At 32.5% G+C, this 576,716-nt stretch overlaps 1 protein-coding gene across 6 annotated transcripts; it reads left to right on the top strand.

Moving 5' to 3' along the window:
- The first annotated feature begins 153,116 nt into the window (after positions 1–153,116).
- Positions 153,117–449,445, top strand: EYA4 (EYA transcriptional coactivator and phosphatase 4). Of its 6 annotated transcripts, XM_031964244.1 has the most exons (20): positions 153,117–154,169; positions 189,461–189,562; positions 309,517–309,566; positions 369,490–369,614; positions 370,943–371,011; positions 379,748–379,840; positions 384,805–384,871; positions 386,981–387,123; positions 387,269–387,412; positions 388,837–388,916; positions 390,841–391,006; positions 400,818–400,954; positions 402,478–402,561; positions 429,781–429,870; positions 434,360–434,418; positions 434,522–434,682; positions 436,466–436,580; positions 439,743–439,864; positions 442,611–442,711; positions 445,878–449,445. In XM_031964244.1, exons 2-20 carry the CDS (start codon positions 189,530–189,532, stop codon positions 445,956–445,958), a joined length of 1,920 nt encoding a protein of 639 aa, XP_031820104.1. In that variant the 5' UTR covers positions 153,117–154,169; positions 189,461–189,529; the 3' UTR covers positions 445,959–449,445. The 6 variants fall into 6 exon arrangements, with proteins under 6 accessions (XP_031820104.1, XP_031820100.1, XP_031820102.1 ...); XM_031964240.1 differs by lacking the exons at positions 370,943–371,011; positions 442,611–442,711 and adding an exon at positions 442,750–442,850 and having other exon boundaries at positions 390,841–391,024; XM_031964242.1 differs by lacking the exons at positions 153,117–154,169; positions 370,943–371,011; positions 442,611–442,711 and adding exons at positions 154,489–154,698; positions 442,750–442,850.
- Positions 449,446–576,716: the final 127,271 nt, after the last annotated feature.

The following is a 576,716-nucleotide window of genomic DNA, read 5'->3' as shown; positions in this document are numbered from 1 at the left end:
TCACAACTATATTTATATCCAAAAATGAAATATTATATATTTAAAACAATAGTATCATCATAAGGAATTTTCATTTTTTAATTTTGGATAATATGGTAGCTGAAATAACAGATTTAAAATATCAAAGACTCTTTTATATTCAAATAAAGCAAACATGATGGTCTTAAGACAGGGATCAGATATAAAAGAACAGAGATTATCAGATGCCCAATGAGTATAGTACTGAAGACCTCAGTTTCATCTTTCTAGGTGTCAGTTTCCTCAACTCTAAAGGGAAAGATTGTACTAGCTGACTTTGAAAGAACTTTCTAAGTATTATTTTGTGACCACTAAAGCTAAATCTATAATTCTTTTAAATATATATATATATATATATGCCTGTGTATGTATATGTATAATATATAGCATATAAATTATATATAATATAGCATTATAATATAATGTTTAGCATATATAATATATAGGCAGATATATGTATATGTATATATATGCATATATATATATATATAATATACACTCATAAAAATGGGTACTTAGGAGATGAGGTATAGAATAATAACAACACTATCTATCTCCTATACATCACCTTTTCTATTAAGCAACCTATGCTGTCTCAAATCTGCAAAATACAAACTATTCCTTTTTTATAGCTTTTTATTGACAGAGCATATGGATGGGTAATTTTTCCTTATTGACCTTTGCAAACACTTCTGATCCAACTTTTCCCTTCCTTCCCTCCACCCTCTCCCCATAGATGACAGGAAGTCTCATACATGTTAAACAAGTTAAAGTATAACTTAAATACAATATATGTGTACATATTTATACAGTTCTCTTATTGCACAAGAAAAATCGGATTTAGAAAGGTAAAAATGCAAGCAGTCCACATTCACTTCCCAATGTTCTTTCACTAATGTAGCTGATACTGTTCATCACTGATCAATTGGAATTGAATTGGATCCTCTCATTGCAAAGATAGCCACTTCCATCAGAACTGATCCTCATATAGTATTGTTATTGAAGTGTGTAATGATCTCGTGGTTCTGCTCCTTTCACTTAGTATCAGTTCATGTAAGTCTCTCCAAGCATCTCTGTATGCATCCTGCTGGTCATTTCTTACAGAACAATAATATTCCATAACATTCATGTACCATAATTTACTCATCTGTTGTCCAATTGATGGGTATCCCTTCAATTTCCAGTTTCTAGGCACTACAAAAAGAGCTGCCACAAACATTTTTGCACATACAGGTCTCTTTCCCTTCTTTAAGATCTCTTTGGGATATAAGCCCAGTAGTAGCACTTCTGGATCAAAGGGTATGCACAGTATGATAACTTTTTGAGTATATTTCTAAACTGCTCTCCAGAATGGTTGGATCTGTTCACAACTCCACCAACAATGCATCAGTGTCCCAATTTTCCCACATCCCCTCCAACATTCATCATTATCTTTTCCTGTCATCTTAACCAATCTGACAAGTGTGTAGTAAACCATTCCTTTTTAAAGCATACAATTGCCAAATAATAGTCTTTTTCTCAGACTTTGTCCCCTTAGACATCATCATTTCTTCTGAGATCATCAAAGACCCACTCTCTTCTTGGATATTCTCTTCTTCCTAAATCCCATAATACCAGTCTCTCCTAATTATCCTCCTTATCTTATGTGGTACTTTAATAATCTATAAGTTTTATAAATTTTACTTTTTTAACATTTCTTATACCTGTACTTTTTTTTTCTACTCATAGAACAAACCCTTCCGAGTTTAGGTCCCCATCATATTTGAACTTTCACAATAACCTCCTATTTGCTTGTGCTTGTGTGTTGGGTTGGCATTTATTTCTTCTCCAATCCATCCTCCACACAGATGAAAGAATATTGTCCATGAGAAACAGATCTGACCATGTCATTTTCTTTTTATAAACACGGGACTCTAAGATAAAATATGAATTCTCAGCCTGGTGTTTAAGGCCTCCTACAATGTGGTTCCAATTTATATTTCTAGTATTTCTTCATCTTCTTCTTCATCAACTGCATGTTTCACTCAAATTCTCCTTTTAGCTGGTTGCCATACTTGATTTTGTTATTTCTATTCCATGTATTCTCATGACTCAGATGCATTGATTCTTCATTCCCATTTCTCAGAGTCTGCAGCAACTTTAAAGATTCAGCTCAAATATCACCATTTCCACGAAGCGTTCCAAATCAACAAACAATTCCTAAATACTCAGTAAGTGCAGTATTGGGTGTGGGCTAAGAAAAAAAAATCCCTCAAGAACTTTATATTCTATTTCTACCCAGCCAATCCCTAGTTGTTAGTGCAATTTTCCTTTAAATTATTACTTAAATTATCATATATTTTATTTATATCTCTGTGTAATTACCCTATTACAGCATAAGCTTTTTGAGGAGAATGATGAAGAAAATTTTTTCTATACGCCTTTAGCATCTATTACAGTGTTTTGCATATAGTTAGTGCTTAACATAAGCTTCTCTCCCATTATGTTTGATATAAAATAATTGAAATTTATTGGAGAATTGACCAGTATGAATGAGTAAAAGGTTTATATGATAAAATACAGCAAACCCATACCATTTGACCCAGAAATAACACTGCTAAGCACATATTGCAAAGGGATTAATCAATCCATCAATAATTATTAAATGCCTGCTATGTGCCAGGTACATAGCAAATGTGAATAATAAATAAAAAGAATAGTCTTCACTCAAACATATTTATAGAAACACATTTTTTGTAGTAGCAAACAAATGGAAACAGTTATTTGGAAATAATTTAACAAACTAAAATATGAATGGAATTGAATAGAATGTTATTATACTATTAAAATGACAAAATATCTTTAAAAGGAAGACATAATTTATAGAAACACAGGAAGATTTTTGAAATGATGGATAGTGAGGTAAGCAGTGCTAGGAAAATAAAATGCACAATGACTACAATGATATACATGTAATTCAATCATAATTATAGTGGTTGGTGTGAAAAAGAAAAGATATGATAATGTACTTCTTCTCCCTCTTTGCAGAAGTGAAGACATATGTATGTGGAACACTGCATATATATCAAGGTTTATTGTTGTGATGGGTAGTTTTTCTGAACTACTTTCCCCCCCCCTATATTTTTCTTTTCTTTTTTTTTTTTTTAAACAAGGGATGACTAGGTAGGGAGAGAAAAGGGACAGAGAAGGCAAAAGTAATGTAAAAAAAAAGGTGTTGAGGAAAAAAAATATATATATACATATGTACATACACAGATGTGTGTGCATATGCATGTATAATGTTACCAGAATGCCTTATTACATGATTTTGGTCACAATATAAGCTAAATCAAATAACTTGAAAGCTACTTAAAATCAAATATCATTTATAAAATACCTGCTTAACAAAGTATCATTCAATCCTAGTTTTCTAAAGAGTAGTGAATTTTTAAAATGCTGTTTGTCATTTTTTGTTACAAATAACATTCAAAGAATCCATGCTACTAAGGTGACCCTAGTAAAAGTCTTATGTGACGTCTATTTAATGAATAGATAAGAACTATTAGTAATTATGTTGTCTTAGGTAGGAAGAAGTTTCACCTGATGAGATTCAAAGTATGAATGGCCTTTGTTGTTGTTCAGTCAAGTCCAACTCTTCATCACCCCAGTTAAAGTTTTCTTGACAAAGATACTGGAGCAGTTTGCCATTTCCTTCTCCAACTCATTGTATAGATGAGGAATTGAGTCAAACAGAGTTAAGTGACTTCCCCAAAGTTCAACATCTAGTAAATGTCTAAAGCTGAATTTAAAGGAAAATGAGTCTTCCTAATTCCATGCCCAGCATTCTATATACTAGGCCACTTGGTTATGCATGAAATCTCTTTAGGGTACCCTTTACTTATAGCATAAAGGCTAACTTCATTTTGACTTATTCTCCAAAGATTTCAAATTCAGATTAGTGAAGTTAGATTGAATTGTTTTGTTTTAAATAAATTAATCAATTAAAAAACAAAAATGATTGGATATCCTAGGTAAGTTCAATTTTTCCCTCTTCTATTTAAACAGCTTTTGTTTAGGAACTTTGTCTTGCATTGCACTTTAAATATCAATAAAAATGAAATTCTGTCAAGTTAGGTAAGAAAGTGATAAAGTATTACATAGACAACATTGAGAAAGAAATGGAGAGAGAAGAGGAGAATCTTTTAACACTAAGAATTATGGATTTATTATCCACTTAAAGTAATGGCATCATCATAAGCGAATTCATTTTACAATAGGGACACAATAATAAATGCATACTCATTAGATATAGCACAGAGACCTACAAGTTGACATTTGTTTGTCATTTATTATAAAAGCAATACAAGCTTTGGAGAATATGAATCTAACATGAATTGACCTCAGAATCTACAGGTGGTGTTGCTGTAATGCAGATGTTCATACTGACTTTTCAGCTTATTACATAATGTACCAATGGGAAAAATATTCATTTCAACAGTACGTGGCCAAAGTTATTCACCATAAAATTCTGTCAGATCCCTAGAAAGTCCCTGAAATTTGTCCTTATTTATGCATTAAAGGATTGACAGAAGGCTCTAAGGGAATATTACCATTTTCATTTTTGTCAAAGTTTTTATTTTTTTTTAAGAAAACCTACAGATCTGTGGGTAAGGAAATTTGACCTCACCTAAACTAGGTAGAGTTAACAAAAAATGACAAGTTCATATAATCTTCATGCTCTGAGGATTCTTACTCTGGAGGTGGGTAGGGCAGCATAATAGTGATAGAAGAATCATTTCTCTCCCTTTGGCATTTATTTCTGGGAAAGCCCAAGAGAGCTGTCCATTGAAGACATAAAATGGTTATCCTAAATGAGACAGTCAAGAACATTACTGTGAGCTATTGTTGTGCTCTGTGAGTTTCTGGATTACTTTAAAGCACAAAAAGACTTAAAGATGGAATTGGATTCCAGAGCAAAAAAAAATAGTTTGCTTTAGATAAAGATGATTTTATATTGATATTAACACAGTATAGTGCTGCTACTACTCCCTTCTGGAGCCTCACTTTCCTCATATGTACAAAGTGGATTACGACCCTTGTTTGACTTTCATCGTTGATTTGTTGTGAAAAAAAAGTATTTTCACAGAATTGCAAAAACTCTAAGGTAGTAGGAACTTCAGAAGTCTCTGAAGGAGAACTTTGAGCCAAGACTCAATGAATCATTGAATATGATACAGAGAGGATTCTTTTTTAGGTATTAGTTGCTCCCTTGCCTAGATATTAGAATTTAGCTAATCTTTAGAAACCTTTAACACTCAGATTCTGTGATTTTATGAAAATATTTTTCTTACAAAAGGTCCAGGAAGCAAATAATTGAAAATTGAAAGGATTCTCATCAATTGGAGATTCGCTGAATAAATTGTGGTATATAATTATGATCAAATATTGTTATTCTATAAGAAATGATGAGCAGAATGCTCTCAGAAAAACCTGGAAAGTACTTAATAAGCTCATGCAAAGTGAAATTTATTGTGTACAAAGTAATAGCAGTATTGTAGATGATCCCCTGTGAATGACTTTGCTATTCTCATCAATACTAAGATCCAAGGTTGTTCTGTAGAATCATACCCAAAGAAAGAAGTGATTATGTTTATTTACAGAGAAAAATATAGTTTCTTTAAAAACTTTTATTTTTTTAAGGATTGTTTTTGGAGCGAAAGGGAAGATCTGTATTTTCTTTCACAACATGACTTTTATGGAAATGTTTTGCATAACTTCACATGTGCCTTCTCAATGTGGGAGGGGTGAGGCATTGGATATAAAAATCTGGGACTCAAAAGTTTTAAAAACAAATGTTAAATAATTGTTTTACATGTAACTGGGGAAATTACAATATTAAATAAGTGAACAAAAAATGTTAAACAACAGGTTCATGAGGTAGGAGGTACTAGTCATCACCCACATTGTAAAGATGAGAAAATTGAGTTTTAGAAAAGTGGAGCTTTACATAGCTGGTAAAGTACTCTTTAAATTGACCAAATATTATTCTTTATTATATGCTGACTCGGGACAGAATAATACTAACTTGGAAAAGATAGAAAAAGTAGAAGATCTGAGAGAGAATGTCTCTCTCTCTCTCTCTCTTTCCCAGAATACACTATAGAAACAGTTTCCCCCACCTCCATTCTTCCTTTTACTTCCTATTCTTTGGTCACCTCCTCCACAAACTCTTTACCAATAACCGATGGTATTGTGCTTTATTCCTTCTTGGTATTTGCCCTACTTTCCTCCAGTTTTGGAAATATGAATAAAGATCAAATCAGCTCTGCCCTTGTTTCTGGATGGAGTTTGGCAGCCTACTTCCTCATGGCTCTACCCGGATTCCTGGGCGAAAAAGAGTGTGTCTGTCTGTCTGTCTGTCTGTCTCTCTCTCTCTCTCTCTCCTAGAACTCTGGTATTTCTCCCAATAGAAGGTAAGCATCTTGAGATAATCAAGTATCTTTGCTTTTGTATTTCTATGCCCAGTGCTTAGCTTAGTGCTTGGCATATAAGTGTTTAATAATCCTTTAAAATCATCCCATACTTGATTTGCCTATTGTAATCGAATAAACATAAAAATATTCATGAAACAGTAGAAAACAATGCAAGATATAATATAATAATTGTAACAAATCTGTAAAATAGTAGGCAACAAAATAATGAGTGCAATAGATACAAAGAGAAGGAAAAATGGATCCAAGAAGGCTTTCTTGGATGATATGGTCTTGAAAGAACTGGTAGGATTTTGAGAAGCAGAGACCAAATGGAAAGGCATTTAAAGAGGGCAACAATATGAAAGCAGATACAAAATAAGAAATTAGCATGAGTATAGCTGAGAGAAAATTGACCTGATTAGTAGAATCTTAGTTATGAGATGAGACTTTGAAAGTTTATATATAATATTATATATAATATATTATAAAATATATTTTATAATATATATATATAATTAATATACATATAATATACTGTTAGTGATTTATATTCCTTGTGCTTAAAATAGTATTTGATACATAGTAAATATTTAATAAGTGATTATTTATTCTACTTGGAGTTTGTATAAAATTTGTGTACTTCCTCTATGCACACATAATATTGTATTTTATATTCTAGATATTTATATATATGTCTTATCTCCCTTAATAATTATCGTAAGTTCCTTGAGGCCAAGAAGCACATTTTATTTATTGTTGAATGTACCTCAGAGAGACAACTAGGTAGTGCAGTGAATACATTACTGAATCTGAAGTCAGAAAAACCTGAGTTCAAATCTGGCTTAGACACTAGTTATTTGACCCAGGATAAGTAATTTATTCTTTGTCTGCCTCAGTTTCCTCAACTTTAAAAATAAAGATAATAATAGCCTTCTCCTCAGGATTGTTTAGAGGATGAAATGAGATAATATTTATAAAGAGTTCAGCATAATGCATGATACATAATAAAAACTTAACAAATCTTCCATCCTTTCTATTTTCCTGAGTACTTGACCTCAAAGCTAGTATTTCTTCTAGTTGTTGCTGTTGTTATTTTGTGTGTGTGTGTGTATCTGTTTGTCTGTCTGTCTGTATTTCTGTCTCTTCTGTTAATCCATGATTTTTGGCATTGTATTTTAACTCTTTTGAATCTCAGCATGATTAAATGATTTGTTCCAAAGCAAACATTTAACAGTCTGGGCTTGAACTCAGATCTTTGAATTTGATTGTCTTTCCAGTGTTTGATTTTTTATTTAATTTTATCATTACAATCATGAATAATAATTCTTTAGAAATGAATAATGCTTTGCTACTTTTTAGTGGTTACATACACACTAAATAATAACCTCTAATTGTCTTGGCACACACATGTCTGAACAAAGAATATATAAATATACATTGCATAATGTCATGTGTATTTTGTATGTGAAATTTGCCCTTTTCAGAAATGTCACGTTAACTTGAAATGGAGTCTTATTTTCTGCCATTCAAAGGATTATAACCTTAGAGGTGGAAGGAATCTCAGATATCAGAGAGTCTAATACCTTCATTTTGCAGATGTAGGGAAGAGACTTGGAGATCTGAAATGATTCACCTATAGTCTTCACCAGGTTAATAAAGAGTGGGGGCAGATAGGTAGCACAATGAATCACACACTGGGATTGAAACCAAAACCTCATTTTCATGAATTACAATCCAGTTTTAGACACTTACTAGTTGTGGGACCTTATACAAGTTTCTTAACCTTGTTTGTCTCAATTTCTTCCTCTATAAAACAAGTTGGAAAAAGAAATGACAAATCATTCTTGTATCTTTGCCTAAAAAAACCCAAGTGGGGTCACATAAATAGAACATCATTGAAAAATGACTTAGCAGCAACCACAACAAGTAGTACAAGTAGGATTTGAATTCAGTTTGTTTAATGTCTTGTATTCTCCCTTACTCTCTGTAATTTAGACTAGCAACATCCTCTTTATTATTTGGATGAATTATAGCTGTCATAGCTATATATATAGCTGTCATATAGTGCACAGTTAATAACCAATCAATTTTATTGACTGTACACTGTCTGAGGTACTTAAGATACATAACAGTAGGAAACAGAAAGTGCTATTCTATCTTGACAAAGATCTTACAAATTTAGAGATAATCGAGGCCAATTTATGGACAATGAAACTGTCCACAGAGAGGTTAAATGATTTGTACAATGTCTCACAGGTAATAAATAGATTTGACTAAAAGCTCCAATACCAGTTTCTTAATTCCAGAAACAATGCTTTCTACACTGTTCTTGTATATCAATTTCTAGGTGTCTACTGCTTACTTCCTGAATCTGAAAGACTTTAATGAACTGTCATGGACACAAACTTCCTTGCTTTATTGTTTGTTAAATATTACATAATTATTTTGAAAAAAGAAACTTAAATTCACTTCTGTTGAAACCTCTGAATCCTGCTCTGATAAGAACCCAAGAATCATTTCAATCTCTTATATACTCATTCTCCTTTCATCACAATTTTGCCTTCTTCAATACAATAAATACTTTGTTTTTGGCAGCCAACATCTTGGGTAAACATTGCTCATAAGCATCTTTGGAAAACTGAGATAAAACAAATATTACTAACCCCAAAGATAAATAACACACACAGAGTGAAAATCTGGTTTCTTCACTTGCTATTTCTATCTGTCTATAAAAACTGAGAAGAATGATATTCTGTCAAGTTATGATAATAGAATAGTAGAATAATGATGTAGAAATTATGGGAAGACTAGTAAAGAGAATTCTAAGTTTTTAGTAGTAATTTTTTTAAGGATAATATTATCAGAAATCATACTTGACTATGTGATTAATTAACATCTTTCATCTAAAGTCTCTTCTTACTAATTTCTTTGTTAATGTGATGGATAACTCACACCTAATATTGTTCTCCTAACTACACTTTCCTTCTAAAACCATAGTTAACACTTGATAGCTCATGCTATTTGGATGACAGAATAGAATAACTCATACTGGTTCTACCTTGCTGTCTATACTGGAATATTTCCGAATAGGATTAGGTTGGCAGTTTGCTATTATAGGATAGGGAAAATTCAGAAATGTGTCCCAGAAGAAGTTTGTGTACTGGACTGAGGGAGGTAACAATGAATGAATAAATAAAATGAAGTAAAAACATTAAATGTTCATTAAGTCCTAAGAATTATGACTATGTAAAGTAGTGGGAAAACAAATAGGAAAAAACTGAGACCATCTCTTGTCTCAAAGATCAATTTAGTTAGAACAGAAACCACATTTAGAAGGGTTAAGCTGATCTTTCAATTTGCCTTTCAGGAGAAGTCTGATCTTCTCTCCTTCTAAATTGTTCATTCTCTTCTCAATCTACTCTGACCAAGACCTGAGCCTTGTGTGAGAGGTCTGACCTTGAATTCTCTTTTCTCTCTCACTAGGAGTTGAGAAGACCATTTGCTCTTGGTCTCTGGAAGGCCCCAATAGCCCAGAATAATTATTTATTATAATTATAATTTTGATATATTATTATGTTTGTAAGAATTCCCCTACACTTATTATTTTGATGAATTTCATTTAATGCGTCTATGTCTAAAGCACAACAATATTCTATGAGTTTCAACTGTTCAAATGTATAAAGAGCAAGGTCAAAATATCCCAGGAATCCTAGATGCATCTGACTTAACAAATGGCTGAAACTGGATTTCCTCCTGCCTCCCCCCTTAGTAACAAGCTCAATTCTGATGCATCTTCATGATATGAAGATGACCTTGGATTTCCATAGTCTTTGTCAGCCAAAGGAATACATTGTCCTATGTTGCCAAGATATAAACTTTTCAAGAATAAGACTAGCATTGGATGGCATCCCTTTCATCCACAGATAAGCCAAGCACAATATACAATGACCTATGTCTTAGGGACATAGGTCATCTGCTGATGAATGAAAACTTTGAGAGAAGTGCCATTTAGATCTAAGAATTTGTGACAGAATTGGGCTCAGTCTAAGCCACACTCTTGTTTTGGAAGTCCATATGTCTAAGAGTTTAGAAGAAGGGGAGATACACAGAAAAGACCAAAAATTTAAAGGGGAGGTCAGTCTAAGAAGAGAAAGGGATTAATCTTATTCAACTTAGCCATAGAAGGCAAAACTACTACAGTAACAGCAATAGAGGGGCAGTATTGAAGAGACAGATTTCAGTCATTATAAGGCTAATTTTTATAATAAAAAGAACAGCTAAATGTAAAATGCTCTGCTTCAGGTACTAGCGAGTTCTAAATCACTTGAAATTTTTAGGAAGATATTGGATATTGACTTGTCAATGATGTTATAGAAAGGATTTATTTTTAGAGATGAATTATACTATATGATCTCTGACATTTCCTCCAACTCTGAAACTGTCATTTCCTTCTTTCATAACAACACATAATGTGTACTACCTGCTAAGACTTGAAATGGATTTGTGATCTGGTTTAAAAGAAACAAAAACATCCATACTGGTGAAATCAAAGATTCTTGAAGTATGAAAATATATTGTTTTTTTTTTTAATTTAATAGCCTTTTATTTACAGGATATATGCATGGGTAACTTTACAGCATTAACAATTGCCAAACCTCTTGTTCCAATTTTTCACCTCTTACTCCCCCTCCCCTTCCCCTAGATGGCAGGATGACCAGTAGATGTTAAATATATTAAAATATAAATTAGATACACAATAAGTATACATGACCAAAACGTTATTTGCTGTACAAAAAGAATCAGACTCTGAAATATTGTACAATTAGCTTGTGAAGGAAATCAAAAATGCAGGTGGGCATAAATATAGGGATTGGGAATTCAATGTAATGGTTTTTAGTCATCTCCCAGAGTTCTTTTTCTGGGTATAGCTAGTTCAGTTCATTACTGCTCCATTAGAAATGATTTGGTTGATCTCGTTGCTGAGGATGGCCAGGTCCATCAGAACTGGTCATCATATAGTATTGTTGTTGAAGTATATAATGATCTCCTGGTCCTGCTCATTTCACTCAGCATCAGTTCGTGTAAGTCTCTCCAGGCCTTTCTGAAATCATCCTGTTGGTCATTTCTTACAGAACAGTAATATTCCATAATTTTCATATACCACAATTTATTCAGCCATTCTCCAACTGATGGACATCCATTCAGTTTCCAGTTTCTAGCCACTACAAAAAGGGCTGCCACAAACATTCGTGCACATACAGGTCCCTTTCCCTTCTTTATAATCTCTTTGGGATATAATCCCAGTAGTAACACTGCTGGATCAAAGGGTATGCACAGTTTGATAACTTTTTGAGCATAGTTCCAAACTACTCTCCAAAATGGTTGGATTCGTTCACAACTCCACCAACAATGCATCAATGTCCCAGTTTTCCCACATCCCCTCCAACAATCATCATTATTTTTTCCTGTCATCTTAGCCAATCTGACAGGTGTGTAGTGGTATCTTAGAGTTGTCTTAATTTGCATTTCTCTGATTAATAATGACTTGGAGCATCTTTTCATATGACTAGAAATAGTTTCAATTTCTTCATCTGAGAATTGTCTGTTCATATCCTTTGACCATTTTTCAATTGGAGAATGGCTTGATTTTTTATAAATTAGAGTTAATTCTCTATATATTTTGGAAATGAGGCCTTTATCAGAACCTTTGACTGTAAAAATATTTTCCCAGTTTATTGCTTCCCTTCTAATCTTGTCTGCATTAGTTTTGTTTGTACAAAAACTTTTCAGTTTGGTATAATCGAAATTTTCTATTTTGTGATCAGTAATGATCTCTAGTTCTGCTTTGGTCATAAAGACCTTCCCCTTCCACAGGTCTGAGAGGTAAACTATCCTGTGTTCCTGTAATTTATTAATAATTTCATTCTTTATGCCTAGGTCATGAACCCATTTTGACCTTATCTTCGTGTACGGTGTTAAGTATGGATCAATGCCTAGTTTCTGCCATATTAGTTTCCAATTTTCCCAGCAATTTTTATCAAACAGTAAGTTCTTATCCCAAAAGCTGGGATCTTTGGGTTTGTCAAAGACTAGGTTGCTGTATTTGTTGACTGTTTTATCCCTTGAACCTAATCTATTCCACTGATCAACTAATCTATTCCTTAGCCAATACCAAATAGTTTTGGTAACTGTTGCTCTATAATATAATTTTAGATCTGGTACAGCTAAGCCACCTTCATTTGATTTTTTTTTCATTAATTCCCTTGAAATTCTTGACCTTTTGTTTTTCCATATGAACTTTGTTGTTAGAAAATATATTGTTAACAAGTAATAATAGGCATCATGAGATAGTATATAGAAAGCCAGCTTTATATCCAAGTAGAGTTGGGTTCAAATCCCACCTTTGACACATCCTGGTCAACTCTGAGTAAGTCATTAATCTCTCAGGTATTATAACTCTAAGTTACTAAGACTAAAAACTATTTCCTCTATGGAAATTGCTTTCGCACAGGAAAGCATTAAAGGAGCTTCTGTTCCAGGGAATTCCCTTATTCATTAATCACATATCAAGATAAGTCCAAAAGATTTGGAAAAAAATCTCTTCTTGATGTTAATTATCTATTATTAAATTAATGTGGGGACCCAGAAACACTATGTCTAAAGTTTAAATGTTATGAATATGATATTCAGTGCACTGAAAAAAATGCTTTTGACACAGGTCCTAAACTCCTAAGCCACAAAGATTTACCTTTGTATGTTTTTCAAAATGACTGATATATTGGGCACAATCTCATGTACTCTATAGAACTCTTTTTCTTACACAACTTTAGCTCCCACAAATGTTTAAATTATTGATTCTTGAACAAAGTCCCATATGAATGTCTTTTTTTTTGGGGGGGGAAGTTTTGTAAGGAGGCTTGGAAATAAAAAATGATGAGTGAATGAGTTGGAAATTACTACAGTAATTACACAACTTTGAACTCATCATCATAAATTGTGGATGCTTGTTCAAATGCTTACCACAGTTTCAACAAAGCATACTAATGGGTGCAATCAATCTTAAACTGAAAAGTTCAGGTATTTAAATCAAGCACCAGACCAACCAAAGAAAATATTTGAAATGAGCATAGCTAAATGAGTCAAGTCTCCTTCAGGTAAAGCAGATCCTGTGGGTGGATATCTGGGAGGTAATAGACTATTTCACCAAATTCTGAAATGCTCATTTGAGGTTATTAGTGGTAGGGCAAAACAGAACAGTAAAGTAAGATTATTAGGAAGCAAAAGAAATCTAAAAGTTTTAGTTCAATATGGAGAAAAGTAGGATGTCTATAAATGATGTAGCAGCAGAAAATGGAGTTCTAGATTAGATGAATCTTGGTTTAAGATTTTTTTAAAATAAAAGTTGAAGGAACATTTAAAAAAAAATCTTTCAAGGACACAATGATCTTAAAAATTGACAAGATTAGATAGCTAATGTATAAAAATAATCAAAAATATATTTTGTCCTGCAAGATTCTATTACTAGGTCATAGTCAATCTTGACTGTAAAAATTTCTCATAAAAATCATCATAACATCTTTTACTAATTCTTCCAAGGAAAAAACCTTATAAAATTTGATAATAACCAATCAAATAAGACTAAACTGGATCCTGTTAATCTCTTCTTAGGTTGTTATAAGGCAAATACTGATTACTTGAAAGTGTATTGTTCTGGTTACTTTCTGGAGGTCATTGGACCAGCCTTTGTTTCAGCAGAGTAATCACCATGAGAATAGACAGAGATAAAGTCCAAAAATCTTTATTGTCTCTTTCACAGTCTTGTCTCCTTGCCTGGTGCTCAGCTAGCTTTCTGGAGGCCTTCAGATGGGACTCTTTCAGTGGAGGAATGAAGGAGAGCCACCAGGAGCCTGATCAAAGATGGAATGTCTCTCTGAGTCTGAGGGTTTGCACTCCAGCCTCCAGCCACCACAAAGATAGAAGATGGAATGAATGTCTCAAAGATAGAAGATGGAATGAATGTCTCTTCTTGGCTCTGAGAACCTGAGCTCCCACCTCCAGTCCTCTGTCTTCTCTGAGTCTGACCCTGGCTGAGTTGTCCCAGTTTATATGCTCTATTATAATTACATCATTTATAGTATACTGAGTATAAACTAATCATTATATCACTAGGGAACCATTATTTGTTATAAGATTAAATCAATCATACTGAACTAGAGAAATGTTAATCAACATGCTAAACTAAATAACTATTGTCTTATCAATTCCACTGAATTAATACCTTGTAAGAATCCTTGTTTCAAGTACAGAGTTCTGGCCCATTACATGAAAGAACCTGCCAGAGGTGCAAATTTTAAATCTTGGAGGTGGTTTGCTTAATTAGTCCCACTGAACTTATTGAATCAAATAAAACATATAATTAATATAGCCATTGATTTTTTCAAAAGACAATTTCATACTTAATACTGTATCCAGATACATCATTATATTAAAAAATGGTCTTAACTGTCAAATTATTTTAAAAATGTGTTTGTACTTGTAACCTCTCACCTCTCCACTCTCTCCATCCCCTTGGATTCTGATTTCATCTATGGAAACTACTTTGTCAAAGATGTACTCACAGTTTTCTCTTTAAGTTATCTGAAGTTTTTTGTTTGTTTGTTTGTTTTTGGCACAAATAATTGCTTTCATTTCATGCTCTTCCTTTGCTTTAGAGACATCATATGTTTCTGCATCTATTCTTAACCCTCTAACACATCTGCCTTAGTTGGAGCTTCATTTTTTTTTCTGTAGCTTATGATGCAATAGTCTCACTTCCATTCCATCTTTACAATCTCTTCCTTGATAAACTCATTCACTCTATAAACCACAGCTACAACCTTATGTAGTATATCTGCTAAATGAAACTTATCTTTCTTTTTCCCTTCTGATTTTTTCACCCTTTGATACCTCCATCATATCACTATTTATCTTGAGGTTAATTTTGAAGTTTTCTTTCCCTTCCTTGACAGCATAGTTACAAATGCAAGTGGAACATGGCTAACCTGCTCTGTTTCTCATCTCTTCACCTCACTAGCAAAGGGAAATTGTTATTTTAAACCATTTTTAAATCAGCCTTACTGATTCTAACCATATCCCCAATCTCAAGATATGCTTAAAATGAGAAATCTGACACAGATCACCCACAGGGGTTTGCAGTTGGCAAGGCTTGATGCTCTTTCAAAAAAAGAAATTAAAAAGCCTTTTCTATTCATGACACTGAAAAATTTAGAAAAAGAAAAGGGAAATGCCTTTTGCTAACTCAATCATCTTCTGCTGACAGTAGCACATCCTTTGGGAAAAGAAGTGTATTGGTGCAGTTCCTTTGCCTGTTAGTTCTCAGACTGTGGCTCAAAGACTTATTTTCTTACTTTACCCTTTGCACTCAATGAGCCTGACTTCCCCCCTTTACTCTCTAGTGGCTGCTGGTTGTTCACTCCACTGAACTGTAGCTCTGTACGACAGAGGTGGTGATGGAGGAAACCTAGTTGGCCCCAGCCCTCCACATGTTTGTGTGTTTTTTTTCTTTCTCTCTTGACTTTCATCTGGAATTGCAAATATAAGGAAAATAATTCATAAGGCAAGCCAAATGTCAAACCGATGACCTTAACTTATAGCCAATGTAGCCTCTACTGTGTTGTCTCTCTCAATCCTTCTGAGTCTATATGGTCAACCATTAAATTAAAGGCTGTAGTAGCAAATAGTAGATTCGTAAAAATGTTAGGATTTTAGGAACTAATGACCTTTTTCCTGGTCCACTAAAGACTGTATAACTCTTTGTCCCTTCAGAGAGAGAAGAAGCAACATTTTTCTTTTGGTCACACCCAAAGAGATTGACAAACACTTTCAAGTACAATTAGGATGAGCCAACCAATGATCAAATAATACAAAAGAATTCTGAATTTGGAGGAAAAGGACCTAGGTCCAGATCTTTTCTTTGATACTTGCTACCTGAGTAACCTTAGGTAAATAATTTAAATCCTTTGGCCTTGAGTTACTCATCTCTAAAATTAAAGAATTGGATCAGATCATGTCTGCAGTCCTTTCCTTTATATGAAATTTTGAGGTTGAATTGGGCATGGGAAACTGTTTATACTTATGGAGAAGTTAGCCCTGAAGTACTTCAATCCAAACAAACTTTTTCAAGAGACATTTCAGGAAGTTACAAGAGTTACTGTGACAGCCCCACTGACTCTGTTATTTCAACTAGGACTAATAATAGCACATTGCACATAGCAGGTGCTCAATAAATATTTGGTTGGTGTTGAGTTGTTGATTAATTGCAGAAAATTGTCATCAAGTCCTAAGATGCCATAAAACAGTGCATTTACATATACTTCCCACCTTAGTTCTAAACTTACAAATCTAAACAACCCCTACAATGCTCAAGGAGCTGAGGGGGCCCCAAGGGATCGACATACATGTCACAGGTCCATTTTTGGTCCCTTGTTGGCTTTGCTAATTAAAAAAAGAGATAACTACAAGGAGTTATTAGAACTCTTTAAAATTGTGTTCATATTCATAGTTTCCCTGAAGGAAGATAGCCTGCAGAGAAATAAAAACTTGCCAGGAAAGTGATTTTTCATTAATCTTAACTAGTTGTCTGCTAGAAGCTGACAACTGAACCCAACCATGATGATTCTCATATGAATAGAAAATTTTAAAACCCTATGTTTCTGATATCATGAAAAAAATCATCCAATAACATGAAACTATGAGTTTTATAAAGTGAAATTTGCCCCCATAGCTTTAATTTCTAACACAACCTTATTCATTGGAAAAAAATCTAATCTTGGTAGGAAGAATGACAAGTTGCTCAATGAAAGGCTGATTCTTGAATAAAGACTCCAGTGAACATTTGATTTATATTCTGAGTTCTATCTTTTCCTGTTGTGTCATGCTTGTAGATTGCTTTACAATTGTTTTTATTTGTTGTATGAAGTGTGTCTTTAAATAGAAAAGAATTTTAAACTGGAACAAGTATCTCCAGCTTCATGCATTCCCTGGCAGGATTTTAAAAATATGCTTATCATTTACTTTGCCTTAAATTAGAAGAGATCCATCATAGATCAAGAGTTGGGAGAATACGTCAGAGGCCACCTTGTTCAACTCACTCATTTATAAAATGAACTGAGATCCAAAGAGTTGAAGTAGTTTGTTCAAGATCACATATGTAGTAAGTATGAGAAATGGAATCTGTACCCAGTTTTTCTGAGTTAAGAACCAGTATTCTTTTCAATGAACCAGACTCTCAGACAATTTTTTCAGAGATAAAGTTAGGTGTCCATTTTACCTTTTTCTTCTATTGAATAATTTTCATGTTGTTTTATTTTCTCTTAGGAACTGAGCAAATTAAATTAGGAATATTTGTTGCATGTCAATAATGTAAAATAATGAAACTGATATGAGTGTCTTTTATGATCAAGTATAGAAATTGAATATATTTATGTAGGAAAAATCTACTCTGTACCCTAAAAATCAGTGTTAGGAGGAATTATGTAGACTTCTCAAGAGAAAAACAAATAAAAATCCTTGTTGGCTACCTCTTTAAGCAGGATATTGTATCTATCTATGTGGTGATGGCAATGACTTGACCCTACTCTATGTATATGGACTTGTATTCTCTTTGCATCAGAGAATTTTTCACTTCATTCATCACTGATTGCTTTTTGCTTTTATTAAGTCACATTGTACTTTATTCATTTATATAAACACAAATAATTTGGATACATATTTTGAATAATTTGATTAGAAAATTATTCTTCAAGGGGAAGAAAGGAGATGGATAGAACAGATGTGTTGACCTTCCCTAGAAGAGTTTTGCAGAGTTCTTTCATTTATACTCAACATAATCCTTTTGCTAGTCTAAGCATGTGGGATTACTGAACTCTAATTTTGCTTCATACACTCCAAAAATAGCACCAGAACATAATTTATCAGTGACTTTAAGAAAATTACTTCATGAAAATAAAAAACACACATAAACAAAAGTGATAGTTTCCAACTGCCATCATTATTATTAATTTATAAAAATTACAAAAAAAATAAAATAAAGGTATTATTTACTTTTCAATAGGTGACAATTTATGCTTTGAAAGACTAAAGTCTAAAATGTTTTGATGATAGTATAATTCTAAGTAAGAGATGTTTTGAAGTCAGCAGAATTTTCTGAGTCAAGATAGACTGTGATTTTATTGTATAAATATGAATGTTTTTGTACATGGCTATAATACATGTGTGTAGGAATTATCAATGGAATTTAGAAAAAAGTGAGAATGAAATAATTATATACATGGAATACTTACTTATATAATATGATACAAGTTGTCATTGCAAAAGAGACATTCACTTAATTAGCACTTAATTAAAGGCTGACAATTGAACAAAAATAGAAATTCTCAAATATCTTAATTTTTCTTCCACTGTTATTATAATTCCCCTATTATTATCCTTTTTAAGTGCTTTGGTATGGTGTGATGTTGAATCTTCTTTTAAAGGCTATGTCTGCAGAGTGAAAACTCTGACAGACTCCACCAAGCTGGAAAGTCTTAAAATAAGAATCTGGAGAACCAGATTATTTAACTTCAGAGAAACTTATTATTACAATGTTGGTCAGCTCATGAAGTTTTGTTTGCTTTCTTGTGCTGTTTTTTAGCCACAACCCTTCATGAAGAACTGTTTGCTTAGCAGTAGAATAATTTTGAGTTATTCTGGAGAAATAAATACCCATACTGATTAAATCACATGTCCTTGAAATATTGAGATTGTTGTCGATAGCCATAACAAATTAACTTGCTTACTTGAGAAGTTGTTTTAGTGAAGATACAAATTTGAGTCAATTCAGCAAACATTTATCAAGTGCCTAATACATAAACATACACATGCATATATACGTATCTTTTACATATAGATATATATGCATATACATATACATACATGTATATACTTATACACATATGTATGGTTACTGTGTACACAAATATATACACATATGATGTAGTGCAAGACACTAGGGATAAGAAGTTGAAGAATCACCTGGTCCATGCAATATGAAACAATCCAATAGGAAAGCACATATACTGATAGATATAATACAAAATATAATAATATGATAAAAAGGGCACAAACTATACTATAAGTAATTTGAAGAAAGCAAGAACACTGTCATTGGTAGAGAATGGATGGAAAATTCTGTCAACAGAATTTGGTCTGGAGATCTGGAGATCTGGAGTTCTGACCCAAATTGAACTTTTGAGGAAAAGAAGGGTTTCAACAAGGGAAGATGAAATAGGAGTGGGTTTCAGGCATAGAGACTGACCCATGTGAATGTATAGACACAAAGGAGAGCAGGAAAAAAATCTAGAAGTTCAATTAGACTAGAGCCAAATATCATTAGAACAACAGACTGAAGTCAGATTTTTGGTGAGCCATGAGCATAAGAGTATGAACTCATGTCTTATCTAATAAAGGATGAGCTTATACGTTCAGATTTATAACTAGGGCAACACAATAAGAGATTTATCCGAGGTCACTGAATTTGGACAAGTTATTTTGGTTCTCTTTTGGCTTGATTTACTCACTTGGCAAATGAGAGGACTGGGCTAATTGATCTAGTTTTTTAATTGCTTCAGTTCTTAAATTTCTAGCAATTGCCTTAACAGATAAAAATAAATTTTTAGAGTAACTATATTTTTAAAAAGAACTCTTCATGGAGCATTTTTCCAATTATTTGTAATGTAATTATTCTTTAAAGAAAAATATAAAGAATAAAATTTCTAAGACCCTTAAAACTTGGCAAACATTTAAGCTTCACTTATGTTCTTACTATTTATGGAGGTAGCACAGTGTTGTGGAAATTACAATCAATTCAGAGCAAAAAGATCCTGATTTCTAGACCCAGTTCCATTATTTTCCATTTGCATGTAATTCATATAATCTGTATGAACTTCAAATATATCATCTTCAAAACACTGATAATTGGACCTCCCTTCCCTCAATTTACAAATTTGTTGTATCAAACAAAATGAACAGTTGAAAATTACTAAGAGCCCTAACAATATATGTGGGGGTGTTACTGTAGTAAATGATATATGCTTTAGAATTCATTATACTATGATAAGAATCTATTTGCCATTGAACTCCATTGCTTCTGATTTAGTATATAGAACATTGCCCTTTGCTGACACCCTGATGGTTGGCTATTTTCATATTTTTAAACTCTCCACACGTACTCAAAATACCTGCAGGGGGTATGGAGTGTTAGGAATGGTTCACATCTGCATATGTGTTCAGAACCACCAATCCACTTTTATGGGATTCTTTTAAAACAAAAAGTCATCTTTGTTAGACTCTAGGGGGCCGTTGCTAGCAGCGTGAGGAGTACTTATTGGCCATAAAGTTGTAGAAACTGATCATACTTAATATTCCATGAGAGGAATTAAAATTTCATGTTTAATCTTGGTAAAATAAAGGCTAAATTACATAGCTTTGAGAAAATATCAAGAGAAAAACGTGTGCACATTTCATTCTTGGACTTTAAAGGCCCCACTGAGTAGCCAGTGGCCTTAAAGTATACTTCTGGACATGTAAAATACTATATAAATGTGAATTACTGTCACTATTACTATTAATATAATGGGATCTAACAATTCTAAATTATAATCGTACAGAATACAGTATGGTTTCTGGTTACTAAACAAATAATTAGACTTCATAGAAAAGGTGTTATTTCTAATAGGGTTTATGAATCCAATGAATGCAGGGAAAATAGGGTTTGGATCATAGAAATAAATTCTATAATCCAAAAAAGAAAAGGCAAATTTTCATGTTGCTGAGTCACTGAGTAAAGTTTCCAAGGTTGTCAGGCCACTGCTTAAGTCTCTTGATAGCTATAAAAATTGTAGTTTGCTCCATAGTTCACTGAGTACTTTGGTTTGCCTATGCTAACTCTGTAGTACTGCCTTCTCTACTTTCTACATGCATTCTTCCTGGAGGTGGGGTGTTTTTTATTTTCTGTCTTTCTTTTGAAACAATGATGGGATGATCTGGGACAAAGATGGATTGTGAATTCAAACAGGACCAGGAACAAGAAAAAAGATACTTTGCTACTTTGATATTTCTATGGATTGATGACATCATCTCTCAGTTATGCACTTTTCCTCTGAAATTATATTTGCATTCATTTGACTGTAGCAATGTTGTATTCCAAGAAAATGAAACTTCCTTGAGTTCAGGACTATTCTATTGTTTTTGGTCTTTTTCTTTAGTATCTCATGCTATTTCTTTTATACTTTGGCACAATATACATTATATGAAATGAAATGAATTCTGGAGATTCATTTCATTAGATTGAAGTCCATCCATGCATTCTTACCACATGTGATTCTTTATTCTTGCCTTTATCTTTCCCAAAATTCTCTAGAGATGATCTATTCATTATGTTGAGGTCTCTGAATTTGTATTTTGACTACTTCATGGATATCAATACAACACTTCAACTTTGGATCTGATATTTCTCCAGAAATTTCTCCAGACAATAAAGTAAAAGTGAGCTAAGTCATTTTACACTGATAAAAAAGTAAATATTAGAGCCAAAAAGTTTTCAGAATTGCTCCCACTAATCACTGCCTTTACGTCTATGCATGTGCTATTGAGCAAACTTGGAAAAAAGTTCAAAAGTAATCAGAGCCCAGTACAAATTTTTGTTACAAAACTTTAGCTGGGCCATGGTTAGAGCAATATAATCCATTTATGCCTTCCTACTTAATTCACTAACTCATTCAACACAGTGACTCTTCTAAACTATTTCATTCCTCCTAAAAATTTCCATGGCTTTCCCTCTCTCTCATTTTTGAGACTCTTGTCTCATATGTTACTGATAAAAAATTGAGACCATTTTTTCTTCTCCCCTCTTATGTCATATCACTCATCTGCTTTCTGCCACTGTTTCCTCCTTTATCCTCAACTCAAATGAAGTGGATCTTCTCCCTGTGAAAGCATATCTCTCTATATGCACAAGTGACTCCATTCCAAACCAATTTTTCCAATAGATTCCTCCCTCTACTTATTGGTTGCTTCCCTACACTTGATGATCTTATAAGCTCTACATGAACAACCTATCCATGTGTTATTGGTTACAATGTGGTGGCCAGTTAAGGATTTGGGCTACATTTATAATTTGTTTCATGATATAAGAAATATTATATATTAATATAAGAAAATTTGATAGTTATCCTTCATGTTTGAAGAGGACCAAAATGACATCACTTTGTTGGGGTCAATGTATATTGTGTCCAACTGTGGCTAATCAGACCAATACAAATTTAGAAAGCTCTACCATGGGAAAAGCATGGATAGGAATCTATAAACATTTGGAACAGAGATATCTGTAAATTTGCAAATTTAAATAGCTTTTGACCTAGTATAATTGCTCTTTGCTCATAGATGTGGGCATCGCATCTTGGGTGGTCCTGTGCCAGTATTTCTCATGTCTCATAAATAAATCCACAATTCTTCAGAGAGGCCTTGAGAGTGTCCTTATATCCCTTCTTCTGACTTCTGTGTAAGTACCTGTCTTGTGTGAATTATCTGTATTATTTTAGGCAAATGTATGACTGACATTTGAACAATATAGCAAACTCCTCAGAGTTGTGTTTTTTACCTGTTTCACAGGCATCCAAAAATGAACAATGGCGCTGTAGATTTTCAGTTTAGTCAGTAGCCTAATAATTCTTTTTCAAATACTAAGGCAATTCTGGCAGTGTGTGCATAACCTTGTCATTTATGTGAACACCCTTGGAAAGAATACTGCTAAGGTAAGTGAATTTATCCATAGCATTCAAAATTTATCTATTTGCTATAACTGATAGTTCTACCTATAGATGATGTAGTGCTGGGTGGTGGAGAATCCTTTTTTTTTTTTTTTTGGTGTTAGACTGAATTGAGGACAAATAGAAAATCCATTCATACTCTTTTGTATCTGCATCAACAGCTGTATCAAGTACACAATCTTCTGTAAACAAAAAAATCATGCATCAACTCTCCCTTCATTTGAACTCTTGATTTGTAGTCTTTTCAAATTAAATAATTTGCCAACAGAATGGTACCTGACTTATATGCCATTCTCATCCTTGTGGAAGGCATCTGACAACATCACTGAAAACATCTCATTATTGAAAACATGGAAATAATTACATAGCCTTGTTTCACTCCATTAATGATTAGGGAAGAATGAGGGCATTGTTCTTTTATTCAGAACCCATGCAAGTATGTTATCATGGTATACAATATTAATGAACTTCTCTGGGAAACTAATTTTTGCTATGATATTTCATAAACCCTCAATATAAAAGGCCTTGATCACATAGATGAAAATTGTTAACAGACTTTGGTTCTATTCCAAGTATTTCTTCTGGAGTTGATGGGCAGCAAGAATCATATTGATCATTCCTCAGCCCTTTTTAAAACCACTTTGGCTCTTGGATACATGTCCATCTTCCAAGTGAATGATCAGTTTAGGGAGAACTCCGGTAAGAATCTTGTCAACAATGAATGAGAGAAATAGCCTCCTCCCAGTAACTGTCATTGATGAATCTATTTCCTTTCTTTTATAGAGATTGACAGTGGAGGCATTCTTGAACTCCAAGGGGATAATTTCCTCTGCCATATCAGTGAAAGATTTCAGTGAACTTTTTATGAGCAGTGGACCCCTTGCCTTGCAAACTCAGTTGAAATAGAATCATCACCAGAATAGGATGTCTGCTTGCTGCAGTAATATGGTGAGTGCTAGGTTGGCAGAAGAAGATAATTTTTAGGGCCCCTTTTGTAGCTCCTTCCTCACACCCAGAGGTAAGAAGTGTGGTCCTTTAAAAAGGCTGCTCAGACACCCCAAGCACTGCCAAATCTCACTACTGATTCAGTCCAGTGAAAAAGACGACTCTATGGCTTAGGCCACTTTTGTGCAGGATTGTGACTATAGTTCCTAATGTATCCACACCTTCTACTTTGTTACTGACCTGGATTTGTCACCACAGGACTATGAGGTAGATTTAAAAAATTATATGGGTCATGTCTTTTGATTTGCACATAAATGTGGAAAAATTATATGAAGTTGTTGGCTTCTTTCTCTCTTCTAGAGTTATCAAAGAAGAGTGTAAAGACGAAGTCAAGACAATTGGTAATAGCTCAGGATGCAGTAGATTACATTGGTGTCTTCACTATCTGACCAAGCCAAGCTTAAGATGTTCTACAGTTCCTGCTTTTGTTACCTTCATGTCCATTGAAATAAATTGTTCTCATCCAGCCGTTATTCTGGGGAAAGACACCTTTGGAGGTAGATGCCTTCCTAATGCACCAATGGATTTGATGTCAGTAGATTACCCTAACCCTAGTTTAGCCCATCTGCTGAAATGGTTTACTGGGGTGTGGCAACTACCTATGCTACAGTTTGGTGGTAGGTAGACACCAGAGGTAGAAAGCATCTCTGAAAAGGGATTGGCTATCCTCACACCAGAAATACTAGTCTTAGCTAAACATCCATAAAATCTGATAAATAAATTCTGACATAAATATGGTGAAATATTTGAGTCTAAAATATAAGCTTTCCATTTTCAGGTTGTTAATTAAAGAAGATAATAAATATGATGTAGAAAAAAGGGAGTTGACATTGAATTCAGTAAAATTTCTATTAAAGTCTTGCTTCTCAGATAGTTTATGTGACTGTCAAGTCACTTAAAATCTCACCCCAGGAAACATTCTTAAACTATTTAAGTTATTGAGAAGATAAGTCTCTAAACAGGACTTCCCAACATTGATGAGATACTAGATTTAGTAAAAAATAAATAAATAAGGGATGGAACATTTATCTTTCTTGAGTGGTTAAAAAGGAAGAGTTTTTATATGCTTAATTATTATGGTATGATAATATTAATTATTATAGTATATTCTAGTATTTGGAGATTTTAGAGATCCCCTCCTCCCCAGTTTTATTGATGAGGAAACTAGGAACCAGAAAGATAACATATTTGCCCAATGTTTATTGAGAAGTAAGTAGGACTGACATTTTAACCATGGTTCTCAGCTTCAAAATCTGTGATTCTTTCTAGTACACATGTTGTTTCCTTTCCCCAAAAAGCTTTTTGCAAACTTATATGTTTAGGATTACGTTTAAGAAAAATAATACATCACTTAAAGTAAGTAACAAGCTTATAATGGAAATGGATTTTTAAGATAAAGAAATGGAAAAAATAGTGAATAATACAAAACAGTTCACAGAATGGTATTGGACCTTGATTCATGAAGAAAAGGGTTTGGATGCAGACTCTAACCTCAAAGAGTTTGTAACTAAAAGCTGTAAACAGCTCTTCATCTGTTTCCATTTCTTCATCTGTATAATAGGGATAATAATATTGTTACTATCTACATATCATGTAGAAATCATGAGAAATAAACTTTTCAAATCATAAATCATTATATAAATGGGAGCTATTTTTAGAGTAGACTGTCAGTTTAGATTTTTATTTCTTCAAATAATGATGATAAGAGAGGGAGAAAATGAATATGAGAAAGATACTGAAATTTATAACAGTGAAATTATGTCCTTGTAGATGGCAGACAACACAGTGCTCAATGGAATATGGAAGTACAGACTGATGTTATATTCATCATATCTTGAAAATTAGATAGAGAAGAGAGATTCAAGGATCCAAGAATGGGACTGGCAACACTAGAAGCCATTTCCTCATGCATAGCCCCTTATTCAGTGTATGTGAGTCTCTGTCTCTTTATCTCTTCCTCTCCTCTCTTGTCATCTCTCTGACTGAATTGGATTGGCAGAAGATTTGAATCTGCCAAGAAAGAACAGAAAGGCATACAGATTATTAGGTGTACCTAGAAACCTAAATTGAACTGGTTAAACTTATTTTTCTAGCATGAATTCTTTTTGTTTTACTTCCTTGTTATTTGACTTTTTTGCAACCCTAAATTCCTTCATTTTGTGGAGAGGGGAAACTTCTACCCACCCATCACAGTACAATAAATCTGGATTCTGGCATGCTGTACTCGTCGCTACAATGGTACTGGTTCACTAGGGAGGTAAAATGAGTCATTTTGATTATTTGTGGGAATTTTTCCTTGAAATAAAAAAAAACATTTTCTTGAGTAATTACATGGGAGATGAAGTCTCTTGAAATGGCAGAAGTCAAATTCTGATGTTCTCAAAGGAAGTTTTGAAAAGATAAAAATGTTCAAGTTCATATTTAAAGATCCTACTGTCTAACATAGAACCCTGTTTCTATGAGCTAAGAAATCATAGAAGACCACAGATTAAAAATAAATGAGAAAAAAATTAGGATAAAGTCTCCTTTCAACTGTCATGATTTTTTATCACAGATTCCTAGAAAAATATACACTTGCTTTCATTTTATTCTGCATAATTATGGAAAAAAAGGAATCTTCATACTTCTAAAATCAATCTTTCTTTTCTGAGCATCAAATTGACAAAAATGTAAGCACAAAAAGTTTTGCATATACTTTGTCCAGATGAAGGTAATGGCATTATGCCTAGAGTTAGTATTCATAAAGGAGAATTTAGTAACTTTTTTTGATCTAGTAAACCATCATCAAGAAGAGAAGAATTTAAAAGATATGGGAGTAGTGGTAAGCTTAGAAAACTGGTAACAGGATATGGAGTGTTTGCTTTCAAATCAGGAAAGAGCTTGAAAGATGTTAGGTTTGTTTTCAGTGGCCTGTGTAAAATTAAAGAACGTTCTGATTCTTCCTGGTGTTTTGATGAAATAAAATATAATTATCATTGGTTTCAGACAGTTATCACTCTAGTGAGTGCTGACATTAAATTTTGAAATAGATAGAAATATGGCCATTAATTGGAGGACTAGCCAGAACAGTGTGGTGAGGTGGGAGGATCAACTGGGATCAGGAAATCAACACTTCCATCTTTCTTCACTCTGGATTGGATATTATTTATTGTCATGCCTTGCATTTGCCTTTCTTTAAGGTATTATGTTACATTTTATATATTATATAATGTTTTTATATATTATATATATTTATATTCTATTAAATATTTATTATATACATATAGCATTTTCAGAGTTAGGGAATTTTAGCATAACCCTATTTTTAAAAGTTTTTTTTTATTATTACCAGTGCCTTTTGTATTTACTTCACATTCATTTCTGAACATAGTCCTTTTCTTACCTCTATCCATATCCCTCCTTTTTAACAAAGTTTTAAAAGAAAATGAAAAACAGTTCAGCAAAACAATCAACACATTGACTGCATTTGAAAGCAATTATTTTGTCTAGAACTTTCTCTCTGTGATTCATTTTGTTTACACTACTTTGATGGTACTCAATTCCCACAGACTTCTTTTCTCCTCTTTTACTTGTGTTTACCTGCTCTAACCCAGGTTCCTCAAATTAATTTAAATTGTTCATTTCTCTTTCTCTGTTTGTTTTTGGTTCTTTATGTCTACCCTGCCTGATTTTGGATCATTTCCTTCCACATCTAACTAGCCTGTAGTTCAAAAATTTCCCCACTCTATTAAATAACATTATTTTGTGTCATTGAATAAATGCTTGAGTTGATTTTTGATTCCCTTCATCAAGATGTTTTCATTTGCTCCATTTTCTTATTTTTCTTCCTTTTTAATTTATTCTGAATTCTCTTTCAAAGATAATCCTAACTTAGTTCTTTCATTACTCTATGGAATTTATAAGGTAGTACAGAATTTGAACTTTCTCTTCTATCCATTTTCCATGATTTTGCCTTTGTCAGGCTTTCATCCCTCATTTTTTCCCTTCTGTGCTCATTCTTAGAAATATTAATTCATAAAGAAATCATAGACATATGGTAATAGTTAATCTTTATCCTGAATCAGAGACCTGGTCTTTACCATCATCACTCAACACTCCTATTTCTGATTAAATATCTTCACTACCACTATAAATACTAGCTATTTTGGGGGATTCGTATAGTCCCTCTCTGGAGGTACAATTCTTTCTTGGTGAAGATATTCTCTTGATCTGTGACTTTCTCTTCAAGTAACTTGTTATAAGGCCTTTGTATCTCACCTAAACATATATTCCTGTGATCATGAGAATATCCTGTAATAGCAATATTTAATTTCCCCTTTAAATTCCACCCCATCTTAATTATTCTCTTTCATGACTTTTGTCCTAATCTTTTATGACACCATCCATGTATACCTTTTGAGATTCTAAAAAAAATTACTATCCCTTCTCTACTCATCAACTACAGTAGAGTATATTGAAGAGAGATGAATCTCTTTGGCTCCTTTTCTATATTCACCTGTCTATTTATACAATTTCCCAGTATGCTATCTTCTTCACAAAATGTAACAATTACACAAGAATTTAACTTTTCATCCTTATCTTCTTCTGATTCTTTAAGGTCCCTTTAAACCTTTGACTTCTTAGGTCCCTTTAGTTTCTTATGATCTCTATTGTTATTCTTTGTTTTGCCCTTCTCTTTTTACCCCTTTTCCCTCCTCCCCCATCCAATGCTTCCTTTCTAAAGATCTAAATCATTGTATTTCAATTTAAGGGAACTTTTTTGTTAAATAGATTTTTTTAATATTCATATTTATCATCTTGATCCTCTTCTTCAAAGTGTTTAAAAATCAAATAGTCTATGTGTGTGAACATGTGTATGTACATAAACATACTAAAATGCTTCATAAATCCATCCTTTATGAAAGTTTTATCTTTTTTATTGATGATTAGATACAGTTTTATCAATCATGTTATTAGGTTGTGACTTGAACTCCTTTGATTTTTATAGCATACAAATCTGTTCTTTCCTCTTGTTCCTTGTTTCTATAGAGTAATTCAAAATTAAATTCCTTCACAGTTTAAGGAATTTCTCCATATTTCTTGCTAAATTTTTCTTTGCCATTGAAATTCTGAAATGTAACTACTATGTATTTGGAGTTTTGAAAGAAAAGCATCTCTGGATCTGCTTGCATCCGGTTGCCCTCCCCCTTTAAAAGTTTTTTTTTTTTCTATTACTTCCATCATTCTTCTTTACTTTCTCTTCCTCTTTCTCTTCCTCCTCCTCTGTGCCCTCTTCTTCTTCTCCACCACCATCAAGACCACTACCACAATAAACATAATTAGCATTATCATAATGTGTATTGTTTCACATACTATGCTAAGATAAATATTGTTTGATCCTCACAACATTATCCCTATTTTTAGAGTTGAAATAATTGAGGAAAACAGAAGTTAAATGACTTGAACAAGTTTGCATACCTAGTAAATGTCTAAGGCTGGATTTGGATTTACATTTTTCTGATTTCAGTTCCAGTGTTCTATTATTCTATGTCTCTTTCAATATTATATTCAAGGTATGTAGAGTTTTGCTGTTATTCTATGATCTCTGCTGTGAATCCATAGCTTTCTCTTTTTTATTGAGGATTTTGGTTCATTTTTTTCATAGGATAATGCTAGTTCAATTTTCTATAACTTCTCTTTAAATTTTTACCTTTTTATTTTTTTTTCTTGGTATTTCAGATTATTAACTTTGGAGCTAGCTTTGTACCTGTGCTTTTTCTTTTGGATTTTTTACTTTTAGCTTTATCTTCTATTCTCAGTAAATTCATTTCTGACATTTATTCTCATTCCTGAAGTCTTCCCCTTTACATTCTGCTAAGAATCTTCTCAAGGTTAGATGTGTACAGCTTTTTCTTTTTTTTATTTTGAAAAATAATTTCTTTACAACATTATCCCTTGCACTCATTTCTGTTCCAACTTTTTCCCTCCCTCCCTCCCCCCCCCCCCCCAGATGGCAAGCAGTCCTATACATGTTAAATAGGTCACAGTATATCCTAGATACAATATATGTGTGCAGAACCGAACAGTTCTCTTGTTGCACAGGAAGAATTGAATTCAGAAGGTAAAAATAACCCAGGAAGAAAAAAACAAAAATACAAACAGTCTATAGTCATTTCCCAGCGTTCTTTCTTTGGGTTTAGCTGCTTCTGTCCATAATTGATCAATTGATACTGAGTTAGATCTTCTTTTTGTCGAAGAAATCCACTTCTGTCAGAATACATCCTCATACAGTATCATTGTTGAAGTATATAATGATCTCCTGGTTCTGTTCATTTCACTTAGCATCAGTTCATGCAAATCTCTCCAAGCCTCTCTGTATTCATCTTGCTGGTCATTTCTTACAGAACAGTAATATTCCATAACATTCATATATCACAATTTACCCAGCCATTCTCCAATTGATGGGCATCCATTCATTTTCCAGTTTCTAGCCACTACAAACAAGGCTGCCACAAACATTTTGGCACATACAGGTCCCTGTCCCTTCTTTAGTATCTCTTTGGGATATAAGCCCAGTAGTAACACTGCTAGATCAAAGGGTATGCACAGTTTGATAACTTTTTGGGCATAATTCCAGATTGCTCTCCAGAATGGTTGGTCGTTCACAACTCCACCAACAATGCATCAGTGTCCCAGTTTTCCCACATCCCCTCCAACATTCATCATTATTTTTTCCTGTCATCTTAGCCAATCTGACAGGTATTAGTGGTATCTCAGAGTTGTCTTAATTTGCATTTCTCTGATCGATAGTGATTTGGAACACTTTCATACAAGTGGAAATAGTTTCAATTTCATCATCTGAAAATTGTTCATAGCCTTTGATCATTTATTAATTGGAGAATGGCTTGATTTCTTATAAATTAGAGTCAATTATCTATATATTTTGGAAATGAGGCCTTTATCAGAATCTTTAACTGTGAAAATGTTTTCCCAGTTTGTTGCTTCCCTTCTAATCTTGTTTGCATTAGTTTTGTTTGTACAAAGGCTTTTTAATTTGATATAATCAAAATTTTCTATTTTGTGATCAAAAATGATCTCTAGTTCATCTTTGGTCACAAATTTTTTCCTCCTCCACCAGTCTGAGAGGTAAACTATCCTATGTTCCTCTAATTTATTTATAATCTCGTTCTTTATGCCTAAATCATGGACCCACTTTGATCTTATCTTGGTATACAGTGTTAAGTGTGGGTCCATGCAACATGTTACTTTTCTAAAACATTCTAAAAACATGTATGTTAAAAATAAAAAAACACCAAAATCACTATATATTTTCCAGAAATATAAAATTGATTGTTAAGTGTAATGGACATATTTGAATCATGTTACAGCACTGAGATAAAACTCATGACAGAAAACATTATTTTTATTCTGTAATGAGAATTTAAAATAAAATATTATTTAAAAAAAGAAAATTAGAAACTAATATGGCAGAAACTAGGCATTGACTCATACCTTACACCATTTACCAAGATAATGTCAAAATAGGTTCATGATCTAGGCACAATTTTCAGATGAAGAAATTGAAACCATTTCTAGTCATTTGAAAAAATGCTCTAAATCATTATTGATCAGAGAAATGCAAATTAAGACAACTCTGATACCATTACACACCTGTCAGATTGGTTAAGGGACGGGAAAAGTCGATGATGAATGTTGGAGGGGATGTGGGAAAACTGGGACACATACATTTTTGGTAGAGTTGTGAAGTGATCCAACCATCTGGAGAGCAATTTGGAATTATGTCAAAAAAGTTATCAAACTGCGTCCTCTTTGATCCAGCAGTGTTTCTACTTAATTTATATCCAAAGAGATCTCAAAGGAGAAAAAGGGACCCACATATACAAAAATGTTCATGGCTGCCCTTTTTGTAGTGGCAATTACCTGAAAATTGAGTGGATGCCCATCAATTGGAGAATGATTGAATACATTATGGAATATGAATGTTATAGAATATTATTATTCTGTAAGAAATGATCAGGATTCAGAGCATCCTAGAAAGACTTACATGAACTGATGCTAAGTGAAATGAGCAGAACCATGAGATTATTGTACATGGCAACAACAATAGTATATGATGATCAATTCTGATGGATGTGGTTCTCTTCGACAATGAGATGATTCATACTAGTTCTTGTGATGAAGAAAGCCATCTACATTCAGAGAGAAGACTTTAGAAACTGAGTGTGTTTCACAACAATATTATATTTTCACTCTTTTTCTTAATTTCTTGAATTTTATTTTTTCTCATTTTTTTTCCAATTGTATTTGATTTTTTCTTGTGCATCAAGATAGTTTTATAAATATGCATGTATATATTTGATTTAACACATATTTCTACCATGTTTAACATATATTGGACTGTTCACCATCTAGATCAGAGGATGGGCAAGAGGAGAATTGGAAAACAAGGCTTTGCAAGGGTTAATGTTGAAGAATTATCCATGCATATGTTATGGGAAAAAATGACATTCTGAAGAGCAAAAGGAAGAACAATTTCACTGCAGAGTTAAAAAAAAGGAGTTATTTGAAAAGAGTAAAGCAGATTCACAGAGAGCTCACTAAGAGTTCAGAAAATAAGTTCTTCAGCATTTATGTATCATGATGGAAAGGAATGAATCAAGAATAAAAAATCCTGTGTGATAAAATTCTGCAAGAATAATGTCAGTATTGGTACTAACTGATGCAAAATGAATTGAGCCAAACAGGAAAATTATGCACAAAATCAGCAACATTTTGTGATGATCAAATATGAATGACTCAGCTCTTCTCAAGCAATATAATGATCCAATACAAGTACAAAAGACTCATTAAGGAAAATATTTTCCACATCCAGATAAAGAACTGATGGACTCTGAATGTACACTGAAAAATACTTTTTTCACTCACTTTATTCTTTTTCATTTCTTTCCACCTTTTAAAGTTTTTTTTCCTTTAACAACAGTGACTAATTTGGAAATAAATTCTATGTGATAGCATATGTATAACCTATGTCAGAAACAAACAAACAAATAAATCAAACAAATAAAGTATTTCTTTAGGGATTCAAACATTTTAATTCCTCTAAATGAATTGTTTGACTATTTTCTTTGGTTTTCAGTATTATAATTTGATGGGTACAGTATCATATGTATAAGTTGACATGATATGATAATATTTATTATATTGAAATAGTATCATTAACACATCAGCAATGAATGTCAGTTATTTAAATCTTCACTTCTGTGCTGAGTATTTTAAGTCATATGGAAATATAGAATATTAGCTTTTGATATTTTCTTTATTTGATGGTTATTTTTAATAAAAATTCTCTCATACCTGAAGTGGGATTCCAACTCCAGGCTTCCTCACTACAGGCTCAGTTCTTTCTAGTGCCATATACTCACATTTTCACTCTTTTTCCTCCTCCCTTTATTCTTTGGAAAGCTAGTTGGGTTCTGGGGCAGTTAGGTAGTGCATGGATGAATGCTGGGCCTAGAGGTAGGATGCCATCTTCCTGAATTCAAATTTGGCCTCAGACAATAGCTGTGCAACTTTGTTAACCTAGTTTGCCTCAGTTTCTTCATCTGTAAAATGAACTAGAAAAGGAAATAACAAACCACTCCACTATCTATGTAAAGAAAATAACAAGATGGAGTCAAAAAGAGTCAAACATGACTGAAATGACAGGAAAATAATACTGATAAAGCTGGGTTCCCATCTACTTGGAATATTTTATAATTGCTTTGTTGATGCCAACTGAAATAGCACCATCTAAGAGGGATCTTCAGAGACTTTATCCTTTTTCTCTGAAGGAGTTGATCCTCCTCACTCATTTTTCTAATTCTACCCTGGGCACTGAGTTGCATTGCCAGGCAAGAGAGTGAGTTAGTACAAAGTTACCTAATCCACTCAATTGTGTTTCATATCCCATCCAGTCACCCATCCCAGATATTTTGCCATTTGTTCTGCCACTCTACAGTGTCCTCTCCTACTTCTTATCTCTTATTTTGAAAATAAAAATAACAAAAAAAGTACTCCTGCTTTGGAAAGAATATGACAATTTCTTGCTTGGGGACTCTATTCACTATCCTTGTTATTTTACAAGACCAAAAGACCCTATAAGCCTAAATTTGTTGTCTCTTCTTATTTGAATATAAGTCCTCGAAGTTAAGAACTGTTGTCCTTTTGTATTTCTATATACAGCATCTAGCATGGTATTTAGCACAAAATAGTAACTTAAATATGCATATGTATTTACACATATACATATGTATTTATCATATATTTTAAAATGTCATATTATACAACACATTGTGGTCATTTGTTTATCACATATGTCTTACATGAACATGCATTACATATTATAAATGTGGTATATATGTATACACATATATAAAATATTCAGTGTTTCTTCTTTTACTCATTTTTATGCATTACATTTTTCTATTCTCTTGTATTATGACCAATAGTTGGATTCTCTTCTGACTGGATTTTCTCCCCATTGTTTTCTCTTTGAGTAATTCTCTTCCTCTCACATTCTTTTAAGGAACACATCATCTACTCTGAAAATATATAGAACAGAACAGTGTTACTCCAGTTCTTTCACCTTCTATTCTAGTAGGATGATCAACCCACATTTGGCATATGCATGGTTTTTACTTCACACTGGCAGAAACCCATTCAGCATACTTTCTAAAGGTCACTGGAAAAATTCACCTTTTTCCTCCATATTTCCTAGAAGCAAGATCCTCAGTTCTCTGTGGTTCTTGTTGGACGCTCCTGTGGTTTACTTTCATGACTACTTGCCATGGCAAGCTGCCTGTTTGCTGCTTTTGGTAATCACACAGGGGAGCCAGTCTCTGTGGACTCTTGAATGAGGCATTATTTATAGCTGACTTTCCTGATTTTTTCTTATGAAATGATGCTAGTTTTCTCAGCTGTCTTTGATCTGTATGAACATATTCTTGCCAAAGTCCAAACACAAACAGGAGCTGACCTCAGCTGTTCTTTGTAAGAAAGTCTTAAATAGAAATTGGACTTTCAATCAGTTCTCACCTCACAGAAGCATACTGGAAGACATCACAAAGAATACCTAGTCCACTTGAATAAGAAATCAATTCACAAGCTATTCAACCCCAAGGATTATTTAATTTTTTCTTCAAGTTTTTAGACAAGAAGATTCAATAATTTATGAGTCAATTTTGGATAACTGGGCATTGCAAAATCTTCTTTTATATTAAGCCTGTCTGTTTCTTTGAATTTTCTATTCATTGTTTCTAGTTATTTTCTTCTCTAACCTCAAATAAGACAGAATTAATACCTTTCTATTTGCAATCCTTCAAATAAATGAAAGCATCTATAAGCCCCCTCTTTATTACTCATGTTTCTTCTTCTAAAAGAGATCTTTAATTTCTTCATCTCATCCTCTTCCTTTCCTCTCAACTTATTAGAATTCATATACCTATTACATTTATATATTAACATTGTCATTCAGTCATTTTGACTCATGTCCTCATGGAACATAGCATACATACTTATTAATAATATGCTTATATATTATTCATAAAACTATAGTCTTCTCACTACCCTGACTCAGTATTTTATTTCCCTACTCAAATTACAATACTAACGCACACCCATCATTAAAATTTAAGGAAGAATTGTCTAAACTCACTACCTCTACTTCCCTTCCACTAATTAGACTATTCCCATGAGTACCTTGCAATTGCTTCCCAGTCTTATTCTGTGACAGAAACTATTTTCAAAAGTCATAAATTACCTCATTATGATTAAATCTAAAAGTCCATTTGTATCACTCTCCATTTTCCTTGCCATTTCTGCATCATTTAACACATTTGGCTATTCATTCTTTTCTTGATAATCTTCTCCTTTTTATATTTCTGCTGGTTTTCTACCTATATAAACAGCTATTTTTTCCTGAGTACCTGTCATGAATTTCTATATATCTCCCATATATTTCCATTGTAAAGTTCTACCAAGCTCAAACTCAAAACATAATTTAATTCATATTCTTCATGACATTTCTTTTATTTTTTTATTAAAGCTTTTTATTTACAAAGCATATGCATGGGTAATTTTTCCAACATTGACCCTTATATAACCTTTTGTTGCAAATGATCCCCTTCTTCCCTCCCCCCTCCCCTATCTGGCAGTTAATCCAATACATGTTAAATATGTTGAAATACATGTTAGATCCAATATGTGTATGCATATTTATACAGTTATCTGTTCTTTATAAGAAAGTCTTAAATAGAAATTTGACTTCCAACCAATTCTTACCTCCCAGAAGTGCACTGGAAGACAAGAAAAATCAGATCAAGAGGGAAGAAAAAGAAAAACTGAGAAAGAAAACAAAATGTAAGCAAACAACAGCAGAGAGAGTGATAATGCTATATTGTGTTCCATACTCTGTTCCCATGATTCTCTCTCTGGATGTAGATGGTTCTTTTCATCACTGCACAAATGGAACTAGTTTGAATCATTTTCAATGTTGAAGAGAGCCACATCTGTCAGAATTGATCATCATGTTGCCGTGTATAATGCTCTCCTGATTCTGCTCATTTCACTTAGCAGCAGTTCAATCAGTTCATTTGGGTCTCTCCAAGCCTCTCTGAAATCATCCTGTTGGTTATTTCTTACAGAACAATAGTATTCCATAGTATTCATATACCATAATTTGTTCAGCCATTCTCCAATTGATGGTCATCCACTTCATTTACAGTTTCTTGCCACTACAAAGACAGCTGCCACAAACATTTTGCACATGTGAGTTCCTTTCCCTCATTTAAGATCTCTTTGGGATATAATCCCAGTAGAAACACTGCTGGGTCAAAAAATATGCACATTTTGATAACTTTTTGAGCATAGTTCCAAACTGCTCTCCAGAATGGTTGGATCCATTCACAGTTCCACCAACAATGTATCAGTGAAATGGTTTTCTCACATCCCCTCCAACATTCATTTTTATCTTTCCCTGTCATCTTAGCCAATCTGACAGGTGTGTAGTAATATCTCAGAGTTATCTTAATTTGCATTTCTCTGATCAATAGTGATTTAGAGCATCTTTTCATGTGGCTACAAATAGTTTCAATTTCTTCATCTAAAAATTGATTGTTTATATCATTTGACCATTTATCAGTTGGAGAATGGCTTGAACTATTTATTTATATATTTATTTTTATATCTTTTTAAAAAATAATTATAACTTTTAATTGACAGAATCCATGCCTGGGTAATATTTTTTTTACAACATTATCCCTTGCACTCACTTCTGTTCCGACTTTTCCCCTCCCTCCCTCCACCCCCTCTCCCTGATGGTAAACAGTCCTATATATGTTAAATATGTCACAGTATATCCTAGATACAATATATGTGTGCAGAACTGAACAGTTCTCTTGTTTTACAGGAAGAGTTGGATTCAGAAGGTAAAAATAACCCGGGAAGAAAAAAACTGCAAACAGTTTACATTCATTTCCCAGTGTTCTTTCTTTGGGTGTAGCTGCTTCTGTCCATCATTGATCAATTGAAACTGAGTTAGATCTTCTCTTTGTCAAAGAAATCCACTTCCATCAGAATACATCCTCATATAGTATCGTTGTTGAAATATGTAATGATCTCCTGGTTCTGCTCATTTCACTTAGCATCAGTTCACATAAGTCTCTCCAAGCCTCTCTGTATTCATCCTGTTGGTCATTTCTTACAGAACAATAATATTCCATCACATTCATATACCACAATTTACCCAACCATTCTCCAATTGATAGGCATCCATTCATTTTCCAGTTTCTAGCCACTACAAACAGGGCTGCCACAAACATTTTGGCACATACAGGTCCCTTTCCCTTCTTTATTATCTCTTTGAGATATAAGCCCAGTAGCAGCACAGCTGGATCAAAGGGTATGAACAGTTTGATGACTTTTGGGGCATAATTCCTGATTGCTCTCCAGAATGGTTGGGTTCGTTCACAACTCCACCAAGAATGAATCAGTGTCCCAGTGAAGAGCTGCCTTAAGAGGGAACTTATTCATCAGAGGACTTTAAGTAAAGGTTAAATGACTACTTTTTGAGAATCCAGAAAAGGGATTCTTGGTCATATGTAATGGGCTGAAGCTCTAGAAGCTCTCATTGCACTGAGGTCCCTCTTAGGACAATGCTCTATTAATATATGCTTGGAGAAAGAATTGCCCCTCCCACTCTCAGTGCAAATTGGATGTGTTGTATAGGAGATTGCCTAGATGATTTGGTGGATGGAGTCAGAGGGGCAGAGGCACTGCTGGCCGGATTCATGTCAGGACTGCTCTCACTTCCTATCGCCATTTTTCCCCTTCACCTCCGTAAAGAATAAAGATCAAGGATTTTCCCTTAACCTAAATTCCTGACTCTGGCTGATTTTAAAATATGTGGTCATTAGACTTGGCAAGCAACGTGGGATCCAAGGACCCTACTTTCACTGAAGAAGTCTTCGGTGACCAGGAAATTAGGTGAGTATTTTAATAGACAAACAGGAGACTTACTTTATTAAGGGCTAAATTAGTAACCTTTTCTGGCTGAAATGGGACAGATGTTAGGAAAAGATTCTCCTCCATCTCCACCCCCATCCCTCTTAAGGCAGCTCTTTAAATACTAGAAGATAACTCTGATACCTCCTGAGTCTTTGTTTCTTAAAACTATATATCCCTAGTTTTTGTATGACATGGTCTCAGAGACTTTCACCATCCTAGTTACTCTGCTTAGAATGTTCTCAAGTTTATCATGATTCTTCCTAAAGCACACTGCACCAAGATGAAAACAATATTTCAGATATAATCCTCCCTGGCTGGGACTATCACCTCCCTCTTCCTAAAAACTATTCTTCTCTTCATGTAAGCCAATAATATTAATTGTTTTTTTTGACTGATACATCATTGTATTATCTCAGAACTCTTAAAGACTCTACCTTTTCCCTGTCATCATTTTAATTCAATTAACATTTGTTAAATATTATATACCAATGCTGGGGACACAAATATGAAAAAATAAAATCTCTGTCTCCAAGGAGCTTAAACTTAAATGTGGAAAGATAATACACAAATGGAAGCTCAAAAGTGTGTTGGAGAGAGGGCCACCAGGAAGTACAAGATATATCATGACCTCTGGAGTTTAAACTGAGCAGAGTTATAGATAAAAATAGAAAGTGATATATAGGGTCTAAGACAATTCTTCTGTAAGTGAACATTTTGGGAGGAATTCCTCATCAATTGGAGGGAAGAAGCATGTTGAGAAGGGGTCTAGTATTTGTTGTTGTTTGATCTTTGTTCTCAAAGAGTACAATGGCATCAGGAAAGTGATATTCTGGCATGCAAGTAAATTGGATTAAAGTGAAAGAAGATTGTTTAGTCACCAACCTCACTTTTCCCTCCAAAACCACTTTTGTCCAGTGGCCAGATATAGATCAAGATGAATGGAGATGGTCTTCAATGAGTTGACAATGGGGAAGAAGTAACAGCAAAGAGGTCATTTTCTCTTGAAGTTTAACCTTGCAAGGGAGTAAAGCCGAGTTAAATGGTGTAATGATGAGTTTTCAAATGCTGTTACCAATACATTATAGCAACCAGTCCTATCTTTTTTTTGACCCTCCCCCCCTCCATGTGGCTAAGAAGGAAAAACAAACCCTTATGTTTGTCATTAGTTTTCCTTCCTAGCCTCAAATTGTTCTTAGTTTTAGAATTGTTTATTCTATACTTAGAGTACCTTACCATATTTTATGTAACTATTTTTATATGCTGTTATCATTTCTTGGCAACCTCTATTAATCTAGATTATTAATTATTAATATTAATTAACTAATATTAATTAATATAGAATCAAAGTGGTACTTCAGAAAAAAATCATCCTCCATTATATAACTTTGATTAAAAATTCTCTGCCTGTCTTTTTGAAATCAATTAGATTGATTTCATATGTATTTATGAAACACACACATATATATGTAGATTTATACATACACACAGAGTAAATATAAAAATGAGTAAAAAAAACAAAGTGGTTTGGAAAGGAGGTAGTATCAATCGAAGAAATAGCAAAAGGCTTCCTACAAAAAAGAGTCCTCTGAGCATATTAAAGTTATGATAAAAGGTAGGGAAGGAGTTTACTTCAGACATATATGAAAAAAAAAAGATGTATAGAGAAAAGATTAAATGATTTTATGTGAAAATTATAGAGGACATTTTGCCTATCAGAGTGAAGGAGAATAGTCATAACTGATAAAACTAGAAAAAATAAGTTGGGGCCAGGTTTTCTAGGGCTAAAGAGAAAAATATATATATTGTATTTGAGTCTAGATTAATAAATGGTCACTGAAGTGTATCAGTTAGAGGAGCATGGCATTAAATTTATGTTTAAAGAAAACTATTTTGGCTACACTGTATAAGATAACCTGGAGTTGGAAAATACTTGAGGAACAGAGACAAATGAGGAAGTTGTTGAAATAGTCTAGGTGGAAGCAATAAGGCCTTGAGCTAAATGGTAGCTGTGTGAGAAGAGAAACTTTGATAAGAAAGATATAGCAAAATTTGGCAACTGATTAACCGTATGAGTAATAGGACAGCAGAGAGTGCAATGTGTAATGCCAAAGCTAGCATTCCCATTGATAAAGATGGAAGAGGTCTGTAGTAAGTCAAGCCTGACTAGATGTCTGTATAGCTTTAAGTTTGAGAATAGTTCAGAATGAGATTCTGTCAGAAGATTTTAGAATTACCAATAGTTTATTTATTTATTTAAAAGAAGAAAAGAACACTGATCAAAAAGATACTCAGCTTGAATACAGCTTTGATTCATTTGAGCACCACTCTCCTACATCTTCATTGACCACAATGGTTTACTAATCCATCCTAAGGGAAAAGCTGGAGTTCCTTACAGTTTTTGTTTGATTATTTTGATTTTGATTTTGTTCCTAAGTGACCAAGAAGATTCAACAACCCAAGTTTTGGGGTTTATGTCTCTATATGTGTGTGTATGTCTCTCTGTCTCTACTCTCAGTCTCCGTTTCTGTTTCTAAGTATATATATGTATGTAAATATGTATGTATATGTGTTTATATATATGTATGCATATATGTGTATCTGTATCTTTATATATACATAAATATTCTTTTTACAAAAAATGTTTTATTTTTAATTTATCGAATAAAACAAGCATTTCCTTAACACAGTACAGTAAAAAAAATCAATTCTTCATAAAACTGCAAATCTACTATGTACAACTTGTTATTCCCTTCAAATATACAAAATATTATTATGTAAACTTATTTTTTCCTTTTTTATTTCCTTCTCCTTACCATTTGTGTGCCATTATTACACACAAATAGGTAGGGATAGACACACATTATATCTATCTATATAATATATATATATATATATATACACACACGCATATACACATATGTGTATGTATATATACATATATATGAACACACATGCATGCATATGTATGTATATATACACACATATATAAATATGTAAAATTGTTCTATACATCTATTCATCAGTTGCTTTCTCTGTATGCAGTGTATTTCTTTATATATCTTTTATAATTAATTTGAGCTTTTATAATAATCAAAATAATTTATCCTCTAAAAGTCATTTTAAAAACAATATTGTTTTTCCTACATGCAATGTTCTCTTAGTTCTGTCTATTTCATTCTTCATTATTTAATGCAAATCTTTCCATTTTTCCCCTAAAATCATTGAGCTCATCATTTCTTATAATGTATATAACATATATATATATATAGTATATATATATACATAAATAGACATGCATATACTCACAAGATACATCGCTACACACACGCACACACACATATTTATATACTTAAAACATCATCACATACATTGTAGCATCTGAAGAGAAGCAAAACTTATTAAGATAATATCACTGAGGATGCAGAGAATGCTGTTTTTTTTTTTTTTCGTTTGTTTGTTTGTTTAGTCGGCATGTCATCCAATATTTGCAGAAGTAAGGCTAGGGTTCACAAATGCAGTTTTTAATTTTCCAGTCCTGCTAAAGCAAAATATTTTTATTTTATTTCTGTCTCACATTAAGCAACTGGTTTTTTGTCTGTCTGTGACTGACTTCCACTAATAAAATTTCTCTTTCAGGTTGTATTTAACTCCATTTTATGAAGTATGACCTCAGCCTCTCTCCAAATCTATTACATTTCACTCTTTTGGGGAAACCCTTATGTCTATGCAAATCAAGCCGCAAGCAATTAAAGAAGGCATGACTAGGTAATCATCCAAAAGTTACTCTGACCATATTCACTAATTTAGATATTCCATTTACTATTGGTATCATTAACCCAGATATCATAAATAAAAATATCCAGTGTAATTATGCTTAATGTTAAGGCTTAACATCAGATCCTATTTGAATACATTATGCTGTACATATTTTCTCTGAAAGGTATCATTACTGGCAACATTTGAGGGATTACTGGTCACAAGGCTCAGGATAGCCAGTGTCCTCAGCATAATTTTTAGCACACTACTTCAGACCCCAGAGCTTGTTTATTTAGAAGATTGTGAAATGAAAGGATGACTTGTTTACTGGGTGCAAGAAACCTATGAGCACACATCACATCCTTTGGTCAAGTGTTTATCTTCCAGAGAGAATCCAAATGGGCACTATTATAATTTGATAGCTTGTATAAGTCCTTTGTTAGTCATTAAGGGTAAATAATTTTCAGCAGCTTCCAACCTTATCTGGATTTGAAACCCGCTATTGTCCTGAGTTGAAAAGGTACCTTTTCCTTTTGCTCAATCACTTGAGACCTCCAGTCCCCCACTTCCTACTCATTGTCACAGTTGGTATATAGCACACACTGTTCTAGCAGGCGTCTAAGGCTGGATCAGATTACTGATCACAGAGAAACTCACTTTTAAGCCACTTACCAAATACCAGTGGGAAGAATCTATTCCTGCTTAGACCTGAACGTCAAGCTTTTGAGTCGTCTGATTCTCTAGCCTTCCTAGATTAATTCATATTGATGTGAAATTCCATTCTCCAACAACACACATCCTTCTGCACAAGGGTCTTTAAGCTAGCTGAGGAGGGAGAAAGAGAAAGAGAGAGAGAGAAAAAAAAAGAGAGACAGAGAAAGAGAGAAAGAGAGAGAGAAAGTGAGAGAGTTATATTTATCACTCTAGCATAAAACCTTCAGTTTCCCAGTCTATTCAAGTAGAAAATAAAGATTTAGCTTTTCCCTCCTATTTATGAAAATAATGTTTGTGTGCTTTTTTCCTTGCCCTTATAGACAAAAAATAACGATAAAAAATAACCCTCTCAGAATAACAATGATAAAAGACTTCCCTTAGAACTGCCTTGTTTCCTTATCACTTTTATACAATGTGAGTGAGCTAATGAGTTAAGAGAAGAAGCAGAATAAGAGAATTGTGAAATTCCACCTAAAGAAGATCTTGCCACCAAATATCCAGGATCACATTTTATGCTTTGATATTCTTAGAGATTCACTATGTCTTATAATAAACAATAAAATATCTTACAACATGTAGTGTTTCAAGATCTGTAAAGCTATATAGACATATATGTATGCTGATATACATATGTATATGTATTCATATTCATACAATATATAAATGCACATATAAATATATCTGGAGAATTTCCATGTCTTTAATTTAAATATGTAATATATGTAAATATATAATTGTGTACATATATACTTACATAAGAATATATGTATTATATAATATGTATTATATATGAATAATATTTGATTCTGAGAACAACCTTATGAAATAGGAGCTATTATTTTGCCCATTATACAAATTAATAACTGAGACCAAAATATGTGAAATGACTTGTCCTCATTTGTCTCACTTGTAATTTTTAAATAGCAAGCACAATCAAACTTGCTTCACTCCAGATATAGCATCTTATTCACAATGCTACACTTCCATAATGAACAAGCATTTATTAATCATTTATTATATGTAAACAGACTTAGCAGTATTAAATATTACAAATAAATCAATGGAGAAGTACATGATGGTTATGAGCAGACTGAAGCACGTAAACAAAGAAGAATCTGGAAGAAGAGAAATAAAATATACCAACAAGGAATTGTATGATAACAAGAGAAAGTGGGCTGTTCCATTGTCAAAAATGAAGTACAACAGATAGATAGCCAAAATTCCACTAGCATCCTTGGTCTGTCACAGAAAGCAAGAAAAGCCTCATTTAGCATATTAGGTGGCACCAATGTGGAAAAATTACAAGACTTTTTGTGTGGGCTGGGCAAACAAGCATGTATATGTTGCAATCTTCAACATTATAAGAAACTTTCAAATTATTGTGATCACAAATCCACTTAATTACTTGGATATTCTAATATAAAGAACAATCTGGTAGAACCTGGGGTAGAGGCCTAGTCCTGCATGGAAATTATAGAAAAACATTAGGTTCCCTCTAGGTTGCTAGGTAGGTTGTAGTAGATAGAATGAGAGACATTAACATAACATAGATTTCCAATCTATGTTCAGATTCTGGATCAGACATTACTCACTGTATGATTTTGAGAAGTCACTTAAACTCTGCTTGCTTTAGTGTCTTCATCTGTGAAATGGTGATAATAAAAGCAGGTACTTCTCAATGCTGATATGAAAATCCAATGAGATAATAATTGTAAAGTGCTTAGAACAGTGCCGGGAACACAGTAAGGGCTATAAAAATATGAGCAATTAATAATAATAAGTAAAATTGATATAATAATATCCTCTACTTCACAGGGCTGTTGTGAAACTCAAATAAAATAATATATGTAAAATTTTGTTTTATTTTTTTTTTTGACAAGGAGATAGTAGATAGAGTGTTAGACTTAGAATCAAGAAGACCCGAATCCTGTCTCAGGAATTTCTATATGTGTGATCCTGGGCAGATCTACCTTCTCCTGTCCTCATTTTAGTTATAAAGTACCTACCTTACAGCATTGTTTTAAGTTTTTAGCCATTCACAGTTTTTAAAGCATTCTATAAATTCTACTTAGAATTATCTTAATAGTAATGTTTATGATGAAAAAAATTGTAATATATAATATTATAGAATGACTACAGTATAAATACACAAAACAAAAACCAAAGTAAGTTCTGATAGAGGAAAAAATGTTACATATAGGGACATAAAGAAAGACTTCATGGGCAAGATAGGATTTGATGAATATTTAAAGGATAAGTAGGATTTTAGGCATGGGTGATGGAATCAAGCATTTATTAAGCCCTTGCTATATGCCAGTCACTGTAATAATAGAGTTACTGATCCTCAAAACAATCTTAATAGTCTTCCAACAACTCTGTAAGGTAGGTGTTATTATTAAAACCATGTTAAAATTAAGAAAACTGAGATAGACAAAAGGCCAGAGTCACCCAATTGGTAAGTGGCTGATTTGAACTTTAGGTCTTCTGCTTTCAGGCCCAGTGGGCCACTGTGCCACCTAGCTGCCAATTGAAGGCATCCCAAATATAAAGTTAGTTGCACAGAGAACTAAGCAACCAACTCAAATTCTAAAAAGAAATGTATGTATCTTGGAAATGACATGTTTTTTTAAAGAGAGACTTGATGCAAAGATTTTTCCCTGATAATTCTTCCTTCTAATTCTAATTATATTGATTTTGTGTGTCCAAAATTTTTATATTTTTTATGTTATAATGCTTTAAATACTTTTGATAACGTTATGTAAACAAAATTATTTGTTATAATATAACAAATATAATAAATTATATTTAATTCTAGAGGTAATAGGTAGCCACCAGAGTTGGGGCTCTGAATCTGAAGTCTAAAAGGCTGATCTTTTGAGTTCAAATCAGGCCTCAGACTTACTAACTCTGTGAATCCAGGCAAGTCACTTACCTGTTTGCCTTAGTTCCTTCTCTGTAAAATGAGCTGGAGAAGGAAATGGCAAATCATTCTAGTATCTTTGTCAAGAAAACCCCAAGTGGGGTCACCAACAGTTGGACACAATTAAATAACTAAAATTGATTGAATAGGAGAGTCACAAAATTAGATCATTTTTTAAGAGCTATGTGACTTGCCTTATCATATTTTCTATTTATTGTTTAGCCTTGAGCTCTTCCACATCAATAGATCTGAAAGTCTGAGTAAGATATCAGACCTAAGTCCTATCTCAGATCCTAACTATCTTTGTGATTCTGGGCAAGTCAGGTAACTTTTCTTGTCCTCATTTTAGTCATATAGTACTTACCTCACAGAGTTGTGATGAGGATCCTTGTGTTTCTAATTTGTTTATGATGTCACCATTAAGTCATATATCCATCCATTTAAATTGAAAATCCATTCAAATTTATAATAACAATATATTTACTCTAATTGTGTAAGGGAAAAATGGAGTTCTGAAAAGAATATAAGATACCAATAGTTATATGAAAAAATCCAAATCATTTAAATTAAAGAAATACAAATTAAACCACTCTTTAATTTGTATTAATTACAAATTAATTGTAATTATAATATAATTGATTATCACAGTCATCAAATTTGCAAAATATAGAAAAAGGGAAAAAAGGAATTGTTTCTGGTGTATCAATATATTGGTAAAACTTTAAACTGAGCCATCCATTTTGGAGAGAAAATTAGCACTTCCTCTTTCCCAAGTTGCTCAGCTATGATCCTTTGAGCAACACTATGATCGTATCTATACCCAAAAAGGATCACAAAAGGATTAAAAGTATTCATATTTATCCCCCCCAAAAATTTTTTTGTAATATAGTATATGAACAAAATGCAATACTATTGTGCTAAAAGAAATAATGAAAGCCAAATGAAGACATTAAAGACATTTATATATTCCAAGTCACTATTGGTTAGAGAAACAGAAATTAAGATAACTCTGAGATACAACTTCATACCTCTCAGATTGGCTAGGATGACAGGAAAAGATAATGATAAATTTTGAGGGCATATGGAAAAACTGGGATATTAATGCATCATTAGTAGAATTTTGAAATGATCCAACTGTAGAATAATTTGGCTCTATGCCTAAAGGGCTATAAAACTGTGTATACCTTTTCATCTGGGAATATCACTCCTGACTCTGTACCCCCAAAATCACAAAAGACAGGAAATGATCCCCACAGGGTTATAACAGTTCTTTCTGGAGTGTCAAGGAACTGGAAATTGAGGTGATATCCATCAATTGAGGAATGGCTGAATAAGTTATGGTACTGAAAGTAACGTAATAATATTATTCTGTAAGAAATGATGAGTAGGTCAGTTTCAGAAAAGCCCGGAAAAATTCACATGAACTGATGCTTAGTGAAATGATTAGAATTAGGAAAGCATTGTACAGAGTAATAGCAAGATTATGGGATGATCAACTATGATAGATTTACATTTTCTCATCAATGTAGCGATCCAAGACAATTCCAATGGACAGGATAGAAAACGCCATCTTCATCCAGAAAGAGAACTATGGAGGCTGAATGTGGATTAAAATATAGTATCTTCAACTTTTTGTTTGTTTGTTTGCTTTTTCTCATTTTTCCCCCTTTGTTCTGATTTGTCTTGAATAATATAGCAAATATAGAAATATGTTTGGAAGGATTATTGTATTTAATTTATATGAGCTCGAGGATGGGGAAGGTAGGAAAGGGAAAGAGAAAAATTGGGGAGCACAATTTTACAAAAATGAATGTTGAAAATTATCTTTACATATATTTAGAAAAATAAAATACTATTGAAGGGGGAAAAAACAAATGATAAAAAGGACAGGTTGAGAGAAATCTAGAAAGACCTCCATGAATTGATGCAAAGTAAACTGGGAAGAACTAGAAGAACAATTTATATAATAAGAACATTATAAATAAAGATTTAGAGGTTTGGGAACTTTAATTAATGCAATGACCAATTATGATTTTACAGCACTAATGATGAAGCAAATTACCTATTTCTTAACAAAGATGGAATGGACTAAAGAAAGAGAAAAAGCTTACATTTGCAGAAATAACCAAATTTGCTTGACTGTATTTGTAATAATGGTTTGTTTGTTTTTTTCTCAAGAAATCCGGCTTGGCAAGAAGGGATAAGGTTAGGGTATCAAAAAATAAAAGAAGAAATAGAAAATGAAAGGAAATGGGTAAATGAGATAGCTCTACCCCAAAAAAATTCAGAGAAAAGTCAGAAAACATCAAGACAACTTTGGAAAAAGTTGAATTTATTTCATATTTATTAAACACAGAATAACAAGTTGTAAACAAGAGAGAACTATAAAATCTAACAAATGCAATGAGCAACCACTACTCCATGGAGCTGATGAAACATGCTGCCCCTATCCTGTTAAAGAGAACAAGTACAGAATGTGACATGTATTTTTGGACATGGTTATTTATTGTGGAATTCATTTTGCTTAGCTACACAAATTTATTACAAGAGCTTTCTTTTTTTCTTTTATAATTGAGGAATATTGGATAGTTAGAAAATAAATGCTTATTAATTGAAAAAATATTCTTTAAAATAGAAATGTACAGAAGTTAGAAGTAAGACCATGTAGCAGAGAATATATATGAGAATCAGCATGGTCTTTTAAAATGGCATTAGAAATGCTAAAGCTCATAATAAGGAGTGGTTAGTGAAGGACAAAAAAAATGAATGCAGCATAACTATATTAGGGAAAAAGGGAACTTAGAGAAAAGATTGGACTTCTACTTGCTATAGATAGTGATTACAACTAACAACAGTAAGAAGAACTGCTTAATTTTTTTCTTTATTAAAAAAAAACTTTACACTGAAAAAAAATAGAATACAAATTCCTCACAGATAACTGATAATATTATAAATAAAGAGATAGTAAGAAGACCCCTAACTGCCTTTAATGATTTCAGGTTACATGCACAAGATGAACTTCATCCTTTGGTCTTCAAGAAACTAGCAGATTTGATTGCTCTACCTTTGCTAGTGATATTTGAGAGTTTATAAGCAATGAAAGAAGTTCCACAAGATTGAAGAAGGGCAAATGATGTTATCATTTTTGAAAAAAAAATAATAGAATCTTGAAATTTTATAACAGTCATAAGAAATATATCATTAAATAATTATGGGATATAGTTATTGTGTAATATATATTATGTAGTTATATAGAAATTGTGATTATAAAGAGATAGCATAGCTGGTTTTCCTTCTTATGACTTTTTGTTGATGATTTATTCAAGTAAAATTAGGGAAAGACTAATCTTGTAGTGTGCTTTCTTGAGCCCCCAAATTGGGGTGCCAAAATATACTATGCTTTCTAGACTCCCCACACTGGGGTGCCAAAATATACCATCTGGACTAGCTTTCTGGAAGATCTCAGGACCAGCCTGAGTCCTTGGTCTTAGTGGAAGAGTGATGAAGGCAGGAGATCCAGGAGGATGTCAAAGATGGAGTCTGTTTATTTCAAGTCCCTTCACCCTTTAAATACCTTAGTATGATTACATCGCTATAGCACACTGAGCATGTGCCAACTATAGAACCATTACATCACCAGAGCACACTGCACAAGTGCTAATTATAGTAGCATTACATCACCACAGCAAGTGCTAACTATAAGTACCCTGCTATAGATATGTAAATGCCTCTCTTTTCTGTAAGCATCCCTTGCTTCAAGAAGAACACAGGTGATCGTGCCCTCCTTGACTTCTCAGGAAGGGTGAGAAGAACCAAAAGGAAATGGAGAGTCACATCAGACATTATCAGCAGGTTCCCTCTGGGCTGAAGTATCTTATACCTTATCCAAAGTTCCTCCACTATCTGTGCCCTCTACATAATTTCATATTCTTTTATAATAAATTTTACTAAAGAATTACTCAATAATTATAAATATAGTTTACTTAGATTTCAGCTTCTTACTTCAGATTATCAAAAAATTTTGATAAGTATTTGATATTGTACTCATAGGAAAAGAGATTTGGATTAGATGAAATACAATCAGATTTACATTTTTTTTCCTTGTTTTTTTTTAAATAAATTTTTATTGACAGAACCCTTGCCAGGGTAATTTTTTACAACATTATCCCTTGCAGTCACTTCTGTTCTGATTTTTCCTCTCCCTCCCTCCACCCCCTCCCCCAGATGGCAAGCAGTTTTATACATGTTAAATAGGTTACAGTATATCTTAGATACAATATATGTGTGCAGAACCAAACAGTTTTCTTGTTGCACAGGAAGCATTGGATTCAGAAGGTATAAATAACCCGGGAAGAAAAACAAAAATGCAAGCAGTTTATATTCAATTCCCAGTGTTCTTTCTTTGGGAGTAGCTGCTTCTGTCCATCTAGATTTACAATTGATTAGATGACTAGACTCAAAAAATAGTCGCTAATGATTCAATGTTTATGTTTCCAGTGGCATATTCCAGAGAAGTGTGTTTGGTTTTGTGATAATTAAAATTTTTATTAATGGCTTACATTAATTCATAGATGATATATTCATGCAAATTTGAACAAAGCTGGGAAGCATAGCTTACATACTGCATGATCATGTCTGGGTCAAAGAGGATCTGAAGTGGCTGAAGCTGTACCTAAATTTAATATGATATTCAACAGAAATAAATGTAAAATATTATTTGTTTTTCCATCATTTTAGTTATATCCAAATCTTCATGATTCCATCTGGGTTTTTCCTGACAAAGATATTGGAATGGTTTGCCATTGCCTTCTTCAGTTTATTTCACAGATAAAAGAACTGAAGCAAAGAGGATTAAGTGACTTGCCCAACATCACACAATTAGTAAATATCAGATTGGTTTTGAACTCAGAAAGAGGAGTCTTCCTGACTTCAGGTTTATCATTCTATCCACCATGCCACTTAGCTAAAAAGGGAGTCAAATTCAGAAGTGCACAGTATGAAAGGCATTAACAGAGCTTATAAGAGGGGAAAGTCAAGTTTTTAGTTGTAAATTAACAATGTGAATTAGCAGCTGGAAAAGATAATGTGATATTGGGTTTCTTTAAAAGGGACATAACTGAGAGGATTCTGGGAAGTTGAAAGAATAGGTCAAAAAAGTTTGGCTTTCCGTATTTCCTTTACAGAATAAGAGGGATCATTGACTCAGAGAGAATGTAGAGCAGCAGAAAAAAATCAAAAGTAATACTAAAATAAGACAATCTAAGAATACCACAGGAAAGACCTGAGATCCAGGGACAAAATTTTGATCTGAATGAAATGCAAACACCTCCAAGTCAACTCTGTGGAAACAAGAGACAACGAACCCTGGGGGGCATAGGGGTTTAAGAGGCAGCCCCAGCCTTAGACACTTTACATGCATAGATAATATTTCAGCATTGGCAGTTGCAAATCCTTTTGTTCCAACTTTTTCCTTTCTTCCCCTCACCCCTTCCCCCAGATGGCAGGTTGACCAATACATGTTAAATATGTAAAAGTATAAGTTAAATATAGAATATGTATACATGTCCAAACAGTTATTATGCTGTATAAAAAGAGTTGGACTTTGAAATAGTGTACAATTAATCTGTGTAGGAAATAAAAAATGCAGGCAGACAAAAAGAGAGGGATTGGGAATTCTATGTAGTGGTTCATAGTCATCTCCCACAGTTCTTTCCCTGGGTGTAGCTGCTTCAGTTCATTATTGCTCTATTGGAAGTGATTTGCTTCATCTCATTGTTGAAGTGGGCCACATCCATCAGAATTGATCATCCTATAGTATTGTTGTTGAAGTAAATAATGATCTTCTGGTGCTGCTCATTTCACTCAGCATCAGTTCATGTAAGTCTCTCCAGGCCTTTCTGAAATCATCCTGTTTGTTATTTCTTACAGAAAAATAATATTCCATAATATTCATATACCACAATTTATTCAGCCATTCTCCAATTGATGGGCGTCCACTCAGTTTCCAGTTTCTGGTCATTACAAAGAGGGCTGCCACGAACATTCTTGCACATACAGGCCCCTTTCTCTTCTTTAAAATCTCTTTGGGATATAAGCCCAGTAGTAACACTGCTGGATCAAAGGGCATTATGCACAGTTTGATAGCTTTTTGAGCATAATTCCAAAGTGCTCTCCGGAATGGCTGGATGTATTCACAATTCCACCAACAATGTATCAAAGTCCCAGTTTTCCCACATCCCCTCCAACATTCCACATTATCTTTCTCTGTCATTCTAGCCAATCTGACAGGTGTGTAGTGGTATCTCAGAGTTGTCTTAATTTGCATTTCTCTGATTAAAAATGACTTGGAGCATCTTTTCATATGGCTAGAAATAGTTTCAATTTCTTTATCTGAGAATTGTCTGTTCATATCTTTTGACCATGTATCAATTGGAGAATGGCTTGATTTCTTATAAATTAGAGTCAATTCTCTATATATATTTTGGAAATGAGGCCTTTATCAGAACCTTTGACTGTAAAAATGTTTTCCTAATTTATTGCTTTCCTTCTAATCTTGTCTGCATTAGTTTTGTTTGTACAAAAACTTTTCAACTTGATATAACCAAATTTTTCTATTTTGTCATAAAAAATGATCTCTAGTTCTTCTTTGGTGTTAAATTCTCTCCTCTTCCACAGGTCTGAGAGGTAAACTATCCTATGCTCTTCCAATTTATTGATAATCTCATTCTTTATGCCTAGGTTATAAACCCATTTTGACCTTATCTTGTATGGTGTTAAGTGTGGGTCAATGCCTAGTTTCTGCCATACTAATTTCCAATTTTCCCAGCAGTTTTTGTCAAACAGTGAGTTCTTATCCCAAAAGCTGGTATCTTTGGGTTTGTCAAACACTAGATTATTAAAGTTATTGGCTGTTTTGTCCTTTGAACCTAACCTATTCCATTGTTCAACTAGTCTATTTCTTAGCCAACACCAAATGAATTTGGTAACCGCTACTTTATAATATAATTTTAGATCTGGTACAGCTAGGCCACCTTCATTTGATTTTTTTTTTTCATTAATTCCCTTGAAATTCTTGACCTTTTGTTTTTCCATATGAACTTTGTTGTTATTTTTTCTAGGTCATTAAAATAGTTTTTTGGGAGTATGATTGGTATAGCACTAAATAAATAGATTAGTTTAGGTAGTATTGTCATCTTTATTATATTTGCTCGCCCAATCCAAGAGCATTTAATATTTTTCCAATTGGTTAGATCTGACTTTATTTGTGTGGAAAGAGTTTTGTAGTTTTGCAAATAAAGTTTCTGATTTTCCCTTGGCAGATAGATTCCTAAATATTTTATACTGTCAGTAGTTACTTTAAATGGAATTTCTCTTTGTAACTCTAACTGTTGGATTTTGTTAGTGATATATAAGAATGCTGATGACTTATGTGGGTTTATTTTGTATCCTGCAACCTTGCTAAAGGTGTGGATTATTTCTAATAGCTTTTTAGTAGAATCTCTGGGGTTCTCTAAGTATACCATCATATCATCAGCAAAGAGTGATAATTTGGTTTCCTCATTACCTACTCTAATTCCTTTAATCTCTTTCTCAGCTCTTATTGCCAAAGTTAGCATTTCTAATACAATATTGAATAATAATGGTGTTTCACTCTTAATCTTATTGGGAATGGCTGCAGTTTATCCCCATTACATATGATGCTTACTGCTGGTTTTATATAGATGGTACTGATTATTTTAAGGAAAAATTCATTTATTCCTATACTCTCAACTGTTTTCAATAGGAATGGATGTTGGATTTTATCAAATGCTTTTTCTGCATCTATTGAGATTATCATATGGTTTTTGTTAATTTGGTTATTAATATGGCCAATTATATTGATAGTTTTCCTAATATTGAACCAGCCCTGCATTCCTAGTATAAATCCTACTTGATCATGGTGTATTATCCTGGGAATGATTTTCTGTAGTCTTTTTGCTAATATCTTATTTAAGATTTTAGCATTTAATATCCATTAGGGAGATTGGTCTATAATTTTCTTTCTCTGTTTTCAACCTACCTGGTTTAGGTATCAGTACCATGTCTGTGTCATAAAAGGAATTTGGTAGGACTCCTTCATTCCCTATTTTTTCAAATAGTTTTCCCAAAATTTGGGGCTATTTTTTCTTTAAATGTTTGGTAGAATTCACATGTAAATACATCTGGTCCTGGGGATTTTTTCTTAGGGAGTTGATTAATAGCTTGTTCTATTCTTTTTCTGAAATGGGACTATTCAAGCAATTTACTTCCTCCTCTGTTTTGGGCTTTAATTTCTTTGCCAGTTTACTGCTTTGTTATCAAGGCAGAGCAGTTAGCCTATAGCAGAGTAGTCTCTATAACTTCTCTAGCCACAAAGGTCACTCCCACCCCTGGTCTGCTCTGGAGGCTAGTCTTTCCTATTTCACTGCCTGTGCTGGTCTGTTCCTGCCCCTCAGGACAAACCTGCTCTGGCAATCTTCCAGATTATCTTCAGCTGGTAAATTGTGTGCTTCTAATCTTCATGAATTGTAGCAGTCGCATGCTATTTTTGAGGCTGAATTTAATAGTTGGTTGTGAGGGCATGAGAGGAGTTTAGAAAGTTGCATGTGCCTTCTCTGACATCTTGGTTCCCGCCACACATTTTTCAATGAGAAATATCAAATGGTCCCAAGAACAAAAATATTTCTTAGAAGGACTTAAAAGAGAATTTTAAATAAAAAGATAGATCAAAGAAAATCTGGTGTGGAGGGTAGGGAAGAGCAATCAAAAAAATTTTGAAAAATCAAAAATGTAATAGAGAACCAAAAACTTAAGAAGAAAATAATTCCTTGAAAACAAGAATTGGGCAAAAGGAAATTAATGATATATTAAACAAAGAAATAACAAAACAAAATCAAAAGGATGAAAAATAGACAAAAGAATGTCAAATATTTCATCAGAAAAACAAATAATCTGGAGAACAAATAAAAAGAAATGATATAAGAATTGTTGGAATCCCTTAAAATTATGATAAGAAATGAAATCTTGTTACATTACATTGCATTACAAGCAATTATCAAGAAAAATTGACCCAGAGTTCTAGAACAAGAAGAAAGTGAAGAGATAGGAAAAAATAATCCACTGATCATCTCCTGAAAGAGATTCTAGGAAGAAAACTTATGGGAATAAGGTAGTCAAATTTCAAAGCTCCCACATTAAGGAAAAAATAATGGAATCAACAAGAAAGAGCAATTTAAATATGATGAAGCTAAAATAAGGATTGCACAAGATCTATCAGTTATTATTTTGAAGAACTGTAAATCATGGAATATTATATTTTGTAGAATAAAGAGCTTGGGTCATGACCAAAGATAACTTACCTCGCAAAGTTAAGTATAATTCTGAATGGAAAAAGAATGTATATTTAATGAACTTAAAGACTTTCAGGTTTTTGTGACAAAAATTGCAGAACTTAAAAGAAAATTTGATATATCGTGTCCAGGAGAAATATAATTATTAAGGACCAATTAGAAGGACTCATCATTTGCTTGCCACATTTGGATAATTTGAAAAGAAGATTTGAATTAAACTTAGTGTGACAGGATGATTCTAAAAAAATGTGTAGGGAGAGATAAAAAAGAGTAATTATGTCACACAAATGCACCCTCCCTCCCAAAAAAAATACACAGAAGTTAGTGGGAAGAGGTTGACAGACAGTTTTGAAACCTCATTGTCCTCAAGAATAGATTAAAAAGGGAACAATATTATATATATATATATATATATATATATATATATATATATATATATATTTAAAAGTTTTCTAAATTCAGAAAGAAATAAGACACCAAGAAATGGGGGGGGGGTTGTTGGAATCTTTACAAAGTGTTAAGCCATTAGAGTTGATAGAGACAATAATTGTCTAATTTAGCATGGTTCAATATGATTGATTTGATCTTAGAAGGAGATATTTTAGGCCAGAACTTGAAACAAGGTACTAAGTACAACTGATAGAAATGATGCTTGTGTTCACACCTTTAGAGAGCTCATAGAAGCAAGAAATATTTAAGTACTTATTGGAGTTCACATGTTTGGGAGATTTCAGGGTTTAGAAAGAGATATCTGAATTCACACCTCCCTTGAAGCTCTTAGGGCCAGAGAGCATGCTGGGAGATATCCCACAATCCCACTCATGGAGAAGTAGCATAAATACAGCTCCAGTGAGCCACTCAGAAGAGTTATTTGGGAACATTCCCAGGGGTTGGAGAGGAGCACTCTGCGAGGAAGCCCACAAGCTCTATCTTCGAGCAAGAGAGATTCACTGTATCTTCTACCTTGGTGCTGGCTGGAGTTGGAAGGACAAACCTTTGGATTTGGAGACATTCGGGCGGAGCTCTTAGAACCAAGCAGAGAGATAGGCCTCAGAGCTAACCCGGCTATATTGAAGAACACAATAAAAGATCTGAACTTTTATCACCTGGCTGTGTTTTGGAAAAAGAACACCACATTTTAAAGAACAAAAACACCAATGGGGGAGGGGGGGAGAGGGGTGCAAAGAAAAAGGAGAGATTATTGGATGGGTGAATGGAATAAGGAATAGGAGTACAGTAGAGAAGTGAAGAAGGATAGCAACAGGGTGAGAAGGATAATGAGGGAAAATAAGAAGGAGGAAAATATATAAGTATTGTAGCTTAGAAAGTAAATGGAATTAATTCACCCATAAAATGGATTAAAAATTAATTTTATTTAATTAATTAAAAATTTGAATCAACAATATGTTACTTTCAGGAAAGTAATAAAAATGAGAGATATACACAAACATAGATATCAGAAATAGAATTTATTATTCGAAACAGGGATAATCATAGAGCAAGGATTGGAGGGCAGAGAGAGAGGGGTAAGAGACTGACTTTGTAGCAGGACAAGGAGGAGAGAGGCTGGTGGCTCTGGACTTGAGAATCCAGGATTCTGCTTGGCTGCCTCTTTCACTTCCCCCCTAAAGACCAAGGACTTTGATTTATCCTGACTCTGTCTGACCCTGAAACCCTGAAGCTGACCCTGAAGCAAGCTCGTACTTCACAATCTCAGACAAAGTTAACAATAAAATAGATGTAATCAAAAGAGAAACATGGAAATTACATTATATGTCAGTCATATTAATCAATATTAATTTAGACTAAGATAATTAAATGCTATATGGTTGGAATATTGCTGGGGTATAGAAAATGATGAGCAGGTGATTGAGAAAATGACAATAAAACTTGGATTTATGAAAGAAGATGCTATCCAACTTCAAAGAAATAGAGGACAATTGGAAATAAGAAATATAAAATAAATATATGTATGAATGCATATGGATATATATATGTATGATTATAGATATTTATGATATAGATGTGTATATATATATATATGTAGATAGAGGTATGTATCTACATATATATTCATTTATAATTATGCCAGAGTGGAGGGGGGAAATAAAGAAAGTGCACAGGAGAGAACAAAAGGAAACGAAAGGAAGCAAAAATGGACAGCTCTGAACACAATGTGTAGTGTTTATTATGTAGGCTTTCTTAAAATGGAAATTTATGCTTTGTATTTTGAATCCTTGTTTATGTTCTGCTGTGCTCATGACAATATTTTTGTTTTTATTTAAATTAAAAGGAGGAGTATAATTCCCCAAAATAGAGCTGATAGCTTCACTTTACTTTTCCTTCACTAGAACTTATCTTGAATATGTTATTCAATTCTGGCCACTATGGTTTAAAAAGGTCATTGATAAGTTTAGGAGAAAAATAGGAGAATAATCAACATAGTAAAATGCCTTAAGTCTATGTCATATAAGAAGTAGTTGAAGAAACTAGGAATGTTTAGTCTGAAGAAAAAAAAAAAAGACTTGAGGAGAACATGACAGCTATTTTCTTTTTATATCATCACATTAAAGTCAACTTAAATCTTTATCATCTAAGTATACTCTTTCTAACTGCCCTGACAAAGATATACTTCTTAAGAATTACATATATCATCTTTCCATACAGTAAACAGTTCAAACTTTTTTTCTTCCCTTTTTTACCTGCTTAGGCCTCTTTTGAGTATTTCATGTGATGATCATATTTTCTATTTAGCTCTCATCTTTTCATCAAAAATGATTGAAAATCCTCTATTTGAATTGAATGTCCATTTTTTCCCCTTAAAGATAATGCTTAGTTCTGCTGGGTAGTTGATTATTGGTTGTAGCCGAAGCTCCTTTGCCCTTTGGAATATCATATTCTAAGCCCTGTGAGCCTTAATTTAAAGTGAAGCTGTTAGTTCCTGGATAATTCTGATTCTGGCTCCTCAATATTTGAATTATTTTATTCTGGCTGCTTGCCATACTTTCTATTTGATCTGATAATTCTGGAATTTAGCTACAATATCTCTTAGAGTTTTCATTTTGGGGTGTCAGGAAGTAATCATGGATTCTTTCAATGACTATTTTGCCCTCTGATTACATGATATAAGGGCATTTTTCCTTGATTATTTCTTGAAAGATGTTGTTCAGACTCTTTTTATCATCATGGTTTTCAAATAGTCTAATTATGCTTAAATTGTCTCTCCTGGATCTATTTTCCAGGTCAGTTGTTTTTCCAAGGAGCTATTTTACAGTTTTTTTTTTCATTTTTGGGAGGGTTTGTTTGACTGACTCTTCAAGTCTCATTGAATCATTCACTTCTATATTCCATTTGTCTAATTCTAATTTTTAGTGAATTATTTTCTTCAATTAACATTTTCCCTTTTTTTGCATTTTGCCAATTGTGCTTTTGAAAGAGTTGTTTTGTTCAGTGACTTTTTTTACCCCATTTCATCATTTCTTTTCTTCAAGAAGTTGTTTCTGTTTTCCATTTTGCCAACTTAATTTTTTAAGAAGTTGTTGGCTTCCGTATACATTTTCTCTATTTTGACAAATTTATTTAAAGAGGTGTTTTCCTCAGCCAATTTCTTTGTTTCCTTTTCTAAGCTGTTGGCTCTTTTCTTCAACCTTTCATACTTTTCCTATATAACACTTATTTTTTTTTCCTATTTTTTCTCTCTTTTAAGATTCTTTTTGAATTCTTCCAATATAGCCTGGAGACCAGTTTATGACCGCCTTTGAGGTTTCACTTGAAGGCATTTTGTCTTTGCTGTCTTCTTCTGCGTTTATCTGACATCTATAGTAGATTTCTAAGATCAGAACTTTTTTTTGCTGTTTTGCTCATTTTTAAAAGTTGAGTTCTGCTCCTAGGGCACAGGTGAAATTTTCCCAAGCTCTTTTATGGGGGGACAGGAGTCTCATATTTCCTGTGATGGCCTGGACTGATGCTTCTGCAGACTTTCTCATTGTGCTGGATGGGCCTGGCCAAGACCCAACTGTTATGCTGGGCTTAAGAGGTTCACAATTTGACTTTTGTACTTGCATTGGAAGTTTCGCAGCTGGTCTGCCAATCCACTGGACTTCTGGACCACAACAGAATAACCAATACTGTTGAATTTTGACTAAAGCCTCCCACTAGATTCCCCAATCTGAGCCTCTCAGTGCTGGGCTCTTCCATGCTGCCCAGATGCTGTGTTGCAATTTCCCTTTACCCAATGAGACAGACCTTTTCTGAAGTTATTTCATGGTATCTTAAGCTGCAATATTATTATACTTCGAATATTTGTGGGTTCTGCATGACAGCTATTTTCAAGTGTTTGAAAGGTTACTTTTTGGAAGAGTACTTTTGTTTAGGAATAAAACCAGGAGCAATGGATGGAAACTACAAAAAGGTAAATTGAGGCCAGATGTCAGGAAAAATGTCCTAATGATTAGTTTTTCTGAAGTGAATGTGTTATCTCAGGAAAGGGTGGCTTTTCCCTCCTTGAAGGTTTTCAGACAAAGGCAGGATGACTATCTGTAGGTGTATATATATACACCTACAGATAGTCATACAGATATATATATATATATATATATATATATATATATATATATATATATATAGGGTATTCCTTTCTTGTCTGTGTTGGGCTTGATGACCACTTTCAAATAAAGATTCTGTAATGAGGAGCAACATTTGGGAAGGCTCAAAGGTACAACAGTTCAGGTCACTGAGTATATGGAGGGCAGTAGAATGAGTTTGAGATGGAAAAGAATGGTACTAGTTTGGGGGAGGCCTCAAAAACATGGCTAAGTAGATTATTTAATAAACACTACACTAGCACTTTAAATTGTTATCAGAGAGGTCATGACCAGATATATCCATAAGAAAGATTGTATGATCAATGGCATGGAGAGTAGATTACAGAACTCCAAAAAAAAATAAGTGGGAAGCCATGTTACAAAGTTAATGCAATCATCTAATTAGGTGGTGATGAGGACCTACAGTGGCAGTGCCAACATGAAGAGAAAGGTATCATGGAGATTCAAAACTTAGTCTAAACTGTAGTACTCCAAAATTCAACTTAAAAATAGTGGAAAGTGAATTTAGCACAACAAAACAAAACAAAAACAATCTACTACAATTTTAAAAACAAAAAGCATGCAGCAAGTTCTATTATTTCATTTTCTAATAACTTACCAAAAAAGTTAAAAAAAAAACTTTCCTATGCAGAACTTGCACATATGAATTAAATATACATTTAATGTGCATTTATATTTGAATCAGATAGTATTCATTTCATAAATCTGAACACTAGGTTTGTTCTATTTTAGTGTAACCCCATTCCTTTATAGTCTAAAACAATTTTTTTCCATTTCTCTTCACAATTAAGGATGAAAAAAATTTGTGAATGAATAACAAATAAAAACAGAAGTATTCTCTTTTTGGAATTGGAGTAATGTCCAAAATATGTCTTCAATAATGTTCATATTATAATACTTGAAGAATGTGTGGTTTTATCAGTGTGGGTTCTCCCTCTACCAAGACAAATCATGATCCTTTTTCATGTATAGTCACAGGCTTTGAGTGTTCTTAAAGCTGAAACAATGAAACAAAATTCAGTCTTTGTTGGAGCTCCTGGTAATAAGCTTCTCCTGATCTAACTAGGCTATTTTTTGAAGGACAAACACAGTGCTTCACAGGAGCCACATTTGAAGAATTTCCAGCTTTGAGTTGGCTAGAGCTTAGTTTTACTGGCATATGCTTTTGAGAACTAAGGGTAACCATTACAGCACAATGAAATATTGGGAAAAATATTTCAATGCAAGTTGTCATTCCTGCCAAAATTCTAATAAGGCCTGTTTGAAAAAAAATATGACAAGTAAATTACTTAAGTATTATCAAGTTAAGAGAGAAGAAAGGGACTGACAGATAAATCTCATGGCTTATAGAGCTATTTCAAAACTTTTTGGAAGTTTCTGTGTTGCATGCCTGGATTTTATTCCATTACAAATAGCATTATCAAAGAAACAGTATAAATTTTCCTCTTCAAAGGTGAATCTGGAATTTTGAGTGAAGCCTGAAAAACACATGCTTATAATTTCCATATAATTTAGGATGTGTGATAAGAACACACGGGCTTGTCATCAAAACCTGCTTCTTTCTGAGTTTTCATATGTAACTCGAAATTTATGACATTTTTTTCTGGCTCTGATTCTGTTTCTGTCTTTCTGTCTTTTCCTCTTTCCCTCCTTAATCCCCCCTCCTACCTCTCCCTTCCTTTCCTCCAGTCTTCCCCATGTCCCTACCTAAATTGGTTAAACTGTCTACTTATTAAATGCAAGCTCTGTGTGTAACCACACATTTGGGTGTACACTACCAGGTTGTATCTAACTTCCCCCTTCCCCCTTCCCCTCTAGTTCTTTTTCATTAATTTTTCTAAGTTTGTGGTGTGCCATGATTTGTAATCAGACAAGAGAATATTAGTGTCATAAGTATTTTGGTATTTGAAAGTTATATGAAATCCTTGAATATGTATAATTTTGTAAAGTAATCCAGACCAACTTCATCCTTTTATTCAACTCTGGGTTAATCATTGTCCTTATTTAATAGTGCCCACAATACAGATACTGATGAATTGCACAACCATTTGCACTTAGTCTGGTAAATAGGGCATTTTTTAAATACATTTTTTTTTCTGTATGAATGCCTAGGTCACTCTCTTTTGAGTAAATATGGTTTCTTAGATTCTGTTTGATATTAAGTCAATGAGTATGAAGTTATCCACAAGAAAGCACATTTGTAGAATCTCACTATTGATAGGAAATTACTCTTCATGATATATACTCTGTAAAAAAAAAAAAGATAATGCCCTAGATGATGATATGTCTTTCTTCTTGATCCCTCACTTTTTGTGGATGCATATTGTATTATCGAACAATCTGATATATAGGTATCAAGAAACAAGAACCTCAAGAAACTTTATATGAATTTAGTAAATAGATGGAGCACATATTGTAGGGATAAAGTTTACATAACTATATTTAACTTTAGAATGGAGTACTTTTATGCCTCTGTGCATAAGTGTGTATGTGTGTGTGTGTGTGTATAACAATAAACAATAGTTAGCAAGCTCTTATATTCAAATAAACCCCTTGGTCAATTATATGAAGATGTGATATGTTGCCAAAAATGTGATTTTCCCTCATTTAATAAGCTCTTCAAATGCAGAATCAAAGTTTTTGATTTGAAGAAAGTTAGCTTTGCTATCTACGATAGCCTAGAATTTCATTATTGTTCCATCCCAGCATGTCACCAATTCAATCTAAAAGTTGACTTTTCAGTTTCACTTCCTCTTAAGAGGAAGAAGAGAAGAGGGTGGGGGAAAGACCAGGATAATCTGATAATTTTATCAGAGCTTCATTTCCCCTTCTTAGAGGAAGCAAGACAATTTCTTAGTCATCATGGTGCATCTCTCCAGCAGAATAAAAACTACTTTAATGGGATGGATTGTCTCATATCTATGTTTATATCCCCAGTGCCTTGCATGGAGGAATAGAGAGAGAATAAGCATTTATTAAGCATATTATTCAATTTATTCACATAGGATGTAGAGTGGATTGAGTAAAAATCCAGGAAACTATAACAATATTATAAAGACAAATAATTAAAAAGACTTAAGAACATTGATCAACACACTGACCAGAAATGATCCCAAAGGATATATGACACATGAATAATTGGTATAATCCTGAAACTTTTGTGTGATAATTCCAACTTTTTCAAATCAAGTATTATAAATGGATGTAGAAATTTTACAATTTGTAATTATAAGGAATGTAAGCTTTTTCAGAGCAAAGACCCAGACAAAAATTAATTAGAATTCTTCTACTTTATTATAATACTGATTTAGTGACATTGGTAAAGTCACTTCAGCTCTGGACTTCACTTTCTCTATTTATAAAATGAAGATTAGGTGAATTTGATGACTTTTAACTTCTCTTCCATCCCTAAATTTAAATCCTGTCAAACCTTCCTGTTAGTGATTAAGAACTGAAATCCCATAGAGGTTATTGACTCACCCAATGTCACACAGATAATTAGTGACTGAATAAAGATCCAGATCAAGTCCATCCCTGGGTCTGAATACAGCCTTCTCTGTGCTTCCCTTTATATCCTAAATACTTTATTATTTATGGACCTTTCCATTTCATTGTCACTATCCATTAGTGGTTTAAGACTGCATTTTCAAATTAAGACAACTCTGAGATACCACTACATACTGTCAGATAGGTTAAGATAAAGGGAAAAGATAATGATGAATGTTGAAGGGGATGTGGGGAAACTGGAACAGTGATGTACTGTTGGTGGAGTTGTGAACAGATCCAACCATTCTGGAGAGCAACTGGAACTATACTCAAAAAGTTATAAAACTCTGCATACCCTTTGATCCAACTGTTACTACTGGGTTTATATCCTAAAGAAATATTAAAGAAGGGAAAGGGACCCATATGTGCAAAGATATTTGTGGCAGCCCTTTTGGTAGTAGCTAGAAACTGGAGGTTGAATGGATGCCCACCGATTGAAGAATGGCTAAATAAATTGTGGTATATTAATGTTATGGAATATTGTTGTTCTCTAAGAACATGGCCAGCAGGATGAATACAAAGAGGTTTGGAGAGACATATATGAACTCATGCTAAGTAAAATGAGCTGAACCAGGAGATCGTTACCAAGAAATAACAAAAAGTATAAAGAATGAAAAAATTGAAGAGAATGTGAAAAAAAACAATAAATATGGAAAATAAATCTAGAAGACGAAACAAGAATAATTGGAATACCTAAAAGCTGTGACCAGAAAAGGAATCTTGACACAATAATCCAAGAAATAATCAAAGAAAACTGTCCTGGAGTGATAGAACACAAGCGGAAAGTAGAAATAGAATAGATTTCTACCTCAAAGAGATCCTACAAGGAAAACACATAAGAATGCTATTGCTAAATTTGAAAAACTTCAGATTAAAAATAAAGTTCCACAAGAAAAACAAACAAAAAAATTAGTTTAAATATTCTGGAGCAACAATTAGAATTGTACAGCATTATCAGCAGCTACCATAAAAAAACTATCTCCTAGAATTATATATATATATATATATATATATATATACATACATATATATATACATTCAAAAAAGTATAATATTGAATATTGAATTCATAATATTGAATGGGAACCATTCAATATATCAACCATAATATTGAATGGGAAAAATATGGACATTAAACAAATTCACAGATTTTCAGGATTTTGTGTCAATCAAACTTGAATTCAATAGAAAATGTGACATACAAGAGCCAAGCATCAAATTTCAAGGGACTCAACAAAAACAAATTTTTTTATGTTTTTAGATGGAAATGTAAGCCATATGTCTAAGATTGAAATCAGTAATTGAGTAGCTCAAAAGAAAGATTAGGGTGGAGCTGAGTATGACGTGATTCTAAAAAGCAAAACTGTCTAGGAAAAGGTAAAAATTGCAATTATGCTATATGAATGAGGTGCAGAAGAAGAATCAACACAGAGGCTTAATCAACATAGAGGGGAGAAAGGCTGGTAATTCTAAAAAATTACTAATATCAACAATGAATTAAATAGGAAACAAGATAGATGTTAGATAGATACATAATATATACATACATATACATGTGTATGCATGTGTATATATGTATGCATATTTATGTGTATACATACATTCATATGTACCATGAATATCACCCTTCAAAATTTATAAGGAAATGGGAGGAGAAAGTAAAATAAGGTAGGGTATAGAAGGGTGTGTAAATTAAATGGAGTGGGATAAGAAGTATAGATTAATGGGTTAAGGAGGGCCAGAAAGAATGGGTGAAGAAAATAAAAGTGGGATCCATTCATGGGAAGGTTAAGAAATTAAGGAGTAGAATTAAAAGAATTACCAGGCATGGGAAATATTATTATTAATACCTCACATACACTATAACAAAGATCAGTAGAATTTATTAGAAAAAAAAGTAGAGCTTTTTGATCTCAAAGTAAAACTTAAAGATTTGATCAAGAGGAAAATCAGCTTGTTCATCATTTTGATAGAACAATAATATTCCATTATTTTCATGTGCCACAACTTCATCAGCCATTCCCCAATTGATAGACATCTACTCATTTTCCAATTCTTTGCTACCACAACAAGAGCTGCTGCAAATATTTTTGCACATGTGGGTCTTTTCCCCTCCTTTATGATTTCTTTGTGATACACATCCAGTAATAGTACTGTGGGTCAAAGGGTATGCACAGTTTTATAACCCTTTGGATCTAGTTCCAGATAGCTTTTCAGAATGGTTGGATCATTTCACAACTCTACCAACAATGCATTAGTGACCCAGTTTTCTCACATCCCCTCCAACATTTATCATTATCTTTTCCAATCATCTTAGCCAATCTGAGAGGTGTGAGGTAATACCTCAGAGTTGTTTTAATATGTGTTTCTCTAGTTAATAGTAGAGAGCATTTTTTCAAATAGCTATAAATAACTTTAATTTTTCATCTAAAATTATCTTTTCATATCATTTGACCATTTATCAATTAAGGAATGTCTTGTATTCTTATAAATTTGACAGAGTTCTTTATGCATTTTAGAAATGATAACTTTATTGGAAATTCTGGTTGCAAAGATTTTTTCCCAGATTTTCACTTCCCTTTTAACTTTGTTTCTGTTGGTTTTCTTTGTACAAAACCTTTTTAATTTAATGTAATCAAAGCTGTCCATTTTGCCTTTCATAATGTTTCCAGTTTTTCTTTGTTCATAAATTCCTCCCTTCTCCAAAGATCTGATAGGTAAATTTTCTCTTGCTGTCCTAATTTGTTTATAGTATCATCCTTAATACCCAAATCATGTATCCATTTTGACCTTATTTTGATATAGGGGTGTGAGATGTAGGTTTATGCTGAGTTTCTGGCATATTATGTTTAGTTTTCCCAGCAATTTTTTTTGTCAAATAGTTAGTTCTTATTCTAGAAGCTGGAGTTTGGGGCTTTATCAAATACTAGATTACTTTAGGATTTGATTATTTTGTCATGTGTATCTAATTTATTTCACTGATTCACCACACTATTTCTTTGCCAGTACCAAATGGTTTTAATGTTTGCTGCTTTATAAGGTAATTTTAGATTTAGTATTGCTAAGCCACCATCCTTCATAATTCCTTTAATTTCTTTTTTCTTTTCTTATTGCTAAAAATAACATTTCTAGTACAAAGTTGAATAATACTAGTGACAATGGACTTACTTGTTTCACCCCTGATTTTATTGGGAATGAGTCCAGCTCCTTTCTGTAACAAATAATGCTTGCTGTTGGATTTAATAGATACTGCATATTATTTTAAGGAAACTTCCTTTATCCTCATGCTCTCTGTTTTTTTTTTTTTTAATAGAAATTGGTGTTACATTTTGTTAAAAGATTTTTTTTTGCATCTATTGAAATTATTATATGACTTCTGTTGATTTTGTTATTGATGTGATCTATTATGGTAATAGTTTTCCTGATATTGAACCCAGTCCTGCATTCCTGGTATAAATCTCACTTAGTCATAGTGTATTATCCTGCTGATAAATTACTGTAATCTCTTTGCTAACATTTTATTTAAAATTTTTGCATTAATATTCATTAAGGAGATTGGTTTGTAATTTTCTTTCTCTGTTTTTGGCTCTTCTTTCCTTAGGTATCAGTACCACATGTGTATCATAGAAGAAATTTCACAGGACTCCTTTACCTATTTGAACTAAATAGTTTATATGGTATTAGAATTAATTGTTCTTTAAATGTTTGGTAGAATTCACTTGTGAATCCATCTGGCCCAGGAGATTTTTACTTAAGCAGATCATAAATGGCTTATTCATTTTTTTTTTCAAAAATGAGACTATTTAAGTAATTTATTTCCTTTTCTGTTCATCTGGGCAATTTATTTTTTGTAACTATTCATCCATTTTGGTAAGATTGTCGAATTTGCTGCTATACTGTTGGGCAAAATAGCTCCTAATTATTGCTTTAATTTCTTTTTTCATTGGTAATAAGTTCACCCTTTTCATTTGGATGGTGATTTGGTTTTTTCCTTGCCTTTTCCTAATCAAGTTAAGCAGAAGTTTATGTATTTTGTTGTTTTTTCATAAAACCAAGTCTTAGTTGTATTAATTTGTTTAATAGTTTTTTAGTTTCAATTTTATTACTCTCTCCTTTGAATTTCAGAATGTCTAATTTGGCATTTAACTAGAGGTTTTTAATTTGTTCTTTTTCTAGCTTTTTTAGTTGCATGCTTAATTCATTGATCTCCTCTTTCTCTATTTTATTCATGTAACTATTTTGAGATAGAAAAGTTCGCCTAAGAACTGTTTTGGCTGCATTCCATAGGTTTTGGAATGTTGTCTCATTATTGTCATTTTCTTGGATGAAATTTTGGATTGGTTCTGTGATATGTTGTTTGACCCACTTATTTTTTAGAATCAGATTATTTAATTTTCAATTGCTCTTCATTGAAAATAATTTTTATGGGATTTTGATCTGAAAAGGAAGCATTTACTATTCCTGACTTTCTGCATTTGATTGTGGGTTTTTTATGCCCTAATACACAATTTTTGTGTATGTGCCATGTACTTCCGAGAAAAAGATGTACTCCTTTTTGTCCCTATTCAGTTTTCTCTAGAGGCCTATCTTATCTGTTTTCTAGGATCCTTTTAATCTTCCTAGTTTCTTTTTTGTTTATTTTGTGGTTAGATTTGTCTGATTTTGAAAGGGGAAGATTGAGGTCCCCAACTAGTATTGTTTTGCTGTCTATTTCTTCCTGTAAGTGGCTTAAGGCTACTCTACTGCTTAGTGCATATACATTTAGTATACTTACTACTTCATTGTTTATGGTAGCCTTTATCAAGATGTCCTTTTCTTTCTTATATCTTTTAATAAGATCCATTTTTGCTTTTGCTTTATCTGAGATCAGAATTGCTACCCCTGCTTTTTTTTACTTCAGCTGAAGCATAATAAATTCTTTTCCAGGCTTTTAGCTTTACTCTGTATGTGTCTCTTTAGGTCAAATGTTTTTTCTTGTAAACAACGTATTGTAGGTTTCTGTTTTTAAATCCACTCTGCTATTTGCTTCTCTTTTATGGGAGAGTTCATCCCATTCACATTCACAATTATGGCTACCAGCTTTGTATTTTCCTCCATCCTGTTTTCTCCCCTGTATATACTTTGTTGTCTCTTTCCCACCTTGTCCTTATCATTATTTTTTGATCTACCCTACCCTTATCTTCTATCACCCTTCCTCTTCTCTTACCTTTTATTCTTAGTGTTTCTGCCCTCCTTTCTACCCAGCCCTTCCCTTTTCTTTCCTCCTTTTAAGGAATCTAGGCAGCAAGCAAAGGGGAGCAGAGAGTGTATTCCAGCCAGGCTATGAAAAAATATGGAGATATGAGATGTAATATTATGTGTGAGAAATAGCTAAGAAGGGTAATTTGGCTGGCTAGTAGCAAAGAAAGTGTTAAAGTTGAAGAAGTATTGTTTGATTCAGTTTTTGAAACATTCTAAAAATTACAAAGAAGAGTTTATTTTTCAAAGAGGGAACAGAGAGCAATTGGAGTTTATTGAACAGAAAAGTAATATAGTCAGACCCACACTTTAGGAGGTAGTGAAAGAAGTCTACAAATACTCCTGTTTTCCAAGATTTCCCACATTGAAAGAAGTATGTTTTTAACTGAAATACACTGGGAATAAGTAGATTGAGTTCTAATCTCAATTCTATAATCAATTAGCTCTGTAATTTGGGACCAATCACTAAAACTCTCTCGATCTTAGTATTCTTAATTGTAAAGTGAGAGGCTAGATCACATCTAAGGTTATCAGCTTTAAAATTCGATAAAGTGATAAACATAATTCATGTAAAATATATTCTAGGGTGATTGTTATTGGATATCTATCATTATGAAGTTACAGGGTGATTGAATGATTTTTTTTGAGTGTGCTACTCCTTTACAGATTTTAAGTGCAAAAATTTTAGCAGCCCACTTACCAGGCAGATATTTTTACTTCAAAGGAACTTCATTACCAAATCCCCACATTTAGAGAGTCAGTGATTCTACAGTGCTCCTTTAACTCTGCAGGCTTTCTTGCCATCCATCAAAGCACCCACTTGTCAGTCTGTTTCAACAATTCTGGAGGGAGTAGAGAGGGGAGCATTTTGTTTTCTGTTTATGTTCTGAGATCAGGCTCCAGATGAAGTTAAATTCTATTTTTGATTCACATCCAAACTCATGAGTTAAGAGCAACAGGAAAGGTTTATTGAGATGAAAAAAAACCAAGAAATCATTTGGTTTGGTCTGTGCTTCAGTAAGTCAGACAATCTATAACATGCAGCTTGACATGTACTTAAATTATTGTTATTCAATTATGGATTTCAGGGGTTTGGCATCTTTGTTCTTTATTGTTCTTTCTCTGCGTGTAATATATAATTTATAGCCTTAGCTCCCAGAATATACAAGCCCTTTGCTGGAAGAAAGCAGTTCATCATTGGATCTTGAGGAAACTTGGAGTTTCCAACTGGGTTAGGTCCTCCTTTGGTGCATCAAAATGAGAAATAGGGTTAAAAAAAAAAACCTGTTTGCTTTCAAATGAAACTAATATATTAACATCATGAAGGGGTAACAAAATGGGACAACACACTTTTTAATAGACATTTCTTCAATAAAGCTGTGGTTTATTCATATGTTAGAATTTTATTATCCACCGTGATTTATACTTAACTTTATCTAAAGGCTCATGGTGGCCAACAAATAATTTCTCATTCTTTTTAGCTATTTTTCTTTGAGAACATAACTATATTTTAAAATATGGAAAAGTAATTTATAAGGGAAATGAAAAAAGCTTACATGGAAGATTACATAAAATACATCTGTCTTTTCAAGCCATTAAGATATATAAACAATCTGTTAAAATCCCAAAATGCCAAGGATAAAAACAAAAGTTATGTTAAAAGTTAAAACCTTTTTGAAAACTTGTTCTCCTTTGCTTTAGAAAAGGCAGGATTTTACTTCATTCCATAAAGGAAGATATTGATAGTGCTATGGAAGAAGTACATATCATTTATATATAGATAGATATAGATATATGTTTACATCTATATCTATCTATCTATCTATCTATATATATACACATATATGTATTTATATGTACATATGTGTGCACACAGACATGCATATGTATATAAGTATGTATGCACAAATATGTGTATATATACACATATATATGATTAGAGGTAGTGTTTCCTTAAAGGAGTTAATGATAAAACAACAAAAAAAATGCAAGATAATCCTTTTCCAATGACATATCTTTTTTACTAGAAGTCCAGACTTTTGTTTTGTACGCAAAGATTTTTCTTTTTATGCCATATGAAATTTTAAGATCACCTATGAATTTGGAACCAAAACTTTTACTGCCAAATCTGATCCAATCCGAAAAATCTGTTTTTGTAATACTGCCAGCAATGCACTAACTTTAAAAAGGTAGCCAGACATATTGGCAAAAATATATGTGGTTAATCAACGAAAACTATGTAGCAGTTTGGGAGCAATCAATCAACCTTCAGAAACTTTTAAGCATGAAGTGAGTGACTGTGAAGACATTATGACTTGTTAGGAAAGACTGAAATTAAAAGGCATAAGCAGCTGCTTTTGAATCCATCTCATCCTCCATTTTTTAAGTTTTCAAATGCTTGTCCCTTTACTATAAATTTTATAAGCGCTTGAAAGTAAAGCCCTGGCAAAGTCCTCCAGCTTACAGAGAAAGAACTGGTAATATAGTTGGTAATATGTATTATAAAGATTTGCCAACTAGAACCTATCCAGTTAACTATTGTTTTGTTGACTCTTTCCTGAAATATGGTGGATATTATTTAAAGAGAGAGACTGGACACATGCCATTATAACTTCATTATATGTCTTCTCAAACAAAAGAATTTATCATCTGAAATCACTTAATACTCTTCTGAAATTCACAGTTGCAGTATGCACACTTGCTATCATCTAAGGTCTACCCATGAAGATTTTTTAAGATAAAGACATTTACTCTAAAGATCCTTTCTATCGGAATAAAATTGATAATTTTCCAACTTATTATTACTTCCTCATTCAGAATTCTTGTGAATAAATTCTAATCTCTGGAGGAAATATATATTCTGTTATGTTTACTTGGAAATATTTATTTTCTTTGCAATGTACTTGAAAATATTTTGAATGAAAAATTAGAAACTGAGAATCAATAATGTATACTGGTATTACACATCTTTGGCTAAGTATTAAAACTCAATTGTAAAAGTGAACATTTGAAAAGCAATTACTTTTCCACTTAATTGTTTGGGCCTGAATTCATGTCCTATTGTATCTTAGTAATGACATTAACCACTTACAATCCCCCCCTGCCTCATCATTCTGGGTTCTGTCTGTGGGAGAGTCCCACTATACTAACACTAATAGGGCACATTTCTGTAGTACTTTGAATTTTATAGAATGCTTCCTTATAATTGTGAAATAAATAAAGTACCATGGCCATGGTGTTTCAGACCTTGTTGACACAAATTTATACAACATAACTAGTGATTTGAAGATGATTCTAATCTTATTGGAATTTTCTTGATGCTTGATTGAGTGACATAGTGTTCCATATTATTAATCAAAATCTTTGTTCAGTACTAAGAAAAATAGATTTTGAATTTTAAATCACTTGATATCAATTTAACTGGTATGAAATTTGAACATCCAGGGAACAGAGATAATAAGGTTTGTAAATTTTGAGAGATGGAATTATGGGACATATATTATCCTGGAAGTTATTAGAATCAATTTTAGCCCTTATTTTTCCTTTGTATGTCCCTTGTATCCTTAATTCATTAATAATTTATCAAGTGTCTTTGTGCAAAATATTTGTTTCAATTCAAGAAGCATGCTTTTTCCCATTTTAAGTGTATCCATTTTTACTCATCTTTCTTGTATACTGAAAGTTAGTTGTATTTTTAAAATTAAGTTTGTCATTTTCTTTTGATTATATCAAGTTAAGAAGCTTTTGTACAAACAAAACTAATGCAGACAACCTTAGAAGGGAATCAATAAACTGAGAAAAACATTTTACAGTTAAAGGTTCTGATAAAGGCCTCATTTCCAAAATATATAGATAATTGACTTTAATCTATAAGAAATCAAGCCATTCTCCAAATGATAAATGGTCAAAGGATATGAACAGACAATTTTCAGATGATGAAACTGAAATCCAAATTAAGACAACTCTGAGATACCACTAAACACCTGTCAGATTGGCTAAAATGACAGGAAAAGATAATGACGGATGTTAGAGGGGATATGGGAAAACTGGAACACTGATGCATTGTTGGTGGAGTTGTGAATGGATCCAACCATTCTGGAACACAATTTGGAACTATGCTCAAAAAGTTATCAAACTGTGCATACCCTTTGATCCAGCAGTGTTACTACTGGGTTTATATCCAAAGAGATATTAAAGAAGGGAAAGGGACCTGATATGCAAAAATGTTTATGGCTGCCCTTTTTATAGTAGCTAGAAACTGGAAATTGAATGGATGTCCATCAATTGGAGAATGGCTGAAATAATTACGGTATTTGAGTGCTATGGAATATTATTGTTCTGTAAGAAATAACCAGCAGGATGAATATAGAGAGGTTTGGAGAGACTTACATGAACTGATATTAAGTGAAATGAGCAGTACCAGGAGATCATTATACACTTCAACAACAATACTATATGAGAGTCAATTCTGAAGTGGCTATCTTCAGCAATGAGAGGATCCAAATCAGTTCCAATTGATCTGTAATAAAAGAACATTGGGAAATGAATGTGGACTGCTTGCATTTTTACCTTTCTAAATCTGATTTTTCTTGTGCAACAAGCGAACTGTATAAATATGCACATATATATTGTATTTAAGATATACTTTAAGATGTTTAACATGTCTGAGACTGCCTGACATCTAGGTGAGGTAGGAGGGAAGTAAAGGAAAAGTTGGAACAGAAGTGATTACAAGGAACAATGTTGAAAAATTACCCATGCATATGTTCTGTCAAAACAAAGCTTTAATAATAAAATAATAGGCAAAAAATTGTTTTCATTTTATTAGCTAATTGGCTATTTTGACATACTATAATTGTTAGATTTGTATTTTCTTTCTTTTATTTTATTTTTGTGCTGACTCCTCTCTGTTTTAGTTCCAATTTCTTTTCCACTCTTTTGATATTGATCTAGTACTGCAGGTTCTCTAAACTCTATCTGTTCTATCCTACATTTATTGAATTTACCTAAATTGCTAATTTACTGTTCTTTCTACTTTTCTCCCATCCAAGGCATGTGTATGATTCAAACTTCTCCATTCCCTGTCCCCATATTCTTAGCTTTTAAGACTCTAACTTGACTACTTATACAATATATTAACTGATATAGAAATTCTTAAATTTAACCATTAAATACTTTCTCTCCTTTTCCAAAGACCTGTGGATATATATCCATTAATACTTTTGCTCTTTATTAAAAAATGTGCCTATTATTATATTACTTTCTATAGTATGGAATTAAGGATTTAAAAAAAAAAGATTCTCATATCCTAGGTAGCTTATGACTCCCATTTACCTTTATATTCTCTAAAGTTAGTCACTGGTTTGTATAAAATTCATGTATCCTTTAAAATGGTATTTTATTTCTGTTAAGCCACTTTTATGCTTCTCTATTTTAAAATGTAAATATGTCATTATCTTCTACTTTGGAAAATTTTATTTTTCATGTCCTAAGTTGTCTACTCTATAATTTGTTTGTATTTTTCTGCTTTGACGGCTCAAATTTCTTACTTGATTTCTAGCTTAATATCTTTTTTTGAAGCATAGCTTTAAAATAATTTTTTTGAAACATTCTGGAGCTCCTTGATATTGATTCATGAACTTCTGAAAATCTGTAGAATATTCTTTTTCAATGAGAGTATTTAGTTTATTTAAGTCCATTGCACAGTATTTATTTTATATGTGATGGGTTATTTTTTTCTTCCATATTAATGGATTTTATTGCTATCTTAACTATTTGGAATCTAGTTTTATGCTCAAAGTTTCTCACTTGATTTTTTATGTTGGCACATTTTTCTTCTATTCTTGGTGATATTTTCTGGTGTTCCTTTTTTTTTTTCTCTTTGATACATTCAATCTTCCACCATTATGATGTATACCTTTTCTCCTTTATAGGCATCGAGGTCTAGAGGGTCAAGCTTAAGTTTACACATGTAGTGTCTTGATAACATTCCTGCCTTTTGTAATATGTATAAAAAGAAAGACCCAACCTAGAATTCTATTTGTCCCTTGGTTAGGGACACCTCTTTTTCTCTAGTTCTGTTCTATATTCTTCCTCTATCATTCTTTTCCCAGCACATACATATACATACATACACATACAATCACAATCTCCTTACTTTTTGTGACTGGGCCAAATCTGTGCTTTTTGAGTTTTTGTGGGAATAGGAGCCACTTTTATCTGTAACCTGAAAGCCAAGCCTATGAAATTGTTTGCACTGATCATAGCCAACACAGAGGTAATCCTAAAGTTGGGAAGGATGGATTGGGATTTTAATTTATTTCAGTTCTTTGATGTTTTTTGTCCTTGGAAGATATTTATTATCTTCTTAGCCTGTGAATTTAGCTTTAATCTTCATATATTTGGTATAATTTTCCTTTACCCCACCCTCCCAAGGATTTCAGCTTGTGGAATTATATAGAAAACAACTAGTCTGGCATCTTAATGAACTAATCAAAAACTTCTTTAGTGTGTCATATGACCCTGGACTTACCATTTACTACTTGTATTCATTTGACTAAGTGACTCAGGATTTCAGCTTTGTCCTTTCTAAAATGAAGGACTGGATTGGATGACCTGTAAAATTCTATAGTCAAAGTACTGAATATTATTTTATTCAGAGCACAATTAACAATTTTGGCAATACAATTATTGGGGAGACATTAGAGCTCTCCTCATGGGAGTCAGCAAAGGGGTGATCAGTAGAAATTAAATTTAGTCACAGTTAAATAGGAAGTATTATGCTATAATTTATTAGTTTAACTAATTATTTTGCTAATTAGGGGCTAAACCAAGTTGTTTTCATCTGCAGGATGGCTGCCATAAGCATTCTCTTAGTTTTGATAGTATGGAACAAAGTTCAGGCTGCCCCGTTGCTCTAATGAATAAGTATTGCATGAGATACAAACTTTATTATATAAAACATATTTCTTGTCCATGGAGCTTACTGTGTAGTAGGACTTTAAGACAAATAAAGAAATAATCATACTAAAAAATGAAAAATGAATAAGAAAAGTGACAAACCAACTACTAAATTCATCTATTAGAAGAATCAATCTATTAGAAGAAGCATTTTCTTTAAAAGATGATTGAATATAATTCCTCTGAGAAGAGGAGAAATTTTTTCCCTTTGTTTTTCCTCTTTCTAACAGTTTTGTGCACATGATAGATGTATAAAAGATGTTTGTTAGATGTTTTAACATGAATGAAGAGTAGAAATTCCTCAAATTGATGGAAAAAGCATGAGGCATCATATTTTTGGGTGGTTAAAAGTTTTTTATTATGGAAGAAAACACATGATGTTTCCTTTTCCTATATCACATTGTCCTGTGAAATGAGTCATATCTATAATCTAATTGAACTTCTGTTATCTCTTCTGAGGAGGTATCTCTAAGACTAACTCCATGAATATTGTTAATCTCATTCTACCACATCCTGCTTCTCATTAGAGTAATCCTGTCCCCACCATTCACCATCACCTAGTCCCTCTCAAATTAAATAAAAATAGTTGGCAGTTTATGTTCAAGAATGAGGAAATTCATGGTCGGTTTAGAACCATATAGCCACAAAAAGATTTAGCCTAAATTGCTGAACTTATTTCTTGAATATTGAGAAAAAGTTTTTAGACTATTTGTTTTTCTGACCTTTAAAACCACCTCTGGATTCTTGATAAACATTAAAGAGCCTGAAAAGAGAAGGCTTTTTACTACACACCCCCTTTTGCATGATTTCAAAACTGCTAAAGTATTTTTGCTGTGGCTGTAAAAGGAAATGCTTAGAAAATAAAAAGCACGGGAAACAAAGCTAAGTGGTTTTCTCTCAAAATTTCATATCCACCTGAAGGACATCTCACCTGTGAACAGTACTTATTAAGTTTCTTTCAAGGGAGTGGGACCTATAATTTATGAATGCTGCAGGTGTGAACCAACCTCTGAAGCCTTTTCCAAGGGAATGAAAGAACGTTAATCATTATTCATGGCTGAGATATTCTATTTATTCTGTGGCAGCACAAGAATTCCTTTTTCTCTGTTGAATGCTCAAGACCTACAATTTTATTATTATAGTCAAAGGTTTTGCAACAATGAAAGATTCCCCTTTAGAATTATGTATGTTTAGGTCTGCTCCTTTGGACAAACTGATTGAATTTTTAAAAAAATAGTTTGTAAAATGACCAAAAGAACAGTTGCTTGAAAAAAATGATAAACCATATGTTTTTATTTAAAGAATTACTCATCTTATCCAAAAAGATATATGCATGCCTACTATGACAGGTTAAGTAGCATTAAAATGAACTCTGCCAACTTTTTTTTTGGTTACCCTGGAATTTGATTATTTTGAGTGGGGTACCATGAACTAGCAGAGAGCTCACCAGATTTTATATCAAGAAGAGTTGGGTTCAAATCTCATCTGTGCTATTTATTGGTCATATAACAGGCATAAATTCTTTTGCTAAAAAATGTTGAAGACAAATGGGCCATTGACAAGGGTCTTGCAATCTTTTTTTATTTCGTTTTTGTGAAATGAAGATTTTCACTATATCAGTAAGAAGCAATTTGACCTACATACCAAAATCCAATATGTATTGCACTTTACTTCAGAGTATTCATGATCATAGCACCATACAGGGATTTTATTAAGTAAAATTCATTCTCATTCCATTCCAAAATTTTTGAATCTCAACATCTTCCTACTCAAAAGCTATTTTGTAATATATTTACATATTTGATATCTGAATCAGTATGGTTATGATTACCATTTTTCCTCCTTTTGAAACAGCAGTCAGTGTGAACATTTATGAAGTGAAAACAGACTTTGGATTCTTGATAAAACAAAACTGGAAGTTTCAAAGGGAGAGAACTACCTCATTTTCTTTTAGCACTTAAAAATTTATTGGATTCAAAAAACTTTATAAACAATCATCCATTTCCAAGTGTAATATTTAAAAAGATGATTATTACTGAAATGTTTCCTTCTAGGAAGAGATTTGTCAAGAAAATTTATTCAATAGTTGAGCCAACTAGTGCTGCTCATATAAGATAGCAAATGAAATACTGGCTATGTGAGATATAGTACAGCAGAGTAGATAGAATACTTCTTAGGAATGAAGATAACATAGGTTCATATTCTGCCTCTGATTCAACCTGGTGCTTGTTCCTGCCTTAGTAAGTGACTTAACCTCTCAGGGCCATAAGGAAATTCAAAGAATAAAAAATGCAGAAAAAAATTTTGTCTCTGCTTCAGAACAGAGATTTATCTCTCTGGGTACTTCCTTCACTGAGAAAACCAAAGGTGTAGACAAAAAATTAATAGAATAACTTACTCAATTCTTTGAATTAGCCTATTACTTTACATGCATTTTTTTCCCTACTAAATTGACAGTTCCTTGAGGGAAGAAACATGTTCCACAAAACTGGGTAACAATAGTTTACACTTATCAAATTTACATAAAAGTTTGAGATTTGAAAATGATTTTTTCCACAACCATCTGTGAACTGGGTACCTTTAATTATTTTGTTCCTCATTTTACAGTTCAATCTTGGAGACTTTAAATCACTTAGAGTCACAGGATTTCATTGTAGTAGACCTAAAAGTGGAAGAGCCACCAGTGGCCATTTTATAGATGAGAAAATCAAGGTCCTATGTAGTGAAATGACATCCAGGGTAATATAGATAAACATTAGGGACTAGATTTGAATCTCGGTCCTCTGTGACACTGCTGTTTCATTTAGTAAGTGCCAGAAACAGGGTGCAAATCTAGTTCTCCTGACATGAAATTCTCTGTGCCTTTTACTCCATGATGCTACCTCTCATAATAATGTAACAAAGGTTCCCAACCAGTGTGCTGCCCAGAATACAGAACAAACGTTTATTTAATGAATGTATGAGTGAATGAACATTTTCTCAAATAATTTTAGTTATAAAAATCTTCAGAGTGGTTAGTATAGTCAACATATTTCTACAATATTCAAAATTTTATTCATCTATATTCACTTAGTAAGGTTACAATTTAATAACTAGAAGGCTAAAGTAGGATTCTTTTATTTTCTATGACTTCATGAGGGTTTTTTTTTTTTTTTTTTTTTTTTTTTACAATTTCATCCAAAGACAACCAAAAAAAGAGAATGAAGATGTGCCCAACTATCAGAAAAGTTTCACTATGAAACTAAAATAGAACCACAAATCCAATCTGCGGAGCTTTGGGTAGGAATAAGAACCCACCAATTTTTCCTTTTCCAGAGAGAGAAAAAAAGATTGTTCTGTGGTTCACAAGGCTTTGGGGGGCATGGAAAAATGTTTAGTTGCAGTTGGCTAATGTAAGGAGGTAGCATAAGATTGAAACTAACCTAATCTTGAATTGTTTCAGACTTTGTTTGAAAGACTTCCTACAAATACCAGTCACTATCTGTTTAAGTATGGGGCCCTCTATTAACCCTTATTGTCCTGAAAAATGCTAGAGGCATTGTAATAGCCACAAATGGTTAGAAGAAATTCAATTTTATGAGTCTAAATCATTGAACCTCTAATTCATGGATCATATTGCCAGGGTGAGGCATTTGGCTGATCCTGGCTATCGGGAAAGAAAACCATTTCATATTTTCTAATACTTCAATTAAAAACTTGCAGATATTCCCTTTTGAGGTTTCTTGCTGTAAGAAATATCTTCCCCCACCCCCAACCTATGTAGTAGATAAGCCAAATAGTCAACTTGAATGGATATTACATTTTCATCGAATGAAAACACATTTTAAAATTTTAGATATTTTGTCTTAATGTGCTTCCTCCATTCCAATTCAGAGAGCCAACTTTTGTTACAAAGAATAAAATGAGAAATAAGGATGAAGGTGGGGGTTGAGAGGGGTTGGGGAAATAGTTCAGCAAAAGCAACTAATAATTTAACTGTCTGACTGCATTTGTAGTATTTCATACCCAGAGTTCTCATCTGAAGAAAAGGAAAGGCGTTAACATTTTCATATGTCTTCTTTTGGACCAACTTGATCATTATGATTATACTATGTTCAATCATATTTTTGCTTTATTGACTCATTTACAATTTGCAGTCTCTCTCTCTCTCTCTCTCTCTCTCTCTCTGTATGTATATATATGTATATATAAATATATTCTTTTCTTGATTTAGTTTCACTTAATTTTATATCAGTTCATTTCAGTATTCTCATGCTTCTCTTAATTATTCATATTCATCATGCCTAATGGAATACTAATATTTTCATGTATTTTGTGTGCCACAATTTGTTAAGCAATGTATGAATCAATGATCATCTACTTTATTTTCAATTCTTTTCTCCCACAAAGAAGTGCTGCTAGAAATATTTTGCTGGGTATGATACATTTCTTTCCAACTTTGAATTATGTGTGGTATATGTATAGCAAAAGTACTCCATTTCATATTTATAGGTCCTTACTGATGAATGTCCAAGGCTGTGGGGGACAGTGAGGTGGGAGAAACTTCTATAGAGGCAGGGCTCCCAGAAATCACCCAGTAACTCAATCACCAAACATTAAGAAAAATAGGACTCTGTGGAAACATTTCAGCAAATCAGTTTGTCCCTTCTTCTTGCCATCTGGCATGAACTTTGATTTTACTAGCAATTTCTTTCTCATTGATCCAGAAGGTTCCTAAAATTTTATTTTTGTCCCAAATGCTTCATTTTTATTCCATTCTTATGTTAATAACTAGAAATTGCTTGTCCCTTGTTGGCAATTGTACCATTGTATGAGCCTTGGCTAAGGTCACTTACTGAATATTCTCAGGGCTGTACTAATCTTGACCTACTGCAAGGCTACTACCGGTCTTATAGAACTACATGCATTGCTAAATCCAGTAAAATTCTCATTAGAACATATTGAACACATGTTCTCTTTCACTTGTCCAGGAATTTACTTTCCATTAAAACATACATATGAGAGGTGGGGGGGGGGGAAGGGTAAAGGAGGGAGAGAGACAGAGAGAGAGGAAGGAAGAAAGGGAAGAAGGAAGGAAGAGAGGGAGGGAAGATAGGAGGGAGGAGAGAGGGAGAAGAGAAAAAAAAAAGATTTCCTTATATTACATGATCCTAAGCATCACCAAATCCAAATATAACTGGAATGGAATTTGGAACTCAAAAACCAGTCTAAGTTTCTCCAAATTGTCCGAAGAAACAGAATTGAATAGCTTCCCCACCCACTTTCTCAAAGTGAAGTAGAAATTGCTCTCAAATGCTAGTTATAAACGTGTAATCTGAACTCCAGCCACTCCACAGGGCTGCAGAAGAATTTACGATCTGCTAAATATTTCCTTTGTTCTTCCCAGTGGTAGCCTGCTGCAGCAATTAGAAAGCAACCGGCTCCACATGGAAACTGGCATTTTTCTAAAGAATTGGTGATCACAATTAAAAACCTCAGTGAACAGGATTGGGTCCCCTTGTATAATCTTTGACTTCTGAATTTCTTTCAAATTCCTATTTTCTAAAATGATCTTGCCCCATATTGCTTTCTGCTCTTTAGTTTAGTTTTTATTTATTAATTTGTTTGTTAGGAACTTGACTGAAGACAGCCATTGTAATCTATTATAAATCCATTCTGAGTGATTTATAAAACTATTGTCCATAGACTGATGAATCATTTTAGAAGTTATAGGAAAAGATTGATTGGGTTTTTTTATTTTTATGCTGCTGTCTAAAAAAAATTTGACATTTTTTTTTACTCTCAATGACAGTAAAATTCTAAACTTCCTACAAAAGTAAGATATCCTACCAATACAATCCTTAGTGAGCAATCAACCATTATTAATTATCAGTAGGAGGCAGTATGGTTTCAGTTAAGCAGGATTCAATAAACTGTTATCCTATTTGGTTATGAAATCAGGTTCTGTGGTTAAAAGAGAGTTACATATATACATAAATGCAAAGATATACTAGATTAATAAAATTCATACACAAATTTCATTATGACATGCTACTATTCAAACTCTTTCTATGAATATTCCCATTTCTCATGAAGAAAAAAAATCTAGATTAATTAGTTTGACAGCTTAGGCCCTTCACATCTTATAACTTGTATCTGCAACTTTATTTCACTGACCACTCTTTGTTTATATTATTTATACTGTTTTGTTTTCTATAAAATTATATTTATCAATACTATAGTCCTATACTGTCCTAACTAGGCATTTGTCCTATCATTCAGTGTAATGAAAATGTCCTTCCTCCAAATGTATGCCTAATTGAATACCCACCCAGATCAAAACTCATCATTTCCATTGATTTCTTTCCTAAATCTTTTGACCATAAGTATTATACTTCTTCTTTGAACTCTTATAGCATATCATTCAGCTGTTTCATATGCATTGATAATATATTATTTTCTACCCTATTTAGTTATGCTCACAACTTAACTTCTTTTCTAGATTATAAACTCTGAAACAGGAGGCATGTTACTTATTTTTGTACTACTTAATGATTGGGATATTATGTTGGATTTCAAAACTCTTAATGACATTATAGGCTTTAAATAATTTACAATGGCACTAAGACTTTTGAAACAATCTACATAGGCATTGAATATATACTTCTTGAATTAAATTATGTCACTACTTTTCAAAGAATGTGACTAAAAATCTATTCATCTGTTACTAAAAGGTGAAGTCATTCAGATGTTGGTAAATGACATTCTGTTGATTTCAATCCCTTAAATAAAACCCACAATAGCTAGCATTTATATGATTTTTTAAGCAAAGAACTTTACAAATGTTACCTCATTTTATCATCACAATAACTATGGAGATAGATGCTGTCATTATCAAACAGTTGAGGAAACTGAGGTACAGTGAGATTAAGTGACTTGCCCAGCTAGTTAGATCCTGAGGCAGAATTTGAATTTAGGAATTCCTGATTTCAAGTCCAATGCTCTATGCACTGAACTACCAATATCTCAAAAATATGTAAAATAACAACAATAACAACCACCATCAACTTCATCATCTGGTGTTTTCTATGCTACAATAAACAACACCTAAGGAGTTGGTCTATCACTACATTTATTGTGAATTGATAATGGAAATGGCCAGTAATCTGGAACCAAAACTGAGGAAGAGAGAGTGGGTTGCATGGCCTTTAGAAAATTATATATGTGTGTGTATGTGTGTGTGTGTGTACACACACACACATACACACACACACACACACATATATATATATATATATACATAATTTTAATCACTTCAAGCTTTTTTCTGAAACTAAGGCATGTTTTTAACTCTAATATTCTTCTAATTGTGCTGTTAGTTTCTGAGTCATGGAAAGTTTCAGTTTACATGAACTGAAAGAAAGAATACAAAAAGATACAATGAGAGTTTAGGGAAATTTAAATAGTTGTTATCAAAGAAATGAAAGAACAGGAAAAATTTTGACCAGTAACACAATGAAATATAACAAAGAGATATCCTGAATGCTCTCTTATTCATAATAACATAGAAAAGACAGTGGAGAAGGCCCCCGAATTCAAGGACTGGAGTTCTTGTAGCAAAGTTATGAAGGAACAGAATTAATTAATTCATGGAACCTGGCTCGGATTGATTTCTGTACTTTGGCAAGATTCTGTCTTGTTTTACTGCTCTTTTCAATTGTTTTAATATGGTCATCATTCATATTGTTTTCCTATTTGTACTTAGTTCTCTGTCACTTTGTAGTAATCTTCTAATTTTCCTCTGAATTTCTGCAGTTTTGTTATTTATTCTTTTCTTATCTTCTTTGGACCTTATTTCATTGCTGTAGGGAAATCTTGGTATGTTTGTAGGCACCAATGAAGGAATGATAAATTGAGGGTGGGAGAGATTGAGAAGCATATATGAAATCTCTAAGATTTATTAACCCGAACCTAGTAGACTCTGGGGTCCAGTATATATTTAAAAAATATCCATAAAAAACTACCACTTTAAGAAATCAGAACCCAACTATGCTTTGAAATATGCCATCAGGATTGAAAATTACAATTCTTATTTTGCTCAGCAGTTTCTTATGGTTTAGTACATGAATATATTAAACAAAAATACCACTTCTTATTACCTTTCAGAGGAAACAGGAACTGTCCCAAAACATATTTCAGAATGGAATTATAATGAAAATAAGAGGACAAAAATGAAGAGTATTTCCCTAGAGAGAAGTAAACCACTTAGATATATCAGAAAATAGTTCTGTGTAGATGATTCTGGTTATATATTATTTATATTCTTTTGTTGTATATTTCTGTAGCTATGGTAATGTGTACTTAATTCTGAGAAGACAAAATGCCTTTATATCTTCTCATGATGTCTGGTAAAGGACCTAGAATACAGAGAGCTAAGTATTTTCTGATTAGTTGGATAAGATGCAATGATAGAAAAAAATCTTAACAAAAAAACCTGCTAATATTAACTTTTAACAAAGCAAGCAATAAAATACCAGAACAAAAAGTAAAAATTTTATCTTGAGCCTTTTATCAAGCATATTTATCTTAGTCTTGGGAAAAGAAGAACTAAAGAACTCTGTAACAACTAAGCAAAGAAAACACCTCCACCTCATCTCCTCCTACATTGTCCTGGCATTGTCACCTTTGACCAAATTTTTCTTGCCATCTCTTTTTTCTATTGCTCTGTTTCTCTCCCTCCCCTTTTTATCCTCCTCTCCTCTCCTCTCCTCTGCTCTCCTCTCCTCTCCTCTCCTTTCCTCTCCTCTCCTCTCCTTTCTTCTCCTCTCCTCTCCTCTTCTCTCTATCTCTGTCTCTCTGCTCTCTGTCGCTGTGTCTTTCTATCTTTGTCTCTCTGTCTTTTCCTCTTTCTCTGTCTCTGTCAATGTGTCTGTCTTTCTGCCTCCTTGCATTTCTCTCTATCTCTGTTTCTCTCTCTCTCTCTCTCTCTCTCTCTCTCTCTCTCTCTCTCTCTCTCTCTCTCTCTCTCTCTCTCTCTCCCCCTCTCCCTCTCTCCTTCCCTCCCTCCCTCCTCTCCTCCTCCATCTGTCTTTCAACTTTAATCTTTCTGTCCACTGGGGGATTCCCTATTGACTACGAACATGCCAATGACTCACTCATCATAAAAAAACAAAATAAAACAAAAAACAAAAACCCAATAAGAACAACAAAACCCTCACTTGATTCATTTATATCCACCAGCTACCAATCCATACCTCTCTTCTTTTTTGTAGCTAAACTCCTCCAGAAGGTCTCTAATCAATACCTCTATTTCCTTCCTCTCTTTCACTTAACTCTCCACTCTGGTTTCTGTCCTCATCATTTACCTGAATCTACTTTCTCAAAAATCAGAAGTGATCTCTGAATTACTAAATTGAATGGCCTTTTCATATTCATCCATCTTAACCTTTTCACAATTTTTACAGTTGTCAATAACCGTCTTACCATAGTCTCTCTTTTCTCCCTCAGTATTTATGTTACTTGCTTTCACCTAATCTTTGTCCTACCTATCTGACTTTCTCTTTTCTTGAAAATTCATCCAGCTCACACCCTCTGCTGTAGGTTTTTTTTTTCTTTCACCAAACTCTTTTCTCTTCTGTTTCTACACTGTTTTGTTTGGTGATTTATCAGCTCCCATGGATTCAGCTATCATCTCTATGAAGAGGATTCACAAATATATTTATTTATCCCTAACATCTCTCCTGACTTGTCGACTCAGTAAAAAGAGAATATGTTGTTATGAAGATGGCATTTAATAAATGGTTATTTCATTTTTCCTGAACCTTTACTAACTCTCAATCTCAATGATTTCTTTCTTTATTTCATTTATTAAAATTATTGCTAATCTTTATAATTCAGACAAATATGTTACTATAACTTTAGTTGATCTTTTTTAATAATTTAAAAATATTTAAATGGATGATATAATTATACATACAAAAAGATAAATACAGGAAACTATGGATTTTTAATCATATTCACTCCTATGGCCTCTAACTTTCCTAGCTGTTTTTAACAATTGAATAATGTTTTATTCCATAAGGATCTTAAGTTTTAATTTCTCAGACAATAGTTTTTAGTATTCATCTTCTTTTTTTATCATGTTCTACTCATAATTATCCTCCATTATTTTGCAAGCAAAATATAATTTTTCATAATTATAGTTTTTCCTATTTTGTTACCTGTTAATGATTTATTTTTAAAATAATTGTCCAAATTGTCTTCATTTTCTCCCATATGCACTGTTATAACTTTATTTAACCATGTGAAATAACCTGATTTAGCATTGTATTAAACCTGCAAATTAGTAAATTGACATTTTTACTATATTTGCTTAACTTAAGAATGAATAAGACATATGTCTCTATTTATTTAGGTATTCCTCCATTTCCTTCAAAATAATTTTTAAAAAATTATCTTTATATGGATTCCTAATTCTCTTACCAAGCTATTGTCTACATATGTATTGTGAATATAAATAGATATATATTCTATCATTTTGTTGAATTCTTTCTATTCTTTATTGTAATAATTTTATTATCTAACAAAATTTTATATGTACAAGATTCTACTTTCACCATATTTCTCCCCCATTCCTTTCTTCATATAAAATTATTCCTCATTTTAAAAAAGGAGAAAAAAGAAAAAAAATCAACAATATTAACCCATTGTTGTTTTTGTTGTTAAAACCCATTGAGGATTTTTCTTTAAAAACATTTTTTTCTCCACTACATTTTCAGATGAGGAAACTGAAACTTACTCAGGATCACATAGCTAGTAATTGTCTGATACTAAATCTTTCTGACTCCAGGTTCCATTGATCTATATATTGCACCACTTAGTTGTTTCCCCAAATCAAAATTGAAAAGCATAATATTATAAACAATTTTCCACATTTCTGCATAGGTATATGTGGGAAGGTCTTTACATATTTTAAAGACAAGCCTTTTGAAATTTTTAAACACCCATTTTCTATTATTTAATGGTTATTTTTTTCCATTTACATAATTGTAGTCATAGTATGTATCATGTTCTTGTTTCTGCTTACTTCACTTTGTATCATGTTATCTAAGTCTTTCCAAGCTTCTTTCTATTCATAATGTTTATTTATTTTTAATGAGACTATTATGTAACATTTCCCAATGAATAATCATCTATTTCCAGTTGTTTGCTACTATAAAAATGTGCTGCTATACATACTTTTAAGTTAATGACCTCAATAACTAGCAGTGAAACTTCTGCATTAAAGGGTTTGACATTTGAGTTATTTTTTTCATGATTTTAAATTGTATTCCAGAAATGCATTAATTCACAGTTCCCTATAGCTTGTCTTTTTAGCATAACTCTTTCCATAATCCTTCCAATATTGACTATTTCCAAATTTTATCATATTTGCCAAATTTCTAGTTGTAAAGTAATATGATAGTGTTACATCTCTCTTTTTATTAGTGAACTTCAGCATTCTTTCATATCATTGTTAATAGTTCTTCCTTTTTTTGAGAATTATTTATTCAAATCTTTTGAATATATAATAAAGAATGGCTTTTGATCTTATCAATTTTTATTTATTATTTATAATCTTGGATAACACTTTTCATAAATACTTGATACAAATGCCCTTTTTCATGCAATCACTTTCTTATTTTGATGCATTAATTTTACCCATATGCAGGGTTTTTTATACAATCAAAATTATCTATTTTACCTTCTATATGTATTTTTATTATTCATTTAATTAAGAATTTATCTTTTACCCATAGCTATAGTTATGATCAACTTCTATTTTTTTTTTTTTATGGCAGGAGCATTAACATTTAGTTTGCCTATCTGCTTTGAAGTTACTGTGAAATATGTGTAAATTGTAGCTCTAAATCTAATTTCTATCAGATTAATTTCTAGTTTTCCCAGAAATTATTAGGGAATAGTGAATCACTTAAATGTTGAAATTTATCAAGCTCTGAACAATTAAGTTCTATTATTTCTGTTTTATAATATCTTTGAAGGCATGAAGTATGTCTTCTCATTCCTGTTGTTTTCCTTATGTTATTTCTCTAGCTATTCTAGGAAATTTTTTCTTTGAGATTAATTTCTTATGATTTTATGATCTTCTACAAATTATTCCTTTAGTAGTTTGATTAATCTGTAAATTTACTTTGGTGGTATTGATATTAAGGAAAAAAAATTGGCAAGAATCAACTTATCAGTGAATATTTCTCCATGTATTTAAAGGATTCTTTATTTTAAAGGACTACTTTGTAATTAAATCTATATGTCTTTTATATGTTTTAGTAAATTAACTGTCAAATATTTTATTAATTTGTGCTTATTTCAAAAGGGATATTCTTTGTATTTAATACAAAATTGTGTTCTGAGATTACTCATTTAAGTTGTATTATTAGTTTGAACATTTTATGTTTTTGTAGATCCTCTTTTTTTCTAAAGATTTGTGAACATATTAGTGTAAGGTAATGTTTTAGTAATCATGAACTTTAAACAATTTCTTCTGATTTCATTTTTTTTTCTTTTTCTTTTGTTAGGATTCTTACAAGACGCTAAATCAGTGGAATTGATGAGATAATGATTCTCTAATTTACATGTACTTAGTACTTACTATAATTCCACAAGATTCACACCTTTAAGAGAGCATATATAAGGAGAAGCTATCAGGGCCAAGGAGGACAAGCCCACTAGAGGACAAGCCCACTAGAAGCTTGGAGCCTTAGCCAGGATCCATTTGAGGAGATTCACAAGCCAGAAAAGCAGCTTAAGCTCTCAGAAGGAAGACTACAGAAGGACTCTAAGAAAAACTAGCCAAGCCCCAAGTGAAGGAGATAAAACTTGAAAAGAGACAATAAAGGATTTAGATTTTAACTCCTGGCTGCATTGGAGGTGATTATTGAACTGAAAGGAAGGCTGCTCCCAGAAGCCCCCCAAAAAACCTGCTCCTAGAGAACACACATTTTAGAGAAGAATATTACATTTTGGCGCCCAACATGGGGCCGACATGATCCTGATTTCAGTGGAAAAGTCTCCTCAACCCAGAAATTAGGATGAGTACAACCAGGAAACTTTATTAAAAAACTAAAATAGTATTTCAGCTAAAATGGGACAGATATTTAGAAAACAGCCTTCTTTTCCAATTCAAGGAAAATGTGTAGACATATGAAAAGCCAAGGTTTGATTATAATTTGGGAGCAGATCACTGAACTTTTAGAAATTGTACAGTACACATTTACTTGGGTTTCTTTATGGAAAAAGAATTGTATCTAGAAAGGTGGAAATTAGTAGGAAAGCAACTATGTCAATTATACATGAAAATGGACTTGACTCAATTTCCAAAGACACACTTAATACATACAATTTAATACAACTGGCTTTAGGAAATTATATAAGTTTTAGAATAAAGAAAAAGATGAAAGAGCAAGAGGGGGAGGAGCCAATTAAACTAGGTGAAAAGGATGAAGAATCAGATAAGAATGGAGTTAAGTACAATTTTGAGTGTGACACTTCACAGCAGGAGAAATTAGGTCATTTCACATCCCCTGACCTACTTTTCTCAATTACCCCTTCATGGGTGGAGGGAGGAGGAGGGGGAGAGGCAGTAGCACAAACAGAATTACCTATTAAGCAGCCTATGACAAGATTACAAAAAGTACTGGTTAAAGCAAAAAAAAAAAATGAAGCACAGGATGTATCTGATTTAAAAATAAATGCATACCCTGTGATTGAAGAGGTTGACTCTTCAGGTTCACAAAGGAGAAGATACACTCCTTTTGATTTGGAAAAAAATCAAAAATTTGAAAAAAAGGTTCCACTCTTTTTGTGGCTCCATCGTCTTATGTTAAGATGTTACTAGATAATTTGGCTTATGAAATCTTAACCCCCAGTGATTGGAAATCCATAGCAAGGACATGCTTAGAACTTGGACAAAACTTGTTGTGGCTTTCGGAGTATCATGAATTATGTAGGATTCAAGCCCAATGCAATAGGCAAACAGGAATTAATGTACAAATCACTTTTGGCCAACTAGCCGGTGAAAGTCAGTATGGAGAGAATACAGCATAAATTAATTATCCCATAACAGTGTATGAGCAAATTGCTACTGCTGCAATAAAAGCTTGGGGTTCTCTCCCAGGGAAAGATGAAGGTAAAGCCTTCACAAAAATAGAGTAAGGTCCCAATGAACCTTTTGCAGATTTTGTGGGACGTTTGCAAACAGCTGTCACAAGAACTATTGGAGAAAATGCAGCTATAAGAAGAATGATAAGACAACTGACTAAGGAAAATGCCAATGAGGTTTGCAGAAGAATTATATGGGGACTACACAAAGAAGCTCCTTTAGAGGAGATGATAAGATGCTGTGGCACAATGGACACAAATGCTTATTATACCCAGATTATGATGAACATGGGAAGACAGGGTCCCTCTTGGCAATGTACTTCTAGAGAAACTCATAATGTTTTCAATGTGGAAAAGTTGGACATCTGAGATCCCAGTGTAGGTACAAAGATAGAGTGAGAAGACAGGGTGAGAGAAGACTTAAAACCCTATGTCCAAAATGCCACAAGGGCTTCTACTGGGCCTCAGAATATAGATTGACCCAGGGAAATGAGAGGCAGGGTCCAGCCCCAAAATATCATACAAAAGATAGATAGTGCATGATGGCAGCTGAGTTTACACCCAGAGAGTCTTTAGATGGTGCACTCTGATGTAATCAATCAGCAAAAAAGCAATCAGATGGTAGAAAGGGATTACATGATCAATCAGCAGAAAAGCAATCAGATAGGAGAAAGGGATTACAATTGGAGAGAACACAGGCTTTTTAACCCAACAGGACAGTGTCCAGTGCAAGCAGCTCCAATGTAATTGCCTGGTGATGAGAAGAAATCTAGTAAGTGGTAAATAGAAGAGACTAGATAGGTTAACTGCTTAGGAGAAAGGATTTGCTTGTATTCCTACAGATGGAGAAGGAAACAGGTGGCAACAAGCACCTGAAGAAAGAAAGAAAAAGAGAAAAATCTGGAAACAAAGGAGAAGACCTAAGAACAAAATCTGCAGGAATCATTGGATTCCCTAACACAAGATGAGACTGTTGCAGGACTTGAAAACCAGCAGGAATCATTGGATTCCTTGAGATGAAAAATTGTTGATGAGACTATTGCAGAACTTAAAAGCTTGCAGGAATTACTGGATTCCTGGCACAGGAACTAATGGACAATATATTCCTTTTGGACTATTTCTAGGATTTAGGACTCATTTTGATTCATGTTATTTGTTACATCACTACTCGCCTATGTTATATTGCTGTGTGCTTATGTAATTTATGTAATTATGTGTAATACCTCCCATATTGATGGATTTATGTATACCAGTTTTAAGAGTGAGCCCCTTCAGAAACCTGCTAATCTGATTTGATTTCCCATTTCCTTTGGTGTTTTCATCTCCCTTCCTGAGATATCAGGGAGGGCGTGATCACCTCTTTTTTATGGTGTTTTCACTCCTTTTTTTGAGCAGTCAGGAAAGGCATGATCACCCTCTTTTTGGGGGTTCTCACCTCCTTGAGAAGTCAGGGAGGTCATAACCACCTATGTTTTAAATCAAAAGAAAGCGGGAGATGTTAGGATTCTTACAAGGTGCTAAGTCAGTGGAATTGATGAGATAATGATTCTCTAATTTACATGTACTTAGTGTTTACTATAATTCCACAAAATTCACAGCTTTAAGAGAGCATATATAAGGAGGAGATGTCAGGGCCAAGGAGGACAAGCCCACCAGAAAAGAAGCCCACTAGAAGCTCAGAGTCTCAGCCAGGTTTCAGTTGAGGAGATTCAAAAACCAGAGAAGGCAGCTTAAGCTCTGTGAACCAAGACAGCCTCTAAGAAAAACTAGCTGAGCTCCAAATGAAGGAGATAAAACTTGGAAAGACAATAAAGGATTTGGACTTTAATTTCTGGCTGCATATGGGGTGATTATTTAACTGAAAGGAAGGCTGCTCCCAGAAGCCCCCCAAGAAACCTGCTCCCAGAGAACATCACATTTTAGAGAAGAATATTACACTCTCTAATTTTCTAATTAATATTTCTTTAAATTTCTATTTTTATAATTTCTAATTTTGATGATACAGCTTTATTTACTTCTTTATGTAAATTTAGATTTTTAAAGTTTCAATTTAGCTAATCTTTAATCATTTATTATTTTTTGTCATTATTTTGGTATTCTTATTTGTATTTCCCTTTGTTATTGTATTTGATGTTTTTCCTTTTCTATTTCCTTTTTGTCTCCTTCCCATTCCTTCTTCTTTTTATAGCAGAGAATCAATCATCAATCTTGTAATTTATTGGACTTTTAGAAATATGAATCTGCCTATAGATTTGTTTTGCCTCAGTACCATAGATTTTTACAAATTTTTCATTATTTCTGATGAAAATTCAATCTGTTAAGATTTGTATAATTTCCTCTTTCATCAAACAATTATTTGATAAATTACTTTCCAGTTATCACAGGACCACATCTTTTATTCATTTCATTTATGTTTGTTGGTCATTTTATTGCACTGTAGTTTATTTTTTTTTTACAAATAATGTGTGTAATTCTATTTGATTATATTTTCTTTGTAGCTCACCTTATCAACTTTATATTAAGCAATCTGAATTCTGGAGTTAAATGCATGGTTCTTTGTCATTGAATTTTCTTTATATTTTTGCTAAATCTCATTTGTTGAAATTTCAATCACTATTATTCCTTATTTCTATTTTTTAGAGTTATATATTGACAATGAAGTGGCAGAATATTACACTATTTTTTAAAATCAAATATTTGACTCTAAAAGATGTGTAGCTTTTCTTTCAGAATTTGCTACAGATTTATTTGTTATATATACTCAAGGGGCATAAGCTGTCATTTTTCATAGATCATACAATAATGTCCTTCTTTTCCAGTGGTTTAAATTCATTTTGAATATATTTCAATCTTTTGGATTAAATCTTGTAAAATGTATATTGTTGCAGCATACTTTTTCATTCTTTCTATGAATGTTTTGCATTTTATTGGAGAGTTTAGCCCATCTATATTCATCATTAAATTTTTTGAGTTTTTTTTCCTTCAGTTATTCTTTTGAAGATGAGTAGACACTATTATTTTAAAAAGTACTATTAATCAACATTTAACAGAAAAAATATTTCCAGATACCTTTATTTTATATATTCATTACTACTTTAACTTGGATTTCCTATTTATCAAAAATAGAAGTTTGGCAGAGACACAAGGTAGCAGAGAAAAAAATTGTAATTGCCAAATCTTCCCCAAAACTTCCACTAATAATTACAGAAATCAACAAACAGAAATCTGAGAGGGAAAGTCAAGAAAAAGCCACAATGAGTCTTTTCATAGCCTAGGCACCCTTAGGAAAACAGAGAGATCTGCACACTTGGTGTTAAGGTTGGCTGAGGGCACAGCATAGTAGAATTGGCACCAAGTGCTAATTGTGTCAGGAAACCTAAATGAGGAGAGATTTGAGTTGCAGTGGTTAGTCCAGCACCCAGCATAGTAAGGAAACTAAATATCTGTTCAAAAAGGGATCCAAGGGTACCCTTGGATACTGGAAACAGGATTGGGAGCCACTTGGAAATTCTGTCACCCATTACAATGTTTGGCATCACAATCCCAGGGTAAAGGGAGTGATTTTAGTCATAAGAAAGGTAGGGTCTTCCCTAGGTAAAGACCAGAAAATAAACCATGAGGCCAATGACCAGACTTCTTCCAAGATCACATCACTTTAAAGACATCAAAAACATACAAGCTCCCAGTCAAGCTGTGAAATAAGACATAATAGACAGCAGCTTAGTTAATAGTGAATGTTATAAATATCCAAATTAACTACAAAGGATATATAGAGAAATTATATCTGCATCCAGAGAAAGAACTGGTAAAAGTATATATGAAACAATTTCACACACACACACACACACACACACACACACATATACACATGCACGTTTCCATACATATACATATATATATATACACATACACACACACACACACACACACACACACTTTTTGGTGTCTAATGGTAGACATCTCTAGAATGGGAAGGGGAAAGAGGCAAGGAAAAAAATGGAAAAAAAATCCATAATAATTTTATTGTATATTTGAAAGTAGTAACAAGTTGTTCTTAGTAGATTTGCATTTTATGTACAATCATCTTTTTATTATGCTATATTACAGAAATGTTTCTTTTATTCTTGAAATATATATTAATATTAAAAAAGAGAATAGGGGAGAAAGAAGAAAAAAAGCACTGACAATACAAAAAAGGCAAACACATGGTTCCTGTCCTTAAGAAAAATATGTTAATGGAGGAAATTCTATGCAGGCAAATATGTACACACAATGTATATACAAATGTAAATGGGAAATATAGATATTAGGAATGAGCAGTGGTGGTAATAGTGATAGTTATAGATAAAAGGCCTCTTGTAGTGAGTAGAATTTGAGCTGAATCTTGAAGTCAGCTAGCAAAGCCAGGAGGCAAAGGTAAGGAGAGAGTGCATACTATGCATGAGAGATAGCCAGTGAAAAGAAATGGATTTGGGAGCTGTAGGGATATTAAAAGTAAATGAATAGGTATAAAGTATAATATATTAGAATAATATAAAAAGGTCAAATTGTGAAGGATTTAATAAACCAAATAGAAATTTTGTATCTGATCCTTGAGGTAATAGGCTGCCTGGAGTTTTGAGTAAGAGATAACCTTCTCTTTTAGAACATCCCTTTAGACTGGAATAGAGAGACCTGAAGCAGAGAGACCAACAAGAAGATTATTGTAATAAGCTAAATATGAAGAGATGAAGGCCTGCTGCACAAGGTAGCAATATAATTAGATGAAGGGAACAAATAAAGAGAAATATTGTGAGGAGAGAAATGACAAAACTTCACAATAGACTAGATATGTAGAATAAATATGAATCAGGAGTTGAGAAGAAAACCAAGATTTAAACCTGGTTGACTGGGGGAAAATCATAATAATAACTGTAGGAAGAGTCAGCATTTATATAGTACTTTAAATTTTTCAAAGCAATTTATAAATATTATTTTATTGATCTTTATAACAACTTTGGGAGGTAGATTCTATTATTATCAACATTTTACTCGTGATGAAACTAGGGAACAGACTGGTTAAGTGACTTGTGCAGTCACACAGCTTATAATTGTCTAAGATCAGATTTGAACTAAGGAATCCCTGACTCTCATTCCAACATTTTACTGTACTACCTAGCTGGAATTTAGAAGCTGGGAAAGTTTCAAGAGAAAGATAATGAGTTTTATCTGAGATATGTTGAGTTTGAGACTAGAAGGAATTTAATTTGAGACATCCAAGGGGCATAAGATCAATGGACTTAGCTCTTTTCAACAGTGAGGTGACTCAAGGCAGTTCCAATAGACTTGTGATGGAAAGAGCCATCTGCATCTAAAAAGAGAACTATGGAGACAAAATGTGAAACATTGCAGTCTGAGAAAATTTTTAGATTTGATGCAAGCCAATCCTAACACTCTGATTCTATGATTGGGGAGTCCTAATTCTAGGATTGAGAGGAGTTTTAGGACTAAGGAGCAATAATTCCTATCCAAAAGTGGAAGATGAGAGGTGTTGCTTCAATGATGTTTGAAACAGGGGACAGATTCAGCAAGCAGCTCTACTCTTAGGAATGCAAATTTGCATCTGATGTTACTATTGATTCCATGTTACATAATGGACCTTTAAAATGGTTTAAGCACTGGTTGGAATAGTACATCAGACATAGAAGTCTGGGGATGGGTCTTTGCAATTGGGTTTGTGCACATTACCAATGATGACCCAAGTTCAAGAATATAAAGGACAAGGAAAAGATAGAACTGGCTCTTATCCCACCCAAAAAAAATCCAGTAACAGGGCTTCTCTTCATAAGTTCTATAAGGCCATTTTCTCAAACCATTCTTTCATGTTGTTGTTGCTTTAATTCTTTCCCACTAAAATGCATGTAAGAGAGGCCTTGTACACTTACCTCTATTTGGAATCAGCTATCTGCTTCTCTATTGTAGTGTCAGGTAAGTACTTACTATTTCTTCCCAATTACTTTGTTTATCTTCATATTCTGATCAAGGAAATCTTGGGACTCCTAAGCATGTTTACCTGTGCTCAGCTTATAAAATTGCTTCTGACTTCTATTAAAGCCACATGTGTAACTCCAAGGGCACTAGCCCAGAATCCCACATGGTTAGATTTTAAGAAACTTTTGGTAGTTTGTCTTAAGTAACTATGTCAGGATAAATGGAACCCAAACTGTGAATGCTTAGTGTTTTCATACATGTCAATCTTCTGCACTGTATTGTTTGCACAAAGTAAAACCTTTGAGAGAAATCCAATGTGCCTGCTGCCCCATTGAGTAATTCTCAAATATAGGGGGCTGGTAACATTTAAAAAAAAACTTCAAATTTTATTTTGATGGTTGTTTTTTATATTTTGAAAGAGAATTTGGAATAAATAATATTAAGTTTCTCTTCATAATTTGAAATAACTAAAAACCTTTTTAAAATATATTTTTATTTAGAAGACATTGCATGGAAGATGAATGAATACACTGGTGCCTTTAATTTTTTTTTTGAAAAATCAGTAATATTTTTAAGTCTGTAATTTTTTAGTAAAATGTTTCAAAGAATAGTGGAAATATAAAGAATATGTTAAGGACAAAATCACTTTATTTACTTTTCAAACTGATCTAGCATTTGGGTTAAAGGTTTTTTGGATCCTTAGATTGCAGTTTTGTAATGAACAAATTCAATTCAAGATGGTGCAAAATAAGAACACTGATTCTTGAGCAAAAAGATCTGGGTTCAGATTTTACTGCTGACTTTTTATTTTTGTTGAGTCATTTCAGTAATGCCTGACTCTTCATGACTTCATTTTGGGGTTTTCTTGGTAAAGATACCAGTGTGATTTGCTGTTTTCTTCTCTAATTCATTTTATAGAAGCACAAACTGAGGCAAATAGGGTTAAGGGACTAGTCCAAGGTCATGTAGCAATAAATGAGACTGTTTTCAACTCTTAAAGAGTAATTCTAAGACCAGGGACACCTAGCTGTCCCTACTCTACCTTTTTTTTTTTTTTAATTTAATCTCTCAGATCCTTATTTTATTAACATATGAATTGAGAAAGTTGAACTAAATGGATTCTGAGGTCCCGTCTAGTTTTTAATCTGTGATCTGTGAATCTGAAAAGTTTTTATTAAGGAATTATGATGATGTATTAAGGAATTATGATACAATCATTGTGTTAACAATATGAATGAAAACAGGCACAGCCCACAATAAGGTTACATTCCAGTACACAGATAAGCAAATGCAAAATGTCCTGAATAAATTTACATTAGTAGTTGAATAATAATAATTTCATTTATTAACTACCTAAAAGTCCTTTAAGAAACACTACAAATTCTATTAAAATTCTTTGCTTTGGGTATTTTGATCCATTTACTGGGGGTTGGGGGGAACTGTCATGCTATTATTTATCTGTTAAGAAATGCAACAATGAAATGAAGTAAGAAGAGTGTGTCTTATTTGGACAAACTAGGCGTCAGTAGCTTGTGCCATCAGTCTCTGATTATTTTTATACTTTGTTTGACAGACACTTCTGGAAACGTCTTCTAGTTTTAAGTCGTCAGCACAGCTCCGAGGCAAAGTTCCTTACGTATCTTTAAATACTGTTAAGCTGATTGGCATTTGCTCACCCCCATCTCTATAAGAATCATGGGTCTGACTTGGCAAGAGGTGCCTCCTTCCTTCCTTTTTTTTTTTTTTTTTTTTTTTTTAAAGTTGAGCAGCTGCCTTCTGAATGCAAACCCATCTGGTCTTATTTGAGCAAAAACAAAAAAAACAAAAAAAAACAGGGGGGAGTAAAATTAAAATCAGTTCTCCCTAATTAGGGGAAAATTGTGTGTCAACAATTGAAAGGTCTTTTCCTACTTAAGGGCTGACATTTCTACAAAGAGCTTAATTGCTTGCATGGGCCTAAAGGGTTATGTTCCTTTTTTAAGCTTCATGTGCTCTCAGCCAAATACTCTCTCGGACATGCTGCTGCGAGTGGTTTTTGGATCACCAACAGCTCTTGCTATTTTAGGCTGTGTCACAACTCGAAGTTGTAATTAATGTGGATGATCCTGACAATCATAATTATGACAGGTCTTGCTTTTGATAAGACTATCTTAAGCATCCCTTGCCAAGAGAATCATAAAGCCAGTGCTCAGCATCTGGGGAGGTGTCTAGAGGAAAGCAAGGAAAGTTTTGTGTAAAGGACAAAATCCTCTTCTTAGTTTTAGGTGTTAGAGAATAAGGATTGAATTAATAACTTCATGGTAAAGGACCTCCCTCTACCCATGCAAGTGGGCATTCTAAAAGAGATGACTAGAGCACTGAGTTTGTGAGTCTCAAAGGTGGTAGATGTCAGACTTGGGTTTTGAATTAAAATTTTCCTGGTTACAAAACCATCTCTTTCACCAGCACTGACTCCCTTCATGTTTTTTTTAACCTACAAATTTTAGTAGTTCAACCAAATGTATAATCCTAGTAGATGTTTCAGTTTCATATGTAAAATCTACACATGCAAATATGCACACATGCATGTACATACAAATACTCAGGGATGCACACATGCACACGTTATGTAATTTTTTTTTTCTCTCTCTGAGAAAACCAGTATCACTGGACCTAACTTTTATGTCTGTCAACTTTTTTCTCTTTCCTTTCTTTTTTGCCCCTGCAACTTCTCCTTTCTTTATAAGAAAATATTTGTCAACTGCATGACTGTGAGCAAGTCATTTAACATATTATTTTTAGTTTCTTGTCTTTAAAGTGGGAATATGATAATACCTATCTCAGAGGGTTGTGATTGTTGTTCAGTTGTATCCAACTCTTTTTGACCCCATTTGGGTTTATTTTATTTTATTTTTTGGCAAAAATAATGAAGTATTTAAAAAAATTCCTTCTCCAGAAAAGGAGATTTCTTTACTGATGAGGAAACTGAGGTAAACAGGGTTAAATAACTTGCCCAGGGTGATACAGCTAGTGTCTGATGCTAAATGTGAACTTTAGGCCCAGCACTCTTTCCACAACACAATCTGCCTAAGAAGTTTAAAATGAGATTCAAATTAGGAAATGACTATCAAGTATTTAACAATCATTTAAGGAGAAATGATAAAGACTGGGTCCTCTGATTTAACTGATTTCTTCATTTGAAGGAACACCACTTGTATCTATTTAGGTCAGCACCTCAGCCATTTAACCTTAGAGAATGGCCTAGAGTACTCCTGAAGAAAAAGAGAAAGGGTGAAAGTCTGCAGAAAAATTTGAGTTAAAATGCAATTTTATTAGCTAAGTAACCTTGAACAAATGGCTCAATCTCTGTTTGCCTCAGTTTTCTCAACTGTAAAATAAATTTAAAAACAATCAAACAAACAAATAAATAAGTAGCACCTACCTCCCAGATTTGCTGTGAGGATTAAATGAGATAATATTAAAAAGCTCTTAGTATAGTGCCTGATACATAATAGATATTTAATAAATGCTTATTGCCTTCCTAAGAATTAAGTGACTTGCTTAGAGTACCATATTCAATATGTAAGAGAGGCTAAACTTAAATAACCTTTATAATAATATATAAATATCACTTATTCTTCTTATTTTTTTTTAACTTTCCTAAAGGCTTTTCTCAGACTCTAATGTGAAGAGTCCCTATCACCTACTCAAATGAAGGGGAAAAAATCTAGGGGCCAGCTGAGGTAGAAGTCTTTCAAAATATCAAAGAAAAAAAAAAACAACTGAGTACTAGATACTATCATCTATCTATCTATATATCTGCAAATAGATGTGGATTAATAGAGAGATGATAAATAGATGGTAGATGATGATGATAGATAGTTGATAGATATGTATGCATATGGAAGAGGGAGAGAGATAGACAGAGACAGGGTAGGGGGGAGAGAGAGAGACAGAAAGAGAGGGGGGGTAATATGCCGTTATGAAAAGCACACTAGATTAATAGTTGGGAGACTTGAGTTTCTAGGCCCTTGCCATGGATTCATTGTGAGGCTTCAATTAGGTCATTTCACTTTCCTGGGGCTTATTTTCCTCATCTACAAAATGACAGGATTAGGCTGGATGATCTCTAAAATTGTTTTTAGCTTCAATATTTCTTTTGCTCTAGGATTCTAAATTTGTTAGCTGAAAAGAAAATGACTTTTCAAATGCGATAATATGTATAAAGTGTCCAGCATAGTGCTTGGCACATATTAAGTGATTAATAGATGTTTACATCTTTTTCTTCTCCAAAAAGAGATTTATAGTTCAACTATATTTTATAGTTTATAAATATAAACTATTTTTATTTTTATTTTATAGTTTCATATAGTTTATAATTCAACATTTATCTGTGACCTGGTCCTCTATTTCACAATCCACTCTGTATACAAATATCAATATCATACTGAAAATTCCATTGAGATAATTTAATATTTTATTTAGTTCTGTTGAGTAATGCATTATGAGAATGTTTATGCTTATTTTAGAATAATATTTTTTAATTCCTAGAGGCAATGTTAAAAAAAATTGGCCTCTGATATTAAACTTAAAATTTGAAAAACTGGCTTCCAAAGTGCATGGGTTTAGAATTGATCACTTTTGTTTTGTCCTAATACTTCATTAGATTTTTGCCCTGTGAATCTTAGGGAAATTTGATATGCAAAATGAATGCTTTGAGTAGCTAACTTTTATTCACATGTTATTTTGCTTTAGAAATTAGTCAGCTGTCAATATGGGGAATATCATTGAATTGAGAGGACTGTGTTTTCTCTTCACCTGTTGCTAAGTCAATGTGCGCTCTAGAAAAAGTGACAGTTTCCTAGTGCTTCATAGCCCCATCTATAAAATGTAAACAAAAGATTTTGAAAAAAATCTGACCATGTACAGATTAAGTTTGTCATTACACATTTCTCTAAGCTGATGAAGCGCTAACAGGGAATGGGCACTCTTTTGCAAGTGGTCAGCACTAACTTAAATCTGAGCATTCACAGATAGTGTCAGACTACAGTTCAGTTAGATCAGACCTCTGGAACTATGAGCTATGTGATCAGGTGCCTGACTCTCTCAGATAGTGTCCTGGACACATAGAAAGCTGGACCAGAGGTACTTAGCCTCAATGCATTTCCCCAGTAAGGCGATAGTGGCAGGGTTGCAAGGGCTGGGAGGAAAGTGAATTTGATAATCGGCATCCAATCTTTGGCACAGGCTATTAATCTACCTATAAACTTCAAGGATTGACGATAGTACCTGTTCTTCCCTATCTCACAGGATGTTGTAAATAATTGAAATGATCTATGTGAAATTCCCGGAGCTTCTTGGAAGGAACACATTTAAGGTATTATTTATAAGTGATTATTTGTTTTCTGAGGGTAAAATCATCTGCTTGCTTCTCATTGCATTCAGTGATGTCTTATAATATAGCTGGCTTTATACGGGATTGAAATATGTCTTGACTTCATGACATTAGGCATTAAGAAAATTTAGTAAATTGATCTTACCTTGGACTAGAAAAAATTAAATAAGTGCATAAAACTGTCCAATGTAAATGTTCACCAAATGAAAGTTCTTTAAAATTAATTCCAAGGTAGTTGCTTGGTTTGTTTTTAAATATTTTAAAACACATTGTATACCTTTGTTGTTGTTGAACATATATGTGTCATTTGCTTGTTTTTATTTAGATGAGTTTTTGTGTAATATAGGCCTTAATTTTGAGACACACACACACACATGAAAGCAATCATTTTGATAAATTACTATGTATGTGTATTCTAAGCAAGGAAAGGAATGGAATTCATCTTGCCTCAGATATAGGTCTCTATGAGTAAGCAAAAACCACTTTTTGGGTCCTAATTGCCTTCAAAAACTCATAGAAAAATTCTTTCTTTTGGAAATTTTAAGAACAAACAGTTTATGCAAAACATACATTCTTGAATATGATTAATTTAGAATTCTGAACACTCCAGTGCTTGCCTAGCTCCACTGAACAGAAAAGTTAAATACTGATTTTATGTTCTATATTTTTGACTTTTAATAATCCCTAGAGAACATATCCTAACCCTTTTCATGTTGCAGAATGTACTGTATTTTAGATTCATAGTACTTAAAAAAAAGCTTTAGATAAACTATTTTATGAAAACAAAAGCATTGAAATTTATTGCTTGTGGAAAATTCAAAATGAAGACATTGAAAGTGAACATAGCATATTTATATGGCAAAAATTACTATTTTGTATTGAGGAAAGTATCAGAAAGTAGAATCAAAGGAGAATCTAAATAACCACTCCTTCAAAGTCATTTATTACAACATGATTCAGAAATAAAAAGGTGAAAAGGTCATAGAATTAAAAAAAAAGTTTCCTTGAAGCTTTCTGATACTTAAAAAAAGAAAGAGAATAAAAGCATTCTCTCCATATGTATGCATATAGACATATGTGTGTATATATATAACATGTGAATATATGCACATATATAAAATTTCTCTTTCTTTTGTTTTCAATATTTCTTTCCTTTAAATCTTATTTTCTTCTATGTTTCCTCCAAAGACTACATATAATAAAATCATTTGTTGTCTAAAAGTCTGATCTTGCATGAATCACCCATCTTTGTCAAAATTTTGAGGTTACAAATGTGAGGCTAATTGAGCAATCTGACAAGGTGAATACACATAAGTGCTTTATAATATCCTTAAACACTTGAACTATGGCACATTTAAAACATCAGAATATTCCAGCAAGTGGAACACACTACCCACATCACCCACCCTGTGCTGATAAAGCTCAAAATGTGTTTGTGAATTTCCAAGTTGGGACTGGCAGTGAATGTTGGCCTATTCTTAAATATTTATTTTCAACAGTGCTTACATGATGCCAAAACAATTTGTTGAGAAGTAGAAAACTCATCTAATCAGCTGGTTACTTTGATTACAAAATGCTAAACCATTGGTTTAATTTTTCTTTTCTTCATCAAAATGAATTCTTTCTTTTGGGATCATTATAGAATCTTATGAAATCCAAGAAGAAGAAATAAAACAACTAAAAAGTTTTGAGGAATTATTTTATTTCATTTTGTACATAGTGCATTTCAGGATGTAGTACTTAAACTTTTGCCAATCCTATTTTTAATAGATACTGTCTATTCTTGATTTGTGAGAAAATCTATACTTACCAAACCATAGATTTAGAGTTGGGAAAGTCTTTTGATGTCAACGAGTCTCATCCCCTCATTTTACAAATGAGAAAATGAATGCCAAAGAAGTTAAGAAACTTGCTGATAAGTATCCAAGGCAGAATTCAAACCCAACTCCACATCTAGTTTCAACTTATTATACCACTCTGCCTCTTGTTAAAAGAGAGGTCTTAAAAAAATTTACTGAAGGAAAAAAAATCATAACCACTAAAAAACAACATCCCTTCATCTTTTCTTCTCTATCACAATTTCAGTGGTGAGAATTCTTATATCAAATCTGATACCCCTCCCTCCAAGCCATTGCTGACAATCTATAGACACCAATGTAGACCATTTGATTATGAGTCAGGAGAATTAACTTTCAATGCCAGCTGTAGACCTCAGCAAATACTATGTGACCTGAATATGTTATCTGACTTCTCTGTCCCCTCATTTTTGTAGTATATAAATCACATCAAGATTTCATGGCTTGTGACTCTACCTCTAAATTAGGATTTCACTTTTAAAAGTTTATGATTCCATTGATTCATGGTACTTTCTGTCTAAGTTCTGCAGGTATTATACATCAAAGTTATTCACAAGGTGATGAAGGGTTATTGCTCCAAATATACTCATCTTACTGTGGAATCTCTTGAGTTTTTTTTAGAAGTTTCTGGATTTTTACATAAATATCATAAGGTAAATTCCTTTGTTTTTCTTGCTGAGGCAATTGGGGTTAAATGACTTGTTCAGGGTCACACAGCTAGGAAGTGCCTAAGGTCAGATTTGAACTCAGGTCCTGACTTTGGGGCCAGTACTCTATCCACTGCACCATCTAACTGCCTTCACAAACTGCAATAAAAACACAATTAAAGATAAATTTCCATGAAAACATTTAATTAGGGTTATTAGATTACAAAATACTTAAGAGTCATAATACCTGGGTGGTTTGAATTGTTCTGCCCTTCATGGCCAAAAAAGTAGACTTTGTGTACCTTGCAGTTCTTAATAAGGTCGTCATAAATTTATAGCTAGGAGAAACATTAGAAACCATCTCTCTCAAAATTCTCATTTATAGAGGAGGAAACTAGAAATTTCACTAGGGGTGAAATATATTATGCAAGGTGGTAAAAGGAAGAAATGAGATTTGAACCCACATTTGCTTACACAAAATCTATTTGGTCAAGTTGCTCTTCCATCAGACCCAAATATTATTTTTAAAAACTTTGGAGAAAAGATTTCACTTCTATTGGCCTCAGATTCTTTACCTTTTAAATGAGTGAGTGAGATTATATGACCTCTATAGTTTCTTCCAGATCTAAATCTCTAATTTTAGGCTATCAAAACCTCATCTTTAATATAGGTACTTTCAACAGTGACTCCCATTTGAATCTTCATCTAATCAATGTTCTAGCTGAATCCTATGACAAATACATAACAGATGTACCTAATCCATTTCCCAGAAGTTTCAATATTTGGCTAACTTTTCTGATATGACCTATGTTAAATTAATCTAGTATAAACTATTCAATAAGCTTATAGATTTTGCTATCATAGAGTGCAGAATAATATCTTTTTTCAAAGTGATGTATTTGAAATTACTTATATCTGAAGATAATGATTCTTACTATTAATGCTAATATTTATGTTAATGTGAGGATAAAGACATCTAATTACCCAACACAGAGACTATTTATTACCTTTTTGTTTCCTGCTGAAGTTGCCATTTATAGACTCTGGAATGGTTATGCTGCTCCAGAAAAAGGAGTGACTTATTGAGTAATTTTCCATCATACTATAAAGATAGAAAATAACAAATAACACCCTAATATCCATTTTTGATGAAAATGGGGTAACTGAAATTATGTGTATATTTTCTATAAATTGTAATTTCAGTAACATGTAAGTATAGAACAATGATCTGACCAACAGCATTTAAATGTAAAACTTGAATTATTTAGTATGTAAGACAGCACATAATTCAAATTGGTTGATTCTAGAAGTTGTTCTGTTAACAACTTTTGATCACTTTCTGCTCCCTGTTTAAACTGCTCCCTGGTTCTCCTGTAATGATGACCAGTCTATTGATTTATCATTTATTCTTGCCCTGACTCTCATAATAGCTAGTCATATAGCTTTGGGCCTGATTTCTATTCCAATGGATTAGCCTGATTTTCCTTAGTGCAAATTATTTTGAAGACAAATCAAATGAGGATTCTTATAAACCAAAATAAAGGGAATGATAATAAGTTTAGATTGCTACTAATAAAAATTCATCCATGAAAAATCAGAAAGTGTCCTTAGGTTCCTATAGAGGGGATTTAGATTATTGATGAGAAAGACACCCCTCAAAGATGGTGAAATATTTGGAAGAGGTTCCTGAGGGAAGCTGTGGAATCTCTTTTTTTTTCATGTTTATAGGAATGTGTTCATCTTGATATTATGTAGAAGCTTACAGAGAGGGTGCTTCCTTTTTCAAAAACATTCCAAACTTTTGTTTCTGTGAAAAACAAAATTCAAAACAATTTATACACAATTATTTCAGACACAAGTCATTAATTAATTAACTTTTGTATATAAAGCTTTTTATTTTCAAAATACATGCATAGTTTTTAATATTCACCTTTGCAAAACCTTGCGTTCCATTTTTTTCTCCTTTCTTTCTCTTCCCCTCCCCTAGAGAGCAAGTAGTCCAATATATGTTAAATGTACAATTCTTCTACACATATTTCCACAAATATCATGCTGCACAAGAAAAATTAGATTAAAAAGGAAAAAAGTGAGAAAGAAAACAAACTGCAAGCAAACAATGGCAAAAGTGAATATATTATATTGTCATCCATACTCAATTCTGACAGTCATCTCTCTGAGTGCAGATGGCTCTCTTCACCACAAGATCATTGGAACTGAACTGAATCATCTTGCTGTTGAAAAGAGCCCTGTCCATCAGAATTGATCACTGTATAATCTTATTGTTGTGTACAATATTCTCCTGGTTCTGATCATTTCACTTAGCATCAGTTCATGTAAGTCTCTCTTTGGACCTCTCTGAAATCATTCTGCTGATCATTTCTTACAGAACAATAATATTCCTTAACATTCATATACAGTAACTTAATTAACTTTTTAATGCAGGGAATACCTAACTTTTCTTTTATTTGACTAAACTTCATGAGTAACAGAGAGAAGGAAGGAGGAAATAAGATATGCTCAGAAAGTTAAGTCCTTATTAGGAAAAAGAGGAAATTTGCAGTGGCTTATTCTGTCCCCCTCTCTATCTTCTCTACTTCCAGGAATCTCAACTAACCTCAGTTAGTGAAGTGTGGTAGCAACAGCTAGCTACGAGATCCACCAGATCAGCCTATGAGGATTACCTGTAGCTCATAATCAAGTGGAGAAAGATCTTTGTTCCAATAGAAATCAATATATTTTAATTCTTGCTTATTTGCAAATTGGTCATTTCTACATGTGAACCAAAACATATAAAAATATCTTAGTGAGAAAGTTACAAAGAAGGGAATTGCATAGCCAATAATAAGGGCCAATATGATAATTAAATTTAAATACAAAAGATTGTAAGCTTAGTCTCTTTACTTGTGGAATTTGCATAGGTTTTGATTCCCTTTAGTGGTGCAGTACACCTGGTATAATGAAAATTGCATTCATAAATGACCTTTGACACTTACTGGATTTGTGATTCAACAAATCACTTAACCCCTAGTTACCTTAGTTTTCTCATCTGTAAAGTGGAGGTGATAATAGCATATGTTTCCCAAGTTGTAAGCATCAAATGAGAAAATATCTGTAAAACACTCTGCAAACATAAATGCTAGTTAAAATTATGATTATATGCAGTTGAATTCATTAATAATAAGTTTAGAAAGGTAAAATCATTTTACAATATAATATTTAGAAAATCAAAAGTAGCTAGATAGCTCAGTGGATAAAACAGTGGGTCTAGAGTCAGCTAGATGATACAATGGAGAGAGTGCTGCACTTGGAGCCAGGAAGACTCATTCCTGAGTTCAAATTTGACCTCAAACACATTCTTGCTATGTGATCCTGAGCAAGTAATTTAACCCTATTTGTCTCAATTTCCTCATGGTAAAGTAATATGGAGAAGGAAATGGCAAACCACTCCAATATCTTTATCAAGAAAACCTCAAATGGATTGCTAAAAGTCAAAAAACCCATTAACAATAAGAAATTTTTTGATGATTTTTATTGGCTACCTTTTGATATCATAATCTAGTTTAAATGTGCTTCATATTTTGATATGGTTAAAATTTTGGATCTTTGAAATCACTACTAAATATTACAAGTACCAAGAATGTAATTATTAATATCAATGCTATTGTTTGACATGGTTGGAGACTGGTGAATTCTGTAGTAGGAGAATATTTTACCAGAAATTGTTGATAATGTAAATGTTCTTAAGATATATGACTAGCAATAAAATATGGTGGCATATTCACAAAATGCATGCTTTAATACATGGCTAACAGTTTGACAAATGTCATTTTAAAAAATCAAATATACTAGAATGTCTCTATAATGTTTTTCAGGGAGCTGGAGGTTTTTTGGTGTTATCTGATCCTCTTTGGGCTCATATCCAGGATTTTAAAAAATGAAAAGTATAGGCAGGAAAATGTTAAATGGAGGCATATTGTGATGAATTTTCACTACATATTTGTTTTAAAGGGTTTAACTTAATATATAGCGTAGTGAAACTTTGTTTTTTCATGCATAATGGATTAAAAAATTTAGTCCCTGGAAAACATTACCAGTGAGTTGCACTGAGTAACAAATCCATAAAGCAATACAACCAAGCTTTTTATGGTTTTTTCCCCAGTTCTGTTTATTTTTTCATCACTGTCCTGAGTGGATTTTTAACTTTTAAATAGGTCCCATTTATTCCCAAATAGACATCCTTACTTAGAAGGGAATTTGTAAGAGTACAGATGAAATTTCATTGCCATGCATATGGTCACACCTTGTCAGAACTTGGATCCTAAATTTCACTGCAGTTTTGATATTTGTGTACATTTAAAGTGACATGATTTGGCAAAAGAACAGTATCTCTTTTTTGACTTAGTAGTGCATATAGTGATGACTGACCATGTACTACAAGTTTAAAACAATTTTAAAAAATTGTTTGCTAAAGTGATAAGAACAAAACTCATGTTTTTTCTAACTTCATTTTCAGTTGGCCACTAAGTTCAGCCAATAGGTGAACAAACACTGCGAGCTAGTGTTCTTTATTCAAATGGGTGGGAAGGGCAAGAACAATTTTTAAAAATTGACTCAGATTTTTTTGCAATATTAATCCGTAGCTTCAGAACTAAGTCATTTTGGGGATTTATTTTTATTTTTCTATAAAGTAATAATTAGAATTAGGTTTTACATAGTGATTTAAAATTTGCAAAGTATATTACATATGTTACCTTATTTGATACTCAATCACTCCGGGAGAAAGCTATATTTATCATTCTCATTTCACAGATGAGGAAGCTGAGTTTTAGAAAAATCAATTCCCAAATTCACACAACAAATAAAATATGTGAAGTGGGACTTGAACTATCTACACTGATACCTAGCTGCTTGTTTTTTAACTACATTTTTATTACATTATAACTCTGCGTGTAGCAAAACTAAAATGGAAAATGTGAGCTTTCCCATCCAAAAAGTCAAAATATGTTAACAGGTCAGAAAAGAAAGTTCTAATAGAAATATATCTTAAAGAATACCTTTTTTTTGAGAGATAAGGAGCAGGGGGGAGGAAGTCTTTTTCTATAACTGTCCAATTTCTACCAAAAAAGAGGGTTTAAAAATGTACAAATGACACTTTGTTCTATAGTGATGAATGGCTATAGAAATGCCACTTCTGTATATGGAGCAGGGTAGAAATCTGGGCCTAATTTTTGGTTTTCATTATAATTGTTTTATTTCCCATAGAGTTTAAATGTTTTTTTGGCGGAGGTGGTATTGGTATTTGTATTATTGATATGCTCCAGTTGACTCCAAATTCAACATTTTTTTTTTTACTGTACCATGCTGTAATGTTATTCGACAAAACATTTTAATTCCACCTGAATTTTAAGAAAATTGAATACATACATATATATAGACACACACATACAAAAAAACAAATGAAAAAAACCTGCTATGTTGTTTAACATTTTAGTTAATAACTTAAATAAGTCTGAGATGGTATGCTTCTCAAATTTTTTGATTATACAAAGCTACGAGGGACAGCTCACATAATATATGGCAGTCTGAATAAAAACAATGTTTGAAAACTAATGTAGACAAGATCAGAAGGGAATCAATAAATTGGGAAATCATTTTTACATTTAATGGTTCTGATAAAGTCCTCATTTTTAAAATATATAGAGAACTGACTCAAATTTATAAGAATCCAAGCCATTCTCCAATTGATAAATGGTCAAAGGGTATGAACACAGTTTTCAGATAAAGAAATTAAAAATATTTCTAATCATATGAGAAGGTACTCTAAATCACTATTGATCAGAGAAATGCAAATTAAGACAACTGAGATATCATTACACACCTGTCAGATTGGCTAAGATGACAGGAAAAGACAAGGATAAATATTGGAGGGGATATAGGAAAATGGAACACTAATATGTTGTTGGTGGAGTTGTGAATGCATCCAGCCATTCTGGAGAGCAATTTGGAACTATGTTCAAAGACTTATCAAATTGTGCATAACTTTGACCCAGTAATTTTTTTGGTTTTCATTATAATCGGGCATATATCCCAAAGAAATCTTAAAGGAAAGAAAGGGATCCACATGTGCAAAAATGTTTGTGGCAGCCATTTTCATAGGAGCAAGAAACTGAAAACTGAATGAAGGCCCATCAGTTGGAGAATGGCTAAATAAGTTATGGTATATGAATATTATGGAATATTATTGTTCTATAGGAAATGATCAGAAAGATGATTTTTAGAGAGGTCTGGAGAGACTTACATGAACTGATGCTAAGTGAAATGAGCAGAATCAGGAGATCATTGTACACAATAACATAAATATTATAGAACAATCAATTCTGATGAACATGACTCTTTCTAACAATGAGATGACTGATGCCAGTTCCAATGATCTTGTGATGGAGAGAGGCTTCATCTACACCCAAAAAGAGGACTGTAGGAACTAAATGTGAATCACAATAAACATTCTCACTCTTTTTGTTGTTTGCTTGCATTTTGTTTTCTTACTCGTTTGCTTTCTTTTTTTGATCTGATTTTTCTTGTGCAGCAAGAGAATTGTATGTTTATATGTATTGTATTTAACATATATTTTAACATATTTAATATATATTGAATTGCTTGCCATCTAGGGGAGGGGATGGGGGAAAGAGGAGAAACTATGAAACACAGACTATGCAAGGGTCAATGTTGTTAAATTATCCATGTTTTGAAAATAAAAATCTCTATAAAAAAATAAAACAATGTTTGACAGATTAGAGTGTTAGGCAGAATCTAAGATGGTTTTCAATAGATACTACATTTGAAGTTTTGTACTTAGTATGCCCATTATTTGCCTTTGTCAGGGTAGCTCTAAATTATTGTGTTAAGTTTTTTTAGTTTATGGAATAAAATCAGCATTTCTGTAACATAGTATAATATTTTTTTAAAAAATTGCACATGAAACCAAAAATATATTATGCATAACTTGTTATTCTTTTTAAATATACAATAAAATATCATTTAAATTTATTTTTCTACTCTCCATTAGACTACCATTAGACACACAAAGGTATAGATAGATTTATAGACATATTTATATAATATAAATATATAACTAATAAAATAAAATAACATATAAATGAATAAAATAATAAAATAAATAAAATACAAGAATACAAAAATAAATAAATGATTAAAGTAAATCAATAACAAAGATAATGTGATGCAAATATATTTATAAATCTACATATATATATAGATATATTTGCATATATGTAAAATTATTCTATACATACATCTATTTATCAGTTCTTTCTCTGGAAATGTCCTTAATACTTAATTTACATTTTTATAATAATCAAAATAACTTATTCATTCAAAGTTACTCTTAAAACAATATTTCTGTTACAATGTGTAGTATACAGTATACAATACTCATTTTGCTCTTCATTATTTCATACAAACCTTTCTATGGTTTTCTAAGATGATCAAGTTCTTCATTTCTTATGTCACATTAATATTTCATCATAATCCTACATCACAACTTGTTTAGTCATTGCCAATTGCTGGGAAATCTTGCAATTTCCAGTTTTTTTTTTTCTATTGTGTTCAGTTCTGAGTACCACACTTTAGGAATGACATTGATCAACTAAGGACAATCTAAAGAATAACTGGGCAATTAAGGCCTATGTCATATGAGAACAAGTTTTGAAGGACCAACAAATGAAAAAAAGGTTAAGGTAGTCCAGAATTCAGTACCAGGAGCAATAAGTACATGTTGGAAAGTGACAAATTTAGATTTGATATCAGGAAAAGTTTTCTAACATACAAGAGTTAGTCAGAAGCTAAGTGGCTTCCTCCATATTTAGTGGGTACCCTCTCATTGAATACAAAGTATAGAAGATTAATTGTGGAGTATGATTTAGCAAAGATCCCTTAATGGTATCTTATCTCTAAATTCAGTTATCTTTCATGCCAATATTGCTAATAATTTACAAGTATTACTTAATTTAACTTCATAATTATTCCAACTTATTGAATACTTCCTTTTCCCACATCTTCACTTTAATGGAAACTCTTTTGCCTCAGTTTTTCCCAGAGAACATTTTCTGAAAGTCTTCTGTCTCCTCCTATTCTTTGTAATTTCGGTAATATCTTATATGTGAACTCTTTGTGAGTATAAATTGTTCCATTCATTATATTTGTATTCCTAATATATTTGTATTCTTTACACATAGTAGACACTTAGTAAATGCTTGTTGATTAATTATATTACCTTTATCTATGGACATTCTGTATCCATTCTTCTGTAGGATGCAAATTGACCGAGGGTCTGAGTCATTGTTATGCTTGTATTCCAAACTTCTAATACAATGCTTTGCATTTCCTCTTAATATTTTACTAGTAAGAAAGGTTATTTGGAAAAAAATTAAATAACTTGCTGGGAGGCCCTGACCCAATACCAATGAAAACACTAGAATAGAAAAACAATTTTCCTATCTTATATTCAAATCTCAGTATAACATATTATAGTAAGCTTGTTAGAGAAGTAGACAACTGGGGTTATTATTACTCAAATCAGAGGGCATAGTCCTCTCTGATGTGTGTTGGAAAGATAGAAAATGGTCCAAAAGAAAATTAATTAATTATAAATAGTCTGAAAGAAAAATTGCACTGATGACTAATGTAAAATAATCAATTAAAATAATGTCAAATCAGATGCAGCTGAAATATTTAGGTCATATTTAAAGGTCCATTCTGGGCTTTTGTTGATTGCAAATGGATACCTATTTGCAGGTTCACACAGGACAGTAACATAACAATACATCTAAGTCCTAGAGCCAAGTTATCCCATGAAAGGTAGTCTAATTGTTTCCCAAGAAACATGAGCTGGCTAAACAAATAAACCAGTAACCTGTCTTTACTGTGTATATTCAACCTGCCCAGTTTCATTTGATGATATGTTTCTGTTTTTAAACTGTAAGTAGTCAGGACTTTTCATTTAAAAAAATGTCTGTAGGGAGCAGAAAGGCAGGAATTATTAAAAACCCATGGTCAATTATGTTTTGAGACTGTGCATAGAGATTAAGCAACATTTTTGTTGAAAGACAAAAGCAAAGCCCTTGGTGCCAAGAGGAAATGATCTCTCAGAAAGGAAATGATAGGTTGAATAGCTTTAGTTTACTTTCACCTCTGAGATCTTGGTTTAAAGCCATCTCTGCTATCCCTGACAAAGCAAAGTAAAAGAATGCACTGAGACTAAAAGCTACTGTGAGAAAAGCAGTCTTTGCACAAATTCAAAAAATTTAGTAGCTATATAAAAATAAGATAGAAACAAGTTTTTCTGCAATTTTATGTTTGACTTTTTAAAATCATATATTTTAGGGGGAAAGTTCAAATAATATGGATCAAATCTTGTAGGATATTATTTAACTTGAGGAAACAAAGATTCTTATACTTTTTTTTAAATCAAGAAAGCAGAAATCAAGTCCACTAATTATTACCTACATTTCATAACATTTAATTTATGTCTCAATTTATGTCTTTCTTTCAAATACACATGAAGGAATCCAAAAGAACAAATTCTGGTTAGATTATGGTCCAATTATTTATTTTACTTTAGGGTTTTACAACTTAACATATTTTACAGGCATATTTAAACAAGAGTTTTATACATGACATTGCTGTTCATTCATGAGACCAAATCTATAGTCAAGGCTCTCAATGAAGAAAAGTATTACATTTTCCTATCATTGTAAAGGAAATGGGACTTTACTAAATAGTATTAGGCAACAATAATCAAGTCTAGTAGGTTAGGAGTAGGATTTATTTTAACTCATATTTGCTAACTTTATATGTCAAAATGTTAAAGATGGGTTTCTAACAAGAAAATATGTTAGAAATGTCTGGGTACACACACATACTCACATATATGTCTGTGTGTATAATTACACATGGGGAAACTAAGGAATATGAATAATTTTACTTAGTTGTTTTTTTTTTCTATATGCAACTCTTATGTTTAACACATTTATATATGCACAAAGACATAAATCTCTTTCTCTGTTATAATGGTATAAGAATTGTCCATCTATATTACATAAATATGTGGTTATATAACTTTGTGTATGTGTGTATATGACTATATATTGTAGAGCAAGTGCCAGTCTGCATTTGTAGAAGAAATTTCTCACTAGATATTTCCTATGCTGTTGATGTTATAGAAAGGCATGAAGTAGAAAGAATATAAATATGAATATATAGAGATATATCTGAACATCAATATATACATACATATGTCTGCATATACACACATGTGTATATGTGGTATATATATTTACATGTACATATACACACATACATAGAAAACCAAGAAAATGAACATAATAAATTGTGATAATGAATAATATCAACTAGGGTTGTAATGAGGGATAGTTATCAATTTGGAATTAATATAAGAAACTTAACTCAATTCCTAGATATTTGTGTTAATGTTAATATTTTTTCCCATGAATGAGATGGTGAAGGTAAAATTTATCTAATTCTCTCAACCATATCTCCCTTTAGGCAGGCAAGCTGGTCAAGATGAGGCAAAAAGGCACCCTGAGGGAGAGATACTATATGGCAGACAAATCAAACCAATCTCATCACCTCAAACATTGTCACCACTCAGTCCCTGATGGAGAGTCTTACTCCTAATTCTTGGGGCCCAGCCTATGACAAAAACATAAAATATACTCTATAACATACTGCATTCAAAAGAATATATTTTACCTCAGTAGCAACATTCATCATTCAGCTTACATATTTTTGTCTTTTGTTATTCACAGTATCAAAAAAGAAAAAAAAATTGTACAAAAGTTTTAATACCTTAAAAAAAATCTAAGCCTTTTTAGATTCCCTTTATTAAATTAAAAGAAAGAAGGAGAGCCTGGTTCAGAGCCAAAGCTACATTGAGTTGACATGAACTATCATAACTAAATTGAAAAAAAAATCATGGAATTATAGACTAAAACAGTAGAACTGGAATAGAATATTTATTTTTAACATGCTGCCATGTGTACCACTAGAGTAAAATGGAACAACAATTTGGTTATCAAAACCAGAAGCATCTCCTCACAGAAAGATTCAAAAATGTATTAACCCACAAACATTTTTATTAGTCCAAAGAATTTTCTTAACTCTGTTCTACTTCTAAGAAAACTTTACAGATGGTTTAGGCAACCATAGTAATTCCAAGTACAATGAGTTATATTTTAGTTTTTACAATATTCTTATTTTCTTATTTGGACAAAAATTTATTTGAAACAAAACTAATTCCACAATCATTTCTGAAGTACTTGCCATGTGAAAGGTATATGCAAAAACATTACTAGGATAATTGCAATTTATAATCAAAATCTCTTTGTAAATGATGAAAAAATAGAAAAATTCTATGAAGAATCAATCAATCAATAGGCATTTATTATGTCAGATGCTAAATATTGGCAATCTAACACAAAAGTGAAATGATCCCTACCTTCAAGAGGCTTACATTGTACCAAGAGAAACAGTATCAACATGTAAAAGTCTATATGATACATGAGTAGACTCAAGGTGACCTTGAACCAAAAGGGACCAGCAGCTGAGAGAATCAAAAAAGGCCTCCTGCAGAAGGCATTGTTTGAATGAAATCTTAAAGGAAACCAGAGACTCCTAAGGTCAAAGGTAAAAAGAGAGAACATTGCAGATATTGAGAACAGGAGTCAGAGCAAAAGCAGAGACAGGAATGTTGTTCATGAAAAGTAGCAAGTAGAGTACTAACTGTACATTGTACAGCGGGGGGAAGGGGGTTATGTAAAAAGATGAGAGAGGCAGAAAGAAACCAAGTTGTGAATAGCTTTACATGCTAAATTCAGGACTCTTTAGATGAGCTTGGAGGTCAGAAGGAACCCGTGAAATTCAATTATAGAGAGGTGAGAATTGACATGATCAGATCTGTGATTTTGAATGTGTGGAGGATTGTTTATAGTCAGAGAGTGCCTTCAGCCTAAAAGGCCATTTAAAGGATATTGATAGTAACTAATGATTATAGCTTGATAATTGAGTAATAATTGTAGGAGAAGAAAAGAAGGAGGAATATTCAAAAAATGCCATGAAGATGATAAGATGAATGAATATGGATCTGACACCAAAGTTGTGAACCTGAGTAACTAGAAGCATGGTGATGTCATTAATAGTAACAAGCAAGTTTAGAAAGAGTAATGATATTGGGGGAATGAAGTTTGTTAAGAAAATCCTTCAAATTTAATTAGCATAGTCTTTGATACTCAGAGAAAATGATGTAAAAGTGGACATATGTAAGGATGGCAAAAACAACAACAACAACAACAACATTTCAGTATATGTTTCTAAGGAGTAAGGAATGAGAGATCAAAAGCTTAGCACAGTGCCTAGTAGGTAAATGCTTGTTGATTGATGGATGAAAGGCTTTTTTAGACTACACAGAAGACTTCTAAATAATGAATACTTTCTTTGAGAAAATAGCTCTAATATGTTGGACAGGGAAAGCAGAAAATAATACCATAAAATGAAATAATTAGACTTTAATTAAAAGGAAATGACTCCTTAATGATATGGGAGTTATTCCAAAATTACCTGTATATAATAAAATTTGTTAAAACAAAGTTGGTACAAAAGTAGACATATAAAAGTGAAGAAAACATAATGCGTGCAAGGAGAACAACTCCTGCCTGACCTATTTAAAGTGAATGTTGAAAAAGAAAACTGAAAAATAGATAGAATAATGGACATGGGCATCGATCATCACCATTTCCTAAGGAAATTTTACTAACATAGCTCAATTATCATGATGAGAATAACCACAAAGGTTAAAAACCACTTCAACCAGCATATACTAAGATACAGAGAGAAACACTATGCCTAAGGGTAACCCAAGTTTCTAGTAAATACTCTGTTGTAAATATTGTAGCAAAAGATAAGAGAAGATACCTCATCTGACAGTGGAGTATGAAGGTGGCATGTGGTTGCTGCTCCTGGCAAATTCTCTTGTTTCTGCTCCTTTAACCTATTGATGCCAGAATTTAAGATGTAAGTCACCAGTCAAAAGTGTAAGAAATACGTCTGCTAGTGCGAATGACCTCTGAGAAAGTCATGAACTGGGAAAAAGAGGATTAGGCAAAGGGGTGTCATGATATGGGAAACATTTTTTTTCCCCTTAGCTCATTCTCAGTTTCAACTTCATGGCTCCAAAAAACACAAATCCTTTCTTTAATATTTCTCCCCCATTTCCTTGGGCATGGTGACAGCTATTAGAAGGTTTAATAACATGACTGGGTTTCATATTCCTTTAGTTTAATTTTTTAACTTTGCTTTGCTATAATAGACTTGCTATTTAAAAGTCAGTTATTTTAAGTCCATTGAATGAATGAAACTGGGCAGTGAAGAACAGGGTATTTTAGACTATCAAATGAGAATTGAGAGAAGAGATGAAAGGTTTTTTCTCATATGAATAATTTTGGAATATATTTTAAGTTATATTAGAGTTATACTGAACCTGAACACAGTACCTAATTGTTATAAGCTGAAAGAACTTGAAACAGTAGTCTAGAAGTTTGTAGACTAAGTATCCTCTGGTGAGCATTGATGACACATATATGTGTTTAGTAAAGTCTGTGCATGCCCTCTTTTTGACTATTGGTTTGAATGTAGGGTCCCCTGATACCTGAATTATATACTGTACCTCAACTTATCATTAATTAATTCATTAGTTAAAGTGACAGATTCCTTTTCTGCAGATTATGGAGAGCAAAAAAATGAACTAGATATGGGCTGCTACTGTTTCTGCAAAAGGATAATATATTATATATCTAGGTTATATTTATTGTTACAACTAGAAGAAATAGTGGAGAGTAAAATAAATTTAAAGAAAAGTTAATGTGAGAAACAACAAATCAAAGCATCTCAAGGGCATGGTGGATGAAATTGAGAGATAGCAATTGAACAAAAAAAAAAAAGGAAAATATTTTTACAAGCAAGTCTTTTCAGGATTAGGGACAGTAAAATTGGCACTTTGGGACTCTAAAATGATACCTGAATGTGTAATACTATATGGAAATGACACTGAAAACAACAAAGATCAGAGGACCAGTTAGATTAAATTAGGCATATGCATACATGCAGGGAAGAGAGACAGACAGATGGGGGGAGACTGAGAGAAAGAAAGAGAGAGAGAGAAAGAGAGAGAGAGACAGAGAGACAGAGAAAAAGAGATAGAGAGACAAATAGAGAGGTGTCTAGGGCCAGGGCAACACACTTTTGAGGATATTGTGATAATTAATTCTCAAGATTTCTTGAAAAGTCATGGAAAAAAATCTTAAACTTTATTATTACATATTCAAAATAAGAAAAATCTTGCCAACAATTAATTCATCCCTATTTTTCCTTTCTATAGTTTTAGGTGTTTTTTTTTTAATAAAAGGAATGAATAAACATTTATATAGAGTGTTTTATGTGCCAGGTACTAAGCTAAGTGCTTTATATTTATAAATAGACAGACAGATAATCTACATATATATATATATATATATATATATATATATACACACATATACATATATGTATATAACTACACATACCAATTGCTCCTTACAACAATCCTATGAGGTAATTGTTTTTTCTTTTCAATTCCCATTTTATAGTTAAGGAAATTGAAACAAATAGAAAATAAATGACTTACCTTAGGCTCCACAGCAAGTTAGTATCTGTGGCTAGATTTGAAGTCAGGTCTTCCAGACTTCAGGCCTAGAACTCTGTCTACTAGACCATTAAGGTCTTGAGAAAAAAGAATTGCTTCTATACTCCTGGGGACATTCTTGATAAACATATGAGAAGGGAACCGGAAAGTTTTTGCAAATTATAATCTATATAACCAGGTATGGTGGTATATAATTCCTGTTATTAATGAGGCTAAGGCTAGTTTTGCTAGAAGTTCTGAGATTCATTGTGTTTATACTAAGGTTAGTGACTATTCTTTAAACCTGAGAGTGGGAGAAACAGACCTGGTTGCCTAAGGAGTGGAAAACCAGTACAGATTGGAAACAGAGCAGGGTGAAGTTGCTATGCCAATCAGCCGTGACATTGGGCTCATGAGTACTCATTTCACAAGCAATCTGGGAAAGATAGAGACCCAATTTCTTTAAAACAAAAACATAAAAACCCAAAGATATTCTATCCTTTATGATACAAATAATGTTATTTATATTATATACATATCTTATTATAATACAAATGGACCAAAAGATTCAGAGAAATCAAAATACCATTTTGATTATTATTTGATTATAAAAGTACTTTATTTGGTACAACCAATATTGCCTTAAAGATTCTCTGTGAAGTATCTGCCATATATATTTATCAAAAAATTTCATGATTCCTTGGATTTATTGATATTATGTTGATATTATGATTAAATAAATGATTTAGACATATACAGACATAAATTAGGAAGATGTATATCCATTAATTACCTCCAGATGTTTCTGTCTATAGATGTTATTGTCCTCATTACAGAATATTGAAGTGCACCCAAATAATGACTAAGCTCAAAAGAGTTTGGCTTATCTAGCCACATAGGAAAAAACAATTGGATGAAGAATACATGTTATCTAGATTAAGATATGCAACTGTTGGGCAGTCCATGGTGCTTGTCATATAGATACATATAGATATATCATATAGATGCTGTCATATATATAGCAGACATTGAATATGAACAATGAAGAACAAAGTACAGGACAAAATATGGAAGAAAAGTTATTTGTTCTTTGGAAATTTTATGGTATTTTAAAATATTTGTAAATGTCTTCCTAAAATAAAAATGTTTTTGACACTAGTATTGTTCTGGTGATACTATTCACCAAAAATCAAGAGTACTATCATCTTTGAATTATTGAAAATGTCAAAGGATGGGAATATCAATATATTACTTAACACAAAACTACATCAAAAGTGGCATAAGGTATTTTAATCAAGGAAATATAAAATTGGAAGTGGAGCTATGAAAATAATGATGGAGAACTGGTAAATAGTCTTTGTATGTTCAACTGGAATCCAAACAATGTTAGAAAATCCAAGATTTGCCACATTTGGTGAAATCCACTGTATAGGGGTTTGCGGAGGAAACACATGAGTTATATTGAGTTATACTGGTTGAATGGGTTTATGTGGATTATAATTTATACAGCCCTATGTATCTATAGCTGTATGAGATGTTCAGGGAGGATCAGCATCTCTCTGCTGAGCCCCTTTTAGGGCTGCTCATCTACCTTTTGATGTCCACATCTCACCCAACTCTTGCCTATGGCTCCAACAGGTTTTAGCATAAGCAAAGGCCATACTCTAGTAAAAATTTTCTTGGCATGCTGGCTAAACTACATTAAGGGAAACTAACAGGCCTTAAATCAGTCAGTGAATTAGAGAATCTCTGCATGAAGTCTTTGTGAAGACTTTGCCCAGCACAGTGGGTAGACAAAAACAATATGTTCCAATGGTCATGGCAGCTGAAGCATGTACTGTGTAGCCCTTAAAGTTTTTATAAACATCAAAGATCCCAGGATCAAACACAGCATCCCAGGTCATTGCTAATTGTCTTGGCTTTGTTTTGCCTCTGCATTTCAATACCTCTGGAAGAGAGTGTGAGGCTGACACCTTTGCCAACTCTGTCTCACCTAAATCAAATTTACCCAAGTTAAAACATCACCCACAGTGCCATTAGTCTTCTTTGAAAATGAAGGATGAACTACAAAAGCAACCTATCTATTTATATAACTTATTAGATTGACTATATCAATAAGATCATAAATTTATCAAAGTCTCAATTTGAATTATGAAATCTTAACACTTATGCTCCCCTTGATCCTACTTCATGGTATTATAAGTAAGGAAACTAAGACACTAAGAGATTAAGGATCAGGGTCACATAATAAATTGAAGAGCCAAGAAAAGAACTCAAGTCTGTCTTCTCACTCCTAAACCATCTCTTTTTCTATTATCCTATTCTATCTCCCATATAGAAGGCCAAAATACAGAGAAATCAAGGACATAAAAAGTACTTGATGTTGTCACCATTAAGTTTTTAAAAAAACCTATTTGTTTCAAAGGCTTACATAATGTCAGCAGTTTTGTCATTTATTTGTAGTTATTTCAAATTTATCATCATAAAACCTTTATAAAAGTCTATGTCCTTACACAGTTTCTATTTTTATATTTATACTGTCACATCTTAAATGCTTCATTCATTGGCTGCTTGCTAAATCAACTAGGCAGTCAGTCACACTTAAATAACATCATTTATTTCTCATTGTAATGGATGGTCTTTTATAACATAGACATTGCTCTCGGTTCACTGTCCTCCTTTTGAATTATTAGGCTATCTTACCATCAATAACTGTCAGAAAGAAATAAAGTACTCAGTACAAAATTTCCCCTTGTGATTTAAGAAAAAAGATGGAGAAAAGGAAGCTGTCAAATAGCCTCAAAGGGCCTTAGACGTGAGAAACGGGAAGAAATAAAGCTTGAAACATTTATTCTGGTATTAACATAGACAGGGTTAGAAGCTGGGGGACATGAGAGAAAACAGGTATTGATGGAATTTGAAACTATGATGGAACCAACACATCTTTAGAACTTTGGAGAAATTTGATGAAGCTAAATAGTTTACATGGCATATATCATCTATACCTTTTTGTATTTCATTATATTCTCACTTGGAAAATATAGACTTGTTTCCTGAAATAAAAATATAACACAGAAAAAGCATAGTAGAGATGTCCCTTGTCTGTGCAGTGTTTGGAGATTAATGGATATTTATATTTTACTGCTTTGTTTTCTCTCTGTCTCAATCTCATTCTCACTCTTTCCTCCCCCACCCCACCCGTGTCTGTGAGACTTTTTGCCTGATTTAACACTATCACTGTCATATGATTCCTATGAACTAATATTCACCTAAAAGTGACTTATATAAGCCTACTTTATAGTCAAAGGAAAAACAAAATAGTAATTTGAACTTAAACATTTTAACTATAAGTATTAAATACCCTTGTCTTTGTCTTTATTTGTCCTCTAAAGAGCAATGAAGAGGAACTCTCCCAGCCTCTTTTCCCCAGTACCTTATGTAGAGTTGTTATAATCCTTACTAATTTCACTTAACCTAGAGGGTACTGAGGAAGTTCTCTTGTCATGTGTCTTGTCATGACACTATTTGTCAAAACAGTCCACATTATTCCAAGGGAAGATGAGGGAGTCTACAGACAACCAATCAAATAGTTTACACAAATGGGCTAGGTGCTGTGTAGCTTTAGTGCCTTGTATGACCTTACAATCTATGACTGTACAACTAAGTGCTGAAAAATTTTAGGTGTAGAATAGTAACATGTAGAGGAGCAAGAAATGTTTCATCTAAAGAAAAATAAATTCAAATTCTAAATTCTGAGTGTGAAAAATTATCTTTAAAAGGATATTTATTTTAGTTTATTTAAATTAATACATTAGCACTAAAGAGGATTTTCTTTAAAAATTTTTTTTTGATAATTTAAAATATAATCATTTTAAGTAGGACTTTACTTTGAATATATCTTTAAAGGAAATCTGTCACTAAGCATAAAAAATTCATTCCAAATGACTTCAAATAATTCCAAATATTTATTCCCCAGGGACACCTTTCAGTCTCCAGCTGGGTTCCTGAAGGAGAATGATATTTGAAACCTACAATTAAAGTTACCCAATCCTAGCTAGTACTCTTTAAAAGACTAAAGGGCTTTACAGTACCCTATCAAAGAAGCTCATAACTAACTTATACTGCTTACTGCATGTATAACTAATAAAGTGCTGAAAGTATTCTGGTGGGATTAATTTCTTGACACTGATTTAACATTCCAGGAATAATAATTTGCAGAAGCCAAAACTACATTGTGAAGCAAAATCAGCACATTTAGATAGTAAATTTAGCAGTAAAATGAAATCACCAATAAACTGTCTTATTAGAGATCTGTGGCTTGGAACTTTGAGATATTCTGTAATTATTGAACTTGAGAAATATTATTTACATTTTAAAATAATTCCTTTCAAAGGAATTTTAACAATAATATCAAAGTTGTGAAAGCTTCAAGAGGAGATAGGACTCAGTATAGAGTGACAAACCTTTCTCTCTTTCTAACTTCCATATTTCTATTGTTAGCACTACCAGTCTTATAGTCATGACAATTTGCAGCTTTTGAATAATCATTAGCTTTCCACCTCCCTCACTTTTCAAATCTGATCAGTTGCCAAGTCTTGTTGAGCTTATATATCCACATTCACATTTACTTCTTTTCTCTACTTTTGGCCACTCTTAGTCTTACATCCAACTTACACCCATACCAGTTTAGAATTTTATCTACTTTTGTCTGGACCATTGAAGTAGCTTCCCCATTGGTCTCCTAGTGTGCTGTCCTTACCTCAAAAATCCATTACCCATAAAACTGATAATTGATATTCCTGAAGCATAAATCTGACCATATTATTTCCCATTCAATTCTAGTTTCTCCCTCTTATCTCTAGGATAGCATACAATTTTCTCTATTTAGCTTTTAATAGTCTTTAACAATGTTTGTCTTACCAACCTTTTCAGAAATTACAGGTTTTTCCTTCAAATGTTCTATTGAATATGGAACTTGCCAATCCCCATAAACAACATTCTGTTTCCTGTGCCATTCTATGAGCTATATCTTGTGTCTAGAAGGACACATCTTTATATCTAATTAATAAAAATTCTAGCTTTCTTCAAAGTTCTCCTAAAATGTCAACTTCTATGGTATGTTTATCTTAATTCCATTCCCACCCCCATCCCAGTAACTAATGCCCTATTCTGGAAATTAATTTGCATATATTTTGTATTCAAATTTCTGTGTACATGTGGTTTCCTCCCCAAAAGAATGTAAGCTTCTTAAGGACAGAGACTATTTACTTTCTTTATCTTTGTTTCTCCAATGTATTTAAATAGATGTTTTATAAATGGTTATTGAGATAAATTCTGAATATTATATCCTTAACAAGTCATTTGTCCATAACATGTACATGCAAATCCACTTGGTATAAAGATGCATGTATAAATACAAATACTATGGATATGTGCATAGCAAGCAGCTAGCCACAAGATAAGAGATAATGCTAGTTCTATGACTAGAGTACTTCCCATCAAAGGTAAGACTTCATTATATTATGGGAACTGGATGGCCTAAACTCAGACTGGTTCACAACATGGCATAGCAATTAAGATTGAGTTGGGAGAGAGAAAGAGGCAGTTTTCATATGAAGAGTTCAGATAGAAGCTGGATGACCATCTCTAGCAGATGCTGTTGAAGAATTTCATGAATTTTGTAGGAGACTGGACTAGATCATCTTCAATGACTCTTCCAAATCTAATAGCCTACAATCATAAAAACAGAAAATAATTGTCATCATAATTTTAATCCCTATTACCCAAACCCCGTTCCTATTCCCAACAATAAGCATCCCTTCTTGCTTTTCACAAAACAGTTATAGTCATATTAGCAGACATAAATTATTTTATTTCCTTCCCCCAACCACTGTTGCCCTTAATGCTGATTTAAACTAAATTTTAATAGCATAAAATGCTAAGTAAATGAGGCTATGAGGGTTTCACTCTACCCCCAGGGTGGCAGTATGCATATATTTGAGGTCTTACAAAGATGAAGATCAACACACACTGGATTCATTTAAAAGCAAAAGGATGAGAAAATGATAACTATAAGGGAAACAATGAAGAGATAAGTGAAGACTTGTAAAGGGCTGAAACTATTGGGTTGATGCACTGAGGTTGGGATTGCTCAGTGCTTGAGGCTAACTTCTAATTGGACGATACTCTATGGGCATATGCTTGGTAAATGGTCCTTTCCACTATCCGTACTGGCTCAATGATTGGTGTATAGAGGATTGTAGGAGGGACTAGGAGGTGGAGTAAATCTAGCCAGGGATACACTGTCTGGTAGAAGAGGGAGAAGGTGGGTCATGGAGAATCTGCTTCCATCCTGTTCAATCCTGCATCTAAGACCAAGAATAAAGGTTAAGGACTTTTGCTTATCCTGACTCCGGCTGATTCTGGCATGTCCTGGGTACTAGTGCAGTAGTTACAAAGACTTCTCAATGAATTTTAACAGTGTTTTTGCAAAAGATCAAAAGGAAATAATAGGTCTCTTTACATTCACAAGAAGGAGGAAGCTACCCTGAAAATTAATGGAATCACTGAAGGCCTGATGAAAAACAAAAAAATGGATAATCATAGGAGAAAGTTCTTTCATTTGGTCTTTCCTGAAGAAAAGGGAATCAAATTTGGACAGAAATTTAGAAATTATCTCTTTTGACCAAGAATCTCCTCTGCAACATCTCTATGAATTTATCCACCCTCTCCTTGAAGAACATCCACTATATTCTCAAGGCAGCTTATTGCTTATATGAATACTTCTAATAATTAGTAATTGTCCTTCTACCAAATGAAAAAAAAATTACCTTTCTACAATTACTTCCTTTGCTCCTAGTTCTGCTCTTTGCCACTATATAAAAATAGTTCTAATTCTCATTACATATGACTTCCCTTCAAATATTCAAGACAGCTTACATGTTACCCCTAAATCTTTTCTTCTTATGAAGCCCATTAATTAGCTCAACTCTTCCTTGAGATGCATGTCATAGTTACTAGATCAAAAGATGATAAAAACATGAGACATTTTGTTCTTAAAAAAAAAAGAACTATATGGAGATAAATAAATTGGCTGAGATGACATTTACCGGAATATGTTAAAAGAATCTCAGGTGAAGAGCAGCTAGGTGGCTCAGTGGATAGAGCACCATCCCTGAAGTCAGAAGGACCTGAGTTCAAATCTGGTCTCAGACACTTAACATTTCCTAGCTGTTCCTGGGCAGGTCACTTAATCCTAATTGCCTCAGGGGGGGAAGATAATTTCAGGTGAAATTGCTGAATGGTCACCAAAAATTCATAACAAATAGGTAGGGTACTATTGCTAACAACTTCACTGCTGAGACTATTACTCATAAAAAACATTTTATAAAGATGATAGAATCTATAAGAACTTAACCTTGAATCAAATACAATTTATTTTGGAAGAAGCAATACAATTTTTGCAGGGAGAGGTCATATCTTGCTAAAATATTAGTCTTATTTTAAGGAGGGAAATAATGCATACATAGATTATAGGAAGCCAGATAATCTCTCTATCCACTGCTCCATTTACCTACCCTCCTTCGATATAAAAAAAAGTAAGCATACTTCATTACCTCATCATTTAGTGATTTTGTGGGGGTATATATATCTCCTTTTCTAAAACAGACAATAGCTTCCAGCCAAGATGGTGGCGAGGAGGCACACAGCTGTGTAAGCTTTGCATTTTCTCTCAGAATCCATCTCATTACAAGCCTCTGAATTAATGCTTGACTGAAAAAAAAAACACAAATAGTTACCAAGAGAAGACATCCTTGAGATACGCCAGGAAAGGTCTGTTTTTACTTGAGGGCAGGACGGTTTTAGATCAGGCACAGGCTGAGGGCAGCAACAGCAAGAGTTCGGCAGGCATCTCACAGTAGAGCAGACCGGAGGGGGATGGGGTGTGATCTCAGCTGTCTCTGCGGGGAGAGCTTTGCTACAGGCTTGGATACTTTGCCCTGGCAGCAAGTCAGTTAAAAACATGGGGGTGAAGAATACAACCCCAAACAGCTGGAGTTTCCTGGGACCTGGCCACCCCTCCCTCACAGTGTCTCAGCACGCTCTCAGAGTCTCAGAGCACAGTCCTGCTAGTGCCTCGCTGCTGCCCCCCACAGTCTGTATAGGAAGCTCCATAACACCACTCAGCCCCTCCCCCAAAAAAAGCAGATTCCATTTGGGGATTTTTTCTTTTTTTAAACTTTGCTAGTTTGTCTCTGATTCTTCTCTGACAAAATGAGCAAAAAATTGAAAAGGATCTTAACAACTGACAGCTTTTATAAGGACAGAGAGCAGACTCTAAACCCTGAGGAGAATAAAAGCAGAATATCTCCAGGTGAATCCCCACAAGAGGAGATCATCTGTTCCTCAGCACATATGAATCTCATAGAAGAAATTAAAAAGGCTCTCACAAGAGAGCTAAAAGAAAAATGGGAAAAGGAGAGGGAGGCTTGGCAAGAGAGTCTGGAGAAGTCATCCCACTCATTTCAAGACAGAGTGGATAAAGAAATCAAATCCTTGAAAAATAGGATTAGTGAATTGGCAACAGAAAATGACTCTCTAAAAAACAAAATTGGTGAAATGGGAAAAAATTCCATAGAACAAAATAACACAATTGGACAATTAGAAAAAGGTATAAAAAAGTGAATGAAGAAAATACTTCATTGAAAATCAGAATAGAACAAATGGAATTGAATGACTTGAGGAGACAAGAAGAATCGATCAAGCAAAACCAAAAAAATCAAACAATGGAGAAAAATGTGAAATACCTTCTTGGGAAAACAATAGACCTGGAAAATAGGTTTAGAAGAGACAATCTGAGAATTATTGGACTTCCAGAAAAATATGATGAAAAAAAGAGCCTGGACACTATTTTCCAGGAAATTATCAAAGAGAACTGCCCAGAAGTCATAGAAAAAGAGGGTAAAATGGACATTGAAAGAATTACAATCACCACTGAAAGGGATCCTAAAAACAAAAAAAGAAAAAGGGCCAAAATGCCAGAACCCCAAACGAAGGAAAAATCCCAATGGCTAGAAAACCCAATTAAAAAAAGAGGAGCCAAAAGGATCACCCAGGATCTAGCAGCACCAAAAGGCTAAGGAACCCCGGATGCAACCAAAATAATTTATCTAGCCAGAATGAACATCTTTTCCAGGAAGAAGATGGTTTCAACAAAATAAGTGAATTTCATATTTTTTGATGAAAAACAAATTTAAAAAGAAGTTTGACTATAAATATAGAACCCAAGAGAAACCTAAAAAGGTAAAAAAACTTGGAACTATATTTCTGGAAAGATGTAAAAGAATACATGTATACCTTGTTCTAGAAATTAGAGGTGGAAAGGATATTGTACCAGAAAAAGGGTTTACCACATCCATGAAGAGGCAAAGGAAACCCATTATATCTGAGAGAAAGAATGGAGGGGATGAAATAGTGGGTATTTACTGCCAAGAATTGGCTTTAAGAGAAAAAATTTTAGACATATTCAATTTACGGGTGAAATCCCCATCCTATTGAAAAGTGAGAAAGGAAAAAAAGGGAAGGAATGTTTAAGCAGAAGGGAAAGAAACTGTGGGGAAATGAGTAAGAAGGGAGGAACCCAAGGTGGGAGGAGGGATTAAAAAAGGGAGGGCTGGGAGAAGCAAGTGGTGCTCCAAGAAACTGACGGGAAGAGGGGTGGGGGGAAAGAAGGGAGAAAAGCATAAAAGGGGTTAACAAGAGAAAGTAATACAGAATTGGTAATTTTAACCATAAATGGGAATGGGGAAACTCCCCAAAAGAGGAAGTGGTTAGCAGAATGGATTAAAAAGCCGAATCCTCAAATGTTGTTTACAGGAAACACATCTGAAGCAGAGAATACATGCAGAGTAAAAGGGAAAAGGTTGAGCAAAATCACTATGCTCGGTAACAAAACAGGGTAGCATCCTAATCCAGATCAACAAAACAAAATGGACTAATTAAAAGAGATAAAGGGCACAATCTCATTAAAGGGAGATAGAAATGAACCAAATCAATATTAAAACATATTGCCCCAATGGTGTAGCATCAAATTTTAAAAGAGAAATTAAGAGACTGAAGAAGAAAAGACAGCAAACCATAAAGGGAGATCCAACCTTGACTTTGGAATTAGATAAAACAAATCACAAAATAAATAAGAAAGAAGTCAAAGAGGTAAAAGAAATAGAAAAGAAATATAAAGATTCCCTGGAGAAATGAAATGGAGACAGAAAGGAGTACAATTTTTTCAGCAGTTCATGGAACCTATACAAAATAGACTATAATTAAGACATAAAAACCCAAACTGAAATGCAAGGAGAGATAAAATGCATCCTTTTCAGACCATGATGCAAAAAAAAATTCACCAACAAAAAGCCAGGAGAAAGAGAACAAAAACAATTGGAAACTTAACCTTACTTAAAAGAATGATTGGGTGAAACAGCAAATCATGACATAATAATTCCACCCAAGAAAAAAAAATAATGAGAATCATACCAAAATGTGGGGATGATAAAGGGTAATAAAAATTTCATATCCTAGAGGTTACTTGAAAAATAGAGGAAGAGTTCAAATAAATTGGGCTTGCAACTAAAAAAAAAATGCTAGAAAAGGAACAAATTAAAAAAACCCCCAGTCAAACACCAAACTTGAAATTAAAAAAAATAAAAGGGAGATCAAAAAATTGAAAAAAAAAACATTGAATTAATTAAAAACAAGAGGTGGTTCCTTGAAAACCAACAAAAAAGACAAACCCTTAAAAATCTGATTAAAAAAAAGGAAAGAGGAAAATCAAATTGTTAGTTTTAAAATGAAAAGGGAGAACTAGCACCAACAAGAGGAAATTAGAGCAATAATTAAATTACTTTGCCCAACTTTTTGGGCAATAAATTTGACAACTTAAATGAAAGGAAAAAAAACCTTCAAAAAATAAGTTGCCCAGATTAAAGAGGAAGAAGTAAAATCCAAACAGTCCCATCTTAAAAAAGAAAAGAACAAGCTATTAACCAATCCCAAGAAAAAAACTCCCAGACCAGATGGATTTAAGTGAATTCTACCAAACGTTTTAAAGAACAATTAATCAATGTTAAAAACTATTTGAAAAAATAGGGATTGAAGGAGTCCTACCAAACTCCTTTTATGACACAGAATTTACCGATACCTAAACGGTGATTGAAAACAGAAAAAAAAAATTTAGACCAATCTCCCTTTAATAATATTGATGCTAAAATTTAAATAAATATTGAAAAAGACCAGAAAATCATCCCCAGAATAATACACTATACCGTAGGATTTATATCAGGAAATGCAGGGGCGGTTAAATATTGAAAAACTATTAGCATAATTGACTAATCAAAACCAAACTAAAAAAAACAAATGATCATCTCAATAGATGGAAAAAGCATTTGATAAAATCCAAAATTATTCCAAAAAAACATTGAAAGTATGGAATTGGACTTTTTTCTTAAAATAGTGGGGAGATATATTTAAAACCATAAAGCATATATCAATGGAAAAAACTGGAACCTTTTGTAAGATCTGAGGAAGCAAGGTTCCCATATCACCATTATTTTAAATTGATTAGCACTAGCCCCGCAATAAGAGTAGAGAAAGAGATTAAAGGAATCAGAATAGGCAATGAAGAAACCAAACTATCACCTTCAAGATGATAGATGGTATCTTAGAGAACCCCAGAGATTCTATAAAAAAAGCTATTAGAAATAATTCATAACTTTCAAAGTTGAGGTTATAAGATAAATCCCCATAAATGCTCAGCATTTTGTACATCACCAACAAAACCAACAGCAAAGATACAAAGAAAATTCCATTCAAAAAACTGTTGACAGAAAAATATTTGGGAATCTATCTACCAAAGGAAAGCAGGAATTATAAAAAATTACAAAAAAACTTTCCACACAAATAAACAGATTTAATAATTGAAAAAATATTAAGTGCTCTTGGATACGGGAATATAATAAAGATGAAATTCCCAAACTAATCTATTTATTTAGTGCTGACCAATCAGATTCCAAGAAAATATTTTAAATCTAGAAAAAATAAAAAAAAATTCATATTAATAATAAAAGGTCAGAACTCAAAAGAATTAATGAAAAAAAAAAAAAACAAATGAAGGTGGCCTAGCTATACCTGATCTAAAACTATATTATAAAGCCACCCCAAAACCATTTGGATTGGCTAAGAAATAGATTAGTTGATCAGTGGAACAGGTAGTTCCAAAGAAGAATAGGAATTATAGCAATCAGTGTTTTAAAACCCAAAGATCCTGACTTTTGGGATAAGAATTCATTATTTGACAAAACTGCTGGGATAACTGAAATTGTATGGCAGAATGGATGGACCCCACTTAACACATATACCAAGATGATCAAATGGGTCCATGATTTAGACATAAATAAGAGATTATAAATAAATTGGAGGAAATAGGATAGTTTATCTTTCAGACTTGGGGAGGAGGGAAGAAATTTTAACCAAAGATGAATAAGACCATTATTGATCACAAATAGAAAATTTTGATTACATCAAATTGAAAAGCTTCTGTACAAACAAAACTAATGCAAAAAGATTAGAAGGGGAACAAAAACTGGGAAAACATCTTGACAGTTAAAGGTTCTGATAAAGGCCCATTTCCAAAATATAGAGAATTGACTTTAACTTATAAGAAAAACCAAGTCTTCTCCAATTGACAAATGGTCAAAGGATATGAACAGACAATTTTCAGACAATGAAATTGAAATATTACCACCATATGAAAGAGTGTTCCAAATCAATTAATCAGAGAAATGCAAATTAAGACAATCAGATACCACTACACATTGTCAGATTGGCTAAATGAAGGAAAAAGTAATGATTTTGGAGGGGATGGGGAAAACTGGACACTGATACATTTTATTTGGAGTTGTGAATGAATCCAATCATTTGAGAGTAATTAATTATGCCCAAAAAGTTATCAAACCAACCTTTGACCCGCAGTGCTACTACTGGGTTATACCCCAAGGAGATACTTAAAGAAGGGAAAGGGACCTTTTTGCCAAAATGTTTGTAGCAGCCTGTTTGGGCTAGAAATGAAAAATGAATGGATGCCCATCAATTGAGAATGGTTGGGTAAATTGTAGTAATGAATGTTATGGAATATTATTTTTCTGTAAGAAAAGACCAGCAGAATGAATACAGAGAGGGTTTGGAGAGACTTACATGAACTGATGCTAATGAAATGAGCAGAACCAAAGAGATCATTTATATGTCAACAAAGATATTATGAAGATGTACTCTAATGGAAGTGGATTTTTTGACAAAGAGACCTAATTAGTTTCAATTGATCAATGATAAGAAGAAGCAAAAAAGAAAAACACTGGGAAATGAATGTAAACGTTTGCATTTTTGTTTTTCTTCCCGGTTATTTTTTACCTTCTGAATCCAATTCTCCCTGTGCAACAAGAGAACTGTTTGGTTCTGCACACACATATTGTATCTAGGTTATACTGTGACCTATTTAACATGTATAGGACTGCTTGCCATCTGGGGGAGGGGGTGAAGGGAGGGAGGGAAAAAGCTGGAACAGAAGTGAGTGCAAGGGATAATGTTGTAAAACAATTACCCTGGCATGGGTTCTGTCAATAAAAAGTTATTATAATAAAAAAAATTAAAAAAATAAAACAGAAAATAGCTTCTCTATGACCTTTAGGTTTTTACTAAGCTAAATTTTCAGAAATCCAATGCAATAAAATAAGATGATCAACTTTTGGCAGTTATGAGCTCTCCCAATTTAATTATTCAAATTCTACCTGTACTACTCTTCCACCTGTACTACTGTTTGCATTGGTCAAGTTCCTTAGTATCACTGGGTATCAGTTTCTTCATCTGTAAAAAGAGGACAATTGGAACATAATGATATTCAAAATTGTTTCCAATTCTAAATGTGTGATCCTAAAATCCATATTTGATACATTACTCTGTACAATATGAAATTAGCAAGAATCTTCATATCTATTTAAATATTTCACTTTTTTCACTGATAAAATGTTTATTTCATCTTTTCTCTTTTTATATCTTATTCACTTCACACTAATTATTGCTTAAATATCTCTTCTCCCAAGAGCTTTTCCTAACAAAAATTAAATATGACCAAGGAAAATAAATCAAATGAGTACATTATCCATCTCTACAAATATTTGCTTTATTCCACACCACTAAACAATCATTTCTCTTTCCCAGGAGGTAAGAGTCCATATTTTATGATTGATCTTATTTATTCAACAGTATTTTATATTTCAAAATATATGTAAAGATAGTTTTCAACATTCATTTTTGCAAAACTTTGCATTACTAGTTTTCTGAAGTCATGCTGGCTTTTCTACACAATGCTCAGATCTCCATAATCTTCAATTATTCATCTCCTTTACACTTTTGTGATCATCCTGGTAGTTTTGTTTATTTGATTATACATCAGTTCATACTTTTTCTTTTTTCAATTTTCAATGATTTCTTCATATTTATACTTTTATGCAATAACATGTTATTCTATTTACTAACTACATTTTGTTCAGACATTAACCTTAGGTATCCATTTTGTACACAGTTTTGTTTTAAGTAGTTTATAAAGATTTTTGTATATTACAGGTCATTTCCTTTTGGCTTTGACCTCGCTGGGATATATAATGTAGTGGTATCACTGTCATGGAGTATATGTAGTTTAATGACTTTACAATTGTAATTCTATATTATTTTGCTCAAAAGTTGAGTGACTTGATAGATTTATCAATGCATTCATATGTCTATTATCTCAGAAGCTCTCCAACATTTGACATATTTGATAAAACACAATTACCACAAACTTTAGTAAATACTTTCAAATTTTATTATGTGTAAGCTCATTGAATACCTCATGGACAACTGTCTAATGATAAACTTACACATTTGACAGATATTGAGTGCATTGCCTAACTTCTGAAAGCATATCTAGTTTAGGAAGACCTTCCAGCAAGGCTACTGAGAAACTACATTCATTTTCATTTCACAACAAAGGTTAAACACTTCAGTGGCAATTGTGTAAAAATTTTGTGGACAGCAGTAACTTATACCATGTAAGCTTTGAAAAATGTTGAAAAACAAAAGTATCCTTAATTTAGTTAGATGTTTTGTCTACATGAAAAAAGCAGGATTGATGTTAAATAGTTTTAGAGATTTAAATGGAAAAGTTTGAGAAAATGAAAAACTAAAAAAAAAAAAAATGACTGATCTATGTAATGTGCATTTGATCAGGTATTGTCCCCAAAGTGAAATTTCTATTCCACATCTTAGCTTCCATTGCTAAACTTAGAGAATCAGATCTTTAGCTAATTACTCATGAGATATAATATCACAAAAGTATTGGTCATAAAAAGCAAAGTCTTTCATATAATAATAAACTTCAAAGTCACACCAAGATGAATAAGGAAGTAAGGTAAATTATCTTGTGTTTTGAAATGCAATCCTCAATGAAGTATTGTTTGAAGATTGAGCAAAAATGCATAAACAGTGATGTTATGGATTTCATTTGTGAAATGAATGTGAGCCTTGATGATCAGCTATGTTTGTTAAATGGGAAGGGAAAACTAATTTTAATTGTGAATGTTCATTTGGACACTTATCACAAATGTAAGAGATTAAAACCTTCCATTTAGTTTAAATCTTAAACTTTTTTCCAATAAAATTTAGATAATTGCCCTTAAAAACTACCAATTTTGAAGTATCTAAGCTAAAGAATACAGTGTACAGTTTTAAAACTCCATTGAGAACATTAAGGCTGAACTTCAAAATGAGTTAAGGCTATAGAGCAGGGATGCTTCACCTGTGGTCAAATCAAGCAATTCAAAAAGTCAATACACATTTGTTAAGGACCTACTATGTACCAGATACTATACTAAGCTCTCGGAATACAAAATGGGGGGAGATGGTCTTTGCTTTCAGAGAACTCATAGACAGACAACCCCCCAGTCCCACTCACTCACAAATAGATTTCAGAAGGTCCATTCATGAACTTGGATAGGAAAGAACATCACATTTTAACTTTCACTAATCTGTCACTGAAAATTTGCATATATATTAAAACATATTCACACATTATTATGTGAAGGGGTCCGTAGAATTCACCAGACTGCCAGAGTATATGACATACACAAAAAAGACTTACATACTTTGCCATAGAAGAAAGCTAATAACAAAAAAAAAAAAAAAAAAAAAACAAAAAAAAACCTTTTTTTTTAACAGCTAGAGAAGAGAATTTCAAAAGGATAATCATCAGGAGCTGATGATAATGGATAAAGGATAGAAGGTAGACTTGCTCAATTGTTTCATTTTGTGTTTTTTCCTGTCAAAGCTAATGTGTTTGCCCTGGAAAGGTGAGAAGAGTAAGGATAGGGGAAAGTGGTTTAGAGAAAATTAAATTAAAAATGATTAGATAAATACCTGGTTATTTTGTGTTCAAGTCACAAGATCAATATGAGCTAAACCCAGGGTACTAAAAGAATTACAAAATATATTGAGTGAGCTTTGAAAGAACATGGAGAATTAGAGAAGTTATTTCAGAATTGGACAAGAAAAAATAAAGTGATTTCCCTCCCACCAAAAAAATGATCAGTATATCTACAAACTACAGATGAATAAGACTTTGGTTCCATGCAAAATTCTAAAGTGTATATAATAAAATGGTTAATTTTGTGCATAGACATATATTACTAAGAGGTAAGAAGGCTTCATCATAAAAAAGACACAATAAACTATTTGTTTGGCAGATCAGTGAAATGGTGTATATGAAATGATTTACCTAGATTTTAGCAAAGCTTTGTCAAATGCTATTCTTGTGGAAAAAAATGGAAAGATGTTCAACAATAAATTAGGTGGATTTAGTGCCATAAAATGACTGGATTTATCAAGTAACTATCAATGGTTCAAGATTAATTTGGATAGAGTTTTGAATGGAATGTCCCAGGACTGAGCTTTGCCCTTTGCTATTGAACATTTTATCAAGTTGGAGTTTTATCAACTTTTATCATTTTTATCTTTATGAGTTGGATAGAGGTGCGAATGGCATGCTTATAAAATTTAATAATGAGAAGCTGAAAGGAATAGTTAGTATATTTGATGACAGAATTTGGATTGGCAAAGATCTTGATAGACTAAAATCCAATAAGGATATATATGAAGTCTTTCTCTTGGAGTCAGAAACATCAGCATCACAGGTATAAATTGAGGAAATCATGGAAAGATAATAATTCATTTAGAAAAATAAAAAAAGATTTGAGAAATTTAGTAAATTGAAAGCTCAAATGAATCAGAAGTGCAATTCATCATTCTTCATCAGCCAAGAAAATCAACATAATTTTTTGACCTTATGTATATTGATGTAGAGGTAGCCAGGTGGTACATTGGATAGAGTTCTGAAACTAGAATCAGGAAGACTCATGTTCCTGAATTTAAATATGGCCTTACCTACCTACTAGTTATGTGACCTTGGGTTAAGATATTTAACCTTGTTTGCCTCAGTTTCCTCATCTGTAAAATGTCCTGGAAAAAGAAATTAAAAACTATTCCAGTATCTCTGCCAAGAAAAATCCAAAAATGGGATCATGAAGAGTCAGACCCAATTGAACAACAAGAGTAAAATTGGTCTGAGGAAGTTCTAATTCCTTTGTAGTCTGCCTTAGTTAGATTACATTTGGAGTAGATTTTTAAGTTCTGGTGACTGCACATAGGAAAGTTACTGATAAGTTAGACAAAATTCAGAAAATATCTAGGAGAAACTGACCAGCATGGTGATAAGCCTTAAGTTTATTACATATGAGAAGAAGTTGAAGGAGTTGAAGATTTTTAATTTAGAAAAGAGAAAACATAAGGAAGAATGATTAATAGAGTCAAATATTTGAAGAGTTATCAAGAGAAAGAGAGAACAGATTTCTTCTGGTTAGCCTCAGGAGACAGAACTAGGATGGATGGAAACTGCAAAGTGGAAAATTTGTTTGATATCAGATATGTGTTTGGAGGAAGAGGGAATTTCCTTCTAATAACAATAACAAAAAGAATGAGAATGTTATGTTATAATCCACACTCAGTTCCCACATCTCTGGGTGTGGATGGCTCTCTTCATGACAAGATCATTGGAATTGGCACCAATCATCTCATTGTTGGAAAGATTCAAGTTCATCAGAAGTGATCATTGTATAACATTGATGTTGTCATGTACAATGTTCTCCTGGTTCTGCTCATTTCACTTAGCATCAGTTCATGTAAATCTCTCCAGGTCTCTCTAAAATCATCCTCTTGATCATTTCTCATAGAACAATTATATTCCATAACATTCATATAACATAATTTATTCAGTCATTCTCCAACTGATGGGCAACCACTCAGTTTCCAGTATCTTGCCACTACAAAAAGGGTTGTCACAAACATTTTTGCACATGTGGGTCCCTTTCTTTCCTTTAAGATCTCTTTATGGTATAGGCTCAATACAAACATTACTGCTATGATTAGAAATAATTTTAATTTCATCTGAAAATTGTCTGTTCATATCCTTTGACTTTATCAATTGGAGAATGTCTTGGATTCCTATAAATTTGAGTCAATTTTCTATATATTTTAGAAATGAGGCCATTATCAAAACCCTTAAATGAAAAACTTATTTCCCAATTTATTGCTTCCCATGTGATCTTGTTTGAAATAGTTTTGTTTGTACAAAAACTTTTTAACTTAATATAATCAAAATTATCTCTCTGGTGTTCAATTATGAGTTCCAGTTCTTTTTTTGGACAGTCCATTTTCTACAGATCTGAGAAGTAAACTATCCTATGTTCTGCTAATTTACTTATACTGTCACTCTTTATGTCTAAATCATTAATCCATTTAGATCATATCTTGGTATGTAATGTTAGGTGTAGGTCAGTGCCTAGTTTCTTCCATACCAGTTTCCAATTTTCCCAGCAATTTTTGTCAAATAGTGAATTCTCATCCCAAAAGCTGGGGTCTTTGGGTTTGTCAAACACTAGATTGCTATAATTATTGACTATTTTGTCCTGTGATCCTAAACTATTCCACTGATCAACTACTCTATTTCTTAGCCAGTATCAAGTGGTTTTGATGACTGCTGCTTTTTACTATAGTTTTAGGTCTGGTACAACGAGGCCACCTTCATTAACATTTTTTTTTTCATTAATTCCCTTGAAATTCTTGATCTTTTGTTCTTCTAGATGAACTTTGTTACTATTTTTTCTAGATCTGTAAAGTAATTTTTGGGGAGTTTGATTGGTATGGCACTAAATAAGTAAATTAATTTAGGTAGTATTATGATTTTTTAATATTCGCTCAACCTACTCATGATTACTTGATAATTTTCCAACTGATTAGATCTGTCTTAATTTGTATGGAAAGTGTTTTGTAATTGTGTTCATATAGTTCCTGACTTTCCTTTGGCAGATAGATTCCCAAATATTTTATCCTTTAGACAGTGATTTTTAATGGAATTTCTTTTTGTACCTCTTACTGCTGAACTTCGTTGGTAATATCCAAAAATGCTGATATTTTGTGTGGATTTATTTTGTATTCTGCAACTTTGCTAAAGTTGTGGATTGTTTCTAATAGTTTTTTAATTGATTCTTTAGGGTTCTCCAAGTATACCATCATATCATTTGCAAAGAGTGATAATTTGGCTTCCTCATTACCTACTCTAATTCCTTTAATAAGAGTAATGTTTTTGGTTAATTAAACTAGAGATTCTTACCAGGTCAAATAATGATTTTTTAAAAATCTTTTGGTTAAAACCTTAAATGATCTAGTTTCAGATTATCTTTCTAACTATATCACATAACACTATCCTTCATTCACCAGTCAAAATAGTTTATTAGTTATTCCTCTATTTTGTTTTTCCTGTTTATATGTGATTATAAAGTGTTTTTTTGGCTGAGACAATTGTGGTTAAGTGACTTGCCCAGGGTCACACAGCTAGATGATTATAAAGTCTTGAAAATCAACTTTCCATGCAAAAAAAGTTTCTCCTCCTTTCAGGGCCCAGATTAAGTGCTAAAATTGCATCCAAAATGTTTTCCCTGAATTCTCTCTTCTTTCCACATCCACTTAGAACTAATGTTATCTGCCTCCTCAAATCTTCCTGCTCACATCATATTTGAACTTTTTCTGTGAGGTTTATTAAAATTTATAGTCATACATTTATTTGTCTTAGTCTTCCCACATAGTAAGTCCCTTGAAGGCAAGGCCTGCTCTGTTTTACTTTTGTATCTCTTCACTCACTACAATGCTCACTACAATGTCCTGAAGATAGCATTCAAAAAGTTGAATTGAACAACATTTTGTAAACAAATATCAAAATCATGGAAAAACAAATCAAATAACATAACTATAAACAATATAACATTTTCCATCTTTGGTTGCAGTGAGGAAAAACATTAAAAGTCTGCTTCACAATGAGATGGTTGCTCTAAGAAGCTCAAGATTGAAAAAAAATAGTATTTTTTAATATAGTAGTATTAAAGGTATAGTTGGCACTTCAGGTTTACCATGATTTGCCAGTTGTAACTTGCCACTGAGTTGACAGCCAAACTCTATACATCAAGATTACTAAGAAGGGTGGGTCAATTTCTCTTTATCCCTGACATTTGATATTCATGCTAAGAGCCTCGTTCATCCTGTCTTTATGTGAGGGTAAAGCAATGAATAGCTGATAATATTCTTAAGCATACAATTAAGAAACCAGCTTAATGAATTGGCTTACAGATGTCAGCTTTTAACCAGAAATATGTTAAGAGACTAAGAACAAAGCATCTGTTTCTGTAAATCAATTTGAAAAAGTGCACAAAAAGTCTTGAAAATTATGTTCTCTCTCAATGTCGTATCTATGAGACAATCATATTTTTCAAGCCCTTTTCATCATTAAAAAAAAACTATTTTATAACTATCACAGATTGTCAAAATTGGAAGGGACATCTGAAGGCATTCTAATTTAACTTATACCTGAACAGGGACCTACTTTGTAGTATTCCACTCTGTGATATTCCAGTCTCTGGTTGAAGGCCTTCAGTGATGTAGAACTCAATATATATTGATTAATCTCAGTTCATTTTGAAGAAGCTGTAAGTTTTAGTTTTAGTTTTAGTTTTTCCCCCTTGGAGAAAAAATTTGCATTTACAATATCCTGCAGCATTGTTCCTAGTTCTCCCCTTTGGACCAAGTAAATTAAATTTACTCCCTCATATGTACAACAGCCTTTAAAATATTTGAGGACAGTTATCCTGTCCCATTTAAATTTTCTTTTCATCATCGAGGCTTACCCACTCCCTTTTTCAACTGATTCCTGTTTTATGTGATTTGAAATCTACTCACTATGTCTTCTAAATATACAATAACTTGTCAATGTCCTTCTTAAATTAAATGTCAATGAATTAAAGTGAACCAAACATAGTTATCTAAATGTTTTTAATTCATTTATCCGGATGAGGTCTTTGCAGGGTGATGTACAATTGTATAATCTCAATCATTCTTGATATTACATTTCTATTTGTGTAGCTATTACTGTCTGTCTCATTACTATAAACCTTCACTTAATCATTCAATTTCAATTTCTTCCTCTATAAAATGGAGATAATAATAACACCTAGCTCACAAAATTATTGTGAGTTCTAAATGAGATAGCACATATAAAGAGCTTTCAAAACTTCAAGTATTACATAAATGCCAGCTATTATATTATTTTAGTAAAGTAAGAAGACAAGTACCATTGACCTAGTAATTGACTTGGATTTATATATCTAAAAAGGCTAAGCTACCTGATATTTTAATCTTCGTTATTATAGAAGGAACATCTTTTCCAGATAGTAGTGTGATCTAATAAAAATAAGAAATAAACATTATTTATTAAGCACTTATTAGAATCAAGTACTATACTAAGCATTGGAGATACAGATAGAAATCTTGATAGTCCTTGATCTCAAGAAGCTTATATTCTTATGAGGAAAGAATCATATATAGTGATATCTAGGAAAGGGAATTTTAATTTGGTAAATCAGAAAGATTGTGAGCAACAGTAATAATAATAGCTCATATTTATTGATACTTAAAGACATGCAAGGTGTTTTGTTTTGTTTTGTTTTTTTTTTACAAATATCTCATTTTATCCTCATAACAATCCTAGAAGATGATACTATTATTATTGCAATTTTCTGTCTACTGCCTTTATTTCCTTTACTCTCACTCATTCCTCAAACTTTTACAACCTGGCTTTTGACATTAACACTCAGCTGAAATTGTCATCCCCAAAGTTACTAATGATCATTAGTTGATAAATCTCTAGTCTTTTTTCACTCTTAATTCTTTTCAATCTAATTATTACATTTGAAACTAGAGGCCACCATCTTTTGGATAATCTTTCCCTGTTAAAGTTTTCATGATACTATTCTTTCCTGTCTAATTGACTACAACTTCCTAGTCTCCTTGGATGCTTCATCAGTCTTATTATGCTCTTTCACTTTAGGTGTTCTGCATGCTGCTGTCTTGGCCCCCATTCATTCTCTGCCTACCCCATACTCACTCTCTCAGTAACCTAATGATAATCCCATAGGTTTAACTATTGTCTCTTTTGAGATGACTCATATTTGTATATGTATTCATGCATGTAGAATGTACAGACACATGTGCACATTTGTAACTGTTGCATATGTGTGCTCCCATGTGTATAGGCATATTAATAAATATGCATACTTATGCATGTGTATTGTGTGAATATGTGTGTATGTGTGTATGTGTGCCCATACATCTCTAATCTCTGTTCTTGGTCTTTATTCCTATCTAATCATTTGTATACTGGATATTTCAAAACAGATTTCCTTGAGATTTCAAACTTGGCCTTTTTCAACCCAACTCATTATCTTTCTTCCCAAACCTTTCCAAACTTTCCTATTTGTGTCAAAAGCACCTTCATTCTTTTTGAAACAAAGGTTCATAATGTCCAGTTATCCTAGCTATATTCCTCACTCCTCCTCACATTACATATTCAATTAGTTGCCAAATCTTACCATTTTTCCCTTTACCATATTTCTCATGTTTTTTCCTCCTCTCGTGCACCTAAATTCAAGTGCAGTGCAGGGATTATTATTTTTTAAATTAAATTTAAAAATTCAAATTTGTCAACCATTTATTTTTCCTCCCTCCTAAGAAACTGAGAAAATAAAGAAAAACAAAAATCTTATAACAAATAAACAGTCAAATAAAACAAATTCTGAAAGAAATCATGTTCAAAAATCTGTCTTATTCTGCATATTAAATATCATTTCTCCATTGGAAAGTGGCTAACTTTCATAATTGGTACTCTGAATTCATGACTGATCATTTCATTGATCAGAGTTCTTAAGTTTCTCAAAGTTGTCCATCTTTGCAATGCTGTTACTATATAAATTATTTTCTTCATTCTCTTCAGTTAAAACTTCTTTAGTTCATACAAATCTTCCCAGTTTTCTCTGAAACTATTGCTTTCATCACATTTCTCCTGTTATCCTAGTATAACTAGTATAACTACTAGTATACTAGTATGTGACTACCTTCAGTTATGACAATTTATTTAACCTTTCCTCAATTTTTATCACTTTCTAAATTTCCAATTCTTTGCCTTCAAAAAAGAGTATTTATATTTTTGGGTAATATGAGTCTTCTTTTTGTCATGAACAGTTTAGTTACTTTTGTGGCCCAGTTCCAAATTATTTATCAGAATGGCTGGATTATTTCATATCTCTCAGTATATCAATGTGCCTTTTTTCTACAGTCTCTTCAATATCTATCATTTTGGCTTTTTTTGTCATCTTTGCAATGTTACTGGATGTGAAATACAACTTCAAAAAATTTTTTTAATATGTATTTTCCTGATTATTAGTTGATTTAAAATATTTCTTTATATGGCTATAGAAAACTTAGCTATAGTCTCTTGAAAAATGCCTGCTCATATACTTTGACTATCTAGTAATTGGTGAATGGCTCTTATACTTATATTTGAATCACCTTGATATATATCAGCTTGTAAATGAAAACTGTTAGAAAAACTTGCTGTAAAGATATTTTTTCTCTGTTACCTATATTATTGTAACAAGCTCTTGTTTTCTATACTTCATTTTCCTTAAGTACAGATCTAATCATGTCATCCCGTAATAAAGCAGCTTCAAAGTTTTCCAATTCCTTCTTAGATCAACTATAAGCTCATCTAGTTAGACTTTAAAGCCTTATACAACTTGGTCCTAACAGATTTTTCCATCATCGCTGGACATTATTCCCTTTCCCACACAGTGTAAGGCAGACAAAATGGCCTCCACTTCACACTTGGTACTCCATTTCTCATCTCTGTGCCTTTTTGAATTGGTAGTGCCACATATCTGGAATGTATTCCTCCTTAATTCTTCCTAATTAATTCTTTCCTTCTTTTAAGATGCAGTTAAGACATTATTATATACATGGATTCTTTCCATATAACCTTTACTGCTACTCCCCTCTTTTCCAAATAACTTCCATTTAACATATGCACACATACACATGCACATATGCATGTGTTTATTACACACAAATGCTTATAGATGTACTTGTATATAAATATTTATAGTATGTATAATATGTACATATATTTGAACTTATTCATTATATATATACATATTTATATATATATACACTTTACATGTATACTTTTTTCATGTATATACTTATTGTCTTTCTCTTCTTGAGAATAAAAATTGTTTCAATTGGTATCCTTAGAATAGGATCTGCCCAAAGTAAAACTGTAATCAATCCTTATTAATTTATTAACAGGGCTTATTGATCAATGGATGATATAGGACTTGAGTATGATTTCAAAGACTAAGAAAAGTTTTGGATTGATGACATTGGAAAGAGCAAATTCAGTAGGATCATAAAGGAAATAACCAGACTGCAAGGAGTTAAGTGACGGTGGGAAAATGGAGGGAATGTGAATTACATTTTTTTAAAGAAATTCAGTAATGAAAAGAAAGAGAGGACAGTAGCTGGAGGGGATGGAATGGTTAAAAGAAGGCTTACTATATAAATCTCTTAGAGTGCCAAAATGGCCTATAATCAAATAAACTCGCTAATTGTTCACTAAAATAAATTGGAAAGACTAGACTTCAGAAAGTTTTCATTATAAGGTTGACTGATAATGTATTGGACTATACTTCTGTTCATAAGCATGCAATCCAAGTGGTTTATTGCAATTTAGTAATTTTCCATACATTGACAATGAAAAAGCAAATAAATACCCATGTTAATTAGGTCTGAAGAAATGTATTGAAATGATCAAATCTTTCATCTTTCTAGTTCAAAATCAGAGAATGATAATAATTCCTTTTTAGGGAGAGATAAAATGTGAATTTTGGTTTCTTACTATTTATTTCTAATCTATATTTCCCATGTCAGCCCACTACATTGATTTTGTCTATTTTAGAACTTTTTCAATGAATATTTTTCATTGAGAAAACTTTACATATCTATACTGAGGAGGATAGGACTGGCTGCTGGAGTTTAATGAGAGTTTATATCTTAGATTTCACTTTTACTTTTTTTTTTTTTTTTTTTTTTTGAAATCCAAGGTGGTTACAGATTTAACACAAATCCAAAAGACCAAAAGTGAGATTATGGGACATCTGAAATATTTTTTTTTAAAAGAGGGATAAAATCAATAAAGAAAAATAAATAAGAAAAACTTAGGAAGCAGTTTAGTAATTCAGATTATGAAGAAATATATATATATATATATATATATTAGCCATGAATGTGGAAGCAGCAGGGGTTAAGGACTTGGAAGAATACCCAAAGCATTAGGCTACAAAAAAAGAGGGGAGGGAAAGTCCTATTTTGTTTACTATGTTAATGAGACCACACCTGGAACATGGCATTTAATCTGGGATATCTTTTTACAAGAAATACTGGAAACAGTTCAGAGATAAGCAGAAAGAATGATTAATGTGTTGGATAAATTGAAATGAAGTAAGATTTAAAAGATCTAAATTGTCTGGCTGTTTAACAGATGACTAAAAGTGGGCATGATAATTGTTTATAAATACCTGAAGTTTGAGTATAAACATGGAGAATGAAGAACTATATTGTATGATATAAAAAAGAATTTAACTAGAAAAAAGGAGAAAATTTAAAAGGAAATTTTATGACACTGTCTTCTTAGGAATATATGAATCTACTGTTTATAAATGTTATCAAGAATGAGGAAGTTTATTATAGAAAGTAGAATAGAGGAGAATGATTTAACAGGTCTTTTGTAGATCAAATTTCTTGAGAGTTTCATAAACTAGTAGAGACTCATTTTAGTTTGATTTGCTTTTTCAAAATTATTCCAAAAGTGTGTCAGTATATGAAAGTTTTTTAAAAATAAAATTCAACCTCACAGCAAACAGGATTTAGGGGACTCTTGTTCAATCTTGTTTCAGATCTATTTACTCTGCTTATCTACCCCTACACATTATTGTTTGTAAAGCAACAGATGAGATAAAAAAATTAGTGAATACATTTTACATAGACCTTCAAGAATTTCTCACCCCATTCCCCAAAAAACTTAATGATATTTGATTCAGAATAATTTAAATTCTACTTATTTGTAGGACTATGCACAAGTCCATGATTTTTTTTTCATTTCTTCAAATCGGTATTAGCTAAAATTCATGGAGAGTCTAAGAAGGGAAAATAGGGGATTCTGTTATGCCACTAATCTTATTATTTTTATCAAGTTCCAGCTCACTGTATTTTCTGAATTTTAGCCTAAAATCTGCCCTTATAGAAAGTGGCACTTTCCACTTTAAAGCTGATTTTAAATGAAATTACAACAAAATATTTTGGGTTTGACACTAAAGGAAGCTTTTGCTTCTTCAGTTATATGAAGCTCAATTGTAAAATGAAGTCATGTATATGAAAGGTATGATGGAAAGAAAAAAAAAAACAAATAAACTTTAGACATGGAATAAAGAGACCTGGGTTTTGGTTTTAGCCCTGCCAATAATTTTCTGTTTAAACGTTCAACAAATCACTTCATCTCTCTAGAACCTCAGTTTTTCTCCATCTATAAAAGTAATGGGTCACACTAATAACCTTCAGTTCCATTAAAGACAGCACTAGGAGTCTATGATTCCACTGGATTTAATATAAATAACAAATCCTGTGATATGGCTCCATGTATTCAGATTTGCACTATTTGAATTTACAATTTTATAAAATATGGTCATTGGTTCCACTCCAAAGGAAATTTGCATTGTAAATTTGAATAATGCCACCACATCAGGGTATTCATAGCCCATATTAATCAGAATTTAGGAAGCAATTTAATAATTCAAATACATGAAAAATTACATATGCATTTGGCATGAATGTGAAAACAGTAGGGCTTAATGAGGCTGCTAAATTCTAGATGTCAATATAACAATCCCATCATTGAGAAAAATGTTGGACATAGAGAGGATCTTATATCATTACTTTTCTTCTCCCACACTCACAAGTAATTGGATATTTCTACTTTTTCTTCTTATGTCTAAATTTTTGTACCATCTCATAGTATTGTCTCAAGTTGAAATAAGTGTAAGATTTATATTTAGATTGAATCAGTGCATCTACACTTTCAAAATCTCTAAATTGTTTGTATCTAAGCTAGATTATTTAAAATAAGTGATCAATACCAATACCAATAACAAAGAGTATTGTAAGTAGATCAATCCTAAACAGAATTTATATTGTGATATTATAGAATGTGGGGCATAATGTGTTTTTCTAGTCACATGGGAAAAACATGCTTAAAACATGTTATTCTTCTGGGAAACAGAATTAGTTCACTTTTTTAAAAATACATTTTATAAAAAAAATCTTTTCATTATAAACTTAACAGCAAATATGAATATTCCAATATATAATGAAAAGATGTTACAAACTCTGCTAGAAACTGTGAACTTCTATTACATGCCATTAAAAAATGTACAATAACTTCCAGAAGTGAGAGACTTTAAAAAAAAAAAATTATCTCCAGTGCTTAGTACAATTCCCAATAATGTTTAATGGATATTCTTTTTTCTTTCTTTCTTTCTTTCTTTTTTTTTTTTGCTTTATTCTCTCAACCAATTAATATCCTATCATAATACAAACCACCCTTCATTGCAACAAATAAACATAGTCAAGTAAAAACATTTAACACATTAGTCCTCTTTGAAAATTCATTTCCTGTTCTGCAGCTCTAAGCCACCTTTGCCAAAAAGTGGGAAATCTTTCATCATTAGTCTTTTGACGTTGTGTTTGGCCATTGCACTTATAAGAATTCTTAAATCTTTCAGAGTTATTTTCTTTTACATTGTGGTTGTTAATGTATATATCATCTTGATGGTTCTTCACACGAATTCTGGAGATTCTTATAGGAATCTCCACTATCCCATCTTAGGTTCCGAGAACTTTGGTAAATCTTCCCCTTAAGATATTAAGAGTTCCTGTGAAGATTCAGATTATTTTAATTCATCAGCTAGAGTCTGTACCAGCATACAGGCTCCCATCCTTTCTTCCCCAGATTTTCAAATGAAAATCAATTTTGTCAGTCAGCCTTCAATAGTTTTCAGAAAGGGATATTTACTAAAATCATATATTAAGAATAGTTGATACAAAGCAGTCTCCTAAGTATCTGTGATATATTCTTATAAATATACACAGAATCCAGGGACAAGTGGATTCAAGCTAAGAAAGTACATGAATCAAAGGAATAGCATAGTTCTGGGATGTTGGGAGTCCTCCTTTTCGCCAGTTGATGTGGTGATCAAGAAGATAACCTTAAGCATAATGTAATTTCTTTTCTGGGTTTCTTGTAGAGCCTTAAGTTCAGTATATCTGCCTGAGCTTGGGATTGGGTAGGATGTGCTGATGCTAAGACACTAAATGAGAAGATAAGTCCCAAAACTCTGCAGATCCTTTGATGCTCATGAGATACTGTGAAGAGGGGAAGAAACCCAATATTAAAAATAAATTCATTTTTCCCACCTCAGATTGTTCCTTCTCAGTCCATTTAGATAGAATGCCATAGTCTCTCCAGTTTCTGGAATAGCTTATACTATAGACAATACCAGGAACATAACCAAGTTTCCCTTGCTTGTGCATATCGCATGATTTTTGTGCAATATCACCTCAGTTTGAAGAGCTTTTTGAACTTGCTCAAAAGTTATGATTTATTATTCTGACATTTAGTTTAATTGAAGTGAGTCTGGGAAAAGCAGTCACCTCCTCCTTACATTTTTCTCATATCATTATGCATCAGTTCATATAAATCTTGAAGGATTTTTCTGAATCTGTCAATCATGATTTCCTATGACACAATTTGTTAAATCATTCTCCAGTTAGTAGGCATTAATTCTGTTTTAAATTCTTTGTTACAATAAAAAGAACCACTGTGAATATTATAGCACATGTAACTCCTTTTCTTTTGTCTTTGAACTCTTGGGGATATATATGTCTAATAGTGCTACTATTGGGTCAAAAATATAAATGATTTAGTGAAATTTTAGGTTATAAAATGAATTTTGAGAATGGTTAAACTAATTCATATCTCCATAGACAGGTCAATAATTTCCATCTTGTATCATGTTGGTCAGTCTGGTGATTATAAGGTAGGACCTAAGAATTGTTTTAACTTGAATTCCTCTCATAGATAATATGAGTTGTTTTTTTTTTTTAATATGATTACTGTTACTTTGCATTTTGGGGAAAAGTATTCTATTCATATTATTTGGCCATCCATGGTTCTTGTTCTTATATATTTGAATCAATTCCTCATGTATTATATCTTTATTAGAAATTTGATGCATATGCATTTTCAGTTGCTTTCCTTCTAATTTATCTGCTTTGTTTTATTTGTGCAAAACCTTTTTCAATTTTATATCATTAAAATTGTTAATTTTATCTCTTCTATACATCTCTATTCCATGTTTAGTCAAGAACTGTCTTCTATCTTTAGTTAAGATTTATCTTTTCTCCTTTAATTTGTTTATAGTATGACTTTTTTATATTTAGGCCATGTGGTCCAGTCCTATCCATATTTGTTATTATTTGTTGGAATAGTATCAAAATATATTCTAAATCAGAATTCTGCCACATGCTATCTAGTTTTCAGAGAAGTTTTGATTGAATAGGTTAGTCTTTACCCCAGCAGTAAGTGGTCTTCAGTTTATCAGAAAATTATGTTGCTATGTTTGATTTCCCCAATCTTATTTACCAAAATTCTTGCACTGATAAACTTTCTGTCTTTTAAGCAATATTATATAATTGCTACTTTTTAAAAGAATAATTTGAGATCTGTAACTGAAAGTCCCCTTTTATTCTTATTTTTTAAAGGAAAAAAAATTTAAGATTCTTGATTTTTTTGTTTATTCTTCCAGATGAATTTTCTAATTGTTGTGTCTAGTTCCTACAAAGTAACTCTGTAGTAGTTTGGTGGATATGGCCTTAATCTGCAAATTCATTTAGGTAATATTATTTTTATTGCTATCAGAGCCTAATAATGAGCAATTACTATCCCAAGAATGATTGGTTTCTTTATTTCTATAATGAGTATTTAAAAACTGGAATCATAAAAAACCTGAAGTACAGATCTTATCTTTAAAAAAAATCCATGTTAGTCCAAATAATTTTACCTAGAGTTCTCCCTTAATTTCTTCTACTTTCATATTTTCACACAGGGCTTGAAGTTAAAACTATACTATATTTATTTTGATACTTTAATTAATCTTTAAATTCATTCCTGGAAGTACTTCCTCCAACAATGGACATCACAACTAATCTATGTATATATCCTGTGTGACTGTCAACCACATCTCCCTTTAAATTCTTTTTGAGGTCCATTCAAAACTATATTCTAAAGTAAGAAAATTATAGATTCAATCTTTTGAAAGTTTGTATTTCATTAGTTATGACAATACTTGTGAAATTTATGATTGTTACTCACCTTTAGGGAAACTACCATAAGAATTAGTTTCAACATATTTTAATATTAGCTTAAAATTATTTTCTAATTGCATATTTTCTGTCATTAATTGTGTATCTTGGCTGAATAGATAAATTTTTGCAAACATTTGTTTGGATATAGTTAATATGGCAGAAGTTCCAGTTTAAAATAAGATGGATATTTATAGTGCTGATAACCTGCTAAAAAAAAGCCCACAAAAATAATAGTATGATATATTTTTATTTATAAAATACTTAGGAGAGGATTTTTATCTTCCCCAGATTCTGAATCCTGCTCCTCCCACCCCTTAATTCAAAGGCAATAGCATACTGTAATATTTTACAACAAAATGAGACACAAAGATTAAGGATAACTTGTAGTTGGAATTAGCATATACTTAACATATATAGTTATGGATGCTTTTTGTCTATCATAAATAAAACTTTCATTATATATGAAGAACATAAAGGAAGTCATTTGTTACTATTACTATTAATATCATCCCATATGATTTTGTGGTTTTTTTTAAAAGTACATTAATAGCAATCAATTCAATTTTGATAAGATAATTTATGTTAATGATTATTGGCTCAATCATCAATATTCAGTGACAATATAGAGACATAACTATTACTTCATGCTAAAAGTAGAAAGCAGATTTGAGAGGATTTGGATGTTTTAATAGAACTCAATAACTTCAAATAACAGCATTCTACAATGACAATGAAGAATCTGAGATTAATGTAAGGAGACTTAGTTTAGGGACAATGAGATTAGGAAGTAACAGGAAAGATTTACAACTAACAACCCCAACTAAGTAACCTGGATTTGAATTATCCAGGATGTGCAGAAATGGAGGATAGTTAGTAGAAGAAGATATGTGAGGAAGGGAGATGGAAGAAAGAAATAAAGGAAAATATTAATTAGGAATACACAGAAACATTTCACTTTCTCATAAGTAAAGAAGTAGAATTAATGGAACTTCTAAAAGAAAAAAACTATTTAAAAAACTATAACCTTGCTGCTTATCCTTCTCAACAAATACACAGATGTATTTAATGAAATTTTGTCATTTATACAAGAAAGCTACATACTATTTTTGGAAGGAGGGTCTTTTCTAGACAAACCAATTTCAGCAGTATATTGTACTATGAATTATATGAAACTCATGATAGAATTAGTTATTTTGAAGTTTGAATAAATTTAATTTTGATTTCTAAATTGTGACTCATAGTCTAGGATCACAGCTCTAAAATGAAAGGTTGTATTTTTTTCCTCTTGTTAAAATGTAGTTCAAATGGTCACTGTATTAAGCAATAGCCATGGATTGTGAATAAACCTCTGTAAAAGAAAACATAACTTTTTAAAATCTAGAAAACCAAAACTCTAAAAGGAATATGATGAAGGAAGTTGTATTGCCATTCTTTTAGAAGTCCAAAGAGATGACTATCCAGAGAAGTGGCTTATTAGAGAGAGAAAAAAAAAATCAATGGATTTAGTTTTAGGACCTCAGTTATAATCCCCAATTTGCCTGTTAGTATCTCTGTGATCTTGAGTAAGCTGTTTTCTGGGCCTCAGTTGTCTCATCTAGAAAATGAGGGAGTTTTAGGAGATCACCTTTAAGGTCATTTCCAGTTCTAAATCAATGACTTAGGATCTCATGATTTTCCCCCCACCTCTCCATGGATAGTAGCACCATAAAATTCTGTTTATCTGCAAAACACTACTTGAAGTAACTTATTTAAAATGTTCTAGGGATCTAAGGTAGATGAGTAGTAAGTGTCCTGGTCAGCAATACAATGATATGTAAAGTACAAACAAAACTTATCTTCACACAATGCACCATGTATCTACCATATCATATGTATCTACCATATCATATCTATCATTAATTTTTAAGTTTGATCTTAAAAGGAATGATGATGGTAGTGGGAATATTACAAAATATGTACTTTTTAAAAATTTCTAAACCATGAAAATTGAATAATTATTTTAACACCAATGTTCAGTTTTTTAAAAAGTTGTTCATATAGCTGTCAATAGGTGTTCTTTCATATAGATATATTTAGGTGAGGAAACAATCCTGCTAGTCATAAAGTTTTTCTTTCTGGTCATCAAAGCAAAGAGACTTCTAGTCAACAGGAGGAAAAGTCAGATCTGGGGCATGGCCCAGAACATATATTCATCTAAAACTGTAATTTTAGCTAATATCCACATAAGGAAAGAAAAAATGACAATTTTCAGTAATTTTGCTATTCGTACCACAATTATTAAGCCTAAATATTTGTTTAATGAGGTCCTGGTCCTTGATCCGAAGGGTTAAGACAATTCCTTGGCTTCTATTTTCTTCTTTGTGTGAATGTCAGGAAGATGATAGATGGCTAAATAGATAGAAAGATAGAAAAATGAATGGATGCATGTAGATGAATTTAAATCTACAAATAGTAACTTTCAAGGCAGAAGCTCATCAAAATAAATAATTATGTTTGAAAAGAGATAGGAACATAAATATATTTACTATTTGTCTTATGTGGCTTTGTACAGGCTTTGATAAATTCTATCTATATGTAGATACACACACAGAAGTATCAAGTAAAAACCATTGCTTCAGCAAGATGCTTGTAAAATTATTGAGCTGAGTGAGTAACTCTGGAATTCAATTTTGGCCGTATTGACCTTTGACTTGTGCCCAGGATTCCCATACCTGCCACAGAGCTAAAGTGGCACAATCCCTTCTGGTATAGCACATTCCAAAGCTGGTTACTCCTTCATTTATTCGTGTCACATAGCTATCTGTCAGAGGCTCATGAATAGCATAGGGGTGGCACTTGGGTAGAGAGAGGAGGAGAGTAGCAATAAGGATACCGGGAAAAATCTTCCTGCCAGTTTCTTTTTCCTCCAAGAGGGGAAAAAACCCACCCCTCTTTCCCAAACTCCATTCCCCCAGATTCACGGGAAAAATAGAAACAACTTGGACGGAGGGGAATGGAAGCGAATCCAATAAGTGTGTGTGTGTGTGTGTGTGTGTGTGTGTGTGTGTGTTTGCCTGTGTTTTTGGAAGAGAGAGAAGAGAGGAGGGAGGAAGAGAGAAAGGGAGGGAGGAGGGAAGGGACAGAAGGACGAAGGGAGGAAGAAGGGGACAAAAGAAGAGCTGGAGAGGAGGGGTGAGAGAGGGAGAGGGAGAGAAAGAAGGAGAGGAAGAGAGAGAGAGACAGCGAGCGAGAGCGAGCGAGAGAGAGAGAGAGAAAGAGAGAGAGAGAGAGAGAGAGAGAGAGAGAGAGAGAGAGAGAGAGAGAGAGAGAGAGAGAGAGAGAGAGAGAGAGAGAGAAAACCAGAGAGCGAGAGAGACTGTGTGTTATGGGAGGATCCTGTAGAATTCCTCAAGTAGCAGGTGGGGGAATCGTGGTCCAAAGAGTTCTTCCAATACCGTTGGGAGGGTGTGGGATGGGAGTGTGCTACCTCAGGTAGCAGGAAAGTCTTTGCCAGGGCTAAGAAGAAACTTAGGAGGTAGGTCATAGCCTTGCCACAGCTTACTTCCAAGGTCCCCAACAATAGAGCCCATCGGCTCCCTTGTCCAGCCTGCCACCAATGACTGCGTTCAGCAGTCTGAATTGAAATGCGCAGAATTCAGTCTTGTCCACTTGCTTTCACCCCGTAACCTCCTAAACTACAGCTTGCCGCTCCAATATTTTCTTCGGCTTCATTGTGCCATTGCAACCTCCTCGCCCTGCTGCAACATCGGGAACGGCTTTGGCGGTGGCGGTTGTAGGGGCAGCCTCAGGAGTAGCGGCGGCGACGGCAGCAGTAGCGGCGGCAGCAGCAGCCCCAGCCACTCCTCAGCAAGAGTTGCCTGCTACGGCTCCTAGCCTTCGCACAAGTGCGAAGCAGCTCCTGCGCCCGGGCACGCTCCACTTAGGGTTCCCTAGGGCTTCTTTTAAAACTCAGAAAACACCACCCCCGTCCAGCGCCTCCCCCACCCCAAACGATTAATAGCCCTGGAAACTGGGCAAAGGCCCCCTCTCCTCAGGACAGAACAGTGTTTGACAACTACCAGAGTGGGGGCTTTCTCTAGGCTTTTTTTTCTTTTGTTTTGGAAGTCACTCAAAAGTTTTGGCCCTTTTCCTTTCTTCTTCCCTTTCTGAGCTTAGACGTCTCCTCTCACGGACCCCCACCCTTTCTCCTCTCCCACTTATGTACACTAGTTGTTGGGGTGTGTGTGGATAGGCTAAGGGGATGTCCTGCTTTCACCAAAGGAACAACAGAAAGGGAAAACTTCGACATCCAGAAGGGAGGAGAATAAATAAATAAGTACATACCCATACACTCTATACAAACGGATCAAAGGCTTAAAAAAAAAAAATAAATTGCGGCTGTCGGGGCACCAGCAGGGGTGAGTATCCCATCTTTCTAACTCCCTTAGAAGTCCGGCGAAATTTTGCTTTTTGGGGGTCATTGTTCTTCGTTTGTGATTAGTCCTTAATTCTCTCTGAGGAAATGTGCCCAGCTCAGGCCGAAAGTTGCTGGGGGGAGAGGGGGAGGGACGGGGAGGGCGGCGGGGAGGAGAGAGGGAGAGGCTCAGAGGAGGAGAGAGGAAAAGACCGGGGGAGAGAGAGGGGAGAGGGAAAGAGGAGAGAGAGAGAGAGAGAGAGAGAGAGAGAGAGAGAGAGAGAGAGAGAGAGAGATTGAGAGAGAGAGAGAGAGAGAGAGAGAGAGAGAGAGAGAGAGAGAGATTGGCGAAGATCAGCAAGTTGTAGAGTTGAAGTGGGGGAAAGGGGGTGATGAATGGTGGAGGGGATGGTTCTTGCACTATGTCGGAGCGATCAGCCTGAAACCTGTTTTCCTCGTACCTTGTGGACTTTGAACTCTGGTGTGGGTACCGGGGCTGCTTCTCCCCTGACAAACTTTCTGCTCCACTTCAGGTGATGTCTCTCTCGCTTGCTCTGAATTTTTTTCGTCTCGCCACTTCCCTGGAAATCTTGTTACAGGGGGTCGGGGAAATTCTTTGCGAACTCTAACCTAGGTCCCGGCTGACGATTCATTGTTCCTTCTTCCTTTACTTACTTGTCCTTGACTTCCCTATCCAATAATAATAATGATAATAATAATAAATTCTCCTCGATGACCCTTTGTCAACCCTTTCTCCGTCTGTTTTAAATTTATATTTTGAGAATTCATCTTAACTGTGTGGGAGTAAAGAGGACGATCCATATAATAATGCCTAGAAATGTAGCAATCTTGGGGTCCATTTTTGTATTTGTTGGGGTACACGGTAATAAATCCTGCAGTTTCCTTTTAAACTGGAGTCACGAACAGTTTCCAATGACTTTTATGAGCACGTCCACCACGGTGTTCCGTGTTTAATAATTTTTTATGTGCCGTGGAGCGAACAGCTTGTGGAGTTTGCCAGAATCCGTGAAATTAGCCTAGAGTTGTCAAAAGAATTACACTGGCTCTCTATGGATGCAGTGGAAAGGGTACAGTTTTCCCCTCCCATACCCCAACAAATGCAGCGTGACTACAGAAGAGAAACCGTTCTTGGAAACTAGGTCTTCCGTACTAGTCAAGAGGGATCTATCTCTAAGACGACTTTTTTTTTTTTTTTTTCCCGTGTTGTTTAGTTGTATTTGCAAGTTGACAGTTTGCATGGTTGTTTAATTTGCGCCCTACAGCATCCCAAAATCTTAACTTAGTAGCACTTAAATATTATCCTTTCTTTGTATACAAAACTCAGAACATCTTGGAGTTATTAAGAGAGTTTACTGATGGAATCTCCAGGCGAAGCAGATGGGCAAAACAGTAAGGGAGAGTTTAATTTTTGCAGACAATCACAGAGTGGATTCTCCGTGCGCTTTCCCTACCTCCTTGCCCTAAGAGAAGAAAATTTGTCCTTTACTATGATTGCATCGGTTTGCTTCCATTCATACATTCTTTCTCTGCCTCCTTCCTCACTAAAGTGGAGAAGAAACTCAAACCATTGAATAATACTAATCCGAGGACAGCTAGGGAAGGTGTAGGTTCCCTCTTGTCTGGTGCAGTATAGAAGTGCAGACACATGTGTTTTGGTTTCAAGACAGTTCCACGTGGAGGACCTCTGTGTGCGTGTGTGTTGTGTACTTGATCTGTGAGGAGGTAACTGGATTCTCCGTGTTCAAACCCAGTGGGCTGTTGGCCATTAATTTGCCTCTCTGGCTGTCATTACAGACACTTCCAAAATCTGATACCTAAGAGAACCAACAGGTTAGATTTCACATTAAGGGCTCATACTTAACAGTTTTCTTTTTCCCTTACCTCTCTCTGGCTCGCACCCTGAGATAAATGTAATTGATTGAGAGAAATTTATCTTCAAAGATATGGCACTCTTATTGACAGCAACTGTTTGATTTCTCCATAGGTATCTGTCATTTTCCAGGTCAAACTCCAGCGGGATTTAGGTGGGAGCTTTAATAAAATTTAACACAACAGCGTAATGTCAATACTAGGCTTCTGAAGTTTCATTTGAATTTCGGAGACTGACAATATTAAAGGGCGCTGGTGCTGTTGTTTTTTAACCTCTTCGACTCAGGGGGTCGCTAAAAAAGGATTTTCTCAGAACGCCTGATATTGAACAACAACTACAACAACAACAAAACATTTTTGACTCTTGTGAGACCTCAAGCTCTAAGCGCCAAACACGGATGAGTCAGATAAAAGATAAGGAAAATATGAAATAAATATTTAATATTTGCCATAGACAAATCGAAGGAATAAATGTATTCTTAAGTATTTATGTGTACATTTTAGGTAAAGATTAAATATTCCAAGTAATCGATGGAAAATTAAGCTGTAAGGAAAAAAGCAGTTTTATGCCGGCTGGAATGCCAGAAACAGTGATGTGTATAACTAGAAGACTAATTTTTATTGCAGCAAGAGAAAAAATACAAAAAAAAAAATCACTACTTTAAACTGATTATATACAATAGAAAAGGTTTAAGCCAATTATTTACAGATCAACTATTAGATATTATTGTAGAAGAAAGTTTATTTCAGTTTAGCCTTTCCAACTAATACAATAATGTTAATCTTAAAAAAAAAAAGCTTTTCATTTTTTATTTTACGAAATATTTCATTGTCTAATTAATTGTTTTTAAATATTAACAATTTAAGAGTTTAGAAACATTGATCTTCAAATATTGTTTCAATGCTTAGAGTTTAATAGTATGCAAAATTTATTTTATATACAATGCTTAGAACAAAACTTAAATTAAGTAAATTTTAATTTGATTCTGCCTTTTTATAGAAATGAATTGTATTTGAGACAAAAAAATAATTTATTTTCCTGAAAAGAAATGTTTGCTAGTCATATCAATTATATAATTTTCCTATATTGCAATCTTCAGTCTAACTTGAAGTTAAAACATGCAAAATCCAATATTTTTATAAAGTTAAAGTTTTCATTTTCTGTCATAATTATACTCCTAAAAATGAAGATGTGAAAATCTCATTTTTTAAAGTAATTTCAAGTTCCTCTTTTCCTCAATATGAAAGACCTCTTTTTGTGTGAAAAAATATGTATGTATGTATCTCTATACATATATACATACATACATACATACATACATACACATTTAGGGAGAATTTCTATCTCAGAGAGTTCCCTTTTTACTTATGTTGAGACTTTGGGTGTAAATAAATCGTACACAGCCACTGGAAATACAGTGTCCAGTTTCATGTTTTTAATCTCTGTTGCAAGCTCTAAATGATTGATGCTAAATTCTAAAAATACATTTGTGTGGCTTGGCATTTTATTTTATTTATTTTATGCAGTGGAATTAAATTAACCATATTTCTTAGAAAAGTAAGGGGACATAATAAGCATAACTATTGTTATGAAAGTTGAGTACATTGGATAGTTCACATTCCATCTTTTAAATGATAAAATTAAATGAGATTCACTCATTGAAAACACATACCTTTTATACAAAATTTGAGTAGAAGGGAGATAATCCTTTTCAAGACTTAGTGAAGTGTTAAGTAATTTAAGACTGGAAGTATTTATTATGTTTTTCATTATTTTTTTCTGTTAGGTAAATGAAGGGACATTATGAACTTTGAGTGAAACAGGTCTCCCTTTCTAAGGAGTTTATTCAGCATAGTTCTACATTGCAGCTGCTGATCATATTTCATAGAGCTGCTAAAGCACTTAAAACCTAAAATTAGGTACTGTCTGGTAGTAAATATTTCAGATCACTGCTTTAAGAAATAAATAGAAAAGTGTGCTAACAAAAGTAGAAGACATTTTGAGTGCTGCCTCTAAGAGATGAACAAATATGTTACAACCCTTGCAAGTTCCTCACAAATGGATAGAATATTTCCCTTTCTTAAACTCTTATAATGGCTCTCTAAGAGAATCTTAAACTAATTGTATTAAAAAGCATAGTGAAGGATTTTATTACAATGGTTACAGTTAAAAGAAACTGACACTAGTAAGCACTGGATAAAGTTGCAAAGTTCTCCTGTTGAATCTTTCTCACTGACCTAAGAATTGAAATAATCATTCAGGTGCTTCATATTTTGACCAGTGTGTTATAAATTATCATAAAATGTGGACGATATCTAATTTTAGGAAGTATTGCATTCAGCAGTTAAATATATTTCAAGATGGTAATTTTGAATTTTCATAAATTTAGTTTGTATCTGCAAAGAAAAAATTAAACAAAAATAGCATATTCCATAAGCAGTAATGCAACTTTCAGGTGCTTTTCAAGTATTTTAAAACTTTGATAAAGATATAGGTTATAGATATAATCTGCAGTTGCTGGCACATTGTATATCTATATCTATATCTAGATATGTGGGCATGTATACACACAATGTAACAGTTATCTGAATATATTTCCTATGAAAGAAATACAGTATCATAAATGACTTCTGTTGACATTAGGGGAAAAGGGGTAATGTTGTTCCATTGTAAAATAGAGAGTATTTTAAGTTATCAAAATCACATTTGTACAGGTGGCTACGAACTGTTTTAATGATTTCATTAATGAATCTTACTGTTTCCTTTTATGTCATCAAAAAATGATCATTGATCTTAAAGCCTTGAAACAATTGTATATAGTTAGATATTTGAAACCTTTAGGCTTTTTGTTGACCTTTTTCTCACCCCTGAGATTTCAGTACAGAGTAATATTGAAGACATAAAGCATTTTGCTGCTTCAGACATTCATAATTCTTCTCATATTTAAAATTTTATGATATATTAAATGTGTAATTGACAAACTTAGTGACCTACAAAAGTTGAATTACTTTTGACTGTATTTTTGAGACATGGAAAAAATTCTGTTTTCTTTGGATGAGATATTGAACATTATACTTTAGAAATAGGTTTTTGTTGTGGAGACCTTGGACAAAGGCCAGATATTATTATGTAGTAATGGTTTCAGAGTAGTGCTTTTATTAGGATAATGCAGCAGACCAATTTTGAAGTTTCATGTGTAAAAGCATATATTACTTAAAAGCACATTTCAAACTAAGATATTCACTATCTTTCTCTTTGTTGTTGTTTTGTTCCCTCTAGACACTTTAAGGCTCTATTTTCCTATGATTTCTATATTAGACTTAAAAGTAGAAAAAATAGTTGCTTTGTGAACATCATGACATTTTGCAAATGTTAAGTGGTTTATAAGGTAATGATTTTATTTTCTGATTGCTTTTCTTTTGAATACTAGTTGTGAACTACTTTATTAAATGTTCATTTGATCTTACATAAAGGATGCCTTTAGAGGTCATGACGGATATATATATGTGTGTGTGTGTGTGTGTGTGTGTGTGTGTGTATAATATTGTTATTGTATTATATATATATATACATATATATATATTAGATAATTCATACCCAGCCATTTTAAAGAAAATTTGCCTTTTATAATGTCAAAATGTGGATCTTTGATATTCTTCCCAAAGGAAAATAATGTTATATTTTATACATCATTTAGATATGTTTAAAGAAATAATCCTCAAAAGAAAATAGTAAATACAGTCTCTTTGGCCTTGTGGATTATTTTTAATGAATATCAAAGTTTTTCCAACAATTTCATAATATTTCATTCTATAAATCCAGAGCAAGAACTTTGTGTGTATTTTCCTGTGTTTTTAACATACTATTGCTCCCAAACCAGTAGGAACTGCTAAATAGTTCAAATTATTAGTTTTACTTTTAATTTGCATTAGTGATTTGAATCCCCTATATATGTATTATATATAATATGTAATGTGATTATATATGTACATAATAATAATAATCATGATCATAAGTAGCATTTATATAGTGCCTACTATGTGCTTGGCACATTACTGAGCACTTTACAAATATTAATTCATTCAAACTTCACAACAACTCTGAGAGGTAAGTGCTATTATTATTCCTGTTTTAAAGTTAAAGAAACTGAGCCAAACAGAGCTTAAGTGACTTGCCAAGGTCATACAGGCAAAAAATATCTGAAGTGAGATTTGAACTCCAGTCTACCTTACTCCAAATTCCTAGTTGTATCCACTATGCTACCTCACTGCTTAATGCATATAGGTGAAAAAGAGAGAGAGAAAGACACACACACACACACACACACACACACACACACACAAACAGAGACAATGAGAGAAAGAGATTTATACATATATATGTATGAAATTGTGTATCTTTGTATAGATCATATTTTTCATTCTTGTATTAGCTGACATTTCTCAAAGCTGGTACTCTATTGATTGATGCATGAAGAATTGTTGCTACTTCTTTTTTTGCCTTATTTTCCCTCCATGCAATAGTTCTATAGATATAACTAGAATTAAATTATCAATATGTATAAACTCACATCATGAAGTTTTGGTGAGCTAGGTGACATAGTACATAGAAATCTTGGACTGGAGTTAGGAAGATCTGAATTCAAATTCAGCTTCATTTAATTGCTCTATTTAATTATAGTCACCTAAACTCTGCATGACTTAGTTTCCTCAACTATAAAATTAAGATAATATTAGTTTTTACCTCATGGGGTTTTTTTTTTGATGACCAAATGAAAAAATATTTGGCATTATTTGAAATTTTATATATGAGCTCATATAGAATCCTATGTACTATGTCTTATATAGAATTATCTTTGATTTCCAAGTAAGATTACATATATTTTTAAAAGTTCTTGTTTAAATCCAATATCTATATATTATATTTCACCTCTACTTCTAAATTTCTTTGTGCTTAATTATTTGGTTATTGTTTATTTCATGTGTTGAGTATAATGAAAAGGGAAATAAAATTGTATTGATGTGATACATCTCAGAATTCTTGAGGCATTATACAATGTCAGTTAACTCTTTTTCTACATTTCTCACATTAAAATGAGTTACTACTTTAACCAATATAATCAAAAATCAAACACAATTCCAGTGATCATCTACTCATTTCCCTATAAATATTTTTGAATGCTCTTGATATCCTGAATGAGGATTCACTGAAATGGATAATTCTATCAGATATGTCAATGTTTCTGCATGGCATTTAAGGCTCTCTGATTCTCCCTCCCATTTTATATTTTATCCAAGAGCAGAAAAACTAGATTTATGTTTCTTTTATTTATTTAGTGGAATTAAAAACTACTAGCACCACAATGACAACAATTATTGAGTTCCCCTAGCAAACACATGATCACATAGTAGATGTATAATATATACTTGAGCATTAGATCATTAGATCATTAAACCCCAGAAATGATCAAGTCTAACCCTTCATTTTACAAATGAAGAAATTGTTTCAAGAGAGAAAAAGTGACCTACAATCATAGAATCATAAAATTTTAGAGTTGGTAAGCATTTTACAAATCACATAGACAATCATCTACCACTTAGTTTGCAAAACAGATCTTGAGGAATAAAGCAACTTGTTCAATATTACACTTGATCCTAATTGAGTCATCTTCCCATCATAATATGGTGATATTGCTGACAAGTGTAGAAAAGAGCACTGGTTATGTCTGTTCAGTTTTACTTGAAAACACTATGCAGAACCTTACAAAATGTGTTAACTTTGATTTGCTTGACATAGTTCATATTAACTGTGGTAGGACCAGATAGTTTACTTGGTTACTACCTAGTATAAAAAAATTCAATATTAATTAGGCCCCCAGCATTCATAGAGTACTGTAGTAGATACTGGAATAGATAAGAAATAATATGATCACGTGTATTAGGGAACTGATAGTCTAGTAAGGAGAAATGGCATACTCTTAAGTGACTATAAAATAAAATGATACATCTGTATATATATATAGCATATGAAATCTTATTTAAGATATGTTTGAAGAAAAAAATATTATTGACTCAAGAATTCAGGAAGGCATCATTGAGGAAATGACATTTTATCTGAAGCTTAAATAATGGATTAAATGTCAACAGACAAAGATGGGACAAAGGCAAAACAAAGAGGCCATTCAGAGAAGGAGGTGGGGTAGAACTTCTTGGAAGATCTAGCTTATTAATAATCTATAAGGTCCCTAAAAGGGACTAGGGAATACTAAATACTAGGAAATATTTAAAGTCAAATTTTAGAGATTACCCAATACAATATTCTTATTTTATAGATGAGAGAAGTGACTCTTAGAAAGATAAAAAGCACACAATTAACAAAGTAGTAAGTGATAAAGTTAGAATTCCACCTCCAAGATTCTGCTTCCAAATCTGCTTTCTCCAAAATGATGACAATAATGGTGATGGTGATGGTAATGGTTACTATCGTGTTTTCTCTTCTGTATGACTCTTTATCGCTCCACATTGGGTTTTCTTGGCAAAGATACTGAAGTCATTTCTCATTTTCTTTCCTAACTCATTGCATAGGTGAAGAGACTGAATCAAACAGAACTAAGTGACTTGCCTAGGATCACATAAATAGTAAAAATCTGAGATCATATTTGAACTTAAGAAAAAAAGGCTTTCAAGCCCAGCATTCCAAATACAAGTACCAATTAACTGATGCTGATGATGATAGCTAACATTTATTGAGTTCAAACTTTTCTCAAATGAAAATGTCTAGCAAACTTTGATTATAACTGATTAACTTTATAATTAACTATATGTGTTATTTTTATGTATATAACTATTATAACTAATAACTAATGCTTTATATTTCTCTCCAGACATTTATGATTTATTTATGGCCTACATGAGATATTTAATATACCAGTTGCAAATGTTACCTATACTATCCCTTGGACAAAAATCTAGTAGTATGAGAGTCAGAGTAGGAGGCCAATAGGTAGAAAGAAAGTATTTTCCTCACTTTTGAGGACTATTTTTGTAGCTTACTATGAATTGCCTTGGTATATCTATGAATATACTATGGATGCTTTTGTCAACCTTTATCTTTCAGTTTTAGAACCCATAACTTCTATCTATAATTTTAGAATGGAAAGGAACAAAGTTTTTTTTATAGTCAAGTTCAAGAAGGATGGATAAATTCCTTCCACGGTATCTTTTGCAAGATAGCCTGAACAGCACAGAATGTATTACTTAATATTTAGTTAGTTATGATAAAGCTGTATCTGGAAATATCCAAAGCATGCTTCCATATAAGAAAAATATTTGCATTTTCAGAATCTTATTGCTCTTTACAAATGTATAAATAGCACATTTGACTATCTCTAAATGTTTAATTTAGTATTTTCATCCCAGAACACATATTGAAAGTCATACTGGTATGTTGATAGAAGACACACAAAAAGGTATTTGACAACTGTATAAGATTTCATGTCTGATTACCCTGGGTGGGGAAATGTGGCACGTAGGAAGTAAATCTCTGTTCAGGAAAAAAGCTTGAGTCACCTGAGTTAACTGATCTATTCACAATCCTTTTTCTATTCTCTTGTCTAGGGTATTTCGATGATTCATTTCAAAGAAAGTAGCCATCATCTGTCTTTCACCAAAGGAAAATGTTTATTTTATGGGAACTTTTTTCTTTATTAGTCTGTATTGTGAGAAAGTATGAAGTTCCCTGTAAAACGATATGATATACTTTTTATATTATATTCAGTGTCATATCATATCTTCATTTTTGTAAGTGGAATGTGAAACTTTCTTCTAAACAAGACTTTCATAATTTTCATTTAATGCTTAAAAATGTTTAAGGAATTTTAATAATAATATGATAGCTGTAACATAGCACATCAAGTTTTGTAAAACACTTTATAAATATTAGCTCATTTTTATCCTCACAAAAATCCTGGGATGTGGGTTCTGTTATTATCTCCATTTTCACAGAAGAGGAAACAAAGGCAATGTTTGATACCAGATTTGATCTAAGTTCTTTGTAACTTCTCATCTAGAACACTATTCATTGCACCACCTAGCCACTTCATTGGTATAACATGATGCTCAAAATTTCAAACACAAATTTTCATTTATTATTATTTATTATCTCATTAGAAACTAATTATTGAAAAATTAAACAAAATATTTTTGCATACAGTATTCTTTCTATTATAAAGTGCTATCATTAATCTCCACACATTTTTCAGTTGATGCTTGTCTCTACATTTTCTTTGACAAATAAACATATGACTTATTGTTACTAGAAATAGCTACAGTTATTATTTCTTTGTATTAAAGATGTGCAATAAAATTGTCCCCAAAAAATCTTGGTTCAAAGACTTCCTCAGAAACTTGTAAGTTGTGTGACTCTGGGCAAGTTATAACTCTTAAATTGAGAAAATTGCAACTTTGACCTCCTTCAGTTTCCCAAATGTAAAATGTGGATAAAAATAAAAAAAAAGAGAAAAAATAAATTTACCTGCTAAAGGAATAGCAAGTTGTATATAACAGATTTGCAGTTTCCTGCATAATCTTTTTTTAAAATTATGCTGTTATAGAAATGCTTATTATATTCCATTTATATGCATATATATATATATATTTAAAACACCTCATCAGTGGCTTCCATAGTCACAGATCATAATCTTCTGTTACTTAAAACTACAAATAAATGATGGATTATAAGAAACAATAAATTGTACATCTCCCCTTGTTTCTATCTCATATAACGCTGAAGTAATAATTAGTACTTTAAAAATATGCAATTTTATGAGAGTCTTGACTTTTCTCTGTGGGCTGGCATCCCAGCTCACATCCAATTTAATAGACTACCTATGATAGTTACTGTGGCCAAATTTCATAAACCTGACTCCAATTTGGTGATTTACCTGTCTGGACATTTTTTGACTGGTCATTATATGACAGGTAAAAAGATATAAAGGCCGTCATCAAATCTATACTTGAAACTTTTCCAGTTTGGCTTCAAGTTAACAAAGCATTTGGGAACTCAAGGTCACCTTCATGTCAAGATGAGGCATTAGAGTAGAATTTTAATGGAGGAGTTTCTGTAAACTTAAGAATAAAAGACATATTTCTACTTGAGGTTTTTGATTTTGGTTTCTCATCTGAGTTCCTTAAGAAACAAACTGGTCCCTCCTCAAATGTTTTCTGCTGAGATCATCTTAATGTCAGTGAGAATGTTTTTAATCCCTAGATTTACAGATGTAAGAGGCAGTTCCTTTTACACTGTATTTGTTTGTATCAGTATTTGAAAGTGTGGGGATCATAAATCCCTTATGTGTCTGTTAAATATATATAGTAGACTTCTTAGTGATAGTGAGTGTTCCTTTTTTTTGTTTGTTTGTTTCAGGCCTACTGAGGAAGGAAAAAATTTTGTTTAGTTTCTAGTGGTTTGTTTTTAGGCATTTCCCACAAAAAGAACGGGACCCTTCAAAAACTACTCTAACTTACTCATTTAGCCAAAAAATACTGACTTATACATCCAAAAATAACATGAAATTAAAATTAGTGTTTCAAATAGTTATACAAATTGTGCTCTTTTCTGTATGAATCACTTTGGTGATGTAATTCATGATTTACCTATATTAAGATAGAAGTTGGGCAGCAAATGAGGGCAAGACTATTTTTCTCCTTTGGTTTTTATTTCTTCTCTCTGTCCCTTTGTATATGCTGCCCCCTGTGCCTAGAATGCATTTCCTCCTCACCTCAACTTCCCATTTTCTGAGTTTGGTTCAAAGTTCAGCTCAAGGACCTATCTGAGACTTTTTTTTTTTTTTTTTGATTATCTCATTTGCTACTATCTTCCTTTCAAATTATTTTGTATTTATTTCTATAAACTTTAATATACAGGTTGACTCATTTGATAGAATATAAGGGTTTTAGGAGTACGGACAATTTAATTCTGTCTTTTTATAACCCATGTCTAGCATAGTGCTGGCACAGGGTTGGTGCATAATAGAATAATTTGTATCTCTTCCCCCAGAACCAAGTGTAATGCTTGAACATATTAGGCATTTAATACATATTTATTGAATTGAATTAAACTTCATAGAATCATGCAACTGGAGGAAATATTTGAAAATTAGACTATCTCATATGTAATACCCAAATCTGAATTGGAATAGCTAAGAAGTCAGAATCTGAAGCCCACAGGTATTGTGGATTTGTGATTTTATATATATGTATATATATATATATATATATATACATATATATATATATTTGCTTATAATTGGGGATAGAACACAATTATAATCCATTCTTTCCACTATGTATTGTTTACCCCTAGTTTTGTTGTTTCTAGTGAATGAGAAAAGTCTGGAAATTAATATTTTGATTTATTTCTTTAAATCTTTCTTTACTTCCCTCTCCAAACTTGAACTTTATTGGATATTAAGAAAAAGAGGGGGAAATAATGAGAGTGGATTTCATTTTTGAATGAAAAAACATTGGGCTCTGGCTCTTTTGAAAACACAATCTCAGTCAAAACTCATGATAAATAAGCAGGGATTTTACACCATTGTTTTAAAAATTAAGATAGGAATTTTTTGCCTAGAATAAAATAATTGGGAGTGTCATAAGCAGGGGACAGTCTGACCACAGGTGCCACTGTTCTAGGAAAGTGCCACAGAGATCCTGACCCTTTCTCTGAAAATGTTCCATTGTGATGGAATCTTAGGGATACATACCTGGTGGTATGAGCCAGGCAATGTCCTTTAGCCAAGACTAGGAGGGGAGACATGGGAACAACAGCTGCAGTTAAAAAGCCACCCATCTTTCATCCTCACTTACCCATGCCAGTACCCTGAGAAAATCCTTTATTTGCTTTGTGTTCATTACAGTTCTTTCTAGTTAAATATGAGGAAACTGGGGTTCACAGTGATTCAATAACTTTTTTGAGGTCCCAATTAGTGCATAGCCAAGGCAGGATGGAATTCACATCTTCCCATTTGTAGTCCACTGATCTTTATGTTGAATCAAGTTAAGGAAAAGTTCTTTATATTTGTAATTTGAGTCCTATAACCCACATAATTTATATATATATATATACATATATATAATATATAATTTTTATGACGTGTTTTGAAACAACATACAAAAACATTATTTCCAGTTTTTCTTTCATGTTTTGTTAATAGCAAGGCATTTAACTTGTCTAAGTCTCTATTTTCTTGTCTGTAAAATGAAAAGGAAACTGTGTTTTTTAATCTTTATAAATCATTTTGGTATGCTGTATATGAATTTACTTTGTTGTATTAGAACATATTTATTCTTTTATGAAAAAAATAAATTTTAATAGAATGATTGTTGTATCAGTGGTGTCCAAAGATTTAAGAAATTTAAAGGTCACAGATAATTATAATTATATTTTATTCAGCTCAAAAAATGTTTGGTAGCTATAATATACAAGATTCTGTGATGGCACTGGGGATACAAAACCAAAAAAGGAAAAAAAATCTTCCTTCAAGAATTTTATATTCTTCTCAGAGTATTGTAGAAGGCAGTGGATAAATAGTACACAGATTACACAACCATAAAAAAAAGTGATTTCAAGAAAAAAATAATTATTGTAGGGGATAGAAAAAGCCTCATTAAGAGGATATTGCATGAACTATGTGTACTTTTATATATTTTTTTGTTTATTTCATATTCTTTTAGGGAAGATGACTTCATTTTTATTTGTTTGTTTGGGTTTTTTACTTGTTTTTTAATTTATTTGTTGGATTTTGAGTTCTGAGTTTTTCTACTCACTCCTTCCCAACCAATTATATTTGTGGAACTATGCAAGGTATACTTCCATAAGTCTATTTAAAGGCCTCAATAGTGCTTTTAATCATTCTCTAGCATCTGGATCTTCCAATGCATCTTTTAACTATTTATACATTTATCTTCACTAATCTTCATAGTTGACTTGAATGAATGTTCATGTTATTCATAATAGTTTAGTCATTTACTGTTTTGAACAATGTTGCTGTTACTGTATATAATGTTATCTTGGTTCTGCTCATATCACTCTACATTATTTCCTGCAAGTCTTTCCACTTTTTTTTTTTCTAAAACCAGCCAGTTCATCATTTCTTACAGCACAGTGGCATTCCATCACAAGCATGTACCACAGTTTATTCAGCCATTTCTCAATTGATTGACATACCTTTTCTAATTCTTTGCCATAGCAAAGATAGATGTTATAAATATTTTACAACACGTAGGTTTTTTTCTCCTTTTTCCTTGACCACATTGGGAAGTAAACCTAATAGTGATATTTGTGGCTCAAAGGATATACACAATTTTATATCTTTTTGATCACAATTCCAAATTGCTCTCCAAAATAGTTGGATAAATTCACATTTGCACCACTAATAATTAGTTTCACAGTCTTTTCTGTATACCCTATAATATTTCTAATTTCCTCCTTCTATAATTTTGGCCAATTTGATAGGTATGCGATGGTACCTCAAAGTTGTTTTATTTTGCATTTCTTTAATCAGTAATGATTTAGAACATTTTATATGACTATGTAAATCTTTGATTTCTTCATCAATAAAAATACCAGTAATTAAACCAAGTATAATGCTTGAACATATTCAGCATTTAATACATATTTATTGAACTGAATTAACTTTACAGAATCATGTAACTGGAGGAGATATTTGAAAATTGGACTATCCCATTTGTAATGCCTAAATCTTAGTTGGAATAGTCAGTAAGTCAGAATCTGAAGCCCCCAGATGTTTTAGGGATGTGTTATATTTGTTTGCTTATACTTTGACCATTTATAAATTGGGAAATGATGCTCATTCTTATAAATTTGACTCATTATCTATTTATTTAAGATATGACCTTTATCCAAAAAGATGATAAAATTTACCTCAATTTTCTGACTTCCTTCTAATCTTAGCTACATTGATTTTATTTGTGCAAAAGTTTTCAACTTAATGTAATCAGATATATCCATTTTGCATCTCACAATACTCTCTATTTCTTGTTCATTCACAAATTCTTTTCTTATTTATAAATTTGATAGATAATATGTCCCACTCTTCTCTATTTACTTATAGTGAGCCATGCCTTTAATAATCAGGAATACTGACTATTAAAATTCTTAAGGAACTCAATTTTTTGTACACAAACTTTCAGACTCCAAAGTTCATGGAAATATTTTAGCAAGCCCTTAATTTGGGCCTGGTATGGGGGGGAATGAATCTTTATTTGAACACACTTAAGGTCTTTTGGAATTCTATATATTTTAGTTTGTGCATTTAAAATCATTATTATGAGAAGGAGCCTATAATCATCATTAAACTGTCAGAGGGGTCCATGACATTTTTAAAAAGTAAGAATCTTTGGGCTATAGTGAAGATGCAAAACATTCTAGATGTATAGGACCACAGTGCAAACACATGGCAGCAGGAATTGTATGAACAGGCAATTAGGTCAGTTAGACTTGAAGATAGTGGATAAAGGAGATTTGAAAGTAAAGAATAGTCCTTTAAAAATTCTGTTGATGTCTTTTGTTTTAGCACTAATCATTTCCAGATATACCAACACCTCCTTCTACTTCCTCCCCTACAATGAGCCCTGCCTCATAATAAAGTTTATGATTCTATGATACTCTAAATAAAAAAAATAGCTAAATGAAACTGAGAATCACTATATCTGCCAATATATACAACATTCTGCTTAGTCTCTTATCTTCTACCACAATCACTCATTTATCTCTTCTTGGGGCCAACAAGCCTCATTTCAGTTATTCAATGTTTTACTACATTTTTAGCTATCCAATTACTTTCATAATAAATTTGGCTGATAATAAAAATAATTTTTGTAACTAACATTTCTTTGATTCTTCAGCTTTTATTAACTACATTGCCCTCAAAGAACAAATCTTTAATAAGAATATTCAAGCATATTTCCCTTCACTCAATTTACATTAACAAGGTCAGATTATAAGAAGGCAATATATATTCAGAAAATTCTGATTCTCAGAAAATTATTTTCCTAATATTTCATTTGACTATTGTAAGTTGTTCTTTACTGATTAAAAAAAATAATGTTCCTCTTTTAAATATAAACCCATTTCCATGGCATTGTGAGAATCTGGCTATCATTTTGTGAGTTGTTTTTTCCTTTGAATAATTCTTGTTATTCTAAGGGACTCTACAGGACTTAAGCATGCAAAGCAGAAAATTATATTACTACAGGGAAATTGCTTTGTATCTTTGAGATGGGATTCTCTTGGTAACTTAAGTGCTATATACATATAGACTAGCTGACATTTTCCTCCCAAGAAATTTCATGTATGCAGTTAAAAAAGCTCTTAAATTGATTAAGGATTTGTTATATATTTCCAGAAGCACTCATGAGGACTTTTATGGTTATAAGAGTACTGTGCATTAGAATGCCAGAACCCAAGAAATACGCAAGAGGCTTTCAAAACCATACGAGCCTTCCTCACTGTACCATATGGAGCAGACTGGGGGTGGGGGTGGGAAGTTAGGCAGGCTCTAAGATGGCAATGTTTTAAAAGGCAAGAATATTAACTTATTTATTTTTTCTATGGATATTAATTTTATCACTTTCAAATAGAATGGATGAAATATGTAATTTTATCCCAGGTATAAATGTTAGAACCAATTAATTTCATATTATTTAGAAAAATTTACTATACAAGATACTTTTTTATACATATGATTGTTTCATTATTTGTCTTTTAATCAAGAAAGGCAAAATTGGTTTTGAAAAGATTAATTACAAATGTATCTTACCCTTAGGAGAGAATTACATTGCTTGTAACATAACCTCTTTACAGTTTGAGAAACTATGACACTATAAAGTTAAATATTTCCCCTAAGTTATATAGTAAGACAATAGCTGAGTTGTAAATAAAGTACATTTCAGGTTACTTAAATCTCTGATGTTTCATTAAACTAGTCTTCATTTCCTGCTTCCTCTCTTTTCTCTATTTTTGTTTACATTTCTTTATTATTTATTATTTTGTAATTTCAGGTGATTTTAAAAAGATTCATTCTTTCTTAAAAGTAGTGTTATTTTAAGGCTGAATTTCAATTTCATTATTCATCTCTTTAAAGGAGCTTTTTTCAGCTTTTAATGACTGAACCTGTGAGATTTACAAAATAGGAAACAGCTGTATTATTATATGATTTGACTAATCTAATAGGGATAATTCTTCACCCCCCCCCCCCACCCCAAGAAAAGAATACCGTTACTTGAAATAGCATATACTTATATTTATGACATATTTTTTGGTAGTGACAGACATATTTAATCTGTGAATGCACTAATAATTTTAATCTGTGAATGCTCTAATAATTGGTGATCTCTTTAGCTCCCCTTTCAAAATCTTTCCTCTGTACCATACTAGGTATTAAAATGTAAGGAAATATATAGTTTTAAAGACTGACATTTGAAAGAAAGCATAACATAATGCATGAATCATTGAGTTTCATATTAGAAAGACTTGGTTTCAAATCTTGCTTCAGACCTCTATGAGATTAGGCAAGCCAGTCTTTCTTGTCTTAAATTTGTTGCATCTGTAAAATAGAAATAGCACTAACATTTACCTTTTTAATCGCTGGGGGAATCAAATGAGATAATTTATATAAAACACTTTGTAAACATTTAAAGCAATATATAAATGTTTTCCAGAAACATATGTTGGAACAAAAATAATTATCTCAATAGTTCTCTGTATATATATATATATATATATATATATATATATATATATATATATGTGTGTGTGTGTGTGTGTGTGTGTGTACCATGTTTGAACACATTACATTTATTACTTTATGGAATTCATTTTCATTTTAACTTAAGACTAAAACCTTACTTTATGTGAAAAAAATATGTAGTGTAATAGAAAACTTTTTACTTCAATATCTCTTTCCCAAAGTACTTTTATTTTGTGAATTTTCTCCTCCCTTCAAAGATTCCCTGCATTTAGGAGCTGGAATGTAAGAAAAAAAAGACAAAAAAGACCCAAAATGACATATTCAAAAAATCTTCTCTCTGTACCCTTATAATTAAAGCTGTTAGTGAGGCTATCAAATATTCAGGTACTATAATGACTATATCATTAACAAAAAGTGATATAATCTTTAAGCTTGTTTGTAAGCATGGTTTTGAGTACTTTTGTTTGCGATAGACAAAATATATTATCAGCAAATTAAACCATTAGTTCAAACTTTCCTGAACAACTTTTTAAATGATATATACACACTTTAACCTGTCTACAAAAATCTTTATAAATTCTAAGAAGGTTTATAGAATTAGTGTTAAATCATTGTTTTGGGGTGCCATTAAGATAGAGATAGAGACCTGGTTTAATAAGTTAGATATATCTGTGCTCAAGTCACATTTTTGACATATACTGGTTGTGTGGCTGTGGGTAAACAATTTAACCCCACAGTGACACAGATAATTGTCAAAAAATTATAAATAACAAAAAAAAAAGATACCAATTGGCATTAGTTACAAATCCCAATGTACATGTATTGTGTACATGGGCTTCTTGTATAGTGTTTATCTATCCATTTGTTTAGAGTCTTCCTGGATATATATTTTTGAATATATGTGCAAATCATATGTGTATGTATGTATATATATATATATATATATATATATATATATGTGGACATGTATGTATATGTGTGAGAGAGAGAGAGAGAGAAGAGAGAAAAGAGGGAGGAAAGAGAGAGAGAGAAAGAGAGAGACAGAGAAGAGAGACAGACAAAAGAGAGAGACAGAGAAGAGAGAAAGAGAGAGAGAGAGAGAGACAAACAGAAAGACAAAGAGAGACAGAGATACAGAGAGAAAGAAAGAGACACAGAGAAAGACAGAGAAACAGAGAGACAGAGAAGAGAGAAAGAGAGAGAGAGAGAGAGACAAACAGAAAGACAAAGAGAGACAGAGATACAGAGAGAAAGAAAGAGACACAGAGAAAGACAGAGAAACAGAGAGAAAGAGAGAGAGAAACATAGACAAAGAGACAGAGAAGAGAGACAGACACATAGAGAGAAAGAGAGACAGAGAGAGACAAAGAGACAGAGAGAAAGAGAGAGAGACAGAGAGAAAGACAGAGAGAGAGAGAGAGAGAGAGAGAGAGAGAGAGAGAGAGAGAGAGAGAGAGAGAGATTGTCTTGATGTGGCTCACAGGGAGACAAGAATAGATATCACTAGAATTTCTTTCCACTCTTGGCCAAAAGCTTGACCACTCTGCTATCCTCAAAAAGAGGAGGTACTGAATGAGAATTATATCTACCTCCTTGAATGTTATTAGTTTAGAGAAAATCTACTTTAAGGTTCATTATAGATTTCTTATCACTATTTCTTTAATGGAAAAAAGGCAGATCAAGCTTAGGGTCAACTTGCTTCCACCAAATACTAGTTCCACAATAAATATGATATCAAATAGCAAATAAATGTATTCATCCAGATTAATAATATAACAGAAATCATAGAAAATAAACATATAGATTATATACCAGACAATACAGATTGAGGGAGCTCTCCGAATAGGAATGAGAATATCACAGCTCAATTAAAAGGGAGTACCATTTCTCATCCAAAGAGAAAATTTTTAAGTTTATGGTATAACAATCTGTGGATTAAGACATAATAAAATCTGTCATCTCTCATGCCTCAGTCTTTGTCTCCTTTCAGTGAACTAAAGAGAGGTTGGAATTAGGCATCCTGCTTCTCAAAATTGGAAACCAGGAAAACTCATAATCTCTTTCCTTTCTATCAGTGCTTGCCTTTAATGCATGTGTGGGGCATTGAATAATCAATTTTCACGAATACAAAGAGTCTCATACCAGTGGCCATGGAGGCTCAAGTTACACTCATTTTCTACTATTTTAAATTATAGACATTTATGGCAGTCATGTCTATGATTTATATTATTTCCAGCTTCTAGTGAAGACCATAAGCTGCAATTATAGATTTGTTTCTATGGGAAATTGTGATTCACTTTACAATGTGGCTATGAGAAAAAATATTGGTTTGAAGAGCAGTGTGAATTGTGATTCATTAACTTTTTAAGTTCATTATGTAAATTGAACTTTTGTAATTACTCTCTGTATAGCAACTCTTAAAAGTACCTATATTTTATTTTTCTTAATTATATTCTCTGCTTGAGATGTTACTAAAAGATTAAGAACAGGAAGAAAATAAAAAGTTATAAAGTTATCACAGTTGAAGCTAAGGCTTGTTTTTTTTTAAAGTAAAATATGTAACTCACAGATATAAATAAATACCAATCCAGTAGAACCTGCTTTACAGTGGGGGCCAAAATAGGATAGACCCTTCTCCATTAGAGAGCTATTTATTTTGCTATTAATAATGGAAAAGGGAGACTTTCAGAATATTTACTTTGGGACTCAGAATTTATATTTCTTGCTGTAGTTATATTGCTTTTCAAATATTCAGACTCCTTTTTTCCCTACTGGCCACACAGCTACAATTCAGACCTAAGAAGGAGGAGGACAAAGAATATGAGAAAATACTTTTCTTCTAGTCTACTTTAAAGAGGTACTAAGAAATGGTATACTTTTTCCTACCTTTGAGATTTTAAAATACCCCAGCCTCTAGATGTAAGCTAAAGAAACAGATTGAATTACCCTTTAGGGTTAATGAATGACCTTTGATTTTTTTTCCTTTTGATAAGCTCACAGTAATATATTTTCATAACATCATCCTTATGAGGTCTATGGAACCAAGTTCTATAGCTTCATTTTATAGATGAAGAAACTTGGAGATCTAACATAATCATGTGTATTATTTTGCAGGGTACAGAACTGCTCTGACACTTGACATACACACATGATTCTTTTGTTTTAATAATAGCATATTCATCTGATAAATTGGACTGGATGATTGTATGGAAGGAGAGGAATCTTTGGGGGAGGGGTAAATGATTCAGAGCTACACGTAGAAGGCCACAGAAACTTGGTCTCTCCATTCTCTTTTCTGCTGTTGTTTCCAAGATTCCTTGAAACTATAGACAATTCAATTTTGGAAAATATAAGATCCATCAATGAGAAAGGAAGAACTATGAAGGGTTTAGGGAAAAGGAAAAATTTTTGACTACATAAAAAAACTTAATATCTGAGCTTTTCCCCTTCCTACTTTTGTATTAGCATGTACCTGATCTTTGAATCAAACTCTTAAACACCAGGATTTTTAACTCTTCCCTTCTTAGATTTCTTTCTCCATGGGAAGAGTGTGTATATGTGGCAGGTGGAAGATATTATAGGTCCAGTGCCTCCATGATTTTATAACTTGGTAACTAAACAATGCCCATCCATATTTCATCTAGTTTGTAATTAAGACTAGAGTTTGTGTAAAAGTTTTTTTTCAATTAATTGATTAACAAGTATTTATTGAATAGCTCTATATTGTAATGGGAAAGATGATGAAGCAGGAAAAATATAAGATATATGGATTTTCAGGGAAACATTTTTGAATTAGAGATAGAGCTTAAATCACAAAGTATGGCACAGGGAAAAGTGAAGGAAAGAATCAAGAAGTCTGTCTTTGAAAACCACTTCTACCACTTGTTAGCTGTTTGAAATGGGCAAGTCATTCATTATACTGCTGTGTCATAACTTCTTGATCTGTCAAACAAATATTAGAGTGTTTGTGCTGCTTACTTCACTTCTTTGAGAAAAATGTTTTAGCAAAATCAAAAGTGATGTGTAAATATTACATTATAATTGTAGGATTATGGAAAAGGACAAATATCCTGTTTGGTAGACATTATTAAAATCAATAAGAATATTGGTAGGCATGGAATATATATTCAAAATAAATATGGTATTTTAATAATAGTAAATAACTGTAAATGTTTTAAAATATTAGAGGAAAAGGAGATTTATAGAGCAGTCACAGAAGATGTTAGAGTGGAGCGTAGAAGTTTTCTTAGGTGTTGGGGAGAAGGATGAATATTTCAGGGCAAGGTGAGTTCCATGAAACTGAAAGAAACATGGAAGGGTCTGTGGCAGGATGACGGGACTTGTCTTACTTGAAACATGCAATATTAATTAACAAACATTTCAAGATAGTTAAATTTAAAATTGTTTGGTATCAGCCATAGGTACTTTTGTACATTAGATCAGAGAATGCCATCATTAGTGAAGGCCAATTTAATCAATGAGATGGGGTTTAAGTATATTGAATTGTGGGTAAGATTTAAGTAGATCTGAAAGAAAGAAGACTATATTATAGATGAAGGGAAGTACATGAGAGAAGTCACCAAAGCAGAAAGGAGAAGCAAGATGACAATATTCCTTAAACAGAAAATATATACTAGAATATATGTGGAAATAGGTTTGGATAGATTAGGTAGGAATATGTCTAGAGGGCCTTGGAAGTCTTAGAAAAGTGTTTGTACTTAATGTAAAAATAAATTGGAGGAGCGACTAGGTGGTGCAGTGGATAGAGCACCAGCCCTGAAGTCAGGAAGACCTAAGTTCAAATCTGGCCCCCCTTTGAATCAAACTCTTAAACACCAGGATTTTTAACTCTTCCCTTCTTAGATTTCTTTCTCCATGGGGAGAGTGTGTATATGTGGCAGGTGGAAGATATTATAGGTCCAGTGCCCTTCACTTCCTAGCTGTGTGACCTTAAGAAAGTCACTTAACTCCAATTGCCTCAAAAGAAAAGGACAAAAAAAAAATAAATTGGAACTACTTGAAGATTTTAAAATAATATCATGATATGACAAAAATGTATGTAAGGCAAATTAGTCACATATTAGCATACAAGATAGAACTGAGACTAATAACACATCCGTTATAAGTCCCGTTAGCAGATTGTGACAATATACATATACAGTAATGAGAAGATGTACTAGGAAGATGACTAAGAATGGAAAAATAAGAGTAGATATGAGAAAATGACAAAAGGAAAAATAAAGGAATGGACATTGGCTGGATATAAGGGATACTAACAAAGACCAAGTTAAAGGTAATTCGAAGCTTGGAAATCTTTATGAGTAGAAAAATGATAATGACATTTCTGGGGATAAGCAAGTTAGAAGACGAAGCTGGTTTTGTTTTGTTTTGTTTTGGAGAGATTGTGATTGTAGTGTGGGGTTTGTTGAGTTTGAGATGATGGAAAACATCCAAATGAGAATGTCCACTGGGTAATTATGGATATGAAAATTGGAGCTCAGATGAGAATAAAGATTTGGAAATTATTAAAGACCATGAAAATGGCCTTTCATGAAGGCATGAAAATGGATAAACTCTTTCATGGTGAGAGGGCAAAAAGGGACCAGAAGGCAAAAAACTGAGCCTTGGTGCATATCCAAAGTTAAAGGAATTCAGGGTTCATAAAAAAGATAAAAATGATTTGTCATAAAGTACATATCTTATACATGTTTGGAGGTAGGAGAGAAAACAGTTCAGAACACTTATCTTATAAATTGTCCTAAATGAACAATCCTATAATTGGAAGCATTTCAATAAATTTGTACTTGATAAGTAAAACAATTAACTATCATATTAGTGGACAAGATTTCAATGTATCTTTGAAGGCTGAAGTAGTCAAAAAAACTGAGTAAAATTTAAAAGAAATTAATGGAAGGAAAATAAATTATTTGAATGTGAATGAAATACTAACTAACCATGTCATTAAATTATATGATAATCTTAATTGGCAGCAATTATTTAAAGAAAAATCTTCAGCTTCAGAAACAATAGAATATAGGAATCATATGGTAGTATTTTCATTATGACTGGAAAAATTCTTACAGTCTCTGATTACAAAATACTCATCACATTTTGGCAGCACTTTAAGTACATGATGAGCTGGCTTTAGTATCAGGAAAACCTACATTCATGTACTGTTATAGATATATAGATATACACTGTAATTGTGATCCTGGGTAAGTCACTTAGCCTGTTAGTGCTCTGGGCAATTTTCTAAGATTTAAGGTGCAGAGAAAGTGCCAATTAGCATTGGTAGGGGCAAGTTGCTTCATTTGAGATATTCCTAAATTAATGAAATTACAAATTTAAGTTTCTGTCCCTCTGATTGAGATTCAGTCTAGTGCCACTCAGTCAGTGACTACTCAGGAATGCAAAGTAAAGGAAAAACTGCTGAGTTCAATTCTGAACTCTCAAAATGCAAAGATAGGGAGTTTTCAAGAAGTTTATAGGAAATTGACCTTAAAGAGCATTTAGTCCGACCAATTCATTAGTGGAGATGAAGAAATTAACCCCACAAAGTTGAGCCAAGTAGGAGAGTTAGGATTAGAATCCAGGTCCTCAAGGGGAAGAAACCCAGGACTTTTGACACCTGGTAAAACTATATCTTCAAGATAGAATTAGATGAGTATAGAAATTATAAAAACTGGTTGGACGGATTGATTGAAATAATATCCCCTGAAAAAGCTGGGTGTGAAAGATAATGTTATTTCTCACAATTATAAAAGTTATTATTACATTAGGTCATAAGTGCCTAATTTTCATTTCCAGTAAAGACTGAAAAAGAGGTAATAGAGTGTGAGGAATCTAGGTTAGATAGAAGATCTTCCTGATAGACTTAATGATGGTTAAACAACTGAAGAATGGATTCTCCAAAGAAGAAGGATTTAATTAATAGAATGGTTGCTTATCAACATGTTTGCTGGTAATGTTTTGTTTTAACATTGTTTATCAAAATAAAATTTATTAAGATATAAATGCATCTATTCTTTTTAGAAGTAGGTTTTGAAACTCTTTCTGTTTTACCTATATTCAAAATAACTTAAACTTGTGAATTTGAAAATATATTTATATATGTCTTTATTTGAAGAATCTTACTTAAATTCTGAAAATACATATGCATATAGGTGCAAGTATATACATATGCATAAACATATAAACATGAATATATGTGTGTGGCTATGTGTATACATACATATACATGCATATATATCCTGACTTAATTACATGAAAATTATTAATTGAATTCATAATAAAATTTTAATGTGCTCAAGATTGTCTTAAAAAAAATTCTATCCTGGTCAAGTAACTGAGGAGGGAGATAAGCTGTGAATTCTCCAAGTTATGCCCAGATCTCTAAATTTTCCATAATTCCCATTTATTTTTTAATAATCAGTATAAAGAAAAAAGACAAAAGTAAATATCAAATGAACCCTTACATATGACCCTTCCTTCTCCTTGTCTATATTATGCAATGGAGTGGGATACTAATAATAGCTTTCTAGAATGTACTTCATGATTCCCTTTTGAAGAAAAGGGAGAACTCTCTCCTTGAGGTCTTTCCAGGTTGAATCCTGCTGGAAAAAAGTTTAGTTTAAACAAAAGTAAGATTTACATCTCACTGAGAATCTCATCCATAACATCCCTGACAAATGGTTATCTCACTTCCTATTGACCTCATTAAAAGGGAGCCACTTCTGCCTTTGCATTGTTAAGAATTTTTTTTAATTAATTGAAATCTGCTTTTCTGAAACTTCAATCTACTATTCTCACAAACCAAGGGCATTTTCCTCTCAAGTGATACTTGCTATAATAAGATTATAGTACAACAATAAAAGTGATCAGGTGGATCCTGATGATTATAACAATGACAACAACAATACTAATTGCTAATATTTATAGTATTTATTATATGTCAGGCACTGTACTAAGTGCTTTATAATTGTTTCCTTATTAACCTTTACAATAATCCTGGTATGTAGGTGCCATTTTATAGTGAGAAAACTGAGGGAAAGAGAGGTTAAATAAGTAGCCCAGGGTCACACAGCTAATAAGTATCTGATAATGAATTTTAACTCATGTCTTCCTAAGTTCAGGTATGGCACACTATCCACTGTGTCATCTAGCTACCACCAATTATAATAATATTTGACGTATAATTTAATAGTAACTCTCAGTACTCCAAAGTATAGGACAGTAGGGAATGATGTTTTAATTCTCAGTTATTTAATTGCTATGTGGCCCTAGCCAAGCAACTTGCCCTCTCTAGGTGTCAGTTTCCTATTTGTAAAATTGTTTGATGATATTCTAACTCTTGGTCTGTGTGCTATGTAGTTTTTTTCTTATTCCACTTGTTTTGGTGGTTCCTCCCTAACCAGTAGGATTCTTGCCTTCAAGTTAGGCAAAGATCTAGTTTAAAGATGCAATACAATGTTAGAGAAGGAAGATAATTATCTACATACTTATGTTTATTAGTTTGGACATGCAATGAAGACCCAGTTAGTGCCATCCAGTTCAGGTGCTATCTCCTCTGTGAAATTTTCTGTGATATCTGTACTGCTGAACTCCTCTCCCTTCTTCCTTAGTTTTTTCTTGTATTATGTGTGTGTGTGTGAGAGAGTGAATGAGTGTGTGTGTGTGTGTGTGTGTGTGTGTGTGTGTGTGTGTTTTATTCTCCTTTGTAGTCTGGAAGGTAAGCTTCTTGAGGTCAGGGACTTATTTAAATATATATATATATATAGATATAGATATATAACATATATCTATATATATATAATTTACACTATAGCATACATTGCCTTATACATTGAGATACTTTATAAATGTTTGCTTAACTATTTGATTTCTCACCAATATCTCACTGATCTTTAAAATGTCATTGAATATTGTCTCAAAATACTAACAAACCAAAACGATGCCGTTGACTTCATTGTCAATGCCACATTCACTTTCATTTGATTTTCCTGTAGTGACAGATTTTTGCTGATTCATTCCCATTGCTGCTGTGACTAATGGAATGTAAGATTGCTGGCTGGGATTAGAGATGCAGGGTAGGACTGTGGAACAGAGAAAGCTAACTAATTCACAAGGGCATTCCACTTGACTCTGACTTCATTTGTATATAGCTACTGAAAAACACCAGCCTCAGACTTTGGTGTTACGTAGTATAAGTAGAGACTAAAAACTTCCTTAAGAATTCAACTGTGGAATGATCCCATATTACAAGTTAGTGATTTAATCTCCAACAATTTGCAATGGTTTTGGCAATTTTACTCATAGTTGAAATCTAGCTAATTTGGCATTTGTTGTTGTTTTTTTTTTTCTTTTAAAAAATGTGCTGTTACTCGTTTTGAAGTTTTCTTGTATTTTATTTTGGTTCACTTTTTCTCTTGTGCGGCACAATAATTATATAAATATGTATGTAATATAAGATTTAACATATATTTCTACCATGTTTAACATATATTGGACTACTTGCCATTTAAGGGAGGGAATGGGAGAAGGTGGGGAATTTGAACACAGGGTTTTGTAAGACTAATGTTAATGAATTGCCCACGCATATGTTTTGAAAAGTAAAAAACTTTAATAGAAATTTTAAAAGTTTAAAAATGATTTAGAAATTTAGTTTTATTCCTAATAGACTAGAATGAAACAGAAAACTGACATTACTTATTCTGCTTGTTCCTTTGCTATTCTTTACTTCCTTTTAGAAGTGGAACCCAAATATTATTTCCTACTCTCTGAAGCTTTCTCTGATCTCATAAGTTTGTGGTGATCTTCTTGTACTTGACATACCACTCTGTTTTATAAATACAATAATAGCAGTAGCAAAAATTTAGAACTAGAACTTTTACAGAGTGTTTTGCATATATTTTCTCAACAGTCTTAACAATACTAAAAAATATGTAATGATTAACCCCACTTCAGATAAGGAAACTAAGGCTAAAAAAAGTTAAATGTCTTGCTCTGAATCCCATAAGTACTAAGTACTTAAGGCAATGTCTTAAATCTAGTCTTTCTGATTCCAAGTCGACATTTTTATCTATTGTATCACTTATATCTCTTATATCTCTAATGGTCTTCTAATATAATATTGTATGTATTATCTGTATATTACAACTACTGGTTTTTGTTATTATTCCCTCTTGCAATTGCTTGTAGTGACAATATATGGTATTTCTTCCAGAGCTTGGCAGCAGAACTGTTTAACAGGTGTTTAACAAATATTTTTGGGTTCCCTCATACTTTTTGCATATGTGGAATGAATAAATGAATATTTCCTGAAGAAAGTAATGGAATTATTTCATGATTTAAATATATAAGACAAAAATGGAGCATTAAAAAGAGAGTATTTCTGACCCAGGATATGAAGAGTAAGGATACAAAATTCCATAAGCTATTCTTAAATTCTTAAAGGTACTTTACTTGGGAGTGGCATAAATAGTCAGGTATGTGTTGTTAATAAACACAACTATATATTCATCTTCAAAAATGGTTCCTAGGTTACCATTGGTCTCCAAGGTTAGACACCCTTCTTGGAAAAGACTGGGTAATTTGTCATGTTATGGGGAAGCAAGGTAAATACAATAAAGAATTTCATTGTGCATAAAAACTCAAAATAGGAAATAACAACATTATTAATAATAATAATAAAATAATAGCAATTAGAACTCCACAGGTCATAGGGACTATCTAAGCATAGGAATAACAATAAATTTGATTAGACCACCTGATTCATACAAAGATTAACTAAATTTGTTCAGGCTAAAGAGGAACTAAAAAGAGTCCAGATTTATGATTCTCTGTATTTTTTTTTTAGTATAAGTGCTTTTCAGCAGTTATTCTCTCTCTCTCTCTCTCTCTCTCTCTCTCTCTCTCTCTCTCTCTTCCTCCTTCTCTCTCTCCCTTCTCTCTCTTAATATAACATATAATATATATGTGCATATACATATTATATACACATATACACATACACAGACATAGACATAGGCATAGACTAAAATGAAATAGAAAGTATGATCAAAAAAGTAATTTTCTAGATTGGACATTGTAATGGACATTATATAATTTACAAACCAAGCAATTTTTAGTACCAAGAGACATAAATCTATCTAAGTATCAAGGAATAACTTTCCAAAATTTCAACATGAAAATTCTTATATTGATGTTAAGCTTAGGAGTTTCAGGAGTAATAAAATACTAGAGTATCTAATTTATTTCTTTGTAATTGGGTTTCAAAAATAACTCACTATTTTGTTACTAATGAAAGAACACTTTGGACCCATTGGGAAGTATGAAGCCAGGTCAGGTGCTCCTTTGTATTCATTGTGGCTCCATTTCATAGACACTTTGGCAGTGTTCCTTTGACACTGTCAGGGTACAGAGTCAGGTGCACAGTCAAAGAATGCCTATCTCTGCCTCTCTGAATAGTTGGCTCTAGAATCGGAGATGGGTAATCTTTGCCCTCACCTTTGGCTTTGTTCCTTGGAATTGCTGCCTAATGGTTGGAACCAACAAGTGCCTGACCTAGCTTCCCATCCTCATTAATGAGAATTGAAGGACAGTGGAATTGGGGGAAGGAATAGGGAAGAGGGAGGTAATGTGAGGAAGAAAGACTTTTCTTGGTTTATTTATGACTATACTTGGCAAATAATGGTTAAATGACACTAGCATTTTTTTTTTATAAAATCCCAGTTATCTTCTTTTTAACAGTAGAGTAGATATTTTTAAAAATATATATATTTTTAATTCAGGTGTGCTCAAATGACCTTTCTGATAATCATTATTGTCATTTTTAATAGAAATTACAATTGTAGGCTTTTTAGGAAGGCATCTCATTCCCCAAGGTTACATGGTACCTTTATGTATATGTATATGTATATGTATACAATGTGTAAATACACATATTATGTGTATATAATATGATACATATTATTATATGTTATATTAAGAGAGAAAGAGGAGGGATAGGGAGAAGACGGGAGAGAGAGACACACCAAGAGAGACAGAGACAGAGGGACAGACAGACACGGAGAGAGAGAGGCAGAGACAGAGACAGACAGACAGACACAGAGAGAGAAGGAGGGAGGGAGGGAGGGAGAAGGAGAGAGAGAGAGAGAGAGAGAGAGAGAGAGAGAGAGAGAGAGAGAGAGAGAGAGAGAGAGAGAAGGAGTGAGGGAGACAGAGAAAGGGAGACAGAGAGAGCTTAAATTGGGTTAAAATGACTTTAGTGACTCATGTTCAGCTTGTATCTTATCTTCAGCATAGTGCCTTAAAATAGTCGGTGCTTATTCATTTTTTTTTTAAGTTGAAGCTTTAAATTGAAGTTACACTATTCTAATGTAAGAGAAAAGTACATGGACATTATGATCCATCATGTAAGAAACTCATAAAGTTTAGCAGGAATCATACACACAAGAATACTTGGATTGGAATATTGGATTCAAATTTTTATTCTTCTTTCTACTTACTCCTTAGTCTATTGACCTCTTAATTTGTTTATAAAATGAAAGTGATATCTACATAAGTTCTAAAGTTCTTTCTGTTTCTAAATCTTAAGTAGCATTCCCTATTATAGTACAACTCTTTCTATATAATGTTTATCTTAGAATTATGGTAAAGTGGAAGAGGAATTCTGTTTAATTACTAGGAGACCAGAAGTAATGAAAACCAAGGTCTCAATTCATTTGCAAATCTTTACTAACAATCTCACATCATTTTGGCTTCATGGCTCAACTACTTTTTTCTTGCATGCCTATTTGCCTTCTTCCTTCCTCCAAAATTGTAGTAAATAGGTTAGTGTATCCTATTTTAATTTTATTGTATATATATTTACTCTCCATGTGGCCATAGACAAGTCATTTAAACTCTTAAAAACTCAGTTTCTTCATCTGCAAAATGACTTTAATAAAAGTATTTCCATTACAGCTTTGTGTGAGTTGTCTTATTGGGTCAATAATTCATTTAAAGTAGTTAAATGACTTGGAAAAATCTTAAATAATATATAAAGGTTAGCTATTATTAGTAGTATTATTTATTATTGACATGGATGAACTAATATGAAGTACATTCATTTTGTTGGTAAAGAAAAGATTTGATTTCTATCTTAAAGGTTGAATTTGCCAGAATTACAAATATTTAAATTATGATGTGCTCTTGCCTCTACTCTCTTACCATTCTTAATCCTGAGGATTTTAAGTGAGTTTTATGATGTAAAACAATATTCTGTTTGCAATTAAACTAGGCAGTTTAACTTTGTTCTATAATGTAATATCATTGAACTCAGAATATTTTAGTACATTAACATATTTAGCAGAGAAAAAAAATTGACCACCACAAAATGGTTAAAAAAAAACAACTAAAATTTTAAGGAAAACAATACATAATAACATGGAACACTATTGGAAATTTGGCATAGAATACTGAACTGCTAGTTGAAAAAAAAAACAATTAATCTTTTTTTGTAATCAAATATACACAACCTTTTTTCTGATTAACTCTTCTATTTTAAAAATTATTTATTATACATCATTGCACAGTATATATAACTATAACTATTAATGTTATGATTCATTGTTAATAATAGCTATAATAACTATATAATAATAGTCTTTTTGAAAAGGCATCTTTTGCTTCTCAATGTTATGGGATGCCTTTGTTTGTTTTTAAAATGCATATTTTTTGTATACCATATAGGCATACATGGGAAAAACTTTTCTTTAACATATGTTTAACAACATAAAAATTGTGCATATTGGTGTATTGTGATAAAAAATGCACTTATAATAAGGTCAACTCAGTTGTGAAGGGACTGGGCTTACAGTCAGAAGACTCATCTTTATGAGTTTAAATCTGTCTCAGACACTTACTTGCTACATGACTCTGGGCAAGTTACTTTATTCTGTTTGTCTCAGTTTCCTCAATTGTAAAATGAACTGAAGAAAGAAATGGCAAACCACTCTAGTACTTTTGTAAAAAAAAAATGGAGTTCTGAAGAGCTGATATAACTGAAAAATGACAATAACTATGCATGCTATTGGTGTTATAATTATTAATGGTAATATAATATTGATTAATACTAGCATCAGTAGTAGTAATAGTTGATATTACATAACACTTTAAGGCTTATAGAATGTTCTCTATGCCAAAGCTTTTTAAACTGTGGGATTGTGTTTCAACATAAGGTCACAAAACTGCATGTGAGAATTGCAGTTTATGATTTATTATCAGTAATTGTTTAAATTGTATGTCTAATTTATATGCCTATGTTCCCAAGGTTGCATAAAAATTTGGGAGGCAAAAAAGTCACAGATGAAAAAAAAAGTTTAAGAATCCCTGTTCCAGGTCCCTATAACTTAAATGTAGTAGGACATTTATTGGTATAACTTCATGCATTATTATCAATGGAAATGACTATCTCCAGTTATGATGGGAAAAAATCATTCTCACTTTCATATTTTCTGCTAAATTATGAATGCTCCAAGGTCAGAAAAGAACATAGAAGAATTTGCCAAATAGTCTTTGAATTCCTTGCACAGTTTTATGCTGATTCCTATTTAAAGTGAAGGAAATCAAAATATAGCTTATATAAATTCTAAGGTATTATATGAATTCACATTCTCACAGATGAGTCAGGGCCCCAGAACTGAGCTAGCTAAACCTATTAAGTTCTAGGTCAGGGTCAGCAGTGATTCTCTGACATTGGCCCACCCCCAATTCCGGTACTCCCCCAACTTCAAGATTTTCATTTGAGAATTAGCCAGACAAGTAGTTTTTGCTTCCTTCCCTCCCTCTCTTCCTCCCCCTATTTTCTATCCTTCATTCCTTTGTTCCTTCGTTCCTTCCTGTCTTCCTGCCTTCCTTCCTTCTCTCTTTTTCCTTCCTTCCTTCCTTCCTTCTCTTTTTCCTTCCTTCCTTCCTTCCTTCTTTCCTTCCTTCCTTCCTTCCTTCCTTCCTTCCTTCCTTCCTTCCTTCTTTCCTTCCTTCCTTCCTTCCTTCCTTCCTTCCTTCCTTCCTTCCTTTTCCCTTCCTTCCTTTCTCCCTTTTCCCTTCCTTCCTTTCTCCCTTTTCCCTTCCTTCCTTCCTCCCTTTCCCCTTCCTTCCTTCCTTCTTCCCTTTTCCTTTCCTTCCTTTCTTTTCTCTTTTTAAAAAATCTATTTCTCTCATTGTGGAATGACCAAGAAGTATCCCTTAAGCATGATACATAGTCTCCTACCTGGGTTTTTTATAGAGCTGGAATCCAATCAGTCCTTGGCTCCCAGTGATGCAGACCCTGCCATCATCTTATCTGGAGATATGATTTAGGATAATAATGGGGGAGATGAGAGCCATTCCTATTTAAGGAATTGATTTAAGATTATTTATTGAAAGATGCAGAGGTCAAATGCCTTTCAAAGTTGGTAAGATCTTTCTCTAATCAAAAAGTTAGGAGCACCAGTTGAATTCCATCTTTTGAGCTTCTCCTTTCCACCCTACCCTCATCCCATAAAACCACAACTTGTATCTAGACTTGTCACTGAATAGATCTATTCAATCAGGTTTCCTGGAATTAAGTTCATTGCACAATAAAATAGTTTATATGGGGATCAGTTTCTCTACTTTAAATATATGAAACATATCTCATAGTGCTTTTAATGGAAAGGGAACTCCAACATGAAATATGCCTCATACAATTACATATATATTCTATGGTTCAGACTCAGTGATCTGTTAATTATGCCTGGCTTAACTTTCATTTCTGGTGCTTATTTGCCCCACCATACTGTGTTGCTAAGTCTCAAAGTCTGGGACTTATTAAGGACTACCCAAATATACTTTTAAAAGGAAGAGTATTTTTTTCCAAAGTCTTAGGTTTTGGCCTTGTATCCTTCTCCAATCAAAAGATAGGCTGGTATAGCACTTTAAATATCAAAAACAAGATTAGGGAGTTGAAATTCTTTCATTCTGTAAGTTTTTCTATTAAAAAAGCAAATAAACTTTTGGTTAAAATATTTTCATAAATATCACTCTCCAATTAATATTCAAACTATGCAAACTAGGCCCAGGAATACTATTTTCAAGATGACATTCCTAATTATGATTCCTATCATCAAGATGACTGGATGTTACTCACTAAGAAAATTTAGTATAAATTAGTTCACTTATATACCTAGAACTTCTTGCAATTAGAGTTAAGTGACTTTCCCAGAGTCAGAAAGTGAGTCAGAGTTTGAGGCTTGATTTGAACTCAGGTTCTTCTGACTTTAGGGTCAGTGCTCTTTTCACTGTGCCATTTAACTATTCACATAATCTTTTATGTTAACTATGAATTCTACATTATAGTTTTGGGTTGTTTGGTTTTTTTTTTTTTTTTGGTTTATTTTTCTTTGGTACTTATCCACATACAGCAATTCCAATAGTAAGTAACTTGCCTAAAAGATTTTGATACAATTCAGACTGACTCAAACTATACCTTGCATACAGTTGAAGTGTCACCTCCAACCATATCTTGATCATGAACGACTAGATGTGGATATCCTTCCATAACTTCTGCTCCAAAGATTCTTACAGAAACTTCTAGAAATGATTGCAAATCTTTTTTCTATTACTTATTAAATAATTCTATTAACCTCTTGTTCCAAGGAAGTTTTTTTGTATGACCAGATTTTGCTTTGATGGATTCATTAAAAATTTTTTTGATAGGTTCATTTTTATTGCAAATTACTCATCTCACAATTTTCACCCACAACTGATTGTAAATGGGAAGAAATAATGGATGGTTTGGGATTTCTTTGAACGATGAAGATAAAAGATCTGTTTCTAGTGTATCTGCATGTTATAGTCCCAAAGCTATAGTTTATGAGTTAGCCCACACTGTTTTAGAGGCTTTCCACTAATGCTATCTCTGCAGTCTAAGAGAGGATCTGGAGTTGGGGAAAAAATACTATCCCACAGCCCAGTAAGGGTGTCAAATCAGGAGGAAGATTGGCACAGTCCATCAATGATTTTGTTGATACACAAGAGATAGACAAAAAAAGCAGGTTATTCAAGTAATATTGACATATATAACCCTTCATCATTCCTTGAATTTTGATTTCCTCATCAGTACAATCTTTCTAGCTCTGAGTCATTGTTCCACTAATTGCTTTTCCTTCTCTCGTTTGATTATGTCACTCCATAGAGATATCTTGGTACATACCCATCCTGGGATATTTCAGTTTATATTTGATTCTCTTTGAACTTTGAACTTTTCTTTGAACCTCCCCGCCCCCCCCCCCCCATCTCTTTCCACCTCAGGTGGTAACATTTCCCTACTCAAGAGATTCCCATTGATTGGCAGGTGTGAACCATTTAACTTCTATGGGCTTTAGTTTCTTCATCTATAAAATGACTTCTGAGATTCCACCTAGCTCTAAATACATTGTCATTCCCATTGTTTCTAGTGTCATCAAGAATTTAAATCACTTGGGTTGATTTTCATAATTATTATTTTTTTCAGGTATTGCATTGCATTTAAAAGTTTCTCTATTAACATTTTACATGTTGAGACAAATAGGAAAATTTTAGGAAAGAATTAAGGGTCAGGTTCAGGAAAATAACTTTTTTTTTGTTTCTCTTTTAGAAATTCCATTCTTACTTTAAGGGGAAAGTGACTTCTACTGGAGAGGGAAAAGAAAAGTGATAAAACCACATGGAAGACTCACAGGATTTAAATGAACAATCAGTAAGTCTGAATTATTTTTTTTATTTTTAAAAATTACTATAAATGGGACAAAAAATCTTGCTGATGTCTGTTTTTATCACATCCATATTTTAGTGTATACACATATGTAGATGTCATGATTATAATTAGCAGAATTATTTAATATTGCAGTGCTGTGATCCACATTCTATTTGCCTCCTCTTATGGAAAACTTATTTGAATATTCATTTGTAACTCATAAAATTATAAAGCCTTATTCAAAAGAACAATAAGCATTCAAGAAAATACCATGGCTAATAACTGAATTTTAACATATTAACATTTAACATATTTATCTGTGATCATTACATGTACCATTTTTGGATTATGAAACTTTGAGACAGAACAAGATGGAAGATTACTTATTAGAATGATGATTCAAAAATTGACATCACATTACTTATATAATGATGATTCAAAAAGTTGATAGCTTTTGCTAAATTTCCAGGATCATATTTCAGCTGAGAAGTTTTTTTTTGACAATATATTAGTTTTATTTGTCTAGTAGTTTCTAATTTTCTGCAAAGAAAAATATTCTGATTCCTTGTTCAGCTTGTAATTTTTGCAACAAACTGCTGTTATTTATATTTCCCATTCATCTCCTTTAATTATGTAATAGTTTTGAAGTCTAACACAGAATGTGTAAGCCAGCAACAATTTGCTCTTTGGAATGGTATATTAGGACCTGTGGAAATGTCACTACAACTGCCCCATATCTATGTCTATTCAATGTTACTTTACTAAAATACAGGAGTAGTTGCGCTGTCAGGTACAAAACTTTAATGTTCTTTATTTTGATTTATACAAAGCAATGTAACCTTGGATAATCAGGGATAAATATGAGTCAGAGAATAATTTATAAAGAAATTCTTTCCTTATGCTTGCCTCTAAAAACTATCATAAGATTTCATCAGCTGTGGGGGAAAACTCACTATTTTAAAGATAGTTTGTTCATTCAAATCAAAGCACAAAACAGATTGGAAAAGGACTACATATATATATATATATATATATATATATATATATATATATAGTAATAAAAAATAGATATGTAGCCATAATAACTATATCTTCTATGCGACTACAGTATATAATAGACATGAGGAATTGTCTCTCATGACTAGGATAATTCTGGCAAGGCTTTAGAAATCAGATCTCTATGTGAGGTCACTGGGTTAGCATTCTAGGAGGTTCAATAAAACTAGAAGTATTCATTTGGTATCAGAAATCAGAGCAGACAGTAGTAGTTCAAGTCCAGGGAGTCAGGCAAAGTATAAGAGATCATGTTAGTTTCCAAGAGCCAATTTCAATGCTGTAGTAATATACCCTAGAAAAATGATGTATATTCTGATCTAAGTCAGGATGTCTTTCCTTTGATTTGAAAGGGTAGAGGTGTCTGTTCCTTATGAAATTGTGCTGGTGACCTCTCCCTTATCACTTTAATACTGTCATCTACTTTTCATGTTTTACATAGTATATTACAGAGCTTATTGGAAGGCTGGAAGTTTAATGCATGATTGGATTTCTAACTCAGTTGAGATTAGCAAGATTATGATGGGGCTGCTGTTGATTATTAAAATTGTACAATATTTACATACCTAAATTTCCAATCTTTTATTCTTTGTCTTGAGTATTCACAGATCACATGATGACCATCTTGACCCCCTTCAGAAAGATGAATATGTTTGCTCTTGTCATACAAGTAGTCAAGGATAGAGTACAAAAGAAAATGAATTTTCTGTATTTGGTAGGGTCTTCTAGATATTTTCTTGGCCAATAACATTTCACTTTTTGTGTTAAGCCCCAGAACATTGCAGAGTCTTGTGAGTGAGATTCATAATTAGAAAAAAAGTAGTAGAGTGAGAGAAATTTCTGATAATTTTTAATAGCACTTTGGGGAAGAGTGTTATGTGAAATGTGTCATGCACTTTCAGATTAGGTCAGTATATTATTAGTTTTACTAAATGTTTTAATTTGTTACCAGAGACCTTTCCCAAAGTGGAAGTAACCTATAAATGTTTGTATGAAACATTTTAATAAAACTTTTAAAGTATCATCAATAAAACTCTAAAAAATAAAATAAAGTAAAATAAAATAAACAACTGTTGAAGAGCCCTGGGTAAGTGGATGAAAAAGAAAAGCAGAGTGGAAACATGTTTAAGAAAGGGTCCTTTTTATTTTTCCCAATTACAACAAAATGATGGAAGTTAATATATAAATTGTAATTCATAGTAAGTTTATATGTAATAATGAATACAAAAGATATATGTAACACAATTTATTTAAAATGGTTTCTTTAGTAAAATTCACTAGCACAGTATCATTTATTGGAGATTTTGAGTTAACTTCAAAATACTAAAAATTTACTGTTCTGTATTACAGAATTTCTATTAAAAGATATATGCAAAGAATTAGATTCTAGAGTTAAAATTCCGAGGTGAGATACCAGGTTAAAAAGGACATCATTTCTGCCCCACCTCTCCCAAAGTACTTAGTTTAACCCTCTAGCCATATTTCACTTTCCTGTTAGACTCCTCATCAACTACCATATTTATCTACTACCCATTCCTTTGTAACTAGTTAGAAATGTGGTTAAATTTGCTGTCTCTATAAATTTTCAAACCATAATATTTTTTACCTGGCTACTGTTTTCCTGTATATTGTCTCCTATTTTAATATTCTTGAGGCTAGGATCTCTGAAATTTTGATTTTATTTTACCAACACATACATCAGATCATTTTAAATAAATGCTTTTCAATTAGTTAATTTATTAATTAATTGATCAATTAATAATAAAAAAAAACAATAGTGTAAAATAGTGGTAAATGATAGATCCAGGCAGTACTGTAGGAAAACTGAAGAGAGATATGACATTTTCATTTAGGAGAATCATGGAAATCTTCTTGAAAATGATAGGAAATGGAGCAAATGTTTAAGGAAAAGAAAGATTTTGACAAATCAAAAAGAGGGAGGGAGTATATTTCAGTCATGGAGTCACATGAGGCATTGTATGATTTTAGTATACTTTCTCCCAGAGTTTATGGAAAGAGTTTGTTCATTTGGATTAGACCTAATAACTTAATGATTATAATAGGGAAAAAATTGAGTATACTTTTATTTTAATAGTAAGGAAAACAAAGAAACCTTCTCCATTATGTTTCTGTCTTTATATCTTTAGAATTTATCACAGTGCCTAACACATAATAGATGCTTAATGAATTCTAATTTTTTTTGATACCTGTATTTCTATTTTTTTTTATTTCCAAGAAAAACTGAGTAAAACCTTTGGGCTTTATAGTCTCTAGTTCTTTATTCAGGGAGAGGACACTGTTCTCTTGGGGGACAGTGTGGTACAATATAAAAGGAGTTGACATCAAAAGTTCTGGGCTTGACTACTTCCTCTGTAAGTTGTTACAAAGTCACTTTATCTCTTGGATACACAGTTTCTACATTCATTAAAATGCTGTGGTGGTTGGGAGAGTTAGACTTGATGTTATCTAAAATCCTTTCTGATTATGATTTAAGTTTTTTTGTCTTCTTTACAACCCCTATCGTATCCTTACAATCTGAAACTTATCAAATTGGCTGTTTAGCTCCTCAGGGGCTGCACAGAATTATTTGTGCTATCAAGGATTTACTGCCATTTTCTAAGGGCCTGGAAATCGGGCCCAAAAATAAAGTTTTATTTTATATGGTTTGGGATACTTTTGCATCAATGCATTTGGTAATTCCATAAAAAAGAATGTGTATTTTGGATAAAGATTTGGGAATAGAATTTTACACTCCTGTTTCAATCTTCTTTCCTAGAAACTATAACTAGTTTTAAATTGTTTAGACATAGCCAGTATTTTTAAATACATTTTCATAAAGATTTGGGAAAGAATCTAAATGATCCTGGGTAATATGAATAGATAAATATGATGGATATATGAATGTTTGGCAGCACTTGTTCTTGAAAGTGACACAATAGATCAAAATATAAACTCCCGTACCTGTGCATTAAAAAGTTCAGTGAACATAGCTATTTCTAAATTAAATTTGGTTTGTGTGAAATAAATGTGCTTCATCTTAAGAAAAAATAGATATTCTGAAGTTATAACTAAGTTATAACTTAGAAAAAACATATTACATTATTTTTCTTGATTATTATGTGATTTATGGCAGCATTTAATAATAAGAGATTTATTAATCTCTTGACATCTGCAAGGTACCTTGTAGGCATGGGTGATACAAAGAAAAATAACCCTCTGCCCTCAGGATCTCATTTTTTTATTGGAAGGGTAGGGAGGGAATGTGAGAATATTGGAACATATAAACATGTAAACATAATGCAAAAATATGAAGAGGAAAAGGGAAGGAAAAATCAGACAATATTCTAGGTTACTTGAGAAAGGACAGAATACGAATAAGTAGTGGATCAGGTAAGGCTACTCTGAATTGAATCTTGAAGTAAGAGAGGGATTTTGCAAGACAAACATGAGGAATGAATGGATTTCAGGTGTAGGGAATAGGAGGTCAAATACTGGATATGGAGAAATTCACAGTTTAGTTATATTGAAACAACATAAAGAGAAATAATGAGAAACAAGAAAAGCAACTGTGCCTTTTTTGGGGAAAGGTGTTAAATGCCAACCTATGAAGTTTATATCTTAACCTTGAATCAGGAGAGAGACATTGAAGGCTTTTAAGCATACATGGACAGAATTTTGTCACAACAGGATAATTTTGGCAGCTATTTGGGAACATCGGAGCTGGGAAAGCCATAAGATAACTATTAGCATATTCTCGGTGAGAGCTGATAAAATCATTCCCTGAAGTGAAAGAAATGTACATGCAGAGAAGGGTATGATTCAAGAAATAAAATGGAGATAGAATTAACAGAATTTAGCAACTAACTTAATGGATATAGGATGTTTAGAGTGATAGAAATGAAAGTGTCAAAGATGATTCCCAAGTTATTAATCTAGATGATTAAGAGGGTAATGTTGGCCTCCACAAAAAGAGACATTTACTGGAAAGAGCATGAGGTTTGGAACGAGGATATCTGTATTTGTACTTTAACTCTGGTATGTGATTATGTCACTATGGGCAAGGTACTTTATATCTACCTCATAAGGCTATTATCAAATTTGAAAATGGATTTGAAGAGCTTTACAAGTCTTATGTAAATGGAACCTAGTATTATTATTAGGACAAATGGAAGAAGTTTTAAGGGGAAGATGATTAATTCAGGTTTTGACAGGTTTATTTAAGGTGTCAATGGGATGTGTAGGTGGCAATGTCAAACAAACAACTATAGATGTTGGGGTATGAGAATTTTGGAGAGATATTAGGGTTGGATTATAGATTTTTCAAATGATATAAATAGAGATGATTTTTGAAACCTAGAAAGCAGATGAGATCAGCAAGGAAGAGACTTTCTTTTTTATTTAATAGCCTTTTATTTACAGGTTATATGCATGGGTAACTTTACAGCATTAACAATTGCCAAACCTCTTGTTCCAATTTTTCACCTCTTACCCCCCACCCCCTCCCCTGGATGGCAGGATGACCAGTAGATGTTAAATACATTAAAATATAGATTAGATACACAATACGTATACATGACCAAAATGTTATTTTGCTGTACAAAAAGAATCAGACTCTGAAATATTGTACAATTAGCTTGTGAAGGAAATCAAAAATGCAGGTGGGCATAAATATAGGGATTGAATTCAATGTAATGGTTTTTAGTCATCTCCCAGAGTTCTTTCTCTGGGCGTAGCTGGTTCAGTTCATTACTGCTCCATTGGAAATGATTTGGTTGATCTCGTTGCTGAGGATGGCCAGGTCCATCAGAACTGGTCATCATAGAGTATTGTTGTTGAAGTATATAATGATCTCCTGGTCCTGGAAGAGACTTTTCCAGTGAATGGTGATCCCTTTGGGTCTGTGAAATATATAATGTAACAAGTTCTCAGGAACACACATATAAGGAGAAATTTACACTTAGTTCAGCAAAGATAAAATATGAATACACCTCTGCAGCTTTGGATGGTTTCAATAGTTTTGGGGCTACCAAGTGAGTTTCATGTTTTCTACTCTTAATTTGGGAATATAGGCTTTATCCTATATATTTATTCTAGCCCACCCCCTCCATAACTGTACATCATGTTCTAAACCAAGATTTCTTAAACTTTTTCCACTCATGACTCCTTTTCTCATTAGAAATTTTTACATGACCCCTGATATATAGATATATGAAATAGGTATACAAATCAAAGATTATTGGTCATAAATCATAATTTAATGACCCTTTCATTAAGTCATTAAAACCCATATGGAGTCATCAACCACAGTTTAAGAAACTGGTCTACATTTTTGTATAGTTTTATAGTTTCAAAGTACTTCATTTATCAGATTTTATTCTCATAAAACTGTGAGATCAGTAAAGTTTTATTTATCTTTTTTACACATAGAAAGATTAGGGTTCACAGGTTATGATTTGCTCAAGTTAACAAAACGATCCAGTGTTTCAACCTGAACTTGAACACAGATTTTGGTACATTCAGTTAATTTCATGCTGTCAACTTGTCTATAATAAGTAAACTAACTGCAATACAAGTTGTGCAGATAGAAATATAATCAGTTTCTGTCATGCATGATTGGTCTTGAGAAACTGAAAATACTGAAAAGATAGTTGGCAATTGCTACACTTAGTGAAGGGTTTAGATTATGTGGAAAATATTTTCTATTCAACTTTAGTATAGTAATCCTAATTAAAATAGTATCTTTCCAACTATATACATAACTGGTTTTATAAAATATACATGATAGCTCAATTTGGGATAGTTAAACAAAAAGTATTTTTTTTAAACATTGTGGATCTTGGAGAGAGAAAAATAATGTGGTCTACCTTGGAGAACAAAAGCCATTAGGACATTTCGACCATAGTTTAAAAAAAAAAGAAGAAAAATCTTCAGGCTGAGTAATAATAAATACCTTTGTCTAAGTTATAATAAACCAGTAATTGGAATAGTTTGATACAAAGGATCATAGCTTGGGTCTCTGGCCATATTATGATGTTGTTATAAATTCATGAGGTTAAAAAAAAAAGAATTCTATAACTGCCTTTTGTCTTCATATTGATACAGTTGTCCTCATCTTCCTCAGCATAACCTTTTCTTGTGACAAAGAAAAATAGTAAAGTGAAATCACCCAGTTCTATTGATGATTTATTTTATTACAAGATTTGAAAAGCTTGTAGTTTTTATAGGTAGCTTCAACCGTGGTTACTAATTTCATTGCTGTCAGTATAGAAAAATAGGTCACTGAATAAGGTAGTTATACAGATCCTGAAAACTTGTTCAGTTTTAGGTTTAGTTTTTTAGTGCAAATAGATGCATGAATTCTCACAGACTAAGGATTTTAGCCTATCAACAAATATTTATTGAATTCTCTGTTGCTTTGTTACCATTGGAGGGTCACTCTGCTAGATTCTAGTAGTATGACATGTTTCTTTCTTTGATCAAATTTACAATCTAATTAAGGAAAAAATATAAACAATGAACAGATGAAAACTATATTAGTAATAAGTCACTATTAACAATAATAAAATGTGATTATAGTTCATTAAGGTTTATGATATGTTTTGCATATTAAATTTCATTTGTGATAATAAGTAAAAATATAGTAGTTAAGTAGCAAATACACAATACATAACTAGAGAGTATTAATAAAAGACTGTCAAATGTAAAGATGAGTCAGAAAATCTCTGAGTCAGAAGGACCTTTGAATGTCACTTACTACAGACTAGATCAAAATGGGAACTTCCTCTTTAATGTCCCAATCTCCACTCAAGATCCCTAGTAATTGTGAATTCACGGTTCCTTTTGGCAGCCCATCCTACTACTAGATAGTTCTGTTAGGAAGTTTTTTCCTCATATTCTGCCAAAATTTGTCTGCCTTCCTGTCTTTGACTTCCATTGATTACTACTCCTTTCTCTCTGGGGACAAGTAAATGAGGTTTAATCTCTTTTCCGTATGACTATCCTTCAAATACTTAAGAGTAGTTAGGATGGTTCTTCTTCCCCTCCCCCATTCCCAAACAAATATTCCCTTCTCCAGGCTTCATATTCTCAGTTTATTAAATCCATTCCTGAGTGGTACAGTTTGATGTTTAACATTTTTTTTTTACCCTCCTCTCTTCATAGTATGACTTGACAATGACTTCAGAATTTGGTTCTTTACATGTAAGGCAATACTTTGGCATCAATTCTGATCAGACCAGATTACGATGGAACTCTTAATTTCCTGTTCCAACTATTATGCTTCTATGGATCTACCCCAAACTTAAATTAGTTTATTTTGACTGTCATTTCAATTTGTTGGCTTAGTAAGATTAAAGTACATTAAAACCTGCTGGTATTTTTCACATAAATTATTTTCTAATTCTTTTTTGGCTTTGCTCTATTTATTTTTAAAATGTTTTTAATTTTTAAAGTTTTAATAGCACAGGTGTAAGACTTTATTTTCCAGTTTAAATTTGTATTAGTTTAGGCCTATAATTTTAATAGATCAAGATCTTTCCAGAATTAGATTCTATCATTCATCACACTAACACTCCCACCTATGTCTATGCCATCTAGAGTTGAAATGATGATGATCTTGATGATGATGCTAGTTGATGTTTATATATTTCTTTTAATACCAATCCATTAATCACTAGTTTTTAGGGACTAATTATTTAACCACTTCTGAATCTACATACTCCCTTACTTTCCATCTGTCTATCTAGAAGAAAATATTCAGATGCATTAATAAATATCTGATTGAAGTCCAGGTATGCTCATATCTATCAAATTTCTCATATTTACTATTCTAGCAGTCCTATGATATGACAAAGTAGATGGAATTTTGAACTTTGAGTCAAGAATACATGTTTGAATTCTGCCTTAGATATTTACCATCTATGTGTCTCTTGGTCAAATCAGTTAACTTTTATGAGCTTCAGTTTCTTCATATGGAAGAATGAGGAAAGTAATACCTGTCCTCAAGGAAATAAATACATAAATAACTTTGGTAGCTTTCAAGTGCTATATAAATATAATAGATTATTAGTATGAGAGCTCTTAAGTGTGTGAAGCCTTAATAATTATCCACCAAGTTAGGTTCGTTCCAAGTCAAATTAATTCACAGGTGGAGGAGGAAGGAATTTGTGACCAAAGAAGAACTAGGTCATTATTGATCACAAAATAGAAAATTTTGATTATATTAAGTTAAAAAGCTTTTGTACATCTTTCTGTGCAAAAAGAGAACTATTCTGTTCTGCACACATATATTGTATCTAGGATATACTGTGACATATCTAACATGTATAGGACTGCTTGCCATCTGGGGGAGGGGCTGGAGGGAGGGAGGGGAAAAGTCGGAACAGAAGTGAGTGCAAGGGATAATGTTGTAAAAAATTACCCAGGCATAGGTTCTGTCAATAAAAAGTTATAATTATTAAAAAAAATAAAGTGATAAACCTTCAAAAAATCAAGTTGACTAATACATCATGACATTGAATGTCACTCTACTATATTTAAATAAAATTATTTGCTCAATAAAAAAAAAGCTTTTGTACAAATAAAACTAATGCAGACAGGATTAGAAGGGAAGAAATAAACTGGGAAAACATTTTTACAGCTAAAGGTTCTGATAAAGGCCTCATCTCCAAAATATATAGAGAATTGATGCTAATTTATAAGAAATTGTCATTCTCCAATTGATAAATGGTCAAAGGAGATGAACGGACAATTTTTGGATGAAGAAATTGAAACTATTTCTAGTCATATGAAAAGGTGTTCCAAATCATTGTTGATCAGAGAAATGCAAATTAAGACAACTCTGAGATACCACTACACACTTCAGATTGGCTAAGATGACAGGAAAAGATAATGATGAATGTTGGAGGTATTTGCTGTTTTCTCTGGCCCAGCAAATAGCTACCTCAGGTCAGAGAGGTCATCCAGAGTTTTAGTAACCCTCTCAAGTCCTGCAATACATTCAACAGCAGAATTTAGCCTGTTTTAAAAATGTAGTAGAAGTTAAGAAGAATGTGGATGATGTGCAAGACGATGGGATTTGAAGATTGAGGAGAATAAGGGAGGTTATTCATGCATGATAGGTAATCAGAGAATAATAAAAAAAAATAGACAAGAAGTAAAGAAAAATATTTTCTATTTTACCAAAAAAGTTCATATTATCTGAACCATGAAATAGTTCACTGGCCCTAACAGCTTATCTTTTACCATCAAGCCATTAGAAAAAATAAAAGAGAATATAGTGCCGCTAATTGCCTTTTGGGGAAAGTTCTATGTATCTTTTTTATGTGTTTAAAAGTCTGTCCAAAAAAAGAAGCCTATAAATGTGGACAAAATGATTACATTCCTAATATCAGAATTGGCCTTCCAAAGGTGTAGGTGGCCATTAATGTAGCATTGTAAAGATATCCATTCTGGTACTAGAGCTCATTGTGATGTTAGCAGTTTCATCAGACTGCATAAGGATATAGTCTTCTTTAACAATGCATTTCCCTTCTGAAAATAATTAACTCTTATTATAAATGATCAGATGGATTTCTTACATGATAGGAGAGTTCAGGGTCACAAAAGAATACTGGGCATATGGAAAGCAGGAAGTCCAATGAAAGAGGACAGATAACACATGAAAGATGCTGGGATGGAGTGGGGAAGAGATGAAGAAATTGAAACTATTTCTAGTCATATGAAAAGGTGTTCCAAATCAAGAGTGGGGAAGAGAAACACTACTTCATAATTTTTCTGAAAGCCAATCTTGGAATATTCAGGTTATGTATTCCATTTTTCTTCTAGTTTCTCACACTTTTAGGAAAAAATAAAATTTTAATATTTTTATTTCTATTAAAATTTTTAGTTTATTCTGTTAAATGTGTACTCATCAAAAATATCACATCAAGTAATATAAATTAAACACAAGTATAGATCCCATCAGGACAACCAGATAATCTGTTTTCTTCTATTTCTCATCATTAAACCCAAAAATTCAGAACTGTGTGGTTGTGCTAAACATGTGGTTTTTTTCCCCATACGTAATAACCTATTCAGTCTCATTTCACAAGGTTATATTTAGTTTATGATTATTGAATAGACCCATGTTGAAATTACCTTCAATTTAAAATCTTCTGAATTGAACTTTGAGAAAATCTATATACATATGTACTTTTTTAAGATTTGGGAAACTTAAATCAACCATTTCTAACTCTCACTGAATTGTTGTTCATTTGCAGGAATGTCTGAAATCACTCTTGAGCCAGTGCTAGGCTTAAGAGGCAGCTCAAGCAAGGGTGTTAAGCACTTTTCTTTGTTTGTTTGCTTTTTCTCTTAGTTAGTATTTACTGCTCAATCAGCATTAACAGAAGAAAAATAATTTGGCTGCTAACTTACTAGTTTAGAATTTCAAAGGGCCTCATTAGAGACTGATGTAATTTCATCCTCTGGATCTTTTATATAACAGAGTGCACCTTTAGGTTAAAATTCATTACAACCTAGGATTAAACAATAGATTGAAGCTGAATGGGACTAGGATCCAAAAGTTGTTGTTGTTTTTTAAAGTATTTTTACACACACATATCTTCATTTACCTATCTACCCATCTATTTATTTTTGCAGGGTAAACTACTGCTTTAGAATAGAGCAAAAATATTTTCTGACATCCTGAGTATACCAAGACACATTTTTGTTTTGGATTACAACTTCTTTATTCACTGGAATTTTCCCTGAGGTTTTTCTTAAACTAACTGTCCTATCTCCAAATATTTTATTATTATTGCAGATATTTTCTAAAATATAGATGATCATTAGGTAACTGATTTTTAAATTTTCATTTTAAAAGCCTTGACAAATGCATGGGATTAGAATTTGGGATTAGAATTTGCAGAGTATCTTTTTTTATTTAAAAGTGTGCATTCTTAGGGTAGTTTTTACTTTGCAGTCAAATAATGTATTACTGCCATTTAAATATGAGAAAAGTAGACATAAGAAAAAGTCTAATGCAGATTTTGAGAATAGCAAAGTGCTTTGAAATGTTATTGTAAGAAAGCCTGAAGGAAAGGGACAGGCCATACTTTTCCTTGGTACAAGGTTATATGAGGAGAGAAAACCCACAGTACCAATGCAAATTCATACCTTATCTGCCAATGATACAGTATCCAAACATGTTAATGCAGTATTAAGCTTTAATAATTTAAATATTTTAAAAGTTCAAAGAGTTTTGAGATTTAATTGCTTTTTTTTTTTAAATAGTAAAGAAACTTTGAAAGAAAGCTTGAAACAGTACTAACACTTTGGGGACACCCCAATTTACAGAGCTGCCTAGAATACTGAGAAGTCAAATGATGTGTCGAACGTCACACATTGGATTGGGTCAGGGACAGAACTTGGACCCAAACCTAGACTTAGACCCTTGCTCCAAGACTGCTGCTCAACCCACTAAGTTGTATTTCTCATAATGCAAAAGACTGCTTAGCATGAACCAATGAATTGGCAAGCATTCTTTTATTAAGTGCTTACTACATGCCAGACATTGTACTCGATAGGCATTGGGGATATACAGACAATAGGGAAACAGTTTTATAGAGCTTAAACTTTAAAAGAAGAGACAACTTGAAAAGCTATTAGTATATATAGAATACACAGAACAGACTAACTGGTGGGGTGGTAGCAAAGATATTAGCTGCAGGAGAAACTACTTCATGAGGAGAATGCTCTTTGGGCTGAGGCTTGAAAGAAATCTAAGATCCCAAGATTCAAGAGTATAAAGGAACAAAATAAAGATAGGATTTGTTCTGTGAGGAACAGAAAGATCAGGTTATTTGGGCTATGTTATATGTGATAAGAAATCATGTTTATTAAAACATTGTAAAGTTGTGAAGAGTTTTACATATCAAATAAAGGAGGGTTTTGTTTGTTTTTAGTTGTTGTTGTTTATTTTAAATTTGTATCTTAGAGGAAATAAGGAGTTACTTGAGCTTCCTGGATGTACAATCATACCAGAGCTTTAGGAAAATATTTTAGCTTCTTTATGGAGAAAAGATTAGAAAACTATGAGAGCAGGAAACTACTTAGAAAGCTTTTAACAAGATAGGAAACACAAATGTGGTAGCAAAGATTTACCATTTGGTTAATGTCTAGTGGCTCTTTTCTTTGGAGTCTTTATTTACTCATCTTGATACATTTTATGTTTTTGGTTCCTCAAAACAATATTTTGTTTTGTATTACCTACATTGATTTATAGAAGGGTATTTTTTCCAAATTCACTTTGTGTACTTTTCTTTGTTTATTAAGAGTTCCTTGTGTTAGAATATCCAGACATACATGACAGGCTGATGTTAATTTTCTGCACATAGTATCATCTGTCATTTTTACAGAAGATATTTTTACAGAAGGGTTGTATCTAGAAAGCTATTTCAGCCTCTCATTTTGTAAATTAAAAAGTGAGGCTCAGCAAAATAAAAATGACTTGAATAAGGTCACATAGGTCAGACATAGCCAAGCCAGTAACCATATTGAGTATCTCTAGCTCCAAATCCACTTTTCTTTCTACTATTCCACATTACTTCTAAATTTTTTATTGTTATAGAATCTAAACTCCTTTTGTTTGATCTACCTATTTTTACTGAGCACAGAGTATTCTCTAAAATTAAAATAATAATATTACATTTCTTATCATTAATGCTCATTTTGTATATTTAAAGAGTTTTATTGCTCTGCTTAAGTGAGGAACACATCTTGAAAGGAGATTGGGGTATAATTATTTTTACTTTTACATTTATTATGTTAAAAAAATTAATAGCAATTGATTATCCTTTTTCAATACCATAAAGGTTCTCTCAGATGAATTTCATCAGCTAGCAGAAGAGATGCAAAAATATTAAGGGAATTAGAATGATACATGGCAGTTATACTGTGATTAAATGATATGCATTCATCCAGTGCCATGTTTTCTGTTAGGTGTTTTTCCTTAAAATAGTTGGTGAAGGGACTGTCTTCAATTAGTAAAGCAGGAAGATTCACGATCTATTCCTATTTCTGATACAGCATAGGTTATTTGACCATGACTAATTTAACTCGATCTCAGTGCTCCAGATAACTCCCTAAAACTGTTAATCTAGGGCATCGGAAAGTGTTTCTACACTGATGAAATTATAATTTCCCCCTCCTCTTAATAAAACCACAAAAAAGAAAGGAATAATATGTTTAGCAGTAGTAATAATAATACAGGTGGTAGTAGCAACAGTAGTAACCATATGGAATAATTTATTTATATGCATTATTTTATAATCTCATTTGACCTTCCAAATTGATCTTCTGGGTGGGGATAACAAGTATCACTATCACCATTTTAGGGTGTAGGAGACTAGACTATGACTTTGTCTATAATGGTACTTGGCACATAATAGGTGTTTGCTAAGTTTGATATTTTCTTTATGTTAATATCATATTTATTATATACTATATGTAATACATTGATCTATAACTTATATTTGTTATATGTATGTGTATATACATATATATGCATACCTTATGTCACATGTGTGTATATTTGTGTGTGTCTATCTACACAGACACATAGATGTTCACTCCTCAACAATAGAGATTGTTTCCTTTGTGCCTGGGATATAGTAATTCCCTAATAAATTCTTGTTGTGATTGATACCAATGTATGTTCTCTGCAACTTACACAGTTTTAGGGAGTTTCCTAAAGCACTAAAAATTAATTGATTTGCCCAGGTTCTAATACCAGCATATATCAGAACTGGCATCATGTCAATCTTTAATACCTCCAAAGGAAATATTTGAAAATCAGAATATTCTCCCCCCTTTTTTTTCTGATAGGCCACCAACTTCCCTCAGGGATTTTACACAGTTCATATGAGTATGTAGTATAGTATTTACTATAGTCATATTATAGGAGGTAGGATTCCCACTTAGGGACACACCTTCCTTTAATTGTTACTACCTGACAGCTGCTTCTCCATTGTCCTCTCTTTCCTTCTAAATTACTGAACTGTTGCACTTTCACTGGACTCTTATAATTTATTGCCTTCTTGTTTGCTTCCCCTTTGCTTCAACTCCCTATCACTGCTATTTCATCAGCCTCTATTCCATCAATGGTTCATTGTTTTGCTGCCACTGTCATCCATATCCAATAAGCATCATGATTCCTTTTGCTTTACAGTGCTGCCTACTGTTCCGACTGGTTCTTCTTTACAATGCTATTGCCCTTGTTTTGGCTTTGTTGTCCTAATTCCCCACTGTTACCATTCCTCTTTAAAAGATACTGCAAACTTGTGAATATTATAATTATTTTAAAGTGAAATAGCTGAAGTCTCTCTTGTATATTTCATATATCTAATATGTTGTCAAGTTCTATTCATTCTGCCTTCGTAATTTCTGTTATATGAGTTCTGTTTTCTCTTCTCACATTTGGGTACAATTCCTCATCTTACTCCTAGTTTATTGTAGTAGTCTGCTTCTTCATTTTCCTGCCATGAGACCTCCTCCCTACTCCAATTCAACCTCATTCAGTGGTTGATGATTTTCCTAAAGTACAGATCTGTTTTTGACTGCCTTTTTCCTCATTCAATAAATTCCAGTGGCCCTTTATCATTTTCAGAATCAAATATAAAATCAAATTTGATGTTTTAAACACTTTACAATCTGGCTCCCTAATATGTTTCCACTTTCTATATACCTTACTCACTATACTCTATCATTCAGTGACACTGATCTCTTTGGTGATCTTTGAACAAGATACTATTGTATCTGGCTGGCTGAATGGCTGACATCTATTTCTGGAGCTCTCTTTCCTTTCATCTTCATCTCCTGGTCTTTTTTATTGCTTTTAAATTCCAGGTAAAATCCCATCTTCTACAAGACACTTTTTCAAATCTTTCTTAATGTCATTGGATTCCCTCTGTTGATTATTTCCAGTTTATATGATGTTTACATGTAATTGTTTACATTTTGTCTCCCACATTAGACTGTAAGCTCCTTAAGAGCAGGAGCTGGTTTTTTGCCTTTCTTTGTATTCCTAGGGCTTAGTACAGGGCCCAGCACATAGTAGGTACTTAATAAATGTTTTCTTATAAATATATTTCAGCTCATCCAGGCCAAGAATGCTTTTCATAATTGGGGATTTATGATTTTTCTCCAGGAAAAGTTCTTCTCAAGCCCCTACAGGAATTTAATTCTTGCTTGAATCACTCAAAACCATATATATTTTCTATTCTGAGTCAGTTAATATTGATCATTCCCTCATCTCATCTCTCTCTGTTTATGAATGATGTGCCACCTAAATTGTACTTTCTTTTGAATCTTGAAATTAAGATGGATTAGTCTATTACTTCACTCCCCTTTCTAGTCACCATCTTCTTCTTGGGAGCTGAGTGTGTCATGCAATTATCACTGGCTACTTCCCAAAAACTTAAAAATGAATAGAGGTGAGGCATAGACTATGTATGGTTCATCAAAGCTACTCCCATAACATATGCCCATGACTCTACTCAGAGACTGAAAGTTCTGTTTGGGTCAGTGATGAAGATTCATGTACATGTAGAGTACATGTGTATATATATAAAAAAAATCAGCTTTGAATCAGATTTTTCCATAGGAGAAAAATTAGTAACACAAATACTAGTTTTTAATCTAATTGCTATAACATTTTTAAATTGTCACAAAGAAAACAAAACTAACAGTAATTGTAAACACTAATTGTCATTATAAAAATTGATACTGATTTGCATTTCAAAGAAAAATGAAACAATATACAAAATATAGTCAAATGAAAAGTAATATGATTCTATGAATTGACAATTCAATTTATTATTTTAGAAATGAGTTTTCATCTCCTATAACATATTAAACTTTTTCATTAAACTATCATTAAAAATACAGAGACTTAACCTCAGGAGAGGATAATGAATGAAACTTTTTTTTTAAAAACCTTCATTTTTTTCAAATAGTTTTCAGATTAATGGCTTGGATTGCATTAAATTCTATATAGATAAATGTACATGTGATCAATAACACAAAATCTGCCAAATGCTACAAGGAGAACATTTTAAATGATACAGTAGATACTATTGTCCTTGAGTAAAGTGCTGGATCAAATATGTTGTTCATCTGACTTTTTCCTTATATTCACAAGTACTCCTCAAGGGTAGTTGGAGTTCCTAATTATATTAATACTATATACATTATAGAGAATGGATTTTCAATAATAAATTAAGCATTGATTAATGCCAGAAGATCGAACAGGCCAAAAACCAATGGATTTAAAGTTATGTTAGGAGGCATATATCTGATGTCATTTGGAATTTTTTGGGGTGAATGGATATTTTATTCCTCCTTTCATTTCAATAATCCAATCCACTCAGCATATGTCAAGAATGCAAAACTTTGTGCTAGACTGTGGGATTTTCATGGCAAAACTAAACTAAACATACTCTGATCCTCAAGCAGGTTCCATACTAGTAGAAGAAGAGCAAAACAACTGAGGCACAAGAAACATTTTCCTAAAGAGATAGGATGCAAACTGGGTTTTGATAGACTATAAATATAGGAAAATGCAGAGGTGATGAAGTAGTGAATTCTAAGCTTGAGGAATGCAGTCTTGGAGGCAGTAGAAAATGAATTTGGGTGAGGAGCCTAGTCAGTATAGTTTAAAATGTCAGTATGGCAAGAGGAGTACAATATATATTGCATTTTTTTTTTGCTATTTGGTTTAAAAATTGATTCAAATATCCTGGTTTTAGCAGACATTCTTAGTAAATGTATAGATAGTTGAAGTATGCAACCAATAGTATAGCCTAATTTACCACAGTGTCTGCCACAAAGCAGGTCTCTAATAAATACTTATTGCTGACTTAGGGATAGCTTTGTTATCTTCTTGAACTCAACTATATGGTTTGTTGGTTAGGTGTCCTATCTATAGTCTAATCCCACATCTCACTTTTCCTTCTCTCTTCATTGATAACATAAATAAAAATTCTCCAGTATTTCCTGGTTTCCTTAATCACAATTGTATTTCACCAATGCCTTTCCTCCCCTTCTGTAAATTCTTTTCCTTTTGAATAAAGTAGATAATTGCCAACATATAGTTTTAGTACTAGAAAAACCCATATCCTTTCTAATTATAGCTAAATAAAGGGAAAAAATGTGTTTTTATACATACATATGACCCTGGGCAAGTCACTTTACCCTATTTGCCTCAGTAATAAATGTTCTCTAAATGAACTAGAGATGGAAATAATGCCCGCCAGTATCTTTGCCACAAAAACTACAAATGAGATCAAAAGAGTTGGACATGACAGAAAAAAAAACAAAGTAGTGTAACACACATATTGATAGAGACATATAAGTAAATCTATGTGTATAAACATTTTGTCTATTTAGAAAATGACTGTTTTTAGAGACATTACAAAGTCTAAGTAACAAATGTTATGAAATACAATATATTCTAATTTTAAATAATTGTGTTCAGAATGGACATTTTAATGAATGTAAAAGTCTAATATATAACTCATATGTTTATTTGTATGTAAATATATTTTACAATTGAGGGATCACAACTATTGAATTGATTTTTCTATACTTCCTTGAATAATACCATACACTTAAATTATTCTTGGTACAAAATATATGCATGCACTAAATATATACATATATATATATATATATACATATGTATACATGTATAAACATGCTCTTCAAAAATCTTATTAAAGTTGTATTGGTATAGGTATATCTACATGTAGATATAAATATGGTGATATATCTATCTATAGTGTGGGTGTGTATATATATATATATGTGTGTATATATATATATGTGTGTATATATATATATATACACCTACACATATACATATGTGTGTGTATACATACAATATCCTCAGTCTTAATGAAGCTAAGATTGATAGCTTAATACTACACTAAGGCTTTTGGAAAACTGTCTATGAATATGTATATGTACATATACATATATATACACATATGTGCATATATTTGTGTATAAATGCATACCAATTACCAGTAAGCATCTCCTTAGAGTTGTTTTTGTTTATTTGTTTGATTTGGGTTTCTGGTAAATTAAAATTAGTTGTACTAGATGGGCATCCAGCTCTAAATTCTATAATTATATGACCATCTGAATTAGAGCTTCATTTACATTATTTTAAAAATCATTTGTTTAAAGTCAATTTTCTATCCTTGGTAGATTTATTAACACCTGTCACTTCTATGAATTTCTATCAGTATATTTACATTTCACAATTTTAGCAGGGACCCAACCTAATGGCAATATTTCATACTTGCAAGAAAAATATTAGATCTTATTCAAGTTAATAATTTTCCTTAATAATATAATTATCAACAAGATTTATGGATGAATGTGATAATTGTTCTTTCTTGCTTAATGGTATTTTATATCAATTCTCTGTATTTTAAGGAAAAAACTTTACTCTTAATAGAAAGAAGTGACTGAAGATAGATATTCTCTTTGTAGAGTGCTTTTTCTTTTAGCACACACACCCCCTTTTTTTTTTTTTTTTTTTTTTTTTTTTTTTGCTTATATCTTTATGGTGTTACTTTCAATCACTTATCCAAAATTTATTGTAACCTGGTTACTTTTGGGGGTGATAAATTTTTATAGTGGCTTGTATCATTTTCAAGAGTTGCCTAATTGATTTAAAGGTTTGGAATGGGGTAGGATTATGAGCATATTTTCATGAGGTAGGCCTTTTAAAAGCACTAATGAGCATAATAACTAGGTCATTACTGCATCTGCTCTACTTTCCTTCAGTTTTCTGTACTTTCAAAACGGTGCCAGTACCTATAAAATTAAGAGTAAAGTGTTTGCAGAACTCAGAGGAACATCTTGCTGAGGGCCAATTCCAGCTGGGTTTTGGACTTTTCATAGCATATGTTTCATATTTTAGAGCCTGTGTCACATTTGTAACTGTAATGAAATGGACTTATTTCTGTGTTGTTACACTAACAAAAAATGTATTCCTATGTAGTATGAGTATTTTGGCTATATATAGTGATTGTAGTCTTAGAAGTCTCTTGAAATTGACACTTTCAAATGATCTGGATAATTAAATATTAAATATGTATAATATTGATGATCCTCCAGAAAATGTGTATCCTTAAGGGAAAACAATGATTAATTAATATAATGTTTTGTTTAATATTATGTTTTTAATTTTTTAAAATTTTTATAAAGGTCTTTTGGCAGCTATGTGGTGCAGTGGGTAAAGTTCTAGGTCTGGGATTAGAAACAATTAAACTCAAAGTCAAACTCACATACTTACTAATAGTGTTATCTTGGACAAGTATTTTTACCTCTAACTCTGTTTTCTCAACTGAAAAATTGAAATAAAAATAGCATCAATCTCCCAGAGTTATGTGAGGATCTAATGAAATAGTATTTATATATCACTAATCACAACCTGTCAAACAATCCATGCAGTGACAATAGATTGGGAAATGGTATGGAGAAGGTTGTATGTGTGTGGTAAATCATAATTAAGGTTGTTGATCTTGAGTGTAGTATCAGTCTGGGTGTAATGGCAGGTATGATACTTGGTAGGACAGCTTGATTTTGTTATTGGTGAAAGCTGGGAATTGTCATTGAGTATAGTAGTAGAGTATAGAGAGTTCCTAGTTCCAATATTTTATGTACAATTGTTGTTTATCTTTCATTGTCGAAGAATTCTATAACATCAGGGAGATGAGGCCATGAAATGCAAATGAATTAGATTCAGATGAAGGAGAGCTTTGCAAGGGCACATGCCTCACTTTTCTCTCCAGAGCTATCTGGGACCAGTCGCCAGATATAGATTAGGATGACTAGAGATGGCCTAATTAGTATGAATACTCTTTCTCTCTAAATAGGTCACATTATTTGAATTTGCATTGCATATTCTCATTTTCTGTAATCAATGAGCATATTTTATATATATCATATATATATACACACACACATACAAATGATTATAGCTTCTGAATAGGACAAATTTGAAAACACTTAAAGGGATTCATTATTTTTTCCCCATTGGCACTTTGCTCTCCCTATTTTTTAATTTTTGACTTATGCTTTTAAAATTGACATTTAACATCACTTTTACATGTCTGGCTTTTTCGACACAATTTCTCTTTATGTGAACTTTATACATATTTATCCCATACTGGTGCAATTTTCCTTTTTACCGAAATGGATATCTCAGAGTGAATTCCATTACTTCATCACTTTGTTTTGCCCTCCATCTCTAACTATCCTTTCTTTATTTATTTTTGGTTATTTATTGATTTTATATGTGAGCTTCCCCCCTCCCCCTGCCACCTGGACAAGAATAAAAACACTCCTGCTCTGCTCTGCTTCCCAGCCCTAATAGATGTATCAATCCATCTTTGAGTAGGTGTGATCCTCCTATTAGTTATTGCCATCCATTTTATAAATTTTATATTATATTTTCTTATATATACAAATAGTTATGTGTACCAATAAGACAACAGTTACATATTTTATGTGTATATGTATGTGTCTATATGTATATGTATGTATACACATGCACAGAGAGAACTAAAGAGTAAGACAGAGACAGATGGGGTGGAGTGAAAGAAAGTGAGAGAAATTTAGTCCTTTCTTTCCCTTATAAAACTCTATAGAAGTGATATTCTGAACTCTTAAAGATTGTGAACATTGATTTTTATTATGAATTTTTACAGTATTTTCCCAAGCATAGAAGTTAAATTTATAGGTCTTTAATTTTTAGGTTTATTCTCACTTTTACAATATTGACACTATTGGTGTTTTTTGCTTATATTTGTTTTTTCAGCACTTAGCACATTGCCTAGTACATATAATAAATGCTTAAAGAGTCCTCTCTTTCCTCCCTTCTTGTCTTCTTCCTCCCTTCTTGTCTTCTTCCTCCCTTCTTGTCTTCTTCCTCCCTTCTTGTCTTCTTCCTCCCTTCTTGTCTTCTTCCTCCCTTCTTGTCTTCTTCCTCCCTTCTTGTCTTCCTCCCCCTCTCCTTTCTCCACTACCCTGCTCCTCTTCTTTCTCTACTTCTCTTCTTTCTCGCTTCCTCCCTCCCTCCCTGTCTTCCTCCTTTTCTTTCTGTTTCCCTTCACTCCTATATAGATTTTTATGTACCCGATCTCCTTGAGTTTTCAAAATATATAATCAGTAGTAACAGCTTAAAAATTAATAGTAAACTCCCCTCCCTGATATAAAACTCTAGATAGGCTATCTCTATGAATCACTGGTCTTCCTCTGCTGAAACTTCCTGAAACCAGTTAAGATTGTAGGTACACTTAATAGAAATGGGGAAATTAGAAATAAGAAAGGATAATTATACAAAAAGTAAATGAATTTTCAAGACAATAACAATTTGTTTCGATCCCCAAACTCTTACTTTGAGGATCAACCCCTTAAGCAAAGATAAATAATTAAATATACAGAATCATAAACTTAGAACTAGAAAGAATTTTAGAATTCATTGACTCCAATAGTTTTTTTTTATTTTTTGAGGAAACTGAGGCCCACAGAGAAATTAAATGACTTGTCACCCGAGTTCATATAAGGAAGATTCCAATTCAGATTCTGAGGAACAGAAAAATTTAATGAAATTTCCTGTTATAATAGAAGAATCAAGTTTTTTTGGTACCAAGTAAAAATCTTTTCTAGCTATGCATACATATGCACATGTGCACATGCATTTTAATACACCTACATTTGTATAGTAGATATAAATATCTACCATAATAGATATTAAGGAAAGTAGAAAGATCTATCTTGAATTTTAATGATTTAATTTAAAAGTAGTTGTTGGCTATATACAATGCACTTGTAATGAACCTTAATTTTTAACGATTTTTTTTAATGATCTGTACTTAAAACAATTGTCCAGATGAAGCAGTTTAACTTGAATCTTGGCTATCCCGTTTTTGGGGTTTTTTTTTTTTTTTTTGACTATTCAATCTGTACAACACACATTTTTTTCCTGGCATTTAATCCTGTAAAGATTTAACTGGAAACATTACAACTTAAGTATTTTAATTTGAAAATTAATTTTAAGTGAGTCTCTCCTCATCCATACTCCATAGACCCTACTCTAACAAATTTTAGCTGGAAGATACTATTATCATTACACATTCATTTGGCAGAATAACTGAAATTTAAAATGACTTCCTGTTGTGTTGAATATTAGGAAAAAGAAGCAAGGGGCAAATAGGCCTCTTAGACAACAATCTTTTATTGCTAAAAATAAAAACTGCTGTGGATGAAGTCTAAAGCCTAGAAAACCTGTCATATGACTACAGTCCCTCTTCCCTGTACTTCCCTATACCTTCACCATCCCAGCATGCAGTGTACTTACAGGGATTAAAACAAAGACAAAAGAACAAAACTAACTGCCCTGATCTGGATCAGAATTCCCAAAGACGTTCACAAAAACAGAAACTTGACTTGTAAGAGAGGCGAGAGGGAATCTAGCTCTTTTCATCGTAAGATATCACAGGAAATAGAAATAGTGTTTAAAGAGAAGAATCATGAAATGATTGAAGTACCTAGTGAATTGTGTGATTCTTCTTGATTTTCTTTATGCCTAAATCTGTTAGAATAAAACTCGCAATCTCTCCTCACAGCCCAAATAAAATAGGGTTGTATGTTATATGATTGAATATTTTTACTGAGTATCAGCTTTATGTAGATTTTTTTCCTAAAAGCTTAAGATGCTTTAGGCTAGAAAATCAACTTATGATACTTCTACCAGTAACTTTATGACAATTGCTACGTAATATTATAAAGCAAACCAGAGTAGTTTCTGCACATATTCCTGAATTCATTTTATTTTAATATAGTAACAATTATTAAAATGCATTGGAGATAATTAATACTAAAACTTTCCATAATCCACATCATAGCTAATGTGTGGAAAAGCTAGAAATGTAATCTATAGTATTAAAGAGAGAAGGGAGTAAATTGAAATGGAGTAATGGAGAATCAGGGGACTTGGGCTTGAACCTGTGGTTCTGGTACATGCTGCTAATGTGATCTTGGACATTCCACTTAAACACCTCTCTCCTCTCTTTCTCTCTCCACTGGCCTTGGGCCTCACTTCCCTTATTTGAAAAAATGAGAGTATGGATCAGGATCATGGGTGTCAAATGTACAGCTGGAGGTCCAGGCTAGAATAAAAGTAATTGGGAAATATTTAATAAAATATGTAAAAATATAATAAAAGATAATTAACATCACATTTTAAAACTCACTCAGTGTGTGGCTATAGGGATGCTGTAATGAATAAAAATTCTGAGAGGCAGAGTTTCTTCATAATTAATAATTAATTTATTAATTAGGCTAGCCAGCAATCAATAAATTCATAGTCAATGGTTTTATTTCAGTAACTAGCACACAGTGGAGATCCTGAGAATGTAAAATACCCTTCTGAAAAGGAATGCCTCTGACAAGTGAATATCAACTCTGATGAACATTTAGTGAGGCTGCTAGGAACTTGGCTTGATCATGAGACTCAGGAACCATCAACAATTTGGACAGATGAATCCATCTCCAACTAGACTTGTCTGACTGGGTTTCTCCTTCAAGAGTCGGGACATGAATGGGAGGGGTACAAAAAAGGAGCTCCTTTCCCCAGGATAAGAACTTGTGCAGACTGGATTCTGTCTATACTCTAAACTGAACTTAGGTTTCCTGGTTGTATAGAGTACCTCTCAAGATTAAAGATTATATTCCTTGGGGGCTAAGGGAAATTTCATCAACCAGCCATCTCCTTCACAAATTGACTGGCCTTTTATAGGAGCTAAACCCAGAAAGAAAATAGGAAACAATCCTGGATCACAATTTAATTATTACTTATTCATAAAATAGCATGACAATAATTATTTCCTTCAATACTTAATATACAGATTGGTGGCTCCCCTCTCTGACTTTAAAAACATTGGTCTAGATGGTTTCTAAGATTGCTCTAGATTGAGAGCTGATTTTGCAGAATGAGAGTCTCTCTGTGCAAATGACTTAAACTTTTTGGTCCTCACTTTCCTTATCTGTAAAATGGCAGGGTTGCATGAGATGTCCTTTAAAGTACCTTTCTTAAAACTAAAATTTCCTAATTTATCTTTTTATGTATATATCTTCCTGACTAGATTTTATGTCCTCTGAGGACAAGAACTATTTTAAAAATATATTTCCTATCCTGAGCATAATGCAAGAGATGTTTCTTGTTTTCATTTTTGAAAGTTGTGATGGTGATAACTAATTTTGAATGTTGCAATCTATATGGAATTCTTTTGCATTTCCAGCATACAAATAACTATCTGTTTACCTCTAGAATTAAAACTATTCTTTGCTGAGATGAAGTGTACTGAATATAATAGTGTGCAGCTTAAACTGGCATAGCTGCAGCAGTTTTGTGAAATACAGATTTGTCTGCAGATTTGCCTCTCCATGTCTTTTCTGTTATCTCTTTAATAGCTTCTTCATTAGGTCTTTGCATGTCTGGGTCATCTGCACTCATTGCTTATTTAAGAACCAGATCTGTCCATCATTGATATGATTTGGTAAGTCATAAGCTTTCTGTGAATAAGTTTTTTCATCTGAAAAATAAAAAAGTTGGATCCAATCACACACAACTTGAAGGTCTCTTCTAGTCTTAAGATTCTATAATTCTAAAACAAACATCTTTTTAACTCTTCTTAGTAAGAATTTCCAAAGTTCAACAAGTGCTGCAGTGACTTTGGCCTGAAAGTTGGGGAGGAAGGTTATAGAGATAAAGAGGTTGTGCCTCTTAGCTGGGAAACAATTTTTAACTAAAATTGTCTCTGATAAAGGCCTTATTTTTCAAATATATAGGGAACTGAATTTTATATGCAAGCCATTCTGTAACTGATAAATGATCAAAGGATATTTTTCAGAAATCAAAGCTATCTATAGGCATATGAAGATTTGCTTAAAATCACTTTTTTATTAGATAAATGTAAATTAAAAGAACTCTGATGTGTCACCACAACCTCTCAGATTGCCTCATATGAAAAAAAGAAAGTTGACAAATGTTGGAGAAAATGTGAGACAATTGGGACACTGATGCATTGTTGGTGGAGTTATGAATGACCAACCATTCTGAAGAGTATTTGGGAACTCTGCAAAAGACAATTAAATTGTGGATACTCTTTGATTTAACAATACTCCTAGTAGTTCTCTAACCCAAAGAGATCATAAAAAAGGGAAAGAGGACCTACTTGTACAAAAGTATTCATAGCAACTCTTTTCATGGCAAAATATTGAAAACTTAGGGAATCCCCTCAATTGGAAAATGGCTGAAGAAGCCATGGTATATGAGTATAATAAAATATTATAATAATTATTAAAATTATAATAAAATGCTATTGTGCAGTAAGAAATGAACAAGGATATTACACAAAAATCTGAAAAGATTTGTATAACTGATAAAAAGTGAAATGAGCAGGATCAGGAAAACATTGCATGCAGTTTCAGCAACATTGTGTGATAAATCAAACATACTGATCTGAGACAAGTACAAAGGATTCATGAAGAAAATGCTATCAACATCAAGACAAAGAACTGATGGACTCTGAATACACATAGAAGTACACTTTTTTTAAACTTATTTTGTTCTTTTTCATGTTTTGTTTTCCTTTTGATCTGTTTCTTCTTTCACAACTGTGCCAAATCTGGAAATATATTCTGTATACTAGCATATATGTAACCTACATCAAATTGCTTACCATTTTTAAAAAAGAGAAGGGGAGGGGAAGAGAAAAAATTAGAATTCAAAATCATGTAAAGATGAATGGAAAAATTGTTTTGAAATTGGGGAAAAAGAAATACCATATAACCATATTAGTTCTTTTTGTCAGTTCAATACAAATTAAGTGCCTACCACATATGTTGTACCTTGTTAAATAATTTCTTAGTTTTTAAATTTTTGTTGATACTTTTTATTTTTATATTATATTTATTTGAAAATTTAACATCCTCTTTTCCCTAACCATAAAAAATGAAAACAGGGAAAAACAATTTAGCCAGCAACTGAATCTGACAGTATATGGAATGTTCATGTTTAGTCCCTCAATTCTTCCAAGAACAATGAAAAGTATATTTTCACATATTTTCTTCAGGCCAAACTTGATCATTATAATTATGATTTCTCATTTGGGCATTTTTCCATATTATTTTTTTCCTTTTATGTTGTAATCAATGTGTATGCTATTTTTCTGGTTCTTCATTAGAAATGATGAAAATCGTGCCTCGGTTATTATGTCTTCCCATGCTGTTCTAAATTTTTCTTCTGTGTTTGTTTTAATAAAACCTGTGACATTAGATAATTTAATAGATTTATATTATCATCACTATAGGTGATTGGACAATTGGAAAGTCACTATGCCTCATCTTGTAGGATAATTTTATTGGCCAGCTTTGTTTATTTTCATGTTTAATGGGTCTAACTCTAAGGATGTTCTCTTTTATCCCTCCCTTTCTCTGGGTGATCAATCCACTTTCTTTTCTAGAACCATTCAATCTTAAGCATAGAATCATGGAATGGTAGACCTAGTCAACAATTCAGTGATCCAACTTTCTTATTTTACAAATGCAGAAATTGAGAATTTAATGATTTTCCCAAGTAAGCAGTGTAGGGTGGATTTGAACTTGCATATTTTTACTGAACAGTGGGTGCAATCTTTCCTTTGTGATGTTACTTATGCAATTATTCACGTCATTTTATGAAAATCAGTAAAAATTATTTTCATTGATGATCAAAATATTCAGATTGTGTAGTTTTAATCTTAAATATCTGGCAAAATGTTATAGTTCACCTTTTTTTTTTTTTAACATGTGAAGGCTCTAAACATGTAAAGATTATCTGTGGACAAAGTCAACTGTGTTTTATGGCCCTAAATTAGTTAACTGATCACAGATAGAAACAAATTAAGTGTGAATGATATACTGAGCTTGTAGACTCATGGAACTATTGAGTTAGAATAACTTCAGTTCTTTATATTTATAAAGGAGGAAATTCAGAGCAAGAGAATACAAACTAGTAACTTCTACTAATATAATAAGCTTAGTTTTCTCACTTATAACATCCTTTTATCCCTTCTTGTATGGATTGTTGTCTTCATTTGAGCAGGTTGCTCCCAAATACAAATATTTTCCTCCAAGAGAAAGAAGAATATCTGTCCTCTTCCCACCACTGACTTATTGGGCCCTTAATGTTTTAATTCAAGAGATTTATGAAAACATTGTTCTTAAAACTCTACACTCTTGACATTTTCTAGTATGTGAACACTACAAGATGAAAAGTATTTCATATCTAACTTTCCCCCACTCCCAAGAGAAGGTGCCTGTTTAAATTAGACCATTACATAAGATCAGATTCAGCTGTTTTGTGAGTTCCTTGTCTGTAAGCTCCTCTGAAATTTGGCTCAGCTCCCAAGGCATCCACATTTGACATCACAACACACATGCTGTGAGATTAAAAAACATTATAAGTCATAATTTATGATGTCAGAGTTTTGATAATCAGAGGAAAAGATGCACATGTAAACATATAGGTATACATACATATGAAAATTTGATCTGCAATGGGGAAATGAAAAAAACATTTTAAAATATTTCTTTAGATATTTATATGTTTTCCTGCAATTTTGTTTCTTTTGACATGAAACAGTGAACATTAAAATAATAATGAAGACAATAACTTACAATATTTAAAAGATAAATCAGTTCAATTAAAATTGTTCTTGATTCACAAGAAAAACATAATAATATTTGTAGACTTAAATCTATGTAGAAATGAGAAACATTCCCCTTTTGTTAGATTATTTTCTATAATTATATTTTAAATATTTCTGGATACTCTATAACAATTTTAATCCATTTTTGTAAACAAAGCACAAGAACTTAAACATGACTCATTAACAATCCTATATCATAAAATAACTGGGTTTGACAGGGATCTTCACTAGTACCCTTTAAAAAAAATTAGACATCACATGTATTTAATCCACACTTCCAATAATTTTTAAAAGTAGGGAATGATTTATGTATAAGAAAAACATTTTTATTATTTTTGTAGTAGGGCATTTATTGCATACACAGTAAGTGTTATAACAAAAACAAATATACAATTGGGACATTGTGTTTAAATTATCTTCTGTCATGTACTATATAAGCCCACAATAGATTTAAATATATTTAAGCCACCATCTGGGAAAAAGCAAAAGCTGTTCCAGAGTCTAGTATATGATGAATGTTAGTCCAAGGTTCATTAGTAGTCTCCTAGCACGTCTCCATATCCTGAATCATTTCTTCAATAGTATGAAAGAATTCCAACATCCGTACTATATCCCAAAGGTTTTCAGTATTTTCAATAGATCACAACATTACTTTGGACTTCATAAAGAGCCAAATCAATGAAGTTAAAATTTATTACATTTAGGTTTTCTTGTGGTCTACAGAGATTAAATTTAGTCCTACTACCTCTTCTAAGAATTTCAAAGTCTTGTATATATTGTGCCAAAATCATACTGGAAATGGATATCTTAAAATAAAAACATATCCCTTTATCTTCAATGACTATTGAATTATTTTAATACATATTTTTGAAATTTATCCACAGGCCTTAAAGTGTTTTAGCAATAAGTACATTTTATTTTTATCCCTTTTGCATATGACAGATTCAGAAGGACATAGATTTTAAGATTTTTAAAAAATAAATAGTGGATCAGAGATACTTTCCAAGAATGGCCCCAGGGATGCCAACTGCTCCAACCTCTTAAACTTCTTTCCATAACTCTACATTAAATGTTATGTGTTCCATAACCAAAGAAAAACATCTTCCTCTCCCTTTTCCCTCTTTTCCCTCCTCTCTCCACCATAGATATTGCCACCCAGAGGAGGCTGGGTGGAATAATCCATAGGGTATTGGACTTGGAGTCTGGAAGAATTGAATTTGAATTTGGCCTCAGACAGCATTTACCTATCATGTGATTATTGGCAATGAACTGCTCTTAGCCTCAGTTTCTTCATATGTAAAAATAATGTAACCTGGTTTATATTCTTATTTTGAGAATCAGGTGAGATAATGCTTAATGAATCATATTTTAAATTTTATACTATATAAAAAATTGCTAGTGTTATCATTTTGGGGAGACCTAACAAATATGGTTGTCTCTTTGAGAGAGCAAGCAGTTTCAATAATATGATAAAAACAATATTAACTAAAGAACATATAATATACATATAGGCAATATTATATTTTGAATTTCTGAATCCTTAAGATTTAATTAATTCTCTAACTTCTATTTTCCTCTCTTTAAAAAACAACAACAAAGTTTTCAGGAATTTAAATTAGGACCATTGCCTCTCATATCCAACACTTCAGTTTCTTAGAATTACAAACTTGCAGTATTTTTTCTATGGTGTGGAAAACATGTATCATGGATGGCAAAGGTTTTTGTCAAGGTTTAAAGCACTTACAAAACTTGTCTAATCTAATTGTTTCAATATATAAAATTTTAACTGGAACAGAAGTGGATGATGAACTTTTTGGAAGAGATTTTTTTAAGGTAAATTCTGAGATTTCAATTGACAAAAAGCGTGCTATATTGAGCATTTATAGTTTTTATGTATTTATAATTAACTTCAGTGAAGAAGACATCCCTTTCCCTGTCAACATAAAAACATATCTCTACATGTTGAAGCTATGAAGAGATACTTAAATGACTTTTTATTCCTCTATCTGATTAAAGTAACCCCACAGAACATTGGAGGGTGGTTTTCATTAATTTCCTATTTATCTTAACATGTTGAGTTTCTTACCTCATTAAAAGATTAATAAAACCATTTACCACAATAAGATAATGTGATAACATAAAGGTTTACTTTGAAACCAAATCTCTTTTTCTTGTTTTAAACTTGTGGATCTTTCAGCTTTTTGGCACAGGAAAGGCAAGTGAGGTTAGGCACGTGAAAACACTACAAAATCAAATCCTGTGATAGTTCATGGAACAATTTTGATGGAAGGGTTTTATAGGTTATTTTGGTTACTAAACCATAGGCTGAAATTGGACTAGACTGGAGGGAAAACAGGTATCACTAATAAGAACACAGGTAAATGCATAGGAAAGGAAGTTCAGAATCAACTAATTTGCCTTTATATTTCCTTCCAATTTAAAAATGAGTTTGCTTTACTATCTGCTATTTTTCCCTGTGGGTGCATGTGTGTGTGTGTGTGTGTGTGTGTGTGTGTGTTCATAATAGTAGACATTTCATCACTCAATGAGAAGTTGTATTATTTGGAAAAAAAGGAAGGACAAAGTATAAAGCATATATATAAAAACATAGCACATTGATGTGATTTTGCAGTAAATTGTTTCATAAGGCTTTTTCTAGTAGTTATTAAATCTACAGCAGCAAAAATGGATTGATAGGCAAGGATAGTTGGAGAAGGTAAAAGCATTTAAGTGCTTACTTTGTGCCAGGTATTATACTAAGCTCTTTACAAATAATTGTTGTTATCTAAGTCCCTGTTATTTCTGTCATTTATTTGTAATTTGATCTTCACTTGAAAATAAAATAACTTCACCAACTTTGTAATCACATTTTGTAAGGCTCATAATATAGTTTAAAGTGTTTAGACTTATGATTGGTAAAGCCCAACTTCAAATTCCAGTTCTATCACTTTGGTTTCATGTTTAACCTAGGAAATACAGTTTCCTCATCTGGAAGACAGGAATAATAACTATAATACTTGTCTCATAGTGTTGTAATATTAGAATTAAATGGCAAGATGAAAGTGAGAATCTCTTTCTTTTGCTAGTGGGAACCCTCTCAAACCATTATCCTTTTTTACATTTGTAAAGGGTTTTTCAAATTCTTAAACTATAAATGCTAGCTGCTGTTGCTGCTCTTACTTCTGCTTCTACTTTGTATTTAGGTAGGTTGATTATTACCTTCCTGTATTCCATGGGTATATTTTCCTTTTTTTTTTTGTTTTTTTTCTTATGAAAATTCCTTTTTTTTATTATTTAATACCTTTTATTTACAGGTTATATGTATGGGTAACTTTACAGCATTGACAATTACCAAACCTCTTGTTCCAATTTCTCCCCTCTTTCCCCCACCCCTTCCCCAAGATGGCAAGATGACCAGTGATTTAAATATATTAAAATATAAATTAGATAAAATAAGTTACATGAAAACCGTTATTTTGTGTACAAAAAGAATCAGACTCTGAAATATTGTACAATTAGCCTGTGAAAAATCAAAAATAGGTGGGCAAAAATATGAATTGGGAATTCAATGTAATGGTTCTTAGTCATGTCCCAGGTTCTTTAACGGGTTAGCTGGTTCAGTTCATTCGGCTCCATTGGAAATGTTTGGTTGCTCACATTGCTGGCGATGGCCAAGTCCATCAAATTGGTCATCATATAGTATTTTGTTAGTATAAATGATCTCTTGGCCTGCTTGTTTCCTCAGCATCAGTTCATGTAAGTTCATCCAGGACTTTCTGAAATCATCCTGTTGGTCATTTCTTATAGAACAATAATATCCCATAATATTCATATACCACAATTTATTCAGCCATTCTCCAAATGATGGGCATCCACTCATTTTTCCAGTTTCAGCCACTAAAAAGGGGCTGCCACAAACATTCATGCACATACAGGTTTCTTTCCCTTCTTTATGATCTTTTGGTATAAAGCCCAGTAGTAACACTGCTGGATCAGGGTATGCACAGTTTGATAACTTTTTGGCATAGTTCCAAACTGCTCTCCAGAATGGTTGGATTGTTCCAAACTCCACCAACAATGTATGTGTTCCAGTTTTCCCCAATCCCCTCCAACAATCATCATTTTTTTCCTATCATCTTAGCTAATCTGACAGGTGTGTAGTGGTATTCAGGTTGTCAATTTGCATTTTCTGATTAATAATGATTTGGAACCTCTTTCTATGAGTGGTAATAATTTCAATTTCATCATTGAAAATTGTCTGTTCATATTTTTGACCATTTATCAATTGGAGAATGGCTTGGTTTTTATGAATTAGAGTCAGTTCTCTTATTTTTGGAAATGGGCTTTATCGAACCTTTGACTGTAAAAATATTTTTGTTTTTGCTTCCTTCAATCTTGTCTGCATTGTTTTGTTTGCAAAACTTTTCAGTTTTATAGTCAAAATTTTCTATTTTGTGATCAGTAAGATTCTAGTTCTTCTTGGTCATAAATTCCTTCCTCTTCCATGGTCTGAGGTAAACTCTCCTGTGTTCCTCTAATTTATTTATAATTTCATTCTTTATGCCTGGGTCAGAACCCATTTTGTTTATCTTGGGTTATGGTGTTAAGTGTGGATCAATTCCTAGTTTCTGCCATATTAGTTTCAATTGTCCCAGCAATTTTGTCAAACAGTAAAGTTCTTTCCCAAAGTGGGGTTTTGGGTTTGCAAAACAGATTCTATAGTTGTTGACTGTTTGTCCCTTGAACCTAACCTATTCCATTGATCAACTAATCTTTCCTTGTACCAAATGGTTTTGGTAACGTGCTCTATTTTGAATCTGGTACAGCTAAGCCACCTTCATTTGATTTTTTTTTCAAATTTCCTTGAAATTCTTGACCTTTTTTTTTCCATAGAATTTTGTTGTTATTTTTCTAGGTAATTTAAAATTTTTGGGAATTTTGATTGGTATGCTAAATAAATAGTTAGTTTGGTAATATTGTCATCTTTTTATATTTGCTCGCCCTATCCAAGAGCATTTAATATTTTTCAATTGGTTAGATGACAATTTGTGTGAAAAGTGGTCTGTAATTTTGCTCATAAAGTTTCTGATTTTTCCCTTGGCAGATAGATTCCTAAATATTTTATATTACATTATTTAAATGGAATTTCTCTTTGTAACTCTGACTTTGGATTTTGTTAGTGATATATAAGAATGTGATGACTTTGTGGGTTTTTTTATAAAACCCCTTTTAAAGTTGTGGAATTTCTAATAACTTTTAGTAGAATTCTGGGGTTCTCTAAGTATACCATCATATCATCAGCAAAGAGTATAATTTGGTGTCCTCTTGCCTATTCTTATTCCTTTAATCTCTTTCTCAGCTCTTATTGCCAAATAGCCTTTCTAATACAATATTAAATAGTAATGGTGATAGGCAAACTTTTTCCTCAGATCTTACTGGGAATGGTTACAGTTTGTCCCCATTACATATGATGCTTACTGATGGTTTTAAATAGATGCTGCTGATTATTTTATGGAAAAGTCCCATGGGTATATTTTCATAAAATTCCCATTTCCTGTCATTTAATACACTAATTTTAAGTACTATAATTTCCAAAGATAGATATTTGTTTTATCTTTAATTTACATTTTTGTACAAAAGTTAAAATGAAACATTCAATGAAAATGACTTTTAAATACAGAATTATTGTTATTTGAATATTAAATAAGTACAGACATACAATTCAGATATAAGACTAAAAGTTGGTTATTGATTTTATCTGTTGATTTTAGGACCTCAGTGAATAAGAAATATGTTTGAAGGAGACATTGATCCTTCAATGAATTTGATATTTTACAATTTCTGTGCTTCAAGTCTTTAGGAGAAAAAAAAAACTTGACTAATTCACTGCATCTAGCTGGCCCCAAACTCTGCATGACATACCTCTTCCATGACATCTTGACATCTGACCTCCTTTTGCTCCATCTTCCCACCTGTTACTCTTAACTGGACCTCCAGAAACCCTGACCTCCTGCCTAAAAAAATTTAATCATTTAACTTTGGAACTCTTACCTTAAGGCTGAGCTATTCTCAGTAATGAAGGAGGGAGATTAAATTTAAGTAACCTAGTGCATTAGCTGATCTTACATAATGCTTCATATCAATCCATCCAGGACATCTTGCCATTCATCTGCCATGACACTAAGGTGCATCTTTCCCTTCCTTTTCTGGAAGGTATATGACAATTTCCTTTCCTACAGTTTGAATCATCATGTCTATGTCCATTACTCCCTCACCTGGTTTCCATTTCCTTATATGTAATGCTTGCTTCTTTTAGAATATAAGTTCTTTAAGAGCAGAGGTTTATTCCTAGTGGCAGATAATAAATATTTTATGTTAATTAAGCAATTCATTCATTCCTATATGGATTGAAAACTGATAGAGAGTTGACAGTTATAAAAATTACTTCTCTTTAGACCATAATAATTTCCAATTAGTCAGATACAAAACTGAAAACTAGCTTCATAGTTTGTGAAATGTTATGCGACAAAAATATTGTTATAAAATCATTCTTTATCTTCCTTAATATCTCCATATAATAGATTATTTCTTCTTCTGTCTAGATGGCAAGGTCCTATATGTGTTTCTTCCTTTTGGATTTTTTCTTTGAATGAACCCAGATCTGCCATTGCAGCTCAGATTTCATTTGTCCTGTACAATTACCCAGAGCCATAAATAGGGTGGGGCAACTCGAGCTTTGTCCCAAGACACTGAATTTAGAGGGCACCAAATTTGGAGATCTAACAACACTTAGAGTCTTTCAGCAGCATAGAAACAGCAGAGCTTAGCACCTAGTTAGCAAGAATAGTTATCTAAAATGGAAAGTTCCCAGATAAAGGGCTTGGGTAAACTTCTTCTTTCTCATTTCCATTCTACTCCTGTGTTGCCACTTCTTGTCCCATGTCCCAACACCTATATTAGATGAAGGCTCATTTCTTGCCACTTTCCTCAGATCCAGAAGAAAAAAGAAATCCAGTTGTGGTTTTGCTTACTTACTGACTTAGTTGGCTTTTTTGCTTTCACATCATGATCAAAATACACATTTCTGATATTGTTTCAAAAACTCGACTGGAATTTCTTATGATTTCAAATATCATTATTGTTGTGTTGTTTCATAGTCTTCACAGTCTTGAACTATCTTTAAAGCCATAAACTTCTTACGTATTGAATTATGAAGCTGCATTTAACTTTCTTCTTTACATTGCTCCATACATTTATAAAGCAAGCTGTTGCTGTTGGAGCTCTCCTATTTCCATACTTTTAACATACTTCTGTGAATCTATCATTAATTTTCTAATGAAATGTATAAAGTCTTCAAGCACATGGACTCTCTTTTTTTCCCCCTTCACTCAGTTCTTAGACGGTGTGGTATAGTAGATAGAGAATTGGCTTTGGAGTCAAGAAAAATAGCATTCAAATCCATGTCTGATACATACCAACTGTGTGATATTCGGCTAGTTTTAACCACCATTTCTTCACCACCAGGCTGAGCCCCTCAGGATTGCAGAATTACTGTAATTTCTCTAATATTTAAAGTTCACAGATGTCTGTTTTTTTTGTTTGGCTATCCAATGAATGTTTTGCTTTTTTGACAATCAAATAGGTTCATGTTTTAGGGGATACGCATCTTTCATTCTCATTATATATTGCTGAATGTTGAAGCAAATTTTTGATAGGATGAAGAATAGAAAGGCATAATAAAATGATATTTGAAAAAGAAAGTAGTTATGACTCATTTGGGACTTTTTTTTATTTGAGGACTTAAAAAATTATGTGTGTTTGTTGATAGTGTTGCCCATAGAAAAACCAAAAGTATAAGAATTATATCTATAATCATATGTGGATATACATTTCAATGTTTATATACTTCTACTTTGTATATTAAACAAACTCATTCTAATTTCCCCCTGCTACCAAATTTATTTCTAAATTCCTTTTTACTTCACATTCCTGTTACCCCCATAAATGTGTGTGATCTTAAGGAATATGAATTTTAATTTTATTCTAAACAAAATTAATTTAATTAATACACTTGCTATATAGAAAACAATGAAATGTCACATATACACCCAGTTCTTTGAATGTAGTCTGAATAGTAGAGAAGGCATGGGATTTATAATCTCTTGGATGTCATGCTTATTCTATTTTTTTTTAAATAAACTACTGGATAGTCCAACTCTTCTACATGATTTTAATACTCTGAATTCTAAAACACCAATTTTTCATTCAGAATGCTTGATTTTCATACTTGGAACACTTCTACATAGCTTTTGAGGCATCTTTCCTATATGCCTTTTTCATGGAAACCTTTGAGATATCTTCTCTTAATTATTCAAAACTTATCTTCATCATTATAAAACTTAATATATTCATTTACTTGAATGAACATCTTTAGTATAATATCCTAGAAGTAAAAAAGGGGGGGAAAGGCCTCTTTTATATACAATTAGCATGAAATAACTCATAGCCACAACATTTAGCAATTGCTGGAAAAAAACCGGAACCAAATAAAATTAATACCTGAAATAGGAATCCATGATGAGACATGGGAACCACCCCATTTTCCCACTGATCTAATAAGAGTGAATAATTTTGGGTGGTCCCTACCTTTAAAACACAACTTATACAGAACATTCTATTCAAAACAACATTTTAGCTTTCCCTAGCTAACCTCGGCAAAAGCCATGTGTCTATGCTGAGGGAAAATCCACCCACATGGAAAGAAGCCAGTCTCCTGGAACTTAGTGGAATCCCTGGACAATAAAGATCTGTGATTACTGAGGCGGCACAGAATTTCAGTTTTCAGGCCACTAAATCACACTTGGCCTCCACAGCTGTGTAGTCAGGGGAGTCTGCAGATATTATTCAGGACAGCAACCACAAGGCCTGTTTTTATAGAATATTTTTCCCAGTGTTTTTGGAAACCCATCAAATGTTAATGCTAAGGGTTTTCTGGAAGCACTGAAATTTCTCTCTCTCTCTCGTTCTCTCTCTCTCTCTCTCTCTCTCTCTCTCCGTCTCCCCCCGTCTCTCCATCTCCCTCTGTCTCTCCGCTCCCCCCATCTCTCCCCATCTCTCCGTCTCCCCCCCCATCTCTACGTCTCCCCCCATCTCTGTCTGTCTGTCTGTCTCTCTCTCTCTCTATCTTTCTCTTTAAATAAAGATTTTAGAATTTAGTTTAAAAAGTTAGAGATAATATGATCTTTTATATCAATAAAAGCATTTTGTGAAAATAATTAAAAAGGAAAATATTTTTATGTAATATTTTAATTTTCACTGGAATAAAGTACTGTCACTTTTCTGAAAACTCAGAAAAAAATGTTATTATTCAAAGAGTGATAAGGGGAGAGTGGAGAGAGACAAAGAATCTAAGTGTGTGACATAAGAAAGAATACTAGTTCTGGAATCATATGATCTGGGTCCAAAACAGCACATAGAAAATTATGTGACTCTCATGGAGCCTCATTTTCTTCAACTATAGAATGAAGGGGTTGTACTTTGAGATCTTTTAATGGCCTATGACTCTGTGTTGAAGGATATAAAATAACATGTGAAAACAGAATATATTTGGGGAAGTTGCTACAAATCCATAGGGCTTTGTAATAAGAAATATTTAATTTTAATCTGAGTCAACATGAAAAAAATCAATATATTTGAATTAGGGTGGAAATTTTTAATTAAATACATGTTTTTCCCCTTCTTTTTAAACAAAAGTAGCTTTTATTTCTTAACCGTACTTCCATATTTAGACTTTTGTTCTTAAAAACCTGTTTTCAAGGTTTTTCTGATGGAACTCCACATTGGTATGTATTGGCTACCAGAATGTGGTAACTTAAAAAAGAGGAGGGGGGTGGACATGTAAAGTCAACAGGAACAGAGTGTTTTTAGAAGTGTCAGTGGAAAGGTCTGGCTAACTCAAGCAAGCTGTGAGACTATGCAGTGCACATTCCATAAAGCACTTATGCTTTTCCATAGGGTATCATACAAACCCAAGCAGGGTTCATACAACTCATTTTAGCTGATCTCACTATATATGTAAGCAAATGATTTGTATTTCTGTTGAAGAGACTTTTGCTAATTCTCACCTCTATAAGCTAAAAACCCCTCTAATTCTATTAAAAGCCTGCCAATATTGCAGTTCTCAGCAAATATTTAATACTAGAAAAGATTTTAAAATTCATTGCTTTTTAATTATTGAAAAGGAATCTATAAAAGAATTTGATTATATAAATGCAAATGCATTGATTTGTGTCCTTGAAGTGTCGTAAGATCATACTATCCATCACAATTCAATGATAGTTGTTGCCACATAACTATTTACAAGATAAAATTGTATTGTTACTGGCAGCTAGATGGCACAGTGGATAGAGTATAAGGGCAGAAGTCTGGAAGACTCATCTTCCTGAATTCAGTCTTTCTGAGTTCAAATGTGGTCTCAGACACTTACTAGCTGAGTGACCCTAGGCATGTCACTTAACCCTGTTTGTCTCAGTTTGTCATCTTAAAATAAGCTGAAGAAGGAAATAGCAAATCACTCCAGTATCTCTACCAAAAAACCCTAAATGGAGTCATGAAAGGTCAGACATGATTGAAAAACAACATTGTATTTGTCAAAACAAATACAGAAAGTAGCTTTGCTGCAAAATAGAGCATTTTCTTAAAGGAAATGGTATTAAAGAGGAGTTGCTTATGCGGTTAGATAAACTCCTATATTCACTTGAGGTTTGAGTATTTAACTTAAATTATTTATATATTTAACTTTAACATTGGTATTAGGTTAAATATTCAAATAAAAAATTCAAATATTCAAAATTAAAGACTGATTTACAATGTTAGTTTAATGTGCATTTCAGTATCATCTTTTTTGACACTACTAAACATTTTTTTTTTTGCTTTCTTAATAGTCTTTTTATATATTTAAAATAGGAATGTATATTGAGGCAAAGAAATGGAGTTGTTTTCTTCAAATAAAGAAGGATTAACTTCTACCAACCCTATAGTTCCTTATCACAACCTCCAAAGAGATGTTCAGAACCCTGTTACTCTAAGACCCAGACCTCTCAAAGAAATGTTTCCATGAAATGGATCCCTCCTCAAACAGAGGGGGAAAAAAATGATATTTTTAGAACCACATTGAAATCATGGAAAAGGGGAAGGGATTTATAGGAAACTGATATTCAACCAAATTTGCTGCCATGAAATGAATCCTCAAATTTTATTTACTGAAATAAAATTTTTTTATGAATAAAGTGTCAAACAAAATGAGAATGTTAAGGATGGATTTGATAGACATCATTAGATATATTCCTTTATCATTGAAGTATTATTGTAGTTTAACATTGAATATTCATGTTCAATATTAATATTGAAGTATTGTAATACTTTAATATCTGTAGAATTTCAGTTTTAAAATGGTTAGAACAAATCCTTTTAGTCTTATCCTCACTGTTATATGTGATGACTGTGTTTAGCGCAGTATATTAGAATCAGTAGGAGTCAGAAAAAGGGAAAATGCTTGATCTTTATTCTTTGTGGAGGTGAAGGGGAATGGCAATTCGAAGTGAGAGAAATAGTGACATGAATGCCGCCAGCAATGACTCTGGCTCTCACATTGCACTCACCAAATCGTCTAGGCAATCTTCTTTACAACACATCAAACTTGCACAGAGAGTGGGTGGGGCCATTCTTTCTCCAAGCATATATTAATAGAGTATTGTCCAATTGCTAATAAGGCTCAAATGCTAAGAGGGACCTCAGTGCAACAAGAGCTTCAAGAGCTTCAGCCCATTACAGTTATATTTATTTTTAAGAATACAGTTAAGTATAGTTGTTTTATAGATTTAACTTATTTTCAATGGACATTTGTACTTCTAATAACAGTAGTCACTCATATAGCACTTTACGTATGCAAAGCATATTATTTATTAAGTGGGGATCTGGCCATTGGGACTTTAGTCCTAGGAGTATACAGGTGTGGTGAGCTTGCTTCTAGATCTACAGTATGTCATTGAGAATCCTGGTACTTTGCTTCAGAAGATGCACTAGTACCAACTTATTTCCTGTAAGCTTGATTTTTCAAGCAAAATAAAAAAAAAAAAAAAGAAGATTTTGGTTTGGCTATTGGGTAGGAACTTACTTTGGTAGTACATGGGAAAGGATCTCGTCAGTCAGTCAATCAAACCAATCAATCATTTATATTTATTTTTGTTCATCTATATTTTAGTTGTGTTCAACTACCATTTACCATTGAGCGTTTTTTTGGCAAAGTCAACTACTATACTATACTATATAACTTTGGCAAGTCTAGCTACTATAGTAGCTAGAATAGCATGCCATTTCCTTCTTCAGCTCATTTTACAGATGAAGAAGTGAGGCAAACACAGTTAAGTGACTTGCCCAGGGTACAGTTAATGTGCTTCTGAGACCAGATTTGAACTCATGAAGATGAGTCTTCCTGATTCTGAATGTAGTATGCTATCTATTATGCCACCTAGTTGCCCAAAGTGGATATAGAAAATAATAAAACTAGACATTTCAGACATTTGACAAAGTCAAACTGCTCTTCTATTAAGTTAATAGAAAATTTGTGAGGTGTTGTCAGATCTTGCAATTTACCATTATCTATTCTCCTGTTGTTGATGGTGATGGTTTTTAGAGCCAGGTATTCTGTAAGTTTAATGCATATCTATTATTATTATTGACCAGTAAACTGAGGAAAACAGGGTTGCTCAGAGTCACACATCTAGAAAGTGTTTGAGGCTGGATTTTAACTCGGAAAGATGAGTCTTCCTGACTCCTGCTATGGCGCTCTATCCACTGCATCATCTAGCTGCTAATATTTATTAAGGGCCTACTATATCCATGAGATTGGAATAAAAAATAGAGATTCAAAGAATGTAAAAACAAACAAAAAACAGCCTTTGTTCTCACAGAGCTTTCAGTTTAATGAGGGAAGGAACATGTAATCAACTGTGTATAAACAAGGTAATATATAAAATGAATTGTGGGTAATTAACAAAGCAAAGGAATCAATGCTAAGAGATAAGGAAAAGCTTTTTTTTTTTTTTTTTTTTTTTTTTTTTTTTTTTTTGGTAGAATGTAGGGTTTTAGCAAGAACTTGAGAGAATTTAAAATGGGAATAGAGAACATTTCAGGCATGAGCAGAATTAATGAAAATTCCCGGAGTTGGGAAATAGATAGAGTTTTGGAGGAATAAAAAGAAGCCAGTATCACTGAATCACAGAATATGTGATGGGTTATAAATTATAAGAAGACTATAAAGATTGGAGAGAGGCAATTAATGAAGGGCTTTGAATACCAAGTAGAAGATTTTATATTTGATCCTAGAAGTAGTAGGGAGCTACTGGAGATTAGTGAGTAAGAAGGAAGGGCTGCTGTAGTGCTTAGTTCTGTGAATTAAGAATATCATTTTGAAATCTGAGCAGAAGATAGGCTGGAGTGGAGATTGGCTTGTGGCAGTGAGAACAACCAGCAGATTATTCAATAGCCCAGGCTTGAGGTGATGAAGCCCTGAGGCAAGTTGGCAATGTTTCTTTCTTCCTGGTTACATTTGTTTGAAGAAAATAAACTATTATGAGTCTCCAAGTTATCATAATAACTTAGTGAATTAATACTGGTGATATGCTAGTTCCCTTTTTACATAAGAAGAAAGATAAAAAGAGATTAAGTGATTTGCCTACAGTTGTATAGCTATTAAGTGCCAGAACCAGAATCTGGATCCAAATTCTCCAAATTTAGCACTCTTTTCATTATCCCATATTGCCTAGAGAGGAATATGGACTCTGAGGAAAAAAACCACAATTGATTCCAGCCCTGGTACTTACTAGTTGTGTGAATATGGACAAGCCACTTACCTTTTAGGGTAAACCTTACCTTCTGAGTTTATGGTTGTCTTCAAGATCCTTTCTTATCTTACATAGTCCTTCCTCTCCTAAGCATTCAACATGTTTTGATATTTGATACTTCCAAAAATCTCTGAATGCATAAGTGTATTCATTCCAACCATGACCCTGGCCATTTCTTCAGATCTTAATTTATATGATTGTTGCCCTTACAAATCCATTGTAATATCCTTCTTGTTTTCATATCTCTGATATGTCAATAAAGAGATTAAAGTATCCCACTATTATCTCTAATAATAATGTGAATAACTTATCCTTGCCCTATTCTGAGCATCCTTATCTTCATTCACGTCTAACACTTCAGGCTGTAAGTCATCATTGGTAACATGCTAATCCCTGGTTATGCCTACTATGCATCTTTCACTGCCATTTAGGTTATTTATAATTCAGATAGCAGATAGCATGTTTGTCTTAGACAAGTGCTGTAAATGGATAATGAGCTGGGGCAAGTCTTGAATAGTCGAGGAGATTGGATTGGATTGCACTTGAAAGAGTCCATGATGTTCCTAATGATCCCAAATTTTTGCTTGATAGTGGTACAGAAAAGAACCAATATTATTTAATGTCAGGTTCTTAGTGATTTCATTACTATCAGAACATCTTTTAAAATTAATAAATAGAATATAATTTACATGAAAAGTTATTGTATTGCCTTGTGTCGTTATCATAGACTTGACATATATACTTTAGAAAGCTTTTTCCTATGTGACATGTACACAAATGTACAGGCACATGTGCATGCATTCTAATTTGCACATTACAAGCTTTTATGTTGACTATATCTATTATATGACCATATATAATAGCTTTATGGCAACAATAATATAATGTCATATGTACAACTAAATAGGACAGTGACAGACTTGACTCAGGAAGACCTGTGTTCAAACCTGGTCTAATATATTTGCTATGTGACTGTAAGCAAGTCACTTAACTTTTGTTTGCCTCAGTTTCTCAACTATAAAATGGAAATTATAATAGTGCTTATGTCTCAGGATTGTTGTGAGGAGCAAATGAGATAATTATTGTAACATGATTGAATGAATGAAATGAAAATTGTATAGTTTCTGGCACGCAATAAGTTGATGTTATATAAATGTTAGCTATTATGATGCTTATTATTTTATAATATATATACATATAATATATATTCATAAGATCATAGGAATTATTGAATATAATTTGTTTGTTTTATAGATGAGGAAATAAAGGTACAAGAGGTTAGTAATTCCTAAGAGTCATACAACTAATAAGTTTCTGAGATGAGACAACTCAGTTCTTTATGACTTCAGATCTAGTGCCCAATACATTTATCATTCTAAATAATTAAATATAGTTCCATTTATTCTTGGTAACCAAAAACTTATGCATAGTTTTGTTTTATTTTTTATGAATGTCATAACTTTGTTATATCATATTGACTTCTGATGAGTTTTCCCAGGAATATTATCACCATAATTTAGAGGATTCCCTGTACATAATAAATCTTATGGCATTTTTAATCTTATTTATTGATTCAAAGCCAATAGAGATTTGGAAAAGGCAAATTTTTTTAAATCAAATTAATTTATTTAGATTTCAAATATATAACATCTAACAAAATTTTCTCCAAAATGTTAAATTAACAAAATTTAAGAAATCAAGAGAAAATGAAGAGACAGATATTCAAACAACCCACAAGTGTCTGGGTTTTATCCATTTTATACTTTCCTTTCTAGTGAGATTTTAGTCATTAAGCCTCTCCCTCAGAATCTCCTAAGAATTGCAAGACAACATCCTCATTTCACATCCCAAGATGTTTTTCCCCTTTAAAGTGTTTTATTTTTTCTTCAATTACATGTAAAGATAGTTTTCAATATTAATTTTTGTAAGATTTTGAGTTCCACATTTTCCTCCTTTCTTCCTTTTCCTTCCCTCTCCCTAAGACAGTAAGCAATCTGATATAAGTTATATGTACACAATCTTGTTAAATTAATCATATTATGAAAGAATAATCAGAACAAATGAGAAAAATCACAAGATAGAAAAAGAAACCACAAAAAGTGAAAATAGTATTCTTTGATCTACATTCAAAGTCCATACTTTACCTGGATGTAGTTAGCATTTTTCCATTGGTAGTCTTTTGGAATTGTCTTGGGACTATTATATTATTGACAAGAGCCAAGGCGATCCTAGTTGATCATTCTACAATGTTGCTATACAATGATGTTCTCCTGGTTCTGCTCATTTCACTCAACATAAATTCAGGTAAATCTTTCCAGGTGTTTCTGAACTTTGCCAGCTCATCGTTTCTTATAGAACAATAGTATTCTATTACATTCATATACTGCAATTTGTTTAGCCATTTCCCAGTTAATGGGGATCATCTTGATTTCTAATTTTTTTGCTACCACAAAAAGAGCTGCTATAAATATTTTTGTACATGTGGATCCTTCTCCCTTTTTATGATCTCTTTGGTTTGCAGACCTAGTAGTACATACCAAAATTTATGACATACCCCAAGGTTTGTGGATATATTAGTTTTGAATCCAAAAGAACCAGTCTCATTTATTCAGAAATATGTTTCATTAGGTCTTATTTTCCTTAGTTTTGGCTAAGTTAAAGCCAGTTCACAAACAGAACCTTTCCCTCTACACACACACACACACACACACACACACACACACACACCTCTTTTCAAATATCTAGAAGGTAATAAATTGTCAGTTGTAATTATGATATTTATAACACTAGCATGGGGAGGCCAACTATACAGTAGTGTCTCACACTTCTTGAACAATTTCCTCAGAATACTTCTGAAGAAGTATTGTATGATTTTGTTAAGAGCAATTCCTTAAACTAAGGAATTACAAAAATTCATCAGTTGGCTCTCTATGGGCAGGAATTCAGATAAGCCGAATCAGCTGTTTACTTACCACGTTGCTGCATCAACCAAGCAGTTGGAAGCAAATAGAGGTCATAGTAAAACAGCTCAGATTTATCCTCTGGGCTAGGGATAGAAGCCCAGGAAATTTTTCATTCATCAGAATACTGTTGTTAAATAGACACTAACATGACAGCTTTTTCCTCTCAAACCAGAAATGGTATCAACTGGCAAGATCAGGGCTTCTTAATTTTTTTCCATTTATGACCCCTTTCAGCACAAGATATTTTTATGTGACTTCAACATATATATATATATATATATATATATATATATATATATGTATATATATATATACATATATAATAGGTATACAAATGAAACATTTACTGATAATAAATCATAAAAAAGTTTTAAAAATCCTAAAAAAATCATTAATATACATATAATTTTACCATTTATTGAAGACAAAAGCAAATTTACACACTAATGAGATGGATATGTTTGCTTATCTTTACATAAAAAATTAAATCTTGGAGGGATATTTGATACCTTTTAATTCTGCCAAGTTTTCATGGCCCTCGCATTCAGTTATGTGACCCCATATGGGGTGATGAGCCACAGGTTAATAAACTTTTCTCTAGATTGTATGAAGGGAAAGAGCTATTCTTGGAACTCTTTTACAATTGGATTAGGCCAACAAAAATTTCATATTACCAAAGCTTTTTTTCTTAGCTTCCTACATAGTTCTTTTCCTATTAGAATCTGAGCTTCTTGAGGAAAGAGACATTTTTTTTCTTTGTATCCCCAATACTTAACAGAATTCCTGACACACAATACTGAACTAATAAATGTTTATTGATTGACTTGGTGACTCAGGAAGGGTTTCACTTCCTGCTATATTTTTTTCATTCTTCCAATTTTTCTAATTTGGTTCTTCAGTTTTGTTTTTTTGTTTTTTTTTATAGCTTTTTTATTTACAAAGCATATGCATGGGTAATTTTTTCAACATTGACCCTTGCAAACACTTCTGTTCCAACTTTTCCCCTCTTTCCCTCCACCTCATCCCCTAGATGGCAGGCAGCCTCATACATATTAAACCTGTTAAAGTATATGTTAAATACAATATATGTATATATATAGTTATCTTGCTGCACAAAAAATAATTGAATTTAGAAAGAAGGTAAAAATAACCTGGGAAGAAAAGCAAAAAGGCAAGCAAATAAAAACAGAAAGAGTACAAATGTGATATTGTGGTCCATACTCATTTCCCAGTGTTCTTTCATTGGGTGTAGCTGGTTCTGTTCATCACTGATCAATTGGAACTGATTTGGATCCTCTCATTGCTGAAAATAGCCACTTCCACCAGAATTGATCCTCATATAGTATTGTCGTTGAAATGTGTAATGATCTCCTAGTTTCTATTCATTTCACTTAGCATCAGTTCATGTAAGTCTCTCCAAGCCTCTCTGTATTCATCCTGCTGGTCATTTCTTATAAAACAATAACATTCCATAATATCCATATACTATAATTTGCTCAGCCATTCTCCAATTGGTAGGCATTCCTTCAATTTCCAGTTTCTAGCCACTATGAAAAGGGCTGCCACAAACAGTTTTGCACATACGGGTCCCTTTCCCTTTTTTAATATTTCTTTGGGATATAAGCCCAATAGTAACATTGTTGGATCAAAGGGTATGCACAGTTTGATAACTTTTTGAGCATAGTTCCAAATTGCTCTCCAGAATAGTTGGATCCATTCATAACTCCACCAACAATGCATTAGTGTCCCAGTTTTCCCACATCCCCTCCAACATTCATCATTATCTTTTCCTGTCATCTTAGCCAATCTGACAGGTATGTAGTGGTATCTCAGAGTTGTCTTAATTTGCATTTCCTTGATCAATAATGATTGGGAACACCTTTGCATATGTAGAAATACTTTCAATTTCCTCATCTGAAAATTGTTCATATCCTTTGACCATTTATCAGTTGGAGAATGGCTTGATTTCTTATAAATTAGTCAATCTTTATATATTTTGAAAATGAGGTCTTTATCAGAACCTTTAACTATAAATTATTGCTTTCCTTTTAATCTTGTCTGCATTAGTTTTGTTTTTACAAAAGCTTTTAAACTTGATATACAAAAATTTCTATTTTGTGATCAATAATGATCTCAAGTTCTTTTTTGGTCACAAATTTCTTCCTCTTCCACAAGTCTGAAAGGTAAACTGTCTTCTAATTTATTTATAATCTCATTCTTTTTGCCTAAATCACAAACCCATTTTGATTTTTTTTCTTGGTGTAAAGTGTTTAATGTGGGTTCATGCCTAGTTTCTGCCATACTAATTTCCAGTTTTCCCAGTAGTTTTTTTCAAATAGTGAATTCTTATCCCAAAAGTTGGGATCTTTGGGTTTGTCAATTATTAGATTGCTATCTGTTGACTATTTTGTTCTATGAAGCTAACCTATTCTACTGATCAACTAGTCTATTTCTTAGCCAAAACCAAATGGTTTGGTGACTGTTGCTTTATAATATAGTTTTAGATCAGGTATAGCTAGGGCACCTTCTTGAACTTTTTTCATTAGTTCCCTTGAAATTTTTGACCTTATGTTCTTCCAGATGAATTTTGTTGTTATTTTTTTTCTAGGTCATTAAAATAGTTTCTTGGGAGTGGTTCTTCAGTTTTGAATCTATATCACTTAATCGTGTTCAGTGGCTTAAATTAGATCTTGCTAGAACTCAGAGAATTATTTTTACTTGTGATATAAAAATTCAACTAGTCTCTCCTATGAAGTCCTTGTTTATATTCTCCCACTGATTATATGATTGGTTATTTTGTGAATTTTAATCTCTTGTAACAAAATACTTTACATGCAGATGAACTGAGGCAATGCAATGCCTTGAAGCCTATTTCAAGTCATCATTTTCAAAGTTCCATTTCTAATAATGTCTTTGACGATTATATTTTTATATTCAAATATTAGCAGTTTTAATATTAATCTTGTTTTTGTTCCTTTAAACCGTCAAACTGTTCATGTGCAAAAGAGGAATTATATCAATCATCACAAGGTGATTAATGTTTTTATATATAGTTCACAGTTAATTTTCTGCCCCTTTTACAACTAAACTCTTCACAAGTAAGATGGCAGAGTAAAGCCAGGAAGCTGCTTGAACTCTCCTAGTTTCCCTTGAAAACAACACAAGCCTCTGAACAGAGTCTGACAAAATAAAACCACTCTATAGCTCAAAAAAGATTGGAAAAACTTAAAGGACATTGGGATGAAAAGTGTATTCACCCCAGCTCAGACAGACTCTAGGAAAGCCAGCAAATCAGCAACTAAGATCTTCAGTCTTAGTGGATCAGTACAGGAGCAGATCAGGGGGGCAGCCTTTAATCGTAGCTCATAAGACAAACTGTGAAACCAGGCTTTTTCCTGAAAAGAGCAGGCAAAGCTACCCCCTGAAAACACAAGGGGCCCCTGTGCTCAAAGCAAAGGCTCAGAAGCTCTGCAGGATGCTTGGGATCATATCACCTTTATCCCAGGAGCAGTGTTCAGTTGTAAAATTATAAATAAGAAATGCCAAAAGAAAAGAAAATGAGCAAGAAATACAAAAGAATCTTTACCATAGAAAGCTACTGTGGTGATAGGAAAGATCAAAACACCAATTCAGATAAGGACAAAACATCCATAGAGAAAAACTCAAAAAGTGATATGAATTGGTCTCAAGACTAAAGAGGCTTCTTGAAAGTGCTCATAAAAGATTTTAAAAGGTAAATAAGAGAGGTAAAAGAAAAAAATGAGAAAAGAAATAAGAGATATAAAGAGAGAATTAGCAGCTTAGAAAAGGAAGGGGAAAAAAATTGAAGAAAACAACTCCTTAAAAAATATAATTGGTCAAATGTACTGAAGAAAAACACCACCTTCCAAAGTAAAATTAATCAAGTGGGAAAAGAGATACAAAAGTTAATGTAATTAAATCCCATATTAAAAACTAGAATACGGCAAATGAAAGCTAATGACCTATGCGAAAGAAAGAATCAAGCAAACAAACTGAAAACAATGAAAAAAATCAAATAAAATGTGAAATACTTCACTGGAGAAACAGCCAGCCTGGGAAATAGATTCAGAAGAGACAATTTAAAAATTATTGGCCTACCTGAAGACCATGACCAAAAAAAAGAGCCTGGATAGCATTTTTCAAGATCATTTATTAAGAAAAACTGCTCCAATATTCTAGAAATAGAGAGGGAAATACTCATTGAAAGAATCCATCTTTCACCTTTTGGAAAGAAATCTCACCAGGAAAATCCTAAGAAACATTGTTGCAAAACACCAGAATGCAATCTCAAGGAAAAAATATTGCAATCTGCCAGACAAAAACAATTCAAACATTTAGGAGTAATACCCATGATTACCCAGGATCTAAGAGGGAATAATAAACATTCAGTTGGGCATAATATATCTAATTTTTTAAAAAAGTAGCAGAAGAAGGAGGATAGAAGGGAGAGCAAAAATACTAGGAAAAAATATATCCTCACAATCAAATGGAGAAAGGCAGAAATAGTAAATTCTTCCTTTTCATACTACAGTGCCATAAAAATTATATTCAGTAGAGGGACAGAGAAAGATTGAATAAAAATCAATTGGAAATTAAATCTCATTGTAAAAACGAGTGGGTCAAAACAACAAATCACAGAAACAATATATGATTTCATCCAAGAGAACAATAAGACAACATATCAAAACCTAGGGGATTCAGCCAAAGCAGTTCTAAGTGGAAATTTTATATCTCTAAATAGCCACATGAACAAAATAGGGAAAGAGGAGATCAATGAATTGGGCATTCAATTAAAAAATCTAGAAGAAATGTAAAATTCCCAATTATATAACAAATTAGAAATTCTGAAATTCAGGGAGAGATTATTAAGTTGTTTTCTTACTTTCAATTTTTATTAAATAAAACTAAGATGTATTTTATGAAAAAAAAAACACAATAAAATTTGATCAGAAAAAGGAATGGAAAAAAACCCAAATCACCAGCATTAAAAATAGGAAAAAAAAAAAAAAGAACTTGCCCCATTGAAAAAGAAATTAAAGCAATAATTAGGAGCTATTTTGCTCAACTATATTGCAGCAAATCTGATAATCTAACTGAAACTGATTAATATACACAAAAATATAAATTTCTCAGATTAACAGAAGAAATAAACTATTTAAATAGTCTCATCTTAGACAAAGAAATGTGGTCTTTAGAAATAAGAGAAGAAAATGGAATTGAAGAAATTAGAATAGGTAATGAGGAAATAAAGCCATCACTCTTTGCAGATGATATATTTTGAGAATCCTAGAAAGTCATCTAAAAATCTTCTGGAAACAACCCATAATTTTAGTAAAGTTGCAAGATATGAAATAAACCCATACAAATCATCAACATTTCTATAAATTACTGACAAAGCCCAGGAAGAGATTGAAAGAGAAATTCCATTTGAAATAACTGTAGACAAATAAAATATTTGGGGGCCTACTTGCCACAACAAACACAAGAACTTTGTGAATACAATTGCAAAACACTTATCAAACAAAGGAAGTCAGATCTAAACAATTGGAAAACATATCAATTGCTCATGGGGTAGGTTGAACTAATATAATAATGACAATTCTGTCCAGATTGATCTACTTGTTCAGTTTCATGCCAATCAAACTGCCAAAAATTATTTTATAGAACTAGGAAAAATAACAAAATTCATCTGGAAGAACAAAAGGTCAAGAATATCAAGGGAGTTAATGAAAAACAAAATAAAAAGGATGGTGGTTTAGCAGTACCAAACACCTAAAACTATACTGTCAAAACCATTTGGAACTGGCTAAGAAATAGAGTGATGGATTAGTAGAATAGACACATGACACAGTGATTGAGGCCTATAGTAATCTAGTATTTGATTATTCCAGCTTGGCATAGACCTATATCTCACACCCCATACCAAAATAAAGTCAAAACTGGTATAAGATTTGGGCATACATTAACAAATTAGTTTGAGGCCTATAGTAATCTAGTATTTGATTATTCCAGCTTGGCATAGACCTATATCTCACACCCCATACCAAAATAAAATCAAAATTGGTATAAGATTTGGGCATACATTAACAAATTAGTAGAGCAAGAAATAATTTTCCTATCACATCTTTGGAGAAGGGAATAATTTATGACTAAATAAGAACTAGAGAACATTATAAAAGACAAAATGGACAACTTTGATTATATTAAAACAAAAATGGTTTGCACAAACCCAACTAATAGAAACAAGATTAAAAAGGAAGTACAAAGCTGGGAAAAATCTTTACAGCCAGTGTCTCTCATAAAGGTCTCATTTCTAAAATATATAAAGAACAGTCTCAAATTTAAAAGAATAGTAATCATTCCCAAATTCATAAATGAATTGATTTGAATATGAACATGGATATGAACAGATAACTTTCAGATGATGAAATTAAAGCCATCTAAATCATATGAAAAAATGTTCTAAATCATTTCTGATTGGAGACATGTAAATAAAAACAACTCTTGAGTTACCACCTCACACTTCTCAGATTGGCTAAGATGACAGGAAAAGATAATAATAAATGGTTCAGGGAATGTAGGAAAACTGAAACACTAATAAATTGTTGGCAGAGTTGTGAAATGATCCATCCATTCTGGAGAGCAAACTGGAATTATATCTAAAGGGCTATCATATCATTTGACCCAGTATTGCCACTACTAGGTCCGTATCCCAAGGCTTTCATAAAGAATGGAAAAGACCCACATGTGCAGAAATGTTTGTAGCAGCTTTTTTTTTGTTGTAGCAAAGAATTGGAAAATGAGTTGATGCCCATAAATTGGGAGATGGCTGAAGAAGTTGTGGCAAAGGAAAATAATAGAATATTATTGTTCCATAAAAATGATAAATAAGTTGATTTTCAAAAGACCTGGAAAGATTTACATGAACTGAAGCTGGGAGAAACAGGTAGAATGAGGAATGCATTGTACAAAATAACATAAAGAATGTGTGATGATCAAGCATGAAAGACATGGTTCTTCTCAGTGATTCAGTTTCCAAAACAATCCCAATAGATTTTGTACAGAAAATGTCATCTGTATCCAGGGAAAAAAAGAACAATGGAGATTGAATGTAAATCAGCACATGCTATAAATAAATAAATAAATAGATAATAAATTCTTCACTAGGTATCCAGTCTTCACACACACACACACACACACACACACACACACACACACACACACCATTATTAATGAATAAGTTATCTCTATAAATTGAAAACTTTCTGTTTGCATGCATGTTGTATACCCATAAGCATAGGTTTTGGACCTTAAATTTTATCAATATGCATATGTATATTTTGCCAATATTAAGTATGTATTTGTGTGTATTTTGTGTATGTGTATGAGAGAGAGACAGAGAGAGGCAGGCAGGCAGACACAGAGACATAGAGAGAGAGACATAGAGAGAGAGACATAGAGAGAGAGAGACATAGAGAGAGAGACATAGAGAGAGAGAGACATAGAGAGAGAGAGACATAGAGAGAGAGACATAGAGAGACATAGAGAGAGAGAGACATAGAGAGAGAGAGACACATAGAGAGAGAGAGACACATAGAGAGAGAGAGAGACAGAGAGAGAGAGAGACAGAGAGAGAGAGAGACAGAGAGAGAGAGAGAGACAGAGAGAGAGAGACAGAGAGACACAGAGAGAGAGAGAAAGACAGAGAGAGAGAGACAGAGAGACACAGAGAGAGAGAAAGACAGAGAGAGACAGAGAGAGAGAAAGAGAGAGAAAGACAGAGAGAGACAGAGAGGAGAGAGAGAGAAAGACAGAGAGAGACGAGAGAGAGAGAGAGAGAGACAGAGAGAGAGAGAGAGAGAGAGAGAGAGAGAGAGAGAGAGAGAGAGACAGAGAGAGAGACGAGAGAGAGAGAGAGAGACAGAGAGAGAGAGAGAGAGAGACAGGGACAGAGAGAGAGAGACAGGGACAGAAAGACAGCGAGACACTGAGACAGAAAGACAGCGAGACACTGAGACAGAGAGGCAGCGAGGCAGCGAGGCAGCGAGGCAGCGAGGCAGCGAGGCAGCGAGGCAGCGAGGCAGCGAGGCAGCGAGGCAGCGAGGCAGCGAGGCAGCGAGACACTGAGACAGAAAGAGAGGGGAGGACAGAGACAGAGGAGGGGGACAGCAAAGAGAGCGGGGGCAGAGATAGATGGACGGACACAGAGGTGGGACTTCAACTGAAATTTTCTTGGTTTCAAGTTTGGTTGTCTATCAGCTATACCATGATAATGCTTCTGTGCCTTTTAATTTTTATTTTGGATATATAAATTATATGTATACAATGTATATTTGCACACATATGTATACTTACATATCTGTGTATAGATATATACATACCTATTTGTATAAACATATACTCATATATGTATATATGTACACACAAATGTACATGTATATTTCTGTTTAACATAGTATATATATATATATATATATATATTCATATTTAGCAGATTCTGAGTCCTATTCCATATTTTCTTAACTTACATGATTAGAAAAAGAATTTGAAACATTCAACCTCACAAAAAGTTGAAAAGTCGTAATTGAATCCCTAAACAAACAAAAACTAGCTTATAAGCAGCTTCTATCAAACAATCAAAGAAATCAACCCAATTGCAAATATGTTATATGAAAAAGGGAACCATCATATTAAAACATTTATATAGATGAAGCAGCTAGTTGGCACAGTGGATAGAGCAATGGATATATAGTCAAAAAGACAAATCCAACTCTAGCTTCTGACATTTATTAGCTCGGTGACCCTGGCTAAGTCCATGGTTCTCTCATCTATAAAATAAGAAGTATAATAATAGCTCCTGCCTCTGAGTTGTTGTGAGCATTAAAAGAAACAATAATTATGAAGTTCAGTTCCTGGATACATAGTATTATATGAATATTAGATATTATTATGTAATATGTTTCTTATATCTAAACCAGTGGTTCTCAAAGTATGCTCTAGACTGCAGGGGTCTTCAAACTACCACCACGTACAGCAGCTGAGGATGTTTCTCCCCCTCACCCAGGGCTATGAAGTTTCTTTAGTTAAAGGCCCACAAAACAAAGTTTTTGTTTTTACTATAGTCCGGCTCTCCAACAGTCTGAGGGATACTGAACTGGCGCCCTATTTAAAAAGTTTGAGGACCCCTGGTCTAGAGAATCCTGGGGATCTCCGAAACCCTTTTAGGAGGTCTACAAATTCAAAAATAGTTTTTATTTCCTATATAGTAAATGTCTATAAATATAATCCAGATAAAAACGCTTTGGAGAGATCCTCAATAATTTTTACTAGGATAAAGATACTGAAAACAAAAGTTTGAGAACCACTGATCTAAACCAAGGGGAAATAAAGAAAATTAAACTGGACTAACATTTCTAATGCATGTTAATGCAGTGTGTGTGTGTGTGTGTGTGTGTGTGTAGTTCACTTGTTTTTTAGACATGCCCAACTCTTAGTGATTCTATTTGGTATCACTTGATTGGCCATTTCCTTCTTCAGTGAATTAAAACAGTGGTTAAATCAGTTTCCCAGAGTCACAAAGTTACTAAGTGTCTGAGACTGATTCCAGGTCCAGTGATCTATTCACTGAGCCTTCTAGCTGTCTCTTCTTTGGATATACACATTAGAAAATTTAAATATGTATTCCATACATTATTTCCAGAAATGGCAATTGTTCAAGAAACAAGTAATATGTAGGGTAAGTGGGAAGAGGAATAGCAATACTGGGAGGGAAAAAAAACCCTAAAATAAATATGGAGTTTCTATTTCTAGCCCATCCATCCCTCATCACTCAGAATTACCCTTTTCCTTTGCAGAAGAGAATGTTCATGCCACCTACCTTCCTAATGAGATAAAGAGGAGCCATCTCATCTTTTGTTCTTTAGAGGAGTTCAATTATTTAATAAGTGCAAGTAATTAAGACATTAAGAATTAAAGTGGCTGCATATGGCAGCTCTTGAGACTCTGAAGTAGAAGAAATGTTTCCTAGGTTTCTAAGTTTGAATTTCAACAAAACTGAAAAGGCCATAAAAGACATAATTTTAAAGTTGAGCGGTGATATTTCTTTTTGAATAATTTTGAAATAATTTTGATTTTTTTTTCTTTTTGAGCTGAATCTGTTTCATAAATCCTAGGAATTTGTAGTATTTGATATTATTACAATTACAAATAAAATACATGTAGTATAAGTTAGGGGTGCCAAATGTCTACACTTAAATAGGCCTGTTTTTTTCTTTGACAGCATTAGATCTCTGGGCAATAGAAAGACAATGTTATTTCTTTCTGTTTCATCTTGTTTAATTATTATATTAGCACCAACATAATTGTATTAAAATTGTTTAATAATGGTTATCTTATGGTAGCAAATATAGACTAGAATCAGGGGTCCTCAAACTACGGCCTGCGGCCCAGATGCAGCAGCTGAGGACGATTATCGCCTTCACCCAAAGCTATGAAGTTTCTTTATTTAAAGGCCCACAAAACAAAGTTTTTGTTTTTACTATAGTCTGGCCCTCCAACAGTCTGAGGGACAGTGAACTGGCCCCCTATTTAAAAAGTTTGAGGACCCCTGTGATGATTCAGCTGCTGGTCTATTCAATTCTTCATAGCAAGAAAAACATTTGGTTAAAGGAATAATTTAACAAGAATTTCATTCTTATTTTATATTCTTATCTGAACACAGATATATTTATCTTCCCTAAAAACAAGTTGTACTTATTTTTAAGTACACATTTTAAAAGTAAGTAATAAGAAAACTTGTCTTGGAATTCAATTCATACTGCTCCAGTCTCAGTTCATTTGAGAACAATTTTCACCTGCTGTCATAATGATCATTCTGTAACTTTGTAACTTGGAATATTAAGCCAAAATTTGTGAGTTTTGTTTGGAGCAAGTTAAGTAATTTTACAAGTCTGTCTCCTGGCATGACTTGGAACACATAATTCTTTTCCCTTAAACACATCATTGCACATTGTCTATTGGAAGAAATTTGTTCATTTTACCAGTGTGATTTTTATAATTCTGGAAGGGGATAGAGAATTTTTTTTAATAATTGCCTTCTTCCCTTCATTATGGATAAAGGCAAAATAATCCTTTGAGAGTTACTCTGAATTAATAAAATAATTGAATTGGCAGATTTGTAGGTTCAAATATCCCTAGTTCAGAAGCATCTTTTCTTAAGGAATATGTAATTCTGATTTTCAATTTTGTATTATGAAGTATATATTTGTTTTATAAGTATAACTGCATCAATAAGGAAGCATCTGTATGAAGACAGAAAAATGGAAAGTAGAAATTTTATGTTTCATTAAGAGAGAAGGCCATAAAAATCCATAAAGGTCACAAAAGGTACCCTGGCACTTATAAACAACTGAAGTAGCCTTACATTAATCCAAGGTATGAATTTAAGGCAAATAACATTGTTAACAGATAAGTGATAGATTCTGAATACCATATTGTCTCTTCTTCATAGCAAGAGGTAGCATAGATGTTTGTAATTGTTAATTGCTATATAATCTATAAAATGGCCCAGATCATATTCTGATAATGGTAATCAATGGGTAGAATATGGACAATTAGGAGATTGGTTCCTGGATGCATAGATCCAAGGAGTGTGAATGATATCTTGAGTAAATTCAGAAAATGAAATTAGATTGTTTGTTTATATGAAAACAATATGTGAGTTTATGAGAATATAGGACAAGAATGATTATAGAAAATAATGTGACTGTGTCGATTTTGCTGTTTATAAGTGAGTTCAGGAAGATTTACCTCTAGGGTAGACTTTGATCGAAGAATGTCAAAGTGATGAGAGGTAAGATGATATTGTTGAATTTCCAAAGGATTTAGAGTCAGGTGAACTATGGTTTAAATCACACCTATCTTAATAGCTTTGTCTGGTCTCAGTTTCCTCAAATGTAAAATGAGTAAGTTAGCCTGTTGTCCTCTAAAGTATTCTTCAACTTTAAATCTATGATCTTACATTCCCATCCTACTCAAGTGTTAGGCTATGCTGAGATTGGCTCTTCCTAAATAATCATGCATCTACTTTTCTATTTTTTTACCTCCTCATTAAACTAAATTCTTGAGACAAGGACTAAGTTTTATTTTGCTTTGCTTAATTTTTTTATATTGCCCAGAATCTACGTATTACTTAATCAGTACTTAAATGTATGTTGTGTTGCATTACATTACCTTGCATTCAGTATGCTACATTGTGTTAAATTTTCAAAGCCAGTTAGGAAATTCAAAGCATATTCAGTCCTTTTTTCAGTTCTGTCCGACTCTTTGTGACCCTTTTTCTTCTTGTGACCCTTCTTCTTGGTAAAGATATATGGAGTGGTTTGTCATTTCCTTCTCTAGCACATTTTACTGAACACAAACTAAGACAAACATGGTAAAATGATTTGCCTAGGGTCATACAGTAAGTAAATGCCTGAGGATAGATTTGAACTCAGGAGGATGAATTCTCTTGCCTTTATATCCAGCATTTGATCCACTGTATCACATAACTATTTCATACATGATATAAAGAAAAGCTTTAGATAGGAAGGTTTTCCATATTTGGCATTGCTAGAACTCTTAACAAGAACTCAAGATTCTTGACTGAATCACTGAAGCTAAATTCAAGAGCAATGTGAAGCTATCTACAGAAGATATAAGCCATGAATCTTTTAATTATAGTGAGAGTAATAGAAATTGAAGAAGAAAAGCGCAGAATTGGTGGTACCTTTGTACATTTTATAGGCATTTGAGTATTTGCCACGTGGAAACGTTTTGAATAAATAGAATTTAAATATAATTTCCTTTTAAAGATAAAACAGTGCTATCAACATTTTTCACAACTGCTATTTCACATTGCTATTCTTAGTATTCATCTGTCTTTTTGTTTTAATTCTAATCCTTTCTAGAGATATTACTTAAGGTACTTTATACTCTTCCATTCTAGTTTGATTTTAATAGTAGTCCCCTATATAATTTTTGTATTCTAGTCTTATTGGAATAATGTCTGTCCCCAAATTCATCATTTTGCTTTGTGGCCCATACCTTGAATATATTACCTCCTCTTCTCAGAATCCTTTTCCTTCAAAATACAAAATATTCATAAAATCTTAGAATGTTGGGTCTCAGCCCACTTTAAATACTATTCTATCTATACCTATGTCTAGCAAATGTAGCATAAACATATAATATCCAGAATAATATATTGACATAACTATATACATATGCATTATCTTTCTATCTCTCTGTCATCTAATGTCTTCTCAAGGTAAAGTTATTAAGAGTGGGAATTGCAATTTCTTATCTTTAGCCTCAGGCAGGTGGCATAATGGGAGAGCCTGGAGTCAAGAAGCCTCATATTTGTGAATTCAAATCTGGTCTGTGACACTTACTTGCTATATAGACATGGGCAAGTCATTTAATCCTGTTTGTTTCAGTTTCCTCATCTTTAAAATGAGTTAGAGAAATGACAAATCACTATTGTATTTCTACCAAAAACCCTGGGGTCAGATATAACATGAAACACCTGAATAACAGAAAAATCCCTAGTATTTAACACAGGATCTGCTGTGTACTATATTCTTTTGTTTTTCTTAGGGAGTTCATTGATACTTGCTCAATTTATTTTTCACAAATGAGTCAATTTAAGTATTTTATTTACTCTTCCATGAACCTGGACATTTTTTATTTTTGTAAATATTCATCCATTTGATTTAGATTGTCAGACTTGTTGCCATAGAGTTGGACAAAATATTGTTGCCATAGAGTTGGACAAAATATCTCCTAATTATTTGTTTGACTTCTTTCGTCATTGGTGATAAGTTCCCCCCCTTTGATTTCTGAGGCTGGTGATTTAGTTTTTTTTCTTTTCTTTTCCTTTTTCTGATCAAATTAATCAAAGGTTTATCTATTTTATTAGTTTTTTTTTTTTCCATAAAGCCAACTCTTACTTTTGTTCAATAGTTTTTTTTTTTTAGTTTTGATTTTATTAATCCTTTGAGTTTCACAATTTATAATTTAGTATTTAATTGGAGGGGTTAATTTGTTCTTTTTCTAACTTGTTTAGTTGCATGCCTAATTCATTGATCTCCTCTTTCTCTATTTTGTTCATGTAGCTATTTAGAGATATGAAATTTCCCTTAAGAACTGCTTTGGTTGCAGCCCTAGGTTTTGGTATATTGTCTTAGTATTGTTATTTTCTTGGATGAAATTATAAATCGTTTCAGTGATTTGTTGTTTGACCCACTTGTTCTTTAGAATTAGATTAATTTAACTTCCAATTGGTTTTTAGTCTGTCTTTCCCTGCCCCTTTATTGAATATAATTTTTATTGCATTGTGCATCTGAAAACGCAGCATTTATTATGTCTGCCTTTCTGCATTTAGTTGTCAAGTTTTCATGCCCTAATTACAGGGGTCCTCAACTTTTTAAATAGGGGGCCAGTTCACTGTCCCTCAGACTGTTGGAGGGCCTGACTATAGTAAAAACAAAAACATTGTTTTGTGGGCCTTGTGGGCCTTTCAATAAAGAAACTTCATAGCTCTGGGTAAGGGGGATAATCGTCCTCAGCTGCTGCATCTGGCCCACAGGCCCGAGTTTGAGGACCCCTGTGTAATACATGGTCATTTTTTATGTAGGTGCCAAGTACTGCCAAGAAAAAAAGTATACTCCTTTTTGTCCCTATTCAATTTCCTCTGGAGGTCTATCATATCTAGGTTTTCTAGGATACTGTTAACCTCCCTAGTTTCTTTCTTGTTTATTTTGTGATTAGATTTTTCTGATTCTGAAATGGAAAGGTTAAGGTCCCCCATTAGAAGAGTTTCACTGTCTTTTTTTCTTCCTGAAACTGGCTTAAAATCATCTCTAGGAATTTGCTTGCTCTACAACTTGGTACATGTATTATTACTACTTCATTATTTACTGTACCTTTTATCAAAATGTACTTCCCCTCCTTATCTCTTTTAATAAGATCTATTTTTATTTTTGCTTTATCTGAGATCAGAATTGCTAACTCTACTTTTTTACATCATCTGAAGCACAATAAATTCTGTTCCAGCCTTTTACCCTATTTAGTGTGTCTTTTCTTTTCTTTTCTTTTTTTTTTTGGCTGAGGCAATTGGGGTTAAGTGACTTGCCCAGAGTCACACAGCTGGGACATGTTAAGTGTCTGAGACCAAATTTGAACTCCGGTTCTTTTGAATTCAGGGCTGGTGCTCTATCCACTGCTCCACCTAGCTGCCCCTCAAATGTGTTTCTTGTAAACAACATATTGTAGGATTCTGTTTTTTAACCCACTCTGCTATTTGCTTCTATTTTATGGGACAGTTCATCCCATTCACATTACCAGTTATGATTACCAATTCTGTATTTCTCTCCATCCTATTTTCTCCCCTATATATATCTTTGTTCCTTCTTTCCATCCTGTCCTTAGTCATATGTTTTTTAACCACCCCACCTACAACCTTATTTCCTCTCACCTCTCCCTGGTGTTCTCTTACTAGTGTTTTTTTTTTTTAATCCACTCCACTCACTACCTTATCTTCTATCAGCCCTTCCTCCCTTCTCTTACATTTTTCTCTAGCATTTCTTCCCTCCCTTCTATCCAGCCCTTCCCTTTCCTTTTTTTTCTTTTTCCTACTTTTTTAAAGGGTTAGATGAATTTCTTCACCCAACTGAATGATTTTTATTCCCTCTTAAAGCCAAAATTGATGAGATCAAACTTTGGACAATGCTCATCCCTTTTTCTTATTTCCCTCATTGTATTAGGTCTTTTGTTCCTCTTCTTGTGAAATAATTATTCATTATACCTCCCTTTTCCTCTTTTTTCCTGTACAGACTTTTTCCTACCTCTTAGATCTTTTAATTTGATGTCATCACATCAGAGTCTATTCATAACCACACTCTCAGTTCATATAATGTCCCCCCTTTGTCTGCCCCAGTGCCAGTTTGTAAGAGTTGCAGGTTTGTTTTCCTATCTAGGGATATAAACAATTTAACCTTTAAATGCATATATATTTCTCTATTTACCTTTCTATGGTTCTCTTGAGTGCTGTGTTTGTAGTTCTGTTTTTTTCAATAGAAATGATTGAAAGTCTTTTACTTCATTGAAGATCCATCTGTTCCTTTGAAAGATGATGCTGTCTTGCTAGGTAGTTAATTCTTGGTTGTAACCCCAGGTACTTTGCCTTCCAAAATATTGTATTCCAGGCCCTCTTATCCTTTATTGTAGAAATTGCCAGATCCTGGGTAATCCTGGCTGTTGTTCCCACATATTTGAATTGTTTTGTCTTGCAGCTTGCAGTATTTTTTCCTTGAGATTGTAGTTCTGGAATTTTGCAATAGTATTCCTTGGGGTTTTCCTTGTGGGATTTCTTTCCAGACATGGATTCTTTCAGTATTTCCCTCTCTGTTTCTAGACTATCAGGACATTTATCCCTAATAATCTCTTAAAAAATGCTATCCAAGTTCTTTTTTTGGTCATGGTCTTCAGGTAGGCCAATAATTTTAAAATTGTCTCTTCTGGATCTATTTTCAAGGTTGCTATTTTTCTAATGAGGTATTTGACTTTTTTTTCATTTTTTTCATCCTTTTTAATTTGATTCTTGCTGCCTCACAAGTCATTAGCTTCCATTTGCCATTTTCTAATTTTTAATGTGTAATTTTCTTCAGTTATCTTTTGAAGCTCTTTTTCCATTTGGTTTATTCAATTTTTAAAGGAGCTGTTTTCTCCATTTTTCTCCTTCCTTTTCTAAACTGTTGACTTTCTCATGCATACCTTTCATTTCTTTTCTCATTTTTTCCTTTACCTCTCTTAATTACCTTTTAAAGTTTTTTCTGAGCATTTCTAAGAAGGTTGTTTGGGCTTGAGACCAATTTATCTCACTCTTTGAGATTTCTTCTGTAGATATTCCATCCTCTTCTGAGTTTGTATATTTGTCTGCCCTGTCACAATAGTAGCTTTCTATGATTAAGGTTCTTTTGTGTTTCTTGCTCATTTTCTTTCCTTTTCTTTTGGTATTTCCTCTTTTTTTTAACTTTTGAGGTAGAACTCTGCTCCTGTGGTAAAAGTTGCATTGTACTAAACTTCCTGTGTAGCTCTGAGGTGTTGGCTTTGAGCACAGGACCCCTTGTATTTGGAGGGGGTAGCTTTGCCTGTTCTTTACAGGAAATAGCCTGGTTTCCCAGAGTTTGCTTTCTGAGCTGGAACAGGGAGCTGCCCCTGTGATTTTCTCCTCTCCTGAGCCAGGACTTAAGGTCTTAGTTGCTGATTTGCTGTGATTAAGCCCTTCTCACTGTCTTTCCCAATGTCTGTCTGACCTGGGCTGAATACCCTTTTCATCCCAGTGAGACTGACATTTCTCAAAGTTTTTTTTTTTTTAGTCTATCTTGAGTGAAAAATTTCATTCCATCAGATTCTGTTCAGAGGCTTGGTTTCATGTAGTTTTTGAGGGGAACTGAGAGAGCTCAAGCAGCTTTACTCCACCATCTTGTCTCCACTCCTGCAATTCCTCCCTTTTCCCCCCTATGTAGTATATTCTTAATAAATGTTTATTAAATGAATAAAATCATCATTTCATAGTTGTTTCTATTATTTCTGATATTTTATTTCAATGAATCCTTTGATATATGTTCTCACTGAGAAATTTTTCATTTCAATTTTTTTATTTTCATTTGTTTTTTTCATTTAAAATATGCCCATTAAAATAAATTTACTACACAAGATAAAATAATTTTGATTACTTTTGCATGTAAAATATTTTTATGCATAGAAAATCCATGTAATTTGAATAAGAATTTTGGGTATTCTATTTTGATGCAATCTCCCAAATCAGGAAGGGAACTAGGGTTCAAGAATGCACTGAAAACAAGGAATATTCAAAGTGTAAAATGATTTTTAGTGTGACAGTCCAAGTAAAGGAGACCATAACCTCAAAGACTTCAGAAATGAAGCAGAGGTTGACAATAAACAAAAGTAAAATATTGGACTCAACAATGAATCTGAAACCAATTGTACATTTCTACTGTAAGTATGGCGCTGTTCTGAACAAAAGGAAATTTAGTCTTGTAGGTTCAAATCTTACATGGAATCTTCACTGAGGTGTTCTGATAGTTTGAAATTAAAAATCAGATGGTTTGCTGAAGTTTCCAAAAGGATTTTTGGGAACAGATTGTAAATCTTACTTCTATGCTAAGTAAGACTGTAGAACTTGTAAATATGTGTATGTTTTCTGATCTCCAAAGTTCCTTTTAGTTCTAAAATTCCATGATTCTAAATTATCTATGTAAATTTGAGTCTGCAGAAACTAAGTTGAATTTCTCCCCAAAAACTTGGTTTTCAGAAAACATACACAGTAAAGATGAGGAAAATGGCATATATAATGTATTTAGTATCTCTCAAAAGTATTTAAAATTTACACTATGAAAATTGTAAAAAAAAAAAAAAAAGTTGCATAAACATGAGACAAATGTATTTGTGATAGGGAACTACTTTAGAGAGTATAAACCAAGAACATTAGATTAATAGCTTCAGTATGAATTCCTGTCTTTCAGACTCAAAGCAATTGAATTAATTTATAATTTTAGCACATGATCGAAAAGGTTGAGTATACATTAATTTTTTTGTCATTTGCCAACAATAGTAAGTATTCCACATATTTAAATGTTCTATAAAATATATATTAAATTTATTCTGCTTTGCACCATACACCATGTAGGAATAATAGTTAGGCATTATGGAGAAATATTTAGACTCAATATAAGAAGAAAAACAATATTAACAATTTCTTAGTTATTTGAGCTGTCCAAAAATAGCTCAAATAGTTTTTGAGACTGTTAGGTGGAATGATAGGTAGATTGCCAGAAAGACTGCTATTCCTTAACTACATTATCCTGGGGAAATCTCTTAAACTTTCAGCCTTATTTCTCACATATATTGAGAAGGTTATTGTAAGGATCAAATGAGATAACATATGCAAAGCTCTTTGAGATGTATACGCAGTTATCTATAATTAGTTATTATAAAAATTTAATTAATTTCTCTTTATTAAAAATCTTTAGGTAAGAGGAAAATAACCAGTTGTCAGGATGCTGTAAAGGTATTACTATTTATATATGTTGGACTAGATAAGTAATGAAATTTCTTCTAATAGACTAATGTTTCACATATACCAGAAAACCATAAAAATGTTTGAATCTCATAATATGTAGTACTCTAAAATATCAGGGGACCATAAATTTAGAACTGAAAGGGATAATTTGAGAAACATGGTTGACAACCCCTTGATCTTCAAATTGAGGAAACTAAGGCTCAGATATGCTATTACTTTCACAAGGTTATACATATTATAATGCGTAATAGCTACAACTGAAAATCACATACTCTTGCTCCAAATCCAGTTCTCATTTTGTTATACCATGCTACAAGGGAGCAATTGTTCTGCATAACTCAGCTTCAGAAAGTTTAGGAACAACTTTTTAACATTCTTGTTTTCCATTACATCTAATTATCTGGTAGATACAGTCCATAATTATAGGATTTTGAAGCTATACCTGTTTAAAAATTCCTTCACCTAAATCCCTGACAAGGCTTTTATTAAATAATTTTAATGGTAAAAAGAAAGCTACTTCATAAGGCAGCCTATTTCACTTTATGGTTGGTCCAGTTGTTAGGAATTTTTTGTTTTATATTGAACACAAGTACATCTCTGCAATTTTAGCCATTGCTCTACTGGCTCTAAGAATTGATTCATTTAATGTAAAATTCACTTTGCAAAGTGAAATTTTTTTCACTTGTCATAAAATGTATTTTCTAGTAGTATAAAGGAATGTCCAATTACTCTTTTACTATTTAATAGGATTGATAAGGTAAACATGTGAACATTCACATATTTACCTTATCAGTACTATTAAATTTTAACAGTTTTGACCTCTCCTTTAAATCTTTATTCTTCAAATCAGAGTATTTGTCATCTTTTTTTGTCCGTTGCATATAGAAGTCAACCCATTTCCCATCACAACTTAGTCACTACTTTAACAATTCAGTAATTTGGATATATGTCATATGTATTTTATAGATGCTAAGGGAAGATTTTAAACAGAAAGCAATTATCTCTTCCCTCAAGGATTTCATATTTTGGCTAGAGGCAGAATATATAGACATATTCCTTTCAAAGGAAGACTCTTATCTTGTGTTCTGTAGTAGAGAAAAAAATACTGACTTGAAAATCAGAAGCATAAGTTGTAGCCCTAGTTTTGCCAATTATAATCGTGTAACTTTGGGCAAATCATTTCATCTCCCTCGGACACAGGTTTCTTAACTGCAAAATGGGAATAATACCTGTTCTAACCTACATTAAGGATTTTGTGAAAATCAAGTGAGATTTAATGTATATGAAGGTACTTAGGAAAAAACATAATGGAAGTATAAGGGTAACGAGATAAGAATTACCCCTTAGTGAGTTCAGATTGATATGGTATAAGAGGATTGTTTATGTGTTGCTAGAAACGCTTAGCAGCAATGAATGAATGTAATATTATATTTTGTTTTATATATATGTGTGTGTGTGTTATATTATATCTCTTATGGAGATAGGATTTGAGTCAGCTAATAGATAATCATGAACCACTATAAATATTTTAGCAGGTGGATTCCCTGCTTTCTGTTATGAAAAAGAAACAACAGGAAAACTAAATAATCTAAATATGTAAGGCGAATTCTTTTATTTTATATGCTCATATAATCTTTTTATATGTCAGAACAGGAAATGCTCTTGATCATATATTGTTGTTTTTTATCATCAGCATATCAACTTCAAATACAGAAAAATTCAAATTTAGCATTTCAACCAAGGGTCTTTTTTCACTCCTTACATTTTTAAAAAAATTTCTATGTAAGATTGCCAGCTCTATTTTTAAGGACTGTATTTTTGGGGGATGAAAATGTATTATTGGAGACTCTTTAGAAAAAACTTTGTATGGTACCATTGACTATTTTGTAAATGTGAATCAATAGTAACATTTTCCTTTATATTTCTAAAATATATCACTTCTGTGTATTAATTAATTGGACATTTACACAATAAGTTCACATAATTTGGTTGGCATATTTTGATTGTGTAGCCATGGACAAATCATTTAAATTCTTAGTATCCCTAGATGATTTTGAAGGCCATAAGCTAATGATGAATAAAAGGATTTTCCTACAATGATAAAAATCACATGTTTAGAATGAGACCTACTTCCCCCCCCATTACTAAAGCAGAGAGAGATTTATTTATAGTCAGTCAGTAAACATCAAGCAAGCACTTACTATGTGCCAAATACTATGCTATAAAGTGGGCATGCAAAACAAAACTAAAACATTATCATTGTCCCGAAGGAGCTCTCACCCTAATGGGGGAGGCAATATACAAATAACTATGTTCTTACAAGAATAGGTACATTGAGCAGATGGAAGGTAATTTAAGAAGAAAATTATTTGGGGAAGGAAAAGCCTCCTTCAAAAGCTGGTATTTGAGCTTAGTTTTGAACAGATAAGCTAAGAGGTAGAGATGAGATGGGGAGAGCATTCTAGATAACCAGCACAAAAGCATAAATTTAGGTAATAAAGCATTGCTTGTGAGAAATAGCAAATAGATCTGTGGATCTGGATTGTAGGTCTTTGGTCAGCTTGTAAAAGACTTTAAATAACAAAAGACTTTATATTTGGCCTTTTATGTACTAGAGGGCCATTAAGTTTATTTAGTGTAGAATGTTGAGAATAAGGAACGTAATATGGTCAGATACTTAGGAAACTCATTTTGACAGCTGAGTAGAAGTTGAATTGAAATAGAGAGGGGTAGGGAGACCAATTAGAAGTCTATTTTAATAGTCCAGGTGAGATGAGGAAATAGTTATATGCATGGAAGGTCAGGACCATATAAGAGAGATATTGAGAAAGCAGAAACTGACAGATTTGACAAAAGATTGACTATGTAGGGTAAAAGTAAAGAATTAAGAATAATATTGAGGTTGTGAGCTTGTGTGACTGAGAGTTTGATATCTTCCTTTTGGGAAGAGGAAAGAGAGAAGAAACATTTTTTTTTTTCTTTTCAACACTTTGTGCTTGCTAAGTTGATGGGATTCCTAGTTTAAGATAACCAAAAGATAGTTGGTGATAGAGATTAGGCCTGACTATATAGCAATAGTAACTATTCACATAGAAATTGAAACCATAGGAGTTAATGTGATTACCATTCAAGAAAGTATAAAGGAAGAAGAGGGCCGAAGACAAAGCCTTAGAAGATACCCACCATTAGTAAATATAGAGCATGGACAAAGATCCACCAAGAGACTTAGATGGAACAGTCAGACAAACAGGAAGGGAAATAGGCAAGATATTATCAATTTTTTTTTTCAGAATCTTATCACATAATCTTTGCTATGCTATTTATTATCTCTGTGATTTTAGGAAAGTTGTTAAATCTCTTTGGACCTGCGTATCTTCTAGCTTAGTGACAAACTGAGTTATTTAATCTATTCAAGATTCATATACTTGTACTAGCTACTTTAAATGCTTGTTATAAAGATAAAATAAAATAACACATAAAGTGCCTTATAACCACAAAGTATTATAAAAATGATAGCTATTATTTAAATTCCATTAAAATCCACCTCCACCAATGGAAATGCCAGGATGTTCAAATTATAATTTTAGACAGAGATTCTGATCTTCAAACTTATTTTTTGGATGAAGGATCTTTTAAATAAACTGAATAGTATAATTAAAACTAATTTTTGATGATATTTTTGGAAGACTATAATTATTTTTATGATGGATACTTCATTGCTTGGGAAATATCCCCCTATCCCACATAAATAAAGAAATATCTCTTAAATGTTTTCACCCCTCAGTCTGGTTAAGTGGTTTTAATATTTTTCTTTTGGTGATTTATCAGAGTATGTATCTTGAGCAAAGTGTGGTAGGCTAAGTATGTTTACAACATAAAAGTATGTGGTTTGCTGGCAGGCTCTAACACATGGTGACTCACATTGGTACATAGCAAATTTTTTTTAAACATGCACTACTTTTTGTAAAACTATTCACTATTTGCTTTTAGGCAAAACAAAAATCCTTAAGTTTCCATTTTCATTACTTCATACATTTTATAAGGATTTTGTTATTTCCTTAGATACCAAAGTGTTACCCTGAAAATTGAAAATGATTAATATTTCTCTACATAGTTTTTTAAATAAATATTTCAAACTTAATTATGATATTCTTTTGTTTATAAATACCTACAAAGTGATATAAAATGTGAAATAAGTGCAATTTTTAACTAGTAAATTGATCTTAGTTTGTTAGACAAAATTAAGATGCTGTTTTAAGACAGAAAAAAAGCATATTCATACTTGTCAGTTTGTGAGCTTTAATAAGTGGATTTTCAGTTAAGGGATCAGATATTATATGAAAATGTGATTTGTTAGAAAGATAATTTTATGATAAGGAACAATTCACCTTCTTGTTTCTAGAATGGTAGAAACTATTAAATAATGCACATTCTCAAAGCCAGACTGAAACCTAGCAAATCCCTGTGTCATCATCAGCATTATTTAAAAGATGGCACAAATGGTGACATCTGGGAGCCAATTCATCATTTAATTAAATTATCCTGTAATGAAATCTCCTGTAATGAGATTAATTTTAATTATTAATCAGGAGTTGACATGAGCACAAGGTATCATGAATAATAAATGAAAGGCTTTGTCTGTTCCATTTCTAAGATAGGACCTGTTTTACTGCAACACTGTTTTTTATGAAGCCACTCTAGGTTCTTGCAATGTGATAATCCATGTTGCTGAATTGATTTTCATTTTGAAGTCCATGAAAAAGAAAGATATTGATCAAGAATTTTAATTGATTCTAAATTTAGAATCTGGAAAAAAAATTTACTCAAAGGTTTTATAAGTGAAATAGTACTCTTCTTAAAAGAAAAATTCATGAAGTTATCCAATTTTAGAAAGAAGATTATTTTTCATTGATGGGAGGCAAATTCATTAAGCTAGGAATTAAAATGGTAACTTTAATGGTTTGTGGTATATTTTATGATTAACCTCTGGATTTATTTGTTTTGTAAATTATTATAATTTTTCTTCGAACTTGGCATGGAATAGAAAATTGCTTAACTAATCTAAAATTATTTATATGAGTATATATATGTTTTATAAATAGATGTTATAAGCTTGTTTGATGGATATATATATATATATTTACATATAAAGCAATGTATATCTATATATATCTATATCTATATATATATAGTGAGAGAGAAAACAAACAAATATATCCATATGTATGTATGTGTGCATCAAATAACTTAATAGCAGCTTTTGTTTACTTGGTAGATTAAAAGAAGTTATAAGATGAAAAATATTGTCTTTTAAGCTGGTGTGTGTCCTGAATAAACTTGCCAAAAATTATATATAAATATATATATGTACACACACACAAACACACAGGTATATACATATGTTTTTTTCCTAATGTGAACTGAGGATGAATGCATAACTCAATGCAACATATATCATTTCCTTGATTTTATTATAAAAAGTCAAGGACATCTATGTGTCTCAGTGGATTGAGGGCCAGTCTAGTATAAGGAAGACTCATCTTTCTGAGTTCAAATCAAATCAAACATTTGCTAGCTCTGACCTTGGACAAGTCACCTAACTGTGCCCCAGTTTCTTCATCTATTAAATGAGCTGGACAGGAAATGTAAAAACATTCTGAGATCTTTGTGAACAAAACTCCCAGACTTATTTATTTATTTAGAATTTTTTTTTAAAATTAGGTTAAAAAGGAGATTCTTTACCTAGATTGCTACATATCTTAATCACTGAATGGGTGTGGCATCAGTTAAACCTGTTGAAGATTTTAGCTTAAAAAGGCCAAGATCTCCCACTGCATCCAGAGTCATCTCCAGTGGTCCTGATCTATATTTGGCCATTGGACGCAGATGGCTCTGGAGGGGAAAATGAGGCAGGTAACTTTGCACAGTTTTCCCTTATTTAAATCCAATTGATTTGCACATCATGGCATTGCCTCCCTGATATCATGGTCCTCTTTAAGAATGAAGGACTAATAATAGCCAACAAAATTCCAAATGGTAGCACAAAGAGCAGGACTGAAACAACTGCACAAAAACAACAAAAAGTCACTACTGTACTAAATTTTTCTGCCATTTTCAGTGACATGAATTAGGCCTTTTTTTGTGTGGGGGAGAAGGTACAGTAATTAAGTACCTTCAACCTGCAAAGTCCTATATAAAGTGATGGGGATACAAAGACAGAAAATAACCTAACATTTCAAACAACTTACACTTTAATGGAACTAGGCAACTTGTAGATAAATAAGTATGATGCAAATATTAAAGGTCCACAATAGGGTCTCAGAGCTGAACTCTCCCTATGTATTGTCTTTTGTTACCTCTGAAACTCAACTTAGTCTAAGATTCAGATTACTCTCTTTTAGCTCATTTTCCTGCCACCTCACTGACAACTCCTTCCCAAGAATTTCAGCCATTGTTAACAAGCCATTTGTAACTCATATTAAGAAAAATAAGAATAATTTATAAAAAATGTTAAAGTGCTGTGTTATGCATATATATATATACACAGAACTGCACACACACATATTTATGCCTACAGAGAGACAAGTGCATATATGTGTGTATATTTGTATGTATAGATATTGTCAGCAAGCACTTCCTAGAAATCTAGGGAAATCAAGGATTGAGATTTTTACCCTATCATAGTCCCCATCCTAGGTTAAAATAAGGAAAATGGAAAGTTTGGGGAAATTTTTTTCCATTTAGAAGACCATGGAAGGTTGTGTATCTTTGCTGTTTGCTTTGCTTGACACTAAGAAATAGGAAATCACATGTTTCTCCTGCTAGGGTAGGAATTAGGGATGGAAAGGAATGATAAATTAAATTTCTCTGAGTTTTTCAAGCATAGTTTTCTAGACTCTTACAAACATTATGTCCTTTATCTTTCTAAACTCTCCAGCTTAATCTTAATTTTGGTACTACTTTCCCCTTCTTTTTATCTAGCTAAACAATTCAGCTCATGCAAAGACAAAGAGAGTATCACCCAGAGACTCTTTTCACAACTATACAGACAAACACAGATTATACAAAAAGTATGTCATTGTAAGTGAAGAAAATATCTAGGATAATTACTAAAAGAAAACTGAAGAGGAAAATATGGTGATCAGCCATGCAGTTCAGGAAAAGATCCCTGGAAGAAATAATGTGCAAGATTCTTCAGCTAGGAGGCAGATAGAATAATCTCAGCACAAGGCCATGCTAGGGTGGTAACCATATGATTAAGTAAGCCAATTAATCAAGAATAATTTAGTGCTTACGAAATACCAAGTGCTATGTTAAGTTCTGGGAATAAAAGACAAAAGGATTCTCTCCTCTCAAAGAACTTAGTAGGCGAACAACTATGTGCACCTACGATATGCCCAGAGTAAAATGGAAGCTATCTCAAAGGTAAGGCACTAGAATCAATGAAAGTTGGCGAGAGTGACAAGTCTTTGAGAAGGTAGGATTTTAGCTGAGACTTGAAGAATGTCAGGAATGCCAACAGACAGAAATGGGGGGGTGGAAAAATAGGTGGGTGAAGACATGAGAAATAATAAAAATGTAGAAATCAACAGAATTTGGTAAAGATATGGGAAGAATTAACAGAGTCAAAATGGTTCATTCATGCCTCAATAATCATGTTTAAATGACACTCTTTACAAAGTATTTTTCTCACATCAGTCCTAGAAGATTTGTAAAATGAAGGATGGAGAGAGACTAAGTAAGTTCTTGAAGTTTTAAGTCTGGGTCACTGTTTATATAGTGGAGATATCAGCAGAAAGAAGGAAAATGGAAGTATTAGTATAATTTTTTCCTGTTCAATAAATTTTTAAAAATTATTTGAAATGGAAAATAAAATTCATCAAGTTCTATTGGTTCTTAATACCTATATTTAATGCCAAATATTTCTACAAATGAGTAAGGCTCTGGTACATTCGTATTATTTTGTTGTTGTTCAATCATTTCTGTTATGGCTCCATTTGAGATTTTTTTGGCAAAGATAATGGATTGCCATTTTCTTCTCTAGTTCATTTGACAGATAAGGAAACTGAAGTAAACAGTTTTAAAACACTTGCTCAGGGTCACATAGCTAGTAAGTATCTGACATCAAAATTTAACACAGGAAGATGATCCTGACACTAGAGCAAGTATTCTATCCACTGTGTCATCTAATTGTCACATCAGTGTTATGTACTAGAAAAGTAAAAGGAGAGAACCCACATATAAAATCTGTGTATTCAAATTGGACTTACTGAAGAGCATTCTATATAACTAGCGAGGACTTAACATAACTGGAGACTTGGAATATTGAAATGGCTTTCCAACTTTCCATTATAATACAAAAAGATTTGATCTCCCATGATTTCACCAATTTTCCACAGTTCCCTGAAATTCTATCTCAGTAACTAATGAAGAAGTAAAAGTTATCTGTTAACTCTGCATTTAGATGAACACTTTGGCATCTTTGACCACTATAAATGGTCAAGGCTGAAGGAGGGACAAAAAGTGAGCAAAGGTAGAATAGAAAACCTACTTCATACTGTGGCCCACTTTGCTTTTCTTATAGAGATAAGGTCTTTAGCTAGCCTCTGAGAAATTTTCAGTCTATGCGTCTGTTCCTCTGAAAAGGCCAAGAACTTACAAAATAGTGAATGACAAAACAGTGAAGGGGGATGTCAACTTTCTCTCGTGCTTTGAATCTTTTTTAAATTTAATTTATTTTGAATAAAAGAAATAAAATAAGCATTTCGATGACATTGCAGATCTCTCTTTTTTATTCTACTGTTTCATGTGTAATAATATAGCTTTCTTATGGCCCCTTTTTTTCCTTCTCTCCCCTCTAGAGATGACTATTATTAGACACAATATCATTCTACACTTCTATATATACATTCCTTCTCTGTATAGATGATTCCCTCTTTCATATGTCCTTTGTAATTAATATGAATCTTTACAATAATCAAAATGATTTACAGTCACTCAAAATTGTTTTTAAAACAAGATTGTTGTTACTATCTTGGTTCTTTTCATTGTTTACCTTCATCATTTCATGCAAATCAATGTTTTTAAGATCATCAAGCTCATTATTTCTTATAGCACTTTAGTATTCCATCACTATCATATACCAATCTCCAACTGATAGCCATCCTCACAATTTTTATTTTTTATCATCACAAGGAGAGCTCTTCTAAATATTTTAGACTATAATTATATTCTCTTCCTTCTCCCCTAATTATCTTGGGGACCAGATCTAGAATGTGAGTCATTCCCCAGTTGATAAATGGTCAAAGGATATGGACAGAGACTTTTCCATTAAAGAAATAAAAACAATTTAAAGTCATATGAAAAATGCTCCAAATCATTATTAATTGATAAAATGAATTGACATGAAGCTGAGTTTTACCAACCTTAAAGCTATCTATAAATGCCAGCAAGAATGACTTTCATGATGATGGTGATGATGTAGAATAAGTAGAAGTAATAGTAATTTCTTCCAAGATGACAATCATAATAAATCTATGCTTATCCTCCCCAAAGTTCACTATTGGAGGATCACTTTTCATGCTACATTTTTACTTGCTTACTTTTTCTGGATATTGAGAGAATATCGCCAAAGCAATCAATCTATCTCTTTTTGGGTAATTATAAGCCTTTTGAAGAATAATCATTTTTAATTCTAAAGACACTGGTGTATTCTCTCTCACTGCTGTGTAGCATTTTTTTAAAGAATATTTGATAGTCATTAATACATTCATTAATTGTTGATAAGTCATTTAATTTATGCACAATTATTCATGACCCATTTTGGGTTTGCCTGGCAAAGATACTGGCATGGTTTGCTATTTCCTTCTCTGATTCATTTTACAGATGAAATTGAGACAAATTGGATAATGTGACTCGCTCAAGGACACATAGCTAATAAATATCTGAATCCAGATTTAAACTCAGGAAGAGGAGTCTACCTTCCTTCTGTCCTGACACAATCCACATTCTTTTAAATGAGCTTTTGTTCCTAGGAAAAGTTTGGGATCATTAAAGTAGTTTTGTAATTTGCTGAAGGTGATCCATTCATTGTGCTCTCTGTGATTTCATGGAATTTATAGTATTGTAAGTAAATATAGTAAGTACCCAAATAGGTATTGCATTGTATTGAATTTACACATATGGCTATATAAATTTGCGTCTGTTTATCTGTTTTAAATAATAAATAAAATAAATATAACATTAATATATTATATTTATAATATAATAATATTGTATAGTAATATAATTATATGATATGATATATGATAATAATAAAATTAAAATAATAAATAAAATTAAAATTTAAAAACTGCATTAAAGCTTTTGGGATAATGTGTGTATGTTTGTGTGTGGTGTGTGTGTGTGTGTGTGTGTGTGTGTGTGTGTGTGTGTGTATGTCTGCTAATAGAAGTCCTATGAAGAGTTATATGAAGTTGGAATGGATAGGAATGCCATTACCTAACAGAGGGATCAGAGAAGATCTTTTGGAAAAAATAGCATTTGCGTTAGATTCCATGGATGGATAGGAATTCAACAAATGAAGAGGGAGAGGGAGCACATTTCATGCATAAGGAACAGCATACACAGGGGTTTGAGGTGCTAATGCTTCTGTCAGTGAAGAATATGTTCTCTAATTTTTTCCTCTTCCACTGTTTCTAAAGAGAAATTGGACCCTTTTCAGTCTTTGGTTATAGTTCTCTATGAGATCACGTATTAATTCTGATCCTTATTGTAAATACAAGTAATTGTAGCTCATATAATAGAGTTCATTGAAATTTAGAAAGTTTTGCAAACTTCACAGCACCATGGTGAGGTTGATCATGCAAATATTATTTCCAAACTACAAATCAGGAAACTGAGTCCCAAAGAGATTTAATGATGTTTTTATGGTCACATACCTAAACACCAGAAATGAAATCAAATTATCTCCTGACTTCCGGCATACACAAACTCTGGTGCTACAGCTTGCTGCTATTGATGTGTGTGTGTGTGTGTGTGTGTGTGTGTGTGTGTGTGTGTGTTTCATTTTTCTGGGAAAAGAGGAGAACCATTGAAAGAATATAAATTTATCTACATCATATTGAAACAATACTTTTAGATATCATGAAAGTACAAATTAATTGAATATAACTTGTTAAGCATTATTTTAATTGAATCTTTATTTTGTGGTGATATTAGGTAAAAGATGGTAAGAACTCAAAAATATTAACATTTACAACCTCAAAGGAAATATAAAACAGCTTTCCCAGAAGAACTATTGAAATTCTCTAAAGAAATGACATGAATAGTAAAAAAAAAATTCTACAAGAAATGAGTGATATGGAGAGACTTGGGAAAAGAATCAACAACTAAATAAGAAATAAAAAAAAAAACTTGCCTTTGTAAGTCTTTATTACGTATATATTTTACTATTCTTTTCTTTTTAAATTTTAATTTCCAGATTCTCTCCCTTACTCTTATTCTCCCTTATCCACTGAGGTGAAGGTCAACAATGATATTTTATTGTGTTTATATGTGAAATTATGCAAACATATTTCCATATTTGTCAAATTGAAAGGAAGGAAAAAAGAATAATGTATCAATTTTCACTCAAAGTTCTTCAGTTCTCTTTTTGGAGATGGATAGTATTTTTTCATCATAATTCCTTTAGAGCTGCCAAGATTTTCACATTTTTTACTAAATGATTTTATTCAATTTGCCCCCTTTGTTTCTTTTTTTTGTGTGTTTAAGACAGTGTTTTAAAATTGTTTTTATTCAAATTTAGTATTTTGAGACAATTTAAGCAATTTAAAATGACTGAAATTTGTATTCCCACATTTTAAAATTACATAGTTCATATCTTGTGGCCATTTATCCATGGATAAATTACTTGATAAAACTTTTTATCATCTCTATAGATTGAAGCTGCTAGATTTTTTACTGGATAATTTTGTTATAATAAATTTTTTCAACATGTTTCTTTTTTATAGCTTTTTATCAACAGAACATATGCTTGGGTAATTTTTTCAACATTGTTCCTTGCAATCACTTCTGTTCCAACTTTTCCCTTCCTTCCCTCCACTCCCTCTCCTAGATGGCAGGCAGTTTCATACATGTTAAACATGTTAAGGTATATATTAAATAGAATATATGTGTACATATTTGTACAGTTTTCTTGTTGCATAAGAAAAATCGGATTTAAAAAGGTTAAAAATAATCTGGGAAGAAAAACAAAAATGCAAGCAAACAACAAGAGAAAGAGTGCAAATGCGAAGTTTTGGTCCACACTCATTTCCCAGAGTTCTTTTGCTGGGTGTAGTTGGGTCTGTTCATTACTGATCAATTGGAACTGATTTAGATCCTCCCATTTTTGAAGCTATCCACTTCCATCAGAATTTAGCTTCATATAGTATTGTTGTTGAAGTATATAATGATCTCCTGGTTCTGCTCATTTTTCTTAGCATCAGTTCATGTAAGTCCCTCCAAGTCTCTCTGCATTCATCCTGCTGGTCCTTTATTACAGAACAATGATATTCCACAACATTCATATATCACAATTTACTCAGCCATTCTCCAAATGATGGGCATCCATTCAATTTCCAGGTTCTAGACACTATGAAAAGAGCTGCACAAACATTTTTGCATGTACAGTTCCCTTTCCCTTCTTTAATATCTCTTTGGGATATAAGCCCAGTAACAACACTGTTAGCTTTTTAGTAAAATCTCTGGGGTTCTCTAAGTATACCATCATATCATCTTCAAAGAGTTATAATTTGGTTTCCTCATTACCTACTCTAATTCTTCTAATCTCTTTCTTGACATTTATTGCTGAAGCTAGCATTTCTAATACAATGGTGAATAGCAATGGTAATAGTGGGCAAACTGGGATAGAGAGTGGGCATAGTGGGATAGAGAGTGTTTCACTCCTGATGGTATTGAGAATGATTCCAGTTTATCCCCATTACATATGATGCTTACTGATGATTTTAAATAGATGCTCCTGACTATTTTAAAGAAAAGTCCATTTATTCCTATACTGTCAAGTGTTTTTAATAGGAATAGATGTTGGATTTTACCAAATGCTTTTTCTGCATCTATTGAGATGATCATATGGTTTTTTGTTAATTTGGTTATTGATATAGTCAATTATGCTAACAGTTTTCCTAATATTAAACCAGCCCTGCATTCCTACTTGGTCATATTCCTACTTGGTATATTATCCTGTGAATGATTTTCTGTAATCTGTTTGCTAATATTTTATTTAAGATTTTTGCATCAATATTCATTAAGGATATTGGTCTATAATTTTCTTTCTCTGTTTTCAACCTACCTGATTTAGTTATCAATACCATGTCTGTATCATAAAAGAAATTTGGTAAGATTCCTTCAATCCCCATTTTTTCAAATAGCTTATATAGCATTGGAATTAATTGTTCTTTAAATGTTTGGTAGAATTCACATGTAAATCCATCTGGTTCTGGGGATTTTTTCTTAGAGAGCTGATTAATAGCTTGTTCTATTTCTTTTTCCAAAATGGGACTGTTTAGTCTATTTACTTCTTCCTCTGTTAATCTGGGTAAGCTATATTTTTGAAGGCATTCATCTATTTCATTTAAGTTATCAAATTTAAATTATCAAATTGGCATAAAGTTGGGCAAAGTAACTTCTAATTATTGTTCTAATTTCCTCTTCATTAGTGGCAAGTTCTCCCTTTTCATTTTTAAGACTAACAATTTGATTTTCCTCTTTCCTTTTTCTAATCAAATTTACCAAGGGTTTATCTGTTTCTGTCATTTTTTTCATAGAACCAACTCTTAGTTTTATTTATTAATTCATTTTTTTACTTTCAATTTTATTAATCTCTCCTTTTATTTTTAGAATGGCAAATTTAGTGTTTGACTGGGAATTTTTAATTTGCTCCTTTCTAGCTTTTTTATTTGCAAGCCCAATTCATTGACATTCTCTTTCTCTAATTTATGCAAGTAAGCCTCTAGAAATATAAAATTTCCCCTTATTACTCCTTTGGCTGCATCCCACACATTTTGGTATGATATCTCATTACTGTCGTTTTCTTGGGTGAAATTAATTGTGTCTATGATTTGCTGTTTCACCCAATCATTCTTTAGGATTAGATTTATTTAGTTTCCAATTATTTTTTGGTCCATTTTCCCCTGGCTTTTTATTGAATGCAATTTTCATTGCATTGTGATCTGAAAACTATGCATTTACTATTTCTGCCTTTCTGCATTTGAATTTGAAGTCTTTATGTCCTAATATATGGTCAATTTTTGTATAGGTTCCATGAACTATCAAGAAGAAAATGTACTCCTTTCTGTCTCCATTTAGTTTTCTCCAAAGATCTATCATACCTAACATTTCTAATGTTCTATTTAACTCTTTGATTTCTTTCTTATTTATTTTGTGGTTTGATTTATCTAATTCTGAGAGTGCAAGTTTGATATGTCCCACTATTATAGTTTTGCTGTCTATTGCTTGTTGCAGTTCTCTTAACTTCTTCTTTAAGAATTTAGATGCTACACCACTTGGTGCATATATATTTAATATTGATATTGCCTCATTATTTATGCTATCCTTGAGCAAGATATAGTGCTCTTCCTTAATTCTTTTTAATTAGATCAATTTTTGCTTTTGCTTGATCTGAGATCAAGATGGCTACCACTGCTTTTTTGACTTCACCTGAAGCATAGTAGATTCTGCTCCAGTCTTTTACTTTTCCTCTGAATATATTGCCTTTATTCAAATGTGTTTCCTTTAAACAACAAATTGTAGGATTCTGGCTTTTAATCCAGTCTGCTATCCACCTCCACATTATGGGGGAGTTTACCCCATTCACATTTATGGTTAAAATTACTAATTCTGTATTTCCTGCCATCTTGTTAACCCCAGAGTATGCTTTTCTCCCTTCCTTTCCCCTTATCCCACTCCTCAGTATCAAACTTGTGAGCACCACTTGCCTCACGCAGACCTGCCTCTTTAGGATCCCACCCCCACCTTAGAGTTTCTCCCCTTTTTTTCAACCTTTTCCTTACAATTTCTGTATTCCCTTCTATTTAACTTACTCCTTCCCTATTGACTTTTCCCCTCCCACTTTTCAGTGAGGTGGGAGAAGTTTTTCTGTAAATTGAATATGTCTAATATTTTTCTCTTTGAGCCAATTCTGATAAGTAAGATACATACTATGTTCATCCCCCTCCCTTCTTTCCCTCAGATATAATTGGTTTCCTTTGCCTCTTCATGAGAATTAGTACCTCCACTTTTCCCTTTTTTCTGGTACAATTTCCTTTTCACCTCTAGCTTCTTTTTATATTATAACAGTAAAATCAAATTATACATGTATTTTTTACATGTACTCATAACAGAAATATAGTTCCCAAGATTTCTTTTTACTTTTTTATGTTTATCTTGAGTCCTACATTTGAAGGTCAAGCTTTTTGTTTAGTTCCAGCTTTTTCATCAGAAACAGATGGAATTCACCTATTTCATTAAATGTCCATCTTCTTCCCTGGAAAAGAATGCTAATTTTGGCTGGGTAAGTTATTCTTAGCTGCATAACACGCCTTTTGGAACATCAGATTCCAGGCCATTTGATACTTTAATGTGGATGCTGCTAGATCCTGAATAATCCTTATTGTGGCTCCTCTGTATTTGAATTGTTTTTTCCTAGCTACTTGTAGTTTTTTCCTTGGTCTGATAGTTCTGTAATTTAGCCCCAATATTTCTTGGGGTTTTGATTTTGGGATTTATTTCAGTTGATGATGAATGAATTCTTTCAATGTCTATTTTACCCTCTGTTTCTATAATATCTGGGCAGTTCTCTTTGATGATTTCCTGGAAAATAATGTCTAGGCCCTTTTTTGTTCATCATAATTTTCAGAAGTTCAATAATTCCCAGATTATCTCTCCTAGATCTATTTTCCAGGTCTGTTGTTTTCCCAAGTAGGTTTTTAACATTTTTTTTCAATTTTTTTTCTTTTTTTTTTTTGGTTTTACTTGACTGATTCTTGTCATTCATTTCCATTTATTCAATTCTGATTTTTAATGAATTATTTTCTTTGTTTACTTTTTTATTTCTTTTCGTAATTGTCCAATTGAATTTTGAAATGAGTTGATTTGTTCTGTGGAATTTTTTTCTATTTTGCCAATTTTATTTCTTAGAGAGTTGTTTTCTTTTTCCAGTTCACTAATTCTGTTTTTCGGGGAGTTGATTTCTTTATCCACTGTATCTCTTAATGAGTAGGATGACTTATCCAGACCCTCTTGCCAAGCTTTCCTTTCCTTTCCACAATTTTCTTCTAGCTCTCTTTTAAGAGCCTTTTTATTTTCTTCGATGAGAGCCTTGTGTAGTGGTGACCAGATCATATCCCTCTTTGGGGTTTCATCTAGAAACAATCTGTTTTTAGTCTCCTCAGGGTTTGAAGTCTGCTCTCTATCAGTATAGAAGCTATCTATAATTAGAGGTTGCTTTAACTTTTTGGTCATTTTAACAAAAAAGAAACAAAGGAAACAAACAAAAAAAATCAATTGCAGTTTGCTTTTGGGGCAGTGTGGTATTACCAAGCTTCCTCTACAGACAACAGGAAGTATCAGTGAAGCAGCAGTGGGTCAACAATTGCTGCGCTGTGTCTGTACAGAGATTACACTCTGAGAGTGTGCTGAATCACTCTGAGTATTATGTAGGTGTGGCCAGGTCCCAAGAGACTCTAGCATTTCAGGGTTATAATCCTTACCCCTGTGTTTATAGCTTCTCTGCTGATCCACTGGCTTGCTGTCAGAGCAAAGTAGCTCACACTGTGGTAAAGTTCTCCCCACAAATTTTCCGTGGTCTGAGATCACACCTCACTCCCCTCTGGTCTGCTCAGATTAGCCGCCTTCCATGCTCTTGCTGCCAATTTTCCCGACCCTGTTCCTGATCTAACCATCCCCACCCACAAGCAAAAATAGATCTTGTCTGGCAAATTTCTTTTTTTTTTCTATTTAAAAAGAAGATAATTTTATTTATTTATTTTTTTAGGGTCAAAAAAGCTTCTTTTATTGCCCTAATTTTCTCTTCATTAGTGCAAAACTCACCCTTTTCATTTTTAATATAATTTGATTTTCTTCTTTCTTTTTTTAATTTATTTATTTTTATTCAATAGCCTTTTATTTACAAGTTATATGTATGGGTAACTTTACAGCATTAACAATGGCTAAACCTCTTGTACCAATTTTTCATCTCTTACCCCCCCCCTCCCCCAGATGGCAGGATTACCAGTAGATGTTAAATATATTAAAATATAAATTAGATACACAATAAGTATACATGACCAAACCATTATTTTGCTGTACAAAAAGAATCAGACTCTGAAATATTGTACAATTAGCTTGTTAAAGAAATCAAAAATGCAGGTGGGCATAAATATAGGGATTGGGAATTCAATGTAATGGTTTTAGTCATCTCCCAGAGTTCTTTCTCTGGGTGTAGCTGTTCAGTTCATTACTGGTCCATTGGAAATGATTTGGTTGATCTCATTGCTGAGGATGGCCAGGTCCATCAGAACTGGTCATCATATAGTATTGTTCTTGAAGTATATAATGATTTCCTGGTCCTGCTCATTTCACTCAGCATCAGTTCGTGTAAGTCTCTCCAGGCCTTTCTGAAATCATCCTGTTGGTCATTTCTTACAGAACAATAATATTCCATAATATTCATATACCACAATTTATCCAGCCATTCTCCAACTGATGGGCATCCACTCAGTTTCCAGTTTCTAGCCACTACAAAGAGGGCTGCCACAAACATTCGTGCACATACAGGTCCCTTTCCCTTCTTTATGATCTCTTTGGGATATAAGCCCAGTAGTAACACTGCTGGATCAAAGGGTATGCACAGTTTGATAACTTTTTGAGCATAGTTCCAAACTACTCTCCAGAATGGTTGGATTCATTCACAACTCCACCAACAGTGCATCAATGTCCCAGTTTTCCCGCATCCCCTCCAATAATCATCATTATTTTTTCCTGTCATCTTTGCCACTCTGACAGGTGTGTAATGGTATCATAGAGTTGTCTTAATTTGCATTTCTCTGATTAATAATTGTCTGGCAGATTTCAAGGATATCTTCTGTTGGTAATATTTTGTACTCCCAATATTAATGGTTTTTTTTTTTTCAGTCAAGCACTAATTCCGAGACCTTTCATAAAAGGAGTAGTTTGAAGGAAAGGAAGAGCTTAGTTAGATGCATGTGTCCTTTCTGCCATTTTGTCTCTGTCCAGATTTTTACATTTTTACATTCTTACAACATTGCTGTTTCTGTGCACAATGATCTCCTAGGTATCACTTTAATTTGCATCAGTTCATATGGGTCTAGCTATTTTTTTTCTGAAAACATCCCATTCATCATTTCTTATAGCACCATAGTACCCTCATCAAAATCATATGTCCCAACTTGTTCAGCCATTTCCCAATTAAGGAGCATCATCTCAGTTTCCAATTCTTTGCCACCACAAAAAGAACTGCTCTAAATATTTTTTTTAAAAAATAAATAAGTCTTTTTTCTTTATTTCTTTGTGATATAATACCAATGTAGTGGTATTGGTGGCTTAGGAGAGATGCACAGTTTTATAGCCTTTTGATCAGAGTCCCAGAATGTTTTCTAGAATGGACGAGTTCACTACTTGACCAACAATTCATTAATTTACTTATTTTCCCTCATCTTCTCTAGCATTTGCCATTTTTGATAGATGTGAAACGCTAACATAGAATTATTTTAATTTGTCTTTCTCTAAACAGTAATGATTTACAGCATTTTAATACAACTATAGAGAACTGTGATTTCTTCTTTTGAAAGCTGACTATTGATGTACTTTGAGATTTATCACTTGAGGAATTGGTCTTTTATATTCACTCAGCTTTCTATATATTTAAGAAATAAGGATTTTTAAGAGAAACAGTATAATTTTATTTTTATGTTTCTTTATTATTTGTACTACCTTTATGCAAAATGCAGTTTCCCCAATTATCTCTTTCAACTAAGTTTATTTTCATTTTTACTCTATCTGAGATCATGATTGCCACATTTTCCCTCTTCACTTCAGCTGAAGCACAAGAGACATTGCCCCAATCCAACATTTATCCTTTGTGTGTGTGTGTGTGTCTGTGTGTGTGTCTGTGTGTGTGTGTGTGTGTCTGTGTGTGTGTGTGTGTCTGTGTGTGTGTGTGTGTATCTTTCTGTCCTGCATCTTTCTTTTACATAACATATTCTTGAATTCTAGTTTCCAATCCAATCTGCTATCTACTTCTATTCTATGGATTCTATTCTATTCATCACATTCACCTTTACAATTGTAAAATCTAACTTCATTTCCCTCTATCTCATTTTCTTCTGTTTATCCTTTCTCTCTTTTTTATCCAGTCTCTCCTCAAAAGTCTTTTACTTTTGACCACTACCTCCCTTAATCTTCACTCTCCCTTATCAATCGTCTACCACTCTTCTCTTCCTATTTCCCTACATGTAATATAGGTTTCTATATCCAACTGAGTGTATGTATGTATGTATACATATTTATATGTATCATATATATTTGTATCTTTATATATTAATAATTTTCTCTCTTTAAATAGATTTTGATGAAAAGGAGGTTTATCCATTTCCTAACAACCCCACCCTCCATACATACATTTTCCTCTTCAGTATAAAGGTTTTTTTTTCCTTTTCATGCCTTCCTTATGGGAGAAAACTTGTACCATTCTATCTCCCCTTTCTCTCTTTTCCAAGTGTTTTTTTTCTGCATGTCTATACTTTTTGGGAGGAGATCATCTCAACATAACTACTCATACATATGCTCTTTATGCAAACTCCTTCTAATTGTCCTAATAACAATAATATTCTTAGAAGTAGCATGTATTTTCTTTCCTTATATATATGTAACTAGTTTAACTTTATTGAGTCTCTTATAATTATTCTTTCATCTTAACATTTTTATCCTTCTCTTATGTTTAAATGTCAAGTTTTCTATCTAGTTCTTTTTTCAATCAGGAATATTTATTAAATACTGGTCTTTCCCCTGAAAGATTACACAATTTTTGCTGGGTAGATTTCAATCTCAGATTCTTTGTCTTAGCAGAATTTCATATCCCAAGCCTTCTACTCCTCTAATGTGGAACCTGTTAAATCTTCTGTGATTCTGTCTATGACTCTGATATTTGAAGATCAAGGCAGTATATTCCTGAAGAATGAAATGAGCAGGACTTGAACACTTTATATAACACTGAACCTATCCACAACTTTGAGCTATAAAAATTATGATAAATTCCAAAAAATTGGTGATTAAACATATTATCTACATTTTGCTAGAAGCAGTATGTTTATCACACACACACACATTTGCACATACACACATGCTCACGCACACACACACACACACACTCGCATAGTAAGAGAGAGAGTGAATCAATAAATAATAAAGATTTTTTTTATTTTTGCTTGGGAATGCATTTCTCTCATTTTTTCCAACGTTGAATAAGTATGGGGAAGAGTAAATATATTTCTTCTCATTAAAATATTTTAAATTGTTATTATTTTAGAGTAGGTATGGACCAGTGTTAAAAATGTGAAATGTTGCATATACTTTTAGATGAAATCACTATATTGTTCATTTTACTTGTTTTATTTCATTATAAGAGATCTCTCAGGATCTCTTATAATGCCTGTATCAACTTAGGAATACAGAGAGTAGGAAAAATATATAAATAATTATAATCGATTCTGAAATCATCACATCACAACAATAAAATTTTAAAAATTAAACCCTCTTGACTTTAGTTTTCCTATCTGTAAAATGGGAGGATTAGACTAGATGGCTTCCAAAATTCTTTTTAGTTCTAAGTCTATAAAACTATAACTAAAAAAATAAAAATAAAAATTTGCAGAACATATAGATTGAATGTATATAATGCAGAGTTTGTAAATTTAGGAAATTATTAAATTGTAAATTTTATAAATGGGCTCAGTGATTGATTAAAGCTGATTGAAAAAATAGTGACAATGTCTTTGGATTTAATTTATAGAAGGATTTTGAGGGCAACTTCTGTAAGTTAGTTTATTTATTTACTTGTTGAATATAAACAGTATGAAAATTATCAGGAATAAATATAAAAATCCACTCATGTATATGAATATATAATTCATGCTATGTATAATATTTAGCTTATTTCTATTTTTTTGAAATATCCATATGATTGACCAAATATCTTACTTTTTCTATTTTGTGACTTCTTGGAATTTTTTAAAATAATCATGATAAACATAGATAGTTTGTTTGCTAGCATTTATTACATTTATAAAATACTATTTAATATTTTTACATATAAAATCAAGAAAAATATAAATTGTGAAAATTTGTTGAATCATATATAGAACTGAGTATTCTGTACCTGACTGTGACAGTTAAGAATATATTTTGGGAAGGAAAAAACAATTCTCTCTGACACCATGCAAATTATAAATAAAACATAATCTAAGTTGATACAGTCATATATTATAGTTATGTGGCTTTTATGGTTCTGGTCTCACATTAATTCATTTTGGTTTCTATAGCATTTCAAATGCCTAATAGAGCAGGCTCCCCTTTCAGGATTTCTGGCCCTTAGTCATATGTAAGAGTAGAGAATCAAGTTATTACAGTTGTGCCAACAGTATTTTAATGCATTCCAGTCAAGAATGGTTCATTTCTTTCGATGTGCTCTGTTCAGTTGCAAGATGGTAGTAATAATAAGCTTTCCAGAATGGGATTGTTGTGTTCTTAAGTGGGACCTGGAAATTGTATTAGTAATTGGGATTAACAGCCTCTCCCTTGGATACATTTCCCGGCCACCACATGCCTCATTTGTATGCATTCATAAAGCTAAGTGTTTTTATAACAAGTAGAAATTTCATTTAGTTTTGGTAATTTTCTTTGCAAATTGTGATGCAGTTTTAATCTATCAAATTTATAACCCTCAAAATAAAATCATCTTTAAATATGGGGGGTTGGGACTAGAACAATTCTTTATAAATCAGTAGTCCTTGGAACTAATACATAGTGCTAAGGTTTTCTTTTCTTTTATGTCTTTTTCTTACACCATTCATATTATAACAAATGCTTAAAATATATTTACATCACTGAACATATCTCTTACAATTTCATTTCCTTTGGTGAAAATGTTCTTCCATTTTTGAAATTTTACATCTACCATCCAGAAGTTATTATGCAAGTCAATAAACAGTATTTTAGCCACCTTTGAAAATGGGACTATTTAACTGTTTGGTATAGTTTTTCCTTTTTACCACGTGTTTCTTGTAAAAGAAAATTCATTCATGACTGTGCATGTTTGTATACATATACATGTGTAATATATATATATATATATATATATATATATATATATATATACACACACACATCCACATTTATGCAGGCATTTGACATGTTTGCTTTTTTCCAAGACAGGATATTGATCTACAGATCTATTTCAGTTAGAAATTTTCTGGGGAAAATTTAAATATAGTCACTTAGCAAGATAGTCCTTTATTAAACTTTTGCTTCTCTGGTCAGCCAAATTCAATTATATTTAATAGAAGACAGATACAGTCTGTGTAATTTAACAAAATAACATACTTTTCTAATTTTTTTCAGATCTATACAAGTGTTTAATGTTAATGTATAACTGAGAAATAAAACTCATGCTATTGAGATCACATTCATTTGGAAGAATATATATCTTGAAGAGCTAATGTTATCGTTTGCACGGAAAAATGAAAATTCTGTGCATATCTTTAATTCTATTTGCTTAAAACAATGTCAAATCATTGGACTCACTTCTCTTAAACAACTAAGACTACAAGATATTTTTACTTACATTTTTTTATTTTCTACAGAGCTCTATCATTGCAAATTGAATCCCTCCTCTCTTTCCCCCTTCATTAGTATTTTAGTGCTATATAGGAATTTAAAAAAAAAAAAGCTAACTACTATTTCAGAAAGATCTTTACACTTGATTTGTCATCCTAATGCTCTGGTCAATTCAGCTTTTCATGTGATTTGCTACTTGGTTATTTTAAATATGCTCTGTATTTATATTCTATACAATTTCTTTTTTAAAATAATAATTATTAAAACTATATTCCCCAAAGACACTGAATTAGTATATGTATTTCACTTTAATATGTATGTATTTTGCATGGCAGTGACATAGAAGAGCATAACTTATTTTTAAGAATGTCAGAAATATCTATAAATACCACTTAATTTCTATACCCAAGAGATCATTTTGGGCAAAGTGAATAATTGGCAATTTTTGATTTTGGGTTGAGAAACCTTCCATTGACTCTATCTGACATTACTATGTCATCATTAAATATAAAGCAATAAACAGTTAAGCAATATAGCCTTTAGTTTTTAACAAAAGTAAATAATGTTTCACTTTATTCAGAAAAAAAATTATCTAATTGCTTCTTAATTGTGATCAAGGGGATTGATTTTTATTATGTATATATAAATATATATCTATATATATCTATATATCTATATATATATATCTATATATATATCTATATATATATCTATATATATATCTATATATATATCTATATATATATCTATATATATCTATATATATCTATATATATCTATATATATCTATATATATCTATATATATCTATATATATCTATATATATCTATATATATCTATATATATCTATATATATCTATATATATCTATATAGTACTCCCAAACATATTTATTATATAGGTTAAAATAGCTCTTTCCACAACTGTTCAGTTACTAAATGAATACACTGAGAGAATAAAAGCATAATAGATTTAACGCTAGATCAAACTTTGGTTGAAGTCACAGTCATCATCAGCATCAACAATATTCAATTAGTATTTCTAATTTACACAGCACTGTACTAGGCAATGAAATGCAAAGTGAATAGTCTTTAGAAAGGCATGTTTTGGTTTAAGGTGAAGGGCCCAAGGTTGTACATTGAGAATTGTGGGTTTTACTTCAGGCTCCATCACTTTTTATATGTTGTACTATTTCACCAAAAAATGTCAGTTTTCTCATATGAGGCTAGAGCTAGATAATATAATGTATAGCTCTAAGAAGCTCTCAAAATCATTTCATCTAATATTAATTTTATGGATGAGGAAACTGAGGCTTGTTATGTGAATTAAGAGAATTAATACATGTAAGGATGTTTTAAATTAAATGTATCAGTGGGAAGTTCTCCTTTTGACAACAGCTTCTGATTGAAAAGACTCTTAGTTTTAGCTGTCATTGAAAGAATTCAGTAACTTTTTTTTCTCTCTTGAAAACAAGGAACTTTTACAAGGTCTAAAGAAAATCATTGACTTACAAATGAGGTGGATCTGGGAAGACAGGATTTCTAGATAAGCAAGACAAAAAACTTCCACTGTTTCTCACCAACTATGTAGCTAATGGGACTGATGGCTATAAGCCAACCTTCACTTAAGGGAGAAAAAAAAAATAAAGGGCCCACCATTCAACAAGTAAGAAAGTTAGTGTGGAATGGATAGCATCTAATGAAATTTGATTTTCACCAGTCTCCCCAAGTGATTGAATCAAAAAGTTTTCAACCTGTTTAATTTTGCTGCATGTCTCCTCTCATGGCTAGAGCTAATTTAGAGCTAATTACAAGACTAACTGAATTAGTTCTATAGAATTCATTGTTCAATTTCTTAAGCTTTAAAAATAATAGGAAATCATGGTACAAATTTCTCATTCAAGCTTTTTTATTACCTGAGAAATGTTATTATGGTTAATAATGAATATTAATGTATTCTAATAAATTTAGTGCATTGTTTTTGTAATCCTTAGAGAGGCATTGAATGGAGTTATATGGATATATATGTGTATATGTATATATGCCCATGTATATATATATACTCTTTTCTTTTTTCAAGGGGAATAGCAGAATATGTCATGGGTTTAATTTAGCCCCATTTATTTAAAGAATATCTTCCACATTTTTAAAAAATGTGGACAATTATGTTTCAAAAGCATTTTTTGCATTTTTAGTCTTTTTCCTTAATATCCTAAAAAGTTTCTATTGCTAAAATTAACCATAATTTGATTATTCCTTGCTCTTGATATTGGAGGATGGACTCGCAAATATTTCAATGAATTTTATTTATAGAAATGCCAAATGTACAAATCTGGAGGAAAAACAAAGGCTTTTTATATTCCTTCCTATTCCCTATATTCCTACTTAAAACAGAGCTAATATTTTTATTCTAAATTTTTGAATAAAATTCACAACCAACTATCAGTTCAGATATTCTTTATTTTATATCTTCATAGCTCACTTTTAAAAAATGATTTAAACGTAGACTGATATTTATTTATGTCTCTCTCTTTCAGTTGGTCTGTAAACTGTGATAAAAAATACTAATTTAAATTTTAATCTAAAATTTGTATATTTTAACATGAAAATTAATATTAATTTTATGCTAGTATTTCTATAATGTGGAAATAGATTAGATTCTTAGCATTAGTCTACATAACTATATGAAATAGTATATCCATTTAAGGTTTCATTTATATATATTTCAATGATTTATTTTACATGGAAAAATACATATTTGCAAAGTTTTGAACTAAGAACTTCAAGGTTTCTTTCATCTATAGATTTATGATCCTATGGTCTTTGATTTATACTAATAAAAATATTGATTTATGTTCTTTGATTCAGTTAGTTTTATAGCTGAATGTTAGTATCCAAAAAATACCTGGAAATAAAGGGATGGTTTAAAGAGACAGGGATGAGAGATCAGCATATTTCAGGCATGAACTCTAAAGGAGAATGAACAAACAAAAGAAAACTCTAACAGGACACGATTAAGAAAATGTAATCCAGTTTGGCTGGAAAGTAGAATCAATGAAATGTAGTAATAAAATGAAAGAAGATTAGGTTAAAAATGTAGAAAATGAGAAGGGCATTTGGGGCAAGAATTTAAAGAGACACAAATTAAGCAACTTCTTGAGATACTATTACCTTTCATAATTTTGTCTTATGTCTTATTAGTTGCACTTGTAAGGTTGAAGACTAGGATGAACTAACCTTCTCTGTGTATATGTATGTTTGTATATATAGCATCCTGTAGCTGCTCATACTTTTACATAATTTGCCTTGTGTCCTTGGAGTTCATTTAGTCTTGATGTTCTGAAGTAAACTTGAAGTGGCTAAGTGTAATATTTTAAGTTAATCACTGAACTTAAATTATCTCTCTTTTAAGTAAAACTTTAAATACTCAAGAGAGATGTTAATTTCACAGGATAATTTCTGTCAGCTCTTTTTTATGATTGAAATTGCACCAAATAGTATATTAAGAAATTATATTTTGTCTATTTACTTCATTGATCTTTCCCCCTCTCCTGTGTGTGTGTGTGTGTGTGTGTGTGTGTATAATCCACACAAATTCTTTCCATTGATCTCTGAGCCATATATTCTTATTACCATAACTTTATTGTATATACAAGTAATTTTAAAAATTAAAACAACCCTCTGTGTATTGTCTTTTCCGAGAATATAAGTTTCTTGAGGAATAGGCTATCTTTTTTCTTTTTGTATTTTCTAGCATTTAATGTTCATCCATAGATTAAAAAAAAATTATCCAGTGATTTGTTTTAACAAATATAATAAAAGCAGCTCATGGTCTAGAGTAAGAATAAAATATACACCCATTTTACAAAATGGAGACACAAACTCAGGTTTGGGGATAATAGCAGTGAAGACACACACATATACAAATATACGTGTGTGTGTGTGTGTGTGTGTGTGTGTGTGCATGTATATTGCTTCTATTTTAATTCCTTGCTTTTCTTTTTTTTTTTTTTTTTTATTAGCTCATTCATACAATTAGTTTTGTGACAGTGGGCAAGTCCTTTAATTCCATGTTCACTAATTCTTCACCTTAAGAAAAAAAAAACATTAAAGGAAACAGCAAATGATTCTACTATCTTTGCCAAGAAAATCCTTCACAATCCTAAATTATGATGAGTCAGACAGAACTGAAAAACAATTGAACATAATTTTTTTCTTTTTTTCTAAAATACATTTATTTTATGTTACTCCAGTACTTTCTTAAGCTTTCTCAAAGTATCATCAACAATTTGTCAATTCCAACTAAATTTCATGAAGATTAGTATTTTTGGCACAAATGGAAATCTTCTTATAAACCTATTCTGGAAGCCCTGCTACATTGTGGAGTACTCAATAGAAGCAGCTGAAAAGGTCTTAAAAACATTTACCTAAAACATACTTGTAATCTTGTTATCACATTTCACTCCTCCTAGTGATTTTCTACGTGATTGGTCTTCAAAATATTTAGCTTCCAAAAGTCTTTTAAAAGATCTTCAACATTTGTTATAGATTTATTTGTATTACAAAAATGTAATCAAATATACCTTTTTGAATTATTAATACTTAATTTATATATATTAATAATGAAGTAAATTTCTTACAATTTCTTTGCATTTGCATCCCCATTACTAGGCACAGTATCTGATATATAATAATTGATAGAATACATTAAAGTCACAATAAGTCTTTGATATATGTGTCTCTTAAGATTAAGGTTGAGAATCGTGCCATTTGATTTTTAGTTTCTTTTGATTACATTTTTTGTAACAATCACTTTGTAACCTATGTTTGTGTATATGATTACTAATTCCTAATTAGTCATAGTTTACTTTAAGTAATAAATTCTTATAAGGATGATACATAATGCTTACTGCTTAAGAGCATCTCAAAACTGGAAGGATCCCTAAGAAGTCATGTCATCCAATCAAATCTTGAGCAAGAATCTTCCAGAATTTTAAATAAAGTAAAGGAGGTCTTGATTTGTAGTTATGATTCCTTTTTGTTGTGTTTTGTTTATTCATGGCTCAATTTTTTTCGCCTCACCTTAAGCAAACATTCATGTTGGAGAGGAAGAAAAAGAAAATATAAAGTTATTGTGGCTGCTGCCAGTTTTCTGCAGAAAATGGTGATGAAATATGCGTTGTAGACTTATTTGATGCTTCTTCACCTCGTACTACTTGTTTCTCCAGTACTGTAGTTCATCATGAAGCAATGTCTTTTGTAAATATTTCTGTTGTCCTTTCTCCATAGAAAATGAATATTTACTTTATATTTTTTCTAGTCTAGATTTCATTTTTTACTTTATCAATTGAGAAAACTCCCAATACAGAAACACCCTTCACAGGAGTAGTTCACTAACTAGTATTCCAAGAGTCTCCAAAGCATTAAGGGACTAAGTGACTGTCCATGTTTTGGCAATTAGTACATGTCAGAAGCTGGACAAATGTAAATTTCTCCATTCCCAGTTAGTTGGCAAATCTTATAATTTCTTTATCAGTAACATTATTTTGCACATATTATTTCCTTTCACTCATATATATAGCCACTACTTTGATTCAAGTCCTCATTACCCCTAGTCTAGATTATAGTGATAATTTTCTAATTGATCTCCCTGCCTCAAGTTTATCTTCATTCTACTGTATAGTATACACAGCCACAAAGTGATTTTCCTAAGCAACAGGTCTGAACATATTTCCCACATACTTAAGTAAATTCTAGTGGCTCCCTATTACTTCCAGGATCTAATATTTAATTCCTTTATTTGGCATTTAAAGCTCTTCACAATCAGGTCCCTTCCTACATTTCTAATCTACATTCTATTGCCCTTCTTGCACTATATAATTTAGACTACTAAATTAAGAATTAAGGTACTTCATTGTATTCACAAAGCAACAGCAACTCCCCTTTTCTCATGAGTTTAAGTAAATTTTTCAAATAATTGATGTGAATAAAAAAAAGAATTCATTCCAATAATCCTAATAATGATCTGAAATTGACTCAATGAATAGAATGTTGGCCTTTGTGTTAGGAGGACTTGAGTTCTAATCTGGCCTCAGACACTAGCTAGCTATGTGACCCTAAGGCAAGTCTCTTAATCATCTTTATCTCTATTTCTTAGATGTAAAATGAGCTGGAGAAGGACATGGCAAACCACTGCAGTGTCTTTGCCAAGAAAGTCCCAAATAGGGTCATGGACTTGGATATGACTGTATGGCAAGTATCATAAAAATAACTGACTTAAAAAAAAAGAAAAAAGTCAAATTAGTAATTTTAGCATCTTATAGTAAAAAAAAAAAAAAAGGGAAAAAATGAATAAAATTTAGCTAAGTTGGGATATAAATTACGTGTAAATGTAACTGGTAAATAATGGACAAATGGAGAATTTAAGATTCAGGATGGCCCATATTATCACAAATACTGACTGTGTGAGCCTAGGCACATGATTTAACCTCCAAATGCTCAATCCGATACAAACATTTGGCATATTAAAAGCATTTAACAAATATTTATTGATTCATTCAGTTCACAGTGAATGCTAGCTTAAACTGATAGTTATTTGTTTTTTTTTTCTCCTCATCAGAAGTTCCCTCTACCAATGAAATGTAAATTTAAAATCTTCACTAGAAATAAAAACAAAAATGTGTCCCAGTGAGCTAATGTACACATAGGCATAGCCTTTAATATTAATGATAGTGACAGAGAGCTTTAAAAGTGAAATAAAAGGGATTTAAAAGGAATATTCCTTTCATTCATGCCAGTCAGACAACATTCCTCAACCACTTTCCTTTATATCCACTGAAAAAAATAAATGCCAGACTTCAGTTTCTCTACCATACAATTTAAACTATGAAAATATTTCTATTATTGCTAATATTTTAAATTCATATGCTAAATTTATACTTTAAACTAATGGAAAAATAATATGATAATTGTTATTTTTTTTAATCTTAACTTTGTTTAATCATTTACACAAGATTAAAGTTAAAAACCCAACATAATTATTATTGTTAATAATACTTGCATATATTATGCATACACACATATGCATACATACACACATATCAACATTTATATAGGCCCATGTATATATGTGCATTCATAATTGTTGAGGTGTTTGTCATAACTAGTTCTTTATAACCCCTCATGGGCTTTTCTTGGCAAAGATATTGGAGTGGTTTGCCATTTCCTTCTTCAACTCATTTTAACTATGAAATTTTAACTATGAGAAAACTTGGGGAAATAGGGTTAAATGAATTGTCCAGGATCACACAGCTAGTAAAGAGTTGGAGACAAGATTAGAAATCAGATTTTCTTGATTCCAATCCCTGCATTCTATCCCCTGCATCAATTAGCTACTTTCTATATTCATCTGCATATACCTAAATGCATACATACCCACATATATGGGTTGATGTGGGAAAATTGATGTGTGTATTAACTATACATACATGTAGATAAGTCAATTTGTATATGGGTATCTAAATAAATAAATCTTACTTTTGACCTGAAAGTAGAACTTGAATGTTTTCTCTCTGAGACCTGCTTTTATAAGTATCTAGGTAATTACTGAGGGGAGAGGGAAGAGAAGGAGGGTGAAGGGGAGTGGGTGTGTGTGTGTGTGTGTGTGTGTGTGTGTGTGTAAAGATTTTTTTTGATAGGTATATATCTTCATTTTCTACCTAGCCTTACATTTTTATTTTCAATATCATTTTTTTTTGCCTTGGGAATTATATTGAATACTTCAAAAAAAAATTTTAATGGAAATATGGGAAAAGGTCTATTGTTTAGTCATTTCTGACTCTTTGGGAAGCCTTTATAGGGTTTCTTGGCAGAGATACTGGAGTGGTTTGCTGTTCCTCTCTCCAGTTTCTTTTATAATGAGAAACCAAAACAAACAGGATTAAATGAGTTATCCAAGGTTACATTGCTAGGCGGTATCTAGTAAGAAGCCAGATTTGAACTCATGAAGATCAATCTTATTGATCTCAGGTCCTGCACTCTATCCACTGAGTCACCTAGCTACCCCATTTTTTGTTTTTTGGAATCACTGAAATTTGAAGACAGAATGGTTTAATCTATTTCAGCCCTTTAATTTCTCAAATGAGAAAATTTATAGGAGCATTGTTTCCTTGATTATAAAGAAATCATTTAAATACATTAAAAATTTCCCTTAAATATTTTATAATCTGATGAAACTGAATTATAGCACCTACTGTAACTAGAGGGTGATTTTTTAAAGAACTTCATGGGCTAGAGAAACTGAAGGATTCCATCCCAACCTTACCAGACAGCAGCATTTGATACAAATCTAAACACTTTGGTTTCCAGGTCAGGTTAAAACATTTAAATTGCTTATTTTTCAGTAGCTTTCACAGATTGAGGGAAATACCTTTTTTTTTTTTTTTTTTTTTTTTTGGAAGTGGCTGTATCCCTATTAACAATCATGTCTATAAGAATACATTTATATGGAAAGGAAGTCCTTATCCTCTACTGAAGGTTAATTTATTTTGCAATTAGCATAAAGTAAAAAGTTCCTTCATTGTTTTGTTTGCAGCATCTGATTTAAACTTAGCCATTGTAGCAAGATAAAAATAGAAAATATTTTAAAAACCTTTAGACCCTATGAATGTGATATCTTCCCAATTTTTATATGGCTTCCCCCTGAATATTATCTGAAAAATATAAAATGTTAGAGAGGAGTCAAAAAGATTAAGTTTGACATACATGAACTGATAATGAAGTGAGCAGAACCAAAAGAACACTGTATATGGTAACAATAAGCTTATATGATGATCAAGTGTGATGGATTTAGTTCTTTTCAATAATGAGGTGATTTAAGGGGATTCCAAAAGACTTGTGATGGAAAGAGCCATCCTCATCTAGAGAGAGAACTTTATAGATTGAATGTAGATCAAAGCATAGTATTTTCACCTTTGTTATTGTTTGCTTTTTTTTCTTTCTCACATTTTCCCCCTTTTTGATCTGATTTTTCTTGCACAGCATGATGAATATAGAAATATGTTTAGAAGAATTACACATGTTTTAACTTATATCACATTGCTTGCTCTCTTTGGTGGGTAGGAGAAGGGAGAAAAAAATTCTAATGCAGTTTTGCATGTATCTGGAAGAATAATATTAAAAAAACTAAACAAAAACAAAACAAAACAAAATAAAATTTCTTTCCTTGGAGGGAAAAAAGCCCAATTTTAACCCAAAGAAAACCTTAATCAAATACTAAAACAAACAATATTATTGTTACTTTTTATCAATTTTCTCATTTAACACAACAACAAAAACAAGTTTAAAGTGCTCATTGCAGGCAAAGTATGAGTCATTATAGAATTTATAAGGATATTTAAAATATGGCTTTCCATAGTCTCAAAAACTTTACAAACTAACATAGGCAATAAGGCAAATATAAGAATATAAATACATATTTATATAAATAAATACAAATAAAATACAAGAATATAAAATAGTGATTAGTATTCAAAAATATATAGTAACTAATCACGTTATATTATAGAACAGAATAAATGAGTGTGAATGTTAACTGCTGTTATTAACTATGTTAACTATTCTCTTGGATTTGTACTATTCTCTTGGATTTGTGCTTTATCCTCATTGGAATTTTCTCGTACAGTCCATTTCTTTTGGTTTTTGTTTCACATCTCTTCCTTCATCATCTTGGCCATTTTGATCCATCATTCCAATAATATATTCTCCTCTATCCTTAATTTTTCCATTAAACTTCCTAGTTTCCATCCCAAGAAGCACCTATTATATGAATGACTTTCTTCATCTACCTCCACTGATCTTATTCCCAAGCAATCGGATATAGCCATGATTGTTCTGATAAAATCTGTCATCTCCAGCCTCAATTAAATTTTTTTCTGCAATACAGTAATCCTTTTATTTATCATTTAAAATATTTACTTTTTTTCATGTTCCCCATAGTAGCTATTGTAAATCTTTTCTCAAGCTCCCAAATCAACCTCTAACCTCTGTACCTCAATAATGTCATTTCTTCTTCTCTGCATCTTAATATCATATCTTTTCTCATATATTCTTCCTTCACTGCAGTCTCAGATGATGTCAACAGTGATTCTCCTCCATTGCCAAATTCAAAGTTGTCAGTCTTCATTCTTTTTTATTTCATTCCAATAGTTGGCCCTATTAACCACTTTCTCCTTGATACTCTTGACATCCCTAGTCTCCATGACATCACTCTTTCCAGGGTCTCTTTCTATTTTCAAAAAAAAAATAGTCATTCACTCATTGAACAAATATTTATGAAGTATTCACCTTGATGTTTAATGCCATATTTTCTATTGCTCACAGAACACTACCTCTTGGTGTTCTGCCAACCTCAAATCTGATAAGACCCAAAATGATAATCTTATCCCCAATTACACCTTATCTGTCCTTTTTCTTCATTTTTCTGATGCTATCACTACTATTTTCTTTTTTAAATTTTTTTATTATTATTAAAACTTTTTATTTACAAAGCATATGCATGGGTAATTTTTCCAATATTGACCCTTGCATAATGTTTTGTTCCAAATTTTCCCCTCATTCCCCTCATCCTCTTCCCTAACTGGCAGGTAGTGTAATGCATGTTAAATATGTTGAAATACATGTTGGATCCAATACATGTATATATTTATACAGTTATCTTGTTGCATAAAAAAATTCGGATCAAGAAGGAAGAAAAAGAAAAACTGAGAAAGAAAACAAAATGCAAGCAAATAACAACAGAGAGAGTGAGAATGCAATGTTGTGTTCCACACTCTGTTCCCTCTCTCTCTAGAACCCATCGTTCTCTCTCTAGGTGTAGATGGCTCTCTTCATCACTGAACAAGTAACTGGTTTGAATCATCTCAGTCTTGAAGAGAGCCACATCCATCAGAATTGATCATTGTATAGTTTTGTTGTTGCCATGTATAATGTCTTCTGGTTCTGCTCATTTCACTTAGCATCAGTTCATGTAGGTTTCTCCAAGCCTCTCTGAAATCATCCTGCTGGTCATCCGTATTCCATAGCATTCATATGCCATAATTTATTCAGCCATTCTCCAATTGATAGGCATCCATTCAGTTTCCAGTTTCTAGCCACTACAAAGAAGGCTGCCACAAACATTTTTGCACATGCACATGTGGGTTCCTTTCCTTCCTTTAAGATCTCTTTGGAATATAATCCCAGTAGAAACACTGCTGGATCAAAGGGTATGCACAGTTTGATAACAGTTCCAAACTGCTCTCTAGAATGGTTGTATCACCACTATTTTCAAGTTATATGAATATAGTAGAGCTTTTTACAAAGAATATTTACTTCAAAAGAAAATAAATATACAACCTGATATCCTTAACAATAGGAGGTATAATCACCTTTCCATCTTGTACAATTTCTGTTTCTAGGAAGGGGGGAAGGATTAGACTCATTTTTAGCAGATTTCCTATAGGCATGGTCCCTATTCCAAATCTAAAACCCCTTTCATACTTGAATCTGAGGCATCTTGGCTTCTCCTGCTTCTATGCTGGCCTGGCTGACTGTGCAATACTGGCTTAAAGGTCAGCATGGGTTGAACCCTGGGGTCCGGTGGGTATCATTTTTAGTAGCTGAAATTGAGGATTAACAACACAGAACAGAAACAAACACCACCAGAGCCACCTTTTAGAGTTGGACTAAAAGAGAGATAAACGGGTAAAGCAAATATCTTCCCTTTCATTGGCACAGTTATGGCAATTCTGGTAGTAAATAGGACACCTTGAAAGAACATAACTGAAAGATGGCAGAAAAGAGAATGGATGGTTCAGTCTTGCCACTTTCAGAGATGCAGATGACCAACCAAGGAGCTATCTTTTTTTCCACATTTAGGAGACTTAGCAGGCTCCATGTTAGCTAAATTGGGCAACCTCAAAGGCACTTCAAAATTAGTTTGTTAGACCTAGTCATGTTCTGAAGTCCAACCTACATTTAAAGGTCAAATCCCCAATTTTACTGTTGAATATTTATTTTTCAGCATTTATCCAATCAGTTGTTAGGTCCCATCAAAGATCTCCACTTTCACTGGCACTTAGTTCAAAGCCTCCTTAACCTTTGACTTTATGAATGTCTTACTCTGAACTAGTATGCCTGTTCTTCCTCTTTCGCTGTACCTTGATGGTACTGCCAATTAATCTTCCTAATGCAAAAATCTGAACACTTCATCTAGTTCTTAGTTAAAAAAAAATCTAGTAGTGTCCCATTGCTTACTGGGAAAAAAAGACTTCTAGATTTCAAGATCTTCTATAATCTGATTACTTTCCACCTTTATTTCAAACTAGTTCCTTTTCTTAACCTTTTCTTTCCTTTGCATTTCTATGCTTTTGCATAGTCTTTCAAACTCAGAGCAAACTTTATTAAAATTTCTTTCTTCTTTCAGAGTATTTCAGCACACATTCCTAGATATCCCTTAGGTCTAAGTTCCTATATTTCATTTAAGGTACAGTTAAACTGTTAGCTTCTCCATAAACCTTTGATAGAATCTGTTTCCTGGAAGTATTCCCCCTTCCTGCTATAATCTCATATATCTTTTCCTTTAAGACCTATCAAAGATATTTATTTTTAATCTGTAGTATAAGTTTTTTGTATATATTAATTACTATTCTTTTGATTGTAAGCTCCTTGGGGGCAAATGCTGTATCTTATTTTTCATTTTTATGTCCTTATAAATTGATTTTATTAGGCTCAAAATACCTCTTGTACTACATTGTGGCACTAATGGCCTCTCAAAAAGGATTTACCTATCAATTTGTCCTCATGGGAAAGACCAAGTAGATGAAAAGTAAATGTTGCTTAAATTATGGTATGTGATTGACAAATTTAACAAGTTTTTCATCCAATCAATACATATATTTTGGATAAATACTAAAGATGAACAATTAGTTGGGCTCAAAATTGAATAGAAGAGGAAATATGACTGAAGTTCATGGAAATCAAATTTCTGAAAAAATAAACTTTCATTTTTAACCTATTGCTGTGGCCTGGCAAAAGCTCTTTGGACCCTAATTCTATCATCCAACATATTGACTGATTCTTCCAGATTTATGTCAACCACAAATGTAATAAACATAACATTTATGCACCCATCCAAATCATTAATAAAACTATTAAACAGCACAGGCTCAAGAACACATCCCTGCGGCTTTAATTTGAAGTTTCCTTCCATGTTGATATCAGTTTATTAATCTTGATTTTGTTCACTTTTTATTATTTAGAATAAAATTGAACATTCTTATTATTAACCAAGATTTGGGGGGAATCATCCTTATGACTGCAAGAATCAAATACTTTAAACCAGAAATGATCTTCAAAATGAATTTCCTCATTTTAAACATGAAAAACTGAATCAAGAGAAAGTAAGTGATGACCATAGTCAGGGAATTATTTTGGTCTCAGGACCAGGTTTATTGACTATAGTACAGTGCTTTTCTCATACCACACTGGATTTGAGACTGTTTTTAGGAATCATATACTGATAATAGGAAGGTAGTTAACTTGAAACCATCTGGTTCAGCTTTCTCATTTTATAGGAGTTTGCATAATAATTATCAGAGCCCTTGTAATCTTTATATATAATTTTGTAGACAAAACTTGAGTTTTTCTGTAGCAAAGTCTTCCTGCCTAGTTTTAAGAATGTATGACTATGATATATTATTAGGCATGGATATTTGAACTGGGTCAAAGAAGCCCAGAAAAATTGTAGGTGGTTATGATATGAAATTACTTGTCTTTACTTATTTTCATGTATTTCTTCATACTTCACTTAGACTGCTTTTTTTTAATTCACAGAAAACTATTCTATTTCCCTTTCTTTTCAAATGTGAAAGAAAAAACCTTCATCAATCATCCTTAGCATATTGTTTGAGCTTATATATCCTCATCAGAGTTTTAGGTATGGTTCACTGGGTCTTTATTGTGTTAGGACTGGCCTATATTATGTTTTTTATAAAGGTATCTAGCGCTTTTAATGCCTTTTCTCCTTTAAATAACTGATACCTACTTAAGTGAATGGCCTTTTCAAAACTCTTTTCCTTTGTGGTTTAAAATTGAACAGTGTGCTAAAGAAATAATAACTACTTTTACAATTTTAAATACAAAGAATATATTAGCTGCATTCTTTAGTAACCCTATCACTAAAATATACACAAATAAAAAAATAAAAATTTTCAAAATGATAACATCCATATTCTATATTAAACTTGATGTAGATTTCTATAATCCTAGTATAAAATCATGCTTAATTAACTCTCTGGAGTCAAGCTGCTACCTGTCATTTAAACCTTGAAATGGTGACAAAAACTAGAGCCAAAAATATGCCACAGGTGTAACTTTCACTGTGAACCTTTTTCTGAGCAGCAGAGAATACACATTCTCTGCTTCTGTGGGGAGACAGTGCCATCTTCAGTTACTAAGGCCACCATCACATAGTACAGATCTGCAAAGGTATAGAGTGCTTCAGTACTATTTCAATTCATTGAGTGATTAAGCCTTTAAACTATAGAGATCTCAAGAAAGAGAAATGTGGGCTATTAAACTTAAAAAATATTGTGTTTAAAGTAGATTTTGACAATATAGGTACATATCATAGCAGTTATAATCCCCTCTAAATTTCACATTTTTTTTTAAACCATAAGGTGATATAATGTTATTCCTAACCATAATACTAGAGAAGACTATAATATGGTAGGAACTGGTGAAGCAAGTTGAATAAGTGTTTTGAGAGTTTAACTGAATTTTATTTAAATCTCTCAAAATCATGAAAATAACATTTTTCAAAAAATAATTTGTCTTATGCCAAATCACTTTAAAAAATCAATTCCTTGATCTTAAATAGGATGCAGATGATAAATGTGGAAATACGTTTAGAAGAACTGCACATGTTTAACCTATTGGATTATTTGCGTCTAGAGGAAGAAGGAGATCAGAAGAGAAGGAGAAAAATTTGGAACATAAGGTTTTGCAAGGATGAAGGTTGAAAACTATCTTTGCATATATTTTGAAAAATAAAAAGCTATTATTATAAAAAACAATATGTGTAGTCCTGTATCTTAAATATTGTTCTTGTTATGTATCCCATTTATATTTCTACAGAAATAAATATATCTCTTTTTTGGAGATGATTAAAAATTTGACCTTAACATAAATCTATATAAATGATTATCAAACTAAATTACCATTGAATGCATTTAAACTATATTCTACAATTATCTTACCTGGCAATTTGATAATTATATGAATTAGTTATTTTAAGACCAATTTTTTGCTTATTCAAGCAAAAATACAGATTTTTAAAACTTTTTTTCCTTTAAAACTACATGTAATTTAAATACAGCATGTAAAACTGTAAAGGCTACAACAACAAAAGCATGTCTTAGAGGAAGAGGAATTTTTGTTTTGCTTTTTATTTATTTGTTGGTTTTAGTTACAAAGGAGAATGATTCTTAGAAAAAAATCATGTAATATTTCCCTAATGTGTCTCAAGTCTTTATATTTGTATTGGGATGAAGTTAGGGTCAGAGAGCTTAAAGGAAACAACACTCTTATTTGTATTACACTACAGTGAAACATTTAAACTTTAAAATTAGCTTACTATAGCATTAAAAAATTCAAAAGTATATTCTGTTTTTTTTTTAACCAAATCTGTAATATGCAAACTTAACTATAAGAACAGATATAATACAATCCATAGCAAGTGTGTCACCGTGACAGCAGGCGGGCAGAGACAAGGAGACATGGAACGTGGCTTCATTAAAGGCACCTCCGGGTAAATGCAGCACATTAGATACCCACTGAAAGACAGGAGCTGTTGATGGGGGTGACCTCTGACTGCAAGTCATCTTACTATAAACAGAAGAGTGTGGAAAGCCATTGGTCAGAGCCAACCGTGTTTACTATCCAATTCTCCTCTTAGTTAACCTAAGTAACTACAGTGATCCAGGAGCATGATGACAGTTCACAGAAGAAAAAGGTGTTTTTAAAGTTACCTGTATTGGCCCAAAAGATCAGCTACTGCTCAAACAGCTTTCTAATCCTGACACTACTTCTGATACTTCTGACATTGGATAGTGGAATTTAGTTGGTGTTAAGCTTCACAAAGAACTCTTTTTTCCAAAGGTTGAGTTTGGCAAATTGTGGAATTAATTTCAGCTTCTTGGAGGTGAATGAGGTAAGTTGTGATGGCCTCTTGATTTGAGGCATTGTTGTTCTATTATTAAGCAATATATTGTTCTTGTAAACCTACAAAATCCTATCTTAGGAGGAAAATGAGAACTTTTCTACTTATAATTCATTGTTGGGATTTCTTGTTTTCCTTTTTGTCTCTCTGTATCTCTCTCTTTTTTAGCAGGAAGGTAACAGGATAATATTTATTCGGAAGTTGAACAGGTAGCTCAGAATTCAGAAAATCTTTTATTAACATATCATTTAATTACTACTTTATCTCAATTTTAAAGTTATTTCATAAATTGGCTACCCTATTTTTATTATTGATGAGAAATTCCAAGTTAGCATGAAAGATCAATGGCTAAAATATATATTCAATAAATACTCTTTTTTTAACATGCAGAAGCTTTTCATAATAGATGCATATTTTGGGGAAAATAATTTGTAAAAAAAACTTTTCTTATGATGTTTTGCATTTTTTAAAAATTGTACATAAACCAAGCTAAATTTAATTATCAATCATAATCAATTCTGTGCTAAAAACCTTAAATTCTTAGATAGACTTTTTTCCTATTTATAACAGCATATCTTGGAGTTAAGTAGAAAGATCCAATTTAATTATAGCTTTTCTGTCTATAGAAAGTAATTTTTTACCATGTTTATACTGATCTGAACACAATTTTAAGAATGGATTATGATTTGATATTGACAGATAAATTGTCTTTTATTGGAAAGTTTCTGTTTAATTCAAATACGTTTTAATAAGGATGAGATAAATGAGAAAGGAAGGTACGGACCTCTCCTACTGTATTTAGGGCCATGATGTGAGTTGGCACATAATTACTGGCTCTTAAGTGCCTCTTTCATTCATGACACCTCACAGATGGGCAGTTGAAGGAGAATGTTTTGTTATATTAGTAGGGAAAACACATTTCAGGAGGGAATAAAAACTACCCCCTCTCATTTGCTATCTGTGTAAATTGACTTATGGCTACAGAGTTTCATTGTTTAAGGAACTTGTTTTGAAGAAAGGTATGATAAATTATTACAGCCAATAAGTTCTTCAATTTAGTTTCAAGGGTCTATTGAACAGCAATCAGCAGTATCTAGTTACAAGGTCCTTTTCTTGGATTGCTTTCTACTTTCGAAAGTATAGTAATTACTATACTATAGTATAGTAACTAAAAAATTAGTCATTTTAATGGTATATCCATGTTACTTTGCCCTTTTTGTCTTTGAAATAGTTTATTAGAGCTCTGAAATCTTGTTTCTAACTTTTCTAAAAAAATAAAAAATAACAACTTTTATCATTTCTTTAAAAAAAAAAAAAAAAGAAAACAGATTAGGAGGCCAAAGATAAACCTTTTAGAATTCTTTTTTTTTTTTTTTTTTAAAGATGTTTTACTTCCCTTCCTCTAAATCCTTTGGTTAAAAAAAAAAAAGACCAATAAAACCAAACAGTGATTTATTGATATTGAAACCTTCAAAAGTACATGATATGACTTAATGAGTTAGTAGCTCAAGCCACAGGGGGAGGCTTACTCAATGTATCCAGTGGATGATCTCAAATGTAGCTTTGGGGGAAAATGAAGTGTGCCTGTTGAGAAGGTAACACAGCTGTTGAAAACACACAAAAGCCAAATGATTTTATGATCTTGAATTAAGTTAGCTGTGATGGATTGTCCCTTAAACTACCTTTCTAAAAATCCTTAGATGGAGTTAATCAGAAGTAATAGACATAAAATGAGAGTTTTACCACCCTTTTCTCCCTTTTCTATGCTTGTATGCAAATTCAAGTGATAATTGAAATAAATGTAGGGCACAATATATAGTCTTTCTCTAAATCAGTCTCATTTATATTTATTGGTTTCTTTACTTAATAAAAGTCTTATTATATTAGTTTTCAACTGAAGTTAAACAGTGATGGTACTACCATTTCTTAAACTATATTTCTATGTACAAAATTCTTTGTACAAAGAACTTTAGTTGGTTACAATTATTGGCATATAGTTCTTCAAAAGCAGTCCCAATGCAATTATTTCAGTTCCAATGCAAATTATTTTAAAAATGCAAATATGTAATTGAGCATTCTTCTACTTTCAAATCACTAAAATGTGTTCTTTCAATTCTTTGAATTAAGAATTGCATTTCAGGGCAAATAAACATCCATTAATAAATGCTTTACAAGGAATCATAAAGGCAATAATACAGAATGTGAATGCTAGAACATTATTTCAGATTCATTTCCTATCTTAATATATATTTAAATAGCAACAATAAAAAATCATAAGACTGAAATTCAGTATTTCTAACTGACAGTTCTTTTTCATAGGATGTGGAATTTAATTTTAAAATTAAGTATTATATGTTTGAAATTTTGTATTGAAAGTTACATAAGTACAAGATCAAAATATTCAAATTACTTGAACTTTCTGAAAACAGCAATATTTTTTTTTCTTGACTGGAAGTAGTTGTTCATTATATTTCTCTAGTTGTTTAAGTTTTAGTTATGTAACAAAATCCTAAATATAAATACATGTTTACCAAATAAAATGCTCCACAAAAATGTATTGAAAGCACCTGAGAATTTATTTTTTAAATTAAGGAAGTTTCTAAATGTTCTATAGGAGTTTGGCAGCATTGTAGATAAATGGGGGGGGGGAAATTAAATTCACTGAAAGTATCTTTATGAAAAAAAATCTTAAAATTCAAATTGATTTTAAGCAATGACTTTCATTAAATTTGTGAAAATAGTCATATTGTATACCAGACAAGCTCTGTATTCAATTACAGTTTGAACTGAAAGCTCCACATATCAATTATTCCTTATATTCAAAATGTTACCTCCCCCAAAACATGTTACAAAATGATTGATATTTATGTTTTAAAGCAAATGAGAACTAATCTGTGCCTGTAGCAAAATTCTTTTGAAGTTTTCTGACTATGATGAGCTGGATTATTAGTTAAGTAGTGGAAGTCTGTCTTGGACTATGGCCCTGTTGTGCTTGGCAGGTCATGATAAATGGGGGAATCTTCCGTAACCTTGTGGTCAAAACATTCCAATATCTCAAATGGGGGAGGTGGGGAGAGAAGATATAAAAAACCCCTTGTAGGAGTAGTAGCAGAATTTCTTTATTTTAAAGCCTAAGATAAGTGTATTCTATTTATTTTGTTTGAAACAGAATTTGATAAATTCTTTCTTTGAGAGCCCTAGATTAAGTATAGTTGCAAGGGAATAATTTATAGAAATCTTTTGATAGTGAATTTTTAAATGATTAGATTTCAAAGATATTAAAATAAAAAAAAACATGTTTGACTTTGTTTCACGTGAAAATGCCTATGAGAGTAAGCAATTTAATTAATTGCAATGAATTTTTATTTTACAGTAAGAGTTAAAAAATATTTTACTTAGTACTAGTATAACATTTTACTTTGGCTCACCATAATTGTATGTGAACCATTTTAAGAAGAAAAACCGCCTGCAAAATATATAAGTTGAAGCAAGGATATAATATAGATTGTGAGCTATTGGAAAATTTTAATTTTATACATTTATAATGAATATTTTTTAGATGAATCCTGCTCTTTCATGATTTTACTTTTAGTATAGTACAACCTGGAAATAATACCCTAAAGTGACAATCTAGTCAAATTTCCAAACTTGAAAAAAAAATAAAAAATGAAACACTTTCATATGAGCCTGTAATTCGATCCATCAAGGCATCTTGCAGTTCTTTCTGTGGCATTTTAAGTGCTGTATTACCTCTGATGTAGTCCCTGTTGGGTAATAATGAAAAATACACCCTTGGAAGAAGGTCTGAAATTTTTCTAAATATTTCATACAGCAAATGCATAATTTGAGACAGGTGACAAAGATCTATAGCTTATCAGAGAAATAAATGGACTTCAGTATTCTAATCACTAGCATGGTTTGACTTTCTATTTAATACATATAAATTGCACATAAATAATTAGTACTTTGTTTTAATGTGTAATTATTAGCCAATTACTTTTAAAGCATATTCAACCTTTCAATGAACCTTCACATACTATCATTAATATTGAAGCTATTCTGACAGAAGAAGAATTGTAGTCTATAGTCCTTCCCCAAACTTTGTAAAACCCAATTCCTCCCCAATGTGAGATTCTATATATCCCACCTCCTAAACCAGAAGTTCAGTAATCCTGGGAGTAAAGGCCAGAAATCAAGCAAAGGTGTTGTCCATAACAGCCTCAATATTCTAATCATTTATGTTTAGTATTTTTTCAATGGATTTTATTAAAACTTTATAAAAATCAATCTTAATCTTGATTTTAAGATGAATATGCATTTGAAATGCAACATTTATTTGAATTTTTCAGATATATAGCTCACTTTATTAATTTTTCTAATTGAGAGATAATGGCTAAGTATTTGGAAAACATATGCTTTTTATACCCAGTACAAGAATATTGAGACTAGAAAGAGAGAGTGACAAAAAAAAGAAAAGAAAAATGAAAATTTTCTGACATAAAAAGTATAATTATTAGTTATGGACCTCAAGGAAACAAATAATGTTTCAAATTAGAGACTAAAATTGTGAAAATTACTTTTATGTTATTTAATACTTATATTTTGTGAAACTGACTTGATTAATTGGACTTTTAATTGTAATATTTTAATATCTTAGAGGATTTCTATGGTGTTTGGGGAAATAACATTTTATTTGATAGTTTAACTTTGTAAGATTTTTAATTTGATTTTTACATAAACAAAACAGGATACTATCTTAAAGGGTTTAAGGATATGTTCTGTGTACATAAAAGCATTTCTTTAATATATAGTTGTATTTATACATCTGAACACATTTGGGTGTATAGAGATATATGTTTAGGCACAAATAAACACTGATTTTTAATATCATTGTTATATAACATAATTCTATAAAAGCAGCCCTTCAAATATTTATTCTATTGAATAGTTAATCTATTCAAAGAAATTTTAAGTTTAGATTCAAATTTCTCTATGTCTATAACCATCCATCTATCCATCTATTTATCTATCTAATTAAATTGGAAAAAAGTCTCATCTATGTAATTCATACAAAGCAGTAATTACTCTCCAAATTAAATTAAAGCGCTGCATTTTTCTATTGTTATCTAAATGGTTACTTTAGTATATTGCCTATTAATAAGCAGATTGACAATTTTCAGCAAATTCTTTTGTAGAAATTATGTGTATGATTTTTGATATATAATCTGATTGTACTTGTTGAATTCAGAGATATGTCTGGATTCGTAATCCATATCCTTACTTTAATCTTTATTTATTTACATAAATACACACAAATGTAAAATTCTGAGAATTAGTAGTGAATATCCGAATTTGTTTATTAAACTAGTATACTGGACAAGAGGGAGATAATACTAAAGAGAGAAAATAAATTATTAAAATGTATCAATAATTAACTAGTCTTTTATAAATTGAATTCATCTTACTCAATGAAAAACCTCAATTTTATATTTCTAGAAAACAACTTCTACTTTAATAAAAGGCATTTAATTTAACCAGGAAAAGAGCAATTATCCAATTTGTAGTAAAGAATTAATTTTAAAAATTTGAGTTTTTTAAATAATATATGCTGTAAGATAATAAAAGAAATGGCTAAAGTGATAGGAATCCAGTGTAATAAGGAAACAATATGCATTTATTTGTATTTTTGCAAAAAAAATCACAATAATTTTCTGCAATTTTCCTAAGTATTTTCTGCAGGAATAGTTATGGTTTGGGATATTATTAGACAAAGTTTTTTTTTTTCAACAAACATTGGAAAATAAATAGTAACAGTATTCAATCAAACTCGATTTTCAGATTGTAAACTTGGAAAGATAATGAAATTGACAGATCCATTTCACTGTTGTTCAAATTAATTTTGTATTACTTTATTTACAAAAAATTTCCTAAATAATTGCTGACAATATAACTAAATTACATCTAGTTGTTTCTCTTGAACTGAAGATATAATTCTGCATTTGATTTTTTTTGTCAATCACATAATCACAATATATTTACATTGCACTTCTACCAATTACTATAAACATGTGTGCCACATAAATAGGACATATAGATTATTTTTACAAGATATTTAATAATTAAAGCAACACATTATATGAGACATAATTTTGTGATTGTCGTATGTTGTCATTGAGTAGAAGTAGTTTAATATATGATTGACAATTAATGACTTGGAAATAACATTTCAGCAGGAATACTAATTTTTATTGTTTATCATTATTTCCATTATACCATAGCTTTTAAAATTATTTGTTATTTTCAATGTTGCAGATTTTGTAAATAGTAAGGTTGGCTTTCATCAAACAAACAACAAATGAAACAACACAGTAGAAAGCAAAAAGTTAAATATTGATGTCCAAATTAAAACAAGGACTACTCCATAACAAGTGGTAATGGATTTCAGGATTTTTTTTTGTTTTAAATTAAACCCCAAAATGAAATGAAATTTATTAGAACAAATATAATCTAGATCTAGAAAAGAGGTTAGCTAAAACAAGAAACTCAGATTAGTAAATATGATATTTGCAACTGTCTTTTTCATAGTTTTGTCTTCCTGGATAAATTTCCTTAATGACAAACTCTCATCTCTATTTCTTATGCATGTCCTATAGTAAAAACAAACAAAATGCATGCCTCTTGAATGAATGAGAAATTAGATTGTCACTAAACAAAACTACTTTGGCATAATTCTATGCAGGTAAAGTATAATTCTTTTTGGAAAATATCTGAAGATATTTTGTTTCTTATAAAGGCAGAGATATGTTCTCAATTTTCATTGTCTCTTAGTGGTAGATATTACATATTACTTATTTTTCTCTTGTTACTAAAGCTGTTATTGTGTCTTTATAGATTAAATGAAATTCTGGACATTTATTCATGCAAACAGCCAGTCTAGATAATTCAAATGAGGGAGAAAAGAATACATTTCCCTTGAGGACTTTTGGTATGGAAGCTATGTAGATTATTATTACAATGCTCAATTTTATTCTTAAACTTAAATGTTTAAATAGTTATTTTTTAAGCTTATCACCAAATTTTCCTGAAGTATTTTGCTTCAAGAGTGCAACTAAAATGTATTCTATGTTAAGCAAACTGTTCTTTCTAGGCAAGATGAAGTAAAAACATTGTTCTCTTTCAAGTCTATGACTTGTAACAAGGACCTACCTTCTTTCCCATTTTAATGTCAAGGAATACATGAGAAAATGTTTGTCGAAATCCTACTTGTTCCCATTGTTAACCTTAAATATTTTTAGTGATTTTGATAGGACACAATTCATGTCATGTTTTCCAAAGAAGTCATTTTAATCAATATAAATAATTTTTGTTTAATTAAATATCTGAATATCGCCACATATGGTCTTCTTTTTTGAATATGCACAGGTGCACACTGGAAAACAATGGAATTTTTCCTTTACTGCATTTTGCAAACTACAGATAGGAAGTCTTTGAATATGTATAACATTTTCAGTATATTATATTGTTTTCTGAAGGGTTACAGCAATAGTTTTTGTAATTCCTTTGGCAACTTAGTCACTTTTAATATATGAGGCATCTGGGTGGTACACTGAACTTTGAATCAGGAAGACTTGTGTTCAAATCCTGCCATAGACTCTTACACTCGATCAATCACTTAATCTCTTTTTCAACCTCAGTTTCCTCAATAACACCTGTGTCACAAGGTCATTGTGAAGAGTCAACAATTCCAAAGCACTATATCAAATTTAGTTGTTATTAATTATTATTACTATTATTAATTATTAACATCTCCAACTAAGTCTCACAATATTTTCTACATGGGCTTCAATAATAGGTATAGTATAACAGCTGTTTTTTCTTGCATATCCATCTTATCACTTTTTTGTGTGTGTTCAGTCACTTTTCAGTGATGTGTGACTGTTGCCCCATTCAGGAATTTCTTGGCAAAGATATCAAAGTGGTTTGCCATTTCCTTCTCCAGCTCATTTTACAGATGAAGAAACTGAGGCAAGCAGGGTTAAGTGATTAGCCCAGGATCACATAGCTTGTGACTGAGGTCAGATTTGATTCCAATTCCAGTTCTATCCTCTATACCATCTACCTGCCCACACTGTTGTTTTTCAGTTGTTCCTGTCCAAGTCTTTGTGACTTCATTCAGAGTTTTCTTCACAAAGTGGTTTGCTATTTTCTTCTCTAGTTCTTTTTGCAGAAGACAAACTGAGGCAAATAGGATTAAGTTACTTACCAGGGTCACACAGCTGCTAAGTGGCTGAGGCCAGATTTGAACTCAGGAAGATGCATATTCCTGACTACAAATTAGACATTCTATCCACTGTACCAACTTGCTTTCTTCTTACCACCTTATTTGGTGGTAGTATTTGAAAATCATGGAAGACTTAAGTAGGCAGCTTGTTATAGTAAATATATATATATATATATATATATATATATATATATATATATATATATATATATATAATAAATGGAGTCAGGGGACCTGTACTGGAATAGCACCTCCACTGCCCACTACCTCTGTGACCTTTTATCAGTCACACCTTCTCTGGTTTTAGATTCCTCATCTATAAAATGAGGGTTTTGGACTAGGGGCCCTCTAAAATCCTTTTAAGTCTAAAGTTATGACCCTTTGTTGCTAAGACTTCAGCAAAGTTTAGACATATCGAATTATAGAATACTAGAACTGGATGAGACCTTAGAGATTATCTCATCAGAGAGGTGAAATATCTCATCCAAGACCTCACAGATAGTTAGTGACAGAGCTGGGACTATGTAATCTGTCAAATGAGGGGTTTGGATGAGATTATTCCTAGGTCCTTTCCAGTTCTAACAGTTTATAACTGTGGCTATTCACTATACAATACTCTTTTCTTTCCACTTGGATTAAATGGAACAAACTGAAGTATTTGGATCATTTTTCCTTCATCATACTTGTAATAAACAAACAAAATGGGTTTTAGGGGCTGAATGTTTTGAGTAATTGTGGTTGAAAATGCATAGCCTGAGGAGACTTGAGAATTTTGGCTTTGTGATTTTTTAAATGATTTTGAAATGATTTTCTTTATTTTGCCTGTTATCCAGTTTTTCACTTTTCTCTTAGTATGGTTATGGGTAAATATGCCTCTTTAACAAATGTGTGAGTTTAAAATTGTTCTGAAAAGAATAAGGTGAGAAGAATTATAATCAGCAGATTATTAATGAGATTCTTCAAGGTATTAGATTGAGGTTCTTCTGTCAGTTAAGGGCTTTTCCAGGGAATCTTATTAAAGCTTTGAAACCATAGTAGGAAAGAAGAAAACAAAAACAAAGATTTATTAAACATCTCTTAAAGTACTGTGCTAAATGCTTTAGAAATGTTACCTCGGTTTAGTACACTGAAAATAAAAATAAGCAAAACTAAAATATATTTTGTTTTATACTTGCCACAACCTTAAACTAAAATGCACTTTTCCTTAATTTCATTATGAGGCATCAAGTGTATATGATTCTTATTTTTTTTCACATAAAATAATAGTATAGAACTATTTTTACTTTCCTTGATGTAGCTAACTAGACAGATGACAGTAGAGAATAAAGTACTTCAAAGTTTTCACACAGAAATTCTAAGACTTAGGTTGCCTTCCAGAGGGATTATTATAACACTTAATGCCCCCTTTGTCTCCTTAAAATCAACTTCATAGACATGTGGAAAACATGCAAACAATTAACAAGTATTTTAAAGTAAATACTATGTGCCAAGTATTAAGATAGGTTTTGGAGAAAAAAAGATAAAAATGAAATAGTGACTTATGAAAATGAAGGAGCCTCATTTATTAGAGGAAACTACATGGACTCTTTAAGCATTGTGTTACAGTAGAAGACCATAGGATTCAAAGTGATAAGACCTGTAGCCATTGAGAGCTTAGACAAATGAATGAAATGCTTCAAAGGACTTTTCCAGGTCTAAACATAATTTCCTTTGAGGACAGAGACAGAGGCACACACAAAGAGAAACACAGGGACACGCAGAGAGAGACAGAGAATAAATCCTATTTAAGTCCTATCTTTTAGTATTTTAATAGACTCTGTAATGAAGTATATTGCCATTTTTAAGAAAACTAAAAGTTAAGTTCTAAATTCAGTTGTCAGCTCTGTGAGGACTTTTTATTTCTATTGCATTCCTCATTCTCCAATCCTTACCTCTTACATACTCAGTCTGCGCTCAATTAATAAATTCCTTCTGATCACTGACTTAAAAGTGAAGCAACAAAGAAATATTTTTGAATGAATGAATAGACAAACCATGCATTGTTGAAGGTGTTTTCAAATTCAAGTGACTTACTTATCACTTGATTCTCTATTTACTTTACAAGAATGCCATCTTTTCAATTCAAGATTGAATTATAGTATAAAATCTCAGAACTATTAGGTACCATAAAATAGATCTTACTTGAGCCGGTCCTTTTTGTAGGATATATATTCTCTGCATTCTGCACCAACTCTGACATTAGAAAGGTAGAACAGTCACACACAATTTGGGGAAGCTTTTTTGGACTTTGCTGTTAAAGTTTTCTAGTCATACAGAAATCCAGAATCCAAAATATATAGGCATCTAGGATGCCTATATTTAGAAGAATATTAAATTATATTGTGCCTCTGTCACTTTCTTATAAGATCATAATAGATGTCCCCAACCTTTTTGACAAATGAACTAGAATTCCAAATTTATTTTTGGAGAGTATGTTTTATAAAACCATTATCTAAAAGAAGATATGTATATATAAAAAGCATATGGCTAAGGAGCAGTAATTAGAGTTTGCCAAGAAAAAGGATATTTCCTGTTTCTAATCCCATTTCAATGATACAGTGATTTATTTGGAAAGGGCCAGATAAAAGGTTTAGAAAAATATGGTTAAAAAAAAAAAAAGTCCTGAAAGTCCTTAGATGAATGTCCAGGTGAATATCACCTCTTCTTTTCACCTCAGAGGATGGCCTACTTCTGGCTTATCTCTGAGAATGTGTGCCCTGTCTAGGGTGTCTCATTTGATCTGGAGATGCCACAGTATGCTTGGCCCACATTCCTGTCATAACCAATGCAGAGAGTTTGGAGTTCAGTGTATTTTTTTTTTTAGAACTGTATACATTCTCTCCATTTCCCTGTTCTTTTCCCTATCTTATTATTTTAAAAAATGTGTTTTCCACCCCTATCCCTTGATTTTACAAATTTTGAAGGCTAAAATTAAGGCAGGCACTGAATATCCCTTTAAACGATTTTAATAAATTACATTTAAAATAATTTTTCAAATGGAGATTTCCCTTTTCCTATCTAGTTTAACCTTTAATTAGATACATCTCCATGGACTATCAAGGTTTCTTTTGAATAAAAAAAAGTTACTTTATATATCTATTTATTTTCCCATTATAAACTAACTGTATTATCTGGCAAGTTTCTTTTGAACAGAGAAATGAAGCAACTTTATCATGTTTTGGGTACATTTCTGAAAGGCTATTTGTCAGATTTAGTATGAGAAAAACTGTAATCTACTCTAAGTGCTATCATTATTAACAAGCTGTTTGACCTTAAATCACAAACTTTCTAGACCTCAGTTTCCTCCACTATGAAGTGAGAAAGCTGATACAGTTAAAAGATCATTCATATACCTTCCAGCTCTCACATCCATTATCTCTGTTGTCTTACCACTGTGCAGTATTCAGAAGTGACTCATAAGCTTTTTTTTCTCTCTTGCATTAAGGTATTTTGGTCTTTAGGATGGACTCCAAAGAATAAGACAAAAATCTTGTACTTGAATGCAAGTATATACAGGAAAAAGAAACCCACAGAGTAGTGTGTAATTGACTACAGAATTTTGTCAGAAATGTATATGAATGCTATTTGTCCTTCAATGCCTTTGACAAGGAAAGGGGGAGGGGAGGAAATCCTACTGCCTTCTCTGCATGCTATTGCCGTGAAGCACTCTGAAAAGACTGAAGTTTCCATTTCCAGTGAGGCATAATGCCCTGTCTTCTATATAACTGAAAGATCCAGTGATAACCACTCTGAAGATACAGGAATGGAAAATAACAGAATAAGTGGCAGCTAATGATAATCACAGGGAGGAGATCCTGACAGATTGTCTGGAATGAGTGAGTGTTTAAGAATGCCAGCATAACCAAAAACTTAAGAATTTTTTTGCTATTAAGTTAGTTCCTTTTAAAAAATGGCAGATTTGTATTTTAAAATGTGTATTCAATTAAGAAATGAAGTTGTGAGATTTTTCTCCTTTTGTTAGGGTTAATGATATATCTAATTATGCCTAATATTTTTCTGCATAAATATAATCTTTACATAAACTAAAAGATGTGTGACTTGGCAAATGTTAGCATTTTCCTCAAATTATTTTACATTTATACTAGGTACTTTCATCCTGTAAGTTTAACATTACACAGATTATTGAATTTCCCATCTCTTCCCTGACCATTATCATTCTGGCCACTATTAAAATCTGTAAATTGTGTTAATATTTTGAATCTATTCAAAATGATTCAAATCTCATGATAGGGATAATTGAAACAGCCTCTGGGCTTTCTCCCTCAGGCTTCTCCCCACCTTGATCTGTTCTCTATAAAGTAGCCAACAGTAATTTTCCTTAAAAAAAAAAAATCCAGATCTAAAAAAAAAAAAATCCAGATCTGACCATATCATCTACTCCCTCACCCTGCATCTTGCCCTTTCCCACTCCACCAATATATACTCTTAATAAACTTCAATAGTTATTTCTTGCTTGTAGAAGAAAATAAAAATCATTGCGCATTTAAAGTTTTTCATTATCTGGCCCTTTTTATTTTTGTAGTTGTCCTACATAATGTATCCCTCCATGGACTCCACAATCCAACAATGCTGCTTTTCCACATACAACTTTTCCCATTTCTTATCTCTTTACCTTTGCCTTGACAGGACCTGGAATGTATTTTTTCCCCTTACTTAAGATTCTCCTTGATCCATGGTTTCTGTTAAGACTCATCTCAGGAGTTATCTTCTCCATGAAACCTTTCCTGATCTCCCATGCTATTAATATACTTCTTTCCCCAGCTAGCTTACATTATATATATATATATATATATATATATATATATATATATATATATATATATATTTGATGTAGATTAACATATATGTATATGCCATCTCCCTGATTTGATTGTAAGCTTCTTGAAGGCAGGAACCATTTCCCTGTAGGGTTTAAATCCCAACTACTTAGTCTAGTGTCTGTATAGTAGGTATTTAAGAAATGCTTATTGATTTACATTATAGTCCTTGCTTTTACATTTTTTCCTTGAAATATGTATTTATTTTTGCAATCTCTTAATTAATATGAAAACCATATTATGGCTGATATTTTTGCTGTCATTTGTACTCTCTTCCATTAAAGCTATTGGTATGCTGTGGTTTTGTGTATCCTCCCTTTTTAGAGTCTCTAGAGTAATTGTTACCAACAGAAGACTTTTAGGAAACATTGTTGATGGTAATATAACCTAATTTGTTGCATTCATTTTTATAGGGAACAGAAGTGATCAGAGTTTAGAAAGACAGCAAATGAATTGAATAAATGAGATGTTGCCAGAGTTTGTTTTAAAAATAAACAATATTGATTTTGGAGATTGTGTTTACTAAGCTAATGTTACTTTAATTTTGTGAAAATCGTGCTTTTGTATATTTCAGTTTAAAAACATGTACTTATTATACAAATACATATATACATGCATAAATATGTATACTTTTTTGTTCTTCCTCAGTTGTGTCCAACTCTTGGTGACCCCATTTGTGGGTTTTCTAAGACAAAGAAACTGAAAGTATTTGCCATTTCTTTCTCCAATTCATTTTATAGATGTGAAACTAAGCCAAACAGGACTAAGTGACTTGCCCAGGTTCACACAGCTAGTATGTGTTGTGGGCCAGATTTGAATTCAGAAAGATGAGTCTTCTTACTTTAGCTCTAGCAATAATGCACGTATATACACACCTGGATAATTACAAATATTTTATTATCTTTAGTATATCAAATTGTACCATGGCATGATGGGGACAATTATAGCATTATAGGATCATGGATTTAGTGACGTCTTCAAAGGTCATCCTATCCAACTTTTACATTTAATAAAGAAGAAAAGTCTCAGCCTCATCTTGATTCAAATCCTGTCTTTAATATTTTGAGCTATGAGACCATGAACAAATCACATGAACTCATAGATTCTCAATTTCCTTATCTGTGAAACAGGGATAATGATACCTGTAGAATTTAGGAAGAATCCAATGGAATAAAGCATAGTGAAAGTGTTTTTAGCCTCAAAAAGTACTATGTAAATGCAAGTAATTATTATGAGGCATTTTCAAAATTAGTCATGTATTTGTGTTTTAAGACCTTGAAACAGGGGCAGCTAGTTAGTGCAGTGGATAGAGCACCAGTCCTGAAGTCAGGAGGACCTGAGTTCAAATGTGACCTCAAATACTTAACACTTCCTAGCTGTGTGACCTTGGGGAAGTTACTTAAGCCCAATTGCCTCAGGAAAAAAAAAAGATCTTGAAACATCTGCTCTTCCAAATTGAGTTTAAAAGATCAATTATTAGAATTAATTTCTGTATTAGGGTAGTCTTTTTATCTTGTCCTTGAATATCTTTGTTATTTGACCTCTCTTTTACATACTTACTGAATTTTCACTTGCATTTTTTAATGTTTCATATTTTTTGTTTACATTTTATCCTTCAAACTTAATTAGATTACAAATCCCTTGAGGACAGTCTCAGACCTTTCTATCTTTCTAGTGCCCATTACATTGCACTGGGAAATGACTTCAACTAAGAATATAATATATTGAAATATTTCATCTTGAGAAAGGAATTTTCAAGTCACCTCCTGGCTAATTCTTATATTTCAAGATTATTATGCTCAAAATAATAGCAGCAGCAGAAAATTTCTCTAACAATTTTAAGATTTGCAAGGAACTTTGCATATTATTTCACTTAGGTATTTTACAGTTGAGGAAAGTGAGTCAGAGAACTCAGGCAACTTATTCATGGGCCACACAGTTATTAAATGTCCAGCCTGTGGTTTGGCCTTTGCTTTTCAGATTCCCAAGTTCAGGGTCTTTATCCATCCTGCCATAAAGTCACTTATGATCAAAATAAATTTAGACTTACCTCCATTTTAGATTGTTGTCCAGAAATGAACATTGGTACATATTATTTTATCCTGAGATGTTTTCATTCTTTAACTTTTGCTGGCAATTAACCTTCTCCAAAGCTGAATTTTTGAAGGTTGAAATATAGTCTGCATAAATATACTGCAAATATGTGTGAGAAGTCTGCACTCAGTACCTGAACTTAATTGACATGCTGAGAAAATATATGAAACATATAGTCATCGGATTCAGAAAATGAAAATTAATGTATGAATTATTTAGCTAACACTGCACTTTGCCCCAGAATCTGGTGTTTATTATTGTGAATTTTAGCAGGAAACAGAAGCAGTATCAATTGGGAAAACATTTCTTTACTGGACTGAGAACAGTATGGCTTTCTACTTTCTAAGTGGAGAAACCTGGCTCTTTGGTTTCTTTGTTCCTACTTAGGCTACTCCCAAGCTATTTTAGCTCAACATTTTACATACTAATGGAGTCTAGGGAAGTGCTGTTGGCAGCTGTTCATGGGATAATAATGAAACACACTGTTTAGGACTGCATACTGCTGCTGTAAAATAAGGGAAGTATTTTATAGAGATCAGGGTGAGTTGAGCTATATCCACTTTAAGCATTGTATGTGTGTGAACTGAGAGTGAGGAAGTTGTATTTTCATATGAGAATAACTAGCAATCCCTTTCTCCTCGCAGGTAAAGAAAACGTGCACAGAAACAGATGTTTCAGAGCCTCAGAATTCCAGGTACAGTCCATAGAGGCAAATGTTGAACTGAGGAACTGTGGGGGAAACTAAAAACCCAAAAAAGTTCGTGTGCAGATATAAATCTATCAGGTGACCCATTGTCAGGTTTTTTTTTTTTTTTAAGTTTTATAAATAGGAACTTTTTAGCATAATAAAAAGAATATAATTCAAATAGTAATGAAAGGAACTCAACATTAGACAGGGAAATTTTCAGACCAATACTAAAAATTTGTCACTGCTGCTACTTGAAAGGAAATTAGCATAGTATTGTATATGCAAATAAAAGCGGATATTAGTAGTACTCAACCTCTTCCTGTAAAGATGCTATATATTTTACCTCATTACTAAAAGTTTTAATAACTTTTAAAATATATTTTGAAAGATTAAGTTAAATTACTTTTAAAGTTTTCATTATTTTGCAAACTTTAAAAAAATCAAATTTTACAATCACTGATTTTCTTCAAATATTATTAAATTCCAAAAGAACTAATAAATTTGTAAATTAAGAAATTTAGAATGAGTATAGATAAAGTTGGGATGTGAGGTCTATGAGCATGTGGATTCTATGAAATAGCAATTATGGAACCAAGAGTGAACTAGAGATTAAGTAACTTTCTCTATATTCTTATTTTTTTTAAATAAATGGACCATATGCACTAAATGATGATCTGTTAGGATAAATATATGTATATATATATATATATATATATATATATGTGTATATATATATATATGTAAATATATACACGTATATATAGCACATAAATATACAACACATATAATAGTATATCATAACATATTACATTGCATTGTATTATAACAGTTCTGTAAGTACAGTGTCACATCTATGTGAGGGGAGATATGATTTCATTGATGTTGGAAGTCCCCAGAAAGAAAAGTCCCCCTGCCAGTACAGTAATTGTTCTGTGACATCAAACCATAGAGTCTGACTGAGTCAGTAAAAGAACACAGTGGCTTGCTCAATATCACACAACTAATATATGTCAGAGACTGAACTTGAAGCTAGAGCATTCTGTTTCTAAGGCCAATTATATAATTGTGAAATGTAATCAATCATTTCCTAATTTAGGATTTAATGTAGCCTAATTATGAAAAGTTTCCTACATTAGACATCTATTATAAACCAACTACTTTTTTATGACTATACACTTACTTTTAAAAGACAAATAAGTACCTCTGAGTATTAATTGACCTAAGATAAATAGAATTCTGCATTTATAGAATATTAATTTCCTACTTTATTTAATTTTGAACCTCCCCATTTTAAAATGCTCCATACAATTAGCTGCAGTATGATTGCATTTATTCAATCACTCAACAAAATTTTTGTTAAGTGCTGGGTATACAAAGGTAAAAATAATGCAATTCCTATCCTCAAGGAGCTTACATTCAAGGAAGGGAAACAACATGTGCATAAATTAGAATATTCAAAGTAAATATAAGGTAAATTGAGGAAGAAAAGGCACCAACAGTGAAGATATTGAAAAAGACTTCTGAAAAAGTAGCAAAGAATTCAATGAGACTGATAGGGATGAAAGAGAACACACTTCTGTAATCGGCGATAGCCAGTACAAAAAATTGAAATGGAGTATGATGTCACATGAAAGGCACAAAAAGACCACCACGAATGGATTGTAGTGTATAGGAAGGGAAATAATATATAATAAGAGTGAAAAGATAAATTGGGGCTAGATTGTGAAGAGCTAGAAGATAATAATATTTTATATTAGGTCCTAGGGGCAATAGGATAGCTATTGTCTTAATTCTAAAAGACAGTACGGCTCAGTGAATTAAACAAAAAAAAATTGTTAGTTAGAAGATTCATCCTGTGTCCTTACACTAACTTAGATCCCAATCAGATTGATGATACTTAATTTGTACTCAGTAGGTCCAAATCATTGGGTTGGTTATATCATTCGCAAGCTCTTTGTAAGCACAAAACTGTATTTCCAAATTACAGAAGTGAGACAGCATTCAGAGGCCATCTAGATTAACTCATATCTGACCAGGAAATCCTGCTGTTTAAAAACTTCTAGTTAAGGAGTAATCCCTTCTATTTGAGGATGGCTCTAATTATTAAAAAGTTTTTTTTTTTTTTTTTCCTGACTTGAGAAAACTGCTTCCACCCTTGTCCCTTTCTTATTTTGCCCTCTGGGGTCAGTAGAACAAGTCTAATATCTTTTCTTCAGATATTTTGAAGATAGCCCAATAAGCTAAATTAGTGTTTAAAATTATCTAAATGTTACATCTAGAAAAAGTTTTGGGGATCTTCTAATTCACTCCTTTTTTAGATGAGGAAACTAAGGTCCAGAGAGTATGCGTTGCTTAAACATAGATCTCAAAAACTAATAAGGCCAGAATGAAAACCAAGGTATTCATGCTGCCACTCAGGTATTCTTTCTATTGTAGTATATGTTGAAGTTTTTCAACATACATATTCTAACTAAACACATTTATTATTACTATGTTTATAAAACATTTTCAAGGTTGCCAAACTATTTGTATGTACTTGATCAGATTTGATCCTTAAAATAACCCAGAACATTATTATTGTTGTTCAGTCATTTTTTGAATTGAGTCTGATTCCCTATGAACCCAGTTAGTGCTTTCTTGGCAAAGATACTGGTGTGGTTTGCTATTTCCCTCTCCAGCTCATTTTACGGATGGAAGAAACTGAGAAAAACAGGGGAAGTTACTTGCCTAGGGTCATATAGCTAGTAAGTGTCTGAGGCTAGATTTGAACTCAGGAAAATAAGTCTTCCTGACTCTAGACTTGTGCCCTATCCACTGTACAATTTAGCTGTCCAACAACCCTGGAAACTAAATGTTATTTTAATGTCCATTTTTCAGAAGTCAAATTACTTATCTAAGATCATAAATCATAAGTCTGAAGCAGAAATCAAACCAAGTTTTACCTGACCCTGACTTCAGTATTCTATTCACTGTACCATGGAACTGCCTAGATATATACCTACCTAAATATAATAGAAGGTAACATCAAAAATGTAATCCATAAAATATCCTAGGAATTTTGAAGGAGAAAATATTTTATGGTGGGACGAGTAGGGAAAGCTGCTCATAACTGATGGTACCTGAATGGAATCTTGAAAGAGGGAATTGATTTGGAAAAGTAGGGGAGCGTCTCCAGATCATGAAGATGATAATGATGATGTGATGATGATAAAGATGAAGAGTGGTATTTAATAATCGACTCTACTGATTTATCATTCCAAACAGAAGAATTTTCCTTTTAGAAGGCATGATTTTTTAAATTAAGCAACATAGTTTAAATAAATATTATTTCAACTAATAATGAAATTAATAAATTGCATGATTTCTGGATTTGTAGCCAATCTTAACTAGAGAAAAATCTGTTGATTTAGAAATCTGTTGAATTTAAGATGAAAAGCTAAGGCATGAGGAGGTGGAGTTGTGACTTTATTATACATGTACACAGATACACTCTTTCATATAGAAATAGAAAGATACAAATACACCTAGAAAGTCACATATAAGGAATCATGTTCCACATATGTATACACACACATATAGCAAGAGACACACATTCAGAAATACTAATGTAGCCTGAACCAAATAATTCTATTCTAAATAAGTCTTAAGTGAAAACAGTAAAAACAAAATGAAATATCAGCATAAAATGAATGCTTTAGATACACTGCCTTAAAAAGTAGCGCTTGGATTGGAACCTAAGGCTAATCTCATGCATTTATTTAGCTAGTTTTATAGTGTGTTGGTTTTGGATTTGAAGCTATTAGAATAAATGCAGATGGAAAGTGTTTTTACAGTAGGGAAGTAATTAAATTGGGTGTGGGAACTTTGTCAGGAGAATTCTTGGAGTGACATATGTGTATCAGCAAATTCTTTGTCTTGCTTGGCCTTCATTCCCCTTTTGGAAAGAAACACTTGGGCTACAGATGTGACTGGCACATTGGGATAAGGGGAATTTAGAAACCTATGCAATATAACCAGGGCCAAAAATGTCTTACCAGAAATATTTCTTGTTTATGCATTGAAAGCCAGACATTAGTGGCAATATTTTTTCGGTTACACAAAACTATTTATCTTGATGGATGATTAGCATTAATGGATACACTGTGCTTCACTTAAGAATTGTCATTCTTTAAAAAGTCTTCTGTTCTACTTATTCTTCTGTGGTATTCCCTTGGCCAGAAGACACACAGAGACAGAGAGAGAGAGAGAGAGAGAGAGAGAGAGAGAGAGAGAGATTTTCTTTTAACATTATGATTAGCGCTAAAGAGCTAAATCTAAAAAAAAAAAAAAAAAAAAAAAAAAAAAAAAAAAAAATATATATAATCTGTTTTGTTTCCTGATCAATACCTAACTAAATTTAGGGATAGATGGAGTGAAAATTGAAAAAAAAAAATGCTTTCATCAACCTATACTTGATAACTCTGAATCTATTAATTCTCTAACAAAAGAATCACCAATTCTCATCACTCACCCATCCCCCATTTTCAGGATACCAAAGCCTTTAAAAAACAAAAACAAAAACAAACAAACAAACAAACAAACAAAACACTGTTGGGCTAGAGGAAAGAAAACTGTTTTTTTTTTTTTATTTTGACATTTCTCACACTTTTATTTTATTCTGTTATAATTTTCCCTCCTCAAAAAAGACTGAATTTTTTTTTTATTTTAATGATTTATTATTCATATAGTTTATTAACAAGACTTTTTGCCTGCTTCCTATTTTTTTGGTCAATTCCCTTTCAGCACTTTTACCAGAGAGTGATCAGGGAACAGAAAGGAAATGAAACTCAAATCAATCAATTTTGTTGCATGTTTGGACCATTAGCAAAGCACTGGTGAAGCAGAAAGTCAAAATCATTGGCTGAGATGAGAATTTGAGTTTCTTTGTGGATTTCATCATCAAAAACATGTGTTGAGTGACTTTTGGATATAGTACTATATGAATCATGGTCCTTGCCCTATCCTATAGTGGCATAAAAACAAGACTATCAACAATTACGTATATATATATATATACACACACACACATCATACACACACACAAATTATGGACAGAATGATATAAAGAAAAAATAAAAGATTAAAAAATATTTGAAATATTTATTCTTTTAAAGCTAGAAAAACATGTAATTACTTTATTCTTTTTCTTCCCCTCCTCCATTAACCTGAATAATCGAGGGTTGCCTATACCCTATCTTTCACTCCTTGACAACTTTAATGATTTATCTGAGATCACACATGTTGTTAGTAGCAGAAGCAGAAACAGATCATAGGTCTCCTGCCTTTTTTCTCTAGTTACTTGGCTATTATCAAAAGAAAGACTAAATGAGTAGGATGAGTTCCCCACACTATATATTCCAATTATTTTAGCAGATACTTGGAACTAATTTTGATTTACCAGTTAATTTTAAAATCAGGCACAGAAAGTTAAACTGGCCAATTTCTATGCAAGACCAGAAAAATCATACAACCAAATCACATCATTTTTGCAGTTATGGGTTAATGTTAAGGTATCAAAGATGTATATACATGCAGATTTTCTCTGTGAATAGAAAACATGCTATTCATGTACTGTCTGTATAAATATGGAAAAATCTGATTATTCTTTCTTTGTACATCTCTTACATCTGTCTCCTCTTCACTCATAATTACAACTCAAGACCCTTCTGACTTTTTGCATGGGGCTATAAAACAGCCTTCTAATTAGCCTTTTACCTCCCAATTTTTCAAGTTTGTTCTCTATTTAGTTGCCTTCATAATATTCCTCAGAGCACGTCTGATTATGTCACCCTGCCTTCCCTCCCTCAATCACCCACACAAAGAAATTTGAGTGGATCCCTGTTGCATTTAGAGTAAAATTCAAACTTCTCAGCTTGGCATTGAAATAACTTCACAATCTGGCTCTAGCCTAGCTTTCCAGGCTTGCTGCCCACTCTGCATTCCAACCAAATTTCTGTACTTGTTGTTTTCCCTAGTGCACACACAATATCCTACCCCTTTTCTTCCTTAGATTTTTTTTTGTTTTGTTTTTTTGGCTCATCAGCTGTACAATTTCCCCTTACTGCGGATATTCTGCAATTTTGTCTTGAGGCCTCTTCTCTTATCTCTCTACAGATCATATTTTGGTGATATAATCTGGTACCATTGTTTCAATTTTCATCTTTATTCAGATTGTTATCAGATCTATAAATCAAGTTCAAACTTTGCTATTGAGTATTAGTCCCACATTTATAGCTAAATGTTGGACTGTATGTGCCAGAAACATCTCCAGATTATCTGGTCAGGACTCATTATCTTTGGCCCTAAATCTACTCTTTTCCAAATCTCCATTTTAGTTAAACATAAAACTATTCTCTCAGACTCCTAGGTGTGTAACTTTATTCCACCCATTTAAAAGTAATTTCAGTAAATCTTCCTCAATCCCTCATTCTTCAAACTCCACATTTGGCAATCATTTGCCAAACCTTGCCATTCCTGCTTCCATGATATTTCTTGCCTATGACTCTTTTGCTTTATTTTCTGCCCCATGTGAGTTTAGATACTTATCACATGTTGTCAAAATTACTCAATGACCGTATTCTTCATCATCAAACAAGCTTCTCCTGAAAAGTTCATTTAATGACCAGAGATGCATTTGATCTGTTACATGCAAAACATTGTTTTATTTTCCTTGTAAACTAAGATTACCAGTAGAATCTCCATTTTTTCTGTTGTCTAAGCTTACAACCATAAAATCATAAAATATCAGAAATGGAGTAGACTTACACCTACTCCAATTTGTTCTCCTTCAGGTCTCAACTCATCATCCACATATTCTATAAAGTCATTACTGGCTATTTTAATTCTTGGTCTCTAAATTTGGGCAGCACTTGGAGACTTTTCTATATAATATAACCATATGTTATTCAATTGCTGTTTTTGTATGTGTTAATCTTGTTTCCCCAAGTAGACCATTAGTTAATTGATAGGAGAAGGCATGTTTTATATTTATATGATTCTCACATGTCCTTTTGTGTAGTGTCTCATTGTTCAATTTATCTCCTAACACTTCTTACTCAGCCAGACATTTGAAAGATGCAAACAATGAATTTATATAATCAATCCATTAACTATTTTGCCTATTACTACAATTTATGTGTAACACCCTATTATAATAATTAGTTCATTCAAAGCCTTGGGCAAGCATAATAACATGTAAGAGTCACATAGTTCCTTCTTTCTGAGCTTCATGGAGCTTATTTTATACAAAAAAATTTTTTTCAGATGTCTAGTTAGTAAACTCCTGATATTTAGGTAGAAGTTGGGCTTTCTGACTAACTATATTTTTATCTATATCTATTTTTATCTATCTCTGTGGTTTAAGACAAAATACAATTAATTTAAAATGCTTTAATGACAAAGTACTAGATTAAACACACACATATACATATATGTATATGTGTATATATGCACAACATACACACAAACAATTTGAGGAAAAATTCAACCTTTTCTCAGAACTTTCCCCCATTGTTGGTCTTCTTCTTCAAGTTATATATAGAGCCAATGAGAATCCTTGATATATTCTTTTTCTGCCATAGCTCAGTATTAGCTTTGTTCTTCAGATATGTTATAAAATGACATACTGCTTCAACCTCTTTCAATTTTTCTGTGTCCTAAGATAACTTCTGCTTTTTAAAAAAAAATTTAATAGCTTTTTATTTACATTATTGTATGCATGGGTAATTTTACAGCATTGACAATTGCCAAACCTTTTGTTCCAATTTTTCCCCTCCTTCACCCCACCTCCTCCCCTAGATGGCAGGATGACCAATACATGTTAAATGTATTAGAGGATAAATTAAATACTAAATAAGTATACATGTCCAAACTATTATTTTGCTGTACAAAAAGAATCAGACACTGAAATATTGTACAGTTAGCCTGTGAAGGAAATCAAAAATGCAGGTGGGCAAAATTATAAGGATTGGGAATTTGATGTAATGGTTCTTAGTCATCTCCCAGAGTTCTTTAGCTGAGTATAGTTGGTGTAGTTCATTACTGCTCCATTAGAACTGATTTGGTTTATCTCATTGCTGAAGATGGCCAGGTCCATCAGAATTGATCATCATATAGTATTGTTGTTGAAGTATATAATTATCTCTTGGTACTGCTCATTTCACTCAGCATCAGTTCATGTAAGTCTCTCCAGGCCTTTCTGAAATCATCCTGTGGTCGTTTCTTACAGAACGATAATATTCCATATTATTCATATACCACAATTTATTCAGCCATTCTCCAATTGATGGGCATCTACTCAGTTTCCAGTTTCTGGCCACTACAAAGAAGGCTACCACAAACATTCTTGCACATACAGTCCCTTTCCCTTCTTTAAGATCTCTTTGGGATATAAGCCCAGTAGTAACACTACTGGGTCAAAGGGTATTCACAGTTTGATAACTTTTTGAGTATTAACTCCTGCTTTTTATGAGAAATTCCTTACAGCATGATCAAATTTGTCACATAAAAACTTTGATTCACTTAAGGAAATGTACAGGCTCTGTTCACATTAAAATTTGATTGACTGAAATAATCAAAATATGTTCTTGCCAAACAAAAGAAATTACCTTTCAATAGGTAGAATAATCAATGGAACAATATGTCTTGTTGCTTTCTCTAACGAATATTTATTGCTAATTTTTCCCTATTTCTTATTTTTTCCTCTCATACATGTTAACACTATGATGTTTAAAAAATAAATTTTCTCAAAATTCACTGATGATCTTATTGCCAAATTCAATGACCTTTCCTAAGTTCTTATTTTTCTTTCTCTGTTGCCTTTTTTGGTTATTTTTGTGTGTGAAGCAATTGAGGTTAAGTGACTTCTGTAGAGTCACACAGCAATAAGTGTTACGTGTCTGAGGCCAGATTTGAACTCAGGTTCTGCTGATTTCAGGATCATTGCTCTATCTACTGTGCAATCTAGCTGCCCCTCTCTGTTGTTTTTTACAATTAACCATATTCTCCTAGATATCTGTGGAAATCTCAGTCTGTCACAAGAATTAGTCTACCACCTTAATTTAGCTTATATATGTATGTATGCATAACTCACACATATATACACAAATACTATAATATGATAAAAAAAAAAAGCTATGTATGTGGAATCAGGAGACATAAATTTAAATCCTATGTCTAATACTGATCCTCAATTTGCTCATAATGTTTATCACTGTCTCTCAGGATTATTATAAGCATCAAATAAGGCAGTGAATGTAAAAGTTACTTTATAAGTAGGAATATGATGTATTATTAATGCACTCTTTTAGACTATTAGAAAATTTACATACACTAAGGTGATAAAGCCTTTGATTTGTAAGAGCAAAGTAAATAGCTTAAACCAGGGGAGTCAATTTTGCAAATAGTAAGGAATGATTTGTCTTAGGAATTCTGTGAAAGAAAAAAGTGGATTGTGGTCTGGAGCAATAATGTAGAACTATATGTGGCAACTAGAACTTGACCTTGGCCTTGAAGGTTGATGGATACTTTAACAAGCAAAGATGGAGATATAAGGCATGCTAAGGAAAGGCATGCTAAGGAAATGAGACTAAAAGTTCAGGTAGGAATGAACCAGATATTTTGTGGGGGAAATAAGTAGAGTAGCTAGTTTGGAATAAAAATATCTTGTGGGTCAGCATTAGAAATTCAGCTTAGAGCTAGATTATAAAAAAAAAAAAAAAACTTTGCCAAATTTAAATTGTAAAATTGTGGCACATGAATGTAATCAAATGTCATTTGGGCTGGGAGAAATGATTAGGTGTAATTCTGGGAAGAATGGGAAAACATTTATAAACTGATACAGAATTAAGAAGAACCAAATGAACAAAATACATATAGACTGCAAAGAAAAGAACACTAACCCAGTTGAGATATTGTAATGATCAATCTTTTCCCAGAGAGGAGGTGAGAAAGTAATTCTTTTTTTATTCAAGTGAGGTACAGGATGTTGCATATATTGTTAATTAAAAGATAATAGCTAACATTAATATAGAGCTTACTGTATGCCAGTCACTCTGCTGAGCACTTATCTCGTTTTATCTACAATAATCCTGGGACATAGGTACTATTATTATCCTTAACTTATAGATAAAGAAATTGAGGCAGATAACAATTAAGTTACTTGGCCAGGTTCACACTACTAGGAAGTGTCTAAGGTAAAATTTGAACTTGGCTCTACCTGAACTCCAAACCCAGTATTTTATATGCTATTCCACCTGGTTGTCATTTTACATACTGTCATGATTGTGGTTAGTTTTGTTTAACGGTTTTCTTTGTTTCAAGGAAGAGCCCATTTGTTTCTGGAGTAGGATATGTTGGCATCAGTGTGGTGCAAAGGAGAAGGCATCAAAAAAAAAAACTCACATGAACAAACACATTAATTAAAGAGTCTAGAGTGAAAGTGGAAAACCAGTTAGAAACATAGTGATCTAGGTGTTAAGGGATAATAGCTTAAACTAGGGTTGTATGAATGAGGGTGGAAAGGTTCAAGTAAATTGGAGACCCATTAATTAGGGGGGAAAATTGGCAAGCTTTGTGAAATGGTTGGTGGGACATAGAGACTTGAAAAAGAAGAGTCATGGATGACTCTAATTCTTAAGATTTATCTACAGAGTAATTTGGAGAGTTACCCTAATTTCAAATCTAAATTTTCTGCTCCAGGTGGTATTGTGTGGTTGCCACTTAGTATTAAAGAGCTGTAAAAATCTCATTTGCCTTAGCCATATATACATAGCTCATATATTTTAAATTCCAACATCAGTACAGATTTTGTCTACATAGTGTTTGGAAGAGGAAGTGAGATCAATTTTTAGAAGTTCCTTTTCCCTTTTCAAATAATAAGTACATTTCCTCTAATAAAAATTTCGCACCTATGAAAACTTCTCACTTTGAAAAGCTGTATATGACTCCTTCTAAATCTAAAGTTGTTATTTCCTACTTATTAGCAAACTGTATACCTATTTCCTGCCAATTTGTGTTGCTCCTCAGGTATGAGAAAGCTCAGGATTTCCTCTCATAAAAATAGTTGGTTTCAACTCGCAAGTCTGCAAATAGAGTTATGATTCCTCATCCAAAAAACAACTAGTATTTCCTATAATGGATTATACAATTGTTATGACTTTGGGAGTATAACACAAGATAGTTTTTCTTGGTAATTGTCCGCATTGAGTGAATGTAGTTATACTACCCGAATAGCTAAAATAACAATTGCGTTGAACTGTTAACCTTGAGGATCCATAAAACTCTCAAAATCATCTCTTCCATTTTGCTCTTTTAATTTTGTGTAATCTGAAAATATTTGAGAAACATTTATGCAATACTTATTGTGTTTAAAAAAATGCATTACAGAATTAGATAAAAAAGAAAGGACAGGAAAACAGCATCTACTCTTGAGAAGTTTAAATTCTATGGTGAGAGGTTGATACATGATATACTTAGATAAGTAAATACAAAATTATTTCAAGAGAGCAAAAGCACACTTATGGACAAAGGTGGCACCTAATCTAAGAGGAAGTTGTTAAATAATCGACTGTGATCTGCCTAGTGCTCAAAGTAGTAATCATTTAATTTCTTTTGCAAGTATGAACAGCCCTAGTTAGAAGGCAAGGAATTTCTAAGCCAATATGACAAGAAGTAAAACAAATTGTAGGCAGCTTTGGAAGCTAGTCAGCCACTTACTTCTTGTCATCTGGCTTTCATCTCTATAGTCCTCTGCAAATAGCTCTCTCCATAGGATTCTTCCTATGTCTGTGCAGTTTATTATTGAGAGTGCTTGCCTTTTCATTGACTATTCCCCTAACTGGAATGCTTTGCCTTTGCACCCCTAGCTACTCACTTTTCTGGCTTCTTTCAAGACTCAGCTCAGATCCTATCTTCTGCAAGAAGACTTCTCTGTCCCTCATTGATAATGCCTTCTCTCTGAGATAGTCTTTTATTATACTGTCTGTATCTTGTACATGATGATTTGCATATTATGCCATCTTTAGAATAAGAGTTTCTTAAGATCAAAGAACCTGGTTTTTGTCTGGTTTTGTATCCGTAGTACTTAACAGAGTGTTCTGTACATAGTAAGTGCTTAAGAAATGTTTTTTTTTTTTTTTGACTGGGTGGAAACTTCACTTAGTCTGTAATCTAAAACAATTTAGTCCCTGACAGTAAAAAGAAAAAAGAAAAAAAAAAAAAGAAAAAAATTGAATCGAATCCAATTAACATAAGCAAGTTTACAATCAAATGTGGGAAGACAACTCATAATAGAAAGCAGGAAAGGAGGAAGGAGAGACAGAATACATGAAAGTGTTGTTGCATGGAGCTGAAACCAGGAAGAAATAGGTACAAAGTAGAGTGAGCCCAGAAATCCAATTTCTGCCACCTATAAAAGAAGGCATAGGGAGTAGTTTGATACTCTACCCTCAAGCCCTCTCATCCAGATTAAAGAAAGTAGTGTCAGTCAAGGCTTTATGTAACAGAGTGATGAGATTAGCAATGATGACCTTAATCTGAAAGACATATCTTGTTTTATAGAGTTGAAATCAGGTACAGTAGCAGATACAAATAGGTTTCCAGATCTATTACAAATATTTATCTTTTCACTTCTTCTTGAGAAATATTCTTTATTCTAACCAACAGTGTATAAAAATTAGTAAGTTAGTGAGACTAGCCTAAACTTATCCCTTCTAAATTATAATTCCTCCTTTACCCTCCCTACAATTCTCAATATTATTATAACTCCAACAATATTGACCCCTTCTGATAACAAGGCTTTAAAGATTACCATGGCTAGAGTTAAGTGTCCCAAAAATTATCAGAGGAGTTGATGTAGTTTTAAATATGAATGTAATTGCAGCCTAGGTAGACATAACAAACATTTGATTTCACAGAATGTACACAGGATGTTTATTGCTTTGCACTTAATTATTAAGATTTAATCATTTCAGATAGCCTATAGAATGATCTTTTTTTGCTTTGTAAAAAAAAAGTCTTAGAAGCAAATTCAAACATAATTTCAAAATAACAGGTCTAACAATATTTTCACTATACTACATATACACTACTTAGGAAGAACAAAAAATAAAATACTACCTAAGATAATTTAAATATTCAAAAAATCTGTACATAAAAGGGAAAATATCCTAAAGAAAAAATGGCACAGAAAACTTGGCTATCCAGAATAATTTTTCCTTAGAATTCTAAACAGTTGAAGATTATTTAGATATAATATCTATACATACATATATATATATATATACATACACAATCTGTTCATCCTGTATTGATTTACAATTATAAGTAATATACTTTGATGAGTTTTTTTCATAAAATCCCTAAATTGAGCACCATTTTATAGATATAGCTATAGATTTCTTATATTTTTATTATGCAACATTTTTTCTTGATATATTTATGGATTCTATCATTTCCTCCTTTCTCAGATGAATGTCTGTCTGTCTCTGGGTCTGTGTGTGTGTGTGTGTGTGTGTGTGTGTTATGTGTAGGGAGTATCATTGAGCAGATGGTACATACAATGAATGGGCAGATAAATGGCCATGTTCAGCCCATGAATGATTAGGATAGAAAGGGTGATAGAGGAGATACTAATGTATTTTGATGAGTTCACATGTTCTTTTATAGAATAAAAATTGCTGGGCAAGAAAACCGATCATGGTGCTAATAGAGCCAAATTTCTGGGTTTAATCCATGTATGAGATACTTTGTCTTGCATCAAAAAAATTGTTTAATAGCCATGGATTATCCTATTAATCCAAGTCATCTGTCAAACAAATGTGTGCCCTTGGTTCAAGAGGGACCACAGAAGAGAATGTAGATGGATCTACATATCCCATGAGAACCACAACCCCAATTCAATTTCTCAGTGAAAGCATCACCTAATAATAATAATAATAATAATATATACATATATATATATATACATATATATATATGATGTACACATTCTCTTGATGCCTCAGAGTGGGTGAAGCCCATATTTTAAGGGCTCCCTATCCTTAAGATGAAATAAGAGTGAGATAATCTCAGAATTCTTGCTGTATTCCCCAAAGTTGCTACTAGTCTCCATGCCAAATGAGACAAGCTTTCCAGCTTTTCCTATGCTGCTTCTAAAGAGCATTTCTGGCAGAATCTTGATGGTAAAGCATTCAAATATTCACAGAATTGAGTTTCACATCAGAGAAAATTCTAATTTTAGCCTTTTAAGGGTAAATGCTAAAGTCAGAATTGTCTTTTAAATATTTTGATAACATTGCTACAAAAATTTTGATTATTTTGGAAACATTTTAAATGTTTCATTTATTCCCTTTTTTTTTTCAAAAAAAATTATAGAGCAGTCTTTATTTTAAATTTTAAATAAAGAAAAGTCTTTAGGATTGCTAGATAATCTTGGATAAATTAGGTAGCTAGATGGCACAGTGAACCCTGGGACTAGAGTCAAAAAGACCAAATGCTTATTACATGTGTGTGAAGTCAAGTTACTTAGCCTCTGTCTACCTCATCTTATTCAATGGTAAAATGTAAATAGTGATAGCACTTACCTGTCAGCGATAATAAAATAAGATATATTTATAAGATACTTAACACAGTGCCTAGCACATAACAGATAATAAATGGTTCCTTCATATATATGTACATATACACATATCTGTAGTGGTACAAAGTATTACTATTCAAAGTATTACTATTTACAGAAAGAAAGCTTGAGGATTAGAAAAGTTTACTTATACTCACATGACTATTAAGTCATGAAACTCTACCAGGAACAAGGGTTTTATGAGTCTCTACCTCTAATGCTCTTTCTACTATGGTGCATTTTATTGTCTTGGGAAAGTCTTTGATAACTTTCTCTAGTATAGGTAAATTGTGACAAAACTGACCAAAATTAATTTTTTTAGTTTGCACTTTCATCTGGGATCATTCCTCAAGCATTTATTATGTACTTCATATCCCTACTGCACTAGGTGCTATGTGGATAAGGGTACATCAGAAGTATTAAATGTATTCCTCATTGTTCAGTCTGTATTCAGGTAAATAGCAATGAAAGTTTGGTTTCCATTAGTTTGTAACCTCGACAAAGATAGCTGATTTTTTTGTTTGTTTTCAAATAGAGACTAATAATATTTATTTTTTTGCATTTTAAAGACTTTAGAATTGCATTGTGTAGAGTAGTGGTGGTGGTATTTTTAGAGTGCTTATCCTTTTCCAAAAGGCAAAGGGTATATTCATAAATATTCAATGAACAGAATTGCATTTACCAGGATTTTTACCTGCAGATTCTTCTTTGGTGAAGATGACATATCAGTTTGCATAGTTCTCTCTAAATGATGGAGTATCAAGACAGATTTCAATGTCTACTTATTTAGATAGTCTGGTTTATTCAGCTGCTAGGTTTCTTTTTTTAAATATATTTTCATATTACTTTTCACCAATTGGCTTTTCTGTTTATAATGTCACTCTTAAAGAGTAACACCTACTTAGCCTGACATATGTTTTTTATTTCAAAGTTCTCTTCTAATATTACTCCCTTTTCATGAATGCAATGGGAGCAATATTTAGAGAATTGGGGAAGATTGTGAATTGGTTCATTCTATCATCCCACCAAAAATCTTGTCATTTTGATTGATAAAATGACTGTCTTAAAGAATGAGACCAATTCTAACATGTGAACCCTGATAGGACTTCTTTACCTGAAAGCCAGCACTGAATAAGATTTAACTCAATGGAGTTTTTGCCCCCATTCAGCCCTTCAAAGGAAAAAAAATCTGTGAGTTAAATTTTAAAACATATGGTTCTTTAGCCCAATCATAAAGCCATTAGAAGAAAATAAGTGAACCATGATCAAGATCACCAGTATTATTGATCAAATAATATAATGCATTTAAAGTCCTTCACAAGATATAGATTCCCTTGTAAAGCTAAGACGCTATTGCTATCATTTATAGCATAGGGTTTTATATACCTTTATATTTACCTTCTAGATAAAATTGAACCACAAAAAATTAAATAATGCCAAGGAAGAATTCATTCCTACTGTTTTCCATTCCCTTTTTAAAAAAATAAAGTTCTATTTGTTCTGTATATATGCATTCTGCATTATATTTCATACAGATATGTGTTCTATGATTATTGCAGTCTAATTGGTGCATGAATTGGTTTAGAAATGTAATCTCTATATATCCAATTTCATAAATATCATGTCCAACATGTCTCTTTCTTTCCATCTGTATGTACATATAGATAAATAGATGCACTCATATATATTTCATTACATATTTCCCAATTGCATGTAATTAAAAAATATTTCATTAAAAATTGATTCCAAATTTTCTCTTTCCCTCCAACCAATCCATCCTCCTTGAGAAGGCAAGTAATTTGATATACATTATACATGGAAGTTATGCAAAACATATTAACCATGTTGCAAAAGAAAACAGAGGCAAAACTGGAAGTGGTCAGCTTTTTCTTCATGGGTCATTTTGAACTGATCATTGTCTTAATTGAAGCAGCCAAGTCTTTCACAGTTGATCATCTTAAAATATTACTATTTCTATGATAATATTCTCCTGATTCTGCTCACTTCAATTTGCATGATTTCATATAGATATTCCCAGGTTTTTCTGCCTGCTCATCATTCTTTATAGAACAATTATATACTACAGTTTGTTTAGCCATTCCTCAATGGATAGACATCTCAATTTCCAACTCTTTGCCACCATAAGAAAAAGTTACTGTAACTATTTTTGTACAAAAGTGGTCCTTTCCTTTATTCTTTGATCTCTTTGTGATACATAGAAGTGGTTTTGCTATTGTAAATGTTATGCAAAATTTTATAGCTTTGGGGGCATACTATCTTTTTTTCTTTCTTTTTTTTATTATAGCTTTTTATTTACAAGATATATGCATGGGTAATTTTTCAGTATTGACAATTGCCAAACCTTTTGTTCCAACTTTCCCCTCCTCCCCCCTTCCCCAGATGGCAAGTTGACCAATACATGTTAAATATGTTAAAGTATAAGTTAAATACAATATATGTATACATGTCCAAACAGTTATTTTGCTATACAAAAAGAATCAGACTTTGAAATAGTGTACAATTCGCCTGTGAAAGAAATAAAAAATGCAGGTGGACAAAAATAGAGGGATTGGGAATTCTATGTAGTGGTTCCTAGTCAACTCCCAGAGTTCTTTTGCTGGGTGTAGCTGGTTCAGTTCATTACTACTCTATTAGAAGTGATTTGGTTCATCTCATTGTTGAAGAGGGCCACGTTTTGGGGGCATAATATCAAAATGTTCTTCAGAATGGTTGGCCTAGTTCACAACTCTTCCCACAGTGTATTAATGTAACAGTTTTTTCACAACTCCTCCGACATTGATATTTTTTTTTCTTTTCTGATGTGTGACCCAATCTAAAGGATGTGAAGTGAAATTTGAAAGCTGTTTTGATTGGCATTTCTCTAATCAGTAGTGATTTAGAATTTTTTTATGTGACTATCAATAACTCTGATTTCTTCTCCTGAAAACTGCCTGTTCATATCTTTTGACAATTTATCCACTGGTGAATAGTTCTTATTTTTACAAATTTGGTTCAATTCCCTATATATTTTATCTGAGATACTTGCTATAGATTTTTTTTCCTATTTCCTCTTTCTAATTAGCTTTATTTCTACATAAGCTTTTTTATTTTACATAATTGAAAATATTCATTTTCTGCCATGATTTTCTCTTTTGTTTGATATTAAACTCTTATTTGTGTTCCTAGATTTGACAGGAACAGTTGCCTATACTTCCCTAACTTACTCATGATATTACTCTTTATTTTAATGTCATTATTCTTACTTTATCTTTGTATGGAGTATGAGATGTTAGTCTATGCATAACTTCTGACTAACCACTTTGCACCAAAAACGTTTGTTAGTTGGTGAGTTCTTATCTCCAAACTTTAGATCATGAAATTTTATAAGCACTATATTGCTATGATCATTCACTACTATTTATTTTGTACTTAATCTATTCCAGCCAGGACCAGATTGTTTCAACAATTACTGCTTTGTAATATAATTTGAGATCTGCTACTTCTAGATCACTTTCCTTCACATTTTTTCATTGATTACTTTAATATTCTTTACCTCTTATTCTTCCATATGAATTTTATTATTTTTTCTAACTCTATAAAATACCATTTTTGCTATGCCATTGAATAAATAGATTAACAGGCAGAATTGTCATTTTTATTATATTGGGTTGACCTACCCATGAGCAATTAATATTTTTCCATTTGTTTAAATCTGTATTTTTGTGAAAAGTGTTTTGTAATTGTGTACATATAACCCCTAGGTTTGTTTTGGCAGGTAGAATCCCAGGTATTATATATGTCTGTGATTGTTTTAAATGGAATTTTTCTTTCTATCCCTCCTGCTGGAACTCTTTTGGTAGGATATAGAAATGCTGATGATTAGTGGTTGATTTTATACCCTTTACAACTATAGTTGTTAATTGTTTCAGCTACTTTTTAGAGTTCTCTGAGGATTTTCTATAATTCTCTAAATGTACTATTATTTCATGTGCAAAAATTAATCATTTTGTTTCCTCATTGCCTATTTATTTTCCTTGAATTCCTTTTTCTTATTTTATCACTATAGCTAGAATTTTTAGTACCATATTGAAAAATGGCAGTAAAAATGGACATGTTTACTTCACCCCTGATCTCATCAGAAAAGCCTCTAATTTATGCCCATTAAAATAATGTTTGTTCTTGATTTCATTTAGATATTATTACTATTCTAAGGAAGGTTGCACTGATTCCTATGTTTTTCACTGTTTTTTAATAAGAATGAATGCCATATTTTGTCAAAAGTTTTTTTTTTCCTGAATCTGAGATAAAAATATTATTGTCTTGCCTTTTTATTGATATGGTCAATTATGGTGGTGGTTTTCCTAATACTGAATCAGCCCTGGTATAAATTGCACCTCATCACAGGATATGATTTTTGTGATATGTTGTTTTAATCTCTCAGCTAGCATTTTATCTAAATATTCATTAAGGAAATTGATCACTACTTTTCTTTCTCTGTCTTTGCTCTCTGTTTTAGATATCAGAATCATATTTGTGTCATAAAAGTAAGTTGTAAGTTGATAGGACTCTTTCTTTGCCTGTTTTCCCAAATAGCTTAAAAGTAATATAATAAATTGTTTTTTAGATGTTTGGTAGAATGAATTCATAAATTCCTCTGGTCTTGGGAACTTTTTCTTAGTGTCTTCATTTATGACTTGTTCAATTTCCTTTTTTTTCTAAGATAGAAATATTTAAATATTGTTTTTCTTCTTCTATTAATCTGCATAATCTATATTATTGTAAATATTCATCCCTTTCACTTGGATTATCAGATTAGTTGACATATAATTGGGCAAAGTGACTCCTGATAATTGTTTAATTTCATTTTCATTCATGATATATTCAGCCTTTTCACTTTTAATATTTGTAAGTTTGGTTGCTTCTTTCTGTTTTTTAAGGCAAATTAACCAACGGTTTATTTTTATTATTATTATTCACTCTTGTGTGTGTAATCACTTTCCAGTTTTACTTATTAATTCAATGTTTTTAACGTCCAATTTTGCAATCTCTCTAGATTATTTTCAGCATTTCTATTTTGGTGTTTAATTGGGGGTAGAGGTTAATTGGTCTTTTTTGTTTGTTTCTTTGTTAATTGCATGCCCAATTTTTTGATCTGTTCTTTATTTTATTGAATAATGGTGTATAGGTATAAATCTTCCCATGAATTTTTAAATGTCATCTCATTGTTGCCATTCTCCTTAATGAAATTATTGATTGTTGCTATGGTTTGTTATTTAACTCGCTCATTTTTTAGGATTTAATTATTTAGTTTCCAATAAAGTTTAATTTATATTCCAAGTCTCCATATTAAATGTAATGCTTACTGCATTATGATCTGCAATAGATGCATTTAATATTTTTTCCTTCAGTTGCGCATTTTTATGTCCTATCATATAATTATTTTTTATGAAGGCACCATGTATAGCTGTGAAAAAAGGTATGCCATTTTTCCATTCCTTTTCAGTTTTCTCCAGAATGCTATCATATATACATTTTCTAAAATTTGACTCACCTTACTTCTCTCAATTATTTTATGGTTAGATTTAAATATTTTTGAAAATGGAAAGTTGAAGTTCCCCTCTAGTTAAAAAAAAAAAAAAAAGTCCCACACTGGTTTTACTGTCTGTTTCCTCCTTCAATTGGTGAGAATTTGGATGATATTACATTTGGTGTATATATGTTTAGTATTGACATTATTTCATCGGTTAGTGTTCTCTTTTAGCAAAATGTTTTTCTCTGCTTTGGCTCTTTTACTTAGGTCTATCTTTTGTTTTTACTTTGAGATCATGACCAATATTTTTAAAGTAAAAATTTACTCTTTATAACAAACCATTTAATTTTGCATATAAATGAATTAGTCTTAATAAAGTTATAGTGACAGAATTAAATAATTAGGCTAAACTGGTGATGATTAATGTTTTATTTCTTCCTTTTGAATGGAATCTTAACAATGGGATGCTTATATCATTTTCTATTCATTATTCAGTCTTTTTACTGGATTGAGGTACTAATATGTGGTATAGAAAGTTAAATAAGTTAGTTAAAACAGGTTGATAGAAGCTGCTAAAAAATCAACAGAAGATCCTTTTGTTTTAAATCAAGGATTTGTTTGCTGTGAAAATATTTTCTAATGAGTCACAGAAGAATGTAAATTTCTCAGACTCTTCTCCATCTACTGAAAATCAAAATCTCAGTGGTAATATAGTATTGAATGTTGGCATGTATAAACTCCATTCTATGAAACAAAGATCCTGCTAACTAATGATATCTATAGTATTTTCAGGCTATAAAAACTTAGTGACTCTTTTTTAAGATATTCACTCTTTTCTCCTCTGCTTTCATTGAGAAAAGAAAAATAAGAAGCAATTTTCTCTGATAATTACTATTAGAATCCAAATGGGAAAGTGTTGAATAGTTAGTATACCACCAGTGGGATAAATCACAGAACTTCTTTGGTTTCTTACTTATTTGGAAATTCATAATGTTTCACCATTGTGCAACCATGTTTTTAATTTAAAAATTAATATGATGCCATTAATGACTTGACAGGTCTATAAATTATGAACAGCTAAAAATTGATATGGGATTATTAAGGTAAAATGCAGCTTTCTCAATTTATATGAAGTGTAAGATATAATTAACTAAATATATACATTAAGTACATGTTACATTTATTACCAAAACATAAATTATATGCATTTAAAAACAAAAGCTATAAAATATATCAAAACTGCCTTACCAAGAAATCATTTCATATTAAACTAATAAAGATACTTTAATCCAAAGTAGCCATAATACAATTTAATGAAGGACTATATCATACTTAACACTATAAAATCAAATAAGGTTGTACTGTACACTAAAAAATGTTTTGCAAACTACAGTAGTATATAGATGATGATTATTGCTATTAGTTATTATTATTTTTCATAAAATGCATTAGTGTAATTCTAATTTTTTTGTTAAATCACAATTTTGATTTTACCTTCCTCTTTTATCTTAGCTTTGATGTTTTTTCCCTTTGTTTATTAGTATAAATGCTATTAAAAAAGCCCAGAAAAGAGAGTATAGAGTATACTTTAGGACAGAGTAGGCTTTTAACTTGTGGAGACAGATACATCTAATAAATAGACGAGGTTCATCTAAAGCAATGTGAATATAAAAAGACATTTGGGAATGCCTTCATGAAATGGTCAGACGTAAGACCAGCTCTTGTTGCAACAATGATGTATAACCCTGAAAAGTCATGAGCTTGGAAGTAGGTGAAGAGAAAATTGGAATGAGCAATATTGATGTTAAGAAATTCTCTCTCACAACCTCTTTCTAATTCCACAATATAGCAATCTTAGAGAATATCTAGAGGACAGAGAAGCATATTCCAGTGTTACGGTTCATTTTTCCTATCTTGGCAGATTAAAAAAAAAAAAAGGCAAATTACAAGAAGAGAAATATTAATCCAACAGAGAAGTTAATTAGAAAATTAGCACTTTACTTGAATGAAGTAAATTCCTTCTTGGTGATTTGTGGGGAGCTTTCCTTTTCCTTCAAATCTCAGACAGTGGCTTCATGTAGTAATACTAATTTTTCTTGCATATTAAAAAATCCCCCCAACACATACATATTCTTTTTATTAAAATTGTGAAAATCATTTTTGTCATATTTAATTTCAGCTAAAGTTAACTTATTAACATATTTGTAAAAATACAAAATATTAAGTGTTCATGAAATAAAGTAGATAATAGCTGTCCTTCATTCACTTTAGAAACAGTTAATGAGCATTAATTAAATACCTGTTCCAAGCATCAATCAGTATGCTGTTTTACTTTGGCAACAAGAAAATATGTATTAAGAAGTACATATAAAAAGCTATAAAGATATATATATATATATATATAGATATATATATATATAGATAGAGATATAAAGAAAATAATTGAAACAATGATGGTGCTAGAAATAAGAAAAAATTTGTAAACTTCCTATAGAAAATGGAATTTTAGTTTGTGCCTTTAAGGGAAGCCAGGAAAATAAGTAAGCAGATAGGAGGAGGGAGATTAGCTAAAATACACAAGATATAGGCAGAGAGAAAATGTAAAAGTTGCCTTCCTTAATACTTGGGTACATCCAAAAATTCCTGATGTGAGGAGGGTAGAGGCAATGAGAGGAGTTATACAATTAAAGTGGGCAAGATAGTACAAGTGGCTAAACCTAGATTATGGAAAAGTTTTGAAGACGTCACCCTTATGGTACCTAAAAATACAGGTTTCTCAATTCCTCAACCCATTATTTCCCCTCCCTGTACTCTAGAGTTTTTGATAGTCTTCCTTCCTAGATTGTTATAGGAACTCCATATTGTTGTGATGTCTTGGGGGATGATGATATTGAAGCTATTCCAATAATCTCTAGTGGGAATAATATTAGGAGTTGGGAATTTTTTTCCTCAGCAGTAGTTATACCAGTGTTGTAGTATATACCCTTTCTTAACTTAGCAGATTCAATAGTAATAACAAAGAGAAAAGAAATGGTAGACCATCAGAGTAAATTGTCTTTTTAGGACACCTATTCCACATTATTTGAAACAGTGTATTTCTTTGTGACTTTTGGGGAGCCCTCATTTTACCTGCAATTATAGGTTAGTGATTCCTAGACCTTATATAGTGACAAAAACACCACCCCACTTTACACATAGAACAAATCATATTCTTAAGTCATATTGAATTCTAAATACAATTAAAAATATATTATTTCTTTATATAAAGATGAACAAAACTTGAAAGCATGATGAAAACAATTCATAAAATAAAGTGTATTATAGCTTAACTCAATTCACTACTATTGTATAATAGAGGAGCCAAGGAAAAAATCCTTTGCAATGATAATTATATTGATATAATTATGTGTATATATATATATATACACATAATTATATCTGTTGAATGGGAGTATATACTTTGGAGCAAAATCTTTAAGAAGTTCATGTTAATCCAAGTTTGCCAAGACTTTGCCTTTGAAAATTCTGTTTGGTGAAATTTGTGTGTGATTTTTTTTTTTTTAATGTTGTGCCAGACACAGGAATGAAACAGGCTATTTAGAGCAAATTAGGATCAACTAAGTTCAGTAAACAGAAAGCCAATGCCCTGGGTAGTCTGGTTGTTTTGTTTATTTGTTTGTTTTTATATCTGGATCTTGTTGACAAATTGTTTGTGACTGAGAGCTAGGAGATTAAATGGTATCCTTCTAAATTTGGATGCCTGGATAAAACCCTTATTTAATCTGTGCATCATTGTTTGAAAGCATTGTGTTTTTTGATTGCTTGTTTTTATGTTGATTCTCCCTGCACCAATATAAGACTCTAGTCTTCAATGCCACAATAATTACTTTTAGAGAATTATTAGGGCTGATCCATTGAGGGTTAATTTTAGGAGTTACTGGAGATAATGTCTTTCTGAAAGTAGAAGCATTCTTCTTTAGATGAAAGATAGTCTGTTGAACTTTTTCAACGTAATAGTACCTATAGGGAGATATACTCTGTAGCATTGCTTTCAAAAATCAGAATTACTTCAACATCGGGATAAAGCATTTGAGTTTGAGAGAGTAGTAATAAGAAAGGAAACTATCTTTTACTTATATAGTGGGAGGGGAATAGCAGAATTTATCAGGATACCCCATGCTCTATACATTTTCTCTCAATCTAACTGATATAATCACAGAAAATAAGTGATGGGTAACAAATACAACTAGTATTATAGTTTAAATCAAATATAAAGAAATGTTCATATTTTGTTAACCCATAATATGTAAAGAAGTTCTTCTATCATCTCAGCAAATGCATTTGTTTTGAGTTATTTGTATTTACTGTCTACCTATTAAAGAAAAGGGTTCTGGTGGGTCCTTTGACCTCTAGTTTTAGCACTGATTAATTGGGAAAATATTTAATGAGCATAGTATTTCAAGTGAATATCTTGATATTCCAAGAAAATGTTTTATGGCTGCTTACATAAACCTATTTTTGTGTCTACCAAATTTGAAGTTATTCTACCTCCTAAAGAGTAATATGTTTAGAGATAAATCTTAATATTGATTCACTGACAGTGTGAATTTTCTTTTCATTGTGAACTGTTTTGTGTTATTGATCAAAGGAACTAAGAATATATTGTCCGGAAAAAAAGTCTTGGATGATATGGTAGCTGTATTCAAAAATTCTAAATATTGTTCTGTAGAAGATGATTGAACTGATTTTTGCTTATGCCCAGATGGCAGAACTAGAACAAAGGGGTGGATATTAAAGGGGGAAGAATTTTGGTTAAATATAAAGGAAAACATAGTACTATTGTCTTTTCTTTCTTTTTCTTTCCCTCCTTTCTTTCTTCTTTTCTCCCTTCCTTTATCCTTTCCTTCTTTCCTTCCTTCCATTTTTTTCTTTCTTCCTTGTTTGTTTTCTTACATTCCTTCCTTCCTTTCTTTTCTTTCTTTCTTTCCTATCAGGTTTAAATGACTTGCCCAAAGTCACATAGTTAATAAGTATCTACGGTTGGAATTATACTCAGACCTTTTTGAATCCTGAGCCAGTTCTTTCTCCACTGTATCACCTAACTGGCCTAATAATTATAATTTAAGAAAAAAAGAATGGGTTACATAAGGATAGTGCATTCCCCATAGTTTGAGTTCTTCAGATAGAAGCCATATGACCCCTTGATTAATATATTGTAAAGAGAGTTCATGATTTCTTGCAAAGGTTGTGCTAAATTATAGCTGAAGCTTGGATCCTCCCAACTCTGTTTTCTATGTAGAAAATAAAAAGGGAAATGTTTTTTTCAAACATTCTTTTTTCTAAAATGAAAAGTATTTTAATCAACAAGTAATAATTTCAGTCTTCTAGTTGGTTTGTGATTCCACAGGTATAATAGTCTATCATGGTATCCCTACTCTTAGTTCACTCGTGGCGCCATCATATTTCTATCTAAAATTTCTTATATCTTACTAGGTTTCCCAATCTCAGGTTTTGTTTTTTGTTTTTTGTTTGTGTGTGTGTGTGTGTGTGTGTGTGTGTGTGTGTGTGAAGATCACAGAGTGTTCCTTTTCACTGTTTTCTTTCTTAGAAATTTTAAATGTAGATTAACTATGATATATCACATATACTGACTCAATGAGTCAATCCTTGGAGCCCATCTATTAATGGTATAGGTATAGGTAGAAATATACAAATATACAATATATAAGAACAGCTGTAACTATACATTTTGCCCCTGTATATATAAGTAAAATTCTGATCTTTCTGGATCTCGAGGTTTAGAGCAACTGGACACAGTTGGAATTTTCTTCCTAGAAAACAGATACTAAAGACTAGATTTTGTTAGAAAAGATAATTATAAACAATCTCATCTTTTCTACAAACACAGTGATCCTATCACTACATGATATTCTGCTGTAATTACATTTTATTTTATAGATGTTCCCTATACAAGTAAATATTCATTATAAATGGAAAATATAAATATATTTCCTTTACTATAAAGTTGTTAAAAATGAATTAACTAGGAACATCTAGGTGGCACATTAGATAGAGCACCAACTCTGAAGTCAGGAGGATCTGAGTTCAAATCTGGCCTCAGAGACTTAACACTTCCTAATTGTGTGATACTGGGCAAGTCACTTACCCCCAGTTGCCTCAGCAAAAAAAAAAAGGTAAAAAAACAAAATGAACTAGCTACTTTCACTTTTCAGTCCTTTGGAATTAATTAGGGCATGCATGCGCGCGCTCGCGCGCGCACACACACACACATTAAATAAAGTGAGAATTTTATTCATTATTTCAAGGCTCAAGAAAGTAAAGTAAAAACTAATGGCTTCTTGTAACAAAAATGACCAAGCACATTATGTAAAACAATTTAACATACCTTTTCAATGCAAAGGAACATTTGACTAAGCTAGAGTTTAAACTCACTGTCATCTGAGGAACTGCTGAGTATGATTATTATTCATTATCCACCTCATAAATATTAAATTCCACAGGATCCAGCATGCCTAATTTTGGGGGGAGAAGAATGGAAATTTTAAATCAAGATAAACAATGGAATTGCTTCTCTTGAAAATGTAATTTAAAAAAAAATATGATTTAGGAATAATTGGAAGTAGAATGAAGGGAAGTAGAACCATCTGAATTAATAGAGAGGTTGAATTTTAGATTTTTTAAAAATAAGAAATCCAGTTTTATTCCTTTAAAGTAGAATATAATAACTTACATAAGGGTAGTAAATTTCTTGTTGTTTGAAAGAGAAGCCATATGACCTGATGGCAGTCCTTTCAACTATCAATCTTTTATATGGAGAACATAAAAAGGAATTTTTTTTTCAAAAGTAATTTATTCTAGTAATGATTTTTTAAATTAATTAATTAAAATAAAAATTAAATTAAATTAAAAATTAAACATCAGCAGAGTATTTTCAAGTTAAAGACTCACAAGGCCATCTGCAATGAATAGACATACTTAGTTGTATATACTTTTTGTACTTAGAAATATTTTTTTCATGGCGTACTAAGGTTCTTTTAAAAGTCTATGCTCCTTACTGAGTAAATCGGATTTATTATTTTTGCAACACTTTTAATTTTACTTTCTTCATATATTAATACAATATTTTACTAGCCAATTGAGGCCTAATCATTGCAAAAGCTGATATATTACTTTGAAAAATCAATGAACTTTTTGCTGCATAATAATAATAATAATAATTCTTAGCATTTCTATAGTGTTTTAAGTTTTGTGAAATTTTTATGAATATATCATTTTTTCCTCAAAATAATCTTAGGAGGTAGGTTCTATATTATTTGAATCTTGTAGATGAAGATACTGCAAAGATATCAAGATTAAATGACAGGTCAGGGGCACACATGTGTGTCTGAGGCCAAATTTGAATTGAGTTCTACCTCAATCCAGGTCTAGTTTTCTTTCTACTATGACTCTTAGCTGCTATATTAAAGATGAGCTATATAATAGAATTAAGTTCTGTAGAGAGAATAATAACTGTATTGTTATTGTAAGACCAGGTATGCAATTATGACAAAAATATTAGAAGTAGCAACCCATTGAGCTTAAATTGGATATATTGCTATAAACAACCCTGATTTAATCAGTTCATTTCACCTCATGCCTCCAGCAATTCGGTTTGTCTATTTTAGAACTCCAGTTCCTGGACCTCTAGGGCAGAACCGGATAAGGATGGACTTCCCAGGGCTTACCATAGTCTCTGTGTACATTCCAGGAATATTCTCAGGGCCACAATTTGGATGTGCCCCACTCTCCAGCATGCATGGAAATAGCACACATTACATTTAATATGATTCACTGAATGCTATTTGACCATTGCATTTATTTTATTGAATAGTTACTACTGTGTTTAAGCCAAAAATCTATCCCCTTTTATGTTGAATATAATAAGAAATAATATACAATCCAAGTCCTCAGTAAACATGGTCTAGAAGATTGAAATACATTGTAGGTAAGGGATTTTGTAAAGAATTATGTGTCATACAAGTGGTAAAAACCACACAAATACTGTCATTTCAGAAAATAAAAAATCATGAGAGGTGGCATGACACTAAAAAAAATTTCATGAAGGACTTAGAATTTGAGCCCAACCATAACATAAATTTTCCAGGACAAAAATATTCCACTGCCATGATGGAAAGAAGGGAAAATGACATGAGTAAAGTTGTAGTGGAAGGAATGTGCTCAGTATTTCAGGGAATAATCAATAAATTGGCTAAGTAGTTGGAGTTAATATTGGGATTGTGTACAGGCAGTTTGGGACTAAATTATAGAAGTTATTGAATTGTCAGAGAAAATATACTCCCTCTCTCTTGAGTATTCTAGAATTAAGAATTGAATTAAACATTTACAAATGTGTGTGTATATATACATATATATCTGTGTATGTAATTTTTCCAAAAAAAGTAGTTGACCAAAAACTCTCATGTCACAATTTAGCAATATTTCATTTCGAACCATCTAGATTTTTGGAAAATTCTAAACTTGTCTATCATTTCTATATTATTTCTGTAACATGTTTCTTCATTTTTAACAATTATAGATAAATTTTAGCAATGTTAGAGCAGATGCTATAGTAGATAAAAATTTATTGACACAAAATTTATTAGGCATTTATTAGATATGAATGCTATTTTCCTGATGTGAAAGTAAGTGAACTTATTACTATTATAGTACAGTTTAGTCAACTTAAGTTTTTTATCTATTGGAGCAAATAGCTAAATCACGTTTCCCTTGAAGATGAGCTTTGCACTAAAAGTGTACTATTAACATTTCTTTCTCTGATTTACAATAGATGAGTTTATCAAACTCAAATAGAATTGGGAACCACTAACCTGAAAGCATCTGTGAGAATTGCATATTGTCTTATTTAGAAAACCAAACCATATATATTTCATTTTTATTAATTAATTTTGTTAAATGTTTCCCAAGGGTCATGTTCTGCACCTATCCTGTCCATCTGAATGAACATTTCATCTATGACTATTGTTTGTCTTCAAACAAATTTTTTCCTTTTTCAAAAAGCTCAGTACTTAACTAACAGCAGTTCTTTCCATTTTTAGCTACCTGCCTTCATAGTTGGGGTGTTCAATTGATGATGTTTTCTCATCACATTAATCTCTTCTACTCCTATGACCTACATGTTCACTATCTGAGCCACTGACAGTGGTGTGCAAACTCTTTATCTTGCTATGACACATAACTATGCTGTCTCTATAATTCCAAAGTCTAAAATTTTCTTTTCAGATCATAAGCTCTTGGTATCTCACCTGTCCTTTTTCTAACTTTTACTGTTCTTTATTTTTTCCCGTGACTTCTAGTCTTTCTACTTCTCCTTGTTCTCCCATTCTATCATCTCTGCATTGTCCTGTCTCAATCCTCTATCTCTTACTAGATGAACTTTGTCTAGAACTTTAATGAGAATTTGAGCCTATGATTCATGAATTTTCTAATCTCTATTCTACACCTTCAAATCTCACCATCTTCACCCATTCACCTCAGCTATTCATGTCTATCAGGAAATGTTCACTCCAATTTATAACTTCAGAGTAATCCTTTTTCCCTGCCAAGATCAATCAATCTCTTAATGATTTCAATCTCCTTCTTTCCTTTTTTAACTGGGAACTTGTGCCATTGTTAAGTCATTCTCATATCATTCAATTATTCTTATATTCTCTTTCTCCTGGCTCCTTCAACTAATATTCTTAGATCTCCTTCATCCTTAAATAATCTTTGCTTTATCCTGACATACCTTCAAGTTATTGACCTGTATCTCACTTTCTTTGACTTCCAAGCTTCTGCAGAGAAATGCTTATATTCTCTATATCCACTTTTATTTTTTTAACCACAAACTCACTTCTAAATCCTTTATACTGGGCCTTCCAAAAACAATTTTGTAAGGAAATTATTTTATCTTACGTTATTGACAATCTCTTAAAAGCTAAATCTGAGGACATTTTCTGTCTCTTCATGTACATTGATTGACCTCTTTAACTTCAGTTACTGCCTATGCATTCCCTTGTAATATTGTAATATTGTAATAATTCCTTCTCTAAGTTCTGACTCCTCCTCTATTTCCTGTGGTATCACACATCACATACTCTCCTCTTTTGGGTTTCCTCAAAAATTTTGCCTTTAGTTACATTCATTTGCTTCCATATAATATCTCTCTCTTTGATCTCATCAAATTTCATGAGTATAATTATCATCCCTGTGCAAATGACTCTCTAGTCTAGCCCTAATTCCTCATTGAACTTCAGTCCACTATATCACCTTTTGATTCTTGAATATCACCTCAGTGTCCTTTCAACATTTTCAATTCAGTATGTCCAAAACAGAACTGTTTTTTTTTTCAATTCCCCTATCTAAACTTCTTTATTTGGGGGAAAGTCATCAGTATCCTTCCAGTTAACCAATCAATAATATTTTCCTTTGATGTCCTTAGCCAATCAGTTATTGTTTAATTACTTCTATGTCTCTTAATTCTATTCCCTTATCTCTGGCCACAAGATTACCACTTTATTTAAAATTCTGATCACCTCTCACCTCAACAATTATAATATTTTCTTAACTAGTTTTCTTCTTTATGAAATATATCATCCAAAGAGTCACCAAAATAAATTCCTCTAGATGGTTGACCATATCACTTTTTCACTTACAAAACTTAAATGGCTTTTAATCACTTCTAAGAAAAATTATATCCCTTATACCAACATTTTTTATAATACAATATGATCTCAATCTTACTTTTTAGCTTATATAACATTAATCTCAATAAGAAGTCTATATTCCAAATAAAAATAATGGCTCCCTATTTACTCCAAATAAATATGAAATGGTGGGTAACTTTTAAAACCCTTCATTATATATCTCTTTCCTGATCCCTTACCTCTTCTCTATTCTGACCCAGTGACAATGACTTTCTTAATATTTCCTGAACAAGAAATTCTATCTTCTGACGTGGTATTTTCATTTGCTGTCCTCCACACTTGGGACTCTCTCCCTTTTTATCTCCACCCCTTGGGTTCTATCATTTGTCAGAGGTAATTCCTGGTCTTCCCTAATACTAGCACCTTCCTTCTGAAATTATCTCCTGTTCATCCTGTGTACAACCCATTTCTGGATAGTTTGCATATAATCTCTCCCATTAGACTTGAGATGAGGAAATGTAATATTTTTGTTTGCTTTATGTTCTTGTTGCTTTTTTTTTTTTTTTTTTTGCATCTCTCCATATCAATGCCTGGAACTTAATAAGGCTTTAATAAGAGCTTATAAACTCTGTTTTCCCCAAACTCATCATTATATTTCCCCCTTCCATGAACTTACACAGGCTTGTGTCCCCATGCCTGGAATATACCCTATCTTAATTCTGCCTATATAAATCTTTTTTTTTTTGCCTCAGTCATATTTTATTTTTCCAAATACACATAAAGATAGTTTTCGACATTAATTTTTGTAAGACTTGGTGTTCTAAATTTTTCTCTCTCCTTCACTAACCTTCCCCACAGGAAGACTGCAAGCAATCTGATATAGGTTTAAAATGTGCATTCCTTTTAAATGTATTTACAATATATAAATTTTTAAATACCTTTCAGATTCAGCTCAAGTATTACTTCCATGATGTTTTCCCTGATTCTACTGAGTAGAGAATGCTCTTTCTCTCAATAAATTAGGCTACATTTACATATCCATGCACCAGTTGTATCCTTTAGTAGAATATACACTCCTCAAAAATAGATATAAAACAAACACATGTGTCAATATACATTGTTATTATGCTACTATGTTATATGGATTTTTTGTATTTGGATCTTAGACAAGCTTTCATAATAATAGTGATATTTTCTTTAAATGCTTGAAAAATTTTCCAGCCAGCTATGACATTCATAATCTAGTGCCAGTTAATAGATGAGAAAACTGAGGCCAAAAGCCAGGTTAAGTGATTTGTCCAGTCACAGAGTCAAAAAATATCTAAGACAGGACTTGAGGTCTTTTTTTTTTTTTTTAACTACAAATTTAGCATAATTATCCATTGCTTTATGTAGTTTTGAGCTGCCTTTAGATTGTGATTTGTAGACTGCAGAGAAATTAAAAGCCAAAATAAATGCAATTTAAGTAATTTTCTTCTGACTGATAATATAGGTTTGTGAATCTTGTAAAGTATTGTTAGGTCAGAATATAGAAATTGTAATGGAATAAATCTAAAGGGAATGATTCTGGCCTCTTACACTTTGTGACTATTAGTTTCTTAAATTGGAGTTAATGTCAAATCAGAGGAAGGAGGGAGGGAGGGAAAGAAGGAAAGAAGGAGAGAAAGAAGGAAGGAAGGAAGGAAGGAAAGAAGGAGGTGAGAGAAGTGAGAGAGGTGAGAGAGAGAAGGAAGGAGGGAAGAAGAAGAAAGAAAAAGACTTTTTTTTATGGATACGTATAGTCCTAACAAGGAATTTCTTGTTCACTCCCCATCTTGGCCTCTGGGGGAAAAAAAAAAACTCTTTCTCTGTAGTTTCACATTACATTGGAACATTAGAGAAGAAATTCATGCTGTGAGTCTCCTAACTCTCATAGATAATCTGAAAAGACCCTCCCTGTATCACAGATGAAATATAATAATTAATTTATTCTACTTAAATAATTTTCTTTTGCTAAATGCAATTAACCTGAGACTTTTCAGAACTAGTTTATAAAATCAATGACCTATAAATAAATAAATTTATGCTTTAAATTTTAGAATTGCACTTCCTTTTTAGGGGCAAACAGAGTTTACTAGTGCTTTCCATTTTTTCATGTCACTGATTTTTTATTACACATTGAGTTGACCCTGATTTGTTTTTAATTGCTGAACTGTTTATCATATTATATAGCCTATTTGGTATTTATAAAGTTAGAAATTAAATATGGATGGATTATTGTTGTTTCCTGGTTTTCTCTTGCATTCTTTGGAGACCACTGAAAATGGAATATAAAGCTGAAAGATTAGAGTAAACTCTGATTCATTTATTGAACATAGAAGACTCATATAAGGGTGTATAGCTAAAGCATTTCTATACTGTGTGCATGTGTTTTGTCTCTTATTGAATAAAAATTATTTCTATATGTTCAAGAGTGAAGTTTTAACACAGAATGTATTTCACATTTGGACTATCCTCACAATAACTAGTTCATCATTCCTCTGTATCCTCTTCTATGAAAGGCAATTTTAAGATATAGATGATAAAATGTGGAAGATCTTCATCCATTGACATTAGGCTCCTTGAAAGTTTCCTTAAAGACTTTTGTTAATGGATTTACATTTGACCATAAGTCTTTTATGTGGTTAAATTACAGATGGACATTCTTTAGAGTCTTGTCTTTTTAGTGTCTTGTATATGTTAACTTGTGAAATTATGCACATTATTTTTTCTATTGATAAGTTCTGTATGTACATATGTGTGTGTCTTAAAAGATTTGTAGTTTTAAAAGAAATCAGAAAGCCCTATAATTAGATGTGCATGCACACTTCTTCATGGGTAGCTCTGTGGTAAGTTCAGTCTTAACTGCCAAAGGATATAATGCTATATGACTTAAGTCAGAATATTTGGCAAAGTTCTTGGGGAATTTCAGTGATGTACAGTCAGTTTTAGTGCTGAATAAATTTCTTTCATCTTTAAATGATAAAAAAAAATGGAATCATCATTGTGAACTGGGCTCCTACCTTTTCAAAACCAGACTTCATATCTGGAATTTATTATAAATAAAAATATTTTGGTGGTATTAATCCTGCCCTTAGAGAATATTGCCACATTACAAAGGAAAGTTCCAAATCCCACCCTGCAAGAGTCTAAATTTAAGAAGAACTAGCTAAATTTTTCAGAAGCATATCTATTTAAAAAAAATGCAAGCAAAAACTAATCTACTTCTATGCATCCCATTTCCATTTGATATTTAAGTGTACACCACCAGTTTTTTTTATTATTATTTTAGTAGGTTCTGGAGCTATTAAAACTTGAAAACATATATGCAACATTTAAAAATCAATTCCAACTGAATTTTATATTTTGATTTATTTTATATCTAAGGTAGAAACTTTAAATTATTTCTGTCCCACAGACACATAACAGAGATTTATGATAGAAAAAGTTTGGTAATTTTGCTTCTTTTTAGTTGTATTAAGACCTGCTCTACCAAACTTGTGTATTTTCCCAGTTTTTGGCTGGAAAATTGTATCTAATAAGATTATGGATTGGTAAGCTTTAAAGGGAATCTAGTCAAACCCCTTCATTTTATAGATGTAGAAATGAAGTTCCCTGAAAGATATTTTCTTGTAGATAGTAGTATTATAACTTGGGATTTGAACCCAGATCTTCTGATTATAAATTCCAAACTCTAAATGTCATCCTGTAAGACAATCCATTAAAATATTTTAAAACTCATTTTAAAGATATTAACACAGTGAAGTATATTTTGTCATTTTTATAGCTATGATTTCCCTGAGAGAATCAAATAATTTGGCCAAGTATAATTGACGTCAATGAAAGTTATCCCAATTGAATGTCATCCATTCATTGCCAAGTCTAATTTCAGAGCTGGCATTTTATATTAAACATTATTTAAAAGAGGATTGTGTTAATGTTCTTTTTCAGCTAAACCTGTATGCTAAGACTTCTCCACATTTGATTTTGGCATTTTAAATAGAATGAAAATATATGTTTGTCTAGTCTGGTGATTAAGAGAAAAAAAGAAAATTCATAGTATTAAGGAATGCTACTGAATTTAAAATAATTGGAGGAATATTTGTGTTTGAAAAGGAAGGTTGTATAAAGTAGTGCTCACTTAGCAGATTTAAAAAGCATATTTACTTTGCAAAGCATCAGTTATAGGTAATGTATTATTTTAAATGAGATGATCATAATTTACCTTCAGATGTGTTTTTCTTTGAAGAATTTTTCCATGATTTCTTTTTCAACTGAAATTTTAATTTCTCTCATCAGTCACGAATGTTCTTTCTGCTTAGAAGTTTACATGAAGCTCTAGTTCCCCTTTTATTTGGCTCTAGTTTTGCTTACCTCCTATGGTCTCCTCTACACTCTACTTCAAACATGCTCTAGTCCCCTAGTGGGTCAACTAAATCATTGGCACCAGTGGCTGAATCCTGCTGGTCCTCTTTCCAACCCTTGTGTAATTGTGGGGCAGGTGGAGGGAATTTGGAAGAAGATCAAAGTAATTTTGCCACAACCAGAGGACTGGAATGAATCCCCTGCTATTATAGGTCTCTCTTCCAGTCCTCACCCTTCATCAAAGGGCAAATCAGGTACTATTATTGTCTTTTGATAGGTGACAATATGGAGCACACATTGTGGCTATGTATCATGAATTCCTGTGCGATAATTTTTTTTTAAAAAGTCAAAGAATAAAATTTTGACATTGATGTTCCAACTGGATTTACTAATCCAGTTAGTAAACTGGCACAGAGAAGCATGACATACTGGAAAGAGTAACTTGGTAGTTGTTGAAAAGAGCACTGACAATTAGTGGAAGTTGTTTTAGTCAGAAAGTTTTTGTTTACTAGGTGTTTGATATTTTATGTTATTTATTCTCTCTGAATCTCATTTTCCTTTTTTAGTTGAATGAGAGGATTGGACCAGATAACATCTAAGATCCCTTCTGGCTTTGAAGTACTTCAATTTTTAAATTTTAGTATATCTATGTATGTTTATCCATCATCCACTGATTATCTAACTGCTCATACATACACATATAATCTACTCAGGACAAGAAAGAGTCCTCCCTTGGATAAGTATTTGAACTATAAATATCTGGGAAATTTTAGTTGTGTTGAAATTGACATTAACTGAAGCATGGAAACCTGGAAAAAAATGTTGAAGGTTGGCAACCTTTCTTGGATTGAATAGAAAAAGATGGCTCAGGGGACAGAAAACTTTAAAACATCTCTCTTCTTATATAACTAGCCTCTTGATGTAGTAAAATTTTGATTGTAAGAGCAGATTTTTTGGAATAACTAAAACCAAGAAAAGTTATAAATTATAGTAGAAATGGTATTGTAGATAACTTGATGACTTTTTTTCAAAAACAATGTGCTAATTTATTACATTGGACAACTTCAATTTATAACAAGGTACAGAATGAAAAAAAGTTAATTAGAATTTTATACCATCAGTTTTGCTCTTGTCAGAGGAAGCATATTGGATGATATTCTATTTTGGATGACTGTCTATAAAAAAGAACCACTTATATCTGCTTGGCAAAGGGTAACAGGATGAGTGAAGGATATTAAGGAGAGGCAGAGAGAGTAGGCTGAGATTCTAGGACTTTGAGACTGGTAGCAGAAAACAACTTATTGGAGAAGCCATCCTGATACTATAATCTTATTAAAACTTAGGCAACTGGTATTTATTTTTCCTGTTGTCTTGCCAGAAGCCAGCATAAGGCATCATGCCAACAAAGTCTATGGGGAATGGAGACAGGAAGGGAAGTTCCATGGAGATTGGACTGTTTGTCTTAGTCCTTTTTCTCTCATGGTTAAGTAGCCCCGAGTTTGAATGGAATTAGAGGACCATATGACATTAACTCCTAATGAACAGACGCCCTCCTTGGTACCCAGTTATGGTCTCATGAGATACAAGGTCCATTCTAAATGATTTTAATGACTCCTACAGAGTTTTATGAGATTATGTAATGACCACTTTAGATACAGACAAATAAAATATTTCCCTACATTTTGTATTAGTTATTGGCAGTTCAGCATTTTAGCACCCCAGTGTTTTGACAGGTAATTTGTTTGCTAAAATAAATAAATGCTATGGGGAAAATTTTTTTTCAAATCTTACAAACATATCAAAATTTTATCTTTGACTTTGCTTTTCTGCAAGGTGATTTCAAGTAGATAGACTTTATTGTTTAGATTTGGTTTTTTTCAACTCTTCACACATCCATTTGAGGTTTTCTTAGCAAAGATACTGCAGTGATTTGCTATTTCTTTCTCCAGCTTATTTTTTTTTACCAATAGGAACATTGAAGCAAACAGAATTAAGTGAATTACTTCGGGCCCTATAATTAATATGTTATTGAGGACAAATTTGAAGTCCGGTCTTCTTAACTCCATGCCTGGCATTTTATTCATTTAGGTTATTGGTTATAACTGCTCATTTAGATAATTAGTTATAGTTTGTTTGCAAATAATATTTTTAAATTATTTTTAATATTCTGTGGCTACTTTTTACTGCTGGCCACCAAATAGAGGGATGAAATAGCATCCATAGAAGTGACCATAATCAAGATGTGACAAGATATATCATAATGGTAGACATATGCTTTATATTATCTTTATCACTACTCCCTAATTTAATAAGAGATGATAAAAATATTTGAAATTATAATAATTAGACACCTTACATATTCTGGTACTTTACAGGTTTCAAAGGTATCTATACACACATACACACACACACCCATATATAAGACAAAATTGTTGATCAAGTACTCACCGTAGGTGAACATGAAACAAGATAGATATCTCTGAATTTATGTGGACTTGTCTCAATATTGAGAGTCTTTGTAGAAAACATTCTTTTTTGGCTTATTTTATACCTGCTAAGATTTTCCTGGGCATTTCAAAATGTGTAATATGACTAGATGTCTAGAAGTGTGAGTTAAGAACTATATAAGCATGACATATAATATGTCTAGAAATATTAATTAAGGACTTTACAAGCATAACATTACAAGAATAAGATGGACTCTCTCCCCACTAACCCCATCCATTAGGAATACCACCTGAGAAAGATTGCATGGTAATGCAAAGGACTTGAAAGAATCTATGATAGTAAAAGCTAACTTTTCTTCATTGAGTCTTAGCTTTCATACCAGAGACCTCTATGAAAGAAAAAAAGATTGAGATAATTAAAGTTTTTAAGATTGGGAGGGCATTCCACCTGTAGGGAATGAAGTTAACAAAAGCATAAGAATAAAAAAGCAATCAATAATCATTTCTCAAGCACTTAATTTGTGCCAAATACTATGCTAAGCACTGTGATAAAATTATAAAAGTGGTAAAATAGTCCAATGTGACTATAGTCTAGAGCAGGGCTTCTCAAACTTGTTCCACTTGCAATCCCTTTTTGTCCAAGTAATGTTTTACTTGTTCCTGGTTATATAAGTATATAAAATAAGTACACAAATCAAACATTTGCTAGTAATAACTCATAATTTTGTGACCCCCATATTCAGTTATGAGACCCTATATGGGGTTATGACCTACAATGTAAGAAATCAGGGTCTAGAGAACATAAAGAGGGATGACATGAAGAAATATTGGAAACTTAGAATACGGCTGCTTTAATAAAGACATGCAGAGTTTGGTTGTTCGTAAATCACTTCACTTCAATTTAATAAATAGTTATTAAGCATCCTATGTCCCAGGCACTGTGCTATGTGCAGGGAATACAAATTTTAAAAAGTAAAGACTTCCCTTGTTCTCCAGGAGCTTTTTATCAAGACAGTACACAAAAGAAAACTAAAGATATGTTGGAGTATTAGTGGGGTGGGAAAAGGGGGAGAGGTTATGTTTCATGGAAAAGAAACCAATCCTAAAGCTGAAGGGAAATGACGAGTTACCTAGAAAGTTCTGAGTCCTCTGTAAAGAAAAGTTTGAGAGAGAAATTTGTTTTGTTGTCCACTCTCACCCCCCAACAAAGGGAAGAGGCAATTGAAGAGGTTGAAAAACTGTTGGGTATCAAAAATTAAGATTTTCTACATGGTGATGATATTTAAGGTGATCAGCTTGGTTTAGAAAAGGAATGATATCTTTTGAGTCAGAACCAGAAACCAAATATAACTCTATTCTTAAAAAAAATAGTATTGAACCATTGGGAGCTACTGAAAGCTTTTGAGGAGAGCAATTATAGAACCATTGTCTTTATCTGAGGTAAGGTATGTTGTGAAACAACTTGAGATTTTATTCAGAAGTATAAGACTTATAATTAAATCAGAACCTCTTAATTACCTGAGGAATAGAATTATGAGCAGAAATCATAGTCTATACTCTTTCATCCATTACTGATCTATGGGGAAAGAAATGTTTCAGGTTTTCAGTAGCTAGGGGAGTCTGGGGTTGAATTTCCTTATAGGCATTCCTCACAGTGACTTATCTATTCCCAACCAAATTCTTAGTTTATTTCTCTGATGCTGCAGCCACACAAAGATAAATAGAAATTTCACAGAGTTCTTCACTCCTGCAAGAAATAAAAAACCAGAGCATGTGCCTTGCGGGTGAATACTGAAGTCAAAAGCCACAGGGAACCACATAAATGTTAGACTAAAAGTTAAGGGTTGAATAGATTTCAAGGATCATGAAAGCTACAGTGATTCTGCCAACAGCTTAACCTGTGGACAGGACACACATGATCAGGAAAAAAAAATGCATCTACTTTGACTATTAACATCCACTTCTGAGCTTTCACAAGTTCCTTCGTTACCCCCAACCAAACTCCAAACTACTGAAACTTTCCTCTAGGTCTAGCACTTTCTTGATCATGTAGGATAGATATCTAGTTTTACTCTCCCATTGGCAATTCTTACTGAGAGCATCGTCTTTCATTTGTGCTTACTGACAACAAAAGCACAAAATATACACATCTAATATAGTCTCTGTGGAGAGCATTACTAAAATTCATTATTTAGCCATGACACAAAGGCTTCATCAACCAATAAGTTTTTTTTTAATAAACATTTTCTTTGTGCCCAGCTTTGCTAGGTGCTGTGGACAATAGATAGGAGTTTAATGTTGGGAAAACAGAATTATCTTATAATATAGTGAATATTGCTAAAAATGTGACAAACTATATAAATAATATCTTAGAAGTTACAAATAATAAAACAACATAAGTTAGAGGAAATAGAAGGCTGTCAGAGGAGGAAAAGAACTTGATCTGAGTAAAGTTCAGCTCAGCGATCAAGGAAGTAATAAGAAATTTAAGGAAGAAGAAATAGAAGTTAGAGAAGAACAAAGTTAAGAATAACTGGCATATTCTAGAGATAGTGAAGACTGAAAACCTGAATTAGAGCTTTATGCTAAAAGTAGTCAATTGAATAGGTCTGATAGATCCAGATTATGGTGAACTTTGAAAGGTAAGGAAGGGATTTTGATTTTGATATAGTATCCAGTAGTAGGGAGCTATTCACGGATAATTGTTAACTAGAGAGAGTTATAGGCATTCTAGTTAAGAATATCTAGTTAAGAATAGGAATGTTCATTCCTAGTTAAGTTCATTCCTAGTTAAGAATTTTATATTGGAGGGGGAAAAGACAGGAGACAGAGAATATAACTAGGAGACTACTTCCAAAAAATACATGTAGGAGAAATAAGGCCCTAGATAGAGTAGTAGTATCAAGAATAAAGAAGACAGCTTGAATCAGAGGGACAATGCAAAAGAAGAAATGAAAGAATGTAGTGATGCATTAGCTAAAGGGAATAAAGGAGATGAAAAAGTACATATGCATTAGTATGCATATGAAAATCAAGATCATGGAATCATAGAATTTAAAAGTTGGAAAAGACTTCAAAAATAAATGTCTTTGTAATAGGAAGCTTTTATTTACCCTTAATTCTAGTGCCTTCTTTCTATTATCTCCAATTTATCCTGTACTTACATTTAATATCTACAACATCCTATAACTATGTAATACATAAACATATGTATGTGTTTTGAACATAGCTATTTACATGTTTTCTCACCCATTGAATCATGAATTCCTTCAGAACAAGGATTGTTTTTTGCTTTTCTTTATATCTACTATGCCTGACACAAACAAAATAGACACCAAATAAATGTTATGACTGACTGACTGATATACTGTAGTGGGGATTCCTATTGTCTATCTTATAAATAATCATGTAACATCTCCGTGCAGGGAGGGGGAATATTTTCCCCTCCATAATATCAAGTTTTAATGGGTACTCTTTGAAACTTCTTTCCATTGCTCCTGGTTCTGTTCTTTAAGGTCAAATGAAACTGGGAAAAAAATACACCCAAACAACACACACACACACACACACACACACACACACACGTGTGTGTGTGTGTATTATATATATACATATATATATGGATGCACACACACATGTATATGTATAAATGTGTGTATGCATATATATATATATATATATATATATATATATAATGAAAAAAAAACAGAGACAACTACAGAGAAAAGATACTTTGCTGTTCTTCTATCCTGAATCTTATTGGGATAATTGCCAACTTACCATTTTTCTTTTTAAATAATGGTATTCATAACTGTTTATAGTATTTTAATTATGTAAAGCAAAGGTCAAGTACAGTAGGACTATCCTATATCTATTTATGGGAGAGATTCACGTGATTCAACAAGCTTGACTTTTTTTGGCTACCACATCTAATTGTTGACTAATATTGATCCTGAAGTCCACTGAAATCCCCAATTATTTTGCTGAATAATTGCTCTACAACATTCTCTATTTTACCATTTCCCCCCTCCAATCTTTCCCTTGTGGTGTATATATCCTGCTGTAATATATTCTTCATGCATTTCCTATCTAGCAGAATTCTATTACAATATTTTTTCTATGTCAGTGCCTAGTTGAAAGTCTTCTAGGGTCTTCTTTCAGTAATCTTAATATTTTTGTATGGTGCCTTGCATGTCAGCTAAAACTTACCAGGAAGAAATATAAGACATCTGTGGTATACCAGCAAGTCCTTTTGCATATGTCTATGTGAAGCTCTCTGAGGGTGGAGAGCAGGATTTTCTATATTATTTGATTCCCATTGGACAGGATGTCTCCAAAGTCTAAGTACAGTTCTAAGTTTTAGCAGCATAAAACTATACTTTCACTGGAGAGGCACCCTGTTTATTGTGACAAAATGTTAGAGCTGCAAGAAACTTTAAGATGACTCATTTCACTTACTTTGTTTTTTAGACTGGTAAACAGGCCCACAGAGGAAATTGTTACTCATTTTAATGAGGCTCTCTATAACTACACACATATTCATTTTTATATTGTGCAACAATATTTTGTTTTTCATTTTTATGTGATTCACATAGCTATTAGCAGCAGATCTCATACTAAAATACAGGTTTTCTTGACTCCAAGTTAACCATGTAACATGGTACCTTATACTCAAATAGTTGTTTCCTAATAATTTTTGGATGAATCAAAAAAGATTAGATATGTGTATTGCGTCTTAAACTCTAGTTCAACCAAAATGTTGGTGTTGCACTTATAATATAATCTGACAATTACTTTTTAAAAGACATTAGTATATAAACTTAATTTATTTTATATGAAAGTATTAGTAGCCTCAAATGCTGAAAATGTTCAGAGTGAAATGTGTGAATAAATTAAAGAAAAAAGTAGGGAGAGGTTCAAGAATAAAAAGATTAGAAAACAATAGGAAGGAAATCAATAAGTAAATTTCTCCTAAGATTTCCTCCCAAACCTTATTTTTTTCTCTGCCCTTTTGTCTTTTTCATACTTCTGTTGCCTTAGAAGCTTTCCAAAATTCCAGTTTTCAGCACTTCACTTATTCTGTGTCAGTCTTTTTTCTTCAAAGGTAGCACTGCTGACAGTATTGCATAAAAACACATGCAGGCAAGTAGAAAAGTCTGCTAGCCATGTCATGTCATAAAATCATACAGTTATTAACACAAGCACACAACACTTTTAAATTATAATTAAGTGTATAAAACTATCTCTTCCTGTGCCATCTATATGCTAGGACAGATAAGGCTTTCCCAAAACTTACTCATTTTAATGTATCTCCCTAAAGTATGCAACTATACCTTTTTTCTCTTTTCTTTTATGAATAGTCAACTACTTTATTTTCAGCTCATTTCTACTAGAAAACATGGTGCTATGCATTTTTGGTAGATATTGGGGTCTTTTTGTCTTTGAAATCTTTGGGAGTATATTCAGAAGTGTGCTGATAAAATTTTAACAATTGGCTTTAAAACAAACTTTGATATTTAATTTTCCATATTAACATTTTTCCATCATTTTCTTAAGTCTAGAAAATCAAGAAAGCAACAAACCAAGACCTAATTTGTAGCATTTTTCAAAATACAAGACATAAATATTCACCCTGAAAATCTGCCATTCAAATCTCATGAGTTAATAAGGGCTGGCTCCAGCACAACCTTATTTTTTATGAAATCTAAAATGCTTTCAGGAATGATTAGACCAACCTACAACTTTATCAGCAGGGCATTAGTGTACCTGTGTATCTGTAGAATTTAAAATCGCTTGCAATTTTTAGGAAACATTTTATTTCCAAAGAGTTGTTTGTGAAGAATTAAGATCACCTATCCATTTGCAAATATAATTGATTATTGATAGATGACTATCCTATATTGGTTCATAGTTTTCAAAGGAAATAATATATGCATCAGTGAAGTAATGGATTATTCTCTGAATATTAATTAATTTGTTATATTTATATATGCTCCCTACTAAGGAGCAATCCTGTTTTCTGTAAATTTGTAATGCAGAAAATCATCTTTTCAGAACTAAAAAAATAGCATTTTATTTCATTGAACTTGAAGCTTTCAACTAAAGGAATTTTCAAACCAAAGTACTAATTTGATGAGTGAAACAGAATATTGGAATTCTGTTTTCCATAGCTAAATTGTAAGCACCTTGAGGGAATAAATTTTCCTTTATATTTAGCATCTTTTCATGATTATCACATGTGGTGTTCTCTTCTTTAAAATATAATGGTTCTCTCTGGGAGCAGGTTTCTCGGGGAGGTTTTCTGGAGACAGCCATAGTTTCGTTTCAAAGTAATAATCACTTCAAATACAGCCAGGTGTTAAAAGTTCAGATCTTTTATTGCTTCCTCCAAAATAGCTCGGTTAATTTTCTTGGTGGCCTATCTCAGCAGAGAGAGCTCCCTCCGAATGTCTCCAAATCCAAAGGTTTGTCCTGCAGCCTCCAGCCAGCACAAAGGTGGAAAATGGAAGGAATCTGACTTTGCCTCCGAGAGTGGGCTTCTTCTGAACTGACTGATGTTCCCCTCTCAATCTTTTCAACAGAACTAACTCACCTGAAGCTCTAAGAGCTTCTTTATATATGATTTCCCAAAGGTTGACTCCTCCTCTCAGGGAGGGATTAAGGAAGGTGTGAATTCACAAAGTTACAAAGTTAACTTTGTGAATCTCCCATACTTGTGAACTCCAATGAGTACTTAAATACATTAGTGAGCTAGAGGATTTGCTAAGTACCATGCTAAATTAGGCAACTGACTTACCACTTTGTAAGGATTCCAACAATCACATCTAGGCATTGTGATTTTGTCAGTGAAACAAATACTCTGTCTACCAATGCAGTCTGAGAATTTTTCATGCAATAATAAATGATCTCAGTGAATTACTGTGGCATGCATTAGTCACTTAGATAATAGAAGTGAAATATAATTATCTTATGTCCCTAACATATACAGAACACTCATCAAAGGCAAGAACCATGTCTTGTTTCCATTATATTACCTATATTCCTTGCACATGGTAGGCATTTAATAAATATTTTCTGAATTGCAATGAATAAGGAAAAATTCAATAGTGAAGAATAGATGGAGAATAGATACAATAATAGGAAAGTTACCAGGGCAGCAAAAAGTGATTCCAGCATCATGATCCCTAGGATGATGCAGACTTTAAAACCTTCTTTAAATTTATGTTCATCAAAATTGTATCAACTGAATAATCATTTTTTCTTCTAGGAATATTTCTCCAAATTTAAAATCAAATCAAAGGAAAAATAACATCATGCCATTAAAATTTATTTTAAAGTCATTTTTTCTTAGAGAGCATCTATCCTATGAAGTAAAGTTCATTTATAATTTCCATTAACTCTGTGTATATTGGAATCAAATAAATAATTCCAGGGATCTAAATGTAACTATTCTTCTAATAATTGTTCTTGCAATTAATTGGTAGAAAATTAGACATATGAGGCAAAGAGAGAGTAAAATGACTTGCATAATGTTACATATTAAGTGATGGAGCTGACACTATAACCTAGATCTGGTGAGTCTTTGTCCAGTGTTTCTTACATTATACTCCCTCTCTGGTTACCATAGACTCAGAATTGAATTACAGTCACATTCTTTAATCCACATTTTCCTCATCTATAAAATGATGGGGTTATATGACATTACTTCCATGAGTCCCTCAAACTCTTAAATTATATGAATCTTTTTATATTACACCATTTCAAATTGTGTCTATCTTAGTGGTCATTTAATCCAACCTATAATTTTTCTTTTTCTCTATGATTTTATGAAACCATTGATAACATTTTGTAGTTATATACCCTATTTCTTAGGAGATTTGAACTCATCAGAGATAGCTAAATCCTCTCTTACTTTATAGATACTGGGTTTCTACTTCTAGAAGTCATTTTTGTTCTAGCTTTTCACTCCAGTGATCATTTTCCAAAACAGGGGAAAGAGAAGCAAAATAAGGCTTGAACATCTCTGTTTTCTGTCACTCATCAGTTATTGATTGTGTCCTCCAAACCAGGTGTGCTGCTTGACTGCACTTGACATTACTCCCACCTCTTAGAATCCTTATCTTCCTTCTAATTTTAGTTAATAAAGGTTAAGCTGTCTGTTAACAGGAAAACATGAACTATCATTAATTGTCTTTTCTTCCTTTGAACTGAAATCCCAACTCAGCCACTTTCTACTTGCCCTTATCAAATCATGGCCCCATTCTGGATCTCAATTTCCACATTTGTAAAAATAAGGGAATTGGGATCTTGTCATTTCTCAGCTTCCTGCCAGTGTTGCTTCTAAGATCCTATGATCTTACTATGATCTACTAAATGATATTTAAATTAAAAATACGTATTAATCACATCATAATACCTTGAAAGAAAACAATTGTTTTGCTTCAGAGAATTTGGGACTTTCATTCTTGAAATAACTTTATATGTATTTTTTAACTTTCAATATCTAGTGATAATTCCTCCCTTTCTTCTCTGTGAAATTTATGATGTTCTCATACCCTCTGAGCACAGTCAAGATTTTCTTTTCTCTTTTTCTTTGAATATTTGCTTCTTTATTTTCACATTTCAATTTTCTTCCCTTTTTAAATGGAACATTACATTCTTCCTTCTGCCCCAGAAAGTGGACCTTTTCTCCTTGAGCCTCTTTACTTACTCTTTCAAGAAAGAACAAATTATTCTTTGAACATGGATCGTAGTCATCTGGTGAAAGTAAACAAGCAAGTTCCAAACAGTATAGGCCACTACAAAATTCTCACTGTTCTCAATGCTTTTCTGGAAGTGAGAGTCTCAATATTTCTTTTTTTCCCTAGTAGCTGTCCTGGAGAAGTACTGGACAACTATTTTCCAAAACTTAAAACTTTTAACTTTTTATACTCCTTATATTTTAGCACTTTGTTAAATACTTTAATAGTTAAACTTTTTCTTATTAGCCTGATATACTTTTTTTGTAGCTTCTTTTTCTTAAGGACTAAGCCACCGTGCCTCCATCAGATTGTGTTTTCTTCTTCTTCTGTATTAAATAGCAAGTTGTTGAAATCTCAACTTCCTTTGGTTAAGAGGTATATAATCACTGTACATCCTCCTACTCCCTAACTCCAGTGACAGACCCTAACAAACATATCTTGTTTCTGAATTAGAATCCCTCTAAGGTTCTCATTTCATCTTCTTCAGCTAAATGATTCAGTAAATAGAGCATTGGGACTGAAGTCAAGAAGATCTAAGTTTAAATCTGTCATTGGTCACTTGGAAGAAATATAATAAATCTTTGAAACCTTTGGATTAATCTGAATTATAAGGAAATGGATAGGAATAGAAACTGAATTTATGAATTCACTGCTATAGAGAACTTATAGATGAGGAACTTCCCTCTCTCAATGTAATTTGGTATTTTTTATGCAATTTATGGTCTTTTGGAGTATCTTCGAGCCACTGAAAAGTTAAGAGACATTCCAAGTATGTTTATGTTAGCCAGTATGTTAACAATAGGACACAGATGGTGAAAAATTTGAATAATTAGATGGTATTGTCCAGGCTTCTTTCATCTTCCTCCTCTCCTATGGAGAATAACCAGAGTATATTGGGAAGATATTCTTCCTAAGCACAGTGAAATGTTTTACTCTCTGTGCCTCAAACTTGATTTCAAGAGATCTAGGAAGAACTAGAGATAACCTCTTGTATGAGCTAAATGCTATAATAAAATTATCTGTTTAAAACAGTTTAAGTACAGTATTAGATGGACAGGAATGAAAATGCTTTGTATAGACTAGGAAAAGAGAAGTGCTAAGGGGAAAGATTATTGGGATATGTAAGAATAATGATAATAATGCTTGAATAAGTGATAAAAATGACATAGGCAGAGCCTGGCGTGACACATGAGATTACTGTCAACAAGCTATTGTATAAACATAGAAAATGCTAATATTTCCTATTCCATCACAACTTCTTGTGATTTGTTACTAAGGGTTTAACTCTCATTTGAGAATTATTATTTTAAAGAAATCATTTCAGCTTTCATGTACATTCCTTTATTTAACAAACATTTCCTGAACACCTCAGCTAAATTTTCATTTCTTATAAGAGGCTTTTCTCAGTTGGTCTTGATCTTAGTGCCTTTTCTCTAAGATTAACCCCAGTTCCTTCTTGTCATTCAGTCATTTCAGTCATGTCTAACTCTTTATGAACCAATTTGGGGTTTTCTTGACAAAGATATTGGAGTGAACTAGCAGTTCCTTCTCCAGTTCATTTCACAGATGAGGAAACTGAAACAAATGCTCATTGACTGACTGAATGGTATATTGCTAACTGTAATGATAGAGATGAGATGAGTAGCATAAAAAGAAATCTATGATTTCCTTTTGTTTAGATATATTAAAAAGGAATACCACAGTTTCTCATTTTTAAGTTAAAACAAGAAGAGAAAGGAAAAAGAACTGAGGAATAGGAAAAGAAACAGACACAGAACACACAATACCAAACCTTCATGATTGCTCACAAAATAAACAAGTCCTAAGGCAAGTCTGAATTTTGAACTATAAACCACTGATGCAACCTTATCCATGTGTATAAACTGTAAGAGGTAGGGTTAATCAAGGTGCAAGCCCGTGGAATCTGACAACTAGCTCTCTAACAATCTGATACTCTGACAATTTAATGCAAGATGAGTAGGCCCCTGGTATAGTCCAAGAAGCAGCTGTGCACTGTATGTATACTGTGCCAATATATAACAGCCCCTCTTTTGATTCCTAGTTATTCTCACTTACCATTCACTACTACTATGGCTATGGCTTACCTATCCTGTCCTTCATCTTTATTATTCTATTAAGAAGGGTAAGAATAAGAACTTTTAAAAATGCCATTTTTCCACATCATATTATTTCAGTTCAATTTATTCTCATGCAGTTTTCTTCTGCTTTTGCATAATACAAGATAGCCTTGAAAGAACCAAGATTCTATTACTATTAATTAAGCCTTGACTTTTCAAGTTTATTATATTGATGTATTCATGTTGTATATCCTTGTATTCGGTTAATATCTATGATGTCATTAGTATATGGAGTTCCTGATAGGGAAACTTCTTCAAATAATGCAAACCAGCATTTGGCCTGTAACGTCATCTTAGAAAATTGTCCAGTGCATGAAGAAGTTAAATTACTTGTCAAGGTTTACTGAGCCATCATATGTCAGAATAATTCAGGCCATCTTCCCTAAGGCAGCTCTCTACCCACTCTGTACACATAACATTACCCAGTCTGCCTCAAGTAGCCATATTCCTGGATCCCAGTTTCCTTATGAGATAACATCCTAAGAGGGAAGGCATGTTTAAAAGTTAAGGAAACTTGGTTTAAATATTATCTCTGATATTTACTCTCTCTTTCTCTCTCTCTCTCATAATTATCATCTAGCAATTTGCCAACTACACTATCAACAAACATATATCTTTATCATCTCTTCATCTATATATCCTGTCTGTCTATACTCTTTGTATCCTACCTCTGAAATGACTAACCAGCAAATATTTATATAACATTTTAAGGTTTATAAGATTCTTTACAAGTATAACTACATTTAATCCAAGGAAGTTTGTGATATTTTTATCTCTATTTTGCAGATGAAGAAATTGGAACAGAAAAAGTTGAGGTGACTTATTCAAGGTCACATAATTAGCATCTAAGGTTTTATTGAAACTCAAGTCTTCCTGATGCTGGATTTTTCACTTCGTGTGTGTGTGTGTGTGTGTGTGTGTGTGTGTGTGTATGTGTGTGTGTGTGTGCATACACACACACATATATATACACATGTATATTATTTATACACACACATATATCCACACAAATACACACATATTCTGAACTTGAACCCAGGGACTCATGTAGAAGTCAGGGAGGTGATAAAAATGAAAAGTGATGGCTGACATTTACATAGCCTTTAAGGTTTAACAAATCTCCTTATATGTTATCTTATTTGATCTCCATAGCAATTCCACAATTGCTATTTTTAATTGCTATTGTTATTCCCTTTTTAAAGAAAAGGAAATGGAAGCTCATAAAAATTGGATGACTTATCCAAAGTCATCCAGCGATTAAATGTATTAGATATCACAGGGATCATAATATGATGGTAGAGGGGTAAGGAGTCCTTGCAGGATAACTAGATGTTTTCCTGCCTGAGTCCAGTCCAAGTGAACACATGGAAACTTGAGGCAAACCCAGGCAGGAAATATCTGTGTATGTTCCAAGACAAGTTCCTCTAAGCTTTTACAATAGGATCATAAAAGAGACTACAGATACTATATATCTCTATAGTATTTTTTTGCAGATAAGGAGAGACCCAGGGAAATTAAATGACTTGCCCATCATCACACAGACACAGGATTTAACTATCAATTTTCTGTTTCCAAAACCAATGTTCTTTGTAGGTGACTGTGTCACTTCTTACTCAATCCATTTTAAGTCAGGCTAATGGGATATTGAATAGCTAGGCAGCACATGGAGTGCTGAGCACTTCAAGGGATTCCTCTTCCCGAGTTCAAATCTTCCCTCAGATACTTACTAGCTGTATGACTCTGGGCAAGTCATTGATTTTTTTTTTTTTTTGCCTTAGTTACTTTATCTGGATAATGAGCTGGAGAAGAACATGACAAACTACTCCTGTATCTGTGCTATGAAAAATTCAAATGGGGTCATGAAGAGTCAGAAATGGCTGAACAATGAAAGTAGAATATTAATCTAAATATACAAAGGAATATAAATGTGTCAAATATAATCTCATTTGGAAAAGATTAAACCTCCTGAATCCATGGCCAAACATGATGTTTTCCATCTAGGACACACATATAAAATATCTGTATATTTTTTATTTTGTATGGAGACTTTTAGGAAAAGATTAGGTTTCTTTGATTTTTGTTTGAATTTTAGAATTCTTTTTGTGAATATCAGATCTTCACTCTTTATAATGAAAAGCAACGTAGATGACATGCAACCTTCATAGTTTCTGAAATAATACTGTAAGTATTGAACCATTTTCATATAGCAATGTTTAATTATTGTTTTCCTTCTGAGTATGGCAGCAGCTAGGCTATTAAAAAAAAAAAAAAAGATTGGATGACTATTAAAAAAAACAGCCCAACCAGTTATTGTAAAGGATCAGGACATAATTGGGATAAATTTGATCTTACTCTGAGGGTTCATAAACTCATAGATTGGAGCTTTGAATGAAAAATAAAGAAAATTATCCTTAATTGTGCCCTATTTTACTTGGCCATTGAAAGTTAGTGTCAGGTCAACAGGCATTTGCATTCATACTACAAGTCAGGCATTGTGCTAAGTGAATACAAATATTAGTTTAAAAAAAATATCCTTGAGGAGCTTACATACTAATGGGGGAAGACAGCACTTAAAAGGGAACTGAAAGAAAGAGTGGGGAGAATTTAGACAGTCTAGAGTTGTTATAAGAGGAATAAAGGATTGAGCATGGAATTAGCTGGGATATTTCAAAATAGAGATTTCAAGAGGAATTTACCAATCAAGGCATGGCTGGGCCAGGGAGCAGCTTGGGGAAGGTGGTGGTTTGCAAGGGCAAAGGGATCTTCCAGAGTGAGAAAACTCCTAGAGTGAAGATATTTTCTAGAGTGAGAAGGCTTTTCAAACCTAGAGAAGTTTAGAGAGGTAGGAGCAGAGTTGAGAGGATATTTTGTAATGTAAATGAGATTATTAATAATTGTTCTATTTCTACATAGAAACATTTATTTTTCATAATCCCTTTATTTTGTATTCCTGACATGAAACACACATATGTTGATATGTGTTGTTGCTTTTGAAAAAGGATTTCATGCATTTCCAACATATTCATTTAAAAACAAAAGAAAAATCTAAACTAAATCATGATTTTAATACACCAATCTTTCTTGTATATACTCAGATATAGTCAGGTTCTCTTTTCCTAGGTAGAGCAGTAGATAGAATGCTGGAGCTTGAGTTGGAAAAACCTGAGTTCAAATCCCACATCAGACACTTAATACCTGCATAGATTTCTCTGCTCAGTTTCCTCATTTGTAAATGAAAATAATAATAGTCCCAACTTCCCAGGATTATTGTAAGGATAAAAAAAAAGTTGCCTCATATACATAGCTAATGTAAATTTAGGTACAAGAGTAATATATTTATTTAATAATTTACAACATGAAGCCTGTACTGAAAAGCAGCATTATACTGTTAAAAAAAAAAAAAAAAAGATACTAAATTGAAAATCTGACATTTTGGCCATGGTTTTGGCACTGATTAGCTTTGTGAATTTGTAAAATCATGAGGACATTCATTTTCTTACATATAAATTCATATATATGTATATATATATAAAAGAAAATATTCATTTATATTCATTCATATATATAAATTAAAGGGTTAGGCTGAACAATTTCTAAATTCTCTTCCATCCTTAAATGTTCATAATCTTGTATTTATCTACTCAAAAATTCATATCTACCTGAAATAACTTTGCTATAAGTACAATTTTTGCAATGTTCTAAGACAATCCTTTCTCACTGGTAAATTGTATGCTAAAGAGACTAAATTGTGTTCAAGGCTAAGGAATTCATTAAAGGTTAATTGAATAAAGTCTGACAAAAGTCAGGGAACTTAAACTGAGTCATAAAGAAAGAGTAGTATCAGGATAAGCAGTCAGGGAGGAGACACAGACATTCTATTTCCAAGGAAATAATATGAGTAAAAGCAAAGGAAAAAATGAACATGACATAATCATGGGACAATGAAAGACTAGTTTGACTCAATGTCTTAGAACTCTGGGGAAGATTAAAGCATTACAGCTGACCTAAATCATAGAAAAAATTGAAAGCCAAGCAAACAAATTTAGATGTGATTAAGGTAGGAGACAGGGAAATGAGGACTTTACAACTGGGAAGAATTTATATATATTTATTTTGTTTTGTTTCTTACTATCATGGAATCTTTTAATCTTAGGGATTAAGAAATTGCTACGAAGATAAATGGAAGAAAAACAATGACTTGGAATGAGCTATGAGGTGGAAACTCAATTTTCAGACAGCATACTTTAAGAAAATGGGGAAGGAGGCAAGGTTGGATTGGGGAGACAAGTGAGCCAAGAGAAATTCAAGAACTGGGAAAGACCTCAGAGATCATCCAGTTTAATTGGTCTTCAATTCAAGAATCTTTAAGCATATGTTGAATATTCGTGACAAAAACAAATAAGCAAACCAAAAAATGGTCCCTGATTTCAAGACAAGAATCTCTTTTCCAATATCTAGAATCAGTGTTCAGCTATATTCTGCTCATTGGCCAATTTATTCCCTTCTAATTTAGCCCTTTTTTGAGACCTGATGATAGAGATATGGATATTTAGGTAATTTGTCCTTCCAAATATAAATCTATTTCTTTGCAGCTTCCACACACTGTAGAAAACTTGGGGAGTTCTGCCCTCTGGTGTCAACAAGAACAAATCCAAATCTGTCTAGCCTTACAAAAACTGGAAGGCAATCATATTCTTCTCTTCTACAAATTCCAGTAATTAAGTCCTCTATTCTCCAGCCTCCAAAATTGTGATTCTTTCAGCTGTTTCTGATGTAGTCTTTAGCTTTCTCACTGTTCTGATTATTTTGTTTTCCATACACTACAGTTTATCAATGCCTTAAAAAAGACATTAGAAAATGTGTTTTGTTCAAAATTGAATACAACAGTGGCAGAGAAAATAAGTCATGTTCCTGAAAGAGTTAGATAAGTTGAATGTGAGTAAATTAAAAACTAATTTGGAACATTTTGAGGTATAGGTCACAGAGCAATCAGCCTGCAGTCTGGAATATCTAAATTCAAATACAGCCCTCAGACATTTGCTAGCTATATGACTCTATACAGGTCACTTAACAAACTCTGTCTGCCTTAATTTTCTAATCTATAAAATGGGAATAACAATACCTCCCTCAAAGTATTGTTGGGAGTATTAAATGAGATGCTTGTTTTGCTATTATTGTAGTTTTCATTGTTTTTTATTGTTATTTCCCAATTACATGTAAAAAAATTAAAAATCATTTTTAAACTTTGGAGTTTCAAATACTCTCTCTTGTCCATCTCCAATTATCTTTGCGAAGGAAACATTTTGATTTTGATTTTATATATATATATATATATATATATATACATACACATACATAGGCACATAAAACATTTCCTATTACTCATGTTGAAAAAAAAGACCAAAAAATGTTAAAAATAAAGAATCTTAAAATACATGCTTCTATCTTCATTGGTAGTTCTTTAGTTCTCCTTCTGGATATAGATAGTATTTTTCACCAAGGGTCCTTTGAAATTGTCTTAGATCTTTGGATGAGTTCATATAAATATTCCCAAGTACTTCTGGCAATCATTTCTGAAACCATCCTGCTCAACATTTCTTAAATTTAATAATATTCCATCATGATCATACACCACAACCCCAATGGATCTGCATCCCCTTGATTTCCAATTCTATGCTAACACACACACACACACACACACACACACAAAGTTGTTATAAATATTATTGTGCAAAAATGGTCCTTTTCCTTTTCCTTTGATCTCTTTGGGATACAGACCTACTCTTACCTTTTTTATTTCAGCTGAGGCATTATAAATTCTGCTTATTTTTTTAAAATGTTTATTCTGTGTGTAGCTCTATTTACAGCATGTGTCTTATAAACAAAATGTTGGATTCCAATTTTAATCCATTCTTCTATTTTCTATCCTATTTCCTTCTGTTTGTCCTTCTTTCTCTTTTTTCAAGTTCCTTCTCTAAAGTCTGTTTTGCTTCTGACCACTGCTTTCTTTTACCTATCTTTCCTTTTATTACCTCTTTATTTCTTATCTATCTCCTATTTTCCTGTAGAGTAAAATAGATTAGGACTAACTAATAGTCCTAATGATTAAAAAGTTCTTAGAAAATACATGTTATCACATATTTTAATATATTTAACATGTATTGGACTGCCTGCCATCTAGCGGAGAGGAGTGGGGGGAAGGAGTGGAAAATTTGAAACAGAAGGTTTTGCAAGGGTTAATGCTGAAAAAATTACCCATTCATATGTTTTGTAAATAAAAAGCTATAATAATAATAAAAAAAGAAAATGCATGTTATCTTCCCATATAGAATAGTATATAAATTAACCTTTGTTTCATTGTTTCTTTGTGTCTCATGGAGTCATTGACTTCCAATTTCCCTATTCTAATTTTTAAAAAATTATTTTCTTCAGTGAACTTTTGTACTTTCTTTTTGTTTCCATTTGGCCAGTTCTGTTACTGTTTTTATCTTCATTGGCTAATCCTACCACTGTTTTTTTCATCATGTGGAGCCAGCTTCTTCTCTTTATTTGAGGGATTTAAAAAAAAAAAAGTTATCTTCCTTTTCTGGTTCCTACCTTAAGCTAGTCCATTTTGAATTGCAAATAATGGAAGATATTCAATTCCAGATAAAAGCTTTTATTAGAACATAAAAAATTAAAAATTAAGCATTCCATTTCTAGTTTCTAAGAATAACACAATGATGATTTTTAAAATTTCTATTCATTTTTTTAAAAAAAATAAATAGGTAAATCTCAATCTCTGCCTCTTTTCTTCATCTCTAAAATGGCAATATAAAAAATAAAATAAAATGGCAATAGTATCCATTTCTTAGTATTATTGGGAAAACAAATGAGATGATATTTGTAAAAAAAAAAACACCTTTAAAATGTTAAAGCTCAGTAAAAATACTAGTCAATAATAATGATAAAAACAATAATAATAAATATGAGCTAACAGAATATCTGTCTTTTAAAGAAAAAGAAACAACAACAACCAGAGGATAGGTTACTGTAAATTAAAAGTCTAACACTTCAAAAGCCTTCTATTAACTTAATAGAAGACTAAATTAACTTAGTCAAATATCTGAAACATAAGCAGTTATAATATTTCTCCAGTGGATAGAGCACTGGACTCAGAATCAGGAAGACTCATTTTCATGAGTTCAAATCTAGTCTCAAGTACATATTAATTGTTTTGCCATAAGCAAGTCATTTAACTCTGTTTGCCTCAGTTTCTCATCCATAAAATAAATCAGAGAAGGAAACGGCAAGCTATTTTAGTATCTTTGCTAAGAATCCCCCCCTCAAAAAAAAAAAAAAAGTCATGAATCTAAAATAACTGAACAGCAATAAAATTCTATCTTAATTCAAACTAGTCACTACCTATGTATTGCAAGAGCAAAAGCCCTACACAGTATCCTTTAATGAAAAGATGCCTCATTTGTGAGCATATGAATTATTTGCAGGAAGATTTTCATTCTATTATTTTTCTTCAATTTTCCCTTGATTGACTAGGAAAAAAAACTGTCTCTGTCTCTCTTTCTCTATCTCTTGTCTATCTGTTTCTCATACATGCACATGCACACACACGTACACACACACACACACACACACCTGTTTCCCTCTTAAATAAGAGTACCTGAAAATAATTCTTTTCACTACATTACTAAGTATTTTTTCAGTAAACATAAAAATAAGCCCATTCACTCTAACAAAATTTCTGAATTATTTTCATCAAAGTTAATGAAGTTTAATTCTTCAAGGAGACTTATAATGAGTAGTTATTAGCTTTATAAATTTGTTTGAATACTTAAACTTAAGAACATTATTTGTCTCTACAAAAATGTTAAGTTGGAAAACATAAATTTATGCAATATTTTAAAACTTTATTGGCAGTGAGATTAAAATGTGAACATACAAAGAATCCTCTCACCTTGTATCCTACAGACAATATCAGTCTTTCAGGTTGGCATCTATACTTTGCAGACAGAAGATAGAGAGCAACCCTTTATATAATAATTTCATTTTGTGACTTAAAGCTTAGATCAAATACATACTTGTATACATATTTATGTACATATGCATATATGTATTGCAAAATACCATTAAAATAAAAATTAGATACAAGATATAACATTTTTCCAAAACTTTCTTTGTAACCTTATTTTTTTCATCCGTTCTCAAATCCCCAATCATGTCTCAAGGATGCTACAAATGGGATTAATGTATTACTGACTTTAAACGGTGCCCTCCAGGCAGAAAACACTCTGATAATTAAATCCTTGGGTATTTATGATCCCTCCACTCTTACCTGCCCTTCTTTTGGCTTGGCAGTTGAAAAGATTCCTTAAGCTTCAGCCTGCCTTCCACCTACCAGTACCTAGTAGACATGAGGGAGCCAGTAAGTACCAGGTGGGAGAGTTTTGAATTGCACTCTATACACACTGTGAGTAGATTGGCGGTAATTTTCCATTTGAATATTTATATCAGACTCATTTCATCTTGCTCTTTGGAAATGATATCAGAGCTGGGCTCCTGTTGATTTCAGAGAGGAACTTTGTACTTGGATTAACTCCGTGGTTTATTAAGCCAGATGAGATGTGGACCTGGAGTCCCTATCACAAAGATGCCAGGCTGACTTTAATTTTTTTTCCATAGTAACTATCAAGTATTTTAAGGTCATAAAGAATGAAGTTACAGGGGAGTTCCCAGATCTCTGTTGGCATTGCTTATCATATGAAATATAACACAATCATAACTCTTGCTTCCTGGTGGGTTGGTATGTTAAATGTTTGTATTTGTATTCACACACACTCTCATTGGTGTCTTGTCTTTTCCACATCTTTTTTCACAGAGGTTTTATTTTTGCTTCCTAATGCCAAACACTTATCACAGTGCTCACTCATCACATTTCACACACTGATCCCTACTGGCAGGTGTTAACTTCCTTGCACTTAATGTGAATGGGTTGAATAACCCCATAAAGAGACAGAATGTCTTGGCATATTAAAGAATGGAATACAACATGACTATCTGTGGATGAAACCCATTTGTCAGCAAATTGAATTCTATAAATTTGAGAAGAAGCATGAGTGGGCCTGTCAGTGGGCTTTTTAAAAACATGTCAGGCCAGTACCAGATCAGGAACTTGAATTCACATTTCTTTATTTATTATCTAGAGTGTTATTTTTAATAATAATAATAATAAATTAAAAACCTATGATTTATATAAAAATACATAGAAAGATGTCCATTTTCATCATTATTAAGATGTTTACTGTACTTTATTTCTGCATAAAATATATTACTATGCATCTTTTTTTTTTGTTTTGTTTTTGTAAAGGTTCTAAACATGTTATTAGTAGTATAAAGAGTTCTTTAGTTCTGACTGGTGCTAGTAGGAATTCCCTATTACAGAATACTGATCTTTACATTCATTCAATTAAAAAAATTTGTCCATATTGTGGGGTTTCCTAAAAGATAGGAGTACCAAAAATCTTTTTGGCATAATAGAGAACATAAAATAATTTCATTGGTATGATCCATTTATCTTCTTGCTAGTTAGAGAATTATAATTCTCTGCTTCATCAGCCCAGGTCTGCTTCCCTCAGCTTCTTCTGTGTGAAATGGGGATGATAATAATAACTCTTGGGAAAATGAAAAAACATTTGTAAAAGGCTAATCATTTAAGGATAATGACCAAATAACTAGAGGTGACTGACCCATTTACACAATTTTGTGAACACTGTTTCTTACTGGATGAGCTCTTATCTAGTTCATTTTCATTATCACAAAAAATTGAGAGGAAACTAACAGCCCAAATTCAGTAAAGGAAATTGAAATTAGAGAATCACTGTTGGAACTTCATAGTTTCTTTGAATATTTCAAGACTTAGGAGGATATTCTCTGCCTCAAAAGAGATCACAATTCCTCCCTGGCATGATAGATGATCTCTGAAAGTTGCTGCAGTTGTAAAATTCCTTTCCCTGTTCTGATGTGACACTTTAATCTTAACTAGACTTCATTATAAGTAGAGCTATGAACTTAGTGTCAGCAAGACCTGAGTTACAGGTTTAATTTGTTTCAATGCAATATCCTTCATATACACCAATCCATGCCCTTTAATAATTTGTAGGTTGTGATTTTAGCCTTTATCCAGGATTTAGTGATAACTGATTAATCTTTACCCCATCAGTAGTAGAAGATAATTACCAAGACCATGTTACCATTAGCATTCAAGAAGCAGAGTTACACCAATATGGGAATGAAAAATAAATAGACTTTTGTGATGATGTATGTGTCCCATTTACAGGGCGACTTGCTTCTTTTCATGATAAAACAGGAAGAGGTAATACATTTTGCATATCCTAGGATACATATCTTGCCTTTATGAAATTATTGCCCTTGCCAAGATTCTTCTCTGTCCCTATAGATGAGACACATAAATATGCCCATATACACATATGCATAACACATATATATATACAAACATACATGTTTGCTTCTTTTCAAAGTCCTCCCCTTCTTCCCCATGTAGATTTTGTTCTGATATAGATTATATGCAGGATTAGTACATGAATGATTATGCATTTGTATTTTAAAGACTAAATCACACTTTATCTTTTAGAGGGAGAAAGGGATCTTTTTATGTGTAAAATGAAATTGCAATATTTAACAAAGAAGTGTTATTCTTTTCAATTTGGAGTCAATTTTCCTTATAAAATTGATAAAATTTAACCATACACATTTGGTATTCTAATTTCATTGATATAGAGAAATTTAGGTGAAGAAATTTCCTCTACCACTACAAATCAACAAATATTCTTCAATTTAAAATCTTAGAGAGTTGCCTGGGGCACTGGGAAGTTAAAAGTCTTAAACAACCAACAACCATTATTTCTCACTGACAGAAACTAAACACAGATCTTCATAAATCCACAACATAGCCAACTTATTATCTACTGTTGTACCATGCTGCTTCTCACAGGTCTGGATCAAAAGTGAATTTTTATTTCATTCTTTAAGAATAGAAAGACCTTTCTTATTTAAAATATTTCTAGTATGAGTGGTGGTAAAAAGAAATTATAGTTTGAGCGACATAAGAATATTTAAAAAAATACACTGATTTAAAAAAATTAATTTTAATCAAATTTCAATTTTCATGTAGCTTATTATTCCTGTTCCTAGTAACATTCCCAATAACTAACATAGTAACTGACCACATGTCTCAGTAGAAATAACATGTATAAGTTATTGAAGAATGATTGCTGAGATTTCAACTTTTTACTGTGATGCTTCCTGCTCTAACAGGTCTATGGAAATGCAGGACCTAGCAAGTCCTCACACTCTTGTTGGAAGTAGTGATACTCCTGGTAGCTCCAAACTGGATAAATCTAATCTCAGCAACACATCAGTTACCACAAATGGGACAGGAGGTAAGTATCCTATCCAGAAGTTGGAAAGAATATAAATTTACATGCTTTAGTGTTAGAGGTGCTAATAAATGAGCAAAGATCCTCTTAATTAACACCATATCTCCTTATTATGTACAAATATATATTTAGCAAGTATATGATTTATTATCAGGTCAGCTCTATTTCTATTATTTTATCATCTAAAATTGGAAACATTTAAGGAGAAAAAAGACTGATTCTACTTTTGAGAACAGCATATTGCTAAGGGTTCATGCTTGTTTGTCCTTTTTGTCTCCAAAGTGTTCACTCAAGGATGAGGAAAAGGAGTCTTATACATTGATTTCTGAAGGAATGAACTGATCATGCATTCAAAGCATCAGAGCATGACTTTGAGTTCTGGCTTGAATTTAGTAATTTAAAAATTATTTTAAAAGTTTAAAGTCAAGTACAAAACTACCAAGAAATTGACTTAACTAGTTTTGAAAGTGATGGAAGTGGAAAACATTAAAAACAGGTGTTCAAAATTTTATTTTTAAAGGAAAAAGTTATTTGTTAGTTGTTCAAAATGGAAGTTACATACTTTTTTAGATATATTCTATATTTTTCTATATTCTATTTTTTCTTTAGATATATTTTCTTTATAAATATTTAGATTTATGTTAGAACATGTGTTATAAACAACATATAAATGTTACAATAAATTTGAAATTCAAACTGCTCTGAACAAGAAACTATTAGAAATGATCAGATGTAGATAGTTGTCACAAAACATTTTTTTAATTTAATGATTAGTTATCAGTATATTAAACTATTCTAACTCATGGATGGATACTAGGGGGAAAAACCAGAGTCTACATAGATTCAATTTTCAGATTACTTTCATGTGAAGTTGTGCACATTATGAATGTTTTGAATGAAAAACTTTTCCACTAAACTCTTTGTAACTTAGCTTTTTTTACCTTCTTTATAGACAACCATTCATCGCTCCATATGTGCACATAATTCCAGTTAAAATCAACGAACTTTTATGTTCATATGAGGATAAAAGACTAGGCCATTTAGGGATGACTTTTAGATGAAGTATGTTTGCCTTTAAAACTCAAATCAAGTATAAATATAAGGATTAAAAGATTCAAAACTCTGGGAACTTACTTTCAAGGACAATAATAATCATGTACATATATTTTACTTGAATAAAATAAACCATATAAAATAATATTCATAAAAGGAATACATAAGTTAAAAAACTTGGCTCAAAGTGCAAAAACACTTACATGCATTGAAGATTATTCATAGACACTGAGCAGGCCTTCAAACAATGACCCATTATATACTGTTCCTGTTCTCAGGAGACACCATGACTGTTTTAAATACTGCAGACTGGTTGCTGAGTTGCAATACTCCTTCTTCTGCAACAAGTATGAGAGACCATGGTACACTGCATGTGTGTGTCTGTGTGGGTTTGCCCTTACTGTTTGTGTCCTTGTTCTGTTCTATGGTTTGTGCCACTGCTATATATTTCATTGCTTCTAAAAAAGAAACAGGAAAAATAAATATGCTTTTTGCTTAACAGTTCCCAAATGGTAGGTTATTTTTCTGTCTTACAATTAACATTTGTTAAGTAAAGAGTTTTCAAAATTAAAGGGCCTTCAAAGAGTGACTTTTGGAAATATGCATGCATATGCAGCTAATTGAAATAAGCTACCCAGTTACTAATCAGTTAAAATAAGTGATTTTTTTTTTAAGAGTGGGAGGGAAGAGCATGATTTTAAACTTTAAACATCCCTAATGAAATATTCCAGTCAATTTAGAATGCCAAAAAGCTCCTGAAATACAATAACATTTTTGTTATGAATTATGAAATCTTTCAGGTGCAAACATAATCCATTAATTAGGCTGTGTGGCATGAAAGTCATTGCAATCCTGTCTGAGTCTTTGTGATACCATTTAGAGTTTTCTTGGCAAAGATACTGAGGTGGTTTGCCATTTCCTTTTTCAGCTTAAGTCACACAGCTAATAAGGGCCTGAGGTCAGATTTGAACTCAGGAAAATGACTCCCTGAATATAGGCTTGGTGCTCTGTGTCACCTACCTGTCCAGCACAGATTCATAATGATGCCATCTTTGGGAACTCTGTTGAAAATTGGGGGAAAAAAGAGTTGTATATATTGAGAACTGAGTTACATCAGTATTTGGATTTGACTCAATTTTTGCAGTTAGAATGGGCTTAGTTTTGTCTAGACCTCAGGATAATGTCAGTGATTTCTTAATTAGTTTTTATAGGAGTATTGTAAATTCAATCAATTATATGTTTTTTCTTAGTGTTTTTATTCTCATTAAATTTTTTGCTAAAATAATAATTCTGACTATTTATTGAACAGAATAGCAATAGACCTAGAGGAAGCTTGATGTATTGATCTGAATTGGTACAGAGTTTCCTCAGTGAGAGTCACCTAAAGCAAGGAAATAATGGATTTAGCTAATGAATCATAATAATAATGGGATTTTGCTAATTTTTTGCTATATTCTTATATATGTAATAAGCTAAATTCAGTCTTAAGATAGTTTTTCCTACAGAAATGAGCCATTTAAAGTGTTAATTTAACTTAATTGTTGACCTAGCAATAAGTGAAAGATGATAGAGAGAATATTTCTTTTAAATTACCTGGATTTTTTTTCAATTGTCATAATAAGTTGTATTTCATAATAATCTTAATAATAATAATGTAATTTTCATAATAAGTTGTATTTTGCTAATTTGTCTGGCTGTATCCTATTTTTCAAGTGAGGAATATATTGTTATTCCAATACTCTCTATATTTTAAATTTTCTTAAAATTCTTATAAACAACACTTGTGTTTTTTTTTATTTTTCGATGTAAACAGTCATCAACTCATAGCTGTCAAAGATTATTAACAAAAATTTCAGTTTTCATATATTATAAAAATAATCTTTATCTTAAATATCTATATAACATATACATTTATGAAGAAAAATGCTAAGGATGTATTATACCAAAATTACAATATGAAATCCAAAATATGAAACTTTTTTTATGAAATCTTAATGTTCTATGTATATAATGTCTCCATAAGAGTATGGAACATAAATTTTCCACTTCAGTAAAATATTTCAAGTATTTGTAGTTCTCAAGTTAACATAACTTTTGAATGTGGAAAGCAATGGAAGTAGCATAGTGACACAATAGCTAGAGTTCTGGGTTTGGAGCCATTAAGACCCAAGTTTGAACATAGTCTTAGACAATTACTAACTATGCGAATTCTTTAATCTCTGTTTGTCTAAGTTTCTTCAACTGCAAAATGGGAATAATTATAGCATCTACTTTTGAGAGGTATGGAGTGGATAAGATATTGCAAAGTGTTTAGCAGGGCTTAGCACATAATGCATACTATATAAATGCTAATTAGCATTATTCTTATTGGAAAGGTTAAAATAAGGTGTCTATTGGTAAAGTTTTAGAATATGAATTTAAAATATTTTCGGTAATTTTATTCTATTGCCATTTGAATTGTAAATGTATAAAAATGCCTGATTATACAACTTATAATTCTGTTATGAAAATTGAAAAAAAAATCCATGTAATTTAAAAGAAATACCTTGAGACCAATTCTCTCTATATAATCTTTCACTTATTGCTAGGTCAATAATTAAGTTAAATTAACACTTTAAATAAATCATTTATGTAGGAAAAATACCTTAAGACTGAATTTACTTTATTATGTATATAAAAATATGAATTTCCTCAACCATAGTCATCAAGATATAGCAAAAAAAAATTGAATTACTTTTTAGAAAGTTACTCTTTGTCGATATTTTTTCATTGATGAGTTTTTCTCAAGAATTCAAATATATAGTAGCAATTATTTTCATGAGACAAATTTTTATTTTCCTGTGAGACATTTATTATTTGGGAAAGAGACATATCAAAATTTTACAAAGCCTAAATTTGGATTGGTTTCATACACATTTTTCTGACTTGATTATACATAATCCAAGAGAAATAGACTGCAGTCTATTTTAGCATTCAAGGAGATCTCTTGAATGTATTTTTCCCCACTGGTTGAAAATCATATATTGTACACAGCAGGCTCTTAGATGTTTACTGAATTGAATTCAAATCTAAGAATAGTTGACTCAATGGTATTAAAATTAAAGAAACTCTTAATTCTCTTCCTACAAATGTCACTTATGACTCAAAAATTTTCTCATCATTTCGAATAGTGTGCCAAATTAAAAACTTTGTGGTTACTTTTGGAAATAAATAAATGAATGTGGTATAGATAAATAGATAAAAACATATAAAAATGTATCTTTCAACAAAACATGGTGACTTGGAAAAAAAATAAAACTCTAGGCTCATCCATTTATTAAGACCATTCATAGCATACAGAAATGTTCTTTATGACATTGATTTAGTATTGCATAGTATAACTAACCATTCTGACCCAGCTGTCTCTAGAATCTTCTTCAGAACAAAGAATTCTAGGTTTTACACATTGTGATTTTGTGATATGGAGAGATGTCTAGTGGGAAATTTATATAAGGACTAATCCAATCATTTTGAAATCTCTGTCCAATTTAATCCTTGGTCTCCAGAGATGCAAAACTAAAATGTAAATAAATGAATCCAAATGTAGGATTATAGTACCCAGGACAGGCATTTTTCGAAGATAAAGAAAGTTGTCTTTTCAATTCATTCATCTCAAAAGACAACCTAAGCAGATTGTGATCAAGAAAGAATTACAGGTCTAAAGTAGATTTCAAGGAGGAGGAAGAAATTTAGTAGTTGCTAAGATATAGCAAAACAGACAGATATAATGTAAACTAAGTCTACAGATTTAATAATTGTTCCTTCCTACTATCTCTGATTATATTAAGTAGGTTTGACTAATTCATTCTTATATGATCTAGACTCTCATTCATATTAAGTAATTTGTCATAAATGGGAGATAGTTGACCACAAATGTGGTAGAAATTGACAGCTAAAGTTTTGTATATATTACATTGGTATATACAACCACTTCCCCTCAACTTATAACTTCCTCAGAAATCATGGTGATGAGTTACTTTTTTAATTAATCATTTTCATCATGTAAAAATTTAGCCCCAAAATCACAGTACACAAAATATCAATCTGATGAATTTAGTAACATGATTCTAATAATTTATAACTGGAAAATGTTCCAAATGTAGCATAAGTTAAATAGATTCTATTTCCAGGACTGAAATGTCCAAAACAATGTATATTTAATAAATAAACATATGAAAAATATTAATAAATTGTTTCTTGTTGCTAAACATTAAGTGATAGAGACACAAATTCAAAAAATGATAATCTGAACTAAAGAAACTTACATTCTGATAGAGAGAAAAATCCATATAAAGGGGTGGTGTCCACGGAGCAATATTTTGGTCTCAAGGTTAAAGAGAAGGTAAATGAAGTCATAAGGAGTCATAGGGCATAAACTGATAGACCTTTTCCAAAAACACTGACAGTGCTGATGTGATTATAGTATTTGAATACTTATCAAGCTGTGGAGAAAAAACAAAGAAAGTATACACATTCTGAAAATCTATAGAAAAGGTTGAATGAAAGAAAATTCATAAATATAATTTTGAGTTACCTTTAGTAAAAATGAGTTGTTTAGAAGATTTGTTTTCCTTAAATTACTTTGCTTCTCTATATATTTACAATTAATGAAAAATTATTAGCATTATTTTGTTACCACCTCTTGATACCATAAGTTTAAACCTAATTTGTATTCTATTGTTTTACAAATAATCTAGTTAATGAAGGATAGTACAACTTAATCATTGTCTTTTCCCATTCTCTTTACAAAACAAATTATTTTCCATTATTTTTATGCAGATAATACCCACATCTATAATTCAGCCCTAATCTCTTTGGTGAATTTCAGTTCCACACAACCATCTTTTGGACATTTCAAAATGGATGCCATTTTGGCATTTAAAATTTAATGTGTTCAAAGGAGGTCTCCTTATCTTGCCCTGCAAACACCCTAACCCTTTCCCCAACTTTATTATTATTTATTATTGTTAAGGCCACCACCATTTTTCTAGTCATTGGTACATAGAATCTTAATATCATCCTTAGTTACTCATTAACTTTCTCCTAATATGTCCAATTTGTTGTCAAATCTTGTTGTTCTACCTTTATAACATTTCTGTTACAGGTCCAATCCTCTCCATTCACACAGCTGCTCTCATTGCAGTCTCTCATTACCTCATGCCTGGACTATTATGATACTTTACTCCCTCTCCCTCTCTTCTCCCACCATATATTTTTTGATCTAGATACACTGGCCTAATCGGTGATCTCCATCTGCTATGTGTATAGCACTTGATCCTTCCATTTTATGTTCCTTATATTTGTAGTATTTTCTCCTTCATTTCTAACTACTAGGCTGTTTGGTTTTCTTCAAGATATAGTTCACTGTCTCTTTAAGAGAAATGTTATGCTTTCTTCCTCCTTCCCAAATGAGTTTCTTCTGAGGTTGCCTTATATTTATACAGTTTTTATCTTGTGTGTGTGTGTGTGTGTGTGTGTGTGTGTGTGTGTGTGTATGTGTGTACTTTTTTATATGCTCTCTCTCCCCCATTAGAATATAAGCACCCTGAGAAGAAGTATCACACTGCTGTCTTTCTTTGTATTCTCAAGTGTTCAATGTAGGGCCTGGAATAAAGACGGTGCTTAACAAATGCTTGACTGTCTGAAGGACTGATTATTCAAATTATATATATATTATATATATGTATACACACACACATACACACACAGAGGTATGTGGATGGGTGAATGGATGAATGTGGTGTTACTGGCCTAGCATCCCAGAGTCACATAGGATACATCTTCCCCTTAGTGTCTAAGTGTAATTTAAGAGGATGAGAGTAAGAGTATCTCTTCTCTAATATTGTTGGCTGAAGTTCCCACAATTCATATTTTTCTCACTGTTGTCAGTGAATAGCATTGCAGTTTCATTTAACAATCTAATATTCACTTTCAGAAAGGGCTATTTATTTCAAAGATACAACACTAATAGAAATATAAATGTTTCCCCCCAACATCTCGGGGACACTTTTTTGTTGTTGTTCTGAGACAATCGGGGTTAAGTGTCTTGCCTAGGGTCATTTTTTATAAAGCTTTTTATTTTCAAAACATGCATGGATAATTTGACAATATTGGCCCTTGTGTTTCAAATTTTCTCCTCCTTCTCCCAACCCCCTCCCCTAGATGATTGGCAATCCAGTATATGTTAAACATGTTAAAATATATGTTAAATCCAATATGTATAAATATATTTATACAATTCTCTTGTTGCACATATATATATATATATATATATATATGCTTGGAGAAAGAATGGCCCCTGCCCACTCTCTGTGCAAGTACTAATGTGTTGTATAAGAAATGATGATTTTGGTGGGTGGAGGCATAGGGGCAGGAAGAAAGGCTGGGAGAGATTGCTGGCTGGGTTCGGTTCTGGTGGCTGCTGGTCTTGTGGCTTCTGGTCTGGCTAGCTTCTTGACTCAGTTCCTTTTTACCTCTGATCCCCTTCTACCTCCAATTCTTCTTCATCTCTACTGAGAATAAAAGATTGAAGATTTTCCCCTAACCTGAATTCCTGACTCCGGCTGATTTTAAAATACGCGGTCTTCACATTTCCCCACCATCTCCACTAAATGACTCTTCTGTTTTGAATATTAACCCTATTATCTTGAAAATACAATATAACTTACACAATATAACAAATTCACACCCATACCACATACATACACTCTCACACTCCTGATATATTATAAGTCAATATAGACCATAACATCTGTGATGGATTTGGACTAGATTTCAGTTTCCATGTATTAAAGAAAATGGTAGAATTAGATGATCTCTGTCTAGTCTTATAATTCTGTTAAGTTTCATATAACAAACTAATAGCTGCAACTTAAAATATTTTGATACTTTTGAAATACATATACACACACTTCAGTAGAATGAATGTATCTTAGTGTTTTGCTGCTTAAGATTATATTCCCAGGCACAGTTTATCCCCTATAATAATGAATCTTTTTTGGCCAAAAGCAATTTATTATATATAAACTTGATTATTTGGAAGAGATGTCTTGTAACTAGTATGAGTATATGGGTAATGAACACTTAAGAAAGGAAACATTAAAAAAAATCCACTCTTGGTATTTTTAAGCTCTGTGAAAGGATGAGATAAGCCCAAAAAATGAGAGTGATTGCCATAAGTGCTTTTTGTTCCTCATACTTTCAAATAAGTACAAATGGTATAAGTGGAACATATATTATCAATAGCTCTTTCCTTGTGCTTTTTATTTCTTCAGAAAATAAGAAACATTAATTCTTGCTGATGCCCATTTGAAAAAGCAAAGAATTGCTATCCTTTTCATACAGATATACCATAAAGCTTTGTCTTAATCCAAAGAGGATCAAATTTTAAAATTCCTAGATAACATTTCTTGATCAGATTTTGCTGATCACCTGTGGTACTTTTTTGTTGCAAATATCAAAAGTTAAAGAATGTGTTGCATCAAGAAGCAATTCTGTCTGTGTGTATTCTTCTGTACAAATATACAAGGTTAGTCAGGAAATGCTAGTGAGAGATCCCATTATTTAGGATCACATCTAAACTGTTGTTAGTTGATCAATCTAATTCCTCTTAAACATTATCAAAAATTATCAAAAAAGTTATCAAAAATCCGTTGTATTTTTAATATGCAACAATTTTGTGATAAAAGTTTTTCTGATCATGTAGTTTGTATTTCTATCATTAATTAATCTTTAATCAGGATAAAAAAAGAGTCATTATCCTCTGTTGTTCCTGAAAATTGTGTCCCTGTACTTATAGAGAAAAAAAAAAAGAAAAGAAAAGAAAAGAAAATCCTTGTCTTCAAGCATCTTATATCTTATTCGGGAGAGCAAAATATAAAAAGAAACTAGAAAAAAATGAAAAGAAAAAAAGATAAAACCCTGAAATGAATGAAGGAATGATTGAATTGGGTTCTGAGAAAAATCATTGTTAGAAAAAGATCAAAATCTTCTACAGATTCTTTGTAGTACTCCAAATACAGATTTTTTTATACCTAACTAAATATTGTTCTGATTAATTCTGATTCTTTGGAGGGATTGCTTAATTATTGCGGTATATTTCCCATTATGATTACTAATCTAACAGAACAACATAATTAATATATGCTCAATCTATGGTCAATTATGACAACTTGAATGTTTTATTTTTCTACATATTTTGTCATATTCAACTATTTCTTATCTTGCATTTCCAGTTTATTGCTGTTGCATTTTGTGACACAATGATCTCAAGGGATGCTAAATGGGAAATAATTCACAAACAAATGTTTCTATCCTTTCTTCCTAATATTTTCTAGGATCTTTTCTATAATCAGAATCATTCTATTTCAACACAATGTATACATTGGCTTTAATACTTGTCTCCAATAAATACAACTGGTAGTCTTTACTTATATGGAAATTACATACCAGGATATGTACAAATGCATATTGCATCTAAATATCACCATTTAGAATTTGTAATTAAATCATGTAGCTGCTTAGACTCTGCTACAAACAGGAAATATATTGGTGTGAAATGGAATATAATTTCTTATGTAATGCATTAACTAGTCCTCAATTCAATATTTTTCTATAGAATTGTTTTATTTTGTGCTTTTTAATGGGTTTATTAGAAAGATCAAGGAATGTGTTATTAATATTTTGATCACAAAAAAGATTATATAGAGAGAATGACCAAATATTCCTTCATTCTTTTAACTACAAAATCAGTATATCAGTGATTAAACTAAGAATTAAACCACATATAATTTTTTTTGAAATTCAAAATATGTTGAATACAAGTTAAAATACTTTGAAATTAGTTTAGCCAGAGTATTTTGAATTAAATTCTCTTTATAAATACATGTATTAGAAGATGAATTAACAAGACCTTATCAAATTTTTAATTGTTGTTTTTCCTTTGCATGCACATGCTAACTAGAAAATTTTTCTGTCAAACTGGAATGAGATCTTATGTGAAAAGTTTAGAAATAAAACTCATGTCTGCTTATTCTTCTACATAGTGTCTCTTCTTGCAGTCAAAACAGAGCCGATGAACAACAGTGAAACAACTACTACAACTGGAGATGGATCACTTGACACTTTTACTGGGTCAGGTAAAGCCTTAAGCTCATGTGCTATTATATGCACACTGGCATATTCATCAAATTATTTTTCATGAATAGGCCTCATAAATACAACAGTAGCTATAGCTGTTAAAATACTTGGAATCAGAATTGTTACTTTTATAAAGAAAAAGAAAAAAGCTCTTCCCTTTTAAAAAGAAATCTAATAGTTATTAATTCCAAGTTTTTAAGAATGATTTCTGATTCTACAAAAAAAAAGTTTTTAATTGAAATAGAATTTTGTGTATTTTAGATAACTTTTTAAAATGAACATTGAAATTCATGGCAATGAAATAATCATAGGTGGTTTCAGGGATAATTATTTTACATAAAATGTAATTAATTTAATAAGTGGGCTGTGCCAGCCATAAACTTTATTCTGCCAGCATTGATAGTTAATATAAAAATTGCCTTCTAACTATGACTCAAAATGTAATATTGTCCATTTGATTCTTTCTAAGTAACCTCATTTCCTATGTAGGTTTTTAAAATTTTTTTCTTTGTAAGCAGCTGAGTGAAAAGTATTAAAGGTTAATGGACTGCAGGAAAGCACACGTTGCTTGCATTAGAACATTAAATTGGATAGTGCTACCTTTAATATTAATGCATCAAGAAAAACAATAGTATAACTGTAACCATCAGTCCACTTTAAATGTAAATATTTTTGTAACTCCCAGTAGGTTAGCAAATAAGTTGACTCAGTCAAGAGTTTTACAAAGAAAAGCTAAAATACTCTTAATTGCTTCTGGAAGTAATGGATTTTTACATTGCCTAAAAAGGTGTATATTAACATATAAAATATTTAAAGTAATGGGGTTTGTCTAGGTAGTATGTAGGTGCAGTGCTTCTGCGTGTGTGTGTGTGTGTGCACACAGTGGTTATGCTTTCGATTATGAAAACTTTGCTACTTTTTCAAATAAAAATCCTAATAATTTTTTTTCTAAATACTAGATATAAATGGTCTTCATCAAATTTCATTATCAAAATAAATGGAGAATCACTACACAAACTGATGTTAATTGGTGACAGAAGCACTATAAGAATCAGGCCTCCTGACTTTAGACCCAGCATTCTCACCTAGTAGAGTATTCTATATAGCTAATGTTAACTTACCCAGAACACTGGATATGAAATTAGGGAAACTTGAGATCAGTCCTTCCTCCAACATTTACTAACTGTGAAATGAAGCAAGTCACTTAATCTCTACTTGGCTCAGTTTCCTTATTTGTAAAATGGGAATAATAATAGCACCTACCTCCTGGGGCTGTTGTGAGGAAAAAATGAGCTAATAATTTATAAAGCACTTTGTAAACTTAAAGTACTATATAAATTTTAATTATTGTTTTATTGTTAGGATTACAGAATAAAATTCTATGTCCTGAAAATGTTTTAAAAGTAGATTCCAGGAAATTAACTAAAATTTTGTAAAGACACAAAAATACAGCATTCATACAAATGGTATAAATTATATATCAATATGTGATGTTTTCTACCAGTCCAATAAGCAATTAATCTAGCATGTTCTATTACTTAAAATATTCATTAATACATATCCCAACCAAACAAGTATTTTATTATTTTCCTTTAGGTTATTTAAATAACCTAAAGGAAAATAATAAAATTATAAAAGTGATGATATAATTAAATGAAATCTTAAATCAGTTAAGAGAATCTACAGCAAAAAAATCCTATAATAATTATCAAAATGGTTTCTATAAAAATTAACTAATCAACACACTCATTTTACAAATTAAAATTGATGCTCAGAAAAGTTAGTAGTTAGTAGAAAGTTATTAGTTGTTCATAATTTATTGATTATTAATTGATAACTCAATAAGTGCTAATTATCAGCTTTCTGGTAGTCCAATGGAAAAACCAAGTCTCCTGATTACTTAATTATTAATTTCTTAATTAATATCATTGTCATATCATTTTATTTAAAATTTTATTATAATTGTCAGATAAATATATACAGTCTGATGATGCATTAAAATATAATGGTCAGCTTATTTGACCTACTCTAGCTCTCAGTATACTTAACCATTATAATTTGGTATCATAACACCAAGTTATTTAACTATTTTTCCTGGTAATGATGATGATTCATTTACAAAGTATATTGCAAATTTGCAAAGCATTTCCTCATAACAAACCCTTGAATTATCCTAAGTGTTATCCCCATTTTACTTATGACGAAATTAAATTATAAAAAGATAAAATTTTTGATGGCCATTACCCTTTTAAATGATGGAGATAGAATTTATATAAACTTGAATTTGCAAGACATTTGTCTCCAAAGCTGAAGATGCTTTAGAGAATTTATTAAATTCATTTTCTAAATATATTAGTCAAGAGACTAGTTTATTCATTTTATTTGATAACAAGAAATGTCATTATTTTTTTTTAAATGAAACAAGAAGACAATGTCCCAGGGTGAAAGGAAGTCTGAAAATGATCATTATTGGTAGAATTATTTGAGTTCATCTTTAACTTATTAGACAACTTATTCGAACTGATTCTTAATTTGATAAATAAACATCCCTATGATAATATTAATCTTAGCACCTTGTATTAGTAACCCTTTTGTTTAAATGAAATAGAACAAAATATGTTTACTTTTTTAAAAGATTATATATAACATTTACCCCCCTAATAAACACTTAAAATGCAAACATAATATTTTTAGTAAAGCAAAAGAAAAATTATTCAGATCTCAAAAATTTGGTGATACTTTGCATATTTTAAATTAGATTATTTATAATTAGGTCTATCTGTCAATTAATGAATAAATATTTATTAATCACTTCCCCTGGCTCCAGATACATTACTAAGTACTGGGGATGTAAAGAAGAAAAAGAAGTAAAGCCAACCTTTGCCCTCAATAAAGTTATATTTTGTTGGGAGAGAGTATGCAGGTAAATTGATAATACAGATACTTATAGAGTAGATAAAAATAATTTTAGAAGAAAAGCATTAGTAAGTGAGGGTTCAGGAAAGAATACTTATAGAAGGTATTGTTTGATCTTAATCTTGATACCATTTTGAAAATGCTTCCATAGGAGTATCTAGATTCATAAATTAAAGGAAAGAAAAGTAAAGTTGATTTTAATTTCAATATATATGTAGGATTGCTGTGATATATGTCAATATATATGTGTATACACACAAAGAGACACATGTACAAACATTACTGATGTCCAACGTGGTTATTGTTGGGTTGGGTTTTTTTTTGTTTGTTTGTTTGTTTGTTTTTTGAGGGAGGGAGCAGATCATTTAGCAGGTATTGTTAAATTTCTATCCATTCATCCTTTGCCACAACTTTGTGATAAAAACCTTATATTTTCCAAAGCTGAGAAAAGCCAATTTTAAAACATATAAATTTCAAGTTTACCAAAGTTTAGCCAAACTGGTTCTGTTTGGTTCATATGTTCATATTTTTGGTCAAAAAATAACAGAAGCATAATTAGAGGAGGACTGAAATTCTCTCATATGGCTCAAATAAACTAGACTTGAATTTTCCATGGCATAATATTATGTGATATTTACTAAGTTCCCACATTATGAAACACACAGCTTTTAGTTCTTAATGAGGCAATTGATTAACCTTAGCCATTTTAAGTGCTTAATAATCTAGAAGAACCTAAAAAAAATGTAATGTTGCTTTTATTTTGAATTGCATAAAAATAACTTATGATTGTTATTTTTGGTAAATTTGTTACTATTAAATCAAAATATCATTAACAAATGTTTATTTTTCAAATCTGACTCAAGAGTTCTTGGAAAGATAGATTTTGTATCATTGCTTTTAAAACTATTTAAAATGTACTTTAAAGATTCAAAACACAAAGGTTAAAAAAATGATCTTAAACCTGTTAAATTCTGTGTGCTTATAAAGTAATAGATCACAAGGGCCCTAATGATACTTGGATATAGAAATATATCATGTTTCATAAAATAGTTAGGAACCTAAACCTATTTGTCACTTAAACAATTCTGAAGGTTTGGTTCTGGTATTATTCTGAACAACTTAGGAAGGATTTACTACTTTGAAGTATAACTATGATTGATTAGACTAAAGTAATTCCAGTGCTACACTGGGTACTACTTTAATCTTTTTGAAAAGTGAATGAACAGCAGATGGCCTAATAAAGACACTCTGTATGTTTGCCCAGTATGGATTTGCTCTGAAGGGATTGGTTCAACACTTTAGTGTACATATATTTGGAATACATCTGTCTTAGTCAAGACAGATGGCTAAAGGAAAGAAAAACTTCCAAACTGTTGGAATTCGTCCAGTTTGGACAGATATAAATAAAATCTGACTGTCATACTTTAAGTTCTTGGAAAATAGGTAGAGATATCATGGTAAATATGGCTATTGCTATGTTGTTAAAAGTTGTACTTTTATTTTTTTAAATGTTACCTTTACTGTCACATTAAAATGTTATAAGTGTGCATGTTACTTAAGAATACTTTTCACTATCCTAAATTATCAATTCCCTATATAATGTATTAAAATGAAAAAAATTAAATTAACTATGACTAAATCAAAATTTGAACATTAAGAGCTTAGAATGTATGAACTTAAATTTTGGGGAGGGAATTGGATGTTGGAAAATATATACACATGAAACTGTTCAGTGCTCCTTCACTTTATATTGAAATCAATATTTGTGGTAAATTACTGTAGGAGAGAAGCTTATTGGGGAGTATGAATGCATGTAGTCAATGTTGGTATTAAAAATTAATATCAAAAGAAATTTTGAATACCATTAATAGTTTAAATACCAAACATGCTAAAATAAATTGAAGTACTAATATTATTTGATTAAAATTATCATGTATCTTAGTGAGATATATTTATGTTGCAATTACTTACATATGTATATATATATATATATATATATGTATATGTATGTATATTTGTATGTATGTATATGTGTATTATCTTACAGTAATAACAAGTAGTGGCTACAGTCCCAGATCAACACATCAGTATTCCCCACAGTTGTATCCCTCCAAGTAAGTGAATTTTTTTTTCTTGAGTGTCAAAGCAAATAACCAGAATTATTTTATGATTTTGCAAATATTTCAATTTATAGCCTACAAGTGACATTGTTTGGTAGGCTAACTAAAGACATTTATCCATTTCTATCTGGGCAATTCTAGATATATACTCTTGTTTTAGAAAAGTTAATGTCTATATTGTCCTAAGAAAAGTAACAAACTCTGGTATATATGGTTTTTACCAAAACAAATTTAACATCAGCTGACTATATTTAATTAAATTTAAAAAGTAATGTTTAAATAGGTATAAACATCTCTAAAGTTACAGGTTCAAACTTCACTGTTTGAGTTATGAACATTTAGGTGAATAGTTCAATTTTAAAAATGATTATTGGACTGTAACATTGTGTCAGATTTTGTTATATTTCATTCTCTGAAGACAATTTGTATTAATTTCAAGGGTTCTATAATTATTTTGTCAAACTTATCCAGGTATTTCCATGTATACTGAGTTTTAACACTATTTAAAAGATAAATCTAGATTTGTCTGGTAACAATTCTATGTTCCCAAGCTTTGTGTTTTAAATACACATGCATACACACAAAATATATCAGTACAAATTCTTCACTAAGACTTTTCTAAGGAAGCAATAATACACTAAATAAAAGTTGTCATTTTCTTTAGGTAGGAAGGATTATATAATCAAATAGAGTCATTGCCTTAAGGGAAGCAGAATAAATTGTAATATAATTCTTTCCCTTTTCTTTTGTCTCACACTTCAAGTATTCAGTTGCATGTGTACCTAGGGAATGGAAAAGTTAGGAGAAACAGACTTTGGAGTTATGCATAGCTGAAGATAGAGACATGTGATTTCATTCCATACAATTTTTTGACAAGCCCTTATTTGAGGCAATTTATCATAATGAAAGATTAATATTACTTTTTCTCATTTAAGAATATGAAATTTTAATATATTACCCTATAGAGAATCGTATATACTATGCGTATATTATCTATGTGAAGTTGCAACATTAATCCTAATGATTGTTTTAAAGAAAACTGAAGCAGTCACACTACTACAATATTTTTATTCTAATGACTTTTTAAGAATTTATAAAACAATTCTAACCCCAAACCAAGGTATTTATTTTTATATTACAGGGTGAATAATATGCTCATTAAAATTTACACAGTTGTTGTTTTAGACTTTTAGGTTAATTTTTTGATCTGTGAACATAATTATAGTTATTATCCTAATAATGGAAAGCATTTAAGATATTACATTATGTTATCATAATCATATCACTCCATCTGTACATCAGCTTTCTGTTCCAGGTAAATGATATACCACACACATATTTAATATGAAGAATTAAACTGTTGCCAATCCTGTTTACAATTTCTAAATATATACTATGAAACTTAAGCCAGACAGAACTAAGTATTTTAACATTCTAAATACATATTTACATATGCACATATATATAAAATATAGGTGTATGTATATAAATATATATGTATATATGTAAATAAATATATATTATAGATGATAGATAATCTTAAAACTGGAAGGATGCTTAGAAATCACCAAATCACCACTCCATTTTTCAGATGAGTAAGTTGAGGACTAGGGAGGATCGAGGACTTTACAAAGATCACAATGCTCATTTGTGACAGAGCCAGGACTAGAATTTAGTTCTCTCGACTCCTAGTCAAGCGCTATTTCCATTGTACCATGAAATATGCAATTAAATTATGGATTATTGTTGTTCAGTTCTTTCAGTAGTGTCTAACTTTTTGTGAGCCCATTTGGGTTTTCTTGGCAAAGATACTGGACTGGTCTGCTATTTCCTTCTCCATCGTATTTTATAGATGAATTGAGGCAAATGAGGCTAAGTGACTTGACAGATTCATGTAGCCAGTAAGTGTCTGAGGCAGATTTGAATTCAGATCTTCCTAACTCCAAGCCAGTGCTATTCACAATACCATCTAATTGCCCAAACTATGGGTAGGGAGAGATTGCCATTTGAATTTTAAAGGTTTTATTATTTAAAAGTTGATAAGCTGTTATAATTAATATACAGTCTTTGTTGCCACAGTAATACTATTTTTCTGATATTTAGGCCCTATCCACACATTCTTTCTACACCAGCAGCTCAAACAATGTCTGCCTATGCCGGGCAGACTCAGTATTCAGGAATGCAGCAGCCAGCAGTGTACACAGCCTACTCACAGACAGGACAACCTTACAGCTTACCCACTTACGGTATTTTGCATCTTATTTCTGTTATTTCATTATAAATGGAAAACTCTGCTAGTTGATACTTTGGCTGTTTTTTTTATACCATCTACAATAGAGGGTTTCAATAAGTTAATCATTAAATTGTTTTGAATATTAATTGCTCATCCAGATTTAGGTGTGATGTTACCAGGCATCAAGACAGAAAGTGGACTTTCACAAACCCAGTCACCACTACAGACGGGGTGCCTCAGTTACAGTCCAGGGTTTTCTACCCCCCAACCAGGCCAAACACCCTATTCTTACCAAATGCCAGGTAAGTAACTATTTGCTGAATACAGCAGAAGATGACTTCGTAGACTACATACTAGAAATAAATTCTAAAATAGAAGAAAAATTTCTATGGTATTTATAAAAGGTCATCTCATAAGACAAGTAATAGAAATAGGAATAAAAGCTTTAAATATATTATGCAAACTGACCTTTTCTAAAGTTAAAAAAAAACAAGTTAAAATTACATGACATCACTCTGAGCCCATGTTTAGACAAATGTTCTCTGAATTAGTGATGACAAAATTATTCATTCAATCAACACTTTCATTGTCCACTGTAACTCTCTAAAATATTTGTAATAGAAATCAATTTTTTTTACTATTTTCTAAGTCTCAAATTTGCTAAGCAAACTCTCCTTTGTTTGCTTCAAAATTCAATTAACAATTTTGAGCAGATTTTTACAGTATTAAGTAAATATAAATATATAGTTTATTTTTTCTTGAATGTAATACCTAAAAAGTAAGATTTTCATTTTTTTCTGTTTTCACAAACATTCAACTGTCTAATTTTATAAACATCATTTGATTTTTATTTTGATGTCTATAATTTCAGATGTTTTTCTTTTTTAAGGAAGGTCAATTCTAATTATTATATGGTAATTGCAAAAAAACATGTGATAGAGTGAAAATACTATTTCAAAAGAATTATTTTTATTTACTTCAATGTTAGTTTTGCATTTTAAGTCATGTTTTAAAAAGCTACCTTTTTTCACTGATTTCTCTTTTCAATACTCAATTAAACAATAAGTTAATTAAGCTGTAAAATGTCAAGTTGATTTGCCTAAAATGAATTGTTTTAAGTCTGTTTCTTTTCTATCTTCCTCTCCCCTCCATTTCTTCTTTCACCTTCTTTCTGTTTCTATCTCTTGCCTTCTTTTTGTTTCTATCTCTTTCTCAACTCTAAGTTTGTTGCCATTTTTAGTTCCACACTTCCTGGTAGACCAGAACCACAGAAACAAATAATTGGATGAAGAATGCATATTTGGTGTTTTTAATCAAAATGAATATAACATGCACATATACTTTCTTATAGAGACAGCTTTTATGGTTTATCATAAACAATCTCAATTTGAGTCAGTGGCATGGAACTTAAAGTATTTTAGGTTCTATGAACTTTTTAACCTTATAGGAATTTTTTGATTGATTACATAGTAAAATTCCCAAATGTTCATTTTTATAAATATTAATTCTATACAGAATAGTTGATATAATAAAATCATGATTTAAAATATTTTCTTTAAATTTGCATATAGAAAAAACACATCAAAGTTGCAAGTATTTGCTTTTTGTATAATAGATTAAAATAATATTGATATTTAACTAAAGTTTGTATAGTTTTTTAAAGTGAAATATTTTTATAAACACTGTAAGAAATAACTTTAAAACATATTCTGTTCTTCACCCCTAGGTTCTAGTTTTACACCATCATCTACTATTTATGCAAATAATTCTGTTTCCAATTCAGCGAATTTCAGTAGCTCACAGCAGGTATGAATTAAAGCAAAACTTTTAATATTGCAGGTTTAATGAAAAATTTTCACTCAAGTTATAAAATTGCTGCATGTTAATATTTAATTTGCATTTTTGCAAATGAGTTTTCAATACAATAAAATTCTGTTATTTGAAATCCTGATGAATGATTTTGTTCTCAGTTACAAAATTTCTCATAGATATCCAAGGATTGCTATTATCAAGACTCCAAAATAGTTATTTTATTCTTGTTAATTCAATTTTCCCAAAAAATATATTACACAGTTTTTTTTACATCTTAAATAGTGAATACTGGCCACAATATAGGTTTTTTATATTCCAGAGTTATTATCAATATCATTTATTGTGCTAGATCATGACATGATACCATTAGAACATACTGAGTTGTAGAAGACTTGTTTGTCTAGACATTAAAGAATTCTAGAGTTTTGTAACTTTTTTTGAATCCCAGTAGTTTCTTGTAATACATTAATCCCTTATACATGATTTTAGTGCTTGAAGGAATCTTAAATATCTTCTAGTCAAATATCCTTATTTCATAAATATGGGCATTGAATCCTGAGCATTTCAATGACTAAGGCCATATGAGTAAGAACTTACTCTGGCTCCCAAATTAGCACTTTCTTCCATACTCTCCTCCTATGCTGGTAGGCTGTTAACTCTTAGTTATTAGTGGAGTTTGGATGTATGCCTTTAGCACTCATTCTAATTTGTTGCTACTTGTCTGCCATGGACTCAGAAAAAAAAATTCAATTATATTAGAATTTGGATAAATCTAGAGTTGATAAGCTCAAAATGAGGGCCTAAAGAACCTCTTTGTAAGAAACCTGAGGGATATTTTTTTGGTAAATATAGGGAATTATTGATATCCATTTTGTTTCTATAATGGTATTTTTGAATGATTGATTGATTTCTGGTTCCCAGTTATATTTCTAGTCATAGAAGTTGTTTAAAAAAAAACAGAATTTTGAATAACTAATATTACCATATACTAGATTGGTAAAAACATATAATTTCATTAACATTGTTACTAGTTTCCATTAGGATTTAACTCACTCTAGATTCAATAAAATATTTTCAAGAGTTGCTATAATTTAACATTTTACCACCACTATGACATCTTGATGAGTATCTCCAAATTTGATGGGCTAATACTCAGATGTAGCTATCTCACACCAGTACTCAAAGGTTTTATTTATTGCATTTTATTCCATCTTGATTCAAAAGCACACAAACAAATTGCTAATAATTATCTAAAATGTCTCTGTGGAAAATGAGAAAAAAAAAGTCACATTCTTTGTATGGATGAGGATCTCAGGTATTAGTGGATGAATTTGCAGACCCTCAAGACTTTTTAAACTCTTCTCTTTTTTCATTTTTTCCCCAAGGGCTATTCAAATCATTGCTTAGAATGATTAAGCATCTTTGAGTGTGCAAGATAACCACCAAAAATATCTTTACTTCACCAGGGTTAATTTGAAATATAACAATGTAGAATAATAGTATATATTTAAATAGTACTTTATAGCTAGCAAAGCACATTTCTCTATCATAACCTTGTTAAGTAGATTTTATAAACACTGACATCTCTATTTACACATAAGCAAACTGAAGTCCAGAAAGATTAAATAATTTGCCCATGATTACTCAAGTAATTATTTATAGAATTGGAACTTAAAATGTAAGTCCCCTTGCTAGACATCCAATGTTCTTTACATTCTACCTTCCTGTTCCTCTGAATTCTATAGGGTTCAAACAATTTTATTTAATTTCTTAGAATAAATATACTATTATAGTGGTATCTGTGAAAAAGAAAAGAGTCAGAAGAAAGCCTTCAGCAGGAGTTTCATCTATGAAAAATTTCTAGAAGAGCATGGACAGGCACTTCCCAGATGTTAATGTATTTCAATTATTGTTTCAGGATTATCCATCCTATACAGCCTTTGGCCAAAACCAATATGCACAGTATTATTCAGCATCAACATATGGAGCATATATGACTTCAAATAATACAGCTGATGGCACATCTTCATCGTCATCAACCTATCAGTTGCAGGAATCTCTTCCTGGACTGACCAGTCAACCAGGTACAGATATCCATTCAGGTGAAATACTTTCAGATATTTTGTTGTATATACTAAAATGTGGGAAACATTTCAAAATGGTGATGGAGATCATTCAGATAGTTACCATGGTTTTGACCTATACCAATCATAGGGTTAGATGTCATACTTTAGATATTATGAGAACTTTTCATTTTGTTGAGCAATATATCTTTCTATAAAAAAACCTGTAAGATACTTGTAAGCTTAATCTACATTATTAACATTTTCTCCATTACTATCTTAAATTTAGCAATTAACCAAAGATGTATGTGTGTGTGTGTATATATATATATATCAAGTCCTAATTTGTACCATTTTTCCAGTTTCCAAAGAATTGAATGCTCCTACTAAAAAATTAATTACTGACTCTTTTGAATCCGTATAAGTGTAGCTTCAGCACATTTCTGGTTGGAGAAGAGGTGGGAAAATGAATAATATATATATGAATATAAGAAATTATTCTAGATAAACTCTGATATCTGATAGGATTTTCTACTCACTAACTTTGTAATTATAAAATAAATCTTTTCTTAATTTCCATATTAAGAATAAGTATTGAAACATGAATGGTTGAGCAGAAAGGAGGATATAGGAATAAATGCAAACTGCCACTCCTGAGTTCAAAAGATTGCTTCACAAGTACAGAATGGATAAAACATAATGGCTAAATAACAGTTTCTGAAGAAGAAAAAAAGATCTGGGATTTTTTTTTGAACCATAATCTCAATATAACTTAATAATGTAACATGCCAGCCAAAAAACCTAATGCTATATTAAGCTGCATTAAGAGAGGCATTATATCCAGAAGAGAGAAAATGGTTATCACCCTATCTTCCACTCTAGTCAGACCAGATCTGAAATACTGTGTCCATTTATAGTCAGTATACAATAAGAACATAGGCTGAAGAATGTTCAAAAGAGAGTGGTCAGATAAGAAATGCTACATAGGGATTAATTGATGGAATTGAAGATAAGAAAATTTATTGAGAACATAAGATTAGAATTATTTCACTTGACTTTATAGGAATAACAAATGTTATTTAGTAATGGGTAGAAGACTCCAGGTGAATTAAAAAAAAAAAAAAACAAATAAACAACAACAAAAAAAAAAACACTTTCAAACCGCTGTTATTCAGTTGTTCAATTGTGTCCATGGAACCCAGAACATCAATAGGATAAGCAAACTTTAGATCCTTAAAAAGAAGAATTAAATACAAGACTAACAATGTGTGTTTAAGTTTCCATCAATGGAAAACACACACACACACACACACACACACACACACACACACAATTTCTGTTTGCTTACAAAGCTCTTTAATATATGTAAAATGCTTTTTAAAACTTAATATATTAATGTCATTAATGTGATTATTATGATCATTATTATTATTACTATTACTGGGGAAGATGGATCTGATAGTAGAAATTTTTCCCCTTAAATTATAGTGTAATTCATATATTGTCTTTAAGATATAATTTAACATGTTTAACATGTATGAGACTGCCTGCCATCTAGGGGAGGGGGTGGAGGGAAGGAAGGGAAAAGTTGGAACAGAAGTGATTGCAAGGGTCAATGTTGAAAAATTATCCATGCATATGTTCTGTCAATAAAAAGCTAAAATAAATAAATAAATAGATTGTAGGGTGATTACAAAAATTTTGTTGTCCTGATATACTTTTAAAGGTAAGATTCTATTAAAAAAAGAGTAATTGATCTTTAGGTTGAACATTTGGTTCATATTAATCAACAAAGGCAAACATTCCAGTGTTTTGAATACATATTTATATATGCATATATAATGCATATATACACATACACATATATACTTGAAAAATATATGTATATATAAATATCTATGAATAAACATTAATACATTTATTCATATATGTATAAATGCATAAATATGTTAATCTTTAATTTAATGTTATAGAGCTGAGCTTCATGAGAATTTTGGTAGAAAATTTATTTGCCTGGAAATTTAAAAAATAATCTTTTGGGGTTATCATTGTTTATTGATGCTGAGTAGGATGGTCAAAATGCTTTTGAAAGTTAGAGATTCATTACTCATTATCATTTTTAAATAAAGTTAAACTATGTATAAATAATATTTATCTCATTAGTAATCATTTTTTTAAAATTCTCTTTTCTTTGAGAAACTGATTTTATTCAATTAAAGTCACTTTAAGTTTGATTTTATTTAATGAACTAATGCTATGTCAAAAATTAACCAAATTTTCCACCATGATTTTTTTTTGGTGACAATTTGGAATTTGGTGCATAGAGTTGAGGGAAACCAAAATGCTTCCCCTTTAATACAAGTAGAAAAAGAGATTGCATTTTCATTTGTTTAAAAAAAATCTATTAGTGACTTTTGCCATCTTTAAAATAGAAACATACCTTGTGTTCAATAAAAGACAGATGCTCGTTCTGATGTCAAGATTATCCTAATGAAATAAAAGTCATATATAAATACCCAGAATGTACAAGGTGCACTTATTAGTTACAATACTGATTAAAGGATAATTATGCAATCATGTGTTGTGTTGGTTTAAGAATAAGCCTAGGGCAATTGGTAATGACTAATAGTAGATGGAAACTGTAAATAGCATTCAGTTATGTACTTTAGCTATTAAGCAGGTTTATGAAAGATTTAAGGATATTGGACTGCAGTAATTAAGAACAGACCTTTTAAATTCATTATCTTTATAAGGATTTTTGACTGCCATTAACGTGAAATTTATCTTCTAGATATTTCAGATTTGCGATTATATTTTTAAGATGAAGATTAAAATGTTAAGAAAAACTAGAGAGTGTTTTACTACATTCCATTGTGTTGAATGTAGTTTTAAACTCTTTAAAATTAGGCACAATTAGTAATTTGAAAAACCTTTGTTTTTACCTGAGGACCTAAATCCACTTTATAGTACATTAGCTAATTATGCTTCTTAAATGTGCCAAGATAAGTAAGAGATACAATGGATCACTTCATTCTTTGTTGAATTGAAGCCCAGTCTCTTGAAGAGGAACACAGTAATTGTTAAAGAGCCCCATGGTATCTTATTTTAAGACTATAATAAGGGAAGAATGCTAATTATTACTAATATATATGATAGTTTTGATAGAATGGACCTCATTAATATCTCTGTTGATGAAGATGATCATTCTAAAAGCCAAAGCAATTTTAATTTCCCCCACAATGTATGTAAATGTGTCTTGTAATTATTTGAGTTGGAATTTGGCACAGGTATTGGAATGAACAACTTCCAACTTTTTTGATTGAAAAAAAAAAGTATCACCAAGTATTTAATGACTGGTTGAGTTAAAATTCTAGTCTTTACTCTTTTATCTAAAGACACAACAGAACTTCCACAAAGTCCAGAGTCAGTATAATTCCATTTGGATCAGCTGCCATAAAAGATGATCTATACTATATGCCCATTCTAGGTTAGGCTTGCCAACTTCTATGGTAATTTTGGGTCTCATTGTCATAAAAATTGGACAAAACTTCAATTTGTTTGGGTTATCATTTCAAAGAAAAAATAATAATAAGGAGACATCTCCTTTTTGATATGATAGATCTTCTAGTTAGTTTTGTCTGCCAATATGATAGTCATAAGACACCAGACTTCTGGCTCATTGAGATTCTACTCACCATTTAGAATCAGCAAATATTGAGCCATCAGTAAATATTGAAGGCTTTGCTACTGCTCAGGCACTGGTTCTTCAGCACCTGATATACGATATTCTTGACTTCACAATTTTGGTTTGGAATAGATTATATCTTCAGTTGATTCCTGAGTCAGGAAATTTCAAATAATCGATTGAACCTCTTTTACTGTAGTGATCAGCTTACATACCTCCAGAAATGACTATCTACATCTGCCTCATAGTAATGTTCTTGGAAAAAGACTATAATGATATTAGGGATATTGAAAGCATTAGATTAGAAAGATCACATTGAATGATCTTAAGAAATTTTACCTCAAGGTTATTTTGAACCAAACCATTTAACTTGTAGCATTTAATTTGAATGAATATTTGTATTGAAAAGCAGCATTTGCTTTATAGTGTGCAATAATTTTGTAAAAGTCAGCATAATAAGGGATCCTAATCTAACAGCATAATAGTGAAAAGAGGACCAAGCTAAGAAAGATCTGGATACAAATGCAGCTGATCATGTAGACTCATGGATAAATGCCTTCATTTCTCAATGCAATGATGTAAACAACTGATCACAAAGACAACATGATTTCTAGACTAGTTACTGAATTCTATTAGTAAATGTTACTATTCTAGTTCTTCATATGTCAAATCATACATCTTTCTCATGACAACTTATCTCCATGACAACAAAGAAATAGGCAGATATATTGGTGATCAGTAATTCATGAAAAATCGAAAAAAGAAAAGACTTTTAGATTAACTTTTCTTCTTTGATGTAAATCTCTGCAAATTGGGAACTGAAACTTATTTGTAATTTAAAGTCTTAGAATGTTGCCTGTGGCACTGTGGAGTTAAGTAATTTCCCTATAGTTACACGAGAAAGGTGAACATCTGCCTTCAGTAGGACTTAAATGAGGGTCATCTTTTCTCTTAAATTCATCTATCCACTATGATGCATTGCTTTTGTTTTCTTAAATGAACAATTTAAAAAGGAAAAATGCTATGTACTAGGGCATTTAAGGTATATTTAATTTATTGGTCATTTTTGTGCTGGCATGTAAACAAAAAACTTTTCAACTAAAAGCTAGTGTATACATAGTTTGCACATTGTCTTCCCCATTAGACCTGAGCCTTTCAAGGACAGTGATTATCTTTTGCTTTTATTTCTATGCTCAATGACTGACAAATGTTTTTTGTTCAGTTGTTTTTTCAAATATGTCCATGATCCAGTTTGGAGATTTCCTAGCAAAGATACTGGAGTGGTTTGCCATTTCCTTCTCCAGCTCATTTTACAGATGAGGAAACTGAGGCAAATAGTATTAAATAACTTTACTCAGGATCATATAACTAGTACATATCTGAGATCAGATTTGAACTCAGAAAGATGATTCTGCCTGACTCCAGATTCAGCAATCCATCCATTGTACCTCTTACCTGCCCTGAGACATAGTAAGCACATAATAAATGTTTATTGACTAGATGAATAGTGGCTATGATAGATCCTTCATAAGTATTATTAAATACTTAATATGCCAGGAACTATGCTATGTCATTGGGAATAAAAATACAAAAGTGAAAAAACCCCAGCTCTCAGGGCACTTACATTCATTGTCATACAAAAGTGAAAAAACCCCTGCTCTCAGGGAGCTTATATTCATTGTCATACCTTTAATATGATTTCATGTCATTGGCTCTGAATGTCAAGTAGTGTTTTTAAAAAATGATTTTATTAGTTTATATGATACTATCATAATATTCAGAATGTTTGCTCCTGAAAAAAATTGTTAATACAGTCAGGCAATATGTTAAAAATAATTTTTTTTCTAACCATATGAATACAGAAGGAGATTTTTTTCTGTTTGTTTTGTTTTCTGGTGTTTTTTTTTAACAAATGTCCCATAAAAACCATGAACTTTCAAAATATTTTCAACTACAGAACTTCATAATCTTTGCATATATTTTGTAAAGATACAGGAGAAGGTAAATGATGATTTCTCATTATAACAGTGTTTAGGTAGAAGTTGGAAAAAACTTAATTGTTACCAGAAACTGTTTTCTCAATATTATTCTTTTAAAAATTTTCTTCAATTGACTATATTTACATTTGTCAAATGAGATTTCCTACTAACAAAGTACTTGGTAAAGAGAATCTTGGGGGGGAGAGGGAATGGTCAAAGGGATTAAGTTAAGCTACCAGTATGACTGGAGTATATAGTTCTTGGACTTGAGAGCTAATTATTCCAAAATTACAACAGTTCATAGTTTGGAAAAGCAGATAAGCTGAGAGAGTTTATGCAAGATTTAAGAGTAATATAAAAGGATATGGATAAATGGATATCTCAGTTTAAAAGGAATTATAAGATAATGATAAACAATATAATAACATAATAATAACAAATATCACTTAGGGTACCCCCCAAAAAAAGAATACATAGATCTATATCATTTTTGGTAGACTAACAAACTGACCTCTCTTTTTTAGCTATTTCAGCCAAGAGTTGTATTTTAGTTTTGTTTTGTTTTTTTAAGAAAAAGAAAATGGATAAGAAAAAATGAAAATGTAGCTTTCACTTAACTGTATCTGTAAGAAACTGGACTATTGGTGCCATGAGACCATAACCAAGACACTTTACTAGGAAACAGAAATCCAGTTAAAATCCAACTGTCAGAATAATGTGACATGATGATTTAACATCACATCACAAATCAGTTGGTCAGATTAGTCAATCAATCAAATGACAGGACCATCAGGACAAGGGACACTGATTAATTGTAACTTTTAACTGGAAGGAAAGGACTGGGGCTGAAAATAAGTGTTATATCATAAATTTAAAACTGGAAGGGACCATTAAGATCATGTAGTTCAATCACCTCATTTTTATGCATTAAAAAAAAACAAGGCCCAATAACATTAAATGACTTGCCAACATCAAATAGGCAGTAAGTGAAAAATTTTGGGATCAGACTCACAACCACTGACTCCAAACACAGCATTCTGTACAATCCACCAATTTTGACAGTTTTTTTTTTTAACAATTTCTATACTCATTTTCCTTATCCATAAAATGAAAGGTCACATTAGATGACCCCTAAGATCTCTTCTCAGCTTTACCTTTGTGTGATTCTATGACTGTAAATGTCATATTACTTTTCTAGGACTTAGTTTCTTCATCTTTAAAATGAAGAATTTGCAGTAAATAATCTGTAAGGATTCTTGCTGTTCTAAATTGTATTGTAAACATGGGTCTCATACTCAGATCCTCTTAATTCAGATTTATTGTTTGAATAAATTATGGCACTCACTAGTTGCTGAATATTTAACAAAGGAGGAGGTTAACTTCACACTAGCATATCAAGAATATGCACAAAGGGCACAGTGGCACTGAGCTCCTTTTATCTCCATTTGAAAATGTGTCTAGTCAGTGGTTCATGAGGATATGGAGACTCTTTATTCTCTGATACTAAATCTGAGAGGCCAAAGTACAAAAAGCTGGGCCCTTTTATGCCTTTTAGGGAACTCAAGGCCTTCAGGAAGACTGAGACTGAAAAAATGTGAGTTCATCCTATTATATAGTGATTATGTTTTTCTAAGACTTAGAATCTATGTGATAAATGTAGAAACTTTAGTTGACATAACACTTATGAAGGAAACATAGATGAATAATGGAGATTTGCCAAAAAACAAAGGCAGTTTGCCCTTTCTTTTCAGTGCCATTAAATTGAAAAACTTGGTGTTTTTCACTATGTACAGCCGTAAATGCTTTATTGTGTGTGCTTCTATTTTCTTCTGTGTAAAGTCCTCCTTTCTCTGCATATGCTTCTATAATTTTCTTCCTTCTATAGCCCTCCACTGACATGGAGTCCTCCATCAATAACTGTTCTTTTATTTCATTAAGGTGTACTAATGAAGAGTCACAAATTTATATTTGTGTTATAGAATAAAAATATAAAGAAAAACCATCTTTGGTGAAGAAAACAATTAACCATTCACAGTTAATTGCAAACCTTCTAATGACTGTTTATATGCTCTTCTAAAAGTAGGATGTACACATATTAACCAAGTATTCCTGATATGTATCAACATTGAGGTCCATATAAAGCCACTTTTTGAAAAAGGAATTTTTGTCCAAATTGAAGGTGACTAAAATGTTTCTAGGTAAAATATCTTATTATTTCATATTATACTGTTTCCATCATTTTAGAACTTTACTTCTAAGTAACATAAAAGTTTGTCTTCTGTATTGACATTTTTTTTAAAATTTTGTCCTCTCTAAATATATCTTTGTTATACTGTCCCTCACACCTAAAATGCTAATATCCTCACTTCTACTACAAGAAACCCTGGTTCCCTTTAAGATTCAGCTCAATTGTTTCCTCTTATAAGAGGCTTTTCCTCATTTCTCCAGGCTTAATTCCTGTCTATCCCCTTTCCCTCAATTACTTTGTATTTATTTTGAATTTATTGTATGTTATCTGCACCAAGCTATTTCCCTTGTTTATCCTAATCTGCTCGATTATTGCTGTTGTTCAGTTGTTTCAGCTGTGTCCCACCCTTGGTGAGGTTTTCTTGTCAGATACTGGAGTGTTTTGCCATTTCTTTCTCTTGATCATTTTAGAGATGAGAAACTGAGGTAAAAGTTTGCCCAGGGTCACACAGCTAGTATCAAAGGTCAGATTTGAATTCAGGAAGATGAGTTTTCCTAATTTTAATCCCAGTGCTGAATCCATTGCACTACCCAGCTTCCCAAAACTTTTTAAAGCAAAGGTTATTTCATTTTTTCCTCTATATCACCAGCATTTAGCACAATGATTATCATATAGTTGCAACATAATAAATGAGTGATGAATTATCTACCTCGGCAATCCCTTCTGCTACATTGGTAAATAAAGTATAATGAGTATAGTGACATTCAGAGGAAGAAAAAAGAAGTCAAGTTGGAATACTTCAGGTCATAAAAAATACATGATCATACATAGAACCATGGGTATGTTATTATTCAAAAAACTTTTGCTAAAAAATTCCATTTATTTCTTATCAGAACAGATTTTCTCCTCTGCTAGCTTTCATTTCATAAAATTCAAAGTAAAAGTAAATGTAGGAAATATTTTTGACAGCATTTAATGGAATCATAACGGTTGCAATAACTGATTCTGTTCCAGAAATGTTTGTGGCTCACAGAAATATTTTGGCTAAAAATTATATGGTTGATGCATAAGGATGCTCCCTTATTAAGTGTGTTGAAGAAAATAAAATGACATTGATGGCCTGTTTACTTGTCTCAACAATTTTCAAAAGAATTTGAGAATTTCTGCTATCCCTTGTGATTCAGCTTTCAGAGCTGGAATGTCTCCACATTTACAAGGCCTAAAAGATGTAAGGCTTAAAGGAAATCAGGCAGTAGGCCTAAAATACATTTGATATCGTGGGCTACAGTCCTTCTGTCTATTAGATTGTGTGAGGTTTACATAGGAATCTGTATTTGTGAGAAAACTAGGAATATATTTTGCAGCATGAAATCACATGTGAATGTACCAAGACAGAGTAAATGTATTATGAGAGACAGGGCAGTAAACTAAAAACAGTGCAGATTCTTCTGCAGAAGTAAGAATATAGTGTTAACCAAAGCATTTTACTTTATGGTAGAATATGTTTAAATTAGATTTTAGATTTATTAAAATACTTTTCTCACTTGCTCCATCTCATCTATTTTGAGATAATTGTGTTATTTTTGTTGTGACCAACATAGAACCATGACACTAAAGCAATGATAAAAAAAAATACTATAGTGTTATTAGTAAGTCATAATGGATAACATCATTCGGTTATATTTTCTGTTTGTATTGCCCTATTAATTGTGTGAGGGACTTTGTGATTTATTATGTTGTTAAATACCATTTTAACACCAAGGCTCTGCCCATTCTTTGTTGCATTGAAATTTTGTTGCATTACATATTGAGTGAAAGAAGAAAACTATTGGTTAAGGTTTGTGAATCTTTTTGTTATTTGGATATTGATTCCTATTAAAGAGTGATTTGTTAATATGAACAATAATCTATATCATTTCTGATGTCTTATCCCTATTTGCAAATGAAGCACTACTTTGACATGAATGTTTATATTTTCAGGAGATTTTGATACAGTGCAAAGCCCTTCCACACCCATCAAAGACCTGGATGAAAGAACATGTAGGAGTTCTGGGTCAAAGTCCCGAGGAAGAGGCCGGAAGAATAATCCATCACCTCCACCAGATAGTGACTTGGAGGTATGCCCTTTTCTAATTGATGAATGGTAAAAAATAAAAAAATAAAAAAAATAAATAAAAAAAAACTTTTCTTCTGCTGAAAAAATAGAATCTGCCTTCTGTAAAACTACAGACATGATTTCAAATTAAATGGCTGAAAAAGTTCTTGCCAAAAACCTTATGTATAATTGTTTATCTATTTTTGTTTTTTTTTCTTTTGTTTTTTTATTTAATAGCCTTTTATTTACAGGATATATGCATGGGTAACTTTACAGCATTAACAATTGCCAAACCTCTTGTTCCAATTTTTCACCTCTTACCCCCTACCCCCTCCCCTAGATGTCAGGATGACCAGTAGATGTTAAATATATAAAAATATAAATTTGTTTATCTATTTTGTAGCAGGCACAATTTAGGGCTTTCTTGTTTATAAATGAACAAAAACAAAACTGAAATAATTTGAAAATGATATTACTTTGCAATTTCTAGGCCCGAGAAAAATTTTCTCCAGTGTGACACAAACAAGAGAGGCTAAAACAGAAGAATGTTGATCATTTTTCTGATTATCACATTTGATGCTATGAAATCTTAAAAGGCTTTGTTGTCAATACTTTGACGTAAATTCAACCCACATGTCAAGAAAAATACATCTTCCAAAAACACATTTGTGAAATAGCATAGCTTTAAATGAATCTCTATATAGTTTGATATGTAAAGACTTTGAATCATCTCTGTGCTTTATTTAAAAATGAAGTTAACTTAGAAGAGAGGCAACATGATATAGAAAAGCACTGTTATTTGAAGTTAGAAGGCTTGTATTTCCATCTAGTCATCAGTTTCTTCCACTGTAAAATGTGAATTTTGTACTAGATTATCTCTAAAGTCTTTTTCCAACTCTAAGTTCCTTGAAAGCTTCAGATGCAACTTTTATTAGGAAGCACTGAGATGAAGCATTATTAATGCTAAAACTTTCCTTTTCTGGTATTATATATTTTACCTAAGCAGAAACAACATATAAAAAGCCAGAAAAAACAATCCAGAGATAACCTAGATGGATAACCATTTACTTCCCAAGATGATTCTCTACTTTCCAAAGGAGATCATCCCAAATTTCTTTTAATTACCCAGATCAACTCCCAGCTTTAAAATTTGAGCCTGCAGCTTATAAAACTTATTTGCACATCTTTCTTAACCTCATTTGTATTTTTAAAAATCTATTTATGCAGTATGGAGGGAAAATTCTAATCTGTTTACCAGATTTTTTTTTTATCTGAACTGATGGTGAATGATGAAAGTAGCTGGATAAGTACTGTTACATATTTAAATTTAAGTTACTTTTTGAATCTAGAGTATTTTTGCTCCTCAGATCTTACAGAGGTTATGTTTTGCTAACTTTAAAGTAAATTAATAAGGTGAAATGTTTTTCCATGATGCAGTGTCAAGATTATATCCATCTATGAAGCATGGTGATTTTCTGCTTGTAAAGGGATTTCTATTTTCCCAGAACACTGTTATGTGTTGATGTTTATCATTTGTGTCTTCAGCGTGTATTTGTCTGGGATTTGGATGAAACCATCATCGTTTTTCACTCACTGCTCACAGGGTCCTATGCACAGAAGTATGGCAAGGTAAGGAATAACAAAAAAAAAATATTTCTCCTGTTCCTATCATATTTTTCTTTTCAAAATTTGCCAGGCACATTTTCTTTGACAATCTTCTTTTGTACAAGTGCTAATTTTGTGACCATTAGAACACTGTTTAAATTATGTCTTTATTGGGGTTTAGTGGTCCATAACTTGAGTATGTAACTTATAATTTAACCATAAAAATAGAGAGGTATAGATATCTGTTCCTTCATGCCTGTGCTTCTTACTAGTCAAGCAGATTCAAAAGTAAGGCAAATCATTCCTATCTTCTTGATGATTTTCCTATCTTTCCAGGCCAAGAAAACTTTTCTTATCTTCATTTCATAATTATTTCAAGAGCTAGTTCTTAATTTTACATAATGCTGATATTTCCTCACAGTAGTAAATATGGTAAGGTGGGAAAAGCTTTGACTTAAGATCAGAAGATCAGGATTATAATCTTATATCTGAAATTTTCTAGCTGTGCAACCATGCTTGAGTTATTTAATCTCTGTCAACTTCAGTTTATTCCTCTACAAAATGAACATTATTCTAATTGTGTTATGTGTCTATCCAGATAATGGTCAATATTATACACCTACTAGAGAGAGAGAGAGAGAGAGAGATGTTTGTGTATGTATGTATACATATATGTATGTATGTATATATGTGTGTGTGTATATATTATATATATATATACATACACAGTATGCATCTAATATTGACCATATGTATGTATGTATACACATATATATCCACACATATACATAATCATATGTGTGATATATATATGCATATACTGCAAATATAATTCATAAATAAAATAGATATATCAAAATATAAAATAGATATATCAAAATATATGTGTATACATACATATAATTGTATTTGTATTTGGACTATTGTGAGTAAAGTACTTTACTCATCTTACAAGTGAGACATTGTAAAAATAGTAGAAGTCAAATTTTAAACAGGTAGAAAAACTGTCCAACTCTGATGTTGGTTCAAAATTGATTGGTTTGGCTAATTCCAGGTGAGGAAAGCTCTTCTGGCAATATACATCAACCAGTGTCTTACAACTTCTCCTCTTAGAGAGTTACCTGGACACTTAGAGGAACTTTAACTTTCCTAAATTTATATAACCAGTAAACAAATCCAGGAGAAGACCTTCATAATTTCTGGCCAAAACAGAAATTATAGTTATTTACATTCACTTTTAGTCAGTTTTTTGGGCTAGGTGAAAGAAGTCATTCTTTAACTCATCTCTTACCTAATCTTAATCACTGATTGGGGATTGTCTCTTCAGTCAACTAGTCTAGTTAAAGATCTTAGCCTAAAAAATACAAGGTCTCCCAGTACATCCAGGGACATCTCCAGTCATCCTGATCTATATCTGGCTACTGGCCCTTCATGACAGAAAGGAAGGCAGGATATCTTCCGTAGCCCTGCCCCACTTAAATCCAGCTTAATTGCATGTCACATAATGATCTCCCTGATGCCATGATCCTTTTAGAGTAAGTGAAGGACAAAAAAACAACATTATCTGTATGATTCAGAGATAGGACTACAGTTCAGGTCTTCCTAACTCTTAGGCTAGTTGGCTGTCTGCCTTGCATTTCTTCCTTTTGGGCCTGACTAATGAAATCAAAACTTTATTGGTCTTTCAGTAATTACTTTGTATTAAATTTCAAGGATATTTGTTGGGCTTTATAAAAAAAGAGTTGGTATATACTTGCTTTGATTTCTCCTGTATAGGCTCTAATATCTTAGCTCAGCACTTCTTAAACTTTGTCCAGCCATGATCTCTTTTCCACCAAGAAATTTTTGTATGGCTCCAATTATATAAATAAAATTGATGCACAAATTAACCATTTACTGATAATAAGTCATAATTTTTCAACTCCTAAATTCAGATATGAGACCTAATATGAGGTTGCAACACACAGTTTAAGAAGATTTGCCTTAGATATATTTCTACTGTTATGTTGTTTCTTCACTTCTGCCTCCTGTGTTCCTACTATTCCCTCATCTTTGGTTTGCTTTTGAGAGTTCCTATTTAAATATTCTTCTATGAAGAATGTCTTGCACTATGATTTTTAAGAGTCCCAATTACATTCACTGGTACTTTTGTTTGATTTCCTCTCACCAATAGTTCTTACTGTTAATCATTTTCAATATTACTCATTACTATTTATTTATGTGTATTTATACTATTGAGAAGACTGACACAATTCCAGAAATATACTGCTGAGTGCACAGTATATCTGTAGTGTCTCTTGATATTTATTGCTACTAATAGTTGTGACATTCAATACTTTTGTTCTAAGTGAATCAATCAATCATGGATAACAGTCTTACAATTTGTTCGGTCCACACTTTTTTGTTTCTGAGAATCATGCAACCACACAACTGTCCAATTGAAGTTGTACACTGCCATACTTTTACGATTTTTCCTTTTTCAAAAAAAAAATAACACTGAATAAATTGTAATTTCAAACTCTGCTCATAAGACACAGATTCATGGAGAATATCATTTGAATACAAAGACCCCACCAAATCTAATTTATCTTGAATTCCAAATTCTATCTCACTAGATCTTAAAACAGAATCCTTGGGCTACCAGCATTAATTACTCCTTTGTAATCTCAGTCAGTAACAAGTCATTAAGTCATGAGTATTACTGTAAAACATCCAGTTATGAATATTTTACAGCATTCTGATTTCTTCCAGATCCATCAACAACTGGAAGTTGGGTTTTACTTTATTTATTGTCAAATAAGAGATTGGATTAGGTGACCTATAAGGTTTCTTTTAGGCAGATGAGTGGTACAGTGTATAAAGCACTAGGAATATAGTTAGAATAGGCATAATGTCAAATCCTGCTTGAGACACTTACTAGCTATGTGATCATGGGCAAGATAGTTAGTTTCAATTTCCTCATCTGCAAAATGGGTATAATGGTAGCATCTACCTCACCAACTTGTTGGGAAGACCAAATAAAATAGTATATAAAAAAAAATACTTTGAAAATCTCAAGGTACCATATAAATGATGCCTGCTATTATAATTATAACCTTAAATATATGATTCCAAATCTTTTGAAATGTGTCTGTAGGCACATGCACATTTTTTGGATACACAAGTGAGAAATTATCTTCCTATTTTTCTTGTAGCAGCATAGAATGAAACCTAAAATAGGGGAGCTGGCTGCCATTATAGTCATACCTATTTACTGACCAAATGGCCCTACTTTCTACTTTTCATTTGATCAACATATATGTGTATTTTTAAAGTAAATACAAAATCCAAACTATTTTTTTTTACTAATTTTAAAAAAGAAAATAACTCTCCATAAGTTCAGCACATAACAACTACTCTGGTAAATTTCACAACCATGATTTACTTTGTCTGGCTTAGTGAAGATAAACTTAATATTAGCTACATATTGCAAAATTTCTTTTTAAAAAAATTATTCTTTCTTGGCCTTTGATCTTAAGTATTGCTGATGAAACAGATGTAGTCAGAACCCTGCCATAGAGGTTAATCCAGCCTGTAATTGTTGTTGAAATTGGCAAAGCACAACAACATGATGGGTTGCTGGTATCTGCAGTGGGATTGTCAGTATGGACAGCTGAGGAAGCACTAAATGAATCTGGAAAAGCCAAGTTCACTAACACGTATCATTATGGAAGGGAAGGTCTGGCTGAATGTTGAGGAGGCAGCAGGGAACCAAGGCATCAGATTCAAAGAGACTAACAAAGAATGTAGGCAAATAGCTGAGTCTGAGTCACAGAAACTGTAAACATAGTTCCCAGAAAAGGCATCCAAGCCAAGTGGGACAAAAAGAAGGGATGCCTGGAATAAAAGAAGCCTAGGTCAGAATTATGGTGGAGTTGACTAGAGATTGGCAGGGTGGATCATAGCCAAGAGGAATTATTTATCAACAGCTTCCTTTTGATTGGTTCCACCCATAGGGCAGTGCTAGCCACACTGGTATCTTTGAAACTGCAGATGTGTTAAAGTCTACATTCTGAAGTCTAAAACAATTATGATTGATTTAAGTTTCACAACCACATGGAAGATCCTTTTCTTGTTCATTATGATCACTATCAGTTGAAAGATTTCTTCAGGACTAATGCTAACATCTAGTGAATGTTCATCAGATATTTGTAAACCTAAATTGATTATACATTCAGTTCTATTTGATTCAACAAGCATCAATTAATTCATTCCTATGTGTCAAACAAAGGTAAAAGTATGGTGATGAAATGAAGGAGGAAATATGTACATCCCCTTTAATTTTAGTTTTCATTGTTTACACTCCATTAAGTCTAGAAAATCAAGATAATAAATCAAATTCCAATTTGCCAGCGTTTTCCTATTTCTAAGGTTCATGTAAACAAAACAAAACAAAAGAAACCTACCTTACAAGCCAATTAAATCTTATCCAGGCATACCTGTAGTCCTAAATACTGTCCATACAAAAACCAAAAAAATAGTCTCTCCCTTCAAGGAACTTACATTCTATGGAAGGAACCAATATTACTTATGTAAATAATGACAAATATCAAAGAATATACCTTTTAAGTACCTACAAATAATTGTCATGATTCTTCTAAATGTTATCAAGGTTAAACATATCCACTCTCTTCAGAAGATCTGATCTATTGGGCAGGGTCTTCAGATCTAACCATCCTAACTATGAATAAATTGCAATTTAACAATGCCCCTTTAAGAATGTGATCCCATTCATATAAAATGTGGTCTTGAGTAGGGCGTAATATATCTATATTAACATCTCCCTTGTTCTATATTTATCTTAATTCAGGCTTGGTTTTTATTATTGTTTAGTCATTTTAGTCATATCTAACTTTGGGGGTTTTCTTGGAAAAGCTACCGGAGCAGTTTGCCATCTTCTTCTCCAATTCATTTTACAGATGAGGAAACTACAGAAATCAGAGTTAACTTATTCAGGGTCACACATCTAGTATTTGAGGCTGTGTACTCATAAAGATGAGTGTTCCTGATCCCAATCACAAAGGTCTAGTCATTGTACCACCAAGGTGCCTTAGCTTTTTTGACAGTAGTTCTCTATGTTAAATTGTCTTGAGCTTGCAATGTACTAAAACTCTGTTTTTTTTTTTTTGCCCCTTCTATAAACGATCACTTAGCTGTCTTTTTCATATTGTATCTGTGAATATTTTTTTGTTAAAGTGGAGTAACACTTTGTCTCTAGTTGGCTTCATTTTATTTGATCCACTCTATTATTCTCTCCTGTTTAGATCTTTTAATATCCTAATTCTGTCCATTTGTTAGCAGACCTTCCTGGCTATATGTCATCTGCTTACTTGACAAATATATTTTTTGTCTTGATGCATATAATTGATAAGGATCTCTGTGCCTTCAGATAAGTAATGGATAGAAACTTTAGAGATCGTGGAGCTGGGGAAAACTTGCTGGTACTGGAAAAACTTGCTGGTAGTGGCACTCTTATATAAATTTGCATACTTCTGCCTAATCTCTTTCCAAATGAACCTCATCATTCCACCAGTATTAAATCCAACAAAGTATATCATCTCCTAACCTACATTTTTGAGCTTGTCCAGTATTCTTCTGATTTACCAGTATAATTACCTATGCAAAAACAAAAATAAAATTAGAAGAAAATTGTTTATGATGAAACAATGCTAGTTCTTTGCTCTTCTAACAGCTCACAAAACAGCTAAAAGTGAATTTGAGTCTAATTCAATGCATTGTTGATCAAGATTGGGTTTACCTCTACCTGAAGATCTTTAGTGAGGGAAAATATATTTCTTCCAGGGAATAATGGGCTGCTTCACATTATATTTTTATTCTTATGAAGACATTTCCACAGTAGTTCAGTTTTTTTTAAGTGTACAGTATTGTAGGTGAAGAATAATTAACCTCCTTATTACCAACAAGTAATTAAGGCTGCATAAAATGAATTGTATGTAGTGTTCATATAGGTTTGCATGTAGGTGTTTGATATATATTTGTTAAACAACTAAGTGATATAAAATGAAACTAAATCACTAGTAAAAGCAAAAGTTTAAGTTTATGATGAAACTGACATAATACTCTTTCACAGGCAGGCCTTTTACATTTTAGACCAATTCTCATATTCTAGAACTCTGAGAATGTTAGGGAGTTCCCTTCTCCGTTATCAACTAAGCTTTCATAGTACAATGTAAGTCTGTCATCCTCGAATGGAAATGCAACAAAAGCCCTGATGATGCAGGTAGACCATTTTAAAATAGTGACAGTTTTGCTACACAGCTAATATATATATATATATATAAAAGGCTTTCCCCAACCATATTCTAAGCTAATGCAGAATGACCACTCATGGTTCAGTTATTCAGTTTTCTGGAAACAGGTCCCCTAGTATCTTTCATATCAAGGATCTAAGTATATACCAAAGTATTTTTGCAGTGAATTGAGACTTAAGAAATAGAATTAAGTATTCATCTTTAAGTTAGTAATAGTGCAATATGGAGGCACTTAGTAAAATTCAAATACCGAAGCAATTCATCTTGGACCATCAAAATGTCTCTTTAAGGGTCTAAGGAACTTGTTCATTGTTTGCCTATTATAAGGATATGTGATTTTATTTGTATGAACTTTCCCTTAACCAACATATAACTCCTCTGCAACTTAGTAGAAGAACTTTAAGAATTTCTGTGGCTAAAAATTCACTCTGTCCAAACAGGGAGAATCAGAATTACCCCAGTAGGTACAACAAAAGACCTAGAATTTTCCAAATACATCTAAAGATAGTTTTCAACATTCATTTTTGTATAATTTTGTGTTCCAAATTTCCCCCTTCCTCCTTTACCTCCCCTTTACCCAAGACAACAAACAATCTGATATCAGATAAACATGTACAATCATTTTAAACATATTTCCATATTTATCATATGGATAAATCAGACCAAAAAGGAAAAAAAATCACAAGAAAGAAAAAGTAATCAACAAACAAAGATGAAAATATTATGGTTTGATCCATAATCAGTCTCCATAGTTCTTTGAATGGATGAGGATGGCATCTTTCATATGAAATCTTATTATAATTGTCTTGAATCATCACAGTGCTAAAAAGAGCTAAGAATATTACAGTTTATTACATACTGATTTTGAATCTTGCCTTAAACATTTAGTGTTCTAGCATTTGATCATGAGAAGATCATAGCCTTGTAAAGCTTCATTTCTCTCATCTCTAAAATGAGCAAAGAAATATTTTTACTAGCTATTTCACATGATGGTAGTAAGAAGAGCCTCTTGAAAGTCTTAAACATTATGGAAATATGAGTTAGTTTTGACATTATTATGAGCTACCCAGAATTTAGTCAGGTTGATTCATGAATGACATATATATAAGCCTATCTCCAGTACCATATTTGAAGCTTTTTCTGCTTTGTAGAACCTTCTAGAGCTCATGTTCTATTCTAGCACAACCTTTAAGATCCCAAAGTCACCTCTGTGCTACACTAAAGTAATTGTACAAACACATTCACAATTTATATATTCATCATTTAAAATGTTATATCATGTCTCTAGCCTGTCTCTAACCTATGTTCCCCACATTGTCATATATCATTTCTTCTCACCCACAATGTAGTCCAGCAAAACTCCCCTGAATGTTCTCCTTTAATTTCTATCTTCATGATTATACTAGCTAGCTTCCAAGCCTGGAATGTATACCCTTTCCTCATCCCTGAATTTCAAAGGTTTCTTTCTTTCAAAGTTCAGCTAAAATATCATTTCCTATATGAGGTCTTTCCTGTACTTCTGGGTTGCTACAGTTTTCCCACCAAATCACTTGTTTTTTTTTTTTTTTTAATCTATTTCTTGTATATTGGTATGTGCAATAACTAAGCAAATGCTTGATGACTTAAATTGCAAAATAGACATTTCATGACTATTATTCCTACCTTTTGCTGATTCTTAAAATTTGGAGGAATTCAATGTAATTCAGCAAATATCAATTAAGTGCTTTCTGTCTACCAGGCATTACAAAACAGCAATTGTAAAAACATGCCTAGAGAAGTGAATAGAATTAAATAAATCTGAATTTGTCTCTCATGAGTCTTTTGATATGTTTCATTCTTTTATCCTAATCAATATCATGTATTAATCAATCATAATATTGATCATTGACCTATTTAATACTGATAATATTAATTAAACAGAATAATTAAAGAAAGAAAAATAGAATTATAATTTCAATCTGATTCAGAAGCTTTTGAAGGTAGAAAAGAGTGACTATTCAGACTTATAAACTATAGACAACAGCAAACTAGAAATCAAAGAATTTAAAAGTAAGGCAAAATATTTTCAGGGAACAACTGTTAAGCTATGCTATCTCCACTCCCTTACCCCTCCTATTCTCTTTCCCCTTCCATTCCGATATAAAGTAAAATAGCTATGCAGATTGTTACTGTTGTGGCATATAGTTTATCCTACATGTTAAGGGCCAATAGGATAATTTATTTCAATTAAAGCCAATTGTTAGTTTTGAGGAAATGCATCAATATTTTCAAGACTATTGGAGTATAATAGGAAAAAGTTATAATTTAAAGATATAGCAATGTAGAAAACTATTTGTCAATTAATTTTCTTCTCTATTAAATAACCAAACATTAGGACTGAATGGGCATCACAATAATAATTATGTTTTCTTCCTCCCCACCCTTTTTTTAAATCTGTAAGTACTACAATACCCTGAACAATACAAAATTATTCCTGTATCCAATCATGGAAAAAATAATAAACAAATCATAACAATAATTTTGTGTTTTCCTGACTTGGAAAGATAAATGTTCCTAAGGCAGCACGGAGATGACTTGGGAATGACTTATTGCTCATAAATCTCTACATTAAATAGACTTCATGCTTTTATTTTTTAAAAAAAAATGCTGGAATTTCCTTGTTCTTTTCTAAAATAAGCATCATTCTCCAAATTTGCTTCTTTAAAAGGAAACTTAATTAGTCCTTCTTTAAGCAGCAGTGACAATTTTTGGTTTTAGCTCAACTTCTTTGTGGACACTCACCATGCCTGTGTGTATCTATTTTTGGTTATGTATCCCAGTAGCAAATGATGTACATTGGTATTTGAGCTGCTCTGACCTGTAAGACTGATGATGGCTTTTGCAGCTGAGTACCAGTTGGCACATAGAGTTTTCTACCATTTGAAACTCTTAAGTAAGTTTGTTAATGTGACAGGACATGTGTTCAGAGTCTACCATCATCTGTTAAACTTTATGAGGAACATTCCTCTTCTCTGATTAAGAGTATGTTATTTTACCTGATATGTCACCTATTCTTCACTTTAAGGGGGAAGATGTTGAAGGGAAGAATGAATTGTACTTTGGCAATTTTGTTCCTTTCAGAGAATTAGCATTTCATTCTGGATGAAATCATACTCCAAAGAGTAAAAATGCAAAGGAAATAGCATAAATCATGGATCAGATTGAGAAAAGAGAAAACAGTTGCCTAAAAAGGAAAAAATTCTAGTTGCTCAAACTAATGTTGAGTTTAGAGAACCTGTTAAATATATGCCAAATGTGTCACCAGAGGAATCTATAGGAAATAATACATTCAAGGGGACAAACCAAACTATTTTTAATGGGAGAAAAAAAAAACTACAACATATATACAAAAAATTAAAATTTGGGAAAATACTAGATAGATTTTGTTTGTTTAGGATAGTCATGAATAAAATCACGAGCCTAGATGTTCAGAGTTTAATAAATAATATTAATCAAATGATAATTTCGTTTTAGTGAAATATTATTCAACTAGAGTCAAGCAATTAAACAGAGCAGGTGATATGCCTACAAAAATCCTAAGAAGACTCTGTGCTTTACCTCTCCCTATTTTCATATTTCAAAAAAATTATTTAAGTGAAATGGTGGGCTTTTAATAAAGCATCTTTTAAGCCTAGTAAAGGAATAGGATGAAAATGATTAAGGAGGGAAGATGTTTAGTGACTATCTTGGTTCATCACCTCACATTACGGATAAGGAAACTGAGGTCCAGGAAAGCTAAGCTATCTGTCTTAGATTATTTTTTTAATTTTACTTATTTTATTTTAATGTATGATATAAAACAAGAATTTCCATAACAGTAGAATAAAAAGGTCACACATAAAACTGAAAAATCTATTATGTACAAGTTGCTATTCTTTTTTTAGAAATTATCATTTATCATGTTAATTATCATGTAACATTTTTCTTCCCTTTTTTCCTACCCTAGAGATAGTTATCATTAGACATAAATATGAGTATATGTATATATAATGTGTGTGTGTCTATGTGTGTGTATCTAATATAAATATATATATATAGACATATGCAGATATATGTGTGTAAAATAATTCTATACATATTCTATTGAGTCTTTTCTGGATGCAGATGGCATATTCCTTTATAAGTCCTTTTTAGTTAATTTGGATATTTTAAATAGTTAAAATGACTTAATTTTAGTAAGTTTGAAAGATGGGATATAAATCTCATTCCTGTAATTCTAGAACCAATCCTTTTCCCACGACTACCCTGTTTTTTAAATAAGTTGAATAAATGCTAATTAGGCAAAAAGGTCATGTAAAGGTCAGAAAGTATATTTTGATATAGTCCAAGGTAGAAAATCTTTGAAGTCCTTCTCACTTTAAGAAGATAGTGATTGAAATATAAAATGGATATATCAACTAGCTCCTATTTTTTAAACTATATTCTTTGTTTTGTTTCAATTTTAATTTTTTGGCCTATGATCAGTCAATAAACATTTATTAACCAGCTAATCTGACCCAAATCTGAGTTCAAATATGGTTTCAGACACTGTCTGGGTGACCCTGGGCAAAACATTTAATCTTGTCTGCCTCCTTATCTATAAAGTAATCTGGAGAAGAGAATGGCAAATAACTTTGCCAAGAAAACCCCAAAAGAGGTCCCAAAGGGTAAAACATCACTGATAAGTCTGAGCAACAAAAGTGCTAATACTTAAGGATACAAAGAAAGGCAAATGTAGTTCCCAAAGAGAGAAATAATATGCAAACCATTATATAGGAACAACTTATACAAGAGATAAGTTAGATGTAATAATAGTAGAAGGAAAGTACTATCATTAAGAGAATCCAAGAAAGGTTTCTTTTAGAAGATGGGATTTCAACTGATTTGAATGAAGCCAGGGAGGTTAAGAAGTGGATATGAAGAGGGCAAATGTTGTAGATGTAGGGGTCAGCCAGTGAAAATGAAGGTATTCAAGAGATGGACTATCTTCTTGTGAGGAGCAACAGGGAGCCCAATTTTACTGGATTGAAGGGTATGAAGTGTTCAAAAAAAAATGGAAAATTATAAAGAGCCTAAGTTATCAAGGACAAAAGCAAAACAAGGACTTTTATATTTTATTAGTAATAATATCTTCTTTATTCTGGGTTTCAAGCATTGTGCAAAGTCATGGATATACAAAAACAGCATATCAGTACCCATTTAAGATGCAATATTTATGAAAGAAAAATAATTTTAGAGAACCTGTTTTTGGTTTTGTTCTTATATATCCCCTGTTCTAGCCCATGTTTACTTAATTATTAAGTTGAGCTCCCCACAGGTTAGTAGGTAGTACAGTGCTAGATCAGCATCCAAAGGATCTCAGGCATGTCTTTTCTTGATGTTTTCTTTTTCAGTTATGTTGTGTCCAACTCTATGGTACATTGGGGGTTTTCTTTGCAAAGATACTGAAATGGCTTGCTATTTCCTTCTCCTACTCATTTTACAGATGAGGAAACTGAGGCAAATAGTACTTGCCCAGAATCACACAGTGTCTTATAAGTGTCTGAGGTTGTATTTGAATTCAGAAAGAGAAATTTTCCAGACTCCAAACCTGATATTTTGTACCACTGTACCATCCAGATGTCCCTGTCTCTAGAATAGGCACCTACTGCCCAGAGAAACTGTGAGGAACAAATGGGATAGTTATAAAATATTTTGAAGTGCTATAAAAATGCTAACTATTATTATCATTAGTATCATTATCATCATCATTATTTTTAATGACTATCAATCAAAGCATTAAAAAAAATCTTTTACTATCAACTTAGGCCATTCTCCTGCCTTTTAGCAAAAAATGAATCATGCTAGAATTGTAACTGTTAATTATTTTCTTTTTTAAAAAAATCTCAAGAGATTCTCAATAGAGAATAATATTTGAACTACTTAGCTCATTGGGTTGTTTTTGAGACAAAAAGTAAATTCTAAAGCACCACCTCTACATGAGTTAGCTATATTGTGTTTTCTAACTGAGCTTTCTGACTTATTTTTGATTTTCCTTTAGCCCACTTACTTTATACTTTGTACTTAAATCTCCTCCCTCCCACACAGACAAACCCATTCTATTTACCAGTCATTGCACATTTAAGGATACTTCTTTCATCATTTATGTTTTATTACTATTATATTAATAATAATATTTTATATTATATATTATTTTATGTTTTATGTGTGTATGTAATATATAATATAAATGTATATTTATATATAATTTATATTATTGTGATGTTTTATTACTATTATATTATTAATAATAATATCATTATTACTATTACCACTATGTTAGTGGTAAATAATTGAGCAAGCAGATGAGATCCCACAAAATCCCAAACAAAATTCATCCTCCCCACATATATTTTTTCTAAAGAATTTTGTTAGGACCTCCTCATTGCTGTTTTTATTTACCTGATGTTATATTTATATATGTGTATGAATATACGTGTAGATAATTTCTCCTTCCATTCCCTCATAGATCTTAAGTATCTTGAGAGAAAGGTTTCCTTTTCCTCTCTTGCTTAAAATTTGTTGAATTGAATTGGATACAGTCAAAATCAGGATGATCAGTTCTATTTCCTTGAATTAAGGCTTGGGTTAGTCTTCAGCATATAAAGGGCCACATTGCCATGTGATTTTAAAAAAATAAATTATCATTTTTATTATAAATTTAATTGACATTAACAAATACAACATGTTAATATACAAAGAACATAACATTTTATATACACCATGGCCTTCTGTTTTATATATACATTTTTTTAAAATTTTGTGTGTATTTATTAAGTTTAATAAAGTAACAACCCAACTATTTGGTTATGACCCCTTCTACACAAATGCATTGCCTCCAAGATGTATTTTAAGTTTTTTATTTGTTCTTTTTTGTATATTTGTCACAATCACTAATCTACCAATTTCACTTCTCCTTCTTGGATAGAAACTCTTGTTATTGTTCATTTTTCATTCTCAAAGAGGACTAATGACATCAGGAGTGTGATGTCTTGGTTTGCAAGTAGAGAATTGAATTTAAGGGAGTCAGAGATATGCAAACTCATCGGCCTCAATTTCTACTTCAATGTCATAGAAATCCAGTGGCAAAACATAGGTCACCTTGTAAGAGGTATGCATAGTTCAGCAAAACAAAAACAAAAACAAAAGACATTGGCCACATCTTAAAATGTACTTATTATTCTACATCTCTTGAGTGCATCACCCCTCTGTGCTGCAATTAAAAAAAAAAAAAGATTAGAAACACTCAGCTGAACTGAGTGGTAGATATAGGGTCTGCCTAACTATTTAGAACCTTGTGATCCTTTGAAACATCAAGAGCTTATAACAGAGAGCTTGCAAAACTGGTTGAAAGTGCCAAATTTTAGATTCTCACAAAATGTTCCTGGCCCTCCTTCGTCAGGTTAACTTGACCCCATGAAGGCCACAAACCAAACTTCCCCTCCTTCTTCCCTACCCCATCTAGTTCCCTGGTGGTTGTATAATAAATGCAGTAAAGCACTGGGGCAAAGCCAATCAGCAAATTAGTTCTGACACAGCAACTGAGTTTATTTTGCTTTGGTATGGATTAGCTTCAAGGAAATAAATTCAAGAAATTTGCAGAATCTGAATTGGGTTCAATAAAAAATAATAATAAATGCATAAAATGTGAAAATATATAATATTTGTACCTCGGTATTATTCTGGATCTCAGTTGACATCTTTCTCTCCACCAGCCTATCTGGCTAACAAGACTACTTTCAAGTGATGCTTTTGATGCTGTTTGTTACTCTGCCTAATCCCCAGGGATTTAGCTAACTACTTCTGAAGCACTCTCACAGCTCCTGCTGTCAACACAAGAAAGAGATCAGAATTCAACCCTGAATCTAGAGTATATCAACAATTGGCTCCATCTGTAGGGTTTAACTTACAATCATTTTCATGGTGGTTCTTACATTTAGGGAGACAAATATTTTTTTTCTCACAAGATGCCTTTGCTGTCTATCTAAAGTTATCTTAAAATTCTTTTTATGTTCTTGGTTTTTCACTGCTTAATTTGCTTTAGCTATAATTTAATATCAAGGATTCATGATTTTGTTTCCTGTTGGATAAAGTGTTGGACTTGGAGTCAGAACTGAATACAAATCCTGTTTCATATACTTAATTGTATAATTCTGGATAAGTCATTTAAATTCTATCTGCTTTAGTTTCCTCAGCTGTATAATAAGAAAATAATAACAACTATTTCAAAGGATTGCTATGAGGGTTAAATGAGTTAAGACAAATTCAAGTGTTTTGCAAACCCCAAAACATTATATAAATGTTGGCTATTTTATATATGTATGTGTATGTGCGTGTGTGTATGAATATGTATATTTACACACTCAAATATATGTATTCATATATGTGTATATCTATATACACATGGGTGTGCATACATTATCAGCACAGTAGATAAAGTGTCAGGAGTACCTCTGGAACTTAATAGCAATGTCATCGTAACTAAACCACTTAATTTTTTTTTAGTCTTAATCTCCTTATTTATTTTTGTTTTGTTTTTGAGACTCAATGGAGGTTAAATGCCCAGGGTCATACAGCTAGTAAATGTTAAGTGTCTGAGGCTGAATTTGAACTTGCATGCCCTGGCTGCAGGGCTGGTGTTCTATCCACTGCCCCATCTATTTTTTAAAGTGAGAATAAGAATAATAATACTTATCTTCCAGAGTTGTAAACTTTAAATGAGATAAAATATGAAAAGCTCTTTGTAAATCTTAAAGCACTATATAAACTCTAAGATACATAGATATAAAGCCTTTTAAAGTTTGTCATTCAAAACCCTGAATTTTTTCCGTTTCTCTGTATGGGACATTTCCCCAGCATTAAACTTCACTCCTCCTCTGTACATCAAGAGGAGTTCTTACTTGCAAAAGCAAAACTAACAACCCAAAGCCCTTATTTACCCAGGCTTTGCTATCTTTGGTCAAAGTGTTGTTTGTTTACAAAAACCAAGTCATGACAAATTCTGCCACATTCCCCATCAGAGAATCCTGAACCTCAGTGGGAAGGAAGAGAAGGAATGGAGTCTTTGGTGGAAGAGTTTACATTTTTTTCAACTATTCTGCCTAAAACAAAATATCAGAAACATTCATGTTAATTTAACAATTTGACAAAACCAACATTAATGTAATTATCAACTTGATGCAAGACATTGGGCTAAGTAATGAGGCTAAAAAGGCAATAATTTTAAAAACTTCTTCCAGAAAGTTGACATTCTTCTGGGGTGAGAAGAGTAGGACTGATGTGAAGATAGGTTTAATGAAGGTAATTTGAAGAGGGAAACAACCCAGACAACAAGGGTGATCAAGGACAGCTTCACAGAAGAGATAATACCTGAGCTAAGCCTTAAGTAAGATAAGAATTCTAAGAGGATACATTCCGGGTAGCAGACAGTATAGCACAGTAAATAGTTATATGCCCAATTTGCCCTGAATATGAACTAAGAAGAGTAATGTGGAGTAATTCTAGAAAGAAATGGTAAAATGCAGTTTTAGAGATTTAAATATTGAGCTGAGTTTTCTGTATTTTATCTTCAAGGCAAGGGGGATCTTATGAAGATTTTTGAATAGGTTTTTAGGTCCAACCCGCAATTTAGGAAGATCATTTTGACAGCTCTGTGAAGAATAGATTGGAGAAAAGAGAGATTGGAAGCTATTAGAACAGTTTGGAGACTGAGAATGTAGTTGTCCTGAATTCAGCAGGGTAATGATCAAGGAAGTTGTTGCTTGTCATTCATCCTCAAAGAGAACTATGATATCAGGGAGGTGATTCTATGACATGGCAAGTGAATTGGATTTTAAGTGAAGGAAGATTATGCAAAGTTCCCAGCCTCACTTTCTCCTTCAAAGCTTTTTAGGTCCAGTGACCAGATATAAAGCAGGATAACTGGAGATGGTCCTGGATGCAATGGAGATTAAAGAGGCAGAGAGGAGAAAGATGAGAGAAATGTGTAGGAAAAAAAATGGTCAAGATTTAATAACTGACTAGTTATAAAGTGAGAGAAAGAGAAGAACTAAAGGTGATTGTAAAGATTGTAAATTTGGGTGATAGAGAGGGTGATGATTGCTTCAGGAAAATAAAGAAGGTGGGAAAAGAGATGAAAAGTTTCACTGTGGATATGTTGCTTTTCAGATGCCTATGGAAAATTCATGTAAAAAAATCCCAACAGGCAAGTGATAACATCCAGTAAGTAGCTGGTAATGTAGGACTAGAATTTAGGAAGGAAATTAAGGCAGGATATGTAAATTTGACAGGCATCTAAATAAGTATTAGGTTAGAATCTATAGGTTTAATTAAAATGCCATTTTATCCCCTGATTAATAAATTACATTCCAATGAAATTATATGTATCAATGTAAAAGAAGCATCATAGCCCCATCTAGAGCTATGTTGAGTAGATATCTATGTTCAGTGGACACAGCATCAGGCATATAGTTAGAAGACAATTTTCTTGAGTTCAAATCCAGCCTCGCATACTTACTATCTGTGTGATCTTAGTCAAGTCACTTCACTCTGATTCAGTTTCCTCATCTGTGAATTGATAGAGAGAAGGAAATGGCAAATTACTTCAGTATCTTTGCCAACAAAACCCCCAAGGAAAACAAGAAGAATGAAATGCAAGTGAAAGAAATGACTAAATTGAAAGTTCTGTAAGAGATCCCAGAGGCCATCTAAATTCAACATTTTCATTTTTCTTGAGGACCTCAAGTCCTAGAGAAGTTAGTGTGTTTGTCAAATGTCATAAATGACAGAGGTTAGATTTGAATCTGGATCCTTTGAATCCAGAGTACTTTCATTAAATAACACTGTCCAACATAAGGAATCCCTCTGCTCCAATATATCTAGTCCTTCCCTTTCATCCTTAGTTTCAAACAAGCTTTCACTTTACTGTTTTGGGTAGATTTGAGCCTTTCGTGCTTGTATATTGTTACCCACTAAAACATTACTGTTCCCATTGGAATAACTATTTCAAGCACTTGAGCATTGTAAGCTTTTTTTAAAAAAAATCAAAATCCCTATCTGTCTCTCTTTTAAAAATACATAATTGCTGGCTCTCCTGAGATATTTTTACCTTGTGTCCCAAGAGGAGGAATTCCATTTGATGGACCAATCCACTGGAGAGGTCCACAGACAGACAGTCTGGCTCCAATTCTGCACTAACACAACTAAAAGGCATTAGTATTTTGATATAGAGAAATACTGTACTTGATCTTGAGTTGGTTATACACTGGTAATATCTGGCTTGGAATCATATATGTAAGGGCCAAAGAACTGCTCTTTTTTTTTCTTTTGTATTCAACAAACTAGGGAAAAGTTCCAGTATTTTTAATAAAGCAGTACACAAAGTAAATTGGTAGAAGTTCAATTTGTCTCATATTAAATTTTTGTATTAGCCATTTTTGAACCTGTAGCAAACTACTGTATATGGTATATGTATATATGGTATCCATGCTCCCACTTCTACCCATCCACAATATACTTTTCATTTCTCCATTCCCACACTCTTTTGTCTTTCCAGGTTTTTAAATATCTCTTCTCCTTAGAATCCAAAGCCAAAATTCACTACAGTTGACCTAAAGAGTCTCAGCTAAATACTGATGTGGAGAGTATGCTATATTTCCAAATGCATCCAATGAAAGTGAACAAAGCATGCATACATCTCTGCATGGAATTTGGGAGTTAATCCAAGAGGGATTTCATTTTCAAATGTTTGATAAACTAGTGGGACCTCAGGTCTTGGCAGCTTTTTCCTGGAAGCATGATAAGGCAAGAGACTCAGAATTCTCCTTTACATTACACACACAAGTTGCTATGATTACACTCACCTTACCTACTGATCATTTTCTACAGCTCTCAAAGTTCTGGACCTTTAAGTTGGAAAAGTGTGGCACCGGTACCATATGTATAAGCTTATTTTGAATAATAATCTTGGTGGGTTAGATGAAAAAAAAATAGGTATTTGAAATCAAAACTTTAGACCTTCTCTTAGAAACAAGATCGCAACTTCTGACAGGCTCAATTTTTGTTGGCTTGTGTCAAACTCTGTCTCCATCCCCTCCGGCAGGATTGGTTAAATGACTCTCTGACAACAGATGCCTGGCCCAGTTCACTGGAGGATTTTTCTCTTTACCATTTTGAAACCTTGGCACAGTCAGAGGCAAGGAGTGGTGGTGAAGTGGGGGAGGTGGCCAGAGTGGGAAGTGGATACAGCTAATTCACACTCTAGCAAGCTTCATACCTAATAAATAAATAAATAAATTAGAAAATGATGTTTTATCAAAATGCTTATCAACTCCTGGATTTGATAGCATACATGATATGGAGTTAGTATAAATGAAACACACACAGGCAGTCCTCTGTTTTCCACAATATTTGAATGCATTTTTCATCTTTCAGATTCCCATACTTGCTTGATAGAACATTGTTGTTTTGATTTTCATAATTTCATTTGTTTGTATGGTTATAAAATGTGTCAAATGAATTCTCCATGGGTTTTTCCCTACCCATACTTGAACTATGCAGAGAGGTTTCATAATACTCCAGAAACATGGAGTTAATAAAAAGATTGACTAACAAGAATACTATTATTTTCCTTCCTTTCCCAATAAATCTAAAATGCAAAAGCAAAAGAATGTTAATACAGAAAAAAAATAACATAGGTAATTTTATTTGAAATTTTGTAGGCCTTAAGAATTATAATAGCTTAAACAACCTACTTTGAACAAATTCCTTTTAAAATCACACATTTCTGAATATCCAACTATCATCTGTGTCTCAAAGGCAATAATTATTGGTAACATAATGGGAGTAGAATGCATATCAGATTTTTTGAATTGCAACAGTGAGCATTCCACAAAAGCATATAGCATTTCTAATGGAATTATGTTTTCATGCTGTAATTACATTTGATGTTTCCTGATATCCCTTCCTACTTTTCCTTCATGGTTCTGTGAATAGTTTGAGTGAACAGCGCAATAGTATTTTGGATCAGCAAAATTTGGGTCAGCAATAATGTCTACTTTTTAGCTAAGTAAAATTTAGCACATTGATAGTTTCAGGGCTAGCAGTAGTTATGCAAAACTGTTGTTTGCCCTTCGTTCTTAAAGAAGACCATGCCATCAGAGAGAGGATGCCATGACATGCAAGAAAATTGGACTTAAATGATGGAGTGTTGTATAAGATCACCTGCTTCACTTTCCTCTCTAGTGCTAGCTGGGTCCAATGCCTAGATATAGATAGATATAATTGGAGATGGCTCTGGATGCAGTAGGAACCTTAGACTTTTTAAGTTGTCTTGAATGGATTTCAGTTTGAGTAAGGCCACACTTTGTTAGTGAATAAAGCTAATTAGCAAAGAACTGCTTGTTTCAATAGTCTAAACAAACAAACAAATATTAAAAAAAAAAATCTAAAATCTGGAAGGGGAAAACCCTCAGGGTTTCAGACCAAAATAGAAATATTTGCTATTTATATTCACTCTGAGTCAATCAGGACCCAAACAATGATCTGAGACCTATTGTTGACCAATCAAACTAGCATCCAAAAGAAATAATTTTTTGCAGGTTTCTAACTATGAATATGTAATTTAACTGGACTTGGGAACTCAAGGGGAGCAAACCTTTTCTGCCATTACAAACCAGCAAATGTCTTGCAACTTATAGACTTGGTGAATTGACTAGAAGCTCTGAAAAACTAAATGACTCTTTCGGGACCACACAATTAATATGTGTCAGAAATGGGACTTTAACCCAAATATTCTTGACATTGGGTGTCTCTAACCATTATAAAAGACTCACTACTAATTTTAACAATAAAAGGACAAAAGGCATTGAAAAGAAAAATATATTTAACTCTTTAGCAACTGCCCCACAAACTTAAGTACTTTCCTTGTACCTTTGATCATAAAATAGCACAGTTTATATTTTAAGGAATTTGAATCATGGTACGCTATGTGAATTGTTCGTATTTTCATTTTTTCAGGTTTACTTTTTAAGTGTTCTACCTAATTGATCCTCAAGGCATGGTGGGGAGTCCAGTTACTAAAATGAGCATACCTTAATAGATTCATAAATTAAAGTTGTCAGAGAGGCAGTTCGACCTTGATTTCATTTGGAATACCCAAGGAGGAAATTATGCAGTTTGGCACCTTCTCTGCAACCTATCAGTTTAAAGAGCTGCCCAGTATTCTGAGATATTACTCAGGGGAATGTGTTCAGGGAGAACTTAAACTAAGCTCTTCCTGGATCCAAGGCCAGCTCTCTATACCCTATACCACATTTCCTGTGCTGTTGTTAATTTAGTGTAACATTAAATATGAATTAAATGTTCTTAATTAAAAATTAGATAAATGTTTATGGTAAGATCATAAAATAATCATGATTGAAATTATCATCAGATTGAACAATTTGATTCTGTGGTATCTCTAGAAGTTGTAAAGTAAAAGTCTAGTGGACAAACACCATACTGGCCATAGATGAATTTGTTTGCTATACTGGGGGAGGAAATGAAAAAAGGGTCCAGGGAAAATGAGTTTAAGTGCAACAAAAAAGATAAAGAACATAATTATTTTAGAGAAAAATAGAAGTTCAAAAGAGAAGGGGATATAATTGAATGAATTTATTTTATCATCATATTAATTAAATACATATTTTAAAAACTGACTATATATAATGCTCTTTTTATCCATATTGTTTATATTGTTTGCATGTGATGTTGATGAATTTTTAAAAATTCAAGTCATTATAATATAAAATCAAAATCAAAATCCTAGTAATATCTAATATTGGTGGCAATGAATAGAGTGAACTCCCTAAATTCAAGGCAATGAATAGAGTGAACTCCCTAAATTCAAATTTGGCCTCAGACACTTATTAACTAGGTAAGTCACTTAACTCAGTTTACTTCAGCTTCCTCATCTATAAAAGGAGCTGGATAAGGAAATGGCAAAACACTCTAGTATCTTTACCAAGAAAGCACCAAGTTGGATACAACTAAAATGACTGAATAAGAAATTTGTATAACACTTTAAAATTTGCAAATTGATTTGCAAATATTATTGCTAAGATTTAGATTTAGGGAACCAAAATGAGATTAGGGTTTCTGGTGGTCAGGGAGTTAAATGATAAAGTCTAATGGCAGGTTCGGGGTTCAGGGAACCAAATGGAGAGGTTTGGCTCCCCTGCAACCCCTTGGGATTCGGGGACTCTCTTCTGGCAGCGCAGAGGTTCTCTGTAAAAGAATTTACAGACCCAAAAACCCAGATTGATAAAAGAGTTTATTATGGGGATTGGAAGAAAGGTTAGAAATCCTGACAGAGAGGCATAAAGTCTGGTTAAGAAATAGGTGAGGAAAAAGAGGGGATAAATAATCTTGAAAAATATAGATCCTTTTTAGGCTTTGATTTTTTTCATCTGGAAAATGTATCAAAGTCTTATCCTTGTCTACAATAAAGATACTGTGAAAAGAAAATGAGACAGGTTGTCTTGGGAGTGTTTTTGAAGTAATAGTGTGAATTAATGTTGTTATGAAATCTTATTTAAGAAAATCCCCTTCTGTTGCCTCATCATGACTTTGAGGTGACCCTGAGTTCTTATTCCAGGCATAAACTTTGCAAGACCCTACCAAATGACAAATACCCACCAAGAGATTACATAACTCTCCCAAGAAAGCCATCCTATGCACATTCTCACTAGATTGCATGGTAATGAAGTTTTTGAATCAGTGTCTCTCAAACATCATCAAACAAATCAGAGAGGTTATTTGTTTTATTCTTTATCCCATTAGAATGTAAATTCTTGGACAATATACTGCTTCATTCTTTATATTAGTATTTCCATTACCTAGAACAGAACCTGGAACATAAAAGATGCTTAATACATATTTCTTGATTGAGTGAATACTCAATATCAGTACAGGGAATACTCAAAAAACAATGAAATTATAGATTAGCTCTATCTGAAACATCTTTCTTCAGAGAAGCTCTTGGCTTCATTTGAAACACTATTTCCTTCTTTATCTCTTTTTTCCCCTCTGTCTTGCTTCTTTTGCTTTTCACCTGCAGCAATTCTCTGTCTGTTATACTATAGGATCTTAACCTGTGGTATCATATTTTTAACCCTGGGGAGTATGTGAAGAACTTCAGGGTGTATCATATGCACCATAGAAAGGATATAAGCTTTTATACCATACGTATACAATGAGAATCTGTAAGTGGAGTCAGTTTAGGTGAGTGGATAAAGAATACTTGGCTTAGACAAGATGGCATGTTTCTAATCATAACTTGAAAGAAAAATAGATCCACATTTCACCCAAATTCAAATTCATTTCTTGAAAGGTTAACTTTTAGAAGTTAAAAACACTACCTCAGATTTCTCTCCTCAGAATCCCTCTTCAAACTTCTGTAATCTGGCTCCTAGCCCAGCCACTCAACTGAAATCACTCTCTAAGGTCTTCCAAAACCTCTTCTCAGCCAAAACCAATAATCTCTTTTCTCTTCTCATTCTTCTAGACTTGTCAGCTATATTCAAAACCACATTCCACTCCCCTCTTAAACACCCTTTCTGGGCTGAAGTTTGGAAACATTGTCTTCTGGTTTTCTTCTTATCTTTGAATCACGCCTACAAAATCTTCCCTGATTCTCTTCCTGCTTTGCTATATCCCTACATTGCTTTAACACATATACTCCTTTAGGGATCACACTGAATTTAATGGTTTCCAGTGGTCTTTAGACCAGAAGTCTCCTTAACTTTTCAGTACTCTGAGTCTTAATGTCTTGCCCCCAACTAAAATGAAGCATAGTGAATGAAGTAAGTAAAATAAAAAGTCTTTACTCCCAACCTTCTCTTTCTCCCTATCTACCTCTTCAACTTCTGTCAGGAATATCACCATTCTGTCAAATCCTTAGAGATAATTTAAACTCATCACTGTCCTTAGCTCTTCATAAGTTTTTATGTTGTACCATTTATTCTTCTATGTTTTCCTGGATCTGCCCTTTCCCTTCCCTCTAATCTCCTTAATTCTTGACAGTAACCATTGGGATGTACTGATGAAGTCCCACTCCTTCACCCTGTAAGTTTGTAAATCTATGATTCTATAGTGAGTCAAACTCAATGCATTATGACAGATTATAAAACCCTCTACCAGCTTACACTACAATATGTCACCACAACATAATTTCCTCTTTCTCCACTTTCTATGACCTCTGATCCAACTAGGCAAAATTTTTGTGATTATGTTTGATCCATGTACCTCCATCTCATATGTCTGAATATTTTTTTCATATTCCTTAAAGAACTTTCCTATTCCTTTCCTCCAATTCCCAGCCAACATTCTGTTCAGAACCCATTTAGATGCTACTCTCTTCCTGAGTAAATGTATACAAAGACTTTAGAATGCATCACTAGTTGCTTTCTTCTTCTCCACTCTAATATACCCCCAGCATTTATGTACATTAGGTAGCTAGAAAGTACTACAGATAGAGCATTAGACCTGGAGTTAGGAAGAGAAGACCTGAGTTCAGCATGATGTTATCCTAGGCAAATCACTTAATCTTATTTTTCTGGTTTTCTTCAGCTATAAAATGAGCTTGAGAAGGAAATGGCAAACCAAATTTTTGCCACAAAAACACCAAAGGGGTCATGAAGTAATATGATTGAAACAACAAATTTATGTACATAGAGATATAGGTACACTCATACATATGTGTGTATGTACATAAACACATACACACATATGTACTGAACTAGTTTTATGTATAATTTAAAGTCTCACTAATTTTATTGTCTATCAATGAATATAATTATATCCATTCTCTCCCCTCTTCCAGTTTTGGACAAGATTGTTAGACAGAGTCATTTGATTCTGTGGATAGAACATACCTGAATTTCAGCTAATGTTTTGTGGCATCCTTGTATGTATGAAGAAAAGATGTAGGCTAGTTAATAATATTGTTAGCTATTGTTAATAACATTAAAGAGCATAAGGGAGGCAAACTAAAGAATGGTCTCTAATGGATTAATGCCACCTTGGAATGATGTATCTAATAGAATGCCAAAGAAAAAATGTAGTATAATGGAAAGGGTACTGGACTAGAAGCCAATAGTCATCCAGATTAAGTTTTTTTATGTATTTTTTTTATTTTTGTTAAATTTGTGGTTGTGAGAGTGTCAGTTTTCTCTTCTCTAATATATGCATATTAGATAGATCATAAAGTTGTTAGAAAGATCAAAGATGATAATGTAGGTAAAGTGTTTTATGAACGCAAGCTATAATTATCCCTCTGTGCTGTTTAACATTTTTTTTAAAATCAATGACTAACCAAATATAGTATATAAAGTATATTTGCCATTCATGGAAGACAAAGCTAGATGGGATAAAGTATGTATTTGTTGGTAAAATCAAAATCCAATAAAACAAAAGCATATTGGGAAAGGAAGTGTTCAGTACCAAAACACTTTTGAAGAGGGACAGGTGAAAAGAAAGAGAATAAATGAGGGAAAATACAGTTAGCAATAATAATTTTAAGAAGAATTTCAAATCAAGTTCCTTTGACAAAGATTCATTTCCCAAACCTAGAGGAAATTGAGTCAAATCTGTAAAAATAAAAAATAATAGCCATGCCCCAATTGATAAATAATCAAAAGATATGATTTCTGTCCAAAGGGCTATAAATTCATGCATATCCTTTGATCTGACAACACAATTAATAGACATGAATATCAAAAGAGAATTAAAAAAAAGAAAAAGAAAAATTACCTATTTGTTACAAAAATATTCATAGAAACTCTCTTCTTAGAGAAAAAAAAAATTGAGGGAGTGCCCATCAGTTGGAGAATTGTTCAAAAAAATGGGATATGTGTTTGTAATGGGATATTGTTCTATGGGAAATAATAAGCATTATGCTCTCAGAAAAAAGAAAAAAAAGCCGGGAAAGTACTCCATGAACTCAAGCAAACTGAAATGTACTATACAAAGTAGTAGCAATGTTCAGGGATGACCAGCTATAAATGACTTTGCTAGTCTCAGTAGTACAATCATTCACTACTACTCTGAAGGACTTATGATGAAAAATTCTATCCATACCTAGAGAAGGAACTGAGTGTGTCTTAATACAGATTGTAGCATTCTTTCTCTCTTTTATTAAACATAATTTTTCTTGAGGGTTTTTATTTTCAGTGGGGTGGGAGATCTATATTTTCTTTCACAACTGAACTTTTATGAGAATGTTTTACATAACTTCACATATGGTTTCTTAATTGTGGTTGGGGGTAAGGGAAAGAACTTAGAACAATTAAAAAAACAAGTGTAACTTTTTAAAAATGTAACAGGAAAAATATTAAACAAACAAAAAGAATACAAGGAAAAAAATCAGAATCCAAAATTATCTCAATATTTAGTGCTTATTGAATGCACAAATGGGTCAGATTTAATAAGAATAAAAGTTTAAAACTTAAAAACATTAAAGCCTATCAATGACTTTAAAAATAGCTATGCAAGTACAGGATGAAGATGAAAGGAAATGATCTGGCTATACAATCAATTATGTGGTTTAAAAAAAATTGAGTGTTTTAATGGACTACAGGCCATTAACTAAAGAATGACATGTAGTAGACAAAAAAAAAAAAAAGATGTGCTGTTTTTAGACTATGTTAAGAGATCCATGATGTCAAGAACAAAGGAAATGGTAGTCCCACTGTCCTGTTCAAACCATTTCTAAAGTTAAAAGCACAATATCTAGTAATGGGATTGACACTAGAGTATATCCAGAAAAGAATTGTCAAGTTTGTAAGCATACCAAAGATCATGTCCAAAAACAAAACAAAACAAACAACAACAACAAAACAACACCATATTGAATAGAACAGAAGAATTAGAGACAGTTAACTTAGAAGATCTATGGAAATTCTAGTTGTTATTAGTACACGTTACATGTACAAAGTGTCTACTATGTGCTAAATATTTTATAAATATCATCTCATTTGATCATCACAACTAATCCTGGGAAGTAGTTGCTATTATCATCCCCCTTTTACAGTTGAAGAAAATGAGGCAGAGATTAAATGACTTTGCCCACAGATAGTTTATAAAGTTAAATTTAAACTCAGCTCTTCCAATTATATGTTTCAGTTATTTGCATCATCTAGGAGACTACTAATATTGTTATTATTAGAAAGGAAAAGACTACAGGGGAAATGATAGCTTAGATAGTACTGACTTTAAAGTTCAGGAGGAATGGGTTCAAATCTTACCTCATTTGTTAGTGCCCAAGATTGTTACTTAATCTCGATTTTATTTTCTAAAATAAAAATAATACTCATTCCACCTATATGCCTTATATAGGTATAAAGAAAGTGTCTTACAGTGACATAGATTTGGGAATTATTATTCTATTTGAATCCAAGGGACAAAAAGTAGAAGTTGCCAAGGGCAGATATCATTTTAATATCTGGAAAAACAAAACAAACAAAAAACTCTCTCCAATGTTTAAAGAAAGAGAAATGAGAAATGGGCTATCTCAAGAGGTAAAGAATTCCTCATTATAGTAGTTCTTTAAGTCACAACTATATGACAATTTGTGAAAAAATGTTATAAAGGAGATTCTCTTTTAAAGTAGGGATTTGAGATTTTTAGATTTTGAAGCTTCTGTCAACAAATATTCCTTGATTCTGCAAATGTTTATATGCCCTATCTCCCCTTTGAGCTATAAATACTTTGAGCCCCAAGACTGATCCTACATTGGTACCATCATTATAGGTACTCAAGAAGTGGTTCTTCTTCTGCTGCTGCTGCTGCTGGTTTCAAATAATTTGTCTCACTGAGGATATATGTCTTTTCCTTTTAGGATCCCCCAATGGCGGTAACCCTTGGACTACGAATGGAGGAAATGATTTTTAACCTTGCTGACACACATTTATTTTTTAATGACTTGGAGGTAAGGGAAAAAAAACTATCCTAGTAACATATTCTAAAACTTTTAAATGAATTAACCATAAAAAAATTAATAATGATAATAACTTTAAGAAAATAACAAAAAATATTGAAAAGATAAAAAATAGGACTAAACATCTAACAGCATAAAGTATGCATGAAAATACAAGCACAGAGCTAAAGATTATGTTCATTGGCATTATATTCTAAGCTCCTTAAAGATTTTTCTTAATCTCTTTTTGTATCCTAGCACTTGAACACAGTACTTAGCACATAGTAGGTGCTTAAAATCATTTATTTCTTGTTTGATAACTCTATTGACACAAATTAACTCAGCAAAAGACTTATGAATTTTAATAAATACTACCTACTAAACTGGTAGTAAAATGACCATTTTCTATTTCCATTTTATATTGAATGCACTTCTTTCATTTCCCAAAGAACAACCTTTAATGATGTGTCTTTAGATAGTGCAGCAACTCTTTTCTGACCACCAGGTTTGTTTCAGTTCTGTTCAGGTAACTTTATGTGGCTTGCTCATAGTAATGAGGTGCTTAATAAATTTATAAAATCAAATTAAACTAAAATTTAGGCTCTTAAATCCTCTATTTCTACACCCCCCCCCCAATAACAACAGCTATAGATGATAGAAATTGACATATAACTAAACTAATTTCAGCAAGTAATGTTATTTATCTGTTCATAAAACCTTTTGCCCCAACTACTAGCTAGATAGTTTTAATCTTATTTCCTTTTATTTTCCATACCCACCTTTTAAGGGGATTAAGATGTTTAGTAGGCAAAGAGAAAAGAAAAAAAGAAAAGGCATGGATAATTTACATGGACAATTAGCCTTTGAATAATTGAAAATTATCTGTAATAAATTGAGTAAATATCACTCTTGTATCCAGAGTTAATACAGCCTCTCAATAGGATCCTACTATATAGTTATTAAGTCATTTGGCCATTGAAAAATTTTTTCTTCATGCATAAGGGAAAATAAAGTAACTATAGAGAGTTTTTTGCACTTATTTGTTAATGTAATTTTTTTTACAAATTGTGTATGTTAATCTACAGCAAAATGAAAATCTTCCTATATAGATATTAGCTTAAAAATTAAATTAGTAAATGACTTAAACTATTGAAATTACTGAGATCTTTGAACCCATTTTAGGAATATTTGAGGTTTATCCATAAAATGAATGGTTTTGTGCATCCCACTAATATATGTACTATAAGTAAGTTATATAAATACCATGTTTTGTGTAAGGATACAAATTACTGTGTTGTCATTTTTCTGAATAATGAAATCACTTTCTATGCAAAAAAAAAAAAAGACTTTCTTAATGGACAATAAGAGGAATCATTACTCTCATGAAAATTTACAAGTTCTAAAGAATAAAAAATAGTTTTTGAGGCATGCTATCTATTAATTTACTACCAAAATGAGCATGGCATATCAATTGATTTTGTAAAACTATGAAGTATATTTTAAACTCACTTAGGTTTGAACTTGTAATATGAAAAAATATTTTGTCTTAATGTTCAAATTTCCAAATCTGTATCTTATCTAATGATAAATCAAATTTCTTCTGATGATACAAAAATAATTACCTTAATTTGTATTTAAAAGTATTTTCCCTAAACTATTTCTAAATGGCATTTTAAACATTTTTAGAAATTCCATTTTTACCTCACAAACTTTTGTCAATAGCAAATGCAGAGTTATCTTTCATTTTGGCATTTTAAAAAACAGATGGAATAAATTAAAATTTTTACTCTATTTTCCAGTAGATCATTAAGGTAAAGAGGGTGGCAGTAATGTAACAAGATTTTAAAATTTTCATTAGAAAAGAAAACACTAGAAAATATAGTATGTGCATGTATCATATGGTTATTTTATTATAATCAATATTAAATACAAGACATGGCTCTCTGGCAAAAGAGGAAGTTAGATATCTTCTTTCCTAGTCTATGCATTCATTTTAAAAACTTTGGTGACTGGGATTTTTTTGCTGTTGTTAGTGTTGAATTATTTTTTAATGAGGTTTTGCAAATTCCTTTTTAACCAAAACTAAAAACCATCCATGTTACCCAATATTGGATTTATCAATCACTTCAACAGACTTCTGGAATATTACTTGAGCACTGTCTTCAGATACTGAGTTCCCTATAAATAAATCTGTTTATTTAGTTTGCCTGAACTATCTGAGAATAATTGAGTACAGCATGGGTTTAGAATGAAATAATCCATAAATAAATAAAACTCTTAAACAGCAATTAGGTCTAGCATTTCTTATATTTCATATCTATACATGAATAATCATTATTCTAGAATACATATTTATCTGGAAATACATATTTATCATTTTCTTTTTCATTTTAATTGACATGAAATTTATTTCACTGCCAGAAGTGAATACCCAAACAATTTGTGCTGCTAGGTGGCACCTTTTCCACTACACATATGTACACAATGCCTATGTACACACATACATACACCAAAGTAAACACAGAACCTCCTCAAAGAATAAACTTTGGGTACTATGCTTAACTACAAGGCAAATTTTAGGAAGGTTATTAACTTGTTCTTCCTTAGACACTGGAGCTCAACCTGCCAAAGAGTAACTTTCCCTTCAAATTATGATGGGCTTACTTAAGAATCTAAATTTTGTGTGATCACAGCAGCTGGCAACTTCTATAGTTTCTGAAAAGGTACAAATTAAAATTCTTCTCTTTCATAATCATTTTTTATTTTAATAATAACTTCCTGACCAATTTTGTTTTTTGAATTTGAACTTTAATTCCATGAATCCTTATTACTAGGAAAGAAAACAATAAAATGTGGGATCATATGAACATGGAAAATACAAAGTAAAATGTAGGATGCTAATTGATCATTCAGCTTTAGATGTCTGAGTCATCAGTCTTCAGATGACTTTATGGCCCTATTATAATGGACTACAAATCCCAGGATACTAGTCATTTCTCAATTCCTTATTATATCATCATTCTCAGATCCCATTATTTTATGAATACCAATCCTATACTCACCCCATTTACTAATGGGAGATAACTAGGTCATCTAGGATTATTAATAGAAATTTTATAAAAGTTTTATTTTAAGAAGTAAAAAATATGTTAAATAAAAGCAAGATTTCACATTAAGGCCCTTCCCAAGTATCTAAAATTTTAACAACAGCAAAACAAAACAATTATTCAGCAAGATAATAGATCCAAGTTTGTCATTCTGCCATCTACTTACCCCAAGAGGGTATTCTGATTTCAATAGGCATATTTAACCACATATATATTTGAAGAAAATAAAATTAAAAAAAAAACTTTAAGCATAGAGTTTCTATTAAATATTAAAATTGTATACTTTTTATATTAGTTCTCAAAAACCCGAGTTTTACATAGATGATATAATCATCTGTGCATTAATCCTTGTAATGTGTCTAGAATTCTTCTACAAATCAAAATGGAAATATATTCTTTTAACATTAGCATTAAATATCCCTGTGCCAATGAAATCACAAAAGTGATTCATAAAAAAAAAAGTTCCCTGGCCTATCTATATAATGTTGTATCGTTTGATCACTGCATTGGAGTAGTGACTTGGTTTCTGCAATATAGAAGCAGAGTTCAGTTTATAGAAATTCTTCATGATTCAGAGATTTGAAAAAAAAAATTCTTTTTTTGACAACAGATTTCAACGTAGCTGAGATCAGAAAAGCACACAAAGTTAGTTCCCAGATGATAAATCTTTCCTGGTGCAAAAATGGTTGATCTGAGGCAACTAACTTCAGAGGCTTCTCTGTGCTACTGCAAAACAGTTATAGTATTTCTATGCTCAATATAATTTTCATTTTAAGTTGGTATCACATGAGACAATTGCTAAATTCAAGATTTAAATTATCTATAGAAAACCTATCACCATTGCAAAAAATATTTCTCTGTAAAAATATTCATATATATCTATGAATTTAGATATATATGAAATTTTATTATTATTATTTTGCTTAGATATAGTAGTGGTAGTAAAAGAAAAAGAGGCAGTTTTGGAAAAGGAGGAAGAAGAAATAGGAGAAAATAGAAAAGGAGATTGAAAAAGACATAGAAGAAGGAAATAAATGGAGGAGAAAAAATTGGGGGACTTGTTTTTTTTCTTAATAACTTTTTAATAAATTCTGCTTTTGTAGAATAGAAACTTTTGGGGTTTTTCAATCTTGAGAAACAATAGAAAATTGAGTTTAGGAGACAAATGTCACTATGGCAATACTGCCATCTTCTGGCCTCCCTTGCTTGTTCAGGGTAGAGAGTCACATGGGCTTCTACACACACACACACACACACACACACACACACACACACACACACACACACACACACACACACACACACACACACACACACATCCTTTAAAAAGTGTCAAAAACATGCTGGAATATCACATCATTTGAAAACCAAATAACTTTAAATGTCTTCGACAGGAGTGTGATCAAGTTCATATAGATGATGTTTCTTCTGATGATAATGGTCAAGACTTAAGGTGAGTCATAATTTTCAGTAATGCTATTCCCTATAGAAATTGAATAAATTAGATTTGCAAATGTATTTTTTTATTTATTTTTAATGTATTTTGGGTGTTGCAGTACCTACAGTTTTGCAACTGATGGCTTCCATGCAGCTGCAAGTAGTGCAAACCTTTGTTTGCCAACAGGTGTTAGAGGAGGGGTTGACTGGATGAGGAAGCTGGCTTTTCGTTACAGAAGAGTAAAAGAATTATATAATACCTACAAGAACAACGTAGGAGGTATGTGTGTTTCTTGTTTGCTTTTTTGCATAAAGATGCCTTAAGGTAGAGGTTCTTAAAGGTTTTTGGGGATTTTTTTTTTTTTTTCTGTCATGGATCCCTTCAGCAGTCTGGTGAAATGTATGGTGCCCCTTCAAAGGCACAAATTTTTTTTATTTTTTTTTATTTTTAAAGAACAAGTTTACATACTTTAGGTTAAGAATCCCATCCCTAAGGAAACAGTGAAATCTCAAATAGTAGTTGTGTTCCCATGATACTAAAGAAATTATAATTTGTTAAGGCTGAATTGCTTTGAACCAGCATTTCAAGTTTTTTGGAATTGATGCCAATGTTGTATAAAAGAAAAAAAAATCTGTGAATAAGCAGCTTAGTCAAGAGGATTTCTGTGAGGTTTTCTCTTTAGTAAATTTTGAAGGCAGGTGATTAATCAAATAATTAACAGCTTACACAATATAGGGCTCTGCCTCCCTCTCCCAGGCAATTGAGGTTAAGTGACTTGCTCAGGATCACACAGTTAGGAAGTGTTAAGTGTCTGAGGTCACATTTGAATTCAGGTCCTCCTGACTTCAAGGCTGGTGCTGTATCCACTGCTCCATCTAGCTACCCCCTATAGGGCTGTTCTTTATTTGACTCTAGGTATTTTGAGCATAAGAACATAGTTTTAAAGAAAAAAAAGCAGGAGTTCTGTATCTATGTGATCATGAAAATTTCATGAATGAAAGGGGAAAAATATATTAGCAAATCATGTTCAAAGAGTTGTTTTTTGTTTGGCTAGGTTTTTTTGAAAGGAAAAAGATAGACTTCCTGTGACTTTTGGTGATTTTTTCAATGAACCTCATTAATATCCCAATTTTAAACTATTCTTATTCATAGACAATTAAGGTTATTATTTTAAAAATTAAAATTTAACAAGGAATAAAAGAAAAGAAAAGAATATACTTAATAATTTGGCATCTCCTCCAGATAATACAGCCCAATATCAAAATTTTATAGGCACTATGAGAAATGATGAGATCACTTCCTGAAGCTTTGATTTTTACTATTCTTAGACTAACCTCGGTTCATTTTTAGATTATGTAAAGCTTCTCCAAAAATAAAAACCTTTTATCTTATTTTTAAGTATCATGAATAGGAAACAGAATAAATGAGTGATTGGTAGAAACTTTTCAGATATAAAGAGAAAAGAACACACATATTTTAAGAAGTGATAAATAGAACACTCCTCTACTTTATAAATTTGTAAAATTGAATAAACCTAGATTCCATTACAATTTTCTATGAAGCACATTAAACTAAATTCTCCTTGTAGAAATAGCTGATGGTTACAAAGAAGGTTTGCATTGTAATTCCTTTTCACAGAAATTCTATTTTTTAAAATTCGCATAAATCTGTCTCTTTTCTACAGCTACAGTGAAACCATGAAAGTTAGGGAGCAGGAGAGATGAAAGGTAAAAGTTAGAAAAATAAACATTCTACATACAGAAGACAACAAGTTCTTAACATAGCGATGAGAGAGAAAGCATCATGTAAAGTTACAATAAGAAAGCCACTGTGGCTGGGCCACAGAATGTGTGTAAGGACAAGTGATGTAGTCTGTTGTATACTTCAACTTTGACAGCTATGCAGAGGATGGATTGAAGAAAGGAGAGACTTGGATCAGGAAAACTGCCAGAATTTTCCTATATTTCTAATTCTTAGCAGAGTAAAATAAATCCAAATTTCTAACTAGAATATTCCTGGTAAATGATTTTACTTTTAACTTATACCTTATTTGTTATTACAGGACTCCTTGGCCCAGCTAAGAGAGATGCATGGCTGCAGTTAAGAGCAGAGATTGAAGGTTTAACAGATTCCTGGCTAACAAATGCACTTAAATCCTTATCAATTATTAGTACTAGGTAAGTCATTCAATTTACTATTGAAATAATTGACAAATTTTCATTCATTCAAGAAATAATCCCATATGACAACTCAAATAAAGGCAACCATTATCAATATCACTTAATATTTTAACTTCCTAGAGGGATAGTTAGTCCTTATTAACAATATCATATAATTTGTTCAAGATAAAATGACTATAGTCATCATTTAGTCCAGAAGTTTTCATCTCATAACCTCTTTACACTCTTAAAAAAGACTGAGGGCTCTTCAAAGATCTTTTGTTTATGTGGCTTATATCTATCATTGTTTACTATATTTAAAATTAAAATGTCTTAGTATTATTACAAAATAGTTTTTAACCTTATGGACTCCTTGACAAAGTCTTGAATACCCCAAGAGGTCCTCAGGCTTTGCTTTGAAAACTGCTCATCTAGTATAACTTGATACAAACCAAGAATCTAAGACTCAAGAGAGGTTAAATGAGATGACTAGTAAACATTAGAAAGGGAAACTTATTTAAAAGACCCAGCATAACTTCGTCAAAAACAGATCATTTGTTTTGAAATTTTATTTCCTTTTCTTGATGGTTTTACTAAACCAGTAAATGAGAGGAATGCTGTAGATTTAATTTGCCTAACTTTTAGAAACATTTCTGATAAAGTATCTTATACAATTCTTATGGAGATGGAGAGATGTAGATTAAAGAAATCAATAAGAATTAATTAACTTCTTATTAATACTATGATAATCACTGGGGATAGTAATAGAAACTTTAAAAAAAAAAAGACTGTAAACCCTGCCCTCAAGAAGCTTACCTTCTAAGGAACATCACACATAAAAGAAAGCTAAAGGAGCTGGAAAGGAAGGAAAGTACTTTAAGCTAAAAGGGATGCAGGGCAGGCTAGGTAGAATAGTGAAGGGCCATATGATCATATGTTGGGTTATAGAAACAAGATACTTTGAATAAAAAAGGAAAAAAAACTCAAGAGGGGCAGGATAGCTCTGTTCATATATTTGAAGAGATATTATGTGTAAAAGTGTTACTCTATTTAGTCCCAGATAGCTGACCCAGGAACAATGAATGAAAATTACAAAGTAACAAATTTAGGCTTGATGTTAGGAATGAGTTCCTATTTAATGAAAACTATTCAAAAAAGAAATAGCTACTTTTAGTGATACTGAGTTATCCCTTCCTGAAGTCTTAAAGCAGAAATTACATGACCATTTGTCAGATATTCTGCAGTGGATATTCTTTTTTGACTATGGATTTAACTTAGCCCCTGGGGTCTCTTCCCAAATTCTTATCAGAATTTTCCCCCCTTCCTATTAGAGTGCTTTTAATTTTTGTTGCAATAATAGTAAGTAGCTTTGAATAGTTGGTGATCCAGTGATTAGGCCAAAGAAAAGATTAGATAGATTTTTAGGCTTTGAAAAATATTGCAAAAATAAAATTTTAATACTGAGTTATGTATCTTTGCAGACAGTATAGAAAAACAAGGGCTAATTTCTAATATTATTGTGTGAATTCATACTTAGTTGAGCAAATATGCTCATACTTAGCTGCTTCAGGGTTCTATATTTGAGTTTTGTCTATTCATTATCATTATCAATAACTTGAATGAAAGCATAGATATATTTTATTAAATCTACTGATGCTACAAGACTGGGAGGAATAACTAACAATTGTGCTTCTGTTATCAAGATCCAAAAAGATTTTCACTATTAGAATCTTTTGCCTGGTCCCAGGAAACACAATTATATTGGACAAAAAGTTATAGGAGGCAAATTTAAGCCAAATCTAGGGAAGAACTTCTTAAGAATTCAAGGGGGTGTAAAAGGAAAATGATCCAACTGTTAGGAGATTGTTAGTCTTCTTACCATTGGTTTTCAAATAGAACATGAGCAATTCAAAAGATTCTGTAAAGGGTAAAAATCCTTTCTTGGATGTGAGTTATGTTAGATAATTTTTGGTTTATTTTATCTCTGAGACCTTATGATTTTGTAAATATGGCTTCACTTATTTGGAAGAGGGAATTGGTTTGTTTTACTCACCTTGCCCCAGAAGACAAAAGTTGTGTTGGTTACTAGAAGTTTGATAATGGCAGATTTTGGCTCAACATAAGGGAGAAAATGCACATCAAAAAAAATTTTTTATTGATGTATCAAGCAATTTTTCTGACTTTTTTTCTTTCTCTTTTTCTTAAAAAAAAAACTGTTTGTATAAGATGTGGATCTCTAGTAAGTGGCAGGAGGAAGAATGTGGGGAGGATGGATTTAGTACATGTATAAACAAAAGATATCAATAAAATGTATTTAAAAACATGATTTTTTTTTTTTTTTTTTTTTTTTTTTTTTTTTTTTTTTTTTTTTTTTTTTTTTTTTGCTGAGGCAATTGGGATTAAGTAACTTGCCCAGGGTCACACAGCTAGGAAGTATTAAGTTTCTTAGGTCAGATTTGAACTCAGGTCCTTCTGACTTCAGGGCTGGTGAACATGATGATTTTTAATAACCATTTATTCAAAAATAGAATGGGTTACCTCACATTCACAGGTTTAGTCACAGATTGGGTAGTTTTTACCTGTTAAGAATGTTGGGTATTACTTTCTCTGAGAGGCCACTGCTCTTCAAATCAAAAATGGAAAGCTGCAAATTAGGTATCCCTAAATTGACTACTACTATAAGTCTGAGATATTCTGTGGGTTTGCACTCCTAAAAGTATATCTCAAGTCCCTCCACAGGACTTAATATAAAGCCAATAGACACAACTCAAAGCAAAGCCAAATGAGTATTGGTCTATGTTTTAACTATCCAGAGGAAAAAAAAAAAAGATTCCTGCCTCAAAAGTTACTTTTTTCAAAAGTACTTATTATAATACAGACAATCCTTCCTTCGAAGAACTTTAAGGTTCCCAAACTCTTAAAGAAAACTTAGAAATATTTCCCAAAGGACGATGTTGAAGTTCCTTCTTTTTCTCATGAGAGCAAACCTGAAAAATACACATAGTTAAATTCAGAACAATTGATCTCTTGGCTTCAATTTTGTACTTCTCCCTCCTTTGTGGTCCACTTCTTTATAGCAATTACTCAAAATGCAATAAAATCAACTTATCTTTATCTTTAATATACAAAACATACATGTACATATAAACATACACACTTTTATTTTATTTTCTTTCTTAGGAATAACTGTGTAAATGTCTTGGTTACAACAACTCAGCTTATCCCAGCACTTGCAAAAGTCCTACTATATAGTTTGGGAGGTGCTTTTCCTATTGAAAATATTTACAGTGCAACTAAAATAGGTAAGCAATTTTTTTTAAATCTTAAGAAATATGACTGTATTTTATGTATTTTGTGTTTTTATCATTTTTCTCTCTTTTTAAATTTCTGCTCTTAGGTAATCAAATTTGTGTATAGTCCAAATCATGATGAATAGAGGTCACTCCTCTTTTTACCTTAACCCATTAGGGAAAAAAAAATTCTTGGATTTTTTTTTTTTTTTTTTGCCAAATCTCTAACAGGTCCAACCACTTTCCATATATTATATATTCTTATTATCTTTAATAGTATATATTATCAAAATAATATGTAGCAATACTGCCCATACTATTTTATATTTATATATATGTATATGTATGTATGTATATATATATATATATATATGTACTGAGTCCTTTTCTGTCCCATTATTATGTAGATGTGAAGTTTAGCACTGCAAGAAAGTCTCAGATGGATAATACTAGCCTGGTCTTTATTCCAGGAAAAAGAATTACAAGGCTCAAATAACATAATTGGAATATTCCCATGTCATGAGTAAATGGAAAATTTCATTTATACTATATTCAATGATCAATAAATGTAGTCACATGCATGCACTCATCTCAGAGGCTGTGAGTACACTTTGAAAGCTATCTTTTCTAATATACATTCAAAATAAATCTTAAATGACTTCCATTTTGAAGAGTTAAAAGAAAAGAGTACATGTATGCATTGACCCGTCAAGAAAATGCCTCATGAAATAGATGGACTGTGCCCTGAAGGTCAATAAACTTAGGCTCTGGGCACACTGACAAGGGAAGCTCAAGAGCCAAAGATCTTCCACCAAAAATAACCTGCCTGCCCCAAGTGCTTCAAAGTTCAAATAAAGGACCTGACACCAAAAGTACCTAATTGCAGCTGTTTCAGTGATAAATCTGGAGAGATCCCAGTCTTTAAAAATATGAACACCAGAATATTATAAAGTCCCATTTTAAGCACTGGTGTAGGTATATCTCAAACAATCAGATTCTTCCATTGCTTTTTTTTTTTTTTAATGCAGGAAAGATTTATTTTATATTCTTGCAAGAATGGGTGCTTAGGCTAGTAGACATACCTTTGAAACTCCAAAGTCAGCATTTTATTTCCAACCTTCCATTGCATTTAAAAGGACTTTAAAGGCAACTGAAGAGTGTAGAGCTGCTGAATTAAAAAGAAAAATAATAACAATAATAGTACTCTAGTACTAATGAATGATGCCTTCTATACAAAGTATCACATAGTCATTGACTTTACTGTATTTATGACAATATTTACATTTGTTTTAGCATAATTCATTCATACAGTGAAAAGATCAAAGGCTTTGGAGTCAATAACTAGGATTCAAATCTCATTTTTTAAACCACCTATGTAATTTTGGACAACTCATTTTAACTCTCTAGCCCTTAAGTTCCTTATTTTTAAAAGGAGAAGCTTGGAGTGCATGGTTTCAAAAGTCCTTTTAGTTCTAAAGCAATAATCCTAATCATATATTAGATTTTTATTTGTATTTTCATTTGGCTTTTTAACAAGTCACATGATTCTATACCAGCATACATGCTTTAAGGAATAAAGATTTTATTAGGCAAAATAATACTAAAAATTAAGTTAAGTAAAAATCTCCATTTTTTACATTCATAACATTTTTATGGACGTTAGAATTACCAAAATTGTAAATGTAAAAACATATTTACTTATGCATGGATTGTCTGGTGTTGATGTTCATGGGGGATGAAAGCAAATATCAGTATTATAAAAAAAAAAGATCTCAGAAGTTTTTGAGTTAATGAAGGAATATTCACAGTGGTACTCAAAAAAAATAAAAATCAGTGCAATGAAACTAAATTGAATTTTATATATGAGATGATAGTTGGAATGGAACAAGAAATTGGCCTTAAGAATTAGATTTTATTTATTTCAAGTAATTTTATAACAACCATAAACTATGTCTCCCTTATTGTCTTTTGCCCTGAACATCATAGGCTTCTCATTTCTTTAAAAAAACAAAAAACAAAAACAAATGATGATCACAGTAATTCTATCACATGGCACTGTTCTTTTTTTTATTTAAGTGGATCTTCTATCATTTTTTCTTAATTCACCCTGAACATCATAGGCTTCTCATTTCTTTAAAAAAAAAAAAAAAAAAAAAATGATGATCACAGTAATTCTATCACATGGCACTGTTCTTTTTTTTTATTTAAGTGGATCTTCTATCATTTTTTCTTAATTCAGTTAATCCCTTTAAACAGGCAATTTAAATAAAAATCCTATTAGAATTAGATCTTAGTTCTTAACCTTTTTTATGCCATGGATCCCTTTGGTAGTCTTATAATATTCCTTAAAAATCATAATTGAAAAAAATTTCAATTGGAGATCAGTTAAAATAAACATGTAAGTTCACAGACTTTCTAAAAATATATCTTTTTAAATTTTTATTTATTTAAAATCCTTGTATTTAACTAACAATTATTAAATTATTTGAGTGATTATAAAATAATTGTGTTTTTGCACTTTTAGGGTAGCAGTATAAAAGTTTCACATTGCCAAAATCAACCTTAACTTCCCTCCCACCCTAGTATTTAATAATTTGCCTAATCAAATTCTTCTGCCTTTCAGCAATTTTATGATGTATAGAAGTCCCAGGGCTATAACAAAGCTCAATAATCTTCAAGCAAATTCACTTAACCCTTTGCAAATCTTTTTGCAACTTAAAACAGTGGCTGAAAAAATAAGCAGTGCATTGTTTTTCAGGAAAAGAAAGCTGTTTTGAGCGTATAGTGTCCAGATTTGGCACTAACATAACTTATGTTGTGATTGGAGATGGCCGAGATGAGGAGCATGCAGCTAACCAGGTAACTTCACTCTGAACTTTATCTCATTTATCTTCCAGGAAAAGAAAGTTGCTTTGAGCGAATAATGCAAAGGTTTGGCAGAAAAGTAGTATATGTTGTAATTGGGGATGGTGTAGAAGAAGAACAGGCAGCAAAAAAGGTAACCTGTCTCACAAAAATGTTGGTGTGATACTTCCAATGCAAGCTGTTTTGTTTGCATTCCTGTAGTTTGGTGCAGTGGCAGATTGGCAAATGATTTGAATTTAAAGATGAAACCAGAGCATGAGGTCAATACTTACATTCAAATTAACCATTTGGATTTTAGCATTTTTGATTGTTGATTTTTCTAAAATCTTATAAGGATGGTAAGAAAACTTCTTTCATGCTACATACACTTGACATGAATGCTATTTAAAATAAAGAGGACCCTCAAATACTTAAGGGTTTTCTTTTTTTTAATGAAAATACTTGTCCTCAAATAAATAAAACTGAATAAGATAAACAGTTCTTGTGAAATCTACAGAAGAATAGTTTTTAGCAGCTTGATTTCTCACATATCTGCCATCTATTCCCTTTATTGCTTTGTAAGGGATTTTTTGTTTTGTTTTGTTTTGTTTTGTCTTTTTAAATAAATGAGACCTTTGTAGCTTTTAAGGAATTATAGAATTTAATGAAAATGAACAGGAAATTTGCTGAAAGAAAATTTTGGTAAATATCATTAAAATGTAATTTTTCTTTTTCTCTTTTTTTAACAATTTCCAGAATACCTTTGGCATATACTCTTCAATGTAGACTATTTAATATATTGTAAGAGTATGTGTACAATGGACCCAGACTACTTAGAATGTCACATGTTTCTAAGACTAAGAATGTCACCAGAATTATAGAAGCATAGAATTGGAAGGGATCTCAGAAACCATCTATTCTATTTTATATTTGAACAAGAAGTCCTTGCATAGTATGGTCAACAGTTGGTCTACCAACCTTCATTTAAAAACTTCAAATGAAGGAGAATCCCTTATTCCCTGAGATAGCCCACACCTCTCTGGAATAGCTTTAATTACTAGACATTTTTACTAAAACAATTCCAAATTTATTTTTTTGTAACTTCTCATTGTTCTTCATTTTACCCATATGTGATGTAGAGTGCTGAATTTCAAACTTCCTGAATTGGGTTTGAATATAGATACTGTATTATCTCTGTAATCTTGGGCAAGTCATTTAATAATTCCAGGATTCAATTTCCCCTTCTCCAAAATGAAAAATTTATAGTAGATTCTTTCCAACTCTGAGCCTATGATATGGAATTTTATTAAAGCTATTTCTTCTTAAAGATGACAAGCTCTGAAATACTTGAAAACAGCTTTCCATATCCTCTTTTAGTCTTTCTCCAGAATAAACTTGAAAATAGTTTATAATGTCTTACCTTTTTTTAAGGATAAATATCTCTTGCCTTCATCATTTATAGCATGAATTTGAAGCCCTTTACCATCTAGATTATTTTTCACTGGACACTTTCCAGATTTTCAATTTCGTTTCTAATATGGGATGGCAAGAACTGAATACAATATTCCAAAAATGATTTAACAGAGTAGAATTGTCAATTCCCTAGTCCTAAAATTTATGTTTTCTTTATGAAGCCTAAAATTACATTAACTTTCTTAATTGCCATATATGGCACTGTTTTAAAAAGCCTTTTCTATTCTCACCTCTCATTGATTGAGAAACTGAGATAATTCAATTGCATTGGTAGCCTAACTAAAGGGTAAATCAGGAATAGTACCCAAACAGGGTAAGTGCCCAAATCTAAAATTTTCAGTCAACAATGTGCTGATTTATATTTCATAATTATAGATTTAGAACTTGAAGGGACCACAGAAACCCTGTAGGCCCACTTTCTGATTTTATATAAGAGAAATATTGAGTCTGAGAGAGATTGTGATGTATCTGAGATCACAGAGTGGCAGAATTAAGATGTAAACCCTGTATTTACATATAATATAGTATTCTTGACACATAAGAGTTAATTCAGTAAGTATGTTAAGTACATGTCGATTTGATTTGTCATTGTTGGGTAGGGTTTTTTTTTTGTTGTTGTTGTTGTTTTTGTTTTTGTTTTTTTGTTCTCTAAATATAGCACTCTTCACCTAGGTAGCTAGGACAACACATGATAGGTCAAGATAAACCAAAAATCTCATCAGAATGCTATTTCCAAATGGTTGTTTATGTAAGTTCAATAATGGTGATGGTGAAAGCCTAGAATTCTGTTTTGAAATACAGGTGGTTGGTTACATTAGATCCTAGAATGCATGCTTTTCTTGGGATGTAGCTACTATTGCATGTGCAGAAAAATCATATACTATTCTGCGTGTCACAAATAGATCTGAGCTGAGTAGAAATAAATTTTAGGAAATTCCAGGATTTCACAAAATATAAATTTTCTTTTTGACAAAAAACTAGGGTTTATTTTTTAAATCTCTGAACTAGTTTTAATAATATTTCTAGCAAAGTGTGTTTATCCATTGAATTTAAATCAAAATCTCATATATGGAAATGGAAAACACCACACCACCAAATTAAAACAATTATAAAACTTATCGAGTTATTCAGATGTAGTACAAATTCACCTTCTTCCTTTTAGCCACCTAATAGTAATGAAATGAAGGGGGTGGGGAAGGGGAGGAAGTTAGAATCACTATCACATCAACTGTCCAATGGTGGTGGGGAATCTAATTATTCAGAGAATAGAAAGGGATTTTCTTTCCCTTTGCTAAATGAGATAATTTGATGAGCCAGTAAAACTTGCTTAGCAATGAATGAATCCACAAGTATGTGTTAAGTGTTTGGGAAGCATTGGTTTTCAGATTCTGGTAGTAGTCATGAGCTATTCTAGAGAGATATGAATATTAATTTTAAAAAATCCAGGAAAACTCTGGTATTCTTTTATATTGTCATCCATAAAATCCAGTTCAGATCTATTTCTTTATGATGTGGATTATGCCATGTTGTTAGTACCAATACTTCAAATTTAATCCTCTCTTTAAAGTACATCCTTGGAACTTGACTGACTTCACTTACTGTGTATACAATGGTAATTTTCTTAGACCATGGTGATGATCTTTCTTTCCTTTCCTTCCCCATCCCTCAACCACCCCCCCCCCACCCCTCACCCTTTTAATAACCACAGCACAACATGCCTTTTTGGAGGATATCAAGTCATTCAGATCTCTTGGCTCTACATCAAGCATTGGAACTAGAGTATTTGTAACTGTGTTCTATTGTTGGAGATCCGTTTTTTTCTTTGTTGTTGTTGTTTGTTTTTTTTTTTTTTGTTGTTGTTTTTTATATGTATCTCAAGTACACTGAATTTTTATGTGTGATTCAATGCCTCTGGCTTTACACATATAAATTGTCTTAAAGGATGAAATCACATTTGGAATGAAAATTCCAGAAGGAAGAATTCAGATTGCTGAATGGAGTTAAAACTTTAGTGCTACAGAAAGGAAGCTCTATGGTCTTATTTGTGCAACACTTTAATGAATTATAAAACTGTGGAGGTTGCTGGTACACATCGAATGAGCCTAACTGGAGTTAAACAGCTTTAGCAAAGAACGCTTATGTTGGCAAAGCAGCAACACACATTTCCCGTCTGACAAAGTGGTGTTCAACAACATTCCTCAATATGGGATATATTCTCAGCACTGAGGTTTGAATTAGACTTTAGCCTCCCTAACCCAGAAAATCTGAATTGAAATGCACTCAGACTGTATAATGACAATTCTGTCTAGATCTGTAATTTGTGTAAATTATTGATGAAAATAATTTACTGTGACTTTATTAGCAGCTGACTTTGGAAATGGATGCAATTTTTTTTCTTTTTTGGGGGGAGGGGTGGGGGAAGGGAGGGGAAAATGGGAATATAATATTGTCTCTTTTATAAGTTTGGCAAACAGAATGTGCATACTGATGTGCTGTGCCTTAAAGATAAGACAAGACAGTGTTTGTGTGTTAAGATGTAACTTGGTTAAAAACTCTGTAGATAAAGAAAAAAAAACTTTGTGATAATTCTTGACATGACCAAATTTCAAATTCAAGTTGTCAGAGCTCAAGACCGAATCAAATAATAATTAAATATTTGTTGCGGTGAGAGGGGGGGAGGGGGGAAAGAAAGTTTGCATTTTTATTTGAATTCTGAATAATTCCACTGATAGTATGAGGCAAAATAATCGCTCATCCAAGCATAAGTAGAAAGTTTGGGGGTGCAGCAGCTAGGTGGAGCAATGGATAGAGCATCAGCCCTGAAGTCAGAAAGACCTGAATTCAAATGTGACTTCAGACACTTAACTTCCTGGCTCTGTGACCCTGGGCAAGTCACTTAACCTCAATTGCCTCAGGGAAAAAAAAAAGAAGGAAAAGAAAGAAAAAAGAAAGAAAGTTTGGGGGAGATTGCAATGATTTTGGGGACCTTTGCTTTGGAAGGGGAATAGATGTTTAAGTCTTGAGCAAACACTATATTTTTGCAAGAGAAAATCAAGGGCCATATTCATGGTTATTTGCACTGTTTTGAGTTTAAATTTGCTAGGGATGTGTGTCATGGAGGGAAAAACCCTCATGAAAACCAATATTTGTCACCTAGTAATAGGTCTCCTGATCCTGTTCATGGAATGAGCTAAAATTGAAAAGAAAAATAAATTTGTATTCTCCTTCCCCCAAAACAGGATTAATCCAATAGTTTAAGAAAGCCATGTGCTCCTAATAAGAAATGTTCTCTAGGAAAAGTAAAACTGTGTGAGCTTCCCATAGGGCAGTATCAGATAAATCATTATGTCACATTGATCTTGACAATGTTATGGAAGTAATATTTTATTAGAGTCAACCCTGTTCTTACATATTTTTTCATTTATTTTCTGACTTTTGAAGGCTTGTGTGTTTACCCTTTTCTATCTCTTATCAGTATTGTAACACTACAAGAACTCCCCTCATTTATGCCTGTGTGCTTGCATTGTTTTCATGAGTGACCCAGACTGATAATTCATTAGAGTTTCTCCTGCTGCTCTCTGATGGTTTTCTCCTGATGATCCTTATTTCAGAGTCCTAAAAAATCAAGTCTGGGTGACTCTTGTACCCACAGTTCTTTGTTAAAGTATGTCCACTGTCCAACCATAGACATTATCCCACCTAACCGTGCAAAGCCTATGACTTATTATGACTGTTTGAAATTTTTATAGCAACAGACTTTCATGGCTTGGAAAATGATGGCACCCCAGTCTATCTACCAAAATATAATTTTTAGAAATGTTCTTTTAAAATACTACCCTGAAAAGCTATCCTTTGTCTATAGTAGCCAAAGAGAAAATGAAACCCCCCTGTCTTATATGTCTATCAAGTCATTATAAAATCTGAACTCAAGCTTTGAATTATGTACACTTTTTGTCCCTGACACAATAAATCTTTGAGAGTCAAGTTGAGAAAATTCTACACAAGTTCTTTGACTTGAGACAGCTTAACAAAGTCAAACTATTTTACTCAGCATTTACGTCAACCAACTGAGTATGTGAGAGATCTCATGCCCTTTTATCTAGTTATAAGAACTTCAAACAATTGCTCAGAAGATATGCCTGAAGGATAGTATTCTAATGCTACATCACAAGTTTGTATTCTTCACCATACTAAGAAAGGAATTCTAATGTTGCCAAACTACTGGTTCAAAAAGGAAAGTCCTTTGGAATGGTAAAGAAACAGAGAGTTTGTGGCACCTATAATTTTGGGTTCATGTGCATCTTGTTCACTGACAGCCATAAGACCAAAGACAAGGATAGCAACAATCTGTTTATCCAGTTATACCCGTAGGTAATTAAACAGGGCCAACTCAGTCTAATGAATAGGACTTTGAATGTGTTTTAAACTATTAAATTTATCTTTCCTATCAATCATAGTCAAAAAACACTTCCCCACCCCTAATATATAGACACATGTGTGTATGCATATACACAGACATATACACAAAGGTCCCCTTTCTAATCTGGAAGGGGGGAAAGAAAAAATGTTGGCAGTTGCCATATACTATTTGAGGATAGGATCTTGTGCCTTATTATGACTACTTTGAATGACATTCTATAAACAAAGTGGATTTTCAGCTACTGTACAAATATGAACTTTGTATAGTACTAGAAATAATAACCATGTTTAGTGTTGCACCTGCAGAATATTAATAGAGTATAATTTTAGTAACCAAATATAAGTAGTCAGTACCTTAGGATATGGAAGTAAGCTAATTTACACCAGTAAAATTGAATAAATCAAGGCCAGAGGTAACATCTTTTAGAAACACATGCAGTTTTACACACAGAGAAATAGGTGACAAATGTCACTCTGAATTTGATTAACTTAGAATCTCCTAAAATAAATATTCAAAATAGCTGCCACAGCATGTTCCCCTATGAATTTACTTCCCTCTCTGCACATTTGCTTATGACAAGCCTACATTCTGAGTGAATACGGTTATTTAGTCTCTGTAAAGGAAAACAAGCATTGTGAGCCAAAGCTTCATTTTGACTCCCAATAATAGAAGCATTTTGGAAATCATAACTAATCAAAATCAAGGATGTCTGTCATGTATTAGTAAGATATAGTTTATATTGGGGCCTACATAATTTAAAGAAATGTAAATTAATATTAAAAGCTTGTAAAAATATGTACATCTTTACTATTTCTCAATAAATACATTTGGAAATGTTGTCATTTTCTGCACCTTCCCATCTTGCAGTGTTTATTGTGTGCATTCATATTAATCTGAAAAGCTGGAATCTCTAAAATCTTGCAATGTAAACTGAATATAGGTTTCCTTGACATGTTCCAATTTTCTTATTTAGACATGTCCCTATCTGAATAAGTAAAGAGTTATGACTTGTAATGTTTTTCAGACAAATATAATATTGTTATAATTAGATTTTCTAATGAAGTGAATTTTAAAGTATACTCTTTCCTTTTTGGCATTCATGAAAAGGTTCTCATCCACAAATAGAAATATACACATACTTCCTTTGTGCATACCGAAGAAATTTCTTTGAGGAATAAAAAAATTTACTATAAATTATTTGTATTTAAGAAGATATAGCTGAAAAAAATTTATTCTCCTGTATTGTTTAAATATTCCCCTTATAAAAATGTTTGCCCTATTAATTTCTTTAGCAAACTATTACTTTATAGATAAAAAGGCAAATTTCAAATCAGGTATTCCAAGTCTTTCTCAGTTGCTGAGTTAATGAAGACCAAATGACATAGGTTAATTGAATTTAAATGGTAACAATGCTAGTAGTTATATTTACACAAAACAGAATGCAATTATAAATTTAAATATTTTTTTAAAATATAGTTATCTCTTCCTTTCTCCCATTTACCCTCCCTTTTTTGCCCATTAAAATTCTGTCTGGTAAAAAAAAAAATCTCATCTCCTATATGAAGAGACTTATATGATCAAAGTATATAAAGACAGGTGCCATTTAGAAAATGTTGATAATGGGGAAGAGTAATAGAGGAGTAAACATGATTGGATCCACTCATCCCAATTTTTTAATCCAAACTGAGTTTTTTAAACCAATTATTTATGAGGGCTATGTTTAAAATGATAATATTTATTCAACAAAATAATACATTGAGCAAAAAATGTGTTGTTTTCCATCTGTTAAACTCCAGGCCTTCAAAACTATACACCCACTTCTGGAATTTTTCCGGTTTGTCAAGGAACTTCCTGAGATATAATGCCTAGATGGGAAGTGCTTTGTGTTTCATAGAAGCATAAAGTGCTTATCCTGGAAGAGACTTTTAACATCATCTAGGGAAGTGGCATGATGGAGCAAGACAGAGGTGTCAAACTCTTGGCAAGTGACTACCAAACTCCATTTTGTCATTGGAACCATGTAAAAATATAACTGGAAAATGTTTAACAAAATAAAAATACAATACAACATAAATAATGTTAATGTGTGATTCTCTAAGTCCATATGCAGCCTATAAGAAGCCATTTCTATTTGTTTGCCATCACTGGAATAAAAGAAAAGTTTGGGGTGAGAATTTATCTTAGAAGTCTATCTTCACTATTTGATTAACTATATGATCTTGGATAAATAACTTGCCTTGCCTTGAGTTTTTCCTTTATTAAAGAGTTAGTCTGTGTGACTAGTATCCTAACTGTTTTCCCTCCCAGATTTCCTGAGGAGTAGCATTCATTATCCTGAGCTCCAAGTCCTATGGATGAGTCTGCTTGCTACCATACTTACCTGATGCTGAAGTGTGACTCACCTGCTGAAATATTTTCATACACCAACTTCTAGCCCTGTCTAAACTTCATTTTAGTCTACCAACAAGAATTTATTAAGTACTGATTCTGTCTCAGGCTCTTTGCTATGCCTTGGAGATACAAAAAGGTGAAAGACAATCCCTGCCTTCAATGAATTTACAATCTAGTAGACATGCTCTCTTCATTACTGAACAATTGGAACTGGTTTGAATCATCTCCTTGTTGAGAGCCATGTCCATCAGAATTGATTGTTGTATAGTCTTCTTGTTGCCATGTATAATGATCTCCTGGTTCTGCTCATTTCACTTAGCAGCAATTCATGTAGGTTTCTCTAAGCCCCCCTGAAATCATCCTGCTGGTCATTTCTTACAGAACAATAGTATTCCATGACATTCAAATACCATAACTTGTTCAGCCATTTTCCAATTGATGGGCATCCATTCAGTTTCCAGTTTCTGGCCACTTCAAAAAGGGCTGCCACAAACATTTTTGCACATATGGGTTCCTTTCCCTCCTCTAAGATCTCTTTGGCATATAATCCCAGTAGTAACACTGCTGAATCAAAGGGTATGCACAGTTTGATAACTTTTTGAGCATAGTTCCAGCTCTCTAGAATGATTGGATTTGTTCACAGTTCCACCAACAATGTATGTTAGACATGCCTATTAATAATAGGCACACAGACATGTCATAAATTAGTGACATTCAACAGAGAAAAAGTAGTAGCACTAAGGAAGACCTCAGGATTATAGATTTTGAGATGTAAGGGATTTGGGGGGCATCTAAATGAATCCCTGATATTACATATTACTAAATACTACTACTGGCTCCTACCCAGATTATCCCACAGTTTATGGATGCTGATCTTCCAAGGTCCAACCCATCCCAGTGCTGACAGTCTATATTATAACATCCTATATAGTAAATAGATGCTAAAGTAGCACCTTTCTACTTTTATATGATTTGTATGATGATTATTTTTAAAACTTGCTTTGTTTTTCTTTGCAGGTATCACTTAGGAGTAATTTAGCATATAATATGAATGATCAAAATAAAGTTTGAAGATGTCTGACAAAATGGGATTATCATAATTGTTCCCAGCAGATGTCACTTTGGAGGGTAGTTTGACTAAGAACTTTTTTCTTTCCCTTGGAAGAGTAGATAGAGCTAATTATCACTAAGCCTCTATCTCTTCTCATTAGGGATAGTTCAGGGAATTCCAGCCTTTACTCCCCTTTCCTCTCTCTGAGTTAAATAAACCTTAAAATTGAAGACCTTTCTGTAGAAGAGGGGAGGGAGGGAAGAAAGAAGGGAAAGACACAGAGAGACACAAAGAGAAGACAGAGGAGAGAGATTCATCTTGAGTGTTTTTTACCTTAGGGCAAAAGACCCAAATTCACTGGTCTTTTCTATCTTTTTTTTTAACTTCTTTTCTATACAACAATAGTAAAACACTATAACATATAGAGATTATTAATAAAATGCAGAAAAGTACTGACTCTCAATATTTAATCATTAGGCTAGAAATAAGGCTTCCCAAATGGTTAAATTCTGCACAGTAAAATATCCACTGACTGTCCTAATCTTTCCCATCACATATACACACATATACCTTATAACAAAGACAATAAATCAAGTCAAAATTAGAATTATCTTTATCTAGACAAACCATTATCAAAGTATGAAAAGCTATCAAGCAAATTCAAAAGGGCAGAAAAACACTTGGTGGTAAATAACGTCAACCAGTTGTAGGCAACAACAAAACGTTTGGGAGTTATCCAGGACATGCATTGTTCATTGATTCCTGTAAGATTCCCTTAATAAATGAATCTCAAATTTGGTGGAATGTTACTATAATGTTTTTGGTCATTTCTTGTGCAAATTATCTTCCATTTGCTTTTGCTACTTCTGGGCCCATTACTTTTTTTTTTTTTTTTCTCCCTGACAGACTACCTCCAAACTTCCCAAGCTGGTATAACCCCGTGTTCACTCCAAAGAGGGAAAGAGATAATTTCTGACTCTTCTAGGCCTGGGAAGGGAACTATTTGAAAGGCTGGATTTCATTTCCCAGGAGACCCATAGTGATATATCTTAGAGATTTGCTCTCCCTGTTTCCAAAGTACTGATGAGATATTGTTTGCTTTATAATATAAATTGGAAAATAGACAAATTGTTCTCCCTCCAAATCATACCCCTTATTCTTCCTGAGATTCTCTACAAGATGACAATCAGTTGCCAAATCTGATTTCTTTCTTTACCTCTCTATCCATCCACTTAGTCCACCTAGACTATAATAGTCTTCTAATAATTCTCCCTCTTTCACCTCTCCCTTCCAATTTATCATCCATCCAACTGCCAAAGTGATTTTCCTAAAAAATGAGTCTAGCCAAATTGATCCCCTGCTCAATCAACTTCAGTGACTGTTTATTACTTCAAGAAATAAATATAAACCTCTTTGTTCAATATTTAAAGCTCTTCACATTTTATGTCCTTCCTATCATTCCAATTCTTACAAATTACTTCTCCTTTCTATTATCCAGACTGTTGTATTTACCTGTTTTCTAGTTCTCAGACACAATGTTTTATCATCCATTTCCATATCTTTGAGAAAACATCTAGGATTCTGAACCCAAAAATGGGATGATATAGAGTAGGCAAGAGAATTTATTGGGACCTCATTCATGAGATTCTGGATTAAGAATCCTTAGACTCTGGGGACTCTGGGAGGAAAGCACTTACCTATCATTTGTATCACCTCACCTAAGAAGACAGCTTTGGAGTTCAGAAGGGAAATGTCATTTTTCTTGCAGGGAATTTGGATATCAGCTGAATTTTCCCTAGGTTTTAGCCAGGAATGAAAATTGTAAAAAAAAAAAAAAATCATGTAATCAAGGGTAGGGATCTAGGAAGGCATGAAATGTATGAGTGAATGACTACACTGGTAACCAAAAAAAGGTCTTTCCCAAGACATACATTCCCACTCCACAATTTAACCTATATTTGAGGAATAGAGAAGTAGATTCCTGAAGATTGGGAAAGGCAGCCCTGTGCATCCAAATCCATTTCAGTAAACTAAAACTAAATAACATCAAGACAAAGTCTAAGCAAAAGGGCATAAGCAAAACAGAGAAAATACAACTGAGGGCTGGGATTAATCATAAAGGACTAGGCAATTTGAGAACCTGCTAGGTAGTGCAGTAGAGAGAGTGGAGAAAGCTTCATCTTCCTGAGTTCAAACCTGGCTTTAGACACATCACTCTATCCTGTTTGATTCAGTTTCCTCTCAGTAAAATGAGCTGGAGAAGGAAATGACAAATCATACCAACTCCAATAGATTTGCTAAGAAAATCCCATATGGGGTCTCAAAGAGTCAGACATGGCTGAACAACAGTTTGTTCTATTCTTATTTTAAACATGATCCCTATAATGTGCTTCTCTGGAATTCTTCACAGACAATTCCCTTGCAAATAAATAAGAGAGTAGCATACAGTTATCGGGTATAATGTCCAGGCTAGCTCTATGGAGGACTTTGGGATCAGGAAAAGTCCTTGGTCTTAGGGTGGAGAAATGAAGGAGGCAGGAGAGCTGGCATGTGGCAGGTTCAAGATGGAGTCTGGATTCTGGAGCCTGGAGTCTGAAGTCTTCTCTGGCTGAGAGCTGTGGATGAGAGGCTGAGAGCTGTGGATGAGAGGGCTGTGGCTGAGAAAGCTCTGTGTCCCAGAGAGTTCTGTGTCCCTCCCTCTGCCCTTAAATCCTTCCATATGATTACCCCACATTAAACACGTGCAGCCATGCTGTGATTCAAGTATACCTTTTCAGAGTTCCTTCCCCCTACAATAGGGAATGAAGGAAAAGAAAGTTTGGGAGAAAGGAGAAATAAAGGCTGCTAGATTCAGAGCTGAAATGAATTTGGGAGGTTATGTAATTCAATCTCCTTATATCAACTAAAATTGACTTTCCCAATATTACAAAAGAAAAAGATGCAAAGCTTTGATTTGAACCAGGTCTTCTGACTACAAATAGAGTATTCTTTCCATTAAAATCTACTTCTTGATCTTTGTGGGCTTGTTCTCTCTTCCAGGAGTCCAAAAATTAAAACAACCAAGTCCTGTAAACAGGAACAATGTTATTTCTTTTTTTTTTTCATTTTAATTAATTTTACTTTTGATTTATGGAATGAAATAAGAATTCCCATAACATAGTAAAATAAAAAAGATGATTATACCTGAAACTGCAAATCTGCTATGCACAGCTTATTATTCTTTTCAAATATACAACAAAATTACCATGTATTTTTTTTATTTTTATCTGTCCATTTTTCTTTTTTTTTTTAAACATATTTCCACATGAGTTATGTTGGGAGAGAAAAACCATAAGAAAAGGAAAAAAATAAGAAAGGAATAAAAAGAAAAAAAGTGAAAATAATATGCTTCAATCTGCTTTCTCCATGGTTATCTCTTTGGGTGCAGATGACATCCAAAGTTTATTGGAATTGCCTTGAATCACTGAATTTCTGAGAAGACCTAATTCTGTTATATTTGGTCATCATACAGTCTTGCTGTTGCTATGTATAATGTTCTTCTGGTTCTACTCACTTCACTCAGTATCAGTTCATATAAGTCTTTCCAGGTTTTTCTGAAATCAACCTATTCATCATTTCTTATAGAATAATAATATTCCATTACTTTCATATATCATAACTTATTCATCCATTCCCCAGTTGATGAGCACCCACTCATTCTTCAATTCCTTGCCACCACAAAAAGAGCTGCTACAAACATTTTTACACATGTGGGTCCTTTTCCCTCTTTTATGATCTCATTGGGATAGAGATCCAGCAGTGGTACTACTGGATCAAAGGGTGGGAACAGTTTATAGCTCTATAGTTCAAATAGAGCAAGGTAAATTATACATTGAAGTATAGGTAGTTATCTGAAGTAGGTACCAGTGAGCCAAGACCTAAACTAACAGAAAAAATAATAATAATAAATTAGGGTTACTAGTGTTGTGGGCTACAAAAGGTCTATTAAACTTCCATAACAAGGTTTTGAATAAAAAAGCAAGATAAATGAATCTGTAAATGAGGTAGCTTAGTTTGATGATTGTATAAAATGTGTATTGGAATGGGAAGAAATATAAAAGTTGAATGATACACCAACTGTTTGAGCTGAATCAGCACAATTTGGAGGCAATATGACTGAGATGCACTTAGTCTGCTACTATAAAAATATGCCCATAGACCCAAATCCTTCCAGGCTTTTCCTTGCTGTATGACTCTTATAGGAATACGGTCTGAATCTGTCATTCCATTGACACAGAGGACTCCCAGATGAGAAAACTCTACTTACTGCTGTAGCTCAGAACTTTCTTTGAAACTTATATTCTTAGATAATTCCCTAAACCACTAAGAAATCAGTGAAATCAAAGAAGTCAGAGTTGTCTAGAGTCACATGTACTGACATGTCAGGGGGAAGGCTTGAATCTAGATTTTCCTGGATCCAAAGCTAGCACTTTTTTTTTAATCTCTAAAGTGCATTGCCTTACACAACTTTAACCAGTGTCTTTCCATTAATTCTCCATTGCTTTTTTTTTCAGTCCTATAACAATTTTTGTGACTCCATATTTGGTATTTCCTTGGCAAAAATTTTGGAATGGTTTGTCATTTCCTTCTCCAGCTCATTTTATAGATGAAGAAACTGAGGCAAAAGGATCAACTGACTTTGCTTAGGGTCATACAGCTAATAAGCATCTGTGGCCAGATTTGAACTCAATTTTTCATGACTCCAGGTCCAGTGCTTTATCTACTGTGCCACCTTACAGACCCATCTAATGCACTGCAAGCTGTCCTCTAGTCCTTTTCATGTCTAGGAAGGTGCGCATAGGGTCAAGAGTATGTGGGGAGTTTCCAATGAACCAGCATTGCTGACCTCTTATTACTTTTCAAACTTACATCAAGCCTATCTCCCTGCACCAAAATCTCAAGTAAAATAAATAAATAAAGTGTTAATAGACTGTTTTCTTCAAGTTGACATGATTCTATGGTGTTAAATTCAAACTTTTTTGATGCCTCCATAATTAAATTACTCTGGCCAAATTCAGTGGCATTCTATATAATGTCATTAATTTCCAATAGATAACCACACAGAAACTAAGACTATCTGCATTATTACATATTATTTACACAGGATAAAGTATTTCTGCTGATATGTTCAGAAAAGATGCTAATAGTAGCAATGATTTGTTTCCTATGGATGCCATGAAAACTCTACTAAGACTGCTAGCTAGTTTCTTCTCTTGATTTTACCATGGATTAAGTAAGGGCTCTGGGTTTAAAACTCTGAGGAAAGAAAATGTTTAGATTCTTTCATATACTTTCACTTCCACAGATTTTTCCTGAGAGTGTTCTCTTAGTGAAAATCACAGACAATTTACATCTATTTGAAAATAGACACATCAGTTTCACTTATTTTTCCAAAAAGTACAAACCATAAAAGTACTCCACTAGAAAATCATAGATGATTTAGTCACTTTTGGACAAAATGACAAATTTCCGATACATGGTTTACATATTTCAATATATCTAATTATATATGTGCCAAGCTAGTTCTATGTGGCTCAGTAGATTCCAATTTTTTTTTGGTAAAACTCAAAACACCATATCTTGGGAAAAGAAAATATAAGTCCTAATCTTTCCATTGGACCAGCTAAACATATTGACCTTAGCCAGATCTTAATCATACAGCTTCTTTTTTTTTTTTCCCAGCTTGGTAAATCTGATGCTTATTGGCTTTGAGAACCACAATGAATACCAGAGTAGAATCCTCAGATTTCATAGTTGACTCATGGGGCAGAAAAAGCTTGATGATGGCAGAGTAAGCAAGTTTGTTTCTTCTTGGAGTGCTCTTTTAGGATTCTAGAGTTATCAATAGAGTTATAGCATCCTGGTGTCAAAAGATGATCTATATTTCAATTTTATTCTTTATATGTTTTTTGGACATTCTTCAATATCACCTTTTTTTTTATTTTCAGGGCCGTTAATTTGATTTCTATCTAGCTAGGGTCATAAGTATATGATCTTCAAATTTTTGAGAGACAGTTTCTAAGTAATTAATCATTTTATTAATAATGCAAACATTTTGTTAATAAAGTGGTCAGTGACATTCCTAGATGTCAAAGACTTTTCATGGAACCCACTCAACACTTTTATACACTTGGAAAGGTAGATCTTTCGGAGGAGAACAATAGACTTTGACTATTTAGCAAGTAATGCAAAAGAATGAAAATTATAATGATGTGTGGACCTATTCAAATGAAAGGCTAGGTAGGGAATGTGACTTTGATTTTGTCATTTACTTCCAATTCACCCCTACCATTGCACAATTTAGACAAAGGATCTATTTTCTCCACCCAAATCTGAATAGAATACAATGAACCAAAATTTCATCTTAAATTAAATAACCTTGTAAGGTTAAATGGAGTAGCAATACTGAGATTGAGAAAAATATTAATCCTATCTATTGTCATTAGTCTTGGCCTTCAGAGACTGTCTTGAAATGAGGACTTTAGAAATAAGGGAGAAAAAACTCTGAATCTCCAGAAATCATTGGTTACTAATAATCATTTCTCACCAAAAAAAAAAATCATTATAAGATGTAAAATGATTCAAATATCATCTATTTTAAGGTTTCTTAATCTAGGGCTTGAGAACTTTAAAAATATGTATTTAAAAAAAAAACTTTCAATAAACTTTTGTTTTCTTTTATAATATCATGTATTTTATTTTTTGCATTTCAAAACTTTATTGAATGGCTTTTACCAGACTGCCAAAGAGAGTCTAGATATTTCTAACTACTCCCTCTATTTTGATTCAAGGCTTTCCCAAAAAAATAATCTCAAGGTTGTCAGCTAGGTAGTCCCCATTGCTAATCACCCTTCCACCCTAATCATTTAATAGGATCAATGTTTTCCTTCCTCAGTACCAACTTCCATAATGCATCTTCCTGTTCTAGGAGCAATAAACGCCCCAGTCATTGTCCCAGACTCTTGGAGTTGGTGAGTACCCAAAACCACGCAAGTCACCATATTCTTTGGATCTATTATTCAGAGGAGAAGGAGATAACCTACTGTTATCAAAAGACCCCATATAACTCAGCAGAGTTGTGGGAGGGGGTATAAGCTGTCATTTCCACTGCTTCCCCATTGCTTATATGGAAAAAGTCCAAAGGGTGATGTATCAGCTAGGTGATACATTGGAAAGAGGGCAGAGGTTAGAATCAGAAAGACCTGAGTGCAAATCTAACTCAGATATTTACTAGCTGTATAACCGTAGGCAAGTCACTTAACTCTGTTTGCTTCAGGAATAGTGTTACAACCAATACTCTTTTAGAGTGAGAGAAGAATCCTTTATTCAACAATTCTCTTGAGAGGTAGGCAGAGAGAGACAGCTAAGACACACAGAATACACAAGTGGGAGTGAGCTTTATACTGTTAGTTTAGGTTCCTTAACCCTCTCTTCAAGGTTCAGATCAGTTAACAATTGATTGAATTTACAGTCAGAATTACAATTGGTCAGACTTGTAAATCTCTTTATTTTCCCATTCCTTAAATTAAAAAGTTTGTGCCCTGTCATACATCCATCCTAGCCAATTTAGGTCTGGCCTCCTTTGTCCAGAACTTTGTTGTTTAGCTGGTTCCTTGATTCACATGGTGATTAGTTGGAGATATCTTAAAGAGATTTTTCAGCCCTTCCTTCATCCTGTTTTGACAATATTTGTGTAAGCCTAACTTCTCATACTCCTCACACACCAAAGCTCAAAATAAGTGTCACTGTATTCAGGGACAAAGTAAAACTCCAAAATATCTCATTTGGTCCTAAAATATAGTCTGAACTAAGAATATTCTGATATAAAGCTATGCCTTTTAATATACTACTTAACCAATGTGCTTAAACTTCGAAGTCCCCTTATATGCAAAAAGTCCAAAGGGTAGAAGGGCAGCTGGGTGATACATTGGATAGATGGCAGAGGTTGGAGTCAGGAAGACCTGAGTGCAATTCCAGCTCAGATATTTACTAACTGTATGGCCTTTAGGCAAGTCACTTAACCCTGTTTGCCTCAGTTTATTCATCTGGAAAATGAACTGAAAAAGGAAATAGCAAACCATCATGTACCTGACAAGAAAACCCCAAATGGGGTTGGATATGCTTCAACAACACAAAAGGTGGAAGCATTAGAAAGATAAGAAGTTGTTCAATTTAAGGATTCACCATGAGTCCTGACAAAGAATTTTGCAGAATAAGAAATGTATTTTTAAGTAGCCTTGTGGAAATTTGTTTTCTTGACTATGCTAATATGATATTGTTATGCCACAGTTCTCTTTTATTGTCCTAACTCAGTTTCCCTAATTATCCTAACTCAGTCCTGCCTCTGTTTCCCTACTTCTCAGTTCTGCAAAACCTTCCCTCCCAAAATCAGAATATTTGATAAGGATAAAAGATCTTATGTTTTGGAATATCAGAATGCCTCTCCCCATCCAAAGCTATTAGAATGTCAGATACTGTCTTATGAAGATGCCTCTCCCCATGTCCTGGGTGCCTCCCCCTGATTATGTCACCTCATCTCTGGTGGCTCAGCCCACTCTGTCAGAGTCCCATTCTGCTCTCAGTACTCTGACTCCACCCCTGCCTCAGTCTACCCTCTGCATCTGAGCCATGTGTATATATGTCATTGAGAACTCTGATTGTTTGCTGGATTCTTAGAGATGATAGTCTCATTCAGCCCTGGAACCAAACCATGGATCCATTTGATTCCAGTATATCTCTCCATTTAATAAGTTATTAAATACTCTCTAATCTCTATCTTGCTCAGTTTCTCCGGCATTACAATATGATACAAGGATTCTCTCTGTCTCTGTCTGTCTGTCTGTCTCTTTCTCTCTCTTCCACCCCATTCCTTTCTTCCTTCTTTCCTTCTTTCTGGATTTGGTATAGGAGGAATGAAAGGAAAACTACAGTAAATATTTGATAATTTAAAAAACAAAACAAATCAGTAGTTTGAGTCAAGTTCCATAAGTTTTACTAAATTGTTAAAGGATCATATGACACACAGAAAAAGACAAGAATCGTGGACCAATCTGATGCAGTTAGTGGCAGTACAGCGAGTTGTGGGAACCCCTTCTGATCAATGCAGGTCCAACATGAAAAGAATTCACGAACCCAAAAAGTTTGAATGACAAAGGGAAGTTTTATTGTTGGCCCTGCAGAAGCCAGCTTTGCTAGGAAGACAGACTTCTGAGTGACAAGGTCCTGGCAGAGAAATAACCAAAGGTTTTCACTAAGAAGAGGGTCTCCTACAGCGGGCAGGAGTCCTGGCAGGCAGCTATGCCAAGGAGAGAGATTCCTTGACAAAGCATAATCCTGCTTCACACATTCTGCAAAAATATGAGTTTAAAATTGTGTGTTTTTTATAGGAATTTTGAGACTGAGGTTTCAATTGAATTAGAACCCTTCAATGTTGTCACTACCCCCAGGCCCAGATTTCCAATTGAATGAGACCACTTAAGTTCCAGCTACTAGGAGTGGTCCTGGACTAATTTTTAACTCAATAGAAAATGCAGCTAGTCTCCACCAAGATAACAGAATGAAGCCACTTCATCTTGATTCCCTGAGGCAGGCCTCTCCCAGAGGAGAGTTTCTCAAAATTCACCTCCATGACTTCCTCCACCCCCATAGTCAGAGAAGGCAGTTTCAAGGTTCCCCCTGTCAAATCCAAAGTCTTTATTTTAAAGATGAGGAAACTGACACTGAGAACAGAAAACTGAGATAACTGAGAACTGATTAAGCCAAAGTACCCAAGCTGTAAGTATAAAACCTGAAATGGAATCTAGGTTCTCTGATTAGAAATTAAATGTTTTTCCCCTGTACTACATAGCTTCTATGGGCTTCATGAGTTCTTTTCTTGAATTTGTTTCTGTCCCTGTGGGCCCAGAACAGTCCCCTTATGTGCGTATACACACATGCACATACATATATTAAAATACATATGTATTTATACATATGTATATATACATATATGTCTACATATATTTACAGATATGCATATATAAACATACCTTATATATTTACTTTTATACTTTTACATTTACTTTATTCACTTTTAGATTTACTTTATATTTACTATTATGTGCATTTATATATTATATACATTATATACATATACAATTACATACATTTCATATGCATATACACTTATATATGTATAAATATATATATATGATATACATTTATATAATGTGTTACACACATATATCTTACAGACAATACTTTGTTTTCTGCCAGGATCTGGTTGCCCAACTAGAATCTGTTCAGTAAGTCTAATCAGAAGAGGAAGAAAATTTTAAATCTGGTCATTAGATAGGTCAGATTGTAGTTGACTATGAATGCCCTGGACATAGCTCACATTATTCTATGGATAAGGTTTTTATCCAGAATTTGTATCTGTTTGGGTTGGAGGCTAGAGGGGGTTAATTTGATTTGGTTTTGCAGGTTTTCTCCTCCCAATGCCTCAAGTTCTGTTCCAAGAAACCTAAAATAGGGCTGAGTTGTACTTGTTATACATAATAAAAATGTAAATAGTATTGAAAAATATATCTGTAAGTGGAAAAATAAATAATATTTGCTTAAAAATGTAAATAGTAAAAATGATGACAACGATAATGAGACCAGTTTGCTTCCAACCAAATAAGCCTCAGTGAGCTATAATCTCAAAGATTCTGCCTTAGCCCAGAATGAACCTATTCTCTGTACCCTTGTTGGTTCTGTTGATTTAATTACATCTGAACAGAGAATAATATTCTGATATTGCCATACTATGAATGACTTCACTGGCCACTTCTTACCTGTTTCAAATAAAGTCTGCTATAGCCAAAGAACTACTTCTCCAGCACAATTTGGGAGGCAAACTTTTAAAAGTTTCCTGCAGTATTTTCACACCAATATTGCCTTAATTTGTGATTTCTGCCTCTGGACAAGGATTACAAATGCTGGAGAACACATGGCAGACATGAGGCATGAGTGAGTGTTACACAGACCACTGCCACCTTGCCCCTCAGAGCCAAGTCCCACTGTACCCCAAACAAGGTACTTGTCAAGATTCACATTTCCTTCTCCTTTCCAACAAGAATTTCTTTAGTAACTAGAGAAATTAATGGGTAGAGCTCCAGAGTTAAGGCAAGAAAGACCTAAATTAATATCTTGTCTCCACCTATTTATTAGCTCTATGACTTTTGATAATAGCACTTACTTCACCTGAGCTGGTTTGCCCTTCTCTAGACAACTTGGGGGCTTCTTTTATTGGGGTCTTACCATATTAAGTTAACATCAATTTTAACCCTCAAGTAGCTCAATCAAACTAATCTACCAGTCTCAGTTTCAGAAGGAGAAGACATTACAAGGATGTGTGTCAGCACCACATTCACTATAAATACTAGCCATTAAATACTACTATGGTGATGTAAATTGTTTTCCCTTTAATCTTTGAGGGGGGCCCTGGTGTAAACTGTGTCCCCTTTAAGAGGGAAGGGTTAGAAAGGCCCTGATGTAAACTGGCAGGGAAGGGTGGTCCTGAACCTCAAACCTTCCTGGCATCTAGGAAGGGCCACACCCATTCATGAGGGTATCTCCCAGATAAGTAATCTCATTCAATTGGAAGTCAAATTGTCCCCCAACTCGGGGCCAAGGACAACCCAATAAAATAGAAGGTTTATCAATCCATCTTTGCTAATTCCTAACAGGAGTTTGCCTGCTAAGAAAGTGTTTTCTCAGCGCAAATAAACCCATTCTTTGCCACAAACCTCATGCCTGTATTCATTGGGATTTGCACATTCTTTCACAAAATCTGCTATGGGCCAAGGGGATCTCATTGCTGTTAGGGGATCTCTCAACCCTCAATTTTCACACCTCAACAACAGGACTCAGACTAGGTCAATGGATTTGCACAGATAGTAATTTACATAGATTAGCACACCTAGTCCAACTTTATATCTAACTACAACCCTTAGAATTATTTTAGAACACTATTTCTTTTTTTAGGCCTCGAGAGAAAAAGCTGAACTTTCAGAGTTTTGATTCCTTCTAAATGATTGCTTAGAACTTGTAAAAATTTTCTTAGTTAATTCTTCTCCTTCCATTCTTCTAGTCTTGTGGAGTGGTTTAGTATCTATTGTCAAGTTGATCACACTTTTCTGAAATAAGGACACTCAGATTAAGAATTCTGATGCCTTTCTTAGATGCCTAGATTGCCACAGAATATAGAATTATTAGAATTAGAATTAATTAGAATTAATCAAACTAAGAGCTGTCACCGTTATATATCAGCACCCCCAGAGTTCTGTAATTTTTCTATCTTTAGCAAACTTGTGAACCTGGCTCTGGGCCTGTAGATACTTATTTCAAAGCTCATTAAAAATGTCATGACTAAGTCACATAAGATCCCTAATGCATTTACAAATCAGTACAAGTATGTTTATTGTTATTATTGTTATTTCTCATATAATTCCAAAGCACCTGCTCTTGTACTCATGCTGAGAAGTAGCTTTTGGAGCTCAGAATAGATCTCTTTATGACCAAGCAATAAGCGGTAAAAGCAGGAATTTATTTTGGAATGAAGAACACATCCTTCTGGCTGAAAAAAAAAAAAAAAAAAAACCTTCACAAAGCAGGAAATCCCAATAGTTACTTCAATTCTTTTTTTTGTTTGTTTTGTTTTGTTTTTGTTTTTGTTTTTGTTTTACAGAATAGTTACCTTGGAAAGGGATATTTCAAAACTTTGCATTTGGGAATATGTTGTTAGATGTCTCCTGATTTAAAGTTGCCCTGTATTAAAAATGGCCATTTTTCAGAACTAATACATTCATTTTCTTTTAAACATTTTTTTTCTTTTAAATTTGAGTTGCAGATATGTTCTATACCATTTCCATACTGTCCATGATGGGGAAAAAAACACAAGAATTATAAAGTGGAAAAAAATATATGCTTCAATTTGTATTTAGAGTTCATCTGTTCTCTCTCCAGAAGTGAATAGCATTTTTTTTTTTTTTTTTTACCATGAGTCCTTTGGAATTGTTGATTCACTTTCTTTTTTTTTGAAGAGGTATGATGAGGATATTTTTTAATCCCTATGAAAGTTTTATTTAAATCTTATTTATTAACTATAAACCATGGCATATTTGCCAATTGTAGTCTTAGAAGGTATCATCATGAGCATTTTTTATGTGGAAAAAGAATTATCATTGCTGAATCACACTGTTCACATACTCAGAAAGCTCTTTCCAAACATGGCTCTCTGACCTTGAAATTTTCAATCTGGAAAAACAAAAACAAAACCAACTATAATAACTGAGCCAAGCTGAACTGAACTGCATAGTCATACACAGCAATGCAAAACAACTCATATTGTATCAGCCATCCATGGCTTAATAAAGTGACATGTTTACAACATTAAAGGAAATCAGGTGTTTTCATGTTAAATGAAAAAATAATTTATGTACTGTTATTATAACATTCTTTGCTTGGCCTCTCTCACTCTATCCATCATTTAGAGTTCCTCACTAAATACTTTGGCAACTGCTTGCTGGAATGTTAGGTAGTAATAACTCAGAATCTACCAAAAATAAGTATCTGTGTAAAGTCTTAGAAAGCGGTAAGGTAACAAACATGGGGGAAAAAATATCCCCCAATCATGAAGGGATGAAAAAACAAAGACTCACCAATCTGTCTTTTCCTCATCAGAATGGATTTTGTCAAAAGTATAAATCTTCTCAGCATATTTAAAATGGGTTTCTTAATGTTTTGGTAATTTAAATGTAATTCCTGTGAATATAAGGAATAGGCTGTCCTTTACATAATTTGAGGACCTCCCTTTTTTTAATATGTCTCTTCAGCCTGCTGAAATGCTGTTGAATCTTAGCATTACAGAGGCAATCCTCTGATGAAACAGTTTTATTTCCAATAGAATATAAACTTTTGAGTAAAAAAAAAAGACTGTTTTTCATTTTGTTCTGCAATTAAACCAGTATCTAGCACCACACATATTATAAATGTCTGTTTCATCATTGGAATTGACTCTTACTCCCCCTTTTCCGAAAATGAATATATTCCTGAGACTGATAATACATCACCTGGTCAGTCATTACTGTTGGCATACATCAGTTTTTATACACCTTGGAAAACAAAGAAACAGGATTCTATAGTGTGATTAATGGAAAAAGCCAAGACTCAGGAAGGAACACAATACACAGAAGGGTGATCTAGATTTGATCTGGTTAATCCTAGAAGAAAAATCTGGAAGCAATGAATATAAATTGCAACAAAACAGATTCCAGCTTGATATGAGAAGCAACTTCTTGAAAATAAAGGTGTTCAAAAGTAGAATGGTACTGTTGAGGAAATGGGATACAGTTAGACTCTCCTAATACAGGGCGACCAGAATAAAGAGGTTACCCACCAAAATGATGGGGTACAGGAAGTGATACCCTAAAGTACACTGGGATTATAGGTCAATGCCATGTATTGTTCTCTAAATAATGTGTAGGCTTCACTCTCCAAATCAAGGACAAAAATTTAATTACATTAAGAGCAGAGCTAAATCCATAAAGGTTTTTAGCAAGGAAAAACTGTTTTTTTAGTAATTAAAAAGGAAAAAGAAATTCCCTAGAAGAGTAGACATTAAGGCATTGAAAGTGAGGGATTACTGGGCTAATCCTAAATGTAGTTTAGGGTCCTAATAGGTGTTACTTATTGTCAGCAAGCAGACAAACCCCCAAAAAGAGTTAGTGGGAAAAAGGGATAATTCCATAAACAGGTAGGCTAAAAGGAATTTAGCATTCTAACAAGAGTTGGTAAGGGAATTACAATAGAATAAGTCTATTATAGGGGAAATACAACCAAAGGGGCTTGACATATAACTTGGTTTGAATCTGAAATAGGAACTGTGAAGTTAAAATGGTTTTGTGAGTGCAAAGAATTGAGCTAAGAATTCCACCAGAATCCTCTGCCTAAGGGTGGGGCTGTAATAAAAGGTCACTTGAATAAAGGCTTAATTAAAATCAAAAAGTCTGGAAAGGTATGTATACATAATCTTATCACTATTCCTTCCAGCGTTTCTACCTTCCACTTTCTAAAAAGTAATTCAGACTTCCTCTGTCAAAGCTACCCAGAAAGTGATCCCTTACTCTGGTAGTGAAAAGATCTTCATATCAATCCTGAGTTGTCAGGATGCAGATAGGAAATTGAATAGATCAATGGTTTCAAAGTAAAAAAAAAAAAAAAAAAAAAAAAAAATACATATCTCTGAGAGCTATGTGTTGGCTTAGAAAACCACAAATTAAGATAATCTATGTATGTGTAAGTGTATGTTTATGTGTATATATTTGTTTAACATTCTGTTCAGTATTTCTCCCTTTCATTTTAATCTGGTTGGTATACTAGAGAATTTTGTTAAGAGGCTCTTAAGTTTGACTGCTCTGGAGTAGATGACCTCTGAAGTCTTAGCTGAAATTCTGTGATAATGTGATAGCTGAGGAGAAACCGCACTTCTTAGCTCTCAGTAGGAAGAAAGAAGCATCATAATACTGAGTCAGGAGGTTAGAGGAAACAAAATTTACAAATAAGTATCAAGATGAAGAGGTGAACTAGACAGTTACTGCTCCTGGAGTTACAATTTAGCATCTTCTCAGTATTTAGTGTCCCTGGGTCTGATCCTGTGTGATTGAATCAGTGTCATTTCTGGAAATTCAGAGTTTTTACTTTCAGCATTGTCTCTCTGTTCAGATTACTTTCTATATACTCTGTAAATAATTTTTGTATATACAGATATTTAGATATTGTTTTATTAGAATATATGATCCTTTAGGACAAGGACTGAGATTTGTTTTGCTTTGGTTTGGTTTTCCCTTTCTTTATATCACTAGCACTGACATATGGTAAGTTCCTAATAAATGTCTATTGATTAACTGATTTACTGATGTCAAATCTTCTAGCAAACTTTAAGCTCAGTACCCTATTCTCAAGGCTTACGTGTATTTTTGTTTCCTATTCCAGGGAAGACCATATTTTCTAGAAGGAAATACCAATAAGGACTGTTTTGTGCCTGGTCTTTCTCACTCTATTCATCAGTAAAAGCTTTTCACTAAATACTGTGCAAACTGCCAGCTGGAATGTTGGGAAGGCTTGGGAAGGCTCATGGGAAACTGTCCTCCATCTGAGCAAGGTTGCATTAGCTCCCTAAAGCCAGCTGGGCAAATTTCCACCATACCAATCCCCTTACAGAGTTTCCATGAAAGCTTTTTCCTCCCAACAGAAAAGTATGGGTCTTCTTTGCAGAAGTTCAGAATGACATAATTATGCAGGGGAAAGGGACCTCAGAGACCCTCTAGTTCATTTTGGACCTGAAAAAAGAATTCCCCTCCAATATACTAGACCTATGGTTTGATTGATGATTTCTTTGTCACAGATCACCAGACAAAAGTGTCTGATTATTCTCTGAATCCAATATCCTACTCAATCTAAACCTGGAATCAACTATTAGTTTTGCTTTGTGTTTGTTTCTCTTTTGTAGTTATTGATTGGTTAACATTGTTGAAATTAAACCCATCATAAAATCAGAAGCTTTTTCAATAAAATCATCATCTAATTTAACCTTACAAATAGTATCTTGGATAAGTCATCTGCAACAAGCATAGATGTGACTCTAAATCTGTCTAAATAGTGCCTTCTTCTTTAGGCCCATTCCTACTACTATTGCTACCTATTTCTTCTCATATTCCTAAGCTCAGAGAACTCAGGCATTCATTTAGAATAAATACACTTAAGAGTTTCTAAGTAAACACAGATTCCCAGGGAAAGCAAATTTTAAATGTATGAAAGCCAGTAAAGTAGATTACATTTCTTTTAGGCTCACAGCCCTGCCTGATTTTCATTAAGCCCACCCTGATTTCTTTCAGTGCCCAGGAGTGGAGGCTGATGCTTGTTTTCATGGAAACTTTAGCTAATTTAGAGCAATTGAATATTCCCTTTAGTTTTAACTTGGTCAAGTTGGTACTATGTTTTGGAGAAGAAATGGTAGCTGTGGTTCTACTTAGCTGAATATCAAGGACAAAATGTGTTCTTTTTGTGGAGATGGGAGGGCCTACACAGCAGAGTGCCTAGACTAAAAGCCTCAGAGTTAAGATAGATTTGCCTCTCTGATGCATAATGACTCTGTGATCTTGGACAAGTCCCTCCTCTTCAAGATAATAAATTATAGGATTGTTGCCCTTCTCATTGATAGAAAGAGATCTCTAAACTAATGAAATCACAATCTAGTTTGTTCGTTTGTTTCAGAGGTGGGTGTGTTAAGAGAAGAAGAAAAAGATTTGGGGCACCTTTTCATTTTCTCTTTAACACCTGAGTAAGAATTAAAAAGAAGTGGAGCTCAGTGGCCATCTACCTATTACCAATGAACTACAGGTACTAGCCTAATAGAAAAAATTCCAAATGTACTGCAGTTATGGCTTTAGAAGAAACTTGCAATGCAAAGAGGTCATTCATTTTATAAGAGAATTCACCATTAGGATCCTTCCAAGACAGAGTGCACTCAATTTCCATAAAACCAATATAGTCACAGTGCCCCCTCCCCCAATTTCCTAACTGCTAGCATAGCACTGCCCAGCTCTCTTCTATTCTGTTTAATGAAAATGTTACTATTATTGAGAGTTTATCATTATAAGTCATTACACCATTGAAGCATAAAATGACTTAGAAAGAAAGAATTCTTTCTTGGTCTTTAAATATTGAAAGGTTTATATTTGTCAAAATTTATTCAGTTCACAATGAAAATTTTTTAAAAGAAATATATGTAAGATACTCGCATATCTTTAAAAGAGATTTGACCAAGTAACAACATGGAACTTCTCCAGGATATGACCAAAATAGACTTCACAAGGTGTCCCTGTCTCATCTACAGAATGTTACAATTATCAGTTAGATATGATAATTCTTTGTGCAAACTGCAAATTTGATTGTGTAGGAAAGAAACAAACTATACCATATAGTACAAAATTGGTTGAATTAGTGAGGAATAAAACTGGATAAAGAGTATCATCTGAAGTGGAAGGTCTCTGGGATCTGTACTTGATTCTATGGTTTTTAACACATTTTTGTCAATGATTTGAATAAAGGTATAGATAAAATGATAAACAAGCTAGCAAATTATACCCAAGTTGGAGAGAAAATAAACATATTGGGGCAGCTAGGTGGTACACCTAGCTGCTGAGCCTAGAAGCAGAAAGACTCATCTTCCCAAGTTCAAAACAGGCTTCAGACACTTACCTGCTATGTGATCCTGGCCAAGTCATTTATCCTGCTTGCTTAAGTTTCATCATCTGGAAAATGAACTGAAGTAAGAAATGGCAAAACATTTCAGTATCCTTGCCAAGAAAATCCTAAATGCAGTTATAAAGAGTCATATATAATTGAAAAATGGCTGAACAATAATAAGCAAATCTTTAGACAAAATGAATCTGAATTCATGTGGGAACAAATCTTATAAGAACACTGTAAAAGTGATAAATGTAAATATTTACACAGGTTCAAAAAATTATTTTCACAGGTATGATATAGGGATGTGTGCCAAAATAGAAATTGTTCAGAAAATATTATAAATTTTTTAGTTAAACTATAATTTCAAGACATAGTAGGTAACTAGACAATGTTAATGAGACCTTTAATTTTCAAGTTCTAATACCTTCTTGCTTCTAATTAATTCACCCACCATAATGGAAGAAGGATGCAATCTCTTCAGAATTCATGCTCTAATGATAAAAGTTTAGAATTCACTGTTTCCTATTCTGTGGAGTTGTTCAATATAAAATGGTAGAATTTGGCATATAGAGAGTTCTAAATGAATATTTCTAAGTGATTGTCTGGTTAAACCTTTGTACTCCTTAGAATTATGTTTTCAAATGCATAAAATGAAATACATATATTACGAAGGGAATGAATTATTTGTTGGCATTTGTTCATTTCAATTATGTACAATTCTTTGTGATCCTATCTGGCATCTTCTTGGCAAAGATACTAGAATGCTTTGCCTTTTCATTCTCCAGCTCATTTTACAGATGAAGCAACAAGGTTAAGTGATTTGTCTAAGGTCATACAAGTAGTAAGTGTCTGAGGCCAGTTTTGAACTCAGGTCTTCCTGACTCCAAGATTAGTCATCTGTGCCACCTGACTGCCTACAAACCAAATATATTGGAAATAATTATCAAAATACATTTTTTTAAAGTTCACATATCTCAAGTTAAGAACTCCTTATTCAAGTTATATGTGGTCAACAAGAATTTACTTTAGAGGAAGGCGAGTCTTCAAAGAAGCTTACATTTCTTATAGTGGAAGAGAAGCCATAAAGAGAAGTGCTGGCCAGAAAAGAATTTTTTTGGATTAGGAAATTATAGGAGTGACAGGCACAAGGTATCTTTTATAACATATTATAGCCTATATGCACCAAGGGAATACACTAAGTATCTCAATATGATTTTACCGGAAGATAAGAGGCAATGCGGTATAGTAAAAAAACTGAATTTAGAGTGAGTGAGAGGACCCACGTTCAAATATTTGCTTTGGCATTTAATTACTTGTGTGGTTTTGTTCAAGTTATTTAACATTTTTAGACCTCAGTTTATCTATAAAATGAGACAGTTAAGACTAGATGAACTTTGATGTCCCTTTCACTTTAAAATGTATGGTGGTTAAAAGAAACCAGGTTCAGAAATAAGACTCAAACTACCTTTTACAGGATTTAACAAAAATAGAGTCTACAAAGTGACTTGCCTTCCTCTAAAGTAAATTCTTGTTAACAAGATATAATTTGAAATCCAACATTAACCATCCACTAAGACATAGAGAAGCCATTCAAATGTGCATATATAAGATTTGGATGAAATCTTTAATTTTTCTATGTGGGGGCTTTAGATGTTAGTTTTATTTTGTTTTAAATCATTGGTCATGCTACTAGTAAGCCTGCCACACTGTTAAGATATTTTGCATTCTGAAGTAATTTGTGGTAAGGCAGTATTTGGCTGACTTACAACTGATGGCCAATGCTATATGTGCTTTTAGCCATGGCTGTGGTCCCATCAAGCTGCAGGAATGCTTGCTAATTGAATTTCCAAGCTCAAATGGTGACTTCTCCTCTTCACTGTGTCAACAGAATTCCTGAGTTCTTTGGAATCCTGTGCCATGTTTACATTCTGAAGCAAGACTGTGTAAGGCTAATCCATTCTGTAACTCCTCTAAGCTAGAATCCCTGTATACAATGTATGAAATAAGTAGGTGTCACCCCATTCCCAAGCCCATATAATTTAACTGGTAGAGAAGTATTTATGTATTACATTTTTATTTCAGTGATAGAATAATAGGATTGTGGACTTCGAAAATGCCCAAGAGATGATTTAGTCGAACTGTATTTTGCATATGAAGGAACTAAGGCACCAAGAAATTGTCACACAGATAGTAAATAGCAGAACCAAGATTGGAACTCCAAAAGTTGACTTGTTAATCAATAAATGAACAATTGACTTTAGCTCTACTTGCATGAAGACATTGCTAGCTACTGGAGATGAAGGAAAAACAAAATCCCTTTTTAATGAGTTTGCAGGTTCTATCACTGTATATTGTCTATATCAAGAACTAGGTCAAGAAAGATTTTGTATCATCCTAGTAATCAAACAGATGACTCAAATGTTACACTTCAGGACTTTCTAAAATAATGACAATTGTACATTAGCTTTTGATGAAGATTGAGGAATAAAGGAAAAACCAAAATCTAGTTTAATGACTTATTTTCAACAGTTTCCCAGAGTCAATAGATTCATGTTCAAAAAAGATTCTCTGATATCAGTGTCTCAGAAAAGATGTTTTCAACATTTACAAGACCAGTATCCAGTGGACTTCTCTCAATTCAATTTAAATTTAGATAAAATAGGCAATAGATTGAATGATTGGAGTCAACAAAGAAATTTAAATAGCTACTGTCATTTGACTTAGGAAGATGTTCCTCCTCCACATATATCACTGGACAAATCAATACTCTGCTCATTTAGAATTGGGATCACAATAGGAGTTAATTGAGACCAATTTTCCTCTCTACATGTATTTACTAGCAGTGCACCATCAATAATGGAAAATATTAACACTCTCTTATCAGGGCTCACAAAGAATTATGTCTCTACAAATCTACAATGAGATGGCTAGGGATGGGCTATAACAGAAAGATTGACTAAAAGCTTTTCCTGTGATACTAAAGAAATTTATCTCCTGTACTAAATCCCTAACTTTATGACTAGTGTCATAAAATCGTGTATTTAAGCAAAGATTCTCCTCTAGTTGAGCTACTTTCTTCCATCTTTCTATACTTCTCCTCCTTGTCTATCCTCTCACTCTCTTCCCTCTCCTACTCTACCTTGCTCTACGTCTACTACATCCTCTTCTCTGCTGACTCGTGCTTAAATAAACCTCTCTCTCCTCTCCCTCTCTCCCTCTCTCTCCCTCTCCCTCTCTCTCTCTCCTCTCCTCTCCTCTCCTCTCCTCTCCTCTCCCTCTCCTCTCTCCTCTCCTCTCCCTCTCCTCTCCTCTCCTCTCACCTCTCCTCTCCTCTCCTCTCCTCTCCTCTCCTCTCTCCTCTCCTCTCCTCTCCTCCCTCCCTCTCCTCTCCCCTCTCTCCTCTCCTCTCCTCTCCCTCTCTCCTCTCCTCTCCTCTCCTCTCCTCTCCTCTCCCTCTTCCTCTCCCTCTCCCCTCTCCCTCTCCTCCCTCTCCTCTCCCTCTCCTCTCCTCTCCTCCTCCCCTCCCTCTCACTCTCTCCTCTCCCTCTCCTCTCCTCTTCCTCCTCTCCTCTCTCCTCTCCTCTCCTCTTCCCTCTCTCCTCTCTCCTCCTCCTCCCTCTCCTCTCTCCTCTCCTCTCTCCCTCCTTCTCCTCTCTCTCTCCTCTCCTCTCCTCTCCTCTCTCTCCTCCCTCTTCTCCTCTCCTCTCCCTCTCCTCTCCTCTCACCTCTCCTCTCCTCTCCTCTCCTCCTCTCTCTCTCCCTCCTCTCACCTCTCCTCTCTCTCCTCCTCTCCCTCTCTCCTCTCCTCTCCTCTCCTCCTCTCCTCTCTCCTCTCCTCTCCTCTCCTCTCCTCCTCTCTCTCCCTCTCTCCTCTTCCTCCCTCCCTCTCCTCTCCTCTCCTCTCCTCTCCTCTCCTCTCCTCTCCTCTCCTCTCCTCTCCTCTTACCTCTTCTCTCCTCTCCTCTATTTTGACAGGTTGTGCTTACCCAGAAGAAAATCAGTTGGTATCACTCACTATTTTCAGGGTACTAGAGACCATCTTTGTGTGGATTATTCTTTCCAATAATTCCTAGAGAGTATTTACTTATGCATCAATGTTGTTCAATTAATTTTAACTAATATTGTTTGCCATCCGTATCCAGAGAAAGAACTGATAAACAGAGTTATGTATAGAATAATTTTTAACACATTCACAACATATACATACATAAGTAGATATATGTGTGGACATATATATGTATATGTACATATTTGTGTACACACACTTATTTGTATTTAATTGTAGCCATCTCTAGGAGGTATGGGGAAGAAGAAAAAAAGACATTTACATGATAATTTTGTTGCATATTTGAAAGGAATAACAAGTGGTTCATAGCAGATTTTCAGTTTCATTCAGGGTTACATGTAGTCTCATCATTTTTATTGTACTATGTTATGGAAATGCTTATTTTTTACATAAAGTAAAAATAAAATATTTTTTAAAATCTTAACTGAATCATTTACTCAAAAAAAATACATATATAACATATGCATAATAGTCTATCCATAAACTTCACATTCACCCACCAATATGTCCCTGGGGAGAATAAATACATACTTAAAAGTCCCAAAGAAAATACATATGTATAGAATACACATGTTGAGTCATAAATTGGGAACTATATTTTTCAACATTCCCTTTCTATCTCATCTTTGGGGCAACTAGGTGGCACAGTGGCTATAGGTCAGGCCAGGAGTCAGGAAGCTTCCATTTACTAAGTTTGTCAAGTCTCAGAAACTTCTTAGCTATGTGACCTTGAACAAGTCACTTAACCCTATTTGCTTCAATTTCCTTATCTATAAAAATGAGCTGGAGGGAGAAAATGGCAAACTAATCCAGTATTTTTGCCAAGAAAATCCCAAATAAGGTCAGAGAATCAGACATGATTGAAAAACAGCATTTTGTCCTTAGTGATCCTAGCCCCTGCTGTGATCCTGCTGCCATTGCTAAAATGAGTTGATCCATCCTATTCTGGCCTTAATGACTCATTGGGCATGTACCACATCTTAGAAAGATTAGTCAATTCTGCTTCCTTGATGCTCCTCTCCTCAGCTAGATTTGATCCTCACTAGCACTTCAAGCTTCAGGCTTAGTTAATAGCTTCTGTTTAAGCAGTCATATAGTTTATTTAGGGGAAAAAAAATATGCTAAGATCGTTGAAAACTTCTCCCCCTCTTCTATAGTCAGCAACAACAAATGCAATGGACAATATCTTTTATCTTCTATTGCTCTCAATAGCAAATGGCAGCAGGAGAACTTTTGCCTTTCACCAACCAAATGAGTGACAGTGCATATAAGAGAAGTAATGGCTTGTGATTGAAAAAGTTCTGAAATAAATATGCTTTGAACTTGTTTCATCACTTGAGTCCTCTATGTGAAAAAAACTTATTATTAATAAACAAATTATAATCACTGTCACCATGTCATAATCAGGTAAATTTGTTTCATAATCATAAAACCGTTCTAACATTCATATCTTATCAGTTGTTAATATCAAAGTTGTATAGAATAACCTTAACTGAACAATTAATTACTTTCACTTAAGTATAAAGCATACTTCTGTCCCAAATAAGTGAACATCAGCAATTATCTTCTCAAATTATGCTCAAAGAGCTATCAAATTGTGCTTATCCTTTGGTTCCCCAGTCTCACTGCTGGGTCTGTATCAGAAAGAGATCATAAAAAAAGGGAAAAGAACCCATATGTGCAAAAATGTTTGTAGCAGCATTTTTGTAGTGGTAAGGAACTGGAAACTGAGTGGAATCCCAACATGGCTAGGGAATGGCTAAAAAAGTTATGGTATGTGAATGTAATAGAATATTATTGTTCTATAAGAAACAATAAGCAGAATGATTTCAGAAAGATCTGGAGAGATTAATATGAACCGATGCTGGGTGAAGTAAATGGAATCAAGAGAACATTGTACACAGCAACAACAAGATTATATGATGATCTGCTGTGACAGATTTGGATCTTTTCAACAATGAGGTGATTCAGGTCAACTCCAATAGACTTCTGATGGAGAGAGCCATCTACATCCGAAGAGAGGACTATGAGGACTAAATATGGATCACAACATTGTATTTTTACCTTTTTTGCTGTTGCTTGCTTGCTTGTTTTTTTTTTCTTTCTCATTTGCTCTCCTTTTTGATATGATTTTTCTTATACATCATGACAAATGTAGTAATATATTTAAAAGAATTGCACATGTTTAACCTATATTGAATTACTTGTTCAATTCTATATTGAAGAAGGGAGAGAAGAAGAAAAAATTCGGACACAAGATTTTGCAAGGGTGAATGTTGAAAACTGTCTTTACATATATTTTGGAAAATAAAAGACTATTATTAAAAAATAATAAAATTAACTTAAAAAATAATTACATCCCCAACCCCTACATAATTATATATGTTGTTCATTCATTTTTAACCATGTGTAACTCTTCATGACCCCATTTGGGGTTTTCTTGGCAAAGATACTGGAATAGTTTGACATTTCCTTCTCCAGATCACTTAACAGATGAGGAAACTGAGGTAAATAGGGTTAAGTGACTTGACAGTATATATACAGCTACTGTCTAAGACTAGATTTGAACTTGGGATAATAACAACTCCAGATTTGGCACTTTATTCACTGTGACACCACTTAGCTACCCCTAAAATTACATTGTACTGTCTTTTTAAAAAAAATTTAAAGCCTTTTTATTTTCATACATATGCATAGTTTTTGGCATTCACCCTTGCAAAACCTTTGTGTTCCAATTTTTTTCTCCCTCCCTTTCCCCCACCCCTCCTCAGATGACAAGAAATCCAATATATTAATGTACAATTCTTCTATACATATTTCCAGTTACCATGCTGCACAAGAAAAATCAGATCAAAAAGGAAGAAAATGAGAAAGAAGACAAAATGCAAGCAGACAACAACAATAAAAAAGTGAAAATAGTATGTTATGATTCACACTTAGTACCCATAGGACCCTCTGTCTGGATGCAGACATTATACTGTCTTAAATTAATTACATTAATATGTGAAAAGATGCTTCACAGGATATTACATATCAAAATATAATGGTCCTATGCAAAACCCAACCTATTTGCAAATGGTCTACCTTTGGATGATAGTTTTAATATGTGATTTACTACAAGAGGACTGTCACAAATAAATCCTCTACTTTAGAGATCACATTGCATAATGGATAGAGTTGCAATCAGGAAAACCTGAGTTCAAATACCATCTCTGATATATATATATTAGTGAACAGAGACAAATTACTTTATCTCCCAGTGTCTAAAAATGTAAAATAGTTGCCAATCTGCATTGATAGGAGTTTATTCCAATTAAATTATATATTCAGTATTTCTGTACCCTATTCTCCTCCTCCCCCCCCCCCTCAAAAAAAAACAACTGTCTTTCTATTTCTTCCTAACCTTTCATAAATTCTAGGCTGATTACAGCAAAAGACTATGATGATTTCCAGCTATATTTTCCTTGCTTTAGGATTCTTACTGGAACATGTATAAGTGTAGTAATAAGACATTTTAAAATGAACACTAATATTTACTTCAATAGCAATTTTTTTTTTTAGGTACTTAGGCAATTGAGGTTAAATGGCCAGCCCGGGATCACACAGCTAGGAAGTGTCTAAGGTTACATTTGAACTGAGGTCTTCCTGATTTCAGGGCTGGTGCTCTGTCCACTGTGCCAACAGTTTTTTTTTTGTTTGTTTGCTTGTTTGTTTGTGTGTGTGTGTGTGTGTATGTGTGTGTGTGTTTTGCTATTTATTTACTAAGTATTATATATTTGTTAAAAGTCTTCTGATATGCTTATAATTACTATTAGTAAAGATTGCACCATCTAGGAACACATTATGTATACTTCTATATCATTGTATGTAATATTTTGGCAAACATGACCTTTTTGCTTTGGGATATGATCATTTAATCTTATTTCCATCCACTATTCATAGCCCTCATTCCTACAAAGCAATTTTATGAATTCAAGATGAGGCTGTTATACTGGGGAACTATACAACATGACTTACAGATATTCTTTTCCATTAAAAAAAAATTACACATCATAAATTTTTATTTGACAGGCACTTCAACCATAAAGTTAAATATTTCCACTAACAAACACTATCCCTGCCTGCCTTCCTGAGGGTGAATACCAGATGAGGACCTCTGATATATCAGATTGCAAGACTACATGTCTTCTGGGGTCTTCAAACTAGGATTCACTAAGTAAATGAATAAACATGCATTAGCACAGTCTATTTTCAGCCCACACCTCAAAGAAGGCTGTTGCCAAGGTGCTAGCCTTGGAAGGGGGTAGGTCCCTGGCATAAGGCCTGTAAAAATTATGTCAGGCTCAATGAACTCAAGAAGATTGTGTGGAGATTTGGGTGTGTTCTGGGATTCTTTTTGAATGCTACTTCTTGGCACACCATGGTGTCCATTTGCATTGGGCATGTCTAGTGCATCTCTTTGTGAAATAGTCTTTTTCTTTCCTATAAAACTTCCGTGGTTGAATACTTGCCCAGTATTTTGCAGCTGTGACACTGTGACAGGATAGCTGAACCCAGCTTGGTGCCAGGCACCTAACAAAACGGGGATTACTAAAACCTGTCCCAATGTAGCCAAGGGCTCGACAGCTGCTTCTAGCAATTAGACTTGTCATCATTCTCTCAAGAAACCCCTGCTGATTTTTAAAGCCTAATTGGCAGGAGACACCTGTTTCCCTGATGGGTAAAGGGGTTATAAAATTGAAGCAGGCATGGGAAAGAAAGATAGACAGACAGATAGACAGACAAAGACAGAGAGACAGAAGGAAAAAAAAGAGAGGGAGAAAGAAAAAGACAGAGAGGAAAGAAAGAGAGGAAGAGAGGAAAGAGAGAGGAAAGGAGGGACAGATGAAAGGAATGAAGAGGAAGGAAGGAAGGAAAGAAGGAAGGAAGGAGGAAAGAAAGGAAGAAAGGAAGGAAGGAAGGAAGGGAGGGAGGGAAGGAGGAAGGTAGAAAAGAAGGAAGGCAGAAAGGAAGGAAGGAAGGAAGGAAGGAAGGAAGGAAGGAAGGAAGGAAGGAAAAGATGATAAGGACATAATACCCATGTTGCTCTTGAATGCTGTCATTGAAAATTCCTTTTCTGAATAAGATCATTTTATGCTTAACTGAACTTTTATGGATTGTCAAGACAAAGATACACTTGGCTCTTAAAGTCTTTCTGTGCCAGGATCTTTCTGCTTCTCCCAAAGTGTTCTTCCATAGCACTAAACACTTCTCCCTGGCTCTATTTCTGCCAGCTTTCAGTCAACAAGTAGCTACTAAGTGCTTGCAGGCTGCATGAGCCAATTAAACACTGGCAAACATACAGTTTTAAGAAAAGACATAATTCCTGCCCTCAAGGAGTTTATCATCTTATGAGGAAAATGGTAAGGGGGAAAATAAGATAGTACAGAATATTAAAAAAAATAATAAATTTCACTTTACAGGGTATAATATAGAGTGGGATAGTGGTTAGAAAAATGCAATGACCATCTCACCCACTCCAATGATTTCCTTCTTTTAATTAGAAAATAGGCTACAGATATGGTTTATTCTGGGAATTAAATCTGTTGGTGATTCCAGTGTCTCATTGAAACCTTAAACCATAATCCATTCCAGAGATCCCTTGGGTGATCCAGATGGACAGTCAAGTGAGGTAACAAGTAAGGTGACCATGATTTCATAGTTATATAAGCTTATAGTTTGAAGAAGTCTCAGAGGTCATCTAGTCTTATATATATCTGAACAAGAAACTCTAATAAATATCTTTATTAAATGGCCTTCTAGCCTATACTTGAAGAACTTTGGTGAGGGAGAAACCAATACTTACAGAAACCACACATTCCACTTCCTGATCAACTTTTAGAAAAGGTTTTCTTATATAACTTTTAAATATATGTACCTTCAACTTCTATTGCTTCTAATTCTTTTCTTTGGAGTTGAAAGAATAATTCAAATCAATCTTTCATATGATAACTCATCAAATACTTGAATTATCCTGAATCCCCTTCCTCCCACATCCCATTCATACAACCATGTATTCTCTAGGCTATACCCTGGTTCTTTAAAGTTAAAAATCCTCATGGGCCTGGTGTCTACTTATTTCACCATACTAGTAATCCTAAAATTAGGCACTGTAAACTAACCATAACATTTTAAAGATGCAGGCTGACAAAGTCAGAATACAATGGGATGATAACTTCTCTGGATCAGGATATTTTGCTTCTAATGATATATTTTAATGTCATATTACTTTTTGAGCAGAACCAGAACATTGTACATAGTAACAGCAATATATAATGATGATCTATCTATTAGGAAAGACTTAGCTATTCTGATTAATATCCTGATTTATGACAGTTCTAAAAGACTCATGATGAAAAATGCTATCCACCTATAAGTAGAAAACTGAAGAACACTGAGTATTTTTCACTTTATCTTTTTTGCTCTTTTTTTTTCTTTTTGGCATCACTGTTGATGTGGAAATATGTGTTGTATGACTTCACATGTATATTGAGTTGCTTGTCTTCTTAATGGTTAGGGAGAGGCTAGAAGGAGGGAGAGATTTTGGAACAAAAAAATTTTAAGTGAATGTTAATAAAAATAAAGCATATAACAAATTCTACATATTACTTAAGAAGATCATATTACTTTTTGGCTTCAGTTTCACTTTGTTAACTCATATTGAGCCTAGAGTTCAATAAAAATACCTGATATGTTTTATGAGAACTCTTGTATTCTATACCTCCATTTGTATATTTTTGAACAGTTTATTTCTAGGACCCAATTATAGGATTTTATAGTTATTACAATTGAATTTTATCTTATTTGATATGGCTGATTTAAATATTTTTTTAAATTTTTTTTTGCATACTAACTCTATCATCAAAAATGTTACTATACTTCTTTGCTTTGCATTGTTAGAAACTTATTTTTTCTTCTTTGGTTTCCATAGCCAGATTTTTTTTTTTTGTTTGATTTGTTTTGGGTTTTTTGGTATATTTTTACAAATACATTTTATTGAGGTTTTCTTTTTTTTATATCATATATTTTCTCCTATTTTCCCTTTCCAGAGTGAGTGCCATACTTTATAACAAATACTTTTTAAAAGAAAAAGAAGGAAATAAATTGAGCAAAACATTTTTTAAAATATCTGATATTATGTGAAAATTTTCACAACCGTGTATCCCAGTCTTTATAAGAGAGCAAGGGGAAAATATCTTCTTGTATCTCATCTTTTGTGAGCAAAAACAATTATTCTTTATACTTTTATGCAATCAAGTTAGTTTTTATCATGGAAAGAACTGGAAAGCAAATAAATTTCCATTTATCTGGGAAAGGCTAAATAAATTATGCCACAAAAATATAAAGGACAGCTAGGTGAAACAGCTGGCTAAAACACAGGGCCTGGAATCAGGAAGACTTGAGCTGAACTATAGCCTCAGATAATAGTTATATGTCTCTGATTAAGTCACTTCACTCTGTTTGCCTCATTTTCCTCATTTTGAGCTGAAGAAGGAAATGGCCAACCACTCCAGTATCTCTGGCATGAAAACTATAATATAGGGTCACAAGGAGTTGGAAACAACTAAATGACTGAAAAACAACAGCATTAATATAATGGAATATTGTTGTGCTAAAGAAAATAATTAGTGAATTCAATGCAGAGAAATCTGGAATGTCTTACATGAAGTGATGCAAAACAGAATCGGGAAAAATACAAAATGACTTTGATCCAAAAATCCCACTGCCAGAGATACACACACACACACACAGACAGGTACACACTCAATATAAATGGGAAGAACAATGAAAAAACAATCAAAAACATCTCATGAAATTAAAATTTTTTGTCTGCATTATTATATTTGTGCTTTTTAAAGTAATATACCCTAAATTCAAAGATGATGAAAGCATCAGTTTGTTTATTGTTAGTAGCTAATTGTACTGGAGTGATTTTCAAAGGAAGGAAAAGTATTTCAATTAACAAAGACTGAGAATCTATGATTCTCCTAATGCCAATTCTCCTATTAACCTATAAGATAACTTTGGGTATGTTTCTGATGCCTCTATTTGAAAGAAATAGTGGGTGTTTCTGAAATTTCCATTCATCTTAAATCTTCAAGAAATCTGTTCAAAAATTAGTCTTACTCTTGTGGATCATTTGACTTTCCAAAAACGATTCTGATTTGATTTTTATTGTTCAGTGATTTTAGTCTTTCAGACTCTTCATGACCCCAAGTAAGATTTTCTTAGCAAAGATACTCATTTCCCAGATGAGTAAATGGAGGCATACAGGTTTAAGTGATTTGTCCAAGGGTCTATTGTCTGAGACCAGATTTGAACTCAGAAAAATGAGTCTTCCTGACTCTAGGCATGGCATTTTAATCTACTGTGCCACCTAACTACCCTTCAGAGTTGATATCTCTTTCCATAAAGAGGCTTTCACTCTCTGCATGAGTCAGGGCTTGGGGATGGCCATATAAGGAGCCACTCAGGGAAAGCTTTACTTTTAGAGGCTTAGAACTGAGTGTAAATTCTCTGTGGTGCCTGGCTGCATCTGTGTGTTCATGATGCAAGGAGCACAGAGCATTACAAAGAATTTAGACGAGGCTCTGTGATTCATTCAGGAAGAAATAGCTTGCACCTGTGAGAATGACGAACAAGCCCCTTTGACTCCAGTGCTGATGCTGCATCAGCTAGAAAGTAGGCTTTGTCCCCAAACGAACTAAAAGCTCATAGATATTTAATTCCTAGGTCTTTCAAACTATTAGGTTTAATTTTTGGAGTGTAAGCAATCTTGTGACTCACTTGGGAGCCTAGAAGAGGTATGTGCCAGCAACATTCAGCTTGGCAAGGGAGGCTGAGGCAGCAGCAATGGGGTGCCGTCTAATAAGCACATGTGTTCTTACAGTATGCCTCATAGCCAGGCCACTTTATCTTCAGTAATCCAGATCTATGCCCCAGAATCACATTGTTTGGCCACGGATCAGACTAGATATATTCTTGGCCTAGGGTGTAATGAAATAAGATCTCAAGACAAGATAGGATCATGAGCTGATGAGACATGGATGCAGCTCTCTCCCGCAGCCCCATAACTTCAAATGTAATAGGGCATCTGTTGCTTTAGAGCACTAAACTAAAGCAGAATGTTGGGGAAAACTGGGAAGAGTTCATCTTGCTTTCTGGATCAAGATTTCATGATTGCTTTTCTTTTATGATCTTATATATATTTGGTAAAAATAAAATCAGAGAAGGAAGCTTTTGCCATAAATGAATTATGGTAGTGGTAATTTAATCTTATGGTGTGACACACATTTATATGCCACTCAAAGGTCTTTTGGAAGGGAAAAGGCCATAGGGAGAAAAATAAATTTTCTCATGGTACAACAATCTAAAGAAAAACACCATTATACTTAAGGTTGTCAATATTTAAATATTAAACAATATGTAACTACATCAAAGATAAGTATGTATATTTTACTTTCTTTTCTGCTTGGGGTTTGTTTTTTAGTCCATTTTTCATTTGCGTCTGATTCTTCATGACTTCACTTTTCTTAGCAAAGACACTGAAATGGTTTGCCATTTCCTTCTCCAGCTCACCTTACAGATGAGGAAATTCAGACAAACAGGTTTAAGTGACTTGGCCAGGGTCCCATGGCTAGTGTGTAAAGCCAGATTTGAATTCAGGAAGATTAGTGTTCCTGGCCATAGCTCTGGTACTTTATCCATTGCACCACCTAATTGTCCTGCCCCACTTCCTCCATGTATTATGATGATTTAATTCATACATATATGTGCAACTTGAAGACATATTTTTTTCTCCAAAAAAAATACCATAATGGGGAGGAGAGGGGGAAGGTGCAGGAATGGGAGGAATAAAATCTCCCCATGGTACAACAACCTAAAGAAAAATACATTATATTTACCATTATAGTTAAGGTAGCAATATTTAAATGCTAAACAATATACAAAGATAAGTACATATATTTATTTATCATTTATATTATATGATATCTTAGTATATATGATATATTTATTATAAATATATTTATCAAAGGTAAGTACATGTATTTAACTCTTTTTCCTTTCTTGCTTGGTTATAAGTTGGCATTTATTTCATCCCAAAGAAAATTCAAAAGATACAAAATACTCAGGGGAACCCATAAACATATGCACAAAACACATAAGATTTCTCAATAACTCATTAGCTCCTCTTGAAAAAGACCTGAACTTTCAAGTTGCTGTCAGGGCAGCTCTTTGACATGGAAATAACTGTCTCTTTTGCATGGAGTCCACACATCCAAAACATTCATCTTATTACCATATGATTAAGACTTTCCCCTAGAATCTAATTATATATTGAGAGAAACTAAATAAACCACCACCACCACCACTACCCCCTTTTTTTCCCATAACAATCTCTTCTATGACATTCCCAACTCTCTAATGTAGGTCCTCATCACCTGGCCACCTTTGCCTTGTCTATTGCAAGAGCCTGCTGGCTGACTTTCCTGCTACAAGTCTGTTCACATTCCTATCAATCCTTCAAAGTGAGTTTCCTACAGCATCTACCTATAGCACCCTCTTACTCAGTAAAATCCAAGTAATTTCCTAGTATCTGCAGAATCATTCACAAAGTCTTCATTCAAAAGCCTTCAAAATATAATCCCTTCTTCCCCTTCACTTCTTCCTTTCTAATCTTATACTCTACATCTTTTACTCTTCAATCTAATAAAATGATTTCCCTTTTTAAAGAAAGGGAAGTTTAGCAAAAATTTTCTAAAATATCTGACATTGTATGAATTGTTCCACATCCACATACCCCAACTTTTGCAAAGGAGCAAAAAAGAGTGTCTTCTTATTTCCTGAACAAGACACTTCTTATCTTGATTCCTAGGATTTTTTTTTTTGGTTATCTTTCATGTCTGAAATGCCTTCCCTCTTCATCTCTACCTCCTGGCTCCTCCAACTCCCAACTAAAATACCACCTTCCATAAAGAGCCTTTCCCAAACAGGGGAACAATATGGAACAGTAGCTCAAATATGGAGACCCTGGAGTCTGAATTCCAGGTCAGAAGTTATAACCAGCCCAACAGAGAATCTTTGGGAAAAAAAAACAAAAAACAAAAAACAACTCCAAACCCTCAAGATTTTGGGACATAAATCCAATGAGGTTTTGAATTTAGAACTTCGCGGGACTAATGCTGTGTAGGAATTAAGGTGAACAGTGAACCTCATCCTCCTACCCCACCCCAGAGATGGAGAAAGTTTAGGGAATCTTGTCTCTAGGTGCTAGGGTCACCTTTGAATTTTCATTTGTAAAAGTCAGTTTCACATTTAAATAGTTAAATGGAACTGGGATATTGGAGACTTGGGGCTAGATATTTCCCCAAACCCTTTAAGGGTACCAAGAGAACTTTGCGGGAAGAACAAATTGGAACAGATCTTGTCTGGGAATAGGTGCAGTTATGAAGAAAAGGGTCAAATAATTACTATAACATAAATTATATGTAGAAAAGTCAAAGTAAAGTATTAAGTATTAAAGTTTAAAATTGCCCTGATTATTAAGATACTTATAAATATATGGATTTTGTTCATTTGGACTGATGATTTCCCTGGAGTAGAGAAATCCAGTGAGACAATTCTTCAATTGGTGACCATTTTACAATTAAAAAAAAATTTTTTCTGATCTCTTAAGAGTGAAGTAGTAGTCTGTAGTCTGTCAGTAGCTATGTATTTGAGGCAGAATTTGAACTAGTTATTTATTTGCTCTGAAGCCACTATAGTACACTGTCTCTGATTAGAGAGACAGACAGAAATAGAGACAGAGTGAATATGTGTGTGTATATATATATAAAATATATGTACATATTATATATTTATGTTGTATGTATCTATATGTGTACACATGTTTGCATGTATATATAAGTGTACTCTAGGTATACACACATATATTCTATATGTACACATGTGAAAATATATATACACAAACCTATATATATCCACATTTATACATGAATATCCATAAATAATTTTAATATATAATGACACATTTATCTAGCACTTTAAAGTTTCACAAAGCATTTTTCTTCATTTGTAAAATGAGGTGACTTAGACTTGGTCTGGGGGTTTGACTTTCGCAAAGACAGGGTTCAAGGAGAACCTCTTCTCAAGTGCTTTACCTCATGGCTCACTCCCAAAGTCAGAGAGAGAGAAAGAGAAAGAGTTTCAGGGTTCCCCTCATCATTATTATGGTCTATAGAAAGCACACTTTTTCCCAAATCAGACAACCTAAGTTGCATCCCATTTCCAAGCCTGCCTTATCTTGGGCAAGCCATTATTATCCTTGGTTCTCAGTTTCTATATATGAAAAATAAGTGGGTTGAATAAGATGACATCTATAGTTTTTTTCAGCTCTAGATCTAATTCTATGTAATGAAACAGTTTCTTACACATAGAAAGACCTTGGTTGAGTTGAATGCAATAAAACAATTTTATTAGCTCAGTTTTGTATGCACAATGAAGAGAAGCAGATATAGTGGGACACTGCCATCTCCTGGCCACATTTTCACATCGGCTATAGGGGGCAATTTTGTTCAAAGACGCAGTTAAAAGATGTAACAGAGTTAGGAAAAAATTACTTAAGAGAATAGATATCAGGATATGTGTTTTCTTGGTTATTTTTTTGGCAGCACTGTGAATTTTTTAATTAATGCAAAGTTTTGTGGGAGAAGTTTGTGCTCTACTAAATAGAGTTTTAATTTCATTGGCTAACATATGTTTTCCTTGGCCATGAATAATTGAAAGTTGGATTGTTATTAGTTAAGCAAAAACGTTAATTGATCACATGCTCTATAAACCCTGTGGGAAGATGTTTATAACTTGGCCTGCTTTTAAAATGTTTCACTAAAAATAATGAATGTCCTTTAAAAATATGAACATCAGGGCAAGATGAGCTAAAAGGGAGGATGAGGCAAAATTCATTAGTTCTCAAAGTACATTGTCACATGTTGGCTTCAGTAGCACTGACTGAATCTGAATGATTAAAATAGGATTGAAATCCCCTACAACAGAGTGTTTATGAAATGAGTTGGAACTAGAAAATGCTCATATATAATACTATTCCCATCAAGCTAAAGAGATGTGATTCTCTTCCTTGAAGATCTGGGCAGGCACCCAATTTTGCTGCCTTCTCTTTCACATGCCACATGTTAATTTTCCCTCAAGATGTAGCTTATCCAACAAAGCAGATGACTTGGGGTGTGAAAACATGGTGGAATTAAGCACTATCATCATTGTCATCACTGCATTTTTCAGTAAGGACTGGAGCCTGGACTGATTAAGTCCCTAATTTAACATAACTGCTTTTGAACTTAAGAAGTTGGCGAGAAGAGGTGTGCAACAATGACTTTTCATGATTTGTTCTTATATTTGCTGTAACATCACCTGAAGCATATTAGAATGAAACCAAACCTCTTATTGGTCTGAACCAATTTTAGATCTTATAGGGGGTCAAGAAGCAAAACAGTCATTCTTAACAAATTTATTAACAGTGCTAAAATACAAACAGAAAAAATGAAGTTCATATGTTTCCCTTCTATCCTTGCCTCTTCTCCCCTGTCCTCTTCTTTCCTCTTTTTCTCCATTCCCCACTTCGCTCTATCCTTCCTCCATTCTATCCTCTCTCTTATATACTCTCTTTTCACTCTGTTTTGTTTTCCCCTTTCTTTCTCTCCTTTTTTCTAGTGTTTCCTTTTTCTTGCATCTTTCATTATCCATTCCATCTTTCTACTTCTCTTTCCCTCCTTTTCTCCAATTTCAGCTCTGTGTGTTTTCTCGCTCTCTTTCCTTTCCCTTCATTTTCTTCCTCTCTTCCCTCTCTCTCCCTTTTTCTCTCTCTTTCCCCACTCTTTCCTCTCCTCTCTATCCCCTTCTCTACTCCTCTCTCCTTTTTCTTTTTTCTTCCTCCATTCTCTTTATACTTTCTCTCTTTCCCAACATCTCACTCCACTCTCTTCACCTTTTCTCTCTTTTCCTGTATTGTCATTTTGAAGAATTTTTCTCAAATACAGATTCATTATGATTTGTATACAGACTTTTCCCCAGAAAATAATTCTAGTAACAACTTCTAGGGGATACCTTCTCTATGTATTTGATAATGACAGCCTTACCTGACTTTTAAATGAAAGAATTTAACTGAATTTTTCCCATATTTAAAATCTGATGTAATATTTAGGCTCTGAGAGAATAATGAATTTTTTAATCATCTATTATATATTTGCATATGGGTAAAAAAGCAAAAAGACAAAAACTTATATCCAGCATCCTAGAAACAGTGGGAAGCTGCAGAATTTAATTGAGGAATACTACAATATCAACTAGGATATAATTTATATTTTAAAGTAAATCATTGTAAAACACATTTAACTAAAGCTTATGTATAGGGTTTCCTTAAGGGACCAATAGAGCTTTCCCAGGGGATGGAATACTTTCCCTCTCTTAATCTTAATTTAAGACTTTCCTAGTAAAAGACACTTTTTAAAAAAGTATTGAAAATGTATTTACACATGTGACTTCAATTTGTGGGATTGAAATTGGATGAAAGTGCATCCCTAAAGAAAATATTTTGCAATTAGTTTTCTAGAAACTTCTTTTACAGCAAACAATGAGTATACTTGTTATTTATCTTATATTATGTAACCTGAAGTGAATATTATAGAGTAAAAATATTCAGAATTTTAAAAACAGGAAAATAATGGGGATGGGGGAAAGTGAATAAATTATGGAGAAAATGTAAATTTTATTTGTTTAAATATAAATGGAATCCTATCAGGCATGACGTGATGTGATATAATTCCTCTCACTGGGGAAGCTGAAGCTGATGGATCATTTGAATTCAGGTTGTCCATACACAAAGATCATTTTGTGTGTGTGTGTGTGTGTGTGTGTTTGTGTGTGTGTGTGCATGTAGGGTAAGATGGGGGAGAAAAGGGTTCCCTAATCAGGAGTTGTTGTTGTTTTCATCATTCAGTGACATCCAACTCTTCATGACCCCATGGACCGTAATGTCCAAGAGGTAATACATTGAAAGAGGTAATACCTTGAAAACCTCTCATGCTGATCAGTAGTGGGTTCCACCTGTTAGAGAGCACTAAATTTTTGCCTAGGCAAGATAATAAAATCTTGTAGCAAAACAAAAAGGAACAAAATGTAGTGAGCAGTTCACTCTTGGTTGATGCAGTCTTCATGTAGAAGAGGTTCCCTATTTCTGAAAAAGCATGATGATGAGTTAGGAGTTTGGAATGTGCACCAATATTCTGTAAATGATTTTAACCAACCAGCTACACAATGAAGTGCCAATAGCAGGGTATAATCAAAAGGCACTAAATCACTAAAGTATTTCATCAATAAATCAATATTTATAAAAAAATTATGTTTCAGGTGTTATGCTAAGTGCATTTTTCTTTAATCTCTGGCTGTGTTAGAGGATAAATATTCTATAAACCTCTCGATGAGAAAAAGCCTCAGAATGAATTCAAGACCAACATATAGAATGTAAACCCAGATATCTGTTCTTTGCCTCTTTACATTTGTTTGTTCATGTTTTTTGCTGAAAGAATATTAAAACATCTGAGCCCTTGTGAGCCTTGAAAAGTTGAAATGGTGAGCCCTCAGAGATTCATAAGTTAGAGTCTTTACCAGGCATTGCAACCTGCCCAGCTCATCAGTGAGGCCTTAAGTATTCAACCTAATAGCATCCTGGGCCATCACCAGTAATCTTGACATTTTCTTAGTATTAGACTTTTGTGAGTGGAGGAGAGAATGAGGCTGATAGCTTTATACAGCTCTTAGATACATTTCATGCTCAAATCAAGACATCACCTCACCTCTGATGTCATTGGTCCTCTTTGTATTGAAGAAAAAACAATAATAACAAGGTCCCCGAGGAAATATTTAACCAACATAGCCTATTGATAATAGAGACAACAACTGATTCAGAGGCTATGCTGCATCTGAAAGTAAACGTGTTGGGATTGATGTTATGTAGAATTTGATTTAAATTCAATTCTACTCTCCTCCCAGACTGAGGTGGTATAGGATACAATCAGCCCCAAAGCTTTACAGCATATATCTTTCCTTAAACACCATTAGGGAAGAAAAAATAAGAACAAGAGACTCCCATTGACTGGTTACTACTTTTTTAAAAATGAAGTTCTTGCTCCACAATCCACCCAAAAAGCTCCTCTTTCCTATGAATTTAATGAGTCAGAATCAGTTTAAAAAAATCAAATAAGCTCCAAATTGGCAGCAGGACTCTCCATTGCACATCATCATTTTTTTTGGAAGCAGATTTCCAATTTCTTCCGCACCAAGACAACATCAGCTGGGCATGTTGTATCTTCTTGCAAATAGCCTCTCATTCCCCTCCCAGCTTTCTGGACTTTAAAATAAGGCTTTGGCAGCAACCTTGTATTAGAACTTGCTCTTTACCCTGGAATATATAACCATCAATGTGGCTTTTTGATCCTGGACTAACCCTCTCCCAGACTGTCTCCTTCATTCCATTAATGAGTTCTTCCTGAGGCCTTCAATCTGTAGAGGGGTACATATCAGCCAAATTCCACTCTTTTTCCAATTCTGTTCCTAACTTCCCGTATTTCAACACCATGCCCCATAGCTGAGTACTTTCCTTACCCCTTCCTAGTTCTTTCCACATTTTTTTCAGTTCTCTTTTGAATGGAAACTTCCACATGTAAGCTCCTTCAGGGCAGGAACTATTTTTCTTCTTCTTTATATTTGTATCTCGAGAAGTTCATATAGTCTCTAGCATTTATTTATTGCCTGTTTTTTCCTGTTACATTAATAGGAACTTTCCTTGTAATATATGTCTATCATACTGGACTCAAAAAATACCATACTCATTTATAGGAATTCATAGAAACAGAAAAATTGTTTATATTACCTTTTGTTCAAATATCAATATTTTCATTTTTTACTTTTATTCCTGTTACATATTTGAAACTTTGAAATTTATGTGAGCATTCCCTAGTTGGACAAATATCTATAAATGTATTTCTGATCTAAATGATTATAGATGGTGACTCTTTCAGATATAAAATAATCAATATTACTCCTCATGGCTCCCTTGCCTATATGCTTATTCAGGGTTTTAAAAATAAAAATGAATAGTGTTGGTAGCTAGTCCATGCTAGGCATGAAAAATTCATTAGTCCACTAGTGTTTTTATTATCTCTTTTCTGCCAATTAGTTAAGAACTAGAATAATTTGTGGAAAAGAAATAATTGAAAGCTTAATAGAGGCCTCAGGATTTAAATAGGGAAAAAAAATTGTGACTTAGCAAAGGTTCCAATATTGGGAGAATAGTGTCATGAAAGTGAACCATGATGGATCCTATTGCATAGGGAGCCCTTTAACTTTCAAATATTATAGAAATTAGATGTCAGTCAGAGAATTGGGGAAAGAAACTAAACTTCATACAAAAGGCAAAGTCAACCATCTTAAGCCACTACAACATATGTTAGAACAAAGAATATAGAAAAAATATCAAAAGCAAATCAGAACTTGTCAGGTCTAGTACAATAGAAGTCTCTAGCAGAGGGGAATAGGAGAGAAAAATTTTGGAATTCAAAAAGGGAAAGGTCTTTCCTTACAGAGGAACAGAATAAATAAAAGGGTTCAAAAGAACAAAAAAATTATAAAAGCTTTGTAGTCAGAAGGAAGATGAAGAATGAAAAGTCTGTAAAACCATGCAAGAAACCTTTTAAAAATGATAGATATCTGAGATAATCTTGAAAATTTGTTTCTAGAGATTCTAAAAAAGATGTCAGTCTGATCCAGTATCCAACTCAAATGAGATTCACTGTGAGGTCATGCCCTAGATGAAGGGACTTAGGCCAGGAACTAAGAAAAATTCAGGTTACTTCCTTATATACTGATCTGAAAGATGTAGGACACTTGGCCCAAAATTATAAATATCCTTAGTCCTCATAAGACTTTGTGATATTTGGAAAGAACATTAGCTTTCAAGTCAAACTACTTGAGTTCAAATTCTCTTACTAAATGTATATATTTATGCAAATTACTTAAAAACCTTATGTCTCCTTGAAACTCAGTTCTATATCTATCTGTTAAGTGAGGGAATTAGACAAGATGCCATCATTCCTCTCCCCATACACACATATACACATACACACACACTTCCGGCTTGTATAAACTCTATACTATGGAATCAATGTGAGGTTTGTAATGTTAGTTTAAGTGCTTTGATGCTTACTTTTAATAACTAGTAGACAAAACTCTTAATTTTGACAAAAAGTTAAAAAAGAACTATGTGCTTTTCCAAAGAGACAGATAAAAGAGAAATAAAAACATGGTTGGCCTTTCTACAGAATGTTAGGTGAGAGTACAGAATGAAAAAAAAAAAAAAATGTGTTAACAATAAACCAGTAGAGGGAACCAGCCAACCAAGGTCTTATGGTTTGATGATTAAAAAAGAAGTGATGGCTGGGGTTGATGGAGCAGATCTCTGCTAAAACAAGTACATTTCCTAGGAAACATATTTGAGTTTCCACAGAGGTCTTCTATAGATGATACTTAATTCAAAGATGCCAATCTGATAATAGATATTTCAAGCCTCACAGTAAGCCTCTAAAGAAAGTACTGAGGACCATGGGGAGTATGCAGCCTAATATTTGGAAAAAGAACTAGATTAAATATGAGAAGACACAGGTTTGAATCCTGTGCAGCTTCAGTTACTTGTTAACCTCTATGAGTTTGGAAACAGTCCTTCACTTTTGTGTGTGTTAGTTTACTCACTTATAAAAACCAGTAAATCAACAAGTATTTATTAAGTATGAATATGTGCCAGGCATTCTGTTAAAGGGCTGAACAAAATGATTTCTTGAGTACAGTTACCAAAGGAAAAATAAATAAGGAAATAAATTAGTCCATGTTTAGAGATTTTTATTATGTTTTTAAAAGATGAAGCCTAAACTATGAGTAACAAAACAAGCAAAACACACACACACACACACACACACACACACACACACACAACCAAAGAGGAATGATGGGACAAAAAATGTAAATGGAATTGAAAGAATTAGGAAAAATTATATGGAGGAGCATTTCCCACTATGCAAGCTCCCTGTAGGTGACTCAAGGTATTTTATGGGACAAAATGGCAGAGTGAGAGAGGATGTAAATGTAGAAAGAAGTGGATAATAGAAGGGAATAAATACCTTTATCAAATTCCTATAGAATCATTCTATCAATCCTATTGAAAGAAATTGTAGAAGGTAGAAAAAGTGGAAGGGAGAAATTGAAATTAGGGGAATGAAAGAAAAAGATCTCACTCCAGTAGGGATTGAGATGGAAGTATCTAAATGTCTCCTAAAAAATGACTCCATTGAGGAAGAGGGGAATGTTTCCCAAGGAAGATGGGAACTTCATGAGAGCCTTAATCTAGGAGGAGGTAGAGCACTAGGATACTGCTTTCTCTGACAGTGTTGAAACCCTATGATAATATCATGATCCAAAAGAAGGATATATGAAGTCCTGGGGATGACATTTGAGGGAAATATATACTCTAGGAAATGAAATGCCATGGGAAGGTGGAAGAAAAAGAAATATTTAAGTAGTACCTACTATGTGCCAGGCATTGGCACTTTTTTAATACATTATTTGATATGATCCTCACAATAATACTATGAAGAAGATACTATTAATATTCCAATTTTACAGTTGAAAGAATTGAGACAAACACAGTTAAGTGACTTGCCCCAGTGCCATATAGCTAGTAAATAAGTATCTGAGGTCAGATTTGAACTCAGGTCTTTTTCATTTGAGACCTAGTGATCTATTTATTCACTGAACCACCATGGCAAATGGAAAAGAGAATGATTATAGGGTTGTTGGGGACTATTTGGACCCCAAAATGAACAATTTGGAAAAGAGTGAAATTTATCCATAAAGTTTATTTTCTATCATGAAGTAATACTTCTAAGAGAGAATCACAGGAACAGTGGTGCAAGATCTATAAAGGCAATAATATAGAATTTGGTTAGAAGAAGAAATTCAAACTAAGTATTTCAGAAGCTGGAACTGCACCAGGAATATAGGTAAAAGAAAGAAGAAATAAAGAAGGAAATATGTAAGGAATTAGAGGAACATTTTTTTTTCATAATAGAAGAGAAAAGACAATTAACAAAGAGAATAAAGGAAAGAATCTCTGTTTAGAGAAAGGACTAGGGGGAAAACAACTACTATACCAAAGAAGTTGGAATAGAGAAGAAAAAGTGGGTTTTAAAGTAATCATTTTAAATGAGAAAGGGAAAATGAGGTGGCAAATGGGAAGGAAAAAATAAGTAAATAAATAAATAAAAGAAACATAATTAATAATTATTATATAATATAATAAGTAAAACTCCAAAACTAGAGAGAGAGTTGGCAAAGTTAGGGAAGAAGGAAGAAGAAATACTGTGGGAAGAAGATTGAATCAAAATCATTTCAACAAAATAATTTATAAGGACAAACTATTGACTTATAAGAGAAAGGGATACAAAATCTTAAAATAATAATAATAGAGAAACAAATAAACCTACCTAATAAATATGAATAGATTAAACAATCTAATAAAATGAAAAGATTAGCAGATAGAGATTTGAATTCAATTTCCTAGGTATCAAATAGTTCCAGAAAAGCAAGTTACAATAATGGTAACAGAAAAATATTAAATTACATAAATGAGAAAATTACTTTATGCCTAAGGGAACCATAGACCATGAAACAATATAAGTTTGTGCATAAATGAAATAGCATTTACATTCTTACATGAAAAATTAAATGAATTTGAATAAGACTTAGATAATAACATAATAATAGGAGACTTTAATGTTTTTCTGTGTGAACTAGACAAATTTAACATATCAACAAACAAAATATAGAACCAAATTGTTGGTGAATTAAGATTACAGAGATTTGTAAAAGAAATACACATTTTTCATTACCACAGGATGCTGTTTTGAAAACAGGCCATGTATTAGGGCACAGAAAATAAGTAATATAAAATTAACAAATACTAATCAACTTAAAGAGTAAAACAAAAGAAGAAAACCTAAATGATCTTAATAATAAAATTATTTTAAAATTCAGTCAAAAAACTGCAATACATTACCAAACAATTAATAAATATGTGAAAGACTATGATAATGAAGAAATAGGATAGTAAAATTTATGGGCAAAAATTTATGGACTGCAAGAGCAGTCCTTAGAGGAAAGTTTATATCCCTAAAAATGAAAATTAATAAATAGAAAAAGAGATAATCAATGAAATATGTACATACATTTAATTTTAAACCTAGAAAGCTAGCAAATTAAGAGACTCATGCATAAAAAAAATTAAAGATTAAAATAGAAATTGGTAAATTAGAATCCAGAGACTGGTAAACAAAATTAAAATCAAATTATTTGAAAAAACTAAGAAAATAAATCAGATTTTTGCCAATATTATTAAAAAGTAGAGAAAACTTATAAAAATATTTAAAGAATAAGAGGAAATTAACAATTATTAAAATTTACTATGCATATTTGTCAATAATACTGATGATTCAAAATAAAGAGATTTACCTATTTTTAAAGAATCATTTGCTATGATCACCTTTGGGAATGCAAAGTTTCAAAGTTAGAAAAATAATTAACATAACTAATCTAATAAAAAACAAGAACTTTAAAAAATGGCATCAGTTAATATATTTAAAAATTCTCTGTAAAGTGCCATACTCATAAAGTAACCAGATTTTGCAGAATATTTAATGGATATCTTATAAAAATCTCATCTCTGGAAATGCAATTCAACTAGATACAAAGAACTACAAAAGGAAAATTCCATAGTTCAACTAGATTAATAGGAAAATTCTTTCAAAATTTTAAGAGTAAATGTAAATTTTATTCATAAAAATTGAAGAAAAAATACACTATCACATTTCCTTTATGAAAAAATACACAATAGAATATACAGAGAGCAAAGCAAAGGAAAAGAACTATAGACTTTATAATTAACATATATCAATACATTTTTAAAAATAAAATCTTGAAAACTTTAAATAAAATCCAAGCATTACAATAATTTACTTCACTCATTCACTATGATCAAATTAGACAGAGAGTAGGGATGTGAAAAGATAATCACATCAAAAAGAAAGATGTCATGAACCATCTAATTCTATCAATGGATCCTACCAAAGTCTTTGACAAAGTACCACATTTGTTTAATTTTTGTTTAATATAATAAACAGAAGCTCTCTAAAATGAAAAGTTAGCATTATATGAAATGAGAAAGTACTGAGAGTTTTCCCAATAAATAAATGAATAAAGCAAGGATACCTTCTCTTCCAAAACTTTAACATAGTTTTATAAATGTTAGCAACATTTATAGAAAAGAGAAATTTAAGTCATAAAGGTAGACCAAGAAGAAATAATGTATCATGGATGACATGAAGTTTTACTTTAAAAATACTGGAGAATCAGCTAAGAGGCTAAAAGAGATAATTATTAAATGATAGGTTAAAGATAATAAATCAAAATAATAAAATCAAGGTCAGTTCTAGGGACCAATAATAAAGTCATACAAAGAGAATAAGCACTTAAAACATGAATACTCAACCTACAATTTCATTGGCATTGAAAACTTCTGAGTAAGGAAACTTCCTCTATCAATACAAGTTAGCACCTTCTAGACTTAGGGAGTTACTTAGATGACTAAGAGATCAGTAGCATATCCATTATCACACAATCATTATGTGTCAGAGATAGGACTTTAACCCAGATTTCCTAATTCAAAAGATAACTCTCTATTCCCTCACCAGGCTTCTTTATTCCCTTTCAAAAAAATTACAAAATGAATAAAGCATTCGGTAGTCAATCTACCAAAATAAATTTTGTAGTTGAATGTATTTAATTATAAAATATTCACAAAAAACAAACAAATAAACAAACAATCAAACAAACAAACAAAAAACCAAAACAAATTAACTGGGAGGAATAGTCAATGTTAATGCCTGGATTGTGTCAACTTAATAAAACTGACAAAGTAATTTTAATAAGTATTTAAATTTTAAAGATATTAAAAGTATCTAAATTTAAAAGGTATTAAAAATTTTAAAAGGTAATTTACAGATTTAGTCCTATACCAATTAAACCAACAAAGGGATACCTCAGAAATTCAGACAAAATAATAGCATAAGTTCGTTTGGAGGAATAAAATATATATATACTATCAAGAGAAATGATGGGGGAGGTGGGAAAGGGTAGAAATTGACCTAGGAGACAAATTTCAAACTCAACTATATTATAAAACAGTCATCAAAATCATCATTATTTTAATTATTATTATTATTATTAGAAAAACATGCCAAAAAAATAGTCTACATAAGTAAGAATAAGAAATCATTGAATACAATAGCCCCAATATTTGACAAAATTGAAAACAAAAACAACTTACAATGAAGCTCCCTATTTAATATTTTTCTGAGACAACTGCAAAACAATCTGGCAGAATTTTTTGGTGAGGACTGGGGGTTGGAGGAGAAGCTCTTGTGCAGGGAAGTGTTTTGTTTTTTGTTTTTTTCTGTCATGAAACTTTTGGCAGTCTGGTAAAATTTGTGAACCCCTTCACAGAATATAAAATCAGTGAATAAATATTTATTAACCACTTAGTATATGTCAGACACTGTAATAAGCACTAAGAATACAAAACAACTACTACAACAAAACTGTAGTCTCTGCCCTCAAGGAATTTATAATTTAATGGATGTCTTTAAGCACATAAATTAAAATACATAGATTACAAATAAAACTCATCATACTGAAGCAAAGTTATCAAAATAGGTTCAAAAAAGAAGTGCATGACCTCAAGTTTAAGATTAACATTAATGCTCTTCTTTTGATCATACCCACTATTAATATCGATCAATAATTATTTGAACTCTGCCTAGGGAAGAAAGGGATACTAGTCTTTAGACTCTCTCTCTTTCTCTCTCTCTCTCTCTCTCTCTCTCTCTCTCACACGCACACACACACACGACAAAGCAATTCTTCATATCAAATATCTTTATAATTTCAGAACTTTTGTTGGGGTTGGGCATGAGAATGAGGGTAGAGATGATTTGTGGAAACCTAATTACTAATTTATCATGTTTTGGAAAAGCCATAGCCAAACAAAGCTTTCTACTTTCCTCTTACCCTCCTCTCCCACCAAAAAAAGCTACAATGTAGATGAAAGAGAAATAGATTCAGGAGACCAAGGTTTGGGGCTGGATTTATGACCAATTGGATTGTAAACTTTCTTGGCCTTATTTTTTTTTTTTTTATTCATAAAATGGGATCTGGAGATGGAGTAGATCAGTAATGTTATACACAAGTAAAAATGAGGGCCACTAAACCATAAGGATTTTATTAGATTACATAATAACTTAGAAAATCACATAACAATATTGTTTATGTTCTATTATATTTTTTATATATTTTGTTAAATATTTCCAAGTTATATTTTAATTTGGTTCAGTCCACATTTTATCTCTGATGAATTATCCCTGTGAATTATAAAGTCCTTTAACAAATTCTGAATCTTATAATTCATATAAAGCATTGATGATTTGCCCTTTGAAAAACATTACAGGCCAAGATGGTAGAGAGGACACACACTTCATTCTGAGCACCCTTCTACCTTCACTACTAATTACCAAATTAAGCCTCTGAAATAGTGCTTGACTGGTAGAATCCATAAATATTGGGAGTACAACAAATTACCAGCAGAAGATAATTTGGAAGACTGCCAGAAAAGGTCTGTCTTGATCGGATGGGAGGAGGCCAGTGCAGGCAGGGAGGCAGAACACTGAGGCTAGTGCATGCTGAATGGACCGGGGTTGAAGTGTGGTCTCTGCAGATGGAGAATTTGCAAGTAGGACTCTACCACAGGTTGGCTGCTCTGCTTTGGTTGCAAAGCAGTAGATCAGAAGAGAAGTTACACAAATGTCAAAGATAGAGTGTACCCCAAAATGCCAGAGTTTCACAGGACCTGGCCACACCCATCCAGCACCAGGAATGACTCAGCATGGACCACAGCGCAGCTACACAGGCACATTTCTCAGCACTGGACTCTACCCAGGGCAGTCACACTTGCCCACACTTCCCCAGCCTCAGGGCAGTCACACTTCTGCAGCTCAGTTACTCTTCCCAGCCCATTCACAGCATAGCTACTGTCCATATTTCCCTGTTCTGTAGAGGAAGCTGGGAAACTCCTTGCCCTGAAGGCAGACCCCAAGGGCTTTTAAATGAGAAAAAAAAGGAAAGTCAGCTCTAACTATAGATAGCTTTTATACAGAAAGAGAGCAGATTTTCAACCAGGAGGAGACTAATAGTAGACTGTCTCAGACAAAACCCCAAAGGGGAATATAACCTGATCGCCATTATACAAAGCACTCCTAGAAGAAATTATAAAATATCTTAAAAGAGAGCTAGAAGAAAAATGGGGAAAGGAAAGAGAAGCTCTGCAAGAGAGTATGGAAAAGACATATAACTTATTAAAAGAAAGATTTGATGAAGTAGAAAAAGAAAACAATTTCCTGAAATGTGAATTGAAAAAGGTAAAGAATTCCCAGGGAAACAGAATTTGTGAATTAGAAAAAATAGAGAACTCCCAGAAAAGTAGGATTTGTGAATTAGAAAAAGAAAATAACTCATTAAAAAAATTAGTGAAATGGAAAAAAATTCCACAGAGCAAAACAACTCATTTAAAAACTCAATTGGACATATACAAAAAGAAGTAAAAACAAAAAATTAATGAAGAAAATAACTCATTAAAAATCAGAACTGAACAAATAGAAATGAATGGTTCATTGAGATATCAAGAATCAGTCAAGCAAAACTAAAAAAATGAAAAAAATAGGAAAAAATGTTAAATATCTATTTGAAAAACAACAGACCTGAAATAGATATCGTAAAGACAATCTAAGGATTATTGGTCTCCCTGAAAACCATGATGAAAAAAAGAGCCTAGACACTATTTTTTAGGAAATCATCAAAGAGAATTGGGCATTGAAAGAATTCATCAAATACCTTCTGAAAGAGACCCCAAAATAAAAACTCCAAGGAATATTGTGGCTAAATTTTAGAGCTATCAGACTAAGGAAAAAAATATTATAAGCAGTCAGAAAAAAAATTCAAATACCAAGGATCCACAATAAGGATCACTCAAGATCTAGCAGCTTCTACATTAAAGGACAGAAGGGCCTGGAATCTGATATTCCAAAAGGCAAAAGAAATTGGAATGCAGCCAAGAATAAATTACCCAGCTAAGCTGAGCATTTTCTTCCAGGGAAAAAGATAGACATTCAATGAAACAGATGAATTCCATTTATTCCTAATGAAAAAACCAGAGCAAAACAAAAAATTAGACCTCCAAATATAGGGCTCAGGAGAAGCATAAAAAGATAAAAAGAACTCTTGAGCACTATATTTCTGTTACAAGCAAACATAAAGAGCGCATGTATAATTTGATTTTACTGTTATAATATTCAAAAAAAGGGAATAAGGGAATTGGAAGTGGAAAGGGGGTTGTATCAGAAAAAGGGAAAAGTGAAGTTAAAAAAAGTGAAATTAAATCTCATGAAGAAGCAGAGGAAACCTATTATATCTGAGGGAATTAAGGGATGGGGAGGAACATTGTGTGAATCTTACTCTCATCAGATTTGGCTCAAAGAGAAAATATTAGACATATTTGGTTTACAGAGAAGGTTCTCTCAGGGAATACAGAAAAAAATAAGAAAAAGGTATAAGAAAGGGGGAGAGACTCAAAGGGGGTGGGAGGGATTCTAAAGAGGGAGAGCTGCATGAGGCAAGTGGTGCCCATAAGTTTAATATTGGGGAGGGGAGTAAGGGGGAAAAAAAAAAAAGAAAAGTATAATCTGGGGGTAATAAGATGGCAGGAAATACAGAATTAGTAATTTTAACCATAAATGTGAATGGGATGAACTCTCCTATAAAGCAAAGGCAAATGCAGACTGGATCAAAAGACAGAATCCTACAATATGCTGTTTACAGGAAACACATTTAAAACAGGGTGATACAGTAAAGGTAAAAAGCTGGAGCAGAATCTATTATGCTTCAGGTGAAGTCAAAAAAGCAGGGGTAGCCATTCTTATCTCAGATCAAGCAAAAACAAAAATTGATCTAATTAAAAAAGGAAGGAAACTTCTTGCTAAAGGGTAGCATAAACATTGAAACAATATCAATGCTTAACATATATGCACCAAGTGGAGGAGAAGTTAAGAGAGTTGCAAGAAGAAATAGATGGCAAAACTATAATAGTGGGAGATCTCAACCTTGCACTCTCAAAATTAGATAAATCAAAACACAAAACAAATAAAAAAGAAGTTAAAGAGGTAAATAGAACATTAGAAAAATTAGGTATGATAGATCTTTGAAGAAAACTGGAGACAGAAAGGACTACACTTCTCAGCAGTTCATGGAACCTATATAAAAACTGACCATATATTAGGACATAAATACCTCAAAATTAAATTCAGAAAGGCAGAAATAGTAAATGCATTCTTTTCAGATCACTATGCAATAAAAATTACATTCAACAAAAAGCTAGCAGTAAATAGACCAAAAAGTAATTGGAAACAAAGTAATCTCATCCTAAATAATGAATGGGTGAAAGAGCAAATCATAGAAACAATAATTTCACTCAAGAGAATGACAACATACATTGTTGTATGAGACAACATGCCAAAATTTGTGGGATCCAGCCAAAGTGATAAGAAGGGGAAATTTTATATCTCTAGAGGCTTACTAGAGAAAGAGAAGATCAATAAATTGGGCTTGCAACTTAAAAAGCTAGAAAAAGACCAAATCTAAAACCCCCAATCAAATACTAAACTTGAAATGCTAAAATTAAAAGGAGAAATTAATAATATTGAAAGTAAAAAAAAACTATTGAATTAATAAATAAAACTAAGAGTTGGTTTTATGAAAAAAAATAGATAAACCTTTGGTAAATTTGATTAGAAAAAGGAAGGAGGAAAATCAACTTGTTAGTCTTAAAAATGAAAAAGGAGAACTTTACACCAATGAAGAGTTAATTTTCCCAACTTTATGCCAGTAAATTTAATAACCTAAGTGAAATAGATGACTACCTTCAAAAATATAGGCTGCCCAGATTAACAGAGGAGGAAGTAAATTGCTTAAATAGTCCCATTTTAGAAAAAGAAATAGAACAAACTACTAATCAATTCCCTAAGAAAAATCCCCAGGACCAGATGGATTTACATGTGAATTCTACGAAACAATTAACTCCAATGTTATTTGAAAAAATAGGGAATGAAGGAGCCCTACCAAATTCCTTTTATGAAATAGACGTACTAATACCTAAACCAGGTAGGTTAAAAACAGAGAAAGAAAATTATAGACCAATTTCCCTAATGAATATTGATTCAAAAATCTTCAATAAAAGATTACAGAAAATCAACCCCAGGATAATACACCATGACCAAGTAGGATTTATACCAGGAATGCAGGGCTGGTTCAATATTAGGAAAACTATTAGCATAATTGACTATATCAATAACTGAATTAACAAAAACCATATGCTCATCTCAATAGGTGCAGAAAATTTATTTCATAAAATCCAAACATCTATTCCTATTAAAAACACTTGAGAGTATAGGAATAAATAGACTTTTCCTTAAAGTAGGATCATCTATTTAAAACCATCAGTAAGCATCATATGTAATGGGGATAAACTGGAACCATTCCCAGTAAGATCAGGAGTGAAACAAGGTTGCCCACTATCACTATTACTATTCAATATTGTATTAGAAATGCTAGCTTCGGCAATAAAAGTTGAGAAACAGAATAAAGGAATTAGAGTAGGTAATGAGGAAACCAAATTATCATTCTTTGCTGATGATATGATGTTATACTTAGAAAACCCCAGAGATTCTACTAAAAAGTTATCCACAAATAATCCACAACTTTAGCAAAGTTGCAGGATATAAAATAAATCCACATAAATCATCAGCATTCTTATACATCATTAATAAAATGCAACAGTTAGAGACACACAAAGAGAAATCCCTTTTAAAGTAACTGCCGATAGTATAAAATATTTGGGAATCTATCTGCCAAGGGAAAGTCTGGAATTATATGAGCAAAACTACAAAAATACTTTCCATAAAGTCAGATCTAACCAACTGGAAAAATATTAAATGCTCTTGGATAAGTTGAGCGCATATAATAAAGATGGCAATACCACCTAAATTAATCTATTTTATTTAGTACTATACCAATCAGACTCCCAAAAAACTATTTTAATTACCTAGAAAAAATAAAAACAAAATTCATCTGGAAGAATGAAAGGTCAAGACTTTCAAGGGAACTAATGAAAAAAAAATTAAATGAAGGTGGCCTAGCTGTACCAGATCTAAAACTATAATATAAAGCAGCAGTCACCAAAACCATTTGGTATTGGCCAAGAAATAGACTAGTTGATCAATGGAAAAGGTTATGTTCACAGAAAAAAGTAGTCAATGGCTGTAGCAATCTAGTATTTGACAAAGCCAAAGAGCCCAGTTTTGGGGATAAGAATTCACTGTTTGACAAAAACTGCTGTGAAAATTGGAAATTAATATGGCAGAAACTCGCATTGACCCACACTTAACACCATACACCAAGATAAGGTCAAAATGGGTTCATGATCTAGGCATAAAGAATGAGATTATAAATAAATTAGAAGAACATAGGATAGTTTATCTCTCAGACCTGTGGAGGAGGAAGGAATTTGTGACCAAAGAAGAATTAGAGATCATTATTGATCACAAAATAGAAAATTTTGATTATATCAAATTGAAAGGTTTTTGTACAAACAAAACTAATACAGACAAGATTGAAAGGGAAGGAATAAACTTGGAAAACATTTTTACAGTCAAAGGTTCTGATAAAGGCCTCATTTCCAAAATATATAAAGAATTGATTCTAATTTATAAGAAATCAAGCCATTCTCCAACTGATAAATGGTCAAAGGATATGAACAGACAATTTTCAGATGATGAAATTGAAACTATTTCTAGCCATATGAAAACATACTCCAAATCATTATTAATCAGAGAAATGCAAATTAAGACAATGCTGAGATATCACTAAACACTTCTCAGATTGGCTAGGATGAGAGGAAAAGATAATGCTGGAGAGGATGTAGGAAAACTGGGACTCTGTTACATTGTTGGTGGAATTGTGAATACATCCAGCCATTCTGGAAAGCAATTTGGAACTATGCTCAAAAAATTATCAAACTGTACATACCTTTTGATCCAGTAGTGTTACTACTGGGCTTGTATCTCAAAGAGATCTTAAAGAAGGGAAAGGACAAAAATGCAAAAATGTTTGTGACAGTCCTTTTTGTAGTGACTAGAAGCTGGAAACTGAGTGAATGCCCATCAATTGGAGAATGGCTGAATAAATTGTGGTATATGAATGTTATGGAATATTATTATTCTGTAAGAAATGACCAGCAGAATGATTTCAGAAAGGCCTGGAGAGACTTACATGAATTGATGCTGAGTGATCTGAGCAGAACCAGGGAATCATTATACACTTCAACAACAATATTATATCAAGATCAATTCTGATGGACATGCCTCTCTTCAACAATGAGATGAACCAAATCAGTTCTATTTGTTCAATAATGAAGAGAACCAGCTATACCCAGCGAAAGAACTATGGGAAATGAGTGTAAACTACAACATAACATTTCCACTCCTGTTTTTGTCTGCTTACATTTTTGATTTCCTTCTCAGGTTATTTTTACCTTATTTATAAGTCCGATTTTTCTTGTGCAGCAAAATAACTGTATGGATATATATATATATATATATATATATATATATTGTGTTTAATATATACTTTAACATATTTAACATGTATTGATCTACCTGCCATCTAGGGGAGGGAGTGGGGGGAAGAAGAGGAAAAGTTGGAACAGAAGGTTTTGCAAGGGTCAATGCTGAAAAATTACCCATGCATATATCTTGTAAATAAAAAGCTATATTAAAAAATTACATTCAGATGATTCATATATGGATTCTATTTATCATGGATATGTTTTTAGAAGAAGGCAAAAATATTAGTAAAATTCAAGATAAAAACTTCAGATGTTAGAGAAATGATTATTAAATAACCAACAGTTAATATTGGAGAGAGCTAGGAATTTTTCCCTTCCTCATTTAAAGATTAGGTCAAAGTTTAGTTCTACATCAAGGTTGCCTGAGGATAGGGATGATCTAGGCTCAGAGTAATCCCTCAGACCTTCATTAGAATGGGACCACCTCTCATTATAATATTCATTCTTCTCATTGTTAACCAATCAGAATTTATTGCCATCCTCAGAAACACCCAGTATTTTAAGGACATATAAGCTTTGAATGGATTCCATGAAAGGTCTTTGGTATTTAGGAGTACCACTGATCCTTTTTATTAATTATTGGGTAGCATGATTAATAAAATGATTCCTTACTCAGACATTATGTCTCTTGAACTTTTTATACATCACACTTATGAGAATAGAAATGCATAACTATCTCTGGTAAGGGATTAACTACAAAATAGACAGGAGCTTTTTTATACACGGTTTGCCCCAGTACTACAAGGGCATCTCTTATTTGTCTTTACCTCATGTTCTTTACAAAGGAAAATTTCAAAACACACTATTTTTTTTTTTCTTTTTAAAAAATTTATATGTGCTCTGGTTGGATTGCAAATGGCAAGACCTCAGAAGAACACCAGAGGGCATACCATTTTAGCTATTCCAAGGTCCTATTTCTTAAAATCTACAATTCAAAACTTTTCCTCAAGTTTTGAATCTCCTGTGACTAAGTGTAGGACTGCTTCATGAAATAAATTTGGAAAAAGCTTTGCTTTGATGATTGGCCACTCTGTGATTTATTACTCTTCAGTATAAAAATGTATATATTTTATACAGAACATGTACAAAGTACATATGTACAGCTGGTTATTCTTGGTAAAAAATGCTGCAGTAGGTCTTGATCACACAAGGTTAAGGAGTGTTTAAAGTCTGAAAAAAGCTGCGATTTCCTTAGTCTGATGGCAGCTTTTCTACTGATTTTTTTTTTTCCCTTTAACCTTACTGACTTGATGAGAGTAGTTTGGAGAAAAGGTCCAAAAGGAGAAAAAACACAGTTTGAATATGTAAATTATAGTAACCAGATTAATGATTGTCCATTGACATGTATAAAGCAGATTTTTTATATGTCCTTCCATATGATTTGTTTTCTTATACTTTACTTACTCCCAAGAACTCCACTATCTAGTAACACCGGTCTTTTTGCTATTCTCATGCAATACTCTATACCCCACCTTAGAGGATTTTTAGTGACTGTCCTTTCATGACTAAAGCTTTCCTGATTCCACAAAAAAAAAAAAAAAAAAAAAAAAAAACTTTTCCTAGGCCTTCTTACTAGTAGTACCTTTCTTCTAAGAATGTCCCCAATGTATACTATATATATCTTGTTTGTACAAAGTTGCTTTTTGTCTCCTCTCTGTGAACTACTTGAGAGCAACAACTGCAATAAATAAAAAGAATTTATGCAATAAATAAAAATAATTCAAATAAATAATTATTTATAATAATTTATCATTAAATTATGGTAAATTATTTATACATATTAATAAACTTATGAATTAAATTTTTATTGTGAGCATCAAATTTATGCCTCTTTATGGAGTGTTATTAATAAATATAGTAACATATTATTATAGTAAATTTTTATTAAGTTGTTAATTAAATAAAAGAATTTAAAAGAAAACAAAGAAAACAAAACAGGTCTGTAGATTCTATTGTCTTAGAGATTCTACTTAACTAAACTCACTTAAAGTTCTGTGTTTAATGATTCTTCAAAAGAAATAATATTGTGCCAACAGAAGGAGTATGCTTTTTAATATTTGACAATTCACAAAAAAGAAAGAGAGAGAAAGAGAGAGAGGAGAGAGAGAGGAGGAAGAAGAAGAAGAAGAAGAAGAAGAAGAAGAAGAAGAAGAAGAAGAGACGGTAGGAAAAGTTTGATAAAACTTAAGATTTAATTGACAAAATCCAAAAGTTTAATTGACATTATTACCATTTCTCCCACTACTTTCCTAAGTTTAGTAATTAATAAAATAATAAATTTAGGTCTGCTGTGTAGCATTTGCCAGTTTCTGAAGGGTAAATTTTCACACTGAAAATTTAGCAATTTCCTTTTGAGAGCTGGTTCTAGTTAACTCTAGAACAGCAATGGCAAAACTAAAGCTTAAAAAAAATGATTTTTAAGAACCACTGGTCTAGAGCATAGGCCTTCCAGGAATCAGCGTAGTCAAAAGTTTCTAAAAGCCTATTATCAAGTAAGTAGACACTAAGAGAAGAGGGTTTTTTTTTGTTTGTTTTTTTTTTTTTTTTGGGGGGTGTTTGGTTGTGGCAATTTTTAAAATGTAGAACGGTTGCAATCTATACAAATGGAGTGCCTCACCAATGAAACCACATATCATTCAATGTTCAAAAACTAGCAAACAGCATGCTTTTCCCTATTTCCCACACACACATCCTAACATTCTGTCATAAGGAAGGATGACTTCAAGTCCAGTAAAATGCTAACTCATCATTGTCTCCTTTTGCTTAAGACACATTTTTGGATAACTGATAAAATACAGTCTATTATATCATGAGAATTCTATCCACTGGGAAAACATACTTCAGGAATTGCATCTATTGGGCAAGTCATCTCACTTAATTTCTTCACAAGGACTGAATGTTACCCAAAGTAAAGCCTCAGCATTAATACTGACCAGTCCCCTTAATGTCACTAGCAATAAGCCAAGAAAACATCTATTTTGTAGTGGTCCTGTGGCACATCTATTATCTCATCTGTGATTAAGTGTTTGGTATACAACTTCTCTACGCAACTCTTTTATCTCATTGGGTGTTGTCATACTTAGCAAGATCATACTTTATACTTAGGACACTCTCACCTTAACTTCATAGTTCATCAGGTTTTCTTACTCGTATCATTCAAAAAGCAGCTGAAAAGAAAGTCTGTTTTTCAATCTTCCATTGACTAGACAGGAAACAGGATTTTGCCTCTGTACTCTATAGAATTGGAGATTATTCATTGGAAATGACTAGAATGGCCAGCTATGTCTCATTTTATCCAGAAGGAAATTGGATCCTAGCAAAATATTGTGACTTGATAACATTCACATACCAATGTCCAGAGTTGGGGTTTGAATTTAAAATCACTTTTTTCATTATACTACATATTACCTCCTGTACTTAACTCCTTTACAATTCACGAAGATGAGTCTTTCTGGTTTTAAATTCTTTATACTGTGCCACCTAGCTGCCCCTTACTTCAAATCTGGCCTCAGACTATTATTATCTCTGTAACCCTGGGAAAATCATTTAATCCTGTCTGCCTCAGTTTACTCATCTATAGAATGAGCTGAAGAATGAATAGCAAGTTATTCCATTATCTCTGCCAAGTAAACCCCAAATGGGGTCACATAGAGTCAGACATGACTGAAATGCCTAAATATGAACACATACAAATATGAAGCATTATAGAAATGCTTAAGAAAAAATTTACATTTACTTGCTTTTTTTTTCAGTTGTCTTTAAATTAGAAGCTTCAAATAAAGACTTTAAAGCCTAAAACTTGAAGTCCTGTACAATGTCTCTAAATTTATTTCATAATGGTTCCATTCATGAACTCTATTCCATCTAAACTAGGTAATTAAATTATTCTACCTTGAGCATGTTGTATACATTCCTATTTCTGTGATACTGCACATACTATTATCTATTTGGAAGACCCTTCTTCTGAACCAATGCCATCTGTTGTAACTATCTATCCATAAAGATAGTGATCAAATTCAGGCCAATTAAGTAATTATTTGTATGTGTGCCTCCTCTTTACTAAATTATAAGCTCATTGGAGGCCAGGAAAATATCTTATTTATTTTTCTGTGATCTAGAAGAATGCTTTGCATAAATAGACAAAAATGTGTATTTGAAATCTAGGATTTGTGCATGGTGTACAAAGAAAACATTAAGTGCTTGTTCAGTGGTTGATTGATTAAAGAAATGAGACTTATTTGTTTTATAAAAGGTATAAATATAAATACATTAAATTTGTGACATTTTCTTAAATGGCAAAACATACATTCCAGTAATGCGGAAATGAATGAAAAAAAATTTTATAAGTCCTCCTTTGAAATGACCTTTGAATTCAGTGAGTAGGACAGCACAGACTAGCTAACTCAATTTAATTCAATAAGCATTTAAGTACCAATGATATGCAAAGTACTGTACTGGAAACTGAAGAAACAAGGTAAGAAAATGGCATAATCTCTACTCAAAAGGAGTTAAAATTTGACTTGATAAGACACAGCATATACAAAGATTAGTACAATTCAATTTCAACTTGCTTTATTTTGCCATTTTTTGACACCTACTTTGTATATACTAGATTCTAGAGCTACAAAGACATGGGGTGGGGGGGAAGCCCCTGTCCTCGAGTACTTACCTCCACAATAGGACTAGGGTGGAAATTATATATATATATATATATATATATATATATATATATATAAACCACATACTGAAAATTAGAGTTGGAGAAGATGCAAATAATGGAGATGGGAAGGGCTATCATAGAAATTTTCAATAAAACATGTAGCACCTACTTGGAGCCTTGAACTAAGAAATGAATTCTAAAAAGCAATGATGGCCAAAGAGTATATTCTATATATAAGGTATAGCACATTCAAATATATGGAGGTGGGAAGTGAAGGGCTGCATTCACTGAAAAATTACTTTAGAGGAGTAGTTTCACTGAAACTTTTTTTTAAAAGAGTTTTTGAAGAGGAACATGATAGAAGGAAGCTATAAAAGTAAGTAGGAGTTAGATTATGGAAAACAAATAAATGAGTTTGCCTTTTAGATTATGGAGAACAGATAAAGGAATTTGTATTTTATTGTAATGCAGTGATAAGAAAAGCTGAAGATTTTTTGAGTAGGTAATGACAAGTTCCCTTCTGGGCCTTGCAAAGTTTCCTTTTTTTGGGCAGTCTAGTGGAGGAAAATGGGAAAACAATTTATAAGCTATTACAATAGTAGCCCAAGTGAGAGGTTATGAAGGACTGAAGACTGGTATTGGAGAGAAGACAGATGCAAGAAATATTGTGGAAATGGAATTGACAAGTTTGTTCAGGTGTTTGCGGGGTAGACTGAAAAAGAGAGAAAAATTCATAATGAATCCAAGTTCATGAACTTGAATGAGATGATATTATTATCCACATTTTATAGATGAGAAATAAAGCACACAGAATTTAAACAATTGGCACAGGATCACAGAGATGATTTAAGTGTTTGAATTCAAGTCTTTAGGACACTAGATCCAGCACTCTTCTTACAAAGGGCAAACAACAACTGCTTCACCTGACTATTTCAAGAAGGTAGATCTAGATTAGTTGATTAATCCTTTGCAGGGAAGGGAGAGAACAAATATGACTATTGTAATTTGAGTTTTAAATGTAAACCAAATGTGGATTCATCTATGGCATCAATATCTTTGTTCTCTTTTTATTTCTTTCTCACTAGGTTTTGGTTCACTCACTACAATCTCTACTCATGCTGGCAAGTTTTTGACAGGAAATGGGAGAGAATGCGGTTGGGAAGAGTACCCAAACTGGAGAAAAAGTCCCCAAACATATACTACACATTTATTACCCACTTTTCTCAGGGTCTTGGGATAAATATAGTGTGGGAAAGATATGTGTACTATTTACAATTGTAGCTTCTGAGCCCCAATTTATGTGCTTCCCATTTAAACAAACCAACAGTTGATGATGCTACAAATTCATAAACATGAAATATATTTATAATTGAAATATTTATATTATATTTATTATTAACGACACAATCACTCACAAATTATATTTATTAACAGAAGGCAAAGCATATATCATATATGATATAGTGACATGTATTATATAATCATCATGAAATGATAGTTCACTTATAAACTTGAATTATATTCCCCATGAACTCCATGGTGAAGAATGGGCATAAACTTATAAGAATATAGCAATAAAGCACATGAATAGAAAACTCATATGGTCCAGGAGAACTCACAGTTTTGGTCTTGCTCTCCTTCACCATGACAGGCAAAACTTTTCCTTCTGGACGTCTACATTTTTTTTTTCTAATGGGTAAAGCCATTTCTTTGTCACTCAAACAGCATGACAAAACTTTTTTTTTTTTTTTTTTTCAAACAGAAGTACTACAGTTTTTCAGAGATGTAATAGCCTTAAGTCTGGGATCATCTGGTTTGCATGTCAGGTCCCTTGACTAAACTTTAAAATTGTAGTAAACTCTTTTGGTAAAAAGCAGTTTTATCAAGCCATAAAACTATAAATTACTCAAATTTGCTGTTTGGAATTTGAAGTTTCCTTCTCTCAAGCCAGAGAAGATTGTAGAAGACAATATAAACTTTGAAGGGTTTTCTTCTCTCTCTAACTGTAGATGGTGCTACAGAGCAATGTAAGCAAGTCCAGCCAACTCTTCACACACCAGGAGGATTCTACTGTCTTTAATTAGTTTTCAGTAGCTGAAAGATCCTTCAATGAGTTCTCAAGAGCAATTACAAAGTATATCTGGCTACAACTGGTTCTCTCACCTAGGGGCTTCAATAGCTACTCCACTTTCTGTTTCTTCTACACTCTGCTTCTTTCAGGTAACACGTCTTCTATCTCTGTCATTAGCATCTTTCTTTTGCCATTTTCTGTGTATTTTCTTCCCTAGGTATCTGGCTTCTTGTGCATCAAATCAGGCCCTCATGTGTGGTGCTCTATTTATACTTTGGGTTGAAAAACCACAGATCCCAAATTTTTGTTAGGTATGACACAGACAATATATAATTCTTGCATAATCCCCAAACTGTTCTTTCAATTTACAGTTTCTCAGTTAGAATCTTAAATGCCTTGGAAACTGTAAGGCATAAACAAGCTGATAGAAATTAATGCATTGAAATCATCCTTACCTTCAACTGGTACATGCTTTCAACCAGGTTCTCTCAACTAGTCTCTATCTCCCCTGAAATACTTTTATCTGAAGGGCTACTCTTCTCATCAAGCTATTTTTTTTCTTGACCTTTACACAATTGTTCTTTTCTGATCTGTTCAGTAAACAAAATATCCACATTTAAAATGGGTACTACCTTACATCCAAAATCCAGTATCTAAAATATTTATTCAGATTAGGCAGGTAATTGGTGAAATTCTATATAATATACAATTGATGAAAGTTCAAGTTTATAAAACATTAGCATAAGACAAGTTTTCCAGCTGCTTCTATGTGACTAAAATTCAGTGACACAAACCCTTAAGTAAAAAAGGACTGACATAAAAGTTACAAAGTGAACCCCTTGAGAATTAGGACACCTGGAAGAAATGCCAATCCCCAACAACTGGGATATAAGCAAACAGAAATAGCAATAGCACAAACAATAACAACTGACATAGCACTTCAAATTTTGAAAAAAAAAAACTTTGCACATATTGTCTCATTCGATCCTCAGAAGAACTGTATTACAATTTTTTAAAAATCTCAATTATTAAAAATCAGTTTGTCAAAATCCAAATGGAGAGATATAAGCATGGGGATGCTTATAGACCATCTGCTTAAGGTTATGATTGAAGCCAGGCTCTGTTATAGGGCTATGTTTCCATGTGGAGCCTGAGTAGGTCCATCTGCCAGAATTAGAGGGATTCAGAGACAGAGCCAAGCAGACCATTATACTGAGCCTATGGAACATTCTTTTTAAATACTCAATGGCAAATCTGTGTTCTATGAGGATGCATTTCATTCTGGTAATAGCCTAAAGTCATTCAAAAACAAGCCTTGAGCCAAAAGTGTACACACACACACACACACACACACACACACAAACACAATATATGTTTTGAGCGAAAAAAGTCAAAGGAAAAAATGAGAGTACAAAGGGACTATTTTCTTTTTAAGCTCTAATACATATTACTTTCATATTGTTTTACAAATAATGTATACTTTTTGTTATAATTATATTTTAATAATTTACCAAGAAATATAAAATTAAATTCAGTATTTACTACATATTGACTTATATAGTGGAAATGCCACACTGACTGAAGTCTAAAAACAAAGGTTCATATTCTCACTTTGCTATTTATAGTTTGTGTGACTGAGAAAATCACTGTTTCTCTAGATCTTCTTGAATTTTCTTATTTGCTAGTTGATTTGTTCAATAAATATTTATTGAAATACTAATGCCCTCAAGAAAATTGCATTTTATTTAAGAAAAACTACATTAACAGGTAGAGGTAAATACAAATTATGTGTGTGTATATGTATATATATATATATATAAAGTAATTTCATTGAGGACGCCACTAATAATTTGGGAGTAATTAGGAAAGGCCTCACATAGGAGATGACTCAAGTTTAACCTTTAAAGAAGGTAGGGAATCTGAGAGGTAAAAGTAAAAGTATTTTCAAGCATAAGAGATAGTCTAGCTAAAACACAGAAGTGAGAGATGTCAGGTATGGAGAAAAGAAAATCAGAAAGCTTGTATTCAATGTCAAATCTGAAAACATGAGATATGAGTCAACTGTAAATGGCTTTAAATGCAAAGAAAATTTGTATTTTCTCTAAGAGAGAAGAGAAAGCCATTGGAGATTTTTAGGGGTAAGGGTGATATAGCCTGATACTTTAGAAACATAAATTTGGTGACTGTGTGGAAAGTGTAGAGGGAAGGAAATAGAGGGAGGAAGATGAATTTAGAGATATTGTTAAAACACTATGGGAGAAAAATGTCAATGGAAATTGTAGAGGGAAGGAAATAGAGGGAGGAAGATGAATTTAGAGGATATTAAAACACTATGGGAGAAAAATGTCAAAGTTAGTGGAGAGAAGAGGATACACATAAAAAAGTTTATGCAGGTAGAAAGAAGACTTGTCTGTTGATTCTATGTAGTAGATGAGAGAATGAAGAATCAATGATTATTCTTAAATTACAAAACTGAGGTCAGAAGTGTCTTCAAAAGAAATAGGAAGTTTAGGGAAAAGGTGAACTTGGGAAAAAATGAAAAGGTCTTCATTTTTTAAAAAATAAACATTTATTTATTTTAACATTTTTTATTTTGAAATCTAATTTTTTCCTTACTCCATTCATTGAGAAAGCAAGCAATATAATATAAATTATACATGTAAGGTCATGCAAAACAGAAATCCATCTTACAAAAAAGCGTGAAAAATAAAGTAAATAAATAAGTATGCCTCAATTTGCACTCAGAGTTCATCATTTCCCAGAGATGGTAATCCACTATTTTTAATCATAGGTCCTTCAGGATTATTGTAGATGGTTGTACTTGTGAGAGTAGCTAAGCTTTTCATAGCTAATCAATATAATGTTGCTATCACTGTGTATAATGTTCTACTTGTTCTGCTCCTTTCATTTCATTTCATTCATATAACTTTTACCTGGTTTTTCTGAAATCATTTCCATTACCATTCCTTAAAGCACAATTATATTCCATTACATTTAGGCATTATAACTTATTCAACCATTCCCTAATTAAAAGGCATCACTTCAATTTCCAATTCTTTGTCACCAGAAAAAAAAAAAAAAAACTACTATAAATATTTTTTGGACATATAGGTCCTTTTCCTTTTTACTTACTCTCTCTGGCATATAAACTTAGGGATAGTGTTATTGGACCAAATGATATGAAGTAGTTTTATAACTTTTTGCAGATAGTTCCAAATTTTTCTCCAGCATGGTTGGACCAATTCACAACTCCACAAGCAGTGAATCAGTGTACCTATTTTTCCACTTCCCTTCCAGCACTTTTCATTTTTCTTTTGTGTCATGTTAGCCAATCTGATGAGTATGAGGAACATCTTGTAGTTGTTTTAATTTGCATTTCTTTAATCAATAGTGATTCACTGCATTTTATATGCTTTTAAAATATTGATTTCTTCTTCTGAAAAATACCTATTCACATCATTTGATCATTTATCAGTTGAGGAATGGCTCTTATTTTTATGAATTTTACTCACTTTCCAAATATTTGAGAAATGGGAACTTTGTAAGAGAAACTTACTGTTAAACTTATCACCCTTCTCTCTGTTTTCCTTTTAATTTTACTTGCACTGATTTATGTAAAAAAAATTAACTTCATGTAATCAAAAGTAAACCTTATACTTCCTGTGATCCTCTCTATCTCTTATTTCACCATAAACTTTTATTTATATATCTAACCAATAACTTTCTCTATACTCTTCTAGTTTGCTTATGTTACCATTTTTTAGGTCTAACTCATTTTGGATACTTTGTGCTTGAGATGCTTTTGGACATATAATTGAAGCTGTTCAATGGACAATTGATTGTATAGGACTGGAACTCAAAAGAGACATTAGTAATAGATATGAAGATTAGAGATATCATATGATATGATAGAGATAATATTTGTAAGCTTCTTTTCAAACCTTAGGGCATACATAAATATTATCTGTGTATATGATTAAATTAGAGAATAATACATATTGAATAATACACATCAACATAATTGAGTGCCAAATTGTGCTTTATAGATATAGAAGTCAGGAAGAGGATAACATGACGTTGCTATTAAGTAGAGGAGAACCTTTTGGAACTATAAGTCAAGGAATCTTAGAATTTAAAATGACCTCAAAGGTCTTATATTATAACACATACTGACTTTCTTCTAAATATAACTAACAAGTGATTACATAGTTATTGTTTTAAAACCTCCAGTTAGGCGAAAGCCATGCCTCCTAAAAAGGACCATTCTGCATTTGAATAGCTCTAATTATTAGATGATTCTTTATTAGATTAAATATGTTTGCCTCTGCAATGGCCATTTACTGTTCCCATTTTTACCTTCTGAGGTCAAAAATAAGTTTAATCTTTCTTCCAGATGAGGACCCTTCAAATGTAGACAGTGATTATAATAATATAGACAGTAAGTATAATAATGTAAACAAAAATAAAACTTTAAATTAGCTAAACTCAATGAATCTTAGACTTAAACATAAAAAAAAAAAACACAACAGTCTTCTTGGTACAGAGATGGAGGATCATGGCGGGGGGTGAAATATTACATATGTCTTTGTTTGGGGGAATTTTGCCAAATATTTTTGCTTTGTTAAAAGTGTTTTCAGATGGAGAATAAAATATAACTGTTGTAAACAAAAAAGCATTGAGGCAACTGTTTTTTTTTTTTCTTTTAAACAGAAAGTAATCATCATACAGCTCTTTTCTTTTTTTTTTTTAAATAATAGCTTTCTGTTTTCAAAATATATGCAAAGATGGTTTTCTACCTTCACCCATGAAAAAACTTGTGTTCTAAATGTTTCTCCCTCCCTTCCTCCATTCCCTCCCCTAGACAGCAAGTAATCCAATATATATTAAACCTGTGCAATTTAAAGACTCTCTTTTTATCAACTGTTTGCCATGCATTTACTAAAACCATTCAAGATTCCTTGAAATATTTTGAACAATTATGTTGCTATTTTGTTAAATTTAATATGTAGGTGAACATGTGTATGTATTATATATTTTATGTGTATATATATTTTATATACACATATATTTATATATGTTCATTATATGTGTATATGCATATACATACATACATACATATGTATTCTTCTCAAAACCAAATTTTACATACCAGAAGTTTCTTCACAATCCTCCTTCTTGTGTTTCTTTGCATAATAAAAATTAACTTGTTGATGATTACTAACTTCATAATTTCCATTTTAAAAGAAATATGTAACAACAAAGAAAACTAATAGCCATGAGTGGGATACATATGCACACTAAAGGTGTTTGCAGCTACTATGGAAAATGCCCAGTACAGAGTACAAATTGAAGTGATATTCCTTTATATATGGTGAAGGCCTCTAAATGTTGCTGTTAATGAATAGAATTGTGCTCATTGCCTCATCCAAGAACATTTCAGATCTTCCTGAATGAGATCTATAGCCTCTGAAAAAAGAGTACACCTTAATATCCTTGTCAGATGGATTATGATATGGAGGTTAGCAGGCAATTACAGATCTAGTCCATCAGTACATATTGTGGAGGCAAACAAATAGGTAACCTGTATCTTCCCTGTCTTGAAATGAGTAACTCCATCTTTTGGTTAACCTCCATTTCAGCATAAAAAAGACAATGTATCTATTCCTTTGTGTTTGATTTCTTTTTTCTTTCATTCTTGTTGTCTAGAACAGTTCATGAGAGAGAAATATAATTGTCCCTCAGAGTGAGTGAAAGATTATTAGTGTATTTCTTCTGCCTTACTTGTAAGGCTTAAAACAAACATTTTGCATATCTCAAACTCTACAAGTTCAAAAGAGAACAGACTGAGGGTTTAATATCTGAAAATCAATATAGTTCAAGGATTAGAGAAGCTTAGCAATAGAAAGGTTGCCAACATGTATAGATTATTTTAAAAGGAAGGTACTGGCATCACAAAGTCAGAGAGATTATTATTACTAAGACATGAAGTTATCATCTGTATCAATAGAAACAGTAATCATAACAACAAAACTATAACTATTTTGAAATATTGAGTAATGCTGTTTTAGCATCCATTTAGCATTGTAAAAAAAAAATGCTCAACTTATAATTGAGATTGAGATTCCAATGCTATCTCAAAAACTTTTTGATAGAGAACCATGGACAAAGCATTTACCATTTCAGTGCCCCAGGCAAAAGATAAAGATCAAAATAAGTGGAAGGATTTTTATCTTGGAAGAATTCACATTGATAAAATCAAAGATCTATGCCTCCTCAAAATTATTATCTTTGTTCTTCATTTCTCTAAACAGATAATCCTCCTTTTTATTCATGACAATTAGTACTATGGATATTTGCAGATGCCAATAAGTCTTTATGATTTATGATGCATTGCAACTTAGTGAATTTTTTGTTTTTGTTTAAAGGGTTATTTTATGGACCCAGGCAAATTGGTTATGATTCTGGCTTTGTGTGTTTAAAAGAAGTACATATGATAGATTGAAAAAGTAACCCAGCAAATTATAGGAGTTATGGAAGCTTAGCCAAAAGAAGGGAAATTGTTGGAAACAATGCAATTTAACGTTTTGTTTTTTTTTCTTTTCTTTCCTTTTTTTTTTTCTTTTTAGCTCTGAGTATTATTGGGGATGATGTCAAATTAACTTCTGTGGTTATCATAAGTAAGACTATAGGCTGAGTTCCAGTTTGGGAAAAAAGGAAGATTGTTTGTAAACACACGATTAAAAATTAAACAATTTGGTGGTTGAAATACATGCAAAATAATCTCCTGTTGAAACTCTGAAAGATTTTTTTGAAGTTTTCTCCCCACTTTCAGAAGAAAGAGGAGAAGGAAGAGGAGAACAACAAGAAGAAGAACAACTCAAGCAGAACAAGAATAAGAAAAGGAGAAGAAGAGGAGGAAGAGGAGAAAAAAGAAGAGCAAGAAAAAAAAGGAAAAAAGAAAGAAGAAAGAAAAAGAAGGAGAAAGAAGCAGAAGAGGGGGAGGAAGAGGAGGAGGAAGAGGAGGAGGAAGATAATCCAGTTGTTGATTGCACTATGATAAACATTGGAAATTATTTTGAATGGAATGGAAAGCATGGTGAGCATTCATGTGATAGTCAAGTACTGTTATTGAATATAACATGTTTAAATAAACTATTCTTGCTGTGTTTAGATTATGTAGGAGAAACTGTATTTTTAAATATGGGTCAACTAAGTCACACAAAGAGAGGAAATTGAGAGAATCCCTTCAAGTGTAGTAATCAGATTTCACAACAGGAGCCATAGATATATAGAAGATATATATGTATGTATGTGTATATATATATATATTCTTCCCAAGAGACTTTTCAAAGTCTCTTAGATACCTTTTGTTCAGCTCCTTTCTTACTCTGAGACCCCAATTCTTCTTACACTGGTTGTGTCTATATATATTAAAGAGGCCTGAGGATATATATTTTTTTATTTATAACTTTTTATTTAAAAGATATATGTATATATCTATGTATATAGATATATCTATGTACATCTATAAATATATATATATAAAAGATATATATAAAAGAAATATGCATTTCAGCATCAATAGTTGCAAAACCTTTTGTTCCAATTTTCCCCCTCTTCCCCACATCCCCTCCCCCAAATGGCAGGTAGACGAATACATGTTGAATATGTTAAATATAAAATACTTATACATGTCCATACAGTTATTTTGCTACACAAAAAGAATCGGACTTCAAAATAGTGTACAATTAACCTGTGAAGGAAATCAAAAATGTGGGTGGACAAAAATAGAGGGATTGGGAATTCTATGTAGTTGGTTTATACTCATTTTCCAGAGTTCTTTCACTGGATGTAGCTGGTTCGATTCATTACTTCTCTATTGGAACTGATTTGGTTCATCTCATTATTGAAGAGGGCCATGTCCATCAGAATTGATCATCATATAGTATTATTGTTGAAGTATATAATGATCTCCTGGTCCTGCTCATTTCACTCAGGATCAGTTCTTGTAAGTCTCTCCAGGGCTTTCTGAAATCATCCTGCTGGTCATTTCTTACAGAACAATAATATTCCATAGCATTCATATACCACAATTTATTTAGCCATTCTCCAATTGATGGGCATCCACTCAAGTTTCAAGTTTCTAGCAACTACAAAGAGGGCTGCCACAAACATTCTTGCACATACAGGTTCCTTTCCCTTCTTTAAGATCTTTCTGGGATATAAGCCCAGTAGTAGCACTGCTAGATCAAGGGGTATGCACAGTTTGATAACTTTTTGAGCATAGTTCCAAGACGCTTTTCAGAATGGCTGGATGTGTTCACAATTCCACCAATAATGTATCAGTGTCCCAGTTTTCCCACATCCCCTCCAACATTTGTCATTATCTTTCACTGTCATTCTAGCCAATCTGACAGGTGTGTAGTGGTATCTAAGAGATGTCTTAATTTGCATTTCTCTGATTAATAATGACTTGGAGCATCTTTTTATATGGCTAGAAATAAGTTTAATTTCTTCATCTAGGAATTGTCTGTTCATATTCTTTGACCATTTATCAATTGGAGAATGGCTTGATTTCTTATAAAGTAGAATCAATTCTCTATTTATTTTGGAAATAAGGCCTTTATCAGAACCTTTAAATGTAAAAATGTTTTCCCAGTTTATTGCTTCCCTTCTAATCTTGCCTGCATTAGTTTTGTTTGTATAAAAACTTTTCAATTTGATATAATCAAAATTTTCTATTTTGTGATCAATAGTGATCTCTAATTCTTCTTTTGTCATAAATTCCTTCCTCCTCCACAGGTCTGAGAGGTAAACTATCCTATGTTCTTCTAATTTATTTGTAATCTCATTCTTTATGCCTAGGTCATGAACTCATTTTGACCTTATCTTGGTATACAGTGTTAAGTGTGGGTCAATGCCAAGTTTCTGCCATACTAATTTCCAATTTTCCCAGCAGTTTTTGTCAAACAGTGAATTCTTATCCTAGAAGCTGGGGTCTTGGGTTTGTCAAACACTATATTATTAAAGTTATTGGCTATTTTGTCCTTTGAACCTAACCTATTCCACTGATGAACTAGTCTATTTCTTAGCCAATACCAAATGGTTTTGCTGATTGATGCTTTATAATATAATTTTAGATCTGATACAGTTAGGCCACCTTCATTTGATATATTTTTTTCATTTCCCTTGAAATTCTTGACCTTTTGTTTTTCCATATGAATTTTGTTGTTATTTTTTCTTGTTCATTAAAATAGTTTTTTGGGAGTTTGATTGGTATAGCACTAAATAAATAGATTCGTTTAGGTAGTATTGTCATTTTTATTATATTTGCTCGCCTTATACACAAGCATTTAATATTTTTCCAGTTGGTTAGATCTGACTTTGTGTGGAAAGTATTTCGTAGTTTTGCTCATATTTCTAGACTTTCCCTTGGCAGATAGATTCCCAAATATTTTATACTATCGGCAGTTACTTTAAAAGGAATTTTTCTTTGTGTCTCTAGCTGTTGGATTTTGTTAATGATGTATAAGAATGGTGATGATTTATGTGGATTTATTTTGTATCCTGCAATTTTGCTAAGGGTGTGGATTATTTCTAATAGCTTTTTAGTAGAATCTCTAGGGTTCTCTAAGTATACCATCATATCATCAGCAAAGAATGATAATTTGGTTTCCTCGTTACCTACTTTAATTTCTTTAATCTCTTTTGGCTGAGGGTATATTACAAAAATCTCTGAACTTGGCATCAGAAAACTTGAATTAAGTCCCATCCCACCACTTATACTATAACCCTAGGCCAATGACTTATCTTGCATCTCAGTTTCTTTGTCTGTCAAATAGGAATGATATTTGCACTGCCTGAGTCAGAGGATGGTTATGAGAACCAAATAAGATTATACATGTGAAGTGAATTCAAAGTATTAAATAAATGGAACTTTAATTTAGAGGGATCAGATTTACTATTCCTTTGGCATGGGAACTCCTGAAGAGGATCTTCCTTCCACTAATTCAGGTTTGCAAATACTACAGCTTGAAGAATTGTCAGGAGTACTGAGAGGACCACTGAGTTATCAAAAGGTTAGAATGTATCAGATGGAAGACTGAGACTCAGTTCTTCCTGAATCTGAGGCAGGCTCACTATATGTGCTTCCTCTCAAATATGCTTTATTATTATTAACTGTTAACAACAAATTAACTGATCACTTCTGTGCTTTTTAAAAATAACTTGATTATAACAAGCAATCTGACTAATTTTTCCTCACTAATTTGGCCAATTGTTTTTGGAGTTATGTTAACATACTCTGCAACAAGAACAGTGTTTGCTTTATCAACCTCAGAGTGATGTTTTAGGGAAAATAGTAGACCATAAAATGGGCTACAACTAAAGTTGTGAGAGTTGGAGATGATCTCCACAAAAAATTGAACAAACAATGCAAAAAAGTTTATTGATTTTTTAATAACTTGTTTTAATTCTTTATACATGAGTCTAAATACTATAAATGAAATTCCTGAAGGGAGAATATAGAGGGCGCAAGCACCATCCAAGAATAAGGATTTTGGAGGCAAAGGGTACAGCTGTATCTGAGACAATATAAGCATCTATAAGCATCTACTCTCCAGGAATTGGGTTCATTGGTCTTCAGACCATATCAGGAGGAGGAAACAGGGCAGTGATCATCCTTCAGAGAAATTGTCCTTGGATTTGGCCCACTTAGCTCTTCCAATCTTTGTCATTCCTAGTTCATGCTAGAGACATCTGGTTTACACTTACTTTCACACCAGAGAAAATCAAGGAGGCTAAGGAAAAGAATAGATTTTATAGGAGAATAACGGATTCTCACTCAGCTTCCTATATTTAATTTGCTTATTCCTGATATCAGATGTAGAGAGAAGCTAGGGATTGTCTAACACTTAAATGATTACTTCAATAGGGAATTAGAATTCTATGGAGAAAAAAAAAGATTCTGGAAAATATCACCATGGGCTGTTGGATAAAGAGCATTTAGAAGGAATGTATTTAGTGTCCAGGGAAGAGATAATCTGCCACAAGTTCACTTTATGGGTATCAGATCCAGTTCTTAAAAAATATCACAGAATGTTTTGACATCTAAAAAAAACTGTTTTTGTACATATGCTTTTTCACCAGAGGTCTTAACCTATTGTTCAAAGATCTTTTAAGGGCCTATGGGTAAATTTCAGGAGATCTATGGACTTATCTAAGAAAAATATACATTATTGTTTCAATATAACTGGTTTCTTTTTTTAAAAAAAATAACATTTCTTTTGCAATTCTTTCTATTTTATTTTATGCATAAAATTATTCCGAGAAAAGTTCCATAGGATTAATTAGATCACCAGAGGGGTGGAACACAGAGGAAAAAGTTAAAAACCCTTCCTTTACACAGCCAATCCAATTCTGGTCTTGTTTGGGGAGCTTGTTACCTCTTTCTGACCAATAGGTTAATAGCCAGTGCACTAATAGGAGAAACTGAGTCAATATTTCTGTTGTCCTTAGAAGTACTCCTCATATCATAATCTCTTTTGTTTGCCCTCCACCCCATTCCATAATTTCAACAATAGTCTGACTAGTCGTAGTATCATAGATTCAGAGATGGAAAGGACCTCAGAGACCTTTTAAATCAACTCCCTTTTACAGAAGACACAATTGAAATACAGAATGTTGAATATTTTATTTAAGGTCATATAGCTACTCAATGTCTGAGGCAAAATTTCAACCCCAGGTCTTCCAAACGCCAACTCTAGTGTCCTATCCACTATACAATGATGCCTCTGGGTGTTTGGTATTTACTTAAATTGAAAATAATTTTTTACATTCCTGTAATGAACAAATACCAGATAACAATCTGCAGGATAAAGATGGCAAAATCAAATAGAAAGGCAGAAATTATGGAAAAGATTATCTCAATTTTTTTTTAAAAAGAGGTGTTTAAATGTATAAATGAGTAAAAATCATCATGTGCAATTGACAGTGTACTAGATATCATGAAAAAAAATTGATGTGATGTAATTAGAGGTGATGAATCATAAATACACTGAGCATTAAAAGCTAAACAGTAGTGTAAGTTGAATAATAGTACAAGATAAGGCATCAAAATGACACAGCAGAGCCTACAATCAGGAAGAACTGAATTCAAATCCAATCTTAGGCGCTTACTAGTTATGTAGCAAGTCATTTAAACTGGTTTGCCTCTGTTTTCTCATCTGTAAAATGAATTAGAGAAGAAAACAGCAAACCATTCTAGTATCTTTGCCAGGACATCTCCAAATGGAGTCATTAAAACTTAGACACAACTGAAAATGACTGAACACCAACAACAAGGCAGAAGAAAGTATCAAATTGCTCTCTTATGAGTAGGAGAGACAACAGATATTGAATTCAAAGGAAGGCCAAAATATTTGAATTGGTGTGATCTGGGAAGATGCCAGTTGAGTTGAACACTGAAGTATGAGGAAGATTCATATAGGTAAGGAGAAGGCTATTCTAAGTAGGTAAGACAGCAAGAACAAAGACATGTAGGCAAGGAAGTATATAGGAAATAACTCATTCTGGCTATTATTGTAAGATAAATTTTAAAATAATCATAAGAAAAAAGGGTAAGTTGGAAGTATATTAGAAGGGTTTAGAATACAGATTTAGACTGTAACCTACAGTAAATCAAATGATTAAATTATAGAGGGAATGATGAGAAATGTCTAAGTCATCACCACTGGAGTGATTTAAATTGATATTTTAAGCAAATGTAACCTGATGATACTGTGTGAAATTAAATGTAATGGAAGATAATGCAGACAAGGAGATTAATTTGGTAACTACAGAAGTAGATGGCATCATGGATAGAGCACTGGGCCTAGAGCCTGAAGACTCATCTTTATGAGTTCAACTATGGCCTCAGACACTTACTAGCTATGTGACTCTAGGCAAGTCATTTAACCCTGTTTGCCTCAGTTTTCTCATCTGTAAAATGAGCTGGAGAAGAGAATAGAAAACTGTTTCATCATCTTTGTGAAGAAAACCCCAAACAGGGATATAGTGTCAGTCACAAGTGAGATTGACACAAAACAACAAACTGGAAGGATGGAGGTAATAGAACATAACAAAGTCAGCTGAATAAATCAGTTTATGAAGGTTTTTTTTTTAAGAAGTATTGACGTTTTTGGGTACTGCTCAAGTAGTAATATATAAAAGGGAAAATGAAAATATTATTCTACACCTTGTCAGGGAGAATCACTAGATTTATCTAAACTGGATCATCTAAACTGGAATGAATGAGGTTTCTGTATATGATACAGAGAAAGATCAGGTGGATGAGGACTGAATCTTGGTAATGCATTACATTTGATTGATGGAAGGGGAAAGAAAAACTAGAAAAGTCATCAGATAAGTAAGAAAACAATTGTATGATATATTTAGTATCTAGAATACAGTAAACATTCATTTGAATTAAAATATTAATGCCAACATTAATATTAATGGTACATATTAATATATTAATTTGAATTGAATATATTTTAAAATCATGAATGAGTAGAATAACAGTTAATGAGCTAAAAATGACTGATAAAAGAAAGGGGAATGTGATTATATAAATATATTATATATATATATGCATATATTGATCCAGGCATGTAATTTTATTGATGTAATGAATGCCAAAGCTATAAACTCCCTTTACCAATGCAAATTTGTAACATATTTGTAAATTAATAAATAGTATATTCTGAGACTGGTCTTCATTTCCTTTCTTCTTAAATTCAGGCTTCGTCTTCTCTTTGTTTCACTATACTGTCTCTATGATAATATAACAAATTTATTAATGCATATATTTTATGTTCATGTAAATAAAAATATATTAATATAAGTTGAATTGAACAAGTGAAATTTAACAGTTAGCATTATGAGGTTAGAGAAGATTTGTAAAGGTTAGAATCTCAAAATTATCTCTTGTTATTGAAAAGAGGCCATTCAACTTGCACCCCAAAACTTCAATGATAGAGAACTCATTATTTCATAATGCAACATATTCTATTTTGGATAGTTTTAATTGTTAGCACGTATATATCTTAATAATTCTCACCTAGTAGTCTTCTTTCTATCCTCTGGAACCAAATAAAGCAAATATAATCTCTAATATAATCCCAAATATAATACCTATTCCATAAAACCGAAAAAGTCTTTAAATACTTGAAAAAAGCTATCAAGTCTCCTCTAAGTTTTCACTTCTGTAGGCTAAACATTCCTAGTTCCTTTAACTAGTTCTAATACAACAATGACTAATTTTAAGTATCAACATATAATCCTTTAAAAATGACATATTCTATTTGTCTGTTATACATAGTCTTATTTTGTGGTTTGTTATCCTAAAATACATACACAGATAGCCTCTTAATACCCTTCTTCAACTCTACCACCCTTTTAAGATATTATTATCTCTCTTCTCTACTTTACTGACAAATTCTTAGAAAGAAATCTACATTCATTGCCTCCACTTACTCACCACCCACTCCCTATTCAAGCCCTTACAGTCTGACATCATTCACCACCATTGTCCTAAAATATCTTTCTTTAATGTTATTAAGGAATGTCTTAGTATCACATCCCTTGGTCTTTTCCCCCTTGTTCTCATAATCATTGTCTTCTCTGTTTAATTTGACATTGTAGATGATCCTCTGTTTCTTGGTGCTCTCTATTCTTTTGGCTTCCATAAAACTGTACTTTCACATTTCTCCTTGTATCATTCTGACTAATCAATGCTTCTTTATCTCTTACTTAATCTTCATCTTTTTTCAGTGTACTAAAATGTTACTTCAACTCCCTTTTTTTCTACTCATGTACTATCCCTGGGTAATATATTGCAACAACCTTAATTTATCTCTCCTATATAAATCATTCTGAAGCACTTTTTCCTATCCTCAGAACTCCATTTTGTCTCATATCTCTGAGGATGTTATTGAATTTCTCCACCTGGTCATCCTTCTGGTGCTTCAAAACTAATGTTTAAAACTGAATGCAACCTGTATAAAACTAAACCTGTCTCTTACTCTTATAATATTTCTGTTCATGACAGCACCATCTTCTTCATTCAACAGTAACATTGTTCATCTTTGATTCTTCCATCTTTCTCAATTTTACATTCTAGCCATTGCCAAGTCCTTATTTATTAGAGTTCTATCTCAGTAATATCTTCCGCATTTGTTATTATCTCTTCTCTCAAAGTATAACTTTCCTATTACATACAGACTCTCATCTATTCCTAAGTTGCATGTCACTTTTGCAATGTACCTCCTATATTGCTTTCTTAGGAATCTTCCTAGCACATTTGTATGATCATTTAACATTTCTACCCTACAACCTTTAGCAAACATTAGATAAAATGGTACATGTACAGAAAGCCTTTCTTTAACATGATCCAAAAGATGTAACTAAAACCAAAATCAAATACTATATACAAATACTAAATACAATGATGAAAAAAGGGAACTTTTCTAATAATTATGGGTAGAAAGCAAGGGTGGTCCTTCTCTCCAACACAAGTTGATTTAGTTTTAAGAATGCTAATATAGTATTAAGGCAAAAGAGATAAGTTAAAGAAACAAATTATCAACAGAGTGAAGATAAAATTATCCATTTGAAATTACAATTTATTTAGGAAAACTTAAGAGTTAAAACAATGGATATGGGATCAGCTGGATTAAGGAAGTCTTGTGTCTCTTCACTGCCTGACAACAATAAGGACATCAATAATAATAACAAATCATTAATAATAAGAGAAACTTAAATTATGAGAACTATGAGGTTTCATCCTTCACAGTAGCAAAGATGATAAAAATGACAATACATAATTTTGGAGATATTGTGGGATAATAGGTACACTAAAACTGTTGGTGGATCTATGAATTGGTTTGACATTTCTGAAAAAAAATTAGAATGGTGAAAAATCACTAAACTTCATATCTTTTGACCCACTTATCACACTACTATCTAGAAACTCCAAGAATGTCAAGGACAGAAGTAAAAGTCCCATACATTTAAATATATTTAAAATAGCACTTTTTTGTGGTGACCAAAAAATAAGCCAACTAGAAATGAAGAGTGTCCATGATTAAATAAATTACAATATTGTTTCAGAATATTGGAATATTGTTACAGAATTACAAAACCAGCAATTACAGGGAAGAAATGGAGCTCAGCAGACAAGTTCAACTTACGCTCAAAGAATTTTACTTTTTAAAAGATTAGACAAATGAGCTTTCATTATTAGCTTGAAAATTTTCAATGAAGGAGAAATCATTAACTCTTGAAGCAGCTCAGTTTACTTTTGGGTAGGTTAAATTGGGTAGCTAAGTTGTAAAGTAGATAGATCACTGGACCTGGAATCAGGAAGATCTGAGTTCAAATCTGGTTTCAAATATGTATCAGCTGCGTGACCCTGGTCAAGTCATTTAATCTCTATTCACTTCATTTCTAGATTTATAAAATGGGGACACACTGGAAAAGAAAATGGAAAACCTCTCTAGTATTTTTGCCAAGAAAACCCCATGGGAAAGTTTATGGCATCACAAACAGTCGGATATGACAAAACAACTTAACAACAATAAAAGTCACTGCATAATGACTACGATTTTGCACTATGATGACATTTTTGCACAATGACTAATTTATAGGTTATGACTTGATTGCTCTGATTTAAAGTAAGTATAACCAAAAGAACAATATGTACAATGGCTATATTATTTTAAATGAAAACAATAGACAGTTAAACTCTGATTATAAAAAACAAATTTCGTCCCAAAGCACTAAGCAGCATAGTGACTAGAACACTGGGCTTGGAGAGAGAAAGAGCTGAGTTCAAATTCAATATTAGATACTTACTAGCTCTGGGATCCAGGGCAAAATGCAATCTTTGTTGATATCAATTTCCTCAACTATAAAATTAATAACTTACCATTCAAAGTTGCGTAAAGTTCTTAACACAGTACCTGACACATGGTAGATTCTGTATAAATGTTTATTTCTCCCTCTTCTCCTATCATCCTAATGAAAAAACATACCTTGCTTCTCTCAATAGAAAGGTGACATACCACACACACACACACACACACATACACACACACACACACACACATTACTGAATGAGGCAGTATGGTACATTGAAAAGAAAGTTAGTTTAGAGTTCAAGTTTCAGCTTACCTACTTATTACCTGTATGGTCTTATGCAAGTCATCAAACTCAATTTCCTCATCTGTAAATTAAAGAAATGGGATGCAATGACCTATAAGGTCCCATACAACCCTGAAACTATAATTAATTCTGTGAATACAGCTTACACATATTATATATGCATATATATATACACAATTTACATATATATATCATCAGATGTAGCCTTAGAATTGTTTTACTTAAATGCTTTTTCTTTAATGTGGGAAGTGATATATATGAAGAGCCCTATATTCTTGGATGAGTTGGAGCCTGCTCATGTAGAAGAGCTGATTTAATTTCCACATGAACATTTCCATTTCAGAATTCACCAATGCTACAAATAAGGACTTGGTTTATTGTTTTGTTGATTGCAAGTAGTGGAGAAAATATTAGTGGTGGAGATATAATTTTAAAACGTTTCTTATGTCCTATTTTTCCAGAGAACTAGTACCAACCTGCCTCTGCCTGTAACAACAAAAAGCATCAATATAACTTAAACAAAGATAAAAATGCTTTAATACATTGCTTACTGAACCATATGTGAATTTCTTGTTCTGGAATTTGAGGCCTTCCATAGTTCAATCTATTAACTAATCTGATATCATATTGTTTTTCTTCAAATATTCTGTGCTTTAGTTTACAAATATTCTATAGTTTAATTCATATATTCTGCCTTTCATCCTACTGCTCTCTCCCATCCTCATGTTTTTTTTTTTTCACACTATCATTGAATTATGGAATAGTCCCCTCCTCCTTTTAACCCACCCCCTCCAACTCTTTTCATTAATGTGCCATTAAATTCCATGAAAATGCATCTGAGTACCCATCCCAAATACAAATTCCTCCCCTTCCCTAAAAACCTTCTTCCACTCCCCATTCCCGGGTGATAGTGATCCTTTCTTGTTCAAATATCCCATAAATTGCCTGGATCTCTTCATTGTATTTATTCTTTGTTCATGCCTTCATTTAGTTATAAGCTCCTAGAAAATACAGATAATATTGTCTCTTTGTGGTCCTAGCATAGGGCCTTGCACATAGTAGGCATTTAATAAATGTTTATTGAACAATGATTGTTATATTTGATATTACTATACATACTCTTCTTTTTCAAAACTAAAGATTTCCTTCATTTCCTCAGATTACTGTCATTTCTACTGAATATCCACTCAGACCATTCAAACAGATTTGTTATTAATGTATAAAGCAGATTTGTTTTTTTAACCCCCCAGAAGACCACTATTAGCAGGTCTTACATGTTGTCTCCCATGTCAGAATATAAGCTGTCTGAGGGCAAAAACTATTTCACTTTCGTTTTTGTTTCCCCAGTGCTTATCACAATGCCTGATCTGTGATAAGTTACTTACTGTGTTTCTTGCTTTTCACCTTTTAGAAGTCAACGAAAAAAAGGCTCAGAGTAATGAAGAGGACAGAAAGCAACCTTAGAGTTTACTGGATTAAGTCACTTTGTGATTCTGGACAAATCATTTAATTTCAGACTACCCCCCAAAATTACTCTTAATTCCAGAGCAGTTGTGGATAATTCCAGAGCAGTTCCATTAGTAGATGGAATTTTCTCATCAGCTAGTTCTCTATATCTTTGAGAGTCTAAGTTCCCACATGTATACAAATATACAAATCAAATTGATGATGTTCTAGAATTTTATATATCTGGATATGAAAAGTTCTATTAGGATGATAGAACCTCCTGTGTCACCTCTACCATTTCACAAATAGTACACTGAGAATTATTATTGCCTCAGATCTTCATCTTCACTATCTTGATCATACTTGGGGTTGGGTCCCAGGAAATTACCTTACTGCCTCATATTCAAAATCAACAGCATAATTTGTTTGGCCTTGCTCTAAACTACACTACCGCATTTTAAATCTTTCCTTGTGAGCATTGTTAACCTTACCTAGCAAGGGAACTCTGCCAGGTACAGCAAAAACACCCTGAATAATAGAAGCATCTCTGTGTGTTTATTCTGATTCATTCTTTTTTCCATAGTATCCAATCAGGTCTTGTGGCAAGTAACAGATGTTGTTAATAACACAGCATGGGCCACCATTATGCCCATTTTCTCAAGAGTGCAATTGAAGGATTTTCTGTAAATGTAGTAACAAATGACAAATTGTTCGTGTCTATTTTCATGAAATGTTTTGACTGCTGAAGTTGTTCTATAGCAGTTCATTAAAGGACTCATAAAATATGTAAGTTTACATTTTATAAAAAGATCATCAGGAATTCCTTGGCTGATAGTTTTCTTTCTATTGAGCATCTGTTTCCTATTTTCCAAAGACTTACAACAGTGGATGTCGAGTTGTATTTTAAGAATAGTTGATCTAAGTGGGATGAAAAACATTGCAATTTCTTATTAAAGTTTAGTGTCCTACAAATACAATGTCCTTTCTCTCAGATTGCAACCAGCAATGTGTATGTATACATCTGCACTCAAAATATTAAAAAATGATAAACACTTGCCGATATAATCCATCTGGTCTTCCATCTGCATAATTATGTCTTATTTTTAAAATTGGAGCATGGATTCAGCTCAACCTCATACTTAGTGGGAAAATGTGCTCCTCTTGTGAATAGGCAATGATGAATGGCTGACTTCCTTGTCATTGGAATATAATAATCCTGTCCCATTGTCCCTTAAAGGTACAGGTCCTGGGTAACCATCAAAAATGGTATTTCATAATAAAGTACAATAGACTTAATCTGCAATTGTAGTTAAATTAAACTTGCTGAAACTCTGAGAGTTAGACTAAATATTTGGCCAAAGATCACCAAGAATTTAATTCTATTAAACTGTTAAAGTATTTTGGTTGCATTTTCCCATTTCCTTCTATGGTTTTTACCACTGAAGGTATTTAACCTTCAATTCTAACTTACACCCAACAGTATACTGGCACCAAGCATGTCATAGTATTACAGGACTATAGATAGCTGGTTGATATGATCTGAAAAAGATCTCAAAAACCAGCTAGTCCAAACTTTTTCTTTTACAGATGAGGAAATTGAGGTCTACAAAAATAAGTGGCTTCCCCATAGTTATATAGAGTTGGTATTTCAACTGAAGCTTTCTGAGCCCAGAGTTAGCTTCCTCGATATATTGCATCAAAATAGATATAATCCCATTTTAATTGAGTGGTGCCACTGAACTGAATTCTTGCCCAAATATGCTACTTCTACTAAGGGTGGGGTTTGGGGTTTTGCATCTCTTTCTCCTTCCCTTTTACTTAACTCATTTCAGGAATTGTAACCTACCTCTAAAGCAATTGCTTCCCAATTTAACCTCCCTCTTAGATTTCTTGATGATGATTGTTTGCCTATCTGAACTTCTGACTATAATCTATTATCAGTATATATCCAATATATTTCAATGTTATGTGATAACTGCCTCATTGTCTCATATGGCATGTCAGAATAGACAAAATGCTGGAATTAGAGCCCAGAGAAGACCAGATTTGAAACCTATCACCATTAATTATATTTTCTGTATTGTCCTGAGCAGTCAAAGAATCATGGGATTTGAGTTAGAATAAAATCTATAGGTCTTAAGGTCCAGGATGTAATAAATACTTATGCACTATGTCTAGGCAAGAATGTTCACTAGAATTCCTTGGTGATCAAGCTTTTATTTGGAGACTACTAGAAAAAGGAACCTAATGTCTCCCAAAAAAGCCCATTCCATTTTTCAAACAGTAAGTAAATAAACTTATATTAACTAATTACTATATACCAGGCAATGTGCTAAGCAATGGTAACAAAAAGACAAGAAGAAAGTAAAACAAACCAGTGGGTACCCTCAAAATAAGAATAGCTTGTTGTTTGTCTTTATTTTCAAAGAATACCAGTGACATCAAAAGGATGATGTCCTGATTCATCATTTAATAAGGCAGTATTACACAAAATTGTCAGCCTCATTCTCTCTTCCAAGATCATTGAAGCCTATTGGCAAGACAAATGTTAAGATAACTAGCAATGACCCTGAATGCAACATAAACCTTGGTTTTTCCACATCAACATCTTTTCCCAGGCCTCAGTTTGTCTAAGGCAAGGTCCAGTGACTAAGGGTTGGGAAAGAATTGAGACAAAAGATGTCCCAATTTGCCATCATGAAAATTTCCATTTGTGAGGGGTAGATCCTCCAAATTTTACAGAAAAAAATATCTTCCAGTGAAGAGGGCAACACATAAAGGAAACTGAAAAAGGAAAGGAAAGAAGGATGAAGGTACTCAGCCTGGGGGATTATAGAGAAAGTTCAAGAAGAGAGTCAGAAGTATAATTGAGAAAGGAATAAATACTTAGGTGACCTGGTAGTCCACTTTAAATCAGAGATTCTGTGAGGAAACAACCAATCAAAAAGTAGGGACATTTAAGAGTGGAGATTACTTCCATTGTGTGAAATAAAAGACTGGATTAAGGGACATTGTATAGATAATCCAGAAGGGAAATAAAACGTGTAGCAAAGAAAGAAATGAAAAGTAATAATTCTGGACAATTTTAATTATAAGAGAATTGGTCTTTATATTAAAACCAAAGCTGTCACTCAGTAGCTTCCACCCATCACTGGTAGTTTATGTCCAAGCAGAGCAAGTTTAACCTCTTTTTCACATAATTGTATTCTAAATACTTGATAACATTTGTCAAATTGTCTCTGAGTCTTCTTTTCTAAATACAACATTACTTTCTCCAACAAAAGTCTGCACAACATTTTTTTCCCTACCCTTGGTTACCTTGCTTTTAATACTCTGAAGGTAATCAACATGTGATTTAAAATGTATTATCCTAAACTGAGCATCATAAATCCAGATGTGGTCTGTCCAGAGCAGAGTAAAGCAAGACTATTATCTGCCTCATTCTCTATATTATGCTACTCTATATTATACTACTGCCATATCACAGGATTGATTTATATGGGGCTTATTTGTCATTAAAACATAGTTACTTTTCAAACAAACTGCTAACTATTCATCCTTCTCCCACATATACTTATAAAGTTGATTTTTAAAAACTCAAATAATGATTAAATGTTTTACATGTTTCCCTATTAAATTTAATCTTAGAATAGGCCCAATATCTCCACCTTTCAAGACAGTTTGAATCCTTATTCAGGCTTCCAAAAAGATATCAATACCTCACAACATTTATTCATCTTGGCATTTGATAAATATACCATATATGATTTCCTCCAGTTCATTAATAAAAGTGATAAATAGCACAAATCAAGGATAGATCATCAGGACAGAAAGATGACATGAGAGATTATTTGTTAAACACTTTGCTGAAAAGTTATATCTCTCTGAGTTTCCTTTTCTTCACTTATAGAATAATGCTATTCTTATTAAATACCTCAAGGGGTTAAAAAGGAAATACCTTTCTGTAACCTTTAACATCTTATAGAAATGTGAGCTATTAGTAATAAATGTGCTTCATCTACTTAATGGAATATTTATTTACCTGTTGCTTATTTCTAGGACATTGATTTCTTATCTGTACTTTATATTGCTTACTTACATGATTCTATCTTATCCCTAATCCTTGACCAAGATCCTTATCATCTGCTACAATCTCTATGTACTTACTATAATTCAGTAATTCTCATGCTTGTATCTTTAGATATCCCACAAAGAAACTTCTTAAGTAATTTCAGTGTACATTTAGTAAGAAGTTATCTTTCCAGGCAAGTTTACTCGTTCCTTTCTTCAATACACCAAGGATCCATAATTTAATCACCATAGGCACCTCTCCATTGTTTCAACTCAAAAATTATTGTGGAAAAATGTTGATGAAAAATTGCATTCATCATTTGCTTGTACCTTGCTATAATAATCTTTCTAGAATTAGTAAATTGGTCATCAGATGAGAGACATAAAATCCATCATTGAACTTTAAAAATTATCCAAATTGATACAACTTGTACTTGATGTATGTACCATTATGAGTTCAGGTTACTTTTATATCAAAGACTCTGATATGGTGACTCAGACATTGGGAGCTTTCAAATACAGCTTTTTCAATACAATACTAAAGATGCAAGCATTTATGGCATTTTCATTGATAGTTACCAGGTTTCTGGTATCTTGAGATGAAAGCATAGAGTGCGAGCTACAAAATAACATTAAGAATATAAGACTTGTATCCAATCAAATGTATTTACTTGTGCTTTTACCAAGAACTTTGTTGAAAGGTCTTGCTTCCAAGAGGCAGTCCACAAATGTATTTTATAACTTTGGTACTGTACCTTATCATAGTTTGTGGAGATGATACTGACAATTAACTATAATCATAAGACCAATTTGAAACTCTAGAGGAGGTACAGACTATTTTACAACCTATTTATGTCTGGTGACACAAAGAAATATAATTAGTCCAATCAATGTTATATGAATCTGCTATTGAAAGTCTAGGGAATTATTCAGAATCTATTTGAAATTTATGTTCCTATCATTTTCAAAAGAAATTTGAATTCATTATTATCATAGTCATTATAGGAATAAAGTATATCTAAAACTTATGTTTCTTAATTCCAGAGTTGGTGAAAAATTAACTATATTTATTTATATTTAAATATTTTTAATTATAAAAACACTCTTACTTTGAATTTATCCCCTCCCTCCCTCTTTTGCTTCTTTCTCTCCCCTTCTCTCTTCTAAATTCTCTCTGCCAGTAGCACAAGATTTTGCTAAAAAATATTCACACAAATGTCATAGCATCCATTTTATAACCTACTTTCTGTGTCTCCTAAATGCATACAGCATCTATGGAAAGAGTGGACCCAAACAAAGATATTGTGAGTGAATTATAGGATGCATATTTGGATTTTTTAATTATAATAGCTTTTTATTTTTCAAAATACATGCAAATATAGTTTTCAACATTTACCTCTGCAAAACATTGTATTTCAATTTTTTCCTCCCTCCTTTCCCCTCCCCTAGACAGCACATAATCCGATATAGGTTAAACTATCTTCCAAACATATTTCTTCATTTTTTATACTGAAAAAAAAATTAGATCAAATGGGAAAAAATGAGAGAAAAAGAAAATAAACAAACAACAACCACAACAAATATAAAAATAATATGTTGTGATCCACATTCAGTCTCCATAGTTTTTTTCTCTCTTTCTCTCTCTGGATACAAAAGACTTTTTTCATCACAAGTAGTTTCATCACAAGAATTGCCTTAAATTTTCTCATTGTTAAAAAGAGCCAAATCTATCACAGTTGACCATCACATAATTTATTGTTGCTGTGTACAATGTTCTCTTGATTCTATTCAGTTCACTTAGAATCAATACATTTAAATCTTTCCAGGCTTTTCTGAAATCAGCCTGTACATCATTTCTTACTGAATAATAATATTCCATTGCATGCATATACCATAACTTATTCAGCCAGTCCCCAACTAATGGGTATTCACTTAGTTTTCAGTTCCTTGTCACTACAAAAAGAGATGCCTTGCATATGTGGATTCTTTTCCTTTTTTATGATCTCTTTGGGATATAGACCCACTAGAGACACTGCTGAACCAAAGAATATACATAGTTTGAAAGCCCTTTCAGCATAGTTCCAAATTTCTCTCCAGAAAGGTTGGATTAGTTCATAACTCCACCAACAAGTTATTAGTATCCCAGTTTTCCCACATCCTCTCCTGCATTTATCATTATCTTTCCCTATCATCTCAGACAATCTGCGAGGTATGAAGTGTTATCTCAAAGTTATCTTAACTTGCATTTCTCTAATCAATATTTAGACCATTTTTTCATGTACCAGAACAGGCTTTAATTTCTTCATTTGAAAATTGTCTAGTCATACCCTTTGACCATTCATCAACTGGAGAATAGCTTGTATTCTTATATATTTGATTTAACTTTCTATATATTTTATAAATGAAACCTTTATCATGTGTTCTATGGTTTTTCTCCTCTCCCTAATTTGCTTCTATTTTTGGTTTCTCAGGTTCCTTCCTAAACTTGTTTCTTCCACTGAATGAGTTTCTCCGTCTGTCTGTCTGTCTAGATTATGTTTCTGCTTTCTCCCAAATGCAGTTTCTCCTATTGGTCAAGTAATTTCCCCATTAAAGCTATACGATTCATAACTGGGATTCCTTCATCTCCCACTTCTCATTTGCAAGGATCTCTTACACAGGCATCACCTGGCTTGAAATCACTCTTACTCTCAAATTCTTGAAATTCATATAGGGCTCAGCTATTTAAAGTTACTTGAAAAAATCAAAAAGGAATTCATAACTCATGAATGGATGACTAATCATGTGACTCTGAGATGTAAGTATATCAACTTAACTACAAAGAGGAGAATCACATCATATTCATTTATGTGAATACATGTGCATGTATATATGAATGTATATGTATGTATATATAGTTACTAAGTACTGCACAATGGCAGTCGGTGTTATACCCAGGGAGTCTCTAGAAGTTCAGTACTCTGACATGACCAATCAGTCAGGAAGCAACCTGATGGGAGAAACTATTGAGATATCCCCATGGAGTAATGTAATCTGTTCCTTTTTGGCCTATGGATTCCTTGCCTCCAGGCATAGTAGGCTTGACCATTTCACCTCCTAAGAGTGTTTATAAAACAGTCTTTATATATACACTGATGTGGGAAACTGAGGAATGCGTAGATAATATCCCAGTCACTAATACAGGTAGACAATGTGTGACTTATCAACCAGGAGAAGTAGTAGCATCAGGTTTACAGACTCCTAATAGGTAATCTGGTGATATTTGCCCAGATTTTGACTCCCAGCAACAGAATCCAGGAATATTCTGGACTGCAGCTGTTACAGTTGACCGACCTAGGCTCACTATCTATATAAGTGGCATACCAGTAGAAGGGTTGGTAGACACAGGTGCAGATTATACAATCATTAGAGGTGCCAGCTGGCCCAGTCATTGGACAAAGATTAAGGCAGACACCTATATCTTATGTAGGAAGATCAATAGCAGCTGAAGTTAGTACTGCCCCTTTGAGATGGACATTTGAAGGTGAAACAGGTGTTTTTACTCATTGAAAAAAATCCCCATCAATCTGTGGGGAAAAGGAATCTTACAAGAATTAGGATTACAAATGTGTACTTCAGTTTTTTAGGCAGGGCTGCTGTTGAAGGCCTGCCAACACTCTCACCTGTTCCTATTCAATGGAAAACTGACACATCAGTGTGGATAGAACAGCGGCCCTTGCAAAGTGAAAAAATTCAGGCCTTATTAGATATAGTATAGGAGCAACTTGACCAAAGACACTTACAACCTTCTCTAAGTCCTTGGAATTCCCCTGTATTTGTTGTAAAAACAAAATCTGGGAAATGGAGGGTGTTGGCTGATTTAAGAAAAGTAAATGAACAGATAGAAACTATGGGAACTCTTCAGCCTAGACTTCTATCTCCTACTCAAATGCCTAGAGAATGGCCTCTTTGGGTTATAAGAATTGTTTCTATTCTATCCCTCTAGATAAAGAGGATATGGAAAGATTTGCCTTTTCAGTGCCCAGCGTTAACTTAGCTGAGCCTTATAAAAAGATATGAATGGTAATTTTGCCACAGGGAATGAAAAATAACCCTACTATGTGCCAAATGTATGTTGCTGCTGCTCTTACTCCAGTAAGAAAAACATTTCCAAAAGTTATGTTGCTACATTACATGGATGATATCTTGGGGTGTGCCCCTGAGGAACAAATATCTTCTAATATTTGTCTACATAGGACCATAGAAACACTAGGGAACTACAAATTGCATATAGCTTCAGAAAAAAAATTCAAAGGCATGCTCCTTTTCAATATTTAGGATATAAAGTGTATCCTAAGATTTACAGTACAAAAACTTTCCTTAAGAACAGAGAAGTTGAACACCTTAAATGAGTTTCAGAAACTGATAGGAGATATACAATGGATGTGTCCAGTGTTAGGCTTAACTACCTAAAAATTGCAACCATTATATGACATCTTAATGGGAGACAGTGCTTTAAGCTCACCATGGCAGCTTACAAAAGAAGCTCAAGAGGCTTTGAGAGAAGTTGAACTGGCTTTATCCAATGTGGTTGAAAGAGTCACTCAAAAACCCTGGGAAATATCAGTTTTTGCTATAAAAGAGGCACCTACACTGTCATCAAGGAGACAGTGTGATAGAGTGCATGAACCTCCCAGCACAACCAGAACAAAGTCTTACTCCTTACCCAGTGCTAGAATTTTAATAAAGGACATTAAGAAAGTAGTGCAATTATCTGGGATAAGATTTGACAAAATAAACACCTTTTATATCAATGCACACATTAATATATGCTGTGAAACCATCCCAGAAGGGCAAATTTTACACATGGATTTCCATTAAAGATAACCCAACTATTATATAATTAATGGATTCTTGAAGAAAAGGTTTCTAAGGTTCCTCTTGAAGGACCAACTATCTTTACAGATGTAAACATAACATTTGTGCTGTATATTCTCATGACTTAACTATAGAATAGTCAGAACTCTTTTTCAATCCACTCAACAGAATGAATTGTATGTAATCATTCTAGTTCTTACTTATTATCCAGGAGATATAAATACAATATCTAATTCAGCCTATTCAGTAGGTGTTGTACAAAGAATTGCCACAGCCCAAATAAAATTTGTAGCTTCTAATATGTATCAGCTGTTTAAGGAACATCAAGAGCGAGTGAGAAAGCATTCAGTAAGATTTATATGTTGTATGTCCACTCACATAATGGACTCCCAGGTCCTATTTTTGATGGAAATTCAAAGGCAGATAACCTTCTAACCATGTTAGCCAATACTCCTTTATTTCAGGCTGCCCAAGAATCTCATTCTAAATATCATCAGGCTGCTGGAGGTTTATGTCTGCAATTTGGGATAACAAAAGAGGAAGCTAGCAACATAGTAAAAGGCTGTACAGCTTGCCTTCCTTTTCACGCTCCTACCCTCCTGCCAGGAAAGAACCCTCATAGTTTGAGACCCAATGAAATATGGCAAATGGATGTGACCCACCATAAAGCTTTTGATCATCTGTCTTTTATCCATGTTATAGTAAATCCCTTTTCAGCATTTATTTTTGCAATGCTAGCAGCAAAAGAGACAGCCTGAGTGGTCACTGAATTCCTTATACAAGCTTTTGCAATCATGGGTGTACCACAAGCAATAAAAACAGATAATGGACCTATAAATACTTCTAAACATTTTGCACACTTTTGTGCATAGTATAAGATTTTACACACCACTGGCATACCTTTTAATCCTCAAGGACAGGCAATAGAAACAGAGACATCAAGACTCTCCTCCAAAAATGAAAGGGGGAGCCACAGGTAACCCTAGAGAACTTCTAAATTTAGTTCTTTATACAATTAACTTCTTGTCTGCTCCGGCAGACAGGTTTTGTAACCCACAGGAAGGACAGTGTCCAGTGTGAGCAGCTCCACTATCTTTAGATAATCACCAGGTGCTGTGGAGAGATCCAGAAAGTGGTGAATGGAAAGGACCAGAAAGGTTAGCTGCTTGAGGGAGACGGTTTGCTTGTATCTCTACAGATGGAGAAGGAATTAGATGGGTGCCAACGAGCCATATTTGCCTTCTTCATCAGAGAGAGATGGAACAGACTCTTGAAACGAAGGAGAAGACCCACAGCATCGGGTGGTTCCTTTGCTGACTGTCCCTACCACTGAAAGAGCATGGCAGTTATGGCAATTGACTCATGGACATCAAAAATTGTTAATGAGACTGATGCAGGACTTTAAAACCCTCAGGAATCATTAGAATCCCTGAGACATGATAAGATTGTTGTAGGACTTGAAAACCCTCACAAATCATGGATTCCCCGAGACATGATAAGACTGTTGCAGGACTTCAAAATCTTCAGAAATCATTGGATTCCCTGACACATGATGAGTCTGTCGCAGGACTTCAAAATCTGCAGGAATCATTGGATTTCCTAACACATAATAAGATTGTTGCAGGACTTCAAAAACTTGCAGGGATCATTGGATTCCCTGGCACATGAAGTAATGGGACAATGGATTGGTTTTGGACTATCTCTTGGTTGCTGAAGGAGGTATATGTGTGATTGTTATATATATACCCTGCTTCTAAGACTTCTGGAAATATTGTATAATACCATGTTTATTCATATTGTTTGTTATATCACTACTTGCATGTACAATTCATGTTTGTTTTACCACATTGAGCCTGCACTGGGTATAGGGAGAGTCATCAATACTAGCTTTTGCTCTATTGCTATGTCTTATGTAAAACCTCCCATGCTGATGGATTTATGTATACTTGTTTCTAGTAAGACCCTTCAGTCCAGAAACCCACTAACAATATCTGATTTGACTCCTGATTGGCCTTTTTCATCTCTTTTCCTGAGAAGTCAGAAAGGGCTTGATCACTTCCTTGTTGTTGTTTTTACCCCTTTCCTGAGAAGTCAGGAATGGTGTGATCACCTGTTCTAAAACAAAAGAAAGTGGGAAATGTAGAGAGCTAAAACTCTGTAAAGTATATACAATGTATTTTATTCAGTATATTTCTCTAGCAAAACAAGTCAATTTATTGGCCATATCAAAATATAACTCATTCTGCAACTCTAGTCTATTATTTTTCCATCTAGAAGATATGCTGTCATTATTAGTCTCTTCAAGTTGCCATTAGTCATTACTTGGATCAGACACCTAAGGTCTTTCAAGTTTATTTTTCTTTATATTATTGATATCATCACATATATTTTTCTGGATCTGCTTATTTCACACTGCATCAATTGATCATATTTTTCCATTTTTTCCCTGAATCCATGTTTAGCATTACTTATTTTTTAAGGTCTTCAGGTCTAAGAGGAAAAATTGTAATTTAATCTATGTACATAATACTTAGCCATGGATACTTTGAAGAGACAGACTAAATGCATGAAGACTCACCTTTTTAGTAAGTCTTATATAAAATAATGTCCAGAAGTCAGTGTAGTTCTTCATATATGATGGATAATTATTCTTGTAAAGGCAATTTTTGTCTTTGACTCTTAATTAGTAGGAGAACTACACTTATCAATGTATATCTTTGCTAAATGTATTTAACAAAAGGTATTTTTTTTAAAAAATGTCTCATGGATTCCATCTCCAGATCTAAACTTGTTTTGGGGGCCAATGTTCCCCTAAACACTTATATTTCTCATTTCTTATGGAACAATAATCTGTTGTAGTCTTACACCTATTTTTTTAATCATTCCCCAATTTATGGGCATTTATTTATAATATTTTGTAACCATAAAAACACTGGTTTAAGTATTTTTGTATGTAAATATATTTTCCCTCTGTCTTTGATCTTACTTTTTATCATATATGCTTAATAGTAATATTCCTAGGTCAAAGAGTATGACTATACAGAGTTTGTATAGACTTTATACAGGTTTAATGGGATACAGACTTTAAGAATATATTTCCAAATATTTCTATATATGCTCCAAATATAATGGTTGGAGCAATTCATGTCTCTACCAATAGCACTGTTCTTTCACAACAATTTCGATTTTTTTCTTATCATCTTTGTAATCTGATGGATCTGAAATAAAGCTGCAGGGCTGTTGTAATTTGCATTAATTTAATCATTTATGATTTTGGAATATTTTCTAACATAGCTGTTAATACTGTGTGATCCTTCACTTTTTAAAAATCACTTTTGTTTTCAAATAACAACTCTCTTTCTTGTATATTTAAAGTCATTATAGATCCTATTATTGAATTTAATAGAAGAATGTTGTGTGAAGATTTTTCCAAATAATTTCTTCCCTTTTCATTTTAACTATACTTATTTGCTTGTTTAAAATATTTTTTCAATTTTCTGAACTGAAATTATCCATAATTTTTAAATTTTTTCTCTGTCATTTTAGTTGAGAATTCTTCCTGTTCATGGTTGTAGAATATATCTCCTTTCTTTTTCTTTTCTATTAATGTTTTTGTAATATGATCTTTTAAAGTCTGTCTTGTATGAGTTTTGAGTTTATTATGGTATTGGTGTAAGATGTTTTAAATCTAACTCCAACAGGAAAAGCAATTGGGAGAATTGAATGTCAACTCATTGAACTAATCCTTGAAGCATAGTTAGATCTTATAAGCAGTTATAGATAATCATAGAATCATAGATTTTAATACTGAAAGAGACCTGAAAAGTGCATCTAGATCAGTGCCCTCAATTTGCAAATAATAAAATCAAGACTCCAAAAAGTTAAATAAATTCTTCAAGATCATATAGGGAATAAGTGGCAGAATCAGGACAAAATTGCCTGACTCCAAATCCACTCTTCTTTCTTGTATTCCAAAGAAGAGAAAGAATTGGAAGTTGGGAGAATAGATTTAGGAAACATTTTCAAAGAAATGATTATTGGAGCTAAAGAAGTGAGTGAAATACATTGTTGGTGGAATTATGAATACATCCAGCCATTCTGGAACTATGCTCAAAATATTATCAAACTGTGCATACCCTTTGATCCAGCAGTGTTTTTACTGGGCTTATACCCCAAAGAGATACTAAAGAAGGGAAAGGGACATGTATGTGCCAAAATATTTGTGGCAGCCCTGTTTGTAGTGGGTAGAAACTGGAAAATGAATGGATGCCCGTCAATTGGACAATGGTTGGGTAAATTGTGGTATATGAATGTTATGGAATATTATTGTTGTTCTGTAAGAAATGACCAGCAGGATGAAAACAAAGAGGCTTGGAGAGACTTACATGAACTGATGCTAAGTGAAATGAACAGAACCAGGAGATCATTATATACCTCAACAACGATACTGTATGACAATGTATTCTGATGGAAGTGGATTTCTTTGACAAAGAGATCTAACTCAGTTTCAATTGATCAAGGATGGACAGAAGCAGCTACACCCAAAGAAAGAACACTGGGAAATGAATGTTAACTTCTTGCATTTTTGTTTTTCTTCTTGGGTTATTTATACCTTCTGAATCCAATTCTCCCTGTACAACAAGAAAACTGTTTGTTTCTGCACACATATATTATAATAGTATATACTGTAACCTATTTAGCATGTATAGGACTGCTTGCCATCTGGGGGAGGGGGTGAAGGGAGGGAAGGGAAAAGTTGGAACAGAAGTGAGTGCAAGGGATAATGTTGTAAAAAAAATTACCCAGGCATGGGTTCTGTCAATAAAAAGTTATAATAAAAAAGTATTTAAAAAAAGAAGTGAGTGAGATTGCCAGGGACATACATATTAAAAGTTCAGAGAATAATGGTTAGCAATGTATGTGAATATAGAAGATAAGAAGCTATGGGAATAGTTATGGTCAAATATAGCAGAAAGGTCAAGAGAAAAAATGAAAGTGATCATTTTCAACTGTAGGAGAATGTAAGCTTGGTGAGCTTGGAATCATTAACGCCAATCATACTACTCCTTGGGGGGGGAGGCCATCTCTTAAAAACAAAATTATATCCTAATGATCATATCTAACTGTGAGCCATGAAACACCCAAAAGCCAGTGGATAGATATGTAAACAGGCTACCATTGATTAAAAAATGAGAGATTATATTAGAAAAGTGGTTTAATGTGTATTATTAGATAAATGAATGGCATGAAAAAGGGATGTAGTTATGCTATAATAAAATCATAAAACAGCTAGACAACCAGTGTTTTCTCTTTGAATCTGTGAAATGAGAAGTCCAAAGTAGTAGGTAGACTCATCTTTTGCAAATTGATGAAAGAACATAGTTTGACTTACCTGAATTTGCCGCAACCTACCTGATTGGAGGATATTGATAAGCTTACAAACCCATTGGAATTTTGGAATAGATAGCTATTTGAATCCCTGGTAATTGGTTTCTGGTTTAGCACATTTAAGAAATAAAGAACTATTATTAATATTATTATTATTATTATTATTATTATTATTATATAAAGAATGACCATCTTTCAGTTTTTCTGAATTAAAATTTCAGTTTAAATAAATATCAATTGATTCCTCAAATAGGAACTACAAATATTTGTTTTTTAGACAAATAACACATTTAATAGTAAGCAATCCTAATTCTTTGGCATTTAATGTTGATTAATAGCTAGGTTGACTAGAAAAACATTCTCTCCTTCCTAGCATTATCTTTAATGCTCTCAAGAAAGCTTCATTGGTAATTAAAAACAGGAAAAGGAAACTAAGGAGGTTTTCTTTGTTGGTTGGAAGATTTAAGAGCTCTACAAAAAGATTTTGATTTCAAGTATTAAATAGGTCACTCATAAGTTCATACATTTAAGCTGGAATGGAACTTAGAGTCATCTCATTCAAACTCCCCTCCCCCTTTATTCACATGAGAAAATTAAGGCCAGAGTGATTAAATGTCTTTGCTAAATTTCTTTTCTCTCTTTCTAAAACAGTAATTACATTTTAAATATGTGTAAAATCTATGAAACATTGCTTTGCAGAAATATCTTTCATAACACATCTAACCCCCCCAGGAAGTTACAGATTGATAGCAAGTTTGATAAAGATTTCTAACCAGAGAAAAGAGACATAGATTTTCTAACTCATGTGTCAGCCCAAGTTAGATTTTATTAAATCCTTTCCCACATATTATCTAAATAAATGCTTAGAGATTTTGTGAAATTCCAAATGATTTAGCATATATATCAAAAATGCATGACTGTCATATATCCAAAGTAAAAACCACAGACGCTATGGAACATTCCTTGGCTCATATATTATTCTAGAAATGTGCTGAGTCTTGTGCCCCCATTCTTCATTCTATAAAATAGCTATGGATACTGATGTTAAACAAACAATAAATACTAAAAAAAAATTTTTTTGACTGAGGGTGTACAATACACAAGATTTGTGAGATGTTTATAAGAATACAAGACTTTGTGATACTATAAAAGATTATTGGATTTGGGCGCAAGAGAGCTGAGCTCACATCCCCACCTCTGAAATTTAGCATCCAGAGAATAAATATATGTTTTAACCTCAGTTTTTCTCATTTTTTAAAAAAGGCTTTTATTTTCAAAACATAAGCATAGAAATATTTTAACATTCACCTTTGCAAAAGCTTGTGTTTCAAAGTTTTTCTCCCTTCCTTTCCCACACCTACTCCCCTAGACACTAAATAATCAAATACATGTTGAACATGTGCAATTTTTCTATACTATTTCCATAATTATGGAAAAAATCAGATCAAAAAGGGGAAAAAAGAGAAAGTAAATAAAATGCAAGGAAACAACAAAAAAGTAAAAAACTATGTTTTGATCCACACTCAGTTCTCACAGTCCTCTCTCTGAGTGCAGATGACTCTCCATCACAAGACCATTGGAAATGGTCTGATTCACCTCACTATTGAAAAGAGCCACGTCCATCAATTCTGATCATCTTATAGTCTTGTTTTTGCTGTGTACAATATTTTCTTGGTTCTACTCACTTCACTTTGACTACTTGTAAGTCTCTCCAGGCCTTTCTGAAATCATCCTGCTGATCATTTCTTTTTTCATTTTTATAGCTTTTTATTTACAATATATATGCATGAGTAATTTTTCAGCACTGACAATTGCAAAACCTTTTTTTCCAACTTTTCCCCTCCTTCCTCCAACCCCTTCCCCCAGATAGCAGGTTGACCAATATGTATTGTTCGAACTGTGAAATAGTGTACAATTAGCCTGTGAAGGAAATCAAAAATGCAGGCAGACAAAAATAGAGGGATTGTGAATTCTATGTAGTGGTTCATAGTCATCTCCCAGAGTTCTTTCACTGGGTGTAGCAGGTTCAATTCATTATTTCTCTATTGTAACTGATTTGGTTCATCTCATTGTTGAAGAGGGCCACGTCCATCAGAATTGATCATCATATAGTATTGTTGTTGAAGTATATAATGATCTCCTGGTCCTGCTCATTTCACTCAGCATCAGTTATGTAAGTCTCTCCAGGCTTTTCTGAAATCATCCTGTTGGTCATTTCTTATAGAACAATAATATTCCATAATATTAATATACCACAATTTATTCAGCCATTCTCCAATTGATGGGCATCCACTCAGTTTCCAGTTTTTGGCCACTACAAAACGGGCTTCCACAAACATTCTTGCACATACACGTCCCTTTCCCTTCTTTAAAATCTCTTTGGGATATAAGCCCAGTAATAACATCTTCTGATCATTTCTTATAGAAAAATATTATTCCATAACATTCATATACCATATCAGTTTTCTCACCTTAAAAATAGGGATAATTATATCTATGTCTTCTGCTTCATAGAGTTTTGGTAAAGGACTTATGGGGTGACATATATAAATTATATCCAATAGAAATGTTAGAGGCCATCTAGTCCAATTCATGTGTATGTATATGTGTGTGTGTGTCACACACACACACACACACACACACACCTTTCAGTTGAGGAAACTGAGGTTCAAGTTACTCAGGTATAAAGTGTTAGAAGCAGAGTGTGAGTCCAAATCCTTTGACTTCTAATTCAGTGTGCCCTTTTAGATTATTTTGTAAATCTTAAAGCATTATAAAGATATGAGTGATTATCCTTATGCAATGAAAAACAAAGTCATGGCCACAGGTCTCACAGAGCTTAAAATCTAGTGGGTGGTAAACCTGATTTTCTTCTTATTCATACATAAGGAGAATATTTTCTTAAAGATTGTCAGATATGTCTTTGGAGAGGGGAGAAGGGGAAGATAGACTTGTAATTTCATTAGTTGTGTGGAAACTCCTTAATCCAATGAAAATCAATAATAAATCCATAACATATAGGCATAGAAAAATGCCTATTTTGAATAGAGGTCTTTTTGATTCTAATAGTTGTCCCTCTATCTATTATGCTACTTCAGCTACCAAATAAACATGTCTTATGCAACACAAATGGTTTTAGTTACATCAATTACTGCCTCATAGTCACAGTTTTTCCACCAGGTCTGAAGGTGTAGTAGGAAAGCACTTTTACTGTCATCAGCATTGCTTTTCCTTTGTCATAGCATCATACCCTGAACATAAGAGGTTCTCAAAAAATGTTTGTTTAGTGAATAAATGAATAAATTAATAACATCCCCAATGTGTAAACACAACTTACTGCTTCCTTTTCCAAATGTTCTTCTTGACAGTCAGGAAGAAGGAAGAAGAATCCTTCTTCCCATTTTTAGAACTTTTCATTTCCCTATTTTAAGAAGGAAACTTGATTAGTGGCATGCCTTACATGAATGGAGAGGACAACATCACCATAATCTTCTGGGAGTGGGAGTGGTTTTTGAATTCTGTATTTGAGAAAAAGAAAACCAATTCTTTCCAATATTTGGATATTGATCCTTTGGTGTTTTTTCCCCAACTCCATGATTCTATGAAAACATTGTAAAATGTCTAATTTTAAAAAGAATGTAATTATTGATCACAATGTTAAATTTGAAAGGAAATCAGAGTCCATCTAGTCTATATTTCTTATTTGATAGAAGATAATAATTACTAAGGCTTGTGTCTATGAGATCACTTGCCCAAGATCACTCTACAAGTGGTAGATATAGAATTCAAATCCAGTTTATCTTTGAAAAATTTATGATTCTTTTTCACTGTTTAATGCTTTTTCCTGGGTCTATTATTTGTTTGCAACAATGGATATGTTATATTATGCAATTTGACTTTCTGCTCTGTGACCTTCCAAATCCCCCGATTTCTTAATATTACAAAGCAGTTAGTCTATTCACTTGAAGAGATGAAAAAATTATCTAATGGAGAAATATAGTCTTTCCAACTGTTTTACAGTATTCTAATTCTAAAGACATGGAACATATAAATTGTGGTTCAATGACTGAACTAAATCATCAAATTTAGGAAATGTACCAATGTGTTTATCTCAAGATAATTTTGTTGAGAAGGCTTATATTTCTATCACTTGCTTTACTGGATCTTTAAGTCTATATTTTTGTTTTTTTCTTTTGACTATTCATTTTAAATGTAGCACTCTTTCTTGTAAAATTATCCTTGAAGAAGCATTTTCTGTCTGTTCAACCTCACTTTAAAGAATCATCCATCCTTTTGCTATGAGTCCAAAGGCCACCTTTTGTCATTAGAAAGAACACAGTTTTAATCCTCTGGATACATAGGTTGTAATTTGAACTTGACCTGAAGAAATCAAGTTCACAAGTAGCCTAGTTATTCCACATAAAATAATCTTGGGAAGACACAAGTCCAATTTGCCTTTTGTGACTTGGTGCTCAGGCAAATTTTATGGAATCTCTAAAAGGTGACTCAAAGTTTGCCATGTCGGCCAATGCTTGCTTCAACTTTCAGACTTTGCTCTCCATTAAGTAAGAGTTAAACAAAATGTTTGAATGGAACATTTAATAACAAAAGACATTTATGATGTTTACTTAATGTTTTGGACCATTAAGCATCAATGACATGAGTTATTGTAAGTAATATCTGGCCAAAAATCTTTTGACCAATCTTTATTTTACAGCTCCATGGCCTGCCAGGATCCCAATTCAAAAAAATCTATGGTCAAATCCGAGTTTTCTCAGAGGACTTTGGATTTGAAAGTAACCCATCTTGCCAGAAAGTACCTTTTGAAGTTTACATTAACATGGATATTTATTTATTTTTTCCCTGTAACAATGACAGTGGTTGAGATAAACTGTTTAATTCTAAATAGAAAACACATCTGCTGTTTCTGCATTGTTTGTGGTTGCTGGAGGAGTGACAATTTAAACCAAGTAGCACACATGACATTTTAAGTGAGATGTTGTATGAGGGTTTGCAGCTGCTGACATTGTCTTTCTTTCCCCTTTCAGCTGGGTTTAGTGGGGTTGCTCTAGCCAAAGCACCAGCTCACATTTCTACCATGAATACCACTTCAGAGAGGATGCTTCTTTTGGCCTTCATTCCTCAGTGAACAGAAACAGGTAGAAATGTTGTTTCTTGAATTGGCCAGAAGGTAGAATTAATTTTATATTTCTTTGGTTGGAGATGAGATAATAAACTAAAAGATGATTCAGTTCTATGAAAGCATCATAGGGATTTAAGCTGTGAAGGATAGATCTATGATTACAATCTCCATTATTATCTGATGAATTCAACCTGTAGGAAAAGTGTAGATTTGGGAGTGATGAATTATATCTACATAAGTAAAATTCACTAGATATTCACCATTAATTTTTGTGTTCTATTATGATCTATGTTGCAGAAAATTGATCATTTGCAGACTACTTTCATTTGACTGTTGAATGCTTATTCAAAAATTATACTTTTGTTAATGCAGGATTTAAGGCAAGATTTTATCTGGTTAGTTTGAAGTCTCTTTCACTTCATCCTCTGTTTATCCATGTTTTCGTTTTTTTTCATTTTTAATTTATGAAATAAAACAAGCATTTCCATCACCTAGTACAATAAAAAGATGATTCTACAGGAAACAGTAAATCTATTAAGTACAACTGTTCCTTTAAAATATAGGATTATTATGTAAATTTCTTTTTTCTCTTCTCTCAGTCTCACCCCCTCCGTCCTAGAAATGGCTCCCAGTGTATATCTATCTATCTATCTATCCATCTATCTATCTATATATGTGTATGTATGTATATATGTATGTATACATACATACACACATATATACATGAAAAATTATTCTCAATTTTATCAATTCTTTCTCTGATAAGATCTTTCTTTATATGTCCTTTATAGTTAATTTGGATATTTATAAAAATAATAATACAATTATTTTATTCACTCAAAGTTGCTCTTAAAACAATATTGCTTTTTATCCATATTTTCAAATGGTTATACTGAGATATGAGGAGAAATTATTGACCAGTTGTTTTAAAAGTTATCCCTCTTCCTTAAATGTAATAGTGACTCCTATTCATAGTGAAATAAAGTTTGCAAAGTATTTCATATAAATTATCTCATTTGAACTTCACAACAACACTACGGTGGAAATGCTATTTTGTTTGTGTCAGACAAATGGTCAAGTAACATAATGGCTTGGTGTTCTTGGAAACTCTGAGATAGTTTAAAAAGTTGCACTGGATTTCATAAATGAAGGAAATTTCCTTACCTGGGAGTTACCAATGAAATCACAAGTTTAGTCCCCATCCCTAACCTCATACTTATGCCTATCCATTTACAAAAGAGTAAAGTGAGGCTAAGAGAAAGAGATGTGCCCAGAACCACATAACTAGTTTATGTATGAATCAGGATTCAAATTTACATTTCATTGGCTACAGGTCTATATACTACAGCAGATTGCTTCTTTCCATCATCATTTATCATTTTATCATTTATCATTTATTTATCAAACATTTGTTGGGACTAAAGTATTATAAAGAAAAATTTATTAAAAATATATGGTAAAAAATCAATAAAATTTATTTTTTAAAAGATCTACAGAAAAGATTTAAGATGAGTATAGGGTCAAGATGGCAGAGTAAAGGCAGACACAACCAGCTGAATTCTTCTGACTTTCCCCTCCAACTTAAAAAAATTCCTCAAACAATATTTTGTAGTGGCATAAACAACAAAAGATCAGAGTGAGACATTTTTTCCAGTCTCAGACAACTTAGGAGGTTGACAAGACAGGCCAGTGACAATGGGGTGGGAGTCACCTGTACTGCAACAGCAGTACCAGGAATGAACTGTGAAGGTGACTGTGACTAAAGCAGCAGCAGCAACTTCAAGAGCTCTCAGCTCAGAAACAATGAGGAGGTTCAGACAAATGGACAGAAAAGATACTTTACTGGCATTGTACAATGGGAAAACAAGTACAAAAGTGAATTAAGGAAAGCAACTCCTTAAAAGTTAGAATTGGGCAAATGGAAGCTACTAACTCTATGGACCATCAAGAATCAAACAAATTCAAAAGAATGGTTTTAAAAAGGAGACAATGCAAAATATCTCATTGTAAAAACAACTGATCTAGAAAATAGATCTGACAATATCAGAGAAGAGATAATATCAGAATCATTGGAGTACCTGAAAGGCAAAATCAAAAGAAGGACTGGACAGCATCTTTAAAGAAATTATAAGAAAAAAACTGCTCTGATATTTTCAAATCAGAGATCAAAATAGGCATTGAAAGAATCCAGTAATCAACTTAGGAAAGAGATCCCCAAATAAAACACTCCCGTAAACATTATAACCAAAGTACAGAACTATCAGGTCAAGGAAAAAGTAATGCAAGTGACAAGAAAGAAAAAATTCAAATATCAGGGAACCACAATCAGGATCACACAGGACCTAGTAGCTGCAACATTAAAGGATCAAAGGTCATAGAACATGATATTCTGCAAGATAAAGGAACTAGAGGGAAAGGAAAAGCAAGGTGGAATACATTATTTTACATAAAAAGGCAAGAAAAAACTATTATAGTGAAAGGAAAGATGAAAGGATGGATGATGAATTTCACTTGAACTGTCTTCTCATCAGTGTTAGCTCAAAGAGGGAATAACATCCAATTACCTGACAGAAAAATAGAAGAGAAAATATTAAGTACAAAGGAGATGACAGAAGAGAGGGCAAACTAGGAGAGGTAGTAGACAAAAACAAAACACTGTCAAAGAGAGAAAGGGTAAAAGGAGAGAGAGGACAATTAGTAGGAAAAATGGGATGGAATGAAATACATATTTAGTAATCCTAATTGTGAATGTATTAACTCTCCCATAACACAGAAGTAGATAGCAGAGTGGATCAAAAAGCATAATCCTACAAAAAAAAAAGTTGTTTACAAGAAACATACTTGAACCAAAGACACATAGAGAGTAAAGGTAAGAGGCTAGAGCAGAATCTACTATACTTCAATTGAAGTAAAAAAAAAAAGAAAAGAAAAGAAAAAAGAATGTATCCTGATCTCAGACAAAGCAAAAATAATAACAGACCTAATTAAAAGAGATAAGGAAGGAAACTACATCCTACTAAAAGGTGCCATAGTCAATGAAGTAATACTAACACACACACACACACAGACACACACACCTCACACACACACAACATATGAAACTTATTTTAGTGTGCACTTAGATTTAATGAGTTCTCTTTCTATGGCAGTAAATAGCCCTTTGAATTTATTTTTATTTTGTTTTTATTTTTACTGAGGCAATTGGGGTTAAGTGACTTACCCAAAGGTCACACAGTTAGGAAGCATTAAATGTCTGAGGCTGGATTTGAATTCAGATCTTCCTGATTTCAGGGCCAGAACTCTATCCACTTTGCCATCTAGCTGCCCCTGTAAATAATCTTTTTTTTAATTGTAAATCCTTTGGAATTATCTTGGCTTATTTTATTTATTTATTTATTTATTTAATTTGATATCATTCCTTTCAATTCACTTTTTATCTGTATCCTTTATGTATATTCCTTCTAGCTCACTATTAATGATACTTTTAAAAATAATTGCAAGTATCATCTTTCTATATACTGAAACAAACAGTTCAATTCTTTGAATCACTTATGTTTTCTTTTCCCTTTTTTCCTTTTTAGGTTTTTTTTAGGTCTTAATATTGGATATCAATTTTTTTGTTCAGTTCGGTCTTCTCTTTATAAAAGCCTGAAATTCTTCTAACTTGTTTCCATCAGAGAAGACAAATCTTTCATAGTTGATCATTACAATATTGATGTTACTGTGCACAATGGTCTCTCAGTTCTTTTCACTTTACTTTGCATCAGTTCATATAGTTAATTTTAAATTTTCTTTATTAATGTTTTTTCTGGTTATACATGCATATTAGTTTTTTAATAATCATATCTTTATGAATTATGTTGATAAAAAACATCAGAAAATAGGAGAGGAAAAAACAGAAAAAAAAGAGAATATATCAAGTGTGGTTCATATAGTTCTTGACTTTTTTTCTGAAACCATTCTAATCGTCAATTCTTATAGCAGAATAGTACTTCATCACAATCATCTGCCATAACTGTTAAGTCAAGACCTAATTGATAAGTATCCCCTTGATTTTCAATCATCACAAAAAAGAGATGCTATAAATAAATTATACTTACAGGTGTTTTTATTTTTCTTTTCATCTTTTTGGGATACAGGGCTAGTAGTACTATTGCTGGGTACAAGGATATGCATAGTTCTATACTTTGGGCATACTGACAAAAAAGCAGTTCACAATTCCATCAACAATGCATTAATATGCATATTTTCCCTCATTTCTTCAAGCATTTTTCATTTTTGGTAGATGTGAGGTGATACTTCAGAAATGTTTTTAATTCTTATTTCTCTAATCAATAATGATTTAGAGAATTTTTTCATATGACAATAAATACTTTTGACTTCTGAAAGCTATTTATTTATATACTTTGGCTATTTATCAATTGGGAAAAAGTTCTTATTTTTATTAATTTGACTCAGTTCCCTACATGTGTGACATATGAGATGTTTGAGATATGAGATCTTTATCAGAGAATTTGATGTCATCCGTTATATTATTTCATTTTCTACAATATGTTTTTTTTTAAGCGAAATGTAGTTTTCCTGGTTATCTCTTTTAATCAGGTCTATTTTGCTTTTGTTTTATCTGAGATCATGATTATTACCACTACCAACTTGACCTCTTCTGCATTTCAAGAAGTGTTTTTCTTTTCTTCATGGACTTTTTTGGGGTCTATTTACCATTTGTTTAATTTTGTTGTTTAAGGTGTTTTCTTCAGTATTATTTTTGTGTGCCTCTTTTGGCAATTATATTATTCTCATTTTCTCCCCAATTTTTCTTCTTCTGCCTTTATCTCTTTCGTTAATGTTTAATTGAATACTGATTCATACATAAACTAGTTATGTGGTTCTGGGCACATCTTTTTCTCTTAGCCTCATTTTACTCTTCTGTAAATGGATAAGTATGAGGTTAGGGATGGGGACTCAACTTGCGATTTCATTGGTATCTCCCAGGTAAGGTAACTTCCTTCATCTATGAAATTCAGTGCATCTTTTTTTTTTAAACTATCTCAGAGTTTCCAAGAACACCAAGCCATTATGTTACTCGACCTTTTGTCTGACACAACCAAAATAGCACTTCCAAAGCACTTATACATTGTACTTGTTTTCCCATTTTGTCAATTATACTTTTTGAGTTGTTTTCTTCAGTGGATTTTTTTATCTCCTTTTCCATTTATCCAGTTCTACTTTTTTAAGCAGTTCTTTTTTTTCAAGATGTTCTCTTGCATAGTTGCATAATTCTCTTGCAACACATTTCTTTTTCCAAATTTTTTTCTAGCTCTCTTACATGATTTTTAAGCTCCTTCTTGAGGTCTTCCATAAGTTTTTCTGGCCTTGAAACCACTTTTTATTTATTTTGGGAGTTTTACCCACAGGTCTTTTGACATTGTTATCTTCTTCTGAATTTGTATCTTGACCTTCTGCATCACCACAATAACTTTCTACAATCAGTTTCTTTTTTGTAGTCTTTTGTTCACTTGGACTTTTTCCTTCTTTTGAATTTGAGTTTTGCTCCTGGAAAAAGGGGCACTATTTTAAGCTTTTTATGACAGGGGCTTCAGGTTCTGTGTGTTCACCTAGTGACACACTGATGTTGTCCTGAGGCCCACAGAGGACCCTCATGTCTAGTGATGCTATGATAGGGTGTAGTAGAGAGCAGCTGTTACCATTAGAAACAAGAGGGGTCTGGGAGCTTACTGATTCTGACTTGGGGTTCTGGTATCTGATGTGTGTTGAGGCCAGAGGAGGGAATTTCCCAGGACTACACTGAATCACATGGTGATCTGGCCACTGGCAGCTGCTTGTTTGCTTGGGTACCTATAGAGTTAGCATATACCTGTTTTGCCTGGGGATATGATGAGGAATGTGAAGGTCTGGATGTTAGAAGATGCCTCTTTGTCTAAGGATTTGCTGAAGCATGTGGTGGTTCTCCAAGCTGAAATTTGCCCATTTCTGTGACTATGTTGAGATATTGGGAGTGGGAGAATTCCTCGTATTGGTATTTGCCTATTCCACCACACTGAGGCTTTAGGATCTTTCACGTCTGTTGAAGCAGGATTTGCTCCTGGCTTGCTGGGATGTTTCCTGTCTTGAACTTCATTCCTCCTTTATCTCTAGTGAGACAGACCTTTCTTGCCAATCTTCCAAGTTTCTTGGGATCAAAGATATTTTTATCCCTTCTTTTTGCTTGTTCTGCTATTTCAGAATATGATTTTTGGGTGCTTTATATGGTTCTTTGGAGGTGAATATGGGAGAGTTATGGCAATTTATTACTTACTCCACCATCTTGGCTTTTGGAAGCATGATTAAACATTTTGCTTTGAACTAATGTGTAATATGACTTTTAAATAGGAAGTACATATGTATATGTAGTTACATATCCATATTTAAATTTTATGAAGCATTTTTACAAATATCTCATTTTATCATCATAGCTACACTGAGACATAGGTTTTATTGTTTCCATTTTACAGAGGAGGAAATTGAGACAGAGTGATTTCTTGTAGATCACATAACTTCTAAGTGCTTGAGTTCAGATTTAATCTCATGTCTTCCTAACTCTAGGTATACCACTCTACCCACTGGCCTACCAGGCTACCTACATCAGTGTCAGGCTTGTGAATTAAAGTTTTAAATTGATACTGATTCCCAAAGTAGCTCAAACTTGGGGTAGCTTTCTAAAGGCTACAAAGATCTAGGACAGTTGTGAAGGCTGTTTTTGAAGAGTTTTATTGAAAATGCAAAGGAGGCAAAGAGTATATCATAGCAAGGTACACTATCAAGAAAGTCAGAGATGCCACCTCCTTCCTACATGTGAATACATGAAAACTGAGCTATTCCTTTCCTTTAAGAAAAAAGCTATGTCAAAGGGCCCATTTGATAAACTCATTTCTGGGTAGAGTAAGGTAGAATCATATTCTTTGTTCTCTTCCATTTTAGGTCTCTGTGGATTCTTCATATCCACAGCTCATAGTGAAATGATATTTTTAAAAACACTCCAAACTGTTTCTGACTTCTTAGACTTTAACATCATGCTTTAGTTGAAGTCTCAACTTGGACCTTCCACTTAGTATAGAGTACCTCCCTGATTCTGTTTGAAATTCATGATACTGAAGGCTATTATAAAATTGTACTTAAGTATCTATCAGAAAATATTCTAGTAATTTCTGTAAGAATAAAATGAATTAATGTGTGAATACCATTTTACAAACCTAAAATTGTTATGTAATTGTTAATAATAATAATATTAAGTACTAATAGTAGCAGCTGCAGCAGGAGGAGGATAAGTAGTTGTTATAGTCATAGCCATAGTAGTAATTGTTGTAGTTATACTAATAGTAGTTAAAATCATATTTGTAGTAGTAATAGTGGTTCAGGAAGGTGGCACAATAAATAGAATACCAGGTCTGAAGTCAGGAAAACTCATCTTCCAAGTTTAAATCCACCTTCAGTTTTGTGCAACTCTAGGCAAATCACTTAGCCCTGTTTGGCTCAGTTTCCTTATCTGTGAAATGAGCTAGAGAAGGAAAGGGGAAACCTTTCCAGGATCTTTTCCAAGGAAAATCTAAATGAGATTACAAAGAGTCAAACATGACTGAAGGCAACTGAATAAAAAACAAAGTAGTGGTAGTAGTAGTAGTCTTCATAATTAGAGGAGGAAGAGACAGAAGGAAGAGGAGGAGGAAGAAAAGGAGGAGTAGCAGTAACAGTAATAGTAGTTGACCTGAAGAGGGTAAAAAACTAATAAAAATAGTAAACCAATTTCCTCCCACTCTATCACTAGGAGGAAAGGAAGGGTTGCTAATAAAAGAGAGAAGGTCCTGTTACTGCTGGACAAATGCTATCAGCTAAAACCATAATACACATATGTTGGGCAAACACTCTAATGTTTTTTCATGAATGAACATTTTATCAGGAAAAAGATATCTGTTTATAAATTTGACTTAGAAAAACCTTCCTCTTTAGTCTCCTAAGCTCACAAGCCACTGCCCTATATTTCTTTACCTTTTCAAAAATAACCTTAGCTTTATTTGCATTTAATTCCTCCACATCCCCACTGTCCATTTTTCTTTTTTTTTTTATTTCTTTTTGCTAAGCAATTGAGATTAAGTTACTTGCTCAGGGTTACACAACTAGGAAGTGTTAGTGTCTGAGACCAGATTTGAACTCAGGTCTTCCTGATTCCAGGGCCAGTGCTCTATTCACTGAGCCATCTAGCTATCCCTCATTATTTATTTTTCATCTCTTTTATTATGGCTTCCATTCCCATCCTGCCAATGAAACTGTTCTTTCAATTACTTCCTCTGCCTTCTCTATATTGATATATAAGCCTTCAAAGTCTGAGTATGCCTAAGCAGGACAGCTTATGCCAGATAAAATGCCAGGATTAATGTTATACAGAGTATCCTGTCACACCTAGATCATGCTTACAAGATTCTTATGAATATTTATTGTTAAATCTAATGGCCTTTTCTCATCATTTACCTTAATTCCCAACTTTAGGCAGTTTTTACAATTGCAAACTTACCCTGCCTCTAAAATACTCTCTTCTCCCTTGACTTCCTTTCCTCTCATAAAGTGAGAAGAATGGCAGATTTGATGCCTTGGGGAACTGAAATCAAAGCCTAGCTCTGCAACTCAGTACATTCAAGATGCTGGGGAAGTAGTTTAATTTCTGAAGATCTTAGTTTCTTTATCTGTGAAAGAAAGAGTTTAGAGTAATTGTTACTAAAGAACCCCTCCAGTTATAGATAAATCAAAAATCTTTGCTTTTTTCTTAAACTTTTACATTTAAAATTCTACTAGTTTTATTCTATCTGATCCTTATTTCTGTCTTTTTTATTGACTCATCATCATTTGTGTCACTAAAGCTTTGTTTTGAACTTTCCTGTTGTTCTATTCTGTGGTAATCTTATCTACTCCTAAGAGTTCAATTTTCTCTTTTATGTGGATTGCTTTAAAAATATACACAAATGTATGTGTATGTATGTGTAGTAAGTTTGTAGGCTACTTAAAAGTTCATATCTTTTTCAAATCAATTACTTCCTAGCCAAGCCTTCTCCCTGTAAAGTTTTGAAGTTGATATTTTGAACTCACAGTAGATGTTACATTTATTCATACTGAATTTATTTTATTAGATTTCACTCAATGTTTTAGCTAGTAAAGATCTTTTTGAATTTTAATTCTGCCTTCTAACACATGAGTTCCTTCCACTTTTGTGATAGATGCAGTTCTTTAAAATGTCATTTATGTCTGTATCCAAGTGATACAAATTCCAAACATCAAGGAGAAAAACACAGGTCTCTGAAACACTCCTTGAAAAACTTTCCAAGTAGGCTTAGAAATAATATATCTCCACATTTAAACAGTCTTAACCCTCCCAAACTAGTATTTTCTAGACTATATTTCCAAAGTAATGGGAGACTTTGTCAAACATTTTACTAAAATATAGATAAATTATACCTATAATTCTCTACTGCTGTACCAGTAAAATAAGATTTATTTAAAAGAAATGAAAATTAAGCTTATCTAGCATGAACATTCTTGATAAACTTCTATTAGCTTTATGTAACCAATGTTTGTTTGTTTTTTGGTTGGTTGGTTTTAATTTTGTTTTTTCCCCCAGATATTCAGTGATAATACCATTAATTTTATAATGTGCAATTTTTGCCAAGAATTTCAACGAGGTTCAACGGCCCAAAGTTTGATGATTCAATTGTCTCTCTTCTTTTAATTGGAATAACATTTCCCTTTCTTTTACAATCTTTTAAAGATAATTGACAGTGACAAAACAATAGCAGCTAACAATTTTCTTTGTGCCCTAGGATGTAGTTTGTTTAGGCTTAGTTTTTTGAACAAACCAAGCGCTCCTAAGTACTCAATCTCACACTACTCCTCTTGGATATCAACTCCCAATCGTTTATTTTTGTTTTATTCTTTACAGTTCTGAAGATCATTCTTAGAAAAAAAGGAACAGGAGGAAGAAAACAAGAACAAGAAGAAGTACAAAAGCACAAGAAGAACAAAAATAAAAACAAGAAGAAGAACAAATACAAGAACAAGAAAAAGAACTAAATGAAAACAAACAATTCTTCATCCTATCTATTACCTATTATTAGTATACTGTGTCAACTAAGATGGTGGAGTAAAGTCAGGAAGCTGCTAGTGATCACCCACTTTCCCTTGAAAACCACATGAAATCAATCTTCTGAACAAAGTCTGATGGGATTTTCCAGTTCAAGATAGACTGAAAAAACTTCAAGAAAGGTCAATCTCACTGGGGTGTAAATAGTGTTCAGCTCAGGTCAGAAAGACTCTGGAAAAGCTGGTGAGAAGGTCTTAATCATAGCAAATCAGTAACTAAGACCTTCATTTCTGACTCAGTAGAGGAGCAAATCAATGGGACAGCTTCTGGTCCCAGTTCAGAAAGCAAACTCTGGGAAACTCTATTTCCTGAAGAGAGAAGGCAAAACTACCTCCCACAAACACAAGGAGTTATCATGCTCAAAGACAAGGCTCAAAGCTTCACAGGAAGCTTAAAACAGCACCCCTTTACTACAGAAGCAGAAGCCCACCTTAAAACTTAAAAAGAGAAAGTACTTAAAGGAAAGAAAAGAAGCAAGAAATAGAAACGAATCTTGACCGAAGAAAGCCACTATGGTAACAGGGCAGGCCAAAACACAAACTCAGAAGAGTACAGAATATCCACAGAAGAAATGTTAAAGAACTATAAATTGATCTCAAATCTAAAGAGTCTTCTTGGATATGCTCATAAAAGACCTCAAAAAGCAAATAAGAGAGGTAGAAGAAAATATGAGAAAAGAAATGAAAGGTATGCATGAGAGAGTAAACAGTTTGGAAAAAGAAGGGAAAAATTGTCTCAAGAAATCTCCTTAAACAGTAAAATAAATCAAATTGGAAAAAAGATAACTGAAGAAAATCACACATTAAAAACTAGAACAGGGCAAATGGAAGCTAAAGATTTTGTGAGGCAGCAAGAATAAATCAAACTAAAAAAGAATGAAAAAATGGATGAAAATGTGAAATGCCTTATTGGCAAAATAGCCAGCAAAATAGGCAATCTAGAAAATAAACCCAAAAGAAACAATTTTAAAATTACTGGCTTACCTGAAGGCCATAACCAAAAAAGGAGGGTTGGATAGCATTCTACAAGAGCTCACTGGGGACTTCTGGCCAAGATGGCAGAGAGGACACATGCATCTATTCCTTTCTTGCCTTCTATTTTTTTTTTTCATGACATAGCCTTTGAATTAGTGCTTGACTGAAAAAACCCATGAATACATTATCAACAGAAGATATTCTCGAAATTTGTCAGAAAAGGTCTGTTTTTGCTCATGGGCAAGGATGGTTAGATCAGGCAGAGACTGCAGGCAGGCAGTGAGGGCATGGAAGGCAGCTAACATTGAGCAGACTGGATTGGAGCAGGGTGTGATCTCAAATATGGGAAAATTTGCAGGAAAAATTTTACCCAGTGTGAGCTACTGTGCTCTGGCAGCAAGACAGTAGATCAGCAGAGAAGCTATAAACACAGGGGGTAAAGACTTCAATGTCAAAATACTGGGGTCTCTCAGGACCTGACCACACCCACCCAATCCCCAGAGTAACTCAGCACACTCTCAGAGTCTCAGAGAGTTGCCAATGTGCAGGCATTACTGTTCCACTGTTGCCTCACTTTTACCTCCTGTAGTCTGTAGAAGAAGCCTGGTAATATCACACTGCCCAAAAAGTAGACCACATTTGCTTTTTTTTTTGTTTGTTTCTTTGTTTTCTTTGCTTCTTTTTTGTCAAAATGAGTAAAAAATTAAAGCGTTCTCTAACTATTGATAGCTTCTATATGGATAGAGAACAGACTTCAAACCCTGAGGAGACTAAAAACAGATTGTCTCCAGATGAATCCCCAAAGGGGGATATGATCTGATCCCCAACACACCAGGCTCTCACAGGAGAAATTAAAAAGGCTCTTACAAGAAAGCTAGAGAAAAATGGGGAAAGGAAAGGGAAGCTTGGCAAGAGAGTCTGGATAAGTCATTCCACTCATTTAAAGATAGAGTGGATAAAGAAATCAAATCCCTGAAAAACAGAATTAGTGAATTGGAAAAAGAAACTAGCTCTCTAAAAAATAAAAATAAAATTGGCGAAATGGGAAAAAAATCCCATAGAACAAAACAACTCATTTCAAAATTCAATTGGACAATTGCAAAAAGAAATTTAAAAAAGTAAATGAATAAAATAATTTATTAAAAATCAGAATTGAACAAATGGAAATGAATGACTCAAGGAGACACCAAGAATCATTCAAGCAAAACCAAATAAATGAAACAATGGAAAAATGTTAAATACCTACTTGGGAAAACAACAGACCTGGAAAAAATAATTCAGATATAGAGAAGCCACAATAAGGATTATTCAAGATCTAGCAGTGTCCACATTAAAGAAACAAAGGGCCTGGAATATGATATTCTGAAGGGCAAAGAAACTTGGTATGCAGCCAAGAAAAACCTACTCAGCCAAAATGAGCATTTTTTCCCAAGGAAAAAGATGGATATTCAATGAAATAGATGAATCTATTTCTTCTGACTAAAAAACCAGAACTAAACAAAAAGTTTGATCTCCAAATATAGGACTGAAGAAAAAGATAAAAAGAAATTTTGGGAACTATATTTCTGTTATGAATATACATAAAGAACACATGTATAATTTGGTTTTACAGTCATAATATAAAAAAGAAATTAGAGGTGGAAAAGAAACCCATAAAGCAGAGGTGGATAGCAGGATAGATTAAAAGCCAGAATCCTACAATATATTGCTTACAGGAAACACACTTGAAGCAGGGTGATACATACAGAGTAAAGGTAAAAGACCAGAGCAGAATCTACTATGCTTCAGGTGAAATCAACAAAGCAGGGGTAGCCATCCTTATCTCAGATCAAGCAAAAGCAAAAATTGATCTAATTAAAAGAGATAAGGAAGGGCACAATATCTTGCTAAAAGGTAGCATAAATAATGAAACAATATCAATAATAAACATATATGCACCAAGTGGTGTAGCATCTAAATTCCTAAAGGAAAAGTAAAGAGAACTGCAAGAAGAAATAGACAGCAAAACTATAATAATGGGAGATCTCAACCTTGCACTTTCAGAATTAGATAAATCAAACCACAAAATAAATAAGAAAGAAGTTAAAGAGGTAAATAAAATAGAATACTAGAAAAGTTACATATGATAGGTGTTTAGAGAAAACTAAATGGAGACAGAAAGGAGTACACTTTCTTCTCAGCAATTCATGAAACCTATACAAAAATTGACCATATATTAGGACATTAAAAACCTCACATTCAAATGTAGAAAGGCAGAAATAGTAAATGCATCCTTTTCAGATCACAATGCAAAGAAAATTACATTTAATAAAAAGCCAGGGGAAAATAGATCAAAAAATAATTGGAAACTAAATAATACCATCCTAAAGAATGATTGAGTGAACAGCAAATCATAGACATAATTAATAATTTCATCTAAGAAAATGACAATAATGAGACATCATACCAAAATGTGTGGGATGCAGCCAAAGCTGCAGTAAGGGGAAATTTTATATCTCTAGAGGCCTACTTGCATAAAATAGAGAAAGAGAAGATCAGTGAATTGGCTTGCAACTAAAAAAGCTAGAAAAGGAACAAATTAAACCCCCCCAGTCAAACACTAAACTTGAAATTCTAAAAATAAAAGGAGAGATTAATAAAATTGAAAGGTAAAAAAGCCAACTATTGAATTAATAACTAAAACTAAGAGTTGGTTTTATGAAAAAAACAACAAAATAGATAAACTCTTAGTAAATTTGATTAAAAAAAGGAAAGAGGAAAACCAAATTGTTAGTCTTAAAAATGAAAAAGGAGAACTTGCCATTAATGAAGAGGAAATTAGCAAGGATCCTCAAACTTTTTAAATAGGGGGCCAGTTCAGTGTCTGTCAGACTGTTGTAGGGCCAGACTATAGTAAAAACAAGAACTTTGTTTTCTGGGCCTTTAAATAAATAAATTTCATAGCCCTGGGTGAGGGGGATAAATGTCTTCAACTACTGCATCTGGCCCGTGGGCCGTATTTTGAGGATCCCTGAATTAGAGCAATAATTAGGAGTTACTTTGCCCAACTTTATGCCAATAAATTTGATAACTTAAAAGAAATGGAAGAATACCTTCAAAAATATAGCTTGTCCAGATTAACAGCAGAAGAAACAAATTGGTTACACAGTCCCATTTTAGAAAAAGAAATAGAACAAGCTATTAATCAACTCCCTAAGAAAAAATCCCCAGGACCAGATGAATTTACATGTGAATTCTACCAAACATTTAAAAAACAATTAATTCCAAAGCTATATAAGCCATTTGAAAAATTGGGGATTGAAGGAATCCTACCAAATTTCTTTTATGACACAGACATGGTATTGATACCTAAACCAGGTAGGCTAAAAACAGAGAAAGAAAATTATAGACCAATCTCCCTAATGAATATTGATGCAAAAATCTTAAATAAAATATTAACAAAAAGACTACAGAAAATCATCCCCAGGATAATACACCATGATCAAATAGGATTCATACCAGGAACACAGGACTAGTTCAATATTAGGAAAACCATTAGTATAATTGACTATATTAATAACCAAATTAACAAAAACCATATTGTTGGTGTTTCTTTTCCAAAACACAGCCAGGTGACAAAAGAGTTCAGATCTTTTATTGTGTCTTCAATATAGCCCAGTTAGCTCAGAGGCCTATCTCTCTGCTTGGTTCCAAGAGGTCTTGCAGCTTTGTCTTTTATCTCTTCCAGCTCAACTCCGACTCATGGCTTCTCAATCTCCAACTGAGTAGGCTTCTGTATCTCCCAGAGTGCTCTGTCTCCGACCCCAGTCGATGTTCCCCAGAAAAACTCTCTCAAGCTCTAAGAACTTCCTGTATATATATGATCTCCCAAAAATTAACTCCTCCTTCTAGAGAGAGAGGGATTCTAGGTTATCTCCCAGAGTGCTCTCTGGTCCTAAGGGAGGTGTGAATTCGGATATCTCATACTAAGCCATACTAAGCCCTGAAATCTCCCAAACGTATGAACTCCAAAGATGTGAACACAAGCATCCTTTCTATCAGTTGTACTTAGTAACTTTTTTCAAGTTCTGGCCCAAAATATCTCCTTCTAAGATCAAATCAATCATATTGAACCATGCCAAATTAGATAATTATTGTCTCTTGTGAAGACCGTGTATTTTTAAATCAGCAGGAGTCAGGAATTCAGATTGGGGAAAATTGTCAGTCTTTTTCTCAGTGAAGAAGGATCAGAGGTGGAAGATAATCAGCGATAGCAATGTGTGCAGCTGAGTCAAGAAGCTAGCTAGATCAGCAGCCACACGACCAGCAACTAGGAGAATGGAACCCAGGCCCAATCTCTCTCAGCTTTTCTTCCTGTCTCTCTATCTCCACCCACCAAAATCGTCATTTCCTATACAACACATCAGGACTTGCACAGAGAGTGGGCAGGGACCATTCTTTATCCAATCATGTATATTAATAGAGTATAGCCCAATTACTATTTAGCCTCACGTACTTGGGACCTCAGTGCATCAACTCAAACCTCAGCCCATTACAGTCTCTATCAACTCCAATGTCTTAACACTTTGTAAAGATTCCAATACCATATGATCATCTCAATAGATGCAGAAAAAGCATTTAATAAAATACAACATCCATTCCTAATAAAAACACTTGAGAATATAGGAATAAATTGACTTTTCCTTTAAATAGTCAGGAGCATATATTTAAAACCATCAGTAAGCATCATATGTAATGGGGATAAACTGGAACCATTCCCAGTAAGGTTAGGAGTGAAACAAAGTTGCCCACTATCACCATTATTATTCAATATTGTATTATAAACGCTAGCCTCAGCAATAAGAGTTGAGAAAGAGATTAAAGGAATTAGAGTAGGTAATGAGGAAACCAAATTATCACTCTTTGCAGATGATATGATGGTATACTTCGAGAACCCCAGAGATTCTACTAAAAAGCTATTAGAAATAATTCACAGCTTTAGTAAAGTTGCAGGATACAAAATAAATCCACATAAATCCTCAGCATTTTTATACATCACCAACAAAATCAAGCATCAAGAGATACAAAGATAAATTCCATTCAGAATAATTACCGATAACATAAAATATTTGGGAATCTATCTACCAAATGAAAGTCAGGAATTATATGAGCAAAATTACAAAACACTTTCCACACAAATAAAGTCAGATTTAAATAATTGGAAAAATCTTAAGTGCTCTTGGATAGACTGAGCGAATATAATATAGATGACAATACTACCTAAATTAATCTGTTTATATATTGCTATACTAATTAGATTCCCAAGAAACTATTTTAATGACCTAGAAAACATAGCAACAAAATTCATTTGGAAGAACAAAAAGTCAAGAATTTGAAGGGAACTTATGAAAAATAAATCAAATGACAGTGGCCTAGCTGTACCAGATCTAAAACTATATTATAAAGCAGTGGTCATCAAAACCATTTGGTAGTGGCTAAAAAATCGACTACTTAATCAATGAAATAGGTTAGGTTCACAAGACAAAATAGTCAATAACTATAGCAATCTAGTGTTTGACAAACCCAAAGATTCCAACTTTTGGGATAAGAATTCACTATTTGACAAAAACTACTGGGAAAATCAAATGACAGTGGCCTAGCTGTACCAGATCTAAAACTATATTATAAAGCAATGTTCATCAAAACCATTTGGTAGTGGCTAAAAAATCGACTACTTGATCAATGAAATAGGTTAGGTTCACAAGACAAAATAGTCAATAACTATAGCAATCTAGTGTTTGACAAACCCAAAGATTCCAACTTTTGGGATAAGAATTCACTATTTGACAAAAACTACTGGGAAAACTGGAAATTAGTATGGCAGAAACTAGGCATTGACCCACACTTAACACCATATACCAATATAAGATCAAAATGGATTCATGATTTAGGCATAAAGAATGAGATTATAAATAAATTAGAGGAACATAGGATAATTTACTTCTCAGACTTGTGGAAGAGGAAGGAATTTGTGACCAAAGAAGAACTAGAAGTCATTATTGATCACAAAATAGAAAATTTTTATTATATCAAGTTAAAAAGCTTTCGTGCAAACAAAACTAATGCAAACAAGATTAAAAGGGAAGCAATAAACTGGGAAAACATTTTTACAGTTAAAGGTTCAGATAAAGGCTTCGTTTCCAAAATATATAGAGAATTGACTCTAATTTATTTTTTTTATTTTTTTATTTTTATTTTTTTATTTAATAGCCTTTTATTTACAGGATATATGCATGGGTAACTTTACAGCATTAACAATTGCCAAACCTCTTATTCCAATTTTTCACCTCTTACCCCCCACCCCCTCCCCCAGATGGCAGGATGACCAGTAGATGTTAAGTACATTAAAATATAAATTAGATACACAATAAATATACATGACCAAAACGTTATTTTGCTGTACAAAAAAAAATCAGACTCTGAAATATTGTACAATTTAGCTTGTGAAGGAAATCAAAAATGCAGATGGACATAAATATAGGGATTGGGAATTCAATGTAATGGTTTTTAGTCATCTCCCAGAGTTCTTTCTCTGGGCATAGCTGGTTCAGTTCATTACTGCTCCATTGGAAATGATTTGGTTGATCTTGTTGCTGAGGATAGCCAGGTCCATCAGAACTGGTCATCATATAGTATTATTGTTGAAGTATATAATGATCTCCTGGTCCTCCTCATTTCACTCAGCATCAGTTCGTGTAAGTCTCTCCAGGCCTTTCTGAAATCATCCTGTTGGATTGACTCTAATTTATAAGAAATCAAGCCATTCTCCAATTGATAAATGGTCAAGGATATGAACAGACAATTTTCAAATGATGAAATTGAAACTATTTCTACTCATATGAAAGGGTGTTCCAAATCACTTTGATAAGAGAAGTGCAACTTAAGACATCTCTGAGATACCATTACACACCTGTCAGATTGGCTAATATGACAGGAAAAGATATGATGAATGTTGGAGGGGATGTGGGAAAACTGGGACACTGATACATTGTTGGTGGAGTTGTGAATGGATCCAATGGAAAACAATTTGGAATTATGCTCAAAATGTTACCCTTTGATCCAGCAGTGTTACTGCTGCTTATTAAAAGCCCAGTCTTACTTATTTAAAATATATTAAAGAAGGGAAAGGGACCTCTATGTGCCAAAATGTTTGTGGCAGCCTTTTTTTGTAGTGGCTAGAAACTGGAAATTGAATGGATGCCCATCAATTGGAGAATGGTTGAGTAAATTGTGGTATATGAATATTATGGAATATTATTCTTCTGTAAGAAATGACTAGCAGGATGAATACAGAGAGGCTTGGCAAGACTTACACAAACTGATGCTAAGTGAAATGATCAGAACCAGGAGATCATTATACACTTCCACAACAATACTATAAGAGGATGTATTCTAATGGGAGTGTATGTCTTTGACTAAGAGAAGATCCAATTCAGTTCCAGTTGATCAATGATGGAGAGAATCAGCTACACCCAGAGAAGGAACACTGGGAAATTAATGTGGATTACTTGCATTTTTTTAACCAGGTTATTTTTACCTCATGAATCCAATTGTTCTTGTGCAACAAGGGAACTGTATAAATATGCACACATATATTGTATTTAAAATATACTTTAACATGTTTAACATATATGAGACTGCCTGCCATCTAGGGAAGGGAGTAGAGAGTAGGAAGGGAAAAGTTGGAACAGAAGTGAGTGCAAAGGACAATGTTGAAAAATTACCCATGAATATAGTTTGTCAATAAAAAGCTATAATAATAATAAAAAAGAAGAAAATAGCTACCGATCTTCATAAAGAAAAAAAATAAATGTTACATCACATAAATAAAATGTGTCATTGCAATAAAAAGAGCTTTTTAAGGAAAAGTACCCAATATTCTAGAAACAAAGGGGAAAATACTCATTGAAAGAATCCATCTATCACCTTTGGAAAGAAATCCCGCAAGGAAATCCCCAAGGAATGTTGTTTCTTGAGGGAATAATTTAATCATTCAGTTTGGTATAGAAATTCATCTGACCCTATAAAGAAGTAGGAGGAGAAAGAGGAAAAGAAAAGGGAGGGACAGGATAGAAGTGAGGGCAGAAACAGTAGAGGAGAATGTAAGAGAAGAGGGGGAAGAGTTTCTAGAAGATAAGGTAGTGGGTAGAGTAGGGTAAAAAAAACACTAAGAAAAGGAGAAGGTGTGATAGGAGATAAGGTAGTGGGTGGATGGGTAAAAAAAACCATGACAAAGGACACGATGGAAAGACAGAATAAAAGTATATACAGAGGAGAAAATAGGAGGGAGGGAAATAAAGAGAGCTAGTAATAATAATTGCTAATGTGAATGGGATGAACTCTCCCATAAAATGGAAGCAAATGGCAGAGTGGATTAAAAAACAGTACTACAATATGTTGTTTATATGAAACTTATTTGATACAGAAAGATAGGACAGAATTTATTACACTTTAGCTGAAGTAAAACAAAAGTAGAGGCAGCAATTCTGATCTCAGATAAAGCAAAAGTAAAAATGGATCTTATTAAAACAGATAAGGAGAGAATGTACATCTTGATAAAGGATATCATGAATAATGAAGTAATAACTATACTAAATGTGTATTGTCAAGTAGTATGGCAAGAAAATTTCTAGAGAAGATTTAGAAAACTTACAGGTATTCTAGTAGGAGACTTTAACCTTTCCCTCTCAGAATCAGAAAAATCTAACCACAGAATAAACAAAAAGAAACTAGGAAGATTAATAGGATCTTAGAAAAACTAGGTATGATAGACATGAGAAAACTGAATAAAGACAGAAAGGAAAACTTTTCTTGGCAGTGCATGGCACCTCCAAACACTGACCATGTATTAGAGCATTAAAAACTTCACAATAAAATGTAAAATGGTAAAAATAGTTTATACCTCCTTTTCAGATCACAATGCAATAAAATTATATTCACTAAAGGGCTAGGGAAAGATAAACTAAAAATCAATTGGAAATTAAATAATCTAATTCTAAAGAATGAGTGGGTCAAACAACAAATCACAAACAATTCCATAATTTTATCCCAAAAATTATAATTATGAAACAACATGCCACAATCTATGGGATGTAGCTAAAGTAGTTCTTAAAGGAAAGGTTATATCTCTAAATACCTAGAGAATAAATAGAGAAAGAGGAGATCATTGAATTAGGCATGCAAGTAAAAAAACTAGAAAAAGAACAAATTAAAAGTCTACAATTAAATATCAACCTAGAAATCTTGAAATTAAAAAAGAGATTAATAAAACAGAAATTAAGAAACTTATTGAACTAATAAAGAAAAATAATAATTGGTTTTATGAAAAAAAACTAGCAAAATAGATAAACCTTTGATTAATTTAATCAGAAAAAAGGAAAGAAAAAGCCCAAATCATCAGCATCAAAAATGAAAGGGGTGAACTTACCACCAATGAAAAATAAATTAAAGCAATAATTAGGAGCTATTTTGTACAACTCTATGGCAGCAAGTCTGACAATCTAACTGAAATGAATGAATATTTACAAAAATATAAATTGCCCAGGTTAACAGAAGAGGAAATTAACAACTTAAATAGTCCCATTTTAGAAAAAAAAAATTGAACAAGTCATTAATGAACTCCATAAGAAAAAAATCTCACTTGTGAATTCTACCAAACACTTAAACAATTATTTCTGATACTATGTAAACTATTTTGAAAAATAAGTAAAGGAGTACTGTCAAATTTCTTCTATGACACAAATATGGTACTGATACCTAAACTAGCAAGGGCCAAAACAGAGAAAGAAAATTCTATATCACTCTCCCTAATGAATATTGATACAAAAATTTTAAATAAAATATTAGCAAAGAGATCACAGCAATTTATCAGCAGGATAATACACTATGACTAAGTTGAATTTCTATCAGGAAAGCAGGGCTCATTCAATATCAGGAAAATTATTACTGTAATCTACCATATCTATAACAAAACCAATCATAAGATGATCTTAATAGATGTAGAAAAATTTTTGCCAAAATACAGTACCCATTCCTATTAAAAACTCTAGAGGGGGGGCAGCTAGGTGTACAGTACAGAGAGCACTATCCCTGAAGTCAGGAGAACCTGAGTTCAAATCTGGCCTCAGACACTTAACACTTCCTAGCTGTGTGATCCTGGGTGAGTAATTTAACCCCAATTGCCTCAGGAAAAAGGAAAACAAAAAACAAACACTAGAGCACATAAGAATAAATGGAGCAGCTACCCCCAAAGAAAGAACACTGGGAAATGAATGTAAACTGTTTGCATTTTTGTTTTTCTTCCCAGGTTATTTTTACCTTCTGAATCCAATTCTTCCTGTGCAACAAGAGAACTGTTCAGTTCTACACACACATATATATCATATATATTGTATCTAGGATATACTGTGACATATTTAACATGTATAGGACTGTTTGCCATCTGGGGGAGGGGGTGGAGGGAGAAAGGGGAAAAATCGGAACAGAAGTGAGTGCAAGGGATAATGTAAAATATTACCCTGGCATGGGTTCTATCGATAAAAAGTTATAATTATTTTTTTAAAAAATTTTTTAAAAGAATAAATAGAGCTTACACCCAGGGAAAGAACTTTGGGAGATGACTATGAACCATTACATAGAATTCTCAATCCCTCTATTTTTGTGCATCTGCGTTTTTGATTTCCTTCACAGCCTAATTGTATACTATTTCAAAGTCTGACTCTTTTTGTACAGCAAAATAACTGTTTGGATATGCATACATATATTGTATTTAACTTATGCTTTAACATATTTAACATGTATTGGTCAACCTGCCATATGGGAGAAAGGGTGGGCGGAAGGAAGGAAAAAGTTGCAACAAAAGGATTTGCAACTGTCAATTTTGAAAAATTACCTATCCATATATCTTGTAAATAAAAAGCTACAATAATTTAAAAAAAAGAATAAATGGAGCTTTACTTAAAATAATAAGCAGTATCTGTCTAAAACCTACAGCAAGCATTATTTGTAATGGAGAGAATCTGGGTATATTCCCAATAAGATCAGGGATGAAACAAGGATGTCCATTATCACCAGTATTATTCAGCATTGTCCTAGAAATGTTGGCTTTAGCAATAAGAAAAAATAAATTAATTAAAGGAATTAGAATAGGCAATAAGGAAATAAAACTATCATTCTTTGCAGATGATATAATGATATACTTAGAGAATACATTCCCCAAACTTACTGGAAACAATTCACAGCTTTAGCAATGTTGCAGGATATAAAATAAACCTATATAAATCATAAGCATTTCTATATATTACTGACAAAGCTCATCAGCAAGAGATAGAAAGGGAAATCCCATTTAAAATTACTGTAGACAAAATAAAATATTTGAGGATCTACCTGTCAGGACAAACTCAAGAACTATAATAACACAATTACAAAACACTTCTCACACAAAGTCAGATTTAAACAATTGGAAAAGTATCAATTGTACATGTCTAGGCTAAGCTAATATAATAAAAATGACAATTCTGCCTAAATTGGTCTTCTTGTTTATTGTCATACCAATCAAACTGCCAAAACATTATTTTATAGAACTATAAAAAATAATACTGAAATTCATCTGAAAGAACAAAAGGTCAAGAATATCAAAGGAATTAATGAAAAAAATACAAAAGATAGTAGCTTAGTAGTACCAAACCTAAACCTATATTATAAAATAGCAGTAATCAAAACCATTTGGTGTTGACTAAGAAATAGAGTTGTGGATCAATGGAATAGATTAGATAGACACAACACAATAATCAAGACTATACCAATCTAGTTTTTGATAACTCCAAACTCCAGCTTCTGGAATAAGAACTCACTATTTGACATAAATTTCTGGGAAAACTGGAAAATAATATGTCAGAAACTTGGCATAGACTTGTATCTCACATCCCATACCAAAATAAGGTTGAAATGGATACATGATTTAGGCACAAAAGATGATACCATAAACAAATTAGGAGTAAAAGCGATAATTTATCTATTAAATCTTTGGAAAAGGGAGGAATATATGATCAAAGAAGAATTAGAGAACATTATGAAATGCCAAATGGACAACTTTGATTACATTAAATTAAAAAGGTTTTGCACTAATAAAACCAATAGAAACGAGATTAAAAAGGAAGCACAAAGTTGGAAAAGCATCTTTATAGGCAGTATTTCTTATAAAGGTCTCATTTCTAAAATTTATTAAACTGTGTTAAATTTTTGAGGATACAAGTCATTCCCCAACTGATAAATGGTCATATGAGTAGAAAATTTTCAGATGACAAATTTAAAGTCATTTATAGTTATGTGAAAAAGTGCTCTATATAACTATTGATTAGAAAAATGCAAATTAAAACAACTCTGAAGTACCACCTCACACCTCTCAGATTGGCTGCAATGCCAGGAAAAGATAATGATAATCATTGGAAGGGATGTTGGAAAACTGGAACACTAATACATTGTTGGTGAAATTGTGAAATGATCTAAACATTCTAGAGAGCAATCTAGAATTATATCCCAAGGGCTAGAAAACTATGCATACCTTTTGACCCAGCAATGTCATTATTGAGTCTATAACCCAAGCAAATCATAAAGAAGGGCAAAGAACCCACATGTGCAAAAGTATTTGTAGCAGATCTTTTTGTGGTAGCAAAGAATTGGAAATGAGTACATGCCCCTCAATTGGGGAATGGCTAAACCAGTCGCAGTATTGAAGGTGATAGAATATCATTGTTCTATAAAAAATGATGAACAAGCTGATTATAGATGACCTGAAAAGATTTATATGAACTGATACTGAGCAAAGCAAACAGAACCAGGAATACATTGTACACAATATAGCAAGAATGTGTGATCAACTATGAAAGGCTTAGTTATTTTCACTAGTTCAGTGATCCAAAGCAATCCCAATGGACTTTGGACTGAAAATGCCATCTGCATCTAGAAAAAGAACTGAGAAAACTGAATGTAAATCAGTACATCCTATCTTCACTTATTTTTTTCTGTTTTTTTAATCTCTCTCATGGTTTTCTCCTTTTGCTCTGATTTTTCTTTCCCAATATGATTCATAAAGCAATGTGTATTAAAAATAAATAAATTTACTACAATAAAAAACATGAAAAAATCATTATGCTATTTCTTCTGTCAGCTCTATTCCCTCAAGGATTTTCTTCCCTCACAATGTAGCTTTGAAAACAAACAACAGTAAACTCTTGCCAACTGTATCTCATGTTGTGGTGTTCTTTTATTTTTTCCTAATATATAATGGTTCTCTGGGAGCAGATTTCTTGGGGAGGTTTTCTAGAGGCAGCCTTAGTTTCAGTTCTGAGTAATAATCACTTTAAAACGCAGCCAGCTGATAAAAATCCAAACGTTTATTTTCTCCTTCCAAGTCTTGTCTCTTTCCTTGGGCCCAGTCAGCTTTCTTAGAGGCCTCTCTCTCTCCTTGGTTCCAGGAGCTCTTGCAACTTGTCTTTTGGCTCTTCCAGCTTCTGCCTCTAGCTCAACTCCAATTCATGGCTTCTCAATCTCCAAATGACGCTCCCCTCTCACTCTTTTTAACTGATTCTCCTGACTGAGCTCAGCTGTTTTTATGCTCTTTTAGAGGTAAACTCCAAGGTTGACTCCTCCTCTGAGAGTGGGATTATGGGAGGTGTGAATTTGGATATCTCATACTGAACCCCAAAATCTCCCAAACGTGTGAACTAATGTGTAAGCTGTGTGAACTCTCAAAGGTGTGAGCTCTAATGTGTGATCTTTAATGTGTAAAATCTTAAAGGTGCAAACCCAAGCACACAAGCATTGCTTCTATCAATTCCATTATCACCTTGTTTCAAGTTCTGGCTCATAACATCATGCTAAGCACTTTTGCACTTTTAACATTATTCTCATATGACTGGTTATGTCTTTCTGGTTCCCTCCCTCATGTGTCCTTGCTACCAGCTACTGAACATATTTAAAAATCTACTCTGATTAATGAATTACCAATGTGTCCATATAAGTTTCAGGGCTTTCTTGGCAGAAATATGGGAGTGGTTTTCCATTTCTTTCTCTAGCTCATTTTACAGATGAGAAAACAAACAGGATTAAGTAACTTTTTCAGAGTCACACAGCCACACAGGAAGATGACTCTTCCTGAGTCCAGGACTGGCATTTTATATACTGTGTCACTATTTAGCTGGTATTTCCCAAATATTTCTTTCCTTTGAATACCTTGCCTTCCATTGGCAGAAATGTCAAAAATATTACTTGTACTTATAAAATCTTCAGTTTTTTACCCAAGACTTTATAAACCTTAGCCATATTTCTAGGCACATTCTAATAATATTGTTTATATTCACATGAATCAATAGAAGTAGTTAGTTACTACCTGTCTGACATGTCTTAACAGGTCTTCTACCCCATGTTGTATGCGATAGAAATCTCCCTTGTTTTAAAGTCAACAAATAACCATTTTTGTGCCCTTCAAAGAGTCACTGACATTTACTATATGGCTCTGACTCCTAATTAGAGCTAATAGCAACTCTGGATTTCCATCATAATGTCTTGGAAGATCAGTGTCTGTTTTTTTTTTCTTCAAGGTCTAGTTCCCTCTCTTCCAGAATAGCTTCATATTTGCTATTTACTTCCAATTGCTAAGGAAACTTTGTTCCCTTCGTCTTCTGTATTTTATTCTTTTAACCTCCACCCTCCAAATATTGGTCAAATATCCTCTGTCTTTCCTCATTGCATTCCAGATTTTTGGTTTAATACTAAATTATGTCAATTTTTTTTAAAAAAGGGTCATCATTCTTTTTGATAATCTGGAGAATGTAAAGATGTTCTCTAAGGCCCTCAATCTTTTCTTCCAGTAGGAAGTATGATATGCACTTTGAAGGGAGATAACAATCACTAGGCCACCATAGAAAGAAAAAAAGTCACCTACTAGTTATGAGGAATTGCAAAGTTCTCCTTACTCTCCTTGCTTTTTGAAAGCAAGATCTTCAATTCTTCATTCTTGCTAATGATATGTGTGTCCATCACTAGCAAACTACCATCTAGATAATATTTCCTTGTTGTCCCAATTGTAAAAGGAGATATAGAATTTAGGCATAATTTCATTTTGTCTAAGTGAGAATGAAGAAGTAAGGAAAGATTCCATTAATCACCAGGTCAACAACCATGACAGCCAATGGAAGATAGTGGTGGGGAAAAAGCCAGGAAGGTAAAGAAAAAGGAGGTAGGGTTCATTAAGAACATTTAATTGTTTCACTCACA

The sequence above is a fragment of the Sarcophilus harrisii genome, chromosome 4 (genome assembly GCF_902635505.1).
Source record: "Sarcophilus harrisii chromosome 4, mSarHar1.11, whole genome shotgun sequence".
NCBI lineage: Eukaryota > Metazoa > Chordata > Mammalia > Dasyuromorphia > Dasyuridae > Sarcophilus > Sarcophilus harrisii.
This window is presented reverse-complemented; position numbering and strand designations above follow the sequence as displayed.

What these genes read in the sequence shown, in the direction of transcription:
- EYA4 (XM_031964244.1), top strand. Translation starts at nt 189,530, where the DNA reads ATGGAAGACTCACAGGATTTAAATGAACAATCA. An exon ending in TCAGAGCCTCAGAATTCCAG is followed by an intron (nt 309,567 to 369,489) that starts GTACAGTCCATA and finishes CTGCTCTAACAG; the next exon opens with GTCTATGGAAATGCAGGACC. An exon ending in AGGAGCATGCAGCTAACCAG is followed by an intron (nt 442,712 to 445,877) that starts GTAACTTCACTC and finishes TAATAACCACAG; the next exon opens with CACAACATGCCTTTTTGGAG.